Below are 576,716 nucleotides of genomic sequence, written 5' to 3' on the forward strand. Positions count from 1 at the left end.
AGGATTTAGTCACTAAGCTATCATGCTGGGCCCACATCTTACTTCTATCTCCTTAAAACTGTCACCTCTTCTAAACATTGATTTGAGTTATGACAAGTGTCACTCTCCATCATTGAGAAAAAATTTTTCAAAACCATTCATTTCTTTTTTATTTGAAAGGCAGATTTTATACAGAGAGAAAGACAAAGAGGTCTTCCATCCTCTGGTTCATGCTCCAAGTGGCCTCAATGGTCATAACTGTGCCTATCTGAAGCCAATATCCAAGGGCTTCTTCCAGGCCTCCCAAATGGGTGTAGGGGTCCAAGGACTTGAGCCTTCTGTTGCTTTCCCAGTTCACAAGCAGGGAGCTGGATCAGAAGTGGAGCAGCTGGATTCTGATCTGGAAATGGTTGTAGTCTCCCTTGGCACTGGGATTGGATGCACCGAACTGGGCCAGACCCCAACACCCTCTGGTGTCCTGGAGGACCAGGGCAGAAGTGCGATGGACTAGGCAAGGTCTCAAACCCCTACTGAGCCATGTGTGAGCCATATGTGGGTATGGACAAACCATGCTGAAACATCCAACAGCAAGAACCAGATTGGGTTGAAGGCCAGTCAGGAAAAGCCACAGCTCCTGCTAGGACAGGAGGTGGACTGAGTAGGGCTGGCTCATGGATCCACTGGTAAGCGTGAAACCTGGCATTGGGAGAGGTTCTGATGGAGGAGCCTGGGCAACTCCTCTGGCAGGACACAGACCTGGCAGGTAAGCGCAAGAAACATGATAGGAAACAGCCCAGAACAGGCCATGGAAAGTTACCCACTGGCATACACATGGCATGGGTTGGGGGAAGACCAAGCTGAATCTGTCCACGTCATCCACTGGCAAATCCAAGCACCAGTGTGAGTCGAGCCAGGTTTGGTCGCAACAAAGACTAGTGCACAATACGGAATGCCAAGGTGAAGTTGCCTGTACCAGAAGGGACCGCAGCACCCAACCAGTGTGAGAACAAGAAAGGAAGGGGGCAGAGCCCACAGGGGAATAAGGGAGGGTTCCCTTGCTGGACAGCTACTCCCGCAGGAGAGCATAGGCTGGGATGGGGGCAGACCAGACTAGACAGGGCTACCACACCTGTACGCCTCAGGTGGACTAGATCAGGGAAAAGCCAGGCTGGGTTGATCATTTCTACTGGTGCAAACAAAATTAGAGTGGGCAAGGGTTGTTTGGGCTTAGCCACAGCATCAGCTGGAAGAAGCTGGCACCGGGGGCTAGTTCTGTCAAGTCAAACCACAGAACTACCTGGAGAGTGCATAATCTGGGAGTGGGAAACCGTGGTCTCATCCCTCTTGGGTTACCACTTCCACGGGAGGACATAAAACTAAGAAAGCAGCTGGGGTGGAATGGGGTGTGGGACAGACTGGACTACTGCTATACATACTGGCAAACCAGGGTAGGGGGCTGGCCTGGTGGGGGTTATTGTGGGTCGCTCCAACTAGGCTGCAGCTCCCACTGGTTTATGTGAGGGCCGAGTATGTGCTGGGCAGAACCAGGCTGGACTGCAACACCCATTGGTTCCAGTGGAAGGCGGGAGTAAAAACAGAACCAACCCAGCCATTACAACCACCAGCTGATCAGGGCGATGGACTGTGCCGGGCCCTGTACTTGCTAGCACATACAAGAATCTGGTTTGAGAACACCTCAGACAAAGTTTCTTTGGAGATCTTCCTAATCTAAATGCTGGACTCAGAACCCTAACCATGAAAAGAGAGAAGACAGAACAGGTCAACCAACCATCTCAGTTATGATGGACTATGTCAATCAGTGGATTTTTCAAAGACCTCATAGTGCTTGGAGTGGCAAGATTGGCAGCGATTCATAACTGTTGAAATATCAAAACCGCTTGAGCAAGAACCTCAGAGCATGCCCTAAATCCGGGACCTGGGGAGGGTGGGAAATTGGGTGGGCCTTCTCCCTTAATACCTCCCTTTAAACATGAATGAAACAATATGGAAAAAATACTAGTCTTACCCACTTTCCTGTAGCCCTTGAACCTTTGTACCCTAATTAACTATGGAAAGCTTGTCAAAATAAATAAAATAAATTAAAAAAAAAAAAAGAAGTGGAGCAGCTGGAACACAAACCAGCATATGGGATGCTAGTGCCACAGGTGGAAGATTGATTCATTATACCACCGTACCAGATCCTATCCTTGCTTCTTAACCCTTGGCATGGCAGTTTGTCCCTCCCAGTGGGTGATGGACTGGAGCCTTATCTTACAAGTAACTATGTAGGGCATTCTTAAAATGTAACACTTCTTAGAATTTTTTAGTGTTCTTTCTTCACTTCTAATATTTTTGGCATTGTAAGGGCTTTAAAAAATTCTGATTCAGACTTCATATTTCAAATTAGTTCGTGACAGATCTGTAATAGTCTCTGAATGATATTGCCTAGTTCCGTCGTGGCTGTCACACTTTATTTACTACAAATCAAAATCACCAAGTAATATGCTAGATTCTAAAATCCTAATTATGAATACTAGAAGCCATAAACACTAATTTGTATCAAATATTACGGGTGATGGAAAGCAAATTATTTCAACTTTTGGCAGTGAGGGTCCAAGCAGAGCCAACAGTTTTCATCTGTTATCATCTCAGCCTCTCATCCACAATGATGCCCCAGCTGCCAGCTAATCACTCTCCCCATCTGGCGTGGCTGTCCAGTATCTTTCGTAAGAAACTACAAACACCATTGCTCCAAAGGATAGTGCCTTGAGTCCACATCTGATGTCAACAAATCCAGCAATTCCATTAAGAGAAAACAAAAGTGCCAAAAAAATAGCCAAAGGAAAAAAGTATGGAATACCCCTATGAATGCCAAATGCTCAATATAGATGTACTGCTTTTACGTGAATTAGTCTGGAGCCGGCCTTTGTAACTCACAAGAAAAAATGAACAAGAAAACTGGTGAGGAATCTAAAATCTCAGGTAGAATGGGAGCATCATGGGAGCACAGAGGAGGGCTATCTGACCTGCCCATGCTTTGGAAGAGGAGGGGAAGACTTCATTCAGGACAAATCTTAAACTGCATGTGGAAACTGGAGTTATCCAGGAGAGGGAATGGGAGCATCCCAGGCAGAAGTTCCAACAACACTGGACCTCAGGGAGGTCCTGAGCAGGAACAAACGAAGATGAAGCTAGGCAGGTAGTCAATGGTCAGATCACAGGCAGCTCTGACTCCATGACAAGAAGCTGAAATTTCGATCTGAAGAGGAAGGGAGAGGGTAAAGGATGTAAATATCAGGAGTCAATTAAGTTTGCATTTTAAGGATGAAATCAGGGTCAGGCACTTGGTGTAGTCGCTACATTGCAGCCTGGGACACCACATGCTATATTAGTTTGCCTGATTCATGTCATAACTATCTGATTTCAACCTAACATTACCATAATATGCATTCTAGAAGGCAGCGGGCAATGGCTTGGGTAGTTGGGTCTCTACCTCCTATCTGGGAGACTGGGATTGAGTGTCTGACATTTGACTTTGACCTGGTGTAACCCTTGCCGATGCAGGTGTCTTAGAAGAGTGGATCTGTGGATGGAAGCTTTCTCTGACCAAAAAGAAAAAAAATAGTTTAAAAAATGTTTTAAATACATTAATTAAGTCAGAGGGTAGGAGTTTAGCCAACTGGTTATGATGTTGGTTGGGAGGCCCACCTTCCATATCAGTGCCTAGGCTTCAGTTCCAGCTCCATTTCCAATCCATTTCTTGATTACACACACCCTGGGGCGGGGGGCAGCTCAAGTGGTTGAACTCATCTCATCCAAGGAAGATGCAGACTTGCCCTTTGGGTCAGCCCAGCCCTGTGGCATTTAGATAGTGCGAGCCAGTGGTCCAACATTCTCTGTCTGTATCTCTGCCTTTCAAACAAATAAAACTAATTAAAAATATAAAAACAGGGGGCAGGCATTGTGACACAGCAGGTTAAGCTGCTGCTTGTGATGCCAGCATATCACATCATATCACAGTGCCCAGGATTAAGTTATGTTTCTGCTTCTGATCCAGCTGCCTGCCAATATGCCTGGAAGGCCATGGCTGATAGCCCAAGGAAGAGTTTCTTCGAGTGCATGGGAAAACCAAATGGAAATCCTGGTTCCTGGTCCCAGCCTGGCCCATTCCTAGCTATTGTGGACACTGGGAAGTGAATTAGTGCATGGAAGTTTTCTCTGTCTCACTCTGTCACTCTGACTTCGAAGTAAGTAATCATTTAGAAAATTTGAAAAGACAAAACAACAAAAAAAATCTAGATTGCCTTCAGTTTCACTCTGAAAGTTTCAGAAGGAACAACTTTACCTTTAATTCACAATATCACTTCTCTTAAAAACAAGTAAGGGAGAATACGTATTGAACAATAAAATCAGACTGTCAGCTTACTCATTTACAATAAGGAAAGTCCCTGGAGAGTGGCTCAGCAACTGCAGTGCTCCAGGTAGCTGAGGCGGTGTCTGCAGGCTGGAGATGAGGGAGTGGCAGGCAGGGTCAGCCAGCAGGCAGAGGTCACCTCGTGCACTCCACAGCAGGTTTCCCTGCCACCTGCTCTGCTTCTCCCCTGGGACAGGCACCATCCTAAGCTTTGACAGTGAGGAGAGTGGCAATGAGCTGAGGGCAGGGCTGAAAGCGAAGGACAAAGAGGCAGCTTTACACTGCTGAGTGTCATGAAGCCTGGATGGAAAGGAGAATACAGTGTGTGAAGATGTTTAGGGAGCAAAATGATGAGGCATTGAACATCAGCTGCATGTGGGGAGTGCTGCGGAAGCAGGAATCCAACGTAACCGAATGCTGCTAGCCAAAGGGAACCATAAGAAGGCAGGCATATCTGTGGAAAGAAGGGCCTGGGTTCCCAAACTGACTCCTGCCACATTTTAGAATCATCTGCTGCCAACCCCCCAGTACCTATGGATGTGACCTCTTTGAGAAACAGGGCCTTTGCATATTGAATGAGATAAAGATGGGGTCCCTGGGGACAGGAAGACTTGCTCTCCTCAGAAGAGGAGGAGAGGGGGCACCCGTAGACAGAAAGGCACAAGGAGAATATCAGGTTATGACACTGGCAAGATGCAGCTAAGGGATGCCAGGGGTCTGTGGTGACCCCCGAAGGCTGGTAGGAGACCAGAAGGGATCCACTCCGAGTCACAAAGAACCAGGTTCTGCTGGCACTTTAATTTTGTACTTTCACTCTTCATAATGATGAGATAAATTAACTGTTTTAAAGATTTACTTATTTTTATTTAAAAGGTAGGGTTACAGAGAGAAAGATAGAGTGAGAGAAAGAGACATCTTCCATGCTGGCTCACTCCCCACATGGCCACAATGGCCAGAGCTGAGCTGATCCAAGAATCAGCATCCATTTGGGAGTGAATCAGCAGATTGTAGATCTTTTTCTCACTCTTGCTCTCCTTATCCCTGTAAATTTACCTTTCAAATAAAGAAGTGAATCTTTAAAAAAAAAAAAAATCAGCATCCAGGAACTTCTTCCAGGTTTCCCATGTGGATGCAGGGTCCCAAGACACTGGGCCATCTTCCTCTGCCTTCCCAGTTCTTAAGCAGTTAACTGGGGTCACAAGTGGAGCAGCCAGGACATGAACCAGCACCAATATGGGTTGCTGGTGCTATAGGCAAAAGATTAGTTTGCTAGACCACCTCACCAGCCCCAGAAATTTATGTTTTTTAATCCATCCACTTCAACATGGCAACCATGGAAAACCAATATACCATCATTTCCATGGACCCCTATTTCCAAACACTGTTCATTTTTGCAATTACCAACATAATCTAATGATTATTTCATATTTCTTCACAAAACTGTGAGTTTATCTAAGACAGATACCATGTTATATGCATCTTTGTACATTCAGCAAGTTGTCTGGCACAATGAATACTTAAACCATGCTTAAATGAGAACAAGAGCTAAAGTTCTTGATGAAACTCAGGGACTGATAAGAGGTCACCAGAGGCAGAAAGGGGCAGACCACGGTTGAGCTTTGGGAAGGAGTTTTCCCCGAGGGGATGAGAGTTGGGATGAGGAAAGTGAAGATGAAGCAAGTAAGTGAGAAATGCAGATAACAATTGGGGAAAGCTTTGGGGGTCTCCAACAGGCTGAGATGCAGAAGTGATATCACAGTCCTTCCAGCATGTCCCCAGCACTGGGCCACTTTGGGTCTCCTCAGGTGACCCCCAAAACTACATTTAGGATACCTAGTACAGCAGAGCCCTCACAGATGTAAGAACCCATGCTGCATGGTGGCCATGCTCTGTTCTGCTGGGCTGGAGCCAGCCCATACTGCCTGCGTTCTCAGATATCCTGAGTAGAAACAGTTAGTTTGAAAGGAATGAAGGCCAGAAATATCCCTGCAGGGACCCAGAGGAGAAGCAGCGCTGAGATGACAATAGGAGAAGAGGATACATGTCCAGGGACCAGAGTGCGACAGAGATAAGAGGCCTCATGAGCAAACCTGTCTTGAGTGCAAAAGAACTTGCCCACCTGTCCCATGATTCCCTGACAGCTGGCTGAACTGGCTTCCTTGGTTCTGAGAGCAGCTGTCTCAGGAGGCAAAGACTTGGCCAGGTCCCAGTATCTGGAACGACAGAAAACAGAGTTCAATATTTGTAGTACAGAAACAAAAAATATTGTGCTAAATTCTGCTTGAGCTTCGATAGCATAGAATTAATTGTATTATATTCCAATCCTTTAAGAAGCATAATCCCACACTTAATAATTATGCTAACTTGATTAACTGGAAGATTTTATTCCTGCCCACTGATATAAATTTCCTTAATTTCCATGTCCCTCTATGGAGAGAAAGGGAACGGGAAACAAAAGCAGCTAACATGCTTATGCATTCTCTTTAGCCTTGAAAAATTCTGAGGGAATTTGGCCCACAGCCTTTGTTCACTGTTTTCCTATACAGAGGGACCTAGCAAGATCACAGTGAGTTCCAGCTGTGGTCACCCAGACGTTACCACACTCCTATGCTGCTGCCATTCCAAACATGGAAGTATGGCGGGTGGATGGGCATTGCATAAGACTGCTAAGCTGTGTGTTTAAGAATATTAGAGGACCCAGCACAACAGTCTAGTGACTTTGAATCAGCTCAGCTCTGACAATTGCAGCCACTTGGGGAGTGAACCAGTGGATGGAACATCTTTCTCTCCTTATCTCTGTAAATCTGCCTTTCAATTAAAAAAATGCTAAATCTTAAAAATATATATATATTGGAAGGGCTGACATTGTGAAACAGCAGGTTAAACCACCAGCATTGCTAGCGTCCAACACAGGCACTGGTTTGAGTCCTAGCTTCTCCATGTCCCATTCAGTGTCTGGCTAATGTGCTTGAGAAAGCAGCAGAAGATAGCACAGGTACTTGGGCTCCTGAAACCATGTGGGAAACATGACAAAGTTCCTGATTCTTGGCTTCCGCCTGCCCCAACCCTCACCATTGCAGGCGTGTTGGTAACGAACCAGAAGATGAAGTGCTCTCTCACTTTCTCTCCTTCCTCTTTTCCCTATAACTCTGGCTTTCAAATAAATATAAATATCTTTGAGAAAGAAATAGTAATCAGGCCCAGCCTGATAGCCTAGCAGCCAAATCCCTCACCTTGCACATGCTAGGATTCCATATGGGCACTGGCTCTATTCACGGATGCTCTGCTTCCCTTCCAGCTCCCTGCTTGTAGCCTGGGAAAGCAGTTGAGGACGGCCCAAAGCTTTGGGACCCTGCTTTGGGAGACCCGGAAGAGCTCCTGGCTCCTGGCTTCGAATTGGCTCAGCTCCAGTCATTGCGGCTGTTTGGGGAGTGAACTGGTGAATGGAAGATCTTTATCTTTCCTTCTCTCTGTAAATCTGTCTTTCCAAGAAAAAAATTTTTTAAAACTTTGAAAAAAAAATCAGAACAGGATTATAGTAGATCTTCATAAAGCTAAGATAAAATTAGTATTGACCGGGACCTTTCTTAGACACAGTTGAGCTTCCAAATGGGCCAATCGCTAACAACCGACACAGGGACTATTCTAGTTGGTTACATATGAGACAACAAAACAGAAGAAAAGGGAGTGTGGGGGCACAAAGCTAGTTTTTAGTTTGGCTTCACTGTTTTTGTAGTAAGATTTACTTATTTGGAAGGCAGAGAGAGAGAGAGAGAGAGAGAGAGAGAGAAAGAGAAATCTTCCAACAGCTGATTAACTTCCAAGATGAACACAATAGCCAGAGCTGGGCCAGTCTGAATCCAGGCTTCCCATGTGGTGGCCTGAGCCCCAGCTACTTGGGCCGTCCTCCACTGCTTTCCCACGCACATAAGCAGGGAGCTGGATTAGAAGTGGAGTAGCTGGGACTTGAACCAACATCTACATGGGATGCTGGCAGCAGCTTGCAGCACACATTGGTCCTTAGTTTAATCTTTAATTCAATGCCATTCAAGATGCTGGCAAGAAAGCCTTCATGTATGAGAAGCAGTGAGAGGTAAGTTCTTATGTGCTCTGCAATGTTTTTGATGGAAACATGAAAAGCAGTATTGGGAGCCTTCACCAGCAAATGCTTTACGAGTATTTTTCACACCTCAGAACATTTGCACAGAAACCAACAGCCCACGCAGCCTCTTGTTGCTTCCCCAAGTTTGGGCTTTTTTTTTTTCCTGCAGTCTCTGTTAACACATCTTTCTCCTGGCTTCAGGTCCATGGCAGAGAAGACAACTGGACACAATTTTCCTTGTGAAAGCCCTGAGGTTCCTGTTGAGGGGTTCGCACCTTCAGCCCAGGGAGAACACATAGGTGACTGAATCCCACTCAGGGCAGAGGCCCCACTGAATGACAATATCTGGCTAACACAAATGAGAAGCTGGCTACACCTTTAAGAAGAGTGCATCACTACTCTCAGTGCATACAACCAACAGTAGAAGAGACAAGCATTGTGTGTGTGTGTGTGTGTGTGTGTGTATACTGAGTAACAGAGTTGTTGTTAGGAAGAGTTTTGAATGTGAAATGAAAACAGAGGAAGGACCTGCTGGTGTTTCAGAAAACAACAGAGAGCACCTGGGAAAGGGCCTGACATGGAAGCGCCCTGAATAAAGGTCTCTGACGTGTTGCTCACAGGACAACTGCTTTTTTTCAGCAATGTTTCATATGTCTTTTTTTAAAGATTTATTTTTATTGGTAAGTGAGATATACGAAGAGGAGGAGAGACAGAGAGGAAGATCTTGCATCCACTGAATCACTCTTCAAAGGGCACCAATAGCCGAAGCTGAGCCAATCCAAAGCCAGGAGCCTGGAGTTTCTTCCAGGTCTCCCACACTGGGGCAGACTGCTTTCCCAGGCCACAGGCAAGGAGCTGAATTGGAAGCAGAACAGCCTGGATTAGAATCAGCATCCACATGATATTCTGGTGTGTGCAAGGTGAGGATTTAGCCACTAGGCTATTGCACCAGGCCTTTATTTGTATTATCATTCTTTTCTCAGTGTTCTTGCTGTCAGTGCCTCACTTTGCCATGTAAAGCAAAATATACAATCAGATTGCTTGCCAAAAACATTCATGTTGTTGTGGGCACCATGATGTAGAGAGCCAAGATCAATTCATTCATTTATACAGGGAAAGGGAAACTTATTCCCACTAAAGGTCATTTAGATATTCATAGCGTCATTTGCAGACCATACACAACTATTGGTTTAAAATTTGGTCTGATAGAGATTTACTGGATTTTGAGCTCTGTCTGTGATTGCTTGGCAGGGCCAGACCATATGACTTCACAGGCTTTATATGGCTGCTGGCCAGGCATCCTCCATCTCTGACTCAACCAATACTTCCTGAAGGTTTCTCATGGCAGACACCTCATTCATTAAAGGATGCTGCCGGGGCATAGGAAGAGAAAGATGTGTGCCTGCTCCTGAAGATGCCACTGAAAGCAAACAGAAACCTAGAGAGAGCGGGCACTGAGAGACAAAAGGATGACAGCAATTCTGTGGCATCTCTTGCATGCAGGACTAGCTGCCTGCATGGAGTCCCGGAAGAAGATGAGCTTAGAGCAGCATCATGGAAGGGCAAGAATAGGGGATGGTATTTCAGATAGGTTGGAAACATGAAGTGCTCTGGTACCTTGAGAAGGACAAGGGGCAAAGAACACAGGGGAAAGAAGTGATTGAAAAAAAAATCTTAGAAAAACACACAGGGCCAAATTTTAAGGCACAAGGAAAATGGACCTCATCTTATGCCGTAAGTAACTGTTGAAGGCCGGATTCCTCAAGCAAAACACAGAAAAGGGGGAAGGATCTATTTGCCCCAAGCCCAGCACCATGTGTGGCAGAGCAGAATTCAATTTATAAATTAAGGATCATTACATAATTCAATTTTTTCCATGTGAGAGCCATAGGAAGACAAGAAAAACTGTGAATAAATGGAAGGACCCTCGGTCATTCTGCAACCTGTCATAATAGCCAAATTGGAACAATAAAATTACATATTTGAGAAATTTCAACCAGGACAAATGCAAATGAGTATATGCACAATATTATGAGTAAAAATGAGTTCCCATTGAACGATCTAGACTCCAGAATCCATTTAGATGTTTCCATAAGTTTTTTTTAAAGATTTATTTTTATTATTTTTTTATTGGAAAGGCGGATATACAGAGAGGAGAGACAGAGAGGAAGATCTTCCATCCGATGATTCACTCCCTAAGTGAGCGCAACGGGCCGATACTATGCCGATCCGAAGCCAGGAGACTCTTCTGGGTCTCCCAGCACCCATATGGGATCCCAGGCGTGCAAGGCGAGGACCTTAACCACTGCGCCACCGCGCTGGGCCCGAGTTAATTTTTTAAAGCAGAAAATTATGAATCCTCATTTTTCTCTCTGTAATACTTTTTTTTATTTTGGGCCCGGGGCGTGGCCTAGCAGCTAAAGTGCTCACCTTGAATGCCCCGGGATCCCATATGGGTGCCAGTTCTAATCCCGGCAGCTCCACTTTCATCCAGCTCCCTGCTTGTGGCCTGGGAAAGCAGTCGAGGACGGCCCAAAGCTTTTGGACCCTGCACCCGTGTGGGAGACCCAGTAGAAGTTCCTGGATCCTGACTTCGGATCGGCATAGCAACGGCCGTTGCGCTCACTTGGGGAGTGAATCAATGGAAAGAAGATCTTCCTCTCTGTATATCTGACTTTCCAATAAATAAATAAATCTTTTTAAAAATACTTTTTTTATATTGCTTTATATTGCTTATATTGCTTTTATATTGCTTTTTATATTGCCTTTGCTGCAAGACTATTGAAGCAAAATAAAAACAGTGTACTGCATGATCAACGCTCTTTGGTGCTGGAAAGGATTCCCTGAAAAGGAAGACAACAACAGTGTGATTATTCTTCGTAAATAAAGAGCTGCAGCTGACTCAGTGGTCATTGAGTCATAGCCATTGAGTGTTTTTCCAGAAGCTGGGCTTGGGCCATGACCCACTTCTCTATTCAGTGAACCCTGGTTGATGACTTAGGTAGGCTGAGTGGATTCAGGCAAGGAAGGCTTTTCTAGCTCTGGACTTTCATTCTTGGTTTGAAACCTAGTGGCATTGTCCTCAGGAAAGCACTCCAATGAACAGAGAGCCAAGTACCTCAACTCATGCAAGGTTCATGTAATCATTTTAATATAAAGTTGAAAATGTTAGAAAAACAAAAACTAAAAACAAACAAAAAGACACACAATGATCATTAAAAGCATCTCCTCCTCCTGGGGTCAGGTAAGCACAATGAAGTCATCAAAAAGAGCAGAAACAATACCCAGATAATTCTTAAGACATATAAGTACTTTTAAGCCTATGATTCTCTGTGGGTTCCACAACTGCTTTCAGAAACCAAATTCAGAATGGAAGATTCCACCCACAGTCCATGTTTTGGCAACCAAACTCTCAACACACAGGAAACGTAATACAAACACAGCCAAATGCAGTTTTTAGACTGACTGGTGACTTCCCATAAGGACAGACCTCAGCACAGGCACAGAAGAACTCTGTTTAGATATATTTGGAAATTTCTTTTGGGCAATAAGGAGGAAAAAAGTGGTTCAGCTATACTTCAAATTATGAAGTACACCTGTCCAGGCCTTCACAATTCTGTAGCAAAAATACTATTCTACCATTCATTCTCTCTTTTCTTCCTTTATTTTTTTTTTAAGTATTAAAATTCTTCTCCAATTGGGATGGAGCTGAGGGTAAGAAGGAATTTGGTGAGAAAAACATTTTTCCAAGGTCCTTTGGGGAACTCATCATTGCCTCTTTTCCACATTTTTGTTTGTTTTTTTTTTTTAGTTTATGCATTGCAATAAAACATATTACATCATCCAGTGGTAGTCCTCTGAACAGCAGGGTCTCAAAGTAAGGCAGAACGTCACTAAACATCCCATCACAGGTTCAGGTCAGGCCCAAGCAGGAACAAAGAAATCTACCCAGTACTAAGGGACATTGGCATAATCCCTGGAAACAGGATTTCCACCACTGACCTGGCCCCTGCTAACCAGCAACACAAGTGCTGGGAGCTGGCAGGCAAAGGCCTCCGGAAGGGAAGGGAGGTGGCTATCCGGCTTTGCTTCCCTGAAGAGTCCTCTCCCACTGTGAGGGGTCCCAGAGTGTGATGCCCACCTCACCAGGCAGGAGAGGAAGACAGAGAGGGAGGGAGAGAGGAAGGGCAGTGGTGGATACTTGGCTGGGAACAGAGGTGGGGCGGGGAGCTAAGGCATCTTCCTGGTGGGGAGATAGTGGTCCCTAACAAAAGTTGTTTCCCTTCTCCCCTTCCTGGCTCACTTCTCCTTTATCTCCACTCAGCACCCATTCCCTTGCCAAGAACTCGGTTGGGAGCTGGGGGTCAGAACAGCTTTACGGAAATAGCTTTCAGGAATTTGTCCTTAAGACTCTGAGGAAGATGAGTTTCCTGAGAGAGGGCGGCCCTAGGAAAATTCTGCCCCGCACCCCCGAAGCCGGCACCACAGTGGGGGAAAATCGGGGTTCCTGAGCTGTCGGGAATATTAGAGGAGTGACGTGGGGGTGTCCTGGGACAGAAGGGAGAGGGCCTCCTCCGCTGACTGCCTGCCGAGGCGTCTCTCTGACCAGCAGAGGAGGATGCAGGATGATGGCCAGGCCAAGACCAGCCTGCTGCCGGGCGCGCCGGGGCTAGTCTGAGGCCCAGAGGAGGCTGAGGGAGGGCGGCCTGCGCTAACCACTCCTGGCCGGTGGGGTGGCCGGAGGGAGGGCCGACCTCCGAGCTCCCGCCTGCAGCCTGCGGAGGGAGGCCTGGCTGGCCTGCGCCCGCAGCACCCGGCGCCCTCCGGGTCACTCCTCACAGGCTCCGGACAAGCAGCGATCACGTCCACGCTCTGCCCTAGCAGCCTCTCCAGCGGTGAAAAAGGTCAAAGCGCCCCCTGTTTCTTACAAGTCAACGTGCCTGTGACCTCACAGTAGGCCCACACTAACGCTGACATTCTACGATTTGAGAAAAGAACCTTTTCGGCGACTTGAATGGGAGAAACGAAACGTCATCTTTCTAAAAAGCCAGTTAACAGCGTGGTTAAGTGACGTCACCTTCGAGTCTAAGAGTGTTGAAACAGAAATCGCCGTCCGTGCCGGTGTGAGGCGTGGACGGGGCTGGCGGACACGCCCCGCGGTGCCCGGCCAGGCCGCGAGCCCGGCGCCGGGCTGGCGGAAGCGCTCCCGCCCGCTCAGGGAGCCGCTCCGGACCGGAGCCAGCCGGCGGGAGGCCGGAGCGAGCCGGCGGCGGGAGGAGGGACGCAGGGGGCGGGGCCAGAAGGTGGGCTTTGTTCTCTCCCCGCCCCGGCCCCGCCTTAGATATCGCGAGAGGGCGGGCCCGCGGGGTTGGGGCGGCCGCGTCGCTCCCGCGGTGGGGCTCTAGGCCGGCCTCTCTCCGCGGGCCGCGGGTGAAACGCCGGCGGTGAAGGGCGGCGCGCCGGGGGCCGCCGGGCCGGGCACCGTAGGCTCTGGCGTCGGGGTCATTTGTGTCGTGACCACCAGCGTCCGTGGCCGTCTTCGCGACAGCCAGAGGCGCTCAGGCTGCGTTAGCCCCGAGCGGGCTGTTGCGGCTGCCTTGGCGGGGGGCTCTGCGAGCGCCCGACCCCCTTCTCTTCCCGGACCCCACGCCAGCAGCGACCGTGAGCCGACCCCCGGAGCTCCCGGCAATGGCGGCCTCGACGGCCTCGCACCGGCCCATCAAAGGGATCCTGAAGAACAAGACCTCCGCGACTTCCTCTCGGGTGGCCTCGACCGAGCAGCCCCGCGGGAGCGTCGACGAGGAGCTGAGGTGAGAGCCGGGGCGGGGGATGGAGTCCGCCCTTCTCCGGCCGGGCGGCCGGCGTCCACCCCGGGGCCGCGCCCGGCTCTCCGGTCCGCAGCGCACGGCGAGTAAGGATAAAAGAGGGGCAGGAGCCCTGCCGTGTGCCGCGTTTCCTTGTTGTTAAAAAGTACGCACGTCTGTCATGTTTGGTAAACAGCCAGGAGCCTTGTGCTTGCCGTGGTTGGGGACCTTAAAGAATCAAACTGAAGTTACGGAGTTTTCTCTGACATTTCTTTGCCTCATTTCTGAGCTATCTAGGAATCTTTAGTAATTAGTGTGTTTACTTATCTTGGGAACCCTTTAAGACACGAGCCATTGAGACCGTCTCCCTCAGGCCCCCGCAAAAGACCCTTACTGTCGCCCTTAAGCTTCGGGCCACACACATGTCTGCCTGACTTCCTGGTGTGTCATTGTCACGACACTTCCTAAGTCCTTGATCTATATTTAATGGAAAGCTATTTACTGCGCGTAATTTTTGCATCTACAGCTAGTTTTGAATGCTTTCTAGTTTGTGTGCAGACACAAGTAAGCTCATCGTTGGGAGAGGAGCAACTTGAAGTGGTCCAGTGATATTTTAGTTGCTTGAGCCTTACTCTTTAGGGACCCGTGTTGCCCGGAAGCATTGGCATGTAGTAATAGATAATTGGAAACAACCCAAGGCCCATTAGTGAGAACTAGTGAAATATTCATTATGGTGTATGTGTGTATAATGGAACAATTTCCAGTGTGACTTTGTACACAGAGGAAGATCTCCAAGATACAAAGCTGGGTGGAAAAAAAAAAGTTTGCAGTAGATATAAAGTGTGAGACACTGGTTCACAGGTGCAAGAGGACCAGTGTATTAAAATGTAACTATATTTTGTTTTAAAAAAAAAAAGAGCTTAAAGTTACTGAAGTTGGGGAAGTCTTGAAACTGAGCTGTGATCATGAACCCTGAGACTGTTAGAATCAGAGCTTTCCTGTAAAAAGGATTTCATTTTGGACCATAAAAGGAATTCATAACTTCGTGATGATAACTTTGGGGTAACCTACATTACCTTAGAGAAAATATTAGATAGTATGACAAGTTTCTGAGTTTGGAAAGGGCCTTCCTTTTATCCAGCAGCTCCCAATGCCATGTCTCACTCACTCCCTTTTGGGTGCTGCAGTCCTGCATTCGGTGCCAGGCAATTTTCCAAACCCTGTTTGGGGTAAGCCACTTTAAATGGAGAGTTGTAGGGGAGGAGCGTGCATTTTAGGTCATGGATTAAGAAAACAGTCTCAGCAGAACAAAGCTATAATAGGAAGACCAAGGTAGTTGATGGCAGATAGCTGTGGACAGCCCTCAGGTAGCTTCAGGAATGTATGTCCAGGGACACTTGTGTTATACTGCAGTGTGAGCTTTTTGTCTTTTCTTTCTCTGCTTTCTTCTACTTATTCTCACCTTTGATCTGCTCTAATTTCCCCTGGCCCCATTGTATGGGTTGGCCCCTCTCTAATTGCCTAGGGTTTTCATCTAGGTCTTTTTTGTCTCCAAAGCTGCTGTCCTGGACTAAGTCAGCTGTTCCGGGCTTTGTGTGTAGAAGCTGCAGTTAGAATTGTGTCTTCAAAGGGAGCTACCAAGCTGTAAGTCATTGAGGGTCTTGATGCTTGGTTCCAAGTGGTAAAACGAGCTGGGCTTTTCATGATCAGTATTCTGTGACAGTAAAGCCAAGAAATAATTCTATTAGTCAAGCTGTCAAGCAGTGTGCATTGTGATGTCACAGCTTTTGCAAGCAACATTACTAACTTTATAAGGACCTCTTTGAACGGAAGTAATGAAGTACAGTTGAATGTACTTGGAACTCTAATGTCAAGTTTTAATTTAATTATAATCAGTATTCCCCCTTTTGCATAAAAAGGAAATGAATAATTCTTGCAATTACAAGGCACTTAAGAGTGAGAAACTTTAGAGGCTAATGTAGTGCCCACCCTGTGGCACCTGAATGGGCACCAGTTCATGTCCTGGCTTCTCCACTTCCCATCCAGCCCCTTGCTTGTTGCGTGGGAAAGCAGTAGAGGCTGTCCCGAGGTCGGGGGACCCTGCACCCACCTGGGAGACCTGGAAGGAGCTCTTGGCTCCTGGCTTCAGATTGGCTTACCGCCAACCATTGCAGCCATTTGGGGAGTGAATCAGTGGATGGAAGACATCTCTGTATCTCTCCTCTCTGTAAAAATCTGCCTTTCAAATTAAAAAAAATTTTTTTTGAAGGATTGAAAACTTCAAATGATAGTGTACTGATACAACTTGACATACAGAACAAGGCAGAAGAATTTTATGTGTGAAGTTGACCAGAGGTCTAAGTCTGTTGTTGTTACTTACAATAATTAAGCTCTGTGAAGTGCGCCCATACACTGAATCAGTGAGTACTGAAGCCTTGCTCTTAGGGGAAGTTGGAATAAGATTCCTGTACATATCTGGTCACACCTGTTCTGTGTCTCCACTTAGCAATGGTTTATTAACTTATGCTCACAACCAATGATACTATTAGCTTGTGCCTGAATAGAGGTTCTCTATTCTTGTTTTCTCTAAAAGTCACATCACAACCTTCTTGCACTTAAGAACATTAGACAGTGTTTTACACTTCAGAGCATAGGAAATTTACCAACAAAAATGTAAGAGAACAGATCCTGAAGGAATTGTGAAGAGACCTTTATACACTGTATAAGTGCTGAAATGAAAGAGCAGGCCTGGTTTGATTTCACCTGGGCCCAGTTCACCTCAACTAGAATCATGGGCAGTGGGCAAGTCTGACTTCTTCCTATTCAGGTGTCTGTGAGCAAATGCTGAGGCACCTGGAATACTGAAAATCCATTTTGACAGTTAATTACAGCCAGGGAATGTGAGTGATGAGGCTGAGTGCTGCCCTTACTAGTATTACTGTTCTCTTTGTGCTTTGCATTAGGATTGTTATTTTCAGTGAATGATTTCCTTGAAGATACTGTTTTATTAGATACTACTTTTTATTGATTGCTTAAATTAAAATTAGATGGAATCTATAAACACACTTAATTTGGCATAGATATATCTGGGTACATTGTGATCCATTGTCTAGTAAAACTTCACTGTCTTCTATTGATTGTAAGATTTCCGATATTCTTTCAACATACCTTGAAGATAGTGTACAGCTGCAGGTGTAAGTTAACCAGTGTGTGCATATATATATGTGTACTTCATGAAAACAGGGCACCATTGATTCTAAAACATTACCAAGAAAGAAAAACTGCCAATTATAAGGTGCCATCTATTTTAGTTATTTTATGGAAATATTAAAATTTCAAAAATGCACATTTTATATTACTAAAATATGTTAAATGTCACTAAAAGCCTATCTTATGAGAAGTGTTACACTTAAGGGTTGAACTGGGTAGTTGCTTGGGTTTGAATCCTGTCTGCCATGGCAAGCTATTAGTTATGATTTTCCAGTGAATTATTTTGTATGTGCACGTAGGTAAGCTGAAGTATTAAATGAATTAGTAAATGCAGCTGTCTAACCCAGTGCCTAACTTTTGGGTGTTAGTCTTGCTGTAATAGTAATGAATATAGGAATCTAACTTTTACTGTATCTCAGTGGGGTGTTCTATACAATCTGGGCTCCACTACTGCTTCAAAAAAATGTGCTTAAATTAATTTCCTTTGGTATAATTTAAGGTATAGGCATAATCCAATTCTGTCTTTTCTGCTAATAAAGAGGTGTGGAATATTACACACGAATCTCACTGTATAAAAGTTATTTTTTGCTTGCTTATAATTGCTTCTATCATTAAGTCTTCAACTGTTTGGTAATGACATCAGTCTCCAAAATCTTGTACTTTGTCAGCCTGTGCAAGTTGAATTTTTATTTAAAGAAAGAAAACTACTGATGAAATGTGCAATTAACGTTTTTTCACCCTGAAGCAAAAATCCTACTTCCCACACCAGGCACAGGCAAAGCTATCAAAAGAGCATGTCACAGCAACAAAAAGTATGTGTAGGTTTTTGAAGTGGCATCCTTTGACCTAACAAAGTGAAAGTGAGAAGTTGGGACTTTTTATTGATCAGATTTAGGTTGCAGCAAAACTAGTGACCCAAGACAGAGTTGGAGAGAGGCCTAAAACCAGCAGGTGCTTTTGCCATCACAGCAGACCTGCCATGGTGGTGCCTCTGTTTCTGTCTGCAGAGAGACTGGTCCAGAAAGGTCACGCAGTGCATGATGTTGATGTTAAAAGTTCAGGGTCATGCCATGAATTCTGTTACTCCACAGCAAGTATAAATAATATTAAAGCTTTGGAGATGTGGATCTTCATATCCAGTGCCTTCTGATAGTTTATTGAAATTTCATTGATTTCTTAACATTTTGGGCAGATTGTAGTTTTTTCTTCTCCCCACTTTTAAAGATTCATTGTTTTGGGGCATAGTGCAGTAGCCTAGTGGCTAGAGTCTTCACCTTGCACACACCTAGATCCCTTTGGGGCACTGGTTCTTATCCTGGATACTCTGCTTTCCTTCTAGCTCCCTGCCTGTGGTCTGGGAAAGCAGAAGAGAACAGTCCAAATTGTTGGGACCCTACACCCGTGTGGGAGACCTGGAAGAAGCTCCTGGCTCCTGGGTTCATACTGGTGCAGCTTCGGCCGTTTGTGGCCACTTGTGGAGTGAACCAGCGGATGTCCCCTTCTCTCTGTAAATCTGACTTTCCAATAAAAATAAATCTTTTAAAAAAATATTTACTGATTTACTTATTTGTTTAAAAAAAAAATGATGGAGAGTGGGAGAGATCTTCCATCGGCTGGTTCACTTCCAAACTACTGCTGCCACTAGGGTATGCCATTTGAAGCCAGGACCTGGGAACCCTATCCAGTTCTGCCCCATGGATGGCAGGATCTCAGTTACTTGAGCCCTCACTTGCTGCCTCCCGGGTTGCGCTTTAGCAGGAAGCTGGATTGGAAGCAGTGTGAATGAGACCTCCATTCAGGCACTCCAGTAGTGGGACACAAGCATCTCAAGTGTCTTACCTAAATTTACAGCCATCCCTAAATCTACAAATATTTGCAGAAAATAATGAATAATAAAGTTTCTGAAACTAAATTTAATCTGAAGTAGAGAACTAACTGCTTTTTAGAAATGCTCATTTTGTAGCAATTCCTGAGTATTTCCAAAAATGATTTAGGTTTCAAATCTTATAGGACAAAGGTAGAAGGGAATTAACGCAAAAGCAATTTAAACTTCTTTTCAGAAAACTTTATTGGAACTCAGCCCCTGTATATTAAGTGAAATCTTGTTTTAGTATTTTTTAAAGGTTTATTTTTATTTAGAGAATCAGGTTTACAGAGAAGGAGAAACAGAGAGGAAGATTGGTACACTCCCCAAATGGCCACAACAGCTGGGGCTGTCAGTCCTAAGTCAAGAACTTTTTCCCACAAGGAACCATAGCACTTGGGCCATCTTTCACTGCTTTCCCAGGTGCATCAGCACATGGGGAGCTGGACCACGAGTGAAACATCCAGGTTTCAAATAAGAGACCACTCTCTGCCACAGTGCTGGTCCATGTTCTAGTGTTTTTAATCCAAGACTTTGGATTTTAGAATCCTAAAAGCTCCTTCACATTTATATGGTGCTTTTATAATTTGATTTCACAGACGTTATTTCAACATTATTCATGGGAAGTGTTATAACTCCATTTTATAATAATTTTCACATAAATATAACCCAAAAGAGGGTGTTTATTGGAATTGTTTGTAATAAACGACACTAGCGAAGGGTGGCTGCAACTTAAAACAGTGGTCTCCCAACTAGTTTGTATTTTGTTTTCTGGCACAGAATCAACTATTAGTATGATAGGTAGAAGACCGGACATCTGAAGAATAGGTACTATTAAAGGTCTTTTTATCCAATCTAGCTTAACTGATTTTTTTTTTAATATCAGAGACATTTTAATTTGATTAGCTGAAAATTCAGAGTTTCCTGCTGAATGAATAATGATGCAGTAGAAATGTTTTCTTTCTTAAAAATAATGACCTGTTGGGCCCTGCATGGTAGCTTACTGGCTAACGTCATTGTCCTACGTGCACCAGAATCCCACATGGGTCCCAGTTCGTGTCCTTGCTGCTCCACTTCCCATCCAGCTCCCTGCTTGTGGCCTGGGAGAAAGCAGTTGAGAATGGCCCAAAGCCTTGGGACGCTGCACCCACATGGGAGACCTGGAAGAGCCTCTGATCTCCGCTCTGGCCATTGTGGCCATTTGGGGAGTGAGTCAGCTGACACAAGATTTTTCTCTGGGACTGGGAGGCATGGCCTAGCAGCTAAAGTCCTCACCCTGAACGCACCCGGGATCCCACATGGGCACCAGTTCTAATCCCAGTTAGCTCCAATTCCCATCCAGCTCCCTGCTTGTGGCCTGGGAAAGCAGTCAAGGACGGCCCCAAGCCTTGGGGTGCTGCACTCTCAAGGGAGACCTGGAGGAGGTTCTAGGCTTCTGGCTTCGGATTGGCACAGCACCGGCCGTTGCAGTCCCTTGCGGAGTGACTCATCAGATGGAAGATCTTCCTCTCTGTCTCTCCTCCTCTCTGTATGTCCACCTTTCCTATAAAAATAAATAAAATCTTTAAAAAAAAAAAAGATTTTTCTCTGTCTCTCCTCTCTGTATATCTGCCTTTCCAATAAAAATAAGTAAATTTTTTTTAAAAATAAAAACGACCAGTGTCTTAGTTTTTAGCTTCATGTAGGTGTTTCAGACTTTGACTGTTTCGCAATGAGGAGACTTTAAGGCAACTCTAACCTTTTTTGGGAGGGGGTGCAAATTGCCTTCATCACCTGTGAAATATCTGTCTCTGCATCCATAGCCTTCAGAAAGTGCTGCACCATAAGCCAGCTCCCAGCTATTGCATTTCTTAATAAACTCTTGTTTTCTGTTAAAAATAAGGTGAGCTGTAGTATTTATTTACAATGGAATTTCATCATGGAACTCTGAATTCAATAAAATTTTTGCTGTAACTTTATGTTATTAATGTTTTATTTATTTACTAATTGTTGTGGATTATCTCTGAAGAAGTTGTGCAAAGAAATATTCCTGGTCCTTTTTTTTTTTTTTTAACAATTACTGATATACGTCTGAAATCCATAACTACTAAGATATGTAGATAATGTAAATAATGTTTAGATAATAATATTAGTTATTAATTCCATAGGTCAGGTAAAGACTACATGTACCTTAGTAGTGTTTGGAGCCCGAGAGAGATTCTAAATTACTTTGTTTTTACTATATAAGCACAAATTGTTTTTCTAGTATAACATATTCAGAGCACTTACTATATGTAAAAATATACAGATATCAATAGTTAAATAGCAATTAATATAGAGGATTTAGATGGCCATAAATTATAGTTGTGCATTTTGTATTTTACTGCATTGGGGAATGTTTTTTCTTTTTAATTTTAGTAAGAAGTCGCAGAAGTGGGATGAAATGAACATCTTGGCCACTTATCATCCAGCAGACAAAGACTATGGCTTAATGAAAATAGATGAGCCAAGCACCCCTTACCACAGGTAATGTTCTGTGGAAGCTGTTCCTTTAGTGATTCGCTGCTGCATTGCCTTGTTGGAAGCTTCTCTGTATAATTGGTCATTTGATTCTGTTTTGTTTTATGTTTGTCGCTAGATTACCAGTTAATACTGCATAATTCTAAATGACAGTATAAGTAATATATAGGTTTAAAATTGTGGAATGCATTGTATACATTATCATTACAGTGTCAGACATTTACTTCTTGTTCCTTAGTAGTCACTAGCTGCTAATGATGCTAAAGATGAGTAGTCATTGCTGCTACTAGCAACTTGATGTGTTTATTTTTGCATTTATGTAGTTTGATGGTTTCAGCATTGTCATGATTTTTGGTAGTTTTGAATTTCATAATTTTTTAAATGAATTGTAAATTCTCTAAGAAGACAAAAATGATAAGATGTAAATTTGAAATAAGTAACATTACCCAAAGTTATGCTCTGAAAAGTACTTAATGTTTTCATCCTGGAAATTAAGACAGCTTTGATCCAGAAGTTACCAGTACAATAGATTCAAATGCTAAATTTTAAATTAATGAATGAAAACCTTGGAAGCTAATTCAAGATAACTTGATACTAAGAAAAATAATTTAAGAATATAAAGATGTTAAAGATTGTGACAAAGGTAGAAATAAGTAGGCCAAATGATGAAACTGAATGATAATGAAATCCGAGACAAGACTGCATATACAAGAAAAAGTTTGTAACCATATTTTTCTCCCAATCACGGGTATATGCTTTCTGTTTTTTTGTTTGTTTATTTCATTTTTTTGTTTGTCATTTGTTTAAGTTTTTTGTTTTATTTGTTTTTATCACAGATATATGGTTTAAAACCATCTCAGAACCTTTGTTGTACCAAAATTGGGGTAATTGTGGTAGCCAGATCTTGCTTATCTGCATTGGTTGGACATAGTTACAGCTGTTATTTTTTGAACTTTACTATTTAAAACATAATAAACGTGAATGGTAGATATTTGATATTGCTCCCCGCCACCCAGTCCCCAAGTGTATCCTTACTCCAATAGTTGCTGAGAAGTTATTTGGACTCTGTAATGGAGGCTGAGTGTATGCAGAGAGAAACGCCCTCAGCTTTACCAGTTCAAGGCTCAGTATTCCCATTCCATGCTTTGCTTTTAGTTCATTTAGCAGAAGATACATTTCATGGAAAGATTTATTATACTACCTAAGAATTTTACCCTGTTGATATAAAACATTAGTTCTTTTATTTACATGCACAATTATAAAGTAGTCATCTGTAAATTCCATGGCATAACCTAGAAGAAATTGAAAACTGTTGATTTTACATTAATTTGTCTAATTAAATCCAGTAATGCACAGGTATTTAATTCACATTTCTTTGGGGAAAAGCAACATCTTCTAAACTATAGCTATTTTAAACGTGCCTTTTGGATTAACCAATAAACATATTGACCAGGAGTTTTTTATTATATTGCTCAATTCTGCTTTGTATACTTTTCAGTAGTTTAAGAATTGAGGCTGACTTTTACAGTAAACTGGACTTTTTTTGTTGTTGTTGTTAGCAGATAGAAAAGGAAGAGCTAAAGAGTTAAACTTCCTGAATCAGAGCCACTGGATCTAGATTTTTGTTACTTTTCCTGTTTTTTGTGTCTCTGTAGCTCATTGCCTCTCTTAAGGCTGATAGACACATGCATGCTCTAAAACAAGACAGTGGTTTCCTTGCATTACTTGTTTTCTCCCACTTTGTTGGAATAGAAAGCATTTTTATTTTTTTCCCAATATTCAAGTTTTCTGCTTTTATCTTTTTGGTTGGATTATTAGCATTTTAAGATACTTTACAATTTTTTTATTTACTTGAAAGGCTGCTATAACATCCCTTTTGCTGAAGCTGGGAACCAAAAAATCAGTCCGGTTCTCCAATAAGTGGAAGGAACCCCAACCATGTGAGACTCAGGGACTCCATTAGCAGACAGCTGGTAAAGGAGCCACGGACCAGTCTTGAGCCAGGCATTCCCACCTGGATGCAGACACCTTAACTGGTATATTGACTGCCAGCCAAATGCCTGCTGTATTTTGTTGTTCCTTTTAATCAGTTGGAACTTTTTCCTTATTGGTGGTATATTTTAAATATTTTCATTGAATAGAAATTTTATACAATTAAACCTCAAAGATGGTGACAGTACAGTAAGTATATTGGTATTTTAAAATAGATTGGTAGAATTGCATTTGTATGTCTTGTTTTTCTGATTATATAATTGTTTTAATTACATTATGCTTGCCAACCCTAGTATGATAGGTGACGATGAGGACATATACAGCGATTCAGAAACCAGTGAAGCCGTAACTCCAGACACCTTAGCTAAGAAGTAAGTATTATCGACTGTAAAGCATTATCACTTACACTGTTTTTTCGTTTTTTAAAGATGTATTTATTTTTATCGGAAAGTCAGATTTACAGAGAGACAGGAAAGATCTTCCATCCATTGATTCACTCCCCAAGTGGCCACTCAGGTCAGAGCCATTCCGAAGCCAGGAGTCAGGAGCTTCTTCCAGGTCTCCCACACCGGTGCAGGGTGCCAAGGCTTTGGGCCATTCTCTCCTGCTTCTCCAGGCCACAAGCGGGGAGCTGGATGGGAAATTGGAGCAGCTGGGATTAGAATCTTTCCACATATGGGATCCCAGTGTGTGCAAGGTGAGGACTTTAGCCACTAGACTACTGTAATGGACCCACTTAAGCTGTTTTGATTGTACTAAATTGAAGACATTACTTGTACAAGTACAGATTAAAGGCCAAATTAATGTGAATCTTTCACACCAACTTTCATAGTTTTGTTTCTTGATTAAAATTAGGGTGTGCAGGTGGTAGGAAAATTGTAGTTCAGGACTTGAAGCTAGGATATACAGGTATATCAGTTTCCTGTGGGATGTGTGTGTGTGTGTGTGTGTGTGTGTGTGTGTGTGTGTGTGATATCCTGCCATCTACATTTTCAAAATAGAAATATAGAGGTCAAAAGAAAAGTTCAGGGGCCCGGTGGCGTGGCCTAGCGGCCAAAGTCCTCTCCTTGAACCCACCGTGGAGCCCATATTGGTGCCAGTTCTAATCCTGGCAGCTCCACTTCCCATCCAGCTCCCTGCTTGTGGCCTGGGAAAGCAGTCGAGGACAGTCCACAGCCTTGGGACCCTGCACCCATGTGGGAGACCTGGAAGAAGTTCCTGGCTCCCGGCTTCAGGTCGGCATAGCATCGGCCATTGCTTGGGGAGTGAATCATCGGATGGAAGATCTTCCTCTCTGTATATCTGACTTTGTAATAAAAATAAATAAATCTTAAAAAAAAAAGTTTAGAGAATTTTCTGCTGCTCATTGATTTCTTGCACCCTTCCTCTGTTCTTGTTGCTTGTTCGATTCTAAACCCATTTTTAACTCTTGCTTTTTGGTTTTCCCCCTTAGCATATTAATTAGATGTTCTAGTGACATTTAGATTTTAAATATTGAGATGTTTTTATGACATTCAGAAGTTGAATAAGTAAAATATTTAAGCTATCAGAACACTAATCTCCTTGCAAATGCTTGTTGTGTAGATTGGCTGCTGCTGAAGGCTCAGAGCCGAAGTACCGAATTCGGGAACAGGAAAGCAGTGGAGAGGAGGACAATGACCTGTCCCCTGAAGAACGAGGTAGTGGATTTGTTTTCTTTATTGCTTGCTGTGTGCTGCTAATAATTATTGCTAATGTAAACTCATCATCTGGAAGCAGGTCATTTTTATTTAGGAGAGTGGCAGGTAGAAAAATGAAAATCGATGCTGTTACCTTTCTCATTCTGCTTTATGAGGGTTTTTCTCTCCTGATTTCAAGAATTTGGGGAAATACTGCCATTTTTAAAATCATCATTAATATGCTTTTCTCTATGCTTTTTGGTATTTGGTGTAGCATACTCGGTATGTATTTAATTAGTGCATTTAGAGCCACTGAGTGTTTGGGTGGACTTTGGGGTGTGGATAACTGTAAGAGCTCATTTTCCTATGACTTTTGTTTTTCCTGCTGCAGAATAGACATGTATTTATCAAATGAACCAAGATGGTCAGATGTAAAGAGCTTTATTGGAAGAAAAGGAGGAGTAGTGTGATGGAAAATGAGGTGGAGCCCTCTTAACGGGTAGGAGAGGCTCTGGTAGCGTGTTAAGGTTCACGTGCAGTTTAAGACACTGCTACCCGCTCATGGTTTCTGTTCTTGCAAGTAACGGTGGCTTTATATAGGGGCCTGGAGAGAAGGAGTGTATTTCACCTTTTCTTTTTCTTTTTTGTGCTGCTCTGACTGTGTGAATATATAATCTCAAGAATTTTAAATTGTGTAGTCAGCTTCTACATCTGTATCTTTAGATGCAGCAACCTGAAATCAAAAATACGTTTTAAAAATTTGTTTATATATAAGTTGAGCTTATCCAAAGCCAGGAGCCAGGAGCTTCTTCTGGGTCTTCCATATGTGTGCAAAGTTCCAAGGCTTTGGACCATCCTCCACTGCTTTCCCAGGCCACAAGCAAGGAGCTAGATGGGAAGTGCAACAGCCAGGGCTCAAAACAGTGCCAATATTGGGATCCAGTGTTTACAAGGAGAGGTTTAGCCAGTTGAGTCTATCATGCCGAGTCCTGGAATGAAGAAAATATTTTTTTAAAGATATATTTTATTTTCATTACAAAGTCAGATATACAGAGAGGAGGAGAGACAGAGAGGAAGATCTACCGTCTGATGATTCACTCCCCAAGTGGGAGCAACAGCTGGTGCTGCGCAGATCCGAAGCCAGGGGCCAGTAACTTCTTCCAGGTCGCCCTTGTGGGTGCAGAGTCCTAAGTCTTTGGGCCGTCCTCGACTGCCTTCCCAGGCCACAGGCAGGGAGCTGGATGGGAATTGGAGCTACCAGGATTAGAACTGGTGCCCATATGGGATCCCAGAGCATTCAAGGCGAGGACTTTAGCCGCTAGGCCACACCACCAGGCCTGGGGGTGAAGATTATTAAGGAAAAAAATTTTAATCAGGTCAACACAGATCTTGTTTCTTTAATTGTTCCCTAAATGATACAATATAAATAACAGCTAGTCATATAGTTACAGTATTAGATCACATGGCATTACATGGTATTATGTATTATAAGTAACTTAGGTATGATTTAAAGTATATAGGAATATGAGAAGGTTATTTGCAAACACTTGACCTTTTTTCCTTCAGTTTCCAAATGATGCTTTTGTCAGATTATTAGAGCATTAAATTTATCTAAAATTCTTACTTGAAGTTTGCTGTTGGGTATGTGTTTATTTTTGTGTTTTCTAGCATCTTAGGCACAATTTTGGGGGGATGTTTTGTGAAATGCAACCTCTAGCCCCTTGTTTCATGGGAAAAAGAAACTGCAGTGATGTGGATATTGCCCACTCTTACTCATTCTCAGATTATGTAAATCCTTTACCAACCTTCTAGCTGGCACATGTACAGTGTGGTGTTTCAAAGGTTCAGAAGAACTAGACTCCGCAGCTCCATTTTTAGCCTTGTAGGTTAAAACAACAATAAACGAAAAAAACAGACTGCCTCTTGCAACGAAGCACCACCACTGAACCCAGTTTCTGCTTGTTTCCAAGCCAGTCAGCTTGGCAGTTGCCAAAATCAAACTGACTTCTAGCCTCTCCTGGGAAGAAGTGTCTGTTTGTTGGTTTGTTTTAATAAAACAAATAAATCCAAGTTTCTCTTTTTCAAGATAATCTTGTTAGGGTTTTCTGTGTCACCAGTGCTTGCTTAGCTCACAGAGCTGCTGTAGCAGAACTTCCAGTGTGTTGTATTCACATTTTACTCACACATCCTCTCCTTTTCAAATGTTTGGCATCCTTGACTACTCCTCACTGGGGAAATTTTCTAGATTAGAAATTTGCATGAGGGGTCTCTTCTATCACCCAGTGATGAACAGGTCAAGCTTGGTTCCTTGGTTTCCTTCAGTGTTACTGCTTACTAATGAGCAGTTTTGTTTTGTTAGTCTCCAGTCTCTGTCCTTTATTCACAGTTCATGGGTCATTGGGCTGCCTGTCACTAGCTAAATAAGGAGCTTCAGGATCTGCAGACCTCCAAGATCTGCAGGAGATCCTGGACCCAGCGCCACTGTGGGTACCAAGGGATGGCCATGCTTTGTTTTGGGGGGTTGTTTGTTTATTTGTTTTTAACTATCTTTAAAATAGAAAAAGGAGTCTCAATACAGGGGAAAATATGCAAGAAACACACATTCAGAAAAAAGAAGGTAGAAGTATACTTGAAACTTTGCAATGTGGGACCTGCCTGTGCTGTAAAAGAAATTCAGACACTTAAGAGCTTAGACTCCAGATATTTGTCACTTGGCTGTCGAGAGCTTTATCTTACGTGGCTACTGAGGTATAGTTTGCTATTCTTTCCATGAATTTTGAGAGGAATACAGCCCATTCAACAGAACTATGATGGTCTGAGCCTAATATTTGTATGAGAGAAATTTTACATGTAGTTCATTCTCAAGTTATGTCATTATCTCTTCTACTTTCAGTGACTTCCTGATTTATTTTCCCAAAATATTTCACAAGGGAAAGAGCCCTTGGAAAGGTTTTAAGATGAAAGTTGTTACTAGAGTGTGTATCCTCATTACTCTCTCTGAAGTTAGGATCTACTGAGAATTGTTACCTTTGTTACCTGTGTTACCTGTTTTCAGGGGAATGGTTACTTAAGTTACAGTTCCAGAGTCAACCAAAAGGGGGAGTCCTTCACCTAATTATTCTCATACTTTAGGGAAGGACAGTAATTAACTGCAACATAGTTACATCTGAAAAAACATTTATTGATATTGAAGTTTCCTAGAAAATAAATCTTAATATTTAAATTGAAAATAGTTGTCTATGAAGTTAGATCTAAGTTTGTACTGTAGATATTTTGCTTCCCTGATTTGCTTAACTTCTCTGAAACTCAGTTTTCTGATTTTTTTTTTTCGTTTATTTTTTTGAAAGGAAACTTACAGAAGGAAGGAAGAGTCAGAGACATCTTCCATACATTGGTTCACTGTCCAAATGATTACAACTGCTAGGGCTGAGCCAGGCCTAAGTCAGAAACCAGGAGCTTCATCTAGGTCTCCCACATGGTCCAAGCACTTGGGCCATCTTTTGCTGCTTTCCCAGGCCATAAGGATGGAGCTGGCTCAGAGCAGAGCAGCCGTGACTCAAATCAGAGCCCATATGGGATACCAGCATTGCAGGCGATAGCTTAACCTGCTAACATCACAGTGCCGTTTTCTGTTCTCTAAATGGAGAGTGCTAAAACTATTTCAAACTTTTTGGCAATAAATGAGATGAATCCTTTAAAGCACTGGCACTGTACTGGTGTATTATAAATGCTGAATAAACATTACCCTGTAAAACATAAAGGTAGATAAAAAAGGAACAACTGACTTGTTGTTCATATGAATAGTTGACCATGGCTAGGGCCCAAAACCAAAGTGTGTTAAAGTATATTACTTTAATTGCTTTATGTTTATACTTTATTTATACTTTATATTACTTTAATTACAAAGTGTATTAAAGTATATTACTCATTTGCATTATGTTGCTCTGGTGTACAAAAATTACAAATGAAGTGAATACTGATATTCAAAGGAGATGAGACCACACTTATATTAGAAGCATTCTTTTTTTTTTTTTTTTTTAAGATTTCTTTCTGTTTCTGAAAGGAAGAGCTCCTGCCTCCTAGTTTTGAATTCACTCAGCTCTGGCCGTTGCAGCCACTTGGGGAGTGAATCAGCAGATGGAAGATCTTTCTCCCTTGTCTCCTTCTCTGTAAATCTGACTTTCCAACAATAATAATAATAATAATAAGGTCATGACTATACTGTGTACATGAGAGAAACGTGTCTTGTTTGTATATTAAAATACTAAAATTAACCTTTAGTTCTTGGCCAAAAATTAACCACTATTAATTGTTGTCTTGTATAATGCATGAATGCTTGTATATGTGTATGTACAGACTTTGTGCATGATATTTTTTGTGATTCAGCTTTTGCCGAAATATATTTAAAATTTCTCCACAAAAATATGACTCTTAATATCTCTTATTTCTGTTCTTCTATTGTGATGTATCTAAAACAAAGGTTAGCAAGATTTTCTGTAAAGCGTCAGGTAGTAAACATTTTGGAATTTGTGGTCTTGTAGGGTTTTTGCAGACTACTCAACTCTGCCATGGAGCATAAAGGCAGCGTTAAACGTGATGAAAATAAAAGAGTGCAACTGTTCTCCAGGAAAACCCAGACTCTTGAGAGACTTTCTAAGCTTGCTTTTATGATATCTTACAGAAAAAAAACGGCAATTTGAAATGAAAAGGAAACTTCACTACAATGAAGGACTGAATATTAAATTAGCTAGACAATTGATTTCAAAAGACCTACATGATGATGATGAAGATGAAGATGAAGAAATGTTGGAGACTGCAGATGGAGAAAGCATGAATACAGAAGAATCAAATCAAGGTTTGATGATTTGAAAGTGAAAACAACTCATTAAGCTAAAGGCTTTTAAAATTTTAGTTTTGGTGACCAATTTCAAAAAAAATTTTAAAAACGTTTGTTAAAACCATACATTTTGTTACGTGACTTTGTTTTGTGATTTATATGGCCTTCTATAAGGAGATCTGGATGCCAAATGGTGAATCAAACCCAGACATTCCTATATGGAATGCAGATGCCTTTGTCCATTCTGTAAGCTAATTTTTAGTGTGGAAGACTTATTTTATGTCCCAATCGTTGTAAAACATTTCATGTCTTTCCAATGTGAATTCTCTATCAGATTAGCAGGTTGTGTGATTTTTTTTTAAAGATTTACTTATTTTTACTTCAGACTTACAGAGAGAGGGAGGAATCTTCCATCCATCAGATTATTTCCCACATGGTCACAGTGGCCAGAACTGGACTAGTCTGAAGCCAGGAGCTTCTTCCAGATCTCTCATGTGGGTGCACAGGCCCAAGGACTTAAGCCATCCCCTGTTGCTTTCCAAGGTCATAAGCAGGGAGCTGGATCAGAAGTGAAGGATCAGGATAAGAGCCAGCACCTGTATGGGATGTGGCATCATCGGCTGATGATTAACTTGCTATGTTACCATGCTGAGCCCTGTGATTTTACTTTTTTAAGTCTTTGAACATTCTCTTAAAACATCTCTTTCCTAGTGATAGGAAGTGGGTTTTGCTGATTTATTGTTCTGAAGGTGAATGTCTTGTTCAACTAATGATTTTTCTATGCCCGTTACCTACTTTTCATATTTAAACACTGATGATTCTTACTGGTGATGCAGCTTAGTTTGTTTATGACACCTAGAATGGTTAAGTCCTAGGAAAGTAAACTATTATATTATTGTTTTGGTGTGCATAGTATGAAGTGTATGAGTAATTCTTTGATACAAACTGATGAATTACTGTCTTGGTTGCAATTTTTTTGTTATGCACATTGAGGAGTAGTGCTACATGTTTCTCTTCTTTTATCAAATATATAATCTATATTTAGACAGCCTGTCTCCTGTCCTAACTGCTTTGGAATCTTTGTTTTCCTTTTGACCTATATCTATAGGGGTTGTTGTATTTGTTTGTCCTGGTTTTGATGTATTTAAATGAATAGCTTCAACTTTTCATCAATTTCTGTTCAGACTTTCCATATTAATATGGTTAGACCCTACAAATACCCCCTTTCTGCTAGAAATTGCACCTGTATTAATTATATCAAAAGATTCAAACATTAGGGCCCAGCGTGATGGCCTAGTGGATAGATTTTCCTGTTGCATCCGTGGGGATCCCCTGTGGGTGCCAATTTGTGTCTTCACTGCTCCACTTGCCATCAGCTCCCTGCTTATGGCCTAGGAAAGCATTAGAGCATGGCCCAAAGCCTTGGGACCCTGCACCCGCGTGCGAGACCCGCAAGAGGCTCTTGGCTTTCAGATGGGCTCAGCTCTGCCATTGCAGACACTTGAGGAGTGAACCAGTTTTCTGTATCTCCTTCTCTCTGTATATCTGACTTTCCAATAAAGAATAAATCATTGCAAAAAAAAAATCAAAGATTAGAGAGTTTCTTTCCTTTTCATTTCTTAAGCCACGATTTTTTTAGAACAGTGACCTTTTGCTCGTCTCTTCCTGTAAGTTGTTAAATTTTGCACAAACATAAATGCACTTGTCTTCGTACATATAGCATATGATTAAATTTTGTTTTTGCTCAGTGCCTGATTTTTCTCCAGTGGAGATAGGCTTCAGAAGTCCACATCAGGGGAGGAAAGGCTACCTAACTATTTATTGTCTCCCATTTTTAGGCCCTTAAACACCTAAAAGATTTTAAAATCTCCATATTCTAAAAGACCAGTTACTTTTCAGCATTGGCAGTTTCTTTCCCTCCCTGTTTTCTTCCCCAATCCTGTGTTTTTATTGCATTTTTATAAAACCTTTTTATAGTGTCCAGTGCTTACAGTAAATACTTTGTTCTCCACCTGTGATTCCTCATAGAAAGAATCAGTCTGAAGTCTATTTGCCCTACCACCAAGTCTGCTACATTTCTCTTTAGATTTTGTAGGCAGAGGCCCAGGGTGGTGCGCCAGTGGCGAAATCCACCTTGCATATACCAGGATCCTGTATGGGCACCAGTGTGTGTCCAGGCTGTTCCACTTCCCATCCAGCTCTTGCTTGTAGCATGGAAAGCAGGAGAGAATGACCCAAAGCCTTGGGACCCTGTGTCTGCATAGGAGATCCAGAAGAAGCTCTTGGCTATTGGTTTTGGATCAGCTCAGCTCTGGCCGTTGCAGCCATTTGGCGAGTGAACTAGAGGATGGAAGATCTTTCTATTTCTCCTGCTTTTTGTAAATCTGACTTTTTAATAAAAATAAATTTTAAGAATAAATAAATAAATAAAAATAATGCCAAAGTGGCATTGTGGAACAGCAGATTAAGTCTACCTTTCCAATAATAAATAAATAAATCTTTAAAGAAAAGAAAAAGGATATGTAGGCAGGAAGACCCAAATTCATCACGGTTTAAGTCAGCCTATAGGAAATGTATCTGCTTGTTTTTAAGTTTTTTATATTTGTTTGGCTTAGCTAGTTCCATGGTTAGCAAATTGTTGACTTTTGTTTTAATTTTTTCAGGATCTACTCCAAGTGATCAACAGCAAAACAAATCCCAGAGTTCATAGAAGAGAGTTCTTCAGCTTGCAGTTGTTTGTCCAATACAAACCTTGTTACTGTGATGCACTGCTTCTCGTTCTCCGTAATCTGTGACTTGAGTACCAAAATACGTCCCAGTTCCTATATATTGCCAAGAATTAAATAACTTAGAAACTGATTAGATGGAAAATGCCTAATTGATCCATATATTCTTGTTCCTAGTACTTCACCACAGTGTGATGTCATCAGTCCAAAACTGTATTACTTTTGTAAGAACACTGGTTAATTTGTATAAGATATTATAGAACTTTTTATGCTTTAGAGAGTAAGTAATGTCTTTTAGAGGAGAAAGGGAACTAATTTATTTTCGTCACTCCTAGATGTAGTAGCTCTTACGAAAAGTTTGTGTGTGTGTGTGTGTGTGTGTGTGTGTGTGTGAGAGAGAGAGAGAGAGAGAGAGAAGCCAATTGGAGTAACAAAACACATGAACTGATAAGTATTCAGAGTGAAAAGTATTTTAACCATGGTCCTCAACTTGATTTGTCTACTTGTTTCAGAAAGATTCTAACTATTGGGTTTTCTAGACTGTTAATTTAAAAATTCCAGTTAAGTTTCTTTGCAGCTACAAGGAAAGGACTAAATTTTATCAAAAGTAACAGTTTTCCACAAATCATCCATTTAAACATTTATACTATCAACTGTTTGGTTTTGGTTTTTGGTTTCTTGGAGTATTTTTCTTGTTTTTGTTTTTGCTTTTGTTTTCTACACTGGGGAGACTGTCAGTTTTTGACACACATTGCAATGTAGTATTCGCAGCATCCCCTCCATATTCCTATCTCAGCGTCCTGCTTGTGTTTTCTGCTCCTTTCACACATACACATGGAATCCTTTAGTTCTTCAAGGACTGTAAAGATTATCATAACAGTAAAGAACTTCCATATTCTGTCATTTGCTTTTATGAAATTCTTAGTCATCGAGGTCTGTTAGTTCTAGTATGTGAAGAACCTAGATGGAGCAGCAGCAGTGCAGTAGTCAGGAAATACAGCTCAGGGCTGAATTTCTACACCTCTAAATTATAGCTTGCTAATGAAATTACTGTTCTCCATGTGACTTGATTTCATTAGACTGTAGAAGACAACTGCGATATTGCATGAGAGAATTGTATGTAACCACTTGGATGATTGTTCCTGAATGTACGGACAGAAGTAAGCCTGAACACTTCTGAGTTTATGAACTTTTAGTTCCTGCTTTAAGGGAATATGATAATGGTATACTATAACAAATGTACTTTATTCTTCTAACACAGTAAGAATTATTTGGGTTATTTCCTTGAAGAATATAGTTACCGCGTATTTCGGTTTTGTGACAATTTCCATTTCTAGTTAATTATTTGTATCTGAATTTTTTGTTAGTACCAAAAATTCATTAAGTAAACAGAATTTTAAAACAATTGCTGAATATTATATATATGAAATGACTTTTATGGAACAGCTTAATCTTCCACTTCCATGTTTATGGAAATATCCGTATATTAAAATAAATAAAAAGTGGAAGAATTCTTTGCTGTTAGATGAATGTATTTTGAATGTCTCTTTTTCTTTTTATGGGGCCTAACCACAGTACCTCCAAACTGCAGATATGGTATTATAATTAAACATTTTATGTACCTGGTACATAATCATTGGTCTATAAACAAAACAATCTGTGTCCTGAATTAAAATATCAGCCTGACCATAACTGCTAAAAGCCGTCTGCAAGAGGCAGAGAGTTGGTCTGGACGAGTGTGTGTGTTCGTGTGTACATGCTTGGAGCCTTGGGTCTGAGCTTCTCATTTTGAGTTCCTACAACACATCCAGATGCTCTGTAGAAAGTAGGTGTTGTATGGTGAAAACCAGGGAGGAAGTCTAACAGTGAAATTTTAGTGTTTTCTGCACACTATTTTCTTGACACATAAATCAAGCAAACTTGTTTCTGTTTTTTAAAAAATCAATAGTTGCCTCAAAGAAGTAAAATAGTGAAAGTACAAGTTTAGATCTTATCAAATACAACTGAGTAAAACATGTTTAAATTCAAAAAATGAACACTTTTAAGTCAAGTTGGATTTCCCTTTGGAGAAAATCCCATGTGAATGTTCTGTTTTAGCCATGCAGAACTGAACCTTCAACCTTTCCATCAACATTACTTCCTTTGTTTAACTCTTCGGTGTCATTTTGTTTGTCTAAAATTCAGCAGGGATGGCTTTCTAAAACTTCAAAAATACAAACTTTGACTAAAGATTAAAGCAAAATGCCATTTCTCCTTCAACTTTCATTTTGTTTCCATTTTTTTCCCTTAAAGTTAATGGATACTACATGTATTATGATGATAATTGCCTATGGATAAATGTGATTTTTCTCCCTGTGCAGCTATCTCAAAACCCTATTCTATTGACCATGTGTCTGATGCCAGCAATAGATCTTGGACTGCATGGCGTCTGAGTGGTTTGTTTAGTAATAGAAATAATAACAAGCATTATCATTGTTGAGAAACTGTTACCTTCTGTATGCATGGTCCCTTGTATCTGCTTCTCAAAACCACTGTTAGGTTGGCACTATCGTCAGTACTTTGTGAGGGAAATACTCTTTGCCAAATTACTTAGTTTCAGTATCTCATATACTAAATAATAAGATTCAGATCTAATTAACTGAATTTCACTAGTCTTTATCCATACTTTTAAGATAGACAGCTCATTTTACAAATTACTCCTTATTTTCAAGTCAACTGTTGATTTATGTACCATAATCTTAAGAGTAACATTTTTAAGTTCTATATTTTATTTTAATCTGAAAAATGGAACATTATTTTATTAGAGGTCTGTTTGCCAAAGACACAATTACGCAGCAATTTTAGATGTCTGAGGCATGATTTAGTTGTATTCTTTTTTAATTTAATATTATTTTTACTGGAAAGGCAGATTTACAGAGAGAAAGTTCTTCTATCCGCTGGCACACTCCCCAAACAGCCACAATAGCTGGAACTGAAGCCAGGAGCCTCTTTCCCAGTCTCCCACCCAGGTGCAGGGTCCGAAATCTTTGGCCCATCACCACTGCTCTCACAGGCCATAAGAAGGGAGCTGGATAAGAAGTGAAGCAGCCAGGGTCCAAACCGGTGCCCATATGGGATCCTAGCCCATGTGAGATGAGAATTTAGTCATTGAGCTATCATGCTGGGCCAGACTTGATTATATTCAGCAAAGTATTTTCTAAATAGACCCTTTTTTTCATCCATTGTTTTGAGGTCAAGTATGAAGCTGGCTTTTTCAAGGCTAATGTATACCTAAACCAGCCTTTCTCAAGGTGTTACATGAAACCTTCATCCCATAAGAGCAAATAATGCTTTGCACATGCTCTACCCATTATTAAACTTGTAATGTGCATTTTTAATGTTAAAGGATCTGAAAGAAATCCTGCTTTAAGAAGCCTGCTTAAAGTTTATTTAAACATGGTGGGGTTTTTTTAAGATTTATTTTATTTTCATTACAAAGTCAGATATACAGAGAGGAGGAGAGACAGGAAGATCTTCCGTCCGATGATTCACTCCCCAAGTGAATGCAATGGCTGGAGCTGAGCCAATCCGAAGCCAGGATCCAGGAACTTCTTCCAGATCTCCCACACAGGTGCAGGGTCCCAAGGCTCTGGGCTGTCCTCAACTGCTTTCCCAGGCCACTGGCAGGGAGCTGAATGGGAAGTGGAGCTGCCGGGATTAGAACCGGCACATTCAAGGTGTGGTCTTTAACTGCTTGGCCACGGTGCCGGGCCCAACATGGTGTTTTTAAAAGACATTTTACCATAATTACCCTAACTTGCCCATCAAGTTAACATCCCAAGTAGGGAAAAAATGATTATCAGAGAAAGGGAAGGCATACTGGCATTATTGGGCAGCATAGTTGTGGATTTCATATACTTTCCCAAACATAAGGCTTTAACTTTTGGTAATTTATGGAAGAAACTACAAAGAGTGCGTCCAGGCAGATAAGAGTGTGGTTGATGTGGTTGGTTGTAAACTGTGGTTTGGTGAGGATACCACTGATAAAATGATTGCTCCAATTTGCTGCTTTTAAGCAGTTTCCTAGGAAGTCTTACTCTCTCTGCTCTTACATAGCTTACCAAGAGCAGATCTAGTCGCTGGGAAATAAAAGAGCAGAGAGCAAATGTATGTGTAGCTCACACTTGCAAGCCTTCGGTAGTTACCCCAGCAGAGTGGTTTTAGTTTTTTGATTCCTACGCTTTAAATTTGGGTTTGATTTATCTGGCTTTTCATTTGTGAAATGATTTGAGGGAGGAGTAATGCTGAGAGTAGGTACGTAAATGGATCTGGCAAGTGTTTAGTCATGATTTTAGCTCAGCTGCCCAACCTGTATTTTTGTTTCTCAGTAAGTCTGGCCAAATGTCCAGTGTTTCAGCCCTATTACCAATGCAAAGTACTGGAATTGAAAGAGAACTTTTTCTTTTTTTTAAATGCAGAGTTACCAAGAGTATCTGTCTGCAAGTTCATTCTGCTAGAACAGACTGAAGCCAAGAGACTAGAGCTTCCTCCAGGTCTCCTACATAGGTGACAGGGACCCAAATGCTTGAGTTATCACCTGCTGTTTCCTGGGACACGCGTTAGCCATTAGCCCACAATTGGATTGAAAGGAGACAAGCATTCTGATTTGGGATGCAGGCGTCCTAAATGGCATCTTAACCAGTCTGCCAAATTCTCACTCAGGAAGAGAACTTACATAAGTTGTTCCCCTTTGTTTAGTTCTTTCTGGATTGATGACAATGTTGATCAGAAACAGAAGCTGATTGGGCAAGCTGATCTTTTGTGTCGTAATAGTGTCAGTGACCTCATTTTCTTGAATAATTATTCATTTTAAGATATATTTGAAAGAGTGACAGGAAAAGGGAGAGACATGATATCTTCCATTCACTGGTTTATTCCCCCAAGTAGCCACAATGACCAGTATTGGATCACGCCAAAGCCAGGAGCTCAGAATTTCAGCCATTCTCATGAGAGGGGAACAGTCTGAGTACTTGGACATCTGCCACTTTTCCCAGGCACAGTAACAAGAAGCTAGATCGGAAATGGATTTGCCAGAATTTCACTCCTGAATGGGGTACCAGAGTCTCAAGTGTCAGCTTGCCTGGTTGCACAATGCCCACCATTGATTCTCTTGTTTAAGCTTGTTGTATGCTACATTCCAATAAAATAATTCAAACTGTAAAGGTGCTGACCAGTAACACAGCTAACATAGAATAAAGCTTGCCTATGGACTTAATTACACTTCTCAGCCTCTAATGTAACCCTTGTGTAAGGAATTGTAGAGAGGACGTGTTATTCTTTTTATCTCCCTATGTAAGAGGTGCCCAGCTGAGAATAAGCCATCTTCTTGTGCCAGGCTAAGCTGGGAAATGTGGCCAACTGCCTCTTGCCCTGCCTCTAGAGATGGTCAAACTCCAAGGGTTGGGGTACACTGCATCCGCTCCATGGAGGCCTCCTGTAGGGGGGACTGGGAGGAATGGGCTAATATAATTAGCAAGCCTTTGCTGCTTGGCAGATTTTGATCTTAAAATTATGAGCTCTTTAATCACTTAATTTCAAAAAAGTTACTACGCAGGATAGAATGTTCTCACAAAAATCAGAAATGTCAAGTGGCTTTTTAAACATCAAAACCAAATGCAAAATAATGGGGTTTCAAAAGTGGAAGCAGATTCGTGGACCATTGCCAATTAAGCTTCTGCCTTTTCACCAATCTCTAAAGTCAGTGTACTGGAGAAGGAAGAGCCAGGATAGGACCACAAAATGGTCATCTGAGGAAATGTACTCACGTTTTCAATATTAACTCTTGAGAAGCAAGTTGGTCCCCACTTCCCCAAGCCAGAGTGTTTGACTTTTTCGTGGTAAATCAAAATGGTACCTTATCCAGTCCAGGAGTATGAAAAACAACCTGGGGGGGGTAGCTTTTTCAACAAAGGAGGATGTTGTGCTGTCGGTCCATACTCTCATCGGCATGTATGAGAATGAAAGTTTGGTTTCCTGGAAACTCCACTTCTGATCTTGCTCCCTGCTAATATGTGTGGGAAGCAGCAGATGATAATAGAAACAGTTAAGTTTGTCCCACCCACAAATGTGAGAGACCTGAGGATATTCATGGCTCTCAGCTTTAGTCTGACCTATCCCTGACTGTTGCAGACATTTAAAAAGTGAACCTATGGGAGGAACACACCCACACACATTCATTTCTCTCTGCCGTTTAGATGAATCTTTAAAAATATATAATTTTTTTTCCAGATTGCAAAGTAAACTGAACCCTAGACTAGAATCATCTGGGATTTTATAGTTTGCATGAAGACTCACTGATAAAATATAAGATTGAGAGGAATATTTATTCTGTGAGAACATTAAACATTTATTAATCACCAACTATGTGCCCAGGAATCTTGCAGGTAAAGGTAAATAAAATGTGATTCTTGAAAAAATTAAAAGTTGAGGGCCTGGCACAGTGGCCTAGTGACTAAATTCCTCACCTTGAACGTGCCAGGATCCTTTATGGGTGCTGGTTCATATCCCAGTGGCCCCACTTCCCATCCAGCTCCCTGCTTGTGGCCTGGGAAAGCATTCAAGGATGGCCCAAAGTCTTGGGACCCTACATCCACATGGGAGACCTAGAAGACCTGGCTCCTGGCTTTAGATTGGCTCAGTTCTGGCCATTGTGATCACTTGTGGAGTGAAATCATTGTATGGAAAATCTTCCTCTCTGTTCAACCCCAGGGCTTATGGACCAGCATTCACTACATAGGTGAGCCCTAGGACCTAGGCCAGGAGACCGAGAGCCCACTGGACTTCCCACCTGTGAGCTTCAGGAATCTAGCACCCACCATGCAGGCGGACCCAAGGCTCCAGGCCATGTGACCCAGGCCCTGCCAGACACCCCACCTCTGGGGCTCATGGACCTGACACCACCTCCAGACTGACATGGCTCATCTTCCTCAGCATCTACCAGTTGGTGCTCAAGCCTAGTTCAATCCAGCCTGGCCCCAGTTCCAGCTTGGGCTGGTTGGTGCTGCAGCCTAGCCTTTCCCAGACAGCCCCCAGGCCCAGCTTGTGTGAACTGACTGGTGATGCAGCCCAACTGGTCCCCTCCCGCACTGCTTCCTGGTTCTCAGATTTGCCAGTGGATGTTATGAACTGGCCCAGCCTGGCCCACCCCCTAACCTGAACCACATGTATGCTAGCGGGTACTGTAACCTGGTCTGGTTTGGGCCACTACTTGCCTTAGTTCTTGCGCATATCTGAAGGGACTACAACCTGACAAAGGAGTTCACCAAAATCCTCTATCCAGTCTTCTCCCAGTTCCTGCCTCTCTATTATAATAAGGAGTTGTTTCCACTTTCACCAGTTCACCAGTTTTTCATCCCTTTTGGACTTGAACAAGTGCTTCTGCCTGAAATGCTCTTCCTTACGTTTCTTCTGTAAGATTTATTTTTGTTGGAAAGGCAGATTTACAGAGAGAAGGAAAGACAAAGATCTTTCATCAATGCCAGGAGTTTCCTCTGGGTCTCCCACATGGATGTGGGGTCCCAAGGCTTTGAGCCGTCCTCTGCTGCTTTCCCAGGCCATAAGCAGGGAGCTGGATGGGAAGTGGAGCAGCCAGAGCACAAACTGGTTCCTATAAGGGATCCTGGAGCTTTGCAAGGAGAGGATTAGCCAGCCAACTGAGTCTGTACCCAACCCTATTCCCTAATTTTTGTATGACTTCTCTACATTGAAACACAACCCCTCAGATGCCATACCTGCCTATTGTGTCCAAAAAAGTCCTTCCAGTAACTCTCAGAGCATTTGTTTCTTTATCTGGTTCGTTTACATGAGTATTACCTTACTTCCTCAGTGGGTAGAAAGCTCTGTAACGGAGGAGCCTTTCTGTTTACTACAGTATTCTGGAGCTTTGTATGGATGAGGTCAGTGGAAGGCTCAGCAAATACTGTTAAATGAAAAGATGCTACTTTATTCATAATGTAAGCCTCCTTTTCTTTCCTATTACCCTTCATTCATCCTTGGAAATATTTGAATATTAGAGCCACACAATATTTGATGTAATGAAATGAACTTCCTTAATTTTTGAGAAATGGCACCTCCAGCAAAGGGAAGTGATTATTATCCGGCTGGTTCCTGCCGAGAACAGACCAGATATCAGTTCCTCTGACTCTCACTTTCACAGTCAATCTCCCCATGACTGGGACCACTGTGGCCCTGTCTCAGCTGGTTGGTTGCTTGTTCAGAGTGGGGGGAGTTAACGTAAAACAAAGTCCTTCACAAGTCAAGTTTCATGGAAGCAACTGAGGTCTGCTACTAAAACTCTCAACTTGAAAACATTTGGAAGGCAGTCTTGGCAAAGAGTATTGTGTTTTGTATTATTCACAAGAATCCCACATATAGTTTCTACTTACTGCTTATTTGGTAATACCTGAACATTAATTATTATACTAGCTTGTTTTCAAGAGTCTATTGGAGGGATTTTTCATAAGCCCTAAAATATGGAACTTATTCCAAAGATATCTCACTGGCTTCAATATGGAAGCTTTTTGATTATTTTCCTTTATTCTGAGAGGATTGTTTTTGATTTCCAGTTTCCTTTGTTTCTTACTGTTAGAAATTGCCAAAAATCTCAAGCCAGGATGAATGGATTGCTATTGAATGTAACCCCCATTGAACTTAGCTCTACCTATTTGATGACGATCTTTAACATTTCTCAGAAAAGAGATTATCAGTTGTCCGATTCTGTGGGTGAATTAAAAGATGAGTTAAAGTTCTGTAGGGTTTTTAAAAGTAGATTTTTATTTTTAGAGTAGTTGTAAGTTCACCACAGCATGAGATGAAAGGGGCAGGGGAAGCAGTGCTGTGTTAGGGTATGCTAAGCCTCTGCCTGCAGTGCCAGCATCCTACATGGGCACTGGTTCATGTCCCAACTGCTCCACTTCCCATCCACTTCCCTGATTATAGCCTGGGAAGATATGGTCCAACTTGATGGGACCCTACACCCATGTGGGAGACCTGGAAGAAGCTTCTGGCTCTGAATCGGCCCATCTCTGGCCATTGTGGCCATTTGGAGGATAAACCAGATGGAAGATTTCTCTGTCTCTTTGTAACTCTGCCTTTCAAATAAAACTAAAAATGGATGTGAGGGCGATCTGGCTGCGACATCTGTTACCCCATTGATCGCCAGGGTTGATTCGGCTGATCTGGCTGGCTAGGCGGGTGTCCCCTTCCTCCCTCACCACTCCATGTGCATCCCTTCCAAAGCTGCGTGCTTGGTGGAAGAGAGGACGACCATCCCCGCTAGAGGAGGACTGGTCTTCGGTCAAGGGTATATGAGTAGCTGCTTTCCCCTGCTAGAACCTCCAAACAAGTTCTCAAATAAAACTAAAATAAATCTTTAAAGTCTGAAGGGACATGAAATTCCCAAATATGCTTTGCCTCAGTGTACCCACGTTTTGTGCCAGAATGTTTAAGGTTTATTTATGTCTTTTTCAGAATCAGTAGTATCCATTGTCTGGACTTACCACATTTATGCATTTGCTTAGAGACACCTGGGTTACTTGCAAGTTGTCACAATTATGAATAGAACTGCTGTAACATACATGTACAGATTTTTGTGTGGATAAGATTTCAGCTCCTTTGGGTAAATACCAAGGACTAATTGTTGCATCATATAGATCCAGTTTCTTCCAACATGATTGCACCATTTTGCCTTTCCACCAGCAGTGAGTGAGTATTCCTGTTGGGATACATCCTCACTATCATTAGGTAGTTGTCTGTGTTCTGTGTTCTGGATTTTGGCCTTTAAAATAGATGTGATGGTAGTATATTTTGGTTATTCTCATTTGACTTTTACTAATGGCATGATGTAGAGCACATTTTTTTTTCTTCATAAATCCAGGCCAACATGTTTCCTAGCATTTATTTATATTCTGAAACTAGATGATTTAAAAAAAAAAAGATGTGTTTATTTGAAACCATCGTTGGAGAGAGATATATCATCCATTCACTAGTTTACTCCACAAATGACCACAATGGCCAGAGCTATGTCAGGCAAAATGTAGAATCCTGGAACTCCATCAAGATCTCTTACATGGGTGGCAGGGTCCTAAGAACCTGGACTGTCTTCTGCTGCTTTCCCAGGCACTTAGGTGGGAAACTGGGTTGAAAGCAAACAACCAGGACTGAAGCCAGCACTCAACATGAGTTGCTGTGTCATGAGTAGTGGACTAATTCACTGCACCACAGTCCAGCCCCTTGGGAATCAGCTTTAATTTTTTTATTATTATTTGAAAGATGAAAAGAGAATCTTCTGTGCTGGAACATGTTTTAATATATTTGTTTACCATTTGCATAACATCTTTGATGTGGTATCTGTTACAGTCTTTGACCCATTTATTAAAAATCAGATTGTTTTCTTACTAAGCTTTAAGGGATCTTTGTATATTTTAGTTAATAGTTATTTATTAGATGACTATTTTGTAAATATATTCTGGTTGGTGATTTGTCTTTTCTTTCTCTTGCATAAATGTTGAGAACTATACTTTAGACACTTAGCTACTTTAGACACTTAGCTCTCTCTGCCCATATTCTAGAAGAAACTATGAGATTCCTGAAGAATTAAAGGCAAAGGATAACAAACATTGGCGAGAATTTCATTAAAAGGATTCCTTATAAACTCTTCACCAGAATATTATAGTCATCATGAAAAGCAGTTTGAAATATCCTCAAAAGATTAAAAATAGAATTACTGGATATTTCAGCAATTCAGTTCTGGGCATATATTCAAAAGAAATGAAATCAGTATGTTGAAGAGATGTTGCACTCCCATGTTTATTCCAGCTTTATGATAGTCAAGACAACAATGTCAAACTAAGTGTTCATCAGTGGATGAAAGGATCAAGAAAGGCACACACAGATGATTCAACCATTAAAAACATTGGTTCCTGTGTTTTGTGACACAAGTGATTCCAAGGACATTCTGCTGAGTGAACATGCACAAAAGACAAACACTGTATGTCTCATGTGGAACTGACGAACACTGAACTCAGACTGTAGATATGTGAGTGAAAGGGGTTGTGGGCTGTGGGAACTGGCAAGATGCTGGTCAAAAGATACACATTTCTGTTAAATGGAAGAGTAAGTGAGATGATGCATGTATTTGTTAACTAACTTGATTTAACAGTTTTACAGTATTGCATGTACATCACACGAGTAAAACTGATGACTTTTCAGATATTTTTAAATGATTCACTTGCAGGAGTTATCTATAATCAAAGGATGTGGATGGACCAATAAAGAATATGAAATTGCAAGGAAATTTTTCTCAAATTATGCTGGCTTTGCTAGAAATGAGTAAATTCTGTACAAATCAAGTACAAATAATACATGCTTCAGTAATATAGAGTTTCAATAACAGCTTCACGGAGCTGTCACTCTTCATAGAACTTGTAGATCCATCCCTTATCCAAAACAAGTAGATTCTTCACAGTTGTTTTTCTAATTCTGCAGTTGAATTTTTTTTAATTGTATGTGAGTTCAAATAAGTAGCTCTGAGTAAGTTTTCATTTCTAAACTAAAACTGCATAAGATTTTTTAAAATATGCATTTGGAACATATCTTAAACATTTCAGACCCTCTTAATTACATGAGTTGATTCATTTAACCCCAAAAGTAATAATACGACAAAGTCTTCATTGGAAGGTTTAGGATTCATAGATCATTGGTGACTTTACTGAGAGTGACCTGGTTGAACTTATGAGGGTGGAAGCTGCAATGCAGGGGGTGCTCAGAGTTGAGTGGAGGTGTGGAAACAAGAATTGCCTGTTAAAGTAGTTTGCTCAAGAAGCTTAGTTATCAAAGCAAAGATGGAAACAGAATAGACCAGTTGAGGCAGGGATTTGAAGTGGGAAGAGATGGTTCATCTCTTGCCTGTGGTTACCAGTGTGCACATTATGCAGATGATGTTTAAAAATAATTAATGATCACAGTTTAGGGGGCTGACTATGTCAGGCTGGGCCACAGCACCTGCTGAAACATATGAGTCTGGAAGCAGGCTTGGTAGAGGAACTTAGGGAACTCCCCTGCTAGGCTGAGACTGCTGCTGGTGAGTGTAAGAGCTGGGGCTGGAGCAAGTCAGGCCAGAGTGGGCTGTAGCATCCATTGGCCTATGTGTAAGCTGGGTCTGGGGGCAGGCTTCCTTCCCCCAAATAAAGAAAGGAAAAAAAAGAATGTGGAAGCAATGGTCTTATACATTTTCCTGTAGCACTTGATCCTTTGTGCCTCCAATCAACTATGTAAAGATCATCGAAATAAAATAATAATACAAAACAAACAAACAAAAACCCTGAAGCATTTGTCCCACCACCTTCTTCCATACCTGACCCTCCCCACCCCTAATTGGAGGTTCACATGACGTGGATGCTTCTCAGCTATGTAAACAATATTAACTGCCAGACTCAGAACCCTAACTATGAAGAGAAGCACAGGTTCCATGGTCTGCCATGGAATGCAAGTGTCAGAGCCGAGCCTCCTAAGAGGTTCAGATGGAGCAGTGGAGGGCATAATCAGGTGCACATGAAGGATGTGGCATTCTATCGGAACCTGCAGAGGAAACCTGGCACCACAACAGAGAACAGAGGACAGAACTAATCAATCAACTACCCCAGCCATATGTTAGCAGTGAAAAACTGGGCAAACGGAAGCTCTAAGGTGAACTGTGTTGATCAGCGGATTCTGCAGCGACCTCATCATGCTTGGAATGGTGAGATTGGCAGCAATTCATAACTGTTGAACTACCAAAACCACTTGAGCAAGACCCTCGGAGCATGCCCCACATCAGGGACCTGGGATGGGTGGGAAGCTGAGTGGGGCTTCTCCCTTTAACTCTCCTTTTACCCCAGTTACAGAAAAAAAAAAATTGTGGAGATAATAGTCTAACCCATTTTCCTGTAGCCCTTGAACCTTTGTGCCCTAATGTAAAGATTGTCAAAAATTTAAAAAATGGAAGAAAATACTTTGAAAAGTGAACTATGAAGTACATAATCAATGATATTGCCTTCCTGCTCATTGGAGTAACTTTCTAGTTTATGCTCATTTATACTGTACACATACACATAATGCTTACTAAGTATCTCATTGTGGCATTTGCTCAACCTATTTTCAGTGCAATGCCTAAAACTTTGTTTTCTGCAGTATGGGTTATGAGAACTATATTAATATTTTCTATTATTTGCATGTCATTTGCCTTCTAAAGATCATCTATTTTTAACCATTAATTAATCTCCAAGCAGATGGCATGACTAAAAATCTTTTTCAGAGTCAGAGGCTTGTTGTATATAGTGTTAGAATCCCAAATGTTATGGTTCTGTATTCACACATCTTATTAGGGAAAGTTATTCCATCCAAGTTGTAGTTATAATACAAATTAAAATATCTGGTGATGGCCAAAAAAAAATGGCTATTGAGAAAACATCTAACATTACACCCACCTATTTATTGTTAAATGAGATTTTGGACAGTAACACTGCAGCTCTTACAGAAAGGGGAAGGGGTGGATATTCCAGCTCTCCATGACAAAGTACCTGAGCATGGAACTAGACAGCCCAGAGCTAATTTTGGAACTCAGCAGTCAAAGCAAAAATTTTCAAAAGGATATCTGAGAAAAAGCAGATCTTGAGCTTACATTCTTTTCATTGAACATGGTATATACAAAACTAGGCTCAAACTTTCCCCACCAAACAAAGGCCATAAACTGAGGGTAGAGTCTTACATCAGCATCCAATCATGTTGGGTGTCCTCCTTGTCCTCGCTCCTCCATCTCACGCGTCCCTAAGCCCTGTCACTGTCGCATTGGAGAGATCGCTGACTTTTGTCTTCCACCTGCCTCTCACTGGAATCCTTTCTTCTCCATCCTCTGATGAGTGTCATTCTTCATTCTGCCTCTCCTCTGACACCTCTGCTAATCGATAGCCAACCCTTCCGTAAATGTTGATGATCCTTGTAAAACACATGCCATCTTGAGTGGAGAGATTCCAAGCTTAAAAGCCCCTCCTCAGCCTGCAGAATAAAATGGAAACTCAATTTGCTCATAGGTCCCTTAAGTTCTGGCCCTGATCCACCATTCTAGCCATCTCATATTTCCTTTTAGCCTTTATATGTGCCCTTGTTGTAGGTGAGGTTAATACTTTCCTCTATCATAGCCTTACCAAGATGATATGGATTACAGCAGTGACACATGGGCCCCTCCCAGGGAACACAGGAGTGGGTTTGACATTTTTGTTAAGATTATTTTTTTAACTGAAAGATTTTATAGAGAGGAGAGACAGATATCTTCCATCTTCTGGTTTACTCCCCAAGTGACTGCAATGGTCAGAGCTGAGCCGATCCAAAACCAGGAGTCAGGAATCTTTTCCATGTCTCCCACATGGGTGCAGGGTCCCAAGGCTTTCGGCCATCCTCCACTGCTTTCCCAGGGCACAAGCAGGGAGCTGGATCAGAAGCAGAGTATCCAGTGCTTGAACTGGTGTCCATATGGAATACCAGCACACAGGAGGAGGATGTCAGTCACGTCACTGCCTAGATCCAGGTTTGACTTTTTGATTTGAAAAACTCAGCTAGCAAAGGCTGATTAGCAAGAAAACAATTATTTTTTTATTTTTCTGTGATACATGTATCCATAGAGATAAAAATGTTCATTTCAGCAGATGTGTCTCAGGGAAAACATGACAGAACATTGTACCGTCACCAAGAACAGCTCCTGGAAGGCAGTGGGTGGCTGGATTTAGAAAGGCTAAAAATAAAGCCAAAAACATTTTTACATATCTTTCAAATGGTGGTAAAATATGGTATGCTTTACACAAAAACTTTATCAGTGTTATCTATTATCAGGATAGCTTCTTGCATAACCCAGCTGATAAGCTTGTCCAAGTTTCATAAACTCCTGTTTGTTTTTCATCTGGCACTTCCTTTCAAACTATTTATTTGATGTGGAAGGTTTGTCAAACAACCTTTTTAACTTTAGTATATTTTTATGTTTATTGTCGTTCTCATTGTCTGGACCCCAATTCACAAGATCTTTGGATGCAAGTGATGTTCACAGCTGGGTTACACCTTTTGCCAAAAACACCATACAAATAACCAGATGCTTAAGCAATGTTTCAGTGGTTTCTCCCTAGCAGGACCTGAAAAGCAAACATAGGAGTCCAGACAAGACAATGAATCAGCAAACATTTAAACCACAGTATCTTTGTGATAGTGATAGTGAAAGTGAATGGAATCCAGCAACCATTCAGGGAAATGGGGCAGCCAGATTCTGGACCCAGGACACCTGTGGTTTTTTTTCTTTTAATTTTTATAATAATTTTATTTTATTTTTGATGATGTTTACATAGTTAAGAAGGATGTATGCCTATGTGGACCTCTGATTAGGGTGGGGAATGATCGAGGAATAGGGGAAAGTGGATGCGACAACTGTTGCCAATTTCCTTTTTCCTTCCTGTGCCTGGGGAGAGGAGGGAGATAAGGGAAGAAGGCCACTGCCAACCTCATCTGTACCCAGGGATGGGGGACAGCCTCCCAATGTCATCCCAGTGTCCCTGATGCAGAGCATGCTCCAAGGATACTGCTTAAGTGTGAACAACCTTTTGTTATTCACGTATACCTCAACCCAATTTTGAAGAAAATTTCATTTTAGCTGCTATTCAATTCCATTTGAACAAATTAAGAAAAGTGGGCAACTGGGTAGCTGGTTAGCAGCCAGCTTTTAGACTTGTTTCGTTTTCATCTGCTTTGTTTCCACCTCATTTCACTGTCATTTCCTCCTTACATTCAAACAGCAACAATAAGCTTTTGCTAAATATTGTGAAAGTAAGGGAGAACTTACAAAACTGAAATAGGGTGAGAATTGTGGGTTTGGAATCACACATGCATTGTTCAAAATGGATCATCATTTATTAACACAGGAGTTACCCTTATGCCACAATGTGTGTTAGGTTTTCCTGCCACTGAAATCACTTTCCCTAAAAATGAACAAATATAGTGAAAGCTCGATATGATGAAGGAACTTTGGAGGAGTTTCCAATAGGTACTTCCTCTCATCTTCACTCCCCACCTGGAGTACCATGGACCAAGAGGAATTCCTAGGAAACAGGAAGAATTGATCTCCAAGGCACAGACAAGTGCTTGTCAAACCCCATTTTGTTTCAGGACTTGAGTATCAGTTCAAACTTCAGAGATGATTTATTTCATTGATTAAATGTCTGAATTTTAGAACACTTTGTATTTAAAGATATATCCTTTCTTTAAAAAAAAAAAATCAGCTGTTTCTTTACGTGTAAATTTTTTGTTTAAAAAATAAATTGCAGGGCCCCGGCGGCGTGGCCTAGCAGCTTAAGTCCTCTCCTTGAACGTGGCGGGATCCCATATGGGCGCCAGTTCTAATCCCGGCAGCTCCACTTCCCATCCAGCTCCCTGATTGTGGTCTAGGAAAGCAGTAGAGGACGACTCAATGCTTTGGGACCCTGCACCTGAGTGGGAGACCTGGAAGAGGTTCCTGGTTCCCAGCTTCGGATTGACGCAGCACCAGCCGTTGCACTCACTTGGGGAGTGAATCATCGGATGGAAGAGCTTCCTCTCTGCCTCTCTTCCTCTCTGTATATCTGACTTTGTAATAAAAATAAATAAATCTTAAAAAAAAAAAAAAAACTGCTTCCAGAGGCAGGTGTTTGGCATTAGTAGTTAAGGCTAAGATATCTGCTCTTTTTTTTTTTTTAAAAAAATTGCAGGTTCTGAATGAAAGAAGTCCACATTAATTAACTCTGTTGGTTATACATTCCAGTATATATATATATAACTGGTATATATAATAATAATTGTATAAAATGCTCATAATAATGAGCATTTACTGAGTATTCTTGTTCTAAAAACTGATCACAAATGTAATCTTCAAAGCACTATAATATTCTATGTACTATGATGACTGTTATTTTCACGTTAAGGAAAAACAGAGCACTGAGAAGGTGTAAATAACTAGTAACTGATGCGTCCAAAATTCCAACTTCAGTAGTTTTCAGAGCCCATACTCTTTAATCCATTCTTAAAGAGTGTGCTAGTACTACTGCCTAAATCCATTCTTCTTTTGTCTACTATTTGTGTTGCTCTTTGCATATTTCTGTTTCCATTGTCTTTCCATAATAAAATCCAAGTTCTCTGCCACAGCCTGCAAAGCTCTGCATGATCCGGTTCCTTCCTGCACCATCCACCACCCGGTGTCTCTAGCCTCCATCACTGCTTGGTATTCCTTAGCTAGCTCCAATTCATTCTCACCAGAGAAAGTTAAAAATGTGTTCCCAAAGCAGATGTTATCTGCCTTGGTGGATTAAGTCATGGCTTGGGCTACCTACATCCCATGTCACACTGCCTGCTTGAGTCCAGTTGCTCTGCTTCTGATCCAGCTCCCTATTAATGTATCTGGTAAGCAGCAAATGATGCTTAAGGACTTGAGTTCCTGCTACCTATGTGGGAGACCAGCATGGGTTCCCTGGCCTTTGGCTTCAGTGTGACCCAGCTCCAGCTGCAATAGATAAATGGGGAGTGAAGAAGCAAGTGGAAGACTGATCTCTTCCTCTTACTCTGCTACTCAGTCTTTTAAATCAATCAAAAAATGTTTTATTCTTTCTGCCTGGATCCTCATTTTTCCAGATTGCTTCCATATCTGCTCCATCATCATCATCATCATTTTGTTTGAAAGGCAGAGTGACAGAGATCTTGCCTCCCTTGATTCACTCATTAAATATTTGCAAGGGCTGGGCCAGGCTGTAACTATGAGCCAGAAACTCCAACTGGCTCCCCCCTGTGGGTGACAGGAACCCAGGTTCTTGAATCATAATTTGCTACTTCCCAGGCAGCATTAGCAGGAGGCTAGACCCGAAAAGGCGATGGGACTCTAACTCTGCTACTTCAATTTTATTCAGATCTGTGTGCAATACGGCCTCCTCCATCACTCCATAGCCTCCTACCCTGTTTTATCCTTCTTTATAACCTTTATTACTCTGTTAACTTAATTTGCTCTCATTTTTTAAAAAGGATTTATTTATTTTTATTGCAAAGCCAGATATTCAGAGGAGAGACAGAGAGGAAGATCCTCTATTCGATGATTCACTCCCCAAGTGACCACAACAGCCAGAGCTGAGCCTATCTGAAGCCAGGAACCTGGAGCCTCTTCTGGGTCTTCCATCTGGGTGCAGGGTCTCAAGGCTTTGGGCTGTCCTCAACTGCTTTCCCAGGCCACAAGCAAGGAGCTAGATGGGAAGCAGGGCCACCGGGATTAGAATCGGTGCCCATATGGGATCCCAATGCAAGCAAGGTGAGGACTTTAGCTACTAGGCCCAATTTGCTCTCATTTTAGTTAATCCTGTTCAGCAGAAGGAGGACTCCATACGATGGGGATTTTGTCTGTTTTGCTCGTGCTATGACTGTATAGCCAGAGCAAGACCTACTGGTGCTCTGCAGTTATTGAATGGATTTAGTTTTTCCCAAGAACCTCCAAAGCAGCTGGGGTGGACAATGTCTCTGGTGGCCTTCTTGCAGGTGAGCTGGACTCAGACGATACAATCAACACGTCCGATGTTAATAAGCAGTTGAAACTACAATGAGACAGAAGCCCTTCCCTCTGCACCCTCAGCCTGGACATTTTCCACTGCACCACCATGGGCTCTCTGATGTCATCTGTTTTTCTCCTCTTTGTCTCCAGCATGTTTATAAGACTCTTCTGAAATGATCGTCTGTTATGCATTACAGCTACCAAACCACAGCTTCAGTTGACTATCTAGTTAGAAAATTCCCGAGTGAGCCACTCTGATTCTTGCTATTTACTGACATGATCTCTCTCTAGCTAAAACTTTGAACTCTTTATAACTCATGCATTTTTCCCCATCTCCTATTCCAAATGTGGTCAGAATTGTTAGTGAAATTCAAATCTTTGCTTCATTTGATTGAATAAAGTCATTTCTTCCCTATGGATTGAAATCCTAGGCTTTCTATTTACTGATATAAACTTATTTCTCTGGTCCTTCATTTGGAAGAGGAGATAATAATTGTAACTACCTCGGAAGGTTGCTCTGATGATTCAATGGGATTATGTAAAATGCCTGACACACAATGACTACATCCATAGTTATGAGCTATGCTGCAAATGTCATGCCCTCCCAGATGGGGTGGATATAACCATGGAAAAGCCAGACTTGGGGCCTTCACTCTCAGATCGTTCTGAGCCATAGAGCTATATAGTACAGCATCATGTGTCAGGTGCTCTGAGATTATCTTTGAATCTGGAAATTTTCCTTGAGTTCTTTCATACTGTGTACCTAACAAATCTTGTCAGCCCTGCCTTCGTCAGCGCCAGAATTCAGTCACTCTTCATCCTCTGTGCTGTTAGCACCCTTGACTGGTCCTTCCAGATCAAGTCTGAACTGAGTTTTTCCTAGAGTCTCAGGCTGGGCTCCCTGCTTCCCAGAGTTCATTCCCTACCATGGAGCAGCCAGGGTGATCCTATTAGAATTGAGGTCAGATTGTGTCATCCTATTGAAGCAGGATGATCTCATTACTGTGTGCCAATCCATGCAACCTATGGCTATGTTGCCAAACATGGCCAAAGAACTTGACACTTATGATTAAGGGCCTTAAGATGGGAGATCATGCTGCGGTTATTCAGGTGAGCCCAACCTTGGCATAGGACTCCTTAAAAGTGGATAACCTTGGGACTCACATGACCTCGAAGGTTAAATCACCGCTTGTGACACCAGCATCTCCTACTGAATAGTGAAGCTCTCCAGCTTCCTGCTTATGATGCTGGAAAGGAAACAAAAGGTGGTTCAAGCACTTGGGGGCTTGCCACCCAGGTATGGGACTCCACTGTGGAGTTCCTGGCTCTGGCCTTCAACCTGGGCCAGTTCATTTGGAGAGCAAATCAGCAAATGGAAGATTCTCTCTTTGTCACTTGGTCTTTCTAATTAATCTTTAAAATAGTGTGTGACCTTTCCAGCTGTGGTTTAGAGGGAAGAAGAGGTTACACAAGCATAGACAGAGGAGGGCAGCCTTGCTAGCCTTTAAGATGGAAGATTCTAGCAGCTGGGAAAAGCAAGGGAACAGCTTCTCCCCTGGAGCCTTCTAAAGTAGAGCCTTGCCAACATGCAGGCTGTATCACAGAGGCAGAATTCTTGGGCCAGGCTGTAAGATAATACATGTATGTTGTTTGAAGCCACTCAATGGGTGATCCTTTTTACAGTACATCACCTCATCAGGACCCTTGAGTGCCTCCACCACTCACACAGAGTGAGAGACTAAGTGGCCTGCAAGGCCCCAGGCGACCCAGCCTCACTGCTTGCAGTGCAGCAGCTCTGATACTGGGAGTTCTTGGCATTCATATCCTGTGCTAGGCTTTTCTCCCATCCGACTCCACCCCCGAAAGATCTCATTCTTCATCCTTCTGCTCCCTGGGATCTCTGCTGCAGTCACCTCCCCCAATCTTTCGACACAAAATGGGCACATCCAGGCTTCCCTACCCTACCTTGTTTTTCACATTAACATTTATCACCACCTAACATTACAGATCTCCATCCCTATCAGAAGAATGTGAGCGCATGGGGGCAGGGTCTTTGTCGCCTTTGCTTTTCTATCCTTTCATGGGGTAAGTGCCCAGTAAATAATTAATCTGACGAATGGATGGAAGAAGGAAGGATGAAGACAGAGTGCTGTGGGAACAGCTCTTATGGGGCCAGCAGAAGGGAATGAAGCAAAACCTAACAAGCACACTGCAAGAGAGCCAGCCAAGTGCAGGAGGTGACGCATGCCAGAGGGAACAAGCAGCGTGTGTGAGGTCAGGCAAGCAGCCACAAGGCTGGAGTTTCCCGGGGCAGCAGGATGACAGACTCAGACTCTTAAGCAGTTGGACTCATGGATAACTGTGGAAGGGAATGCTGGCCAAAAGTGCTGGCACTGGAACTGGACTGCTTGGGTTCAAATCCTACCTCTTACTAACCATGCGTTTTCAGGCTCAGCTCTGTTAGACAGTGCAACAGTAACCCCACTTTGAAGGTAACTGTCAGGAAGAAGTGAGTGACCAGATAGCACGTGCACATGGCAAACAACAAGCATGGTACTGGAGTTAGGTGCTGTTGTTTCTGGCACCTGGGTGGCAGTGATGAGCTTACGCCAGGATTGATGGGCAGGATGTGTGTGCAAAGCCTTGCTCTGGCTGTAGGCAGAGAATGAAGAGCAGGAAAATAACCATCTTCAGAGAAAAGCGTTTGTTTTTTTTTAATTGACTATTACTCTTATTTTTTGACATTTTCACTATACAGTTAAAGTTGTATGCTAAGTACAAAATTGGAAGATTTAAGTTACTGCATGCAATATCAGCATCTACTATGGATACTGCTTCGAATTCTGGCTGCTCCACTTTCAATTCTATGCACCTGGAAAAACAAAGGAAGTTAGTCCAAGTTCTTGAGCTTCTACCACCCACATAGGAAACCTGGATGAAGCTCCTGGCTCCTGACTTCAGCCTGGCCTAGCCCAGACCACGGTAGCTATTTGGGGAGTAACCAGCAGGTGGAAGATCTCTCTCTTTATTTGTTTCTCTCTGTCTGTCTTCCCTCTCTGTAACTCTGGCTTTCAAATAAACTCAATAGACCTTCAGAAAAAAAAAAATTTAAAAAAACATTACGAGTTTTTGCTTTTGTGTGGGATGCTTTTCAAACTGCACATTGTGACTTATTACTAGGACAGAATCAATTTAGTGGGTTCAAAAACAGCTTTAAGGAGAAGTGTAGCCTGGATGGTGAGAAGCCTATATCCCACGTCAGAGTCTGGCTTCAATCCCTGAGCCTGACCCCGACTCCACCTTCCTGCTCATGCAGACATTGAGAAACAGCAGGTAATGGCACAACTGATTTAGTTCCTGCTGTGCAGAATGGAGGCCTTCTCTGGCTCCTGATTTCAGCCACACCCAAGGGCCATCGAGGCATTTAGGGAGTGACCCAATAGGTAAGAGATAGGTGAGAATTCTCCCCATCTTTGCTTCTCAAATAAATAATAAACATAAATTTAAAACCAGCTTTAAAAAAAGTCCATTTGTTTCACCCGGCAGTTATGACCCTGCCTGAAACAGCTGCATCCCATACTGGGGCTCCTGAAGGGAATCCCAGCTCCTGCTCTACTCCTCTACCTCCTCCTTGTCACCTGCTTCTCCTTTGAAATTTATTTGCAAGGCAGAGTGACAGGAAGAGAAAAAGAGAACAAGATCTTTCATTGACTCCTTTACTTCCCAAATTGACACAACTGCCAGGCTCGGGCCAGGCCAAAGCCATGAGCCAGGAGCTGCGTCCTGGTTTCCCACATTGTGCCAGGGTCCTATGTACTTGCATGTCACCTGCTGCCTCCAAGGGTGCATGGGAACAGGAAGTTGGCTCAGAAGAGGAGACAAAGTTTGAACCCTTCCCATGTGGGATGCCGGCCTCCCAAGGGGCAGCTTAACTGTCAGCACAGCAACCCAGCACCACTCCTGACTCCAGCTTCCTGCGAATGCACACCCTGGGAGGCAGGAGCTGAGGGCTCAAGGACTTGGTTTCCTGCTACCCACATGGAGACCCAGACAAGAATTCTGGGCTCCTGGATTAGCATGGTCCAGACCTAGCTATTGTAGGCATTTGGGAAATGACTTGCTCTTTCTCCTCTTTCCTCCTCCTCCTCGCTCTCTCCCTGTCAAATAAATTTATATATATATATTACACATATAAATTATATATAAAAATGCATATATAATATATATACACATATATATACATACATATATATGTATAAGAAATCAGAGCATAGCCTTTAGAAAAGATAAATACTTCTATTTCAGTTGCAAAGATGTATCTACCATGTACACACGCACACATGGTCACAGCCATTGGGCAACAGAAACTGCAGTGCTGACCATGGATCCTGGATCCACAAGACTGACTCTGAGGTGATCTGCTGTAATGCTTGTTCTGCAAGCCAGCAGTGTCACCCTGAGGAGGCCTTCCTGGTGTCTTTGAAGTTCTTAGGCTCTGAAAGGACTCTAGATATAGGAAACACGCCTGCTTGGGGATGTAGTCAAATGTCTTGCTGAGACCTATAGTGAATTAAAAGCAAAAGCCAAATTCTCCTTAAGTGGCAGCCCCAAGGAAGCAGTTGGCAGAGCACAGCCACAGCGGAGCAGCTGTGGGAGGCCAGTTCCAGATCTCAAAGTACCTCGTGTTTCCAAGTTAGAGAGTGGGAGGAAGGATGGGGAGGTGTGAATCGCTTATCTCCATAGTGCCACCCACCTCTGCTGCCTTCGAGAGGCATGTTGTCCTAGACAAGCTGCTGACAGCCCGGCCGAAGTTTATGGAATCAGCTGAAGAAGAAAGGCAGGGCTGGGAGGTCGTGCAGCAGCTGCAAAGCCCAAGGATCACCTCTGCTGAACTTGCCTGCCGGATGGTGGGCTGGCAGCTCGAGCGGGCAGGGGGGAGCCACGGGTGGAGGAAAGGAGATGGAGAGATGCTCCAGCTAGTTTCACATACATAGCATTTCAGCCAACGCCAGCAGGGCTACACACGCCTACTCCTTCAGTCACTAGCTCACTCCTTCGTTTTTGTTCTAATAAATCTTCCTAGTTCTCTGAACAAGACAGTAACACCCAGAATCAATGACTGGGAGCCATAGTAGCTGAGACCCGGGTTGCTGGGCAAGTTCTGTTCTTTGGATTGAGCTGTGTGGTGACCAGCTTTGGAGAAATCACAGTACACAGAACAGCAAGACACTTGGTGGCACCAGCGTGCGGGTGGGTAATGCTGGGCGCTTCTGGACCCTGCCATTTCTCTCACAGTTAATTCCCTGCTCAGTCTATTTTTATGAACTTGAAATATCGTGCTTCCCATTGGATTCCCAGAACACACACATCTGGTGCTTTGAATGTGTAGTTTGAGATGGAGAGCACTTTGGCCAATGTTTGCTCTGGTGCAGAAAGCTGTTGATAACATCAACCTTAGAATGCTTTAAAAATGAAAGCTTCCCTCTGTAGCATAGACTTGCACTGTGATCTAAGACAGTACATTCAAAGGAACTGAAAAACAGTCAAAATTCATTCCCTCTGAAACATTTTTTAAGCCACAATAAGGAACCCTCATTATGAAAGGGGAAGGAAGCTTCCCTGTTTTTTGTTTTGTTTTGTTTTTAATAAGGGGCATATTTGGCTCTGTTCCTATTGCTGACAAAAAAAAAAAAAAAGAAAAGAAAAGAAAAGAAAAGAAAAGAAAGAAAAGAAAAGAAAAATCAGCCCGGAAGTCAACAACTTGGTTTTATGTACTCAGACCAATTTTACCACATGGAGGAATAAAACAAACGTACTTGCTTTCCGAGTCTCCCCACCATGGGTCTAGAAGCAGTTGAAAGGAAAAGATAGACATTCAGAAAAGCTGTAGCTGTTGTTGGAGATGGCGGGCAGGTGACCCTTGGTACTCAGAATGATATCCAGGACTTGATAACTTTGGCATCAGAGCAGAGACAGGAAACTTCTCTGGGCATTTATTAGCATGTGCAAACTCTTACAGCTTCAAAAACATCAAGAAGAGCAGCCAAGCTGAAGCCCTTAATATTTGAACTAAACCTAATTTCTGCATCTGGAGGCATTAACAAAATCTTTAAAGAGTAGAGAAAATATGGGCCCGTTGCGGTGAGCTAGCACCTTGAATGCATAGGGATCCTATATGGGCACCGATTCTAATCCCGGCTGCCCTACTTCCCATCCAGCTTCCTGTTTGTGGCCTGGGAAAGCAGTCAAGGACGGCCCAAAGCTTCGGGACCCTGCACCCACGTGGGAGACCCGGAGGAAGCTCCTGACTTTGGATTGGTTTAGTTCCAGCTGTTGTGTCCACTTGGGGAGTGAATCATCGGATAGAAGATCTTCCTCTCTGTCTCTCCTCCTCTCTGTATATATGATTTTCTAATAAAAATAAATAAATCTTAGAGAAAAAGAAGGAAAGAAAATAAAATTTGGTTTTGATGCTAAAGGAAATACCAAATGCGTTCTAGTGACACCAGTATAAGCTGAGCTGTGAGCACTCTGTAAGCCACAGGATTGGTCCAAGTGAGTGTTTCCTGGGGAACACGTGATAGGAACAGAAATCAAGCTAGATAATGCCCTCTAGGATCTCAAGAAAGCCTCTTTCCTGACAAACTGGCTTACAGCCTAATGGGTTGTTTCCTAAGGCATCCATGCACTTTCTTCAGATAATTAGAATATCACAGTTAACTTAAATTTCCCCTTTGTCCAAAAATGAAAGAATAAACGATAAACAAACTTTTATTCTCTTCTCCATAAGGTTTGGATTTCTTTTTAACTTTCATTTTGAGTATTATTGAATAGTTTCTAAATCCAGGAGATACACAGCATATAAATCATTGAAATGAATAGATAACATCTGGAACTGTTAGCTCCAAATTACTTGGAATAAGAAGTCTAAAATATTTTCTTTGTTGAAAATGTGTTTTTCTGGTTGCAGTCATAATGCATATGTCTCCAATAACAAGAAAAAAAGGAAACACATACATAAAATGAAATAAACAATTGCTGCTATTTCATAGGGCCAGCATACACAGCATGGTGTCCTACTGTTTAGATACACTGTAACTTATTTAACCAGTCCTTTAGTAAAAATGTATCCTCTATCTCTGTTTGCTGTGAGAACAGCATGCATTGTTAGTGTCAATTCCAAAGATACATTTAAAATGTTGACAGACTGTGCCAACTTGTCCTTCGGGAACATTCCATGCTTCCACCAGTAGTGCAGGAGGACCTTTATCTGTATAGTCTCATTAGTAGTTACTCAACTTTTTGTCCCTGTACATGTTTCCTGTTTCTTCCTCTCTCTCTCTTTTTTAAGATAGCTTAGTTTCTCATGAGCCAGAGATTTCAGAGCTGTGTAGTATAGCAATTGATGCTGCTGCTTGTGCAGAGCAAGCATTTCCTTCTGTGTTGTGCATATTGGAAGCAATGCTGCAGGCCTTGGATTTGCCCTTTCCTCATCAAGGTAAGAAAAGCTCACACCTGACATGTATGCTGATCATTTATAGAATTCCAATTATGAATTGGGTCTTCACAATTTGTCAGGTCCTGAGCTATGAGATTGGGAGACACCAGTTCTCTGAGTTTTCATTCCATTACTAAGGCCTCACTATTCTTTTCAGGCTTTACTCTACGAATGAGGGGGAAAAAAGGTGTATCTTTATAACTCAGGCTTAATTCCTGAAGTTAACAACATTTTATCCATTCCATCTGTGTGAGCATTTTGCCACTCATAAACAAAATTTTATTTATTTGAAAGGGGGAGAGAGAGAGAGAGAGTGCATTCTCATCTGCCTGAAGACAGGGCTCCATCTGGACTTCCCAGGGCCTCAAGTATCTGGGACATCACCCACTGCCTCCCAGGAAGCCTGGCAGGAAACACAGCCAGGACTTGGACCCTGGCATACTGTGTGAGATGCAGACCTCTCAGGCAGCACCTCAACTGCTGTGCCATAGCATAGCACCCATGCTTCTCCCACTTCTTAATGTGACCATTCCTGGTTTTGTTTTTTCATCTTGTCCTTTTTAAATTGTAATACTTAATCACATTAGTTTTTGGCTGCATGGGCAGACATTGGCCCCCTTCTTTGTTCCTGCTCACAGAGGCTTGCTTTTCTTCAGACTCTGCATTACTATGCTAAGCAGAGCTTGGCTCACTCCCAGGGGTTTTATGAGAAATCCAAACCTTTATGGAGCCCTGCCTCTGGCACCAACCTGGTGTGATCTCATGAGGAAACAGGCCTCCATCTTCTTACAATTTCCTTACCTAGAGAGTAAAGGCACAAGACAAAAAATAAATGTTTGCTGTGATTTGGATGCTGGTTGACCTCTAAATGTTCATGTGCCTTTGGCTTTTCCTGCCATGGGCTTTCTCCTGCTGCTGTGACCCAGGACCTAGTACAGAGCCATTAGGTTACTGAGGGGGCTGCACTCAGAATAGAGTAAGGTAGGTCTTGTGGGACTTTGGACTTGGCTCTCCTGAGAGTGAGTGGTGAGACTTTATCTCACTTTCAGCCTTTCTGTCTGAGAGCTCCCCATGTGTGACCTTCCATGGTAATGCCACCTGCTCAGAGGCCCACATGAAGCTGTTGGATCTTGGAGCTGCAAGCCAAATACTCCTCTGTCTAAGCAAAGTAGTTTGCTGGGTGTTTCATTATAGCAACAGAAAATGGATGAATGAAATGTTTCTTTCTAGTTCAGCAGGTGTGTAGTGTTAGGAATCCAAGAATACAGAAGCAGTGCAACAAAGTAGGCTGATCATGTGGGTACATACAGAGGGTACACAGAAAGATAAGACACTATGTGCTTAGAAAGAATTTGAGATGGGGCTGGCAGTGTGGCACAGAGGGTTAAGCTACCATCTGAATGCTGGTATACCATCTGAGTGTTGGTGAATGCCAGCTACACCACTTCTGATCCAGCTCTCTGTTAATGTCCCTGGGAAAGCAGTAGAAGATGCTTTTGGTTCATGTTACCCACATACAACCTGGCTCCTGGCTTTGGTTTGGCCCAGCCCCATCACTGGGGCCATTTAGGAAGTGAACCAATGAATAAAAAAATCTCTGTCCTTCTCTTGGTAACTCTTTCCTCCAAATAAATAAATCCTTCAAAAATAAATTGACAAATGGTTGTTATCTAGAACACATAAGCGTACACTGCAAATAAAGAAAAAATAACTGTAATATTTTGCCCAGAAACTGGGCAAAAGCTGTGAATAAGGGGCCAGTGTGATGGCTCAACTGGCTAATCCTCCACTAGCAAGTGCCAGCATCCCATATGGGTGCCCGTTCATGTCCTGGTTGCTCTACTTCCCATCAAGCTCTCTGCTTATGGCCTGGAAAAGCAGTGGAGGACAGCCCAAAGCCTTGAGACCTGCACTCACACGGGAGACCTAGAAGAAGCTCCCGGCTCCTGGCTTTAGATTGCCTCACTTTTGGCTGTTATAGCTACTTGGGGAGTGAACCAGTGGACGAAGATCTTTCTCTCTTTTGCTCTTCCTTCATATAAATCTGATTTCCAGTAAAAATAAATAAATCTTTTTTTAAATATACGAATGAATATTTTACAGATGAGGCAACATGAATGACCAGGAAACATCAGAAGATATTTTCAACTTTATTAATAATCTGGGAACAGATCTATAATAACATAAATACTGGACATTACAAACTCAATGAGATATTTCTTTTAAATATCTCATTTAAAAGAAGAGAGAGAGAGCTGGTTCAGTCTCCAAATGACCACAATAGCTGGAGTCAGGCCAGGTCAAAGCCAGGAATCCAGATCTCAAACAGGGTTTCCCACAAGGCTGGACAAGACTTCAGTACTTCGGCTAACACCTGCTGCTTCTCGGGCTTCATATTAGCAAGAAGTCGGAACCAAATGAAAGCAATGGTGGAGCATGATCTCAGATAATCTAACATGGAGTTCAGGGGTTCCAAGTGTTATTTACACCTCTGTGCAAAATGTCCCTGAGATGATTTATTTATTTGTAGTTTTATAAGATTTATTTCCTTTATTTGAAAGGCAGAGTTACAAGGGGCGGTGAAGGAGAAGGAGACACACATACAGAGAACGAGAGAGAGAGAGAGAGAGAGAGAGAGAGAGAGAGAGAGAGAGAGTCTTCCTCAACTGATTCACACCAAATGGTCACATTTGCCAGGGGTTGGGCATAGTTGAATCCGGGACCTTGGAGCTCCATCTAGATCTCCCACATGGGTGGTAGGGGCCCAAGCACTTGACCCATCTTCCACTGCTCTCCCAGGTACATTAGCAGGGAACTGGCTCAGAAGTGGAACAGCCAAGACTTGAACCCACTCAAATATGAGTTGCCAGCATTGCTAGCAGTGACTTAATCCATTGTGCCACAATGTTGGCCCCTCCCTGAGATGATTTTTTTAAAAAATAAAAGTATTTGACTTTCAGGAGAGAGAGAGACAGAGACAAATAAACATATACAGAGAGCTCCCATTTGCAGGCTTAGTACCTGAAAGCTGGTTACCACCAGGGCTAGAACAGGCTAAAGCAAGAACTAAGAACTTAATCCAGGTATCCTACATGGGTGGTTGGAACCCATCACTGCTGCCTGACAGTGGCTGTGTTAGTGGGATGCTAAAGTTAGGGAACCAGAGCCAGTGATCAAATGTTGGCACCCTAATGTTAAACCTGTATGGTTTGACCACTAAGCCAAATGCTTACTCCTGAGCTGATTTCTATAGTATCAGGTTGCCAGGAACTAAAATATTTGACAGCATTAAGTATTAACAAGGATATGGAGTAGCGGGAATGAGGTCATAAAAATTGGTTTAACACTTGGCAAACAAATTGCCTTTAGCCTACAAAACCAAAGATATATCTAACCCTGCAGTCCAGCAACTCCATTCCTTGACATACGCCTTAGGGCTGTTCTTATTAAACTCCTGCACCAGGGAGACATGACAAGAATGTTCCCAGCTGCAATTTCAGAAGGCAAAGAACTAACTGTTTATGTTCATAGAAGGCTGGAGAGAGTATATTCATAAAACAAAGCAGCTGAATTATATGGATGGATATGCTTTTGAGCTCAAGGAAAACAGAAAAAAACCCATAGGCAAATACATATATAACATCTTAATCCTATAAAGTCAAAAATACGAAAAAATAGCAGTCTATGGTTTGGGAGTACATGTAAGAGCAGAAAGAAATAGAAGGAGTCAAAGATGCAAATTCAACATTGTTATTTCTGAGTGGTTGGCAGGGAGAGGAGATCAGAGAGGTATCTGCAATGGGTTTTAAGCAAGGTGGGTCACAGGGATGAGAGGTTTGCTACATGATTTCTGACCCTACATGCTTATGCACACACACACACACACACACACACACACACACACACACACACAGAGAGGCATTTGAGGATGGTGAGGCAGACAAATGACTTCAGCAGGAAGGGGCCAACATGTACAGAGGCCAGGAGGCCGAAACAGTAAGGAACACTTGGAAAACACAAGATGGTTCACCATTATGTCATTAGCTGAGCATAAAGTGGGAGGAAAGGAATGCTGGGAAACTCCTTCATCATGCAGCTACAGAGCATCTTCTAAGGTGGACCTGGGTCACATCCTGGGCCACATAATTATGACCCTGCTTCAGGTCACAGTGTGCAGTGGGACAGTGGCATGTGTTAGGGTAGGTGAGGAGAAGTTGCATGTTCTAAGTACAAAAATAAGAGCCCACATCAGAGGAAAGTTTCCCAAGGAAGAAGACATTGAACTGGATATATTAATTTTAAAAATTTGCTTTTGTTTGAGAGATACCAGAGATAGAGCTCTTACCCCTGGTTCCCACTCCGTAGACACACAATAACTGGAGCAGAGCCAGGCCATACATAGCCAAGAACCAGAAATTCAACTGGTCTTGCATGTGTGTGGCAGGGATCCAAGTTTTTGAACTGTCACCTGCTGCATTCAAAGAAACAAACCAAGAGCAGAGCCTGGACTTGAACCCAGGCACTCTGACATGAGACATGAGTGTTCTAACCAGCATCCCAGTGAAGTGGATCTTAAAGGATCATGAATGATGCAGCAGCAGCTGGCAGAGGACCTGAGGAAACTGTATCCTGCAATATAGCAAGCATGTATTGGTGAGAAAACAGGCCAGGTTAGGGTTATAAACATGATCATGCTTTTTGAGTCTCTGTTAGGAGCAGAATGAAGCTAAAACTCATGTGCGGAAGTCCTAATCCAATGTGACTACTTGGAATTAGGTTTTTAAAGAGGGAATTCAAGTTACATGAGGTCATGGGTGGCACCTTAACCCACTATGACTAGTGTCCCTACAGGAAGAGGAAGAGCCATACCAGGAAGGCACAGAGCAAAGGCCACACAGGGACACAGGGAAAAGATGGGCATCTGCCAGCCAAGGGGAGAGGCCACAGGAGAAACCAAACCTGCCAACCCTTTGATCTTGGACTTGAGGCTAGAAAAAACTGTTTCTGCTGTTGAAGTCATTCGTGTGGTAGTGTTTTGTTACAGCAGCCCTAGCAAGCAAATTTCTCACACAGCCCACCTCTAAATGCTCTCAATGTCTGGGGAAGCAGCCACAGGCTAGAGCAGAGTTCACCTGCCATGGTCAAGGCAGGGAGATGATCACCCTTTTCTTTCTGAGCCCTCTGCGCCCAGGCTTGGTCAGCGAGATGTACCTTCCACAGACTTGGTGTGAAGCCGTAAACAGAAGCAGGAGAGGTAAATGTTCAGAATCCAATCTGGGATTAGGAGCAGCAGCTGCAGAAATGTAGCTTGGTCCCCCTCAAAGCGCAGAGGTGGAAGTCAAGTGGCAGTTGTGGTGCTGGGCACCTGTAACAGCTTGCTTTCTTTTTCAGATTTATTTATTAGTTGAAAGGGAGAGGCAGAGAAAGAGAGAGGGAGAGAGAGATCTTCCACTCACGGGTTCTTTCCCCAAATGGCTGCTACAACCCAGGGAAGGCCATTGCCAGTAAACCATACCTTAGCTCCCTGTGCCATAATGCTGGCAGTGGCAGAGGCTTGGCTTCCTGGTTTTAGCGTGTGCTTACAGGCTCTGCACTGGCCCAACCCTGGATTTTTGCCCTCTTTGTGACCTTGTGAGACAACAAATGGCAAAATTTTTGAAAGTCAGTTTGAGGTATGGTTTGCATAAATTAAAATGAAGGTAGAGCTGGCAGAGTATCATCCTGATCAATTAAAAGCCCTGACTTTACATCAGTAACTATTTATAACGTTATGGAATTAGTTGACATGGTATTGAGTAACCAATATGTTAAAAGACAAAAAAAAAAAAGTAAGTTCTGAGCCACATCCTGTGACTTCTACATTGACATTCCAATTATCTGTTTATATACAACTGGTTTCTATACACCTTAAGATGGCTATAGATTACTATTTAGCTGTCTTATGTCTATTTTAATTTTAGTATTTAGTATTTAGCGTTGAAGCATGATTTTGGTGAACCTGGCTGTTTTTTGGGTAGTCTAACTCTATAACTCTAACAAGACATGTCAACAGTTTAGGTGAACAGTTTTAGGAGAGGTGTGCAGAGAAATCTTCAATAACCTAGTGAGGAGTAACTAATCTAGTGTTTCCACCCAATGAGTTATAAGTGCATCCCCGCTGACCATTTCCTGTCTGATTCTAAGCTTTCCTTGTTGTTCTCTATCTATTGTAGTTTTTTTTGTTGTTGTTTATTTATTTGTTTGTTTGCTTATTTTAAGGGGTTTCTGGAGCCATTCTGATGGTCATTGCCAGTGAGGGTAGGGACCCAAAGTTGGAACCAGGCAAGGACCAGAGAAAGCTCCTCTCCCTAGTCCCAAAGGAAGTTTACTGTTCTTGTTTCTGTAGACCACTCAGTGCTCCTGGTTGTCGTTCCGATGACCTTGGATCCTGCAAGGCAGGATTTGGGCTTCTTCCATCCCATGTGGTAGACCCAAATGGAGGTGGGTGACATCAGAGTTCTGGGCCTCTGAAGGCACTCCATTTCCCCGTGGTCTCCTTGGCAGTTGGGATGTAGTCCTCGGTGCTCATACTGATAGTCCTTGGTGAGGATCTGGAAGTCTTCAAGGTTGGGATACAAGCCTCCTCCTGTTTGCCTGCTCCACTCTATCAGAATGTCTTGACTCTAGCTGTCAAACTGCTTTCAATTCCAGCTTCTTGCTAATGTGCACCTGGGAAGGGATGGTTCAAGCACTTAGGTTCCTGCCACCCATAAGGAAAACCTGGATTGAGTTCCAGGCTCCTGGCTTCAGCTTGGTCCAATGCTAGATAACTGTAGGTGTTTGAGGAGCGAACCAGCAGATAGTAGCTCTCTTTCCTTGTGGATGGACACTTGCTTTGTTATAAATAAAGCCACATGGACTCTTAGCTCCATTTTAAGGAAATTTTTTCCTGCTTAAGCTAATCAGAGGTGGTTTCTGTTACTTGTTAAACTCACGGTGTATGGGCACAGTGACCCTACAGAGCTGGAAATGATGGACAAGGGTAACATTCAGGGCTAGTGATAGGGCCAGAGACAGTTCTTTTTCTTTTTCTTAAATTTATTATTTTTTTCATAATGATTGCATGGTGGATCAGGGTGGGAAGGATTGAAGTTTAGGGAAAATCAGGTGAACTCATTGCTTCCAAATTTGCTATTTTTTCTTTTTGTTTCTGGGGGAAGGGAAGAGACAAAGGGGAAACCACTCATGACTTTCCACACGTCCCAGTACCCAGGGGTGAGGAACTACCACCTCATATCAACCCAGAGTCTCAATGTGTACATATTCCAAGGGTTCCAGAGACAATTCTTATATGATATGTCACAGAAGCAATGGAAAAATGCCCCAGTCTTTTGAATTTTAGGAAGTGACCAGATCAGCTCTTAATATCGTTTTGTAGGGCTGACATCTGGATAAACCTCTGCTTATAATCACCACATGCCATATCAGAGTACCAGTTCAAGCTCCAGATGTTCTTCTTCTGATACAGTCTCCTTGCTTACATGCCTGGGCACCCAGTGAAAAATGACCCAAATACTTGGGCCTCTAACACCCATATGGGAAACTAGGATTGAGTTTCTAGGTTCCTGGCCTTCACCTGGCCCATTCCTGGGTAATGTGGTGATTTGGGGAGTGCACCAGTAGATGGAAGATCTTTCTGTTAATGCCTCTCAAAGAAATAAGTAAATAATCTTTAAAAGAAAGAAAAGGACAACTTTGAGTAACAATATAGAGGCTAAGTTGGAGAGGGTGGGATTGTGGCAGGGAGATGAGTTAGGATATTGTTTGAAACAGTCTAGGTAAGAAATGACAAAGACCCAAACCAAGAATACGCCTTCTCTCTGTGTAACAAAAGCAGAAAACTGGGAAAAGATATAGAAGGAAGCAGAGGCACAGACCCTCCACCCCCCAAAAAGGGGATCTGGAACAAAACTGGTCTGGATTCTTTTATTCTAAACCAAGTGTCTTACTTAAACATTGCTACTTGGAAAGTTGGAAGCTTCTCTCACTTCCAACTAACCTATATTTAGTGAGCATCTACTGTGCTGATGGTTTCTGTGACAAATCCTGGAATTAAAAAATTGAACCTTTGCCAGAGTTTCAGTCATGAAGGGTGTGCCTCAGAGTCATCTGTGAGATGCAGGCCCCAGACTCCACCCCAGAAAAACTAATTCAATAGGTGGGGCCCATGTTTTAAAACAAACAAGCAGTATGTTGTGACACAGCAGGTCAGGTTGCCTCTTGCGTTGCCAGCATCCCGTATCTGAGCACAGGTTCAAGTCCCAGTTGCTCTGCTTCAGATCCTGTTCTCTGCTAATGAAGCTGACAAAGAAGCAGAAGCTGGCCCCAGTACTTAGAGTCCTGCCCTCTACTATGCCAGGGGATGACCTTCTAGGTTCCCTGTGGTATCCCTAGATGTTGTGGCAGGTTATGGAGTGAACCAGCAGATGGAAGATCTCTTTTTCCTTTCCCTCTTTCTTGATCACTCTGCCTTCTGAATAAACAAAATCTTTAAAAATCTGAAAAGGAAATATGGGTTATATTCCTTCTTATGATACCAACATCACATACCAGAATGCTCACTCAAGTTCTAGCTGCTCTTTTCCTGACTGATCACTCTGATAATGTATCTGAGAAGGCAGTGGATGATGGTCTGAGTATCTGAGTCCCTGCTACCCATGTGGGAGACCTAGTGGATGGAGCTCCGGAATCCTGGCTTCAACCCTGACCCAGCCCTGGCTATTGTGAACACTTGGGGAGTGAACCAGCAAATGGAAGAGTCCTTTTCTGTCTCCCCCTATTTCTGTAACTCTGTTTTTCAAACAAACAAATAAGTAAATAGCATAGAAAATTATATAAATAATTGTTTATTTTTATTTGAAAGTTAACAGTACAGAGAGAAGGACAGAAAGATATTCCATCTGCTAGTTTACTTACCAAATGGCTGCAATGGTTGCAGCTGAGCCAATCTGAAGCCAGAAGCTTCTTCCAGGACTCGCACATGGGTGCAGGGGTCTGAGGACTTGAGCATCCTTTGCTGATTTCCCAGGCTGTAAGCAGGGAACTGTGTTGGAAGAAGAGAAGCTGCAAAATGATAGAAAATCCATATGTGATGCTGGTGCTACAGGCACAGGCTTAGCCTATTATGCCATGGCACTAGCCCCATGATATAGATAATTTTATTACATAGTTACAAACCACTGATGACTCAGGCACTGTTATCTAGATCTTACTTTATTTTCACAAGCACCCCAAACAGGCTTCATTATCTGAGCTCATCATCTGAAGGGCAAATGCATACCTACTTGCATGCAATGATAGGGATTTGAATGAGAAGGATTTCACTCATGGAAATAAATATATCCATTTATTGAGCACTCATTAGGCACCTAGCAAATGCCAGACACTGGGCTAGACTCTAGGGCCTAGAAAGCAGAAAAGAGTCTACTGTCACTACCCAGAGGATCTAGAAGAGTCTATGGGTATAGAAAATATCAAATTGGAATACCAACCTGAATAGTGTCTAAACTATGATGGGGAAGTACCTGGGTAGACTTCAGTTAAATCAAGTAATTAGTAGTGAAGAGGAGTTGCCCACATACATAAGTTAGACAAGGCCCACGTTGCCAGAGGAAATGGATACCAAGAGGTGGGGAACACAGGAAAGTGACTTTACTGAAATCAGAGAGGGGCACAGCAGGGAGTGGAGAATAGAATACCAAGGACAACTAGAAGGAGAAAAATATGGAGACTATGCCCTTGAAAGGTCTTAGCTACACATCCATGGAGGGAGAGCTGGCAGTAGCCAGAGGGCAACTAATTCAACTCCCAGGTCCTTCTTTGTTGTCTGTCCTCTACTTGAGGAGGGGGCTTCATTTTTGGAAGCCATGCTTGCACAGGGCTGACCCCTCTTCCCCCAGGTTGCAGTCCATTGATCCTTGATGGAAGACATCTTCAAACCTAGGTTTTCCCTTAAGAAAGGTAGAACATGGGGCCTGGCAGGATAGCCTAATGGCTACCAATCTCATTTTGCATGCACCAGGATCCCATGTGGGCGCAGGTTTGTGTCCCAGCTGCTCTGCTTCCCACCTAGCTCCCTGCTTGCAGCCTGAGAAAGAAGTCAAGGATGGCCCATGACCTTAGGACTGGAAGAGGCTCCTGGCTTTGGATAGGCTTGGTTCCGGCCACTGGGGCCACTTGGGGAGTGAGCTAGTGGATAGAAGATATTGATCTCTGTATCTCCTTCTGTGTATCTGCCTTTTCCAATAAAAAAAAAATCTTATAAAAAAATAAACTAGAACATGGAGCAAGAGAGAATAGAAAGCCCTTTCTTTTCGGTGGATTGAGTAGTCTTGGAAGCTTTCTCCTGGAGAATCAGATGACATGAGCCCCTTGTTTTGGGTTAACTTACAACAAAAATAATTCCTAATGTGATGGTGTATGGGTTTTATTTCTTCTCTTCCGAGTACAAGTGCTCAGTGTAGTGTAAATTTGAAGATGAGGCTGTTGGAAAGAGTGGGGGACGAAGTCCAAGTTAGGAGTGGCAGAAATACAGCTTTCTCTGAGATAGGTGAGTAAGAAAGAAAACAGAAAGCAGATAAGTGTGTGAGCTGGGGGTAGGAAGTGAGCTCTTAAAGGCTCTGACTTTTGTTGTGAACAATCAAGGTTATCTACAAGTCAGGAGAACAGTGGGCCACAGTCTGTGGGCAGTTTGGGAAGAACAGTAGGGTCAGGGAGCTGGCCACAGATAAATTACACAAATACAGTTGAAAATCCTAAGCATCTAATGCTGAATGCACTAGAGACTTAACTCTGAAAGCTTTCTCCTCTTTGCCTATGTAAACTGCTTTACAATACAAACCAAATTAAATGACATTCCCCTGCTGCAATTTTTCTAATACATTCCATTGCTTTAAAGTACAAACTGACAAGAGTTGTGGCAAGCAAGCTAAGCCACTGCTTGCAACACTGGCATCCCATACGGTCGCAGGTTCAAATTCCAGCTGCTTGGCTTCTGATTCAGCTCCCTGCTGATGTTCCTGATAAAGCTCAAAAGAAGGCCCAACTTCTTGGGCCCTTGCCATCCACATGGTGGGTTACTGTGGCCACTGTGACCATTTGGAAGGGTGAATCAGCAGATGGAAGACTCTTTCTCTTTAACTCTGCCTTTCAAATAAATAAAATTCTCTTTTAAAAGCGACAGTATGGGCCTGACACTGCAGCTTAGCGGCTAAAGTCCTCGACTTGCAAGCACCATACAAGCCCCAATTCTAATGCTGGTGGCCCCAGTTCCCATTGAGCTCCCTGCTTGTGGCTTGGGAAAGCAGCAGAAGACAGCCCAAAGTCTTGGGAACCTGTACCCACATGGGAGACTCAGAGAAGGCTCCTGGCTTTGGATCGGCTTGGCTCCAGCTGTTGTGGTCACTTTGGGAGTGAATCACTGGATGAAAGATCTTCCTCTCTGTCTCTCCTGTCTGTATATTTTACCTTCCAAAAAAAAAGAGTATATGTCTTTCCTTTTTTGTTTTTTAAATAAAACATTATTTATTATCCTCTGTGATGTAACACTGGCCCCAATAATTAAATAAAATCTTAAAAAAAAAAAAAAAAGAAAAGAAAAACCCAAGCCTTTCAAAAGAAATGAATCTTAAATAATAAAATAAAAAAACTGTCTCCAATTTTCCCAGCAACTAGGAGTTTAGAGGAACTGAAGGGGAATGTTAGGACTGATCCAGAGCTAGGTGCATGAAGTTGGGGGAAGGCCAGAGAGGGTGGATAAAAAAGGTGCCCCGGGTTGGGGGTGTGGGAGTGATGGGACTCTGGGAGTGAGATGACTGCAGACATGTGAGATTGAGTTTATGCAGGGAACGTTCTGGGTGAGGCTGGGTTTCAGCTGGAAACATTCAAGGACTCTCTCAAGCGACATATTTTGAGGCACATAAACTTTCTCCTCTCTCTATAAATGGCATCACCTCCCACCCAGTCACCCAAAGCAGAAACTTGGAGTGATCCTACGAATTCAGTTTTTCTTTCCCTCAATCCTAATGCTTCGTTGTCTTTTCCATTTATGCTTCTTAAACGTTTCTTGATTGCTGTTGGCACGGCTTGACAAAACCTCAACTGTTCATAGCATTTGCTCTCAGTCCTAAGAACATCTATGCCCTTGTCCTACTCTCCTTTAAAGTGCAAATTAGACCCTGTAACTGTCAGGCTTAAATTCTTGCAGTGGCTTCCCAGTGCTTTCAGCTACACATTCCTTGGCGTGGCAGACCATGTCATTTGAAATCTGGCATGGGCTCATGCCTCCAGCTGCATTTCTCACTTCTTTTCCAAAGCCACAAGCTGCATCTACAACTCTGGTAGGCCACGTGTTTCTCTGTCTTCTGTGCTTGAGTCAGAATGCCTTGTGACTCAGTGTGTTTGGAAAGAGCTTCCTCAGGCCTTTTGCTTGGGTCTTGATGTTTTAAGCTTCCTCATATCTGCCCAGCCAAGAGGACCTTTAGTCCCCTCCCCAAGCAGAATGAGTGGTTGCACAGTGGCCCAGAAATGTACTTTCATGTCTGGTGTAATGTTCTTAATAATGTGAAGAATTTCGAGGATAGAAAAAGAGGGAAACTGGGCATGAAAATATAGCTATCTGTGTCCTCTTAAAATCTGGAAGCCCGGTATACCAAAAATCAGTGGGATCTGAGTCATACACGGGGCATAAGCTTTCTGTTCCCCACAGCCTCCACCACTCCACACTCTTTACGTCCTTGCCTGCTGGGCCCTGAAGCCACAAGATAACTCACGTGTAGAAGCAAACAGAAGTAGTGATGGCTTACAAGCAAGCCAGCTCGTGGTAGAACAGAACCCACTGAGCACAGAGAGGAAACTTGGTGCAAGTAGGAGAATAGGAATGGGGACTGTAGGAGGGGAAGAGTGGGGGCTGAGGCTGTGGTGCAGTGGAGTAAGCTGCTGACATCTTGTGTGAGTGCTCGTTCCTGCTCCCTGCTAACGTGTCTGGGAAAGTAGCAGAAGATAGCCTGGGTGCTCTGGCACCCGCCACCCACACAAGAGACCCGGAAAAGGTTTGGCCTTGGCCGGGGGGGAGTGAATCAGAGGATGGAGGATCTCCCTCTCTTGCTCTGTAACTCCTCTTTTCCAATAAGTAAAATAAAATTTTTCAAAAAAAAAAAAAAAAAAAGAGAGAGAGAGAGAGGGACATTAGTCTAAGACAAGGAAGAATTCCTGCATGCAGATGGAATGTGAATTCTAAGTTGCCAAGAGCTAGGCTCTTCCTGACTGTGTCTTGATCCCAGGAGGATCAGGGAGGGGGAAGAATGAACAACTGCCCAAGAGGAAGTACGGTTGAGAGTATCCTCAGAGGAAATCAGCAGCAAGCCGGGAAGGCCTGTGGATGCCCAGGGTCCCCCGGGGGCTGGAGGCAGGGACTGAGAAGTCTGAAGAAGAATTTGGGAAAGACTTAAGGTTGATAATCCACGTCTTTTTAGAGTGTAGATTAAGCCTGATTACTAGCTTTTAGCTGTTGAAGAGGCATGTCTATTGCAGCAAACAGAGAAGGCTTCCTGAAGGAGGTGGCATTTCAGCTGCATTTTAAAGGGAGATGCTACACAGGCAGACAGAACTACAGCCACAAAAGGCAGAGCCGTGAAGTTCACAGTTAGGGCTGGGCATTGTAGAATCTGTTTGGATTTGGTCACTTGGCAAGTTACATTTATATTGTGAAGTCTCAGTTTCTATAATTGAAAGAGGATAATAATAATATTGTATTTCTTCTATTCTGAGTGGGATGCTCTCATCCATCCCATTTTTAATGTTTCTTAATTTGGACATAACTCACAGTCAATATCTCAAAATACTAGCTTTATCACAGGGCAGAGGAGAAAGACTGTGACATTTCTATCTCCATCTAGGAATATGTACATAAAATCATCTGCAGAAAGATGTCCATTTCATAAATTAGCAAAATGGACTCATTTGCATTTATACAATTTTACATGTCTTTTTTCTGAACTGACATCTAATAATTGTATATGTTTACAGGGAGTTGAATTTTTAACATTTTTTATCTGTTTATTTTCATTTGATCTGAAAAGCAGACAGCCTGGTTGAAGCCTGGGCTCAGTACGCCTGTTCAATCTGGGTCTCCCATTTGTGTGGCAGGGACTTGCGGTGCAAATCAGAAAAGCTGCAATCAAGAGCCTGAGTTGCACTCCCGTATAACAGTGGGTCTCCTAAGTGGTACGTTAATTGCTGTGCCAAATACTCACACAGGGCGTTGAGTTTTAATTTGCACAGTGAAGTGTCACTTTAGGTGTCTTTCAAAAGGCTACATTGTGACAAAGAATTGAAATAATAAATTAACCTGCAGGTTGATTAGTTGTCATGCATCTGGAATATAATTAAATTTATTAGAAATTGCCAACTCTCTTGATAAATGTGGTAGGCAGTTACAGTGCTTGAAAAGCACTGATGCACTTGAGGACAGTGAATATATTAAAACCAATAGTTTCTAGCCATTAAGAGTAGCTCTGTAGAGTCTAGCAATACACAACAATTTTATTCTTATTTGAAAGGGGCATGGAGAGGAAAAGAGAGAGATTTCTACCCATTGCTTTACTTTCCAAATGCCAACAGCTGGAGCTGGACCAGTCTGAAGCCAGGAGCATTTCCCACCAAGTCTCCCTGTCTGTGGCATTCGCAGGAAGCTGGATCAGAACTGGAGGTTGGGCTGGATCCCAATCATTCCGATATGGGTTGTGGATGCCCCAATAAGCAGGTGAACTTGTTGCACCACAAAACCTGCCTGAGGGATATGCAATTTAATTTACAAAATAAATCAAATTTATAACCAAAGAGGGAAAAATATGTAATACTCCTTGAAATGTCAGAAAATTACAGTGTTTTTTTCTTTAAAGGTTTGTTTCATTTTCATTATTGGAAAGGTAAAGTTACAGAGAGAGAAGGAGGAACAGAGCTCCTGTGTCTTCTGGTTCACTATAAACAGCACAGCCAGAGCTGGGACAGCTGGAAGCCAGGCGTCACTTCTGGTCGCTGACGTGGATGCAGTGGCCCAAGGACTTGGCCATCCTCCACTGCCCTCCCAGGCCATCAGCAGGGAGCTGTGTTGGAAGTGGAACTTTACAGGACCCTACTGGGGCCTATATGGACACCAGTGCCTCAGGCAGAGGTAAAGTTTGTTATGCCATGGTGCCGCCCCCAACGCTGTTATTTTCCAAAGGTGCTAAACAGATGAAGAGATAACCACAGTCTATGAAAAAACTATACCATCACGGTCCACTTAGCTAGTGGTCCAAAAGTTATAACCGAAGCTTTAGACGGTGAAAACATACGGGCTTAAACTTGGCTTCTGATGGCTGAAGAAGGAAGTGGCCAACTGCAGTAACTAATGTTCACTAAGTGATGACGATATTGACACTGTGCTGACTGGACAACACACTTGGAATAGTGATGTTACCATCACTTGAAAGCAGCAAAACTAGAAAATCAACCCCAGAAGTCTGTTCTAAAACTGCATTTGGGACTACTGTCTCCATTGCCCGGGTTGGGGTCCCGATGACTTGTTAAAATTCCAGAGCGTGGTAAATACTTGCCGTCTAGGGTCAAAGGGAAACTCGGCTGATGAACGTCTTATAGTGTTTCTGGAACAGGTATGGACCCTTATGACAGGGCAGGCGTTGCACGGTGGAGCGAGTCTTGGGAACGCTGTCGTGACCAGAAGGGAGAAGCGTCAGTCAGCAAAGACGCCTTCTGGGGTTCTCAGAGCAGATGCTCCGCCAAGGGCCGCCCAGGCTCGCCCAACTGTCGACATCCTTCTGCTCCTTTCACGCCCATCCTAAACGCCAGCTCCTACAGTAGGAAGCGCTCTTTCTAAATTCTGGAATTCCAAATCCATGGGCCTCATAAGGAAAACACGACTTCAATGACTGAAGTTGCCTCTCCTCACCTCTCTTGGCTTCAGTTTCTCTAAACTGAAAAGTAGTGGTGGTTTAACCAGTCTCTTAGAATCTTCCTACCTTACAACCAACCTCTTGGGATTTCTGCCAAAGGCGCTTCGAAAAGCAAACCTCCTCCCTCCGCCCCGCAGGAGGCGGCTCCTCTGTGTGTTGGCAGCTCCGCCGGGCGGGGCTGGGAAAGCGCGAGCAGAGGAGGGGGCTCGCAGGCGGCGCCGCGCAGTCACGTGACTTCCTTCCCAAGGAGCCACGGCCGCCCGGCCTCCCAGCAACCGATGCGTCCCGCCTAACGACGCCTGCGCATCCCGGTTGGCCGTCGGGGGCAGGAGCCGCCTACGGTCGCGCTGCTCATTGGTTGGCGCAGCCGTCGCTCACGTGCGTTGCGGGGCACCCGCAGGCGGTGCTGCCGGAAGCCCCTCCCACCGGCCGCCGGGTTCGTGGCTGGCTGGCCGCGGCTGTCACTCCGGGGCCGTTTCCCTGAGGCCAGCGCTCTCTGCTGGGGCCGGGCAGGAGGAAGAGGGGCCGGACTGGGGCCTGAGGAACCGTCGCTGTCTTCGCGGCTGCTATGACCAGCGGCCGAGGCGCCCTCCGCAGTCCCGCGCAGCGCTCGTAGCGGCCGTGCGCCCGCCGAAGCCGTCCGAGCCCCCAGTGCGGCCGCTCCCGCGGCCCCTCGGCTTCTTCCAGCGCCGCGCGCGAGGCGAGGCGAGGCGGAGGCAGGATGAAGATGACGGTGGATTTCGAGGAGTGTCTCAAGGACTCACCCCGCTTCAGGTAACCGGCACGGTTGGCCGGTGTCGTCCGGCAGCGGCCTCCCCGGGCGACGAGGAGGGGAGGCGTGAGAGCCGGCGCTGCGCGGAAACGGGGGTCCGTGTCTCCCCACCGGCCTCTCCCGAGGGGTCCAGGCGTGGCCCAAGGGGCGCCGCCGCCCCAAGCCCCGTCACCCGGTCTCGATCGCCCTCTGCCCGAGGCGGAGCGCCCGCGCGCCCGAAGTCTCGGCCCCTCTTCGCGGGCGCGCGCCGCGGCCCCTGCCTCCTCCCGCCGCTCTTCCTCGCCTCTTCCTTCCGCTGCCTCTTGATAGCCACCCCCTCCCCACCCCCTCGCTGGCAGCTTGCTGGGCATCCTCCTGCCCCTCACTTAGTTCCTCTTTGCGCTTTTCCGCTCGTCTTCCTCGCGGGAGGGGCTGGGGGTGGGGCCAATGGGGACGTGGACTTGTGCTTCTTGGGGTCCCGCCAGAGGGGCTCCCCGCAGCGCGCCCGCCGTGGATTCCTGCGCCCCCTTGGCCAAGCGTCCGCGGTCCTGTCCACTCGCACTCTCGGGCGCAGGCACGGGCCCCTGAGAGGTGCAGGGCTTTAGGGTCGGGAAGCAGGGGGTGAGGACGAGGAGAAAACAGTGCATTTCTCTGCTGAGAACGGAAGTAGGAGGGCCCCGAGGATTGCTTTTTGGTTGCTTTCCCGCAGCCCAGTCTGGGGAGGGCCCTGGCCAAGGGACCCTGCACGTCCCAGGGGACCTGTCACCTTACCCTGCCCGGAGGTAGCTACCCAGAGGGGGCCCGTGGGAGGCTCTTTCCAATTGGGGCGTCTTAGCGAACTCGGGACTTGTTTTTGGAGAACGGAGTTTGTCTCCGATGTGTTTGCATCGTGTGTTTACAGAGTTGGCCTTAGGTCTTAAAAAAAAAGTAGGGCTATAAAGACTTCCAGTAGTAACATTTCCTGAAAATTTCCTCTGAGTGTTGAATACAGCCGAGTTTTTGAAGAACTCACAGAAAATGAGTATCTGGAAAGAGTTTTGTACAGATTTCCAGTTTTTTAATGCACACAAACTTATTTTTCTTTTTTTTCCCCACACATTTTTTTGAATTGCCCCCCATGTGTGTTTCTGTTGACCTCCCAGCCTGAATTGTAACTCCTGGTGCCTGCCGCCTGGAAAGGATCAGAGCTACTCAGCACTGCTCATTTGATGTCCCCAGTCTCCTTTCAGTGCAATATTGAAGGAAAACAATTGTAAAACTAAGCAACTCTTGACTGCTCGGAGAAACTTTCACAACACTTTTTGGCTTCTTTGCATGGTTTATGGTGTTCGTTTGACTTGGAGCTTTGGGCTGTTGCCTAAGGAAAAGTCCCGGTGGTTTAAGTTGGCCGCTGTTTGACTTGCCGTTGGTGCTCTGTGTGACTCGAAGGACTCACACAAGCCAATTGTTTGGGCTTAGTCTTTCAGGTCAGTTTCCAGGACAGTGTGTCAGATAAAGTAATTTTGAAAATGGACCTTAGAAAGTGGTGCGTTGTGTAAGATTTTCATTAAAATGACTCAGCTGTTTATTCTGCAAGTGATCACAGCATTTTTTTCTCTTAGGGACTGTAGCTTTGTGCTCTTTGTTTTTACATTTTGAAGTTGGCTCTTTAAAAAAAAGTTGAAAGAAGTGATTTGGAAATGATGTTGGTCACAAACCATGTGATATCTTTGTTTCTGAAATAAATGAATCACTGAGTGAGAACAAGAAGGAAGGATTCTGATTAATGCCTGTTAAACTTCAATGTAAAATATTCTAATTAAGGTAGTAGAGACTTTTGGGGAAATATTGATTTATTTAATTTGAAAGGCAGAATGATAGAGGGAGACACAGGGAGATCTGACATCCAGTGAATCACTCTGCAAATAGCCACAATGGCTGGAGCTGGGCCAGACCAAAGCCAGGAGCTTGGAACTCCATCTGGATCTCCTACTTGAGTGGCATGGGTCCAACTGCTTAGGCCATCTTCTACCACTTTCCTGGGGGTGCATTATCAGGGGCTAGGAGTGGATGAGCATCTGGGACTGGAATTAGCTTCTGATGCCACAATGCCAGCACTGCAAGCAGGGGGCTTAAGGTGTTATACCATGCAAGCCCTAAGATAGTAAGAGTTTTTTTTTTTTTTTTTTTTTTTTAAAGCATTTAATTGAAAGGCAAGTAGCAGAGAGGTAGGTTTTTGCTGGTTTACTCCTCAAGTGATTGCAACAGCCAGGAGTGGGTCAGGTTAAGTGGATGGCTGGGGCCCATCTACTTGGTCTGTGTTCTACTGTCTTTCAGGGCAGGAAGCTGGATCAGAAGTAGAGCAGCTGGCGCTGTGCTGTGGGATACCTGTGTTGCTATGGGGTACTGGTTCATTAACGTTCAGTGCCCTCATATTGCACTTTTTTTTTTGAGAATTCTGTTTCAAGTGTTTCAGTTAGTGTTGGCTATAAATTGGATAGAGGTCTTGAGATTTTAAGAGTTCCAGTATCTTGGATACATTTTGGGGGGCTAGATTGAATTTGGAATAGAGGAAAGAATGCCAAGAAATGGAAGTGCCATTATATTTACATGCCTAATTTTTACAGTTTTCTGTCACCCTAAATTGTATAGTGATGTGTGTGGCACTTGAATGTTTTGGAACTCTGTATTCATGCACTGCATCCTTCAGAGAAACTTCGGAGTATTGTGTATTTAATGGATGGTGTTTTGAAACTCAGATCAAAATGAATTTGTGAGGACCAAGCTTGTTTTTTTTTTTTTTTTTCAATTATGAGGCAGTTACACTAGCAGTGACCAGATCCAATATGCTGCCTTGAGTTAATTTCTGTTTTTATTTTTTTTTCACAAATGAATTGTTGGCATTTAAGTCTGGTGTGTGCATGTAACTGCCATATTTGCTGTACTGTAGACTTAATGCAAGAGGCTGATCTTGGTAAGGGAAAACCTCCACTGGTGTTCAAACTTGAAATATTCATTTTCCTGTTAAATAATCAACAGAGAAGAAGAGTGTAACTGAACTAGAGAAAGCATGATTTTTAAACAGTTTCTTATTTTTTTTTAAAGATTTATTTATTTATTTTTATTAGTAAGTCAGATATACAGAAAGGAGGAGAGACAGAGAGGAAGATCTTCTGTCTACAGAGTCACTCCCCAAGCAGCTGAAATGGTTGGAACTGAGCCAGTCTGAAGCCAGGAGCCCAGAGCCTCTTCCGGGTCTCCCATGTGGATGCAGGGTCCCAAGGCTTTGGGCTGTCCTCTACTGCTTTCCCAGGCCACAGGCAAGGAGCTGGATGGAAAGGGTGGCTGTGGGACTAGAACCAGCGCCAATATAGGATCCCGGCATTTTCAAGGTGAGGACTTTAGCTTCTGATAGAAAGTCAGACTGTCAAAAAGAAAGAGATGGAGAGAGCTCTTTCAGATGCTGATTCACTCTCCACATGGCCACAACAGCTGGAGCCACATGTCACCCACGTAGGCGCAAGAGAACAAAGACTTGGACTATCTGCGGCTGCTTTTAGAAGTGCATTGGCAGGGAGTTGGGGTGTAAGTGGAGTAGCGAGGACTTGAACCAGCATCCATATGGGATGCCAGCATCTACAGGGAGCTTTACCAGCTATGTCATTTGCAACTACAAAGAAGATTGTTGAAGTTGCAACATTGTATTTTGTATAAAGTCATTGGTTGTTTTTACATTCTAATGGACATTTTGTTTTTATTTTTTCAGTTTCTAGAGCACATTTCATTGTGTAATTTTGGATCCCATTTTGGTTTCTTAAGCACTAGTCTAAAACTAACTCAAATGTTAGAATCTTGTTGGTGCAAAACTACAAGAGTGTAAATGTGTCTGAGTATACTTTGTATGCATGGACATTCTAAGTTTCATTGTAGAAACCTGAATTTGTTTAGGTCCTGATTTGTTCTTAGTTGTGCAGGTTTGTAGAAACTGTTAAAAATTTTATAACATTTTAGTAAGAATTGTGCTTTCCCTTGGTTTAAACATAATTCTGGCTCACTTAGAAAGTGAGTGTTTTGTTTGAAATATAAAGTTGAATTAAAGCCTTCTGAGTTACAAATTGGAGGATTTTTGCCATGAGCAGTGTTCAGATATAAAAATATTGGCCTTAATAAAAGCTTTCAAAGACTGGTTTTTATCAGATTTATTGTTTATACTTTAGCAGTGTCTGTTGTGCATCATCCTGGCAGCTGCTCCATTATAGATTCTGTTTTTATCTTTAGATGTGATTCTTAGTAATTAAAAAGATTGTTAATTAAGTAACTATTTTTATAAACATTTATTTTTATTGAAAAGGCAAATTTGTTTATTTACTTAAGATGTATTTTATTTTTATTGGAAAGTCAGATATACAGAGAGGAGGAAAGACAGAGAGGAAGATCCTCTGTCCATTGATTCACTCTCCAAGTGGCCACAATGGCTGGAGCTGAGCCGAATCAAAGCCAGGAGCCTGGAGCCTCCTCTTGGTCTCCCACACAGGTGCAGGGTCCCAAGACATTGGGCTGTCCTCAACTGCTTTCCCAGGCCACAAGCAGGGAGCTGGATGGGAAGTGGAGCTGCCGGGATTAGAACCGGTGCCCATATGGGATCTTGGTATGTGCAAGGTGAGGACTTTAGCCGCTATGCTATTGTGCTGTTAGGCCACACCGCTGGACCCGAAAAGGCAAATTTAACAGAGAAGGGAAAACATAGAAAGGGCTTTCGTCCTCTGGTTCACTCCCCAAATGGCCACAATGGCAGGAGCTGAGCCAATTTGAAGCCAGGAGCCAGGAGCTTCTTCTGTCCCTTCCATCCAGGAGCAGGGTCCCAAGGATAAAAAGCTTTTTCAAAAGATTTGTGTATATATTTGAAGGCAAGTTTTACAGAGAAGGAGAGACGAGGAGAGAGATATTTTATCTGCAGCATCCACTCTCTGAATGGCTTCTCTGGCTGATCTGAAGCTGGGATTCAGGAGCTTTTAGGTTTACCCATTTGGGTTCAGGTACTCAAGGAGTTGGGCCATCTGCTGCTGTTTTCTCAGGCCCTAAGTAGAGAGCTGAATTGGAAGTGGAACAGCTGGGACGTGAACCAGCACCCTTGTGAGTGCTGGCACCACACGACAGAGAATTAGCCTGAAATGCCATCACACCTGCCCCTGACTGTTTTCTAATTCACTCCTTAAATAACCCGTGTTGGTTGGGCCTAGCTCAGGCTGAAGCCAGCAGTGAGGTCCTCCTTCTGGGTCTCCCACATGGGTGGCAGGAGTCGATCCGCTTGGGCTTGGGCCTCTGCTACTTTCCCAAACACATTAAGTAGAAAACAGGATTGGAGGTAGAATAGCTGGGATTAAATTGGCAATCTGATATGGGATGCTGGGAATACAGGCAATGGCCTAGCTCATTGTGTGACACGGCTGGCTGGCATGAAAACATTTTTTTTAAAGATTATTTTTTTTTTTATTGGAAAGACAGATATACAGAGAGGAGGAGAGACAGAGAGGAAAATCTTCCGTCCAATGATTCACTCCCCAAATGGCCACAGTGACTGGAGCTGAGCCGATTCAAAGCCAGGAGCCTGGAGCCTCCTCTTGGTCTCCCACGCAGGTGCAGGGTCCCAAGGCATTGGGCTGTCCTCAACTGCTTTCCCAGGCCACAAGCAGGGAGCTGGATGGGAAGCAGGACAGCTGGGATCAGAATTGGTGCCCATATGGGATCCTGGTGTGCTCAAGATGAGAACCCTGACTACTACACCATGGTGTGGGGCCATAAAATATTTTTTAAATTATTTATTTGAGATATGTAGACTGAGGTCTCATCTGCTGGTTCACTGCCTGCATGCCTGCAATTGCTTGACAGGTGTGAGGGGGTGGTGGGGTGCCTAATCCTGGAGTTGGAAACCTGGCAACTCAGTTTGGGTCTCCCATATGGATGGCAGGGATGCAATTACTTGAGTCGTGACTGTTTAGGGCTTGCATTAGCCAGAACCAGAGCCCAAGCTGAACCAGGGATTGAGCCCAGGGACTTCAGCGTGGCATGTGGCCATCCTCACTGACATTTTTTTTTTTTTTAAACTCATGTTTTCCATTTTACAGTTTTGCAGGTATAGGGCTTCCTTCCTCCCCCCATCCCTTTCTCTTGTCCCCTGTGCTTTATATATAGTAAAATAGTGCATCAGGTGTTGTCTTGACTCCAGTATTCTGCTCTTTACATGTATTGGGACACTGTTGATATAGGCAATGGATAGAAACTCTAATTTTTTTTCATCTAGGTATATTTAGAAGTTTCATTGGGGGTCTACCTTTATTCCGTGGTAGAGCTGCATTATGTTAATTTTCTTGGATTCCTGATACTCTGTGGTCTCCATTACATCCTTCGTTTGTGAGATTACAAGTGTGTGCTTATTTTACCTTTGTATCTTTTTGCTTTGTATTTTGGTTGGATGTTATCTTATATTAGAGCAAACATAATGGTATTTGTCCTTTTGGGATTGGCTCATTTCACTGAGTTTCAAAAATATCTATATTTATATTTTTAAGATTTATTTATTTGAGAGACAGAGTTACAGAGAGAAAAGGAAAGTGAGAGATATATTTTATCCATTGTTCACTCCTCAAATGGCCAGAATAGCAAAGGGTGGGCCAGACCAAAGCCAGGAGCTTCTTCTGGGGGTCTTGCATGTGGGTTCAGGAGGGTACTTGGGATCATTTGTTCCTGCTTTCCCAGGTGCACAGGCAGGTAGCTGGTTAGGAAGTGGAGCAATCAGAACCATAACTGGCATACACATGGGCTGCCAGTGTCTCAGGTGGCAGCTTTACGGGCTATGCCACAATCCTGGCCTTGCTACTCTTTCATTTAGCTATTAAAATATCATTCCCTCAGTTTTAAGTGTTTAAAAAAAATCCCAAACTGGATGTGTTGAGAGGTTAATTGACTGTCTTAATAATGAATTTTCAAACAATAGACCTTGAAGTGAGTTTAGTTTTTACCTAGTTTGGTGTACTGTGATTTTGCATTCTGTGATTTTACTTATACACTGTCAACTGTGATCCAGAAATATTAAAAAAAAGTCTATAAAAACCAATACAAAACAATTCAGAAGGTTTAAACTAGGACCTGTTTTGAGTAACCTGATAAAATCTTGTGCCATCTGCTTCTTACACTCTTTTTACGTAATTTGCCCAGCGTATGCAAGATATGCTACTTGTCCTTTTGTCACTTAGCCTTGGTGCTTTATCAGCGTGACTGTCTTCCTGTCATGTGCTTGTAGTCAGGCAACCTTTATTTTACTTCATAATGGCTCCAAAGCACAAGAATCTTGATGCTAAATAGGATGCTGGACTCTACCATTGTCTATACTTACAATGTCATGATGTACTTGTGACTATTGCTAAAGGACTATGCTGTTGTAATAATATAGGGGTCATCAGCAGGAGTGGGGAGAAGGTATGGAGAGGGTGGAATGGGAAATCCATGAGCCTATGAAACTGCATTGTGAAAAAAAAGAATAATAATGCTAACGGTTTGGATATGCTGAAGAAAAGCCATTAAACGATTACTTTTAAGTGAAAAGATGTGTTTTCTATTTAATAAAGGAAAAAAGATTTCATGTTGAAGTTGCTAAGATTAGAAAAAGAAGTTCATGCTAGTTTTGCTATTACATCTCAGACTATAAAAGTTACATCCACAGTGTGTGATAACTGCCTAGTTGGGATGGAAAAGATTTTAAATCTGTGGGTGGAGGACTTGATAGAACCATATTCTAGTTGATGGCAATATGTTGCACCAGAGAGCATCAAGCCTACATGAAGACTTCAGAAAGGAATCCTCCACAATGAGTAAAGCCAAACAGTTTACTGCAAGAAATGGTTACAGTCTCAGGAATGGGTGTGGACTCAAAGTTACAAAAATTACTAGGAAAACTATATTTGCTGATGAAGAAACTATTGTAACATTTTCAACAGGGAAAAAACCTTGGAAGGAAACCATGTTTCTTATGGAGTTGAAGGAATTGATTAAGGAGATAGGATATCCTACAAAGCAGGTTTTCAATTTTAGTGAAACCAGGCTGCTCTTGAAGAAGATGCCCGATAATATCTACATTCAGAGAACTGTAGAGCAGCAACTACAGCATAAAATGTGGATATCATAATCTCCAGTTACCATTGTCTTCTAAAAGGCTTTAGAATAAAAACCTTCAACAAATAGAAGATCCCCAAGCACTTTTCTCATGGCTTGTGACACCCAGCCTATTAGGACATAACCTAATGCTAACGTCATATTGCTTATGTCATTTACTTCACTTTGTTTCATCACATAGACATTGTGTCATCTGACATCATCTCAAGGTGGAGGATGAATATAGTACAGTAGGGTTTTAAAAATATTCCTTTTTTTAAATTGTGTCCATGTTGTAGTACAGTGAGTTAAGTTGCTGCTTACAGTCCTGGCATCCCATTTGAACACCAGTTCAAGTCTTGGTGCTCCACTTCTAATCCAGGCTCTTGCTAATGCTCCAGGAAAAATTGCACAAGATGACCCAAGTACTTGGACCCTACCAGTTGGATGGGAGACTGTGAAGGAGTTTCAGGCACTCCAACTGGTTAGCCATTTTGGGGACTGAACCAGTGGTTGAAACTTCTCTGTCTTTTCCTTTCTCTCTGTCATTCTGCCTTTCAAATAAATAACTTGCAATTTTTTTTAAAGATTTATTTTTATTATTTTTTTTTATTGGAAAGGCAGATATACAGAAAGAAGAGACATAGAGGAAGATCCTCCGTCCGATGATTCACTCCCCAAGTGAGTGCAACGGCCGATGCTATGCCGATCTGAAGTCAGGATCCAGGAACTTCTTCCCGGGTCTCCCACACGGGTGCAGGGTCCCAAAGCTTTGGGCCGTCCTCGATTGCTTTCCTGAGCCACAGGCAGGGAGCTGGATGGGAAGTGGGGCCGCCAGGATTAGAACCGGCACCCATATGGGATCCCGGTGCATTCAAGGCGAGGACCTTAACCACTGCGCCACCGCGCCGGGCCCATAACTTGCAATTTTTAAAAATAAAAATAATTGTTTATTTGAAAGGACGCAGGGTCCTGAATTATTGGGCCATCCTCCATTGCCTTCCCAGACTACAATCGGGGAGTAGGATGGGAAGTGGAGCAGGCAGGACACGAACTGGTGCCCATATGGGATCCCTGTGCTTAAAGAGGGAGAATTAACCAATTGAAACACTGTACTGTGCCCAAGAGATTTTTTTTTTTTTTTTAAAGATTTGTATATTTGTTTAGAAAGAGAGTGAGCTTTATTACCCCAGTCTCTACAACGACCTACACTTTGCCAAAGCCATGGCCTAGAGTTTTCATCTGGGTCTTCCATGTGGGCAACAGAAGCTCCAATATGTGGATCATCTTCTGTTGCTTTTCTCAAGCCATTAGCAGGGAACTGGATCAGGAGGACAGCAGCAGGTGCATGAACCAGTGCCTAAATGGAATGCCAGCAGTGCAGGTGAGTATCTGCTACACCATGACACTGGTCCTCAAGAAAATAGATATTGATCTTCAATTGCTCGTTCAGTCCCCAAATGCCTGCATCAACTGGAGCTGAGCCAAGGCTGAAGCCAAGAGTGAAGAACTCCACCTAGATGCCGTGTGAGTGACAGTGCTTGAGCATTTGCTGCCTTCCTAGGCACATTAGTAGAAAGCAGGGAGCAGGATGAGAAGTAGAGCATCTAGGAGCAAACAAAGCATTGCCACATGGGATTTGGGCATCCTAAGCAATGGCTTAACTTTCTGTCCAGATGTTTTAAACATTTATTTATTTATTTTAAACATTATTATTATTATTCATTTGAAAGAGTAACAAAGAGGCAGAAACAGCACAGGGCATTTAGCCACTACCGCATCTCATATTGGAGTGCCAGTTTGAGTTCTGGCTGCTCTGCCTCTGCCCTAGTTTCCTGTGAAAGTGTTTGGGAAGGCAGCAGATAATGGCCCACGTGCTCAAGGCCTCTGTTAACCATGTTGGAGACCTGGATTGGAGTTCCAGACTCTTGGCTTTGGCCTGGTCCAGCTCTGGTCATTGTGGGCATTTGGGGAGTAAAGCAACAGATGGAAAATGTATTTTTGCTTCTCTATCAATTCTGTTTTAAATAAATAGAAATGAACTAAATAAAATCAGTCTTTTGAAAAGATATCTTTCAAAAACTGATTCAGTGGGTTGGCATTTGAGGTACAGTGAGCTAAGCTGCTTATTGTCATGCCAGCATCCCATCTGGATGCCAGGTGGAGTCTTGGCTGCTGCACTTCCAGTCCAGCTCCCTGCTAATGCTTCTGGAAAAGCAGCAGCAGATGACCCAAGTTGTGGGCCTGAGAGCCCACCTAGGAGACCTGGCTAATCGTTCCTGGCTATCGTTCTAGTCCTGGCTTTGGTCTGGTCCAGCTCTAGCCTCTGTGGCCATTTGGAGAGTGAATCAGCAAATGGAAGATTGTTTCTTTTTCTTTCCCATTCTCAACTCTAATAATTAAATAATTAAATGAATTAAATAATTAAATTTTCAGAAGAAAAAAATTTCATTGCTTAAACATGCAATTTATACTTAAAGTATAAAACATAGAAAAGTAGTATAATTGAAGAATGACAGTGGAGAGTGGTCCCTAGAATGCTTACTGTCTGGTTTTAACTTTATCTGCATGTTTGTATTTTCTAGTTACTGGACAGAATGTGAACAGATTGTGTGTGTACTTTTTAAATTGGTTTACGTAAAATCCAAGTTCATGGGATTAACCGTTTTCATCTTAATAGTTCTACCAAGAAATGTTTATTTTTAAGTAAATAAACTGTTCTTTTTGACCTTGTTTTAAAATGAGTTTTAACTTTTTATATTATTTTACTTTGATTTCAGTTTTTGCTTATTGAGAAGCTTTATAATAAGTAGAGAATTCATTGCTTTGAATCGTATTTAATAGTGTAGCAGTCAGGAGACTAGATTTGTTGCTTATTTTTAGGTAATAGTTTTCATGAACTTAATAAAGTAAGATACCACCTGTCACATTTTAAATTTTTTAAAAAAGTTATTTATTTCATTTGAAAAGCAAAGTTCGCGGGGGCGGGGGGCAGGGGAAGAAAGGGAGGGAGGAGAGAGAAAGAAAAAGATCTTTCAACTGTGGGTTGCCTTCCAGATGATTACAACAGCCAAGGCTGGGCCAGGCCAAGGCCAGAAACCTCTTCTATTCTCCCGTGTGTGTAGGGCTCCAAGCGCATCGTCTGCCTGTCCTTCCAAGTGCATTAGCAGGGAACTAGAGTGGAATGGAGCAGCCAGAACTCAGACTGGTTCCCTAGTGGGATGCTAATGGCATGGAGGCTTAGCCTGCTGTACTGTAACACCAGCCTCTGTTATTTTGTTTAAAGACTTTTCCTTGGGATGCTTTTTAAAGTTTGTCTTCTGCCTAGGAGCTATTTTAATATCTGTTGAAAAATGCCTTTTTAAAAAAATGTTTGCTTATATTTATTTGAAAAATAAAGATCTTCCAGTCACTGGATTGCCCCCAAAATGTCTACAGTATTTGGGGCTTTTTCACATGGGTGTCAGAAACCCAAGTTATTAAACTGTTATCTGTTGTTCCCAGGGTGTGCATGAGCGCTAAGTTGGAATTGGCAGTAGAGATGGGAATGAATCTTTGACGCTTCAATATGGAATGTATGTATACCAAGCAGGGTCTTAACTACTGTGCCACATGCCTGCCCCTTCTTGACATTTAAAGATGATTGTCTCAGGCACCAGTTTTTTTAAAAAAATTTTTATTTTTTGTAAGATTTATTTATTTTATTGAAAAGGCAGATGTACAGAGAAGAGGAGAGACAGAGAGGAAGATCTTCCATCTGATTGTTCACTCCCCAAGTAGCTGCAACAGCTGGTACTACGCTGATCTGAATCCAGGAGCCAGAGCCCCGAACCTCCTCCTGGTCTCCCACGCGGGTGCAGGGTCCCAAGGCTTTGGGCCGTCCTTGACTGCTTTCCCAGGCCACAAGCAGGGAGCTGGATGGGAAGTGGAGCTGCTGGGATTAGAACAGGCGCCCTTATGGGATCTTAATGCCTTCAAGGCGAGGACCTTTAACCTTTACACTATCGTGCCAGGCCCCAGTTTTGTTTTTTTAAAGAGGAGTGTTACAGTTTTTTGTTTATGGCTCTCTCCCATAGGTTACAACTTGTTAATCCTAATGTTGCTCTTTTGAGGATAGTTTGTCCTTTTCCCTGTGGTTTTACTGTAATATGTGTAATTGTGGTTTTTGTGGGCTCTAGTCCTGCTTTGCCTTGCAGGGCTTCTTCTGTAGATGGCATTGCCAGGATGGCTCATCAGTTTGGAAAATTCCTGGCTATTCTCTCTGCCTCTGCTTGATGTTTTTTTCTCTCCTTCTGGAACCCAATCTCACATATGTTAGAACTTTTTACTGTGTCCCATATGTCTCTTGTTCTTTTCTTATACTTTATCTTTCATGAATAAATATGTTTCCTGTTGCTGACCTTTATGTTTGTTTGTTAGGTTCATCTTTTGCTGTCTAACCTGCTGTTAAATCTGTATCTTTTGAGTTTTTCAGTGTATTTGTCAAGTTAGGATATTTCAAGTGACTTTTTTTTGATAGATTCAAGTTCCAATTTTTCATAAATTACCAGTTTTTCATCTGTTTATTGCACTTAAGAAACTTAATTCTGTGTTTTGCTGGCTCTAGTATTTAATATTGTATTTGTAAATGAAAAATTTAAAAAGCTTTTGAATGAGATCTGCTTTTAAGATAATTTTTTAGAGATTTATTTATTTTTAGTTGAAAGGGGGAGTTACAGAGAGAAGAGAGGACAAGAGAAGGGAGCGAAAGAAAGGGAGATCTTCCGTCTGCTGGTTCACTCCCAAATGGCTGTAGTAGCCAGATCTGGGCTAATCTGGCCCTAGGAGCCGAAAGCTTCTTCTGGGTTTCCCACATGAATTCAGGGACCTAAACTCCTTCCCAGAAGGAGAGAGATAGAGAAGAAAAAAGAGGGAGGGAGCAGAGAGAGAGGAAGAGATAGAATTAATGAGAATGAATTTCTTCCATTCACAGGTTCACTCCCTAGTAGGCCAAAATGACTAGAGTTAGGCCAGGCAGAAGGCAGGAGCCTGAAACTCCATTGGTATCTCCACATGGGTGGCAGAGGCCCAGGAAAATGGGCTGTCTTCTGCTTACCCAGGTGCATTAGCAGGGAGCTGGGTTGGAAGTAGAGCAGCTGGGACTTGAACTGCTTTGGTTTGGGATGCTGGCACTGTAGGTGAGGGTTAGTGTGCTATGCTACTGTGCGAATCTCAGAGTTTGTTATCTTACACTTCTGGAGGGCCAGAGTTTTGATATAGGTCTCTCTGGGCTAACATCAAGGCATTGGGGGTGGATTCATTGTTTTTTGAAAGACAGGGAGAGAAACTTTATTCCAATTTCTGATGGCTACTCATATTCCTTGGCTAATGTACCTTTCCATTTTCAAAATCAAGAATGTGATACTTGCCATTCTGCGTCTTTTATTGAAAAAGGACCCCGATGATAACCTTACAACAATCCAGTTTGTATTCCAGCTGCTCCACTTCCCATCCAGGATAATTCTAGGATAATTACCCCATCTCAGAGTTAGGTAATAGTAATTTTAATGCCATCTACTGCCTTAATTCCCCTTTAACGTGTAATCTGATGCATTCACAGGGGCTTAGCATATTGATATCCTTGGGAAGGGAGCATTGTTTTGTGTGCCACAGCGCACCCATTCACCACTGCTATGCATGCAAAGTATATATACTCAAGCACAGCATCCTCAAAGATGTCAACTTAAATTGGTTTATAATTTTGCCAGAGAGCTAATCTATGTTAATTGTCTATATCAACTTTTTAAAAAAATTTTTTAAAATATTTATTTATTTATTGGAAAGTCAGATATACAGAGAGGAAGAGAGACAGAGAGGGAGATCTTCTGTCCGATGATTCACTCCCCATGTGAGTGCAACGGCCGATGCTATGCTGATCCGAAGCCAGGATCCAGGAACTTCTTCTGGATATCCCACATGGGTGCAGGGTCCCAAAGCCTTGGGCCGTCCTTGACTGCTTTCCCAGGCCACAAGCAGGGAGCTGGATGGGAAGTGGAGCTGCCGGGATTAGAACTGGTGCCCATATGGGATCCCGGCGCATTCAAGGCAAGGGCTTAAGCAAGTAGGCCACGCCGCCACGCCCTGTATCACCTTTAAAAAAAAAAGATTTATTTGAAAGTCGAGTTACACAGAGAGAGGGAGAGACAGAGAGAGCCAACATTGGCTGGCGGATCTCCCGTATGGGTGCTAGAGGCTCACACACTTGGGCCATCCTTTGTTGCTTTATGAGGCAATCAGCAGGAACCTGAATTGTAAGTGGAGCAGCTGGGACGTCTGCCTTTATGGGATATTGGTATCTCAGGCTGTGGCTTTACTAGCTGCATCACAACACCAGCCCCAGTATCACTTTCTTTCTTTTTAAAATTTATTTGTTTTTATTAGAAAGTCAGATTTTACAGAAAGAAGGAAAGACAAAGATCTTCCATCCACTGATTCACTCCCCAAGTGGTCACAGCGGCCAGAGCTGAGCTGATCCGAAGCTAGGAGCCTGGAGCTTCTTCTATGTTTCCCACGGGGGTGCAGGGTCCCAAGGCTTTGGGCCATCCTCTGCTGCTTTCCCAGGCCACAAGCAGGGAGCTGGATGGGAAGTGGAGCAGCTGGGATATGAACCAGTGCCCATATGGGATCCTGGCACATGCAAGGCAAGGACTTTAGCTACTAGGCTGCCGGAGTCCAGCTCCAGCTGAGTTCGGAGCTCGGGAAGGGTGCGTGGAGTCGGCGATAAAGAAAGACACAGACACTTGTTGCGTTTTTGCTGCTTCCTGGCTTCTTGCTTGCTTGCTTTTTCAAGAAGAAGCTGTTCTTTTTATTTTCTTAGACACATCACAAACTTCTGCACAAACGTTTGATTTTTTATCTTTTACTTTAGAACTAAGACAGCATGCACAGATGCTCAATTAATTTTTACTTTATGGTCAACCAGGTGCTCTTAAAGATAATTCTGTAAGTTACTATAATCAGTTTCTTTAAAGCAAGCCATTATTCATTCTTCAGAAGTAGCCATTAGGTGACAGCCTGAACTCCAAGGCCAAGGCACAGATGGTTACCTGCTAATCAGTGAAACATTCCTACTACATTTTATTTTCACAACTTATCACTAAATGGGAGAAATACATCAAAAGGGAAAAAACATAAAGATGTAAGACAAAAAGTTTCAAACATTAAATCCCCCTACAACTGCAGCCTCTACAACCTCATAAACAATCAAACAATAATCAAAAGTATATCTCTATGATGTTAATAGAATCGCCCTATATTTCCTCTAGTTAAAAGATTATGAAAGTATGGGCCCGGCGCGGTGGCGCAAGTGGTTAAGGTCCTCGCCTAGCACGCCCGGGATCCCATATGGGCGCCGGTTCTAATCCCGGCAGCCCCGCTTCCCTTCCAGCTCCCTGCCTGTGGCCTGGGAAAGCAGTCGAGGACGGCCCAAAGCTTTGGGACCCTGCACCCGCGTGGGAGACCCGGAAGAGGCTCCTGGCTTCGGATCGGCAAAGTATCGGCCCGTTGCGCTCACTTGGGGAGTGAATCATCGGACGGAAGATCTTCCTCTCTGTCTTTCCTCTCTGTATATCCGCCTTTCCAATCAAAAAATAATAAAAATAAATCTTTAAAAAAAAAAAAAGATTATGAAAGTAGCTAAAGCAACTACATTTTCTGTGCTCTAAAGAGTTGCAAGGACAGGCTAACCTTTAAGGTCACAGCAACTATATTTTTGCCATAGCAGTTTCAGCTCTTACTCCCATCACTTCCATTAGTTTGTAAGATTCTTGTTAAGCCGTTTCCCAGAAGGCATGCTATATGTCTGGGCCCGATTTCAGGGCAATGGGTAGGCACACAATAAGGTGTCCAGAAATGGCATAGGTTTAATTGTAGTCCTGTGCGCAGTTAAAGGCCCACTCACTAAGACATTATCAATAACATTAACTCTTAAGCTCACAGTAGTTGCCAAAGCCATCTTACTGGGGCAAACAATGCCTCAATAGATTACAGAATTCTTAGTGGGATACTTGAGTGTCCATGCAAACAGGGGGTGAGACTGCATCAAGGTGGTCAGAGAGAAATCGCCGGGCCCTGCCAAACAGCTGGAAGCTCCCCAGGCCCTGCCAAGCAGGGAGCTGTTCTCTTCACACCTTCATGTCATCCACACCTACTGCACAGACCCCAGCACTAGGCTATTGCACCGGGGCCATCACTTTTTTATATACAAATGTTTGATAGTTTTGTGAGTTTATATAGTATAAATTTCCAATATTCCTAAGAAAGTTTACATGCCTCAAAATGATTGCAACATATGCTCTATCAAGATAGTATGGCATAATGTTAGCTACTTATCCTGTCTTGATATGTTGATCTCTTGCTTTTCTGGGTTGTAAACAATTTGATAACTAATAATTTCAAAGTACTTAAAACATTTTATTTGTTTGGGAGTCAGAGACAGACACGAAATCTCACCTGCTAGTTTATTCCTCCAACGCTCACAACAGCGGGGCTGAGCTAGACTGAAGCCAGGAGCCAGGAGTTCAGTCTGAGTTCCCTGCTTGAATGACAGGGACCCAGTTACTTGAGGGAGCCATCCCGTGCTGCCTCCCAGGTCTGTATGGGCAGGAAACTAGGTTGAAAGTGGAAGAAGGACTTGAGTCCAGACACTCTGATAGAAGACACAGATCCCCAAGTGGCATCTTAGCTGCTGTGCCAAATGCTCACCCTTCATGACACTATTTTTGAAGTATACAAACTGTTACCTTGTAGAATGTTCCATACTCTGAATTTACTTAATTTTCTTCTTGGAACAGGTATAATTTAAGTATTTTTGTTGAGAACGCTTCTTGGTTGGGTTGTACTATCTTCATCAGGTGGCCCATGCTGTTTGATTTTTCTCCGTGGTGGTGGTGCAAAATTTGACCACAGCTGTAATAGGGAGTGAGGTAAGTCTAGAGATTGGGGTTGGGAGAGAAAGATGCTTGTAGCTCAAATGGGGGAAGGAATGTAATCTTCAGGGAGCAGAAAAAGGGCCTATTTGGTTAGAAGAGTGTGAGCAAGAGAAGAATCTCAGGAGATTTAAGATCAAGACACGTGGAGTCAGGTTACGTTAGGCTTGAATATTATGGTGGCTGTATCTGAAAATCTTTAGGAAGCTCTTAGAAAGGTTTTCACTATTCTTTGGAAATTGGGTTGTAAGGAGGAAGAGTAAATTCAGAGGGAACAGGTTGGAAACTGTTGGAGGGAGCTAGTTATTAGACTACGCAGACAAGAATGGGTTGGTATACAGTTGAAGTTTTTTATACAATTAACATGAATTGCTGTTAAGTTCTTTATGAAGACTGAGGGAAAAATGGCATGATTGGGCTTAGCACCTGGGTATATGGAGGTAGTGTTTACTGATAAGAGGAGCAGAAGGGAAGAACAGGTTTTTTTTGTTTGTTTGTTTGGAAAATATCAAGATACCTAGTAGATAACCAAAGTGAACTGTTACATAGGGTTGAAGGCATAGGGTTGAAGGCATAGCTTTTTACAGTTTATCTTACAATCTGATGATTACCTCATTCTGTATTCTCTTTCAGTTTCTAGATTCTTGACAGAGACCCCAAACTGTTTGTGTTCCTTTGGCTTCAGCACACGTTTTGGAGCATAATAGACTATAGGCATTTACTGCCAAGAACAGCTTATTAATATAGTCATGCATATTCCATTTTAACATAGTATCACTTTTATTTTAGGAATTTTTCTATTATTGGAGAATTACAACAATGTAACTAGTTTGTGATAGCTGCTAGGTCTTGTTTAAATTTTCATTTTCTTCCCCATGGGGAAGTAGCAATACAGATACATTTTATTTTACATCTGATTTGTAGATAGACAGAAAAAAGCAGTGTAAACCCCTAAAGGGGAAGTCAACTCAAAATGCATCAGATAATCTTTCCTCATAAATTAAGTTGAATGAAAACATTAACAATTTCAGCTAAGTAAACTATTTTTATTATTGTTTTCCATGATACTGTTTTATAGGTACAGGGTTTGCTCCCTCCAACTTCCCTTCCTCCTTCCCTAGTTTACAACTATATTAATGTAATAATGTAAGTAAACTATTAATGTCAAATGTGTCCTGGTGGTTCCAGAATAGTTGAAAATTGCATTTAAATAATTTTAGTTTTAAATGTGAACTTGGCTTATTAGATGGGTAAATTTTCTTTATAACATAATAGTTAAACAATAATCATTAAGTCCCCTTGGGCAGCTGTCGTAATTGTTGAGAGACTCCGACTAGTCTTTTTCTAAGCTGCCAGCCTAGTTTTGTAAGATACATAGCAGGGTTCTCTAAGGAAATCATATATTTAGTTTTTTTTTAAACATAATACCTTACATTTTCTTTCTTTTTAAAGGAGTTACTTATTTATTGGAAAATCAGAGTTACAGAGAGACAAAGAGATCTTTCTTTGTTTTTTCACTCTCCAGAAGGTATTGGTGGCCAGGACTGAGCCAGGCTGAAGCGAGGAGCTGGGAGTTTCATCTGGTTTTCCCATGTGGTTGCAGCAGTTCCAGCACCTAGTCCGTTTTCTGTTGCTTTCTCAGGTGCATTAGTAGCACGGAGCAGCCAGGATTCAAGCTGGCGTCGTATAGGATGCAGGCAGCTGGTTAATGTACTGTGCTACAACACTGACACCCAGTGTATTTAATTTTACCAACATTTTGACTACTGAACTATTCAGATAATTAATCCTTGCAATTGTATAGAAAATAAAAACAAAAGCGTTTTATATTCTGTTGCTGTGATACACTCTTAAATTTGACTGTCCACTTTGAAAATCTAAGACAACATTATTCAAACTGGTTTTCCTTGAGTACATTTTTGAAAACTATTTGGAAGTGTTACAAAGAGAGGAAGAGACAGGCGGAGATTCACTGGTTCACTCCCCAAATGTCTGTGATGGCTGGGGATGAAACCAGGAGCCTGTTTTTTCTGAGTCTGTCAATGTGGATACAGTGGCCCGAGAACTTTGGTCAACTTCTGCTGCCTTTCCAGGCACATTAACAGGGAGCTGGATTCAAAGTGGAGCAGCTAGTTGTTGAACTGCAGCTGTCTGTACAGGATGCCTCTGTTGGCAGATGGCAGCTTTACCCACTAGTCTGTTCCAGCCCATATGATTGTTTTCTAAGGTAACCTTTGAAGCATACTTAATTTGGAGCTCTGTAATCCTGAAAGTCAATGCTTAAGTCATGTTCTGGCTAGCTGATACCTAAAATGTAGTAATTTGAGGTGGCCATTTTATCTTGCTTATGATTCATGGGTCAGAAATTTGGTACAAGTTTGAATGATTTCATTTCTAATCCTTCCATAACCCCAACTGTGGTGACTGGGGCTGGAAGATCCCCTTTCAAATAACATGGCTTCTTCCCTTGTATGTTCCATGCTCGGGTATGCCTTGGTCTCTCTGTCCTTCTCATTTGGCATCTCAGTCAGTATTGTTCCTTGTGCACTGGGCTGTTTGTGGCTTCTTGCTATTAGGGCAGTTGTACTTGTAAAGCAGGTTGCTTCTAAAAGACATGAAATTGAAGCTGCCAGGTCCCTTCAAAGGGTGAAACTTGAAACAAGCACACTATCAGTTTCATTGTATTCTGAGAGTGCTCAAAAGGCCCAAGTAGATTTCAGGGGGTGGTGGTAGAGAAATAGACTTGATAGCAAGGTCATATTGCAAGTTACTAGCTGATGTACATTGTGTCCAAAAGTACCTTGAAATCATAGTGAGGAAAAATATTAAGATGCAGTAAGTAAATTTATTTATTTGAAAGACAGAGGGAGAAAAAGGTCTTTCATCTGTTGGTTTGCTCCCCAAATGACTGTAATGATGGGAATTGGTCCAGGCCCAAGTCAAGAACCTGAAAGTACATCTGGTCTCCCTCATGGGTGCAGAGGCCCAAACACTTGGGCTGTCTTTTGCTGTTTTCCCAGGTGCGTTATCAGGGGATGGTTGGGAAGTGGAATAGTCAGGATTTAAACCACCACTTATGTGCAGAGTGTGTGTTTTAGCAGGAAACTGGTTTATAAGCAGAAGTAGAACTCAGATCTAAGCACTGTAGTTATAAAATGCAGGTATCACAAGTGATGTCTTAATTGTCATGCCTAGTGCCCACCCCAAGTCCTCATAATCTTGGGAAGAGTGTGAGTATAACTTTATTTAGGGACAAAGTATATAGTATTTCAAAATTTAAAATACATTTTGATTTGGCATTAAAATAATTTGAGGGAAAAAGGGAGAGAGGAGAAGAGATTGGCTGAGTCTATCAGCTGGTTGACTCCCCAACATTTGGGACTGGGAGCTAGGAGCCAGGAATGCAGTCCAGGCTGCATGTGGGTCACAGGACCCCAATTACTTGAGCTGACTCCTGCCTGTCAGAGTCTGTATTGGTGGGAAGCCAGAGTTAGGAGTTGAAGCCGGTGCTGGTAATTAAACTCAGTGATCTGTTGTGGGACAGACATTTTAAATCATAGGCACTGGGCTCTTGCTCCTAGATTCAGTGTTCCTATCCTCTTCTTTTTTCATGTAGAAATTTCTTCTAAGGAATAATATGACAGGCGTGCGAAGTTTTTGTATTATATAGCTGTATATCTATATATCAGATAGTTTGAAAAGTGCATTTTGTATAGTGTATTTTATTATAGAATGTTGGCCAAATGCTTATTCAAATACAATGATAAATGATATGGATGAAGTGCTTAACATATATTAGGGCCATTTTAGACACTTTATTTCTTCCTCACGAAAATCCTATAAAATATATACTATTGCTCATTGCTCTCTTTAGAGATGTGGAAACTAAGATGTTGAGAAGATACACAGCTATTAAGTAGTAGAGAAGGGATTTGAACTGTCAGTTTGGCTCAGAATTTTAAAACATCTTAAGTAGAATCTAAGCTAGTTGTTGGCTTGCTATAACTTGCATATTTCATTGCTGTGCAGTTAAGATAGTGAGCCATCCCAAGATGTGTCCCTTTGCTTGATTTAATGCTCTGTTGCCACCATTTTGAAATTCTTCACTTTTAAAGAGACTCAACTTTTTGATTTTTAAAAAAAGATTTATTTATTTTTATTTGAAATGCAAATTTGCAGAGAGAAGGAGACATACACACAGATCTATCCATGACTCACTCCCCAAGTGACCACAGGGATCTGAAGCCAGGAACTTCTAAGTCTACCACATGGGTGCAGGGGCCTATTCTCTGGTGCTTTCCCAGTCCACATGCAGGGAGCTGGATCAGAAGTGGATCATCTGGGACTAGAACCAGCACCCTTATGGGATGCTGGGGCTGGCAGATGGGAGATTTGCCTATTGAGCACTGACCCCACTTTTTAATTTTTTGTAAAAGAGTTATTATTTTGTTAGAAAGGCAAAATTACAGAGAAAAGGAGAAACAGAGAGAAAGATCTTCCATCCACTGGATTTACTCCCCAGATGGCCACGATGGCTGGAGTTGAGCCAGTCTGAAGGCAGGAACCAGGAGCTTCTCCTGGGTCTCCTATGTGGGGGTAGAAGCCCAAGGCTTTGGGCCATCTTCCACTACTTTCCAAGGCCACAAGCAGGAAGCTAGATGGGAAGTGGAGCAGCCAGGACAAGGATCTGTACCCATATGGGATCCCAGCACTGGCAAGGTGAGGATTTAGCCATGTGCTAGGCCCAATTTCTGATCTTTTTACACTAATCCTCACAGATTAAATCATCACTGCCTATCAGAGAGCTAAATTTTTCCATTTTTACTTTAATATATAGCAATTCATTTTTTATTCATTTGAAAGGCAGAAAAAGAGAAGTTACTAGTTTTGTCCCCAAAAACCTGCAGTAGGCAGGGCTAGGCCAGGCCAAAGTCAGGAGCCCAGAACTCCAATTTAGTCTTCCACATAGGTGGCAGGGACCCAAGTATTTGAGCCAGTATCTGCTGCCTTTCAGAATGTTCATTAGCAACAAGCTGAATTAGAAGCAGAGTGAAGACTTGTATGTAAGCATTTCCTCAAGGCATTCCTTATGCTATAGGTATTCCAAGCAGCATCTAAAGTGCTGCTGCGAGTGCTTGCTTGGTTTCATTCCACCTTTTTGCTAGCACACATGGAAAGGTGGCATATGATGGCTCACTTGGGTTCCTGCCATCAGGTGGGATTTGGACGAAGTTCTCAACTGCTGGCTTCAGGCTGGCCCTGTCCTGGCTGTTGCATTTGGGGAGTGAACCAATGGGTAGTAGATCTCTTTCTTGCTCTTGCTTCTCATGCTTTCCCTCTCTGCCTATTTCTGTCATTCTGCTTTTCAAACAAATACATTTTTTAAAAAAAATTGAATATTCAAACTATTAATTATAACAGTGTCATTAATAAATATATATGTGATAACTTTAATTTTAACATTGTTCAAATTCTTAGAACAGTTGAAAGAATCATCCAAGTTGCTTTCTAACTTATCTATATTTATCAATTAACATTTGCACTGTGCATGTCTCTTTACCCTTTTTTCTTGAATCATTTTTTTAGAGATTTGTTTTTATTTTTATTGGAAAGTCAATATACAGAGAGGAGGAGAGATGGAGAGAAAGATCTTCCATCTGTTGATTTAGTCCCCAAGTGACTGCAACGGCTGGAGGAGCTGTGCCAATCTGAAGCCAGGAGCCTGGAACCTCTTCCAAGTCTCCCATGCAGGTGCAGGGTCCCAAGTCTTTGGGCCGTCCTGGACTACTTTTTTAGGCCACAGGCAGGAGCTGGATGGCAAGCAGGGCCGCAGGGTTTAGAACTGGCGCCCATATGGGATCCTGGCCTTTTCAAGGCAAGGACTTTAGCCGCTGGGCTACCACGCCAGGCATTTCTTGAATCATTTAAAAGTTAGATGTATATCTCCTAAAGTGTAAGGGCATTCTCTTACATAATCACTTTTGTAACACCGGTAGTAATTATGCTTTCACATTTTCTCAATTGTGCCAATAATGTCTTTTAAAGCAGTTTTTTCCTTTCAATTCAGTAGTCAAAACTTATGTAGTGAGTTTTTTTTTTGTAGTGTTACATAGCCTATTATATATTCTTGATCCTTTCAAAATTTATTTGAAAGGCAGAATTATAGAGAGGTATCTTCTACTGTAATGGGGTGCAAGCGAGATCACTCCAGACATGTCTAAGGTTTATTAAGGAGTCTTTATTAACGAAGCTTGGTTATAATAGAGCATACTAGGAATAGCCAGTCACAAGGCTGTATGGCAATCCAACCAATCATAATCCAACCAAACATAATCCAAAGAGGAACAAATGGTCATTACCCTTATGTCCATTTTTTAAGCTGAAGACCTATGTCCCAGCTTCCCCAACTATATAAGTTATCCTAAGAGACATGCAACGAATAACCTGGACACTCTTGAAAAGCTGCAGACATTCATCTTTCCCTGGCTTCCCTGCCCACATTCCATCACCACTAGGCTTCACCTCTCCTGGAACTGCTGATAGTACACAAACCAGAAAGAACATTACTATATCCATTGTCCCATCTAAGCAGCACACAGGGACCATGATTGCTCTGACCAGCAGAGCCAGTAACCTGGACAGGGAGGGGGTCAGGGGATGGAGCACAGACAGGAGACCAGTGATGGTGGAAGTTTCTGTGGAGTCTTCGCTTTATTGTTCCTTCCCTCTTCTTGTATATTGCTCCCCTTTCGCCCTCCAACTCCCCCACCCCCGCCCCGTCCTAATTTAGCCAGGATATTGGGTACAGATGAGTCCAATTAGTCTAGGTGTTTTTAGCCACAAACCCACTTCCTGTTCCTGCCCAGCTCAATGAGTGCTAATCAACTCCTTAGTCCATTGTCAGGTGCTGGCTATCAGTGGCTGCACCCTATAACACTACCTGTTGATTCACTCTCCAAATGGCTGTAAATGCCTGGTCTCTGCCAAGCCGAAGCCAGCAACTAGTCTTGAGCTACCGCCCATATGGGATGCCAGTGTCACAGCCAGAGGCTTAACTTGCTATGTCACAACATCAGCCCCCTTGTTGGTTGTTGTAATCCATTCATTTCATTGCTGTGATGTAATGGGTAAGACAGTTTTGGATTATTACACCGGAAGGAGAAGTCTCACCCTTATCAAGTTTGGATCAGGGCAAATTATGCAAGATGTTATATGTCATGTTAAAGATTTTGATGATCATCTTAGAAAACAGCGAGATTCCTTAAAGAGATGTGACATGTTTAAATTTGCATAGTGTGTGTAACATTGAATTTTCAGGCAAAATATTTTAGTGTTTCAGAATTTGGAGGAAAAAGAACCTTGAACCAAACTAACTCTAAATTTACATTCTGAGGCAGTCATGAGATAAGTATGGGAATTACTCTAATTATTATATGTGATAATAACAAAGAGAGGCTGATAAATATCCTTATTAAAATTAACAAAATGCAGCATCTTGGACTTGCTTTAATATACACCAGCAAGGAAAGTATTAGGAATATGGGAAACAAGAATGGCAGCAATTTTTAATAATTAAAATCAGGTGATGATTCCATGGAACTCCTGTGTATCCAATCTTTATGCTCCTTATTTTTTTTTTTTAAGATTATTCAATTTATTTGAGAGGCAGAGCTTACAGAGAGAGGGGAGAGACATAGAGAGAGAGAGAAAGAGAGAGAGATTTCCCATACTGGTTTAGTCTCCAAATGGCTGGAACTGGACTAGTCTAAGGCAAAAGCCTGAGTTCAGGACCCCCTTCTTAGTCTCACATGTGGGTTACAAGTGCCCAAGGACTTGGGCCACTTTCCTTTGCTTTCCTAAACATGTTAGCAGTGAGCTGGATTGGAAAGGGAGCAGCTGGAACTCCAAATAATGCTCACGTAGCATACTGATGCTACAGGCAGTAGTTTTACTTGCTATACCACAGTTCTGGCTCCAGTGCTTCTCTACTTTTGTGTGTCTGATTTGTTTTGTAACATGTTAAAAAAATATTAAAAATGAATATGAAGGTTAACTTGTCTTGAAAGTTGTCTGGTATTCAAAACTTATGTGACTTTCCAGAGAAGTTCTTTATACAGTTGTGTCAAGATGTATATACTGAGAGAACTTATGTCTAAATATTTGGTTAGAGGAACAATTTTGAGCAAAAACAATCTAGGGCATGTTTCTGAATCTCTTTAACACAACATTTTAAGGTATAAAGAAATAATTTTGCTTTCATGTTGTTTATTTATAAACTTCAGTCTTTTAAATATGGCAGAAAGCCTGCCATGACAATAGAAAACTTCTTTACGAATGACAGAACTGTTTAATTTAAGCCACCCTCACAATTGTAGAACACTATTGTAGATGAGATGTCTTACTGATCAATCAGCTATTGTGTGAGCTGTATGTAATCTTTCCTATGACTACAGCGCTAGTTTTACCATGCACTGTTTTACCATGATCACAATAAACAGTGGCATCTCTTTTGATTGGAATCCAGCAGCTGTATCCTGTTCACAGGTGCAAATAGCAACTTTTGAAGTAAAATGATGACTTTTTAAGTTAGAGTTAGGTCCTAAGTGATAGCAGATTACTTGGTGTTGTGATCTCTGTACTCTGTATTATAGATGTTTTAGTTTCTGTTTATTTTAGTGTTTACTTGATCATTTGAGAAGTCAACTGTTTAGTGACATGGGAACCAGAGATGTACAACAGAATCTCTGGGAAGCTTTTTCCAAAATACCTTTGGGTTGTGCTATAGATTTACTCAATCAGAACTGTTAGTGGAAAAAGGACTGTATTACTGTAATGCAATACTTGAGACAGTTAACTTACAAAGAGAAGAGATTTATTTTAGCTTACACTGTGGAAGATTCATTGTTCATGATTAATCTGACTGGTATGCCTTCTTGATGGTAAGGTCCTGAGATGGGAACTGGCACTGTGGCATACAGCTACTCCTCTGTCTGCAAGTGCTGGCATCTATATGGGTGCTGGTTCTTTTTTTTTTTTAAAGATTTATTTTTATTATTTTGTTATTGGAAAGGCAGATGTACAGAGAGGAGAGACAGACAGGAAGATCCTCCATCCGATGATTCACTCCCCAAGTGAGCGCAACGGGTCGATACTATGCCGATCTGAAGCCAGGAGCCTCCTCCGGGTCTCCCACGCGGGTACAGGTTCCCAAAGCCTTGGGCTGTCCTCGACTGCTTTCCCAGGCCACAGGCAGGGAGCTGGAAGGGAAGCGGGGCTGCTGGGATTAGAACCGGCGCCCATATGGGATCCCGGGCATGCAAGGCGAGGACTTTAACCACTTGCGCCACCGCACCAGGCCCGGGTGCTGGTTCTTATCTTGGCTGTCCCACTTAATTTTTTTTAGACTCAATTTTTATTGGGAAGTCAGATATACAGAGAGAAGGAGAGATAGAGAGAAAGAATTTCCATCCATTGATTCACTCCGCAAGTGCCCACAATGGCTAGAGCTGCGCCGATCCGAATCCAGGAGCTCACAGCCCAGAGCCTCATCCGGGTCTCCCATGTGGGTGCAGGGTGCCAAGGCTTTGGGTCATCCATGACTACTTTCCCAGGACACAAGCAGGGAGCTGAATGGGAAGCAGGGCTGTCAGCATTAGAAGTGGCACCTCTATGGGATCCCGGTGTATGCAAGTTAAGAACTTTAGCCATTAGGCTACTGCACCAGGCTGAGCTGCTCTACTTCTAAAGCAATGTACTTATGGCTGCTTATTGCCCGGGAAGGCAGAAGAAGATGACCTGAGGCTTTGAGCCCCTGCATTCACGTTTGAGGCTGTGAAGAAGTTCTTGGCCTTTGGATCAGCTCTGCTCTTGCTGTTCACGCCATTTTGGGAGTGAACCAGCAGATGGAACATCTCTCTCTTTGTGTTTCCGCTCTGTAAAAAATTGTCTTTCAAATAATAATAATAATAATAAAAGTAAAGTCCTGAGATGCTACAGAGGATTACATGGCAAGGGGGTTATGTGTCTGTGTGCCTCTCTTTTTCTGTGACTGTGTGGTTTCCTATACCACTACCAGGATGGAGTCATGGGTTCTCCACTCTAATGACCTAATGCAATAGAATTATTTCTTTTTTAAATACTTGCTTTAAAAAATTTTGATGTTTACATAGTTGAGAAGGATGTTGCGCCCGTGTGAACCACTGATTGGGTGGGAAGGGTTGAGGAATAGAGGAAATTGGATGAGAGAGAATCAAGATGGCGGAATAGGGTAAGGACACAATTAAACGGACGGAAAAACATTTAATCAGGATGAAGCAGAGAGGACACATTCCAGGAAATAGGAAAGGACAGAACAACAGCAGAGGGGTACCAGGAGACTGACAGACACAGGAAAGCAGTAGACACAATTGTGTGGTGTTGCAGTGAATGATACTCCAGCAGCATTCAGCTAACAGCGATCTGAACTCCACCAGCAACCAGAACTCTACCAACAACCAGATGGGAAGGGAGTTTGGGAGGTAAACCCAGACAAAGAACTGTCCATCCTGTTGGTCCATTTCATTTGACCAGGAGCAGAGACAGAGCAGCAGATCCCAGACAGGCAGTGCGAGAACAGGGTGGATTTCACAGCCCAGTCAGCCCCCTAGAGCTGAAATGGGTGTCATTTTGCGTAAGGAGGCAAAAGCAAGAGAAAGGACTGAGCATGTGCTGAGCTGGGAGTGAACTCATTTCTGACTCAGTGAACTGCATCAACGTTGCATTCTACAGGTTCCACCCAAGACAGGTCTGGGTAGTCCTCAGATCTGACAGCCAGCAGATCAAGAACTCTAGTAGTGGTATGTCTGGTGCCATTTTGTACACTGTGGCAAATGCTTTGGGACTGCAGGGGACAACAGTAACTGTGCATGTGTTGAGCTCATGAGAACTCCGTTCCATGCATTGCACTGGTCCCACAGGACTGTGGTATCGTATGGGTCAAAATAGGTCCATGTGGCACCCAGACCTAACGTCCAACAGGTTCTGGCAAGATCAGCGCCACCAACAACCTAGCTATATAGGACTATATAGGACACCCGGAGTCTCTCTAATCCTGGGACCTGCTCCAACCGGAAGTGGAAGAAAAGTTGCAGAGACAACGGTGCAGCTTCAGCACGGTATCACAGGAGGTAAAGAGTGGTGAACCAGGAACTGGGGCTGTGGAGACCACAGTGGAAATCTAACGTAAGAACCCAGACCTACAACTTGCTGGAAGGAGTGGCACAAGTGGCTGCAAGCAAAAAGTTGTGTACCAACTGCAATAAGTAAAATCGCATTATAGACCTGTGGGTGGCACAGCTTAGAAACCTGCCCCAAGGAGAAGACTCTGCTAACCAGAATTGTACAATTACCAAGGGCAAAAGAAGAGACAAAGGCATAATGAATATTACCTAAGACTCTGCAAAGGAGCAAAACCCTATGCCAACCTCAGAGTTAACTGAGGAAGACATCGAGAAAATGGGGGACACAGAATACAGAAAACTCATTTTAAAGCCTCTGATAAAAAATGAGAAACACATACAAGAGTTCAAAGAATTTAAGGAAGCAATGTGTCAAATCAAGTCTGATATATCAGAAATTAAGAACACAGTAGAGCAAATTAAAAGTACAATGGAGAGTCTCCAAAATAGAGTGAAGCAAGCGGAAGAAAGAATCTATGTGAAAAAAATCAATTGACATATAAAGGAATGCCAGTTAAACTCACAAGAGATCTCTCACAGGAAACTACAGGCAAGAAGAGAATGGAGTGACATATTCCAGATTCTAAAAGAAAAAAATTGTTAGCCAAGGATAACATATCCAGCAAAGCTTTCTTTTGTCTTTGAAATGAAATAAAATTCTTCCAGAGTAAAGAAAAGTTAAAAGAATTTGCCTCTTCCAAACCTGCCCTACAAATGATACTTCAAGATGTTCTCTTGACAGGGAAGAGGAATAGCACCCACCAAAACCAAAGGCAAATGGGAAGAACATCCCAATAAAATGACAACAGAAGACTAAACCAATGAACAACCCATTCCTAAAATGACAGGACCAAAGTACCATCCTTACATATTAATCTCTGAATGTAAATGGCTTAAGCTCAATCAAACATCATAGATTAGTAGACTGGATTAAAAAACAAACCCATCTATTTATTGTCTAGAAGAGACACTTCACCAACAATTAGTGGAAACTATGTCATGTTGTTTTCTGTTAGTTTCATCTCTTCAAAACACTTTCTTCTGATTAAATCATTCAATGACTCGTAGATCATATAGTAACATCATTTTCTTCAAGAAGGTTCTTGATTTTCCTTTCTTCAGCTACACGTTAGTCATTTAGTAGCATGTTATTTAACCTCATAGTGTTGTTAATTTCTTTTTTCTCCCTGATGTTGATTTTGTTTTGTGGCTTTTCATTTAAGGGGATGTATAATAGCTGTGTAATGGAGACTGTCATATCTAGTAACATGTCATCTAACTTCATGGCATTGTAAATTTCTATTTTTCTTTCTATTGTTGATTTCATATTATGACTTTTCATTTTAGGGGATGTATAGTAGCTGTGAAATGGAGACTAACAACCAGATGTGAAGATACAATGTAGTATGCATTTCTACTTCCAGACAAAGATGGACTTACAATGAAACTGTTCACTATATCTTGACAATAGGATTCTGGACTCTCTGCCATTGTCCATGCCCGTAATGATGGATGTATGACTGTGTATGAAGAGCTATATTTTAGTAATGATATAGAGGAACTAAGTGGGGAGGAGGGAATTGGGGAGGGGATAAGGGAAATGCCAGGAGCCAACGAAACTGTACCATAAAATGATAATAATAATAATAAAATGTAAAAAAGAAAGGAAATTGGAGGAAACCATTGTTTTCAGTTATCTTTTTCTTCTTTCTGCATGTGGGGTAAGGGGGGGTAGAGAAGGGAAGAAACCACACCCACTAACCCAACTATATCAGTACCTGGGGATGGGGGATAGCTACCCGATGTCATCCCGGGGTTGTGATATAGAGCATGCTCCAAGGGCACTGCTCAGGTGATTTCGATAGTTATGAGGTGCTATTGATTTCAGTGACCCAAGAATGAGGAAATATTTCCAAGGTTCATTGGCTGACGTATTTCACCTTAGAGTCTCCATTTGCTCAGATACTTGCTGTGAACACTTGCCTTAGAGAATTGTCCAATTTGTTCTGCCCTCCATCTTTTGCTGTGGAACTAGATGTCTTCTGCAGACCCCAATGAACTGTCATATCCCCCATGTGCATCTGGGCATGCTGTCTACTACTCTGTCTTAGCCACCAAGGAGGCCCAGTCTGACATGTGCACTCCATGGTCAGACCACAGATCCTGCAATTTTTCCTGTGGTTGAAGTTCTGATTCTAGTCAGTCGGATGTGGGAGTGATCCTCAAAGAAACCATGTCTGAGATGGTCCCAGACCCGACTCCTGTGTGTGCCAACCAGTACAGGATTCCAGCCAGTACAGGGTTCAGCTCATTCTAATTATCCACACCAGCCCACCCCCTTACCCCCTCACACACTGATAGTTGCAGTTGCTGGTCAGTTTTCTCCCCAGCTGCATCTCCTAACAAACTAATGGATGCTGCAGCCCAGTCAGAGCGGCAGCTAGTAACCTCACCATTCCTGTCCCCAGCCCTGGTTCCCGCACATGCTGGTATGTAAAAAAGACTGGTTTGGCCTGTCCTGCATCCCATGTGGCTTTTGTACATGCTAATTGTTGCTATAGCCCAGCTCAGCCTAACTGATTCCACTATCCAGCCTACATTTATGCTCATGGGTGGTACCGCCTGTCCAGCAAGGTCTACCCCAAGCCTTGGTTCTTATGTTCACCCAGGGAGCTGCAACCTGTCAGAGAGGTGCCCACAGTTTCCTTATTAGGCCCACTCCCAACCCTGGATCTTGCATTTTCCAGATGGTTGTGTAGTCCAGCTTGACAGGACTTGCCCTCATTTCTAGCACTTGCTAGCCGATGTTGCAACAAAGCCTTACCAGCTATACTTAACTTTGGCTCATGCATGCATCAGTGGATATGGTGGCTTAACGTGCAGGGTAATGGACTTTGTAGCCCTGCCTAGCCTGGGCTGCCCCCAGTTCCAGTTCTCACATTCACCAATAGGAGCAGTGGCCCAGCAAAGGAGTTCTCGCCAAAGGAGAACTACTGGGTCACTCCGGCCTCCCTGCCAGGCCCTATGTGTGCTGGTGGGTGCTGCAGTCCAGTCTGGCATGTCTTGCTTCATCTTAGCATTTATCAGCAGGTACTGCAGCTTGGATCAACCCTGTCTGCCCTCAGTCCAAGCTCATGCTGGAAGGTGCTGCAGCCTCATCCAGTCCAGTCTCAGCCCTAATGTGAACTGACTGGTGTTGTGGCCCAACCCCGCCCCTTGTGCTCTCTGGTTCTCAGATCTGCCAGTAGGTGCTGTGAATTGGCCCAGCCTGGCCTGTCCCCAACCTGACCCATAATTTTTCTGGTGGGTACTGTAACCTAGCTTCATCTGGGCTGCTCCCAGTATTGATTCTTGTGCTCACTTGCAGATGCTGTGTCTCGGCAGGAGTTCCCCAAGCTCCTGTATCAGATCTTCTCCCTGTATTAGATCTCATGCACACCGTTGGGTCCTTGGTGCAGCCTGACTTAGTCCACCTTCTGTCCTGGCAGGAACAGTTGCCTTGCCCAACTGGTCCACACCCATTCTGGCTCTTACTGTTATGTGCTATAGTCCAGCATGCCTGGTCCATCCCTAGACCCAGCTCTCACGTGGTTTAGCAGATGCCAAAACCTAGCCCAATTCTACACCCATCCTGGCTCCTGTGAGCACCAAGGGGTGCTGGAATCTAGCCCAGTTTGACATACCCCAGACCTAGTCCACCCAATACTGAAGAATATTGCAGCTATGTCTAGCCCAGATCACCACCGCCATTCTTACTCTTGTGCTCACTAGTTAGAACTACATCTCAACTGGGGAGTCCCCTTACCTCCCAGACCAGGCCCACTCCCAGCCACAGATCTTGAGCATGTCAGTAGTTGCTGTGACCTAACCTGACATAGCCCATCCCCTGTCTTTCATTTTGCCATTGGATGCTGTAGCATGGTCTGTGCTGGCTTACCTCTAGTCCCAACTCTTGCTGGTGGGTACTGCAGCTTAGGCCTCCCCAGCCTCCCCCCATTCCTGGTTTTCATGCAAACTGATAGGTGTGATAGCCTAGCCTAGCATGGCCCGCTGTGCAGCCTGGCTCCTGCATATGATAGTGTGCTAAGGTTTGGCCTGGCCCTACCCAGTCCAACCTCTCTCAGAACCTATCCATATGCTTGTCAATGGGTGGCGCTACCTTGCCAGGCCTGAACAACACCCAGGCCTGAATCATGTGCTTACCAATGGGAGCTGTAGCTCACTGGCAGAATTCCTTAAGTTCCCTCACCAGGCCCACTCCGTATTTCACATGTGCCAGTGGGTGTTAGGTCCTTACCTGGCATAGCCCGCCTCCTCTTTCTTGGCCTTTGTGTGTGCTGGTGGATGATGTGATTTGGCCTGTTCCACAGTCTATTCCTAGGTGCATCTACAGGTGTTGTAGCCTGGACCAGCCTGACCCGTTCCCAATCCCAGTACCCATGAGTGTCGGGGGGTGTTCCATAGTCATGCCTAGCTCAACCCATCATCAGCTCTAGCTCTTGAGCAAATCAGCAGATGATTGTAGTTCTACTGGGTGGACCCACATATCCTTCATAGAATCTGCCCTCAGAACTGGTTCTCTTGCATGCTGGTTAGCGTCATGGCCCAGTTTAAAGTTACCCATCCACTGCTCTGACACTGGTAGGTACTGTGATCTAGCCCCCAGCACTAACTTTAGTGTGTGTTGGTGGGTGGTAATTGGTTGTGGTTGATGCTAACTAACTCAGTTCAGGTCTCCCATGTGAGCGGATGCATCAGTCTGACCCAGAAAGGTCCTCCAGCTTCCCTCCTCCAAACTGCTCTGCCTCAGCCCCCTTGCTTTCCTGCAAGTACAGTGGCCTTGTCAGTGGAAATCCCCCAGAAGTCATTCTTCACCTGAAATGTACTCCCTCAATGCCTCACCCAAACATTCTATGTCCCATTCCCTGAGCAATCCATAGTTCCTGTGCCTGCCAGCACGTAGGTTCCCCTGCCTGGTTTTCTGGCAGGGCAGTGTCACATGTGCCAGCTTGGGACTGTACCCCTCTGCCCAACTGCAGCTCAAGCATGATAACAAGTCCCCAAGCCCAGGCCACCTATATACCACACCAGCCTGCCAACGTGGGGCCATAGTACCCACCTCAGTCCCCCCACCCTCCACCCCACCTGCCTGGGACCTAAAACATGTGCAGGAGTTCCCAGGCCAGCTCTACTCTGCTGGCCCTCAGCCCGAGTCCTGACGCCCCTGAGGTCACCTACGTGTCTGGTGGAAGGAAGCAGTCTAATAATTTCTCAAAGGCTGTACCTCTTAACAATGTAATTGGACTAACTTTTCACATTTTTTGGTTTGTTTTTAGTACCATTAGCTTGAGGCTTGTTTGGGAAGTCAGGTATTCAAACTGTAGCAAGGATTCAGACATAAATGCCTTCAAAACATTTTCTGTGTCATGGTATAAACCTTTAAAAATCATTGCCTTAAGTGTTTGGGCCCAGCGCAGTAGTGTAGCGGTTAAGGTCCTCGCCTTGAATGCGCTGTGATCCCATATGGGCTCCGGTTCTAATTCCTGCGGCCCCACTTCCCATCCAGCTCCCTGCCTGTGGCCTGGGAATGTAGTTGAGGATGGCCCAAGACTTTGGGACCTGCACCCGCATGGGAGACCTGGAGGAGGCTTCTGGCTTCAGATTGGCTCAGCTCCAGCTGTTGCGGCCACTTGGGTAGCGAATCATTGGATAGAAGATCTCCTCCCTGTCTCTCCTCTCTGTATATCTGCCTTTCCAATAAAAAATAAATAAATCTTAAAAAAAAAATCTCCGTGTTTTAGGGGTTTGGCATAGAGGTTAAGACACCAGTTAAGATGCCATTCCATATGGAAGTGCTGAGGTTTGGAACCTGGCTCTGCTTCTGTTTTTTATTTTTTGCTAATGCAAACCCTGCCTGGCAGGAGGTGGGAGAGCTGGATTGAGTTTCAGGCTCCTGCTTTTGTCCTGGTTCAGCCCCAGGTTTTGTAGGCATTTTGCAAGTGAAACAATGACAGGAACCTTCTGTCTGTCTCTGTTTCTCTCTGTCTTCCAGCCTCTCCAAAATAAAAAAATTAAATTTCTGCAATGGGGTCGATGCTGATATGAGGTTCTTTAATTCCCTTACAGTGGAAATTGCCAAGAAGTCAACATGCAATCCAGGCAAAGTTTGTTGGGAGCTTATGCTTAAGCACAAGGAAGATGCTTCACCAGGAAGATAGTTCAGCCCCTGACTCAGTGAGGGGAAGTGGGCAGCGATACCTATTGGGTGGGAGAGATGTGGGTCACCCCCTCTGTAGCGTACTCAGTGCAGGTTGCAAAGACACTGTTGTTTTACATGACATGCTTAAAATAGTGATCTTGGTCTCTACATCAGATCTGAAAGGTTCTGTTGGGCTACTCTGGGCATGTGCACAGGTGGTAGAGGGTGTTTCGTGTTTAGAGTATGAATGCTTCTTGTTCCAGTGTGGACTTGGAGCTGTGTGGATCAATATTTGTTTGGGTAGGAGATGAATATAGGAGCTTGATTTTGAGTGCTATTTCTGTGCATTTGACCTAACAATTAAGACATGCACCATGGGCCTGGTGGCGTGGCCTAGTGGCTAAAGTCCTCGCCTTGAATGCGCCGAGATCCCATATGGTTGCTGGTTCTAATCCCGGCAGCTCCACTTCCTGTCAATCTCTCCTCCTCTCTGTATATCTGACTTTGTAATAAAAATAAAATAAATCTTAAAAAAATAAGACATGCACATGCCACACTGGAGTGCCTGGGCTCAATACCTGGTTTTAGCTCCTGCTCCTGGGTTGTGATGCATCTGGGAAGGGAGTAGTGTAATCCTGTTACCCACATCAGAGACCTAGATTTATTCCTGCCTGGCTTTTCCTTGGTCCAATCAGGCCTTTATGCAAATCTAGGGAGTGAACCAGTAGATTGGAGCTCTGTGTCTGTTCATCCCTTTCTCTGTACCAAGGGGATGAGCCAGAGGTCTGGGCTTCTCAAATATATAATCTCAAAATTCTTGGCATATTAACCTAATGGTTATAGGCAAGGTATAATTTTTCACTGGCTCTCTGAAACTGATTCTGTCATGAAGTAGAACAAGTAAATCATTCAAAATCACAATGCAGGGGTGGCATTGTGGTGCAGTGGGTAAAGCTAGGGGCTGTTACACTGCATTCTACATAGGTACTAATTTCTGTTCCAGTTGCTCCACTTCCAATCCAATTCCAGGTCCTGTTCATGGCCTGGGAAGCAGTGAAATATTGCCCAAGTGTTTGAGCCCCTGCCACCCACAAGAGAGACCTGGATGGAGCTGCTGGCTTCTACATGTCCCAGCTCTGGACCCGGCTCCAGCTCTTGTGGAATTGACTGGGAGTGACCCAGTGGATAGAAGATTCTGCCTTATGTCTCCCCTTCTCTCACTGAAACTCTGACTTACAAATAAAGAAATAAATTTTGGAAAACGTCACTAGCAGTAACAAAAAACTGTGGCAGAGGAGTGGACATTTGGTGTAGTTGTCGAATTGTTACAGTGATATCCTCTATCAGAATGCTTGGGTTCCAACTCTGCTCCCCATTCCAACTTCCTGCTAATACACACTCAGGGGAGTAGCAGGTGTTGGCTCAAGTAGTTGAGGCCCTGCCACCCACAGAGGAGACCTTTACTGAGTTCCTAGCTTCTGGCTTTAGCTTGGCCTTGTCCTGGCTTTTATGGGTATTTGGGAGTGAACCAGGAGATGAGTGATTTCTGTATTCTATTTTCAATTAAATAGACAAATAATTTAAAAAATTTGATATAGATAACCATTAAATTATTTCTAATAGGCCAATGATGTGGTGACACTATGTGCCAGTTATTAATAGCAGAATTACTTTGTTACAACTCAATCCGGTATCAATAACCATTCATCTGTGTGTCTTTTCATAGCACATGTCAAGATAACCTGTTCCTGCTTCAACTCAACACTGTCTATTATTACTTCATTATATTAATAGTCTTTCAGAGATACGAATATTACTATTACTTTTGTAATAAAAACTCCCAGACTGTTTACACTGCTTTTTGGGTAAACTTCGCAAAGGCCTTCCAGTTTAGTCCTTCCTTTGCGTGTTCTACTTTTTCATGTCACTGAAACCTTGCTATATGATCACTTCAAACATTTTGATATAGTCTAACTTAAGTTTCCTTTATTTTGTTCTTAAATAATTGTGAAGCATTACTGTTAAAGTTTAAGAAGATTTGTATCAGTTAAATAACTAATGCAATATAAGTATTTAAAAGAAGATTTGTATCAGTTAAATAACTAAGGCAATATAAGTATTTAAAATACATTCTGTGGTGGGCATTTGGCACCATAGTGGCCGAAATGTTAATTGGACTCTCAGCTTCCCGTATCAGGGGGCTTGCAGTTAGTCCTTGCTTACCAAGCAGGATTTTAGTTTCCTGCTAATGTAACCTATAAGGCAATAGATGATGACTCAGCTATGTAGTCTTTGCCAAACTGAGAGACACCTGGATTGAATTCTTGGTTGTGAATTTGGCCTCTGGGTGATTGTGGGCGTTTGGGAAGTGAGCCAAGGCAGAGTTACATAGAGGTAGAGACTCCAGTTGTGGTGGTAAGGGGAGACACCAAAGGAGGAGGAGCTGAGGGATCAGTCTCCCTCTCATTCATTGGTTCACTCCTCACATCATTACAAAGGCTAATGTTGCAGAAATCCCAGCCTTTGGAACTCATTTCTGCTGTTTAACTTCTCAGTGGCCTGGTGATAACCAAAACATTCATCTGGGTGTTCCAGGTTCTTCCATCTTCTGTTTTCCCAGTGTGATTAGCAAGGGGCTGAATTGGAAGTGGAGCAGCAGCCAGGATGTGAACTGATACCCATATGGAATGCTGGCCTTGCAGGCAGCAGCTTAATATGATACCCTACAATGTTGGCCTCTCATTGGATTACTTCTTATAAAATTATAATGAGCTCATTCCCACTAGTCCTACATATTGATTTTTCAAAATGGTTGGGGGAAAGCTACCAGATGTTTTCACCATATTCAGATATAATTTGATCTTGAAATGATTTCTTCTTGAAGTCTTTATATAGTTTAACATGAGCTTTCTGTTTCTGCCTCTCTTTGGTAATTTATCGTACAGAAAAGTGACTGCTGTGGGTTGAATTGTGTCTGCCATAAGGACAAATAAGTCCTAACCCCTAGTATCTCACAATATGACTTTATTTGGGAATGTATCATAGGAGAGAGTTAGTTAAGATATGGTCATTCAAGAGCAGGGTGGGCAGTTAATCTCCATAAGACTGAGGTCCTGCAAGTAGAGGGACAAGGATGTGGAGACAGTCACATAAGGGAAATGTAGAGATTGGAGTGATGCAGTAGCAGACCAAAAAAATTCCAGGGTTGATGATTATTACTAAAAGGAGGAAGCATTTTGCCCTGAGTTTTCTGAGGAATGTGGCCCTACCAACATATTAACTTGAAACCAATAGCCCCTAGAACCACAAGAAAACAAATTTCTGTTTTTGTAAGCCACAAGATTTGTGATAATTTTCTATAGAGGCCCTAGAAAACAAGCACATTTTCCTTTTTCACATAGATTTTCAAGTTTGTGCGATTTAGAGTTGTATAAAATATTATAGGTTGTCCTCATTCTTAATTTTGTAAGTCGATGCTTTCTTTCTTCACTTTGTTAATTGAAAGGTGTTTATTTTTTAGTTTACCAAATATATTTTTTGTTTACCTACTTAGGTCAATTCATGAGTTTCAGTTTTAAAATATTTATTAAAAGGCAGAGAAAGAAAGAGACTTCCCATCTGGATCACTCCCTAATTACTCTTAACAGCTGGGACTGAGCTAGGAGCTGGGAACTTCATACAGGTTTTGGGTGGACAGCTGAGACTAAATTACTAGCAGCAAGCTAGAGCCAGAGGAAGAGGTGTGACTGAATCTCAAGTGCTCCAATATGGGTTTCCAAAGCTATGGCTGACCTTGGTACCCTACAGTGTCTGTCCCAGCTCACAGTTGTTTAGGAGAGAACTTAAAAATTTTTCTGTTAAGACTATTCTGATCATTCAGCAAGTCTGAATAAATTAAAAAAATTTTTCAAGTATGTAAAGAATGTTCTTTAATCCTAGTGGAAGTAAATTATAGATTGGTTTAGAAAGATACCTGGAGAGTTCTCAAATATGTGAAAAGAAAACACATAAGTTCTGAATGAACCTATATGTTGCAGAAGAAATCATTATGAGAGCTAGAAAATATTTTGAATCAAGTGACATTGAAACATAGTGTATCAGAATTTGTGATTGTTCTCCTAAAACATTTCTTGGGGAAGATTTACAACCCTGGAGTCCCAATTAGTGGTCTTGATTTAAAAAAACTAGGAAGAGAAGCAAGCAGAAGAAATGAAACAGTCAAAAGCAAAATATAAATTAATAAAATAGTAGAAAAACTACAGAAATTAGTGAAATTTAAAACAAAATTTGAGAAGATGAGTAAAACTCAGAACCCTCTAACCACAGGTTTTGGGGGGAAAAAGAATGAATAAATCACATTGTCAGTGTCATGAATGAAGTAAGTGATATCAGTATAGATTTTACAAGTGTTAACGGGATAGTAAGATGGATATGAAGAACTTTATGCCCTTAAACTTTGACAGTTTTCAAAAGTCTTATTTATTTGAGAGGTAGAGTGTTGGGGACAAGGGGAAAGGAAGAGGAAGAGAAAGACTTTATTCTCACTGCTGACTCATGGCAGATACCCACATCAGCCCAGGCTGGGCCAGGCCAGAGCTGGGAGCTGAGTCATTCTCAGTCTCCTGTATGGGGCAGGAATTCAAGTACTTGGGCCAGCATCTGTGGCCTTCCAGGTATATGAGGACTGGAGTGGAGGAGGAGGTTGAACTCCACCCCAGGCATTTTGATATGGGATGCAGGTGTCCCAAGCTGTGGCTGCCTCACGATGCCTGCCTCAAGTTTGATAGCTTTGCTGAAACTAAAATGTTCTATGAAAAATATAAACAATGAGAGCGCATTCATGAAGGAACAGATATCAGTAGTATTTTTATGTCTATCTTAAAAATTGTATTTTTAATTACAAATTACTGGGGTGGGTATTGAATACCAAGTTAAGCTTCTGTTTGTGGCTACTACATCATCTTTCAGAGTCCTGGTACACCAGATTTGCTTCCATGATGCTGCAGATGATGGCCTGATCCTTTGGACCCTCCACTCACATTAGAGACCTGGATGGAATTACTGGCTCCAGACATCAGCCTGACACAGTCCCAGATGTTGCATCCATTTGGGGAGTAACCCGATAGATGAAAGATTTCTCTCTCTGCCTTTTAATAAGTAGATAAACAAATCTTAAAAAAAAAAAGCTACTAACAAAGTAAATTCCAAGCATGTTTGAATTCATGGGAAAATTCTGCCAAACATTCAAGAAAGTAACAGTGTCAGTTCTACAGCAGTTCTTCCAGAAAGCTGATGAATGAGGAGTACAGTGCTGTTCATCGTGTAAGGGTAAATACCAGACAGTCTTCACCATAAAGGAAAACGCACCAACCAGTGTGTCTTAGTACTGGCTGCAGAAAATTCTAAACAAAGTTAGCCAGTTATGCCCAGTAATACATAAATATTAAATGGGGTTATTTCAGGAATGCAGGTTTGATTTAAAATTCAAAACCAGTTGATGTTAATCCACCATATTTATAGTAATAAAAAACGTATGATTTTTTTTTTTTGTAAACTCAAGAAGATGCTTCCAAAATCCAGTATCCTGATAAAAACTCAAGCCAAAGTTCTTGGAAATCCAGGGATAAAAGGGAAATTTCTCCACAAATAAAAGGCATGTGTGAAAGAAAATCATGGAGCTAATGTGTACTTGATGATGAAATTAATTGCTTTATTCCTAAAATGAGGAAGAACACATGAATATTTGCTGTCACGACAGTATTCAGTTTTATACTGCAGATTAAAGCTGATGCAAGCAGGCAAAAAAGAAAACAGACAAATAAAAGGGCAGCGTTTTGATGGATTGGAAATGAAGAAATGGAACTTTCTATTGGCAGATGACATTATCAATGTAGAAAATTGATGGAATCTAAAAAAACCCATGAAAGTGTTACATGTTTTTAACCATTTTGTAGGACTGACAAGGCAGCATATTCTTGCAATTTGCATTTCTATATACCAATATTGAATAATCAGAAATTGATATTTAGACTTATCTTTTACATAGTAGCACTGAAGTTTTGAAAGACAAAAAAGATGTACTTGATCCTCAAACTAAAAGCTATAAAAAAAATGCTGAGAAAATTAAAGCGCTAATAGAGAAAAGGTCAAAATTGTTAGTTATGCATAAAAATTTTTCCCAAATTTGTATGTGTATTTAGTGCACTCCCAATCCGAAATCTGTTTTCTGTTTTCTTTCCTTTTTGTGGGAGTGGGGGAAGGTAGAACTTGATGAGAAATTCTAAAATTCACCTAGAATAGCCAGAACTTTGAAAAAGAGGAACAAAGTTTAGGTGCATTTGCTTTCAAAACTTCATTATAATGTTATGGTAATTAATGCAGGATGATATTGGTTCAAAGATAGACACATAGATCAGACCTGAGTAGAGAACTGGCTTTTGACAAAGGTCTAAAAATTCAAAAGCATGTTCCATGAAACTATAAAAGGTTTTTCTTGAAAAGTAACTTCTATGTGGTTAAGAGAATGAAACAATTAGAGAATATATTTATGAAGTATATATCTAGTAAAAGATTTATTTTCAGAATATATAAAAAGCATCTGAAATTCAATAAGAAGATAATACAGTTGAAAAATGAACAGTTTATTATTTGAACAGAACATTTTGCCAAATAAGTAAAGATATGTAAACACGTTTATCTTCTTTGCCTATTAAGGACATGTTAATTGAAACTACTCTGAGATGCCATTGCATTTCATAGTAGAAAAGCAAAATGAAACAATTTGACTACTGGTAAGTATTGACAAGCGTGTGGAACAACCAAAATTCTTATGCACAAAATCAATATGCACAAAAGCAATTGGTGGTTTCCTGAAGAGTTAAAAATATACTGAAGTGGTGCAAGCATTCCGCTCCTAGGTATAGATTCATGAGAATAGGCCATTAGTCTATGCATAGATTTGTATAAGGTTGTTTCCTTGCAGCTCTTTCTTTAATAGCTAAAAAATGGGTTGGAGCTAGGGAAGTGGCGGGGAGGGGGCAAAAGAAAATGGGATGAAGTCCCATATGTATCCACAAATGAATGGATAAAGAAGCTGATATATTCTTGATCTGGAGTACTATTCATTAAAAAATAAAAAAGGAATTAACATTGTAGCACATGAATGAATCTTAGTGTGTTCAGTAAAAGAAATCGGACCAAAAAGATTGTATAGTGCATTACTCAATTTCTGTAATATTCTTGGAAATTTATTATTGCCAAAGCAAGCACTATTCTTGGAAATTTAAACTAATAAAGGGTGACAGAGAATGCCTGGGGAGTGGAAGGATGGTGGATGGTAGGAAGAGATTACAAAAGACATTTGTACCACCCAAATTCCCACAACTGGGGCAGGGCAAGCGAAGAATCAGCACTTCAGTCTAGGTAGGTCTCCCCTTGGGTGGTAGGGATTCATGGGTGACCTCCCTGGGTGCTCCTTAACAGGAAGCTGTAATTGGGGATTGAGCAAGGAGTTAAATACAACATAGGATGTGAATGCTCAAGTAGCATGTTAGGGTGGTCATCTGACGCCCGTTTTTCAATACCTTAGTGGAGTTGATTTGTTTTCTATGTTTTCATCTTGTTTAACAGATTACTGAAATTAAGAAAATCCTTAAACATATTCAACATTTTTATTTTTCCTCCAAAGATGATTTTTTCTTTATTTGAAAGAGTTAGAGAGAGGCGGAGAAAGAGGCTTTTCACCTGCTGCTTCATTCCCCAAACTGAATCAAGAACATGTTGTGGCTGAGTAAAATCTCTGTCAACTGTTGACATTTGTTTGCATTATACACAAGTGCTCTGCTCAGAGCAAGGAAAGCTTGGAAAATGTACTTGTGGTTTATCTCTCCCTGGTCTCTTCCACACTCTAAATCTAGTCTAAATGACACCTGTTTTGTTTAAGTGATTTTTCATTTTATTTGAAAGGCAGAGAAACAGAGGGGAGGAGATTTCTGTCCACAGACGCCAGGCTGAAGTCTATAGTCAGGAACCAAGTTCAGGTCTGACACATGGGTGACAGGGGCTCAAGTACTTTCAAGATTTTTACCTACCTTCCAGAGTGCACAGTACCAGTAGGCTGGAACTGGGGGGTGGAACCAGGACTTAACTTGGGCATAAAAAGTAGAATATGGGGGCCCGGTGTGAGAGCATAGTGGTTAAAGTCCTTGCCTTGCACGCCTGAGATCCCATATGATCACTGGTTCTAATCCCTGCGGCCCTGCTTCCCATCCAGCTCTCTGCTTGTGGTCTGGGAAAGCAGTTAAGGACGGCCCAAAGCCTTGGGACCCTGCACCTGAGTGGGAGACCCGGAAGAGCTCCTGACTCCTGGCTGCAGATCAGCACAGCACCAGTCGTTGCGGTCACTTGGGGAGTGAACCATTGGATGGAAGATCTTCTTCTCTGTCTCTCCTCCTCTCTGTATATCCGCCTTTCCAGTAAAAATAAATAAATCTTTATTTAAAAAAGTAGAACATGGATATCCCAGTTAATATTTTAACTGCTGTGCCAAATGTTTGTCCTATCTCTTTTGTAAACAGAGTTTACCATTGCTGTTAAGGCAATATTTACCGGGCCCGGCAGCGTGGCTTAGAGGCTAAAGTCCTCGCCTTGAATGCGCCAGGATCCCATATGGGCGCCGGTTCTAATCCCAGCAGCTCCACTTCCCATCCAGCTCCCTGCTTGTGGCCCGGGAAAGCAGTGGAGGATGACCCAAAGCCTTGGGACCCTGAACCCGCGTGGGATGCCCTGGAAGAAGTTCTTGGCTCCTGGCTTTGTATCGGCATAGCACCGGCCGTTGCGCTCACTTGGGGAGTGAATCATCGGACGGAAGATCTTCCTCTCTATCTCTCCTCTCTGTATATCTGACTTTCCAGTAAATAAATAAATCTTAAAAAAAAAACAAGGCAGTATTTACCTTTCAGAAAATGGGCTTTATTTTATTTTTGTTGGAAGGGTAGTTTTACAGACATAAGTAAATCAACCACAAAATAATACAAAGCAAAATAAACCAACACAAAAGACAAGTACTGTGTAATTCCTCCACTACGAGGTACTTAAAGTCACAGAGATATAAACAGAATGAAGTTTCCAAAAAGCTGAATTTAGAAGGAAATGAAGGGTTATCTTTGAATGGGTACAATATTGTTTGGCAAGTTGAAGTGTTCTGGACATGGTGATGGTTGTGCAGCAATGTGACCTTGCTTGAATCCTCATGATTGGGATTTCCTAGTGGAGCCTTTGACTCTTGATTCCTCTTGGGTAGTTTGGGCCCACGTGGTAGAGCCATCATCTGCAGGGAGCTTGATCAGAAGCAGAGCAGCTGGGGTTTCAACTGGCACTCTGATAGGGAATGTTGTTGTCACAGCCTGAAGCTTAACCCACTGTATGATAGTGCAAGCCCCTAAATATTTATAAATACACTTTAATTTTAAATAACAGTATAATTTTAAGTTTTGTTTATTTATCCCATTCCTCAACAGACAGGTGTACACTCACACATCCCACTCACCTACCCACCACCTAGCCACCATCTCCCTGCTGGTTTCCTCCCCAGTGCCTTGAAACAGCTGGGGACCTGATAGCTGGGCACTCAATCCAGGTTCCTCCTGTGGGTGGCAGGAACGCAGTTAGTTGAGCCATCATTATTGCCTTCCAGGGTCCACATTAGCAGGAAGCTGGAATTACAGCTGGAAAGGTCCTCTAATGTGGGCTGCAGGTGTCTTAATTAGCAGCTTAACACCAGATCGTATTTCTGCCCCCAAGAAGATCTTCTTTATGACTCTTGACACATATTGCTAAATTGTTAGGACCTTTTTCTTTACTTTAAAAATTTATTTGAAAGGCAGTCACAGGGAGAGACAGAGGAGTTCCAGCTGCTGCTTCACTACCCAAATGCCTGCTGCAGTTGGCCTGGGCCAGACCTAAGCCAGGAACTGGGGAGTCAGTCCGGGTCCTTCCCAGTGGGTGTTTCGATTTGGCTGCGTTTTGAAGTACAGTCCTTTCTGACCTTGATGATTTTACTTTGGGTACTGTGTATTGACCAGAGAATTTGAGGGGAGAAAGAGTTACTTGTTTCCTCAGCCATTTTAGAAAAAAGATTTCTGCTCTTAGAAATGGTTTCTTCGATACAAAAGAGCTACAGTAAAAGGTTCTCCGAAAGATAGAAGAGTGGATAGAGCAAAAATTTTTTTCTTGCGAAGTGTTAAACTGAGCAAAATATTTGGAAGAATCATTACTACTTTAATCTATGTTCAGATTCCTTGCATTATGTTTTGATGTGGGATGAGGATACTTTTAAATGCTAGGCTGAAGGCTCTTACTCAGATATCTTGCATTTAATTACCTGAAAGGCAGAAACAGCAAGAGATTGAGAGCAAAAAAGAGAGAGAGAGATGTTTCCTTATATTTTTCTCTAATTCTGTTGAAGCGTAGTGAAGGCCTGGGGAAAATCTTGCTTGGGAAGAGAATTGAATTCAGGGTCTAGGTTTCCTTTGTATACTTATTTCAGGAAAACACAAACAATATTAAAAAATAACCCATTCTGTTTGTCTTTTAAGATTTATTTTATTTTATTTTTATTGGAAAGTCAGATATACACAGAGGAGAGACAGAAATCTTCTCTGTTGATTCACTCCCCAAGTGGCTGCGAGGGTTGATTTGAAGCCAGGATCCTCTCCTGGATCTTCCACACAGGTGCAGTGTCCCAAGGCCTTGGGCCATCCGGACTGCTTTCCCAGACCACAAGCAGGGAGCTGGATGGGAAGTGTGGCTATCAGCATTAGAACTGGCACTCATATGGGATCCTGGTTCTTGCGAAGAGAGGACTTTAGCTGCTAGGCTATTGTGCTGGGCCCTCATTCTTATGTGAGTAAAAGAACTGAGGTTTGGAGAAATTTAATAATTTTGGGGGGGACTTATTTTATTTGATAATTAGACTAAAATTTTGGTTTCCATTTCTAATTTGCTTTACCACTGTTCTCTTTTCCATCTCAGGATTGAAATTTCTCATAGATCTTGCCAGGTTTGCTTAGCACAATCTGAGTAAAAGAAGCAATTACAGTATTTCAGAGATAATTTTTGGAAGAGAAAGGTCTTTTAATTTTGTTCATTGAAACTTCTGATAGAAATAAAGGCAGAAGCTTGTGGAAGAGTAGTTTATTGTTTTTATTTATAGTAAACTTGCCTTCAGAGCCTTGGAATTTTTAAAGCTTTTAAAGAGGCAGAATTACGGAGAGATGAAAGAGATCTTTTGTCTGTTGGTTCACTCCCCAAATGACCTCAGCTGCTGGAGATGGGTGGTTCCAAAGCCGGAAGCTAGAAGCTTCTTCCCAAATGGCTGCAAGGGCCAAGGCTGGATTAGCCTGAAGCCAGAAGCCAACACTCAAGCTTGGGTCTTCCATGTGAAGTGGGGAGGGGGCCAGGTACTTTGAGCATCTTCTTCCTCCCTGGATCTGCAGTGAGGCAACAGGCGCCCATATGGGATGCCAGCCCTCTAAGCCATGGCATCATTTGCTACACTGCAGTGCTGGCCCCGAGATTTTAATTTTCCTTTATACTGATTAGAGGAGTTGGATAAAACTCACACTGATAAGCCTGAAAACCAAGTAGATTGCTTCATGTTATATTGTCCTCTGGCTCAGATTGAAGTTACGAATAAGTTAGGGGAAGATTCCAGCGTGTATTTGGCATACAGTTTTTGTAAGTAAGCAAGAGTGTTAAAAGTGTTTTTGTTGAAATAAATTTGATTTTCTGTTACAGTTGATGATCACATACCTGTTGTAACTTTTTTTGTTTGTTTTTCAAACCATTCTTGCTGGAAATATATAATAATCTAGTTTTATTATTACTTTCAACCCACTTTGCCCCCCCAGTGAAAACCGAAATAGATTGTTTTCTTTAACACTACGAATGTAATAATTATAATCATAGTGACTTTCAGTGGTTGCTTACTCAGTATTTGACACAAAGTTTTTACATTCATGTGAAAATTTAATTGTTATGCATTCATTTAGGAAAAACTGTTATTATCTGTATTTTATGCATGAAATTTAAACTCAAGAACTTGTTCAGTTATTTCATAGCTAATAAGATTTAGAGGAGAGGTTCGAACATAGACAGCTGTTTGTTACATTTTATTTTTCAATGTTAAAAAATGATTGGAAGGCAGAGTTTTACATACACACACACACACACACACACACACACACACACACACACACACACACACACGCATGCCACGCACAGGCTAGGAACTCCATCTGGGTCTCTCCAACATGGTGACTGGATCTGGGCTAGTCTAAAGCCAGGAGTCAGGAGCTAGGAGTTTCCTCCAAGTTTCCCACACGAGTAAAGGATCTCAAGGCCTTGGGCTATCTTGTGTCGCTTTCCCAGGCCATTTGCAGGGAGCTGGATTGGAAGTGGAGCACCCAGGACTCCAGCTATTACATAGAAAGCATGTACTGGCCTAACACGCTATGCTGCAGGCTTAATTCACTGTGCTAGTCCACTGTACTATGCCACCAATCCATGGGTATTTTGGTTTTGTTAGACCAACTAATAGGATGTGTGCTTTTTGTTTTCTTGTCAAAACTCAGAAAGAGCCATCACACTGTTGTAGGGATATTATTTGCATGGGTTTGTGTGTGTAGGGGTGGGTTATGATGAGTTGAGGCCTTCACTTGGGTCAGTGGACCAACCCTGAGCCAGCCACTATCTTTTCTTCACAAAGAAGAGTCTGAGATGAATAAGGCTGTTGAGGTGAAAGAAGTTGGTTGGGAATCTTAGGTTCTATGACGGACACATTTAGGTAGCTCTTATCAATGCTCAAGTTACATGTAATTTTTAGGAATATACTGGCTATATAAAATAAGAAAATGTTAGTTTCAAAATCTTTTTCTTTAAGTTTTAAAAATGTGTTTATTTGGAAGGCAGAGTGGCAGAGAGGGAAAGGCAGAGATGCACAGAGCAGGGCAGGAAGTAGGAGGGGGAGATACCTTCTATCTCCTGGTTTCCCTAATACCTGTAAGAGTTGGATTTGCCCAGATTGAAGCAAAGAGCCAGGAATTCCATCTGGTTCTCCCACGTGATTGGCAAAAATCAAAGTAATCCGGCCATCATCTGCTGCCTTCATGCCCTTTAGCAAGAAGCTGGATTGGAAGTGGAGGTGAGATTCCATCCCAGGTAGTCTTTTGGGGTATAAGTGTCCTTCTGTGCTGTAGCACGGACACCTGTTCTTTATATTTTAAATATTTTATCCATGAGATGATTCTTCAGATTTAGTTGTGACACAAAGTCTCAAATTTGTGTTTAGCTGTTTCAGAATATTTGCTCATCAATTCTTGAATATCTTGTTGTATTTTAGATTATATTACCACGTGACTCTAGTTTTAAATTATTGTTTTAAGGATGTTGCCAAGGCTGAGGTGAAGTGTTTTTCTTTTTTGGTGATGGTTGTTAGTTTTTTAAATAATCTTAAGTAATTGGGAAAAATAATTCTTTATCAAACTTTTTCCTTTCAGGTAATTTTAATTTATAAAGAGAATGTGATGGGATGGTGTGGTGGCATAATGGGCTAATCCATTGCCTGTAGCACTGGCATCCATGTAGGCACTGGTTTGTGTCCCAGCTGCTCCACTTCTGATGCAGCTTCCTGCTTGTGGCTGAAAAGGCAGCGGAGGATGGTCCTTGGGCTCCTGCACTTGTGTGGAGCTGTGGAGGAGGCTCTTGGGTCATGACTGCATCAGTTCACCTCAGCTCTAGCCATTGTGGCCTTGTGGGGAATAAAACAGTGGGTGAAAGATCATTCTGTCCTCTGTCTGTGAAATTCTCTTCCAGTAAAGATAAAATAAATCTTTAAAAAAAAGATGACAATGTGATGTTCTTATTTCCTATAATATTTAGTTATTTTTGTAGATATTCTTTTAAAAAACAGTAATTCAGAAAGTTCATTATAGTACCAGGGATATACAATTATCTGGGTTGTGCGAGTTCTATTTTTGTGCTTTTTATAGAGCTTCATTTAATTCACAGCTGAAAGTGATCACTGTGCTTAGAGATGTCTTGGTGTTTACACTTACTGCTTTTTTTTTCTGTTCCAGTTTTATGTTTTGAGTTAACTATTCTTTGAGTATAAAACTCAAGTATAAATAGACAAAAGGATGAAAGTAGTATTATTAAAGTGTCTTCTAAAATGCTGGCTGTATTCAACTTAAGATACAGAGAGCAATAGCTAAGTAATACAATTTATTTTTTTTTCGTGCATTTTATCTATGAGAAAGAACCTTCATTCATGTTTTCTGTTTGAAATTCATTGGAACCAATACACTCAGGAAAGGGGCAGGTAAAATGTTTTAGATTTGTGGGCTGCGTGATGTCTCTTGAGCTATTTAGCTCTGCCATTATAATATAAAAGCTGCCGCAGATAACTTGGAAATGAATGAATTTGTGTTTTCTGAAATTTTATTTAGGGACATAGAAATTTTCACTTGTCATAAAATATTGTTTTCCTCCACATCCCCCGAACTATTTAGAATGGTAACCATTTATTTATATTTGTCTCATCTGTTATGTATATCTAAATATATAATATTGTTTATTAAATAAACACAATTAAATTATGTGAATTATACATTATATTATATAAACATAAATTAAATTAATATAAATAAATTGTAATAAAAGTATGTAATGAATTATATAATTATTAAACTAATAAAATATTTAATATCTATTTTAAAAAACCCAAACAGGTTACAGCCCAAAATTGCCTGTTTGGTTGCAATTTGCCAATTCCTGTGACTGAATTATTTCCTTTTTGTTTTCTCTTATCTTTTTCTTCTTCTTTTTAAAGAAAATAATTATTTAGGAAAACACAAGACGAGGGGACACACACACACACACACACACACACACACACACACACACACACTCATACACCACCAACAGTGTGGATCTTGCATGTAATTGTTACGTATTTTACTGATTACTTGTATGTTTTCTTTCACTGTTAATATATATGTTGTTTGTGTTTTTTAACATTAAATTTTAAGCTGTGAAAGGAGCTCATAATTTTGGGCTTGTTAGTGCCTTATACATTTGTAAAAGCTGTGTAGTGGGGCCTGTGCTTTGGCTTAGTGAGTGAAAGTACCAGCTGGCGTGCAGTGCAGGCATTCTGTATGGATTGCATTTCGGGTCCCAGCTGCTCCACTTCTGATCTAGGTCCTTGCATCAGAGGGTGGCTCAAGTCCTTGACCCATGTACATGTGGGTATGAGACCCTTGATTTTGGTTGCAGATAATTCTTTGCAGTTTGGTTACATGCATTCACTCTGGAAATCTGATTCTTTGCTAAGAATTTCTAGTTAGTATTATTACTTTGAGTAATATTAATGCTTTGAGTTAATCATCTTAGTCCATTCTTTTATTGTCTTAAAAAATAATTGCATTTTTTGTTTTATTTGACTGTGAAGTATTCATATTTTATTTTAAGGTATTAATGACTCTGTGAAATACAACTTTAACCATTATTTTTATTTTAAGGACTTGCCTTACTTATTTGAAAGACAGAGTTACTGAAAGGGAGGGAAAGAGAGGGAAGAGACAGAGAGATCTTTTATCTGCTGGTTTGCTCCCCAGAATGCCACAGCAGCCAGAGCCGGGCCAGGTCTAAGCTAAGAGCCAGGAGCTTTCTCCAAGCCTTCCAAGTGGGTTGCAGGGGTGCAAGCATCTGGGCCATCTTCTTTTGCTTCCCCAGGAGCATTAGTATGGAGCTGAATCAGAAGTTGAGCACCTGGCAGTTGAGAACTCATGAGAACGTAGCACTTCAGCACGCATGAGAACTTAGGTCGTGGCCTTACCTGTTGTGCCAGAATGCTGGTCCCAATTTTGACATTGATTTCTACCTTTTCTCTTAGAGGTCTTTTTCAGGAATAAAATATACATTTATACAAACAAAGTAACTTATATCTAATTTTTCTAGGGCTGCTTTGGAAGAAGTAGAAGGAGATGTGGCTGAATTGGAACTAAAACTTGATAAGGTAAAATTTGCATTTTTAAAATTTTAAAATAATAATTCTTGCTTTCCATAAATTATAATTAATGGATCTAATTCTGGGATGTTCATGTTACTTTTTATGGTGGCAAGTGCTACTATTACTGTGATTTTATATATGAGGAAATTAAGGATAGAGACATTTAAAAACTTGTTCAAAGTCAATGTCAGAGCAAGAATTTGAATTCATATTTGACTAAAAAGCTTACTATGTATTCTTTATATTGTTGGAAGTGTGTCTTGTCCATAAAATGATTATGTTTCTGTCAAGATTTTTGTTAAAAGAAATTGAGAGAGAGAGAGAGAGAGAGAGAGAGAAAGAAAATGCCTCTGTCCTGTGGTTCATTCCCCACATACCCATGTTGGCTAGAGTTGGACTGAAGCTAATTTACAAGCCAGGAACTCAGTCCAGGTCTCTCATTTGGGTAGCAGGGACTTAGCTGCTAGCGCCCTCATCTGCTGCCTCTGAGTGTTTGCATTAGAAGGAAGTTGGAATTGGAAACGGAGTTGTGAACTTGAATCCCGTTGCTCTGATAAGGGATGGCAGCATTACAGTCTTTGATACAAAGTTTTAAACTCTTATGAAAGGCAACACTTAGTTTTGGTTTTATAGTATGTTTATTAGAGTACGTAGAGTGACATGGCTTTTATGACACCTGTTCTTTTTCAAGTAGAATTTCATCTGTGCCATATGAAATGTGAGGTGGGGGAGGGAGCCTCATGTATTGAATTTATAGTATCCACTGATCATGCTTTTGCCAGCAAGTTTACCTAGGACTGACTCTTTTTCTGTTTTTGTTTGTTTGTTTGTTTTTTCTTCCTTCTCTTATCATTTTATTGTAGTTAGGGCACATTGGTATAAAATCTTACAACCAGAAAAATTCAAATCCAGAAGTGTTAAAGCATTGACATTCACAGTTGCATTAGCAGTGAGATGGATTGGAAGCAGAGTAGCTAGTTTTGAAATTGGCATTCGTAGGGGATGCTGGTGTTTAACACACTGCACCACCATGCTGACCCTGACCTTCACTACTTTGAACACTTAAGCTCATTCTAAAGTCTATCTTGCCAAAGAGCTGTTAATCGTGTCCTGGAAACCTGACATCTTTTGAAATGTTACGTTTTTCTTGTGTAAGGTTTTGATTACTTATAAAATGTACTTCTCCCAGATTCCTGAACCTATAATTTCTCTGTAGAACTGTGAGGAATTGGAATAGAGAAAAGATCCTGATAGGAGGAAGAGACGGTTGTTATTTTAAGTGATGACATTGAAGGACCAATAGGCTGAAGGATTGTCCCATGACCAATTCAGGTTTCATAACTTTGTTCAGGGCAAGTTCCTCCTATTGTATCATTGTAAATTATGTTAGCAACAGGTTCAACTAGTTTGATGACTTAGCCTGTGTTTATTTTACTTATGTTATGTTTCATCGGTAATTACATTCTTTTTAGGGAATAGTGCTTTATGAGTGGCACTGCTTTTTTGAGTTAACCATCCCTTTGCCAAGATGTTGTGGCATTGGCAGCATGACTTTTTCATCATTGTTGCCATCTAGATACAATTTCTGTTGTATATTGTCACTTGCAGGCTTGTTTTCAGTTTGTTAAGTGGACAAGCTGTTTAAATCTCAATTCAAATGCTAATACACTTTGATTTCCTTTGCTTTTTACAGTGCTTCTTGCATTTAAACAGACATTAATATAATGTCTGCCCAAGTGTGGTCATTTGACACATAGCAAATTTTAAGTGAACAATGGTGATGTTATTTCTTCAACAAAGTGTTATCTCCTGCAAGACATAGTCTGTCTTTAAAAGAGGGGAGAAGCCCTTATTTGTTAAGCACTCTTTATATGCCACATTCTAAGTTTTATTTGTTTTTTTCATTTTTGTGTATTTCATTCTTTATGATATAGTTCCATAGGCTCAGAGATTTCTACCCCTTCACATACACCTCTCCCCCACTGATGTCTATATTTTACTTATATTATCATTGATCATGTTTTAGTGGTATTATCACAAATTTTTACAAGTATGTTGACATTATTTCCAGTTTACATCTGGAGAAGTGGGAACTAGAGAGCAAGTTACTTAAAGATAGCAAATTTAAGCTGTATTTCTGTCATCTGGGAAAGTACATCATGCACAATAATCTTACTAAATTGGAGCTACAGATTTGATATTTTGACTAATCTGATTCTCGTTTCTTTGGATTTATTTTTATTTCTTTGTAAGAGTTACAGAAATGGATGGTGAGGTGGTGGAGAGAGAGCTTTTCCATTCATTGGTTCATTAACCACATGGCTACAACATTTAGGACTGTGCCAAGAGCCAGGATCCAGGATCCAGGAACCTTTTTTGGGTCTTCCACATGGGTACAGGGTCCCAAACAATTGGGCAAGTCTCTGCTGGCTTCCCAGGAGCATCAGTGAAGAGCTAAGCAGAAGTGGAGCAGCCGGGACTGAGCTGGTACCCACATGGGATGCTCAGTTCACCGTGCTGCAGTGCTGACCCTGACATTTACTTTTTTTCTTAGATAAAAAAATTCCTCCCCTTTTCATAGGCTTATATTATTCCATTGAAAATCTCGTTGATCGGGCCCGGCAGTGTGGCCTAGCGGCTAAAGTCCTCACCTTGAACATGCCGAGATCCCATATGGGCGCTGGTTCTAATCCCAGCAGCTCCACTTCCCATCCAGCTCCCTGCTTGTGGCCTGGGAAAGCAGTGGAGGACGGCCCAAAGCCTTGGGACCCTGCACCCTCGTGGGAGACCTGGAGGAGGTTCCTGGCTCCTGACTCCTGATTGGCACAGTATTGGCCGTTGTGCTCACTTGGGGAGTGAATCATTGGATGGAAGATCTTCCTCTCTATCTCTCCTCTTCTCTGTATATCTGACGTTGTAATAAAAATAAATAAATCTTTTAAAAAAAAAAGAAGATCTCATTGATCAACATTATCTAGTTAGGATTTTGGTAGCTGGTGCAGTCAGTCTCTCCCTTTCTCTTCTCCTCCTTCCATATGTGGTCATGAGATGATTCCTCCTGAGTATCTGTAGTGTATCAGTGATTTTGCTGTGTAATAATTTCATTTTGCCTCCCTATTTTCATGACCAAACCTGAGCCCCATAACACAGCTGTGAAATCTAGAATGCTGTTCTGCTTTCTGACTTGAATCTCCAGTCCTTCTAGTTCTTAACCTCACTGCTGCTTCAAATTTACCTAGACTGCTGGTCTTCCATTAGGTCTGCTTGAGATGTTTCAGACTACTTCTAAATTCATTTCAGTGTAGTTTTTAAAGTGATGTTTTTAAAAAAGATTTATTTATTCTTATTTCAAAGTCATTTATATGTGTGTGTGTATATATATATACATATATATATATATATAGTGAGAGAGAGAGAGAGAAAAGGAGAGACAGAGAGGAAGATCTTCCATCTGATGATTCACTCCCCAAGTGACCACAACAGCCAGTGCTATGCTGATCCGAAGCCAGGAGCCACGAACTAGCTCTTCTAGAGATTCTTACACGTCTCCCACATGGGTGCAGGGTCCCAAGGCTTTGGGCTGTCCTTGACTGCTTTCCCAGGCCACAGGCAGGAAGCTGGATGGGAAGTGAGACCATTGGTATTAGAAACGGTGCCCATATGGGATCCCGGGCATGTTCAAGGCAAGGACTTCAGCCGCTAGGCTACTGCCCCAAGTCCCTAAAGTGATTTTTAAATCCACTGTTTTTAAAGTGTATAGTTCAGGATAGTTTAGTATTGTGGTGTTGAGCTCCATCACCGTTATCTGATGCCAAATAATCCATCCCCTCAGAAACCTGGTGCCTGTTTCGGTCACCTGTGGGTCTTCCCTTGTAGCCTCTGGCAACCTTCTTTTTCTATGGATTTGCCTGAATGTTTTGTTATAGGTAGAATCATGTGGCACTTGTGTGTTTTGTGACTGGCTATGTTCACTTGCAATGTTCTTACTATTCAACAATCCCAAAAGAGATTTGTGCTTCCTTGGCAGCAGGTAGGTTTGGTTTTATTATGAAATAAACTTTTTGAACATCTTTATCTAATTGTTAAAGATGTGGTAGAGAAGGAAAGATGGGGCCAAGGCCTTAGGAGGTAAAAGATTTAGAATTTCGTCAAATACAAGGTACTTTTACTACTCGAAAGAAAGGTGATAATTGGATATGTCACAGTTTATCCTGATTAATTAGTTGATGGTAATTTGAGTTGTTCTCTTTTGCTATTATGAATAGTACTGATCTATGCTTTAAGCTTTATTCCATTGTTCTCTTTAGAAACCTTCGTTTTCTTTCTATAATAGCTTCTGCACAGAATTCCTGCTGTCTGAAGTGTACCCTTCTATGTTATCTGTCTCTTCTTTGGGCTTTGAAGCCCTTTTGGACAAGTCATATAACTGTTTAGTGAAATCAATTGCTTAAAGCATGTTTCTTGTAATTTTTAATGCAAAGCAGTTTTTCCAGCCCAGGTAGACCCCCTCATTACTTTTCCTGCTCTTCTGTGTTTCGCTGTGTCCTCACGATTGGCCACTTTGTTCTTCAGTCTTTGCAGATGACCTTGCCTCTTTGTTTTGCTTGGTGGGAATCCTTTAGTTCTTACTACTAATGTAGAAACTGAATAGAATCTGTTCTTGCTTTTTGTTTTTCCTCTCATTCGTGTCCTAAAAGTATCTTTTTCTAGCCAGCTCTTCTCCCATCTTATGCCACCTCTTTGTCATAAGTAGATTAAAAATGGCTAAATTTGTTTCCTATCCTTACCAAAAGCTTTTTCTCCCCATGATAAAAGCTAAGGAAAAAAAAAATTAATAAAACTTTCCTTCTGATAAGGAAGCACAAATCTGTTAATTACCAGCACCAAGCATTATCATTTTTTTTTCAAAAAATTATTCATTTGAAGGTCAAGAATTATTCAAAGAGAAGGAGAAACAGAGATAGATAGATAGATAGATAGATAGATAGAGGTCTTACATAAGCTGGCTTCCTGCCCAGATGGCCGCAGAGGCCAGTGTTGGAGCAGGCCAAAGCCAGGAACTTCATCTGGGTCTCTCATGTATATGGCAGGGGTCCGTGCACTTGTGCCATGCTTTGCTGCTTTTCCCAGGCTGTTAATAGGGAGCTGGATTGGAGGTGCAGCAGCTGCGATACAAACTAACACCCCAGTGGCCTGATTGCTGATGCCACAGGTCATGGTTTTACCCACTAGGCCACAAGACTGGCCCTGACCTGGTAACAATTTGTGCTAACATTTTTATGTGAATTATCTTACTCTTTTATAGTAACTTTACATGGTTCGATACCATTGTGTATCATTCAGAAGAAAAAAAACTTGTTTGTTGAGGTTAACTAGGTGGTTATACATGATAGCAGGACTTAACTAAGCTGACTGAGCTTGAGAGCCTATGTTTTATTTTAAGTTGTTTTAATATTTGAATTATTTATTTAAGAAAGTGGGGGAGAGAAAGGGAGAGAGAAAAAAGCGCAATGAGAAAAAACTCTTGAAGCAAAGTGAAAGAGTGAGTAAAAGAGAGAGAATACACTTCCATGAGTTGATTCACTTCCTAAATGCCTCCAAGAGTGGATAAAATATGACTTTAAAACAATATCACACAGTCAACTCACTTCTCTTTTTATGAATATTTGATTTTTTTTTGTTTGATTTGCTGAGTAAGTGGTATTTCCTATGTGGTATAGAATTCAAAGCTGAAAAGTATATCTGGTAAAAATTAGTCATCTAGTACCTTTCCTATTTGAGTACACTGTGTACATCCTTTCATTTATTTTCTATGCATATAAAAGATAATATGTATTTGTATTTTTCAGTGTAAATGACTCCCTAGTCCAACAAAAATATTAACACTGTTCTATGGATGTGTTTTAACATAAGGCTATCTCACTTTTTAAATGGTTGGATTGTGCTATATGCATATGTCACATTTAAAAAGATTTTTTTAGTAATTGGAAAGAATGATAGGGGAGGGAGGGAAGGAAAAAGAGAGAGACAGAAACCCATTGTTCATCTGCGAGTTCACTTATCTGCAACAGTCAGAGCTAGGGCAGCCCAAAGCCAGAAGCAAGGAACTCCATCCGGTCTCTCAGGTGGGTGTCAGGGAACCAAGTACTTGGTCTTCTGCTGTCATTCCATATCCATTAGCCAGAAGCTGAATCAGAAGCAGCGTAGTATGGACTCGAATGTTCCCTGATGTGGGATGTGGATGTCCTCGCAGCTACTTAACCCCCCACAGTGCAATGGCTGCCCCCATATCGTAATTTCATTTCAGTTGTTTAATGATGGGCGCTTAGACTGCTACCAATATTTGGCTGTGACTCTGCAGTAGGTTCACCTGTGTATGACTATATGCAAATGCATCTGTGTGATGCACTTTTTAATGTGAAATTACTGGGTTAAAGGTTATGTATGTGTTAATTTTGGTATCTTTTGTTAAGTTGCTATTGCGGGGTATGAGCAAGATCACACCAGAGATGTCTAAGCTTTATTTTTTTTTTTAAGATTTATTTTTATTTTTATTGGAAAGGCAGATATACAGAGAGCAGAGACAGAGAGGAAGATCTTCCGTCCGATGATTCACTCCCCAAGTGAGCGCAACGGCTGATGCTATGCCAATCCAAAGCCAGGAGCCTCTTCCGGGTCTCCCACGCAGGTGCAGGGTCCCAAGGCTTTGGGCCGTCCTCGACTGCTTTCCCGGGTCACGGGCAGGGAGCTGGAAGGGAAGCGGGGCTGCCGGGATTAGAACCGGCGCCCATATGGGATCCTGGGTGTGCAAGGCGAGGACCTTAACCACTGAGCCATCGTGCCGGGCCCATGTCTAAGGTTTATTAAGGAGTCTTTATTAACGAAGCTTGGTTATAATAGAGCACAATAGCAAATCACAAGTTTATACGGCAATCCAACCAATCATAATCCAATAAATCATAATCCCAAAAGGAACAAATGGTCAGTACCCTAATTCCATCCGTTAAGCTGAAGACCTATGTCCCAGCTTCCCCAACTATATAAGTTATCCTAAGAGACATGCAATGAATAACCTGGACACACTTGCAAAGCTGCAGACATTCACCTTTCTCTGGCTTCCCTGCCCACATTCCACTACTGCTAGGTCTCACCTCTCCTGGAACTCCTGACAGCACACAAACCAGAAATAAGCCGCTGCTTCACAGGACTTTTAAAGGGGCTTGTGAGGGGGAGTGGTTACAACAACACAGTACTGTCTGCTCTCAGTTGATAGGTGAGTCACAGGTGGGCAGGAGTGAATACCTAAGTGTTGTGGGCTAAAGGGTTGATTAGTGCTCTTTGGGATGGGCAGGAACAGGAAATGGGCTTGTAGATAAAAACACCTAGACTAATTGGACTTCCAATATCCTGGCTAATTTAGGATGTAGGGGGGTGGTTGAGGATGGAATTAACTTTCCATTGCTGTTAGGACCCACTTTCAGGACAGAGGGTAGAGAACACAGCCAAATTTCATTTGCCCACTGTCAATGGGTGCTGGCTATCACTGGCTGCACCCCATAACATTGCCTTCTGTAGAATTGTATCAGCTTACATTCTCATCACCAGGCCTGTTGCCCTTTATCCACTCTGAAAGAACATGTTCTCAAACTTTTTGGCTTTGCTCTTCTGTAATGCCTGTGGGTTAGACACCAAATCATTTGGCTTGGCTTGCCAAGACAACCACATATGGGACTTGAAATTCAGTAAATCAATAAATTAATTTTTTTTAAAGATTTGTTTATTTTTATTACAAATTCAGATATACAGAGAAGAGGAGAGATAGAGAGGAAGATCTTCCATCCGATGATTCACTCTTCAAGTGAGCACAACGGCTGGTGCTGTGCCTATCTGGAGACAGGATCCAGGAACTTCCTCCAGGTCTCTCACTTGGGTGCAGGATCCCAAAGCTTTGGGCCGCCCTCAACTGCTTTCTCTGGACACAAACAGGGAGCTGAATGGGAAGTGGAGCTGCTGGGATTAGAACCTGCACCCATATGGGATCTCGGCACATTCAAGGCGAGGACTTTAGCCGCTAGGCCACACTGCCGGGCTCAATAGATTTTTAAGTTGATGATTTTTGTATGGCCTGAAAATGATGTACCAAATTAGAATATTGACAGAAAAACTGTTCCCCACTGTTGCACTAGGCCCAATATTATTTTTGAAGCTTCTTTTTACTCTTTTGAATGTTGGTTACTTCATATAAATATTTGAGTAAACTTTATCTGGTTAGATACCTTATTTTGTAAACAACAAACTATTTATCTCTTCTAGCGTTTCACATAGAGTTTTTCTGGATCAGCGGCTCTGTGAAAATGCTTCCTCTAAAGAGAATCATAGTGAAGTGTCTTTAGGAAATGCTGTATATTGCACTTCCTCTATTGGATGCTCATTAGTGAATCTAAAGGTCTAAAAAGTATAGCAATATGTCATTGTTATATTTTCCAGGACTCCTACCTTGATTTTCTGAAGTCCTGATTAGGAATTTTCTTCACATATGGATAGCTTTATCCTAATGATTGTTTTTATGCTTGTGGAATTTAGCTGCTATCTACTGATTAGAAATAGAGCTCCTTGAAATCTTACAGGAGCCTTCCAAAGTTCTTTTTTTTTTTTTCTTTAAAGACTTATTTATTTAAAAGTTCTAAGACAAGAGAAGCAGAGATCTGCTGATTTACTTCCTGAATAACCATAAGGAAGCTAGGCATCTGGGACTGAATCAGTTTCCTACATAGGTTAGCAGGAGCCCAAGCACTGGGAAGTGGAACAGCTGGCGAGCTGGCTGCTCAAATATGCAACTATTCATGGTTGTTTGGCCTTCCCAGCTGCGTGGTGGCTGCTGTGGGGGCCCAGGGCTGGGAAGGCTCAATGCTTGGGCCCCTGCCCTAGCCCTAGCCACTACTGCCAGGCAGTAGGCAAATCCTGAGCTTGTCTAGGCCTGAGAGATTTCTCCCTCCACAGTAATTACACTGTGCGGGGGTGGGGGAAGGGTTTTTGGGAGCTTTGGGCAGGCACAGGTCCCTGGCTCTGCCCACCACCACCATCTTGGAGAGAGGATCCCAGTGAATTTGACCTACAGGCATGGGTGCTTAGCCCTCCCAACCATGTACTGGCTGCTGGAGAGACCTGGGCCAGGTGGCTGGGTACCAGTGGGGGCGGGCAAAGCCCGCAGGCTGCCTGGCAGTGTACTCGGGGATCTTGGGGGTGTGGGCCTACAGGGAGTCTGAGAGATGGCATAGGTGGGTATAACAAGAACCTTATGGTCTGGTCTAGGTATGAAATGACCTCTCTGGAACATCCATGAACAAGGCCACTTTACTTGAAGGGCTACAACATAGAACTCACCAGAGCGTGCCAAAAAAGGAAACAGTTTATCAGCAAGATCAACAGCATTTTGAAACTATTGCATCCATCTGTACAGAACCTTTGGGACATGTGACATTGTGACCCTGGGTTGATATCGGGTGGCCTTTCCCCATTCTCGGGCACAGGGTTGGTAGGGTGGCTGGCTATGGCCTATTCCCTTATCTCTCTCCTTCTCCCCAGAAATGGAAAGAAATAGAGAGCTTGGAGACAATGATCACACCCACTTCTCCATAACCCTAAATCCTTCCCACCCTGATCGACCATGTAAATGTCATCTAAAATTAAAAAACAAAACAAGAACAAATATGTCAGTATAGAAGGCAGAGGTTTAAATGGCTGCATTACAATCCTGGCCCCTTTTCTTGGCTCTTTATCTTCTTGGTGTTATTCCTTTCCTTTGTTTTAGTGCTTTTGCTTGTTTTTAGTATTCAACAGTAAACCAAAATCTTTCTTTTTTTAAAGAAATTTTCTGTGACTGAATGAAAGGTAGAAGGGAGAATAGGTAGGAAGTACAGGGAGGGTGGAGGAGGAAGAGAGAGACAAAAGAGAAATCCATAGTCCTAATGCTTAGCACAGTGCCTGGAGCAGAGCAGTACACAGGGGATATGTATTTTCTATAGTAAATGATAGAATAGTTCATTCAGATGCCAAATCAGTTTTTACAACCTTTCCTCCAACATACTAGCTCAAAAAAACCTTTTTTCTTAGTGCTTGTTTACTGTTTTCTTTTTTCTAGGGAATGCTTGATTTTGATAGGGTTAATGTGTGAGTTTGAATTTGACTTGATAAAATGATTTCTTTTGTTGTTATCAGGCAACCTTTAGGTTCTAGAAAGTCCAACTTTTTGAAATGACTGATTAATTTACTTTGTAAGTCGAAGGGGAATCATTTTTTATCAGTTTATTTCGGGTTTATTGTTGGAATGTGATTTTTCTTACCGAGGTTAGCTCATTTGGTTACTGCCAACATTTGTTCAGACAAATAATTTGTAAAATTATTTTCTGTTTTTTTTTTTTTTCTTTTTCAGCTTGTGAAGCTCTGTATTGCCATGATTGATACTGGAAAAGCCTTTTGCGTGGCAAATAAGCAGTTCATGAACGGGATCCGAGACCTGGCCCAGTATTCTAGTAATGATGCTGTAGTTGAAGTTAGTATTACTAAAATTATAGCTTAAATGATAGGTATAGCAAGACATGAATTATTTATGTATGTGGGTTATTAATTGTTATAGTGATAGTGAAAACTCAAAGTGGAAAAGCTGTCAGCCCTTGGTAAAGTTCCTGTAATCCTGTTGATTGACATTGTGCATATTTAGCATCACTCTCTTAATCAGGTTTCTCATTATTTTGGCCAGTTTATGAATTAGTTGCTTATATAGCCAAGCATTAATCTAAGAATTTTACTTAACTACATGTAGGCAGACTATACAGATTATGGGCAGCCAGTAAGTAGTGCAGAGTTAGCTTAGAGTACTACTCCCTTGGAGTACTGTGTGAAGTTACGTTCCTTCCATGAAGAATTATAACTGGTGTAAATGAACGTAGCTTGATAGTTGTTTGCACCTAGAGGGGCAGTCTTAAGTTTTTTTTGTGTGTGTTGCTTTTATTTGTAAGCATAATAGGAAAGTATTTTAAGGAGTTAATAGAAAAATGGGATAAAAAAATAAGTATTTTAGTTCATAATATTTGGAATTCTTGCCCAATGTTTTATTAATGCACATTCCATGAATTTGTAAAATAACCTCATACTGTTGAATGGGGTGATCCTAATGCCTTTACTTCCTAAGGTTTTTTACGTTACCGCCTGCACACTTGACCTCTCTATAGTGCATGCCCCGTAGGTTGCCCTTGGAAGTAAATGTTACTATTCACAATGGAACTTGATATTCCTGTTACAAATGCTGAATTAATGTTTTTGACCTATTTTAGTGGTTCTTAACTGACTTGATTTTTTTTGTTTGTTTTTCATAGACAAGTTTGACTAAGTTTTCTGACAGTCTTCAAGAAATGATAAATTTTCACACAGTAAGTGTCAGTAAGTAGGTATTATTATGATCATGTTAATATTTTAGTACTTTTCTCAAGTAACAGTATTTTATGAGATGTCTATTGACTTTGACTACTAACTTGTTGTGTAACTGCAATGTGCAATGAAAGAGACAAAGAAAGAAAACAGTTTATAAGCCTTTTTTTTTTAAAGAATTACTTATTTTTATTGCAAAATCAGATATACAGAGAGGAAGAGAGACAGACAGGAAGATCTTCCATCTGATGATTCATTCCCCAAGTGACTGCAACGGCTGGTGCTGTGCCAGTCCGAAGCCAGGATCCAGGAGCCTCCTCTAGGTCTCGTATGTAGGTGAAGGGCCCCAAGGCCCTGAGCCGTCTTCAGCTGCTTTCCAGGCCACAGCAGGGAACTGGATAGGAAGTGGATCAGAGCCAACACCCATATGGGATCATGGTGCACTCAAGGTGAGGACCTCAGCCACCAGAATACCACGCCAGGCCCTGATGAGCCATTCTAATGTGGTAGACGTAGTTATCGATGAAGTAAACACTTGTGAAAGTTATCCTTTTGTTAGATTGTGGCTTTGCAAGTTAAAAGATTATTTACAAAGTGAAAGTTTTTTTTTTTTTAAATATAGCTTAAAAAAAAAAGAGGCTTTAAAATATATACCCTTTAGTCAACTGCCAATATTAGCCTGCTACAGGAGCAAGCATTATGGCACAGTAGGTTAAGCTGCTATGTGCAGTGCTGAATCCTCTCTGAGCACTATGACTGCTGGTTCCATTCCCTCTGTTCCACTTTTGATCGAGCTCACTACTAATGCCCCTGGGAAAGCACTGGAGATAATGTAAATGCATGGATGCCTGGTACCTACGTGGAGACACAAATGGAGTTACAGGCTTTTGGCTTCAGCTTCACCCAATGTCAGGCATTCTGGTTCATTTGGGAGGGAATAAGCAGACAAAAAAGCTCCCTCTCTTGGTCTCTCCTCTTTGTAACTATGCCTTTCAAAGAAATAAATAAATCTTAAACATAAAAGAAGACTGCTGAATTCTTTGAGCTGCTTATATTTTTAAGATTTAAGGGTATTTATCTTTCAATAATTACATAGAAACTTTGTGAGTGTCATAAAATTTCTGTCTATATTTTATGAAAGTTTATTGAAAATTTGATAACGTTAAGCTACATGCAACCTATTTTTCTAAACTTAAGTGATGTATGTCATAGTTACTCTGTGCTTCAAATTTCTAGCAGCTATGTGTTACAAAAGTACCAGAAGTTACTATATGAAATCTGCTTTTTGGTTCTTCATTTTGTTGTCAATCTTTTTGGTGACCATAATATTAAGTTATATGACAATATTATTCTTTAAATTGTAGTTCAGATTTTCACAGTACTGAAGATGATGTTTACAAGCATTTACTTCAATGCCTATTTAGTTTGAGATTTACATGTGGAATTGCTGGGCCACATAACATATGTGAAAACCTGTTTTCCACATATTCCACATGTACCTCTCTCAGGCACTGGTCACTTCTTGAAGCCCCTGTTATGCTGTACCCCAGACCTGGGTCCCATGTGCTCCAGCAGGTGCTGTGATCTGGCCCAGCCTGACCCTAGTCCTGGCTGTGGCATGTACTAACAGGTGCAACTAATGCCACCCAACAGCTGGAGCAGCTCAAGGCTGAAGCTGGGAGGGGAAACCTCAGTCTGGATTTCCCTCATGAGTGGCAGGGATCATGTGCTTGAACTGCTCTTTGTTGCTGCAAGGGAGTTACTTAATAGGTAACTATAATTGAAAGGTGAATGGAGATTTAAACCCAGGTACTCCTGTGTGAGATGTGAGCATGCCCAGAAGCGTACTAACTGTGGTGCTTAATGCCACTGCCGCTACTGAGCTTCTCAAAGTTTACCTTTAATCATGGATTTTGATGAAATTACTTCTCTGTCAACAGGGATTAAAAAAAATTGTTTCTATAACATTATGAAAAGCTAGTAACAGTTGTAACTGTGTGCTTTATAAGATGTATTGCTGTAACTTTCAAGTTTTCTAAAGATTTTTTGTTGTTGTTGTGAATAATGCTCATTCATGCTTTGGAAGGTTTTAAAGATGCTGATTTCTGAGTCTTGCTCCATAGTGTTTCTTTTTATCTCAGCATTTGGATATTTAAAAACTCCTCAGGTTATTTCAGCCTGCAACTAATTGAGAACCTGTAAATTAGAACAATTTCTCTCAGTGTTTGTGTAATAGTCACCTAGCAAACTTGCTGAATATACAGAAGATTGTATTTTGCTTCATCAACCTGAGTCTTCTATTTTCTGTTAACTTTTCCTGTGCCTTTGATACACACTATGACAGTGGAGACCTTAGAGTATGAAAGAGTTTAGAGAAACAGGTTTGTATAAGCAGGAGATACAGTAAAAGAGGAACGACTAATGTACATTCATGTGCCTATTGGGACCTATTGCTGATGATTGCAAAGACAATTCATTTCAAGCCTGTTTATTATGGGCCTAATGAGATTACCAAAGAGATCACTAACTGCCTAGCTTTTTTCCTTTCCACCCATTCTGGAAATGACAGGAATGGTTGTGCCGTGTACAATCATAGCAGGAGACAGTGGTACCTGGATAGTCTGTAAATAAATAAGCCACGAAATTTTAAACTGCAGAATTTGTACTTAGAGCCAATGAGTACCTTCATGGTCTGAACTGGAAACGGGATCATTGTTATTTATGAATTGGTAGCCTGTTCTGTTTAACTTTCTGGAGTAAATGATTTGCCATCTACTCCATGTGAAATGTGCAGTGTGTTTCAACTTTCATCCTCTCCTGAGTATAGCAGAGATAGTGTGCTGTGACTAGGGTCAGGCACCAACAGGGAATGACTTCAGTCGAAGCTGTTGGTTTTATTTTTAGGTTAAAATATTTATTTGGAAGGCAGAGTGAAATGGAGAAATACATGTTCCGTTTACTGATTCACCCTTGATTTGCTTAAAACTTCCAGGGCTAGGCCAGGCTGGAATCAGGAGCCCAGTACTCCAGCCAAGTGTCCTGAATGAGCAGCAGGGACTCAGGTACTTAAGCCATCACATATTGCCTTCCTAGGAGTATGAGCAGGAAGCTGACCTGGAAGCAGATTAGTGGGACTTGCCAGTCATCTGCCATAGATGGAGCAATGTAACCTGATGGGGCACAGTGCCTGTTATGCAGCTGTTTCTTTTAAAGTATTCATATATTATCCCATACACTTTAGTAATTACCATTTTGGTCAAATGACATACTGTTTTTTTGTTATACATGCATTCTAGGCATAATACTATTCATTTCTAGAAACGGAAGTGACCTTTTGCTTCTCTGTTGGCAGCTTTTGCATCTGTTTAGTTTCAGCATATGGAAGGAAGTGTTGTGAATTCTCTTATCTGAGTTTTTTCATAGATCAGTGACTTAGGAATTGAGACATCAGCACAGGAGTTGAGGCAGCTTTGTGCAGCAGATCTGTGCAGAGATGAGTTAGATATTTGGTAGCTGGGTAGCTTGCAGCTGGCAAGGAGACAGAGCTTTTTCTTAGTTGTATTGTCATTACCAGTTTACTTTAACAGTATGTGAATATATGCTAGCTCATTGAAATTTACTATATTCAGGTGTACATAAAATTAAATTTGGCAGTGCTGTACTTTGAAGAATCTGGCTCTTACTGTTATGAAGCAGATAGTACTACATAAAAGTTATCTGTTTTTTTCCATTGGAGCATAGTGATTTTTAAAAAAGATTTATTTTATTTTTATTGGAAAGTCAGATATACAGATAGGAACAGAGACAGAGAGGAAGATCTTTTGTCCTTTGATTTGCTCCCCAAGCAACCACAGTGGCCAATCTGATGCCAGGAGCCTGGAGCCTCTTCTGGGTCTCCCATGTGGTTAAAGGGTCCCAAGATTTTGGGCTGTCCTCCACTGCTTTTCCAGGCCACAAGCAGGGAGCTAGATGGGAAGCGGAGCTGTCGGGATTAGAACAAGCACCTATATGGCACATGCAAGGCGAGGACTTTAGCTGCTAGGCTACTGAGCTGGGCCCAACATAGTGACTTTTTTTCTTTTACACACTTACTGAGGAGTGATTTATATAAACTATGTAAAATATACAATTTTGCAAGTTTAGGTATTTGTGTAATTCCATAAAATCGGCACCTGGTGTCAATTTGGTTAGTGTAATAATCATGCCTCCATTGTTGTTGATTAGGTTGCATTTTCTGAAATGACATGTAATTGAAGTGTTTTGTTTGTCTAATTCCTTTCATTCAGTCTAATTAGAGAATTGATAATATTGTATGTATCAGTATTTCTTTTTGATTGCTCGATAGTATTATATTTGATGGATTTATGAGAGTATGTATCCATTCACCTGTTGATGGATCTAATTTTCTTTTGCTTTATAACAGATAATCCCAAAACCTACTGGCACAAAATAATAAATATTAATTGTGACAGTTTCTGGGCCAGGAATTTGGGAGAGGAATAGCTGGAGTCTCTGGATCTTCATGCAGTACTGTTAGGATGAAACCTGGGTGACAGTCATTTGAAGCCTTCTCTGGGACCAGAGGACCCGATTCAAAGATATTTCATTACCGTGGACTCAGTTTCCCCACCGAGACCCTCTTTGCATAACTTCTTCAGTAGTTTTACAACATGCAGATTGGAGGTGGGGCAGCCAGGACTTGAACCTGTACCCATATGGGATGCCAGCGCCACAGGCATTGGCTTTACCTGCCGCTGGCCCCTATGGCCAGCTTTTTAAATAGTGATTTTAATATTTTTTCAGAGATAGAGGTTGCCTTTTAAAACATAAAGACAAAATTTTTAAATTATTCTGTTTATTTGAAATCAGATATGATAAAAGACCTCTGTCTCTCTCTCGCTATATAATATATATATATTAATATATTATATATTATATATAATAATTATATAATATATATATTATTTATATATATAATATATATATAAATAATATAAAAAAGAAAATATATAATATATATATTCACATTATATATAGCGAGAGAGAGACAGAAGTCTTCTACTTCACTCTCCAAATGGCTTTAATGGCGGGGCTGAGCCAGGCTGAAGCCGGGAGCCAGGAGATTGTTCCAGGTCTCCCATGTCGGTGCAGGGGTTCAAGCAATTGGGTTGTGCTCTGGCGCTACTTCCCCAGGTACATTGGTGGGGAACTAGATAGAGAATTAAGCAACCAGGACACCAACAGGCACCAATATGTAATGTCAACACTGCAGGTGGCAGTTTAATTGGGTATGCCACAGCACTGACTCTGGCAGTTTTTTAAAATATATTTATTTGAAAGTCAGTAACAGAAAAAGGGAAATTTTTCATTCATTGGTTCATGCTGTAAATAGCTACAACAGCCTACTCTTGGCCAGGCAATGTCAGGACCCGAGGATTTTATCCTAATTGCCTATGTAGGCCATCTGCTCCTTTCCTGGCTGCGTTAGCAGGAAACTGGATTGGAAGCAAAGGAGCTGGCACTACAGCATGAGCTGTAGGTGTCCCAAGTGACTGCTACCCTGTCACACACTGGCCTCCAGATACATAGATTACATTTGTTAATGTCTACAATATCTTTAAATAATTAAAACTTCACAAGTTTGAGAGTTGTTTCCCAAAGTTGACTATATCGTTTTAGTGCCAGCAGTGTGAGAGGTCCAGTTTTATGTGCCCATCAACATTTGATGTGGTCGCTTTTTAAAATTGTGGTTTTAATTTTCATTTCCCTAATTTGTAAGTAGTGGTATTGATTATTAATTTGCTATCAATGTATTTTTGAGATGTCATGTTTTGACCATTTAAAAATTAGTTGTATATATTTCTTAAAAGATTTATTTATTTTGTTTGTTTGGAAGACAAAGAGACCGAGAGATTTTCTATCTGGCTGAATGAGGGTGAAGCCAAGGGCCAGGAGCTCCATCCAGGTCTACCACTTGAATAATAGTAATCCTATTATTTGGACCATCATTTTCACTTTTCCAGGCACATGAAAAGAGAGCTGTATTGAAAGTAGAGTATCGGCTAAAGTCCTCGTCTTGAACGTGCCGCGATCCTATATGGGCGCCAGTTCTAATCCTGGCAGCTCCACTTCCCATCCTGCTCCTTACTTGTGGCCTGGGAAAGCAGTCGAGGACGGCCCAAAGCCTTGGGACCCTGCACCCATGTGGGAGACCCGGAAGAGGTTCCTGGTTCTTGGCTTCGGATCGGTGCAGTACCGGCCATTACGGTCAATTGGGGAGTGAATCAGTGGACGGAAGATCTTCTTCTTTGTCTCTCCTCCTCCTCTCTGTATATCTGACTTTGTGATAAAAAAGAAAAAAAAAGAACAAAGTGGAGTATCTAGGACTCGATGTAGCACTCCAGTAGGGGATGTGAGCATCCCAGGTGGTGGCTTAATCTTCTGTGTCACAATTCTTGCTCTGTCGTTTATTTTCTTCATATTGAGGTGTAAGAATTCTGCCTCTATTGCAGATATGTGTTTTGTCAGGGTTTTTTTTTTTTTTTTTTCTTTTCCTCTTTGGAGAAGTTCATTTATTTGGAAGACAGAGCTACAGAGGGAGGGAGAGAATCTCTCATGCTTTGGTCACTTCTCAAATGACTGCAAAGGCCAGGGCTGGACCAAAAAGCCAGCAGCTTCATCTGAGTCTTTCATGTGAGTGACAGGAACCCAAGCCTTGGGCCGTCATCATCCGCTGCTTTCTCAGTCCAGTAGTAGGAAGCTGGTTTATAAGGAGCAGCAATGACTTGATCTGGCTCTCTCTTGGGATGGTGGTTGCTGGTCAGTTACATTTTGCAGGTATTTATTGTTTTGCTTTCTTAGTTTATTTGTCATTTGCCTGTCCCAAATTCACTGAGATTTCGTTTGGTGTTTCCTTGTAGAAGTTTAGGTCTGTGACACATTTCAGGTTAAATTTTGTATGCATGTCCCATGGTAAGGATCTTGAGAGTTCTTTTATTTTTTGTTTTTGTATATCACTCTCCAGTAGTTTGTCTCAGTACCATTTGCTCCATAAATTATCTTACTCCTGTAAGTATTTTTGTTTGTTAAAAAAAAATTGACTGTAAGTGTGGGTTATTTCTGGACTCTTTTCTGTTTAATTCATCTTTTTCCTTTTGCATGTCTTCTATACCACATTGCATTTATAACTTAAGCTTTTGTAACAAATCTTAAGATTAGGTAGCATATGTATTCTAATTTCATTTTTCTTTTTCAAAATTATTTGACTTTTTTATGTGCTTTGCACTTCCATGTAATTTTGAAATCATCATTTCAGTTTCTACAAAAACGTCTTCTGAGAGGTGGAATGGAATTACATTGACTATTAATATCAATTTGATCAGAATCTGTATGTTAATATACTGAGTTTTTAATCCATAAAAACAGTATATTCATCTGTTGATGGGCTTCATCTGAGTTTCTTGTATGAAACTCAGGGAGGCCTAGACACTTGGGCCATCTTTTGCTGGTTTTCCCAGGCTACTCTCAGGGAGCTGGATTGGAAATGGAGCAGCTGGGCCATGAACTGGCATCTGCCTTGGATGCTGTCATTACAGCCAGTGACTTCACCCACTATGTTGCAATGTTGGCCTATAAATATTAGTTTAAAAATTGAGTTTCTACTTGGTATTTTGATAGATAATGTAGAAATACTGCTACTTGAGCTTTCACTTTTGGCTCCCAGGGTATGCATTGTCAGGAAACTGGATTTGAGACTGTAGCTAGGACATGAACTCAGGTACTCTGATATGAGTGTTAGGCAATTATAAAAATGATTTGGTTATTTACTTGAAAGAAAAAATAGAGAAAAAGAGACAAATTGAGAGTGAGAAGAAGCGGGGCAGGAACAGAAAGAGGCCTTGTATCCACTGGTGCAAGCCCCAAGTTGTTACAGGGCTGAGCCAGGTCAAAACCAGGAGCCAGGAGCCAAGAGTTTCATCTGAGTCTCCTGTGTGGGTCATGGGCCATCTTCTGTTGCTTTCCCCAGGCACAAGGAACTGAATCGAAGTGGATAAGCCAGGACATCAGCCAGTGCCCATAGTAAATATTGGTATCTCAAGCGGCAGCAGTACCATTTATATGCAGTGCTTGGCTCCGTTTGTGGACATCTTAATAAGGTGTCTTAACTATAGGCCAAATGCCTGCCCTGATAATAGAGTTTGCATTTGAAGAGTATGTGTTAGATTGCTCTTCTTCAAAAGTAAGGACATTGTCAAGGAGTGCTTTTTGTTGTTGTTAAGGGTGAGGTAGCTACGTGTATGTGTGTATTTTTTTCTTTCTTATACTTTGTTAAAAATTTGATTTTTAATATTGTCACCTAGTTGAGAGGGATGCACACCCATGTGGGTCTCTGATTTCAGTGGGGTGGGTTAAAGTATAGGAGAAGGAAGGAGGAGGGTAGGACAAATGTTTCAGGTTTTTTTTTCTTCTCCTGTATCCATAGTGTGGGATGGAAAGGGTCCACTCCTTGCAATCAAACATCAACAGCACCCAAGAATGGGGATGGTCATTTAATGATGCCTTAGAGACCTCAGAGTGAGAGTGTTGCTTGAATAGTTTTGATAGTTCTGAGAAGTTGTTGGTTTTGTTGCTCCAGGATTAAGAAAATACTTTTAAGGTCTGTTGGTTGACCAAGTTCACCTTAGTGCATCCGCAGGCCCAGGGACATGTTGCATAACTTGGCCAGAAGAGTGTTCTAACCTTTTCTACTTTCCATCCTCTGAGAAGGCAGTTGCCGTCCTCTGCTGACCTAGATGAGCTGGCTGTCACGTCGTCCGTGTGCATCTCTGCATGCCGTCCACTGCACAGGCATCAGCAACTGATGAAGCCCAGTCCCGATACATGTATTCCAAGATTGGACCACATATTTAAATATAGATAAAAGGGGCTGGTGCAATGACTCAACAGGCTAAATTTTTTCCTGTAGCACTGGTATCTCATATGGGCACCGGTTCTAGTCTTGGCTACTCCACTTCTGATCTAGCTCTTTGCTTATGGCCTGGCAAGGCAGCTGAAGAGGAACCTAAATAATTTTTTTTTAAAAAATTTATTTTTATTGGAAAGGCAGCTATACAGAGAGGAGGAGAGACAGAGAGGAAGATCTTCCGTCTGGGAACCAGGAACCTCTTCCAGATCTGCCACGTGGGTGCAGGGTCCCAAAGCTTTGGGCTGTCCTTGACTGCTTTACCAAGGCACAAGCAGGGAGCTAGCTGGATGGAAAGTGGAGCTGCCGGGATTAGGACCAGCGCCCGTATGGGATCCTGGCACGTTCAGGGCGGGGACTTTAGCCGCTAGGCCACGCCGCCAGGCCCGAGGACCCTAAATCTTGAGCCCCTGGACTCATGTGGGAGATCAAAAAGAAGCTCCTGGCTTCAGATCGGCTCACGCCAGCCATTGTGACCATTTGGAGAGTGAACTAGCAGATGGACATCTCTCTGTTTTTTCTTCTTTCAGTAAATCTGCCTTTGATATAGAAAATAAATGCATCTCTTAAATGCACATATATCTACACGCACATAGTTAAAAATATTTGAGAGAAACAGGATTTTGCTAATAGTAAAATTTCAGAGACAGTGTGATTGTACTGTTTATAATAAGTAGAATGATACAATATTTTCTTTCCTGTTTTTGGTTATTGATTTTTATGATTCTTCATTTGATTGTTTCAAACTGTGAGTGAAGTATGTGTGTAAATTATGAAAGTATTTGGAATTCCCATGATGAACTCTTTTGAAATTTTCACAGAATCTTCAATAGAGTGTCACATCATTTTAGTGGGGGCGGAATACTGTCCTGAGGAAGAAAATTGTACTTCTGTTTCTAATCGTAACAATCATGTAACAGAATACTGTAGAACACTTATAATAAGAAAGATGCAGCATTTTAAGTCCTTCAGTATTCCCAAATAGCTAACTTCTCACTAACACATCAGATTGTTATGAAGTTGTGTATAGTGTTTGGTAGTGGTTGTTTGGTTGTTGTTTTTTGTTTGCTTGTTTTGGTGTAGTTGATGCAGTGGAACTTGTATTACTCTTTTAGCTTGTCTTACAGTAAGGAAAAGATTGCTCTACTGTTTGAGTCTTCTATTTAAGTGTTAAAGCAGATTTGTTTTCTTCTGTAAATCAGAGCGGTATTATCTTTGAGACCATTGAGATTGGCTTAAGATCAGTTTTGGTTCTTTTCAATATGTTCATTTCTTTTTCATGTCTTCAATAAAAATAAATAGAGATATTACTAGAATTAGAGTACTGAGGATGAGATCTAATATTTATAGTGCTAAAACGCAAGTTCTTTCTTTGTTTACTTTTCTGATTGCTTATTGTTATGTTTTTTTTTCAGATTCTGTTTGACCAAACTCAGAGATCAATTAAAGCACAGCTTCAGAACTTTGTTAAAGAGTAAGTGAATTGCAGTGAAGAGGAAACGAAAGTTAATGATCGCATATGGAAATGAGTGTCTTTTGAAATAAAGAATGGACTGTGAATTGCTTAAAATATTGAAAATTTGCTAACTTGCTTTGTAAGATGTTACATTTCCTCCTGAATTACTCCAAAAGGGGATTAGACTTCATGTCTTTCAATGACTAATTTATGCCTTTATTAAATGTTTAGGTTATGCAACTAGGGTTCTTACAGCTTTAATTTTTTTTTCTAATGTAAGAAAATGATCTAATGTCCTTTCAGAATCAAAGCAAACTCAAAAGTGTTTGAAATATCATTAGTGGAGAAATTTACTGAATCCAGCTGCAAATAAGAATATGTTTTCTGTTGGGTCTGGCATGATGGGTTAGTGGCTAAATCTTTGCATGTGCTAGAATTCCATATAGGCATCGGTTCATTGCCCAGCTGCTCTACATCCCATCCAGCTACCTGCTAGTGGTCTGGGAAAGCAATAGAGGATGACCCAAAGCCTTAGGACCCTGCACCCACATGGACATCAGAAGAAGCTCCTGGCTCCTGGGTTTGGATTTGTTTGGTTCTGGCAGTTGCAGCCAATTGGGGAGTGAACCAGTGGATGAAAGATCTTCTGTCTTTCCTCTCTGTAACTGTGCCTTTCCAACAAATAAATAAATAAATAGTAAATCTTAAAAAAATAATTAAAACAAAAGAGTATGTTTTGTGTTGTTTCAATGTGGCATTTTCTTTGAAAAGAAGTTAATAGGGTATATGAGAATGAATCATAGAAGCACATACATTTTTGTAATCTATGAGCCTTTCATGACACATCCATCACATGTATCTGTGAAATGAAGTGAAACTATTTTAAAACACAGAATGTCTACATTAGGGAAGTTTTAGTTTTCCATATTAGTAATTCAGCTTCTCTTCATTTTTGAAAAGGTTTATTTTTTTAAATTGAATCGCAAAGTTACAATGAAAGATGAAAACAGAGGAGGGGGAAGGTACAGGCATGCAGAAAAGAAGAGAGCGAGATAAGGGGGGAAAGGAGAAAGAGAGAGGGAAAGAGTTACAGACTTGTCATTTTTTAAAAAAATACTTATTTTTATTCTGAGGTCAGGTATACAGAGGGGAGGAGAGACAGAGGAAGATCTTCTGTCCGTTGATTCACTCCCCAAGTGACTGCAATGGCCAGAGCCAAGCCGATCCAGTACCAGGAGCCAGGAGCTTCTTCTAGTTCTCCCACTTGGGTACAGGGTTCCAAGTCTTTGGGCCGTCCTTGACTGCTTTCCCAGGCCACAAACAGGGAGCTGGACGGGAAGCGAGGCCCCTGGGATTAGAACCGGTGGGTGACCATATAGGATCCCGGCGTTTTCAAGGCAAGGACTTTAGCCACTAGGGCTTAGATTTTTCGTTTATTGCAGTGGCTGGTGCTGGACTAGGATAGGCCAAAGCCAAGAGCCTGGAATTTCATCCAGATGTCCCCCTAGTGGATGGCAGGGGACTCAGCCTTTTCCCACTGATTTCCTAGTCACATTAGCAGGAAGCTGTGTTGGAAGTGGAGCAGCAGGAACTTGAGCAGAGACTCGTGGGGGATATTGGTGTCACAAGAAACAGCTGAACTCAATGTAACACAAAGCCAGCTGCTTCAGGTTTTTTTTCTTTTGATTATTACCTGAATAAGTATGCAATTACAGAAAAAATTGATTATGATATGATATTCAGCATAAATGATAAGCAACTTAAGTTATGAATAGCATTTTGTTAACATACAATTTTAGTAAGAATTTGTTGTCTGGAGGTATTGTTTTACAGATTAAAAATTTTTTTAATTTTATTTATTTATTTTTTAATCTTTTATTATTATTATTATTTGACAATCTTTCCATAGTTAATAAGGGTAAAAAGGTTCAAGGGCTATAGGAAAGTGGGTAAGACCATTATTTCCATATTGTTTCCTTCATGTTTAAAGGGGGTATTAAGGGAGAAGGCCCACCCAATTTCCTACCCTCCCCAGGTCCTGGATGTACGGCATGCTCTGAGGTTCTTGCTCAAGTGGTTTTGATAGTTTACCAGTTAAGGATCGCTGCCAGTCTTGCCACTCCAGGCACTATGAGGTCTTTGAAGAATCCACTGATTGACATAGTCCATTATAGAGTCTCCGTTTGCCCCGTTTTTCGCTGCCAACGTATAGCTGAGATGGTTGGTTGACCTGTTCTGTCTTCTCTCTTTTCTTGGTTAGGGTTCTGAGTCCAGCATTTCGATTGGGGAGATCTCCAAAGAAACTTTGTCTGAGGTGTTCTCAGACTGTTTTGCAGATTCATTATAAGTCATTTTAAAATCTGCTATTATTCAGAATGTTCTCATTGAATATGTCCATAAGAGTGTATGGCTTCTTTCCACAAGTTTGAATTACTTTTTAGGTGCACATCAGTGTAATTTTTAAAAATAATTATTTTTTAATAAAAGACCGATTTACAGAGAGGAGAGACAGAGAGAAAGATCTTCCATTAGCTGGTTCATTCCCCAAATGGCCACAGCGGCTGGAGCTGAGCCAATCCAAAGCCAGGAGCTTCTTCAGGGTCTTCCATGTGGGTGCAGGAGCCCAAGGTTTTGGACCATCTTCTATTGCTTTCTCAGGCCACAAGCATAGGGCTGAAAGGGAAAGGAAGCAGCTGGGACATGAGCTTGTGCCCAGATGGGATTCTGGCACATGCAAGGCAAAGACTTAGCCACTGAGCCATTGAACTGGGTCCTTTATTGTAATCTTTAAAGGGTATTTTTCTTCAAGTTATTTTGCCCATTAAGTAACAAAAATAGAGGCTAACGGGTATTATGTGGCTTGCCTAAAAGATCACGGGGAATCAAGAGTTCTGGATTTTCAGATTGTTAAAGGATACTGTTAATAATCCTTCACTGGTACAGATGTTTTAGAAATTGATGTTTGCGTGTGTTCACAGACTTAATTTATTTACATCCTTTTACCCATTAGTTCCCTCTAATAAGAAATCAATGTCTTTTTTTTTAATAATTACTTATTTATTAGTTGCTGCTTCACTCATCAAGTGGCAGCAGTTGCCAGGGTTGAGCCATTCTGAATCCAGGAACTTTATCTGGGTCTTGTATAGGTGGCAGGAGCCCTACATTTGGGCCATTTTTTGCTGCCTTTGTCAGGCTGTCTGAAGGGAGCTTTCCATATTGCAGGTGGTGACTCTGCCTACTATACCACTAGCCCCAGGCTTTATTTCTTAAAATGTAATCTATAGACTACTTACAACAGTAAAAGAAACATGTATCTTTAAGAAACCCTCAGATTTCCAGAATATAATAAATTATAATTTCCATTACAGATTCTTGGAATATACACTTTAATAAAAGTATCCATTAGTGTACTTGTATGTCAGTGTTTAGCAATCATTTGGTTAAACAATGGTGGGAATTCTTTGTCTTTGGAAAAAATATGAACTTTACTTTTTTTTTTTAGTTTTACAATTTATACTTCAAGTTGTAAAAATTCAAATAATGAATTGTTAACTGGTTGTGTCATGATTTATGTATAAATATTGAGGAGCCCTTATTAAAATCTTAATCTGTAGTGTTCAGAGGCTGAATTTTCAGGTTGGAGATGTCTGCCCAGTATAGTCTCCCTAAATATCTCAAATCTGTAAACTTCAAAATTTGAGACACTTTTATATTTATAAGCATTTTACATAAGGAACACTCAGCATGTAATTGAGATACAAAGCATGTTTTGGTTGGAAAATGTAGCAGATGTCAGCTTACAATGAATCAATTTAAGGTTTAGATTCTTAATGTTACTTTGTTGAATTTTTTGATCAAGAAAGTTTAGTGAGATGTCTTTATTTTTTAGAGATCTTAGAAAATTCAAAGATGCCAAGAAGCAATTTGAAAAAGTCAGTGAAGAAAAAGAAAATGCATTGGTAAAAAATGCCCAGGTACAAAGAAACAAACAGCATGAAGTTGAAGAAGCCACAAACATTCTGACAGCTACAAGAAAATGTTTTCGACATATAGCCCTTGACTATGTACTTCAGGTATATACGTTTTCAAACAGTGCTTACTAAGCACATTGTTATTTTTCAGTGATTGCACTAAAATGAATAAATTGAACCTTCTAAATTTAATATTAAAACATCTTTTAGGGAAAATTTTCATGCGTCTGTATATCTATGTATAACAAACCCATGTGTAGATATGTGTATTTTTGGTTCTGGTTGTTTTCACTTAACATTGCTATTTTCTCCATTTAAAAATTTTTGAATAGTATTTAAATTACTATACCTGTTTTATTTTATGGTGCTGTTATGGCATTAAGGTTCAGTTCTCAGATGATCATGATGTTGCCGGTTTTTACTGGTAATAATGAAAATACAATTTTAAATAAACTTAAGTGGTTATATCTTCTTATATATATATATCTGTATAAATATTCTGCCACATTTTTCATAAGTATTAATAACATTCTGATTATTAATTCATTATGCATCGTTTTTAACCAATGATTGTTCTGTTCATTAAAAAGTAAACAAACCGTACCTTTCTTGAAGCATAAGTGTTGCCTTGCTCTATAACTTTTATGTCCTCCCCATAAATATTTCTTTTCGGTTTCTATCTTGGACTTCTCTGCTTTGCCCACCTTTGCGATCTCTTAGGGTTCCTTTTCTGTTCTTTGCTAATTACTTTCAGACAGTTTCATCATATCCTTGAGCTGCTGCAACCTTCACACACATGACAAAGATATGTTTTCAGAGACGCTTATTTCATTTTCACTTCCCCAACTGAAATCTGTTTTCTTCCAAAATGGCTTCTCTTTCTCTTTGACTCATATTTAACTGAGTGGTGGTATGATTTTCTTACTCTTTGAGAAGTTCAAAATAGGAATGTCTGACATTCTCCTTGTTCCAGGCTCTTCTATCCATCCAACCACCAGCATGGCAGGAACATTCCTTCCATGTGCATCACCCTTGCTGTTTTCCTAACCCAGTCTTAGTGTCTATGGTGTTTAGATACTTTGATAAAATGGGTGTCCCTGGCGTTGCTTTACCTGCTTTACCACCAGTTCATTTCTTCATTCTTGGGTCAGGATTGCTCAGGCTTTTCCAGGCAGGACAAATCTTTCTTGTCTCTGCCTTCTGTATTTCATAATATTACTTTTATGCACATTGCAGCTAGACCACTCATTATTTTCATTGTAATTATTTCATTCCTGTTCTTAGCTCATGTTCTTAGTTTCTAGTCTGTGGTTGGCAAATACATCGGTAATAGATGCTTTTTGAAAGTTTGAATGATTATAAAGTTATCAATTTTATGTGGATAAGGTTTAACTTAAATATTATTTTCAAGCTTATGTTAAGTAATATCCATCTCCCTTGTTATCCACCCTACAGTTGTGTTGCCTTTCTCCTTCTCAATACAAATAGCTGTTTTGTTTCGTTTTGATGAAAACTTGTATACTTTGGTATCTGTTTTAGGAAATATAAAGTGCTAAATATCCAAATATTTGAAATTTGAAGTTTGGCATATTTAGTAACTAAAAATATTTGAGTTTACTTTTTTTTTTTTAAAAGAACTTAAATGCTGTTTTCCATTGCCGAATAGAAGTTTTACAAACGTGCACTTTTTAAAGAATTCTTTAAAGTTTGAACAGTAGTCTGTTTACTGTCTGTTTTTACTAACAACATTTAAGAAAAAGATTTATTTTCCTTCAGAGAGTTAGAAAGAGAGAATGAGAGAAAGATGTTCCTCCTGGACCATTTCCTGAGTGGTCACGATGTCCAGAGCTGTGCTTATCTGAAGTTAGGAACCAGAAGCTTCTTCCAGGTCTTGTGTGTAGGTGCAGGTGCCTAAGGGCTTTGGGCATCCTCCACTGCTTTTGCAGGCCGCAAGCAGGCAGCTGGATGTGGAGTGGAGCAGCCAGAAGTTGAACCGATGCCCAAATGGGATGCTAGTTTACTCCCCAAATACCCACAACAACTTGGGTAGATTGAAGCCAAGAAGCCAAATCTTCACCTGGGGTCTCCCATGTGGATGATTATACCTGGATGGTCATTTGCTGCCTCCTAGGCACATTTGCAGAAAGCTGGATTGGAAACTGAATAGCCTGAACCTGAACCTTGGCTTAATCTTCCGTGCCAGTGCTTTAGCCTTTGTGAGGAAATGGTGTTGATATTTGATGGTTAAGAGATAGCTTCATGTTCATTTGGGAAGTGTTAATATCCTGATATGTAGACAGTGAGACCAGTTCAGAGGCATCAAGGAGGGAGCTGTTTTGGTCTGTGGTTGCAGTATCCAGAGGAGGAAAGTAATGAAAACTAGATTGGAGAGCCAGGCAGGGGCCACATCAGAATGGGCCTTGAGCCAGTCACGTAGGATGTTAGAAGAATATAACATAGAAATTACATGATCTTAGATTTTAAGAAGATTGGTCGATTCACCTGTGCATGGAGAATGGGTTGCAGTGAGTCAAGGATGCAAGCAATGATTAACAAACCATTGAAACAGTCCAAGAATATAGTTGTATTAAGGTGGTAAGAATTTGCATTAAGGTTGTATGTTGAGCCTTGATAAACAATTAGATAAGTAGTGTATTAGAGGGTAGGGTGAAGTGGACTTCTAATTAGTTGAAATGTTAAAATACTTTTTTATTTAATCACTATGCTAGTAAAATTTAAATGGTGGCTTTTTTTCCTCTGAGACCAGAAGTGAATGGGAAATTCACTGATGTATTTGTCCTAACTACTTTTACAAAAGGAGGCTAAAAGGGTGAAATAATTTGAATTTTGTTTTTATTTGCTTTCTATAAAAGTATTCAATTGGTAGAAATAAGTCAGTTTTACAATATTGCATTATGGTTTTTAAAAATAGTGCATGGATGATTAATCAAATGCATTTTCCTTCAGATTAATGTTCTTCAATCAAAAAGGAGATCTGAAATCCTAAAATCAGTAAGATATTAATTGAAATGACATTTTAAGTAGCTATTAATATAACTGAGTGCACATATTTAAGCATTTGAAGCAGCACTGAGTGCATACATTCTAGGTGTTTAACTGCCCTTCCTTCTGATGTTTGTGTTTCTTATGTGATGTTTAACCGCTTCTGTCTCCTTTGGATTACAGTTGTTTATGTGTGACTCCTCTGTTACATATATACTGTGAGCTCCTTAAAGGTAGACTTCACACTGTTTTATTTTTCAAAATGTTCTATAATCCTTGTAGGACATTTTACATTGACTAGATGCCCAGTGCTGTTTGGTCAGTTACTGGAGATGGTTGGTGTGAAAACATGTGAGAATGTTTTAGGATTTATTTTGAAAAGTTATTAAAATAAAATATAATTACCCTTACATTTTGGATTTTCTCACATTTGTGTTGGCTCTTGAAAACTTTTGAGCTTGAGCAGAATATTTTGTTTTCCCCACAATTTCCTGTGCTATTTAGACATTTAAAATATTTGGGATTGAAAACTGACATGAAAAGTATCTCTTAGATTGATGATGTGTCAGCATTTTGGTTTGTTCTTGCTGTTATAAAACCTGTGGGATGAAATTTGAGAATTACCTTTTTCACCCTGGTCCTTTTTCCTCATCATGACGGTGATAGATGACTTTTTTTTTTAAATTAAATTTGCTCATAGTTTTGTCTTAAAATTAACAAAAAGGTGGAGAGAGGGTTGTGTAATCTGGTATCACATGCTTTCATATTTGTCTGAATTTGTTTGTTGAACTAATTCCACCCCCTCCCAAAATGCTACACTTAACTTGGCTTTAATTCATTTTCCACATATAACTTTTTACTTAATGTTATGTTTATATGCATGATATATCTTCTCAGATACATTATATTTCCTATTTTTTGATTTTAGAAATTCATTCACTTTTATTGGAAACTCAGATATACAGAGAAGAGAAAGACAGAAAGTTCTTTTGTTCACTGATTTACTCCCCAAGCAGCTGCAAAGGCTGTACCTGAACTGATCTGAAGCCAGGAGCCAGGAGCTTCTTCTGGGTCTCTGCAGGTGCTGAGTCTCAAGGCCTTGGGACATCCTCAGCTGTTTTCCCAGGCCACAAGCAAGCAGCTGGTTGGGAAGCAGGGCCACCAGGGTTAGAACTTTTGCCCATATGGGATCCTGACATGTGCAGGGCGAGGACTTTTAGGCACTAGGCTACTGTGCCGGGCCCTGTATTTCCTATTTTTAAAGAGATAGCATTTTTCCTTTCATTTTTCAGATTGACAGTAAAGTGTGTTAAACACAGAACATTGGAAAAGGTACAGAAAAAAGCATTTTTAAATCTACTGCAAGAGAACAACCACGGTTACTAACTTGCTCTGTGTTTGTCTTTTTTTCTCTTTTCCGTGTCTGTTGTGTAGGTGAATGTGCATGACTGTATATGTCTTTTTAAATTGTTTAAAGTTTTTAAAAAAAAGCTTTCATTTATTCAATAGGCAGAGTTATAGAGTGGGACACACTCCCAGATCTCCCATCTGTTGGTTCACTCCCTAAAAGCCTGCAGCACCCATGGCTGTTAGACCAGGCTGAAGCCAGGAAGCAGGCGCTCTGTCTGGGTCTCTTACATGGTTGGCAGGCGCACTGCTTTCCCAGGTGCGTTGCCAGCAACCTGGGTAAGAAGTGGAGCAGCTAGGACTCTCACAGGCAAACCTGGTTGGGATGTCAACATTACCACATGCCACAGGACAATGACAGCTCGCTGATTTTTTTTTTAAAGACAGCTGCTGTTTATAAGTATGTTTTTCATTAGCACATTGCTAAGTCCTAAGTATTTCTCATTTAAGGATGGCTTTTCTGTCCAGGTAGAATTCTACCACATGAACACACTTTTCCGTAAAGAAGCAGGTAGTAAATATGGTAGATTTTGTGGACTGTGTTACCTGTGTGTGTCTACTCTGCCCTGTGATGAAAAAGCAGCCAAAGCAAAATGCAAATAAATAGCAGTAGCTCTGTTTCAGTCAGACTGGTTTGAATGACCTAGAAATCTGGGCATCATAAAATTTTGTATGTCTTCTTTTCTTGCATTGCAAATTTCATGTGTTTTCTTTAACCATTTGAAAATGTAAAAACATTTCTTAACTCACTGGTTATCCAAAAGTAGATAATGGGGCTGGATGTAGTTTGCAGGTTTTAATTTGCTCACCTTAACATATTACCTCTACTCAATAATGAATATTTTGGTAGATTTCGTATTTTTTTGTCTCGCTCAATTTTGCCCATAAAAATGAATTTACATTTTTTCCATATATATTTTTGATCATTTGTGTACCCCTTTGTTTCTATTTTTGTTGAAGTATTCATATTTTTTGTAGAATTTAAGATCTCTTACATATTAGGACTGTAACTTTGTCACATTTTTCTTAGTTTATAATCTCTTTTATTATGCTTACTATATGTTTTGATGTATGGGCATATTTTGTGTAAAGCCCTAGCCTTAACACTACTCTTTTAAAACCATAATTTAGCAGTTTTTCATTATATCCAGAAAATGGTACACTCGTTGTGTCTTTGTCATCTAAACAAGAATAATTTATTTTTGTGATTTTTTTTTTTTTGCTGTTTTTTACACTGGTTTTTCTATTAGGGAAAAAAAGGGTCCTGTTAAGTATTTTATGACAAATTTTGGATTTCAGAGAATCCAACAGATGCTTCTTCTTGCTAGAAATAATACAGATATTTACAAAATTCTTCATGTATTTTTACTTCTAGTTATATAATGTACCTTATAAAAGCTTTACTAATATGAATAAGGGTAATTTTTCTTTTACACATAGATGAAATATAGGAAAAGCCAGAAAGCAGTCCCAAGCTGTTAATACTAGCTTGGGATTTGTTGGATGTAAACAGAGAAACTAATGTGCTTACAAAGTCTGTTGAGTCACTTTATTTTGTTGTCTTAAGAATGAAGCTTGTGCTTAGTAATCTAATAGATTGTAAGGGACCTGTGACTATCTGATTTTGAGGATTTTATCTTTTTCTTGCCATTTTATTTTTATGTGTAATTTAATGTTGCCAGTGATTTGTACGAGCTCATAAATATTTTTTTAAATATACTTAGGAAGATAGTAAAACCACTGAAAATTTGCATATTTGAATCGCAGCATCCGATCATCTACAGATGGTCGAAAGAACTAAAATTTTGGACTTTATTAGAATTTTTAATTACAAGAAAAGTTTTTCTAAATTAAATTAAAAAATTTTATTTGCAAATATTTCTGAGTTTCTTGTTCAAGAAAAATATCTCAGTCTGATCAATTAAGTTTAATACTTTGGGCTTTGGTGAAATAATTTTTAAGTATTAAATAGGATTAGAATTTTAAAAATTTGCATATTTATCTTAGAATGGATTTTAAAATAGTAATCTTTTCCCCTTATTAGATGTTATCCTTTATGTATGCCCATTTGGCGTTCTTTCACCAAGGATATGATTTATTTAGTGAACTTGGACCCTACATGAAAGATCTTGGCGCACAGGTAATGTTGGGCTGTTTCTTGATTCTGTATTACAATTACATCAGTAATTTGTATTTTCCTTAAAAAAACTATTTAGCATGTTTCATTTACTTAGTGGAGCATTTTAGATGCTATAGAAGATTTATATGTGGGTTAACTGTATAACAAAAAAAATGAAATTAAAAGTAAAAAATAACCATGTGTTAAATGTTGTGTCTAAAGGTACTGGAAAGGAGAATTTAAAATTGAAATGGCTGTTTTATGACATGAATAGCTATATTTAAATTTCTTACATTTGGTTAAATGAGTTACTATCCTAATTTTCTTTTCATTTGTGCTATAGTTCTTATGTTTAAAACAGTTCTGTTTTTGTCATTTGAATAATGAAATTTTAGAATTTTAAGATTTTATAAAGCTCCTGGGAACTTTTTAATTTCGCAAATTTGCCAAACTGTGTGTTTGTGTAAGAGGTACATGTAACGATGCTATATGTATATTTAGAAATTTAATTATGCTCAAGTAATTTTTCATTTCTGACTTAAACTTTCTGTGAGATCTGTCCTGGGGATATGTTTTAATGGATTAATGAGGTTTTTTCGGTTTCATACTGCTAATTTTTACATGACTTGTTTCCAAGATGGTTCAGTTTATTTTCTGAGCATAGTAAGTTAGGGATGAAAAATAGATTAAGAGAATGAAAAAAAAAGTAAAGAGCGAAATAGGAATTGCATTTTTCACTGACCAACATGTATATGTGAGATATGCATATGTGTGTTGAAGTGGAGCTGGGGAAGTTTGAGGTGTAAGGAATATGCTATGAGTTATACATATTCTGTTTTCTACTTCTGTAGAACTTACTATTTTGGAAGAAACCCACAGGTTACAAGACTTAAATCTCTTTGCTAACTGTTCTATTTGTTTGGATGTGATAGAAAACTAAGAACATTATTATGTTCACAAGGGTCACTTTAGTCACTTTATAAAGAAAGTCGTGGTATGATTTTCACTTTATTAGAAAGTACCTAGACTAATGAACATCTTTTGATTCTGCTTCATGGTCCAAAGTGGTTAATGAAGCAGCAGCCATCACAAAGAGATTTTGGCTAAAAGGAAGAAGGAAGGGAAAGAGACATACTCCCTGCCTCTGGCAGCAGTTCATGCACATGTCACTTTCTGTGTATACCCCAATGGCCAGTGCTCATCACAAGCTGAAACCTGTCAAATATAGTCTAAATGCCTGTTAGGTTTGGGACCTGGTAGATTTTGTTGTTGTTATTGTTAAAGAACAAAAAAGGAAATAGGTAATGAGGACAGCTCCCCCCCCCCTTTGTTGTTGAATAGCAGAGCAAGTCTGGGTATTGCTGGAACATATGAACAGGACATCAAAGCCAGACTTGGAATAAAGAAAGACTTCCTGGATTCTAGGCATTTCTACATTCTGCTCAAACATTAGATCATAAAACTATGAGTTGAAGTACAGTTGACAAGTTGAAATGATTATGTATTTTTAAAATTTATTAATTTTAGTTTGCATTTTCTCTCCATATTTGAAATGTTTTCAGGTCCTTGAAAATCACTATTGTGCCCAGTGGGTAATATGACCTGATTTGAGACAGTGGTTTTTTTTGATGATCTTTACATAGTTGATTAGGGCTTAAAGGGTCAAGGGCTGCAGGAATGTGGGTAAGACCATTGTTTACACTTTCTCTTTTTCCCTCCCTGTATCTGGGGGAAGGGGAGAAACAAAGGGAGAAGACACACCCACCTTCCCAACCATCCCAGCGTCCGATGTGGGGCATGCTCCAAGGGCACTGCTCAAATGGTTTCAATGGTTCAACTGTTCTGAATTGCTGTCAGTCTCACCATTCCAAGCACAATGATATCTCTTCAGAATCCACTGGCTGACATAGTCCACTTTAGCATCTTCCACTTGCCCAGATATTCACTGCCAACATGTGGCTGGGGTAGTTGATCGATTTGTTCTGTCCTCCATCCTCTGTTTTCGTACCAGGTGTCCTCTGCAGGCTCCAGTATACTACCATATCCTCCATGTGCACCTGAATGTGCTGTCCACTGCTCCGTCTGAGCCACTGAGGAGGCTCAGCTTTGGCACATGCACTCCACAGTCAGACCATGGAACCTGCAATTCTCTTTGTGGTTGGGGTTCTGTGTCCAGCAGTTTGATTGAGGGGATCCCCAAAGAAACTGTCTGAAGTGATCCCAGACCAAATTCTCGGGTGTGCTTGCCAGTACAGGGTCCAGCACAGTCTGTCGCCACAGTCAGCTTATGCATATGCAATTGCTGGGTCTCTTCTGCCTGCAGCCATGTCTTCTACATAAACCAATGGTGTTGCCCATCCCAATCCTACCCACCATGCACTTGGCCATATGAAACAGTGGGAGCTACAGCCTCGTTGCGGCGATTCCCAATAACCCTTACCTGACCTGTCCCCTGCCCTGGTTCTCGTGCTTGCCAGTATGTACAGCAGACTGGTGTAGTCTGTCCCATATCCCATTCAGCTCTCATACATGTCAATATGGGCACTGAAGCCTAGTTCAACCCAACCAGTCCCACTATCTAGCCCACACACCTGCTGACTGGTGCCACTCTGAATAGCCCTGCCCGTCCCAGTCCTGGTTCTCATGCTCACCATAAGGAGTGGCAACCCAGGAGGGAGGTGAGATTTTTTTTTAAGTAATTTACTGAAGAAATAATGGCATCTGAAACTGGAGTCATGGCTGTAGAGGAGAGGGATATGCATTAAAAATAGGTTTAGATGGACATGATTGGTTCAAGTGTAAATAAGGATATAAGAAAGACCAATGAAATGGACCATTGGAATCAGCAGGCAATAATTATTTCTAATTGGAACCAAAATAATTGACTTTGAAACAGGTTTTTCAAAATCATAGAACTATTTGTTGAAATTATAAATGCCTCAGACACCATACCCAAAGATGATGATTTTATCGAGTCAAGATCCACTAGTATTGCATTAACGGAGAAGCTGACTTGTGATGAGGATCTAAGAAGGATGAATTTTTAAGGGATGGCTAGGTTAGAAGATCTAGATTAGGACCAAGGTGAGAGAGGAGGCAGAGCTAGAAGTAGTATCACAGGACAAAGGAAGATTATCTTGAAGAGGAAGGAGTGGTATCAATATCAAATATTGGAGAAGAAGGTCAAGTAAATGGTAGGACTTAGAAATATCTGTTGTTACTAGCAGCAATAAGGTTATTTATTATAGCTGTGTGAAATGTTGTTGGGGACCCAAGTGGCAGAAGCTGAATTATGATAGGTGATGAATTTGAAGTAGGCAGGTGTAGAACATGGTTATGTTAAGAAATGTTTATTTGTTTACCTTTTCAAACTTCTGTTTCTCTTTGGAAAGACAGTTCCATCTACTAAATGCCTGCAGCAGCTGAGACTAGGTCAGGCTAAAACCGGGTTTCTCAGTACGCAACCCAGGTCTCCCGTGTGAGTGTAAAGACTCCAGAGTGCCTGAGCCATCACCTGTTGCCTCCTAGGGCGGGCATCAGCAGGCACCTAGAAGCGAGGACAGAGCTGGGATTCCAGCCCAGGAACTCTGATAGAGGATGCTAACTTCCCAAGCAACCTATTAACCACTGTGAGCATAACGTTTTAAAGATGTTGTGTTATAAAGGGGAAAGAGAGGGCTAGAAAAGGTGGCAATTGGGGAGGAATATGGGTTGGAGGCTCAATTTAAGGTAGTATGATTTGCGTAGATTCAGAAGTAGATGGGAATTGGGTTGACTAAAGAGGGAGAAGTGAAAAGGAGAGAGAGAAATGATGACCTCTGAGGTGGTTGGAGTGGAAAGAATTTGGAACACAGAGGGATTGGGAGCACTTAGCTAGGTAGAGGAGTTAATAAAATTCGTAATTTCCCACATTGACACATACAGTGGACAAGCCTTCAAGAACCATGGTTAGTAGTGGTTATTCCAACTCATGCTTAAGAAACTTTTGAGGACATATATTTTCTTTTTTATTATTATTATTAATTACATTGTATCATGTGACACAGTTTTATAGGTACTGGGATTCCTCCCACCTCTCCCCTAACCCTCCCCCCATAGTAGATTCCTCCACCTTGTTGCATAACCACAGTTCAAGTTCAGTTGAGATTCCTTCATTGCAAGCTTATACCAAGCAGAGTCCAGCATCTTATTGTCCAGATAAGTTCAAAGGCTTCTTGGGGAGACCTTCTCTGGTCCCCGTTCAGCTGGTGGTTGCAATTGCTGGGTTGATTCGGTCTTGAACCTCGACTTCGACTGGAATCAAAGGGTGTTGTAGTCCGTCCTGGTTCTGCTCGTCACGTACTCGGCCATGACACCAACCACTGGGAGCTGCAGCCTAGTGGGAGCGATCCCAGTAACCCCCACCTGGCCCGCCCCTGCCCTGATTTGCCAGCATGTGTAGCAGCCTAGTTCAGTCTGCCCATATCCCATTGGGCTCTCGTAAATATCGAAGGGTGTTGGAGCTTAGTTCCATCCAACCAGCTCAACTGTACAGCCCTCACAGATGTTGTTGAGTGCCTCTCTGTCTTGCCAACCCAGCCCCTGTCCTAGTTGTTATTATGCCCTCCGATGGGAGTGTTGACCCAAGAGCGGGGTCACTCTCACTCTCAGTTGTGCTCTCTCCCGGTGGCCCTGTGGTTGGACTTGACAGTAATGGCCCCCTAGTGCCAGCTTCTGCTACAGCTAAGCCTCGACGACTCTCATCTCTTCCTGTTTTGTTAACACTAGTAGCAATAGTCCGCCCATCCTGGCTCTTCCCTGATCTGGTCCATATGAGGCACACAGGTGCTGCAGCCCTACCTAGTCTGGTCCCAGCTCATGCTCTCCAGCGGGAGTAGCTATCCAGCATGGGAACCAGCCCTTATTCCCCTGTCAGCTCTGCTCCTCCTTCCTGATTCTCACGTGTGTTGCTTGGGTGCTGCGGTTTCATCTGGCACAGGCAGCCTCACCTTGTTATTGAGTGTTGTATCCTGCTTTTGTCACGACCGAACCTGGCTCGACCCACACTCTGCTCTGGCGTTCAGATTTGCCAGTGGATGACGGGAACTGACTCAGCCTGGTCCGCCCCCAACCCATGCCAAATGTATGCCAATGGTGTGCTTTTTGCGGGCTGTTTCCTTCCGTGCTTCTTGTGCTTATTTGAAGGATCCATGTCCTGTCAGAGGAGTTGCTCAGACTCCTCCCTCAGAACCCCTCCTGGTGTCAGGTTTCACGCATACCAGTGGGTGGGTGGGCCAGCACCACTCAGTTCATCCTAGCAGGAGTAATGGCTTTTTTTTTTTTTTTTTTTTTTTTACTGGCCTTCAACCCATTCTGGTTCTTGCTGCTGGATGTTTCATTCCAGTTACGGCTCATCCATACCCACATATAGCACATACATGGCTCAGTTGGGATTGAAACCCAGCCTAGTCCGTCCCACATCTATCCTGGTCCTCCACAACAGCAGAAGGTGTTACAGCCTGACCCGGCCCAGTGCGCCAAGTCACAATCCACACTTGTACCAAGGGAGGCTACAACTGTGTCCCGACCAGAACGCAGCCCCATTCCTGCATGTGTACCCCTTGGTGGGAACCTTCACCTAGCCAGGGTCTCCCCCCAGCTCCCCATCCGGGCCTGATCACAGCCAGTGCTAAGCGTGCCAGTGGTCGCTCTGGCTCAGCTCAGCACAGCCCGTCGCCTGATGCAATCCCTGCCTTAGACACTGTGGCTAAGTTCCTTGGTCTCACCCAGCTTAGACTGTCACCATCCCCTCTCCTAAGTCTCCCAGTGGGGTTAGAATTTCCACAGGGTGTGGCCCACACACCCCCCCATACACTCCACCCCAGATTTAGTTCTCGAGTGCTAGATAATGTCATGGCCCTGCCCACTGTGATCCCTCTGCTGATCCATCATCATGGCAGGTAATGGGGACATCCTGCTGGGCATGCCCAGAGTCTGAGCTTTTGAATGGACTGGTATTCTGTGCTCAGCATTATTACGTAATTACGGGTTCTTCAGAGGAAGATTTACTGTCATTGGGAATCTTTAGTGTTGATTCACTGCTCCAAAGCACTGTGGGTTCAGCATGCAGCTACCTAAGCAGCACATCAGAGAACCAAAATCCCAGAACTTCCCTGCCGGGCTGCCAGCAGGCAGAGCCTGGTGCCAAATGGCGCACTGGCCACTTGGGAGTGGCTCACCACGTGCACGTGGTGGCCGGCTCCTATGAAGTAGGCATGAGGCAACCGACTGTCTGGCCCAGAGGTTTCCGGAGGATAAGATCTTCGGATTCCAAGATCTGCCCCCTCCCATTCCTCACCCCAGCTGCAGCCTAAGCGAGCAGTAGGTGGAGTCAGACTTACTTAATAAAGCTCGGAGTCCCCCCTCCCCCACCCCAGAGGTCCACTCCTGGAGCTTTGGAGGACATATATTTTCACAACACAACATGTGCCAACAGTATCTATTAAATCAATGTTACATGTCACTAAGTGTGTGTGTGTTTAAAGTAGAGTAGTATAGTTGCTATTTATATCAGGTATATCATAGTAACAATAGTGGATTTTTGGTTACTACTCAGTAGTATTAAGATTCTATAACCAGAATTATTCTTAAAAAATTTGTGATTGAGTTTGAATAAAGGATCAAAGAGTTTTTCTAAGAACCTGTTTACTCAGTGCAGTTTTTAAAAGGTTTCACTTAAAAAATCGTTGTCTCCATATGCCTGTACCTCTTTGTATTTTTACTACTTTTCGTCAAGTATGTATTAATCAGAGGTGATGGGGATCCATTTAGAAATACATCCCAACCTGGAGGGTGAGACCCATGTAATTATAATCCAGTTGTTATTCTGATGTTTAAGAAACCAGCAATTCTCAACATATATTCCTGAAAATCAAGTATTTATCTTGTAATAAAAAGAAAACCTGTCTTTTTGATGAAGCAAGAGAGAAGCAGATTTATGAAGTCATTGGTGATTGAACTTTTCAAAATGAACTTTAAAATTGATAATTTTGAGGGCTGGTATTGTGGCACATGGGTTAAGTTGCTGCCTGTGATGCCAACAGCATCCCATGTTGAAGTGCTGGTTCGAGTCCTGACTGCTCTGTTTCCCACTCCTGCCTTGGGAAGGTGGCAGATGATGGCCTGAGTGTTCGGGCCCATGTACCTGATGTGGGAGACCAGGATGGAGTTCCAGACTCCTGGCATAGCCATACCAGTCCTGGTCATTTTGACCATTTGGGGAGTGAATCAGTGGGTGGCAGATCTTTCTCTCTCCTTATTTCTCTCTCCCCAACTCTTTCTCCCTGTCTGTGTCTTTGACTCTGCCTTTCAAATAAATCAATTGTAAAGAATATTAGTCATTGTATATTTTGGTATTATGAATGATTCATGATTTCTGATTGTGAAACTTTTTCTTTTACCTGATGAATTATTTTTCTTCCCTTTAGATTGGATTATAACATTAGGAAAACGAGTTAAGAAAATGAAGCACCTTGAGTGATCAGAAATATCAGTTACAGTGGCTTTTGTGAAAGCTTGTTGCACTAGTTCAGCTGTCCTAGTTTTGCTATTGGATACTTATTTCAGAGTGAGGTAAAGTGAAGGAGAGAGCACTCCTATTCACTATTCACTTTTGAGATGCTCACAAGGCCTGCTTGCTGGTGCTGATCAGGGAGCCAGGCCTTCAATCCAACTTTTCCTCCTATTGCCTCTCAGAGTACCCATGAACAGGAAGCTGGAATTGGGAGCACAGCTTTGCCTTGAGCCCAGGATTCTGTTCTAAAATATGGGCCTGTGTTAGCTAGGCCAAATGCCTGCCACTCTTTACTCTTTTGGGAAATAGAAAATCTAGGTGTCTCATTATAACTTTGATTGTAAGTAGTATCTCCTTGTAACTTTGATTGTTATTAGTAAAAGTACCTGAGTGTGTAAACAGGTAACTTAAGCTGCTGTTGTTTTCCTTATTTAAGTACTGAACAGCTATCATTGAAAAAGTGTCCATCACAAGGCCTCCTGCCACATGTTCTTGGCACTATGACTGTTCTTGGAAACAAGGAGGATTTGATACAGCAAAAACATGAAACGCGTACTTAAGTGTTTTGTTGGATACCATTTTCAGTAAACTTAAATTGAATGACTTACTGTTATGTTTATCTAGGAAATTACTGGGTTATGGTTTTGAAAAATAATCATACCTTTTTTCTCTGAGTTGAAATTTTACAATTTGTTCTTCCCCCTGCCTTTTATAGTTGGATCGATTGGTTGTGGATGCAGCAAAGGAAAAAAGAGAGATGGAACAAAAACATTCTACCATTCAACAAAAGGTACCTGAGGGGAAAAATTGCAAGAGATTAATTCCAATTTGAATAATTGACTATTAGTTTAAGCTAAGTACCATTTTGTCAAGTCTTTTAAGTTGTAATAATTAAATCATGTAGGTAGATTTTGTTTTTGTGAAAATTAAAGAAAATTTTAAATATTAAGTATTATTATCTTTCTGATGAAAAGCAGTACTTTTGAACCAGTGTATAAAAACCTTAATTTCCTATAATCTTCACTGAATTAAAAGTGGTCCTTATTTTAGAATTTATAATGTTATTCATTGTTTCATTTAGGAGATTACCAGCCCCCAAAGAACTGTCTAAATGAGACACAAGATCATAGTATCAATATCTGTGTTTGATATTACGGACTTTCTAGGTGCGATCACTCTAAGGTGACAGTTCTCCATCATTGCCCCTTTCTTGGCGTGTATCCTGTGAAGTTTTAGCTCAACTAATTTTTGAAAAAAAATGTTATAAAAATGAAAACTTAAATTAATTTGTTCATGTTTAAAGAGTTGAGTGTTCTATTCCTTATACTTACTAATATTTTAATTTATATGATCGACAGTATTTTTTGTATAATGAAAGAGCTGAAGACTGAATGGAGTAATATAAGTGTGAGAATGAGATGTCTTAGATGTCTTTCAGCAGTGCTTTCAGTATTGAGCAGTTAAATCAGCTTTTCTTACAATTGATTTAGACTTTAAAGTACCATATGGAGATGGGTGTGGCAGAAGAGGTTAAATCTCCACTTGATACTTTCTCATTCTGTATCGGAATATTGGGTTAAGTCTGGCTTCTTTGCTTTTGGCTGATGCATACTGGGAGGCAGCATCTGATGGCCTGATTACTTAGGCCCCTGCCATCCAAGTGGAAGCTTTTTGGCTTTGGCTATTGTCCCACCCAGTTTCAGCTATTGTAGCCATTTGGGGGTGAACCAGTGGATGTAAGATCTCTTGTTCCCTCTCTGTTACTCTCCTTTTTGAATAACTAGCTAGATAAATAAATCTTTAAAATATATATAGCAAACTAGATCTGATATGGAAAATCTTAGTGGAAAAAATGAAATCCCAATTAATAGTAACAATAAAAAATTAAATCAATGGTAGATTTATAACGGCTTAAATAGAATTGATATAAAGATACAAGCCAACTTACCCAGTGTAGTAGACTGCTAAGCCACCTGTGGCACCAGCATCCCATACAAGAGCTGGTTGGTGTCTCAGCTGCTCTGCTTCTCATCCAACTCCCTGCTTATAGCCTGGAAAGGCAGGAGAGGACGGCTCAAGTCCTTGGGTCCCTGCACCAATGTGGGAGACCCACAGGGAGTTCCTAGCTTCTGGCTTTAGATTGGCTCAGCCCTGGCCATTGTGGGCTGTCTGATGGAAGATCTTTCTCTGTAACTCTACCTTTCGAACAATAGTAATAATAATAATAATAATAATGATGATAGAATGTTAAAAATTATAGAATGTCCTTCTTTTGTTGTTACTTTAAGATTTATTTATTTATTTATTTGAAAGACAGAGTGACAGAGAGATCGTATATATGCTGCCTGACTCCCTAAATGGCTACAACAGGCAGGGCCGGCCAAGTCAAAGCCAGGAACCAGGAATTTCATGTAGGTCTCCCATGTGGGTGGAGATACCCAAATATCTTGGCTATCTTCCACTGCTTTCCCAGGCACATAACAGGAAACTGGAACCAGATAGGATGCTGGCACTAAAGGAGGTGGCTTAATGACCTGTGCTAATCAAGATTAATCATTTTTAATGAGAGATCATATTGATACAACTATGAGTATTTGCTTAGGTTATGTTGTTTAATGAATATTACACATGTTTAATATTTTTTCTATTTTATACACTTCTCATTGTTGTATTAAAGACCTCAAACTGGTCAGTTATTAAATCTAAGATTAAATCTAATTGATTTTAAGCCACACTGAATGATTTATTAAAATAGTTTTTATTTATATAGCTATGTTTTATTGTTATTTAAATGATTTTTTTGAAAGAAAATAATGCTAATTTTGCTCATTATGAATACTTACCTTTTTTCTACCACTTAATGCTGACACAAGGCTGCATTACAGGTAAAAGAAATTTAGTCAAATATAAATTAAGAGAAAAGCATATCTATGTGTTTATTTAGTTTTTCTAAAAATTGGAATTGGTCAGTTGAAGAAACAGCAATGCTGTGAACATTCAAATATATTCCTTTCAGATAATGTCTGTCTGTATGTAGTCAATGTGTAGCCGTCAGTAAAGCTGTTACATCAGAGAGTATATGAATGTATGTAATGTGAGGTAGAAATCCAATTTCCTTTTATTTTTCTATTGGAAAATAGTTGATATGGCCAGTTATTAAGATTTTTTTTTGTACTGCTCTGTGGTGAAGGCTGTCATATTTTCTTATGTGTGAGCCTTGTTTTAGGCCCTCCTGTCTGTTCCATTGGTATTTGTCTTAATTGTGCCAATATTATGGTATCTTAATTGTTTCTTAGCTTTGCAGTAGTTCTTGATATTTAAGAAAGCAAAATTTCCTCCTCTTATTAAAAAACAAATTGCCTAATTATCCACTTTTGTAAATTTCTACAACAGTTTTTAAGACTGAAAAACGTTTGGGATTTTGACTGGGATTACATTAGGTCTGTGGGATTAACGTGAAGGAGACTAAATGTCTTAATTAATATCTATGAGGTTGCTGTATTCACCGTTGATTTACATTCTCTTTAATGATACAAAGTTTTATGATTTTCTTATGCATCTTTTGTTAGATTTGTTAGACACACTGACAATGTCACTGTACATTTTATCTATTAAGAATTTGCATTTTCACTGTTACCTTGAGTTATATTAGGGTAAAGTTAGTTTTCTGTATGGTTTTGCAGTTCATAACAATCCTTAACTCTTTTGTAATATTGCTTTATCTCTGAACTCCTGTGACTGTTCTGTGTACAGTATCTGATCATCCACACATGATGATAGTTTGCTTCTCCCTTTCTCATTTGTATTTCGTCTTACTGATTAGGTAAGAACTTTATCCTGTCTCGAAGGGAAGTGACAACTGTGGTTTTTCTTAATCTTGCTTGAAATTTCAAAGGGAAAGCTTATGTTAGGTTCTATTCACTGACCACCCTTTGTTTGATCTTTATACCTCGAGTTCCACACCAAAAATCAAGTACTGTTGATACAGAAATGTCTTTTAGGGAGTAGCTGGTTTTCTTTCTCGGTCTACCTCTCTTGCTTTTAATTCTGCTTAATATTTTGCCTTTGAGTATTCCATCTTATTTTGTCAGGTCACCAGTACGTTTATTTTTTAAGAAACACACACACACACACATGCGCAGACAAATTTAATGGCTTACTCCCCAAATAACCACAATAGCAGGAGTTGGACTGATCAGAATCCTGGAACTGGGAGCTTCTTCTTGATCTCACATGTGGGTGCAGAGGTTCGAAGACACAGCCAGCCTCGGCTACTTTTCCCAGCTATAAGCTGGATCAGAAATGCAGTGGGACACAACCGGGTGCCTATATGCGATGCCAGAACTGCAGGCTGCAGGCAGAGGCTTAGCTTGCTGTGTATACTGTGGTACCAGCCCCATGGTCACCAGTGCATTTAAAGGAACTGTAACATTAGGCTTTTTATTTCACATGATTTGAGACCATTATGAACTATATCACATTTTAAATACTATAAGGTGCTGTTATTAATATTGGGGGATTAGTTTATCCTAAAAAATATAGTTGGAAATTAGAGACTTTCTTGCATTGCCCTGTATTTTCAAGAAAGTCTTAACATTTTAAGTGACTAGTCAAGGTTATTCAAAACTTATAAATCACTAAAAGATTACTGAAGTCAGTTACTTCTTGTTCAAAGTATAGTAGACACCTAGATTTTGAAGACCTTTAGTTTTACTCTTCCTCCCTTCCTTGGCAGCATCCTCATATCTCAGTAGGAAGTTGTCTGTGTTCTCTGTGTTTCAAGGCAGGTAGTCCTCTTTGTTTTAACTGTTTGTCCAGGATAACTTTCAAAAGGTCCGAAACCGACTTTCAGAACCGAATGGAAATTTGCTGATAGCAAGTCTTGCAGTATTGTTCAGAATACCTTGATAGTTCGTTAGGAAATAGTTTAAACATTGAATTTCTGATTTCCAGGTTTCGTAAGTCCTTGTAGGAAAATTGAAACTTGAATGGCACTCAGATGAATATTTGGTTAAAATGATACAAGACCATGAATGATTCTGTAGTCCTAATAATAGAAAGTGAGCCCAACATGCCCACCTCAAACTGTGTACTAACATCTTTCTCCTTTGTAATGCTAAATTTTATTTTGTAAAAAAGAAAGCTGCTGCAGATCCTTTGTCTTTTTACTGACATTCTCAATGTCGTTATTACTCCTGTAAGATTGAAAAACTAACATAACATACTAATATATTTAGTATATAGTAGATTTAAATAATCCTAATGAACTATATCCATTGTTTATTTAAAAATGAACACATGTCACAGCAAAATATTGGAATAAAATGAAAGAGTTTAGGTGTTCCCTTCATTTGTTTGTATACATATCGTTTTGTGCCTTTGGTTAGAATGTATGTAATTTTTATTGCTTTATTTTCTTTTTTTACAGTGTGTTTTTTATAATCATCTGTGTTCTTATGTAAGCATTATGATTGCTTAATAGACTGTTGAATGGAAATTTGTTGATATGTATTATTGATTCTCTTTACTTCGTTAGGAATACTGTTTTCATAACTGTCTTAATACATAACCTTTCTTACTTCTAAGTTCTTTTATGGAGTAAATTTGTAGTCTAAGATACTTAGGTAAATCATAAAAGCTTTTTTATCTATTACTTGTCTAGGATTTCTCCAGTGATGATTCTAAGTTAGAGTACAACGTAGATGCTGCAAACGGCATTGTAATGGAAGGATATCTGTTCAAGCGGGCCAGCAATGCCTTCAAAACTTGGAACAGGTAATATATTTTGTGATTTTCCCATACTTGCAATTTTCTGACTTTACCATGATTTGGCAATGCTTGTCTTCATTTTCTTAAATTCTGTTAATTCCATAGTACACTCCCAGACTTGGTCTGTAGAAGAAAATACACTCTGAGGAGCAGGTGAAACAATGGAAAACATCTATTTTGAATTCTAAAATTTAACCATGAGCATTGTATTAAGTATAGTTTGAATATGAATTACCTCTGGTAATTGCTATAAAATAGATATAAGTGCAAATTATATATTGAATACAGTAGATCAGAAAGATAAGTGAACTGTTTTCACTTTTTTTACTTTTGACTTCTCCTTTATCTGATTTTTATGTACGTTTGTACTCAGTGTTTGCCTATGACTTATTTAGGTAAATAAGCAATAACTTAATTAACCAAGAGTTTCAAGGAATTGAATTTTCTTTCATATGTATGGCAGCTGGTGACCTTTATTTTAATTTTGAGAACTACTCAAAATTTTGAAAATTTCTAAAATTAATTTTTATAAAATACAAGCCAGGAAATGTTAAAAGCATCAATGTATGAATGCATTATGGTATTTTCTCCAGTATTAATACAATAAGATAAAATAATTTCAGATGTTACAGCATTAGAAAGATTTATAGTTTCAGGATCATCCTGAATACAGTGATTAATCTTTTTTTCAGTATATTTTCTTTTTATATAAAAAAAGACATGTTTTATAATTTATGATGCAATACTTGAGCTCTGGATTAACTGATTGATTGTTATGGGCTTATTATTTGAACAGAATTTAAATTTACTTAATCACAGAGAAGGTTTTTTTTTTTAACTAAATGGACATTAGAAAAAGAAATTAAAATTTCCTAGTAAGTTTAAATTGAACTTCTTGGAAAGTTTAATTTAATTCGTATTTTTGTTCATTTAAATGAAAACATCTAATGCTTTACTATGATAGGTTCATGGTTCATTGTTTTGATCTCTCAGAGTTAAGTTACATAATGAAAACACTGAAAATAGAAGTGTCTCATTGGATGTTTCCTTATTTGAACTTGCCAGAGATGTTTGAGTGTTACATCATCTGTGTTATTCACAGTAAGATTTATTTACTTGAGATTGAAAATAAAGTGGAAAAAATAATGATTATATTCGAAAGTTTGCCTTTTCAAGTTGTGGAGAATTTTAAAAATGATACATGAATATGGGAAGACTAGTTAAAGTGATCTGGTTAGTAATAAAATTTCTAACTCCTATAAAATTAAAACAAAAACAGTAGAATACATTTTCTAGGCTCTAAAAATGAAGAGATTTTTAAAGTGTTTCCTGTCGATTTTCTTTAACCAGAGTAGGAAATTAACAAAAATACATTTTGTGAATCTTTATCATTAATAAAGATTACTTAACCAGTATGGCTTAATGATATAATGTTATAATTGAATTTTAACCTTCAGATTTCACAACAGCCTACTTAAAGTTTTTACAATGAAGTCATGGAAATACTCCTTTATGTTAAGAAGAAAAGAAATGAACTTCTACTGATAAATGATCTCAGACTTCAAAATGAAGCACAGTAAATATTAGTGGAAAATTACAGTGCTACTTTGGCACTAGGAGACAATTTTGATTTAAGCATGAACCTTTTTTTAATTTGTTTTATGAATTCTGTTAATTGGCAGATATTTAAATACACCTTAAATCACACATTGAACCATTACATTCTTTTTTTTTTTTTTAAGATTTATTTATTTTTATTGGAAAGGCAGATATACAGAGTGGAGGAAAGACAGGAAGATCTTCCATCCGATGATTCACCCCCATGCGACCGCAACAGCCGGTATAGCGCTGATCCGAAGCCAGGAGCCCAGAGCCTCTTCTGGGTCTCCCATGTGGGTAAAGGGTCCCAATGTTCTGGACCGTTCTAGACTGCTTTCCCAGGCCACAAGCAGGGAGCTGGATGGGAAGTGGAGCTGCCGGGATTAGGACTGGTGCCCATAGGGAATCCCGGTGCATTCAGGGTGAGGACTTTAGCTGCTAGGCCACGCCGCCCGGCCCCAGAGAAAAATCTTGTGTCAGCTGACTCACTCTCCAAGTGGCCACAATGGCTAGAGCGAAGCCAATCTGAACTCAGGAGCCCAGAGGCTCTTCCAGGTCTCCCACGCAGGTGTAGAGTCCCAAGGCCTTGGGCCATTCTCAACTGCTTTCCCAGGTCACAAGCAGGGAGCTGGATGGGAAGTGGAGCTGCCAGGATTAGAACCGGCGCCCGTATGGGATCCTGGTGCGTTCAAGGCGAGGACTTTAGCCGCTAGGCCATGGCGCCGGGCCCCATTAAATTCTTAATTATAAACGTATTAACTGTCACTTGCAAGGTAAAAAAGGCATTACCTTGGACGTTAAGCTGCTTTTTAGAAGGAACATCCTGTATCTGTAATAAGATGACAGTTATTGGTTAGAATCTTAAATTATAGTTCAGTGCTCCAATTTTCAGTAAAGAAAGGGTGCTTTAGAGAGATGATGGCACCAAGAAAGTTGGACAAACGGCTTTTGAAAATAATTCAGGTTTGACACTTGTTACGGAAATTCCAAATAATCTGTTTTGATAGAGTGGATTATAACTTCTGCTATTGGAAAAAATACATCTTCGTTATTTGTAAAAACCTTTATAATATTTTTACTTTACTAGAAAAAAATTAAGGATTGTAAATTGATTTCATTTTGACATCCTTTTAAAGAATGATGCAAATGTTAACAAAAATAGACTTACAACATATGAAAATAAAATCTTGCATAAAAACAAAAGTCACAATTTCTGTGAGAAAGAATCATTGCATAAAAACAGAAGTCACAAACTTGGGAAAAAAGCATCAAATATTTTCTAGGTAACCAACTATATATGAGAAGATGTATTCTTAAATATTATTTAGAATTTTCTTTCTCATTTTTTTCCTTTTTTAAAAAGGTTTATTTTTATTGGAAAGTCAGAAATACAGAGAGGAGCAGAGATAGAGAAGAAGATCTTTCGTCCACTCCGGAGACTCTTCTAGGTCTCCCACGCAGGTGCAGGGTCCCAAGGCTTTGGGCCCTCCTTGACTGCTTTCCCAGGTCACAAGCAGGCAGCTGGATGGAAGCAGGGCAGGAGGACTAGAACCGGCGCCCATATGACATCCCAATGTTTTCAAGGCTAGGACTTTAGCTGCTAGGCTACCATGCCGGGCCCTTCTTTTTTGTTTTAATGTTACAAGTGAGGGTTATTAAAGCTCTAAAGTTAATAAAATGTAATCATCCCTACTTCTCTAATTGGTTCTCTATCCAGTTTAATTAAGTACGTTCTACTTGCCTCTGAGTAAATGACTGTGATATTTGTGCCATCACTTAAAGAAAAATTCGGAGATCTAGCCATTTAAAATTGAAGATTTTCTGCCCACTGTCTATTTTAGGTTGCTTATTAATTAGTTTTAGGAAATTTTTGTTGTAGTTACTGTGGTCACCATAAGGTACCAATTGTATAGATGATTGTCATTGTCTGCAATTATGTGAAATTATGGGCATATATAACATTGTAAAAATAAACTTTTTAATAGGACTTCCTTCCTGAGGATAATGTGTGACTAGGAATTTCAGAACGGTTTAAAAATATTACCCCATGCTTCATAGATTGTGTCTTGGAAGAGTTATTCCATAATTTAAAATTGACAAGATAAATGTTTTGTGTAAAATGATTCAAGTAGCATAAGGTCGAGCTTTGGACAAAAATATTTGGGAAAAACTATTTTTATACTGAATATGTATAGACTTCTTTTTCTTGTTTTAGTTTTGTAATGTAACAATTATTTGCGAAGCATTTATGTTGTGTTAGGTATTTTGTATATTCTGGAACTGATTTAAAGTTAATGGGAGGATATGTGTAGATTGTAGGCAATGATTATACCGTATCATTGAGTGCACTTGTGAGGTTCCAGAACCAGTGCCCACAGTCTGGCTGTATCTTCTGAGGACACAGGCAAGGACTGCCACAAAAAATCTTCTTGTCAGGTCATGCTCTCCATTAGACAGCTTTGTTTCAGGCTCAAAAAACTGGATTCCATTGTATGAAATTATATATAAAATAAATATACATTTATGTATATAAATGCAACATACATTTGTTTTTCATGATAAAGTAAAAAAAAGTGAATGAACAAGGCATTCTAAAAATTGATATGTTTCTTAATAACTAGAAGAAACTAATAAAGAAGCTGAATACCTTTCTATGCCTGGGCTGTTGCATAGAAAATAATTAAAAGCATAGGATATGTTAACATGATTTTAAAAGCAAAGTGCTTTTAGTATAGTTATGTGTTCTTTTTATTGACTTTTTGTTTTGAAATAAGAGTATATACAGATTCAAGATGTATAGCATTAGAATTGCTGCTATCATTTGATAGGATTGAGCAGGTGAGAGAAAGGATTATTTGACTAATGGATTATGATCCCTGAAGTTCTTAATTAATGTTCCCACTTAAGAAAAGTTTCCATTTGTCTTAGGCCTATGTAGATTCCTACTTTGATTATTTTCCTTAATTTTTAGGAGGAGCTTTATAAGACAAGGTGAAGATTATCTATGTTTTGTAGCCTTGACCAAAAAAGCAGAAAAAAATAGCTGAGCTATGTCTGCATGTGCTAAGTCTTACCGGAACTATAAAATAGTACTTGAAGAAAGTTTTTGAATAATTCTGAAATATTAATGTTAAATCTTCCTAAAAATAGGATTTCATTGTATGAAATTATATATAAAATAAATATAGATTATATATGCAACATACATTTGACTTTTTTTAGGTTATGAGCTTAAGCTTGTTCCTTTAATTCTTGCTTTATTTTCGTATCATGCTAGTCTTTTGCTTATTTTGCACATTTGCATTTTCTTTCTTTTACCACCTTCCCTTATGTTTTAATCCTGCCCCATTTTTTCACATGACAGGAAAAAGCCCGATCATATCAGGTACCAAATGGCTTCCTTCCTTCCCTTCATGCTCATCTTACTTCAGTATCCCTTTTGGCACGAGAAAGCTGATAATTAACCTGCATTTCAGTGGGATTACTTGCAATGGATAAAATCTCTTTGTGCTTTACATTGGAAAGACAGAGTAAATGTTTTACATGAGGATTGAAATTGCACTTTTGAATTACTGATCTCCTCAATTTATCTTTGTTGTAAAAGGACATTTGATGCGTTTATAACTGCCATAGTAAAATACACACTGAGGGCTGTCAATACCTTTATGTCTTTTTCTCAGAAATGGGTTAGTAAACAAAAAAAGCTGAGTAGTAATTAGTTCATTCATTAACAACAACATTAATTAATATTGAAAAATATATGGTCAGTTCCTAAGTTTTCTTTGGCTTATTATTTTTGCCTCTGTAAAAGCATTAATTGAATTTGAAATAAAGAGCATCACAGATGTTCAGGCTTTTAATATTATCAACTATTTACGTGTTTAGCACCTTGTTATATATGAATGTATGTATGAAACCATAATCTGAGTTTTACTAACAAATCTGCCGATTTAAAAGTCTGACTTTGATTCATGTTCTTAACTTTAAGAACAGTTTGGGACTAATGATCAATATGGTAAGAAATATCTGCTACATATATTTATATACATACATATATAGGTATATATGTTTTTATTTTCCATTTTTTCTGGATGGTCTCAGGTGTTGAAATTTAGTAATTAATTGTGCATTTAATATTTTGGTTTATTATGTTTATTCAGTTATTTCTGAGATGACTAGAAAGTGGTATCTATTTTTCATAATGAAGCAAGGTATTTTCATCTTATAGAAACTGTCTTTGTGTTGAGTTTCTGATTTGTGTAGGGTATAGTGTAGCATTTTAGTATAATGCTGTCTAAAGTTTGTGTCTTTGGATCTAATAGCATTTGAATACATTCAAGTTAGAAGTATCAAGTGCTTAAAATATTAGACACATTTTCTGTATTTACAGGACATAAGCTCTTTCTAAGTCTCATTTATTTTCTTCTCTTAGAATTGTTAGTATTATGGATATTTTATAGCAGCAATTAAAACTTTGATTGTATTTTGCTTACCTGGTTAATGTTTTGGCCAATGTTAGTTGAATATTTTTAACTCTTAAAAAAAAAACATATTTAGAGAGGGAGAGAGTCAGAGTTCTTTCCCATCTGTTGGTTTACACCCCAAATGCCCACAACAGGGCTAGGCTTAGCCAAAACCAGGAGCCAGAAGCTCCATCTGGCTCTCACCCACATCCATGGCAGCTAGCTCTCACTACTGCTGCCTCCCATTGTGCAGCAGAGCATGAAGCTGGAATCAGTAATGTCGTGGGAACTTGAACCCAGGCACTTCAGTCTGCACCATGAATGTCCTTAATTTTTGGTAACAGTGGAGGTGAGATAGTGTCATTAAGACATGCACATCTTAGGAATTGTATGTTTTTCTGCCTGGGATTTGTTATATGACTGTTTCCTTTAGAGATAGCAAGTTAAGTTTGTATGTACTGTCATTTGTGAGTGTACAAAATATGACATGAGAGCATTACCCAGAAGCAATCTAGATGAAGGGGGATTAGGTTTCAGCAGTTTGTATGATACACGAAGATAACAATCATGGGCCTGCATTGAGGTGTAGCCCATGAAGCCTCTGCCTGCAGTGCTGATATCCTATAAGGTCACTGGTTGAATTCCTGGCTGCTTCAGTTCTAATCAGCTCCCTGCTAGTGGCCTGGGAAGAATGATGAAAGATGACCCAAATACTTGGGCCTCTCAGGTGGGAGTTCTGGATGCAGCTCCTGACTGTGTGGCCTGGCTCGAGCTCTGGCCTTTGCATCCAGTTGAGAAATGACCAGTTAGCTTATGGAAGACCTCTCTCTCTCTCTCTTTCAAATCAATAAAGTTATTGTAAAAGGATAATAGAGTGAATGGCCTGTGACAAAAACCTAAGTTTTTGTCTTGTATTTTGTTACTATTTTTAGAGGATATTATCCTGAAATGGAGCAGGTAAAAAAATATTTTTTAAAAACTCAGAAGCATGAAAAGTTTGCATGATTATATGAATCTTTTCCATTGCTCAATGAAATTCTGTAGTTTTCATCAAGCTAAAGATTATGATTACTGTTATATAAATTGTATGAAATTTTATTAATATAGTTCCATCATACTTTAAATGATTAAAAAAATTTTTAATCTGTCAGAGATTGTTTCCATTGCATGTCATCCCATGTAGCAGGGTTGCACCATTTTGTTTGTGTGTAGGTATTTCTTTTAACATTTCTAACCAACTATTCCCAAAGAAACCCAGATGTTCTTCCTTTTCTAGCTTGCCTGTTGATTTGTATTTAGTGAAAGGGTGCCTCCTGTTGTCTACATGTTCATTTAACAGTCTGTCTATTTTAATGGTAAAGGTGATACCTTTGTAAATTGCAAGCAAGAAAACCTAACAGTCTGTTTAGTAAGTCTTAAAAATTGGATGTCTTCTAATAATTTTCTTAGCTTTGGAGAAATAAATGAATTTTAAAAAGAAAAATTCTAAATGTATCCAAGTATAATTTCTAGTGCCTTGTATTAGTATCAATGAAAAGGTAGAATTTCTATCCACTGTAGATTAATAACTAATGTTTATAATAGCGGTCATCTTACATAAAACTAATTTTTAAATAATGACTCAACAATTATGTTACCTTTCATGCTTGATGAGAAGTTTTGCTTTCTCTTACGAATGGCTTTTGGCTGTGATTTTATTTTATAAGTCTTGAGGTCTTTTGTTGTTTCAATAAATTAGAATTAGTGCTTTTCCATTTAGAGAAGATTGCCAGTAAATTGTTTGCTTAATAATTTATAGCATTGAATTTAGCAGTGTAAAAGGTTGGAATAATTTGTAATAATAACTTTACTTTTATGTACAAGTATTGGATGTGAAAATAAGCCCAAATAAATTTGATAGTATCTTATTTGGTATCAGTTACAGACTGATTAGTTTAATGTTTTGCTTAAATATTTGCCAGATTTTCTGAGGATAAGTTATTTATTTCAGTTTTTTATTATATGCAGATGAATATTTTACTTAAAACAAATTTATTTCAACTTTGTAATGAATAATAATTTGGGGGGAATATTTCAACTATTTTTGAGAAACCTCAAATAAGTATAAATTTGTACTTTAAAACAATTATTATTTGGTGTTATAAAGGATAACAGATTTTGTCAGGATATAGATTTATGATATTAAGTAATTCAAAATATTCCTGCACTGTGGTTTTAAAATGTTATAAACATCAGTTTATATAAAGCAAAGCAAAATAGTGTGCTTATAAAAACGTAATTACTGTAAACTGATTTTCAGTGCTTTTCCAAATATTTTATTTCTAATAACAGGCAAATTATGCTTATGAAAAATTGATTTGTTTTGATCTTGTTTAGACGCTGGTTTTCAATACAGAACAATCAACTGGTTTACCAGAAAAAGTTTAAGGTAAGTGTTTGTGAAAGAATTAGTAAAAACCCAGAGAATCCCTATTTCAGTTGTTTGTTTTGCTAAACATTGAAGCCCACAAATACTTGTTTGTGTAACATTGCTGTGCTTATTTTTTATTAGTTTTATGGTTGAATATATATAAGAGGATGCTAATTGATCATAAAAGTAGAATGATTTTGAATTTTGGGATGTGTATTTCTAACTTTGAGATGGATTTTTCTGTGTTCCAGGATAATTACTTTTATGCCTTTGTTCAATCCTGTGATAGGAATAACATTATGATTCTACAGTAGTACTGTTTTAAGGATGCTCTTTAGGGAATACCATCTTAGGGTATTAATTGATAAAGGTGATAATTGAAATTGATCTTAAGATGTAATCTCACACTAACTTGACCAAAAAAACCCTCTAAATTTGTTTACATTTTCTATATTTATATTCTTGGACCTATTTTTTAAAAAGGGTTATTTATTTATTTATTTGTAAGGCAGGCAGAATTACAGAGAAAGACAGAATGAGAATCAGAAAGAGAGATCTTCCATCTTCTGATTGACTCCCAAATGGCTGCAACAATGGGCTGGGCCAGGCCTTAGCTAGGAAGTAGGAAGTGACATAACTGGGATTATGTTACTTGAAACTATTAAAAAACTATAAAAAAAAGATCGCTAGTTAATTTATGATTTGCTTTTTACCTACCTAGCATTTATTGATGATATTTTATAAAGTGTAGATTTTAAATATCCAGTTTACTCTTAAGATGACACATTATGAAAAATGTCTTCATTATATTCTATGCACATTTGTTACACCCAAGTCTTTTATCCTAGGTATTTCATAGTTTTTTTAAACTCCAATAAATGTGGTTTTGAGTTTGTATTTTCATTAAGCAGTATAAAATTTTTAAAGTATTTTTCTAGATATTTTATGAAGTATTTATTTATGATATTCTTACCTTTGGGTTTTTAGAAAAATGATTATTTGAAAGCTTTGTCAATATACCTGTGTATCTATATTTAGCATAAAACCTAAGTGTTTACATTTAGACCATTTATTTTACTTATTTTTTTATAGATTTATGTTATTTTTATTGGCATGTCAGATATACAGAGAGGAGGAAAGATAGTGAGGAAGATCTTCTGTCTGTTGATTTACTCCCCAAGTGGCCACAATGGCTGGAGCTGGGCCAATCTGAAGCCAGGAGCTTGGAGTCTCCTCTGGGTGTCCCGTGTGGGTACAGGGTCCCAAAACTTCTGGCCTTCCTTGACTGCTTTCCCAGGCCACAAGCAGGGAGCAGGATGGGAAGCAGGGCTGCTGGGAGTAGAACCAGCACCTATATGGGATTTTGGCACGGGCAAGGTGAGGATTTTAGCTATTAGGCTAATGCATCACACCCTATTTTGCTTATTTTTAGAAAGTTTTATTTATTTTACTTGAAAGGCAGAGTTACAGAGTTCGCTCCCCAGATGTCCACAATGGCCATGGTTGGGCCAGTCCAAAACTAGGAGCCAGGAGCTTCTTTGTTTTCCACATGGGTGCAGGTACCCAAGGACTTGGATATTCCTTGCAGCTTTGCACAGCCCAAAAGAAGGAGGTGGATCAGAAGTGGAGGAGCTGGGACATAAACTGGTTTCCAGATAGGATGTCGGCACTGCAGGGTTAAAGATTTACCTGTTGTGCCACTGTGCTGGCTCCAAGTTATTGTTGATTTGAAACTTAAGTTGAAGGCAAATGTCATGTGGTTGAGTTAAACCACTGCCTGTGGTTGTGGTTTCCACATTGGAATGCATTTTGGAGTCTCCACTTCTCTGTGAACTACTAATGTGCTTGGGAAAGCAGTGGGAGATGCCCAGGTGCTTCAGTTCCTGCTACCCGCCTCAGTCCCTGCTACCCGCAGTTTCAGGCTTCTGGCTTTGACCTGTCCCAGCCCTTGCAGTTGAGACCATTTGAGAAGTAAACAAGTAGAATGAAGGTCTCTTTCTATACCTGTTACCCTGTCTTTCAAGTTAATAGAGTAAATCTTGAAAAATAATCCAAGTTGATAAATATGAAACATGTGGTTTCTTCTTTTAGGATAATCCCACTGTAGTGGTTGAAGATCTCAGGCTGTGCACTGTGAAACATTGTGAAGACATAGAAAGGCGATTCTGCTTTGAGGTGGTCTCTCCAACAAAGTAAGTGCTCTGAAGAATCTAGGAATTGCTTTTGTGCCTCTGTAATTTGTCTTCAAGGATATAGAATAATCTGTATTTCATTTATGGCTATCTGTGCTAAAGATGGAAAAAGTACTTTATAAAATAAATGTCAATAATTGGTTATTAAATCTGCAATAGATAAATGTTAACTTATGTATCATTTTCTTTGAATTTCTGTAAGATATGCACATATGAGAGCTTTTTAGCTATTATGATTATAAAATGAAATATTTCTTGTGAATTGCTTTGATAATTATTATTTCTTATTTGTACCAAATAAAAATAAGAGTGTTTTATTTATCTGTTTTATTTATTTAGCTTTAAGCATTCTTGAATTAAAAAAAAAATGTATGGGGATAAGGGATGCACCGTTGTTTCCTTTTGAGTGCATTTTGTCCAGAAGTTAAAATAAATGAATCTGTTTTCAGCAGAAATTAATTACTGTTAATTACTATTTTGCTAGAAAAACATTAAATACCAAAGCAAACAACAGTATAAATTTTAAAATTTATTTATGCTGAATTTATTGTCTGAGAAAACTGTTATTCTTCTTAGAAGTTGTATGCTCCAGGCAGATTCCGAAAAGCTGCGGCAGGCATGGATTAAGGCTGTTCAGACCAGCATAGCTACGGCTTACAGAGAGAAGGGGGACGAATCAGAGGTTAGTAGACATGTTAGCAATATCAAATGATGCTCCCCAAAGTTTTAATGTTGGTTGAAGTGGTATATCAATATAACATTTTCTTACAAGATGATTTTATACTACAAAACAAATTTTGTTTTTGAAATGTAAATTGTTTATGTTTTACTTATTTTACTTTTTATTTTATTTCAATATTTGAATTTATGTTAATTTTAATGTTTATTAAGTGTGTGTCCCAGATTGGTGTATAGTATTTTTATGTTAGTATTTTTTCTTAAAGTATGTTACTACTTCAGTTAATAATTAAAACAAATAATGATCCAGAAATATATTTAACATTAAAACTGATTGTCTCGGAATTCTTTTTGGAAAATATAAAGTGAATGTAGTTGTGATTTTAGTCTGGTTTCAGCTTCCATGAGATTATAAGCTTTTTTGGCTGAGACTGGGGAGGAGTTTGACGAATGAAAATGAGACTGTGGCACCGGTGTGATGCTAGATAACTGTCAGGAATGTGATGAGAAGAATGAATTGTTCTCAAAGTTTGATGTCATAGCTTCTAGAAGCAGATCAAAGCAGAGTTCCCAAGCAGAAAATTGGGCAATGTCCTTGATCCAGGTAACAAGACATAGAGTAGGAAATGGGAATTGCATTATTGGCCGTGTTCATCTGGGAATTGTTGGGTATAAAGGACACGGTAAGGATAGTCCTCAGTAGGAGGATTCCTCAGTAAACTAAGCAGAGATCTGTCATGTGAACTGGCTGTCTCACTCCTGGGAATGTATCCCGTGGAAATGAGATTGGCATATGAATAACATACCTAACTCCCATGTTTATGTTTCCCATAGCAGCTCAGTTCACAATAGCTAAGGTATGGAATCAAACAGCTGTGCATTAACTGATGGCCGGTTAAAAAAGCCACATAATAAAAAAAAATCCTGACATTTGCAGCAAAATACATAAAACTGGAGGGCGTTGTGTTTAGTGAAATAAATCAGACACAAAGATAAATATCACATATTTTCTTCTATTTGTGGTAGTTAATATATAGAGTTTGGGAAAATGTACTATTTATTACTTAGGTATGTTTCTTTTTTGGGGCAACAATTGTAACTTGTCTTATTGATATTTATTCTATAAAACATCCTAAAGTTAAAAAATGTTATGGGAAGCTAAAAATAGCATGAAAAGTACTGGTATAGTCTCAGGCAACAAATTGTAAATGGTCTTTAATATCTGACTCAAAACCCTGAATCTTAAAAAGAAGGCACCTACACAAATTAATAGTAAAGTATATCTTAAAAATTCTTGTTGTTAAGAAATAGATGTAACCTTTAGTTATGTTAGATTTCTCATTTATTATTTAATTCTAATTGCAGTATCACAGAATTGTCATAAATTTTCTGCATCATAGATATGTTATTAGTCAAGTCTTGTTAAAGAATCTGTAAAAAAAATTAAATATCTTGAAAAAATGTGCATGATTGAATCTCTAATTGCGTTAAGAATTACTTAAATTTTTTGAGAAATTCTTCCATCAGAAACTTCAGGAAGTGAGCAAAGATAGGTCAGCAACAATGGCACGTTTTTGGTACCATGTAAACAGTGAAACAGAATCCTAACATACCAGAAACAAACAAAAATCCTCTCCAGTTAGGACTTTGGGCTTTTGGTCTGTGCTGGCCGTGCCTAACCAGTGTTGGAGAGTGTTCTCTTTCCTGTAGCTCATGTCTTTTCTCTTTGACTTAAGAAAAACTTAAGGACTTCCTCCAGTAGCTTCCTGAAAAAAATTTTTTTAACTTTATGCGTGTCTGAAAATGTGTTTGTTCTATCCTCACATTTGTCTAATAGCTTGGTTGAAATCTAATTTTTAGGCTGGAAATAATTATTCCCCAAAATTAACAGCATTTCTTTCTTATTTATTTCCAGTGTTGCTGTTGGAGTTTTTCATATTACTGATCTTTTGTGTTTCTTCTCTCCAATTTCTCTGATTTCTCTTTCTGGAATTTTTGGAATGGTATTAGATTTTGTTGTTTATGTTGAGTGTGTTTGTGGCTTGGCTTTACTTTCTGGGGATTTTTGTCAGCTAATTTGCCACATCTTTCATTGAATATTTCTATTCTAATACAGTTTTAATTTCCAAACTTTCCTTTGTTTATAAGTTAGTTTTTATTTGTGGACACAGCTGTTACATCCCATGTTTCTTATCTTTGAATGCATACAATGATAATCTAGGGAACTTTAAAAAATATCAATTCTTAGGTCTCCATGCCACAGCAATTATAAAGCTTTCCAGCTGATTTCCATGAGCAACCACAGTTGAGAACTGTGTGGTAATGTATTCATGATTGCAATTAGAAACTAAAACTTCTAAAAGCTTTGTGTATACTTAGGACTTCGCTGACTGAGTCTTGTGTAAGCGTGGAGTATTTGTTGAGGAACAGAAAAGGTCAGGATCTCTGGAGGCTTTTTGGCTGATGCAGCCTCCCAGGAAAGAGTCTTGCATGGGGGTAAGGGACTCATTTGGAGCTAAATGCTAAATAGCTCCTTCTCTAGATGGTGTCTTACTCCCTTTTCTGCTGCTATAACAGAATACTGCCACCTGGGTATATCTGTAAACCACAGAAGTGTTTTTGACTCATTGTTTTGGAGGATACAAAGTCTAAGACTGAGTGGCCTCTCTGGCGAGGGTCTTGTTGCTTCATAACATAGTAGAAGGGCAAGTGAGCACCTGCAAGAAGGAGAGCCAGGCAGAACTGAACTTAGAACAACTCTCTTGTAGCAGCTAAGTTCCCCTTCATGTGGTCTGAGCCTTCATGACCTAATCACCTCTCACAGGTCCCACTTCCTAATTTACCTACTAGCCCCAGCAACGTTAGACTGTGCAGTTGTATTGAATCAATCTGTAAATGTAAATCTAACTGTGTAAGACTGTACCTTTTAACTTATTCACTGCATTACTTAAGATAACTTGCTTATATTCATTGGATACCTTAGGAAAATAGAGTACAAAATATTTATTTTATTTTTGAGTCTTGATGGTGTTGTGTTTATTCCTTTTTCTCCCACTCTACCTGTTAGGCTTGTGTTTCTATTTTCCTATTGCTGCATATATTGTTACATTTAATTTTTACAAAAGACTTATTTTACTTGAAATAGTTACATAGGGAGAGAGGGGATCTGCTATCTGCTGGTTTGCTCTGCAAATGGCTGCAACAACCAGAGCTGGGCTGGTCTGAAGTTGGGAACCAGGACTCCTCCCAGCCTCCCACACGGGTGAAGGGGCCCAAGGATTTGGGCCATCCTCTGCTTCCTTTCCAGGTCATTAGCAGGGTACTGGATTGGAAATGGAGCAGCTGGGAGTTGAATTGGCAGCCACATGGGCTGCCAAGTGCTGTAGGTGGTGGATTAGTTTACTATATCATCTCACTGGCCCTTATGTTTAATTTTAAATATGTACTTGTTTATGTTTCTCCCTATAACACTGAAAACCCATTTATTTGGGAACCTGTATCTTTTCATCCTGGCATTTCCAGTGGCTGCAATTGTGCGCTGTTTTTTGCTCATGATAGACCTTTAATTTATTAGTTGGGAACTTTCTTTTGAGCATATAATGTCCAACATGATATTGCAATCTTTTTTTTTTAAAGAGCAATAATTCTTAATTCTTTTAGAAGCTGGATAAGAAATCATCTCCATCCACAGGAAGCCTAGATTCTGGAAGTGAATCAAAAGAGAAATTGTTGAAAGGAGAAAGTGCACTGCAGCGGGTCCAGTGTATCCCTGGCAATGCCAGCTGCTGTGACTGCGGTCTGGCAGATCCACGGTGGGCCAGCATCAACCTAGGCATCACCTTGTGCATTGAGTGCTCCGGGATTCACAGGTGAGTGTGTGCTCAGAGAAACTGCCTTTGGGTAAACATGCTCTGTGAATTAGCATGCTCCACTTGTTAGACAACTATTTCCACTTCTCTAATTTAATTACTAGTTTGTATCTTTAGATACAATTAAAATTCTGATTTTTAAACTGCTTTTGCAGATTTCTCTGCACTAGTCATTATTACTCAGATGATCTGTCCCTACTGATATGGATGTTAAGGTCTGTTCAGAAACTCATTTATTCTTTAAAACAGAAAAAAAAGGCAAATATAGCAAGTAGCAACTTCATAGTTTTATGTATTAATGCAGTTTTTTTTTCTGCTTAGGAGTCTTGGAGTTCATTTTTCAAAAGTACGATCTTTAACCTTAGACACGTGGGAGCCTGAACTATTAAAGGTAAAACAAATGTTTCTATAAAAATACTTTGTATTTTTACATAAAAATGAACAGTTTAAAGTTTGAAAATGTGTGAGTTTCTCATGCTAACAATGAGCTAAATTGTCCTGGAAAACTTCTGTTTGAGAATTGGTGTGTAGATTTCTTAAATGGCTAAGTTTATATAGCCTTCTTAGCGCTAAGTCAGTTTTTCTGTTAAAAAAAACAAAACACAATGTCCCTTCATTTTTCTGTGTCTTTGCTCAACAAAATCTAAGAATCTGTGCTATGTTTTGTGCTTATATTCATATTGAAAGTATAAGAACTAGGGTGAAATTTTAACGAAAAATTTTTTTATGAAAAATTAAATTAGAAGATGAAATAATTCTGGTGCAAAATTATTTTGAGATCTATGCATAGTTTTCCTATGATACACATTTCTTTTGATTACATCTCTCCAGGAACTTTTTGAAATGACCTCTTGTCGCTTTAGTAAGTGATAGAATGGATTAACATAGCATATTGGCACTATTGAGTTATTTTAGCACAGAACCATTTGCAAAATGACTTTTGTCAGGGCAGACATTATCGTACCAAGTCCTTCTTTTTTCCTCCTGTGTCTAAGAATTCAGACTGTGGAAATATTATGAGTACTTTCAAATTACTACTAGATTTACTACTGGATTTCTAATCTATTATTTTCTATAAATCTTTATACTTAGTAGTATATTCACTAATTCCCACCATTTTGTTTACCATATTATAGAAAGTAAAATCTAGTGTTAGAATATATTGTGCATGTCTTTATTAGATAGTTGTGTTATTTTTAAAGATTTGTCCACTTATTTAAAGATTCATTTATTTTTTGTCAGAAAGGCAAATTTACAGAGAGAAGGAGAAACAGAAAGAGTTTCCATCCACTGGTTGTCTCTTCAAATGGTTGCAATGGCAAGAGCTGAGCCCATCTGAAACCAGGAGCTTCTTCTGGGTCTCTTATGCAGGTGCAGGGTCCCAAGGCTTTGGGCCGTCCTCTGCTGCTTTCCCAGGCCACAAGCAGGGAGCTGGAAGGGAAGTGGAGCAGCCGGGACATGAACTTGCACCCACATGGTATCCAATCACTTTGCAAGAGAAGATTAGCCAATTGAGCCATTGTGCTGGGCTCACATTTATTCATTTTTGTTTGATAGATTTACAGAGAGAGAAGGAAAGAGAGAGACATTTCATCCTCTGGTTCACTCCCCAAATGCAACAGCGAGGGCTTGCATCATCTGAAGCTCAGAGCCTGGAGCTTCCTCTGGGTCTTCTCTGCGGTAGCTGGGATTAGAGAACTGAGGCCATCTCTTACTGCTTCCTATGGTGCATTAACAGAGAGCTGAATTGGAAGTGGAACAGCCAGGACTCAGGACTCGAACTGATACTCACATGAAATTCCAGCACTTCAGCCATAGGCTTACCCTATTATGTATACCAGGGCACCAGCCCCTAAGATAGATAATTGCATTTTTAATGTGCTTGTATATTTTTTTCAATTTGTAGATAAACTGGTAAGTTATCACTTACATGTAATGTAAAAGAAATATTTTGTGGAATTACTCTGTAAACATCTAACTATCTAAATAAAAGTGATAAATTAATTTTCCAGAACTCTGTTTAGGCAGTTTCCACGAGTTACTTTGAGCTCAAAGGAGAAGAACATGGTGGCTGAGGGACAAACAGCTAGTTGCTGCCTTGGCTTTGTATGTAGATAAAAATTTGGTTGAAACATTTGGGCGAAACATCTTGTTACCTTAAAAAAAATGACAGAAACTTCAAACCAAATACTTGGAAATACTTTTAAACAAATTGTAAATTGTTTAAGACTACTTGTTTGATTATAGGCTTCTTTTTTCATTTAACTAACCAGACAGGAATAATATGTAGCATTATGCTACCCGTTTTGTAGTGATAGAAATCTAGAAGAAGATAATTACAAATATTCAGGAAGGTTAAAGTCATGTTGAAGGAGTGAATCTAAATGTTAAAAAAACGAAGAAGATAGATAGCAACTGATATGCTAGTTCCAACTTTAAATAAAGGACAGAGAACCTGAGGACGTGAACTCTTGATTGCTGCTAATTTGCATTCTGGAAAGGCAGCAGATAATAGCTGGACTAGTTGGTCCCCTGCCACTTACGTGGTGGATCTGGCTGGACTCTGTGCCCCTTCTGCCGCCTGGCCCAGTCTCAGCTATTACAGGCATTTGGGACATAAGCCTGCACACTAGATAGAGTGTCTCTGTCTGCCTCTCAAAGAAATTCAATAAATAAGTAAGTAATTCAGTAAAAGAATGAATGGTTAGTATAGAAGGTTCTAAAAAATTTCCAGAGGAGAAATTAATCCTTCAGGTGAATGAGACAGTTGTAAAGCTTCAAAAACAATTTACATTGTAAAGAAGCTGTACATTGGGGCCATTGCAGTAGATAAAGACTAATTCACCTGAAAATGCCATAATCCCAACAATTTCACATTCAGTCCAGCTCCTGGGAAAGCAGTGGAGGAAGGTCCAAGCCCTTAAGACCCTGCATCCATGTGGGAGACCCAGAAGCTCCAGGCTCCCAACTTTGGATCAGCTCAGCTCTGGCCCATGTGGCCATTTGGGAAGTGAACCAGTAGATGGATATCTGTCTCTCTCTATAAACCTGCCTTTCCAATAAAAATAAATAAATCCTTTTGAAAACAAGGTGTAAATCAAAGAGTAAATAGAATACTAGGAAAATTCCTTGGGAAAAAATGGAGGAGGGGCTAAAATGCCATAACACAGAGATGGGTTTTGAACTGATATTTTCTTATTCTAGAACTTCAAGGGAAGAGATAGGGAAGGTTTTTGTTTGGGCAAGTATGTGTAGGAATAAGGAATAATTGGATATGGGTAACACAAATTCTGTAAATCTTTTTTTTTATTAGTTAAAATAATGTTAGTAAAGACAAGCTTTAACAGATGCAAAAGAAAATAATTTATAAACAGTATCCACAATTTTCTCTCAAAATTAACTATTATTAATATTTGTCAAACATTCTTTGCAACTAATATATAATATCTTAAAAACTAAGTAAATTGACAAAAGTAGTATGCAAAATAAAAATTTTGGAAAACAGATAATTCTCATTTTTTTTACTTGCCAGAGCTGGTTTTTAAATGAAGTTCCATCATTTTTATAAAATATTTCAAAAATTTCAAATACTGCATAAATTTGTTTTATTTATGGTGTAAAATGTGTACCTAACTCTTGCTACTTTTTTTATTCTAAGATTTATTTTATTGCTTTGAAAGGGAGAGGGAGAGACAGATCTTCATTGTTGTGTTCGTCCTCCAGTGGCCACAGTGATCAGGTTGCACCAGACCAAAGCCGGGTGCCGAGAAAGCCATCTGGGTCTCCATGTGGGTGGCAAATATTCTGTCATATATTTTGTGAAAGTATTTTATTTATTTATTTTAATTAACTTATTAATTTGAAAGGTGATGGGAGGAACAGAGGGAGAGAGAGGTTAACTCCCCAAATGGCTGCAACCATTAGATCTGGGCTGATCTGAATCCAGTAATCTGGAGCTTCTTTTAGGTTTCTCACATGGTTGTGATGGTAAGCACTTGGGCCATCTTCTTCTGTTTTCCCAGGTGCTTTAGCAGGGATCTGGAACTTGAACTGGTGCCCATATGGGATGCTGGTGATACAGGTGGTAGCTTTTACCTGCTGTGCATAGACCTGTATTTTATTTCTTTGAAAGAAAAGAGAGACAAAAATGTTCCATCTGCTGGTTTACTGCCTGTATGGTCACATTGACTAAGTCTGGAATGGGCCAGTAGTAGAAGCCTGCAACTCTATCACCCATGTGTGTGTCAGGGTCCCAAGTACTTGGGGTATCTTGTGCTGCCTTCCTAGGTTCATTAGTAGGGAGCTGGATCAGAAGTGGAGCTGCTGGAGCTCAAGCTGCTTCTTACATGGAATGTGGCACTGCAGGAAGTGTTTAACCTGAGGTGTCACAATGATTTTTTATATTCTAACTAATTTTTTACACCACTTTTTCAATATTCTAATTTTCCTATCCCCAGTTGTTAATAATTCTCTTATCATTTCCCATGAGTTTATTATTGCGCTTTTGCCTTTGATTCTAATCCATTGTGTGTATTGTCTCACTGTACCACTTCAGATGTCTTAAAAGCTGTTGAAATGTTTATTAGGAAGTTATCTTTACTTTTTTTTTAAAAAAAAAGACTTACTTATTTTTATTGGAAAGTCAGATTTACAGAGAGAAGGATTTTCCATCTGCTGGTTCACTCCCCAAGTAGCCACAATGGCCAGAGCTGAACCGATCTGAAGCCTGGAGCCAGGAGCCTCTTCCGGGTCTCCCATGCAGGTGCTTTGGGCTGTCCTCGACTGCTTTCCCAGGCCACAAGCAGGGAGCTAGATGGGAGGTGGAGCAGCTGGGATACGAACTGTCACACATGTGGAATCCCGGTGCATGCAAGACGAGGACTTCAGCCACCAGGCTACTGTGCTGGACCCTGTTATCTTTACTTTTAAAACATAAAGCAGGGCCCGGCCTGGTGGCACAAGTGGTTAAGGTCCTCGCCTTGAACGCCCGGGATCCCATATGGGCGCCGGTTCTAATCCCGGCAGCCCTGCTTCCCTTCCAGCTCCCTGCCTGTGGCCTGGGAAAGCGGTCGAGGACAGCCCAAGGCTTTGGGACCCTGCACCTGCATGGGAGACCCGGAAGAGACTCCAGGCTTTGGATTGGCATAACATCGGCTGTTGCGCTCACTTGGGGAGTGAATCATCGGACGGAAGATCTTCCTCTCTGTCTCTCCTCTCTGTATATCCGCCTTTCCAATAAAACAAAAAACAAAAACACAAAGCAATATATGTTATATATATTATACATAAAAACATATGATATATAATAAATATCTGATATATAAATATGTATTTATATATATTATATATAAACATATATGTATTTATATATATTATGTATATATAATATGTATTTATATATATTATATATAAAAACATATGATATAAATATCTGATATATAAATATGTATTTATATATATAAAACTGGAAGTAATAATTTTGCAAGGAAGGAAATGATACAGAATTTTTAAGAGGTAGCTAGGCTGTGAGGTCAATGAGAGAAATTGAGTAAGAATGGAAACAAAACGTGGAAGCCGTGACTTGACCTTAGGGTGAAGTCATAGAAGTAATAGGATCCTGAAAGCACTATGAGTAAGGAAGAAGGGCAAGGGACATCATTTGTTACTACACACTGAAGGGACACTGTTAGAATGCCCTACCTAGAATTTATTTCTGTTTTTGGGTCCAGCTGGCCTCTTGTTTGTGCATCTTTGGTAAGCTCGTTCTCATAGCAACTTATGTGTCTCAACATTAACCTGTCTTTTCTGCAACATCTGGTTATGACCTTTTACTCAGACATGGTTGTTCAGGGAAATGGTGTGGGTGATAGGAGTCTTGGTGAAGTTCGGTCTATTTGGTAAGCCTGGAGTTGGGCATAGCTGGAAGTGGTAAGATTAGGTGAGAGGCTATAGATATAATTTATTAGTAAAGACAACTCACACTGAATTATAGAAGTGAATGAACAGGTAGAAAGAAAAATGTAAGATATTGAAACCAAAAATTAATTTGAAGATAGAATTTAAAAAGAAGAAAAAAATCCAATAATATTTCCAATGAAGTTTTAAGTATGATAATTTTTAATAATTTGAAGAAGTGGAAATGAAGGTAAAACTGAAAAATATTTGAATTTTTAGCTTGCAATTATGAAACTGGATAGTACTTATGGCTTATTATATAGGTAATACTTTGTTGTCATAATTTGTGTCTTAAAATGTATATTTGAATTCATTAGTTGTGATATTTAGGTAGATTTACACACACAGTTACACACACAAAATACATCTGTGTTTGTCATATCTAGGCAGCTAGACTCTGGTGGGGGGGTAGTTTTCAGAGCAAGGATATTCTGGTGAAAAAGAGCAATTATATAACTCATTGTTTGTCTTCTTGTTTTATGGAATTTGTCTTTATGGAATTCACAATTGTAAAAAACACAGTGGAGTTACTTTCATTAAGTATTTTTAAATTTTAGTTTTTAAGGATTTCTAGTTTACATCTTATTTTTCTGTTTCTTGTCAAACAGCTTATGTGTGAGTTGGGAAATGATGTTATAAATAGAGTTTATGAAGCTAATGTGGAAAAAATGGGAATAAAGAAACCACAACCAGGACAAAGGTATTATTTCAATTTCTTTAATGTGATACTTTTGTTTTGTTTTCCTAATTAGAGCTCAGGGTTTATTTCACTGCAATTGATACATAACAGTGAGACGGAGTATTTGGAAGCAGTCGTTACTGCCTCAGTTTAAAAATGGATATGACTTTGTTGGGTGTGTTAAGTAGATAGTTTAATTTTATTAAGCTGATGAACCCATTATAGTGTCCGGATGAAAGAATCTTACACTTTAAGGCTCTTAGCAGTGAAGATAGATGAAAGTTCTATTATTAACGGGTGTTCCATAATGGGTACTTCTTTCATTAATATCTTCAAGGATAAAATTGCTTTTATTTATGGTGAATCATTTTACATTGTTTGACTTAGTTCTTCAAATATAGAAAGTATCTCTGGTAGGGGAGAATGTTTAACTGCTGTTTGAAATTATGCTTCCAATTTTATATAAGGAAACTCAGTGAACAAAGCGATTAAGAACCATTACCTGTAAGATGTACAATTTTTCTTGTTGATGCTGTTTTTAGTCATGTGGTTACTTATTTTTAGCATTAAAATTTAGTTATCACAATCCCATGTTAAGATTTTATGTTTCAGGGGTCTTTGCTATGCGTGGTAGTTTAAGCCACTGCCTGCCATGTTGGTATGCAATATGGATTCTGGTGCATGTCATGGTTACTCCACTTCCAATCCAACTCCCTGCTAAAGTGCTTGGGAAAACAGCAGAGGATGGACCAACTCTTTGGCCCCCTGCACTGCTATGGGAGACCCTGAGGAAGCTCTGGGCTCCTGGCTTTGGCTTGGCACAGCACTAGCCATTATGGCCATTCGGGAAGTGAACCAGGGGATGGAAAATCTTCTCTGTTTCTTCTGTTTCTGTAATTCAGCCTTTTAAACAAATTGGAAAAAAAGAAAAGATGTTATGTTTGGCTAAATTTTCATGTATAGTCCTTTACTATTTTTAAAGCACTGCTGTTAAAACAGTATCAATTAAAACAGAATATCAAGGATTTGCTAAAATGTGACTCAGAGTTTTTTCAGACCTTGAACTATCCTATACTAGTTGAAGACCCAAGCGTTTGAAAGGGGGTTAAGTAAGGAAAAGTATACACAGCCTTGGTGTTTTATGTTTCTATTCCCAGGTCAAAAGTGTATTTGTTTTTTTTTTTTTAGATACATGTTCTTCTTCTACCTTAAATTAGGAATATTGTATTACTTTAGAGTAGATGTCTTTTAAAAAGCATGGTAACTATTAATAGCAGTTTACCATATGATGTTATTTAGAGTAAAAATTTACTGTGAATTTGTATGATTTTCCCTGTACTGGTTTTCATCCCTCAAAAAGCATAAGGAGGGATATCTACGAAAAAGAGTGAATACTGACACTAAAAGAATGCAGGATTACCATGTGAATACTTGTGTTCTTTCAGTTAATTATTTTTTCTTATTTTACTTGATTATAAAATCATAGTTCACAAGATATTTTGAAGGAAATTAATAGTGTTCAGTAACTTTAAAAAAATGTTCCATATATAATGACTTCTTTTTAATTATTAATAGCTGTGCTAATAATAATAATAATAAAAGTGTCATCATATGATGACATTTTTATGTATACCAGACAGGAAAAAGAGGCATATATCAGAGCAAAATATGTGGAAAGGAAATTTGTGGATAAATATTCTGTGTCATCATCACCTCCTGAGCAGGAAAAAAAGATTGTTTCCAAAGATAGTGAAGAAAAGAGACTGAGTGGGCCAGGAGATCAAGTGAGAACATCTACCCAAAGTTCAGGTATTACAGCTCCTTTGTTGTGTATGTCAACATTTTCTTGAACTGAAGTCACTTTCATAATCTCTGAACTAGTAGCCATTATATTATGCTTTTTTAATGCTAGAATCTTGTCTTCTGCATATTGTAAGAAAAAAATCTGAATTTTATGTCTTTAAGACTACTAATTTTAAATAGTGCCATGGTTATTCACACTTCTAGGTAATGTGTATATTCTAAAGAGTAAAACTGCCTAAAATGCAAGAGGAGATGTTCAATTATAAGTCTATCATGCCAAAAGCCCTAAGTATCTGATTAACTACCTGATTTCCTTCCTATGTTTTCCTCCTCAATTTTTCCCAGTAACGTGTTTTCCTGCCCTTTTCCCTTCTTATGGCCTGCTTTGTGCTTTGCTAACTTGCATGTCCCCAGTGGTTGCTGTAAATAGCGACGAGGCCAGGCGGGAGTCTCTGTTCTGTCCTGATGAGCTAGATTCACTCTTCTCCTACTTTGATACTTCTTCAAAACTGCGTAGTAGTAAGTACTACTCCTGTGGAGCATTCCAAGTCTGTGCCAGTGGTCATTGTGCGGTGTGGCCATCTCGCTCAGTGTTGCCCATTGTCTCAGAATTACACATTACTTACAGTCACGCGGGCCGCTAGGTGCCTCACTATCCTGACAGCGTATGGGATAATGAGATGTGTTGCAACTCTGAAAATAAGCTCATCTTTAGACTTTGTGGTTGACTTATGTTTTGATAAGCTAAATGTTCAAAAGGATTAAAATAGTGTTGAATGTATTCTGTTGGTGGTGGCAGATTTCATGTTTATACATAAAGGCTCATTTTAAAGCCCCGTTGCTTGTGGGAGAGACTGTTTTCTGAGTGGTGTGAACTTTCAGTTACCAGCCAATTTTTCTTTACCGCAGTCAGAAGTAACGACAGTGGGATCCAGCAGAGCTCTGACGAGGGGAGAGAGTCTTTACCCTCCACAGTGTCCGCCAATAGTTTGTACGAGCCTGGTGAGTTTCTGTGAAATGCAGCGTTAGTGTTGTTGCTGAAAAATAGATGGAGCAAATGCCAAATTTTGACTGAATGATTTCTAAAGGATGTAGCCAGTCTTTTGGAAGGTGCTGTTATCTCAAAAAGTAGCAGTCCCTGCCCAACCCCGTGTTTAGGAGTTTTCTCCTAGTTGTGAATTCTCCCATGCATCATACTATGCTAAAAGTGCCATGCTAATAATTATGGGTAATTTTTAATCCACATAAACTCTATGTCATTATTTTTCTCTCTTTCCTTTGGCCATCTTTTTTATTTTTAATTATTTTTATTGGAAAGGTAGATTTTTACAGAGAAGAGAGACTACCTTCTGCTTCTATCTGCTGATTTACTCCCTAAATGGCCACAATGACCACAGCTGAGCACATCTGAAGCCAGGAGCCAGAAGCTTCTTCTGGGTCTTCCACATGGGTGCAGGGTCCCAAGGCCTTGAGCCATTCTCTGCTGTCTTCCCAGGCCATAAACAGGGAGCTAAATCCAAAGTGGGGCAGCTGGGACATGAATCAGCACCTGTGTGGGATCCTGGAACTTGCAGGTTGAGGATTAAGTAATTGAACTATTGTCATCACCCTAGTTTTTTTTTTTTTTTTAAGATTTATTTATTTTATTACAAAGTCAGATATACAGAGAGGAGAGACAGAGAGGAGATCTTCTGTCTGATGATTCATTCCCCAAGTGAGTGCATTGGCCAATACTATGCCGATCCGAAGCCAGGAACCAGGAACCTCTTCCGGGTCCAGGAACCTCTTCCAGGTCTCCCACACGGGTGTAGGGTCCCAAAGCTTTGGGCCATCGTTGACTGCTCTCCCAGGCCACAAGCAGGGAGTTGGACGGGAAGTGGAGCAGCCGGGATTAGAACCGGCGCCCATATGTGATCCCAGAGTGTTCAAAGCGAGGACTTTAGCCGCTAGGCCACGCCACCAGACCCTATCACCCTAGCTTTTTGTTTTTATTTATTTTTTTAAAGATTTATTTGTAATTGAAATGCTAAAATCTGACAGGAAGATGTTCTGTCTGCTGGCTTACTTCCCAGATGGCTGCAATGGCAAGCCTGAGCTGGACTGGTCTGCAGCCAGGGGAACTATTTCTGGGCCTTGCATGTGGGTACAGGGGCGCAAGCACTCTGCTGCATTCTCAGGCTGTTAATACGGAGCTGAATTGAAGAGTGGAGCAGCTGGAACTCTGTGGGATGCCCACACCCAGGCAGTAGTTTCACTGCTTATGCTAAGGTGTTGGCTGCTGGTTTTGTTTTTTGACCTGAGCATCAATCTTAGATTGTTTCCTTTATGATTTAAGTGACTAGATTTATAGAAGATTCAGGGAGTGACTGAGTATTCTTTGAATTATATAATGGAGTGAGGTTTGGTGTAGTAGTAAAATCTCTTTAGGATTTTTTTTTTTTAATGTCCAAACTTTTAGTAATGTAGCCTCTTCTCAGTTCATTGGATACTGGCAGGATATAAGAGCCTGATGTGCCAGCTGATACCATTAGAGAAGAAGACTGAATAAAGTTTAGGGGATAATGTACAGGCAGTAAGAAACCTGTGTGAAAATCTCATCATGATAGTTTACGATTTCTGGTGTCAAAGCTTTCACATTGTGGGAAGTTTGAGTTCATTTTTTTAAAAGTTGTTGTGGAATGCGTGTAGCATAGGGTTTATCATCTTAGCTGTTTTTAAGAATGCAGTGGCATTTAAGTACACCGGATTGTTTGACAATTCCAGATATCCGTAGAACTCTGTTTATCTTGCAAAATTCTGTACTCATTCTGTATCCTACACTTTTATTGATGTTTTGTATTTGCTTTACAGAAGGAGAAAGGCAAGATACTTCTGTGTTTGTCAATTCTAAACATCTTAATCCAGGACTTCAGCTCTATAGGGCTTCATATGAGAAAAACCTTCCAAAAATGGCCGAGGCTTTGGCTCATGGTGCAGACGTGAACTGGGCTAATTCAGAGGAAAACAAAGCAACGCCGCTTATCCAGGCTGTATTAGGGGTATGGATGCATGCTTGGGGGTTTTCAGTGATGGCAGTGCCTTAGAACACAGCAACTTATGAAGATGGTCTTTAAGCATTAATAGATGAATTAGAAAACAGAGGCGTCTGTAGGGGTTAGTAATAGTATTTGGGAGTCACTTTAATTGGTTCAGCCCCTCCCTTGCCTTTTTTGTAAGTAAGAGAAATCTGATGAAGTAGGAGTGTTTTGCTGTATCAAAAACTGCAAATGCGTTCTTCCTAGAAATTGTGCTATGAACAAAAGTAAAATAATTGATCATTTCTCCTCTTTTCCTGGGGGTTATTTTATTTTTCTTTAGGGAAGAATGAAATAGAAATGGTATGAAACTAACATACAAGAAACTGTACTGGTTTGGAATAGAAACATATCTTGCTTATGTTACACATTGCTGCCTTCCTTTTTTCTTTAAGGGCTCTTTGGTGACCTGTGAGTTCCTCCTGCAGAATGGTGCTAATGTGAACCAAAGAGATGTCCAAGGGCGGGGACCACTACACCATGCTACTGTCTTGGGGCATACAGGGTAACTAGAAAGCATAAGTATTTAAGTATACTTTAATTTGAAACCGTATTTAGCTTTTACTGAAGTTAAGGTTATTTGGTATAGTTTGTAAAGAAATACATTCTTGTGACTTTCATTAATAGGGCAGAAGTTGAAAGAGACTGTTCAGCTAAAACAAACAAACAAACAAAAACTATTCTTCATGCAGACATCATAGGGGTTAAAGAGTGCTCGAAATGTCTGCTTCCTGTATCAGAGTGCTAGGTTCAAGTCCTGACATGGCCTCTGATTCCACCTGCTAATAGGTACCATAAGAAGCAGCTTGTGATGACACAAGTGTTTGTGTTCTGGACACTCAGATGGAAGCCTTGAGTTGAATTCCTGGCTCCTGTCTGGCTATCCAGGCCCTGTGCCGTGCTTTGAGGGCATTTGGATCATAAAGGAGCAGTTGGACCTGTCTCTCAAACAAGTAAATAAAAAAAAATTTAAGTTACTATTTTCAGATGTAAGTACTATAGCAAGTAGCTAACTAAATTATTAACTAGATAGTTGTAATACTAACTTCAGTCACACATGAGTGGCTGAAATTATGATCCTTTGTGTCAGGCTTGTCTTCATGTGAATTGATAGAAATACACCTATGTTGACTGCATAGCACAGCACACAACCTATCTTGGGAGAATTTTCAACTTTAGAATTGCTAGTTTTTCTGTAAGTGTGCTAAAGTGAAATTACAAATGAAGTTCTCTGTTTTGATTATTGACATTCTGACTTTTGGAGCAATATTGCATCTCATAACAATAAAATAATTAAAAATAGACTTAGAAATTATAAATATGTCATAAACATAGTCATTTATGTGGAAAGTTTGTCATAGATGACTTTTTAAAATGAAATATCATGATATCTAAATATTTTTAAAAATGTATTTTTATAGTATCTTCTATTTTATGATTATTTTCTTTCCCTCTGTTATTAGTTAGAGTTAATTCAATAACTTCATAAGGAATTTTCTATACTGACTTAAGGTAGTATTTAACTTAGGTTTTGCCCTTTTCTTCTTAAATTATCATACTTCTTCCTATTTCACAGACTCCATATGCCTGTTTTTAATGTGTGTATAAGTATATTAATTTAAGTATTTATTTGAGGTCTAGAGAGACGGAGGGAGATGGAGAAAGAAGGCTATCTTTTAATCATTGGTTTGCTCTTCAGATGTCCATGGCAACTGGGGCTGAGACAGGCTGACAGGAGGAGCAGGAACTCCCTCCAAGTCTCCCACATGGGCGGCAAGGACTCAAGAAATTTCTTCTGTAAAAGGGGAAAGAAAGAGATCTTTTACCTGTTAGTTGACTCCTCAAGTGGTTGCAGTGGCCAGGGTTGGGCCAGACTGAAGCCAGCAGCCTGGAACTTCATTTAGGTGTCTTGGTGACAGAGTCCAGGATACTTTCTTCTGTTATTTTTAGTTTCCTGGTGCTCATATAGGATGCTGGCATCTCAGATGGCAGTTTAACCCACAGAAGCACAATGTGAGTCCTGACTCATGTCCTAAAGCCATCACCTGTTTCCTCTCAGTGAGACTAGACCTGGAGCGGATCAGGCACTCTGATGAAGGATGTGGGCATTCAAAGTGCCATCCTTAACCATTGTGCCAATGCCTGCCCTCTCATATTTTTCACTTTCTTTAGTTATGAATACTTGTGGAATAAAATTGGGAGATTACATCATGTTTATTGCTATTGTACTATGATTAATGTATTATGATTATGTATTATTGGTTTCCTTGATTCTGAAATAATAACTGATTTTTCTACTTAGGCTTATAAATGTCTACTTTTTAAAGATAATCATTAAGGGGAGGGATCATAATTTATATATTTCATGCTAAATAGCAGATTAAGATAATATATATGAGAATATCTTCAGACTTATATAATGCTAGTCTTGGTAAATCTTTATTTTTAGTAGTTAATCAATGTTTGTAGAATGAATCAAGAATTTCTTAATGAAAATATTATTTCTTTAAATTAGAACTTTGTATGATGAACATTAATAATTTTCCTTAAAAATATCTTGAAAATGTTGTTTCCTTAACCAGGCAGGTATGTTTATTTCTGAAACGGGGTGCCAATCAGCATGCCACTGATGAGGAAGGGAAGGACCCTTTGAGCATAGCTGTAGAAGCAGCCAATGCTGATATAGTAACTTTGTAAGTATTCTCTTTTATTTTAGGTAGTTTTCATATGTTATATGTACAGGCTATTAACATGGAGTTTGGTACTTTTGTGAACTTTAAATTTGCCATTTATTATGTGTTATATGTTCCTCTAAGTACGTTACTTACAAACACTGTAAATGAATGAACAGTTGATTTGCTTTTCATAAAAATCCTATAAGGAAAACATGTTTCTCATATGTAAGGAAGCTATACAATAAGTAGTTTGAAAAATTAGTCAGTGATAGAGCTGGGATTGAAACTAGAAGGGATTCTGGGTCTGAAATTCTGCTTAGTCATTTCTGCTCTTTTGCCTGACCAGTAAGAAGAGAAAATCTAAAATAGCTATTTAAAATAGCATCTTTAATTCTTAGTATAGTTCTAAGTGGGAAGGGAGTTCAGGTAATTAATTATTCTAGTGTTTTGACAAGTAAAGGATTCTAAATGAAGAGCCCAACTGCATCGATGTTATTAACTTAGGAAGTTGTATAGCTTTTGGACAGCGATAGAAATTTTTGCTTAGTTTTTAAAATTCATACAAATACCCAATTATTTAAAGATGAATGTACTTATTTATTTGCATAGTCAGAGAGGGAGACGCAGAGTAGCATCTTCCTTCACTGGTTCACTACCCAGAGGGCTGCCATGACTGGGGTTGGTTGGGTCACATGGAAATTAGGAGCCTGGAACTCCATCCAGATCTCCCACATGGGTGCAGGGACCCAAGAACTTGGGCTCTCTTCAGCTGCTTGCCCAGGAGCATTAACAGGGAACTGGAGAGGAAGTGGGACAGCTGGGATTCAAACTGGTCGCCATAGGGGATGCTGGTGTTGCTGGCAGTGGTAAACCCACCATGCCACAGTGCCAACTCTGTATCAGGTTAATTTTTTAAAATAAAAATACATGTTTCTGAATGTTTTAATAAAGTTTAATGTGATTTGTTAGAGAATTTTGAGGTTTTGATTTGGCTTATATGAAAATAGTTTGTTACACTTTTAATGTAGGAAATCTAAAGTGTTTTTTTGTATGAAGTCACCTACTTATTCTGTCCTGGGCTACATGAATTACTGATTCTTCATCATTTAAGTAAAAGTGGGTCCATCTGCAATGCTGAGTTTCAGACACTTAAAGAGACAAACTCTTATGGCTGCCATGAACTAACTCCTAAGCTCCCACTGAGAATTCTTGACTTAACATGTAACACTTCCTCGAATCCTTTCCAAATTAAAAACCAAAATAAAAAACCCAAATCAATTTCTTATGTTCAGTACCTTTTTCCCACTAGAGGAATTCTTGTTATTGCCGAGTCTGTTGTAGGAAAGCCTAGAACCTTTAAATGATTATGGATTTAGAACAGAAGACAAATGAATTATTAAAGCAAAATATACTCTAGAGAACCTAACCTAGGAGCAACTTCCCAGGCAATTCATAAATAACAACCATTTCCTCCCTCAGCAAGTTTAAAATAGTTATTCATTATTTGACCTCAAGTTGTCTAGATTTTCACATTTTTTTCTTGGTGTAAAGACATAATTTTTACTTTAGAATTTTTGTAAATAAATAGCCTCTCTAAAAATCAGGAATACATGTAGTAGAGTGGTTGTTAATTCAAACAGTGATTAAGAGAGCACATTAAGATGGAGGGAATTGTGAAACTGAAGATAAGGAAAGTCTGTGTGTGATGTTGCAGTTGCCTGTGGGAATACGTCCTAAGAGGGTAACTGAGGGTCCCGGAGGGCAGTGGGCATTTGCTGGCTCAGCAAGACTGTCGAGCTGTACTAAGTGGGAGAGAGAAAATTTTCCTGTTTCAAAATGTTGCATAAAGTTAGTCAGCAAAAATGGAAAGAGAAGACATGCTCACCTTACCCCAAAGCTACCTGTTTATCTTCAGTTGCTAGGATGAATAATTTCAAAAAGAATCTATAACTAACATGGTAGCCTTCAGAAAACCTTCAGTGTAGCCCAAGTCATTTATTATGGTAATAGAATTTATGAATCAGACCCTATTCCTAATTTTTGTACATAGTACCTGTAGTTTAAACCTTGGGCATTCTCTCACTTTGCTGTGAGCCAGAATTTCTGAGAAGCTATTGCTTCCACTCTGGAGAAACAATAATTTCAGCAGTTGGCAGGTGATAGTTGACAGGTTGTGGCAGGAGCCAGGAATCCCCTGGAGTCTGGAGGATGCAATTGCTGGAGCTGTCACTGGGATGCTGCTTAAATGGAGCAGAGATGTACTTGTCAGAAATGTTTTATTGTTTTCACATGGGAATTCCAGAATTGCGAAACAATTTTGTATCTCATTTTGTTGGGTCTGATAAACCAAAAGCTATTTTTGTCTATGGCAAATATTAGTAAAGGAAAAAGAACTACATTAGTACACATATTACCTGCCTGTTTAGTTCATTTGTTTATGAATTAATCACCTAACACACTTGTTTATTTGATTTAAGGTTGCGCTTGGCAAGAATGAATGAAGAAATGCGGGAATCCGAAGGACTTTATGGACAGCCAGGTCAATATTCTACTAATAATCATACTGAAATGCAATATAAGAAATGCATTCAGGAGTTTATCAGTTTACAACTGGAAGATTCATAGTTCTGTAGCAAAACAATGTGATAATTTAGTTTTTATAACTTGTAAATTGTGAGTTGTTAGCTATGTACTGTACTTCTCAAATTTTTGAGTGGCTAATCCTGGGCCTTTAAAAATGCTGAATTATTCCTATTACAGTACCCATTGACCTGCTATATTTAACTCTGGCTGCTGACTTTATCTGCTGTACAGATGTCTTCCATATACATTCCAGTGAAGTGAATGGAATGATAAAAGTATTCTTTATATACTTACAGCAGCAAAATGGTTTCTTTTTGGAATTCTTTGTAGCTTCAAGTGACTGTAACAAAATTGTTTTCTTTGTGTTATTCAGGGATTTTCTATGAGTTTTGTTCAGGGAAAAAGACAAATCATGTATTTGATATATAACAAGTCACTATGGAAAGTATCATGAAAAAGTATTGATGAGTTTTGTATACCTGTCTAAAAAACAATTTGAAGATTTAAAATAAAAATACACCAATAGATTGAGAAGTTCACATAGGGAGTAGAATCCACTTAAAAGTTTGAGGAAGAGTTCTGATTTAGTCACTAGTTTTGCCTCAAATAATTGTACATCTATTGGATAAGTGAAAGTATTTAAAATATTTCATGAACCCTGTGTCTAACTAGACTTACTCTTGTGAGAGAAATCTTAATTCATGGTTGCTTCAAGTTTCATTTTGAATAATTTTCACCTGTGAGTCAGGAGGTCAAGAAACAAGAAAATGTTGATCGAATTCCTTTCTTTGATGAACATGTGCTGATTATATATTCTTTACAAAGAAGTGAATGATTATTTCATGAATTTGAGTATATGAATTACTACTCTTGGCTTAGAATTCATATACATGTTGGTAAAAAGTTTCAGAATTTTATGAACTAAAATACTTGAAATGAACATTGCATTGAGTCATTAAATTTAAGAAGGGAATATTGATGTATTGCTTTAACAGTGGCCTGATCATATCAATTATTCCTGTTAAATGTATTTTGAAATTTCTATACTTTATGCTAGTTTAAAGCCATTTGCTTTATTTTAGTTGAATTGTACACTATCAGTGTGGGGCCATTTTTTCCTTAGAACTGTATCTGCTACTTCGTTGCAGCTTGATTTATTAGAGAAGTGAGAATTGAGAGTAGAGGCACTTGAGCTAGATGTTTCTAATCTAGATGTTCTGCTTTAATCCTATGGATCATACAGTACTGCTGACTCATGATATGGTATTTCAGGATGAGGAGTACTGGTTAAAGGTGAAGCCCTAGAGTTAATTCTGGATTTCACCTATTTGTTTTAAACTTGAATGCCAGATTTTAAATAAGTTATAATTTTATAACAGATGTACTTATGTGATAGTATTACTAGGCCATTTTTGAGGCCTTTGTGTTCAAGCACTTTAAAATAAAAATTGCTCAAAGGATATGACCTGAAATAAGGGTGAACTTCAAGTTAGGCATTGGGGCAATTGCTGTCTCTTTAGTGATTGCTGCTGAAATGCACCATTATTAGTCAGAGGTTAGTGGGCAGCTCTCCCCTGAAATAGGGAGCTGGACAGGACAGGGCCTCTGTTTTTACCTCCTCTGTTTCTACCACACCTGCTGGGGTTTCTGCTGCCACATTTGGGAGCATTTAGATGTCTCTTTGACTATCACGTGTATTTAAGTTGATCCAGAAGTAAATGAGTAATGCCTGCCACTCATTAGTAATAGAGACACATTGAGTTTTTAATTTATTTTAATAAAAATTAGGGGAAAAGAGCTTCATTTTTAAATAAACTTTTATACTATTCCCAAATTTTAGTTTTGAGGTTAAAAATTAATCAGAATTCTGGAAGTAATGTTCTCAGATTGAAAGCAGACTTTTGATCCATTTGAAGGGTCAACCTGAAAATTGGACTTTTAAACTCACTTATAGGGCCTGATATATTTGGAACAGAATAATTGTGTGCTTACACAGGTGATGTGTTGAAATGGCACAGTAACTGCTTTCTAGTTGCTCCTTCCCCCTCCTTTACATGCCTTTTGAGAGCAGATAAGTTTGGCTCATGGTTTGCCCTCTAATTTTTTTTTTCCTCATAGACTTTTGTTCATTGCTTTATTGGAATCTTACTTGGCTATTCTAGCAATAGAAAGAAAAGCCTCAGAATGCCCATCATTTCTAGGTACAGGTGTTTTCAGTCTTTGGTAATGAAGAGCTCTGTCTTTTGAAAGATTCAGATGTAATCTTTGGCAAATGTGGCAAAAGGGAGGTTCTCCCTCCTGCACTTCGTGTCTCAGCTCCAAGGACTTGGGACTCTCAGTTTTTCTAAGACAACGAATGTGACAGCAGGTCTTCTGAAAGAAGGGGCTGTCTGTTAGCAGTGTCTACAGCCCTCAGGAGGCCTGGGTGGGTGAGGGAAACGGCTCATTGTGCTGCTAATTGCTGGAGAGTGGTTTGGTAGTTTCTACAGTCTCTGGTCTTGTTGAGATTGTTGGTTTAGGGGACCAGTACTGATTCTGTGAGTGTGCAATAGGTCAGCCTGGTAGTTACTAATTTATTCAGTTGCAAAATGAAGCTGTTGCCAACTCAGGGCAAGATTACTCATTTAATCTGCTTGAGGCGAATCTCATACGTGCCCTTCCCTTTGAGGGTGTACATTTCAAGATTGAAATCTTCCAGTTCTTGAATCATTATTATTACTATTGTCATGGCTATTCTGAATACCAAAAATTAAAAATGAATTTACATTCTCAGTGGAAACACAGCAGTATGTATTTTAAAAACCTCAAATTCTTCAGTCACATAGAAAACCTAGCTTTCTGGAGGGGAAAAACATGACCAAGTAATATGGTTAGTATTACCATTATTGGGTGACAAGTTGTTCACCACTTACAATAAACTGTTAGGTTTACTTCTGGGAACATTCCAAGGCAGCATATCCTGAGTTTTCTTTATGTTTTTTAGTGCACACAAAATGTTTGCCTTGGGAGAAGTTCTAAGTGATTACAGTGTTTAAAATAATCACCACAAGGTTCAGTTTATGTTAGCTGTCTTAAATATCTTAATCATTAACCTTCTTGTAACATTTGTTTTTGTTTTAAGGTCTAAGAAAAGTAGACCTTAAGCAGTATGTTAATGGTATATTAAGTGTTTTGTTAGAAACTGTTAACAGAAAGGGATGTGTGTGTGTGTGTGTGTGTGTGTCTATGTGTCTGTATGAATGAAGGTAGAAACTTCCTTTTATTTTATAGTAACTTTATAACTTTTTTTAGTCAGTGAAATCAAGGATTATTATAGCACCAACATTTTCCTTCAAGGAAGCATTTAATTCAATGATTGGAAGGTCTTAATATTTTTTGCATGGTACAATGGTTCTACTAAAATATAGTTGTGTAATAGGTACTAGATGACTGAAAAATAAAAAAACAGGAAGTCATAAAAAACATCCACAGTTTGTCATACAAATAAGCATTGCTGATAGTAGAAGCCATATATTACCATTGTACGGTTATTATATTTAAGAATGTTCATCTGGTGCTATCTGTAAACCATTTGGCGTTAGTGTTTGCTAGATCCTTCTATTTCTTCTTGAATGTATAATGTGTGCCTTTTAAGTTACTTTTGGTGTTGAATGGTACAATCAGTGTGGTATTTTTGTATTATAATCTGCACTTTACACTGTCTTGGAAAGTAAAATTCCAGACTATCCTGTTTTAAATAATATTTTAAAGATATTTATAAAGTTTACAATAAATATTTTAAATATTTTAATTTAACTTCTAAAATTTTTAGAATATTTTGTATGGTTTGTTAATTGCTATTTATTGTTGCTCTCTTTATCTTTTAGAATGACTAAAAATGGGAATAGGTTGTAGTTTGTAGTCTGTCTTTTAATGTGGAAGTACACTTTTAAGAATTGATGGATATAAGTATTGCCACTTGTTACATATGTCAACCCTTATTTTGTTATGGTAGTAATGATATGAATTAGGTATTATTCACAGCCAACTATTAAGATTGTCTTTTAACTGTTTTTGTCTCTGTAAAGTTACTTGATTAGATTTAATTTATTGATTCAGGTCATGAATAAATTTCCAGGGCTATGTGAAAACTATAGTGAGATTTTAATAAATTGCTTTACAACACAGACCAAATATTAAAAGCAAATAAAATATTAAAGATTTTTATTGAGAATCTTGAGTTATGCTATTAGACATTTTTGCTAGCGTTTTACCTCTGTCCAACACTTTTCTGATTCTCTAGCTTTTGGTATGACATTTGTTGCCTCAAAAATCTTGCTTTTTAAAAACTGACAATACTTACTGCACTGTTAATAGCAACTGTGGCAATGAGTTTATTATAAGATGGATGCAAGGTATCTTATGGAAAATAATTATAAAATCATGTTGCAACAGTAGTTACCAAAAACAATACTTTATGGTCTAACTCCGGAGAACAGAATTACACCAAGCATCTGTGTGAAGCTAATGTTTAGCAGGAAGCATTCATGATGAATGATTCATTTTGAAAATAAAATTCCTTTGTCTGAGGGATTAATCTGCATGTGTATATATATGTATATATATGTGTGTGTATATATTTAGTTTCTCATGGCAAGAAAAACAGTATTCACTCTGCTATATTACCGGTAGCATATTCTCTATAATTGTATGTATTCACATTTTTTTTTTTGCTAATTTAACAGTCTTTGGTATTTGTTCGCATTTTTATCATAATATTCTTGCTCATAAATTCTGTAATATACAGAAAACTTCTGACTACATATAAAATATGATTTTATAGTCATTTTCTACCTTTTTTTATTTTAAGCTCAATAAAGAGTAGATTAGGTACATTAATTCTAACCATTAAAAAAGGAATAACTTTTCCATCTGTTATTTAAAATGGAAGTAGAAGTTTTTTCCCACCTATTGATCAGTTTGTCTCGTTAACTAATAACTTGCATCCATCATAAATCTTAGTATTTGATTTAGTCATTTCTTTTGACCTTTATCAAGGAAAATACTTGTTTGAAGAATGTCTTGTTTGCTATAATAACTCTTCTAGAATGATTTTTATTTCTCATGTGTTAATAAATGTATCTCTTTACCTGGCTTTAAAACACTTGCATCTTTCCTCTTGTCTAACTGTGAGCTTTCCACTGTGGCTGCATCTGAGGTGCTTTTTTCAGGTATAGTTCTTTTTTTTTTCCTTTCATTAAATACTTTCCCAGCATTTATATTCCATTGGTCTTTTTCTTCCAGAAATGCTCATTTCATTAACATTTTAATGTAATGATTTATAAGACACTTAGTAGTCATAAAGATCATTGTTGTTTATTAATACTTTAACTGTATAAATTTAAAATGTGTTCTTATTGTACTTTCATGCAGGTGATGAAACGTACCAGGATATTTTTCGTGATTTTTCCCAAATGGCATCCAATAATCCAGAGAAACTAAATCGTTTCCAGCAGGACTCACAGAAATTCTGAATTTCTTTAAGAAGCGATATCATATGGAATCTGATGACTTCCCCCCCAGTCCCCAAGTGAAAACTCTGAAATTTTTACCACGTTAATTTTACTTAATTTTGATAGAGATTGAGTGGTTTGAATGAAAGGTGCCCATTCACTGATGTTTTTATAAGTTGAAGACATCTAGTATGTGGGAGAGGAACCTCGCCTGCTGTAGGAGGGATCTCTGTTATTAAGAATTAAAAGCCTGTTTTAAAGGGCTTATTTTTAATAGGTAAAAGTTGAACCTGGATTTCATCAACTGTAGGTTACAGAATGCAGAGATATTAGACAGACTCTCTCTTTTTATTTTTTCCTATGTTTTTTTTAAATCAGGGGGTGATGATTGTGTTGATTGCCCCACCCCCCACCGCATGGAGCTCAGGATCATTCATTCCAGAGTGTCTGCGTCCTGTGGGAGCCAGCTGTTCTGCCTGCCTCAAGAATGGATCTTGGCTTTGGCTCCTGTGATGTGTTTTAGGGGCTCAGGTATAGATGTGTATGCTTCTTCTTTTTGGTAGCCTACCTTTTGTACTCAACGAGTGTGACTCATTGGAGCTAGAGATCGTGCTGCCCCCATTTGGTCGTGAATGCCCTGACACTCCTTAGAGGACAGGTTACTGCCATCTGATGCTTTCACATCCATAGAGTAAGTACATGGTAGACCATAGTTCAGTCCCTCCGATTTGTTCCATCTTTTTGTGAAGCAAAAAACTTTGTTATATTTCTTTTTTTAACTATTAATCTTAGTTCAGAAGTTGTAGTTCTTCCTTGTTGGATTGATTTCCTAAAACCCTGACAAATTTATTGTTACCATCAAAAAGTTTAAAAGGTTACTTCAATGTTGCAAAATTATGCTTTCATCAAAACATAACTTTTAAAATAGGGATTAAATTTTTTAAATACAGAGACAATTACCTGAATGGATATAAAGCAAAACCCAACTTTTAAAAACATAACTCAAAAGAAAAAGTAGACTTATAATAATCAAAATAATGTAGGGCATTTTCATTTTGGGATTTTGCTGTTGCTGGTGAAAGACAAAATGTATACAAAGCAGAATAAGCCCCCTCCCTTTTTAAAAATATATGTAGAAATATACAGCAATAACTTTATTTCCATTCTGTGTATTATAAAGAGTGTACATTCTCTTAAATTACAGTATGTGTATAGCTTTAGTATTAACTTACATGATTTACAAACCCTTGAATTGCAAAACATTATCAGTATACATAGTTACTATTGTATGTAAAAAATTAGTCCGATTCCACCTTTGATTGACATGTCAGCAGTATAGAACTGTTAGGTAATTTGCCCTATGGTACCTACCTGATGCTGCCAACAATTAAGTTTAATGTTAGAAATTGTTTGTAAGTAATATTACTGATTCTTTGTTTCCGAATAAGAGGTTTTTACAGTTGCAAAAGAGAAACTGTAGTTAATTGGATAAGTAATAAATTTTCTAACATATTACCCCTGAAAAGTAGAGTTTTATAAATTGATTAAACACTAAATCATTATCTAAGTAGCAATTATACTTAGAGGTATTCACTTTACAGAAAAGGTTCCATACCTAGGACATTTTGGATAGATGAATGTTTACTTAGTGATGATCAATATATATTAGAGAAGCATAAAAAATGTATCTGTGAATTATATCTGAGGAAATGTTGATTTCTAAAACATTGTATTTTAACTACAACAACACGAAGAGGCTGAAATATTTCTTGTTTCACTTCAGAGGCACAGATCATTAGCTTTTGGATGCTTTATTTAAAGGCAAAATTCTGATTTGGGACAGGAGTGTTTTTAACAATGTACTTTGAAATTAACTATCCAAAATGCAAGGAAATGAGATGTGTTAAACAGAGAAACTAAAAGTGAAAAGGCAGCTCCTCTATAGTGCCTGTTACTGTTTTCACCACAGGACTTCCCTGCTGAAGCTCTTGACTTTGAAGAAGTGTAAGCTGTCTTCCTTTTCCAGCACTGGTTCTTCCAAACACCTCTGGGAGATGTGTGACCATTGCTTGTGGCACTCAACCCTCCTTGTGGCTTGAGTCATGAGTTGTTCATGAGGCAGAAATTAGCCTCTACTCAAATTTCATGTTTAGAAATATATTTCGAGTGCCCTAAAGATGATCAAAGTTTAACATATCTTCAGAGAAATCTCAATCTTTAATATGACAAGGAAGCTGGCAAGGCAATAGAGAAATTTATTTCTGTGGCTTGATTTCTTGAATGTGGTGATACCCAGTTGGCATAACATTTGGCAGAAATGATGGAATAAACAGCAAGGCTTTAAGTTAATGGTTTCAGAGCAGGTTGGCTCCTGGGTGAACTGAACTCTGTCCTCTAGCAGCTCCTGTATTGTGTGTAACAGACCTGAGTTCCGTTCTGCTGAGGGTTGTGAGGAATTGGAGTGTCAGCAGTGCTCAGTGTGCTCTTGGGCTTCACTAGTCTCTGGGATCACTCTCTGTTGTCTTTCCATAATTGACCTGCTGACATTAATTTCTGATTCCTTATACTTATTCTACTAGCTTGTTATGATTAGCTCATAAACTTAAATATTGGATTAATGCCAACAACATCAGAGTATTAATATTACTTATGAAGAGCTCATAAGATGCAGTTTCTGGTTAGAACCAGGCTACAGGTAATTGAGCAGTTAATTGCAATGCTTCGTTACAACATTTACATGTTTAAGATATATAAGGCTAGAATTCATCTTATGTAAAATCTTTAGAGTAACTTTCCAAGGATTTACTACACTAGAGTATTTGTCTAATTTTTGCTGGTCTTCACTGTCAGTTTTAATGAATTGTGGTATTTACTTTCCCAAACACATAGAATTAACTTGGAATATGTATTTTGATTCTTTATGAGGATGTTTTGGAAAAAAGAAATGTATACCTTCATTGTTGTACAATTTAAGTTTATAATATGTTAGCAGTATTTTAAGACATAATTTTACCCATGTTCAGTATGGTCACAAGAAACCAAAGTGTTGTAAGGTATCCCAGGTAGAATAGTCATACATTCCCAGTTCACTCTTCTATTGTCAACCTTTGTATTATAGCACCATGCACATGAGCTGGAGAAATGATGCCTTCTGTAGCATTGAAGAACTTGGGAACTGCATGGTGCAGTGCAAAGAGCACTGGTCCAGCAGTCACTGCAGTTTTTGGATTCAGGGCTCCTCACAGACAAAATGGATGGGATGAAGCTAAATGTAACATACCTATGTATTTAAATAGAACAACACCCCTTTGCATACTGCTTGCTACTTACAGTGTAATTTGATATTACTTTATCTCACTTGATCCCCACAGTAACTTCGGAGATTATCTATGTAAGATGGTCAGTGTTGTCTGCTTTTTTGATCCTCTGTGCTCCTCTTGTTTTACAGGGTTTGGGTGGGGATAGTCACTTGGTGTGCTAGTTTGTGGCAGAGTTGACTCCATAACCCAGGCCTGACAGACTGTTAGAAGCACTTTACTTGTATCATGAACTGATTTGATGTTATTGTTCAGGAACACAATCTGATAATGACTGCCAGCTTTCCTTGTATTTTGCTGACAAGACTCCAAATATGCTAGAAAACCTGGATACAGGTGTAAATGAATAGATTATTTGAAGGTGTAAGTTTGTAGAAATTTTTATAGTTTTGCAATACACATTTGAGAAAGTAAAAAAACTTTAAAAAGCAATTTTAATGCACCATGTTCTTCTCAATTACTTGATACATCCAAATGAAAGAAAGCTAAACGGATCAGAGATTCAGTGTAGCTGGATTCTCTAAATATGGCATTCCAGATCCTTCTTCCATGTATTTACTCATGAAAGTGGGATCATGAGAGGGTACAAAGCAGGATTTGATAAAATAATCTTTTGTCTGCATCGGTCTTTTCACTATTTACTGTCTAGATTTTCTTCAAACCTCCATATCACTCTTTTGGGTGTTAATTTTAAGTGAGGAAAGCTTGCCACATTATAAAGATTGTTTGGCACCATTTTACACAGGGGTGAAAGAATAACTTTTGGAAATGATGAACTATTTTTCCATATGTGTTTACTTGTGCTTTGTGATATTTCTGGGTCATTCCAGTCATAAAAACTTATTACATGTAATATTTCTTGCTATCCATGAAAAGGTATTTTTAAAGAATGTGTAACCAACACACCATTTACTTTTTATTAGTATGCAGAGAATTTGTATCTAATTAATGAATGTAGTTTTACTGTAGTTTGTCATTGTAAATGAAGCAAAGTACATTATCTTTATAGTTATGCTAAAATGTACATTATGTAAGAATTGTAAATATACTTGATTAAGTACTTTGTATGCTGAAAAAATGCAATAATAAGTCAATAAAAAATCTCACCTCTTGCATAGTTCTGTTATGGTCAAACTTCTATTTTTTTTGTGTGTATGAACTCTACTTAGTGTGGCATGTGTTAAAATCTGCTATATTTAAGATACTATGTTTTTTTCCAGGCTTTTAAAATTGATCCATGGTGATTCTTTTTTGCTGATTATTTCAGTAAAGAATCTTTTTTTTTTTTTTTAAGTTTTTTTTCCTTCTATTTGATCACAGAGTTCTGATGACTGTCTCATTGACATAAAGTGCAAAAGCCACTTTTTGGCTCCACAGAAACATGTTTATATTAATGGAAAATCAAAGAATGAAGAGTTGGAAAACAAAACTGGAAGTGTATTGTATGGTTTTGGCTTACACTTCATACTTTTCTTGTCTGCTACAATGTATCCAGAAGGCAGAGATGTTAATTTTGCAGGGGAGGGAGGTGTTGCTGCTGTATTACCAGATGTTATTTTGCTTGGTATATAGTAGGTACTTCATATGTATTGAAAAGATGACTGGCTATCTTTTTTTAAAAGATTGCCTTTATTTGAAAGGCAGAGTTATACACACACACACACAGTGCTCCTATCTTGGTTCTCTCCTAAATGGCCAAGATGGTTGCGACAGGGCCAGGCCAAATCCATCAGTGTCTCCCATGTGGATGCAGGGGCTCCAAGACTTAGGCCATCCTCCACTGCTTTCCTGGGTGCATTTGCAGGGAGCTGGGTGGGAAGTAGAGCAGCCAGGACTTGAACTGTTGCCCTTCCAGCATATGTGTCACCGCGGGACTCAAGCAGCTATGTCATTGCTGGCCTCTGGCTGACTGTCTTGATGACTGTTGGAGTTTCCAGTTAAGCAGTTTACTTCAGAAAGCACAACATTACCGTTTATGGGCGAAGAACTGGGGATGGATGACAAACTGCAGATGCAAATAAGACCAGTCTGGAGTAAGTGCAAAATTTAAACAAATCTGTTACTCCAAAAATTTCAGGAGTAGTGATCCTAACATGGTCTGGGAAATGTTTTTCAATAAACTCTGGGATAAGTAGAGAAGGAATAATACCTTGATAGTATAGATGGGAGACTTAAATACAATTCCAGAATTACTTTTTCCTAATATTAATAAAAATATTTAGAATATAGTTAGAAGAGCTACAGACAACTGGAAATGCTAGGAACACGTTGAAGTTTGTTTGTTTGTTTGTTTTTTGTTCTGTTTTTATTGGAAAGGCAGACCAGAATTAGAGAAGGAGAGAAAGATCTTCCATCCTCTGGTTCACTCCCTAGATGGCCACAAGGGCTGGAACTGAGCCAGCCTGGAGCCAAGAGCCAGGAGCCTCTTCCAGGTCTCCCATGTGGGTGCAGGTTGCCAAAGCTTTGGACCATGTTCTATTCCTTCCCCAGGTCATAAGCAGTGCAACAGCTGGGACACGAACTGGCATCCATATGGGGTCCTGGCATTTAGGATTTAGCTATTGAGGCATCATTCCAGGCCTGTATATTTTAAAATCTTAATAGAGATTTGAAATCTTGCTAAATTATGTTTGCACATACTGGATATTCAGACTTACAAAACAAAACCAAAAAACCTGTTTGGGGCTTAGTTCTGTGAAGTAGCATGAACTGCCTGCAGTAGCCACTGCCTGCAGCACCAGCATCTTGGGTGAGTTCCGGTTTGAATTTCAGCTACTTTTTGGATCTGGCTCCCTACTCAGAGCCTGGGGAAGCAGTAGAGGATGGCCTAAGTTCTTGGGTCCCTACATCCATGTAGAAGACCTAGATGGACTTTCTAGCTCCTGCTTCAACCTGGCCCAACTCTGGCTGTTGAGGCCATCTGGGGAGTGAACCAGTGGATGGAAGACTTTGCTTCTGCCTGCCCTCTCTAGCTTTGCCTTTCAAATAAATAATTTTTTAAAGTGTGGTGTCTGCAGCATGATTAAATTGGTTCTGAAACATTAAGCATGGTTTTGTTTCCTTCTCTTTGTAAAAGATTTGTTTATGTACTTGGAAGGCAGAATTAGGAAGAGGCAAAGAGAGGGATCTTCATTCTCTGCTTCACTCCCCAGACAGCCACCTGGAACTGCGTCCTGGTCTCCCAGATGCTTGCAGAGGTCCAAACACTTGAGGCCATCTTCCACTGCTTTCCTGGGCCATGATCAGGGAGCTGGATTGAAAGTGGAAGCCAGGGCTCTACAGTGTGTTTGAATGGAATGTCAGCACTGCAGGTAGCAGCTGTACCATAATGCCAACCACTCTTGGTGCTTTTCCTCCACGGGCTCACAACTCATTGAGGTTGGCATTAGTCACTAGCTGCATTTTGGATCTAGTTGTGTTGCGATTCAGGGCAATGAAGCAACTTGGCTAAACCTAACAGTGTGTGGTGGATTAGTTCATACTGTTGCATCCAACCCAAGCTTCTCCCCAAGAAGTGCGGCCCAGACAACTGTGCAAAGAAGCAAAGCTTATTGAGGAGGCAGGTAAACAGACCAACCACCTGGGGTCAGAGAGTGACCCCAAGGTGAGAGTTACACAGGTTTTTATAGAAAGAGTGAATTATATAGCCATGGGAACCAGGTGATTTGAGCAGCCAATGGAGGAATGGGTGGACAATGGGTGGACTATAGCAACTGCTGGAGGCTGTCATGGGGACAGTGGGTGAATAAATATACAATATTGTTTCCTGGAACCAAGGGTTGCTAGCAGGGCATGCCAGCATAGTGATCTGGCCCCAAAAGCACGAAACTGGCAAAGCATTTTGTACAGAAGCAAAAAGAGCAGGTTAGCAAACTTAGGCAGGCCTGAACCAAAGTGACTCCATTTCATGACTGGATTTCACAAAATGCCAGCATGTACCACCCACCTGGTGTTAGATGCTGAAGCACAGCTGGAATTCCTGGTGTTAGAGCTAATCTGGGTGAAACACAGGGCTTGGGAAGCAGTGAGAGTTGGATTGTGATCAGGCAACTTTCTGTGCTGGCTACATTTGGGTGGTTCTTTTAAGTCTTCATTTCCTTGATTGTGGAATTCTTGTGCTTCATGAGGATTAATTAATTAATTCAGGTACATTAAGTCTTATCTTTTTTCCAAAATGAGATGTATGTGTTGAACTTATTGGGCTTGTTTCAGAAGCCCTAAGATTTTTTTTTTTTCTTAATGAAAATGTTGTTGCAACTGAACTTAAACAAGTATTAAAGCTGAGACAAAGGGTGGCTGAAGTTGGTCCCTGGGGTGCCTGCATCCCACGTCAGAGTGCTGTGGTCAAGTCCTGTCTCGGATCTCCGTTCAGCTTCTGGTAATGTGCGCCTGGAGCAGCAGCAGGTGATGCCAAGCCCTGGGTCCTGGAGAGGTTCTGGCTCCTGGCTCAGCCTGGCATTTGGGGAGTGAACCAACAAGAGGGAAGATGGATCTCTCACTTTCAGATAAAATGAAGTTAAACATTAGATGAAAGATAGGTTTCACTCGGAGATCTAATGGCGTGGCCTAACACACTGGTGAGACCAGTTTGTGTATCTGTCCAGGCATTTGGACCTCTTTCAAGCATGCAAATCACTTGGGCATGTTTAATTCAGAATTAACGTGTTACCGGTTTACAGAGGATGGAAGTTAATGACTTTTCAGTTGGCTGTGTCCAACCTTGGGATCCAAACTGCCACTGGCTAACTAAGACTATGAGAAAGTTACTGTGCCTCAGTTAAGGTTCCTTTTGAAGCGTCAAGGTCGGTGTCTGAAAACAAAACCTGAACAACTGTCTCCGCTTTCCTCTGCAGGGCTCGGCAAATGACCAGAAGGTTTTGGGCCGCGAGGTCCCCCTGCTGGCTGCCTTCTTAGATTACCTCTGCGAGGTTGGCCGGGGAGGCGGAGAAGGCAAAAGCGAAGGTTTAAATTCTTCTGCCCCAGTCTTAAGGCTGTGGAAGGAATGGGGGAACGGATATAAAGCTTACAAGAAATTGGGGGGAAAAGGGTGGTTCGGGGACAAACCTGTGTGTGTGTGTGTGTGTGTGTGTGTGTGTGTGTGTGTGTGTGTGTGTGTGTGTGTTTAGTAAGTCTTGCTGCTAACCGAATGTCGTGAGGTGGGCCGAGCTGTGTACGGAGGAGCGTCAGTTCTCTCCGTTCGCTTGCCCTCGCGGGGCGCCCCACGTGCCAACCAGCCGGCTTTGAATCTCTCTGAACCTAGGACCCAGGGGTTTCCGGGTACGCCCCGACCCCGTCTCACCGCAGATCCGCACCAACAATTGGCTGTGGGCGGCGCGGCCCCGCCTACAGCATGGCCGCCGCCTGTGGCCGGGGCACCTAAGAGGCTGTGGGGGTGCTGCTCGCCTCGGTCCCTCTCCGGCTCCCGGGGACGCTGGCCTGTGGCGCATGGGCCTGCTCCGAGGCGGGTCCCCATGCGCTCGGGCCATGGCGCGCTGGGGCGCTGTGCGTTCCCACCACTGCGCGCTGCTGCTGGCCGCGGCGCTCGCGGTTTGTGCCTTCTACTACCTAGGCTCGGGCCGGGAGACCTTCTCCAGCGCCACCAAGAGGCTGAAGGAGGCCCGCGCCGGGGTCCCCGCCGTGCCCTCGCCGGCTGCGCCGGAGCTGGCGCGTGGCTCCGTGGCGCCGGCCGCGGGCGCCAAGGCCAAGAACCTGGAGGGTGGTGGGGCCGGGCCCGTGGACTACCACCTGCTGATGATGTTCACTAAGGCCGAGCACAATGCAGCGCTGCAGTCCAAGGCCCGTGTTGCGCTGCGCTCGCTGCTGCGCCTCGCCAAGTTCGAGGCGCACGAGGTACTTAACCTGCACTTCGTGAGCGAGGAGACCAGCCGTGAGGTGGCAAAGGTCTTGCTGCGGGAGCTACTGCCGCCCGCCGCCGGCTTCAAGTGCAAGGTGAGCGGGGCCACAGCTTGGGGCTCCTAGCGGGTAGCCCAAGCTCGTCTTGGATGCCATACTGCGCGCTGCTAGCATAGCTTCAGTGGCCAGCTGAAGGGGCTTTGCTGCATTCCCAACTCGCAACGCCTGTAGCCCAGTGCCCGCAATCGGGCCCTAAAAGTGTGTTCCTGGCTTGTTGGAGGCCTCTCCAGGGGTGTGTACCCACGCCAGAGGTGCTCAGCTGGTGCGGGGGATCGGCAGGCTTGGTACACTGCCTTGTTTTCCTTCTCCCTGGCAAAGTGCTGCCCAGGGAGCGCGGTCACACCCCTCTGTGAAAATGTGGCAGGATTCAGTAGCGCCTTCTGGAGGTCGCCCCTCTTTGCCTTTGACTTCTGAGGATGAAACTGACCATTTGAAGGCACTAGTCTTCCTCCCCGCTGTGGTCAGCCTGGCATGACCCTGGCGAGGCCTTTGGAAGGGTTGAAGTTGCAGAGATTTCTCAGAGCCTGTAAGGTATTTCAGTCAGAGCTGGCCACACCCAGTGAAAACCATCTCATTTCCTCTCTGGGTCCCCTGCTTGCTTGCCCTTAAGGGTCACGAGTCAGGTGGAGAAGCCACAAGTTCCTGTAGCTGTGAGAGAGGGAGCGCAGAGAGGGAGTTCCACCCAAACGGGAGGTCTGGCCACCGTGCCCTGGGCCGGGCTGTCAGCTGTCATCCTGCTTCCGTGCCTGGCCCCTGCCTGTCTGAGACTGGGCTCCTTCCTCACTGAGTGTACGTTAGCTTGGTCATGGCATTGCCTCCTTTCCACCTGAAAGTTGAAAATTGACTGGTTTTTAGAGAGAAGAGGGAGGAGGTCTTCAAGGATGGAGATGGATGTGAGTGGGGGAAGGCGGTGTCCCTGATTTGTGCTGAGAATCTGCGGGGTGCTGCATGCAGGGTCAGGCCTCAGCTTCTTGGCCAGGCTGTGTTGTGAACTTGAGCTTCCTGGCTACCTATGGGTTCTCCTCCTTTTTCTACCTGTGCTTGACCTCGTAAACACGCCTTTACCTGGGCTGGTTTGTCTGGGGGCATTCCTCCCCCTCCCCCTTGTGCCCTTGGCTGTTTGTAGCTGCTACCTCCCGTGAGAATGTGCCAAGATGGTGGGGACAGTCTGGGTCCAGACCTCCATAGCTCTCCATTTCTGCTAACCACCCCTCCCATCCCCTGACCTCAGAGGATGCCATGTCCGTGGTTTTTCCCTTTGGTCCTCTTCCTAGGGCCTAGAGGATAGCTTACTCCCAGGAAAGACCAGCGGGATGGATTAGGACATCTTGGGAGGAGGGAAACGTCCCCTTGCCTGCCCATGGACATATGAACCGGCTAAGAACAGTCCCTTGGTCTGTTCCAGGTCCTGGAGCTTGCGGCTCTGTCTGGCCTGGACTTTCTAAGCTTGGGACCCAGTCCCCTGTATCTGATTGGAATCTCTGGGGATGGGGCCTTGTAAAGTTTAGGACACTGCCTAGTGTTTGAGAGATCCTTCCACAGTTCAAGGGAGAATAGTGACGGCCAGGCTGTGCCAACCTGGGATCTGACCAAGTTTCAGATGCCACCCAGCGTTGTCACCTCATTGTATTCTGAATCAGAGGCAGCAACTCTGGCCTGCTCCATACCATTGCCACATCTCCTCTGTCCCCTTGTCCTGGGCTGTAGCCACAGCTCTTGCTGCAGCCCCTCAAGCCTCTGCTTTTGCCCTTCCAACCCTCAGGGAACTCCATCTCTGCAGTCCTGAATTTTGCCCATCGACCAGTACCATCCTTGGGATGATCCAAGGAGCTCCCAGGTGAAAGGTGCGTCATCTTGTCCTTTCCTCTTTGCCTCCCTGGTGATGACCACATCATGCCTTGTAGTGCATCCATATGGATGATGCCTGGTACAAAGTTGGCACCAGAGAAGTGTCTAGCCTTGCTCCCGGGTCCTGTCTGGAAAGATGACTTCATGCCTCTTGCTGGGCTGTTCTGCCTCCAGCATATCTCACCCAAAGCCTGCAGACCACTGCAGATGTCCTGAGGGAACTGGGATCTCCCCCGGTCCTGGCTAGAGACCATGGTCAGGTTAGAGTTCTTCAGTCCCCCATCAAATTACGCCTGCTGTCTTAGGACTCTGCTCTTCGTGTCAGTCTCTTCTCAAGATGTTTTCTTCTTCTTTTATTTTTTTTCCCAGACCATTTTTCAAGTGATGCCGAAAAACAAACAAAAAACCCCCACCTTTTTAGTGGAAATGGTTGCAAAATAGATCACAGGGCTCGCCAGTCACCTCATCATAGGGGTGTGGTTCCAAGACTCCCTTCTCAATTACCCAAACACAGCGATGCTCAGGTGCCCCGGGGAAGGTGGCGTGAAAGGTGTACATGCTCTCTGCATGCTCTCCCATTTACTTTAGACGGTTTCTGGTGATGTCACCTGATGTGGTGTAGCAGTTATGTAACTATCATGTTTAAGGGATCATGGCAGAAGAAAAAGCCTGTGGGTGCACAGAGCAGAGGCAGTATTTTTCCGAATGTGTTTAAACTGCAGTTGATTGAATCCAGAAATACAGAGAACTGCCTAGAATTAAAGATTAACCAAAAAAAAAAAAAATTCACCGAAGCACAGAGATCTTGTTTCGACTGTTGCTGAATTCTTTTCAGAATCTCTGGGTTTTCTCCTAGCAGTTCGGAGGTACTTATTCCTCGGTCACTGTCTAAGCCTGCTGTGCTGTAGGTACCAGCATAGGCTCCACCATTCAGGTCTCTGCAGCAAGTCCACTGGTTAACTGGATCAGAATCACCTGGGCTCGTGAGGTAAAAATGCTGGCCACACACACGCACATATGGGACCTGTCCAGGCTGTGAGTTGGAATCTCGCAAATGGGGTCTGGGAGTCTATTTGGATTGAACTGGGCAGGTCACCGTGATGTGGATGGAGGAGTGCCTGGTGCTCCCTGGCTTCCTCTTCAGGCTTGCTTTGACTATCCTGTGTGTTAGGCATCCTTTCTGGTGAGATATGCAAGGCTGGGGAAAGAGGAGACCTTCCAGAACCATTGGATGGGCCACTTCTTTCAGGCTGTTTGGTCCTGTCTACCTGGGAAACCCTGCTGTGTCACCTGGTTACAGTGCTGCTTTACCACACTACCTTGTCCTCCTGTGGCTCCTGACTGCCTGCCACCCCATTGTCCTGCTAGGTCGCCCCAGCATCCTGCACCTGTCACGGCGGGCCTCTGCCTCCTGGGCAGCAGCTGTCCCACCCTGAGCTCCATGAAAGCCTTTTGCTTCTCAGGGAGCTTTGGTGCCACCTGTCATCTCACGTGTCTACCGGGTGGAGTCCCATCCTGTCTTCTGAGAGCTTTCCTCCTGTGTCCAGGGTGATGCAATATGCAACCGAGGGCAACCCCCGGTTCATGGTTAAGTCATAGTTGGTTTATGTTTCTTCTCAGTAAGGCCCAGGGGTTGGCACTCCACACTGACAGAGACGGTGGCTCTTTCGCCATCCCTAGGGCTGGCCTTTGCCTTACTCGTTCAGAAAGGCTGCCTGACTTTAGTCCTCAGTTAGCCTGGCTTAGAGCAGTGCTTCTGCATCTTGTTTTGGAATATGGCTCTACTCTACTGATTTCTGGGAACATCTACACGCTGAGCATGACTCAAGACTCTCCCCCAGCCCACTCAGCACACCTGAGACTAACTGTTGTCTTGTGCCTTCTCCAATGGCCAGCTCCCAAGGGCACAGCAGCATGGGCTGGTTCTGAGTCGCCAGCTCTTATGTTAACCTTCTAGAGGGCCTTTTCTAGATGCTTTCCCAGGCTTCGTGCGTCTCCTTTGCTGCTTCAGTCGGTAGCTGCTGTTGATCTACAGCCCGTGGCAGACATGTTCTAGTGCCCATGGACAGGCCCAGTCCAACCCTCATGGACAGTCTGACCTGAAGGATTTGTGTGAGATGGATTTTAAGCGCATGCCTAGGCATATTTGGGGTGAATCAGGTTTGGATGAGTTCCAGAGATGGGGACATGAGGTGTTGAGGGTGAGAGCTATTGGCTGTTCTACATAGGGGACCACCTCCCAGGTAACCTTGGAGCAGAGACAGAAGGAAGTGAGAGAGTGAGCTCCTTGGGGGAGACTTCTTGAGCAAGAACTATAAGTGTGGGGGTGTTGGAGGAGTGCACTGTGCCAGTCTGGGTGCCCACCTTACTTGTCTGTCTGCATCTCTCTCTCCACTCTCCCCAGTTAGACTATGGTCTCTGTGAAGGCCAACACCTTTGCCTACCTTCTTTGTGTTGAGGCTTACAGGAGCCCCTCAGCTCTTTTCCCTTAGTTGGAGGTCAGCCCAGTGGACAAGCTGTCCCCCTCACCTGGGACAGCAGATCCAAGCTTCTGGCACGATTGTTGCCAGTCCTGCTTGCCACAGGGACAATCTGGAGCAGGGCAGTGGCTGGTGTGGGGTGGTGGGCTCCCTGAGCTCAGCAGGCCCTCCTTGGCCTTGGCTTTGGGGAAGAGTTAGTGCACCTGGGTCAGTGGCAAGGGGCCCAGAGGGCTGGTCTGGGAGGAGTGTCCTCCATATGGAGGTCCCGGCCCCGTGAGAGCACAGCTGCTGGTATGTTCTGGTAACTGAGTGATGGATGGCTACACTTCTACTGCTTAAACCCAAGGCCATCTAGAAGCACTTGCCTTGGTCTGCTCCTCTTCTGCACAATACAGAGACATAACATTGTCAGACCCGGCCAGCCCTCAGCACAGGTGTCCCCCTCCTTGCCCCCACTGGACTCCGGCAGTTACGTGGAAGGGATGGCATGTGGGTTTCCTGCTCACTTCTACCTTATGCCCTAGAGGCAGAGGCAGCCAGCTCTGAAGGAGGCTGAGGTTGGCTGGGAGAAGAGAGAGGGTAGGTGGGTGTATCCATGGATGGCGGTATTGATGGAGGGGTTTGGGAACCAATCGTCGCTGATACCCTGAGGTGGTAAGACTGGATCTCAGCTCCTCATTGGGCCTCAGAGCAGCCTGGGTGTGATCATGATGCTGCTTATTCCCAGGATGAAACTAATGACAAGCAGGTGACACTGGAAGTGTGCACACTGTTGCAGGGGGCAAGCACCAGAATAAAGCATTGGAATAGCTTATGGCAGTCTGGACAGTCAGTGGTCAATAAATGTGGCCTGAAGTGAGTGAACCCCTTTGTAAAGAGACCTGTATTTTATATGAAGGTATTTACAGAACAGTGTGTGTTTTATTAAATAGACTTAACAGTGGCACTCTTTGAAATGCTAACATATTCATGAAAACAATTACAGAGGTTTGTGTGCCGATGTATGTTTATTGTTTTTATGATGAATTTATTTGAAAGGCAGAGGAAGGAAATGGCAAAGAGGGAGCAATCTTCTGTCTTTCACTCCCCAAATGACTACAACGGCCAGAGCTGGGCCAGGCTGAAGCCAAGAGCTGCTTCTGGATCTCCCATGTGAGTGCAGGGGCCCGAGTATTTATCCATCCTCTGTTGCTTTCCCAGGCCATTAACAGGGAGCTGGATCAGAGTGAAGCAGCTGAGACTTGAACTGGCACCCCTATGGGAAGCTGGTACTGCAGTTGGTGGCTTAACTCACTGCACCACAATGCTGGTTCCCCATGTATATTTCTTGTATAAAACTTTGTAATCATGGATCTCTCCAGAATAATTTTGTATAGTTTTTTTTTATCATATATAAGAAACACAATTCTACAAGTACAGCATACTTCAAAAAGTTGATGCAACATAGGCTTGGTGTGGTAGCCTAGTGGCTAAAGTCCTCACCTTGCACACACTGGGATCCCATATGGGTGCCGGTTCTAATCCTGCTTCCCATCCAGCTCCCTGCTTGTGGTCTGGGAAGGTAATAGAGGACGGCCCAAAGCCTTGGGACCCTGTACCTGTGTGAGAGACCCGGAAGAGGCTCCTGGCTCCTTGTTTCAGGTTGGCTCAGCTCCAGCCAATGCAGCTGCTTATAGAGTGAATCAGTGGATGGAAGGAAGGTCTTTCTGTTTCTTCTCTGTGCATATCTGACTTTGCAATAAAAATAAATCTTAAAACAAATTGATGGAACATGCTATGAAAAGATTAATTTTGCTTTGATACAAAAGTGGAAACAAGTGGAAACCCTTGCATTTTAGGTGATAATCCACATTTTCCCCCAGGAACTTTCTGAAGACTCCTCTCGTGTGTATTAAAAAAAAAAACTTTTTTGGCACCACCAGTTTGGAAACCATTTGGATGTGTTGGAATTACAAGGCAAAGAAACGCTGTAGGGAGTTCGGCCGTTGTCAGGTGGATGAAATAAACTAACTCGTGGGTCATTGATAAGAGCTGTGGGGAACTGGGGGCAGGGAGGAAAGTTCCCATCCTGGGCATTGGTGATTCTCCATGGCTTCCCAAATGTTCTGTGTCTACAGGCCATTTTCAAAAAGGCAAGAAGTCTTGTTTTTCTGCCATAAGAAAGTTGAGGTGTAACTGACACCTGGAAATGGATTCACCTTGCTCTCTGGTCGTGTGAAAACATTTTCATCACTCCTGTCATCCTGCTTTCCTCCATCCCCCAGCACCCAGAAATCACCCATGTATGTGTGTCTCTGCTCAATGTGTGCTATCCACAGGCTCATCTGCTTGTGGCCCTTCTGTGTGGTCTCTGCTGCGGAGTGTGGTGTCTGTTGTGCCAAGTGTGGGGACTTTGTCCTTGCTCCTCACTAATGTGATGCCATGTTATCCGTACAGAATGGAATTGTGGCCCCTTTCTGGCTGTGAATTATAACTAACGTGCTTGTGAACATTCGTTTCTCAGTTCCATTCTCGGATGTTTAGGGTAGAACTTGGTAATGGAGTGGCTGGATCGTGTGTCAACTCTTCCCTTTTGAGGAACTGCCAAGCCCTTTCAGGTTCACTGCCCCAGCTCAGCTTCATGCCAGCGGTGTGGGAGGGTGCCTATTTCTCCACAGCCTCACCAGCTCTTACTGTTTGTTGTACAAGTGCCTATTTCTATTTCTTTACTGAAAGGCAGAAGGAAAGATTGATCTTCCATCCACTGGTTCACTCCCTAAATGGCTGTTCAGCAAGGGCTGTGCCAGGCCAGAGCTAGGGACCTGGAACTCCATCCTGGTCTCCCTTATGGATGGCAGGGGCTTTCAAGCACCCGGGCCTGTTTAGTGCTGCTTTCCCAGGTGCGTTATCAGGGAAGTGGATCAGAAGTGGAGCAGTTGAGACTTGAACCAGAGCTCATATGGGATGCCAGCTTTGCATCAAGCAGCTTAACGTGCCATGCCACCATGGAGGTTCCTGTCCTTGATGACAGCTGTTCTAGTGGGTGGGAAGTGATGCTCCTTTGTGGTTTTGATTTGCATTTCCTTAATGATGAGTTGATTGCAGATTGCTGAGGACAACTGCGCCACATGCATTTGATTTTTTTTTTTCATTTTAATCATTGAACTTTTAAAAAAGTATTTATTTATTTATTTGAAAGGTAGATTGACAGAAACAAAGATCTTCCACCTGTTGCTTCACTCCCCAAATGGCTTTAGTGCTCTGGGCCAGGCCAGGCCAGAACCAGGAGGCAGGAAGCAGCAGCCAGGAATTCCAGAATCTGCGTGTAAAGGTCCAAGCACTTGGGCCATCCCCTCCCTCCCTTCCTTCCCTTGTGCTTCAGCAGAGAGGTGGATCTGAAGCAGAGTAGTGGGGACTTGAACTGGCACTCTAAAAGGGGATGCTGAATTGCAAGAAGTGGCTTAGCCCACTGCACCACAATAGGGGTCTTTTGGCGTTTTCTGACCCACTGTCCAAAGTGGATAACCTCAACCCTTCTCTTACCACCACAAAAGATAAAACTATAGGGGCTCAGTGCTGTGGGGGGTGTTTATCCACATGCTCACCCTACACCTCTGGGAGATTGGTGGGACCAGAGGTCAAAGGCTCGTGCCCGCTGACCGCAGGAGACAAGCAATGCCCAGTGGAGCTGCTGGTTGCAGTCCCTTGCACGTGGCTGCATGGCAGAGCTGCCTTGATGCACGACCTGGGACCCTGCGGAGCCACTCACCAGTGCTGATTGGAGCCAGTACCTGAATGCAGTGTGCTCAGTAAAGGGGCCACAACAGTAAATGCGTGCCTCATCCTCACTCAGCCTGGGGGACCTGGTGGAAGGGAGTCCCCCTGACTGCCCGCAACCTGTCTAGTCAGCCCCTCGCAGGTGCCCAGGGCCTCACACCTTCGGGAGCCAGTGTCAGGGCAGGGTGCACCCCAGGATCACCCTTTGGCACGGAAACGTCCTCCCCTCTGTCTGGAGGAGGAGCTGTGGATCCAGGCGAGCCCTGGGAGCTGGTGTTCCCTGGGCTGGGTCGCTGCTGCACATGGCCACTGGGCGGCACCACGGCCCCACATTTGCATTCTGGGAACGAAGGCCACCCAGGCTGGCGCCCAGGGGCCCGGGTCTTCTTCCTTGGTCTGCCCCAGGATGGAAGGAGTCAGGGGGCGGTCACTTCTTCCCGCGTCCCTGGTAAACCTGCACTGAGGGTAAAAGGGCTAAAACCCTGTGACCCCCATCCTGCTTGGGGGACCGAACTGCCGAGGGGCTTCTGCTTCCTAGCGGTAAATGGGTGTGTGAGTCCTGGCGGAGGCGGCACTACTCACCCTGCTCTCTTTCACACAGACCAGGGGGCCCTTCTTCCTCCCCTGGGGACCACTCAGCGCCTGTTCTGAGCAGCCCAGCCAGGCTACTTCAGCTGGCAGTAAGCCTGCTGTGAACTTAATATGTTTTAAATGAAAGCCATTTGTTTTATTTATTAGGGTGATTACTGCTAAGCAGCCTGATTAAGCCCTGCTGTAGCCTTGGGGTTGGGACGTAGTGTCCAGGACTCCTGGCTCGGTTACCCTGTGCAGGCCAGGGCCCCTGAGTGCCACCTGCACCTGCTTCCCCTGCCCACTTCTGTTGGCCTCCCCCAGCCCCAGAGCTGCAGAAGGGCACTCAGACCAGGGCAGAGGCCCAGACCTGGTTTTAAATCCAGCCTGGGCTGATCAGGAATGGAATCCTCTAACCCCTGCCCCTCACTCATGACCTTAACAGGGTGACAGCAGCAGCAGGATCCTGGCACATGGCAGGTGGTCTGTGAGGATGGGAGGTTGCTGCTGAGGAGGGGGCAAGATTCTGCCCAGATGCACTGTGTGAGGCACAGAGACCCATTTCTGGAAAACACACTTGGACTTGTTGACTTGCTTGAGGTTGGGTGCTGCTGTCTTGTGTGTGAAACCAGCCCTGTTTTGGGTTGTTCCGCTATGTCGAGTCCTCCTCAGTTCCACCAGCTCCAGGGCACTCCTGTCTTTCCATGCTGACTCTGCTCCTTGTCTTTGCACTTGCCCAGACAGCAGGTGGGGGTGGGATCCCAAGCAAAGCTCACTCAAATCCAGTGGCTGGAGTCCTTGGCCACCTGGAAGGTCTAAGGAAACCCTCCAGAAGCCTATGCAAGGAGCCCTGGGCAGACTGCAGAAGCCCACCCTGAGGTGGCACGCATTGGGGTCCTGGGACCAGAACAGGTTTAATAGCAGCCCACAAGGGGCTGAGCTCAGGTGGCAACCCCAACTTTCAGGCTCTGCAGCGCTGCACCCTAATGCCTGTGATGCCCCGGTGGTTCATGCTCTGTGAGAGTGGAGTGCCGTCAGAGGGATCTGCACCAGGACCCCTCTGCTCCATGGGTGCTGCATGGTGGAGCCTCCTGCCCATGTCAGCTGGTGCAGGGCCAGCTGGTGGCTCTGCAGAGCAGTGTGGGAGAGTGAGTGAAACCAGGAGTGTGCAAGAGCCCTCTCATTCCTCCTTCAGGTTCTGCATTGTAGCTGGAGCCCCTGTATTTGGAATATTTGGGCTGGTTTGGGGAGGGAGGTGGGAAAGAGAGAGAGAGATAGAGAGAGAGAGAGAGATTTCCATTTCCTGATTTGCTCTGCAAATTCCTACCACAATGAAGCTGTGCTTAGATTGAAGCCAAGGAACTTGGTCTTGGAGTCCCATGGAGGTGGCAAGGATGCTTCCTGTGGTAGGATGAGTTTTGCTGATGGTGCGGCATGGGCTAGCATCTGAATCCTGACCAGTCTCTTGATTAGTTCCTGGTTGCCTGGTGTGTCTGTGGTCCTGTTTATGAGGGGCTGTCCTGTGTAGGTCCACTCTGCCAGGACAGGGAGCTACCAGGTCGTGTAGGGTCCTGGAGCAGGGGTTGGGGAGAGGCATGACCACTTACTGCCCACCCCATGATCTGTAGGGGAGAGCAGCCCCTTCTGACTTGTCACCAAGTGTCATAGGCTGGAGCCTCCCTTCTGCGGTGGTCAGCTGGGTTTGGTGAGCAGAATTGCTGAGGATACAAAGGAGGGCTGGCTCTGACCACTGCCTGGTCTCCAGGCTCCATGGGAGCAGAAAATGGGGTTCTTTACTGACCCTGCTGTCACAGAGAGCTGGAAGCCTTCTCTGGCTTAAGATGAAGGCTGTGTCTTCAGCAGCTGGCATTGGGAACTGCAAAGGGATGTTGCTAGTTAATCTCCTGATTTCTGGAGCTGATGACCTTGGAGCCCGTGTCAATGTACCGTGGCACAGCATCTGGACCTGATTGGTGGGCAGCTGTGGGGGATGTGCTACACCCTGGAAATGTGAGAGGAACCTTTTACTGCCCCATGGAAGCCTTCATTACGGAGGATGGTGGGCTTGGGCCCTCATCTGCAGGGAGGTGGGGCAGATAAGAGCAGCCCTGGGTCCTGCCACGAGCCTCTGCACCCCACTTCCACAGAGAGTGTGAGACCACATGTCATCTTCATCTGCCTGGGTATCTGCTGCATCCCTGTCTCTGGCAGGCCTATAGACACAGGTGTAAAGGGGTTTCACTAGATGCTGTGTCTGGAAGAAGTTAGCTGGTCCTGGGCAGGGGCATCTTCAGTCCCACGGGATCATGCTGAGCTTTGCTCCAGCCCAGAGGGCCCCTTTGCACCCCATGCTCTGCCTGCCACTTGTCCTGCCTTTGAGACAGGAGGGAGAAAGTCAGGGGCAGTCTTGGAAAAAGAGGAAACTGCACATAGACTGGGACAGGGGGGTTTCTGAGTATCACCCCAAACTTTCTGGTGGTGTGAGGGCACGGACCAGTCTTCCTCAAGTGCTCTGCATCCTTGAGGGTGCAGGCAGAGAGGAGCTCACCTTGTATGTGAGTTAAGGGCCTTTAGCTCCATCTGCACTCAACTGGGAGAGGATCCACCCTCTACTGCAGCATTCCATCACCTTGCTTCCTTTGCAAGTGCAAGTGCAGGTGCAGGAATGCAGAAAAGGCTGCCCTGGGGCTGGCTCCTGCAGCAGCTACAGTGTAACCTGGGGGATAACTCCACACCCTCCCGCATTCAATTCTTGCTGTGCAGCAAGAGGTTGAAGTCACTTCCATAAACTCACCTTTTGGTTTTGCATTTAGCAGGGTGGGGGGCACTAGGCTTGAGCCTTAGGAAGGTGAGAGTGGTACAGTGCCCCAACGCTCCCTATGACTTGCCATGTCCCTGTGCACAGACTAACTGTGCTTAGGTGGAATGAACCTTCCTAAAGCTTCGGGACTGTCTTCACACCCCCGGGGCTTAATGTCAATGTGCATTTATGTTCATGTCCTGAAGCCCAGGGCTGCTGCTGGCATGTGTGAGTTGTTCACGGCTCCAGACAAGGCTGTAGTTTTATTTTTGAGATGAGTGTTTCTGAAGTCCATGTACCCGCATGCACCTGTTCTCTGCAGCCTGCAGCTATTTACTGTGTACCTCTCTGCAGGTGCAAGCCTAGGAGCTTAGTCTGTTGGTGAACAGAGAAGGCCGAACAGGTGAGGGGTTCTGCCTGGTAGGGCTTATGTTCTGGCAGGAAGAGGAGTCAGTGAGACAATGAAAGGGATGGCTCCAAGGGAGTAGGTTTCATTTCTTTGTGCCAAGAAAAGCAAATGAATAAATTATATAGCATGTCAGCAGATTACAGACTGTTGTTAGGGAGTAGATTATTCAGGGATTTAGCTTGTGAGTAGAATGTACGCTGTGTTGGATTTGAACTGCGTGTTTGGGTGCTAGACTGCACTGTGTGTCGAGAGATGATGGGTTGTGCAGCGTGTCAGCAGGTGCATAGATGTGCGGTGTGATACAGGTGAGTAGATTGTGCAGTGTGTCAGCAGGTGAGTAGACGTGGAGTGTGTTAGAGGTGAGTAGATTGTGCAGTGTGTCAGCAGGTGGTGAGTAACCTGCACAGCAGGCTAGCAGTATAAGCGGGGTTCTCTGGTGTTATGTGGAGGTGGTGTGATTTTCCTATGTGGACAGGGAAGCTATCATCGTGAATGTTGACCTTGGTCCATGCCCTGGAGTGAAGGTACTGGCCTGGTTCCGCTTCCATCAGAGAGGGGCTCGTAGCTTTTTCTCTGCATGGCCTGGCAGTGGGGGTGCGGGTGCTCTGGCTACTCTGGAAGTAATAGGACTGCGGGGGTTGGGGGCAGGGAGACCTGTTTCAAGGCCAGGGAATAGGGGATGGTGGCTGCAGCAGGATGAAGCTGTGGAGAGAATGAATGATGGAAGAGTTTTATATCCATCTAGGGATCAAGTTGTGGTTCTGAGAGTGGGGAATGACAAATTGCTTTACACTGAAGTCCATTCAAATAGAGGCTTACATTTGGGACATCAAGAAGTTATAACTCTGCCTGAGTTGGGATGTGTGGTACACAGGCAGCACGCGGAGGGAGCATGTACATGCATGCAACACACAGAGGAATAGTACCCTGGGAGAGAACAAAACACGAGGGTCTCCCCTTAGCAGTTGGGGGAACCCACTCCAAAACGTCCTGGACATCCTAGCAACAGGAAAGGACTCACCCCTGTGTCTGAGCTGTTGTTCCTGAATTAACATAGTTGTGATTGCGATTCATTTGTAGAGATGGCACGGGTACTGACAAAGTGGAATAATTCGTATGAATACGGTAAGGCGAAAGTTACATGACCATGGTCTCTCTGACTCCCTGTTGGGATCTCAGTCAGCTGAGTCTTCCCAGCTGGGTGACTTCACCCCTGGCCACAACTGTAACCTTTACAAAGGAGTGGATGAGCTCACGTGTATCTGCATGACTCCCATGCACCTGTCATTGAATTTCTTCATTACCCCAGGAAGAACAGACAGCAGGGGGTCCCCAGTCTGCCAGGTGCCACACTGGACTGTCCCTGCCATGGGTGACACCTCAAGGTCACAGGCATAGGGTGAAATGTTGCTGACATTGGTCTGTGTGGCCTGGGGAAGCAGGTGGGGAGGTATTTGGAAGGAGGAGTGGGGAGCAGGGCACACCATTGGAACTCATCTTGCTCCTTAGTGTCAGCGCTTGCCTAGACACATAGCAGAGTTGATTGACTGTCCCTTCCTGTCAGCTGCCTGTAGGGTGACCTGTGCTGTGGATAGCTGGCACTGCCCTTACCCATTCCTCCTCTCAACATGGCTTTCCCTTGGGTGACGGCTGTGAGATGCCAAGTGTTCATGCTAATTTCACTAGTATTTCACTTTCAAGTCTGTTCAGTCTGTGGGCCTCTTAGTATTCCCATTGTCCCTCACTACAGGTGAATGTACCCCTTCTCGGGAAGCACTGGGTGGCAGGGTTTTCTGAAGCCCAGAGGAGTGGGGAGCCTGAGAGTGACCGTGGGTGCAGTTGGAGGGTTGCAGGCACTGTTGGGACTCTGCAGGGGTTTCAAGTGAATTGGTTGTATGCGAGGCCAGGTTTGAGAAAGCGTGCAGATTACGCTGCTTCTGGCCAAGGCTTCTGTGCTGCCCGCCTGACTAAAGGCAGAAGCTGACCAGGTGCCTACCATGGGTGTCACTCATACTAAAACTGCAGTGTTGTTTGGGGTCATAGGTCCTGCTGGGTCATAAATCCTACCCCCAGTCCCTCAACCTGAGGCTCACTAAAGTGCCAGTAGTACTTGATGCCAGTAAGTACCCCTTGGCCTGTGGCTCCCATCACTGCTGCTTCTCCTGCTTTCCTTGCTTCTTCCTTTCCTACCTCTCCCCCCCACCAACCTTGTTTTGGAGGGTGGGTGCTGGAAGTGGTGGTTAGAAAACAATTGCTTGGGCCCGGCGCGGTGGCGCAGTGGTTAAGTCCTCGCCTTGCATGCCCGGGATCCCATATGGGCGTCGGTTCTATCCCGGCAGCCCCGCTTCCCTTCCAGCTCCCTGCCTGTGGCCCGGGAAAGTAGTCGAGGACGGCCCAAAGCTTTGGGACCCTGCACCCGCGGGGAAGGCTCCTGGAAGAGACCCGGAAGAGGCTCCTGGCTTCGGATTGGCATAGTATCGGCCTTTGTGCTCACTTGGGGAGTGAATCATCGGACGGAAGATCTTCCTCTCTGTCTCTCCTCTCTGTGTATCCGCCTTTCCAATAAAAAATAATAATAATAATAAAGAAAACAATTGCTTTGTAGCAAACCAACTTCCACTGGCAGGAAAATTTAGTATCAAAAAAGAAAAGAAACCCAAACCTTGTGATTTATGTGACAGGTGAATTATGGAATGTAGATGTCCTCCATGCACAAATTATTTATTAGAGGAGCCCTGAGAACAGAAGGAGTGACTGTATGCCTTTAAAACAAGATGGTAATGTTGACAGTAAATTGGGATCAGGGGGTGGGAGTGGCAGGTGAGTGGCAGGAGGTTTTCGGGGGGGGGGGCAGTCAGTGGGCTGTGGTAAACAAGCTTTGCATTTATGCATATAGCACCCCTCTGCTGTGAGCAGAAAGGCAAGAGGGAGACCTAGTCACATTGCAGTGTCACTGAGTCCTAGTCCCGGTTCTGTTGCTGTAACAGCACTTGAGACTGGATATTTTATAATGAAACTTTAAAAAAAAAGATTTGTTTTCATTTGAAAGGCAAAGACAAGGAGAGATAGGGAGGTCTTTTACCCACTGATTCACTCCCTATATGGCTGCAACAGCCAAAGCTGAGCTGATCCAGTAGCTTCTTCTGGGTCTTCCATGTGGGTGCACAAGGTTTTGGGTTGTCCTCCACTGCTTTCCCAGGCCACTAGCAGAGAGCTGGATGGGAAGTGGAGCAACCAGGACACGAACTGGTGCCTAAATGGAATACTGGCACTTGAAGGTGGAGGATGAGCATATTGAGCCACTACACCAGCCCCTGAAGACACATTTATAGGGACCAATGAATGCAATGGCCTAGTGGCTAAATCCTTACCTTGCATGACCTGGGATACTCCTCCCCACTACCCCAGTTGTATGTGTGATGTGCTTGGCTGAGGGCTGCATTGATGAACATGAGCCAGACGGAGAGGGTCCTGCCTTCCCGGTGCCAGCCAGGCTAGCTGAGGGCTAGGACAAGACACCCAGTGAATGACCAAGCTACTTACCAAGCAAGACAGGTCAGGGTGGTGATGGGTGGGAAATGGGCCCAGTGATGGAATAACCAGGAATAGTGTGTGGGTGTGCGTGTGCTTGTGTGTACAGTTGCTGGGGAGGGAACATCTTGGGGTGGGGGTAATGTTTGAAGTGATACTTGGATGACTAAAAGGAGCAAGACAGGAGGCGGCTCTGCGGGGAGCGGCAGCAGGTGCCATTAGGTGCACCTGCACAGGACAGGTTTGTGGGATTCAGAGATCACCAGGCTCTTAGCAGATAATTTTATTCTGTCCTAGAAGTATGAGGTTACTTGAGAGGGCAGTTTTATTTACAGAAAATCGTTTTACCTTCAATATCTATTGGAATTGGTTACCAAGATCCTTCCCAATTGGTGGTGGTAGTAGTGGTGGTGGTGTTGTGTGTGTGTGAGAGAGAGAGAGAAAGAGAGAGAGAGAAACAGCACTGTGGGTTTGTCCTTACCTACCACACTCAGAGCAGGTCACTCTGATGCTGTTGTCCCTCCTTATCCCCCACCACATACGCATTTGCCCTGAAGGATGCTGAGGGACCAGGGGGATGATAGGACTTCTGCCCTTGCTCTGAGCCAGCAATAGACAGCCATCCTGGGGCAACATACCCAGTGTTTGCTGGTTTCTTTCTTTCTTTCTTTCTTTTTTTAAGATTTATTTATTTTTATTGGAAAGTCAGATATATACAGAGGAGGAAAGACAAGAGGAAGATCTTCACCCTGCAAGTGGCCACAATGGCTGGAGATGAGCTGATCCAAAGTCAGGAGCCAGGAACCTCCCCTGGTTCTCCCATGTGGTTGCAGGGTCCCAGGGCTTTGGGCCAGTCTCAACTGCCTTCCCATGCCACAAATAGGGAGCTGGATAAGAAGCGGCACCGTTGGGATTAGAACGAGAGCCCATATGGGATCCTAGCATGTGCAAGAAGAGGACCTTAGCTTTATAGGCTACCGTGCCAGGCCTGTGTTTTGCTAATTTCATGAGATCTACTGCATTGCTGTAATAAACCTGAGGCAGCCTAGCTTGAAATGCTACAAGCTTGTTTGACTGTCACTGTTGGGGGCTGGAATCCAAGATCAGGCTGTCCTAGCCATGTGGCTCCTGGTGAATGATTCGTGGTGGGAGCAGGGACAGGAAGGTAGAGACAGACTGCATCCCATAATCCCTTCCAAGAGCAGCACCATCACTTGGTTTGAAGACCCTCCTCTTAAAGGGCCACAGCAGCTTCCCACATTACCCCTGCCGGGGGAGATACATCACTCAAACCCATCCCACCTGCCCTGCCTCTTCATGTCTTCCTCTAGCACCCTTCTGGGGCAGAGGAGGCCTGAGAGCAGGGCTTGTCCTGGGGAGAAGTCAGCACTTGTTCTGATACTTTCTAATTTCTATTGCCAGGACCTGCCTGTGGTTTTGTGTTGCTTTAGTAGCTTTTGAAGCACATCCTGCCAATGATGTCTCCAAGCATGTAGAAGGAAACTTCTGGCTGGTTATGAGCAGAGGTGTGTGCCGAGCGAGGCAGGAGAGAGGGCCCAGGACCACCTGCCCTCCAGCCAGAGCAGTGCAGAGCCAGGCAGCACCAGTGCTGGCTGTGATTAGAGCACAGGTGTCATCGTGGCGTTCTAAATGTATTGCAAGGTGTGATAGCAAGGTCACCTGTCCTTCATCCGGCTTCCACTGCAGCAGTTCCACAAGCCAGTCCCCACGGTTCCTTCCCACCCTGCGGGTGATCCAGGGCATTGCACTTGACCGGGATGGCTGACATCCAAGTGACAACTTAGCAGCTGAGCCCAGCGCTGAGTTCCTGAGTGCATGCCACTCTGCAGGCACTGGTTTTCTGGTGTTGGAGCAAAGACAACCCTGCCTGGGTGCCCCCTGACAGTTGGTATTTATGTGACTGACAGTGTAGTTTCTTAAGATTTACTTATTTTTATTGGAAAGGCAGATCAGATTTATGGAGAGAAGTAGAGAGAGAGAGAAAGATCTTTCATCTGTTGGTTTACTCCCCATTGGCCACAACAGTTGGAGCCAGGCCAATTCAAAGCCAGGAGCCAGGAATTTCTTCTGGGTCTCCCACATGGATGTAGGGGCCCAAGGCTTTAGAGCATCCTCCTCTGTTTTCCTAGGCCACAAGCACAGAGCTGGATGGGAATGGAGAATCCAGCGCCCAAATGGAATCCTGGTGCATGCAAGGCGAGGCTTTAGCCTTTGAGCCATTGTATCGGGCTATGACAGTGCACTTTCTTGCCCAGTTTAGAGGGTGATTGCAGAGTCATCCTTTCTTGAGCCCCTCAGGACAAATGGATGGAACCCAGGCCCAGGTGAGGAGGGCCAGGATTATGTCTGGGGAAGGATCCCTGGATCTTGTGTTGTCATCCCTTCCGGCAGTTGTTCTGGGGACAGTATCTAGTGGAGACGTTGACTGGTGATGCTGTAGCTGGGGAGGCTGCCTCTCAATGCCAGCCTTGATGGTTCCCTGCAAGCTTTGCATCTCCTATGCTCAGCCCAACCCTCGCCACCTCCCTTCTTGGCTGTTGACCCCTCTTCTTGCCAAGTGACACAGACCAGGTTTTCTCCCCAAAGTTGAGTGAAGGTCTTGGCATTGCTTTATGTTCCTGGTGAATGAATGTATAGTGGAGCCTCAGCCTGGCCCTTTAGGTCTCTTTAGGCCACTTGCAGCAAGTGATAAGGCTGGGCTGGTGAGGAAGCTTGCTTGCTCTTAGGCCAGGCTCTGCGCTGGCTGGCTGCTCTGGCTAGCCCGTATTGACAACACAAAGGAAGTTCTGGGTGTGATAGGGTGTGAGGCAGGTTGCCCCTCTGTCTCCCTGCTCCCACAAGTAGACTTTTCCAAAATAGATGAGTCTTTCCAGATATTCTTCTCCTACTCTGCTCTTTCTTTATCACGTACATAAATTTGAAGCCCAAAACACCTCAGCAAGCAGCAGCTTCCCACTTACTGCTCAATCTGATGCTGCTGCAAGCCACTTGACAGAATGAATTAAAAAGGAAAGGAGACAGATTTTTAAATTTTTTAATTTTTATTTTGAATTTTATGGTGCAATTCTGTAAAGACTAGGATTTCCTGCACCTCCACCAAACTCCCAACCCCACCTGTTTTTTCACATATTGTTACAAACAATAGTATAGTCCTTCATAAGGAGTTATAATCCCATCAGTCTGTTATTTAAGTGTGCCCCAATATTGCTGGCACAGACAATGTCAAACAGATATGTCCAATAGTTTCATTGGGAGTCCATCTTTTATTTGGAAGTAGGGATGCATACTGCATTGTATCTTTACATCTGAATGTGGTAATTTCTATTACTTTATCACTATACATTCCCTTCAGTGAGAAGCCACAAAATAAGGTCAGCAACAGGTATGAAATTAAAACAAAAAGAGGGAAAAAGATACAGCACCATGGAGTCGAAAAAGCGTGCAACTGAATCACCAATGCAGGGTGACAAAAAGAGAAAACAAAAGTCGCTTAGGTGAAATGATGCCACTGTGTGATCTATGAGCCAGTGATGAATTGGGCAAGAGAAAACAATGTATTTGGAAGAAGTGAAAATGAAATAAAAAAGCATCAAAACACATGGGATGTGGCAAAAATAGTATGGAAGTTATTGAATTTACACTTTGCATGATGGCTTCCTTATATTAGAGAGAACATATGGCATTTGTCCTTTGGGGATTGACTTATTTTACTGAGCATAATGGTCTCTAGTTGTAAACAGTATAATTTAATTCTTTTTAATGACTGAGTAATATTCCATGGAGCAGATGTACCACAGTTTCTTTTGTTAAAATTGTTTTATTTATTATTATTATTTTAATTACATTATATTATGTGACACAGTTCTATAGGCACTGGGATTCACCCCACCTCTCTCCCATCCCTCCCCCCATGGTGGGTCCCTCCCCCCCGTTGTGTAACCACAGTTCAAGTTTAGTTAAGATTCCTTCATTGCAAGCATACACCAAGCATAGAGTCCAGCATCTTATTATCCGGTCAAGTTCAGCGGCTTCTTAGGGAGACCCTCCCCGGTCCGAAGGCAGAGCCAACAGAGTAAAATCCCGGTCGATTAAAAGCCCCAACATAACATCAGCAACAATATATAACGTTAAGAGATAAATTGACGCAGTATTGAGCAACCAATATGTCAAAATTGGATTCATGGTCTTAACAACTTTCTGTGACTATTTCAATGACATTTCAACAATTGAAGTGCGAAACAGTTTTAGGAGGGGTGTGCAGAGAAATCTTCCATACCCTGGTGAGGAGTACTTAATCCCCATGTCCTACCTAGTAAGGTGTGTGTGAGTCCATGCTGACCAAGCCTTCCTTGTTGTTCTCTGCCTATCCATTCCAATTTGTGAGTGTGTGTGTGAGTGTGTGAGTGTGTGTGTGTTGGGGGGGGCCTCTGGAGCAGCCCTCATGGTCATTGCAGAGAGGTTGGGGACCCGAAGTTGGAGCTAAGTAAGAACCAGAGATAGCTCTTCTCCCAACTCCTGAAGGGAGTTTACTGTTCTGTTTCTGAAGACCGCTCAGGTTTCCTGGCTGTTGTTCTGATGGCCTTGGATCCTATGATGAAGGATTCAGCTTCTTCTATCCCGTGTGGTAGGTCCAAAGGGTGGAGGATGTCCTCTGAGTTCTCGGCCTCCGAAGGCATTACAGTCCCCCGTGGTCTCTTTGGCAGTTGTGATGTAGTCCTTGGCGCCCGTACTGATAGTCCTTGGTGGGGATCCAGGAGTCTCCAGGTTTGGGATACAAGTCTCCTCCTGTCCACCTGCTCCACTCTGTGGTCCCCCACTGCTCTGTACCACAGTTTCTTTAACCACTCCTCTGTGGATGGGCATCTGGATTGTTTCCATGTCTTTGCTATTGTAGATTGTGTTGCTGTAAATACAGGATTACAGATCTCTTTCTTATATGCAGTTTTCATTTCTATTAGGTATATTCCTAGGAGCAGGATGGCTGGGTCAAATGGCAGGTTTGTTTGCAATTCTCTAAGTACTCTCCATACTGATTTCCACAGTGGTTGTACCAGCCTGCACTGCCACCAGCAGTGAAGGAGGGTACCTTTCTTACCATATCCACGTCAGCAGGTGTTGTTAGTAGAGTTCTGAATGTAGGCCAATCTCACTGGAGATAGGTGGAACCTCAATATGGTTTTCATTTGTATCTCCCTGCTGTCTAGGGAACCTGAGCATCTTTTCATGTCTGTTAGCCATTTGAATCTGTTCTTTAGAAAAATGTCTGTTCATCTCTTTTTTTGCCCGTTTTTTTCAGTTTTTTTTTTTTTAAAACTGTCCCTTGGTTTCTGAAGCTCTTTGTAAATCCTGGATATTAGTCCCCTATCACTTGTGTGGTGTGCAAACATTTTCTCCCATTCTGTTGGTTGCTTCTTCACTTTGTTAATTATTTGAAAGGAGACAAAAATTTAATACAGACTTTATTATTATTTTTGGGAGTTGGGGGAGTGACCTCATAATTGTATCCACTGAGTGTTTTTACAAACAAGCCTTTTAAGCATTGGGAACCAAAGGAAGATTGGGAAGGAGTTACAGATGTGTGATTTTTAGAGGCTAAAGAAAACAAACACACACAATGCAACACCCCATCTTCAAGTGTGAGCCTGGATTCTTGTGGGCTTAGATCCGGCTTTGGAATTGCACCTTTAGTGCCAGCTTCGTCAAACTAGTTGAATTTCCTTGGACACATACCGTAGTATGGAGTTTACCAAGCTGGGAATTGATTTATTCATCATGATTTTATTTGAAAGCCAGAGATTGGCAGGCAGTGAGAGAAATCTCTCATTTGCTGGTTTACTTTCCAAATGCCCCAACGGCAGGGGCTGAACCAGGCTAAAACTAGGAGGCTTGAATTCCATCTGGGTCTCCCAGGTGGGTGGCTGGGACCTGTGCTGTCCCCCTGCTCCCACCAGGCTGCCCAGCTTCCCACACAGAGCCTACCCTGTGGGCAGCTGTGCCCGGTATGTGTTGGTGGCTGGCGAGGAGACTCAGGTTGGTAAAGGCATCGTTGTTGATGCACATGAAGGGTTTGAGAAGGAAATCACTTTGTAAGCTGAGTGTGTGTGTTGAGGGGCGGGGAAGGGATAGTGCTTTGTAATTAGTTTTTAATTTTAAATCTGTCATGCAGGTGTGTTGTAAAAGTCACATCTAGTGAATGAGGCCTTTTTGGTCAACATCCACAATAATCATGTATTTTTCTTGGCACAGGCCAGTGTTTGGGGATTGGGTCTTATGTTCCTGGTTTCCTAGGTTACCTGCTAATCCTTCCTAGCTCCTGTGGGGAGGTGGCAGGTGGTGGTGGTGGAGATGGGTGGTACCCTCCCTCCCTTTTTTTCCTCCTCACTGTACTTTGCTTTCCCCTGCCAGCCAGCAAACCCTAGGCTAGGTAGAGGCTCCAAAGTGTACCAGGGAAACCAGTTTGCACCCTTGTTCTAGTCTGAAGGAGGTCTGGGTACTTTGGTTCTCAGTGGCAGGACTTGTGGTTGCTTCTTGCTGCAGGCAGTGGATCCTTGGACCAGCTTCTCTCTAAGTAGATTTATTGTATGAAATATTCATTGGAGTGGGCTTGGTGGAGAATGTTCAGAGTACAGCTTGACCTTATGCATCTATTGATGCTGATGGGATGCAGTGATTGCCGGGGAAGCTTAGGGGTGAAATGGGGCTGGGTGGAGAAATGGCTCTGGCATCCCCTGATCTCCCTGAGCAGGATGGGCAGACCTGCATCCCAAGCGTGTGTGCATGCATATCTGTTCTCTCTTTCCTGTGCCCACAGATGCTACTGCTTCCATGAGATCCTTTTTTTTTTTAATTAGAAAGATTTTATAGAGAGAAGGAAATACAGAGAGGAAGAGAGGAAGATATTCTGTATGCTTGTTTACTCCCAAAGTGGCCACAACAGCCAGAGCTCAGCTAATCCAGGTCAGGAGCCAGGAGTGTCTTCTGGGTCTCCCATGTGAGTGCAGGGTCCCAAGTGTTTGGGCCATCCTCTGCTGCTTTCCCAGGCCACAAGCAAGGAGCTGGAAGGGAAGTGGAGCAACCAACACATGAACTGGCACCCTTATGGGATCCCAGTGTGTGCAAGGCGAGGATTTAGCCAGCACTGCATCGCCCGGGCCCCTTTAGATCCTTTTTGTTTGCTTCCAGCCCCAGCAGTTGCCCAGGCCCCCTGGGAAAATCTGGCTTGTGGGGGGGTGCACCTGGGCCCTAAGGGTGAGAGGGTTGTCGCACTGAAGATGGGCCCCTGTACCTGTCCCAGACCATCCTCACAACTGCCATCTGAGGCAGTTGTCATTCCTGTCTTACCCACAAAGATGTCCAGGCTCGGAGAAGCACCATGTCCCAAGTGCAGTTCATTTGTAATGGACCTGTATTGACATCCTGTAGTGTAGCCAGCAACTGGACTCTGGGCAGGGGGACCGTCACAGCCTCTGGTATCGGAAGAGGAGCCAGCCTAGCAGAGGCAGAGGCAAAGACCTGTCAGGTGGGCCCAACAGGGGTCAGTGAAGCCTAATGTGATAGCAGGGGTAGCATGGCCCAGGAATTGTGGGAGGCTGCAGGAAGGCTGGAGGCCAGGATAGGGGTTACTGGACAGACAGGGACAGGGATTTTCAGGGTAGATGTCTAGGATCATGAATCATAAAGGTGGGGCTGGCTAAAGAGGGACTGCTTGGCTGTTCTGCCCAACCATGGTAGGGAGGGCAGGTGGGGTGGCCAGAGCATGTCTGCAGGGACCTCATGGGCCTCACTAGAGATGGACCGTAACTGAGGTCTGGAGGTGCTTTCATTTTTCTTATTATATTTTTAAATTTATTTTTATTAGATTGATTGATTGATCTTCTATCTGTTGGTTAACTCCCACAGTCAAGACTTGGCAAGGCTGAAACCAGGAGTCAAGAATTCCATCCTGGGGAAAAAAGAAAAAAAAAAAAAGAATTCCATCCTCTGCCCAGAGTGGTAGCCTAATGGTTAAATCCTCACCTTGCAAGCACTGGGATCTGGGTGGCATTTTGCATCCTAGCTACTCTACTTCCCATCCTGCTGCCTGCTTGTAGCCTGGGAAAGCAGTCGAGGATGGCTCAAAGCCATGGGATCCTGCACTCACATGGGAGACCTGGAGGAGGCTCCTGGCTCTTGGCTTTGGATTGGCTCAGCTCTGGCCATTGTGGCCACTTGGGGAGTAAACCAGCAGATGGAACATCTCTCTGTCTCTCCTTCTCTCTGTAAATCTGCCTTTGCAACAAAAATAAAAATAAAAAATAAAAAAAAATATTCATCCTTGTCTCCCACATGTTGGTTGCAGGGACCCAAGTCCTTGAGCCATTATCTGCTGCTGCCCAGAACGCACATTAGCATGAAGCTGGACCACAAGCAAAGATAGGACTTGAACCCAAGGACTCAATAATGATTGGGGGAGTGGCTCCAGGTAGCATCTTCTCTGCTGCAGGCAAATACCCACTGCATTAGAGGTTTTGAAGCCAAGCAGAGGAAGCAATGGATTTGTGGATTTGAAAAATGATCTGGGAGGAACAGCCAAGGTTGTCGGGATGGGCGAGGTAGGAAGCAGGGGAGGCACCTGTCAGGCTAAGTGGCAGCAGAGGGCATGTGGGGGCAGGAAGTCTTGGTGTTTGTGTGGGGAAACAGCAGGAACTGGCTTGGATCCTGCATGCCAGACTGAGTGGCTACAGAAAAAAGAACATCTGAGTCAAAAAATGCAGAGAAAGAGTGGAAGAATGTAGTGCCTCATGAGAGCAATGTCCCAAAATAAAGGATTTAAGGAGTTACATAAAACACATCTTTGGAAATGACTGAGAGTGGTGCCATGTGAAGTTTTCTAAGTTTACTAGAAATACAGGCAACACCAAACAGTATGATCCAGGAGAAATTCAGGTTAAAGGGAAACATGAGAGAAGCCAGGTGTTTGAGAATATACACCAGAGAGGCTGGCATTAATATCAGTGTCCTCTATAGGTGAGGGTTCAAGTCCCGGCTGTTCACTTCCCAACCAGCTCCCTGCTGCTGTGCCTGGGAAAACAGTGGAAGATGGCCCAAGCGCTTGGGCACCAGAATGCACATGGGAGACCCGGATGGAGCTTCAGGCTCCTGGCCATTGAGCCCCTCTGGGGAGTGAATCAGAGGATGAAAGATTTCTCTGTCTCTCCATCTCTCTTTCTGACTCTCCCTCTCTCTGTGACTCTTTCAAATAAGTGTATCTGTTGAAACAAAAATGTAGACCAGAGCCCAAAGCTGAGAAGAGCAGACAAGGCGCTTAGCACCAGTCCATGATGCTTTGGGGGTATAAGGCATGCAGGTGACCTTGACAGGGGTGCCTCTCTGGGTGTTTGCTTTCTCATATTTTTTCCCTTTTTTAAAAAAATTATTTATTTGAAAAGCAGAATAACCAAAAAAAGAAAAAAAGAAAGAAAGAAAAAAGAAAAGAGAAGGAAAGAAAAGAAAAGAGGGGGAGACAGAGGAGACTGAGATTTTCATTCATTTGCTGGTTTACTTTCCAAATAACTACAACAGGCAGGGCTAGGCCAGGCCGAAGCCAGGAGGCAGGTTCAGGGGCCTAAGCACTTGAACTGGCCTCTGCTTCTTTCCCAGGAGTATTTAGTGGGGAGCTAGATTGGAAAGCGGAACAACTGGGACTTCCTCTGGTGCTCAGACAGGGAATGGCGGCATCACCAAAAGCAGCTTAGCCGGCTGTAGCCCAGTACTGCCCCCCACCCTATTTGTAATGTGGAGCTGCTGGAGTGGTGTCTGCCCCACTGTGGTGCTGTAGTTTGGGGGATCAGAGTGTGTGGGGGTGAGGATGGTGTCACCTACTTGGCCCTGAGTGTTTTTGGTGACCAGATCCTCGCTTCATTCGCCATCTAGGACAAGGAGGGTGGTGCTGGAGCTCCTGATGGTCCTGGGTGACACACATAAAGGCCTCCAGGGGGTGGTGATGGCTGGAGCAGGGTTTGCCACCCAGTGTCCCGGGGCCTCCGAGTGCCAGGACCATAGCTTGAACATGGTTTCCAGTCTCTGGGCATAGCAGCACCCACAGAAGAGACCCAGCGACCATTCCCCATCCCTGTCAGGTCCTGCTCCATGTCCCTTCCTCATCCCAGGGCCAACTTCTGCACTGCCTCCCCATTTTTTCTGTTTCCATGCATTCAGCTTTAGCATAGGATTGTGGTGGGGTCAAGGCTTCCGTGGCTATAAACACATTTGAAACAGCTGGATCACTGACCCTGCTGGCTTTCTTTGCATTCCACTGTAGGTCATCTTCCATGATGTTGCCGTGCTCACAGACAAGCTGTTCCCTGTGGTGCAGGCCATGCAGAAGCACTTCAGTGCCGGCTCTGGGACCTACTACAGTGACTCCATCTTCTTCCTGTCAGTGGCCATGCATCAGATCATGCCCAAAGGTAAGGCAGGCTGTCAGGTGCCATGGTGCCCTGGGTCTCTGCTTTCTGCACTTGACCTCCCTCTGGCAAGGCTGTGTCAGGCCAAAAGCACCCAAATGTGAGAGGGCGAGGCATGGTCAAGCCCTTATCTCAGAGGGCTTCCTAGAAGGCTCCCCAAGGTCCGTTCCTGCAGTTCACTGGCCCTAGGCCTGGGAGAGCTGGGATGCCAGCCATGACCGTGCCCCTTGGCAGACATCCCCTGTCCTTAGTTTGCTTATCTGTAAGGTGGCAGAACTGCACCCAAGCTCTCCCATCCAAACTGGTGATCCTCACCATTCTCATTTGTACCCATACTTGTCTCATTTCAAAATATCGAGTCTAGAGGTACCAAGCGCCAGTCATAGCTGAGTGGGATTCTTGCTCCCTTCTGGTTGATGCACAATTAAAAGACACCTCTGGGCCTCTGGCCCTCCCAGAGAGAGGAGATGCAACCTCCAGGTGTGGAGTTGCTGGTATTGGACGGGGGGCTGGGAGAGGGAGGATTCTCATGTGTGAGATGACCCTTCCTTCTGGCTTCTCCTTGCACTGATTTTTGTTTTGAACGAAAATCATTTTTTTTTTCTTAATTCACTGTGACCATTTAAATACAGCGTGGCATCTGAAAGCCACAGTGTGAACAATTAGCATATCAAGGAACAACATGGTTAACTGAGCCCTGTGAGCCATCACACCATGGTCCTTGACAGGTCTGGTGCTCTGGGTGGTGCTGGCTTCTGGCCACAGTGAGCCGTGTGCTGCCCCTCCTGGGGATGCCCTCATGGGCTCCTGGCACCTCCAGGAAGCAGTGCTTCAAACTGCAGCTGGTTTACCTTTCCCACTCTAGGCAGGACCTGCTTTTCCAGAGTGTAGCAAGGTTGTCTGGTGGAGGCTTGCTTCATGGGGTCCTCCAGGAGTAAAAGGGGGCTCACAGGAGTGGGAAGTTGGTGCCTGCTCCCTATGGCAGGTCACTTGTGGCAACACGGGCAACAGAAACCCTATGCATTCCAGACTGGGACTTGGTTGCAGAATGCTCTTGGTGTTCTCAAGCAAGGACTCTGGGGGAGGGAAGGGGCATGGAGCAGGGGCCTCAAGGAGAGAGGCTGGCAAGTTTCACTGCGGAGAGGAGCCGGCATCTACATCCCTTCATGGTGGCCCTGGTGCAGCCCTGTGGACTCACTGGTATTCTCCCAGCCCAGTGAGATGCCAAGGAGAGCTGACCTCCCAGCCCAGTGAGATGCCAAGGCTTGGCATGACCTGCCCAGCATTGCACAAAGCTGGGATTTGAACCTAGGTCCATGTGCAGAGAGGCCAGCTGCCGTGTGCTATGCAGAGAGTCCTGTGCTCCCAGATTGCAGGCTGGGAGACAAGATGCAGGTGCTGGTGCTGGCTGTGCCCCACTGTCATCGAAGCCCGTTTACTTCCAGATCTTAGACTCCCCACGGCAGGGAGCTGTTTTACTTGCATTCGTAAGGTCTGCAGCTGTGGGATCCCAATAGAAACAGAACTTGTAGCCTTAAAGTCCACTCCTTCTCCCGTACCAACCCCACCTCACTGGTTGGCCATTGTGATCTGTTATGAGGTTTCTGTGGCTAAATGCATTTGAAACAGCTGGGTTGCAGGGGCGTCAAGAGCCCCTTGCCAGTCTGCAGTCTGTGGGCACAGCTGACCTTGTTGCCAAGGGTTGGTGGCATGCCCTGCCTCCCAGATCTTCTTCCCTCCTACCCGCTGGTGACTGCCATCCCCCTACCTGTCCTGTGCTAAACTCCTAGCCCAGCCTCTCCGGGGTACACAGACTGAGATGTGGTGCGGCACTTGTGGCTTGTCAGAGAGGAGAGGCTGCCAGGGGATTCAGACCTTGAATTGTTGGAGAGCTGCAGCCTCGTGCAGTCCTCCCTGTGGCTTGAGCCATGCCAGGATGGCCACCCTGGCCCCTTGCTCTGACCTCCCTTGGCGTGTTGCACTCAGGACCGTGTCTGCCAAGAATGGGCTTTGTGAAAGCTCTGGGTGTGAACAGATTAGGTTGTTGGGGCCCCTCCAGGCAGAGGGGCCAGCCTCAGGAAGCAAGGGTGGAATTGATTCTGGGGTTGCTGGGTGTTCTGAACATTTGCTGGTTGGAGGTTGAAGGGATCAGGCAGGGGGTTTCCCAGGGATGTCTGTGGCATCTCTCCTGCAGGCCACTCTCCTCCTCCTAGACTCTTCCTGGAATTCTGTCCGTTCACAAGGACCTCCTTGTCCTAACCCCACACCCCATTCCTGCTCATTTTTCTCAGCTTCTCTACAACTGTGACAGTGTGATGGGCTGCACGCTTGCTCTTCGAGTTACCCTGTTACCCTTTTCCCCCAAGCAAGGTGCAGTTGAGTCTGGGGCAGAACTTGTCCCTCTGAGTAACACCTCAGGCAGGAGAGCCCTTCTGATGTCTGTTCACAGAAATCTGGATTATTCTTCCTCCTCTGTGGCTAAACCTGTCCTTCCCTTGACCCTTTCCGAACCTGCACTGCGGTTGTTTGCTGCTTTTGATATCTCACATATAATAGTCCTAGGAGAGTAGCTGAACATGGCATTAATGTAGAAAAAAAGCCATTTGTGTGAATATCATGATTTTTAACTATTTGCATTCTGTTCTAGTATTTTCCGAACATGTCATTACAAAAAAAATAAAGTAGGAGCTCTACTATATATTCAAATCATTCTGAGTTATGAGTGATCCACACAGTGCTGAGGGTTTCAGAAGAGTCCATGTCACAGGCTCTGGGCAGGAAGGAGGAAAGGCTCCTGGAGGAGGAGGCTTTGCACGGTATATCAGAATTCACTGAGGTGAGTAGGGAGCTGGCCTGTAGTGTGGGGACTTGGCCTGGAACCATGGAGAAGGCTTTATGGGCTGTGTCTGACAGTCAGAACTGTGCTTTGAGGAGGCTGACATGGGCCAGAGGTGGGGAGCCTTATAGGGAGGTCCCCTTGGCCATGGCCTAGAGTGGGACATGAGAATGGGCACTTACAGCAGCAGGCTTATGGGGTCAAGAGCGTGTGTCCAGGACCAAGGTAAGTGCCCAGGAGACCAGAAGGGCACCCCACTGCAGCTGTCTCCCTGTATGCACAGGACAGTTTGGGGCCACAGGGGTCATTGTCCTGGCTGCCACAGGATGGGTCACGAGCTGACTTGCAGGTTTTAAGCACTCTGCATGCAGAATGAGAGCAGCGAGGAGCTGACGAGAAGGTGTCTGTGGGCAGCCTTGTACTTGGAGCTCCTGCCGGGGGGGCTGCCCTCCTGCAGAATCAATGCAAGTGTTCTTGCCTTCGGGCCACTTGCTAGTCAGTCTTGTGCATTTGAGCATGAATTAGCCCACTCCACTGTCTTTCTTCTCAACACGGCATTGGGGTGAATGTCCCCCAGGGGGTGAGAGGAATGCTATACTGGATTAAAGAAATGAGTTGGAAGGAGGGAAAGGTATTTTGGAGACAACCCCTGGGTCCTGGGAAAAGAGATGGGGAGAAGACTGCTGCCCATTTCAGACCTTTGAGGTCTTGCTGGCATGGGCTCTGAACTCTGGCAAGCCTAGAAGGCACTGTTCTCCCAGCACTCTCCTCCCAGGCTCTGTGAGTCTGGCCCTGGGCCCTGGGCCCCAGGACTGTGCAGTGGAACACAGCCTTGGCTACACTGTGGGTCTGCTTGGCTTCTGGGGCCAGGCCAGGGTTATCATGGTTTCTGTTGGGGTAGAAGTTATTGACATGCTCACGTGCCTCATGGGGAAGAACAGTTTCATACCCTGAGCCACAGCCCCACCCTTGTCCATGCCCATTGTGGCATCATATTTCCAGGTGCATTATGCTTGTGTTGGTAGAATCTCAGATAGATCTTCCATCTTCTGGATCACTCTCCAAATGGCTGTGACAGTCAGGCTGGTTCAGGCAGCAGCCAGGAGTTTCTTCCAGGTCTCCCATGCAGATACAGGGACCCAAGCACTTGGGCCATCTTCTGCTGCTTTCTTAGGCACTTTAGCAGGAAGCTGGATTGGAAGTGGAGCAGCCAGGACTCAAACTAGCTTAGCCTGCACAGTCCTAGCTCTGGCCTTGACACTTTTGATGAGAACTTGTTGGCAGCATGGTTGAAGTTAAGTGGATTAGCTGCCACTTGCAAAGCCAGCATCCCATATGAGTGCCATTTAAAATCCTGGTTGCTTCACTTCCCATCCAGCTTCCTGCTGTTGGCACTTGAGAAAGGAGCAGAGGATGGCCAAGAGCTTGGGCTCTTGCACCCATGTGGGAGTCTCAGAATAACCTCCTGGCTTTTGGCCTGGCCCAGCCTCGACTGTCATTGTCATTTGGGGAGTGAATCAGTGGATGGAGGAACTCTCTCGAATTCTTGGTTTTTCAGATAGATCAATCTTAAAAAAAAAAAAAAAAAAGAGGTTGGACAATCATTGAGAGGAGAGCTTCATGCTCAGGGTCACTGATTCTCAGGGACCTTGAGAGATTGCAGAGCCAGAGCTGGGGTCATGGCAGTCCCCTCATTGACTCACCATGAGAGTGACTGTCTGTTTTGCTCTCCATAACACAGACCCCAATTGACATTCATGGGATTGTTCTGAGCATTCGTTGAGCTCACCTGTCAGTGGATTTAGAACAGTCCTTAGAGTAGTTCACTGTCAGCATGAGCTGTCTCCTTTCTGGGTCTCAGTGTCCTTGTAAAATGGGTGTTTACTTCAGGGAGTGACCACACAATTCCCTCTGCAGCAGCTCAGCCCCATGCCTGCTGAGCTGTAGGGTCCCAGAAGTGACTGTTCCCCCTGACAGTGGCACTGATAGCTGTAACCCCACAGACACAGCCCCGAAGGCTAGAGGGAGCGGTGGGCTGGAGTCAGCCTCTCAGACCATCTTCTTTGTTCCTTGGGGGAAGAGCCTCTCAGAGGGTAGGTGGGAGTGGCACTGCATGACCCAGAGTGAGACCTTCCCTGTAAGCCCCCATCCTCCAGGTGTGTATGACCTTCCTCTAGGGGGCGCGTGTGCTGGAATGGAGTAATGCAATGCTAAGTGCCTCATCCCCTGCCCTCTCCCGGAACCCTAACCCCCAAGACTATATGCAGCAGCTGCCACATCTGTACGGTGCAAGCTCAGATTGATGCTTTTGTCAGCTCCCGCATGCTTGTGTGGTCTGGGAAGATCTGCGTGGACAGGAACACCAGGCAAATGCTAAGCATTATAAACCACTGAGAGTGTGGAACTGAGCCTGAGCCTTGTTTGCCCAGGTCATCTTTTGAGGCCTAATTTCATGCTTACTGTTGTAGAAAAGTCACCTGGTCTTGAACTTAGGTGGGGCCAGGTTGTAGAAAGGTAGAGTTGCGGAGAGAAGGAGAAAGAGAGATCTTTCATTCACTGGGTCACTCCCACAAATTGTTGCAGTGAACCAGGCCAGAGCCCAGAACCAGGACCTGCATTTTGGTCAGAGCCCCAAGTTGGAAGCTTGGACCAGTGCTCTGACATGGGATACACCCATCACAATCAGCATCCTGGCCTGCGGCAGTGTGATGTTACCCCTGAGAGCACCCGGAGCTGTGTACCCTGACCCGGAAGGGAGGGAGGTGTGTGTGAGGGTGTTCTTGGGTTGATGGGGACCACCGGGGAAGCCGGAGTGGGGCTTAGTGAATTCATGTGTGAGTGTTGCTTGGCCTAGGTTGCCAGGTGTGAATGAGAAAGAATTGAGGGAGGACCAGAAAGCCTCCCTCCCGCCTTCCAGTGGGGCGAGGGTGCGGGCTGAACTCAATCAAGAGAATCAGACTGCCAACCTGCATTCATTCATTCATGCCCTGGAACTCTGAGCTTGTGTGTGGGCTTTTGTGGAAAATCTTTAAGATGTCGCCTCCCTCCCCTGCATGAAGTGAAATGCCGTAAAAGCCACATTTAGTTCGGCTGGCTGGCTTCTGTGCTTTTTATGGGTTTACTCCCCACCGTGAGGAGGCCTTTAATGTTCTGTCTTATCGGTTTCATAAAACGGTGAAGACTTCCAAGGCTGATTTATGGCATTTTATAACTTTGTTCAGTATGAAACTAAGTCAGAAAACTATGCTGTAATTGGATTTATTATTGGTTTAATTTGAAAGTCAGATGGGTAGTAGGTTGGCGGATGAGGGAGGGACTGTGTCTGTGGCATTACAGATGTCCACAATGACCAGTGCTGGGGCTGGGGCTGGAGCCAAGAACTCAGACCTCAATCCAGGTTTCCCATGAGGGTAGCAGAAACCAAGTGACTTGAGTCCCCACCACTGTCTTCCAGAGGCTTACAGTGGCAGGAAACTTGAATCAGGCACTGTAATTGGGAGCTGAAGCCAGGGAATCCAATGGGAGATGCTAGCATCATGCTGTTAGATTCAACGCCCACTCATGTCATCAGTGAGGAGCAGACAGGTTTATAATGGGAGATGCTGCGAGGAGAAGTGCTTGCCTTCTGGGACCTATGTATAGAAAGAGTGAGGATCCCAGGGTGCATGGTTACCACCCCTCTACCCCCTATCAGCGTGGACACCAGGAGAAAGCAGAGGGAGGTGGCCCTGGTATGTATTGCCGCTGTTTGCATAGACCCCCCCCCCAGTCCCTGGGGTCCTTGCTGGGAAAGGCACTGGCTCCCAGTGACCCCTGCCTGCTCAGGGCTGGTGGTTTTGTGTGGGTGAGGTCAGCAGGCCTGGGAATGAGAGCCTCTTTTTACCCTGGCTATCTGGGATAAGGACAGGGCATGTGCAATAGGGGTGAATTCTGGTCTCTAGTTTCATCATGGGGCTGCGTGAAACATGACATGTGCAAGTGTGGTGTTCTCCCTAAAGGTTCCTTCCCATTTCTGGGGTGAGAACAGTGCACTTGGGCAGGACACAGGAGTTCTGTGCTAGGGTACAGAACAGTGGTACTGATGTTTTCCATCTGCTGTTGCCCCTGACATGTGTCTGCACCAGAAACGTCCCCAGGAAGGCCACTGCTGTGCCTAGATTCTCTTCCCAGGTGAGAGCCAGCATTACTGAATCCATCATAGCTCCCAACTGAGACCTGACTGCTCTGAGTCACAGAGGCACTTGGCACAGTGAAAGCGAGATTGCAGCCACCTTGCAGGCTTGTGGCGAGCCCTGAGAGCACTGGATGTGATGAGCTGGCATGGGGGCTCAGGAAAGGTACAGGAGGGAAGCAGGTGTCCATGGTGGAACAAGGAGTCAGGTCTACCCACCCCCACCCTCCTGCCCTGGCCCTGCCTTCCACCTCTTGTAAGGAAAGGGGTGATGGGTCCATTCATTTGCATATGCAAATGAGCTTGGGACTTAGCTTCTGCCCTGGTCCTTGATGAAGCAGGCACATCTTGGGAAGGTGGGCATATGTGATCGACAGCTAAAGAGACAGCATCATTTTGTAGGAATTAAAAGTACTCTGGCTCCCCTAAACTTGGGCTAATTGCCTGGTGATCCCACATCACTGGGTCATGGAACTCGCTGTAAGAGCTTTTGCCCTGGAATCAAGGGCAGTAGTTGAATTCGCACAGGGCAGGGGTGCGGAGCGCCTGGCAGGGCAGGATGGCCTCACCCTTTAGTGTGAGGCCCTCCCCATCCCCCAGTCCTCTGCAGTGTGATGTTTCCATCATTCATGTCCTTTCACAGTGGATTCCTGCTAGCTTTGGGTACACCTGGAGCCCACCTCAAAGCATTAGAAAGATCATCCCTGGATCCTAAATCCTGTGGGGGTCCTAGGGGTATAGTAGGGGTAAGAGGTGTCTAGTGGTGGAGCAATGTGAGTGGAGCACTGTGGCAACACTGACCAACAAGTGCTCTCCGAGGAGGGTGCGTGCAGGGTCTTGACATTGGAGCCTCAAGGGAATTGGGCCCAAGCTCCAGAAAAGACTGGTTCCCATGTGTGAAGGGCTGGCCTTGGGGAGAAGGCAGGACAAGCACAGCAGGTGCAGCTTGTGGGAGTTTAGCCATTACCACCCTTCTGTGAGCCACGGGCCAGGGCCATTCTTCCCCAGCCAGGTAGCAGTCCCTGGAAGGCTTGGAGCACAGGCAGCTGCACAGCTGGGCTGCTGCCAGTGTAGGCCAGCTTGTGTGTGGCTGTGTCATCATTCCCACGGGGGCCTTAGTGGGTTGTCTCTGGGTGGACTGCCTGGGCTGTTCCTGTGGTCCTTGCCTTTTTGCCTCTGTGCAGGTTGCCATACCTCCTCACAGGCATTGGTCAACCATGCCTCAAGCCCTCTGTGCAGGCCAGGACACATTGCCGCAGACCAGGGAGGTATTGTTTCTCTTCTTCCAGCTTCTCTCAAGCCCATTCCACTGTGACCACCCTGGCCTGGACCACTGTCCCCACACCTTGCTCCTTTAGCCCCTTGGAATTGGGAAGCAGACCTCCCCTTCTCCCTATGGTTAGCCCTACTGTCTATGTAAGACTGCTCTTGTCTCATGTGGAGTTCCTGCAAACTTGCCGGCTTGTTCTTGCTCGGAGCCCCTGCCATCCTCGTCTAATGAGTATGGTCCTGTGTTGGCAGTCAGCTGTCTTTTCCCGCCCCAATGTGAGCTCTTCGAGTGCTGGAAGCTCTGTGTGCTCCATTGATGGCTGTGGGCCCAGTGCCTGGGATCACCCCAGAGATGGAGCACTCAGTGTATGTCTGTCCCATGGATCAGATGAGTGAATTTTGGTGAAATTTTTACTGTGAGCTGCTTTATGCTGGAGATTACTTGCTGTGCTGGAGCTGGCTTACAGGCTCAAATTCTCTTGTTCTTTTTAATAGATTTTATTTATTTGAAAAGCAGAGTTATGGAGAAATAGGGAGCCAGGGGTAGAGCTGGGGGAGATTGACCTTTTGTCCTCTGGTTGACGCCCTGAATGGCCATAACATTCCAGGTCTCCCACAGTGGATGGCAGAGGCCTAAACACTTGGGCCATCATCACTGTTTTCCCAGGTACATTAGCAGGGAGCTGAATTGGAAGTGGAGCAGCGGGGACACAAACCAGTGTCCACTTGGGATGCCAGTGTTGCAGGCGGAAGATTAACCAGCTGGACTCTTTTGATTCTGCTTTCTAAGTGCTGCCCAGAGACTCTGATGGAGACCTCAGCCCTGACAAGCCCCATGTCCATTGCCAGGAGTCTTGGTTTTATGGACAGCCATTTCCTGATGGGCCTGCTAAGGCTGAAGGCTGCATGTTGGACTGTGGTTTGCTGCTGCGGCAGGCCTGTGGCTGCCGTGGTTCAGTTTGACTGAGAAATAAGAGTTCTCATATGGAATAAAGTGAAGGGAGAAAGCTTCAGAAGCTGGGCTGAGCCAAAGCAGCTGAGTGCATAGGACCAGTGTTTGTCAATGTGTCTCCAGTAACCTCAGCAGAAACTATTCTCTGGTGCCGGAGTCCAGCCCCAGCTGAGTTCGGAACTCGCGAAGGGTGCGTGGATGAGGCGCAAAGAAAGAGAAAAAAAGAGACGGACCACTAGGAACTCTTGATCATCATAATGGACTACGCACAAAAGCTGTCCGCTTTATTTATACAAAATCAGTCAAACTCTGGCTCAGACTTTTTACGTCATGGTCAAGTGGGTGTTTCTAAAGATAACTCTGCCATTTGTTTCACCTAAGGCTAGGATGTTAACCACCTGGCGCCTGGCACCTGGCGCCTGGCTAGGAAAAAGTTCTCAATAGATGGTGCATATCAATCACTAACACATTCCTACCACAATTACTCTACAGCTTGGTCTTGAGACACTCAAGGAAGGAAGGGCCCTAAAAGATCAAAGAAAGAGGGAAAGAATAGATTCCCACTACACCTGAAGACAGAACACCCTTGATTAGCATAGGATCAAAAGGGGAGTTAGCACCCTTGATTAGCATATTGCCACAGGATGCAGCCGGAACAGCAATAACAGCTTTTTGGCTAAAAAACCGCAACAGCAACATCAGCTTCTAAGCTCCCATTGATATTTAACAGTAACTCCGCAGAGGCAGACAATGCCTAAATAGATGACAGAATTCTCAGCAGGGTTGTCCGGTGTCCATGCAAAGGGAGGCAGAGCTGCATTCAGGTGTTGTAGAGACATCCACCGGGCCTTGCCACACAGCGGGACATTCCTTGCGGCCTTGCCTGCAAAGGAATGATACTCTTCACACCTTCCTGTCTTCCACATCCATCACACGGACCCCAGCACTCTGGCAGCTGCTACGGAGCATGCCAGAGGCCTAAGGGCCCTTTGCTTTTGAACAGGGACAGCTGAGCAAGTTTGTATAAAATGCTAAGATAGCAACATGGCACCAATTGCCTTCTTCTAATTTGCCACTGGAAGCTTTCTAAGATGATAGAAGTAGTTGCCAAAGTGGTGGAGGTGATATTGATAGAAGTAGTTGCCAAAGTGGTGGAGGTGATATTCTGCCCTGTAATGTCTCGAGATCTTTGAAATCCCTGGCTTGCAGGCTTCCCTCACCCTGCTCCACGTGTGGGCACTGGGGCAGGTGCTGCTGCTGCTGCCCAACCCTTGCAGAGCCCACCTTCTGATGGAGGCAGAAAGCCCAGGAAATGATGGTCATGGTGCAGAACTTGGAAGTCAGCCTGGCAGCTCTGGCACTGGGTCAGGGCCTCAGGTGGACCAGGTCTTTTGCATGAAGAAGGGGCTGGTGTGGTCGGCTCTGTCAGAGCCTGGACAGGACATTCAGGGAGACTGCGGAGGGGTGTGTGTTTGGCCTTTGAAGGCTGAGGATTGCATGGTGAGTGGGGTCAAGAAGTGGTCATACTGGACTAGTGACCCCTCCAGTTGCTAGGAGAATGGTCCTTTAGGATCACCTTGCCACTGATCCCTGACCTGGGACACAGGCAAGCCCCTGTGCTTATAGCCATGGATCCCATAGCAGATCCAATGAAGATTTGGAGAGTTTTCCATTACATTGTGTGTGGCTCTTATTAGAAACAGGAAGCTGTTTTTTTTTTTTCCCAGCACTTTCCTGTCCCCTTGCTTGTGCTGTGTTTAACAGCACCGTCATTTCCTCTCCCAGTCGTCCTTTGGCCCTCCCTTTGGTTGAGCTGTCGACTTGTGTCCCCTGTGTTAGTGACAGCTGAAGTGACTAATACGTTGCCATGCTATTGGTGACCTCAGACAGGCAGCACAGTGGGCCCCTGGGCACTGCAATGGGGGCTGATGGAGAGAGCCCGGTGTGTTGGAGATATCAGGCTGTTGGCATCTGGCTGCAAGGGCCCGAGGGGCTGCAGGACCTCTGGTCTCTGGGTTGTAGAAAGTGAGATTTTAACTTTTATTAAATTCACTTCTTTTATTTTCAAGTTTCCTCCCCACCTCCATGAGCATGTGGATTTTCCTGTGCAGCATCATTGCTATCAGTGCTGGCCTGGGTATGGGAATTGCACCTGCTGTTCTCTTGAAGGATATCTGGCCCCCAAAGGCTTTTCAGTGAAGTGGAGGGTTGGGTACAGCTACTCATGTAAATAACGGGCATGTGAATGCCCAAGAATGGTTGATCCCTAGCACTGGTGTTCATGTTTTAATTTTATTTATTTATTTAAGTGAATTCATGATTTGTTTTCAAATGCAGAGAGAGAAAGATCTTCCTTTTGCTTGTTTGCTTCCCACATGTCTGCAATAGGTAGGGTAGGGCCAGGCCATAGCCAGGAGCCTAGAACTCTATCCAGGCCTGCCACATAGATGCCAAGGAGCAAGGTAAGTTGATCCATCGCCTGCTGTCTCCCAGGTTGTATATCAGCAGGAAGCCCCATCAGAAGCAGAGCAGGGACCTGAACCAGGCACTGTGATAGGCAAGGCAGGTGTCTAATTGCCTCCCTGCCATGTTCATGCAGGCATTGGAGTGAGCAGGAGTTGTGGTCCAGGGATACCTAGAAATATTCTTGAGGCTGCTCTGTGTGAAGCCTCCTAGCTGTGTCCATCTCACCATGCCAGCACCAAGCGTAATGATCCTGGTGTCCCACAGGAGGTTGTTCCCCTCCAGGCTTGGGGCTCCTGGGAGCTCCAAGGAGCCACACTCTTTCTCATACCCAAGGGTGCTCTCCTTGCTTGTCCCCCAGGGGCTTAGTGGTGTGTGGACGGCTACTCTCAGTGACGCAAGTATAGAGGATTGAGTCTGTCTCATACGCCCACTCTTTTGTATCTTAATTTCTGAAATGCTTTGATTGACACCTGTGTGGAGTAGGGCACTTGGCAAGAAGTTCTGGGTACACCTAAGTACACCCATGGCTCTCAGCCCACGTCATTCACAGATAGGTCGGGAGAGACTCTGTGCCTGGTTGTTGCCCCTCAACTGCCTTCCCCTGTCTGGTCTTGCTGCTGCTTCCTGGGGTCAGGTCCATGATACAAGATGCTATACTATTAACATGTCAAGGGAAGGCACACCTTGTCTCAGGCATGAGCTGAGCACCCTTCTGTGTAGATTACTTTGTCTGTGATTCAGGAAGGAGCTAACATTCCTCCTTCATAGGTGAGAAAAACTCAATAACAGTAGGAGAGTAGGACAGCCCATGGCTGCATGACTCCAGGGCCATCACTCTTTAATAGTAAAAGAGGATTTGGATAATGCATAAATCTCAAAATTTAGGTAAAAATTATTCTGACAGCTTGACTTCTCACAAATTTCTGGGGGCAGGTGCCATGATGTAGTAGGTTAAGCCTTCACCTGCTGTGTTGACATCCCATGTAGGCACTGGTTCGAGTCATGGTTGCTCTACTTTGTATCCAGTTCCCTGCTAATGGCCTGGGAAGACAGTGGAGAAGGGCCCAAGTCCTTGAGCCCCTACACTCAAGTAGGAGGCATAGAAGAAGCTCCTGTCTCCTGGTTTCAATGACCCAACTTCAGCTATTGCGGCTGTTTGAGGAATGAGCCAGTAGATGGAAGATCTCTCCTGTTATCTCTCCTTATATCTGTAACTCTGCCTTTCAAATAAAAATAAATGAATTTAAAAAAATAATCCAATGGGGCCCAGCAACGTGGCCTAGCGGCTAAAGTCCTCGCCTTGAACGCGCCGGGATCCCATATGGGCATTGGTTCTAATCCCAGCAGCTCCACTTCCCATCCAGCTCCCTGCTTGTGGCCTGGGAAAGCAGTGGAGGACGGCCCAAAGCCTTGGGACCCTGCACCCACGTGAGAGACCCGGAAGAGGTTCCTGGCTCCCGGCTTTGGATTGGCTCAGCTTCAGGCGTTGCAGTCACTTGGGGAGTGAATCATCAGATGGAAGATCTTCTCTCTTTCCTCTCTGTCTCTTCCTCTCTGTATATCTGACTTTGTAATAAAAATAAATAAATCTTTAAAAAAATAATCCAATGAATGAGAACCATAAAAATAAGAGATGACAGTAGGAACCCTCAAAGATGTTAGAATGTTAGAATGATCTGACTCAGATTATTAACGTGCTTTGTCCATGTCTGAAGAAACATGAGACAAGCTTGAAAATACTTTCAGAAACAAGAAGCTGTCAAGCATGACCTGGTATATTTGAAACAGAACCATATAGAACTTCAGAAATAAAGGGGATAGTGATCAAAGGATGAAGTTATAAACAGTACTTAAGAGAAATCTTAAAAATGCATATTACTAAAGGCAATATTTAAATAATTTTTTAATTAAAAAAATTTTAAACATTTATTTTACTTTTATTGAAAAGCCAGATGTATAGAGAGGAAGATCTTCCATCTGTTGGTTTACTCCCCAAGCGGTTGCCACGACGCGAACTGCGCCAATCTGAACCCAGGAGCCTGGAGCTTCTTCAGGTCTCCCATGTGTTGAGGGTACAGGGTCCAAAGGCTTTGGGCCATCCTCTTCTGCTTTCGTAGGCCATAGGCAGGGAGCTGGAAGGGAAATGGAACAGCTGGGACACAAACTGGTGCCCATATGGGATCCCGGTGCTTGAAGGGGGAGGATTAGCCCACTGAGCCACTGTGCCAGGCCTGATAGATTGAAATTCTGTCTGTTGGTTCACTCCCTGAATGGCTGCAATAGCCATGGCTGGGCCAGACCAAAGCTTGAAACCTGGAACTCCAACTGGGTTTTTTTGGTGTGTGGGTGGCAGAGAGGCAAGCGCTTGCCATCATCTGCTGCCGTAAAGGTGCATATTGGCAGAACTTGATCCCAGGGACCTTGATATGGGATGCAGACATCCGGAGTGAGTAAACAAAGGGGTGGCTTAACCCATAGTGTCGCAATACCCATCCCCTGTGCATTTTTAAGTACACACATACAAAACATGACACATTTTTAAATGAAAAATATATGAGATTAAGCTCTGCATGGTAATCTGCTGGTTCTTTTGTTTCACGTCATAATATGGTCAACATGTTTGCTCTCGATGCCTATGGACTGAAGGAAGCTCATCATACTTGACTTCACTGGCCTTGTTTGAATATATAGAGAAAGCAGATCTCCTTCTCACCTTCACGTCCTATCATTAAAGTCCTCACTGCCCTGGAAAGATTCTATACCTCATTTTTTCCCCTTGCCAGTATATGCTGCTAATTCCAAAGCAGTAGGTATAGAGATACCTGATGGTGTAGAATTCAGTGATTGGTCCACTGTTGATGGGTCTTTAGATTATCAAAGATTTTGCAGTTCAAAGCAGTGCCATAGGCACTGTCTAATTCCTAAGTTAGCCCGCACGTGCACTGTGTATTTGTTGAAGTTCCTAGAATGCCATCGCTGAGGCAAAGGCCTTTTTAGTTTTGCTAGATGTCACCATGTTGTCTTGCATCCTGGCCATCCCCGCTTCCGTCACCGGCAAGGGCAGACATTGTCTGCCTCCCTAGTTGGCTCACAGTGTAAGCAAACTGATCTTTGCCCATAGAGTAAGTGGAAAATGATTTTTCCATGGGATGTTTTCTTGAGTAAAATTGTACCTTCTTTCATATGGTAAGAATCACCAAATTTCCTTTTCTGTGAGTGATTCATGTCCTTGGCCCATTTTCCTTTCAGATCGTTGACTGATTTCAAGAAGCGCTGTGTTTATGAAAGAAATCAGCATTTCCTCCTGATAGGTACTGAAAACAGTTTTTGCCAGTTTGTCATATTTTGACTTTTTCAATCTGCAGAGATTTTAACAACTGTACTGTCAAATGCCTCAGTCTTTTATGACTTTCAGATTTTGTATTACTCCTAGAAAAACCTTCTTTCTTTGAAAAGGTTTTTTAAATAAAGATTTATTTTATTTTTATCGCAAAGTCAGATATACAGAGAGGAAGAGAGACAGAGAGGAAGATCTTTTGTCCGATGATTCACTCTCCAAGTGACTGCAATCGCCGGTGCTGCGCTGATCCAAAGCCAGGATCCAGGAACCTCTTCCAGGTCTCCCACACAGGTGGAGGGTCCCAAGGCTTTGGGCCGTCCTCGACTGTTTTCGCTGGCCACAAGTAGGGAGCTGGATGGGAAGCAGAGCTGCCGGGGCTAGAACCAATGCCCATATGGGATCCCAGCACAAGCAAAATGATGACTTTAGCCACTAGGCTACCACGCCGGGCCCTCTTTGAAGGTTCTAGCAAGTGTCATCTTGTGAGTTCCAATGAGGCACTTTATAAACTGCAATGTGTTCTCAGGGAAGTGAGCTGTTACTGCTCTTTAGAATGGTCCCAACCTACTTTTTTTTCTCTGAGTTCATATAAATGAATTCTTCTTTCAAGGTGACCCAAGGTGACCCAATATGGTGGTTTGGACACTGAAGGTGGGTATGCTGTCCAGTGGTAACTGCCAGTTCTGACAACCTCCGTGGTCTTTGAAGATTACATTGCAAATCTCACCTGTGTTCCATAGTTGATTAGTTTCAGGATTAGGGTTGGAGGTTCAGATCTGCAGTTGAGTGTGTTTGTAGTTTTTCCAATCATTGCAGCAGGATGGGTCTGGGAGTGGGTCTGGTGGGGAACTTGGGAAACCTCATTGGTGGGGTGTAGCTCCCTTTGGTGAGTATGTGATTCAGGCTTGGGTGTTGATCAGGCCGGGCAAGGTGGCTCCACCCATTGACAAGTATCTGGGTTGGTTCTGCAGGAGGGTGGACAGGGCTGGGCCAGGCCAACCTTAGCTCACTGGCATTTGCAGGAGCCAGGCTGGAGTGTGGGTCATACTGGGCTAGGCTATCACATCTAGCCTGAGATGGGAGCAGATTGGACAGGGTTAGGCTGCAGTACCTGCCAGCGAAAGTTGGGACTGGGGCAGGCTGCAGCATCCAATGGCAAAGGACAAGACGGGGATAGGCTGTGCTGAGCTGGGTCAGAGCAACCACTGGCACATGCAAGGTCTATGGCTGGGAACAGATCTGGTTTGGGAGCTAAGGTGATTCCCCGGCTAGGTTGTGGCTCCCACTGGTGAATGCGAGAGCCAGAATAAGGGCTGTGATCTGGGCTAGACATGACTGCAGTGTTCCTTGGCCTGGGTGTGGACTGGTTCTGAGGTATGCCAGACTGGGCTACACTGCAGCACCCACTGGGGCTCGTGGGAGCCAAGGAGGGTATAGGATGGATTGGGCTGGGTTTTAATACCCACTGAGCCATGTGAGAGCTGTTTGGGTGTGGACCAGGTATGGCTGGGCTGTAGAAACCAACAGTAAGAACTGGAATGGATGTGGGCCAGTTGATCAAGTGCCACAATACCTGCCAGGACAGGAGGTGGACTATGCCAAGGACCCACTGGTGTGCATGAGATCTACCACTGGGAGGAGACCTGATCGAGGAGCTTAAGGAACTCTGTCAGGATTAGGTCCCTGCAGGTGAGTGCAAGAATCCAGGCTGGGAGCAGCCCAGACCAGGCCACGTTGCAGTACCTGCCAGCGTATGTGTGGGTCAGGCCTGGGGGCAGGGCAGGCTGGCCAGTTCATAACACCCACTGGCAGATGGGTGAGAACCAACATGAGGTGAATGAAGTGCAGGATGGTCCAGGTTGGGCCCCAACACCAGCCAATTCATATTAGAGCCAGGACTGGGAGTTTACTGGGCTGGGCTAGGATGCAGCACCCACCAGGATGAACTGGAAGTGGGGGCAGACCAGGCTGGGCCAGGCTATAGAACTTGCTAGCAAATGGTGAGGTGAGGTGGGCCATGCCAGACTGGGCTGCAGCACCCATCAACACACATTCGAACCTGGTAGGAAGCTGTGGGGGGCTTCCCTGCTGGGCTACTGCTCCCACTGGTGAGCATGAAAATTGGGATCAGGAGCAAGCTAGGCTGGGCAGGGCTACAACACCTGTTGGCCTGCATGTGAGCTGAGTTAGGGGGAAAACCACGCTGGGCTAAGTGACCATATCACCGGTGCATGCATGAGCCAGAGTAAGTGCAGTCTGCTCAGACTTTGCCACAGTGTCAGTTGGCAAGTGCTGGAACTGAGGGGCAAAGCCTATCATGCTGGATTGCAAAACCACCTAGAGAACACAAGATCCAGGACTGGGAGTGGGCCCAGTAGGGAAACTGTGGGAACCTCTCTGATGGGTGGCAGCTTCCACTGGTGAGAATGAGTGTGGGCTGGATAGTGGGGTAGGTTGGGATGAGCTAGGCTTCAATGCCCACTGATGTGTACAAGAATGGGATGTGAGGGCCCAGCGCGATGGTACAGTGGTTAAGGTCCTCGCCTTGAACGCCCGGGATCCCATATGGGTGCTGGTTCTAATCCCAGCAGCCCTGCTTCCCATCCAGCTACCTGCTTGTGGCCTGGGAAGGCAGTCAAGGACAGCCCAAGGCTTTGGGACCCTGTACCCGCGTGGGAGACCCAGAGGAGGCTCCTGGTTTAGGATTGGCTCAGCTTCAGGCGTTGCGGCCTCCTGGGGAGTGAATCATCGGATGGAAGATCTTCCTCTCTGTCTCTCCTCTCTGTATATCTGCCTTTCCAATAAATAAGTAAAATAAAATAAATCTTAAAAAAAAAAAAAAGAATGGGATGTGAGACAGACTAGACCAGTCTGCTGCACATACTGGCAAGCACAGGAACCAGGGCTGGGGCATGTTTGGTGGGGGTAATTTGGGGTTGCTCTGACTAGACTGCAATTCCCACTGGTGTACGTGAGGGCCGGGTGTGTGGTGGGCAGTGTTGGGCTGGGCTGCAGTATGCATTGGTTTATGTAAGAGACCTGGCTAGAGACAGAACTAACCCAGTAAGTACAACTGCTTGTGTGTGTGTAGGTTGATGTGGGTAACAAATTGAGCCAGACACACAAGAGTCAGGCCTGGGATGACTTCAGATGAGGTTTCTTTGCACATCCCCAAAACTGAACCACTGGACTCAGAACTCCAACCACGGGGTGAATTGCAGGGTCTGTGGTCTGACTGTAGAGTACATGTGTCAGAACCGGGCCTGCTCGGTGGCTTACATGGAGCAGTGGACAGCATACCCAGATGCAGATGTAAGATATGGCAGTCCATTGGAGCCTGCAGAGGACGTCTGGTACCATAGCAGGGGAAGGAGGGCAGAACAAATTGGTCAATTATCCCATCAAGCATTGAAAGCAAATATTTGAGCGAATGGAGACTCTGGGGTGGACTATGTTAGCCAGTGGACCTTGGAAGGATTTCCTCATCCTTGGATTGGCAAGATCAACAGCGTTTCAGGACTATTGAAACCACTTGAGCAGAACTCTCAGAGCACGCTCCACTCTGGGGACCCTGGGATGACATGGTGGCTGTTCCCCATCCCTGGGTACTGAGGTGATTAGGAGGCTTTCTCCTCCTTTCCCCCAGATACAGGAAGAAGAAAAAGAAAATTTGGAAACAATGGTCTCACTTTCCCCTAATCTTCAACCCTTCCCACCCTAATCAACTATGTAACTATCATCAAAAATAGAATAAAATAAAGATTGCATTGCAAATCTTGGCTGCATCCCATTGTTGAGTGTGTCTGTAGTTCTTCCAACTACCACAGCAAGATGGGATTCAGTACTCCAGAGACGAAGTCTGAAGTCATCCTTGGTCACTGCCTTTGTTCCTGCAGTTAGTTTACTCTTGGTGATCAGTACCCATGGAGGGGAGGATCAAGGAAGGAGCTATGTACTAATGTCCTGTGTATCAGAATGCTGAAACTCTGGGTGCTCAAGGCTTTAGGGTATCGTACACAGGCCATTCAGGTCTTGAGGCGTGTGCATGCATGTGTGTATGTACACAGGTCCATTGGTCCATGCAGCCTGGGTGCTGAAAGACCAGCTGTCCAAGGTTTCTAGTTGGCGCAGCCCAAAGCAATAAAAGCCCTGTTGAAGAGAACCCCAAGGGGCCAAAGTGATGGCTTAATTGGTTAATCCTTTACCTGCAAGTGCCAGCATTTCAAAGGGGTACTCCATTTGTCTTGGCTGCTCCACTTCTCATCCAGCTCCCTGCTTGTGGCCTGGGAACACAGTAGAGGATGGCCCAAAGTCTTGGGACCCTACACCTGTGTGAGAGACCCAGAAGAAGCTCTTGGCTTCGGCTGTTATGGCTACCTGGGGAGTGAACCAGTACACAGATCTTTTTCTCTGTCTTTCCTTCTCTCTGTAAATCTGACTTTACAATGAAAATAAAATAAATCTTTTTTTTTTTAAAAAAAGTCAGTGTTAAATTATATACAGGGAGAATAGAGTTTTTTGCTCAGCAGGCCTGAGACTGAACTTGGACACGGCTATTTCAGACAGATGGCTAAGTATATCATGCTCCTATGGCTGAGAACCTGTGTTCTCTTGCCTCCCAGGTCTTCCTGATGAGGAGACTAAGGGCCAGAGTTCAGGGCTCAGCAGGTGCTAGAGTGTGTGCAGGGCCATGGGCCAGGAGCCTGGCTTCCTGTGCCCACAGCTGCTCACCTGTTTTCTCAGCCAAGGTTAGACACATGTCTCTAGGCATGGTGTATATTGCAGTGTGACCCCAGAGTCCTGTCCCAGGGGGCTCAGAGCAGTCTATGGGGACAGCTGAGTGAATGCTGGTCAGCCATGCTGTGCCTGGGAGGAAACCCATCTGGTAGGCAATGATGGAGGGCGGATCTCTGGTCCACGGAAAAGTGTTTTTCCAGGCTGGATGGTGGAATGATGGGGAGTGACCAGCACTGCTCAAATAGGGAGCTGTGCTGTGCTCAGGAAGCTCCTTGGGGAATGGAGACCCTCATGAGCCCTGTTCTATGCAGATGGCAGTAGGGGACAAGGTTCAAGTGCAGGCTGGAGGAGGGCAGCAATGTGGGCTGCTCTACGGCTTTTGCAATGATCAGCTCCCAGAGGAGCCACATGGAACGACTTGGCCTTAGCTGTGTGCTGCAGGGGGCAGCTTGTTACGGGAAATGTCAACATCAGTAATGGAAAAATATGGAAACTCAACCTGGAGATGTAGGTAGACAGTGTCATACTGGAGATGCTGGGGAATTAGGAGGTTGATGTCCTGTGTTATGATTGGCCAGCAGTTCTCAGTGGCCGGGCCATGGAACACTGCTTTCTCCATCATTCTGGCTGACGTGCAGACCAGCATTGCTCAAACACCAGTTGGGGAAATCCTTTCTAGGCTCCTAAGTGTAACATGTTCTCACATGACCCAGGAGCAGGCTGCTGCAAGGCTGGGTGTGTGCTTCAAGGTTTGTCTGGTTAACTGTTTCCAAAGGGGCATCAGGAGTCCTGGTGGGGAGACTGGCAGTTGGGAATCCTTAGAAAGACTCTTTAGTTCAGGCTTTTCCAAGGGTGGCAAAAAGATTGACTGGCAGGACTGGTGTTTTGGTCTAGTGGGTTAGGCTGCTGCCTGTGATGCCAGCATCCTGTATCAGAGCAGTGGTTCAAGTCCTGGCTGCTCCACTTCCCACCTGGCAGTACATCGGCAGGTTGTGTGCCTGGGAAAGCAGCAGCTTTCTGCTTGGACCCCTGCACCCCATGGGAGATCTGGATAGAATTCCTGACTCCCAGTTTTGGCTTGGCTCAGGACTGGTTGCTGTTGCCATTTGGGGAGTGAATTCTGCTAAATTTTATTTTAAGAAAATATTTTTGTAAAGACTTACTGGAAATGATGCATCTTCACTCATGAGCATACACAGCACTAGGGGTTATTTTTCAGAAGCTGTGGGTAAGGTTGCTGTTCCTTTTTCCCAGGGAGTGATGGGAACCCTGAGCTGGTTGCCAAGGAAAGATTCCTTCTGGATTCCACCTCTCGTGGAACTGACAGCAGGGTCTCTTCCGTGGGCTGTGTTCATGCCTGGCCTGTGTTGGCTGCCCAGACTCAGCATTTGTATCTGTACATCTCTGCTCTTCCTTGAGTCTGTAGATTGATTTCAGCCCCTTGTCATGCAAGGGATTTCCAGGCAGCCAAGTCTGTATCCTGGAGGTTTGTGTTTGGTAGGATGCCTTCCGGTGCTGAGTTTAAGAATGGTTTTGGGCTCCTGTGTGAGACTCTGTAGCTTTGGTCTGGCATAGCAGTCAATGTTTTTGTTGGTGAGGGGGTCTCTTGTTCCCAGTGAAGGGAACATCACTTCCTGGATTGGATACTGCGACCTTGTGAACACCAGGAGCCTTTTCTCTGGTCACGTGTAAAGGTTTAGTTACATGTTGCAATGAATAGAAGTACTGGGACAGGGGCCAGCCTTGTGGACCAATGCGTGAAATCTCCACTTGTGGTATTGGCATCCCATAAGAGTGCTGCTTCACTTCCCATCCAGCTCCCTGCTAATGTGCTTGGGAAAGCAGCAGAAGGTAGCCCAGGGACTTGAGCACCTGTCATCCATGTGGGAGGGATCTGGGTGGAGTTCATGGCTCCTAGCTTTGACCTGGCCTAGCCTTGGCCCTTTCAGCTTTTGGGGAAGTAAACCAGCAAATGAAAGACCTCTCCTCTTTCCCTCTTTCCTCATCCTTGCTCCCCTTCCCTGTAACTCTGCCCTTCAAATAAATAAAAAAGAATGTTGGAACAACTCCAATTCTTCAGATGCAGCCCTGGCACTTCATCCTCGTAACTGATCATAGCAGTTAGTGAGGAATAATCGAATTAAGCTGGTGGCATGCTTCAATGCACCTGACACACAGTGCCGTGTGAGGGTTCCCTGCCATTGTTGGTGTGGCCAGGGCTGGAACCTTCCTTCCCATCCAGCACTTGACTGTCTGTACCCAGTGACATTCCTTACTGTGGATGCAGCCTCGCCTAGAACACCTTCTTCAGGCATTTGGCCTGCTGGCACTAACCTGTCTGGGCAACATGTTCCTGACCCACTCTTTTGACACTCAGGGAGTAGAGGAGTCTACTTCCTGTTTCAGGTTACTCATTGTTTGGGTGAATCATCAGTGCCAAGTGCTTCCTCCTGAGTTCTCATCCTTTGCTCCCCCAGCAGCCTTCTGGGATGGTTTTGGCAGTAACCGCTCGCGAGTCAGGAACTGCAACTTAATTCTGATCATCTGAACCAGACATCATTGGGTAAACCTGATGTATACCCTATCCCCAAGCCATAGTCTAATGGTTATTGGATTATCTTTTGTTAGGAATTAGTCACACTCCTTCTTCTAGTCTGATTTGATGGATTAGGGAGAGCAGAGCGTGAAGTGTGTAATCAGCATGTGAGCCTGTGACATGGCAGGTCAGCTTCTCTCTCCAAGATTATAGATGGGCCCTGGTAGTTGGGGCCAGAGTAGAGTGCTCACCAGCCTGGAGCCTGCAGGGCCTTTGAGGGGAAAGCCTCCCAATTTGATTTTTTTTTCCCTTTAAATTGACATGTAGTAGTTCCCATATTCACGGTGTACAATGGATAGATTATATAATGATCAAATCAGTGTAATTTACACATTCAGCACTTTGTAATTTATTGTTTCTTTGTGGTGAAAGCATCCAAGATAAATGGCTGCTACAATGAAGCTGCAACATGTTGATGAAAGAAATTCAGGAGGGGACAAATAGAGGGGAAGCTGTTCCATGTTCCTGGATTGGCAGAATTAATATTGTGAAAATGTCCATGCCCTACCCCGCTCCAGAGGGATTTATAGGTTTAGTGGAAGCATCCTTTATAGAGACAGAAATGGCATGCCTAGGGCCAGAGTGATGGCTCAACAGACCAATTTTTCACCTACAAGCGTGGGCATTCCAATTGGGTACCGATTCCTGTCCTGACTGCTGTACTTCCCATCCAGCTCCCTGCTTGTGGCCTGGGAAAGCAGTTGAGGATGGCCCAAAGCCTTGGGACCTGTACCCATTTGGGAGACCCAGAGGAAGCTCCTGGTCCTCCTGACTGTGGACCAGCTCAGCTCCAACAAAAGGGACTTTCTACAACAGAACGGGGAGAACACAGCCAAAGGTGTCCCAGTGCCTCACTTCCGAGTGTGGTGCAAGGCAGGATTGCCTTACAAGGCAATGCAAAAACGGATGGGACAGAACAGAAACCCCCCAAGATGAGAGATCCTGTTTTGCCAGCTAGCTGGATTCTGATGGAGGCCTGGAGAGGGAGAAGGATGGTCTTTGACAGTGGAATTGGGAACACTGTGTATCCGCATGCAGGCAATGTCATCAGACCTGCTTCTCGCTTAGAAAAATTAACTCAGAATGGATCAAAGGTTCATTGCCAAAGCACTAGGAGAAAACACAGTGGATTTGTTTTCCAGAAGTTCCTGTTCTGGACCAAGGCAGTGGATGAGGTCCGGCAGTGTTTCTGTGTCCAGTGCTAGAGATGGCTCTGTTGCGGGGAGCCTGTTGGTAGCTGTATGTGGAGTGCTAGCAGCCATCGCAAACATGGGGCAGGACGAGCTTAGAAGGGGTTGGCTGTGTGCTCTCCTTCTGCAGAGGCACCTGATTTCCTAGGGTGGCTTCAACCTAGGATGCCCAGGATGTGGGTTTCGTGGCCATCTCCAATCATATGGTCTTCCTGTTGGAATCTTGTTTTGCCAGTATGATCGCCTGTGTCCCACTGGAATGTCAGGCTACTATGACTGGACTCTTGGACTATCTTTCGACAGTCCCCTAGAACAATTTGAAGTAGCCCTGCATCTGTAAATAAACATCCCAGGGGAAAGTGGAGGCGACTAGCTGCTGCAGTTTGAGGTTAAAAGCCAACTGAACCATGAAAACTCATGGCCAGGTCAGTACTGAGATGTGTAGAAGGCAGTTGCCTCGATGCAGGCTGATTTCCAGTGAGATGATTAACCAATGGCAGCTTTTCTTTTTTTTAAGATTCATTTTATCTTTATTGGAAAAGCAGATTTTCAGAGAGAAGGAAGGACAAAGATTTTCCATCTGCTGGTTTACTCCCCAAGTGGCCACAACAGCCAGAGCTGAGTCAATCTGAAGCCAGGAGCCAGGAGCTTCTTCTGTGTCTCCCTTGTGAGTGCAGGGTCCCAAAGCTTTGCCCTATCCTCGACTGCTTTTCCAGACCACAAGCAGGGAGCTGGATGGGAAGTAGAGCAGCCAGATTATAAACTGGAACCCATATGGGATCCAGGTGCGTGCAAGGTAAAGACTTTAGTACTAGGCTACTGTGCTGGACCCAACACCGGGTTTTAAAGTGATATACCAGTGCCAACACAAAAGTTGTCCCGTCTGCTAGCCCCTTCTGCCTGTCTTCACGTGCTAGTTTTTCAAACTTCCTATCAAGTGAGATGATTGGCTTGTTTAGCCTACAGTTATAGCTGATTTAGTCTTGTTTTGTGCAAAACTCCTTATTACTTTGGCATTTTAGTTTTCACAAAGCATTTTTTAGCAATCCCTTCATACTTGTCTGATGTGACTCCTACTTGTAAATTTTGTATACAGTTGGGCCACAACCTTTTTATTAAAAGATATATTTATTTTTATTGGAAAGGCAAATATACAGAGAGGAGATACAGAGAGAAAGATCTTTTGTCTGTTGGTTCACTCCCCAAGCAGCCACAATGACTGGAGCTGAGCCAATCTAAAACCAGGAGCCAGGAGCTTCTTCTGGATCTCCCATGTGGTTGCAGGGTCCCAAGGCTTTGAGCCATGCTTGACTGCTTTTACAGGGCACAGGCAGAGAGCCGAATGGGAAATGGAGCAACTGAGATATGAACCGGCACCCATATGGGATCCTGGTGCATGCAAGGCACATACTTCAGCCACTAGGCTACAGCACCATGCCAGGCCCCAACTCTTAAAGCAATGGTAAGATAATAAAATCTTCCCACTGACTATTTAGTCAAAAAGAGAAGGTGGGGCGGGCATCCGGTCTAACTGTGAAGCAGCCAGGTGGGATTCCTGTGTCCCATGTCAGATTATCTGTTTTCAGGACCCACCTTTGGCTCCTGGTTACAGCTGCCTAGCAAATGCAGACCCTGGCAGGATGTAGTACTGTCTCAAATAATTGTATTCCTGTCACCCACCTGGAAGATCACACGGAGTTCCCAAATGAAACCTTGGGGAAGTGAATCACTGCCCCAATCTTTGCTTATGTTTAGACAATTAACCCGTAGATGGAAATTGTCCATCAGTCTTTTAAAATTTATTATTTTTTTAAGATTTAAGTTGTTTTACTTGAAAGTCAGCATTATTGAGAGAACTAAGGAGAGACAGATCTTCCATAAGCTGGGTCACTTCCTGAACAGCTGCAGCAGTCAGAACTGGGCCAATCCAAACTGGGGAGTCAGGAGCTTCTTCTGGGTCTCTCACATGGGTGTAGGGACCTCAGGACTTAGGCCATCCTCCACTGCTGTCCCAGGTCATTAACAGGGAGCTAGATCAGAAGTGGAACTGTTGGAACAAAACTGGAATCCATATGGGATGCTGATGCCACAGGTGAAAGATTAAAAAAAAAAAAGGCAGGGAAGGTGGCAGCTAAAATACTGAAGGGGTGGTCCTGGGATGTCTGCCAGTCCCTGTGGCCCCAGAGGACTCCCTGGGAGTGTCGGGGATGTTGGTCTAGGGTTAAACCCTGGCAGAGCCAGAGAGGATCCCAGGAGCCTTGTGAGTGGGATGAGTGGGCTGAGGCTACTTAGGGAGCACCCCCCGCTGCCAGTGTACCCCCAAGGGGGCTAGGCCAGTGTCCAGGTCGTGAAGCTGTGCTGCTCAATATGGAAGCCACTATCCATGTGTGGCCAGTTACCTTTGATGGCGTGAAAGTGAAGAAACTGAAGAGTTCATTTCCTCAGACTCACAGCCAGTCCAAAGCCATGGGTGACCAGTGGCTTCTGCTGCAGACAGCACAAAAGTAGAACTTGTCCACGGTGGCAGGGGCTGGCAGCCTCCTGTATGGCGTGAGAGGCCCTTGTGCCGGACACCATTGCTGGCAGTCCCCGCTTCGAGGAATGATGTTCAGCTTATGAGATAGTTGCTAGCTGACTGGGGCAAGTAGGCTGGCCTGGAGTGCAGACCGTGTTGCAGGCACACATGAGCCAGCCTGGTAAGGAGCAAGGAGCACTGCATTTGGAGGTGGTGCCAAGGCCCAGGCTCACTGAAGCACTATGCGGTGCTGCTGCAAGGGAGTGTTGCTGAGCCCACTAGGCAGGGCACGTGCCTCCTGCTGCATGGCACTGTCATGGGCCTGGAGCTCCAACTTCCCCACCTGGAGCCACAGGAGGCTCTCCCCAGGGGAAAGATGGCCACATCCCCGAGGGACTGACCATGGGAACAGTTCCAGCCACCTGAAATGGACTCGCCTGTGGGGGCTCTCAGTCCTGGCAGTGGCACTGAGCGTGACTGGCAGCAGTAATGACAACTGCTGCTTACAGAGTGTCCTGCTGGACCAGGAGCCATTCACTGTGCTTTGTATCAGCTCATGGAAAGGAGCAGTTAGGGGAACCAGAGTTGAGTTTATCCCTGGAGGGTCACCCATGGGGAGAGGTCTGGCACCATTCAACATCCACTACCATGATCACTGCAGCTCTTATGTGAGTATGTGATGGTTAAGAAAGAATTTGTGTGTAGTTTATTTTTTTAAAATGCCATTTTGTTGAGGTACAATTTACATACCAAGGCACGTGAGCATTGTACATACATATTTCCATGATCTTCGTAAATTGGTGGAGTTAGGCAATTGTCATCACAGTCCAGCTGTAGAAGCTTTCCAGCTTTCCAGAAAGTTCCCTTGGGCTGATTTGCAGTTAATCTCTGCTCCCACCCTTTCCATGATCCATGATATGTTTTCTGAAAGTTCCACATACAGGGAATCATACAATATGTATGTTCGCGTGTTTATGAGGCTCATGCATGTTGTAGCAAGTATTGCAATTCATTCCTTCTGATTTGTTGAAGAGTACATCCATTATATGGCTGTAACACATTTTGTCTCTATACCTAGGAGTTGGAGGGCATTTAGCTAGTTTGCACTTTGAGGTTTCTTTGAATAATGCTATCAACACTTCTGTGTGTATCTGTGTGAACATGTGGGTGGGGTCTTCAGGAAGCTCATGGAAATACATATTTTGAAAAAAAATCTGTGTATGGATTTCAAACTCTTCTTGTACCCAAACCCCTTATCTTTCAATTACATTCTTTCAGACTTTCTGCATGTCTTCATTTTTCTTGTGTAGATTCATAGGAGTAGGATTGTATAGGGAGTTCACGTTTAAATTTTGAAGAAACTGCCAGTTTTCCTTGTGGTTGTACCATTTACATTTCCTCCAGTAATGCAGGAGGCCATTTTTCCACATGCTCCCCAACCCTTGTTACTATCTTTTTATTATAACTTGCTGTGGCAAGAAGCCCAGACCCTCTGGCTATAGGATGCAGGTATCCCAACTGGTATCTAAACCACCAGGCCAAATGTCCACACATTCTTAAATATTCTGAATTTGATGTATGGGGTACAGATACCATACTCCGGGTTGTGGCTTATCTTTGTTTTCCATGGTCTTGTTCTATCATTTACCAACACTTGGGTCTTGGGTCTTTTTTTGTCTCTTTTGAGAATATGAGTATGACTACTCCAATTCTTGTGTTGTTATGGGGCACGTGACATGGCTTTTCCAGTTCTTTTCAATCTGCTGGTGTCCTTGAACGTAGAACATGCCATAGTTGAGACACTGCCTCTGTGTCCTGTCCGGCTGTCCCTCCCTTTGTGTAGGCGGTGCGAAGCCTCCTGTGTGCCATGATTGACTTATGCTGGCCATTTTGGTCTTCATTTTTCTGTATGCCTTCTGTATTTTCTATGCCTCAACTCTTGATTTCTTTTTTTGTTGAGTACATGTATTTTAGTGATCCTTTTAATTCTTTGGTTGTCATTGTCTGCTGTAGTTTTTGGATTATTTTCTTTGTGGTCACTCTAAGAAGTACAAGGTGCATTTGATAATATCATGCTCCTTCAGGTTAATAAGAGCCGAATGCCCGTGAAAGAGGGACTTGGCTTCTGGATTGTTCTACCCTCCTTCCGTGCTATTACTCGCATATTTGTCACATCTCCATGTTTAAATCCAGTAATATGATGCTACCATTTTTGCTTTATAGAATTTTTCCTTTCAGAAAGTTGAGAACTAAGAAAAATGCATTCAGTCTTCCTTTTTAATTAGCTCATGGGTTATTTTAGATGTATTCTATTTCTCCTGCATGTCAGTTGCCATCTGGAGTCATCGCCCTTGAGCCGAAGCACTTCATCTGGTTTTTCTTAGAAGGAAGATCAGCTAGCAAGTATTTCCATCTGACTCTTTTTTTTATTATTTAGAAAAGTCTTTATTTTGGAAAAATTGTCTTGCCAGATGTGGAATTCTTGGTCGGTCATACTGTTTTCCAATTTGCACTTTGGAGATGTTGCTGCACTCCTTTTCTGTCTGAGAGGTCAGCTGTGCCTCATAGTTATGCTGTCTGTGTGCAAGAGTTATTTGTGTGTTGCTGCCTTCAGGAGTGTGGTATGTCTAGTGTATTTATGTTGCTTGGGATTTGTCAGACTCCTTGGGTGTTTTTCAAAAAGTTGCAAAATTTTCAGTCATCATTCTATCTATCTGTCTACATTGTCTTTCTCTGCTCCTTTTAGGATGTCCATTGCACGTATATTGGTATGTCTGTGTTGTTCCACAGATCACTAAGACTCAATTTCTCTTCAGCTTTTTTCTCTCTTCTTCCTGTTGGATAATTTCTATGGATCTGTGTCCAAATTCACTGATTCTTTTACCATCTTGAATTTTGTTCCAAATCTATCTGTTGAGTTTTTCTTTTCAATTGCAGAACTCGTGGAATTCTTTATGAAGATGTCTGTTCTTACTGAAAGCCTATGTTGATTCATTATGATCAGCTCTCCTTCTATACAGCAAACTTGCTTTCCGTTGGTTCCTTAGATTATAATTACCCACCTGTATCTGCAGTTTCTGTACTGCAGATTCAGCCAACTGTAGATTAAATACATTTGAAAAAAGTTCAATCCCTACTGATACTTGTACAACTTTGTTTCTTGTCATTATTCCCTATACAATATACTACAACTCATGCAACATTTGCATCCTATGAAATATTATAAAATACCAAAGATTATTTAAACAAGAAAAACACTGAAGTTATATGCAAATACTGTGCCAGTTTGTACAAAGAACCTGAGCTGATGGTGTCTGGGTGGGGCAGGGAATGTCCCAAAACCAGTCTTCCCCTGAATGCCAAGGGATGACTGTATTTGTCATACTTGCCTTCAAATTTTTCTCTGCTGAATCCAACATCTGGCCACCTTCAAAAATAGTTCCTAGTACGGGGTCCAACATTGTCAGTTCCGCCGATCAGCTTATGCGCATGCTGGTCGTTGCTATTGCTGGGTGAGTTCTGTTTCCAGCCCTGTCTTCCTCATGAGCCAACAGGTGTTGTAGTCCAACTTGATCCTACGCATTTCATACTCGGTCCTCATGCAAAACAGTGGGAGCTGCAGAGAACTGCTGATCTCAGAACCCCAACCAAGAAGAGACTATGTCAGCCAGTGGACTCTGAATAGATTTCATTGCCATTGGAACGGCGAGATTGGCAGCAATTCAGAACTGTTGAACTATCAAAACTGCTTGAGCAGGAGCGTGCCTCACATTGGCGATCTGGGATGGGTGGGAGGCTGGGTGGGGCTTTTCCCTTTGTTTCTCCCCTGACCCCAGACACAGGGAAAAATGATGATATCAGTGTAGAAACAATGGAATTACCCACTTTCACCCTGTAACCCTTGACCCTTTGTACCCTAATCAACTAAGTCAGATTATTAAAAAATAATTTTTAAAAAGAAATGTAATATAAAAAAAATAGTTCCCATTAGCTGCTTTATTCATTTTCACTTTTAATTAATTTTTTGAGAGGCAAAGAATGAGCCAGAGAAAGGGAAGAGTACTCCTGTCCCCTCGTCTACTTCCTGAATGCCCCTCGTGGCTGCCACTGTTTCAGGCGAAAGCTGGGAACTGGGAGCTCCATCCTGGTCTCTCACACTGGGTGACAGGGACCTGACTCCTGGAGCTGGAACCTGAATCCACACGCTTTCATCTTGGATACAGACATCCTAACCAGTCAGTGCCTTAGCTGCTAGGCCAAACACCTGCTCTAGCTGCCTGCTTGCTTGCTTCCTTCCATTGCTTATCTTTCCCTCCCTTCCCCTACCTACCTCCCTCTCTCCCTCCCTCCCTTCCTTACTTTCTTGACTTTTGTTATTGTTTTAAGACCTGTTTATTTATTTGAAAGTCAGAGTTGGAGTCACAGACTGAGCGAGAGAGAAATCCTCTATCAGCTGGTTCACTCCTCACGTGGCTGCAATGGCTGGAGTTGAGCCAATCCAAAGCTAGAAGCCAGAAGCTTCTTTTGGGTCTTCCATGTATGTGTCAGGGGCCCAAATACGGGGTCATCCTCCTGTGCTTTCCCAGACACGTTAGCAGGGAGCTGGATTATAAGTGGAGAAGCTGAGATTCCAGTTCACACTCATATGGGGTGCTGGCATCGTAGGTGGAGGAGCTTTACCTGGTGTGCCATAGCACCACTCCGAATTCCTGTGCTTCTTGAATGTAGGTCATCCTTTTGTGTTCACATTGCCATCATTTGTTGTTGCTGTTGTGTTTGGAAAATGAATGCTTTGCACATGTATCACAAAAGCTGTTGTTTCTGCTATTTGCCTTTTGTTGATCTTTGTTGTTGTTTTGTTTCTGTTAGTAACTGTTCTGGGATAAACCCATGACATCTGTCTCACTTGTAGTGCGGCTGCTGGTGTCTTTACTCAGTATTTAAAAGACAAGAACAAAGTCACTTTTTCCTAGAAGCCTGACTTCCTGGTGGGTTGCCCCACTGTTTGTGTCCTGTTGCTTCTGACCCAGGCCTTGGTTTTCTCATGTCAGATGAGAATAATAGAGGACTCTCTAAAGCTGTTGGGAGGTTTGAGTAGTAGACCAACCATTGTGAATCACTTAACCCACTGACCAGCCATCACTGGGGGGGTGAGTACTCTTGCTGCTAACTCTTTTTTGGTGTGAGGCACAGAGAGGGGAGGTGACCTGAACTCACACAGCCTGAGGACCCTCCGGCAGAGCTTGAACCCACACTAGCCTGGTGCTGCTCTGCCAGGCTGCGACCACTGGCTTTGGGATGTCTCTGATGTTAAACCACAGCCTGTTTGCCCAAGTGCTCATGTTTATTATCTAAGCCTGGAAATCAAGCCCTGGGGCGGGTGGGGGTGTGGATAGGAAGACATTTTTCCCTTTCAACCCCAAGATCCTGTGACTCTGAGAGACTGCACAGTGGACTGAAAAGGGAACAAGCAGTTTAAGCTGTTTAACCTTGACCTGGAAGGACTCGTTTGATGACCCAACACTGGTGATGAGGGCCTCAGATTCCTGAATCTCACCAGAGGAGAAGCATGTGCACTTAGGTCCAAAGAACGCCTGATAGACTTCACCTCAGCAACACCTTCTTGGGACTGTGGAATTCTGGAAGGTTCCTCTATATTTGTCTGCTATCTCCAGAAGGGAGGCTAGTGCCATGTGCAGACCAGAATCTGGCTACCACTGTTATGTCTCAGTGGCCTTGCTGTCCCCTCCCCACCCCCAGGCTTCCTTTCTGGACAGCATGGTGAATTTCCACTTTCAAGGAGTAGAGGGAAGATCCCTATGAATGGCTCTGGGCCAGCCGCTTTTCCTGTTCTCTACACTTGTGGGAGGCAAACTAATTCAGTTCATCCCCTATGGGAGTGGTGGCTCCAGTCTTTTCCTGAGTCAGGTGTTTACTTACATTTAAATATAGAACCAGGTAGGGTGGCATATGGCACAGTGAATAAAGCTGCTGCCTGTGATGCTGGCATCCCAGGTGGGCTCCAGATGTTCTACTTCTGATCCAGCTCCCTGCTAATGCTACTGGGAAAGCAGCGGAGGATGGACCAAGTCCTTGGGCTCCTGCCTGCATCCACATAGGAGACCTGGATGAAGCTCTTGGCTGTTGGCTTCAGCCTGGCCCAACAACAACAACAGCAGCAGCAACAACAACAACACACACACACTCTCTGAAAAAAATGAAATCGGAGCCAAGCTAGCTGACTGCTTGAGGCATGATTAAGCTCATGTCTTCCAATGAATTTTATATCACAGTGACCGTGCTTAGTGGCTGTTTGTCAGAGAGAAGGAATTTGTTTAGGAAAAAAAAAAAAAGAAAACTGGCGGTGGGGGAAGGCTGACAATAAACAAGGGTACCTCTTTGAAGTGTTGGGGAAGGAAGGGAAATCTGCAGTATTTCCTGGCATTCACAGCATGTGCAAGTGCACAGCTTTAAACATGTCCAGACGTGTCCCCAGCCAGGTCTTGCCATCACAGGGAGGGCCTGTGTGTGTAACAGCCTGCAATCATTCATTTGTGGCTACAAATGGAAAACAAGTCTGCACCAGCAGGGCCTCTAGCTCCATTTGCACGAAAGGCAGTGACACTCAAAGCAGCTTAGTGATGTCCAGGAGTGAGATCCCAGCTCTGTCCCTCTGAGTGCCTCAGCTCTTGAGTGATGTCACGCCAACTGCCTTGGGACAGATGACTAGGAAGTGATGTCCTCTCTGAGCTGTATTTTTAGGGTCCCTTTTAGCGCCATGGGGAGAAACTGAAATGTCCTTAAAAAAACCTGAATGACAGCGGAGGTGATATTAAGGAAAGGGACATGGATACTTAAGGGGAAGGTAGAGCAGAGCTTTAGAAAGTGTCACTACAAAAGGGACTTGAGTAGGTGGACAAGTTATGACTATAATGCCACTCCCTCACACCCTTGTTTTATTCAGCAGATTACACAGTTCAAACTGGAGACCAAATCAAGTCTAAGTGCAAAGGACAAATTGGTCAGAAAAAAAACAGATGTGGTCTCTGTTTTCGTGGAGCAAGCAGGGCAGAGAGATGTTAACCAGATCACTGTGCAGGTGGCTAATTCAGTGCGGCTCTGGTGAGAGCCATGATGGTAGCTCTGGGCACTGCTTGAGTGTCATCTTGCAGGAATATGTGTGTGCCCATGTCACAGTGTAGTGATATTACAAAAGGCTTTCCTGAAGGAAGTGCCATGCAAGGTGAGACTGACAAGTATGTGAGATTCAGAGGAAAGAAGGATGTAGAGCAGGAGGATGATGCAGGGCTGGCTTTGGGGCTGGAAGGAGCTCCATGTGAGACACTGAACTCTTGCCACTGGGGCTGGGAGGGGGAATGGTCACGTGCAGGGCCTTGAGAGCCATGCCAGGGACAGGCTACTTTAACCTGGGTGGAGTGCAATTTGATACAGTTTCAACTAAACTAAAGATACTGCAGGTGGCAGGCAGCCCTGTGGCCCACTCCTTCAGATGCCAAAATACAGATCTTTGTGAAAACGCTGACGGGCAAGACCATCATGCTCAAGGTAGAGCCCAGCGACACCATCAAAAACATCAAGGCAAAGATCCAGGACAAAGAGGGCATCCCCCCATCCTACCCCCCGGACCAGCAGCTGGAGGATGACTGCACTCTGTCGGACTATGACATCCAGAAACAGTCCAAGCTGCATGCACCTGGTGCTGTGCCTGTGGGGCGGCATCATCCAGCCGTCGCTGCGCCAGCTCCCCCAGAAGTACAACTGTGACAAGATGATCTGCTGCAAGTGCTTGCCCGCCTGCACTCCTGCACTGTTAACTGCTGCAAGAAGAAGGGCAGCCACACCAACAGTCTGTGCCCCAAGGAGGCGGCCAAATAAGGCCTCACCCACCCACCCCAGGGACCCCTACCCACCCACCCGCCCCAGGGACCCCAGGGACTCCTACCAGCCTGCCCGCTCACACCCTGTGGCCTCAATAAAGTTTCCCTTTGCTTGAAAAGAAATGTAAAGAGCATATGGAACAAATGCAATTAAAAGATACATTTAGGAGTTAAGGCACAACCTGGAATGCCTGTATGCTATGTAGCTCCCCAGTTTTGACTTCTCACTCAGTCCTCAGCTTCCTGTTAATGTATACCATGAAGGTAATAGGGAATGGCTCAGATATCCTGATCCCTGCTGCCCATGCAGAAGACCAGGATTAAATTCCTGGTTCCTGGCCCAGCCTTGTCTGTTGTGGGCATGTGGGGACTGACCAGTGAATGGAACTTCTTTTTCTGTGTCTGTCCCACACTTTCCCTCTCTTTCAAATAAAATGAAACAGATTTTTTTTTTTGAAAAGACAAGTGTAAGTTTGGTGCAAAATTATTTTTGAAATCTTCAGTCTTTTTTTTTAAAGATTTATTTATTTTTATTGCGAAGTCAAATACAGAGAGAAGGAGAGACAGAGGAAGATCTTCGTCCGATAATTCATTCCCCAAGCAGCCGCAACAGCTGGACCCGAGCCAGTCTGAAGCCAGGGGCCAGGAGCTTCTTCCAGGTCTCCCACACGGGTGCAGGGTCCCGAGACTTTGGGCCGTCCTCGACTACTTTCCCAGGCCACAGGCAGGGAGCTGGATGAGAAGAAGGGCTGCTAGGATTAAATCCAGTGCCCATATGGGATCCTGGTGCATCCACAAAATGAGGGTTTTGCTGCTAGGCTACTGCGCTGGGCCTGAAATCTTCAATCTTTTGATAGTATTCATTTCCCATGAGCTTTTAAAGACTGTAGAACAACAAAATTTGTATTTTTATCTGGAGTCACATGCTTTTTCATGCATTCATTTTTTTTAAAAAAAAGTTAATGGTTGATTTATTTGAAAGGCAGAGAAAAAAGATGAGAGGGATAGATAACTAGAGATTTACTCTCCAAATTGCCACAATGGCCATAGCTAGACCAGGCCCAAGCCAAGGAGTCCAGAACTTCCATTCAGTTTAACATGTGGGTGGAGGGGCCGAAGCACTTGGACCATCTCTTGTCACTTTCCCAGGCTCATTAGCAGGCTACTGGATTGGAAGTGGAACAGGCAGGGACTTGAACTGTGCACATATGGGTTGCTGGTATTACAGGTGGTGGCTTAGCCCATTGCAACACAACTCCAGCCCCTTTCATGCGTCCTTATGAGGGGTGAAGCTGAATTTGAGGGTCCCTGTGGAGCTTGTGAAAACCCAGGGAAGAGTTTTGTTGGCAGCAGCATGGTCAGAAAGCAGCAGTGTGAAAGTTTTGCTGGAGAGGAATGATGTAGTCTGGCAGCCTCAAGTTCTGGGGAAGCTGTGTGTGCAGCAGATGCGGTAGAGCAAGCGGGTGCAGACGTTCCGGACTCATGTGCCAAGGAGGAGCTGGAGAGAGCGTGCAGTGTCAGGCACCAAAGAACCGGAGATGCTGAGATGCTAAGGTTGCGAATCTGCATGACAGTAGTTGTGGGAACTTCTGGGCTTGGTGTGAGGGAGAGGGGTGAGTATCCAGGAAGGGAGAAGACTATGCAGCCTCCTTTAGAGAAAATAGGAAATAAGGCTCACTTAAAGGTATCAGGAGGGACTTAAGGAAGTGAGGATCCTATCCCCCATGCATCCCTCAGCACCCTGATGTGGACCTACCTGCTGGGAGGCCAGGGCAGGACCTGGCTCCCATAACTGCACGGCCTCAGTCTCAGGGCTGGGGCATTATGTAGCATGGCTCTCCAGCCCCAAAGGTGATGTGTATACATCAGTACATGCAGGCCTCGTTCTTTCCCTGTGGCCATTCAGGGACCACAAAAACCTCAGGAAAAAAAAAAACGCCAAGAAACTCCAGCTCCCCCTTACTCCCGAGACCCTACCTTTACTGCTGAACCAGGACCCAGGCCACCAGCAGCTTGGGTGGTATGAGGGTCTTTCTGTCTTGGAGTGTGGTTTTGGGAGGGTTTCCTCCCCGACATCACTGCAGATATGTTGAATGTCTCATGTCCCACTAATCAGACTATCTTGATGGAACATTCTCGAGCTGAGCCACTTTTTCCATTCTTCAGTCTCAGTTCAAACAGGGAACATTCCAAAACCTTGATGATTATGTTTCCCAAAACTGACCTTTCTTCCCAATACTGAGTTCCCTCGTCCTCTCCTCCCTTACCCTCTTCTACTTCCCTCTCCCTTGTCTCCCCTATCATCTCACTCCATTCCTCTCTTTTTCTTTCTTTTTATCTTTCATGGGAAGGTGGCCTTTTGTGGGGTTGTCACTGCTTTGCTTTAGCACCTTTAGGGTGGACATGCAGGACTCCAGGCCCATCTCACTTACAACTCCTACAGTGTCCAGGCTATCCAATGAGCAGATGGAATGCCTAGCCTTTGGGAGAGTAAGCTCAGAGGATTGTTTCCTGCAGGAATCAACTCTATGGTTTTGCTTTTCTCACTGTAGAGCTTTTCATTGGTCCAGGTGAGAAGGACTTGACCTCAAGGGGACCTTCAGCTTTTCTCTCTTCAGTGAGATGAGCACTTGTTGTGAAGCCAGTTGAGTTTTCCAGAGTGCTTGCCCAGCTGCCCAGTTCTGAGGCAGAAGTCAAATTGAACATCAGGATGTTTTGGAGGCTTTGGGGTTCGGAGGGCAGGGAGTTCTGTTGACTGTCCATGGAGCCCAGAAGAGGGAGGGAGCTTGCTGCTGGGTAGGGAAGCCTGAGTCAGACCCATGGGCAGTTTCGGGGACTCTGAGCTCTTAAGGACCATTTTGAGGATTATCTTGCACTTGCTGTTGCTTACAGTGGCCTGGGTTACCATGACTGCCTATGAAGGGAGTGGGGATTTCAACTTCATTTTTGATTCAAAGGCAAAAACCAGGAAGACCACTGCAGTCCACTCAGCCAGCTCCTTTCCCTGATCTCATGGTGTTTGACAGTTTGAAATCCAAAAGGAAGCTAGCATTGTGAAAAGCATTCTCTGTGTGTAGTCTGTTATGGAAAAAAGGAAGTGATCACCAAGCCTGGCCATTATCCTTCATACTGAATTAACTCACTTTTAGCAAGAGAACCCAAAGGGAGCTGCTAAAAGACCGTGGTGGTCTTGGTGCAGGCTCCTCTGCGCATCTTATTCTGATGGCTGTCTCGCTCCTGGAATCCTCATTGGTCACTGATGGGGGTTAAATGTGTGCATGCTGGGAAGCATTGGACCTTCTCACCCTTTGTCCTTATTTTTCTTCTCCTCCTTCCTGAACTGTTATTCCATCTCCTAAATGAAAAAATTTTCATTCCAGAGTTTACAGTGGGGATTCTCTTCTAATACGAGAGGTCTTGCAGATAGTCTGGGGCCCTGATCCAGAGCCGTTAGTCCCAGGAAGGCTCTGGCCTTTACACTTGTTTTGGCCACTTAAGTTTCACACTGGTCCCCTTAAAGGGTGGGGATATGGAGGGTGGGGCCTGAGTCACTCCCAAATCGCCCCTTTCCTGGGGACCTGGATGGAAATCCACTAGATTCTGGAACCCGTGCTACACCTGTTTGCAGTTCATGCAAACCCTGGTCCCCTAGCCCCAGCAGAGAGAGACTTGAGTTCCCCTGGGTGCTGGAAATAAGCTGGCCTCTTGAGATCCCCAGAACCCGGCCTTCGGGCTGTGGGCACGGTGGATGGAAGCCAAGTTGTTGGAGAACCCAAGAGTAGACCAATCCCATCCTCAACCCTGAGGGTTCAGTAGGAGACACACTGAGTAGAACAAGGTCATGGGCTTAGTGTCACCAGACCCTAACTTCCTTCTAGCTTTGCCACTAGCCATATGATCTGTAGCATTTGTTTTTCAGTTTCTGTTACTTGATTTGTAAATGAAGGTTTATAAATGGAGTTTTTTTAGAAAAGGAAAGCGATGTGGTGCCTGAATGTGATATGAGCCATAGGGATATCATTAACTTTCCTTCTTTCTCTATAGATTCTGGAATCCTTCTATCCTTGGTGCATATTTTAGAACTAGGAACATTATAAGGTGCTCAGCCAATATTTTGAGGTTAAAGGAGTTGTTTTGGCAGCCCCACCCTTAAGGTTTGCATTCTGACCTTGTATGGGAAGGTAGCTGTGATTATCTAAAAGTTGTCTGAAAAAGCAGATTTCACCTTAAAGTATGAAAATCAGAAATCTTTCATTTTTAAGAATTTCCTTTCTCTCTCCAAGGACTTTCTATTAAATCTTGTCTCTTGAAAGTGAAAGTAGACCTGATCTTGGCGTGTGGCTGGGTTTGCAGGGGAGGAATCAGAAGCCCAAGCAGGATGACTTCCGGTCTGCCGGGTTGTTGGTGAGCTGAGGGCAGTGGGAGGAGCACACCATGTTCATCTGGGACCTGACCCTGCAGCCCTGAAATGCCAGCCTTGAACTGAGGGAGGATGGTTTGGGGTGAGGGACCTTTGGGATGGGGAGTCCATATCCCAGTCCTTTGGGCAGCGAAAGCTACTGCTACTGCTTTCTGCAGAAAAACAGATTGTTATTCTTAGGTACTGGTGTCAGTGATGGTCAGCCTTAATTGAACCGAATTGTAGTAGATGCTCGCCACTATGCCTCATGCACTATGTGTTTCCTCCTAATCTGCACAGCCATTGGGTGAGGCAGGAAGGCCATGACTGAAGTTTCCCTGTCCTACAGGTGAGAAACTCCAGTGCCCTTGATTGCATACTTGGTTAAGGACCAGTGCAATAATTGGAAAACATGGTGACTATGAACCCAAAGTCTTGAACTGACATGCTAATCAACTGATTCGCCCTTCACAGTGATTGGCATGAGGCAAGGACTCCACAAGAGGCAATCAACAATCATGTTGATCTGAAAGTGACCTGGAAGTTGGCGAGGGGTTTGTTTATTGAGATAGAAGATCTCTCCATTGGCATGAATTTCATTGCAGATCTTGGGGAACTGGATCTCAAGAAAAATATGACAGTTTGTAGGAACTAATCTTGGAATTCAGCCAGGGAGCAGAATCACTCTCTATGATGTGTTAGACAATGTGCACACATCTGCCCCTTGCATTTCTCTGTGCAGTGTAGTGGTTATGGGTAAGGAAGAACCACACTGGCTCACACTCTGGCTCTTCCAAATGCCACCTGTGGGCAGGGAACCCCAGGGCCATGACTCCTTCCCTGAGAAATGGAAGTGATCCTAACAGACCTGTCGAAATGGTTATCATGTGAGTCAGGTGTATAGGAAGTCCTTAGGACAGTGCCTGGCAGACAGTGAACATTCAGTGTTAATCACTCCCACTATTTCATCAAAAATATATTTTAGTTATTTGAAAGGCAGCATTACAGAGAGAGAGGGGGAGAGAGAGAAAGAGAGAGAGAGAGAGAACATCAAAATAGCTACAACAGCCAGGGCTGGGCTAGACTGAAACTAGGAGCAGGGACTTCCAGGTGGATGTAGGGACTGAAGCACTTGGCCATCTTCTGCTGCTTTCCCAGACACATTATCAGGGAGCTGGATCACATGTGGAGAGTCAGAACTTGAACTGAAACCTGTGTGGGACGCTGGCATTGCAGGTTACCCTCTTTATCACAGCACCCAACAAGCACTGTTTTTGTCATTTATCATCTTCGTCTTTTCTCCTTAACCCCTTGCTATATTCCTCAGAGAATTTTTAATGAAATAACAAAATTTTAAATCAAACAAAAAGAAACTGAAAGCCTGGACCACTTTAAATTAAGCTCCTGGAAAAAGACATAAAGTGATACACAGTAGTGGCTGAAGATGCTCCTCAGCCTGCCAAGCGGCACGAAAGGGGACATTTCTGCTGCCAGTGTCACTGGGATGAAGGGGACAAATCAGGCCACATGAAAAGCAAAGCTTTCATGAGTACTGACTTTTCAGTGGCACCTGGCCTACAGGTGGGAATGACATATGCTAGGGCACCTCTGCCCACGGCTTTCTCCCTGGCACTCTCCACCTTTAAGTACTTATCTACACTAACTTCCTTGAGATCAGTTGGGCACTTTTTTAAAGGTTATTTATTTGAAAGGCATAGTTACAGAGTGAGAGAGATCTTCCATTTATTGACTCACTTCCCAAATGGCCACAGTGACCAGGACTGGGCTAGACTGAAGCCAGGAGCATGGAAATTTCATCTGGGTTTCCCATGTGTGTGGTAGGAGCCCAAGGACTTGAGACATCTTCTGTTGGCTTTCCAAGCACATTAACAGTGGGGAGCTGGATCAGATATGGAGCAGCTAGGACTTGAACTTACGCTGTTATGAGATGCCAGTATAGCAGGTGGTGACTTAAAGTACTATAACACAACACTGGCCACTCACTTGGGCATTTTGTATTTTGGCTTCTGGTCAGTCCTCATGAGCCATTAGGAATGAACTTGCGTCACTTTTTTTATATCTAGAAGCCTTAGCTGGCTTCAGTCTTGAGGACCTCCAATGAGCAAAGCCCTGTGATGGGGGTAAGGTTCCTACGGTTGCTTCTAGAGAGAGGCTATGCCACTCCCTCCAAACAGATATCTGGCTTGAACCCCAGTGCAGGGGTGGGAGAATGGCAGATGCCCTTCCACTATGCATTGCTGCACAGAACTGTGTGACCTGTGAGGCTAGTCACGTTTACAGGGACACTTGCTACTCTGGCTAATGCCATCTGACACTCAGAGGGCCAGCCCTTATCTGTTTGTGGATTTCCAAGGTTCTCCAGAGTTAGGAAAAGGAGAGCAGCTCCCATGGAAAAAAAAAACGGGGGGGGGCGGGAAATTTTTCAGAAGGGGTCGATAAAGCAGACAGAGTGACAGGAAACAGCTCTGGAACCAGGCATGGCAACAACCATGGAAGCAAGTGTGGGGGCTGGGCACGTCAAGGGCTGATTCATCCCCACATCTCTGTGGTGCCCCCTCCTTCTCAGCCCTGGCTAGCCTGGTCTCCAAGAGGGCAGTGTGCTCTGCAGGATCCTAGGGGGCTGTCAGTATCCCTCCTTATCCCGGCCTCAGTGTCCACAAGATCAGGGTTGAGACATGGGTGCGTACATTCAGGCCAGTGTACCCCACACCCTGCAGCATAATGTTCTACCCATCTTCTTCCACGGCAAGGTCAGATGCTTGGTGTCACTCGGAGTCCTCCTGCTCTCTCACCAGGGCCTCAGTCCCCCACCTTGACTCTGTCCTGTCCTAACCTGTCCGCACTGTGGGACACCAATTAGAACCTGCTTGTATTGAGGGTAGACAGGCTGGGAGGATCAGGGGCAGGTGCAGGCCAAGCCGTGCAGAGCATAGAGCACAGAGCAGGCATCCTCAGTGGCCCTCACACCAGTTGCACAGCACAGGATGTAGGGCTTCTGGGACCCAGGCCTCGCTCAGGACACCTTTTCAATCGATACCCTATCTTGACTCCTACAAGTGGAATTTGTGCTTCCCTTCATGGTAAGGAGGTGCATTTCCTTCTGGAGAGGATTCTTTTCAATTCCTATTGTCCCAGTGAGATTGATTATGAACTGGGAACCACCATCTTCCTGCATTCTGTTTTAAAAATCTATTTATTTGAAAATCTGAGCTAGAGAAAGATAGTATAAGGTCTTCCACTCACTGGTTTACTCCCCAAACGGCTGTAACAGCCAGGGCTGGTACAAGCTGACACTAGGATCCAAAGCTTTCTTCCAAGTTTCCCAGGCCATCTTCCACTGCTTTGCTAGGCTCATTAGCTGGGAACTGGATGGGAAATGGAACAACCAGAACTTGAACTGGCACCCACATAGGATGTTGGCATTTCAGACAGTAGCTTGGCCTGGTGTGCCATGATGCCGGCCAGATCTTCAGATTTGTGTATCATCATCCTCTCCACTGTGCACATGCTCATGAAACACACATACACACACATACACACACATATACACACTCATACACACACACACACACACACACACATACAGCTCTCTGCTGTTCACTGATCCCTTGGCTAGGCTGCAACTTTAAAGAGGAAGTGATGGGAAACCACTGCTTGAACTACATTCTGTCCTGGTCCTGGGCTGTTGATCACTGCAGCCTTCAGCAGATGTGAGGGAGCTGTTGGATCAAGTCAAAGGTTTTCAGGGTCAGAAAAACTCTGAAGTACAGTCCCATCAGTGGGTCTGGGATCTCTCCCAGGGCATCCCCAGGAAGCCAGAGAGTCCAGGGCTGGCTGTTAGCACTCTTGATGGCCTGGAGCTGCTGTCCCAGAAACCATGTCCTTCCCCTGCAGATGCGTCCTCCAAGCCAGAAGGCCTTTCTTACATTGTCCCAGCCCTGTTGTCACCGAAGGTGCCAAGTCCTACAGTCTCCATGGAGAAGCCCTCCTCCTTTTCTTTCTTCTTAGTTTATTTTAAAGATTTATTTTCTTTATTTGAAAGGAAGAGTTAGAGAGCAAGAAATCGCTCATCAGTTGATTCACTCACACAAATGGTCATAATAGCCAGGCTGAACAAGCAGCCTGAAACTTTATCTGGGTCTCCCCCGTGGTTGCAAGGACCCCAGCACTTGGGCCATCATCTGCTCCTTTCCCAGGCACATTAGCAGGGAACTGGATCAGAAGTATAGCATCTGGGATCTGAACCAGCTTCCATATGGGATGCTAGTGCTGTAAGTGGTAGCTTAACTTGCTAAGCTACAATGCTAGTCTCAGCTGCTGCTTTTCAGAAATTCCAGGGAGCTTTCAGCAGGGGCCACAGCCTGGATTTTCCCACTGGAAGTCTCTTGAAGGTGATTCACTCTGCATGTACCTGCTTTGGGTGGACATGGCCTGGGAGATCCCTGTTCTCCCTGCTGTGTAGGGTCCGAGGTGACCGCAGAGCTTCAGGGGCAGGCTCAGAGAGGGCAGACACCAGATAGAACCCCGAGGCAGCTGCTCTCCCAGGGACCCCATACAGGATTTGGATTGAATGTTGACACTACATCATGGGGTCTGCTTTCCCCAGGACCTGTCCTAACCCACTCTGTGAAAGGAAGAGCAGAGCCTGGACAGACATGGGGGTTGGAGTAGGAGAGTTTCCTGATTGCCACTAGCCTGGCTAACACAAAGCTGATAAATGGGAAGATACACAGTCTTCAATTTAAAAAAATTATGAAAAAGGCACATCTTTCACTGCCTGCTGTGTTCCAAAGTCACCAGGGACACCTTTGCACTGCCTGCTGTGCTCCCTGTGCCACAGGTGTCTGGCTGTTGGAGAGGGAGGGAGCCAGGTGTAGTGTCCAAGAGTGCACCTGCTGATGCGCAGCCTGTGGCCCCGTGGCCCGTGGGAGAGCCCAGGAGGGCCAGCGCTTCCATCCTTGTTGGGGAGAACAGGCTGACTCCCTTTTGTTCTCTGCTGCTGAGAACCAGCGGGAGTCCCTCCATGTTGGAGTGGCAGGTGGAGAAAGCACCTGCTTTCTCCAGGGAGATGCCGTCCCATGGGATGCCCTGGGAGCCTGTGCTGTTAATCAGTGCAAATGCAATCCGGTGAGTCAAACATAGTCTCCTGCCTATGAGGAGGCACCATGCGTACCCGGAGTGGTATGCTTTGCCCAGTCCCTCCCAAATGAATATAGTGCTTGGCATACAATGCTGCCCCTGGGGCGTGCACTGCCAGAGCTGGCTGCGAGATGTTAGGACCAGACAGTACATGATGAGAACTCCCTGAGCCATGTCAGCCTCCTGGCACCTCCAGCAAATCACAGCAGCTACTCTGGTCTCTGCCCTCAGGAACACTGCCTGCTGGGTCAGAGGGGCATGTTCAGCTATCTGGAACACCTGAGTGCCCCTCCTGCTTTTCCATCCTAGAGTCGGGATCCCAGGCTCCCTCCTATGTCCCTAAGTTGGCTATCACAAGTTTCTCCTGTAATATCAAGTGCTGGTTGTAATATCAAACAACTGGACAAGTGCTGGTTTCTGTCTGTCTTTCAGGGTTTATGGTGAGCTGAAGTATGTGCCTCCCAGGTTCATATGAGTGTGATGGTATTCGAAGATGGGCCTAATGGGAGGGAGCAATTAGGGTTAAACAAGGGCACAGTGGTTGCGTCTAATAGGATTAAAGCCCTTGTCAAAGAGGAAGAGAGACCAGTGTGGTCACCCTCCCAGCCTGGAGCACAGCAAAGGGGTCATGTAAGGACACCACGAGAGGCAGCTGTCTCCAAGCTAGGGATAGAGCCTTCATCAGAAAGCAGGCACCATGCATTTGGACGTGTGGTCTGCAGAGTTGTGCCCAAGCCTGTGACCCCTTCTGTGGTGTGGTGCTAGAAGCAGCAGCTTGAACCGATGAAGACAAGACCCACCGAATCACATCCTCCCCCCATCTCCACCGTCTCCTTCTCAGCGGGCTCCCAGCTGACTCTTCCTCTCGGGATCTCACCAGCCACTTCCTGTTGGCATCATGTCATCCAAGCAGTTTGGGGGTGAGTCCCTGTGTCTGCCAACTGCTAGTATGAATCAGTGCCAGGTGCTGTGTGTTTGTTCAGCTAGCACACACACATACATGCATGTATGTACATGTATACATACACACTCATACGCATGTGCATAGAGTTGGCTGGTAGGCTGTGTGGAGCCCTGTAACAGCTGTGTTCTATGATCTCTGCTCTTCCTAATCCCTTACCCTGGCCATTTCTGGATACTGGTGTGAGGTGGGGAGTGTGGAGCGAGAGGGCCCATAGAGCTATTTGTCTACCTCCATTGTCTTTCTGGTTGCCTCATGTGCAGCTCTTCTCAGCTCAGTTGGCAAGCATGGGTCAATGTTCTGGTAATATCACAAAGAAGAGCTTGAGTCAGAACCAGAAGCAGAGCATGATGTAAAAGAGGAATTTGGAAATGAGAGAATGTGTATTAAAAAAAATTGAATCATCTGTATTATTTAAATTTTATTATTTGAAAGGCAAAGGAGAGTAGAGAGAGTGTGTGTGTTCGTTTCCATGTACTGGTTCACTTGCCAAATGCCCACAACAGCAGAGGCTGGGCCAGACAGAAAGCCGGGTGCCAGGATCTCAATCCAGGCCTTCTATGAAGGTGGTAAGATCCAGTCACCTTGCCTCATCCCTGCTGCTGCCTGGGGTGTGTGTTGGCAGGAAGCTGGAATCTGGAGTAGCCGGAGCTGAGAGTTGCACTTGGCAGCCCAGCGTGAGATGCAGGCATCCCAAGTGACATCTCAGCTGCTGTGGCAAACACATGGGCTAAGAGCGCATACTTCCTGAGCTTTTCTGATGTTTTCTCTCCTTGAGGAGTAGCAGCCACCTTCTGAGTCTTTGGACCCCGACCTTGCAAAAGTTCAGTTGTAGACCCCAAATTCAGGCTCTCCTCAATGTGAGCTTTCAGTTTCCTCAGTGTGAGAACTCTGCTCCATGTCTCCTGGTGAGCATCTTCACCCTTGGGAATGCAGTCCAGAGAGCCGGGATGTCAGGGGATTCATCAAATTGCACACCAGGATACCTGAAGAAGGGTGGAGGCATAGGCAGGCACCACAGCTCGGGTGGAGGTATTGCTCAGCCTGGGGTTACCCCATCTTGCAGCATGCAGATCCTCACTGCAGCAGGTGGCAACTGGCCCTCTTGCCTTTTTCTTGTTCCACAAATGCTTTCCTTGAACATGACAGATGCATTCTCTGAGTTTTCACTGGTGATCCCTTTTGCCCTCTCTTCTTCTTGATCTTTGTATTTCTCCTTTTCATAGTTCAAATTACACTAAAATCATTGATGTTTAAAAAGCTCTGATCCATTCGTCACCTTCCTCAGCCATCCCTCACATTGCCACACTCTATCCCATCATTCCTTTTATCTTCTCCTCAACTGTTCCTGTCATCAGAGGTCATCTCAGCTGCCCTGTGAATTACAGGAAAGGAGGGTCCTTGCCCATCTTTTCCCTGCTTTATCTGCAGTGGACAGAACAGCTTCTGGGTACAAGCGAGGGGTGTAATGGGTATTGTCACTGGTGGAAAGAATGCAAAGACCATGATTGTGAACAGGAAAGGCCTCTTGGGATGGGGCAGTAGCTCCTGTGAAGTCCTCAGAGGGTGTGGCATGCGCCCCCACACTCATCCAATTCCCTGCTCCCTGGGGCATTGCTTCCCCTCCCCTGCAAAACGCTCCACTTAGCAGCATCTCATTTGTGTTCTCATTACCATCACCCCAAGCTGCAGATGGAAGTTTTAGGGGGCTATGCCAGGGTTTTCTTTAGAAAAGGAGAAAGGCTGTCTTTGAGCAGAGAGCCTCAACTCTGCCCGAGCTTGAAGTACTTCAGACAGACTTTGTTCACGGGCAAGGGATTCAAGTTAACAATTATCTTAACTATATTCTAGCCATGGATGGAAGGGCAAGCTTGAGGACAGAGCAGAGATTCAGCTGGATTCACAGAACAGGCGTAGTCCTTTCTCTGTGTGTTCAGTGTCAGCATGACCACACAGCCAGCCATACCTGGCTTTGGGACTGAGATTCTTTGCAAAGACTGTTAACACTGTTCACCTGACTCTTCCAGGAATGATATTGCCCAAACTCTGGGCTCATGATTGCAGTCAGGTCTCTAATGACTGTCTTGACGTTGGCCTGGAACATTCCTAAAGCAAGTTGGCCTACACTAACTTTTCATGGACCAGACTTTAAACTAGTCTATTGGGAAAGGGGTGTGGGGAAGAAGAGAAGGAACAGGCTATGGCATCCTTGATTCATCAGAAAGTCCAGGAATAGAGAACGCTGCCTGCCAAGGTCAGGTTAACACACTGTTTGCTTCCCAGGAATGCCAAGTGTTCTCTTTGTACAGGCATGTGAGAAATTAAGCCACAAGAAGGGCCAAGTCATATTTCTGAATCCACCCAAAGCAATGAAACTGGAAGTTTGCATTTATGGTTGGAAAGTGGCCATGTAAAAATAGCCCTGACTGACTCAACGCATCCGCCTGTCCAGGCTGTGGGTGCTGGAAAGCATATGGGCCCTGGCGACAGAGCTGGATTTGGTGGTCTTGGCCTGTTCTTCAGGCAGGCTGGACTGCTAAGAGAATGCAAGCCCGTGTGTGTATTCCCTACCCAGGGCTGCCGTTCGCCCATCACATTTGCCACAGTGATAGTTTAGTATATTTTCTTCTTGTCTCATACATGTGGGCAGATTTGTATCATTACCTAAATGAATGTGTTAATATGGGATATACTGTATTTCTTTATTTCTGTGGTTACAAAAGTATGTGTAATAGTAATGATGGCAATACAGAGAAAACTTGGGGAAGAGTAAAGACGAAGCTTAAATAAGCCCTAATTCCAGCCTGGGGTGACGGTGTGTGTGGTCTGCTCTCCAAAGGTGACAGTTTCATGAGCAGTGTCCCCTGGGAGACTCCCATCTATGTAGCTGCCTATCCCTGAGCATCGCTGCCCTTGGGACTTGTTCCCAGCCAACAGGATGCAGTAGGCATGATGCTATGTGGCTTCAGAGGCTGGATCGCAAGAAGCTTTGCAGTTTTGGCTTGGGTCTCTTGGAACAGTTGCTCTTGGCACACTCCCTCGTGGAACCCAGCTGCCATGCTGGGCTAAGGCACAGCCCTAGAAGTCTCAGCTGAGCTCCCAGCCGACAGCCAGCATCCATGCCAGGGCTTTGCGCACTCACCCTGGATGCCCAACCTGGCCAGATCTTTCCACTAAGCCTCGATAACTCCAAAACCTCAGGAACAATGATGCTTTGTTACTGTGAGCTGGGAAACCTTGGGGTGGTTTGTTACACAGCCGTAGATAAGCTGGCCCTGAATGTGGGTCAACATAGAGGTCAGCCCCTGTACAGAGGAAGGCTGGAGCCAGCTGGCCAGCCCTGCGTTCCTGCTGTGTCACTCACTAGCTCCTTGATCTCAGACAGATTTTGGCCTCCAGGAACCTTAATCCTAGTTGTGGCCACCGTTCTACTGGCATGATGCTTCTATTGGCTGGCTCCACTGACTCAGCACCACAGCAGACCCACCCAACACCTGCTGGGTGACAGGCGAGAAAGGCAACCACCTTGGGAGCCATAAAGAGACTGGGAAGGCAGCAGCAGTGACCGTACTGCATGTATATTTTCCGGATAGGAAGGCTGTCAGTAATTTCTAAGCTTCTTCATTTAGCCTGGAGCTTGCTGCCCACTAGGGACTTATGAACCACTAGGCTGGACACAGGTGAGGTGTATGCTGGGGAGGAAGTCTGTGTGCCCAACAGGGATCTTTGCGGCTCTGAGAACCACAGCAGGGGATGAGGTGGGAGAAGAGGCCCTCTTCTGCTCAGAATTGCATAGAAGAAGGACAGGAGGGGGTCTCAGAAGCCCCATGTTTGTCCTTGTGGTTTGAGACAGCTGATGCTCTAAGTGGCTTGCCCACGGTAGGTCATAGCAGCAAAGCTAGGTCTGCAGCCTGGGCTGTAATGGTGTTCTGTGCTTTTCTGAATTCCTTTCCTGAGTTCACATTCATCAGATAAGGTGGAGTCTGTTGTGTTACTTGTCCACAGAAATAAATAGGGGGATGAGAAGGTGGTCTGGTGCTACATTATAGAAACACCCTAGTGTGGTAATGTAGCAGAGAGCCACTTGTCCCCAAGGCTGGCATCTCATGTGAGTGCCAATTCCAGTCCTAGCTGCTTTATATCTCAGATAGCATTCTTAACAATGTGCTTGGGAAGGCAGCAGAAGATGTCTGAAATCCTCATACCCTGACACTCATGTGGGAGACTCAGATGGAGTTTCCGGTTCCTGGCTTCTGTCTGATCCGGCCCTGGCTGTTATAGCCATTTGATGAGTGAATCAGTAGATGGAAGATCTCTTTGTCTCTCCTCTTTCTATCACTTTGCCTTTCAAATAAATAAATATTGCAAAAAAATAGAAGTGTCTTTGCTATGCAATTATCCACCATGTCTTTATTTATTAATGTAACAGTGGATACAGACTTTCTAGCCTGTGCTGCTGGACAGTTTCCAAGATACTCATTGCCACCTCAAGTGCTTGTGGCAGGTGTCGTGGCTGTGACACAGCCTCCTATCCAGATTTCCTGCACGCCAGCCTCAAGGAGGGAAGAATTTGCACAGCGCAACCTGCCATAAGTGAGGACTCCCAGAAGCTCATCTCATGGTAGAACGCCAACCAAGAAATGTGGAAAGCGGGCAGGCATTGGAAGGTTAACCTTTGGTATCCTAGACCAGAAACATCAGTGACCACTGAAACAGCAGGTAGAAATAGTGTTGGCAGACTCTCAAAGTCATCCCTTCAATATGCTATTATTGCAGACAGAAAAGTAGTGACCCAAATTATCATCACCAGAGATGGGACAAGCCAACATGATGTGCTCCTGGATGGGATACAGGAAGAACCCAGTGTCACCTGGGAAACGTTCCTCACAAGGCTTCATCACCTAGATCTCCTAAGGAAAACATTAGGAAAACCCAAACCAAGGGATGTGCTGAATAGTTGGTCCTTGCTCCTCAAATGGCCTCAGACAGCAAGGAAAGATCAAAGAAATATTTCAGATCTAAGCGATGGGGCAACTGTATGCCAGCCTGGACTGGAAAGTGTGTGTGTGTGTTCTCATTAATTTGAGAAACAGAGAATTCCTGCCTGCTGGTTCACTTCTGAGATGCCCAGAATGAGGATCCAGGAACATTCATCTCCTATGTGGGTGACAGGAAACCAGCTGCGTGAGTCGTGCCTTCTCTCCTAAGGTCTGCAGGTCTGCCTAGGCCAGAAGCTGGAGTCAGAAACTGGAGCCTGGTGTCAGAGATGGGACACGGGTGTCTTAACTAAATGCCCAGTGCCAGAAGTTATGTTGTAGTTTTTGGAGAACTGACAACTTTTGAATGGGATTGTGGATTAAGTCATGTTAAGGTATTAGTGTTAATTTCCTGACTTTGATGTTGTGAAAGAATGACTTTGTTTCTCAGTGGGTGTGTACTGAAGTATTTAGGAGTTCAAATCTTTTTTTTTTCTTTCTGATTTTCAGCTGCAATGGTTGCATGTTGTGATTAATTAAAATTAAAAATAAATTTTTATTTTGTTACAATGAAATAAATTAGTGAAATTATAATGAAAGGAAATTGATTTGGGCTTAAGTGCAGTTTGTGGGGCAGAATTTTCTCAACTGTGTGGTGTGTTGTAGGGAAAGTTATAAGACGATTTTTTAGTGTAAAGAAAGGGAGGTTTATGTTTTGAATGAAAATTGGGGTCTGGATTACTAGATTAGGAGCCAGGGGTCATTTTTAAAGGATATAGTTATTTTAAAAACCAGTATTATAGAAAAAGAGACTGTTCATTAATTGATTCATATCCCAGGTGACCACAATGACCAGCACAGGGCTAAGCCAAACCCAGGAGCCAGGAGGTTCATCCTGATCTCCCACATGCCCGCAAGGGCACAAGCACTTAGGCCATGCTTTTTCCAGGCCATAGGTACAAAGATGGATTGGAGGCAGAGCAGTCAGGACACAAACCCTTGTAGGTTGCGGTGTTACGGATGGTGGCTTTACATGCTATACTATCATGCCAGCTCCAGATGTCATTAGCAGACTTGTGATAGAGGGGTAAAGAGAAGGAGGCACAGAGACTTCACCTTGGTCTGTATCCTCAGGATGAGGAAGCTGTAAAGTGGGAATGGCAGGTTGCCTTACAATGTGTCGAATTAGCCAGCCTCATAGTAGGCCTGTGAAGCATGAGGCAGGTGCTAAAGGGCAGGAGTGCTTCAGGATGGACGAGTCTCACGGACAGAGCAACCTGGAACAGGTAAGGTCTGAGCAGTGGTCTGGAGGGGGAGCCAAGAGCAGTTCCAAGTCAGCTGGGGGACTCAGCATGGAAGATGGAGTGGGATGAGGGTTGAGTGAAACAGACCTGTTTTCTCTTTGCTGTGACTGACTGTGTAACCTTAGGGAAATAGTCTCTTGAAACTGCCATGGTGGTTTTTCAGGTTAAGCCACTGCCTGAAATACCAGTGTTCTCTATGGGCATCAATTTGTGTCCCAGCTACTTCACTTCCAATCCAGCTCCCTGCTGATGTGCCTGAGAATGCATTGGGAGACGGCTAAAGTGCTTGGGCACCTGCACACATGTAGAAGATCTGGATGAAGTTCTTGGCTTGTGGTTTGGGCCTAATCCAGGCTTGGCAGTTGAGATCATCTGGAGACTAAATCAATGGATGGAAGATCTCTCTCCTTCTGTATAACTGCCTTTAAAATAAATAGACAGATGAATAAGCAAAGCAAACTTCATCACCTAGGACCTCTCTTTATCTCTCAAGGGGTAGCTCTTTACTTGGCCTTCCACCCACTTCACAGATAACATGGCCAGTTGCTGCTCTCTCTTTTTCATTTGCACTTGAATCCCACTTATTTGGGGATAGCATTATGCCAATAAAAAGGAGGCATTTCACAGCTACTTTTGCAGATTATTTGGCTCACTGAGCTATGAGAAGAAATGTTTAAGACTTGACAGGAAGGAGGCCTAAAGGATCTGCTTTGTTCCAGAGGGTGAGATGTGGAATATCCGTTCTCTATCCTCTTTTCTAAGACCAGATCTAGGATGGCTGAGTGGGAAGGGAGACTTTGAACCTTTAATAACTTCCTAGAGCAACTGTGCCATCCATGGATGGCTTAGTTAATGGTATTAAAACACTTATTTTTATCTTAAAGGCAGATTTACAGAGAGAAGGAGAGACAGAAAGGGGAAGATCTTCCATCCACTGGTTCACTCCCCAAATGGCTGCCATGGCCAGAACTGAGATGATTGGAAGCCAGGAGCCAGGAGCTTCTTCCCAGTCTCCCACATGGGTGAAGTGTCCCAAGGACTTGGCTACATCCTCTGCTGTTTTCTCAGGCCATAAGCAGGGAGCTGGATTGAAGTGGAGCAACCAGGAAGCAAACCAGCCTCTATGTGGAATACTGACACTTGAAGGTGGAAGATTAGCCTATTAAGCCCTCACCAGTTATGGTCTTGTGTTTGTGTTTGGTCCATCATTCCTCTAACTATTTTGTTACATGTGGTTGAATCCAATCCACAGGATGTTCTCCCTTGGGTCCACACACAGGCGTAACTGTACTAAAGGACAGAGAAGAGTTTCATGAGCTGGGTATGCACTTTGAGTATCATGACATACTGTACAAGTAGAAAGAGTTAGTTGTGTTACTGCACTGTCATAGGGGCAAGCCAAAGGGGCGGGGCTTGATGGACAGGCCCTGACAAGTTGGCTGTGTCCCAGGACAGGAGGATGGCAGGCAGCAGGACAAGACCTTTGTGACTTTTTCGAACTCTACACTGAATTCATCAGCATGGTCCTGTCCCAAATGGGAAGGAGAAATTCATCTTTGGCAGACAGAAAAAGGACATCTCTGGCAGATCCCAGAAGGATTTAAGTCACAGAAAGGCCGACAGGGAGCATGGGCATTTGAGCCATAGAAAAGAGAGGTTTTCAGATGTCGTGTTCCATTCCCTCAGCAGACTAGACTTCCCAGCTAAGAACATTGCATAGCTGCCAGTGGAGTTAGTGGGAAAGCAGGACTGGGGTTCTGCGCTCGAATGTCACCAAAGCTTCCCTGCAAAATTCAAAATTAACCCTGCCCTGTCCTGAGACGAGTGACTCAGAAGGAGCCATGCACAGACAGGCGCCTCAGGTGATGCTGTTGCTGAAACAAACCTACGTCTTTCCAGAATCATTTGCTTTGTCCCCAGAACAGAAGCTGAGCATGACAAACAGCATTAGGGCTGAGTCATTGCTGGCTCTCAGCTTCCATGAAGCAGGGCCCTGTAACCGATGGATAGTCCTGCCTGTGCTCATTAGTTTCACCCTTCTAGCCCCAAAAACCTTTCACCAGAGCTGCTAACAGGTTGCGTAAATCACTCCCAAGCCCCATTTCCTTTTCCTCCCTCCTCTCCCCCTCAGCGGGGGCCCGCTGCTAATGTGGAAAATACAGATTAGCAGGTGTGAGAGGCAGGGACTTCCCGGCCGGACAGAGTGCACAGAGTTACATCCTGTACCCCGCCCCACCCCCATCCCCACCAGGGCCCTCTGTAAGTCCCCTCTCTGCCAGGCCCTTGACCTTGGTTCTGTCCTCAACTTGTATGTTTCCCCCATTGTTGAATACAGGCAGTAATACTGGCTGATGAAATGAGCACATGAGGTGCTTCAGATAATAAAATTAAAAGTTTATTTTGTGCAAATGAATTAGATACATACAATCTGTTCATAGTATACATCATTGGTGAACTTTTTCAAGATGCCTCATGTGTGTGGATTTCAATTTTTTGCACAGAAGTACACTGATCTTTTAGTTCACTCTCCATGAACTTTTTGAAGTTCGTTGTATGTGTTAGCTAAATGTTACTTTCAACTTGCTGTGGTGGTACTAAACCCCCTATTCCAGAGGTTTCTGTTGATCACTGCTCACTACAAGGGAATCCCACAGGCCTGCTGCTGCTCAGGGAGGAGACACGGTGGCCTTGGGCTGTGGGGGAGCCCCCCATGTCCACAGGAGTCGACAGTCAACAGAGATTATCTGGAGCCATGTGTTCTTTCACCCGTGATGTGGACACATTTCTGGTTTTGCAAGATAATGGGATTTAAAAAGGGGACCCTCAGGTTGGTGGAAGACTTTCCTCGGGAGCTTGTAAGAGCCAGATCCAGCCATTGGGGACATATGGCTGCAAGTACATCCTGGCTGAGCCACAGAGTGGAGTAGCTCAAACTCTGTGGGCCCTGGAGGCCTCATGGGAGAGTGGAAGGTACAGGCACCCACCTGGCAAAGCAGTGATTCAGGGCGCAGGTGGCCCTCAGCCCGTGCCTGGCCCTCAGCCAGCTGGAGGAATCCCAGGCATCTGGGCCCAAGGCTTTGGCTCCATCCACCCCATTCCTTGCAAGCAGCCCTTCCCCTGAGGGTGCTGTGAAGGTCACAGCCAGGCCCTGCTGGGAAGCAACTCAAGTTTTCTTGTGGATGTGAGTGCCACCACAGCCAGTTCTAGCCGCAATGCCCTCAGGGACATGGCCCGGATCTGTGGCAGGCAGGGTGGGGGGTGCCCACTGCCTGGTACAGCTGGCCAATGAGACAGACGATTGCAGTGTGGCTCATGGTCCCACAGCAACCAGCCTCTGCAAGCCTGGGGTCATCTCTCACTTGGTGAAGTCACCACTCTTTTTAAATGCCCTGGGGCTCCTACAGATCATGGGGAGGTGGGGTGCTGCCAAGCCACAATGGAAAAGCACCAAGACAGGATAAGGCCCACGTCGTTCAGAGTGGGCAGTAAGGAGGCGAGTCATGATACAAGCAAGCTGCTTGCAGGTGCATGGTTGCAGGACTGAGGTGCCCATCACTCTCCCCTCCACAGAGCCCTCTTGTGACTAGTGGAGAGCTTGTTTGGTGGTCTCTGGCAGAAGCCCTCTGATGGACCATGAACGTTTACCCATGGTGAGCACTGAAGTGATTTCAAAGCCAAAGGGAAGCGCTGGCCCATTGAACTTGTTGCTCCTCCTCTGAGCAGCTGGTGTTGTTTCCTGGCTGGTGGGCTCTGTGCCCACTTGTGCGTGCCTTTTCATCCTGTGCCCGTTGCTCTGGTTGCATGCTCTTTTGGTGAGAGGGGTCTGCCAGGCATTGTTTCTAGGGTTGGGGGAAGGAAGAGGAAAGCAGTTGTCTGATTTTTTTTCTTGGGACCTTTCTTCTCCTGCTGCTGTTCATTTCTAGGTGTCCTGGGTTACCCACTCGGCCTGTAATTCCATCCCCGGTCAGGTCACAGGTCTTGGGGCTGGCTTCATGGGAAGCTTGTGACAGTGACTTGCCCCAAGCTAGTGTCAGCAGCAGGGGTGCGGATATGGGACTCTCCCAGCTGGAGCCCAGGCTGTGAGTGGGTTCTTTGTGGTGCACTAATACCAGCCTTGCTGCCCAGTGTGGCCAAGAGTTGGGGTCTCATGGCTCAGCAGCAAGTGTCACCTTCCTTAGCCTGAAGGGCCAGGAACTTTTGAGGAACGCTGCCCAGGGCCATGGTGGTGGCCATGGCAGTGAGGTCTTGCAGGCTTTGAATGATGCATCCTGAGCAGCACTTTCTGCCTTATCCTTCAGTGGCTGCATTTCTTTAACTTGAAACTGTGCTGTGCTCCCAGAACAGAGAATGAAAATATGAGGGTGAGCAGTCATGACCACTTGTGAAAATGGCACTGCTTTTTGTGTAAAGATTTATTTTTTGAAAGGCAGAGTGACAGAGAGATAAGGGAGAAATGCATACACACACACATAGGAAAAGAGAGAGAATCTTCCATCCATTGATCCACTCCTCAAATGCCCACAACAGCCACAGCTGGACCAGGCCAAAGTCAAGACCCCAGAACCTCCACCCTGATCTCCTACACGGATCAGGGAACTGAACTCCAACCCAGGCACTCTGATTTGAGATGTGGGCATCCCTTGGAGCAGTGACCTGATTCAGGCCACCAGGACTTGGGCCATCCTCTGCTGCTTTTCTCAGGTACATTAACAGGGAATTGAATCGGAAGCGGAGCAGTCAGGACTTGAATCTTTCAGATGTGGAATGGCGGCATTGCAAGCAGTGGTTTAACTTGCTGCACCACTACAGCAGCCTGATACCAATTTTATTATTTCTTTTTCCACTCTGCTTCTGGCAGATATAGTTCAAGTGGAAACATTCTGGAGACCAGAAAGCCCACCTAGACCTTCTGCATCTTAACTCGTTGGGTAAAGATGGACTCCATAGGCTCCTGTTTTGTGGCCCTAAGCATTCTGCAGACTGTGGGTAGAGGGTTCAAGCCCAGACTCCTGAGCCACCTTCTGTGTGCTAAGGGTAGCAGTTCTGCCATTCCCTAGCACAGTCCAGGTGGGCCTACCCTATCTCTTCAAAAACCATCATTCTCCTTGGAACCCAGGGTGTGCACTCTGGCTGCTGAGCCATGCCATGGGGATGCTGGGAGCTCTCAGTCCTCCGGGAGGCCACAGCAGCACTACCAGGTCTTTGAGCTCACTCCTGGGAGATGCTCAGCACAAGGGGCGTTGCTCATACCCCTACATCCGGGCAAGCATCACAGGCAGATCATCATGGCTCAGCTCTCACTTCTGTGATTGCTGAGAGGAGCCTACTGGGAGATGAGCAAGCCAGAGGGGGCCTGCTTGGAAGGATCCCCCAAACACTTTATTGGAAATGAGTGGTTGTAGCTGGAAGAGGGGCAGGCTGGGGCACAGGGTAGCCCCTGGACACCTCCCTGATGTGGGTCTCATACCCAGGCATTGAGTCTATACCTTCGCAGGAGACTAGTGGTCCTAACAGTTATGGCTAACACAACCCCAAGGACATTCTTGGAGGGATGTAGAGATGTATGTGCCTGTTAAGTTAGCATCCCTACTGGATGCCAAGGTGAGCTTACAGGGGACAGGCTTCTTGTAGCCTTACTGCTGCATGGATCATGGCTCTCTCTCTCTCTTCCTCTTTCCTCTCTTGGTTCATCTGGAGGCTTCCATTTGCAGTGGGCAGCTTCCTGGAGCCAGAACCCCTTAGAGAGAGAGATGGCTGCATCTGTGTGGCCGTTGACGATGTTGGGGGAGGGCCTTGCTAGACTTGTGAGGAGGAGCTTTCACCCTCTTTCACAGCTTGGTCAGCCCCACAAAATTGCCATCATGCATCCTGGCCAAATGTCCTTGTTCCCTGCCTTCCTTCTCTGTGGCACCAAGGATGATGTGACACTCCTCTGAAGAGCCTGCCTCTGATCCTGACCCACTATGGTTCTGCCTTACCTTGTATAAGAACTGGTCACTGAGTCCCTGGAGGCAGGGAGCAGGGGTGCAGGAGGCAGACTACAAGCAAGAAGAGAAATGTCCGGGTGGGGGTGGAGATGGTATGCTGTGGCATCCCGAGCCCCCGTGACTTCTTGGTAATCACAGCTTTTTGAGTAATTTATCTGAAAGGAAGAGGGAGAGCAAGAGTGAGAGTGAGAGAGGCTATCTTCCATCCATTTATTCGTTCCAATGTCAAATTCTCATGACATTTGGGGCTGGGCCAGACCAAAGCCAAAGCTGGGATACTTAATCCAGATCTCCTACCTGGGTAGCAGGAATGCAAGTCCTTGAGCCACCACCTGCTTCCTTTCAGGGTATACATTAGCAGGGAGCTGCAATGAGGAGTGAAGCTGGGACTCCAACCCAGGCACCACGATTTGGGATGTGGGCATCCTTGGAGCAGTGACCTGCTCCCCACCCCAGGCGCCTGCCCCACACCACGACTTTGTGTTCCTGGCTTGCCCTGTGTCATTCTGTATGGTATGGTTAATGTCACTTTTATGTGCAGTCATGAGAATGGTCATTTTGCCTGAGTGGTCCAGTGGGAGTGAAGAGGGCCTGTGTGAAGCCAGGCAAGGCCACATTCACAGGGCAGACCCTCTTTCTGATGCCTCTCCCCTGTGGGGACCCAACACAGTTACCAACGAGAAGTTTCTCATCTGTAATTCAGCTTCTTTGTAATTGTTGTTGTTCCTAGAGCAGTACTGCATAATGTCAACTGATAGGTTGTCTCTGCGTCACACAGGAAAATAGAACCCGGAACAAATGAATCAGGGATTTTTCTCGAACTGTAACCCGTGATTTCTTCATCGGCTGATTTAGAGAACAGTGATTGGAGTCTTTAGACATTCCTGAGCCTTGGCCAAATTCCAGAGCCTGTGCTGAGAGGGGGAGGAGGGGTGGGGAGAAGCCAGGATGGGAAGGACGTGCTGCCCCTGCCCTCAGGCACGCAGCAAGGCCCTGCTGTTGGGCAGGCAGGAGAACACGTCCAAGGGGCAGCACCTGTGTGCTGCACCTCTCCAGACCTGCCCGCCAGCTGCCTCTTCCATGAAGTCTTCATTGACTGCCCCAGTCCCTCACGTGGACAGCTATAGCTCGCGGTGGTCTGGAACGTCCATTTCCCACATCGTCGCATCCTCAGCCTTGCGGCCTCACAGCCTCGCAGCCTCGCAGCCTCGCAGCCTCGCAGCCTCGTGGCCTCGCAGCCTCGCAGCCTCGCAGCCTCGCAGCCTCAGCCTCGCAGCCTCGCAGCCTCGTAGCCTTGCAGCCTCGCAGCCTCGCAGCCTCGCAGCCTCGCAGCCTCGCAGCCTCACAGTGGGGGTGGGGGCGGCGGCATTGTGTCAGAGCCATGTGATCGCTCTCTTTCTTGGGGTCTTGTTCCTTCTCCATCTGACCCCCGGCACCCCAGCATTGAGGCTCACGTGACCCCTCTTCCACCACGTGCTCCAGTGTGAGCCTCTCCACTGATGTTAGTCACCTGCCACTCTCCTTGAAGGCAGGATCTCCGCCAGCCTGGCATCTGGCACTTTTGGCAGGTGGCTCACTAAGACTTGGCCAGAGGAAGGGTGAGGGAGTAGCCTGAGCCTGTGCTTCCCCCCTTCTCTCATCCTGAGTCACCTGGAAGCAAGGAAAGCAAGCAGCTGTGTGTGCCAGCCAGTTATGAGACTGAAAAATTGCTGCACGCACTGTCAGTGAGACAGGGGGCTTCCACACTTGGCGGTGCCTCAGCTCTCCAGCCGAGCCTGCCCGGGTGAGCCGTGGTCTATATCCGGGTATACACAATGTGCTGGCAAGGGCCGCTGATGCTAACATGTTGCACCTCATTCTTGTGGGCCATTTACTAACCCTGGGCTGTAGAAGCGAAATGCCTGGATGCTTCCAAGTTTATAGGGGTGTCCACATGCCATGCCATTCCAATCAGAACCTTTCCAGATTGAAAAGGGGCACCATGGAGGCTCATACCCAAGCCACAGGCCCTATATGGGGCACATGGGTCCCTCAGTTTATATGGAATGCCATGTGCACTGTTGGAGGAAAGGACCTGGCAGTTGCTGGGGCATGCTTCGGGGCAATGGGGTTGCAGACCATGGAAGGACCCTTGTTTGCGATGATGGCAGCATTTGGCGATGACGGTGGTGCTCAGGGGCCCTTTCAGTCAAAGCTGAAGCACACTGTGTGTGTGTCTTATTGTTGTCTTTTTCTTCCTTCTAGAGATCCTGCGGATCATTCAGCTGGATCTAGACTTGAAGTATAAGACCAACATCCGAGAGCTATTTGAGGAGTTCGACAACTTCCTGCCTGGTGCAGTCATTGGCATAGCCAGAGAGATGCAGCCAGTGTACAGGTACATAATGGCCGTGGGGGTGACTGCGCGTCCTTCCACCCAGTCACAGGCCTCCATTCCATCTCCTGTCCTTGACGCTCAAGAACGTGCTGTGTTAATTGCTGTAGTTCTTAGTGTCATCTGGTGGGGGGCAAAGGTGGGGCACGTTGCTATCTTGGCAGGAAGATTGTGATCTGTTTCTTCTGACTTGGCTTTTTTAGGGTCTGGATTTTGTAAGCATGGGCTTTGTCTTACAGACAGGATGTCACAACATCCTTTCTGTTCTCTGTATCACTGTGAGTTCTCCCTCTTTCTCTTTGGTCAGTGTAGGGTAGTGGCTGGTGTACTGAGAAGGTGTAGGGTAGTGGCTGGTGTCTTGATGAGGCATAGGGTGGTGGCTGGCGACCTGGGGAGGCATGGGGTGGTGGCTTGTGTTCTGGAGAGGTGTAGGGTTGTAGCCAGTGTCCTGGGGAGGTGTGGAGTGGTGGTGTCCTCAGGAAGTGAGGGATGGTGGTGTCCTGAGGAGGCGTGGAGTGGTGGTGTCTTGGGGAGGTGTGGGGTTGTGGTGTGTTGGGGCGACGTGGGGTGGTAGTGTCCTGGGGAGGTGTGGGGTGGTGGCTTGTGGCCTGGGGAGGTGAGGGATTGTGATGTCCTGGGGAGGCATGGGGTGGTGGTATCCTCAGGAAGTGAGGGATAGTGGTGTCCTGCGGAGGCGTGGAGTGGTGGTGTGTTGGGGCGACGTGGGGTGGTAGTGTCCTGGGGAGGTGTGGGGTGGTGGCTTGTGGCCTGGGGAGGTGAGGGATTGTGATGTCCTGGGGAGGCATGGGGTGGTGGTATCCTCAGGAAGTGAGGGATAGTGGTGTCCTGCGGAGGCGTGAAGTGGTGGTGTCTTGGGGAGGTGAGGGGTGGTGGCTGGTGGCCTGGGGAAGGGAATGTATTAGTCACTGGGCACAGGCAGAGCTATACGTCCTATGTGCTGCAAGTTTTCAGTTTTCTCCTTTGTGGGAGCTAAAACTAGAATGGATGGATCAAGTGTATTCACCCAGCTGAGTGCTGGATAGCCACCAAAATGAGTGCATGGGGGCTGTGTGCTATGGTTGGCAAAACTGAGTGGTCACCTCCAGGGAGACATGCATACCCCAGTACCAGCTGTTGTAAGGAAACCAAGGGAAGGATGATGATCAAAGCCAGCATGGTGGGAATGAGGGGGTGCCATGGGTCCTAGGACACAGACCTGGAGAGCAGCCATGCCTCATTTTCCCACATGGGGGTTAAGGGCATGAGTGTGTGGGTTGTGGTGTGGGTAATCTGTATCTTGGAATTTTAAAATTTTCTTTCTAAAATAGGAAAGGCACAACAGAAAGAAAAAAAGTGTGTTTTGTTGATGTTGTTACACACTAGGCCCATGCCCCAAGTGGAGGCTGAGAATTCCTTGTTGCTGGATCATCCTACAAGGGACAGCTCTGGCTTGTGCTTGCTTGGAGGATCTAGGATTTCCCTCTGCCCTCGGCCTTGGCTCCCAGGGCCTAGTCCCCAGAGAGCTGCAGGGCTCAAGCAAGTAGGAACCTCACAGAGCACGTTTCCTCTCTGCTAGAGAAGGAGAGAGCCTGGAATTGGCTGGCAGCTAGCTGCAAGACCCAGCTCACATAACAGGAAATTCTTGCCTGGGCTCTGAGGGTGCTGATAAGTCCTGGGACCTTACATAATCCTCTCCCTGCTGTCCCAGAGTCACTGCCTCAGCTTTGGCCTCTGCAGTTGGGGTGGAGGGGGAGGGTATGGGCAAACACCTGTTACCTAACCACAGTAGACTGCCCCCAACCTCATTCTCTCACTTTGTGCAAGGTGTTTCTTATACTGGGGTCATTGATTTGGCAATGGGGAGTGTGATCCTAGGAACATGAAGAATCCCAAGTCTTAGGTGCTGGTCCCAGTACTGTCCCCATGCCCCAAAGCTCGCTCGTTCCTTCCTAGAAGGAGACTAGGTGCGCTCCTCACTCCCCCGGCCATGGCAGAAGTGACCACAACTGTCTTCTAACCCCCACTGTCTCTCCTTGGTCGTAGAGGTTGCTGGTCGGCTGTGGAGGCCTGATTTCCCAGGAACACTGAGCCTGGGTTAATCAGGAAAGGCAGGTAGAGTGGTGATACCTTCAACTACACAGCTTGGAATCTTCTCAGGAAACCTAAGTGGAACCCTGGAAGTATCATCATGCTTCATTTAAGCAGTATTGGCTGGCGTTTATCTTTTCTGTAGGCATAGGGTTTTATAAGCAGGGTGACTTTCATCAGTTTAATGGTCTGAGCTTCCCACAAAAGAAATCTCTGTAGCATTTTAGATTGGAAATGCAATTCTCAAAAACAGAGAACTGGCTGGTAGGACCCAAACCATGCTGTTTGCTGGACCAGCCAGAGCACTCAAAACCCATACACACCCCTGAAATGCCATCTCACACTGGGGCTGGGAGTGCCCTGCTGGCCAGTGACACACCAGTGGAATGAGTTTTGCCTTCTTCCACTAGAAAACCGGGCCTGCTGCTGTAGAACTCCCTCATCTTTGGGGTGGGAGGCCAGCTTAGGGGATGAGGGCTGGTTTGAGGGGTGGGACAGGAGAAAGGGTGGGAATGGAAGGTGCAGGGACACGTAAAGCTGGTCGCTTTCTGGAGCAGGACTCTCGGCCCTCGTCTCCCTGGACTTGGCTGTCACAGTGTGCGGGAGATCCGTTGCTGGGTCCCCCTGTTCTGACTGCTGCCCATTTGCTACCCACCCTGAGATCCCTGGCAGAGCTGCCTGCTGGGGTTGGCAGCAATGCAATATCCCAGCATGGGGATGAGTGAAGTAGATGGCTGTTTTGTTATTATTATTATTATTATTAATATTATTGTTTATTATAAATGGAGTCTAATAGCATCTAGAAAAGGAAAGCAACATTTGAAATCATCTTAAAACAATACAAAAGCAGATGCTGACTGATTAAGTAAGTCTCTATTTTTTAAGGTTTATTTATTTTTATTGGAAAGGTAGATATACAGAGACAGAGAGAAAAGATCTTCCATCCTCTGGTTCACTCCCTAAGTGGCTATAATGGCTGAGCTGATTTCTGAAACTCGTGGCTACTATCAGGTGCCCTGCCTGGGTTCCAAGACCCAAGGACTTGATCCATTCTCCACTGCTTCCTCAGGCCACAAGCAGGGAGCTGGGTGGGAAATGGAGCAGCTGCAATAGGAACCGGTTCCCATATGGAATCCCGGTGCTTGCATGGGGAGGATTAACAATTGAACTATCACACTGGCCCTATGAGCCTGTTCTTAATGTGGAAAGGAAATAACAGGAATAGATGTGGGTTTCCTCCCCCCCCCCCAGTTATGTCATTTTTATCACTTGTCCCACGGTGACTGCTCTTCAAAAGGGAGCTTATTATTTCATGTTTACAGCTGGCTCCCTCTATTGTGTGCCTTGAATGTTACAACCTTGGGCAGGGGTGAGGAAGAAATAATACTCAGTGTCCATTTGATGAATAGTTTTTACAATTTTCCCCTCCAAACATTCCCTGAGCCGCCTGGGTTTTCTGGAAAACGATGCTGGAGCTGCCTCTTCATAGTGAGCTAAGCCCCCTGGGCTGGATCTTTGGTGGCGAAGTGTTCAAATTGGGATGGTCAAAATGAGAGAAGAGTCAAGGATCTTTTTTTGTGAACAGACAACTGTAACTTTGCAAATATGTTCCATTCAGAATTTGTTTCTGATTTGGAACCAGCTGGGGACAAAAAGTGGCCACCTCAGGCAGAAAGGACTGAGAGACCAAAGCTAGAGGTGCACCAAATCAGTATTGCACAATGTAACTTCCTAAGTTCTTAGGGACAGAAGCTTGTCTTGGGGGTGATGACTAGATATAAAAATCCCTTGCACCCAGGACAGGTGGGTGAGTTATGGATGGTAGCCAGAAAGTTAAACCTGTGGCCAATGGAAGTTACCCAGATTTTCTCAAGAACTACAGCTGACATTCTGGACATCTGTGACCGGCCCGACAGCATTGCTGCTCTTAGTGATTCTGGGTGTCCCATGTTTTGGAGGGTGAGTGCCCAGGATTTCCTAGCAGTGTTTGTGACCAAGATGGTTGCATTTGTTTCCAGCTGGATTCCTGCAGCTTCCTCATGAGCGCATTAAAGCAGAGTGGAGAGAGCTATTGGGCCCTCCTGGGTGTAACCAATAAAAACGATACAGGTGTGTCAACAGGGAAAAAAGCAGTCCGATGCAAAGCAAATAGCATAGGTTGTCCTCGGGAGCAAATGACCCACACACCCCTTTCCAGGTCACTGGATTCTCAGATCCTCCATGGTCCCATCTGCAAGTGGGGACCATGATGCAGTGTGAAGTGACACGTGGAAGTTTCTGGTATGAAACCCCTTGGGAAAGACTGCTTTCTCCCTCCCTGCCTGCCTTCTCCTCCTAAGGCCTGTTTTCTTTGCCTGGCTTTTCTTCAGGATTCCTCCTGTCCTACCCTAACCCCAACTGCTCTGCTCAGGCTTGCCGGTTATCATACAGGAGACCAGTTAAATCGAAGTTAAGACAAATAATATGTATTATTTTTGTACAGTGAGTTGGTCCCCATTATGGCACAGGACATACTTGTGCTAAGTAATTATTTTTATGTATCTGAAGCTTAATTTTCTATGTATGTTACTATACTCATTTTTTTTAAGGTTTATTTATTTTTTATTTAAAAGGGAGAGTTATAGAGAGAGAAGGCAGAATACAGAAAGGGATCTTCCATCTGCTGCTTCTCTTTCCAAATGGCCACAACAGTCAGATGTGAGCTATATGAAGCCAGGAACCAAGAGTCAGGAGCTTCCTCAGGGTCTCCCACATGGGTACAGGGGCCCAAGAAATTGGGCCATCTTTCTCTGCTTTCCCAGGCAATGAGCAGGAAGCTGGAGTGAAAGTGGGACTTTCCAGACTCAATTCAGTCCTCGGGATACAGGCACCACAGGTAGAAACTTAGCTTGCTATGCCATGACACCAGTCCAATGACCCTTAAATTTAAGAGGGTGTCCTATTCGCTTGGCTACCCCACATCTACCCATGATTTTAAAACTTCCTCTTTAGCAGAAACCAGTGATCTGACATTCCTGCAGACCCTGAGTGAGCAGAAGCCCAGGACACAGAAGAAATGCTGTGGGGGCTGGGCGTGAGGGCTGAGAGGCAACTCTCAGAGTCTCCACGGAGTACAGCCTGAGCTGCACCCATCTGCAGGGGCTGGGAAGCCACGTGGTGGCCTGGTCTCGGGGCACGGAGACCTCCGAGGCTAGCCACAGGGCTCCTGTTGATCCGGAAATGAGTGAGTAAGAAAGAGGGAGTATATGTTTATGTTGGGCAGCAGGAACTGCAGCCCACGGTCATGGTCGCTTTGTCCTGGTGCTGGCCTCCCGAGGAGCCTCTGAATGGGTCCTTTGTGGGCTGAGGGCATGGGCTTCTAGTTTTATCCTCTGGGGTGGAGGTGGGGGGCTCTTAAGGCCCTGTGTGCTGGAAGGAACCCAGGCCTCCTCTGAGCTGGAAACAGCCAGGCTTCTTCTGGCAGCTGCTGATACTGCACCACCAGGCAGAAATGGGCTCTTGTGTTCAGTATTTCAATAGTGTCTGTTCTTCCACCTTCTAGGTCATGTGGGCTTCATGCATTCATTCATGTATTATTATTATTATTTTATTGGCTGTGTTGTGCCAGCCTGGTTTCCTTTCAGATGCTTGCAATGAATGTATCCATCCAGGCTACATAGACTGTGCAGGCCGCTGGGTGGGTATGTGCTATCAGGAGAGTACTGAGGAGGAAGTGAAGACTAGCACTTGGCAAGGGAGAAGATGGACAGGCACCTGCCTCTACTGCTGGGGCGCTGCGTGACCTTGGGCAAGTCTGGGTGTCCTGCCTGGAGCTGTCGCTCCATAAAGCATTCCACATGGCAGAGTGGACAGGTGTTCAGTGAGACAGTGTGCATGACAGTGCCCACTGCAACCATGGTGGCGTGATCTGAGTCCCAGGGCACCACTCCTTGGTCTTGTGACCTCTAGAGATGTCATTTTACTTCAGAGCCTCAATTTCCTTGAACGCACACTCAAGGCCCCAAGCACTTGGCAACCCCCTGAGGACCCCAGAGCAATTGGCATCTCCACTGTGAGTCCCTTTGCCTTCTGGATACCTGGCTCCCTTCCTGGCTCCCTCCCTGGGTTTGCAGACTTTCTCTGTGCTGGGAGAGTGAAGGGCTGCAGCCCAACTCCCCCGAAGGATTCAATATCTGCATGGGCCCTCTGGATCCTTACATAGTTTTAGGAATTTACAGAACAGATATGGTGTTACAAGGAGGAAATGACAAGTCTACAACCCTACAAAGCAACCGTAAAATTCCAAGAGAATATTAGGAAATGAGAGCTCTGTGGTGGGAAGGAGTGTGTTGAAGGCCACAGAAGACGCAGTGGAGGGACAGAGATTTCTGCTTTCTGCTCCTGTGGGGGTGTCTTGGTCCCTGTCACCCTGTGCAGAGAGTGAATTTCTTGCCATGCTACTTGCTTCCAGATGCCAAGCCATGGCTCTGGCCTCGATCACCACTGAGACTTCTGGCCCATACAGAAGTTTATCTCATCCCTGTATCTTTGCCTCTACTGTCCCTCACCTTGGAGTAAAAAGAAATTTATATATACTTACATATATATGTATACATATATCATATATTTTCCTTAGACATTCTAATATCTGGTGGGTTTTTTAAAAAAAGATTTCTGTACATGTAGCATTGTGTTTGTGAGACAGAATGTATCCTTTTTATGCCCTTTATTTATTTATTTATTTATTTATTTATTTTTTACTTTGAAAGAGTTACAGAGAGAGAGAGAGGAATAGACACACAGAGAGGGAGATCCTCCATCTGCTGGTTCATTCCCAAAATGGCTGCAATAGCCAGAGCTGGGCTAGGCCAAGTCAATAGTCTAGAACTCCATCTGGGTCTCCCACTTGGATACAGGGGTTCAAGGACTTGGACCATCCTTCACTGCTTTCCCAGGCCATAAGCTGGGAGCTGGATCAGAAAGTGAAGCTGCTGGGATACACAATGATACACATATGTGATGCCAGAACCAGTAGGCAGGGACTAGCCTATTCTACCACCATGCCAGTCCTTAGGTTTCTTTTGTTTGTTTATTTGTTTGGTGTGTTAAAGATTTATTTATTTTACAGAGAAAGAGAGGTTACTGTATCTTCCATCCACTTGTTCACTCCCCAAATGGCTGCAACAGCCTAAATTAGGCCACGCTGTAGCTAGAAGCCAAGAATTCCATCTGGGTCTCCCACATGCATGGCAGGAGCCGAAGTGCCATTTCCAATGCAGTAGTCGGGAGAAGGATTGGAAGTGGAGTGGCTGGGACTCAAACTGGTGCTTACATGGGAAGTTGGCATCGCAGACAGAGGCTTAACCCTTTGAGCCACAGTGCTGACCCTGCAAGATTTTTGTTTGTGTTTTTGTCATTTAACAGTATATCTGACCGTCCTTTTACCCAACTCAACCTTCCTTTGTTAAACATGGATGGTTTCCTGGGTGTTTTTGTTTGTTTGTTTTGTTTTTTGTTTCACTTTTTTACTATGGAAAGCTTCTGACAAAAAACAAAAGTAGACAAGATCCTGTAATATTCTGGGTATTTCAATATGGAGCTTTAATAATTTCCAGATCTTAGCTGATCCTTTGCTTTTCCTTGCTTTGCTTTTTTGAGAGGCAGAAAGAAAAGCAGACAGAGCTTTTATTTGCTGGTCCACTTCCCAAACGCCTAAAGCTAGGAACTCAATCCAGGTCTCCCACATGGGTGTCAAGGCTCACCTGTTGCTTCCCAGAGTTAGCAGGGAGATGGAATCAGGAGTGGAACCAGGACTCAAGCCCAGGCCCTCTGGTCTAGGATAGAGGAATCTAATCCCTGATCCAAATGTCCACCCCTTCCTTAGCCAGTCTTGCCTATCTCGGCTCATAATCTTCTTTTCCTCTTTCCCCACAGGGAAGCAGTCCCAAGCATCCCACCACTAAATCTGTCAAGATCATTTTTTTGTTGTTGTTATCTTTTTCAAAAACAAGCCTGCCTTCACTCAGTTAAATCGAACTGATGGTGCCCCTTGGTCTTTGAGCTCCATAGTCTGAAATTGATTGGTTTGAAGGAGGCGCCTCCCACACCCTGCCAACCAGCACCCTGAATGTCCCTCTAGACCATCTCACATCGAGAGGTTCCCACACACAAGTCTAGGTCCCTGTTCACCACGCATGAACGAGTTTGCTTGGTCAAAGCACCTACATTCAGCAACACTACCATCACTTCAGGATGTGTGAGCGGAGGGCCTGAAGACAAAATGTACTAGAGTTTCTTTTTTCCTCTCACCTCCCAGAATTAATTTCTTGCAGTTTTTGTTTAGAAAAAGTCAACCAAGGTTGAGCCTGTCAGTTTCTATTGAATGAATCTTAAGAGAGAAAAATCATAGCTTCATTTTAGTGGTTCCTCTACTCCCTGGAGTTTTAGAAATCTGGGTTATTTCTGCACAACCCAGAGGCAAGCTTTAGTCCCTGCAGAAATCCTTCATAGTAGGGGAGGGATGCTCCTGTCCCTGGTAGAGATGAGAAATCTACATGAAGTTAGTGGTTTTGAAGCTCTCAGTAAGAAAATACATTTGAACTGGGGAAGCTCTTGGCAAAAGCATCTGCATGAGGCACAGATGCCAGCTGATGGCTGAGCCCTTGGGTAAGCTGGGAAGGAGGGACTGGGGGGCAGGTGGTCTGGGGGAGACTACAGTGGATGGGAGTGCTCAGGCTGAGCAGGGAGAGCCAGGTTGAAGGGGCTTTCCATGTCTGCAAGTTCAGCTGATTTCAGTTTGTCCATCTACCTGTACCTCATAGGCACGTTAGCATCCCCGAGTCAATTCCAGACGACCACTGGTGGCTCCTGGAAAACTAGGGGAGGAACAGGGCAAATGGAGGACAGGCAGCCACATGCTATCCGTGCTACATGGAGTGGCAGCCAGCCTGCAAGAGATGCTTACTAACCGGATGTCCACTTCCTCAGCTGGATGCAGGCCAGCCACTGAGTGCTTGGTCCTCTCCCAGAACTAGCTTTCATTTAATGTTTCTTTAAAACAGCCTGTGTTATGCTTGCCAGCCTCAGTTTTCCTTGGACTGTACCACAGGGTCAAGAGCCTTGTGGAATTTGGAAGGCCAGGACATGGTCCCAGCTTTTGAAGAGAGTGATGGAGACAGAGCAGGTGTCACATAGTGACCATACAAGTGCTGCGGGTGCTGTTGTGCTGTACTGGGGTGTGGCTCATCTCTCTTCGGTGTCTTGGGTGGGAAGCTTGGACCTGCATGGAGAGTGAGAGGTGCGGGGACTTACAGAGATAGGCCTTCAGTGAGTGGTTGAGGATGCGGCTTGTGGAGGAATTAAGCTGGTCCTCCCAAGGTGCTTTGGTTAGTCCTCCCAAGGGTCCACCAAACCCAGCCCTTCATTCTGTCTGGAGATGCGAGTACTTTTTCCCACATACTCTTGGTGTGTGAACATGGTGAGCCACTGGGTCACCAGGCCTCAGTCCTGGTTGGTTTGTTGTGGCACTGGAAAGCCAACTAATACATATGATGCACAAAGGCAGAGTTGCTGTTGAGAGATGCCCCTTGGGTGAACATGAAGATGGTCTGCTGTGGGCATGGCCGAGTGGTCCACTGTGCCTCCATTGGAAGTGAGCCACAGGCTCCTGTCTTCCCTTGGGAGGTTATGGGATTGTCTCTGCTCCAGGTGAGGCCTCTGATAAATGCCTTTGAGTGCACCGAACTCTGTGCCTAAGAGAGAGCGCACTTCATGGGCACTTGGTGGCAGCATGGCCACACAGTCCACAGAGATGGGACCCTGTCCCCTGGGAGGCTTGCAGCCTGGCTGGTGGGACATGGGCCTAGTTAGGTGCTACTGGTGAGGCCCACTGAAGAATGAAGGGTGGAGCACACTCTCATTTATGCCTGGCTCTATAACCTACTCCTTTTGCCAAGTGAACATCTTATCAACAGAAGCTCATTTGCAATCCAGACAGGGAATAAAGAAGCTCACCTGTAAAGGATTCCTGGGGTAGAGGGCAAGCTGGCATGCTCTGATTGCCATGGTACATGCATGGTAGGAGACCTTCTGTGTCAGACAGCATGGAGTTACATGTGACCAGCACCACCCAAGGGACGTTTCTTTGTGGCTCCATGGCAATCATGGTTACACATTTGGTTGCATACATGTATTTCAGCAGGTGGCTATGTGATGCTTTTATTGGACATATCCAGTGCTTAAATGAGTTTGGATTGGAATGAGCATCTGTCTCCTACTCCTGCAATGGCTGCCTTAAAAAATTTTTGTTTTTGAGAGTGAGGGAGAGAAAAAACACACATTTCCATTAACTGATTCACTCCTTTAACACCTTCAACAGCCAGGGCTGTTGTAGGGCTGAAACTCAATCCCATATGGGTGGTCGGGCTGGGTGTGCATTAACAGGAAGCTGAAGTTAGGAAGGGAAAGTGGAGATTACCTCCAGATACCCCCTGGGGGACATGGACCTCTTCACTGGCGGGCCGAGCCTTTGGCTCTTGGTGACATTCTGGTGACTCAGTCCCTGAGATCTTCCCTTTGAAGGTGGTAGTTAATCCTCAACAGCATGAAGATACTGGCAGGGATGCTTTGACCCAGGAGGCTGGCCTTTTCAGCGGTTGCTGTCTGTGGGAGACTTTGCATCACTGTTTGTGAAAGAGGACACTCCTCTGGGAAGCCAGAATTGCTTAGAGAGGACGGTCACAGGCTATGAATTTGGAATCATAAAGTAGGTAGCATCATCCTAGCCCTGCACTCAGGCTGACCATGAAGGAGCATGTCACGTTCCTGATACTGGCATAAAGCTGGCAGAGAGTCTGGAAGCTGTTTAAGACTTAAGGATGAATTCTTGGATTCAGGAGTTGCCCAAGCAGAGGAGGGCAGCCCCATCTCTTCAGCCTATGTCATCTTATCCTGATGCTTATGGGCTTGTGAGACATGCCATTGGTGCTCTTTAAGCTGTTTTGCCCCATTCTGCAAAGTGGCTAGTTCTCACTTTGCAAATTAAAGCTATGAGTGTATATATTTGATGTAATTTTAAATGTACATCACATACACACACACACACACACACACACACACACACACACACACACATCACACACTAACCTCAGACTCACCAGCCAGTGAACATTAAGGCCAAGCACAATGCTGATACAGAAGTGTGTTTTAGAAGGAAACTTTATTGGAGCCAGCCTTGCTGCTGCCTGCTTGGTAAAGCGGTAGAGACCTTGTTGGTGATACTACATAGTGTCCTCCTAGCTAACCCTAGAGAGAGGGAGAGCTAGGTATCTCCTGGGTAATTAAATATTTCTCCTGTGTGACTAATGAGATGTCCGTTGCCTGATTTAACTAGTAGGAACCCTACAGCCAAACTTGAGGTGCCACTGTGGCAAGCTTTGGGTAGTCAGAGTGCATGTTAGTGTCTTTGTTGTTTAAGACCAGTTCCTTCCAGAACCCCAGGAGGGGTGAGATTTGAAGGAAGAAAGGGATTGAAGGGTGTTTCATCTGAATCACCATGCCACCTAGTTCCTCTGGACCCCTTGCTTGAGGTCAGATAAGGTAAATCTCTTGGCAAACAGGCTTTGGTAGGACTGCCCACATATCTACAAGTCCCTTAGCTTAGAATGGACTGTGTCCCGATAAACTCATCAGGAGCTGAAAATATTGTGAAATCAAAAAGGCATTTGGTACACCCAGCCTCCCAAACATCACAGCTTGGCAACACAGAGCTCCTTGTGACTTCAGGGCTGACTGAGCATATGCACCCTGTTTTGTGACTTTTTGCTTGCCCAGGAAAAGATCACAGCCGAAACCTAGTTTCTACCAAATGCATTTCACTTATGTACCTGGTGAAGCTAGGAAATGACATCATTAAATCAGAGACCGTCTGCTCTCTGAAGTTCAATTCTTGAGATCAGTAGCTTACATTTAGGGTCTGATAAGGTGTCACATTCTCAAGGAGAAGGGAGAGTTTATTTTCTAGCTGTCATCACAATAAAACACCTGTTACTCCTGTGACCGGCTAAGTAAGCTGCATCACATGGTGTATCTGGACTTGTCATGTGGTGAACGCACACAGGATGTTCTGGGCCATCCTTGGGCTGGAGTCAGGCTTGGTCTAGACTATGAAAGTGAAGAGGAGGTGTAACCTGCCTCTGTGAATGAATCTCAGCAGGTGTCAGCAACTATGCTGCTGCTGCAGCAGATACCAGCTGTGCAGCTTGAAAGCAGAGTCTTGTTCCCCACCATGCTGGAGATTCAGATGTGCAAGTTCCGCGTGCTGTCCATTGTACCATCATGTGACAGAGAAGGCAGGGGACAAGCTCTCTTCTGCCTTTTTTTTTTAAGTTTTTTTAAAGATTTATTTATTTTATCGGAAAGGCAGATGTACAGAGAGGAGGAGAGACAGAGAGGAAGATCTTCTGTCTGATGATTCACTCCCCAAGTGGCCACAGCGGCTGGTGCTGTGTCGATCCGAAGCCAGGAGCCAGGAACTTCTTTCCGGGTCTCCCACATGGGTGCACAGTCCTAAGGCTTTTGGGCCATCCTCAGCTTCTTTCCCAGGCCACAAGGAGGGAGGTGGATGGGAAGTGGAGCTGCTGGGATTGGAACCATCGCCCGTATGGGATCCCAGCGCTTTCAAGGTGAGGACCTTAACCATTATCCTATTGTATTGGGCCCTTAAGTTTTTTTAAAGTTTCCAATGTTGTTTACATATTTGAGAAAGATGTATGCCCGTGAGGATCACTGAATAGGGTGGAGAAGGTTAAGGCTTGGGGGAAGGTCAGGAGAAAAAAGAAAAAGAAAATTGGAAGCATTTGTTCCACCCACCTTCCCCACTTGCCTGCTTTTGAACATCAAGGAAAACATGACTTTGCTTTCCTGTTCCACGATACATAAGACGAATGTGGAAAGCCCCGTGGCAAAAGAGCAGAAACTATGGCCAGATTGGAAGTGAGTGGAGTAGCCACCTGTGTGATTTTGTGCTTACCACAGCATGACATCCATAGCTATCAAGGTGCCTAGATGAAGGGATTTGAGTGTCCACTTGCACTGTGCTGATCTCTGCACCCAGCTGCACTCCAAGGCCACAAGGAAAGCTTTGCATCCACCCTCTCCACCTCTTCCTTCCAGTTCTGCCTTGACCCCTACCATGGGCTAGCCAGGACACTTTCTCTGTTGTACCTTCTGTCCCATGGCTACTATGACTGTATGACTGAGTGATCCCCTAGGGCAGGAATACCACCTGCAGCCAAGCCTATGTTTGTGGGCTGCCTCACGTGACTTACACAAAGCTAATGTACTCACTCCCTATGGTCAGTTCTCAGTCCGAGAATCTATTTCTGGATCTAGACTTTTGAGATGAAGGTCCTCATGACCTGATGCCACTTTCTGGGATGGGCCAGGGGCAAAGATTCAGTTCCCAAACTGCCCAAACCCCAAGTCTCCAGGCCCTCTGCCAGACACCTTTACTAGCCACTCAGTTGTCTTCGTTCATGTTCCTGCCAGCACAAGTTTCTTAAGAGTGGCCCTGGTGGCTTGAACAGTGCCCAACTGTTCACTGGTTTTAATTTGTATTTTAAATCTGCTCCTCATACTAATTCAGTGAAGTAGGAAGGCAAGTTGCTTTAGCCCCATTTTGCAGAAGAGACTCAACTTGGGCCACACTGTGTTTACCCAGGGTTCCTCATTCCCTTGGTTAGGGCTGGACCTCAAGGTCTCGCTTATTCTCTGTGGAAGCAGCAGATCCTAAGAAGGTTTGCAGCCCCAACACTGCTGCCTTCCATCCTGCATCATCTTGTAGAATCTGCAGCAAGTTTTTGCGTGTTGATCATTAAATCTTTCCATTAAAATTTCTAAAAGCATGCCACCTCCTACCTTGGCATTTGAGCCTCCTACAAAGTGTCCTCTGTCCCCGACCACATTTGAATTTGTCAGAGGAAGCTGTATGTCTGCATTAACATGTGCAAGCCTCTACAGCAAAATGATCTTTTCTTCCAAGTGTGGTGATGGTCCTGGTGCTGCTGCGTTGAGTGTGTGATAGGAGGTGTGCCTGGACTGCTGCAAGGTCTTTCTTGAGGGGTTTGAACATCAGGGCAGCTCATGTTTGAAAGTGGAATAGATCCAGTCAGGCTACTCATAGCTTCTGCACCAGAAAGGGAATGGTTTCAGCTACTAGAGGACACAGGCTTTGTGACTGTGGCCTTGTGACTGCAATAGGACTTAGAATAAAACTTCTCTTAGACTGGAGACAAAGAATGATGCCTGTCCTCTTGCTACCCACCAATCCATCCATCCCACCAATCCATTCATCCCACCCACCTACCCATGTACCCATTTGTCCACCTACCCACCTGTCCATCTATCCACCCATACATTCATCTATCCATCTACCTAACCACCTAGCCATGTACCCATCCATCCCCCTACTGCCTGTCCACCCATTTGCCCATTCATGTACCTGCTGATCTATCCTCCTAGCCAATCACCCATTCATCCATTTTCCCATCATCTATCCACCCTGCCTCCCACGTACCTATCCATTTGCCCATTCACTCATCCATCCTCCTAACCAGTCGTCCATCCATCCATCTACCTGTCCATCTGTTGATCTATCTGTCCATTTATATATATGTTTCCCTTCCTACTCCTTTTCCTTTCCTTTCTCTTTCTTCCTTCCTTCTGTCCATCCATTCATCCAAAGTAATAGGGAAATTTTACTGTGGTTAGAAATTAAAACCTTTATTTAGGCTAAGGGGTCTCAGTATCTGCCGCTGAACTCATGGAAACCCATTCTACGCTTTATTGTAAGGCAACCTATTTCTGTTGTGCTGTCTTCTCCATAGATGTTATCTTCCTGTTGCAGAGGCCTGGGATCTCCAGGAGGCATGGAGGTGCTTGGGGTGTCACTGCCTCCTGGGAACTGAAGTCACTTGCACTTGCTTTCTTCCCATCCACCTCCATGCTGCCTCTTGCTTCTCTAAAATGTGTGGTGAGCATCCCTTCTCCTGCTGAGTGGCCATTGTTTGAGGGAATGGAGAGATTGGTGTAGGTGGCTAGGATCACTTCCTTCCTGTCTGCCCTGGTTTCCTCTTTTATAAAATGTGAAGGGCGAGTTGAAGTGTCTTTCTTGACTCAGACAGACAGTTGTGGTTGCGCTTCCTGTAGCTGCAGAACCTCAGAGCTGGGAGAGGCATCTGGGGTGTGTTTGCTCATGTTGGAATTCCCCTTCAGCATCCCTGCATCACCAGGGCTCAGGTGCATCACCTGCTGCCATAGGGCCCTGGCCCACTTTCCAAGCAGCCCATTCTGTTAGTGGATAAATTCACGAGAATGTGTTTCTACCAGTTGTGTTTCTCTGTGGTTCTCCCTGCCCTGGTCCCTAGTGCTGAACTCATGGCCGTATGGAGCAGGCTTACATATTCTTCTCACAGTATTCAGGTGTGCTGAGAAACTGAATTTCTGATGCCATGCATGGTCAGAGCCAGCAAGTCAACACCATGGCTAGGAAATGGAAGGCCTTCCTTCTCTCAGTGTGGGTTTCCCAAGGCTAGGAGTAGGTTGTACAAGTACACGGTGCTTCCCAGGGAGTCAACACCACAGTTTGTAGCTTTCCTTCCATTGCCTGCTATGGCAGTAGCCATTTCCCCAGTGCATGCCCATGCATAGAACTCAGGGTCATGATGAATGGTAAGGGTCATGCTCTTGTTCTGGAGGTAAGTCCCAGCAGGGCAGGGCTTCAGGCTGTCTGAGGCCCTGAGAAGGAGGAGACAGAGATGGTGTCTAGAAGAGCTAGTCACGTTTGTTGGGAATTAACTGAAAGATCGCAACATCCCTGCACAGTGCCCTGAGATAGGGCCTTTGTGCTCCCTGCCTTACTTACATTCTCCCTTCTCTATTGTAAGGACAAACAAGATTCTCTGTGCTGTGTTCTGTCTCCTGCTTGGTGTGCTGACTGAATCAGCCATTACCAACCCCAGAAGCACACTAAGGTGGATGTTAGAGGCTGCAGGTGGGCGAGTCCCATCAGCGTTTTGCAAACCCTAGCACCCACCCCATCAAGGACTGCTGTTTCTTTTGCTGGCATCTGTACCTTTGGGGTTCCCTGCTGAGCTGTGGGTCCCAGGGCCTCTATTCCCTAATGCTGCCTGGCAACCAGATGTCAAGGCCAGGAGACATTGATCACAGCCCCGAGGAACTCCTCCGGGCTGCTTTGAAGACCACACTGCCTCTGTTGTCACTGAAAGAAAAAAATCCACTTCATTCTCATGCTGGAGTACAACTGAACTGTGCCCTGGGTGTCGCTGGTAAAGATCCCTAGGCTAACCCTGCACAGTGTTAGGGCCCCGAGCTTTCTGTGTATGGAGTTTAGTGCAGTGTGCTAGGCTGCAGTGGTTGCTCAGGGCTCTGGGAGAGCCTAGCCTGCTGGCAGGTCCTGGAGAGGGAGTGTGTCAGTATTTGCAAAGGGAAAGGCCCATCTCACGTCTGGGAAACCATGTCACTTCCTTTCTCTTGCCTTGGAACGGGGCTGAGGGTGGAGCTCATAAGCCCAGTGGAGAGATTAAGATTGCAGGCTGAGGTCAGACTCTGCCCTGTGGCCCAACTGCCCACATGCGGCATGGCCCTGCTCAGCTAACCTCTCTGGGGGCCACTCGTGGTCTGTGAAGCGATCCCTTCCTCATGAGGGCCATGGGTTGTGAAGGTTCAGTGAGTGAGTGTTGGGCATTTGCAACATCTGGCACAGATGTTGTTTTGAGTAATTGTGCAGTGAGTAAAGGTGTTGAGCCAGGATACCCAGCCAGCACAGCATGGGAATCAGTTGCCAAGAGCCTGCCCTGGAAGGCCTTGGAGACCCTGGGTTCTCTAAATGATGTGGAAGGCCTGTCAGACCCCAGGCCGGAAGTCTGTGTTTCTTGCATCATATTCTTCCAGTTCAGGAGGCGTCATCACATGGGTGGCATTGATCAAGTTTGCCTGCACTACTTCTGGAACTCTTGGGTACCTACTGAATTCTTTTCCTCCCCACCCCGACCCTTGTTGCACCCACAGGGATGGGCAAGCTGTGCACCTACAGATACCAGCAGTTGTGTCTGCAATGCAGTTTAGGGGAAAAGCACAGCCACCGCCTGCCTGCTCAACAAGAATGGCACACAGGCTGCTGTTGCCTGCACATTCCCTGCTCTTTCCTCACCTCTGCCTCCTCCTCCCACAGGCTCCTGGACCAGTTTTCATACCTGTCCATTATTTCTACCACAGGCAGGTCATTTTGAATGGGACTCTATAGGATTTAATCTCATTGGAATTCAGTACAGCAGGAAAGTCCCTTTACAGAATGCAAGGACTCCTTGCCCTTATGAACCTGAAAATCCAGTTCTTCAGAAGGTGCAATTTTGATGGGAAGAGATTTGTGTGTGCATGGGATTAAGAAAATGGAACCCTGTTTTCCACTCCCCTGTGGTGAAGTGAGACTCAGGTTGTACATCTCAGAATTGTTTCAAGAGTGGTGGGGACCATCACATGCCACAGGCATCTGAATGAGTTCAGGTTCTGTTAGTCTCTGAACCTGATACCCAGGCGGTATGCCCACTGCAAAATCTCTGAGTAAACACAGAGCACCTCCGTAGCATTATGCTGGGCATCTTCGGCTCAAATGTAGTGTCTTCCCAATGGCTTGTACCACATCTCCTGGGACATGCTGATGTCCTGGCTCTTCCCACAACTCTCTATGCCCCTCCTGCAGTTTATATTAATGGTGCATGGAGATATATTCTTTCATAGTAGCAACACGTGTTTAGGAGTGCAGGTCATGTACCAAACACTTGGGTGTTGAGGTCAGACTTTCTCTGTCCCCAGGTGAGGAAGAAAGGCAGAAACCTCCTGCTTGGGCTGTCATATCCTGTACACATGGAAACTTAGTTCAAATCTTAGCATCTAGCCCTGGGACTCTTGCGCTTGGTCATGGGCTAACCTTGTCCTCCAGCTACGGAGTGCTGGCACTGTTGGGCATCTGCTGAATTCCTTTGGAGTTAAGGTCCTGCCTGGTTCCTCACGTCTCACTGACTGGCTTCTAGACTGTTCCTCTCAGCCCTGCTAAATATTGACTGCCTGCTTGGATTTCTCTTTTGATTGCCCTTTCTATTCACTGGACAGGGGAGAGAATCTTTCCAAGTTTGCCCCAGGTCACAAAAGCAGAAAGCAGAAGATCCAAGGCTCATGCATCTCCCTGTGTTCTTTTTTTTGTATTCCTGGTGCTGTACCTTTAATGGTGAATGTCACAAGGGTGTGCTCAATGTAAAGCTCCGGGCACTTCCTGCCCACTGACATTCAGAGCACAGCCATCTCAGAGGAAGTTGCTCAGTTCTCAGCTTGAGTCATTACTGGCCACAGTGGAAGAAGAGGAGTGGGAGAGGCGTCTGATCACTGCAGCAGGCCTTTCTGCAGGTGCTCTTTTGGTGGGAGTAGATGCCAAAAGTGTTCCTTATAACCACTGATTTGGCCATTTGGCTGCAGTTGCAGGAAGGGGGTGGTGCGTAGCTGGCCCAGATGCTACCCACATGCTTGGTTTGCTCTGTGACAGCCGGCTGCATATCCCTACAACAGCCTATTATTTGATTGCAAAGAGGGATGAAGAATTGACACATGTGACCATGCAGGTGAACCTTGGAAGCATGACAATGAAAGACACCCATCACAAAAGACCACAGTGTGTACTCCCATGCATGCATGGCATGTCCAGAAGAGACCGGGGCTGGGAACTCTACAAGACTTCCTTTTGAGGGCATGAAAATGTTCTGGAATTGATGGTGCCATGGTTGCATGACTCTGTGAACATAACGAAACCCATTGAGCTGCACCCTTTTAGGACCTGGAACAGTGGGTGAATGACAGGTCACTCAAGCTGCATAAGGAATCAGGGCAGGAGGAGCTCTACAAGTACAGACTTCAGTGCACGCGCTGGTGTGGCGTTGCATGAACAAAGCTCGTTCTGCACTCTGACTCTGCTTTGCCTGCACAGGGTGAGTGGATTTGTCAGCCTCATCTCTGTGAGTGCTAAATCAAAGTGAACTCAGGAGAGTGGAACAGAACCACCCGCCATCTTCTAGACGTGGTGTGACCTTATGGTGCATGCACGGCAGGGCTTCACCCCACAGCTCTTGCTGGCTGGCAGGGAGTGAGGACGTAGGGGAAGGAGGAAGAAGAAAGGAAAGTAAAAGCAAATATATTTTAAATTGTTTTTGCTTGAGTGTTCTGTTGACTATGTAGCTTCTTGGAGGCCAAGAAAGAAATGCCTATATAGTAAAATATGTGTCGTGTTTGGTAGCAACTGTGATGGCAGCTAAGTCACATTCCCTCGGCCTGGTTAGCTATGGCTGCAGTGGACAGGCCTCAGAGTTCTGAGAGACCCCCAAGGACTACTGGTCCCTGTCCGGGAGAGGGCACTGTGCATGCCCAACCCCCGTGAACTGCTCTTTGTAGCCACCCCAATACCACCAACATGAGGATGGCTGAAGTGAGTGCTCCCACCTTGCAAGCAAGCCTTTGAGGACTGAATGTGTGGGGAGAACTTCTCTGTACCCCCATTGAGTCCTGGCCTGAGCCAACGTGCCCTGCTTCCAGCATCAATGTTGATGAGGTGGGGCACAGGGCAGAGGGGCAACTAAAGAACTTTGTATTGAGTTTCCTCTTTTCCATCTCTGACTCCTTTCTGCTGTTTCCAAATTCCCACATAGTTCATCAGTCAGCATCTGAACTCTTGACTGGAGCCCCGTTCCCCTGCGGCCACCCTGCAGGTCCATGGTACCTGGGTTGGGAATAGACAGAAAGTAACCACAGAAGACTGTGACTTGCACAGTCCTGCACTCTGGGTGGTAGGCAGCTCCCTGATGGCCCCTCTTGCTTTACAAAGACCCTTTTTTGTGACCAACTCAAAGTCTCTCTTGGCCACCCAACCAGCTTCCATTCTGCAAAACCAGCGTCATGGGGTATGTGCATGTCTTGCCTGGTTGGTGCCTCTCACACCCCAGTTGACTAGTCCCTGGGCAGGTGTAGTTTCCTCACAGTCTCTGTCCTTGCTGGTACTCAGTGTGCCCGTGCCCATTTGAGACGTTCCTGAGTTCAGCCCAGGAGTGAAGGGAATGGCAGGGAACACCCTTGAACTACATCAAACCCTCAGAAGTAGGTGCTCTTCCACCCCAGCCTACGCCCTCCCAACTCTGTCTTCTGTTTCTGTTCCTGTCTCCTGTGCGTCTTTCCAAGCAAGAGGAAGCATCTCTACTCTCATTGTTACTTTTGAGAAGGGTCCGTTAGGTGGTGAGGACTGGGCGCTTCCCTTTGTGCGACCCTCTTGCTTAGTCAGTGTGTGCCATTGTGCTATTGTAGGAGGCAGGTAAAGTGGAAGCTGCCAGGACATCCTAGGGCAACACCCAGGCCTTTAGGTCTGTTCCTCTCGCATGGTTGCAGATCCTCATCATTGATACTCTGGTTTCTTTCAGCTGAAAATCTTTTCCTGGGAAAATTTGCCTATGGGAGCGTGAGGCCAGCCAGGTCCTGTCAGGGGCTATGTTGCTCTTTCCTAAATCAGAGAGGCCTGCTGGAAGTCCCTACCTCAAAATACCACACACAGCATCCATGTAACCTGACTAGATTACTTGTAGAGCCTAACACATGTAAATGCTGTGTCTGTAGTTGGGATACTGTATTGCTCAGGGAATAATGACAAGAAAAAGTCTGTAATGTTTAACACAGATTCTTTTCCCGAGTATTTTTCCACTAGTGTCTGTGTGGAAACACAGATATGGAACCCACAAGTACAGACGACCACCTGTACATACAGGGCTTAACTTTAGTGGAAAGTGGAATTAAAGGATATGCTTATTTTGGTGCAAAAACAAATTCAAATTGATGGATAGGTTTTTCAAAATGTGCATTTTCCTTGACTTTTTTTTGAAGACCCCTTATGTGCAAAGATTTTTAAATGTTTTGCACACAGATAAGTTTATTCTTTCATTTGGTTTTCCCCTGCATGTTCTAAAGTGAGCCAGGATTCTTTAGTCCCCTCTTTTAGGTTGAGGGGCTCAGTAAGGCTGTGTGAAGTCCCCAAGTGACTAGTCCCCCTGACTTTGTTGAAGGACCGTTCTGCAGCATCTGGCCCAAGCCCTTCTTGCCAGGTTGGCACCTGCTGGGCCTGCACTTGGGAAAGTCCAGGGATTCTGCGTGCTGCCCTGAGGCTTCGGGGATGGCCTGTGCCTGAGATGGAAGCTACAGTGGGGCAGTGACCCCAGACCCTGCATCCCTTCTGAGCACCCCATCTCCTCAGTTGCCCTGGTGGCCATGTCCCAGGAGATGGCCAGTGGGGGCTTTTCCCCACAGTGGGTTTGGAAGGCATCTGAAGACACCTGCTGGTGTGCCACTGCCTCAGGGTCCACAGTCCTTCCTAATTGGTCCCCGAGCCATCTGCTGGCAAAGCCATCTGTCATGAGAAACACGATCAGCATGCAGAGTTGTGTTAATAATGCAGGGCCGCGCTCCAGACGCAGGCCTCCCAGGGCTGCTGCCCCCAGGGACTGTCTGGAGAGCTCTCCAGCACATCATGGAGGGCCACAGCTCTGGCGGTGGCTGCACTGCTCCACCCCGTCCTGCGCCTTCTGCGCTGTGCCCTCCCAGGACCCCCGGAGCCCACACACTCAGAAAAGGAAGGTCGATAGCAGTTTGTCCAGACCTGATGGTATCAGAGAGGGTATGTGTGATAGCCCCTGGCATGAATGGGCAGGGGAGCACTGCCCACCAGGATGGCCATTTCACTCCTCCCTCTCCTGCAGGTGTTCTCTGCCTGTTCTGCCAATCAAAAACAAGGTAGCATCTGGTTGCTTTGGTGAATTAGATGTAACTTGCACAGTCAGGGTACCTAAAAATATTGGTTGCATTTGTTCTGACTGATTAGCTCTGCCTATCATTCCCATTGAGGGGAACAATAGAATGTCAGGGCTGAATGGGAACAGAGAAATGAGCTTACCTAGTTCCTTCATTCCTCAGCGTGCAAGGTCGCCCAGCTGGTCCCTACCTAGCTGCCAGGGCTCCCTCCAGCCTCTGGGCATCCTTCTCGGAGCACAGTGACTTCAGGACCCCAGCTGCTGTTTCTTCCCTGTGCTGTGACAGCACCAGGAACACATCCTCCCTGCCTAGCCGGTGCACGACGTGCCATGCGTCAGGCAAAGCAAGGTAGCCAAGCTGAGCCCTTCCTCACCCAGCAGCCTGCCTGTTGGTGGTGCCTGGGGCTGCCTGTTGTGTCTGCATGTCACTGCCTCATGCTGCTCAGGGGGAAGGGCTGGGGAGTCTGTCTCTGCCCTCCCTGCTTCAGTGCTGGGAGTATGCCACACTTGCCTCAGCCTCCCCTCTAGGATGCCAATGTGTGAGGGTGCTCAGGTCTTGGGCCACAGGAAAGGGCCATCCTGAAGGAGGCCAGAAGGAAGAGGCAGGTGCCACCTTTCCACCCTCAGTTGCAAGGTGCTTTTACTGGTGCCCAGCTTACCCAAGGGCTAACCCTGCAGGGTAACAACAGTGTGGTCGCCTTCGACCATAGCTTGGGGAAATGCAACATGAGCTAGAGCTGCCGGAGTATTCTGTGCATGGCACTGCGCATGCAAGAGTGTTTAGTCCTCACAGTTCTATAAAGTTGATAGTGTACTACCCATTTTCTAGCCAGACACCCGAAGCACAGATAGTTCACATGGCCAGCCTCAGAACCAGAGTGATGGATCCAGGCTCCCAGGCACAGCCTGAGGTTCTCTCTCTCTCTGGATGTCCAGGAGGCTGTGCCCACCTTTGAGCAGATCATTCTGTCCTTGGAATGGACCTGACCAATGGAGTAGAAATTTGTTTTCATTTTGACAAAGAGAGACAGACCATATGAGCCCTAATGGAGGCTGGCCCTGGAGAAAGGCATCCTGTGGCTCCATCACACCCAGCAGGAGTCCTATGGGCCAAGTGGGCACCTGCCATGCCAGGACGAGCATGGAGGGGCACAGCTGCCTGACCCTGCTGCCCACTGTGCTGCTCCTTCCAGTCAGCAGAGCTTGGACCTTGTTGTTGCAAGTGCACCAAGCAGCTCCCCGGCTATTGTTCTTGGATGTGGTTCCTGTGATCCCAAGACTCTTTGAGCACAGAACAAACAGCGAGGAAAACACCAAGGGAGTTCAAAGATGCTTGTCATTTTTGTGCCTTGTGGAACAAAGGAGGCATTCCAGAGACTCCTCCAGGCTGTCCTGGGGAGTGGAGATGAAGCGGGCCTTTGAGGTCCCTGGCATTGGGTGAGCTCCAGCTGTTCCCCGGGAGTGTGGGTACAGCCCTCCCAGTACCAGGCACCTACTCTGTGTGTGGCACTAGGCCTGTGTGGACACACACAGTCCCTTTGCTTTGCATCCCAAGGTTGGGAAGAATAGTCTGGTGTCATCCTCAGGTTACAGTTGCACCTGCTGCCCAGTGTTTGCTCTCTTTCCATCTGTCTCTCTCTGGTCCCTGGAGCTGCTGATCCTCAGTGGGAACAGAAAGATGCATTTGCAGAGCATGCTGTGGCTTCCGATAGACTTGTAGGTCACTTTGTTGGCCCCTGTTCGGTTTTTATCAGTCAGATTCACTGTCTAGATCTTTTTCTGTTTTCTCAAAGACAGAGCTGAGGCTGGGAGCAGACAATAACTTGCCTGAGGGCTGCCCACTGATAACAGAACCAGTGCCTAGACCTTGTCTGGAGGTACAGCTTCTTCCAGGAACTAAATCTGGAAAGCCGATAGCCTCGGTCTCTCTGAGGCTCCTGTGTGATGGTGGACCACTGTAGTTCTCATCCTCAGCCCATGAGGTTTAGCTCACACCCAATCCTTTCTCCCCTTGCAGCCCTTGCAGCCCTTGCAGCCCCTGCCACCCCAGCCCCAGTTCCCTGGTTTAGGGGCCCTCACCACAGCTCTGGGTGAACGTGAATACACTATCCTGGAGGTTGCATCTCCAGCTCTGTCCTCTGTATCCATGACACAGTCAGGGTTTATCATTTGCCACCTTGCCCAGGTAAGCCCAGCAGAGGGCATTGGGAGCCAGGTGTTGAAGGGGGGTGGAGTATCTGTAGGGGTGTCCCAGAGGGCCTCTCTTCTCCCTCTGCTGCACCCCTCTGCTCCTGGGGTCCAGAGGGGGGCGTAGCTGGCTCTGCCACCAGGAAATGCCTGAGATGAGTGCTGGGCAGCAGCAGCGGAAGGAGCCGGGGGTGTTTGGCTGAGATAAGGGGGCTGTTGTCTCAGGTCACGTGGAGCAGGAAATGCACAGATTCCTGCGGCTCCGGGAAATGGACCACAGAGCAGGGTCCATCTTAAAGCTTAAAGGTGTGATGTTCTGCACCGGGCGAGAATGAAGTCTGCAATGATAGGCATTCTAGAAAACAGTGCATGCTGTGCTGAGCTGTGTATGCCTTCTCCATGGAAACTTCCAGAGAGAGGCTGGGGCCTATACAGCGCCAAGTGGCCCCGAGATGACTATGCCCCCATCCACCCACTGGCCCCAGGAGTGGCCTCCAGGTGACCTTCAGCAACACCTAGCCCAAGAACCAAACCGGGAGTGGGACTTCAAGACACAAAGAGGTCCAGTGCTGGTTTCCCCAAGTGCCAAGGCTGCAGTGGAAAGGGGTGCCACAGGGGTTCAGTGGGCCTAGGGACTGACAGCTGTTCAGAAGGAGGCTGAGTGATGCTGCCAAACACGAGGAGAAATCAACCCAAACCAGCCGAGTCTTCCTTTAGAGCAGCTGGCTCAGAGTGTGGTTTCAGGGCAGCTGGAAGTGCTGAAGCTGCAATCATTTCAGGAACTTAGAGGAGAGAGGGAGGGAAGGAGGAAGAGAGAAAGAGAACATCGGAGAGACAGAGAATATGTATGGGCCTTTCTGTTTTGGTTTTCATGTTCTTACACCTTCTCCATTTCAAATAATGCATTTTAATAACCTGGAATCTTTCCACACTTTTATATGTGTTTAAAAGCCACAAGCAGGGGCCAGCATTGTAGCATAGCAGCCTAGGCCTCTGCCTGTGAGACTGGCACCTAATATCCTAGCTGTTCCACTTCCCACACAGCTCCCTGCTGAAGGCCTGGGGAAGCAGTGGAAGATGAACCAAGTGCTTGGGTCCCTGCACCACGAGAGGGATCCAGAGGGAGCACCTGGCTCCCAGCTTCAGATCGGCTCAGCTTCAGCCTTCACATCCATTTGGGGGAGTGAACCAGTGGTTGGAAGATCTGTGTGTGTGTGCTCATCTTTCTGTAACTCTGCTTTTCAAATAAAATAAAGATTCAAAAAACAAAACAAAACAAAACAAAAAAACACTTAAAACCCAGGCAGCTCCATATGTATGTAAATACATTTTCCCTTTTAAAGATGGCTGTGTATACCTGGGCCCTGTTCTCAGGGTTGCTGCCTGCTGCTTCTTGTGCTGCTCTGTTCCCCATAGAGAAGCCCCTCAGGATACTCAATGCCTCTTTCATTCTCTTCCCACTCCTTCATGTGGACAGCCTGAATTATATCATCATCTGTCTCCAGGTTTCGTTTTTGTGCCATGTGAACACACTGCGCTAATATCTCTGTATGTGCCCATGTGTTGTGGAGTTGTGAACGGGTGTTTGTATTTCCAGGTGTAGATTCCCAAGAGTGGGCATGTTGAGCCGAAGGGGTGTGTGTGTGTGTGTATGTGTGTTTCTATGTGTGACTGACATTCCCAGTTGTTACTGGTGGTTTGCAGCAGCTCCTTGCCTGGTACCTGCTGGCTGATGAGTAGATGGGATGCCTTCTGGCTGCGACTTGCATTTGTACTGTTCTGGCTCCCAGCCAGCCTGAGTGTGCTGCATGTGGTCCTCAATTACAGGAATTGCCCCTCCTCCTCCTGCACCTGCCTGCCCTATATCTCCCAGGACTCTAGAGAGTGGAAACTGGGCCTTCTGGGTCAGGCAGGCCAGCAAGGGTATGCTTGCTTCTGGCCCTGCCCTACCCCACCCCTGGACACCCAAGAGCTCACAGCTTCTGAGCCCACAGGAGTGGGAAATTACATGCTAGTCTCCCCCAGGATAGAGGATCCCTGGAGATGGCAGAAAATGAAGTTGCCTGAAGATGCCTGCTTGCAGGTTGGCCTGTGGGTCAGTCTTGCTGCTTCTCTCCCCTGGGGCCCAGAGCAAGTCCTCCACATCTTGAGATCAGCAACACAGGATCCTGGACATCAGCCGGGAGGGGTAGGTAGGGTGTATGCCTGTGCACAGTACACAGTGGGAAGCCCTGGCTTCAAGCATTATGAAAAAAGAGCATCTAAGCAGCATTTGCCCAGGAATGGGGATACCACTCTGTTTCCTAGCTCTGCCCACAGATCTGGCCTGGTGAGTTAAACCAATTCCCAGCACACCTGCTCCCAGCTTGGGTCTTGAAAGAACACATCACCTAGCAGCACGTGGTGGCTCTCTCCCCTGGGTGATGGGTGCTCCTCAGTCTCAGAACCTCTGAATGCGGCCGAGTCTCCCTGCCCTACTTCCAAACCCCAAACCTTGGCCAGCCCACCTCCAGCAAACACTTATTTGTTGTTTGGGCTTCCAAGTCCCTGTGACCTCCTAAAACCCCTGTATGGGGGGAAGAGCCCCACTTCCCCAGCTCCACCCCCCATCACCTGCCACCCCTCCATCACCCTCTGGTAACCAAGATTGTACCCTGGCAGTGATCTACCTGGCCTGCGTGCCACCCCTGGCATCATCCCACCTGTGCGTGACTCTGTCCTGCAGAGCCATAGGAGGGGGATGACTCTCCTGCCCTGGGCAAAGCAAGTGCTCCCAGTTTTGCACCCCACTCCTGAGCCTCAATGCTGGTGTGATTTTATCAGGCCTGGGTCATCAGCCAGTGAGCCGTGTAGGAGACAGAACACTCCGGATATTTGATTTCGTGTTGAAGTCAGGCGCTTACAACATTGACTCCCAGAATGTATTAGAATCAGCTGCTCTCAGCCCTGCGGCTGTCTGTAGACTCTTCCAGAATCTAAAGAATGGATGCCGGAAGCAGAGGTCCAGGGATTGTGCAGGTTGGATCAGAAAGTACAGCAACTGCTTTTCTGACAAGCAGGAAGCTGCAGTGTGACCTTTGGGTTCAGGCTGACCATGACTGCATTCCCAACTTGTACGCCTCCTCTTGCGGTGCCGCACTTGAGGTTTATGATGGGCGGGCCTTGATTCACACCCACAGCTCCAGCTACTAGTGAGCTGCCTCCCTGCTGCTTTCCCTCCATGGGAAGGTTGGGTTTTGTTTTATTTTAAGGCAGTTAACTCCACTGACTGGCCTGTTCTGTAAATACCCAAGGCAGGGCCAGGCTGAAACCAGGAGCCCAGAACTCAACCTGCAAGACAGGGCCCCCAAGTCCCTGGGGCCATCGTTGGTGCCTCCCAGGATGTGCATCAGCAGGAAGCTGGAATGGAGAGTGCAGCCCAGACATAAGCCCAGGTATGGGCTTATGGTATGGGTTACAGGCATCCCAAGCAGCAACTTAACTGCTGTGCCAAACACCTGCTCTCAGCTAGGATTTTCACAGATGGAATTTGGGAAGGTTGGTCCTCTGGAAATGGCCCTCTCCACCTAGGCAGATCCTGTTTCTGCTCTTCTGCAAGGAGCAGCCCTGCCTTGGAGCAACTTCTTCCTCTTCCACAGAGAAGGAATCCATTGCACCTTCTGGAAGACCCCTGTGCTCTCAGCACATAAGAAGCTACTGCCTTGCTCACGGTTCCCAACGCCATTTCTGTCTGTGCTGCATCTTCCTTGATTCTAGATCAATAGGCTGCTTGGCTGTGTACGGAATGTGCCGATGTGTGCATCAGGTGCTGTTCATTTAGGGTCAGGCAGGTGGCGTGTCCACTCCTGGTCTTTGTTATCAAACATCCACAGGGATGTTTTCCCAGTGTTATAGTTAGCAGGAACGCGTCATCCCTCATGCCATGTTTGATATCATGCCTACCTGTGACCTTGGGAGATGATTGTATTTCAGAAGCTTGGGGAGCCCCCACGATTGGAGTCTGATGGAACACAAGGGAGGGGATTCAGTTGGTGGCTGACAGGTAGTTCCAGCAGGCGGTGGTGCAGTTTGGTTGTGCCTGCAGACCTGGCCTGGGTGCTCAGTACTACTGAGAGGCCAGGGTTGACTTTGTGACAGGGAAGGGAGGGAGTAACTATGCCTTGCCTCAGTGAAGTGCACTTTTCACACCTCATCCAGAGCCCTCCCTGTCTCCCCCTTGGATCCTGGCTTAGGATGCAGGGCAGGTGCTCAGCCTCACTCAGTTACCACATGGAATGGATCAAAGAGGCATTTGGCTCAGGTGAAATTGGGATGCTGGAGACTGTGTCTCCCAGCTCTCCAGTAACCGTCACCCCTGGAGCCTCAGGCTCTATGTTTGGGGGCAACAGGTGCTTTGGGAACAAACAAATCTACTCAGCAGAATTCAGGGTTCCATATGAAGGAGTAAAAGCAGCCACTCTCTGGCACTGTTCCCAGATACCTTTGGAGGAATATTCTGGATATTCAGCCGAGAGGGCAGCAAGCCTGGTTGATCCATGTTTCCTAGCTCCTGGGTCGTCTGCTTGGGTCCAGATGGTCTTGTTGGTTTTCAGAAAGATCATAACCGTCTTTTTTCTCACTGCAGCTGGCTGACTGTGCCTGTTGGCTGATTGCTGTTAGCACCCACCTCATTCGCGCAGCATTTATGCATGAGTGCCAAGTAAACTGTGGAAGCAATGAGTTCCTGAGCCATTTATAGCTGATGCAAGTGTGTGCTTTGCATATATAGCAGGCACGCGGTATTTGCACCAAGATCCAGCAATTGCATGAGCAAATTCTTCTGCCCATCCCCACACACCAAGAAGCTGGTAGTAATGACACTTTGCCTCCCTATAAACCTTTGAGTAAATAGTTTTCGAAGTTCTGTTGTGATTCAACAGAGATCATCCAGGTCCAAGTTCTCCAAGGACAGTAAATGTTGGCTACCTTGACTGTCAGCCCTACAGAAGAGGATTCCATGAAAAAAATACATGATTCTGGGACTGGGACATGGTGCAGCCAGTTAAGCTGCCACCTGCCGTGACAACATTCAATATGAGTATTAGCTGAAGTTCCATATGGAGTAGTAGTTGTTTTGCCTCCCTTCCAGCTTCCTGCTGCTGTGCCTGGGAAGGTAGCAAAGGATGGCCCAAGTAACTGAACCCCTAGCGCCCATGTGGGATACCCAGATAGAGTTTCAGCCTCCTAATCTGAACCAGTCCTAATCATTGTATCCATTTGGGGAGTGAACCAGCAGGTGGAAGATCTCTATGTCTCTTCTTTTTTCTAACTGTGCCTTTCAAATAAATATATCTATATATCATATATTCACACATATGTACCAACGTATGGGCTTATTTGTAAACTAAGTCAGTACCTATGGTGGTAGGTGGGAGAGACAGAGAGTCAGGATGATATTCACATCTGATCACACTCATAATGTCCCTTTACCTGTCTTGTGGATGCTCACGATGACAGGTGCACTTCTTGTAAGAATCACCAGGCACCAGCATACACCTGGAGAACTGCCCCAGCAGGTGATGTACACATCAGCCCATCTGCACTTGGACCAGCTCAGTCCTTCCTCTCTCTCTCCCTCTATCCCCCTTCCTCTTTTCACTCCCTCTTCCTTGCCCCCTCACTTCTATCTTTCAGTCATCACTGTGAATTGAATTGAAATTCTTGAAAATCTGGTTGAGCTGCCTACCTTCCCCTCCTGAGAGCCTTAATTCAGATCCCGGCCCTGGCTCCTGATTCGAGCTTATTGCTAGTGCAGACCCTGGGAGGCGGCAGTGAAGACTCCACAGATTGGGTTTGGTACCTGAGACTCCTGCTGGGCGGCAGCCCTTTCTCCACACAGGCTTGTCTGTTTCCCTCATTGAAGCCATGATCGGCATCTCTCCTACACCTGCCTCTTGAGGTGATGAGAAATCCCGACACTACCAGGGCTTGGTCACCAGCTGGAAATGGGAGCCTGAGGTGAGGGGGTGAAGTGGGTGAGTAGGGTAGCATCTGGCATTCCTCCCCAGCCATAGAAGTCCCTGTCAGTGGTGTCAGACACAGTATTCCGTATGGCCAAAGTGAAGCTGTCAGTGGCAGGTCATCTCAGGAAAGGCAAAACAGGCACCCGCTACTCTGCCAAGTGAAGAGCAAGTGACTCCTGTTGGGAGTTATTTCTATTGTCTAATCCTGTTGCCAAAAGAAAAGAATTTAGAGGAACCTCTGCTTTTATTACCAGCAAGGAGTAGTTATCTGGGGTGCGGGGTCCAGATGTTCAGGGCATCATGTGTCTCCTTGCCCTCCCGTAATGCCCCCTCCTCTCCAGGAGCTGGTTTGGAGAATTCAGCCCTTGGTCTGGGAGGACCCGGGGTCTTGGGATGGAGCCTGTGCAGCTTGCTGGGGCCGAGGCTGAGGTGGCAGCTGGGAGAGAGTGTCAAAATGAGTGGAAAGGGGGCGTGGCGCCTGTTGACCCCTTGGGTTGCTATTTCTGCATCTCTACTGAGACTGCCTTATCCAGCTACGAAGCTGCAGTTTGACACCTCGCCAGCAGGGGTCCTACCCGTGTTACTCCAGTTCTGTATGGGTGTCCCAGAACCATCTCCAGGCCCTGCCCTCATCTCCATCCGGATTGGATCTCAGCCCCTGAGAGTTAAGCACCACTTTGAAGCTGGAGAAAAGGAAACTGCTAATTATCACAGGAGATGGGGGTGTGCAGTGCTGGGCTGGGGCTAGAACCTTCTGAAAGTGTGTGGAATCCAATCTGTCCATCCTGGTGCTTGGCAGGTAGTAGGAACAAGGATGCCCTTGGTTTCCACGGTGATGTTTGACTGTTAGAATGATCATGAAAGTAACAATATCAATTGTTCAGTATCACTCTATTAATACCTGCTTGGGCACTTGGCCATAAAGAGCCCAGACTGAATTTGCAGCATTATTTTTCCATAGGCGTTTAATACCTATGGCATTCTAATCCATAGGAGTTCAATTTACCTATGGCATTCCAATTGATAGTTAAGTGATAAAGCACTGCCAGAATCAACCAGGAGGCCCATACTTAATCAAATGCAGATGCTGCAGGTCAAGAGACGACATTACCATGACTGAGGTGTAATGATGCTAAGGCAGGGGGCAATAAGACAAGTGGGAAACACTGATGACAGCTGGAGGTGTCACCCAGAAAGGGGAAGGGGAGACCACCAGGCTGGGAGTGCCCAGGGACACTCACAGCTGTACAACCTCAGGTAGAATAGCCACAGGACCTCTGCTGGGTTGTTGAAGTCACCTCTGATTCCAGACTCCAGCTGAAGATTATAGAAGACCTCCGCCTCCATTGGTGGCCCGTGTGTGTACACGGACACACACACACCTGGCTATAGCTGCCAGAATTGACAGTGGTGTCTGGAGTCATCTGGTGTCTGAACAGGAAGTCCATGCTTTTTAACTTCTGGTGGATATGCTTGAGGTCCATAAAAGGAGAGAGACTTAACATACCAGTTCCTTCCTGGGCAGCCTGAATCACTCAAAAGATTCAGTCGAGGAGGCTGGTATGTCAAGATCCATGTGAAATGTGAGGGTCTTTAAGAAGTTCATGGAGGAGCAGGTGTCAGGCGCTGAAGACACTGGGAAAGATGCCCACTTTCCCTCTTGGTTGGATTCCTGCCTTTGCTCCTACTGCCAGCTTCAAGCTAGTGTGCACCCCGGGAGACAGCCGGCAACGGCTCAAGTAGTGAAGTCCCTGCCGCCCTGTGGGAGTTCTGGATTAAGTTTCCAACTCCAAGCTTAAGCCTGGCCTAGTGCCAGCTGCCACAGGCATGTATGGAGTAATTGAAATAATACATAAATGTTTTTGAAAATGTATGACAAATGTGTATAGGAAGATTTCAAACATTTTTGCACAAATGATTTTTTAAAGATCTATTTTTTTTTTAATTGGAAAGGCAGATTTACAGAGAGAAGGAGAGACAGAAAGATCTTCTATCTGTTGGTTCACTCCCCAAGTGGCCACAATAGCCAGAGCTGAGCTGATCCAAACCAGGAGCCAGGGTCCCAGGGCTTCTGTGCACTGTTGTGGGACATGGATTGATGCAGAAATGAAAACCTTTAAAACTAAAAAGAGGACCCTTCTAGCCTGCATACAAGGGAAAATAATTCAACTCCGCTTGCCAGGCACTGTTATGGCTGTGCCCCACTTGCATATATTTTCTCTTAATCCATGGTTAGGTGTTGTCACTTTCCTTCAGGAAAGGTCGTCATCAAAAAGGTGTTTATAATAAGATCTTGCCCAGATTTCCCTGAGCTGTTCAGTGGGCAAGTTATATCCTGAGGGCTGATTGTGTTGAAAGGTTGCTGCTTAGGACCCGCCTAGCTTAAAGGCATTTCTGGAAAAGCACACAAATGGGGACAGGGTGATGTTAGGAAAGAGGGCATGAACCTGGCGGCTGCACTGCAGGCATGGGTGGCAGCCTGCTGGGGGCAACAGAGGGGGATCTGGATGCCCCCGGGGGAATGTGAGAAGGTGGCATTCCAGGCACAGTGTGTGTTTCTGGTCTGTAAATCAGTGAAGGAGATGGGCTTGAGGTGGCAGTGCAGGTGCACAGGGCAGGTGGCCCGGCAGCCCTGCAGGTAGCTGTGATGCATGCTGGCCTGGCTGCCTTGTTGGTGCTGAGGAAGGCTGTGGCATTGCTCCAGGAGCCTTCCCCATGGACTGGTGGAGGCCTTGACTGCTCAGCTGTAAGGTGGGTCCTGGCTCACTAGGAAAAGGCAGGCTTCCTCCTTGCTGTTAGTGGTGAATGCTGTATCATTTTGACCATTTTTAAGGTACAGGCAGTGACACAGACTCCACTGAGAACCCTGTGTAGCCATTTCCACACTCTGTTTGCATCTCTCCAAATTACAACTGTACCCACTGAGCATGAGCTCTGTTCACCTGCCCCACCCAGTCCCTGGCACCCTCGAAGCTACTTGCTTACCTTATCCGTGAATTTCCCTGTTCTAGGCATTTCTCTGCTGCCTCTCCTCCTCCCTCACCTTTCCCCACCACCTACCCCGCAACCTAGGGGCCTTTAGGACTCCATGGTTCCTTCCTCCACTGCAATGCAGTCTCCCTCTCCTGGACCTTTCTGATCCTCTCCCTGGCCCAATCTTTGTCTGCAACATTTGGGCCGAAGCTTTGGCTGCTCCCTCTCCGTGGTTCTTTGTGTGGGGATCTTTTTTTCTTCACCACCCTCCGCTGAGGAAGCAAGAGCAACTGAACCATGTCTGAGCAGGTGCTCTGGGATGCTTTGTGTCCCAGCAGTGTTCCCAGGACACTCTGCATGCCCTGAGAGGTCAGGGACATATGAGGAGGCTCTGGGACCACCTCCGAGCTAGGTGGCTTCCCCACTTCCGAGCTAGGTGGCTTTGACTAACTCCGTAGCTCTGTAAGCCTATGTTTTCTCTTCTGTAGAGTGTGTGTGGGGGGGGGGGGGCGTGCTGGCAATATACCTGGCTCACAGGTTGGTGCGAGTTCATGCAGTCCAAACCTGGGAACACTCCGAGCAGGGAGTGCATGTGCGTGTGTGTGTGTGTTCATATGTGTGTATGTGTTTGTATGTGTGTATGTTTGCCTTTGTGATCGCCAGTGTCCTAAGCTGCAGCGTGAAGCTTTTCCAAGGATTTATTGAGATCATTCCTACCATTTGTTTTGAAGGTGTCTAAAATGTAATGAGCATTTAGTAGATACAGGCTGATGGTGTGTGTGTGAGAGAGAGAGGGGTGGAGAGAGTGAATGTAAACATGTATGTGTGAGTTCATGCACATGGAAGTATCTGCACACACATATGTGCACAGCCAGTTCAGTACCGACAGCTGTTCCAGGCCCTGTCTCCCCACCTTGCAGATGGCACTGGTCTGGTGAGGGGGTGTAGCCACCCCAGGGGCGTGGAAGAATCCACCTGCTTGCTTGCTTGTGTTCTTGGCAACAGCAGAGACATGGGAAGCCAAGCCCCGTGGTGGAGGTCTCAGCTGATGATCAGACACATCCAACTGGAGTGGTGCTTCCAGAACCCAAAGCCCAACCCTGGCCCTGCACCTCTGTCTTTTAGCCTCAAAGCAAATCCTGGGAACTGGCATCTCTCCTAACCTTTGGGGGAAGGTGTTCTGGTTCCATCTCAGTTCTGAAGGCTGAACAGCCCCGACTCTATATGGGCACCTGTGGTCTCCATCACTCTACTTGTGGTAAACCCACGGAGGAGGAGTTACCCTGTGTGAGAACCAAGCCACTCTTGTCTCTGTGCCCTGATTCTAGCTGCCAGTTAAGGGAATGCAAAGTCCCGCTTAGGTAGCAGCTGCGAAGTACCAGGGCCTGGCAGGAAAGGGCCAGAGCTACAGAATGATCCTTCGCTTCTAACACACATGCCTCTTTTGAGGCAGGAAGATCTCAGCTAGATGAGAAGTTGGACAACAGGTTCCTCCTGAAGGCAGAGGGAATGTGTGTCTGAATGTGTGTTACATGTGCATGTACATGGCTATGTGTCATGTATGCCTGTGTGTGCTCATGTGTATGTGTGTGCCTTTGGGTGCTCAGGATACACAGCACTGTCCAGGGATCCTATGTCAAGTTTCCCCAATCAGAGTGCTCTGAGCAGTGCTTCTCCCTGCCATCACTCACATGCTCCCTCCCTGGCCACATGTGTCTCTGCTGGACATGGGCTGACCCCATGTCGGGGGGATCCCTCAGTCTCTTCCAGCTGGCGTTGGATTCAGCAGAGACCGTATAAGACTAGCTTTGTCTTCTGATTCAGGTCTGGGGGGCTTACTTATGACTGTGCTGAACAGGGAGGGAGGCCCAGGTTAGAGATGGATGCCACCAAGTGCTCACTGAAGATGGACTGCCCATCTTTTCTTGTCCTGAGGCCCGTGTGTGGCTTTGGGGACCCAGGCTCCTGGGAGTGTGTGCATGCATGCAGGTTTCTGTCAGCCCAGGGCCAGCGACTCAGACGGTGAGGTAGGAAGCCTGGAGCATGGCAGGGCTGGCTGGGTGAGGGGTGTGAGTGTACCTTCAGTGGATACAGACAAGCAGGCAAGCAGGCAGGCTGGGCCAGCAGGTGACTTGCTCTGCTGGACAGCTAGTTTCCTTTGCCTTGGCCTCCTTCCCAAGGTGCATCCTTTGTGCCTTTCCCTCCAGCCAAGCTATAGGAAAGGGAGAGGCCAGCATGGGACACTTGGTGCTTTGTGACCTCCCAGCCTCGCCAAAGGGCTTGCCATCCCGAGAGAGCACCCAGCCTGTCCCCTTGGTGGTGCTGGGATGTGTGAGTCTGGGCTCAGATTGGGTCTTCAAAGATGGGCTCCTAATCAGTGCAGATGTGGCTGGATGCTGCTTCCATTCAAGCCGGGAAGTTGTTGGCTCCAAGTGCTCCAAGCCTGAGCACCTTTTGCATTTATTCTGCCCTCTCTAAGTGGCTCCAGGCACACCTGTTAGATACCTGAGCTACCTTTGAGGCCCAAAGACACCAAGAGACTTAGTTGTTCCGATTCTGAGAAATATCCCCAGCAAGGCAGATTGGGGGAGGGGCGGCACCATCTGCAAGCAGTTCAGATCCAAGGAGGAACCCAACTCCAGTTCCAAAGGGTGAAAGATTATTTCCCTAGAAAACCAGTGTTTCCCATGGGGAAGGAAGGCAGGGGTAAGCCCTGAAGCTATGTGCGGCTAGCAGGAGCAGGGGAGAGGCTGATTGGCCTAGAGCCTTCTGGGAGGAAGTTGGCATGCCATGGGGCCAGGCTGGCCAGCCCACACAGTGGCAGGAAGAAATGAGCACAGAGACCGTCCTCTGTGTTAGGAACTGCAGAGGCCCAGCATGTCTCCCTGCCATCCAGGCAGGAGAGAATGAGGCCCAGAGTTGGGGTGCGGCCCAGTCACCCAGTGTACACTCGTGGTGGTGACGGTTGCTGTGGCTATCTGTCCTGTGTCTGGATTCACAGCCCCCCTGTCTCCTGTGCCCCTTGTGCTCAAGGCCAATCACATAGCTGCCAAATGTCCCCTGAATCCTCCCACCTCTTCTTCTCTGGGATATCGCCACAGATGCCCTCACCTGCCCTGCGTCCCTTGCTCTCTGCCTCCTTCCCTCCCTCTCTCACTTCTTTCCTGCCTGCAAGCCTGTGCCCACCCCTGCTGGAGCGAGCTTCTGCATACACAGGCTGCCTTTCTGCAAGTCCTTCAAGGTCTGCCCCTTCCTTGCTGCACCTGCCCTAATCTCCAGCCAGTTCAGCTGCTCCAGCCTGTCCGGCTGCCCTGCACCAGTGGGACCACCCTCTCTCACTTCACTTTTGCACCTGCCTTGCCCTTCTCTTTAACTCTGGATTTCAACCCAAGTCCTTCCAGGAGACTCCCTGAGCCCTAACTCTGGGATGTGACCTTCCCTTCAGGGTCTCTGAGATCCCTGTCAGGCCATCTACCTTCTTCTCTCCCAGGAATTGCAGTTGCCTCTCGGCCAGTCTGCATCCCTCGCGTTCAAGTATGTGAAGAAGGAATTAGAGCTACCTTACCTTACCTGTTGCTGCCTCCTTCCCCACACCCCCAGCCAGCATCTGGCACACAGTGGGTCTTCAGTAAGAATTTCAGTAAGAATTAGTAACAGTGCCAGGCTCTCTTTGGCATGCATTGCCTCATGTGCAAGCTCTGAAAAAGATTCCATCCTCTTGGCTCTGTGGATAACTACAGCTCTGAGAACAGGGTGGTGACTGGAGAGCTCTCTGCTGGAAAGGGGTGGTGCTAAGACTCGGACCTGGGTCTTGGATAGTGCAGCCCTTAACCACTGTGCTTGTCTGATGGGATTGGGCTGGTTGTGGTCCCCCCAGAGAGGCAGGTGGAACCACTCTTCCTGGGAAAAATGGGCAGGGCCTCCCTGAGTGAGCCTGACACTGCCAGTAGCTCTCTGGCAAGGATCTGAGTGACAGCATGGCTGGGAGCTGAGCCAGCCTCACAGGAGGACACAGTACTTTGGTGAATTCTTCTTGCTTGCCTTTCCTAAAGAGAATGATAGAAAAGGGGAGGGGGGTTAGAAATGACTCCAAGGCCTGCTAGCCAGCTCCCAAGACACTTCAGGGCAATGATTTGGCCAGCCAGTGGCGGGGAGTCAGGGGGGCAACTTAGGGCAGGCGGGGTCAGGAATGCTCCATGTCCCTAGCAGACTTTAGCCCAAGGGTGAGGGAAGGCTTAATCAGCAAGAATGGATCTTTGTGCATCTTGGACTAACCTAGGGGTTGCCCTTTCTTATCAGATGTTCCTACTTTGTGCATGCCCAGGATGCAACAGTCCTGGGACTTTGGGAACTTGGAGAGAACAGGGCAAGGGCTGTCTCCCTAACCTCCCTTTCTGCACTGGACACCTCTGCCAAGAGCCCAGGTGTGCTGTGCTGGCTTCCAGCAGGGCTGAGGAAGAGGACTCCATGGGAGGAGGGCTCCACGTGGAAGGGCTCAGTGGGACAGATGCCCATACTTGCTCTCTGCGCCTGGGCTAGACTCATCAGAACTTACAGCCGCAGCACAGATGTAGCAGCTGCCCTCAGCATGGGGGTCTGGGGATGGAAAGAGCTCACCCTGAAACACAGTGTGGGGCTCCTCAGCCCTGCTCTGGCAAGCCTGGGAGAGACAGAGCTCAGGTGCTGCACTACTGCTGGGCTATGAAGAGGCCCTACACCCTGGACTCATTCGATGGGGTGGCAACCTGGATCAACTCTGAGATTTGGGTTCTAAGTCCAGGCTCTGGCTAGAACCAGATTTCCTGCCTCCAAATTCCCACTGGGGCAGGAAGTACCCAGCAAACTCCTGGATCTGGGCCCTTTGTGAACACGTGCCGTGACACCATTACTTGAGGCCACCCCTGGGCTCTGTACCCTGCTGGCCTTCTTTGAAGAAGCGCTGAGCCTCCTGCCCCTGCTACCTCATCTCTGGGCTCAGCCCTACAGTAGGGCAGTGTGCCCAGGAACACATGATTCTCCCTCCCAGAGCCTCCACTCCCCACTCAGTGGAGTGAAGATGGTGCAGACCATAGAATTGAACCAGAGAATTGAAATGATACGAGCAAGTGAGGTGTGGGTGTCGGGCAGGCCCAGGTTCTCAGGGAAGCCTGGCTGGAGTGTGAGGATGAGCTGATACAGAAGACAGATCCAGGAGTCTGCTGGGTACTTCCTGCCCCAGTGGGAACTTGGAGGCAGGAAATCTGGTTCTAGCCAGAGCCTGGACTTAGAACCCAAATCTCAAAGTTGATCCAAGGTGCCACCCCATGGAATGGTCCTGCCCATTGCTGACAGTGCATGACTAACAGGTGCCGGTAGTGTGGTGTGTCGGGCATTCTGTCTCCCAAAAGGCCCTAGGAATGATCGCAGCTTCCATGGAGAAGAGAGGGTGTGAGCTGAGCATCCTACCTGGGGCCTGGTGACTGGGCTGCCTGTGACCTGGGGGTGGAGAGGTGTCCCTGGCTCTGCTGTTCTTGGGGTAGAGGGCAGCTGTGCCTGATGGCTGAAGGCAGATTTGGGAGGATCCTTCTGCATGGTCCCAAATTTTCATTCATTCTACATGGACTCCCACTTGGTTCCCTGGTTTTATTTTTATTATTTGTATATAGAAATCATTTTTAAGATGTGTTTGTTTTTTCAAAAGGCAGAGTTACAGAAGGGGTAGGGGGTAGAGAGCAATGTCTTATCTGCTGGTTCACTCCCCATATAGCCACAGCAGCCAGGGCTGTGCCAAGCCAGAGCCAGAAGGCAGGAACTCCTTCCCATTCTCCCACATAGGTGCAGGTGTCCAAGCACTAGATCATCTTCTGCTGCTTTCCCCTTGCATTAGCAGGAAGCTGGATCTGAAGTGGAGTAGCAGGGTCTCAAACCAGTACTATGGGATGCTGGTGCCACAGATGGCAGTTGTATGTGCTGTGCCACAGTACTGGTCCCTGGTTCACTGTTTACTTGCTGCAATAACTGAGGAAGGGTTGTGGTCATTTTCCTGCCCAGTCTGTTCTTCTCTGCTGTTCCTGCATAGCTACCCTGACAGTGGCACCAAAAAGAGGCAAGATGCGCAGCCAGCAGAGGGGAGGGAGTGTGGCAGGCAGGAGCCAAAGCACCTTGTGCCCTCCCGGTTCCTGAGACCTGGAGCTGCATACAGACTGCTGAAGAGCAGGATGAAGGAGTTGTCAGCTGAGAAATTCAGTTCAGCAGGTTCCTCAGGCATGGGTGGGCTTTCACTGGGAACCACCTGAGGCCTGGCCCTGGACAGGTCGGAGGACTTTGTCAGTACACGGAAAGGAATTTAAGACAAAAGCAAACAACAAAAGTTGTTCTGTAGCATGCTCTGCCTGCACCGGTGTAGCCCTGCTTCTCTCTAAGCTCCCTGTCCTGATGGAGTGCCAGCACTGCTATCAAGTTCCCAGGGCCATTTGGGTTACCACACCTGCTTGTGGTGGGGAGAGGGCAGAGCGGGAGCAGGTAACGCCCTGTCCTCTTGTCCTCGCCTGCCCCACTGCTGCACCCAGCAAGGTTGGGGTCAGACCACTCTGCTGCAGACAGGCTGAAAGTCAGTAAGGTTGCTGGTAGAGGGGCCTCTCTGCACCCCAACTTGTTGAAGAGTGGGACGCATGAAGTCTTTTAGTCCCTTTTCCAATGCTCTAGCAAAGTACCCTAAGGCTATGGACTTTATAGAGAAAAGAGGTCTGTTAGGCTCAGAGTTTCGAAAGTTCAAAAGAAGAGAGCTGGTATCCTGATGAGCCCCTTCTCCACCCTCACCCCTCATGACATCACATCCTGGAGAGAATGCCCACCAGATGGAAAGCTAGGGAGATTCAGGGGGCAGGCTTGCTCTAGACTCCATGGCAGGCATTTGGCACAGCAGTTAAGATTCTACTTGGGATGCCCAAACCCCATACTGCAGGGCTGGGTTTGAGTCCCAACTCTATTCCCTATTCCAGCTTCCTACTCATGCTGGAAGGCAGCAGATGATGATTCAAATAATAGGGTCCCCACCACCCACATGGAAGAGTGGGAATGAATTCCAGGCTCCTGGCTGTTTCCTGGCCAAGACCCAGGAGCCTGGGTGCCTTAGGGTAGCCCAACGGGAAATGGATGATCTGTTTGTCTGAGTTTGTGTCTCTGTCTCTCTGAATTTCTATGACTAAGGCTTGTTCAGGCTGGGTGGATCGTCTCACATCTTTCCCATGTTATCAGTAGAAACTGCTGACCCATTTTTCTCCCTCCCCTCTTCCTCTGCCAAGGTGTGGGGAGTTCCATTCCGTGGAGACTGCAGATACAGTGCCAAGGTGTCGGGGTCCGGTGTCTGCTCTGTGACTTTGGGCAAGTTACATCACCCCTCTAGACAGCAGTTGCCTCAGCTGGGAGCTGATGTGTTACTTTACAGATCACCCATCTGTTAGAGGTAGTGGGTGGAGCCAGGGAGCAGACCTTGGCACAGCGTGTATCTATGCAAATGGTCCTTGTCTTAGGATGTCATGTCAGCCCCATCTCCTCCAGAAACCTGGCACAAGTGGACAATGTAGCAAAACTAAAAGGCATGTAAAGCACCCAAGCTGTTGAACACGGTTGCCTTGCCACCCCTGCCATTCCTGTGCTTAAATCACTTGTGTGAGACTCCAGTTTGGGCAGACTCCTCCTCCAAGAGCAAGTCTGTTTTGTAATCAAGTGTTGAGTCCCTTGTGGGCTGCTGAATATCATGCAGACAGTCGAAACCAGCAAGGTTACATGGGTATACAGTCGCAGCATTCTGAAGTTGAGATATTGGAAATTAAGCCAGCCTAAGTTCAGGATGGTGACAACTGTGATGATAAAGATGGTTGTCATGCTGGAGTGTCATAGGATGGTGGGAGGAGCCAAGTCCAGGAAGGGGGAGAGCCGAGTTCAGGCTGCAGCCCTAGTGCTGGCAATGGGATGTGGATCCCACCCTCAGAGTGCAAAGGGGATCCCTGCTGGGAACACAATTACAACGGCTCTGTGTCACACCCACCACCAGGCTAAAACCTATCCTTTCCCCTCCCCAGGCACACATTCTGGCAGTTCCGCCATGAGAACCCCAAGACCAGAGTTGGAAGTCCTCCGCCTGAGGGGCTCCCTGGCTTCAACAGCGGGGTGATGTTGCTCAATCTGGAGGCCATGCGTCAGTCCCCACTCTACGGACGCCTGCTGGAGCCAGCACAGGTACAGCAGCTCACCGACAAGTACCACTTCCGGGGCCACCTGGGGGACCAGGACTTCTTCACCATGATTGGTATGGAGCACCCCGAGCTCTTCCATGTGCTGGACTGTACCTGGAACCGGCAGCTTTGCACTTGGTGGAGGGACCACGGTTACAGCGACGTCTTCGACGCCTACTTCCGCTGTGAGGGTCATGTCAAGATCTACCATGGCAACTGCAATACCCCCATCCCAGAGGACTAGTGCCCGAGCCACTGTATCAGGGGACATGGGGGCTCTTCTCTGGGACAGGTCCCCCAGGGAAGGCTTGAACCTCTGTGGAGGTGCTGAGGGAGGTGTCCCCTCACCATGATGAAGGTGCTGCTAGAGTGCACCCATCTATCGCCCCGATCCTGACACCAGTACTCTGGGGACTGGCCCTGGCCATTGCTGGCACTCCAGCCATCTTCCTCCAATATAAGCATGGGGGCTTCTTCCAGCAAACTCAAAAGCAGGTGTTGAAGAGAAACAAGGAACAAAGCTGGTGCCCTTTGCCACCAGCCTCCATGGAATGGAGATCCTGCTAAGAACCACCACCTCTTGGACCAAACATAAATGTAACTTAAGTTGGTGAGCTCTGAGTTTGCAGAACTGCAGGAGCTCCTGGTGGGCTGTGACAAAGTGAGCCAGGGATCCAACCACCACCCGAGGTCCATCATCCAAGCAAAGCCTCACCTGGGAGGCTGGGTGCTCAGTCAGTTTCATGAGGCACACTTAGAGCGGGATGAAGTTTACCAACTGCTTGGAAAGGGCTCTGGTGCCAGCTGGGAAGTCTCATGGCAGTAAAAGTAATGGCTTTTGTCTTCCAGCTCCATTCCAGAACCCATGTTGTTAACCCTGTTCCTCCATACCAGGCCAGCTCTGGGCAACCAATTGGAATCCAAACTGCCATCAAAGAACAGAGAAGGACCACTCCTCCTCTTCCCTCTTAACTCCCACCCCTGACCAATATACACCTACCTGCCTGGAGCCACATATGTTACCATGATCTGGCCTGGGGGGTGTTGTTTGTAGACCTGTAAGCATTTTCATCTCTTGGTTTAAATAGAAATCTCTTCTCCTTATTACATTCTCACATCCCACACCAGACCCTGGACCCTAGTAGAAATTAGAGTGCCCGCTCTTTCTTGCTTTTTTTTTTCTTTAATGAGTTTTCCAATGAGGAAGCTGTGAACTTGAACCCTTTGGTGACCCATTTGGTGTAGCCCAGCTGAGGTCCCTCGCAGGAAATGTGTTGTGGGACCTTCACCTTTTGGTGTTTCAATTTCGTTTACTTGCTTCTCTCTCCCCACTATGAGTGAGAATAGTTAATAAAGAATCTTTGGGAAGCTGGCGATTGTGTCACTTGTTCTTGGCTCACAGTTTCCACCTGTCACATGCAGGTTCTACTCACTGCAGATCTCTGAGGGCCACAAGGAGCGACGGGCACATCTGAGCCGGGACCCAGGCAGACAGGATCATCGCCTTGGGCTCCAAGGAAGGAACCATGTTTTCCTCAGTGCTGGAAGGTCTGTCTGTGCTGTTTCGAAGCCAGCCCCATCCCTTTTCGTCCTTAGCTCGAGCTGCCAGCTCTGCCAGCCCCCTCCCGCCTACCCCTCTACTGGGAAGAAACGGTCTACTCGCTTAGTAACTTAATTTCTCATTTATTGCTAGCAGTTATCAAATGCCTGCTGTGTGCCAAGCACTGCTAATATCAATATTATCAGTATGCTATTGGTCAAACTGTGATGAACTCAGGGAGATTATTTCAATTCTAAAATTTATTGTGAGACTACATGAAAGTTGTGGACAGAGAGTTGTGCACCATTGTGCTTATCTCAGCAGTTTTAGGAAAGAAAATGATCACAAGCACCTTAAATTGTGGAATAAGTGGGCAAATAGTGTATAATAGATACACTCGTATAGGGGAATACTTTTGATATTAAAAATCACATTTTTTCTCCTGCCTCCATTCCCACACTGGTGGTGGTCAGGGGCCACTGGCTCGTGGGGGATTGAGGGTGTGGGCTTGTAGGGGGATAGCACCGGCGGGAGCATGGGGGACCTGGGGGCTCATGTCCAGGCAAGCTGAGTGATCCTGAGGTTTTCCCCAGGTGCTTGGTCCTAGGCAGGGTCAGGGGAGGCAGAGGAGAGCTCCAGGTTAGCATGCTGCCCTGGTGGGCTGGTGGACCGAGATTAGAGAACTTTGAATGGGCCTGGATCTTGGGTATGGAGGGGTATTGTCCCAGGTCAGCACATGTGCCGGGGCCAGACGGCTGGGCTGGGGAACCCATGCACTCCAGGGCCCAGGAACTGTGGCTTGAGCAGGAAAAGAAGCAAGGGAATATGGGGGAGGGAGGACCACTGAGGGAGTGTGTTGCAGGTGAGGAATGACCTCAGAGGGACTCCCAATGACAAGACCACTATACTTGCAGGTAAGCAAGGGGGCTGAAACCAGACAATTCGGAGGGGAGTGGCTGGAGGACCTTGATGGGCCAGACTAACACACCAGCCCACATGGAAGACCTGAGCTGGGCTAGTTAGCATGGACTATAGCCGACTACCACTCACTAATGTGAAGTAAAGCTAGGGCGGGGGTCTGCCTGGCAGGTCTAGGTCACAGTACCCACCACTGAGAGTCAGAACAGGGGATGGGTCATGATAGGCTGGATCATGACACTAACAAGCATGTGAGAGAACCAGGTCTAGGGCAGATTCTATGCGGGATATGTAGGCTCACCCCTATGGAACTGCTATTTCCAAGGGTTAGCTTAAGAGCTGGGGTGGTGATGGGCTGAACTAGGTATGACCATGGAACCCTCTGACACTCATGGGTACTGGGGTTGGGAACAGGCTGGCCTGGCCCAGAATGCAGCACCACGGGTACACCCCAAAACAGGGTATGCAGCGGGCCAGGCCACAACATCCACCAGCTCATACAAAGGCTGGGACAAAGGGGGCAAAATACACAGGGCAAGGGCCTAGCACCTGCCGGCACATATGAGATCTGGATCTGGGAGTGAGCTTGGTGGGGGCACTTGGGAAACTCCTGGTGGGCCATAGCTCCCACTGGTGAGCATGTAATTCAGCCCTGGGTGTTGGTCAGGCCAGGCAAGGTGGTTCCACTCATTGGCAAGTGTGTGGGTTGGTTCTGGGCAGGGCTGGACAAACCTTAGCCCACTGGCATGTGCAGGAGCCAAGCTAGAGTGTAGGTCATGTAGGGCTAGGCTATCACACCTACCAGTTTGCATGAAAACCAGGAATGGAGCAGACTGGACAGGGCTAGGCTGCAGCAACCACCAGTGAGTGCTGAGACTAGGGGCGGCTGTAACAGTCCAGGCAGCAGCATCCAATGGCAAAGGCCAAGACAAGGGACAGGCTATGTCGAGCTGGATCAGAATAATCACATGCAAGATCTGTGGCTGGGAACAGGCCTGGTTGGGGAGCTAAAGGGTTGCCCTGGCTGGGTTGTGGCTCCCACTGGTGAGTGCAAGAGCCAGAATGGGAGCAACGATCTGGGCTGGACATGACTGCAGTATCCCTTAGCACAGTTGTAGACTGGGTCTGGAGTGCACAAGACTCGGCTAGACTGCAGCACCTGCTGGTGCTTATGGGAACCAGGGAGGGTATAGGATGTGCTGTGCTAGGTCTCAGCAGGAGCTGTGTCTGGGCATGGACAGGTGTGACTGGGCTGTAAGAAACAGAATGGATGTGGGCTGGTTGAGCAAGCCCATTATTCCTGCCAGGACAGGAAGTGGACTAAGGCTGGGCCAAGGACCCACTGGTGTGCACAAGATCTGCCATTGGGAGACTTGATAAAGGAGCTTGAAGAACTCTTCTGTCAGGGTGCAGTTCTTGTAAGAGAGTGCAAGAACCAAGGCTGGGAGCAGCCGAGTTCAGGCCAGAGCTTAGTCCATCCAGAACCAGGAGCCTCTTTCAGGTCTCCATATGAGTGTGGGAGCTCAAGGTCTTGAGCCATCCTCTGCTGCCTACTCAGGCCATAGCAGGGAGCTGGATTGCAAGAGAAACAGCCAGGATACAAGCCAGCACCCATATGGGATGCCAGTGGCACAGACAGAAGATTAACTTGCTATGCCAAGCAAGTTCTAAGTGTTTTTATTCTTTCAAGGAAAAAAACAAAAACAAAAACAATGAACTAGTTGAATAAAATGGCCAAAACCAGACCTCATTTACTTTTGCTATCCCTTATTCAGAAGCTTGCCCTGCCCTGTCTTCAGTGGCCTTGACCTTTCTACCCAAGGAACACTCAGCAGGAAACTGCAGCAGAACACAGCACCATGGGGTCCCCACATTTCCCATGGAGTAGACCTGAGACATTGTGCTGTGCTGGGCACAGATTCCTCACTGCAGTTCACCTAGAGTCAGTGTCGTGCAAACATAGTTACCTGCTGTGCTGGGCTTAATTGGCCCTGTGAAAACTTCCACTATCAAGTGTGTGCCTGTGCATGTAACACAAGCCTGAACATGAGGGACTGGATTAATGTGTTTTGGATATGTAGCTCTGTATTTTGCACATATTCCATAGTGCATATTAGGTCTTAAAAATAAACAAGAAATGCCATGCCCTCTGAGCCACCCATCGTCCTGGGTACAGAGAAGCCTGGTGTTGGCCATTTGGCAGCCTGGGGCTGGCCATGGTCAATATCACCCCATGGAAAGCTAATTTTAGGCCAAGCAGGCTCTGGGTCTCCAACCTCCCCTACAGATGCCCCAGTTCTCTAAGTAGAAATGGTCTTATAGTACACATCACTAAAAACAAAGTAAATTTATAAAAAGAAATGAAACAATCTAATAATAGCTGCTCCAGACCCTGCTTTGATTTCTCCAATAGCTGTCATCTGATATGTGTACACAGCATCCGCTCCCCAAATGGAAATGGTTCCAAGAGATGTATTTATGCCAAAGAACTGGCTTCCATCTCCTGACCAATGGCAGCTCAGTAGGTCAAGAATGGCGCGTGGGTCCAGCAGGCACCCACCCAACCTGGAGTATCCAGGAGGGCAGTGCAGCAGCTGCTCTGACTCAGTCACACCTCTCCCCCATTGAACTCTTCCTGGCTGATTCTAATTAAGAGTCTCAGAGCTGGGACTAAGACTGGAGCTGGACAGAGCTGGCAAGGACTCCCAAGCAGACAGGAGGGTAGCATGGAGAGATTCCATTATGACTGAGAAGACCCCCAATGACTGTGAGAGGCTGGGAAGGGCTGGGGGCTGTGGTAGAGAGGAAGGTTGGCAAACAGATGCCAAACACAGCCAGGAGGGGTAAGTGTTCATGCTTCTCGGTGCTGTATAGCAACCAACTCGGTAGTTTATGAAGAACTAGCTAGAGAAGAGCAGTGTGTAAGCTCCAAACACAAAGAAGGGGTGGATATTTAAGGAGAGGGCAATGCTAGCTGCCCTGATTTAATCATTATACTTGGCATATGTGAATTGAATCATCATACAATGCTCCATACATGTGTATCACCATTACATGTCAGTATACATTCTTTTCAGAAAAGGAGACAAAATGGATTTCAGCATTCCTGGACCCCCATGTGTTGGTAGCATCCCGTGAGCCCAGAGGATTGCCAGAAACGTGCTTGCCAGCTGCCTGGCCTTGTGTGGGCCATGGCACTTTTTCTTCAGAAAGGCATGTGTGTGTGTCCAGGAGGCTGGGCCTGGCGAAAGTGCTTGGGCAAACCCTTTCTCCCTCTCTGGACCCAGTTTGTCCATTTGTGTAAGCAAGGAGGCCAAATGCTTGGGCCAGGTCTCTGAATGGCACTCCTGCTCCCAGCTGTGTAGGGCAACAGGTGGTTAACATGTGTCTAAGGAGGCTTGCATTTGCATCTAGCTGTTAAGTCCAGGTGAAAAGCAGACTCTGCAGGCTTTCCCTCATCCCTCTCCAACTTGGGATCAAGTACGCCAAAACTTAGGAAAATCTGCTATCAGCACACCTTCCCTCCACTCTGGCGAGGCACAGTGAAGGCCAAAGATGGACTGTGGCAGGCTGCTTGGAATCCAAATATCTGCTGCCCAGCCATTCTATCACAATGCATTGAAGGCAACGCCAGCTATAGCCTGGTCTGAGCTTTGTGGCTGGCTCACATTTCTTGGGGCCAGACCTTGAGTCACCCTGAGCTCCAGGCTAGCCTGGGGTACCAGATGGAGGTGTTCAACAGAACGCATGGTGTACAGTGGCCAGTACTGGCACAGGATGGAAGGGCCTGGAGCGAAATGCAGACTGCTTCGCAGAGGCCAGCTCAGCTCCCTGCCTCCTCCCACCTGCATCTTGTCCTGAGGGGTGGAGGTGTCCCCACCCTGCATTCTGCCCTTAGTAGACACCCTGCAGCCTGTGGCAGCCTCGTGGAGGGTGGCATTCTCAGGGCCTGGATTGAACAGGAGGGGGCCTTGTATACCACCCAGGCATCCTTTCCTGAAGGGTAGGGCTTCATAACAACCCTTACCCGTGACTGCTGCCCTGCCCCGCACCACCACTCTGGCCACAGCCTCTGTTGGCACAGACTCCCAAGCCCGTGTGCTGGCTCCCTATGGTCATACCAGAAAGTTCTCTGTGGAGGAACAGGAGGAACAGACCTGTCAGATCCGGAATTGCACACATGGCTTTCTGTCTAAGTGTGCACCTAGCATCAGATTGTTTTTTCTGTGAGTGGGCCATGCTGCCGTGGAAGAAGGCTGGATGGGAGAGCAACCTCTGAGTTCCCATCCTGTTCCCACTTTGACCTTGATCAACAGGGTTCCCCTCTGTGAACCGGGGACAACCCAGCCTGCTCTGGGCTTGCCGCCTGCTGACACTTGAGAAGAGATGGAAGCCGGGAATCAGAACCTTATAGACCCCAGGCAGAAGCAGCCAGAACTCAAGAGAAAAAATAGCCAAAGTACAAGATTCAATATATGGGAAAAATTCAGGGAAATCTCTAAGACAAGAAGCGCCAACTGAGTAGAAAATGGAGGATGGCAGAGTTTCTGAAGTCAGAGGGTCCCACGCCTGCCTGAAAGGAACTTCTGAGAAGGGGATGCTGAGAACATGATTGGGGAACTATTATTGAAGAAATGATGGGAACCAGGTTCCCAGAGCTGGAGGGCGTGACTGCCCGGCCCAACAAAGGTAAGAGGGCCCACATGCATGCAATCACCACAACATCTGAAGAAAACGGAGTGGGAGGGTGGACGGGAAGCAGGTTTTAGCACAGCAGTTAAGTTACCACTTGAGATAGTAGCATCTCATATCCAGAGTGCCTGGGTTTGAGTCCCTGCTCAGCTTCTGATTCCAGCTTCCTGCTAATGCGCACCCCGGGAGGCAGCTGGGGATGACCTCGAGTACTTGGGTCTCGACCATCCATGTGGGACACCTTGGTTGGGTTCCAGACTCCTGGCTTCAGTTGACCCAGTTGTGGGTGGTTGGTAAAGACAACAGATGGGAGATCTTTTTATATGTCTCTGCAGAGAGAGGAGAAAGAAGACCTGAAAAGGATATCAGAACATGGCCTAAGTGCTCGGGCCCTTGCACCCACAAGGGAGACCTGGATGAAGCTCCTGGCTCCTTGCTTCAACCTGGCCCAGCCCTGGCTTTTGCAGCCATCTAAGCAGTGAACCAGAGGATCATGGATCTCTCCCTTTGTCACTCCACTTCTCTATCTCAGACTTAAATAAATCTTTTAAAAAGAGAACTGGAGAGAGGAGGAGAAAGAGAGAAAGAAAGACGATATCAGGAAGAAAGAAAAAAACCTAGAACCCTCTGGTAAAAATCCTCTTCAAACTGGTCGCTGAAAGTGAATGAAGGGCTCACAAAGTTTAGGAGTCTGGAGAAAATGAAAGGGACAGAGAAGAGATTGCTTCTAGGGGAGTGAGGGAGGGTGGAGGAGGTCCTGTGATGTCCAGACCCTCACGTGGCTGGCCAGGGCTGTGACCATCATGTCCTCCCTCGTTGCTGAGGCCCTGTTCCAGGCACAGTGGTGAGCAGGTCCGCCCCTCTCCCCAGGCCCATCTCCGGCAAGGTCTCTGTGAAGTAGGTGCAGGTGGAGGGACATTGGACTCTGCCTTGCCTCTGGTTACCTTCTCTTTCTGGGTTTCAGGGTCCTTCCTATGGGAAGGGGCAAGGCTTCCTCTGAACCCTTCAGGATGAGTTCCAAGGCTTAAACTGAATCTTCGAACCCAGGTCCAGTGAATGTGGGGAGAGTGGATGAAGACCACAACCCCACCCCTACCCCGCCCAAGGTAGTATCTAGGTCTTCCTCCCCTGCTCCCAGGGGTGTTGCAAATTTGGAGTGATTGGATTCCCTCCTCCAAAAAATGAACCGGCCTCACCCAACCTAGATGAGTGCTGGGAGGCTCTGTGCAGAAATTCCTTTCTTATCTTCCTGGCTTCTTGTGCTCCTCTACCCTGGGGCTGGGTGAGAATCCTTCCCAAGCCTCCAGCAGTCTGTCCCTCCTCCTACCCAGTCCTTCCGTGCTTCCTTCCTGCAGCTGCAACTCCTGGTTCCCCGCACCTGCTGTCTGCATTGAGTCTCTGAGTCCCTCCACCCTTTGCTCCCAGCAACCCCCTCATGCACAAGCCAAGGATACACCTGGAAAAAATGGGCTTTTTTTCTGGTCATGTTTCTTCCCTCTTTTAAGAGAGCATTGGCTTAGAGGAAATCAATATCCACCTGTGGAGGAGGGCCTGCTGCACTTAGTGCTAATTGATCCCACACAGAGCACATTCTGTGGGAGGGAGACAGGACTGTGTTGCAAAGAAGGTGCTCATGGTGGGGAAGATGGATGCAGGTGTCCATGCTGAAGGCCAAGCTCATGGCCCTCTAGAAACCTTGGGGCCCACCTAGTCACCTGGCAGTTTTGTGAGATGTGGATTCTGCAAGAACCAATAATCATGACTGAAACATCACACATGAAGTAGAGACCCTGCATCTACTCTGAGCTCTCCCATGTGGCAGGGCCAGCATCAGAGTGTGGGGAGGGGAAAAAGAGGGTAATTCTGAACAGGAAGCCCTGAGCTTGTTTTGGAGGAGATTGGGTTTGCTCCTTGCAAATCGTATTATTTAGTGCCAAAGAAAGTCCCAGTACCAAGTGGCTTACAAAACACAAATTTCCCCTTAGAAATATCAAGTGTGAGCCAGGGACGAAGGAATGACAAAGTGGGAAGGATATTTATACTTTTTTTAAAAAAAAGCTTTATATATTTTTATTGGAAAAGGTAAATTTGCAGAGGGAAGGAGAAATAATAAGGAAGATTTTCCGTCCGCTGGTTCACTCCCCAAGTGGCTGCAACAGCCAGAGTTGAGCCAGTCTGAAGCTGGGAGCTAGGAGCTTCTTCTGGGTTTCCCACATGAGTGCAAGGTCCCAACAACTTGAGTCATCCTCTGCTGCTTTCCAAGGTCATAAACAAAGAGCTGGTTGGGAAGTGGAGCAACTGGGCATGAACTGGTACCCACAGGGGATGCCGGTGCTTGAAGGATTAGCCTGTTGGACCATGGTGCCAATCCCAATTATTATGCTCTTCAAACTGTAAGTATGAAATACATTAAATTGATTCCCTTTACATAAATTGCAAAAAAAAAAAAAAAACTTTTGAAAAATAAGACTGGGGATGCTATGTGGCCACATCACAAAGGGCAGGTCCTTAAGCTGAGGGGTAAAGATGGTGCTTGCCTAGCTGCTCCCAGTGAGCCCAGGTCTAGGGGCTCCCAGGGGATCAAACATGCATCTGTGTGAGAGCACAAAGTTGGCAGCCCTATGTTCAGAAGCTTCACCTAGAAATCAAACAGGCTGGGGAAAAGTCAACGTGGTTGTCTTTTGCCTCCAGACACATACCATGTTCACCCCTGTGCATTGCCAGCTTCCTGACCATGAGGGATCAGGCCTTTCCCAGGCATCTTGTAGCATGATCTGGGAGTCACTCAAGAATGCCAAAGCAGCCTCTGCAGGCCCAGCTGTAGGTAGGTAAGTCACAGCCTTGGCAAATGGAGTTGCCATGCCAGCGTCAGCCTGTTTCCAGCAGCCAAGGAAGGGGATGGAAACTTCTGAAAACCTGGTGCATCTCTCCCTTCTCAGCTTTTCCCTCTTTCTTGGTACACAGGAAAAGCATCATTTACCCCCTTGGAATAAGGAGGTTCTTTAGGCTTCTCGTGCTGAGAAGGTGGTAGGGGAGGGATTGGAGGAAAGCAACCCACCCAGCTGGGTTCCAGCACTGGGATCTGCAGGTGACTTTGTCTACGTGAAGAAAAGTAAATGAAACCTTTGTTGTGTTGCATTCATTTGTGAATAGCCTGCACTGACTGACAGAGAAGGGATTGGCCAATGTGTGACTTTCTGTCCAGACTGACAGGTGGAGCATGGAGGGGGCAGCAGGCAAAGTGAGGCTCTTGAAACCATGGCAGGACCTAGACATATGTACAGTGAATGGAGAACAAACCGGAAAGGTGGAGAGGAGGACATGCTTGGTCATTCACACTCAAATATGTATGCTTATTTATTGTAAAGGGAGAGAAAGGCAAGAAGACAGCTGAAAAGCACGTGCCTGTAACATCCGAGCAGGGCCAGGTTGAGGCCAGGACCCAGGAACTCAATCTGTGTCTCCCAGATGGGCATCAGGGACCCGACGCCAGTCATCACCTGCGGCCTCCCACCATGAGCATTAGGAGGGAGCCAGAGTCTGGAGAGGATGTGGATCTTGAAGCCAGGCTCTCAGCATGCTGAGCATCTTCACCCTGCACCAGTTGCCTGCTCCTGTCATTCCATTTTAACATGTAGCTGCAGGTAGACAGTACTTAGCAAGAGAGTTTGGAATGAAAAGGAGAATACTTTCTTATTGTGTTGGTCCATTATGCATGCTATAAATAAGTACCTGAGACCGAATCGGGCCTGATATCAGGGAGAAGTTGGGGAGAAATGCTATTAAGACCAAATGAAGAATGTCTTGTTTAATAGAAAACTAACTCAGGTTGTGAAATGTCTTGTTGGTGTCTGATGATAAGAAACAAAAGGCTAGCTATATGAATCCAGAGCTCCCATTACTCACTGCCTAAGTGGGGGCTCAGCCAGGGGCTTCACTCAGATTACAGTCACCCTCGCCAGTGTCACCATCAGCTGCACTCTCTGGATTCCATGTTCCTTCTGAGAATATTGGGAATAAAATGAGAACGTGTCGATACTGCTCCTGATTGTTTAAAAAATGCATATTAAATGCCTTTGATGAAAGACACACAATTGACACACGCTTTAAATGTAGTTGAAGGACCATGTTGCAAAATAGAAGAAGAGAGCTACATTCAAATGTTGGCCTGAGTGGAGCTGTATAACAGCAAGTAAAATTCATCCTTTAGAGTGTCGGATAATCTCGAAGATTCTATACCAGCCTAAAGCACCACAATTGTAATAAGCAACAGTTATTTGTGTTTACCACACAGAACAGTGGTGATGTGAATTATCATCAAGTCCAAGGAGAAAACAGACCACAGGATAGATTGAATACAAATAAATACTCTGTCACAGATGCCTGGACACAACAATGGCTGGTGTTGTAGCATAGTGGCACAGTCTGCTTGCAGTACTGGCTTCCTATTAGAATGCTAGTTCAAGTCCTGGCTGCTCCAGTTCATTTAGCTTCCTGCTCATGCACCTGGGAAAGTAGCAAAAGATGGCTCAAGTCCTTGGATCCCTGCATCCATGTAGGAGATGTGGAACAAACTCCTGGCTGCTGGTGTTAGCCTGGTCCAGGCCTGGCTATTATGGGGGGTGAACCAGCTGATGGCAAAACATCTCTCTCCCTCTGTGTTACTCTGCCTTTCAAAGAAAATAATTAATTTTGTAAATTAGGACCAGGTTTGCAAGCAGACCAAAATCTCTAAGCCCCCAAGACAGAAATGCTGTGTCAGGAAGTGAGGGGCTGCTGTTGACCCCTGTGAAGGAGCTGGGAGTTGTAGGGTAAGTCTAACGGTAGGTGCAGGTGCAGTGGTTGTGATATCATCCACTTCAGGAATGTGGGCTTGGGCTTTCAGCTCTACACAGGGGCACGAGACGAGACATTGAACCTGTATAAAGAAGGGGACTAGAGTGGGATCCTTGCTTATGGCAGACATTCTTGGAGGGTCAGCAAACCACAGCTCAGGACAAATCGTGACCAAAGGCTCTGCGAGGAAATCTAGAGCCACACCTGCTTCTGCTTAGGCCTGGAGGGAAATGTTCTCCCTGGGCAAAGTGCAGCTCAAGGGCTGTGACATATGCAGATTTAAATTTGAACTTATACTTATCCAGATGGCTAAGGAACTCCTGAGACTGAAAGATGTGACATTGCTGAGCTAATGCAAATCTTATACAGTTTCCAAATGTACAAATCAAAACTAGGCAGAATTACCAGGAGACCTCAGCAAATCCATTAATCAAAATGAAAATTTTCACTCTCCTAATAATTGATAGATGAAGTTTTAAAAATGACTAGGAAAGGAGATTCAAAAATGTAGTTAATAAATTTAATCACTGCTAGCAGATGTTCAATTGTGACTCCAGCATCCAACATTTAGACACCCTTAAATACATGGGAAATGTTTGCAAGCATTGGGCTCTAAGACCATAAATAGATCTTTTTTAAAAAAAAAAACTAAAATGTAATATTATATAATCTACACTATCTAACTTTCATATAGTAAAGCTAAAAATTAATATATAGCCAACATGTTAATTTGAATGTTTAAGAACCAATCTGAGTGTCCAGAGCTGTGGCATAGTACACTAAGGCACCGCCTAGGATGCTAGCATCATCTATAGGTGCCAGTTTGAGTTACGGCTGCTCCATTTCTGATCTAGTTCCCTGATAATGGCCTGTGAAAGCAGCAAAAGATGGCCCAAGTGTTTGGGTCCCTGACACCCACATGGGAGATCGAGAAGAGGCTCCTGGCTCCTGGCTTTGGCCTGGCCCAGCCCCAGCCATTGCAGCCATTTGGGAAGTCAAACAGTGGATGGAAGACCATTTACTTTGTCTTTCTCTCTCCCTGTAACTCTGATTATCAAATATATGAATCTTTAAAAAATTATATTTCAAGGAAAGGACCAACATGAAAACCTGCACATGAAAGAAGAACTAATATTTATTTAAATACTTAGAATTCAATAATGGTCATAACTCTGCCTATCATTTGTGTGAAATATACCTGAGGTGAGCCTAGAGGAAAAGTGTGTGTGTGTGTGTGTGTGTGTGTGTGTGTGTGTGTGTGTGACAGAGAAAAAGGATGTGAGTGTGTGTATGAGAGTGAGTGTGTATGTGTGTGTGAGCCTGTGTTATGAGTGAACCTGAATGTGTGTGTGTGTAGCAGGAAGAAGAGTAGTCTGTTTAGATGACTGGAATAGGACCGAGTTCAGAAATGAATCTTTAGGCTCAGTTGCCTTTTGACAATTGTACCAACACAACGAGTCGAAGAAAAGGGATCTTTCCGGCAAACGGTGCTAGGGCAGCTGGAGATCACCCATGACAAAGGAAGGTGGAGTCAGCCTCAGCACTGAGAACAGATGAAAGACCCAGGCATAAAAGCTGAAACTACTGCTCTGGTAGAAGAAAACAGCCAGAATTCTTTGGGACCTTGGATAAAGCAGGAAATGACATCAAAATCATGAGCAACCAGAGAAACATTACATCAATAAGACGTCAGTGCAGTTAGAGACTTCCTGTGCCTCCGAGGACACCATCAAAGGGTTTTTTTTTTTTTTTTCCTGGTGATTTAGTACCCTACACCAGGCATTGGCACACCAGCTTTGACAACTGGCTCTGCTCTTGCCTCCAGCTTCCTGCTATGAACAACCCTGGGAGCCAGTGGTGACCATCAAGAAACTGAAAAGAAAATCCATTGAAAGGGAGGAAATCATTGTAAACCATCTATCTGGTTAAAGTTCAGTAACAGAGACACATAACACAGCTAAAATGGTTGAAAGATGCCACTAAAGCTTCCTCCAAGAAAAAAAATATACTGCTCAAGACATCAGATACGGAGTGGTTATCTGCTAAGGAGGGTTTCACATATGCACCATAGAGTGTGGACGTCAGGGCTGGCCTGTGTCGGCTCTATGTTGGCTGTGCATCTCTTGGATTTTTCTTAGAAGGTGAGACACTATTCCCAAGCGATGCATTCATCTTCCCAGTGTCATCAGAAGGGCCTCAGAGGACCATAGGACACTATGAGTGAAAAAGCAGAGATCTTTGGGTATCTGGAATGTCTCCCAAGTTCTCAGTCCTGGTCAAGGCTTATGGCAACAGAGAGACCATGGGCATAGGAAGGGGGTGAGAGAAGCACTGGAACACATGGAAAGTCAGGCCACACCCTTCAGGTCCCCCTAACGAAGAAGGATAACTCAATAATTAGAGAAGCATTGAAGGCATTTTGTATTGGAACTGTTGAGAGCAAGGCAGCTGTGAAGCCGGGCCCTGATAGAAGCACCAGAGGGAAGACAGGTGAGAACAAATGTGGTTGTCACAGATAGAACCATAAGCTAAGAATGGACCTTAAAGACAGATGCCTTGTTGGTCCAATGGTGTGAAGATGCTCTTCACAGTGAGATTACCTGGGGATGGGTCCACCACCCTGGTGAGGTCACGACTGTCTCCTCTTGGTAGAGGTCTGGGGTGTGCCCAGTTCTTCCTGAAAATGAGCAGAGTGAAGAGGGCTAGCCAGACCAACTCATTCCCAGTTAGAAATTATGGTTTTACTGCAAACCCAGCTGCTGTAAATGCTGGTTGCAAGAGGCTGGTATGGTTTGGGACTGCTCAGAGAGACCTGCCTGAGGTCCTCATGGTCAATCTCAAAACTGCTGAGTCTGGAAGCTGTGCTCTGGGAAGCCTCTACCTGAGCTTTGACAACACAGCAAGGGAATTCTAGGACTGTATGGGCTGGGCATCTGGTCATTTAGCCATCAAGACACCTGTTGGGATGCCCAAGGTCCACATCAGACAACCTGGGTGCTTTGCCCACCTCCACATGGCCACTTTCTGCTATGACAGACATTGGGAGGCAGTGGTGAAGGCATGGGTTCCTACCGCCCCTGTGGGAGATCTGGACTGAGTTTCTGGTTCCTGGCTTTGACTTGGCCTAGTGCCATCCCTGCTTTGTGGTCATTTGCGGGGGAGTGAACCAATGGATGGAGCTCTGACTTGTCTCTGTCACTCACATGACTTACTTATTGATAAGTAATGAAAACAGCAGCTGTGCTGTGCTCACGGGGAGTTGGGACATGAGATACCATAAGGAGCTAAAACTGGGCACTGACACCTGGTGGAACCAATAACTGGAGCCACCACACTGGCCTCGTTAGCTTGGCTGTGTTCCTTCCACACAGCGCTCTGAGTGAAAAACACATTTATGAAATGCCCTATTCATTTCCTGCCGGAGATGTTATCTTAGCTCAGGGCTCTGTCTCCTGGAGGACTAGTGCTACCTCCCAAAGTCCTCCTGACTCCCAAAGATGTCGAGGATATCTTCTAGAGGGAACAATTCCCATCTGGCGAAGCAGACTCCCTGCTTCATGAATCTTCCTATAAAGGGTACCTTCCTTGCTGGTGTACACACTGGGTGGAAAATATAGCATTGGCTTAAGCCTGCATTGTTACCTAGCATGGACTTCGTTGCATCTGAGAGTGGCCTAGGACCCTGTGATCACCAGGGCCTCCCAGAAGGAGTGCTGACCTGTCCTTCCATACAGCCTCTGAATTCATGACACAGGGTGGTTGCTGGGGTGACCTTACAGGCAGCTTTGTCTTCCAGCTGCTCAACTCCAATCTCCTCTAGCTAGAAGCTCCTCCCAGCTTGCTCCACTTGTCTGTCCTCGGATCCTTCCAACTCCTTCATCTGTGTCTCACCTGCCCTCTCTCACTTGGCCTTGAGTAACAGCAGTGCCCGGAGCTGCCCAGGTCACAGGCTGATGAGGGTAGGCACACATCCATGGGCAACTTCGTGCTGCCCCATCCCTGTGCAGGGTCTGTCTCTGGGCTTGGCACTGGAGCCTGTGTCAAACCCAGCTCCATATTACTGGCATCCAGGAGGCTCAGGAAATGCTTGAGAAAGGCCTGCAGCTCAGGAGGACAGGCTTTGGGCACCCTCTGGGATGGCCATGCCAGTGCACGGATTCTCATACTCACGATAGGAGGCTGTCACGTTCTGCCTATGAGACAGGACCTTCACCTGCCCCACGTTGATCCCAGTGTTTGGCTTCAGGGTTGCTCCGCAGCTGCCTAGACTACTGCTCTCCTGTCACCCTTGTCCCGATGCCCTTACATCCTCTCTTAGGCTGGCCAATGCCTGGACGTTGGCCTTGGCCTTCTGCTGTTCCCCACCCTCTGGAACAGCTCTGCTGGCCCCAAGTCAAAGGGGTGGGGCAGGGGCAGGGAGAGAGTAACTTTGGCTGCTCTCCCAGCAGGAATAGAACCTTTCTTCTACCAAGGATCATCTAGATATTTACAACATCTTGCAGAGGCATGACCGGAAGCAGCTGCCCTGCCACACCTCAAGGAAAAGGGACAGGCAATCCATGTGCACAGGGTGCGTGTCAGACACTGAGGGCTGGAAACTGGGCTGCCTACAGCAAGCCCATCAGTGACCTGGCTTCTCCCTTCCTGTTCTTGACCCCACTCTGGACCCCTGGTCAGCTGGTGTTTCCTTGTTCCGACCTGCTGGATGCCTTCCTGCCCCTGATGCATCTCTTTCCCCTTTGCCCCGTAGAGTCCTGCAGGCTGGACCCAGCCTATAACAGAGTGAGGACACTAACATAGTGGGGACACTAATATAGCCTCCTGAGAGACAGCCTCCTGTGGGTGACCCTGGGGCAAAGATGCCCCACTGGGGTCCTGGACATTGGCCCTTCACCCTCTGATCTGCTGTGAGCCAAGCAGTCGCCTGTGTCCGACCCAGGCCATCTCAGCCCCAGCTTGGACTACCCAGATGAAATGAAATCCCCCAACACAGAACACTATGATGGACTGAGCCAGGGTTCTCAGACACACAGCTGTCAGGAGCTGATGGGAAGAACAAAGCTGGGAAAGCCATGGCTGCACACTTGACTCTGAGCACACACTTGGCGCAGACAGCAGGTGCATATGCCATTGAGGTTTACTTGTGTCCTGTGTGTGTATCCTCTGGGTCTCCCATGTGGGTGCAGGACCCCAAGCACTCGGATCATCCTCCCACTGCTTTCCTAGGTGCACTAGCAGGGAGCTGCATGGAAAGTGGAGCAGCCAGGACTGGCACCCATATGCCGGCCTCACAGGTGGCAGTTTTATCAGATATGCCACAGCACCAGCCTCACAAGGCAAAGTTTTGCACAGCACACTTCCACCCTTCACTCAGAATACGTGAAGAAGCTGGTACTCCCTAAGAGGTGAGGCCAAGAAGAGACTTTCAAGAGATTCCCCAGAGACAGCAGAGGACTTCAGGACTAGAGAGAATGAGTGGAAGCTAACCCATGAGCTGTGGCCGGAGCCTGGCCTGACACCTCCCTGTGCAGGCTCAGTCTGCCACTCCTGCTGCCTTCTCTGCCTCCTGTGGCGCATACCCCCTGAGCCCAGCATCACCCAGGATGTGCTCCCAGCATGAAGGCTCGAAGGCTCTGTGAGGATCCTGTCTTCACCTGATGCTGTGGATGAGACCTTGGGCTCCCAGATGGCTCTGAGAAATGAGCTCCAAGGCCGTGTGAAGGGAGGAGGATCTTTGGGCTGGCAGGAGAAAATGAGAGAGTTTCAGGAAGATCAGAATGGGTTCCACATATTCAGGTGGTAGGCTTTCTTGGAGGTGAGTGTGGAGAGAGAGAGAGGTTGCTCCCATCCACTGGCTCACTCTCCAAATACCTACACCAGGCAGGGCGGGACTGGGTCAAACCTCAGAACTGGGACCTCAACCCAACTCTCCCACTTGAGTAGCAGGAACCCAGGTATTTCTACCATCACCACCGTCCCCCAGGGTCTGCATTAGTAGGAAGCTGGAGCCAAGAGCCGGACACAGGTATCAAACCTTGGTACTAGCCAGTGGAATGCGGACATCTTAACCTCCAGGCCAAACAGCCCCCTCAGGTTGTATATTCATTAGTATGAGACAGTGGTCAAGCTGGGATCAGCTCAGCCCTGAGAAAAACCTGCCACGTTACTCGAGTTAGCTCTGCCACGTTGACCCTGGAAAGATAATGCAGAGGAATCAGCCCAGGGTGGCAGTTGCTTCCGAGAAGCAGGTTTTTATGTTTCATGCCTTTGTGGAAACCAGTTTCTATAACTGCTGCCTCCTGTCCCCATGGGGGCTGCTGGAGGCAGGGGCCTTGCTCCCTTGTGCCTCTGCCCTGAACTGCAGGGAGACTGCTGCTCTGTGACCCTGTAGGAGCAGGGCCTGGGAAAAGCAACAGGACGGATCCACAACCCTTTTCTGGTTTGGCCAGATGGTGCCGTGCAACTGAAGTGCATCCCATGGATCATAAGGCCAGCCTGCTGCCCGCCAGAGCAGATGGCGTGAGAGGCCTGCTTGAGTTCGATTTTTTCACAGTTTTGCAATGGGGAAAACCACATTCTGGAAGCAAAGAAGGTTATTAGATACATGGATATTATGTAACACCTTGCTCGTGCCAAGAATTGGGCTACAGGGCCAGCCAGAAGGAGAAAGATCTCATTTGTGCCCAGAGGACAGAGGATGCCCTCCCTCTTTCTTCCTTCCTAGAGTATCCCTTGGGCTTCCAGAGTGTGCCAGGCTCAGGAGTCCCATGGCTACGCAGCTGTGTGTGAACAAGATGGATGTCTTGTCTTGTTCTGTTCCCCAGGAACACAATCTAGGAGACAGGGCACTGCACAGATACTCAGGTTGTTTTATTTATTTATTTTTGTTGCATATATATATATATTTTTTTAATTGTGAAAGGCAGTTATAGAGTGAGAGAGGGTTAGGGAGGGAGGTCTTCCATCTACATGTTTACCCCCAAATGGTCATTGCAGACAGTGCTGGGCCAATCTGAAGCCAGGAGCCCGGAGCCTCTTCCAGGCTCCCACATGGGTACAGGGTCCTAAGGTTTTGGGCCATCCTCAATTGCTTTTCCAGGCCACAAGCAGGGAACAGGTTGGGAAGCAGAGCTGCTGGGATTAGAACTGGTGCCCATATGGGATCCTGGCTCATACAAGGCGAGCATTTTAGCTGCTAGGCTACCATGCTGGATCTGTGCTTCTTTACCAGAACTGTTGGCTTCTTTACCAGAACTGTCTGCTGTTTGTCTCCCACAATAAGATTTAGAACCGGTTTTCTAGAGTGGATGAACCACATGAAGGGGTAGCCCCTGGAGCAGAAGGCTTTTCCTAGCAAAGTCTGGGCCATCAGTACCCACCTGAATGGCAGACAGACAGTGTGGTATGGCATGATGGCAGGGAGGGGTCAGAGTTAAGGCCTTCTTTCAGGCTCTGGGTTTTTTACAGGAAACTCCGAGAGTGTGTAATCTCCCTAGAGGTGTTGAGGCAGCTGCTGGCTGAATGTGGGTCAGCTCTATTCATAGCTGTTCAAACCGCCCCGGCTGTAGTTTTTGCTTCTTTCACATTGTTTTTTTTTTTTTTTAAACAAACATGCAAGTGAAGCTGGAGCTGTGACCCTAGGATGTTGGGGAGACTGGGAGGGGCATTCAGTAAGCTAGATGCATCTCACCTTGAAGGAGGACAGGGCTACAGAGCTGAACCCTGCAATGCGGCCAATGGCTTGGGCCAGGGCTTATGATGTTGGTCTGGGGCCCGGGAGATTGCATGTTGAGAGGGTGAAGCTCCAGATCTAGCCAGACTGAAAGGATGCCCAGGGAACCCCAGATAAGGTTCTTGACTCAGGGTCTGCCCTGATGTGCTCAGATGGGACATGGCTCCCAGTTGAGAGCACACAGATAAATGGCCCATTAGTAGGTGGATTGGGAGGACATGCTCAGGCCTTCCTCCTGGAGCCCATGGGCAGCTCAGTCCCTGGGCCTCATGATGGGGGGTGTTTTCTGCCACATCAGGCTCCCTTGCACTCCTGGTGGAAATGGAGCAGGGCTCGGGCTGGACACTCAGAAGGGGCCCCTGGAGCAGAGAGCCCAAGCAGTAGGCAGGGCAGGCTGGGATGGGGCAGAGTGGGGCAGGGTGGGGCAGAGTGGGGCCGGGGAGCTTGTCTCTGAGATGGGGTAGGTGGGCACCAAGGCACCGGGGCCTTGTACTCCTCCTGGAATCTTCCTTGCTCCCCCTGACCCCACCTTCCTACTAAGCGATACAGGGTGGGAGGCCACATGGCCCAGAGCTGCTGCTCTGGCTGGAGCAGTGTCCTCTGGGAGGACCCAGGAGGACAGTGCCTGGTCCTGACTGACTTACACAGGTGAGTGCAGGTGGGCCCTCCTCTCCCAAGGAGCCACGGTGGACATCTTGTGATTTGTGAAGATGCCTGTGTGACTGACCATGGTGTTCATTAGGAAATGTGATAAAAATCACGCCAGAGTTCTCTGTAGTTTGATTACACTCTGAAAAGAACAAATGGGCACCACTTCTCAATTGCCACATTGATTCAAATATAAAAAGTACTTTATTAGCGGCTTAGTAGGCTAAGCCTCTGCCTTAGTGTTGGCCACCAGTTCACATCCTGCCTGCTCCACTTCCCATCCAACTCCCTGCTTAAGGCCTAGGAAGGCAATGGAGGACCGCCCAAGTCCTTGTGACCCTGCACCAATGTGGGAGACCCGGAAGAAACTCTTGGCTCCTGGCTTCAGATAGGCTCAGCTTTAGCCATTGCGGCCACTTGGAGAGTGAACCAGCAGATGGAAGATCTTTCTCTCAGTCTCTCCTTCTTTCTGTAAATCTGATCTGCCTTTGCAATGAAAACAAATACATCTTTTAAAATAAAGAAAAGTCTATCATTGGACTGGCAGGTGAGAAGGCAAAGGGACTGTTTCCGGGGAGGGGCCCGTGTGTCAGGTTCCTGGGAGTGAGCTGCAGGGCAGGCGGCCTCACAGACAGTCCTGTGTGCTGGGTCAGGGAAAGGGGCAGATGGAGTGCCATTTCCAGAGCTCCTGCTGCCAGCCCCTCCCCCACCCCCCAGCTCTGCTCTTGGGTGGCTGGGATGGATATGTAGATTCTCTTTTCCAGAATAAGGTTGAAAGTGACAGGGACTGCTTCATCAGAGCACATCTGTGGCCACTTGGGACGACATGCTCCCAGCCTCTGCACAGCTGCTCCTAAGACCCTTCATCCAACCCAGGGAACACGCCAGGAACTGCTCTGCACCTTGGGAATACATCTGCTCAGGCTGCGCACTGCACAATTCTAGAATGCTGGGATGGAGTGGGCAGGGGGTTGCCACTCAACACAGGGCTCTAAGTGGGAGGTATTACTGCAGAGTTCTGGAGGCAGCTAGGGGTATGTGGAGGCTGCCAGGAAACCTCAGGCCTGTGCTAACTGGCTTTTGCTAATCCAGCAATGTTGAGTTTTGCCAGTTGCTAATGATGAGGGCAGAGGCCTTTGGGTGGTAGGACCTAGGCGCCGCTGACTGGGTTTTATGACCTGGACAAAACCAGGCAATTGTCCCCAAGCCAAGAAGGAAACTGTTCTTAGAAGTACAAATCTGAACAGCTTGGGAGGTCAAGGGCTTTTGAGAGGGGGCATCTGAGGGTAGGTGGATAGGAACGCAGACACATTTGATGTGCGAGCCTAGGTGGTACGCGAGCCCAGGTTTTGCATGCATGCCAAGCTGCCTGCTGCGTTCATAGGTTCAATGCCCTCAAGGGATCAGGTTTTATTCTCTCAAGACAACCCTCTCACATGCACGGGCCCTGCCTTGTGTCCATGCGTTATGTTATGTCAACTTAGTCCTTGGGGGACCTTGGACCAAAGCTCATCTGTGGAGTCCCATTTTAGACAGGAAGCTGGCACACAAAGAAGGCCAGTAACTGGTCCAAGACCTCACAGCATGTAAGCAGTGCAACTGGGACTTGAATCCACACCCTCTGCCTTATTTCCAGCTAAGTTAACTGACTAGTGGTCAGTGCTTGCTGCTTTGGGGATGTCAGAGGCGGGTCTGTCCCCCAGAGCCTGAGCTAGCTGTGTTTCCACATCATTCCTTCCACATCACACCCTCCCTCTCTTTCTCTCCTTTTCCCCTCTCCCCTGTTGCCCCTCCTTGCCAAGCAGTCTGGTCTGGGATAGGTTGGGAGGAGGATTACTTCTGAGACTCCCCACTTCATCATGTAGCCACACTAGGTCTCCCCTTTTCAGGTTTACTGCCTGCCAAAAACCTTGTGTAAGCTGACAGCACTCCTTTCATAAAATTTAATATCTGTTGGCCACCCTTTTTGCACTAGGGCCCATGGCCAGCCCTGGGATATGAAAATGAATGTGCCGTGCATCCTAACCTGAAAGAGCTTGTGGCCCTCCTGGGAGACACAGGCAGAGGTGAAACTGGGTGCTCCCTGGAATAGCTCCCATGCTTCTTGTGCAAATGAGCCTCCTGGGCAATGGGCTGCAGTGCTAGGGCGGGAGTCAAGGCTCTGCCATGCCCACAGCTCCCATGTGCTGCCTGGCTGAGGGGAACAAAATGCAATGATGGGAAGCCATGCCTGCTGCTGGGTGGAGGGGAGCTCAGGGTAGAAGTGTGGGCCTGGGAGGGAACAGGCTTCAGCCCTGAGCTGACACCTACCTGACACCTTCGGGTCTGGAGTCTTCTTTCTGGAGGCCAGGTGGAGGGAGTCCCTGCTGGCCCTGTTTCTCCCCGAAGCACCTGTTCTCTCTGTTCTGCCTACCTGTCTCTGAGCAAGTCTCCGGCTCCTGTGAAGTGTGCAGGTTAGGTGAAGAGGTAAACTGAAGATCCCTCCTGCTCTGATGCTCAAGCTGGCAGAGGAGCTGGTAGACAGAAGGAACCCGGGAAGTGATGCAATTCAATCCCTTTGTTTTGCAAATAAGGACACAGGTGTGAGATCATTTTTTCCAAATGACATTGTGGGTCAGGAACCAGACCCCAGACCTTACTGTTCACAGCCACCAGGCCTGGACTCCCTCCATTGGGGATGTGAGGAGGGTCCATTTCATGTGAAGCGTCCCTCTATGTGCCACTTGGACCCTGCCTTCCCTGGTCCCTGCCATTCAGAACCACACAGTTAACTTCTGCAGGAGGACTTAGCTGAGCCCTTCAGTGAAAAACTGACAACAAAGTATCCCAGGCTGCCACACTGTTGTAGAAGGAATTCCTAAGTCTGGGTGGTCATCCTGAAGAATTGGGAGTAAACACAGCTCCTTGCCCTGTTTTAATCTCAGGTGATTGATGCTGGTGCTATAACTTCCCTGATTCCAAACTTGCAACACAGTGCAAATGGCCCTTGGCCACCAACTGCATTTGTTGAAGGTGGCATTGACCTTGGATGCTGGGACCCTTCGGTGGTAGGGATGCACAGACAAGCACCATGCTCCTACAGGCATTTGCACATGTGACTATCACATTAGCACACATGCAGCTTCACATATACCAGAGCTCAAGAATGCTCAGGAACAATGCTGAGTCTCATAGTGGGTGCACAGGAAGAACGCATTCAAAACCCTGAAAAACAAACTAACATACCCTGTGAACTTAAGTTGTGTCCCTTTGGAAAGAAGCCCCGTCTCTCCCCTAGAGGATGAAACCTGGCTTACCTCAACTGTTGCTTTAATTTATACCCAGTGCAGCTGGCAGATGGAAGGCCAAAGCTTGACCTGCATGAATGCAGAACTTTGAATGGGTCATCAAGCTTTGATGGTTCCTGTGATCAAAATGCTGTGGTCACATAAGCAGGTGCAGCAAGAATGCCAAGAAGGACAAAGCACGTCAGGTGTTCATCTGCTGGGAGGTAGCCACCTGTCCCCTGCTGGCCTTGGCTGCTGTCCAAGACAGTCCTTCTGCAGCAAAGGGATTAGCAGTCCCTGATCTCCCCAATTTGTCTAGCTAGTGACTGTGAGCTGGGGTTTTGTCTTCTAAAAGCCTCCCAAGGGGACCCTGCATGATAGCTTAGTGGCTAAATCCTTGCCTTGCATGTACTGGGATCCCATATGGGTGCTGGTTCATGTCTTGGCTACTTCACTTCCCATCCAGCTCCGTACTTGTTGCCTGGTAAAGCAGTAGAACATGGCTAAAAGCCTTGGGACTCTGCACCCACCTGGTAGACTTGGAGGAGGCTCCTGGCTTCAGGTTGGCTCAGCTCTGGACATTGCGGCCATTTGGGGGAGGGAATCAGTGGACAGAAGATCTTTCTCTCTGACTCTCTCTCTGTATATCTGCCTTTCCAATAAAAATAATAAGTAAATCTTAAACAAACAAACAAACAAAAGCTTCCAGTTGAGTTGGGAAGACAGAAGGCCAAGCTGAGGAAGCTTTAGTTCTCATAGCAGGCTGAGTGAGGTTTCCTCTGCTCTTTATCACCACAGAGCACCTTGAGCTAGCACCTGGCAAAATACAGTCCTGTGTGAACAGACATGGCATGGTGAACCAGGTGTCCAGGGAAAGTGGGCAGTTCTGTGTTCTGGGAAGGTGGGAAGGGATGGCTGTGTGGTCTGGGCTGGACCTTGGAAGATGGCAGGAACAGGAAGCATCAGAAAATCACTTGGGAGCTGGTGGGGTGGGGGTGGGGGGAGGCAGAAGGAGCAGGCACACAGAGACCAGCAGGTGTCTACACACAGAAACACATCAGTGGTCTCCCCAGGACTATGGGTTTGATGTTAGGGAGCCAGAGACACATGACAGTCAGGGTCAGGGGAAGGGAGTGGGTCACACAGAGCCTGGAATGGTAGGCAGAGACTTGAACTGCACAGTATGATGCAATTGGGGGCAACGAAGAAAACCTTCCTGAGCAACAGGGATAACAGTGCCTGGAGGTACAGGGGAGGGGAGCTGAGAGTGCCTGGGAGGGAACACTAAATGGATGCTCTTTTGGTTCAGGTGTCCCTGGGACATATGTCTTTCTTTTTCTCTACCTCTGCTGGAATGAACATGAAAATGAGGTCTGGAATCAAACTTAAGAAGATGGGTGTGGGTAGCAGAGCAGGTCATGACCATTGTTGTGGCACAGTGGGCTAAGCTGTCACTTGTATCTTGCTTTTGATTCAGCTCCCTGCAAATGCGTCTGGGAAAGCAGTGGAGGATGACCCAAATGCTTGGACTCCTGCTATCCACGTGGAAGACGCTGGTGGAGTTCCTGGCTCCTGGCTTTGACCTTGTCCAGCCTCAGCCACCGTGGCCATTTGAGCAGTGAACTAGCAGAGTGAACTCTCTCTCTCCCTCCCTTCCTCTTCTCTGAAACTGTCTTTCAAATAAATAAAACAAAATCTTTCATAATAAAAAGGAAAATGTCTGGGGCCTTCTGAAGCTCTTGGTCACTCCGTCGGTTTGGGAAATCTTGTCCCAACTACACTGTTATTTCCCTCCCAAGTTACAGAAGACCAGCCGGTGCATTTCAGAAGTGGGTTTCAGGTGCTTGATTCTGGGTCAAACCAATGTCACCTAACTATACTTTTGCAATCCTGTCACCAGTCAACACAGGCGGCCTCATGGGAAGTTAATGTGTTTCCGGAAAGGGTGCCATTGGCTATTGAGAATCTGTTCATACAACACACTAGAGATGCTCCAACTTTTTTTCTTTCAGCATCCAAGTGAATAATTTCTCCCAGTTGCCAGAACCTCCAGGAAGAGTTGACCATTTCCTTAATAACTCATTCTTCCGTATTATCTTTACACTTTGTCTTGAAACTCATTGCCTTTTTCCTCTGTCCATTGGCTTCTGGGAAGCTCAGAGGCCAAATTCTGGCCCACCTCTAATGAAGTGTACAGGCCCTTGGTGTATCACTTGGGTCTAATTGGATTTTAGTGTCGCAGATTCACTCTTCCTTTCTCTCCAATTTTCCTAAAGTTTTAGGGAAACTTTAGTTTAGTTTTGTGCCAAATCAAGTTTTTTAAAAAGCCACCTTGAATCATATAAATACGAAGGCATAAGAAATGAAAATTCAACATCATAAACATTGAATTGGAAGACACTTTCAAGAAAAGATGCTTGCGCTGTCCAGTCCTTTTAGTCACAGGAAAGCAATGCAGACTTTGACAGCAGTGTGACCTTCATGCCTTAGTGAATGCGGGAGGTGGACAGGGAGGGCCTGGACTTCCTCTGGTGTCCTGAAGTGATACCGCCTTTCTGCTGGCCCCCTGTACTTCCCAAATGGAGAAGAGCTTGCCAGATTCTCAGCGTGGCATCTCCTGAGACCCCCTCTCTTAGGAATAGCTACTCCGTCTGACTCATCTGGCTAACCCTGTCTTTCCCTAAGGGATTCTCTCCATCACCAACTGGGTCCATAGACCCCAGACGCCCCTGTCTCACACCAACCCCACTGGGCAGAAGAACAAGGTGTTTCATAAAGAGCTTCTTTTGAATGAGGTGGCACTGCCCTGTCCCCTAGATTCGGAAGCTGTACAGATATTACCACTGCACTGTACTATCCAAGAAAGGGTAGGGAGAGAGAGAGAGAGAGGTTGGCAGGCCTGCTTCTCTCCAAGGCTGACTGGTAGGCAGCAGTGAGCCAGCCCATCCACCTAACAGAAGCTATGTCATAAATTCCCAGGCTGGGCTGTGGAAGGGGCAGCAGTGAGGACTAGAAGGTTTTCTTCTGCTACCTCTGCTGCTTCTGTGAAACCACAGCACACTGCTGCTGCCCCGTGGCGGGGAGGCTGGGGTGCTGGGGTCTCTGCTTATAGGGCCTCACCCCCACACAGCAGCCTCCTCCTGGATTTCACTAACTTTAGGGTGATTGTGGGAGGGTGAGGGATATACTCACTCGCCCTTGTGTTGTGGCAGACACAAACCCTGTGGGCCTGTCAGGTGGCGAAGCTGGGCATGGGCTTCGGTCGGGGTCCCAGCTTGAGCAGCCCTGTTCTTGGCTCTCACCAGAGGCTCGGAGCTACACATGAAGAACTGGAGACCTGGGGAGTGTGGGGTTTCTTGGAGGTCCTGAGAGTGCCTGTGGGGCTGAGAGCAGCACCTGAGGCTCCACCGTAGCTGGAGAAACCTTCCCCTGAGCTCCCTGCCTGACCTCATTGCACAATCCATTGTTCCTTCTCAGTATCTGTTCTTGTTGGGACTTGACACCAACGTGGGGCAGTGTGCACTCAAGGTCGGGATCCCCAGGGAGGGTTCTCCAGGCAGGCTCCCGCTGCTTATTCTGGGACCTCCACTTTGAGGACCCACTTTTCTGGTTCTAAAGTCTTGCTGCATGCCTAGAAAAGCATGCTCAGTAGTACTCACTGCATCTTTTCTGATAGCAAAAAGTAGAGCTCCATCTGTCAGTGGAGGAGCATACAAGCAAAAAGAGGAAGAGAGACAGAGAGGAAAGATCTTCCATCCGATGATTCACTCCCAAAGGGCCTCAATAGCTGGAGCTGAGCTGATCCAAAGCCAGGAGCCAGGAGCCTTTTCTGGGTCTCCCATGTGGGTGCATGATTCCAAGGCTTTGGGCCATCCTCGACTTCATTCCCAGACAACAAGCGGGGAGTAGGATGCAAAATGAGGCTGCCGGGATTAGAACCGGTGGCCATATGGGATCCCAGTATGTGCAAGGCAAGCACTTTCTCCTTTGAAAATAAAGATGTATTTATTTGAATGGATGAGTAACAGAGAGACAGGAGAGACATATACACACACACAAGCAGAAAAAGAAACTGCTCTTTTATTTCCTGGTTTATTCCCCAATAGACCCCACTATTTGAAGCCAAGAGCAGGGAATTCTATCCGAGTCTCCCATGTGGATGGGTTCAGAGACCCAAGGATCATTTGCTGCTGCCTTTCTAGGTGCATCAACAGGGAACTGGATGTGGGGTAGAGCAGCTGGGACTTCAATTCATATGGAATACTGGTGATGCAGGTGGAGGCTGCTGTGCCACAATACTGGTCCCAAAAATATGTATACTCAGCACAGATAGCTCGACAAAGAGGCAAGTGGTAGACTGTCAAATGTTGGATGGTACCATTTTGCCAGTAAGCTTAGAACCAATTTTAGAATACCAATTCTGTATTAGTATTATAAGACGTGGGCTGGCTACACATTTAATATACCAACTACTTCCCCTGGAGAGGAGAACAGGGGCCTAGGATAAGAAAAGGGGATATGGGAGTTTCTACCTTGACTGCTGGTTTGCTCTTTTAAAAATCCACTAAATAAAATATGATCATTCTTTATTTCAGAGATAGCTGCAGCTGCATTTTTAAAAAAGATTTGTTTATTTTTATTGGAAAGGCAGATTTACAGAGAGGAGAGACAAAGATCTTCTGTTGGCTGGTTCATCCCCAAATGGCCACAAAGGCTAGAAATGAGCCAATCTGAAGCCAGGAACTTTTTCCGAGTCTCCCACATAGGTGCAGGGTGCCAGAAGTTTGGGCCATCCTCTACTGCTTTTCTAGGCTATAAGCAGGGAGCTGGATGGGAAGTGGAGCAGCTGGGACAAGAACTGGTGCCCGTATGGGATCCCGGTGTATGCTAGGTGAGGATTCAGCCACTGCATGGTTTTATCACTTTACTGTGTGTGATTTTTCTGTAGTCTTTTAAATCCATTTTGAAAAAGCCACGTATGCTCATTGCAGGGTATTAGAAAATGTAGAGAAGCGTAAAGATAAGCGATTTGCATTCTTCCACCTGATTTTGTGGCTTGATGTGATATTTCAGAGTTTCCCACTCGTCCATTGTTCGGAGCAGTGTCTGAGCACACACCAATGCATCTTGCAGTGGTACTTGTACTACACAGCTCCGCTCCTGGTCTTCCAGGGTTCTCCTCCTTTCACTGCTGTAAGTAACAAGGGGATGAACATCCTGATACAATCAGCTTTGGGTAGGCTACTCCCTGGACACAGTGGGATCCTTAAACTTTAGGTCACAAAACTGATGACCCATCTATCCCATGGTCCTGGGGTAGGGTGGCTTAGGACTGAGAGATGGGGTTCTGGAAACCAGTTCAGGTGTGAAATCTGCAGAGGCCTGAGTCATGCACCTGGCAGAGTGAGCCGTAGCTCTGTCAACTCCCTCTGCTCCTGTGAGATGCCGGGACAGCTGTGTGGGGCATTGGGAAATGATGAGGTCTGGTCTAGATGGGACACTCAGGTATGGCAACAGCTAGGGCCAGTTAAGGTACAAAGGCAGGGACAAACCAAGCCAGGACAGCAAGAGGGCATGGTCAGCTTCCAGGAGCCAGGCAGGGAAAAGGCAGCACAAGCGCCATGACATTAATAATCTGTTATTTTTTATTTTTTATTTTTGCAGTTGAGACTGAGTTTTTCATTCAGCAAATTTTAGTAGCTTCACCGAGTGGCACAATGGCAACCATCAGTCATAGAATGCTTTCAGCCCAAATAAGATCCCTCCCACCTATTTTCTGTTCAGCACCATCAACCTAATTGACTTGCTGTCCCTGTGACTTTGCTGCCACAAGGTGACAGCTTGAAGGCAGACGCTGGATCTCAGCTCTAGGAAGTGGCACAGCAAGATGTGTCCCGGGGCCAGCGACAACTCTGACCTTCAGAAAGTGGCCAGTGCACCTGCCAGGGGCACTGCTTGCTTGCTTCCTTCTCACCTCTGGGACAGCAGCTGGAACCTGCTTTCCCTACAGCCCCCAGGCCTCCTGGGGTGAAAATAGCACTGCCCTTGACTTTGAAAGTGTGCTTGGCTGCCCATTCCTTGGTCTGGCAGTGTGGATATGTAAGGCTGGCAGGGGGAGGGGCTGTGGTTGTGTGCTAAGGGTTGAGGGATGTGCAAAAGAGGGGCAGAGCCATCGCAGTAACAGAACAGGGGTCTGTCTCTTCTCTCCTGACATCATCCTCCTGGTCCTGCTATGATGGTTTTCACACGTCCCACCCACCTGAGACCCCCAACCTATTGAGCCCAGGAAGTGAGATCAGTGTGGGCAGATCGCCTAGGTCAGGCTTTTGGTCCTTCCAGCAGGTGTGTTGGGGATGTTCAGACTCTTTAAATAACATACAAAGCCTCCCCCCCCCTCCAAAATTAATAGAAGTGGAATACTGAGACACAGCACATATAACACAAATCCAAAGTGAGCCCTTTGCCATGCTCTTGCCAACCTGTATTTTTTGAGGGGTGCTGATTTCTGTGGTGTTTTGTTGGCTTTGGTACAATCCCAAGAGCAGAGGGAGGAGGGGGGAGCATAGAACACCTTGGTGCATCGGGCTCCCATGGGCCTGGGAGACCTGGGTCCTGGGGCTGCTGCTCTGCCTTAGGCTGCAGCTACAACTGTTCTTGGAGTTGGCTTCTTGCTCTCACCTGTGAGCTCTCCACCTGGGGCATTCTCTGCTGGGTTGAGGCAGAGTCAGCCTGAGGCTATTTACAGTTAGAGACCCCAGAAAGGCCCAAGGGAGATTGGGTTGTAGTCTTGTCTCAGGATAATTCCTTGTCTCTAGAAGCCATTTCCGCTCATTCCTCACTAATGACTCTCCCAACCGACCAAGGAGCTAGACAGCTGTCAGATGAAAAGGAGCAATGCATTCATCTCACACCTATCCTGTTACCTTGAAGTTCTCAGAGCCTTCTCCCAAAGGTGCAAATGGACTCTGTTCTTGTCTTTTGTGGTTTACAGTTGCCTGCAGGGATTGGCTGCAGCCTCTGTTCTCTCTCTCTCTCTCTCTCTCTCTCTCTCTCTCTCTCTCTCTCTCTCGTGTGTGTGTGTGTGTGTGTGTGTGTGTGAGAGAGAGAGAGAGAGAGAGAGACTGAGAGAGAGAGAGAGAGAGAGACTACTGCAGGCGCTAGAGAAAGGGAGCTGGAGCAGGGGCTGGCAGATGGGGAGAGCTCTGCAAACAGCCTTCCTGCTGGCACTAGGGGAGATATGGAGCAGTGAAGCCCTAGGCTTGCCCCAAGAGGGCTGCAGGGAGCCTGGCCCTGAGCTGACGAGCAGGGATCCTAGGGTAGAAGGGATGACAGAGGCATCTCCAGACACCATGCTAAAGGGGTCTCTGGTGAATGCTCCCAGTGTGTCCTCCTCTAAACATTGAGTGTCAACTACTACATTTCAGATCTCAGAGTTCCAACTGGGGCAGATGTTTGTTGTGATGGTTAAGACAACACCGCCTAGGACCCCACCCAGCATCCAATAGCAGAGTGCTGGAGTTTGAATCCCAGTTCTCCTTCCAATCCAGCATCACCCAGGTGATGGGATCAAGTCCTTGGATCCCTGCCACTTATGTGGGAGACCTGGATAGAGCTTAGGACTCCTGGCTTTAACCTGGCCCAGATGTGGCTGTTGAAGGCATGTTGGGAATAAACCAGCACATGGAAGATCTCTGAATGTCTTAGCCTTTCCCTGCATCTCTGTCCAGGTCATGCAATTGATAAGTCACGATGCACGGGGTGGAGTCTGGGAGTTTCGATTTCTGCGTTTTGGCACAGCCCATGTTGCCATTCACTTGTGTCCTGGATGGCACATTCTAAGACTCAGTGATAGAAGTAAAATAGCAGGAGGGGGCATCTCCTGCTACCATCTCCATGTCTATGCTGCTGACTTTGACCTTGGGTTTGTGCTTCTCCAGCTTGGTCTTGGTTCCTCCATGGCTGACCGAGCACCTACGCTCAGTGCTAGGCACTTACACAAACAGGTGCTTATGTGCTTGTGTGCTGGGGTCACCAGAGCAGGGTTTCTGTACCTGATTGGGGGGGTCAAACCAGACCCACCCCCATCCCTGATGACACAGGCTAATGAGACCTGCCTTAGCCACAGGAGTCAGCACACTTGCCATTCAACGGGGCAGGACCCTCTTACTCCAACACAAAGGGGAAATGTCTACTTCTGGAAGCTGGGGAAGGGGTGGACATCAGGCACGACTGGCTGAGGGCTGGACACATGGACATATGGAGGCTTTCCTCCACTGCTCATTTTCCTTGTGAGTCTTCCTCACTCTGTTCTACTACATAGAGGAGTGAGTCCCTGGAGTGTGGGAAGGGAGCAGCCCCACTGCAGACCATCTGACTTAAACCCTAGTGGATTTGGCTTGTGGGCCTCCAAGAAACAGACCTCAGGGCATACCAGTCCCAGGGGGGGCAGGCTCTAAAGGTCTGCCTTAGAACATGTGCCCTGTTCTGGGACCCAGGAGAGGCCAGGTGAGGGCAGAGGGTCCTTCCACTGGGGGAGGTTATGTGTAGGGGGGACAGCCTCTACACCAGAGGGCTCTTATGGGGGGGGAGGGATCCACCAAAGATGCTCTTTCAACAATGAGAAGGGGAACCCTTGGACCCTAAAATGCTTGGGTGTTTAAAGTTGCAAACCGGCAACTTACCCTATAAATGGAGGAAGAGAGGAGACAGCCACAGCAGAGAAAACCCAGGAAACCAAGGTGAAGGGATCCGCAGGGGAAACTGACAAACACACAGGGCAGATTGTGCTGGACTCAAACTCAGCCTTGAGATAGGCGTCAGGGTCTCAGAGCTCAGACAAGCACCCAGGTGTCCCGCAGGGAGCCAGACCTCGGAGCAGCTGGCAGGGGCTACTCCTGGTCCTCCGGGGTTGTTCAAGCCCAGGGCACTGGGCTCAGTTGCTGCTGGCTTGCAAGTGGCTACAGACGCCAGGGTTGAGCAACTGTGGTGCTGTCAGAAACAGGAAGGCCACAGGAAGGCGACAGCGAACAAACAGGAAATAGCCTGGCCATTTACCCCCACCACTCTACCCCGTTGCTCTGGCTACCCGGCCCCCCTCCCGGTCTGGGCGCTCCCTAGCTCCCTCTGGCGCCCGTCCCCAGACGGCGCCGTCCGGGAAGGCGGGTGTGGCTGCACGTCACGGAGCTGGCAGTCTTCCCCGGTGTGTGGCTCCTGCGCTCCCTGAAGTCCCTCCAACGGCCTGTGTGTCTCCTCCTGGCTCTTGGGGGGCGGTTCAGCAGGGGAACAGACCCTACGTGGCTGAGGAACTCCGAAGAAATGGGATTGGACCAGAGCTGCACTCAGAGTTAATACTGAAACCACACCTGCTAGATCTTAGCTGCCTGATGGCTGTAAGTCATCTCCGTAGTAAGATGACGTAGTCTTCTCCGTAGTGAGAGTTGGTATTGGAACGGTAGGGGTGTGTGCTGAGCAGTGGGGAGAGCGGTGGCAGATAGGACATTGCAGGGGCGGGGCTCAGGCAGGCAGGTAGAGGGGATCAAAGCTCAAGGCATTCTTTCAGCCAGAGAGGGGGACTCAGTGTGCTAAAGGAAAGCGACCTGGAACCTAAAGAGTGTCCCAAGCTCTCTTGCCCAATCCCCTCATCCTTCCCCCTCTGAGCACCTGCTTCCTCAAGAATAGAGCCCCAGTGATAGCCTAGTGGCTAAATCCTCACCTTGCAAGAGCTAGCATCCCACTTCCCACCCAGCTCCCTGCTTGTGGCCTGGGAAAGCAGTCGAGGACAGCCCAAAGTCTTGGGACCCTGCACTTGAGTGGGAGATTCAGAAGAAGCTCCTGGCTCCTGGCTTTGGATCTGCCTCAGCTCCAGCTGTTGAGGCCACTTGGGGAATGAACCAGTGGACAGAAGATCTTTCTGTCTCTCCTTATCTCTGTACATCTGACTTTCTAATAAAAATAAATAAATCTTTTAAAAAAAAAGATTAAAATGTAACTTGGTGTCCTGTGGGGGGGGGGGGCAGATGTACCTCGCAGGTGTCCTCGTCTCCCTCCTTCTTGCTGCTTTCTTGAGCCATGATGGCCCAGGGTCTGGGGTCTTTCAGCACTGGATCTAGGTGGAATGAAGCATCTCCAAGCAGGTCCTCAGCAAAGGAGACTACTGGATACCAGGGGAGAGGTTTGCCTGGTCACTCATCGATGGCTGCCTGTCCTTGTGATGGGGCAGCAGGTAGCAAGCTGGTGGAGAGGTGTCTGCACTTTCTCCCAGGGGTCTGACCTGAGTCCAAAAGTAGTCAAGTCTCCCCTACCTACCTTTTGGGTCTCCCACCTGGTGGAAAGATGGTACCACGGGACTGACTGAGCAGGGCTCCAGGGATGACCTACCAGTGTGTGTGTGTGTGTGTGTGTGTGTGTGTGTGTGTGTGTGTGTGTGTGTGTGTGTGTGTGTGTGTGTCAGGCCTCTCTGTCACCCTGGGAGCAGGCATTTAACTTCCTCCACCACAGTTTCCTTATCTGTAAAGGAACCGTCCTAAGGAGATCCTGGGAGGCTGGGATGAGATGACCGGGTCAAGGTCCAGGGTAGGCTTGGTCTGGGCAACCTGACGCAAGCCTGGCAAGCTTTGTTTAGCAGGAGGCTTGGAGTCTCCAGGGGCTGTTTTAGCAAGTAAAACAACAGAGATGTGCTTTCCTGTGAAATTCTGTGGTTCCAAAGCCCGAAATCAAGGTGTGGGAAGGGTTCTGCTGCTTCTGGAAGCCTTGGAGGAGAACCAGTTTCTAGCCTTGTTTGTGGGTGGAGGGGACCATTTTTCAGCCTACCAATGAGAGTCAAGTTAGAGAGGGTGGAGGAGAGGTGAATGCTCTTGGCCAATGTTGGAGAGCAGCTAGCCCAGGTGGACCAGGGATTTTTAGCATGCAGTTTGTTAGGGAGCTGCTCTTGGAGAAGGTAGAGAGCCACAGAAGAAGGGGCAGGAGAGGGAAGAAGCCTGGCAGAGTGGGATTTGAAACCTTAACGTTGCCCTGTTCCTACAGGGAATTTGGAAAAGGAAACATGGAACAGACATTCGGCACAGTGATCTTCGTGCACAGACTCTCACATCCCCTATCAAGTGCCTTAAATCCCTGCCCTGCTCCCAGTCCCAGCTTCCTGTTCATGTGCTCCCTGCAAGGCAACAAGTGACGGCTCAAGGATGTGGCTGCCTCCACCCACTTGGTAAACTGGAACGAGTTCCAGGTTTCTTGCGTCAACCTTGCCCTGCCTGGCTGTTTTAGGTATTTAAGGGAACGAATTGACCTTTCTGGTCTCTCTCTCTCTCTTTTTGACTTTCAAATAAGATGAAAATAAACACAAAAAATTAAAAGAAGGGGCTGGTACTGTGGTGAAGCAAGCAGTTGAGCTTACTGCCTGTCAGGATAGCAACTCATATGGGTAGCAGTTCCTGTCCCAGCTGCTCCACTTCTGATCCAGCTCCCTGCTAATGCGCCTAGGAAAAGCAGCTAAAAATGACCCAAAAGTTCTTGGGCCCCTCTACCTGCATGGGAGACCTGGAAGAAGCTCCTGGCTTCAGCCTGGCTCAGCCCTTAGTATTGCGACCATCTGCGGAGTGGACCAGCAAATAGAGCTCTCTTTCCCTGTAATTCTACCTTTGAAATAAATAAATAAATAAATATTTAAAAATTAAGTCAAGACATTTAAATAACAGAATATAAATTAGAGATGCCTCACTTTATGCATTTCTTCCACTGCTGCTTTTTTGTTTTTTTGCACTAAGTGTAGGGTCTGGGGGACCAATTCATGCTGCGACAGATGGGCTTAGTCTATTGTTTACACTGCTGTTGAGTAATATGCACCCTTTTTGTTGTATTCATCTTTTTCTGAATGGAAATGTGGACTATGTCACTATGTCAGTGTGTTTTGTTGTTATAAGACGCAGGGGCTCTCCCCACCCTCAGAGAAGTTTCCCTGGGGGTGATGCCTTGTGAGTTTGCCGGTTTGCAGACAAGGTCAAGATGACTCTCTCTCAGTGGCTGCACGCCTTTATCACCCAGCAGCACGGCATGAATGTCTCCACAGCCTCCAAGCTCTTCTGGAGATTAGGATGGTTACACGCCACTTATTTTTTTAATTTGGGCATTGCCATACGGGTATTGGTTGTATGCGTATTTGGGAGTTGAGGTTTCTATGAGGTCAGCATCTGGTCACATGTTCCCTGTCCTTTCCAATCCTTTCTCTGAATTATCCCACTCTGTCCAGCTAAATGTCTTTTTCTCCCTGAGTTGCAGAAAGTTTTTATATGCCCTGGAAACTACTTCTTTGTTATTTTTTTGTGGCAACTAATTTCTAATCTGTCATTATTTTGGCTATAGAGTATTTGAATTTTGGTATAGTCATATCTGTTAAGTGGTTTCTTCCTTTTATGTCTTGAAACCTGATGTCATAATGTTATTTCCATTTTTTCCCTAATGGCATGAAAGTTGTGTTTTTAATATTTAGGCTCAATGTAGAATATATTTCTGTGAATATTATGAGATATGAATCAAATTTTATTTTTATATTTGGAAAACTCTTATCCTAATACCACCTAAAGGTAGATGATGGCTCAGCACTCAAATCTTACTGATTTCATTGTATTTATTGTTATGGGTGGTTTATACCATCTCAAAATTCACATGGTAAACCAAGACATCATAATGGAATTGTATTTGGAGATAAGGTCTTTTTATTTTAATTTGCTTTTAAAAAATTGTATTTTAAAGGCAGAGACAGAGAGAAATATCTTCTGTGTGATATTTCACTTCCCAAAAGGCCACAACAGCTAGGGATTAGAAGTACTGCAACCTGAGAACCTGGAACTCTATCCAAGTCTTTGAATATGGCTGGCAGGAACCCAAACACTTGAATCGTCACCTGTTGCCTCCCAGGATACACATTAGAAGGAAACTGGATCCTGAAGCAAAATAACTGGGACCCCAAACCAGGTACTCTGATACAGTGCTAAACACCTGTTCCTTGGAGACAAGATCTTCAAAGAACAGTTAAGGTACAACAAGGTCTGTGGTGTGGACCCTAATCCCATGTAACTGATGTCCTTATAAGAGGAGGGAATTTGGACACAGCCACGTGGGCACAGAACTATTAGAAGGGGCTGGAGAGAATGCTGGAGAGTGGCTTTAGAAGAAATCAACCCTGTTGATACCTCAAACTTATGCTTGCAGCTTCCAGAATTATGAGAACCAATGACTGTGCAACTGTGGCTGCCTGCTCTGAGCCAGTTTGCTATGGCAGCCCCAGCAAATTCACATACTTACCTATGTCTTAAAAACCCCTCTCCCCTTCCGGCCTCACTTTCTTTCATTCCTCCTCACTTGCTTATTAGTTTTAACTCTCTAGAACCAATGGGTCTTAAACTGACTCACTAGTTCTAAGATAATTAGTTCACCCCGCTCTAGTGGGTGCACCTGTTGTATCATGAATGATGGTTTGCTTGGATAGACAATATGCTAGGAGAAAATTCATAGTTCCCAGGTACTCTGGATTTATGAAGCCCCATCCACCAAATTCCACCCCTCTGTGGTCAACTCCTTAAAAGGACAGGATAAACATCTACAGGACGTTGAGCCATCATGTCTGGACTTATTGAGGGAGGAGATGGCAAATTTCCACATTGTAATCTTCTTGAAAGTGACTTTGAGTCTGCCCATTGTCTTGTGGTGTCCGTGTTGACGATGGCCATTCTTTGGCAGGTGATCTCTCTTTCCACTAAAGTCACTTTTGCCACTTTTTTTCTTTGTAGATATGGATTTGTGTCTTGGCTTTGTTGTGATAATTCAGTGTTAAAGCCCATGCCATTCCTAAACTCTGAGGGGGAAAAAAAAAAAACCTTAGCCATTATCTCTTTAAACATGACCTCTTCAAGTGGGCATTTGGCCTAGAGTTAATTGTGGGCTTCATCTCCTGATTCTAGCTTCCTGTAATGCAAACCCTTGGAAGAAGCAATGATGGCTCAAGTAGTTGGGTTCCTGGCCTGGGACACCTGGATTATGTTCCCAGCTCCTGGTCTTTGGCCCCATCCCAATTCCAGCCATTATGGGCGTTTGAGGAGCAGATGGACAGATTAAAGCTTACGATTGCAGTTTTTCTCTTGCTACATGTCTCTAAACACACCCACACTACCACCATGACCACCATTACCATCACTAACACCATACCACATCAACCCACAACATACCACACCACACCATTGTACAACATCACACCACAAAAAACTTAGTCTCTTCCCCACTCTCTAGGAGCTGGCCTCTGGAAAAGCCATCAGGAAACATCACGAGGGACTTCCCTGGCCCCTCTCCACATTTCTAACTCCTCTCTTTCTCATCTCTTTGATCTCTATGACATCCTTAGTTCCGTCATCCTATCCGTGAACCACCCTGCCCTGCCCCCGCTGTGATCCTTTAACCTGGGCTATTCAATTGTCATACTGCTCCCTGGTTTCTATCATTGTCTCCTTGGTGTTGTTTCAATCTTTCCATTGATCCTTTACAGATAGCCTGCTTTTGCCTCATCAGCCTTTTGCATGTGCTGAATGCTGCAAGAACAATCCTTGTTCAGACTTCTGCATCATTTCTTGTTTTTCACTGCGCCTGTTGGTTGACCCCACTAATTATTGCTCATTGCTTTGGACTTGCTTACGTGCTTTGTAATTTTGTGAATAGAAACTGTCCTCCTTCAAGGTTCTGCCTGTGCCTGGTCTGTGAAGATGTTTCCAGTGTATCGTCATGGAAACTACTGTCCCCACAGGACACACAGTGCCCAGGCCAGTGTTTAGGTGAGTTTCCAGGCTCAGAGTCCCCTGCTGGTCTGAGCACTGATGCCCTGGCCACACAGAGGGGTGATGTTTTTTACTCTCATGCTAGTCTTTGGGCCAGCCAGCAGCCTTTCCATGGTCAGCTCCTCCACACAGGAGCCCTTTCCTGACTCTGAGTTTTATCCAACAGTCCAGGTTCACTCTTGCTGCTATTTGTAGGACGGTGGCATTCCTATCCTTCGCTAGACAAGAATGAAGACTGTCTCTGCTCTATGCACTGTGAGTCCATTCACGAAGAATTCTGGGAAAGGCAAAACACAGGGACAGAAATAGACCAGAGCTTGCCAGGCAGGGAGGGAGGTGGGGCTTGAATTTGAAGGATGGAGGGAAGGTGGGGTGAGGGGACTGGTGTGTGCCTCACTGGGGTGATGGTTACATGGCTGCAGACATTTGTCAGACCTCAGAGTTCCATACACTTAGAAGAATGGCTTCTGCTCTGTGTATTATACCACCACTGTCTGCTTTTTCCTTTTTAAATACAGGGCTTTCAAACTGCATATCCAGCGATGTATAATTTTTGATAAGTTGAGAAACAAACCCAACCTAGTCTCTATTTACAGGGAGTGATTCAACCCCTGATTATAGCTGTGAGTCTCTTACTCATTCGAACATCCAAAGATTTTCTTTTTTAGCTTCTGAGCCTGGACTTTAATTTTCTGTTTTGTACCTCGTAGAAGGACATATTCACAGTGGGACAGGGACAAGCCATGTCAGCTCAGAACATTGCATTACCTGACAATTGGGTCACTGGTCCTCCTGTGCTCAGGGGGGCCTTGAGACCCTGAAATGACTATGCATTTTTCAAAGAAGCAGTGTGTGCTGTTCTGGGTGCAGGGCATCCCTTCTCTTTCCTTACCTGGATGCTGGGTGTTTGTGTCCCTGTTCCAATTGTTTCCTTCAGAAATGTGTGTGTGTGTACACGAGTGTGTGCACACACGTACATACATACTCCAGGCTCACCTTTCATGTCCTTGCAGTGTGCCCTGTCCCAGTGGATGCAGGTGGTGCCAAGTCCATTCTGTGCATAGTACCTAATAAGACAAGACCTCTGGGACTCAGCTCAGCACCCAAGAAAGCATCACCCTGGCACTGAGTGCCTGTGGCTGTCTGATAACTTGAGCAAATAATGGCATTGCATTTGATAAAATCAGAAGCTGTGTCATTGGAAAGAAGGCACCTCAGAGATGGCACTGCTTCCACCTTCATTATCCTCCTTGGCTTATGAAGCAAGCTGAAGCTACTAAGAGCTGAAATGAATTGAATTAAGAATGAAATAGTTGATGGGTCCCGCACAGTAGCCTAGAGCTAAAATCTTGGTCTTACACGCACTCCGGGATCCCATATGGATGTTGGTTCCTATCCTGCTAGTCCTGCTTCCCATCCTGCTCTCTACTTGTGGCCTGGGAAAGCAGTCAAGGATGGCCCAAAGCCTTGGGACCCTATACCAGTGTGGGAGGCCAGGATGAGGCTTCTGGCTTCAGATGGGTGCAGCTCTGGCCATTGCGGCTGCTTGGGGAGTGAATCATCAGAAGATCTTCCTCTCTGTCTCTCCTCTTCTCTCTATATCTGACTTTGCAATAAAAAATAAAATAAATCTTAAAAAAAAGAATAAAATGGTTACAGATTCTGCTGTATTCTACCCAAAATGAGCTTTCCAAGCCTCATGCAGAGAGAAATGGAACCATTCTAAACGTTATTACAAAGTCTATATTATTTTCTCAAAATTTAAGAGCATGTTTAAAAATTTAGAGCAACGCATTTTTCTAGTAAAATATGCACACTAGTGATAATAAAGGCAGACACCCCTATACCCCCACACCCAAACAGAGGGAGAGAGAGAGAATATTTCATGGAGAATCATCCAGTTCAGCCCCTTCAAGTTTAACTCCTAAGGAAACCGAGGCTCAGAGAGGAACAATGATCTACTCAAGGCAACCCAGCTGACCAGTAGATAGGACAGCCCGGGTCCCCGTCCAGCACCCCATCCAGCACTTGTCCCACTGCACCTGTCTGCCTGCAGGTAACATATGGGCAGTGTAGATGGAGGTGGCCTAGGGCATGCAGGCATGCAGGCACAGTGGCCCTAGAGGGTGCTGGGGACTGAGTCTGTGGGCCAGGAGTCACCTGGCTGGGAGGCAGGCAAGCAGAAGGCCCAGCTGGCACTGGTGAGGGCCTGGGCAGCAGAAGCAGTGACTTTTTCCCTTGGTTGCTCCCTTTAGTGTTGCTGGGCACCAGAACATGAGTCTCCAGGCCCTGACTGAAGTCTTGATGCTCTTGGGGACACGAAAAGGGTCCTAGGTCACCACTTGCAGCAGTGACGGCTGGTTGGCTGGCTGGCAGGTGGGGAGTGGGCACTCTCCCTGTGAATACTCCCGAGAGACTCATATAGCCAGACAGATACTTGCTGCTCAGCATCTTGGATGCACGTGTGTCCTGGGCATATGTGTAGCCTCTGGTCTTCCACTCACTCAGGAGGGGGCGTGAGATGCTGCGAAGGACAGGGCCCTGTGTCTTTGGCCTGTTGACACCATCAGCCCATGTTTGGAAGGAAAGCAGGCTGCCATTGTACTCACCCTTGGGGGAGTGTGCTCTGCCACCTGGCTCTGTGTGCCACTCTCCAGAAACCCCACCCCCTGTTTCCTGTTCACCTTTGCCTGCTGCCTACCAGGTGAGGTGGCAAGGCCACCCCAGGGGAAAGGGCGGCTGGGAAAGCAGGTCTTTGGGGTCCAGCCTGCACAGTAGGAGGTGGCACAGGAGAGGACCTGCAGCAGCCAGGCCTGTCAGCCCAGCCCAAGGCCTGCTAGAGTCAGCAGTAAGGTGCCAAGGTGCACCTTAACACAACCAGAGGCACAGGCACAGGAGAGGTGGGGCTCTCAGAAGGGAGATGTGACAGTGCGTTTTGCAAATAAGATGAGACTTGGGCATCAGGATGTTTCTGGGGGTCAAGAACTGGAGGTCCCCTTACTTTCACAGATGGCAACCCAAATTTCAGTTCTAAAGTGTTTGCATAAAGTTAGCATTCAGGGCTGGAATTGTAGCACTGGATTAAACTGCTGCCTGTGATCATGCCAACCCTTATAAATACTGGTTCAAGAGTCTAGCTGCTCCTTGTCCAATTCAGCTCCCTGTTAATGCACTCGGGAAAGCAGTGGAGGATGCTTCAAGTATCTGGGTCCCTGTACTTGCATGGGGGACCTGGATAGAGTTCCAGGTTCCTGGTTTTGCTGTAACCTTGCTTTGGCCATTGTGGCTATTTGGTGAATGAACCAAAGCATAGGAGATCTCTTTCTCTCTTCCTCCCCCTCTCTGTAACTGTGCCTTTCAAAAACATAAACAAACAAATCTTTATTTTTTATTTTTAAAATCAATCTTTACCTGAACAGCTTCAACCAAAATATCAGGACTGATAGAGTGCTTCCATGGGAAAAGGTAATATTTGGATGGTTTTGTTGAAATGTGATCAGAGTTTAACCACCGGTAGTGCTGAAAATTCCTGTTGAACAAAGGAACCAGTGGGCTGTGTTGGGCAGACGCAGGCTGGGCAAGCTGAGGTCTGGCAGCTGGCTCCTGGGGAACAGGCCCTGTGGTTCTGACCCTGGGCTCACCCTCCTGTGGCAGACCCGGAGGGGGCTGATGTTCCTGAGCCAGAGTCCTCAGGGGGAGACAAGGTAACACTGTATCTGAGCAGCCCAGGTGTAACAGGAACCCCGACAGACTCATCCTGCCGAGTCCCTGCATCCTCACAACTGCAGCCCATCCTGCCAAGACCCTGCATCCTTACAACTTCAGCCGCCCACATTCTCCCCTGCTTGTGCAGGAGGCAGCACTGGCTTGGCTAATGGGAACTTGCTATGTAACTTCCAGCGGATCTGTTCCAAAATTATGCGTCTGGGGACGCTTGGGTGATGCTTGTCTATAATACATGAACCACTCTGGTGGGGTGGGAAATCTGAGCATCTCCCTCTTTCTCTCTCTTTTTTTAAAGGTGAATTTTACAGAGAGAATGAGAGACAGGGAAAGATTTTCCATTCACTGGTTCACTCCCCAAGTGGCCTCAATGGTCAGAACTGAGCTGATTGAAGTGAGGAGCCAGGAGCCTCCTCCAGGTTTTTTAAGCAGGTGCAGGGTTCCAAGACTTTGGGCCATCTTCTGCTGCTCTCCCAGGTCACAAACAGGAAGCTGGATGGGAAGTGGAACAACTGTCACAGGAACTCAGCACTCACACAGGATCCCAGTACTCATATGGATTCACAGCACTTGTAGATGAAGGATTAGTTAGTTGGGCCATTGTGTTGGCCTCCCTCCTTCACCCCTTTTCCCTGTCATCCCCTCAGTGGTCTCCTATTTGCCGGGAGGAAAAGAGTCAGACACTCAAGAATCTTTGTGGAGACCGTTCATAAGCAAGTTGAATAGCTGAGTCTGGGTGAGACTGCTGGGTCCTTGGAAAGTCGGGGTAGGGGCAAGTACAGGAGCAGCAGCTGCACCTGTTTGCCAAGGCTGGTATGGGGAGGGCCTGCATGGGAAGGTAGGGGTGAGGCTGTGCCACCTGCTGTTCTGCTGAGTGTGGCACTGGGGGCACCTGTGGGGAAGAGAAAAGGAGATCCTGGAGCAGGAGCCTCTGGAAAAGTCCACATCATGTTCTCTCCTTGTTAACAAGAATGAACCTCTTAACAGTACATGCAAAAAAAAAGATAGTGTCATGTTTGTTTTCTCTGTAAGCAATCATGGAGTGTTAGGTGTGTGTGTCGGGGGTGGATGGCTGGCTGTGGTTGCTGAGTAAGAGAGGATGTTTTGCTACTTTTAGAGCATTGCTAACTGGGTCTGATTTTCAAAACAAAACATGTATTTGTTGAGTGACTGCTTGATCATCACAGCTCTGCCTGCCAATGGGCCCAGCTCCTGGCCTGGAGAGCTGGGTGCGCTCAGCATTACCTGCTGTTTCTCCCAGTGAGGAGTTGGCAGAGTGCAGGCATTTAAAAAAATATTTCTCTCTGGGTAAAGCAGGCTCCTTTGGTAAAGCAGCGCTGGGGACTTTGTGCAGTACAGTCCTCAGTTGTGGCAGGGCAGGTGCAGGGAGATTTTAGTTAAATTGTATCTTTGGGATTGGAGCAGATATAGGGCCTAGAGAGAGAGAAGAGAGAGGAAAAAGGAGAGAGGAGAGAGGCTGATGGTCCTGGGTCATGACCCTGGCCGTTGACGCTGTGGCTCCACATTTATCATTTTTTCATCGCTGGGTTCATTGTCTCTTCTCATAGCATCCCCGAGGAGCTCTGATACTGCCAGGAAGCATGGCAAACACCTCAACCCCTCTGAAAACACATGTCAGCGTCTAGAACAGCTTCGTCATCCATGCAGGATGCGAGATTCACTTACAAAACTGCCACTGGGGAGGAAAATGCTAACTTTATCCTGAAGGCTGCTCATTACTGCTGGGGCAGAAAACAAACTCATGCCTGTACTGCACCAGGTCTGTCTCAGCAGTTGGTTCCACTTGACCAGGGAGCCGACACTGCTGATGCTAGAAGGGTTGTGTTTTAAATTCATAGCTCATTCCACCTTGCACAAGAGGCTCTCCTACTTCTCTGTGTTCTCAGTACAAAAGTGGACCTCTCCCACCCAGGGTTTGGCTAAGCTGGCATGGCTGCAGGACATGCTGACAACCACAGCGTTTTGTGGCAGATCAGTCAGGACCTTGTGTCTGTGCTTCTTACACTAAACACAATTCCAGGTTGTTATCTCATTAGAGTCTAAATGTCCTATTGCACGTGAGTCAGATATACATGGGACACATCACCTTTGGCTAGCCAAGCTTCCGTGATGACAGCAGAGGAAAACAAATTCTGCTACATTAAGCCAAAAAGAGACTTCCTGAGCGGGGATGCTTTCCCCAACACACACCAGGAAAGTGAAGGGACTGAGCTTAGGAAATGGGCTTCCCCCTCCAATGTCACATATATTATTACAATAGTATAGTTCTTCAAAATCAATCATAAGTCCATTCAGCTATTTAAGAGTATCCTGACATTGTAGGTATGGACAATGGCAAAGAGCTCAGCATCCTATTGTCAAAATATTAAACAGTTTCATTTGGAGTCCATCTTTGATTTGGAAGTAGAGATGCATTTCTCATTGTATCTTCATGTCTCAATATAACAGTCCCTGGTACCGTTCTTCTAGATGACTCCATATATATGCATGTTTACTTATAGATCCACTGATCTTGTGTTGTACAATTTAAACGTGGGCCAAGGATCTAAACAGCCATTTCTTCAAAGAAGATGCATGACAAATAAAAACAAGAGCTGGCAAGGAAGTGTAGAAACTGGAATCTTCCTCTACTGGGTGGGGACAATGTACGGTAGTGTTGCCATTTTGGAAAAGAGCTTGGCCAATCATTCCTAAAAATAGTGAGCATGAAGTTACCCATGACACAGCAGTTTAATTTCTGGATATATACTCAAATATATTTAAATGATTTGTGGAGCTGTTGCCCTCGTGTCTGGTAAGTTGAGCCTCTACTCGTGGCTCTAGCATCCCATATGGGCACCAGTTTGGGCCCCAGCTACTCCACTTCTGATTCAGCTCCCTGCTAATGCTCCTGGGAAAGCAGTGAAAGAAACCCTAAGTTTTTGGACCTCTGCACCCATATGGGAGATCTAGAAGAAGCTCCAGGCTCCTGGTTTGGATTGGCCCAGCTCCGGCTGTCACAGTCACTTGGGGAGTGAACCAATGGATGGAAAATCTTCCTCTTTCAGTCTGTCTTTGCCTCTCAGTAAATCTGTGTTTCAAATAAAAATAAATCTTCTAAAAATGTTGTTGGACAAAAACTTATGCATGAATATTGATATCAGCATTATGTATAGTGGCCAGACAGGAAAAACAATCCAGATATGCATAAACAGGTCAAGGGATAAGTATGGCCTATTGCTGCCATTAGATGTAGTGTTGATACAGGCTGTAACACGGACAAACCTTGAGACAGATGAAAGCAGTCAGAAGCAGTGAGCTCTGTGTTGCCTGGTTCCATTCATTTAGGACTTATATATAAACATCTCTCTACAGATGTGCAGAGAGAGTAGATTCGCAGCTGCTTGGTGTTGGGTGAGGAGTAGGAAGCTGAGGCTCTTATACAGATAGAATTCCTCCTAAAGAGAGTGAAACTGTTCTAAAATTGACTGTTGCACTGACTGCACATAATTGTGAATCTACTAAAAATCACTGAATTGTGTACTGTAAATGGGTGAGTTATATAGCATGTGGATTATCTCAATAAAGCTGCAATAAAAGAAAAGAAGAAATACTTGCTCATTATGGAAAAGCAGAAAGGGAAAGAAAAATAAAATTTCACTGTTAATATTCAGGGTTATGTCCTTTCACTCCTTTTCTAGAGAAAACTTAACCAAAATTTAAGTACACATTTTTATTTATAATATATACTCATTTATTTGAAAGGCAGAGCTATAGGGCAAAATCTTCCATTTGCTGATGCTCTCATCAAGTGGTCACAATGGCCATGGCTGGGACAAGTTGAAGCCGAGAACCAGGAGCTTCATGTAAGCATCTTGTATGGGTAGCAGGGTCCAAGTGCTTGGACCGTGCTCTGCTGCATTCCCAGGTACGTCAATGGCAAGCTGAACTGAAGGGGAACAGCTGGGATTCAAACCAGTGCTTATGCGGGAGGATGCCATTACAGCTGGCAGCTTAACCCGTGGGGCCACAATGTCAGCCCCATCATCTTTTTTTTTTTTTTTTGAAGATTGATTTCTTTTTATTGGAAGGCAGATTTATAGAGAAAAGGACATACAGAGAGAAAGATCTTCAGTCTGCTGGTTCACTCCCCAAGCTGCTGCAATGGCCACAACTAAGCCAGTCTGAAGCCAGGAGCTTGGAGCTTCTTCTGGATCTTCTACACAGGTACAGGGTTCCAAGGTTTTGGGCCATCCTCTCCTGCTTTTCCAGGCCACAAGCAGGGAGCTGGATGGGAAGTGGAGCAACCAGCATACGACCTGGTGCCAGTGCAAGGAAGGCAAAGATTTAGTTACTAGGTTATTGTGCTGGGTCCAGCCCCATAAATTTTAAACATTTTTTTAAATTCAACTTTTCAATTTAATGTAAAATTTTCCATGTTTTTATTACATGTTGTAAACATTATTTTGAAAGACTGCACAATATATTTCACCGAGTGGGAGTATTATGAGCTCCTTAAACATCTCTCATTATTGGCTGTTAAATTATCTCCATTTTTTGTTTATCATAAATATCCTTTGATGAACAACTCTTTTTCACAAAGTTTGTTGGAGATGTTAAAGTAGTTCCTTGGGATAGAACCAGATAGTGGGATTATTGGGCTAAAGAATAGAAATGTTTCCAAGACAAGAATAGCTCGTGTCTACTTACCTTGCAAGATGTCATTTTAAGAGAACAAAATCCCATTCTCCATCTAGGAAAATTCACCAGTGGCCTAAAGTAGACTCTGTTCTGATCTGTGTTTTTTGTTGCCCCTCCTCATTTCCCTGTGGTGTACATTTGTCCTGTGATGTGCACAGTCCACCGGGAGTGCTTTTTCACTTTGCTTTCTTGACGTGATTATTATCAAGACAATCTATCAGTGTTTTCCAAGCATGAGTGCACAAAAACAAATAGAACAGGGAGAGACACCAGTGAGCAATTAGTTTCATAAAGACACTCTAGCATCTAAAAAACAATATTCTTTTCCTTGATATGTTTAGGAATTGATATGAATAGTTTCAGATCTTCTGACAGCACTCACTGAGATGGATGCACATCTGATTCTTCCATGGCCTTCCTGACAAACTGTCCAGAACAAATTAAATGAATAGAGTGTCTGCAGTTACCATCCTTTGTGTGACTTGGTAAGATTCAGTAGCAGCATCTTGAGAGGCCACAGGGGAGAGGGATGGAGAGAGAGAGTGAAGTGGAGAGAGAGAGAGAGAGAGGCAGTTGTTTTTCCTAGAGTCACCTGGGGATGTGCTTTAACCACCTGCGAATGTGAGTCCTAAGGTGCCTGGATCGCAGGGGAAGAGATGCTGGGGACAAGCAGTCTCCGGACCTGGCAATGGCAACTACTTAAGAGAGGATTTCCTTGCAGTTTCTTGGAACACTGCATGGTTCTTCTTGGGAAAGTGGCCCAGCCCCTGTACTGGCTTCCTCACTTCTAAAACAGAGACAGACATCCCTACCTCTAAGCTAGGCTACAGGGGTTGGGGTAGAGATTGTTGGGGTAGGAAGTTCAAGAGAAAGTTAACTGTTAGGTTCGATGGGAGTGAATTAATGGAGCATCAAAGGGTTTTCTGGAGGGTGCCTCTGGCCTAGTGGTCACGGGACCAGCTAAGATGTCCATGTCCCCTACTGGAGTGCCTGAATTTGGATCCTGGCTCTGGTCCCTGACTCCAGCATCCTACTTGGGAGTTAGTGGTGAAGGCCTATATGATGGAGTTACTAGCTTCCAGCTTCAGTTTGCTCCATCCCTGGTGGTGGCAGAAATTTGGGGGCTGAATTAATACAGAGAAGATCTCTGCTTCTGTGTGTGTGTGTGTGTGTGTGTGTGAGAGAGAGAGAGAGAGAGAGAGAGAGAGAAAGACAGAGACAGAAAGAGAAAGAGAGAGAGAGAAATGTGTCTCCCCCTCCCTCCTCTGTCTCTCTGCCTCTCAAACGAAAAACAAAAACAAAACCCAGGTGTCTTCCTTGTGAATCAGCTGCATGATGGTGTCATCAATACCTGACACAGAGCTGATTGCCCATGTTTCTCCAGGGAGCTCACCAGCAACCAGTGAAGCAGAAAACACAGTTGTGTTGTTAACCAACACTCCAGGTTTCTGTGAGAAAGCCATAATGTAGAACCTCTTTCCAACTCTTCCATATAGATTGGGTCTGTTTCAGAGAAACATGAATTTCGAAAGCATTTGCTCTGAAGTTTTACAAATGAAAACAGAAGCCATCCTTGAACACCTTACTAGGGAGTGTGACTTCATCATGATCCACCTGTAGGGGCAGTGGTGAAGATCACAGAGTGTGATGACTCAGCTGCTCACCAGACAGGAGAGTAGTGGAGGCATAAGAGAGGTCATCCTGCTGAAAAATCAGCAGCCCCCAGACCTGGCAAAGAATCTTTGGGAGGGCAATGTCTCTATGCAGCCTCTGCTATTGGCCTGTGCTATGTGCCGTGCTCCATGGCCATATGTTCCACTTGGAATGTGTTCCTCAGCTTGGTCCCCCCGTGCGGTGGCATCAAGCTGGTGGAACCTTAAAAGGAGGGACTAGTGAGCAGTTGTTAGGTATTTAACAGCACTGAGCTTGGAGGGGGTAATGTAGTCCTCATGGAACCCTGGTTAATTCCCATGAGAACTGGCTGTTGTGAAAAGGATAGATCTGTCCCCAGGCTCCCTCTGCCTTCCTGGTTTCCCATGACATCTCTTCCATAGGGATCCTGGCCTCTGTGGTGCCATCTGCTACACAGTGCTCTCACCAGATGTCAGATGGCTGTGGGCTTTCAGATTCCAAAACTGTGAGTTAAATCAGCCTCTTTTTTCTATATAGTATCTTGTCGTGGGCATTTTGTGACAGCATAGAAAACAGGCTCAACAGTGGCTTCCCTGAATTTCACAGTTCTCAGGCGTTAAGTCAGAGTTGAGAGTCAAGTACAGCTCTAACGGGCTCTGGCAATCAGATTCAATACAGCATCCCGCCTTATGCAGTACTCCTTACATTTATCAGTGCCTGGAGGGTATTGTTTAAATGCAGATTCTGATTTTGAATGTCTACATTTCTAACAAGTTTCCTGGTGGTCATGACACTGACAGTGTCACTGACAATGACAAAGAGGAGATCTTAAACATAGTCCACTTAAGGGATTTACACCCTTGGACATGCACTACCTTTACCTGGGGTGCCCAGACTGAGGTGCCTTATTTAGGTTTTCCAGTTGATTCTAATGACGACCCCCGAATTCACAGATGCTTATCTGCGCCGCATTCTCTAAGAGTGGAGTGGAGATGGTGGGTAGGTGGGGGTAGGGTCTGACATGTATGGAGTCATTCTTGGGTTTTTCTCATACTGTGGGGGGACATGCTTATCTCTGGATATGTGCATAGCTTCTGAACTTTATATCACTGCTGTACTGAAATCCAGGTATTTCGCAAGTTCACTACTTCTGCCTCCTTTCTCTTGCCATTTGAGGGACCCCAAAGTTAGACACACCTGGAAGAATCAGATATCTTGTAAGAATTTAGTAAGAGTATATCAGAAAACATATCTTCAATGTCTTCAGATGACATAGAATCTTAAAATCGGTGTGAGTTACTGTATAAAACCTTGATTGAGAGTAAGAAGCGAAGACCCCTAGAAGTTCAAAGCATGCTTGGTCAGGTTGAAAATTCAGTGAATGCACTGAATAATGTAACAGACCAGACCAGAACCAAACTGGCCATTTGGAAATGATTTCTCAAAAAGGCAGAACAAGAGTACCAAGAAAACATTGGACAAAGTCAAGAGCAGTGGAAAAGGGCTCAAAGTCACCATGTGCCTAACAGGAGTTTTGTCAGAAAATGGAAATAAATTTCTTTTTAAACTTATTTATTTTTTAATTTGAGAGACAGATAGAGATAATTAACTAGTTTCATCTACTGGTTCACTCCATGGATACCTACAATGACAGTGGCAGGGGGTAAAGCTGGGAACTAGGAACTCATCCCAGGTCACCACCTGGCTGGCAGGGGTCCAACTATTTGTTCTATCACTTTCTGTATCCCAAGGTCAGCGTTAGCAGGAAACTAAAGTCAGCCATTGAACCAGGCATTCAGATGTGGGACGTGGTATCCTAGTGAGCATTTGAAGGTCGAGACACCCACCCTGAAGAGGAACCACTTCCCAAGTTGAAGAAAGCAGGATCTTCAGATTGAAGTAGCACCCAGAATACCAAGAATGTGTGCATTACACATGCATTGTGACTTGAAGGGTAAAGACCAAAGAATATAAGTTTGCAGACAAGGGAAAACTGTATCTTGGAAAATAACAAGATGCAGACTCGCACGAGACTTCTCCTCAGGTTTATCAGATGTTAGAAGCCCATGGTGTACTGTTCTCGAAGTTCTAAGGAAAAGGGAAACTATCAAGAAAAGGATCAAATCCCAAAATAACCTTCAGCCATGTAAGAAATGATAACACCACTAGAGCCAGCGCTGAGGCATATGCCAGAATTCTATAAGAGTACCAGTTTGAGTCCCAGATGCTCCACTTCTGATCTAACTCCTGTCTGATGGCTTGGGGAAGCTGTAGAGAATGGTGTAAGTCCTTGGGACCCCTGTATCCATGTAGGAGAGGCCCATGACTTCAGATAGGTCAACTCCTGCTGCTGCACCCATTTGGGGAGTGAACCAGCAAATGGAAGATCCCTCTCTCTCTTTCCTCCTATCCCTCTCTCTGAACTCTGCATTTTAATAAAAATTAAATAATAAATCTTAAAAAAAATGACAACACTACTGTCTGTGCTTCCTGTGGCTCATGTAATAAGAACTTAAATCGAAAAGCTTCTCTCTCACCATTCTGAGGGTAGAAGTCCAAAGTCATGGAGCCCACAGTTCGTTGACATGGCCTTGTTACCTGCAGAGGCTGCAGAGGAGGGTGCTGAGCTGCCCCCTCCCAGAGTCTGGTGATGGTGGACATTCCTTGGCTTGTGGCTGCACCATTCAGGTGCACACCTGCCCTGGATACACTTGGTCCTCTAGGTCTGTAAAAGAATTCTCCATCAGCCTCTATCTTGGTAAGGATGCTGTGATTGCATTTAGCACTTACTTCCCCAAATCCTTAACATAACCGTATCTGCAAAGACTTTTTAATTTGACATGGAAGTTGGCATTGATAGTTTCCGTAGAGGAGAATGTGACTGCTTTGGGGAAGCCATTTTGTTTCAGTTGAGCACAGTGATGATAGTCCTATTCCTTAAATGAAAACAGGTGGTAAGGGAGCTTTCTGGCCTGACTGAAGGAGGATAATATGGAAGAATTGCAGGAGAGTTGACCCGGAAGAGGTGAAGGAAACAACAAGGAGGTAATGGGAGTCTGTGAATTAGGCAGGGTCCACTGAATACACAGAGCCACCAGAATATGTATAGACGCATGATGGCAGTTGGTTCATGTGGTTACAGGGGCTGAGATGGCCCAAGAAATGCCACGGGCAAGCTGGAGAATAGGGAACCCAGGTGTCAAGCAGGACATGTCTGAAGAACTGAGGACTGGGAAACTGATGGGATGATGTAAGTCCCTGTCTGCGGCTACAGGCCAAAGTGGTGCTGGTTGTTACTGTCAGTAGTCCTGGACACTCCCAGGACCAGGAGTGTCCACGTCCAAGGACAGAAGAAGTTGGAGCACCAGCTCAAGAGGAGAGAGCAAATTCATCTCTCTTTTTGTGTCTTTCTGTTCCATCCGGGCTCTCAGCTGATTAGATGCTGCCCCCAACCCCAACTGATGAGGACGAACTTTGTTCTGGCATTGACTCAAGCGCTCATCTCTCTCAGAAAGGCATTCTCAGCCGCAGGCGTCATGGCACAGCCCTGATGGCCTCTCCAGGCCAGACACACAGGCAGACACTGTGCTGTCCCAGGGCCATGGCCGGGAGCCATTTATCAAGGCAGCTGCTACAGGATTGTGCCACTGTTCTTGCAAGGGTGTGACCGACCATGGAGCTGAAAGCTTGAACCTCACAACCTTAGCCTCACAGCAAACATCATATGGGAAGAGGAGACAAAATTTATGCCCGTTAAGGCATTTAACTATGAGTAACTGAATGTTCTGGTCTGTTTTGCAGTTGTGCTGTTAAATAGACTATCCAAGACTTCCCAATTTATAATCAACAGAAATTTTGTTCTCACAGTTGTAGAGGTTAAGAACCACCTTTTGGCCTCTTGTCATTCCATGGCTGAAGGTTCGAGAGTAAGACACATAGTTATGCAAGAAAAGATACATATGTATCAGAGGGAGACACAAGAGGGCTGGCGGGTGGGCTAACGGATGCTTTCATTTTTATAACAAACCCTCTCCTGCAGTAACAAACCATGAGATTTGGGGACTTCTTGCAGAGACTACCACTGTGGCTCTTTCTTACCAGGGGTGGTGTGGACAGCAATCTGGCTTCTATATCTTGCACCTGCCGCTTCTGTAGGTCTTGCCCATCCTCCTTGCCTAGGTGGCAGTAGTGTGTGTGTGTGTGTGTGTGTGTGTGTGTGTGTGTGTGCATGCGCCAGTTTGGAGGGGATCTTGGAGCACCAAGATCCTGTGTCATCATAGAGTGCCCGTCTCTAGCTCCACCAATAATTAAGCCAGCAGTTGACATGCAGTTCACCAAGCTAGGTTTAAGAGGGAGCAAATGCATGCAAGTTTTGTTAGCCTGGCCTTCCACTGCAGAGGGATAAGACAGCCCAGAGGCCCTGGATGGCAACCAGGGAGTCTGTCTTTACCCTTCCTCCCCAGCCAAACCCTTCTTATTCTTACCCTTTCATCTTCCTAAAAATTAATCATAGCTGCTCTGACAGACACTGACTAAAATGTAAGGGCTTTTCCCTTTTCACTGCATTTAATCAGCACACAGTTATCCTCATGGGGCAAATTCTGGGACTTGGTGTCAAACAATTTTAGTGAGGTGGTCACAGCCAGTATATGGAGGCACTGAGTCTCCAACCCACTTTGTCTGACCCAGTGGCCCGCTCATCCTCCCTTGCCTCTTCGTTCCCCTGTGCCCACTCAGACTGTCTCACTCCCACGGGCTGGTCCTGAGCCTGGGTCTGGGTTAAGAGAATCATCCTCTACAGCTGCTCTGCAAGCCTTTCCCTCTGCCAGCAGTCATTCTGCCCACTCGTTCTTACCTTCAGTTGAACAGTCTAGGGGCCATGACCCATGGAGATGGATGTGTCCAAGAGAAAAGTGCCAAGCCTCTTGAATCCGACAGAGCTGAGCTCCAATCCAGGTGTGCATCTTTCAGCTTCGCAAGTCAGCTCAGCTTCCTGCACCTCAATTTCTCATCCCATTTGGGTGATTGCAAGGTCCAATGCAATAGCCTGCAAAAGCAATCATAGCAAAACCTAGAAAGCAGATGGGGCTCAACTGTGGGAACTGGAAAACAGCCTGTGAGACCACTGGCCTGGGTTTGCAATAAACTCCTGGGCTCCTGCATCCCTTTCTCATTGCTCATTTGTTGAATTATTCCATCAGCCGGTCTCTAGACTTTTTGAGAGCTTGCCAAGCTTCCTCTGTATTACATGACTCTTTTAGCTAAGAGAGTAAGATAGCTGATGGGTGAAGTCTATGATTGTAAGCTAGGATTTAAAAAACCCATTTCTTGTCTTTGATACTTTGACTAGAGATTAAATAAGCTTTTGCAACTAAAAAAATGTATAGCTTCCAACTACTGCAGGCTTATTGAAAGTATCCAGTGTTCCAAATCCAGTGCCAAATAGTGGTGAACCACCTGGGCTCCAGAATCAGACAATACCAAGTTGAAATTCTGGCTCCACAGGCAAGGACCATGCGACCTTGACTATGATATTGAACAGTCCCAAACCTTGTCCTCATCTGTAAGGTGGTTTGTAACAGTTCAGTTTTTTATCATCTCTGAGAAGATTCAGAACCCAGTGGGTGGTGACCAGAGCTTTCTGGCTGGGTGGGGGATTGTGTAATTGTGTGGTAGAATTTGGGGTGATTTTTAAAAACCTACGTTTAAAGATTTTGTTTAAAGTGACACCTGCCCCTAAAGACATAAATTTCAAAATGTACCAGGTATGGGTTGGTGTGGTACTGTAACAGGCCTAAAGCGTTGGCATCCCATATGGGCTCTAGTTTTTGTCTGGCTGTGCCACTTCCTGATCCAACCCCATGCTTGTAACCTAGGAAAACATTGGAGGATGGCCCTAAAGCCTTGAGATCCTGTATGTGCGTGGGAGATTTGGTGGCAGTGGGGTGGGGCACGGAGTACCTGGCTTCAGATCAGCTCAGCTCAGCTCCAACTGTTGTGGCCATTTGGCAAGTGCACCAGCGGATGGAAGAGCTCTGTTTCTGCATGTCTTTCCTTCCCTCTGTAAACCTGTCTTTCAAATAAAAACAAAGCAAAAAAAAAACTTTTTAATGTATAAAATGTATAATCTGTTATTTAGTTGGTTTTAAATTTTTTTTTTAAGGAAAGTATCTGGAAAAGAGTAGGAAGAACAGTTGCTGCTAAAGGGTATATCTGAATATCTAACTCCATAGTATCATTCAGGTCATTGGCCTCTCCAAAGTGAGAGTGAGGGGCTTAGGAGTGAGGGGCAGCAGCTGTGACTCTTCTAGGACAAAGCTGAGGAGAATGGGTTGGCAGACCCCAGCTTTTCTAGGTGCTTCTTATAAGAGCTCCTCTCTGCACCCCCACCCCCTCATTCTGCCTATGGCAAAAGCAAAGAAAAGAAAATGTTAAGTGAAAATTGGGTACTCTCCTAGAATTGACTGCTGGGTCCTTCCCTTCCTGTACACTGTGCCCTCACAAGAACTCACAGACAAAGGTACAGAGAAGCAGGGGACAGATTCCGCCTGGCAGGATCTTGTGCACCTGCAGCCCAGGACTGTCCATGCAGATGGCCCATCCCAGCACAGACCTGACTGAACCCAAGCTCACTTGAGAGAAGGCAGACTGACAAGACCTCAGTTTGGACTTTGTTATCTGCTAGTGGCTGGTGCCCGTATTCCTGCTACTCTAGCCGATAGCTATGAAGCACAGCTGCAGCAGGTGCTGTGATAGGCCCTGTGCACAGGCTGCTATGGACACGTACAGCGTCACAGTCCTGTTGTGGTAGCGGATTATCAACATACAGAAACGGCAACAGGTGGTGATGAACTTCTCCCTAGGGTGTCATCCAGGGAGTGGTGTGAAACAGGAAGTGATGAAGGTTGAGCAAATCAGGGCCCTGGGTACCCTCACCCCTTACCCAGCTAGGTAGCATTTCTTTGCACACATACCAGCTTTTCTTCTCTCTGCTGCCCATGTTGGGGTTGGTAGTCTCCAGCTCTTCTTCCTTTTCTATTTTGGATCTTGCATTGGGCAGCCTGAGCTACTGAAGACCCCTTGTCTCTATTCCACCTGGACGATGACTCAAGTCCTTCTTGGGACCAGCGCTTCTTGGGACCCCCACATAGGTAGGGGTTAAGGTCAGCATGCCTGAGAAGGCTAATGGTCTTGGTGGACCAATTGCACACAGTCAATCATGGAGCATGTGGGTGCCCAGGGAAGGAATGGCGCTTATAACAACAGAGAAGCCTGCTGTCCCCTGAGTAGGCTGGGCCCATCATGTGCAGGCTATACTATATTGTTGAGGCTGAGCTGCTTCTAGAACATGAGAATCAGACAATGGTGTCAGCTGAGGAAGGTGGGAGATCCGTAGGGGTGGAGGTAAAGAAGAAATTATACACAAGCTATCCTCTTGGAAGAGTGAGCTGCTGTGTATGCTGTAGCCCTGCAGGTCTGAGCTAGGATGGGGCGTGAATTACAGAGGTGCACAGCACAGCTGGGTAGTAAGTTTACTTGCCGACGATGTCTAAGCTGGTTTAGAAGGCAGTGATCAACTGGTTCCTAGATGTGCCTAAGCACAAGTCAGAAGTTTGTCAAAGATGTGGTAGAGGGGGGTAGTGCTGTAGCATAGCAAATTAAGCCACCACCTGCAATGACTGCATTCCATATGGATGCTGATTGGAATCCTGGCTGCTCCACTCTCAATTCATTTCCCTATTGATATGCTTGGGAAAGCACTGGAGGATGGCTGAGGTGTTTGGGCCCCTGTCACCCACATGGGAAACCAAGATAAAAAATCCTGACTCCTGGCTTTGACCTGGCCCAGCACTGACTGTTGCAGCCATCTGGAAAGTAAACTAGTGGATGGAAGATTCCTATCCTCATCTCTTCCTTTCTCTCTGTAACTCTGGATTTCAAAACAAATATATAAATTAATATATATATATATTTTTAAAAGATGAAATAGGGCCTGGCATGATGGCATAGCAAACTATTCCTCCACCTGAGTGCTGGCATCCCGTATGGGCATAGGTGTGGACCCTGCCTGCTCCACTTTCAACCCAGCTCCTAGCTTATGACCTAGGAAAACAGTGGAGGTTGACTCAATTCTTTGGGCCGGTGTACCAATTGCGAGACCCAAAAAGGAGCTCCTGGCTTCAGATTGGTTTGGCTCCAGCCATTGTGAACATTTGAGGAGTGAACTCGAGGATGGAAGGCTTCTCTCTATCTCTCCGAAACATCTGCTTTTCAAATAAACATAAAGAAATCTTAAACAAACAAATGAGAGATGTGGAAGACAAACCTGTGTGTGAGTAGGGAGCTGGTTACTGTTCCTGAATGGAGCCCTACATTCACATGTATACGGGGCAACCCCTGATGTGGCTGCCTTTGGAGGCCGGACCCTTACAGATCCAATCAGACTTTAGATGGGACTGCTAGAGTAGGGCCTAACAAATCATGTCCTTAAAAGGAGAGGAGATGTGAACACACAAGGACTTGCAGGGCTCACACACTCCAGGAGGACACAGTGAGAAGCTGACCACCTGCAAGCTGTGGGAGGAGCATAGTCTCAGAAGAAACTGAACCTGGTGACTCTCTGACCTTAGACTTGCAACCTCCAGAGATGCGAGCAAATACATTTCTGCCATGAAGCCCTGCCCCCAAGGCTGTGGTATTTTGTTACCCAGCCAGGTTGCCTTGTACAGTGCTTCAGCTGCAGAGGGGAGCACCCCTAGCCACAACCCAGCCACTTGCCCTGTCCCGACCACCGTGCAGTCACTGCAAAGCTCAAAATTCCCACTCCTCATGGGTGCTGCACACGTGGAAGGCCTTTTAAGCCAGGTTCCCAGCATCTTTGGCAACAGGAACTTCTAAACATGTAGGCGGTGTCCAACATTTTCTTTCAATAGATTCTGTGTGCCAGTAACTGTGCCTGACATTCCCCCCTCCCCAAGTCATCATTCTCATTCTTGCCTTATTCGTGTTAGCTTCTTCATGCACTTCATCCTCAGTTTGGCAGTGGCTACCGGAGCCTGCCAGGCTCCCACATGAACTGATTCTCACCCAAGGACAAATTCCCTGGGTTTTGCAGAGATGAAAGATTCCTGCAATCTGTTTTGCTCCAAACCCTTTCCAATGCAGGCATGAACAGCATCTGGGCAAGCGGCTTTCCTTGTCCTCATGCCCTGAGAGCTGCTCCTTACACAGTTAGCAGATCGCCACTGACACGGGGATTAATTTTGTCTGGGGAGGCAGAAAGGAGACGGAGGAAGCGTTTCCTAGGAGAGATCTTTTCTTCCCTGTTGCAGGCCCTGCATTTCGGATTCTCTCAGTTCCATTTAGTTTCTTTTTGCAAACTGCTCAGTTCTTTTCTGAGTGTGTCTTTTTTCTGGCCATACCTTGCCAAGAGCTGTCAAGCCCAAGCCACATACAGCATCCTGCTGATTTCTAGGTTATCATCGGCAACTGGCTTTTGGCAATTTTCTTTTTCTTTTTTCTTTTCCCCTGAATGTCATCTCCAGTCACCTGGCCTGCAGCATCTTTCCTCTTTGTACAAGCCTTTGTGCTTTTGCCAAAAAATGCGCCACTTCCAGAAACAAATCCTTACCAATTTGTCAAGAAATGCTAGTGATAGAAGCAACAACTGCCAGATGGCAGTGGACCCCCCCAAAATGGAAAAGAAAAGGCTGCAATAAAGCATGTTCTTCCTCATGGCATTGTTTGATATTTACATGGTATGACCTGGGGTGGGCCTTGTTTAACGTCACGTCTTTTCAGGAGTCGCACACATCCAAGAATTGATCAGCCACTTTGACCCAAAACAGGACAGCTCTGACATATGGCACTGGAGTTCTGGCCTTCTATGGGATTGGCCAATATTATTAGTGTGTTTGTTGGAATAGCTGAACATTTCCCTCTGTCCAATTTGGCTTTCTCTCTGTTCCCACAAATACTGATCCCAAAGCACCTTCCACTAAGAATCATCTCCCACACTAAACCCTGTATCAGAGCTGGTTTCCAAAGAGACCCTAATCTATAACATAGGTAAATATTGCAAATACATCTACCATGGTTTGCTTCTATTATTGTGCTTTTCTGTCATGCTCTGCTATGGTCACAGCACCTGTGACAGTACCCAATACCTAGTACGTACTCATAGTTAAAATACATTTCTAAGTGAATGACTATTTAAATGCACCTATAGACCTGCTGCCCTCCTTTGCTAGTTTGGAAACTCCTCAGGGAAAAGGCTCATGGTGTTATTTTTTGTGTTGTCTACTCTCAGTTATGTGGTTGACAATAAGTAATGAAAAAAAGTTGGGTGCGTGTATGTGGATACATAAAAAGTGTGAATAGTTGGTGAATGAAGGGATGAAGGGCCACTCTAAAGCTTCTATATCAGAAATACTCACATGCAAAACTAGGGGGTGGGCTGTGAGCATCAGACAATCTATCTCAAGTTCTTGTTGGTTGAGTGAGTGTTCTCAGTTTATTCAGGGTGGATGATGGAGTTTTCTTGGATGTGCCTTGGTCTATTTGCTGTTGGCAACAGCATAGCGCCATAGACTGGGTAAATAATAAAGGAAAGAGGCTGATTTTTGGTTCAGGAACCAACTTGAGATTAAGAGCTTGTATCTGACCATGGCGTTCTCGATCCAGGAGTCCTGCAACTGCAGACCATCCTGTGGCAAGAGCCTGGGAGTGCTGAGAGACCCAGCCCAATGAGCTCCTGACCCACTCTAAAGGTAGCCCACTCATCCATTCTTCTGCTAATCCATTAATTGTGTGAATGAATCCATCCCTGTATGAGGGCAGAGCCCCAATCACCACTCAAATGCCCCTTTCCACCTCCACCTTTTAAAATTTCTTAGTGGGGATTAAAGGTGCACAGGAGTTTTGATGGAGGCGAGACTTCTTCCAGCTATAGCTCAAGTAGAGCTGGCTCATTCCACCCTGTGCTGAGCCACCACCAGGGCTGGAGGGATCGAGGTGGGTGGAGACATCAGTCTCTCCACACCCATCTCTGAATGTCTACAGGAGTGGGGTCCTGGCAGTAAGGGCTGAGGTTGAGGCAGGTGCTGGTTAGGAGGGTGGGCTGCAGGGGTCTTTGGTTCCTCATTAGGATGCTCACAGGGATGCTAAGGAAGCAAAACAAATCTGTCATTTGAAGTTGGACCCCAGAGGATGGTGAACACAGCAGTACACACAAAGACACAGCCCTGGAGCTGTTACAGGTAGCCTTAAAGGCCAAGGGGGCTCTTATAGCCTCTGCTGTTGGGAATCCAGTTAATTTGCTCACTGTTTTTAGTCTTTAGCACCATGGATGCACAACTAGAGGCGGACGTTGGGAGAGAAAAATACAAGCTTCAGATGGAGCTGAAAGACAGAACAGGTGATCAATGAGAGAAAGATGAGCAACCCAAGACACATGGAAAAACAGATAAATGGCACATTCTAGCAACAGAGAGGAGAGAGAGAGAGACAGAGAAGGGTCGATGCTGTTCCTCACACACAAGGGCCTCCAGAAAGCTGGTGAATATGGAGTTTAAAGACAAGCCTACTTCTGTACCAAAAGATTCAAAATCCATACAGTATTTTTCCCCTTACATTCGTTTCCATGGACTTTTTGAAGATTTCTCCTACAATTCTCATACTTACTTTGAACCCGATTTATCCCTTTAATGGTATTTCTTCTTGCCATCCCCAAAACGGAAATGTTTCCTGGGTTTCCTCATTCCTTTCCCCCAACTTCTTCCCTAATTCTTAATTAATAAGTTCCAGTCTTCAAAGTCAGGTTTCCTGAACCACTATTTCTAAATAGTGTCACCACCAAGCTGATCTAAGCCAGTTTTGTCATCCTTACGCAGGGGCCATGCCAATCTTCTCTGTATCATTCCAAGTTTGGTATATGTGTTGCAGAAGTGAGCATCCTAAAACAGTTTCAACTAAAATAGGACCGACCAGCTGAATTGCGTAGGCACAAAAAGGAGGGCTCCAACCTACACATGATCCCTGAAAACAAACACTGGAGAACCTGCAGAGGTTCTCCATACCTGTCATCCGGATTCCTCCTGGTAGTGATCTATATGTGGTCCTGCCGCATGCCCCACCCATCTGAAATTGCTCTATGATGTGTCCGTTCTACCTCCTATTACTGACTCAATAAAACTTTCCTCCAACCCCTGACTTGGGGACCACAGAATTGGGTTTTACCCCCACCCTCTGCCGCTGATCATGTATATATATATAAGGCCTTTCTTATCTCTAGACCGGTGACACCAATTAGATTTGTGTGCACTGGGCTCTGAGCCACCTTCAGTGGGGAACTGGGTAGGGTTTAGAAGGAGGAAGCATGGTCCTTGTGTTACAGCAGGGCCCTGGAGCCCTCACCCTTTTCTGTTCTACTTGGGGTGTCACTTCTACCTTCTCTCCCCTTTCTCTCTGGCTCTCAGATGCTCCCTGGGAAATCCCAGGAACCCCCATCATTCTCTTTTGCAGATGATGGACAGTGTCATCAGCCATGACAGGGAGCCATTGCTTTCCCAGCAATGGGAAAAAAGGATGAGATGGTAGAGAAAGGCACATAGGAAAATTTGAAAAACTCTGTATATGTAAAAACCAGTAAAATGAAACTTATTATTGAGGTTAAAATTCCATTCTGGGGTTGGAAGAAGTAATACTTGAAAGAAAGAAATTACATAGATTTATATTTATTTCTCTAGAGGTCTTAAATAATGTAAAAAAAAAAATATAGTGAGTGCTTGCTAAATGTCTTTTCCAGTCAAATAGCAGACTGGTGTTGAGTCAGGAGAAACCACTCCTCTGACTTGGAGTCACTTTAGGAACCCACTTCCCTTCCAGGCTACAACTTGTATGCCTTGCAGAAGAAGAGATTGACCAACAATTTAGTTCTCCCAGTTTCTGGCCTAGAATAAACAAAGTGGATGAAAACAAGTTACGTGGAGTCTGCCAGGATGATTGTCTTCTGAGAGAATCGACTCAGGCACCCCTGTGCCAAGGCTGCAGTTCATTAGCACAAGCTCCGACCCCAACCCAGAACTCAGCTGCATGTGGGGCTGGGCCAGCCAGATGGGGTGGAGAGCTGGGGAAACAGGCCAGCCAGATGGAGCAGTTGGAGCGTGACAGACTTCTTTCTCTTTGAAAGACTTGTTTACTTATTTGAAAGATGGAGGGACACAGAGAGAGAGACCCTCCACCTGCTGTTTTACTCCCAAAATGTTCCTAACAGTCAGGACTGAACTGTTGAAGCCAGGAGCCAGGAACTCCATCTAGGTTTCCCATGTGGATGGTGAGGACTCAGGCCCTTGAGCCAGTATAACTGTTTCCCAGCTGGATTGGAAAGCAGGCTAGCCAGGATCTGAACTGACCCTCCAAAATGGAATGAAGATGTCCCGAGTGGTGGCTTAACCCACTGCACCAAAACCTGACACTAAATTTCTACCCAACTCTTTCTCTCTGGACAAGAACACAGGAATTAGAGATGCAGAGCAGTGTGTCCCCAGGACCAATGTGTCTCAAGAGCTAGGATTCCTCATGACTTCTCGTTTGTGAATTTCTCCCTCTTGGTGTAGTTCCCGCTTCAATATCAGCTTACTGAGAATACTTGTACTTACAAGAAGCTCCCTGGAACTTTCCTACTTCAGATAAATTGGCATTACAACCACATTTGCACACATTTGAAAAATAGTGCCGTATTTGTATATTAAAAACAACTTATTCAGTTTTTGGATAATGCACACAGAATTAGGAATTCTGAATTCTCCCTCGAGGTTCTTGGCTGTGGGCTGGAACGCAAAAGTCTAGAGTAACGGCTCCCACGCTGTGGACCTAGCTGGTGCACCATCTGCACCTGAGAGTCTGTCAGAAATGCAAATTCTTGGGCTCCATTCTTGGCCCTTTAGAATGGATGTTCTAGAGATGAGGCTAATCTGGGTTATTCTCAAGGTGGGGGGAATTAAAGGAAAGCAACCCGGGATGCAGCAAAACTCCTAAGGCTAGCAGGAGCAAAAAAGAAACCACAAGACCCCGAGAGGGCTGTACTATGGATTGGAGTGGGACTGGGGGACCCCTGGGAAGGCATTGCACCTGCAGGAGGGGTGGGGTCAATTGCAGTTCCCTAACCCTACCCTTTTTCCATCATCCGAATCCTACTGGTTCCTTCCAGTAGCTTGCATGTTGTTTCTAACACCAGTTCTGTAATTCTCTGATTCTCCAACACCCACCAGATGTCCACCAATTCTGATATTGACTCTGAGTTACTGCGGACTTCAGAGGTTATAGACTCCGCTTCATCCCATAAGATCACTCTCCCTTCAGATACCAGTCACACATTCCAGGTCCCCAGGCTGCCCACACTTCTGTCCAACTTGGTTACTATCTCTGCTTGGGTTCACCGATTTATTAAAACAACTCCTGGAACTCAGGGCAACACTGCACTGAAGCTTACAATTGCCAGGTGAAGGACATGATATAGGAGCAGCCCCATGGATAGGATGTGCTGGCTGTGGCACTAGGGTCACCCAGGGCTCCTTGACCTTGCTAGGCTGCCTCCTCCCCAGTCCATCAATGCAGCCCCAACCCCAGGGCTTCCCTGGAACTTGTTGCTGAAGCATGCTTATAGCCCAATCTCCAGCCCTGCTCCCCACCTCAGAGGTCAAGGACCGAGACTGAAGGCCCCCATCTTTGAAATCTTTGTTGCATTTTCAGGTGATCAGTCCCCACTCTGGAGAGGCCACTCTTCATCACTTCATTAGCACGAGCTTCCGGCATTGTTGAAAGGACAATGTCACTTGGGAATATCTAAGGGTTTTGGGCCAGGAGCAAAGACTCCATGTTTTATGCCAAGCAGCTGACCTCAATGGGACAGAGTTCAGTGAACCCCACAAACACAGTCCAAGGACTCCCCTGCCAAGGTCCAGGGCTGGGTGGAGAAGAGGAGAGGGTAGGTCTGGAGAGGCAAGGGGAGGATGAGCAGTGCACCTGTGCCACACATATCTGCTGTCTAGGAGATTCCATACCTCTTCCTTCTCACAGTCCAAAAGAGGGGAGGGGCAGGATTTCTCAGCTCTGACTCAGCATAGGTGGCAGTGGTCCTCCAGACCAACCCAAGGACTTAGGGACCATGGGGCTGGATAGACTTTCCCCACTGCTCTTTCTTTTCTGATTAAGGGATGGACCAGAGAACAATGTCCATGCTGCCTTCTATTGTGCCTCTCACCCCCAGCCTTGCAATCTACATCTCATTTATTTATGCCTGGGCTGCTGCCACAGCCTCCCAAGTGGTCCCTGTGGAGATAACCTCTCTTAGCCGACGATGGTACTCACAGCCACCCTAGCAATCACAGCTCCTCCCTTCCCACCCAAGGCAGTCACTTGTGTTGTTTCATTTCTCCGTGCCCAGGCCAGATTCTGCCACTCACTAAATACCCCAGGCTTTGTTTCAACTACTCCTCTTGCCAACAGTGCTCCATCGCATTCCTATTTGCCAATACCAAGCTTCCCCTCACCTGCTGGCTGCTCAGGATGCCTTTCTTATCTGCTCAGCCCTGGCTGAGATCCAAGTCCTTCAAACACCCTGAACTCTTCCACCTGTACATGAGGGACTATGACCTCACCCTGCATTAATTTGTGTGTTTTTTCAAGACACTTTCGGGGTTCTTGCTCTGTCAGGTGCTGAGCCAGGTGCTGGGGATAAAGGAAAGGACTCCTGTCCTGCCTGCAGGGAGCATCTCATCAGCCCAGTGGGGGAGACCTGCAGTGCAGGTCACTGTCAAAAGTTAACAGTGACAGGAACCTCAGGGGTCATGGGTCATGAGCCTCTCTGGTGGTTGGCTTGAATCCCAGGGAGCAGAAAAATGTTTCCCAGGACAGCATGCTGTGCTGAAAGCTGAGGGAAAAAGAGAAAGCTCACCCACTGTAGAGGCAAGGGGCAGGATGTTCAGACAGAGGGGATGGAGTGTGCTGAAGCCATTGGGGCCAGTGGCAGTGGTGATCCATGTGCTAGCATCAGTCATTGGAAAGGGCACAGCTGACAGGACCAGAGGCAGGGACCAGACTGACCAGAGCCTTGGCCAAAGACAGCTTTGCTTATTCATGCTTTAGAACAGCTTCTGGTTTGAGCAGAGCCTCTGACACCCTGGTCCTGGGCTACTGGGTCAGAGTCCCAGGGGTGGGACTTGCTGAAGCCAGAACCACGGTGGTGACAGGTATAGGAATCTGAGAGCTGGGGATCAGCCATTGTCATTGCTGTAGATGGTCAAGCAAGACTGTATGTGAAAATCACGGCTGATGTGTCCTTAAACATGGCTTGAGGTGCCTGGTCAGATCTGGGATACACAGGGCCTAGTACACTGGAGAGGGTAGGGGTAGACCCTGGCTAGATGGGCTGGAAGAGGAAGTCCCCTCCTTGGGGAGTTCAGAAGTTACTCCAGGGATGTCAGTGTGCTGTATTCAAGACATCTGACTAGCAGTCAGTGAGCCAGGTCCTTGATGGCATCTGGACTCACAGGGTGGTGGGCAACAGAGGCCCTGCACCCCCAGATCCAGGCAGCCCCAATCTCCTGGCCTCTTTCTGGCACCTTCTGGAGAATACTGAGGGTTAGCCTGGCCTTTCTGTGATGCACACTGTCTCTGACAGCCCCACTGTCTCTTTCTAGCTACCCTGGACTGCATCCTCCTCTCCTGGCCTTGACCTTGCTGCCTGCATGGTCTGCATTTCCATCTGGTACAGCCAGCATCCCATTTTCACCAGCACAGTATCTAGCACTTCCAGGGTTAAAAGTGCTATCTCCCACTTCTCTGCCCCTTAGTTCATTTCCAATGTGCAGGTGCCGTTACCTGGGAGCATCCCTCCACTGCCCAACACCAGGGCTGATCTCAAAGCACAGAAAGCCTCTCCCTGTCACCCACTCCCACTGCCCCTGTGGTTTCATGTTGAGCACCGGCCAGCTCTGGAGTGGGCACGGTGGTCTCAGCATATACTGGGAACTCCAGCAGCCCAGCAGGCTTATGGTAGGCTGTCGAGGATGGTTCCTGAAATGCTATCCCACCATTCTCCCAGAGGAGGAGGCCAAGTCCTTCTCACCCGCTGGAAAGCGGAGCTGGGATGATGTGCAGCGTTTTCTGGTCCGCCAGCCCTCTCAGAGGTCATTATTAATCCCTAGAAAGGGTGTGCTTAAGTCATTTTCCAGGGGAAATATGTAACCCAGATGGAGGCCTGCTCTTGGCAGAGGCAGCAGCCGGAGAAGCCAAGGGCATCTGTGGTGAGGGGGCTGCAGCTGAGAGCTCTTCTGGGGCTTGAGGAGCTCCACGCCGCCACCCCCAGCTTCCCTTGTTCTCCTGTTTGCCTTGAAATATGCTCATGCTGGGCAGACGCTGAACCTCAAACCTCCTTACTAAAGTCAGATGGCACGGGGAGTGGGCAGCTTGCACCAAAGGTGTCCATGGGAGGCGACACATCCCTTTTTTAGGGCAGGGCTCGTCTTCCTTTCCCACTTTTTGAGTCATCTTGTTCCCTGCCTTTACTCAGGAAAGCTGAGTGATGTGGGCACCCTTGAGAGCAACAGCTGCAAGTGCCCAGTGCCTACCACAGCCATGCCCTCTGCAAATCATCAAATGTTAAAAATTCATTTGTGGGCCCAACTGATGGCCCCAGACTAAATCCTCACTCTATGTGCCAGGATCCCATATGGATGCCAGTTCATGTCCTGGCTACTGCACTTCTCAGCCAGCTCCTTGCTTGCGACCTAGAAAAGCAATCAAGGATGGCCCAAATCCTTGGGACCCTGCACCTACATGGGAGACCCAGAAGAAACTCCTGATCCCTGGCTTTGGATTGGCTCAGCTCTGGCTGCTACAGCCATTTAGGGAATAAATCAGCAGGTGGAAAATCTGTCTCTCCTTCTCTTTGTAATTCAGCCTTTCAAATAAAAATAAAATAAATCTGTCTTAAAAGTTCATTTACATTGTTTCGGCAGCATTGCCAAATGGCCCCTATTTATCTCTATTTAATAGTGAGGGAATCTGGGATCTAGAGAAGTTAGGTAACTTTTCTAAGATCACACAGTTAGATTTGAACCCAGTCCATCAGTTCTGCAGTTGGATTGATGTTGCTTTACTGTTCCACAGACTTGAGTTGATAAACCCACACATGGTCTTGTAAAGATCACTCAGTCATCCTGGCCTGCTTCCCCACTGCTCTGCCTCCCAGTAAAAAGGAGGAATGTTGGTAAATTAGGGTGCTGAAAAGTCACTGGGGGCATCTTGAAAGGCACGTAGAGGCCTGGAGGAGAGAGCTAAAGCGCACCTGTGTGGAGGTGCTGTGGATGTGGACAGGGAACAGGCCCTGCAGCACTAGACTTCCTTGAGGGCTGTGTCCATAGAGCAGGATCAGATGGCAGAATGTCCATAAAGCAGAATCAGGCCCTGACCCAAGTGAGGCCTTGGGACTGTAGACTGATGGAGGAGGCCTTGGCTGACTACCTGATGTTGCCCCCTGGAGATGGCTCCTGCTTCCTTATCTCCCAGCACTGCCTGAGTTCAGTTCCTTACGGGATGTCAAAGTAGGCACGACAATCAGAAAGCACACATTTCAGCCTCATGTCCCAGGAGAGGGAATTGCACTTACAGACTCAAATTCTTGCAGGTGTCTATAATTTGTACCCCGGCACCTCAATGTATTACTCAGTTTCTCTGATCCAGCCAGACTTGCAACTTTTTTTTTCTTTGCTCATGTTCCAATCCCAGGACTTAATTTCTTTTTGAATTCTCTGAGTGAGGCAGCTGGTGTTGCCAGCCACAGCCAGGGGCCTGGCCCTTCCCTGTCTTCCTGATTGTAAAACACAGATGCAATTAGTTTTGGTGATGTTTCCCTAGCCTGGGTGGACACATTTTTTAAAAGCAGTATTTATTTAAAAAGCTGTGTGACAAAAAGAGAGAGGGGGAGATAGAGGCAGGGAGAGAATGTTCCACCTACTGGTTCACTCTCTTTAATGTCTGCAATAGCCAGGGTTGGGCCAAGTCAATGTTAGGATACTGGGATGCCATCTGAGTCTTCCACATGGGTGCAGGGACCCAAGCACTTGTGTCATCTTACTCCATCTTCCTCCATCTTCCCACACACATTAGTAGGGAGCTGAATTAGAAGCGCGGCAACTGAGATTCCAATTGGCACTGCAATATGGGACACTGGTGTTGTAAGTGGTGATTTAAACCACTGGGACACAACATCCATCCCTGGACAAAGTAGTGCAGGCTGACCAACTGCCAGCTTTTCTGGATGACAACTGGGTCTTGGCCACCAAGGCTGGTTCCCCTTGGGAGGGAGTTAGAGTCCACGAATTTCAAGAGAGCTGAGATGGAAGGCAGCTTGTCATCTAGCCTGTGCTGATCTTTGACTCTCTCCTCTGTACGTGGCTGCCATGCTTTTCTTGGCCTTCTCAAACGGGAACTCACTCTAGCTGCCATCTGCCTGCAGGGAGAGGATGACCAGGCAGTGCTTTTACAACCTGCCCCAGAAGGACATGATACAGTAGGTGGAAGATTCTCCATGGGGCTGCTCCTCTATCATGTCCTTCCCTATCACAGAAGTCAGAAACAGGGAGCCAGGACCACCTGCTGGGCTCATGATGCTGGGATGCAGCGGTAGCATCTCACCTGGCAGATGTGCAGGATCCTTGGAGATGACTCGGTCTCACAGCTTGATCTTACAGAGATGAACGTTAAGTCTCTTAGGAGTTCATCAACAGTGGCAGAGTCTTATTAACTATTAATGATGTTGACAGCTAACACTAAGTGAGGCCTCACTGCTTCCCAGGAACTTGGATAACTGCTCTCTGTTGCAGAGTCTCATTGAGTCTGAGCTGCTGTCAGGCACTTCTAAGATAGATTTTGTTCATCCTACAGATGACATGACTGAGATTCAAAAGAGTGAGAAAGTTTGTCTCAAGTTGTCACTGCTAATTAACTGCTGAACTAGAATTTGATTGCAGTCCTGTCTTACTTTTTGCTTACTTTTCTGCTGCTTGTCTACATGCTGTGCCCAGCTTCACATTAGGTGAGCACTGACTTTTCCTCCATGGGAGCAACAAATTGGGATTCACTAGTAGGAATCTGAAGATTGCCTGGTAGGCTCAGCCCACGGAGACCTCAGAGGAGTGAGTGGGGAGTGTGGGGCAAGTGGGGAGAGTGATGGGGCACGGGGGGACGGGGGGACATTCATCATCAAATAATAGGGACCTGGCTCAGCCGCGTGTCTACACTCACAGACAGTTCCTTCCTGGATAGCATGCATGTGTATTACTGTCTGTCTGCCTGGAGAACACCTGTTCCCCTCGTCAGGAAAATGATTTGTTTCATTTCCTGATTCCAGGTGAGATCATGAGAAGTAGAGATGCCTGATCTTTGGTTTACAAGCCCTGAAATCGAAAAAAGGTTTTTAAAAATTGGGGTGGAAATAGCCAGTCAGCTGGAAAAAATGTTAACATGATCTTTAAAACAATGGAAAGAAATTTTAAACAATTATTTGAAATTAATTTTTCCTAAGGTTAAGACTTCTGCTAAACTAGAGCTACACGGTGAGATTTAGCTGTGAGAATTGCCCTATTACAGCAAGACAATCTGTGGGTACTTGAGTTTTTTCAGTGCTGAATTAATTAAGCTTCTCCAGCATCCCACTGCGCTTGTCAAAGCTTTTATTTCTCCTCCTGCTCCCTCCCAGGAAGGGCAGGGAGAGCTGGCTGAAGTTTCAATAGATGTTTCCATTCGCTTCTCCAACAAAAACTGCTGCTGGTTACAACTCAGGATTTCTTACTGGTCCAGAGGCCATTTGGCCAAATAATTCTTCCCATTCTCCTGAGGTCAGACTGCACCACAAAGGGAGGCTTTCTCCCATCCATCCTTCATCTTTCTTGCTAACATCATCCTGGAGAAGGGAGGGTGTGTTTGTGAGTGGCTCCTTTTCATGTCTGCACCTCCCATGCTAGCCCCCACTCTGGCATTAGTGGATTCCCTAATGTGGCAGCAGTTGTCTTCCTATACCTGCCATCTTTTCCACACCAGGTGCACCAGTGTTTTCAATGTGTCTCTTAGAATGGTTCAACTTTTCATAGATTTCAGTTGTTCTGAAACCTCAGCTTGTTGATGGGTTCAAGCAAACTTCCCATCTTGGCGGGTTATTGGCTTGCTCTCATTGTTAGGGTCCAGTTCCTTTGCACCCCAGCAGCTCTCAAACTCCACAGAATCTTCTGGTTGGGCACTGGTCTCCTGCGTGAGTTCCTTACAGCATCGATCAAGTCTGAGCTACTGATATACACTCAGCAATTGGCACAAAATATCTGTGGGATGCAACAGGCTTGGTAGCTGGCAGCCAGGTGGCTAATGAGACAGCTGAACTCACTGGCAAAAGAATTCCAGGAAGGGCCAAGAAACACTGCAGAATGAGAGCAGGGAACCTCAGCATTTGACGCCTGTGCCCATGCCTTGTGCTCACCCTTCCTTATCGCCCTTCTCTAATGTCAACCTCTGGCTGGAGTCTTGCTCTGCTGGGGACTTGTTGACTCTTAGAGAAGCATCCTAAGTACTTGGATTTATTTATCCACCAAGTGTTGATGGGGCTCCTTGGTGCCAGGCACTTTGAGGTCTTCTTGGTCATAATCTGTTCTTCAGGCGCCACATGATTCTGTTGGGTAATCTGACTCCTGTGACAAACAGTAAGTTACAGTGGCTTAACAGCATAAGCATTTCTTCCCATTCATGGCATGACTCATTACCAGCATTCGCAGGCAGCCTCCCATGACCCACTCCCTCCCCACCTTCCCCTCTTCCTGCTGCTACAGCCTCAGAGTCCTCTTCAATAGAGACAAAACCTGCTTCCTTCTCTTCTTTCTTCCCCTCCCTCTCCCTTTTCCACTACTTCCTCTTCCTCTTCTTCTAAGATTTATTTATTTATTTGACAGGCAGAATGACAGAGAGAGAATATTTTTTTTCTTTTGAAAAATATTTATATATTTATATTGGAAAAGCAGATCAGATTAATGGAGAGAAAGAAAGGCAGAAAGAAAGATCTTCCAGCTGCTGGTTCATTCCCCAAATAGCCATAACGGCCAGAGATATGTCGATCTGAAGCCAGGAGACAGGAGCTTCTTCCGGGTCTCCCACGTAGGCATAAGGTCCAAAGGCTTTGGGCCATCCTCTACTGTTTTCCAAGGCCACAAGCAGGGAGCTGGATGGAAAGTGGAATATCCAGGACACAAACTAGTGTCCATATGGGATGTCGGCACTTGCAAGGTAAGGATTTAGCCATTGAGCCACTGTGCCATCACCTGAAGATTTTTTCATCTACGGGGTCCTTGTGTTGTACTCAAGCAAGTTAATACAAAGGAACACCACCATTACTTAAGATTTGGTAGTCTAGACCTGCCCACCCAGCAGCAGCAGTGGGTGGCCCCAGGTCGGGCCTGGTGGGGGTCCTCTGACCTTTCCACCTGGGGGTGCACACTGGGAACTTGGGGCTGTGGGTTTTACAGGGAATCTGGAGGATGGCACAGATGGGGGTGAGTAGTGATCTGAGGGTTCATGTCCAGATGAAAAATGACTACTGAGGGACTTGCATAGATAAGGCCATAGTACTTGTAAGTAGGCAAGTGGGCTGAGACCAGGCAGTTTGGAGCAGGCAACAGGAGGAGCTTTAAGGGTCAGACTGAAGCACCAGCACACTGGGAGACCTGAGCTGGGGTAGTTAGCATTGACCATCACCAAACACACTAAAGCTAGGGCTGGGGGCCTACTTTGTGGGATTAGATCACCATATCCACCAGTAAGAGCCAGATTAGGGGAAGGTAATGTCAGGCTGGGTCATGACACTAACCAGCACAATAGAGAATCAGGTCTGGGGTCAGAACCTGTAGGTGGGTATGTGGGCTCACCCCTGTGGAACTGCAGTCTCTGCTGACATGTGCTATATCTATGGCTGAAAATAGGCCTGGCTGGGGAGCTAAGAGGATGCTCTGGCTTAGTTGGGGTTCCCACTGGTGAGCACAAAAGTCAGAATGGGGACAATGGCCTGGGTTGGACATGGCTACAATCTCCCTCAGCATGGGTATGGACTGAGTCTGGGGAGCACCAGATTGGGCTGAACTCTAACACCCACTGCTGCTTGTGAGAGCCAGAGTGGGTGTAGAATGGGTTGAACTAGGTCTTGGTTCCCACTCAACTACATAAGAGATGTGTCTGGGCACAGACCAGGTATGACTGGGCTGTAGCAACCAACAGTAAAAAACAGAATGGGTGTGGGCCAGTTGGGCCAGGACACTGTTCCTGCCAGGACAGGAGGTATACAAAGTCAATCTGGGCCAACGACTCACTGGTGTGTGTGAGATCTGTCACTGGGGGGTAACCTGATAGAGGAGCTTAAGGAACTCCTTGGTCAGGACACAGTCTCTGCAGGTGAGCACAAAAACCAAGGATAGGAACAGCCCAGATTAGACTAGGCTGTGATACCCACCAGCATATGTGTGGATCAAGTCTGGGAGAAGGCCAGACTGGGTCAGTTTATAACACCCACTGGCAGATTTGAGAACCAGGACAGGGTGCAAGATGGGCTGGGTTGGACTACAACACCAGCCAGTTCACATTGGGCCAAGATGGAGGGCTAACTGGGCTAGGCTGCAGCAGCTACCAGCAGGAGCCGGAACTGGGGGCAGACTGGACTGAGCCAGGCTGCAGCACCCACTGGTGGATGCTGGAGATGAGGTGAGGCAAGCCATGCCACTCTGGGTGTGGTAGACACCAGGTCTGTGAGCTCCCGGGGTAGGGGATCTGGTGGGGGCTTGAATGGGGCCACCTGGGGCACCAATGGAACTAGGGGAAGCCCACTGACCACCTGGTAGCATGCTTGTGGGGACTTGGGGGGGATTTGAGGGATGGCACAGGTAGAAGCATGTGGGGACCTAGGGTCTCATGTCCAGGATTGGTGGTCTGACCATGGAGTGCATGTGTCAGGACTGAGCCTCCCAGTAGAAAAGATGGAGCAGTGGACAACAGGCCCTCATGCACATGGAGGATAAATTAGCCTCTTGGGTCCTGCAAGGATACCTGGCACCATAGCAGAGGATAGAGGGCAGAACAAATTGGATAACTACCCCAGCCAAATGATGACAGCAAAAATCTGGATGAATGGAGACTCTAAGGTCAACTATATCAGCCAATTGTCATTGGAAGCATTTTCTCATCTTTGGATCAATGAGATTGACAGCATTTCAGAATTATCAAAACCACTTGGGCAGAACCCTCAGAGCATGTACCACATCGAGACCCTGGGCCGATACTGGGTGGCTGTTCTCCATCCCTGGGTACTGGGGCAATTGGGAGGCTGGATATGGCTTCTCCCAAATTCCCCCAGATATAGGAAGAAGGGATAGAAAACAATGATCATATCCATTTTCCCCTTACCCTGGATCCTTCCCACTATGATAAACTATACAAACATCCAAAATTAAAATTAAAAAATTATATGAAAAAAGATTTGGAAGTAAGTCCTTTATTGTCAGTGGTGGAGAATGGGCTCATGTCCCAAAGAACCCTCAACCCCAAACTACAAAATAGCAGGGTTTGTAAAGGCACAAACCACAAACTGGGAGAGATTCAGAGGAATTGAGCTAATGTAAAACTACATTAGGGATGAAAAGTTACTGACTTTGTAGCTTTTGTTGCCAAGTCAGGTGAAATTCATTTTTATGCTTGAACATCCTAGCCAGCAGATCAAACATCTTACCAAACAGGATGTGATTTTTTTCAGCTGCGCTACAGTCTCACGGGTGGGGAGGTACCTCTCTAAGATGGAACTCAGCTCAGTGTGGAGTCCCTTATGTAAGGCCTGTTATTTCAACTCCCCAAATTGTTTCAACAGCTGGAATTATCTTAGGCCAAAGCCAGGAGCCTAAATTGCATCCTGGTCTTCCACCAGGGTGGCATGGACCCAAGCACTTGAATCATCATCCGTTGCTTTCTCAGGAGTGTTAGCAGGAAGCTGGATCAGAACACTGAGACCATCAGCACTCTGACATGCAGTGACAGAGTCACAGGCAGTAGTTTAACCTTCTGCACCTTGATGCCACCCAAACACACTTACTTCTTAACCATGAAAGTGTATAGTGTTCTATTACTACTTCCTTGGTGGGAGTGAAACCCATAGTTCCCCTCCCCTTCCCAGATGCCAGGGATTCTGGGAAATGTAGTCCCTAACAGAGAAACTGCTTTGAGGCAACAATGCTACATTTCAGAGAGCAGCATTCTCAAAGACTTTTGAGAATGGCAGCTGTCTCTGCCACAGACCTGGATAAATCTATGCAGAAAACACTGTGGATTTTTGTTTCCTAGATTCTGCAAGCATTCCCTATAATACTTGGTAGTCACCTGGAGTGGAGGAGTTCTGCATGTGACTTGGATGACCCTGAGTGTGATGTGGGAGAGACTCAGATGTGAGCAAGAAGGCAGTGGAGCTGGGAGGTTTGGCGGTCTGAACTGATTCCTTCCTACATTCTGCCGGGCACCTGCTAGCTTGCATGCTAAGTACAGATTCTTCTATGTAGCACTGAAGGTGCTTCACATTCTTGTCCCAACAGATTTATCTTCTCCCACTTCTTCTGGGCTGTGTCATGTGTTCAAGGTACCTAGCTCCCTGTCATCTTCCTTATACTGCACATCATTATTCACTTTTGCCTTCACCCATCCTTTTCCTAAATACCGTACCACTCGAAGGGAAGCATCTGTGAAGTCCCTCCTCCCCCGAGGAAGTTTCAATGCTTGTGGCAATGACCTCTGAGCAAACGTCTGCTGGGAACTCTGGCTGCTGCTAAAAGAGAACCTTCCTTCGTGAAACATGCTTGGATTGCCTTACCTATCAATGAGTCAGTGCTTACTTTAGATTTCCTGGTCTAGCTCTACCTCTACAGAATTAAGAACCCTTTCCAGAAACTGCCCCCACAGTAGGGATTATAAAAGATATGCCAAGGTAACAGGGGTTGCTGCCCTCCTGGGTCATCCCAGTGATGCATACTTCCCCGTGTGGAACTAAACTCTGTCTCCCTTTGGTTCTTCCTTTGGCCCTCTGGTGCCACATGGTACTCATCTGCCCCTTGAATCCTAGGGGAGCTCCTCAGAGATGAACTGCTTCTTCTCTTTAGAGAGGCCTTCGGCTGGACAGCACCTGCCTCCTCTGAGACCTTCCAGCTCACTGACCCACCAGATCCTACATTCCACCCAGGGTCATTTGTCCATCACTTTGCTTCTCCGATAAGCCAACCACCTGCCAAGTGGCTGCAGGCACTGCTTACACAGCCCTCACTCCAGTATAGGAGGTGATGGTGAAATATCCCTGGTAGAGACTTTGGCCTTCTTTTCTGATGACTTTAGGAAAGTCCTGTGTACATTTTGGGCATATTCAGAGAGGACCTTGCAAGCAAAATTTACGTTGGTTTTCTGGAAGTTACAGATAAGTTTTCTCTTTGCTTTCCTGTTTTTGAGCATTCTTCAAATGATACTCTGGGGAGAAGAAACAAGATAATTATGAACTCACGCTTTCAAATTGCAGTGAGAAATGGAAATCAGGCATCGGTGTCATTGATCATCTTTTGCACACAAAGCTGTGTGTGGGCAGTTGTTTTCCAAGTGTTTGCGTTGCCTCTGGTTTCTCTGCAACGATCTCCTCTCCCATCCTGTGTCCCTAGGCCTGGAAGCCTGGTAGATAAGAAGGCCCCAGAGAGGCCCGGGAAGCCAGCCATATCCTTCAAATCCAAGGCTGTGAGGTTAACCTCTTTTTCCAGTAAGGGACGACTGAGGCACAGCAACAGTGACCTTGGCTTTCAGTCAGTCTTTGTCTTACTTTTCCAGCTTTCTTCCTCCCTACCCACCCCCACGCCCAGAGCCTCAAGCCCTGTACTCTGGGATCTGCCCAGCACATGCGCCCTGGGACTTTCTGTGTCCACAAAGCTGAGTCAGACTTCCTCCTGCACGCCAAGAAGAATGCCTGTCCGGAAGCTCAGATATTTGCAGAATGCGAACAGTAGCATTTCCACGAAATGCTACTTTAGAAAGAGGCAGGAGACTTGGTTCTCCCCGTCTCTGCCAGTGATGCTTGCTCCTGCAAGGGTGCCTTCCTGATGTCGACACAGCCCGCTGCTGTGGCTCCTTTGGACATGGAAAGAGTCTGTCTGTGGCACCCCTGACCACAGGGGCCCAGGGGTCCGGCTGTGGCAATGCAGGCAGTGTTGGAAGTACAGGCACTTTCCAAAGGACTCAAACATCAACCGCGGTGCCAGGCCACACTACAGCAAAGCATCAAGTGTTTCTCAATAGGTTTTGTGTCTGTTTTTTCTTTTAACGAAACGCTGGTTTTAGCAGTGAGGCAGACTTGGAGGCTTTTGGACCACTTGGCTCCAGTCAAAGTGGATGAAGTTTCTGAGAACATAACTGGTGGTCTTCCCGTGGTAAATGCCAAACCCTTTCCTGTCTATGCGAGAGACATGCTGCAAGAGTAAAATCACACAATTTGGACCTGTGTTGTGGTGCCGCGGGTTAAGCCACTACCTGTCAGGCCACATCTCACAGCTGAGTGATGGTTCCAGGCTCAGCTGTTCTGCTTTGGATCCAGCTCCCTGCTAAAGTGCTTGAGAAAGCAGTGGAAGACTTGGACCCCTGACATCCACGTGGGAGACCTGCATGCAGTTTCTGTCTCCTAGTTTTGGCCTGCCCAATCTTGACCTTCGCAGCCATTTGTGGAGTGAACCAACTCTCACAGCCCCCACCTCTGTGTCACTCTGCCTTTCAAATAATTAAAAATTAAAAAAAACACCTTAAAAAATGACATAATTTGGTTTTGTCTGGAATGTACTCTTGGCTCAGTTCTCTTCCTTGTTGAAATAGATGTATGTTTACATAATAAAGATGATCAGATCAAACAATTAAAATAATGAAGTGGACAGCATGATTCATATCCTTGGGCTACTGAGCTCCAAACACTTCATTACTTCAAAATTTAAAAATATGTAATTTGGCCCTGTTACAATAGCCAAATGGCTAAATCCTCGCCTTGCATCTAGCTGCTGGGATCCCATGTGGGCACCAGTTCGGGTGTTGGCTGCTCTATTTCCCATCCAGTTCCCTGCTTGTGGCCAGGAAAAGCAACAGAGGATAGCCCAAAGCCTTGGCACCCTGCACCCGCATGGGAGACCCAGAAGAGGCTCTTGGCTCCTGGCTTCGGATTGGCTCAGTTCTGGCTGTTGAGGCCACTTGGGGAGTGAACCAGCAGATGGAAGATCTATCTTTTTCTCCTCCTCTTCGTAAATTTGCCTTTCCAATAAAAGTAAACAAATCTTTAAAATATTTATATGTAATATATATGTACATATATGCATATCTATGTACAAATATATAATCCTCGGGCTGCACTAGTCACTTTTCCAGATTATACTGGACTTATCCAATCTTCACTAATGGTGATTTTACCTAAAATGTGAGACCTGAAGCAAAGCCCAGTCAACGGAGGGAAACAGGTAATCCTTGCTCTTTTATCACTTTATGAAAAAGAGTTCAACTTGTCTGAAGCCAGACTTTTTTATTGTTGTTTTTCAAGCCCAACACCTTCTCTACAGTGGCTGAACTCAAAGGTTACTTCCCTCAGGAAAATAAAAGCTAAGAAATAAGTGTGTAAAAGGGAAGCCAAATCATCAGCGATCTGCATCATCTCTCTGCCTGAGAGGAAGGAAAGCAGAAAAAAACAGGCACACAAGGAGAGAGTGGAGGTGAGAATGTGAAGGAACATTCCGAGCACACATCCATATGCATCACTTGCAGGTGCAGAACTGAGTGATAAACTTCAACTTTGAAATGCTTCTGATCTTAGTATGCAAAACCTTGCTTTTCCAGCTTGGAAGAAAACTATGACAACATCTGTTTGCAATGTTCAGACTGATTGTTTTCTCCACCCCCACAGCCAAGTCCACAGGAAGTTCCGTCCCTCTGCAGGCTTCCCACCTTGTTTGTCCCAGAGCTCCTGGTGCAGGCTGAAGAGCGGAAGGAAGACAACTCCAGCAGGTCCCGCCTGAGAAGCCCCTGCTGCTCCCCCACCAAGTCTTCCCTGCTTGGGGGAGGGCGAAGAGCCTTTGTTTTCTGACCACACATCCCTAGCATCTCCTGGCACCACGGATCCCTTCCTGCAGCCGGTCCTCGACTCAGTGACCTCAGCCCATCTGAGAGTTGCCAATCATGTGCATTTTCAAAAAGATGTGGGCAGGCTGTGCGGGACTAGTCTTCGTCCCTGGAGTCTCCTTGACTTCTGCACACTCCCCAGCGCCTTCTCTGAAGCAGGCAGGCAGAGGGGGCGGAGGCATCATGTGCTACTGCTTAGCTTGGAAAATCTCCACATCTGTGAGTAATTCCTACTTTAACCCCACTCCTTGCCCAAGGAGAAGTCCATGTCCACCGGAGGAAGGTCTCACAAGACAGGCGGCAGTGAGGTTTCTGTCACTTTCCAGAGCCTTTGAGGCTTGAAGCAGGTGCTAGGATGGTGCAGTTTTCTTCCAAGAACTATACTTCAATTGTGGATGTCTCTTCCGAGTAGAGTGAATAACAAGAATGTTAGGATCTGCCAGCTTAGGCATGTGCAACTTAGTCAGATTTTGTATACCCCGCCCTTTATCTGCTACTTTACTCCCAGATTGTATCTTAAAACTTTCAACCCAGGATGACAACATAGTCCTTATATCTGGTTCTGGTTCTGGCTCCTGGCTCCAGCTTCCTGCTCATGCGGACCTGGGAGGCAGTGGTGATGGCTTCAGCTCCTGCCACACCTACGTTGGGAGACCTGGATTGCAAGCCAGGCTCCCAGCTTTGGTGGGGACAGGCCCAATTGCTGCAGGTGAATGGGAAGTAGACCAGCAGATGGGAGCTCTCGCTCTCCCTGCCTCTCAAATACATTTTTTAAAAAAGGAACAAAACTTTCAATCCTGTAGAGAAGCTTCATAAAATGTATGATATGTACTTATAATCTGTATATTCTTATACAGGTACATTTTAATAAAAGACAAGACTAGCTATATATATGCTATATATACTTATATATACTATTAGATATCATATACTATAGTATATAGTATATAGTATATATGTAGCAATAGATACCATATATAATACACAATATTTATACTTTAGTTATATAAATATGCATGTAGTATAAATATATATATACTTGTATTGTTCAGCTAGATTCACCAGCTTAGATTTTTTTACTATATTTGCATTCTTTGCTTCTTTTTTCCCAACAGACATACACATACACAAATATATGCACTTATACATACTAAAATATATGTATGCAGCATATATATACACATTCTAATTTTTTGAGCTTGTTAATTTGTTCACTAAAGAGGTACACAAACTTGAGTCATCAGATAAGATACGGAAAGCCCAAGTAAACTGAATTTCAGACGAACAATGGATATCTTAATATATATTCCAGATATCGTATGAGACATATTTTACTAAAAATTGTGCATAGTTTGAAATTTTAAACTAATTTGACCCTTTAGTTTTTAGAATTATTTACATCAATGTTATTATTTATGTAAAAGGAGTAGAGTGCATGTTTTTCACAATTACAGATTTAGAGCCAAAGGAGCCCTCTCTCTCCCCCTCCACTCCAAGGTTGTGGAGTGCTAACCCCTCCACCTTCCCTCTCTCTGCTGTCCCCATATTTTTCTTTTAACCATTTGAAAGTATATCACAGACATCAAAGTTCTCCACGTTTAAATACTATACAATGCCTACAAATGAAACATCTACCTACAGAACCAAAATATTATTTTGAGGAACAAAATGATATGGTTGATATTAAAATACTAAAACGCTCTTTATTTAAGTTTCTGAAGTTCATTATAGCTGAATTTTAAGAGTATCTAAGCTATAATCAAAATCTTGTGTTGTATTTAGTTGTCCTTTAAGTTGTATCTTTAAGTTGTATCTTTAAGTTATTTTGATCTAGAATTGTGCCCCCCTGGTGTTATTAAAATATTCTGACATTGACATTTGGAGAAGTCTCTGTTTTTTCAGGATTTATGTCAAGCTTTTTGACAGGAACGGTGCACAGATGACAGTGTCTATGTCCCACTGTATTTTCATGTCTGTCCCACGGCAGGTGGTGTAAAAGTTCAAGTGTTCAGGCAGAGTGTTGCCAGTCAGAGTTCCCTGCTCTGACCAGTGCATATGTAACTGGAAAAAGAATACGAACATTTTAAATAATAATACTAATGAGTTAAAAAGTACTTTTTGGGCTCCATTAATAGAATTGTCTCTGCTCCCTGGTGCCTGTGAGTCTCCTGACAGCCTTGCTCTCTCCTCCACAGCATTTCTGGAGCCAAAATGCCCCAGGGCATGGGCACCGCTTCCCACCACTGATCACCAGCTGGCTGCTGTCCGCCCTGACTCCCAGGCAATTCAAAATTATTCAGTGTTACCCCCACAGTTTTCAAGAGGTTCTCTGATGAAACTTGGTCCATCTGGACAGCGCAGGAGCTCTGCCTCTGGGCAGGATCTGATTGCCTGTCTCCTGGTTTTTCAAGAGTCTTGCATTTCTTTCTCCTTTCTTAGAGAATATAAATGGCTGTCTTAAAAATACAACTCACTATCCAAACTAATCATAAACGCAAGACTGAACGTTATTACAACCAGACACAAAGAGAGCTTCAAAATGAGGGCTTAGTGGGAAAACACACAGGGAATTGGATGTAGGATAAACCATTCCATTGAAGCATTTTAGGGATAAAAATAATAAGACATAAAGAACAGAGCCTTAGTGGACCGTGGAATAATATCAAAAAGGTCCAAGACACATGTGATTGTAGTTCCAGAGGGCAAGAGAGAGATCATGATAAAGAGTTCTAAAAAAGAAGATTCGGGACCAGTGTTGTGCACCATGGGTTAAATCACCATTGGCAGTGCCAGCATCCCATATTGATACCCTTCCTGATGATGTGCCTAAGAAGGCAGTGGAAGACACTCCAATTACTTGGGTCCCTGTTACCCATGTAGGAGACCCACATGGAGTTCCAGGTTACTAGCTTCAGCCTGGCTCAGCCCCAGCCATTGTGGCCATTTGGGGAGTGAATGGAAGATGTGTGTGTGTGTGTGTGTGTGTGTGTGTGTGTGTGTGTGTGTGTGTGTGACTCTGCTTTTCAAATAAATAAATCTTTCAAAAAAGAGAAGATGTACAGAATAACTGGAATTTTCCAAAGTTGGATGAAGCATATGAGTTAAAATGTATAGATTTGGGCCTGGTGTGGTAGCCTAGTGGCTAGAGTCCTCACCTTGCATGTGCAGTGTCGCCGACCAGCAGTGGCACTACCCACGAGGCACAACTCTTGAGAGTCTGGGAAAAGCCGGAACCCCAATAGGACCCCTTATTGCCAAAAGCGACTGTGTTTATACCCCTCTCTCCACTGCCTTTTCCCCCATTGGTCTTAGCTTTTCTCCCTGCTTCTCTAGCCCTCTCCGCTACTTTTCTTCCCGTTCTTCTCATCCTCTATTGCTTTTGTACCATCTCTGCTGCTTTTCCCCATTTTTGTTCCCATACTTTTCTCTCCATACGTCTTACTGCTTTTGTACCCCTCTCTGCTTTTTCTCCCTGTACGCCTTAGCTTTTCCACCCGAAGATCTTAGCTTTTCCATCCCTCTCTGCTGCCCTATTCTTCTTGTTCCTTCTGTTGTTCTTCCCGTCATTCTCTTCCTTGCCCATCTTAAAGCTTTTACCAGCTGCTTTTATACCGCTCTCCACCAATCACTTCTCCCCATGGGTCCACTTGGCACTACCTGATAGGCCAGTAGCAATGACATAATCGCAGCAAGGCCATCAGCCTATCCCTGTGACTTCCTGTTTACCTGCTGGTGAGACCAACCCCGCCTCCTGGCCCTGGGCCAGCTGCCATCTTGCCACGGCCTTTCCCATTCATGGGGAGCGGCTTTGGCACCCCGTTCCCAACAGTGCAGGAATCCCTTATGGGCACTGGTTCCTGTTCTGGGGGCCCCACTTCCCATCCAGCTCCCTGCTTGTAGCCTGGAAAAGCAGTTGAGGATGGCCCAAAGCCTTGGGACCCTGCACCCACATGGGAGACCCAGAGGAAGCTTCAGGGTCCTGGTTTCAGATCAGCTCAGTTTTGGTAATTACTGCTGCTTGGGGAGTGAATTGTCGGACAGAAGATCTTCCAATCTGTCTTTCCTCCTCTCTGTGTATCTGCCTTTCCAATAAAAATAATAGATACATTTTTAAATGTATATATTTTTTGAAGTCCAGAGAATTCTCCTTTTTCCAATTTACACACCAAAATCCAACCACTGAAAATGAAACACAAGAGCTAAAGTGTGCCTGACCTCATTTAAGAAATGATGGGGATCAGCAAACAATGGAAGAGCATCAAGAAAAAGCTAGCCAGACTGAACATAAACAACCGTTCACGGACATGCCAGAGAACTGAGCTCTCAGGAAGACTGACATGGAGGACCCTGGAGTGACAGATGAATTTAGAGGTACTGCCCAGTTCTGCTCACCTGGACTGGAAGTGCTGGAGCTGCATATGGATAGGATTAAGTAAGATGCAAAGTTGATGCATAGTTGGAAGCTGACAGTGAGAAGCTCCTGGGGGATGTAATCTTAGAAGGACTCTTTTTCCTTTCTTCAGGTGGCTGCAGTGATCAGAAGGACAAGAAACACCTGTCAAAATCACAGTAGCGGTGTTAGCTTTTTTCGCTACAAACCCAGGACACCAGACACAGTGAGTCACATGAGAGGTGTTTATTTCTGCAGGGAAAGTAGCTGTGGGGCTGGGAGAAAGTGAGCACAGAGACAGAGAGAAGAGCAGAGTAGAGAGAGGCAGAGAGCATGAGGAAGAGAGAGAGAAAGAGACCGAAGGCCTGCTCTGTAGTGGTAGATAGCCCGGGACCACTTCCACGTGGCACAGTAACCGCATCAGGGAAATGCCTGCCCAGGGTGTACTGCATTGGCCTTTATACATTTAGGTGTGGGGGATGGAGGAAAGCGGCAGCTCCTCAGTTTGTGCATACTTGTGTCCGTGCCGTGTTATCTTGGTGGGTGTTGATCTGTGCAGACTTGGCACTGGAAACTGTTGGGAACGGGGTGCCAAAGCTGCTCCCCATGAATGGGAAAGGCCGTGACAAGATGGCAGCTGGCCCAGGGCCAGGAGGCGGGGTTGGTCTCACCAGCAGGTAAACAGGAAGTCACAGGGATAGGCTGATGGCCTTGCTGCGATTATGTCATTGCTACTGGCCTATCAGGTAGTGCCAAGTGGACCCATGGGGAGAAGTGATTGATGGAGAGTGATATAAAAGCAGCTGGTAAAAGCTAAAGAGTAGTACGGGGAGAAAAACAGGGCAGCAGAGAGGGGTACGGAAGCAGTAAGACCTATGGGGAGAAGAACAGGGAGAGAAGCAGCAGAGAGAGGGCTTGAAAAGCAGCAGAGAAAAGCTAAGACCTTTGGGGAGAAAAGCTAAGAACTACAGTGAAAAAAGCAGCAAAGAAAGAGTATAAAAGCAGCCGCTTTTGGCAATAAGGGGTCCGATTGCAGTTCCGGCTTTTCCCAGACCCTCAAGAGTGTGCCTCTGGATTAGATTGGAAGCATTCTGGATTAGCTTGACCTCGGCAAAGATAGCATTGAGAGGCGTGACACGGTAGCCTAGCGGCTAAAGTCCTTGCCTTGCATATGTAGGAATCCCATATGGGCACCCGTTCCTGTTCTGGTGGCCCCACTTCCCATCCAGCTTTCTGCTTGTGGCCTGGGAAAACAGTTGACGATGACACAAAGCCTTGGGACCCTGCTCTCACATGGGTGACCCAGAAGAAGCTCCTGGCTCCTGGCTCCGGATCGGCTCAGCTTCTGCCATTGGAGCCACTTGGGTAGTGTATCACCAGATGGAAGATCTTTCTCTTTGTCTTTCCTCCTCTCTGTATATCTGACTTTCCACTAAAAAATAAATAAACCTCTCTCTCTCTCTCTCTTTAAAAATAGCATTGAGGCCAGGGAAGCTCTCTGTTGTTTGTGGCCAGAGGGAGGCAGGAAGTGGAGCTAGCACCTGGACTTGGTCTGCTGCTTGGTGTCCAAGGTTACCAGGTGTTCCTGCCTTGTGATTAGTTTCCTTGTCCTTTGATGCACTCAACTCAGGAGTTGCTTTTGCCTAACAGGGACCAAAACCCATGGAAAAACTCTGCTGGAATCCAAGTTCATAGAGGGTTGCCCTCTCCCAGCACTTGACCACCATGCCGAGAGGGTGTGGCATAATTATAGTGGAATTTAGCTGAAGGAGTCCAAGACTCAGATTCTTTCTGAGATGACAAAAATACAGTATAAAACTTTAATGTTTCTGATCCCTACAGTTACAACTATAAAAACATCAAACATGGTCCAACTCCTACCTAAATTGACATTAAAACCTCACTCTGAAGGTCTATTGACCTTAATTTCATTACTTAATACAACAACATGCTTGGCTTTTAACAACAAAAGTATAAAGTATGCTTAAAGGCAAGAAGAGGCCAAGTCCAAGGCACAAAAGAAGGTGCAGATTGTTAGGTGGGGAGTTAGATATTAGTCTGTGCGTGTTTGGGGGGCCTCAGGAAAACAAGCACCTGTGGGAAGGAAGAAATAAGTTTCTACCAGCCGTGGAGAAACACCTTGAAAGCAGTATTTTACAAATTCCTGCTCACACCTCAATAACTTTACAGATGATCCCAGCCTTCCCCACATGGTAGGCATCCTAGGGGAATCCTCTCTTACCTAGCATCAAGTTACCTCGCCTGATAATATCACGTGATGAAACCTAGGGAGGAGTTTTGCTCATTTCACACCTGGCAAATTCTTCCTTAGGAGAGGAAGGTTGGAGTCTGGAGGAGAAATGGCAGGAAGAACTGGACCCCCTTTCCTTGCTTGCCCTAGTGTGAAAACAGAGTTCATGCACAGTGTCTCCTGAGACATCTGCCTGTCCTATTAGGTGTATTCTCTTCATCAGTCTATGTTGCTTACCCCAATCTGAAGGACTAAATGTGCTCTCAGATTCCATCTGGAGAGCTGCCCATCCATTCTGATAGATGCCCTGTGCAGTTACACCTTGTTACCTTGTTTACCATTGCTCTCTGTATCACGCCTGAATTTTTCTTGCACAAATAGAAGCACCTCCCCCACATTCACCTCAACTGACAGATCCAGGTATGATGCAGAAGCTAGACTTGTCAGTCAGAGACTTGAAAATAACTGTATGTCAAAGGTCTAATGACAATAGAGAACCATTAGCTAAGAACCCACAGATCACTGACGTTGAGAGATGGAACCTTGAAGGATCAGAAGGAAATACTAGAGATTTTTTTAAAAAAAAAAAAAAACTGACATAAATGAAGGCCTTTCAGGAGTCCATCCACCCACTGGACAGGACCAGCAAGAACTGGTCAGCGAGAATTGGGCCCATAAAAGGTTCAGATGAAAAGACAAAAAGAATAAGAATTCCACAGAACATCTGAAAATTGGGATAGTTGCACAAACTGGACACACACTTAACTAGAATACCAGGAGGCAATGTGGAATAGGACAGAGTGAAGAAATCCTCGAAGTTAAAAGGCTGCAGAGTTTTCGCAGTCAATGACAGACACTAAACCACAGACTCAGGGAGCTCAAAGAACATGGAGTAAAAGACAGAACCCAATGCCTACACTTGGGTGTAGCAGATTGACATTGCAGAAAGATGTAAGCCAAGCGGCAATCTCCAAAGAAGCCAGAGGGAGGGGCCATCTTGGAGGAACAGGAATAACAATTTTAGTGGACTTCTCAGAATCTAGGTAAGCAAAACAGAGTTGAGTGAAATATATGAGACATTGAAAGAAGACCCTACCAAGCCAGAATACTGTGTCTAGTGACATAATCCCTCAAAAATGGAGAAATAGTTTTTCATACAGACAAGAACCAAGGACATGACCAGCAGTTCTGCTCTGAAGAAATATTAACAGGAGCTTTTCAAGGAGAAGGAAAATGGTACAGATCAGACTCAGTGCTATTAAAAAAAAAAAAAAAAGCTCACCAGATAGGAAATAAATGAAGGCAAAATATATACTTTTATTCTTATCCTTAGTTGGTATAAAACATAGTCATTTGTTTAAAGTAATAATGAGAAAATATATTAGATAATCATAGTATATGAATGAGGAAAATGAGGCAACAATGTCATAAAGGAAGGAAAGAAGGATTGGAAATGCTCTATTACAATGCACCTGCATACAACATAGTGTTATTGGAGGATGTTACTAGATTAGCTGAAAACACATGTTTCCAACTTGAGGGCAAGCACAAAAAAAGCTAATTAAAAAGTATGGTTGATGTTCTTCTAAGAGAGGAAATAAAAAGAAACGTATGAAATGTACATTATAATCAGAGAAAGAAGAAAAAGCAGGGAAAAATGTAACACAGAGGGGATTAACAAATTGATAACTTACAAATGTATGTAGTAACCAACTATATCGATAATCATTTGCATGTGAATACTCTAAGTACACCAATTAAAAGACAGTATCAGGTTGGATAAAATAATAAGGCTCCTCAATTTGTTGCCTATAAGAAACCCATCTCAAATATAAGGACTTAGTTATGGTCAAAGTAAGAGAACGGAGAACCTTACACCATACTAACTACAATCAATGAAATAGTTGTGTCAATGTTAGGGTACACTTCAGAGCATGGAATATTATGAGGGGTAAAAAAGAGGTATTGTGTAGTGATAAAGAGATCAATTTTCCAAAAAGACAGCACCGTGCTAATCACATATCCACCAAACAACGGAACATCAAAGCACATGAGGCAAAAACTGATGCAACTCAAGGAGAGTTGGATAAAAATCCTGTATGATTGGAGACCACAACACTCAGGACTTCATGGAGCAAGCTGACAGAAAATGAGTAAAGATACAGTTGACTGCACCTGACACTATTGATCAACTTGATTTTTTTAGTGACATTTCTAGAATACTTCATGTAAAAACAGACCACACATTCTCCTCAAGGTCATGTCTAACATTCGTGGCAGAAGCTTCATGTCCTAGGCCATAAAACACACTTGAAGAAACATACGACAATAGAAATCATGCAAAATGTGTTGTTAGAATACAATAAAATTACGCTAAAGACCAATAACAGAAACACAACCAGAAAATCTCCAGATATTTTCAGCCTAAACAACACACATGGATCAGAAAAGAAGCCTCAACAGAAATTTTTAAGTGCTTTGAGATAAACGAAACTAAAAATACAATCTATCAAAATATGGGAGATGTAGCGAAAGCAGTGCTAACTGGGTAATTCAGAACATTGAATACATAGATTAGAAAAGAAAAATGATCTAAAATCAACAATCTAGGATCCCAATTCAAGCCTAAAGCAAGCAGAAGAAAAGAAACAAACTCAGAACAGCCACCAAGGAAATTAAAGACAACTAAAAATCAACAAAATAAAAAATTGTTAGTAAAATCATCAATAAAATTAACCGGGAAAAGAAGGCACAAGTTATCAATATCAGAGCTAGAAGCAGAGGGGCTGGTTTTGTGTGCAGCCTGGGTTACCAGCATCCCGTATCTGAACACTTGAGTCCTGGCTACTCCAACTCCAATAGAACACTCTGCTAATGTGCCTGGAAAAGTAGCACATGATGGCCCATGTACTGAGGCCCCTGCCACCCCTGTGGGGACCCAGATGGAGCACCAAGCTCCTGCTTTCAGGCCAGGCCTGACTTCTGCTGCCATTTGGGGAGTGAACTAGTAGAGGGAAGCACGTGCTCACTCTCTCTCTTTTCAAATAAAAATAAACTAATCCTAAAAAATAAGAGCTAGAAATAGACTTATGTATTACTGACATGATTGCTAAAGGATAGTAAAGGAATACTGTAAGGAATTCTATACACATAAATTCAATAATGTACCTGTAATGGATTAGTTCCTTGAATGACTCCAAGTATCAAAACGTACACAAGGAAAAACAGATGACCTAAATAGGTCATTATCTACTAAGGAAATTAATTAGAAAACTAACAACTTTTCAAAAAAGAAAGCACCAATGTTATAATGCTTTACTGGTGAATTCTATCAGACATCGATGGAAGAAAATTCTCAAATGGAGTACCAATTCTCTGTCATCTCTTTGAGGAACTGTTGATTCATGAGTTTCAGCAAGTGTGCAATGCCAATGAAAGATGTACTAACACAGATAGTTGGATGAAGAGTATATGAGAATTCTGCATTCCTGCAGTTTCTCTGCAGAGAGGATGCTATTCTTAAGTGTTGTTTTCTTTGTGTAAGACATTTTCGGATAACCCAAAACTAGAATTCCTCACCTACAGACCTGCTCTATAAGAAATACTGAAGAAAGTTCATTGGACCGATAGAAAATTTTACCTGTAGAAGGTCAGACCCACAGGAAAATGGAGATAAAGAAAACCTAAAATAGCGACTCTGAAGGTACGTGATAAGTGGGGGCTGGTGAGTGTTCCTGTGTATGTTCACATAAAAAAGAAAAGACTTCATGGACTTCAAAAAGCTCTGCGTCAAAGCACAACATAACAAATAGAAACCAACAGCAATGTATGTGATGACTAAGCAGTTTCAATCTAGGCAGGCAAGTGTGGCTCAGGATTTGAAGTGCCTCATCATAGTAACAGAAAAGAAAAAAAAAATCCAGTGACGCTGTCCATGGATGCAGGAAAGGTACCTGACCAAGGTCAGCACTCATACCTGAGACAAATTCTCAGAAATCTGGAACAGGGTGGAGCTCCCTCCCATGGTTAAAGGGCAAGTGTTTCTAATAAAGTCAGCGTTTTAGGATTGAGAAGAAAGCAAAGATTCCCTTTTTGTTCAACCTATCTTGTTCACCTTTGGCCTGGAGGTCCTCATTACTGCAACGAGCAAAAAACAAACAAACAAAACAACAACAAAACAAATGAAACCCAAAAACATTTGGAAGATGTGGAACTGTTTCTGTTTACAAATGATGTGTTTGTTGATGTAGAGAAGTTCAGAGCACTTACAGAACAGCTAGCAGAACTGAATTTAGCAAAACTGCGAGATAGTTAACATACAAAAATTAATGATATGTTTTATGGTATCCGTAAGCAGTTGGGAAATGAAATAAAGAAAAACAATTCTATTTACAATAACACCCCTCAAAGTAACCATAAATCACTTGGATAAGTCATTTATCTAACCAAACAGTCCAAGACTTGTACACTGAAAATTAAAAATTGAAGAGAGTTTAAGGAAGACTTAGATAAATGATGAGATTCATTACACTGAAGAATTGGAACACTTGGTATTGTTAAGGCAGGTCTCCCCCAGATGGTCTATAGGTTTATCCTAATCTCAGTGAAAACCCCCAGTTGGGCTTTTAAAAATACAAGTTGGCAGCATTATTCTAGAATCTTAGGAAAGCAAACTTTATAAGAAGAATAAAGTTGGAGAGCTCACACCATCCAGTTTTTAAAGAAAACTAATTATAAAACCATAGTAATGAAAACGAGGTCATTCTAGGAGAAAGAGAAATGGAAATTAATAGAAAAGAATAGAGAATTCACATGAGAGCACTTCAAAAAGCTCACAGAAAAACAGAAGGAGAAGATGGGTTTATTTCCATGTAAAAGAAATGAAATCCATGCAGAATTTCTTTTCCCCAACGTATTTTTCCAAGGACATTTTGATGACTCCTCAAAGAACAAAAGAACTGTGTCATTCGAAACAGAAAGAGGTATTTTCAACACGAATGAGACAAATAACGACTGCTCATTTACTCTGTGGGAGTGAGTGGACATTGACCCATTTCACAATGTATGGAATCCATGTGAACTGCACACAGATCAAAGAAAGAAATGTAACATTCTGAAATGTAAGACATCTAGGAGAAAATCTGAGAGGAAATATTAGTACTCCTCGGAGGGGACGAAGATTTCTTAGAAGAAACAAAGGATATTTCATGAGAGAAAACAATCCATGAAACTTCTTCAAAATGGCCAACTTTTGCTCTTAGAAAGACACATTAAAAAACGAGAAAAGTCACAGGTTGGAGAACATTCTTTGGGCAAGTTCACTTTTTTATGTCTACAGAAAAATCTGCCGGACTGGAGAAAAATGAAGGCAGAAATATAGCCAAAAGAACTCTCTCAAGTATCTAGAGACAAAAAGGGATATAAGGCGCACATGTGCCAATGTTTGGATAACATCCAGTAGTAGCTGAATGAGGTCTGTCTGCAAAGGGAGACAGTACAGGCAACCAGGTAAGTGATTCTTTACTCGGTGAGGGGGAACATCCCATTGTTCTCAGAGAAGGTAAGTGCTGTGTCTGAAAAGTAGTAAGGGAATCTGCAAAGGCTGGGCAATTGCACTCTCTTCCCACCAAGCCTGAGAGCAATCCCTGTGCAGGCTCTTTCCTCCTTTCAACCTTTCGCCTCCACCCTTCCTTCCTACCTGCCACGCTCTGCTTGGATCCCTGGACACAGGGGAGGATATGCTGGAAATAAATCCTCCTTTTGTCCATATGCCCGTCCTTCTTGTGTGTGACTCAGCGTATATACCACCTCTATCTTGTTCCAGTGGCCCATTCTCTTTGCCAGTGATTGGCCAATGGGTGGGCATGGGATCCGGCACTGACCAATAAGTGCCCAGGGAAAGAGGCTGAGCTAGAGTTCCAGGTCCCCTTCTGAAATCAACAGTATTACTATCTCTTCATGAATGTTCAGACTGTGAACTAATGCTACTGGTCACCCTGGCTTGAGAAATCCAACCAAGAGCATTGTCCACTCTACAGCAAGCAGATAAGAGCAGATAAGATTGTACTCTGCCTTCTGAACACATCACAAGACCCCACTTTGGTGGACCTTGTCTTGGATGATACTTATCTCCTCTGACCCCCTAGTGAGGATTTCTTTCATCAAATAAACTGAGCTCCATAATAACCTTGCTTCACTGCTACCCATCTAGGTTTCCAAATAATGACCCAATCTCCCACCACTTCAATTGTTTTCCCCTCATTTCAATATTGTTTTCTTTTATGTTCATACCTGGGCCTGTAATAATGTTATTGATAATAGTGACAACTTGATGGAGAGCAGTGGATACAGCTGTGCGCACTTGGCCTTGATTAGGTGTGTGCCCACTGGGTGATACAGAGAAAAGGAAATGAAACAGTGTGAGGGTGACCACCACCACAAACCTCTCAGGAATAAGTGGGGAGGAAAATATTCTCCCTGGGTCCCTCTGTTCCCCTAACCTGGGAGATGCGGAGGGAGTAACAGGGTCTTGGGGCACAAAGGATTGGATCAGAAGAAAACCAAAAGCTAGGGTAGGGGGTCCTTCTCTTTAGTAAGAGCATGAGCATCAAAGTGGAGATTCAGTGACACAGCTGACGGCACTAACTCAAATTTGAAAAGAGTTATGAGAGCTTCCTCTTGCTAATGGAGTCCAGACAATGTATCTTTATTTGGACTTGCCAACTTTTAGAACTGTTGCTAAATAACCAATCAGTATGGAAATATATGCCCCTGCCCTCCCAGGCATGCGACTCCTGTGATCCCCTGGCAACCCCTGCAAGGAGTTGATGGGCATATGTGGGGAGACTGGCAGTCCTGATATGACCCCTAGGCTCTGCAAGGCTCCAGGACAGGGCTCCTCTCCAGACTGCTCCTTGGAATTGCCAGGCCCAGTTGGGGAAGGGAAGCTGGAGGATGGGAAACCGTGCTCTGAAATTACATCCATGCAGAACACAAGGCAGTTGTTGTGGGAGCCAAAGGCTCAGCAGTGGCCATGTGGAGGGAAAAAAAAAAAAGAGGAAAGCTTCAGAAATTAACTTCAATGCTCATTCAGCATCCAGCAGGTCTTGGGTGTCAAGCTCCTGTTGCTTCCAGCACCCCAGCTGACCCTCCCCCTGGACTGGGCACTGGTCAGGACATGGGCAGCTGTTGCTCCTGCAAAATGCAGGCTCTGCAGCCTGGATGTGGTTCTTAACTAGATGCTGGATTGTGACACCTGCTTCACACAGTTGTTACGGGGTGAGCGATGGCCATCCATCCAGCCAACGCTGACACAACGACCACTGACTTCTAGCCAGGGCATATGAAGACCAGGCAAATTCCCTGCCCTTGGGAATGCATGGCTCAGAACGAAAACTTCCCCCCATTCTAAGCCATCAACTACCCTTTCCTCCATCACTCCTCACCTTCTGCATTATGGGTCAACTTGGAAATTGACTAAATCCAGAAAGTGGTCTCTCACTTAAATGTCCTTTAACTTGCCCAACAAGCTGGACTGGTTCTCTGCTCAGTTGCTGTGGTGCCCTCCATTTCTCCATCATACTCATTGGCACGCCTGTAATGAACTCTCCAATGTTGGTTTGCATTTCCCATTGGATCACAAGCATCAGGAAGTGGAGACTGCCTCAGCTACTTCCTGAGACACTAATCAGTGCCTGGCACCACGGACACTTGAGGGAGAACTGTGGAACCCAATTTCTAGATGATTCTCTGGTGCAAACAAGTTTCTTCGCACTTCAGGAATAATGAACCTTAATTTGAACTGTGGACTTGGGGTGAGAACAGTATGCCGGTGCAGCCTCAGCAAGTTCAACAAATACCAGAGAACTTCAAAACGAGTGTGGAAAATTCATGTAATCTCTTTATTCTATTGCCCATGGACTTCAAGATGCAGCCTTTCATAGGCCATGCTGGTGGAGATGTTAATAATTGACAAACCACGTGTCAGGGCAAGAAGTATATGGGATTCTTTTCTGTCCCTTCTGCTCAGTTTTGCTAAGAACCTAAAACTGCCTCAAAAATACAGCCACCAACAAAACAAAGCAAACAAAACAAAACAAAAAATATAATGTCATTGAGAAACCAGATGCTCAAAGAGATGATGGGGCTCATCAAGCCACACAGTACGTTGACTGGCAAGACTGGAACGAATATGTAGTGTTCTGATCCCAGCCAAGGCCCTTCCAAAAAGGGGGAAGACTGGGACTGAGGCCCTGTCATAATAGGTTAAGCCTCCCCCTGAAGTGCTGGCATCCCATATGAGTACCAGCTTGGGTCCCAGCAGCTCCACTTCCAATCCAACTCCCTGCTAAAGTGCCTAGAAAATCAGCAAAAGATGACCCAAGTCCTTGGGCCACTGCACACATGTGAGAAACATGGGAGAAGTCACAGGCTCCCTGCTTTGGACTGGTCTAGTTCTGACCATTGAAACCATTTGGAAAGTGAACCAGCAGATGAAACATCTTTCTCTTTTTCTCTCTGTAATTCTACATTTCAAATATAAATAAATAAATATTTTTTTTAAAAAAAAGCATAAATGAGGGTGGGGCACTATTGTTGGACATCTCTTACTACCCCGGAAGGGAAACTTAGCTCGGATGGGCAGAGGAGGCTGCAGGGCAGTGCCTGATTTGCTCAACTTCCCTAGTGTTCTTCATTTTGCTCTCTCCCATCACCTTGTTAAAGTGTCCTTCCAGGCACTGCTAGTCTTCTGGAAACATCTGAAGTGATAAAACATGGACACTGTGCCCTGGCGCCATCCCCAGACCCTCGCCAGGGAGACTTGCTGGCATCTGTGGGCCTGGGTGTTTGCCAGTGGACTGTGGGAACCACAGACTAGTCAAGGTCTTTGGAGAAAGCATGAAACTCAGTGTGTATTCATAATGCTCTTGGTCACGACTCTGGCTTGACATACAATGAATACATATTATGGAATTATTGCAGGGTCGATTTATTAGAGGTGGGAAGTAACTGAGTTTTATGAAAAATAATGACTGCCATCAAGTTTATATAATTACTTTCACTGCTTTGCTAGAGCTGCTATCCTATTTTATTTATGGGCATTTTTTTTTCTGATACAGTTTAAACTATACCCAGAATATCATCGGTCTGTTTTTTTAACATATTTCCAGGTTGCCTTTCTGGCTGGGCTTGGGGTGGGGGGAGTGCTGTGTGGCTGCAGCAATGGCTGGTTCTGGATGTGGCTGCAAAAAGGAATCCCTCTCCAAGCTGTAGACAAAGATCTAGGCTGCTTTGTACCTAGGCAAGAATTACACAGCTGGGAGAAAAGCAGCCAATAGCTGACAGGCATTCTGGGCCTTATTAATGCCAAATTTGTGTTAACTATACCAGTGTGCCAACATGGTTGCCCATTCTATTTTAAATTAAATTAAGTTAAATTTGTTTGATTAATTTATTTTTAAGATATGTGGGGGTGGGAGAGATTTGGCTCTGCAGGCACCAAGCCCAGCTCTGGCCAATCCACATGAGAGCCGTTTAGGGCCATGGGCCCCCAGTCTTGCTTGGGCCAGTCTGCTCAAGTGTCGTTTGGAGCTACGGGTCCCCAGCCTGGCTCAGGCTGGCCTCATGAGTGCCATTTGGCATCAGGTGCCTCATGTGCTCACGGGCACAGGGACTATGGATTGACCAGGGAGAGGGGCAATGGATTGAGCAGGGAAAGGTGTAAGGAAATATGTGGGAGGGAGGACCACCGAGGGAGTATGTTGCAGATGAGGAATCACTTCTGATGGACTTCCATTGACAAGGTCACTGTAGTTGCTAACCATGAAATGCATGTGCCAGAACTGGGCCTCCTCAATAGCTCAGGCAGAGCAGTGCGTGGCCAACCCAGATGCACAGCCTGCAGAGGACATCTGATACCATAGCAGAGGAAGGAGGGCAGAATGAATTAGTCAACTACCCCAGCCAGGCATTGACAGCACATATCTGGGCTATTGGAGACTCTAAGGTGGACTATGTCAGCCAGTGGACCTTGGAAGGATTTCCTCATCTTTGGAGTGGTGAGCCCAACAGCATTTCAAAACAATCAAAGCCACATGAGCAGAACCCTGGCAGCATACTCCACATCATGGGCTGTGGGATGACACTGGGTACCTGGTCCTTATCCTCAGGTACTGAGGCAGTTGGAAGGCTGGGTGCAGCTTCTCCCCTTGTCTCCTCCTTCTCCCAGATACAGGAAGAAGAAAAAGAAAATTTGGAAAGAACAGTCTCATTCATTTTTTCCTAACCCTTGATGTTTTCCACTCTAACCAACTAGGTAAACATCATCAAAAATAAAATTAAATAGTATTAAAATATATATATCTTGTATCAGAATGTTTACCATATAATATTAAATGAGAATGATGATATGCAATTATATGTAGTACAGTTCAACTTTTGAACAAATACATGAATTAAAAATATAACAAGGAAATGCATCAACATATAAAAAAATCCCTTGCACTTCTTTGTAGAGTAGGGAGTGGCTGTGGATCATTGCCACCAGACTATGGTGAACAAATGTTCTTTGGAACACAGGCTATAAGGCAGCACCTGACTGCAAAGATTTTTGCAAGGAGGTACACACTTGTGTTCCTGGATATATGTTCTTAGTTCTGATTCTACTGCCTTTGATCCAGCTGCCTTTTGTTTAGTGGGTTTCGGTTTTTGTTTCCTTAAGGAGGAGGTGCCTGGTTTGCAGAATTGTTGGGGGAATTCCAGGGTTGAGGGAGAGGTGATATAAAGCACCAGCTAGGAGTCTGGTCCTGGCATACAAGTGAACTGACTGCAGGTGGGATACAGGTCAAGGGAGGGAATGTCTGGGAATCCTCAGGAATGGTCAAAATCATGTTTTTTAAAAACACTTTTTATACACATTTAAAAAATATTTATTTATTTGAAAGGCAGAGTTATAAAGAGAGAAGGAAAGCGAGATCTTCCATCTTCTGGTTCACTCCCCGAAGGGCTGCAATGGCCAAGCCAGGAGCCCAGAATTCCATCCGGTTCTTTCACATGGATTGCAGGGGCATGAACAGGCCAGCTTCTGCTCTTTCCCAGTCCTGTTAGCAGGGAGCTGGATCAGAAGTGCAACAGCCAGGTCCTGAACTAGTGTTAAGATATGAAATACTGGCATTGCAAATGGCAGTTTGACTAGCTGCACCTGCATTCAGGACCCCATTCCTTACTCTCCTGTGGGTTTTTGTATATATATCTTAAATATGTAACAAATTTTGTGGCTTTTATGAAATAATTGTATTTGATGTGTAAAGCACTTAGAGTTTGGTAATATTGGTTAAGAACTGTAGCTTAGAACAAGCATCCAAATACTGAAGGTGACCAGTGGAGTGTGTGTGTGTCTCTCAGCAAGGCTGATGGGACAATACAGAATAATTCACAGCAATGGCCAATTGAAAGCCCTCCGTTCCTTCTCTTAGTTAGAGACTGTGTACTGTGTACCCACACATAAGCGTATGGATATTTGCTGTGTTTGCAGGAGCAGCTCCAGGCACCTGCAGAGCATACAGAAGCACATGCTCACAGGGTGGACCAGTGAAACTATGGCCACTCCTCTCCACGTGTCCACAGACGTGGCCATCTATGCCTGCCATTCTGTGCCAGTGCTTCTTACTCCTGCTGTTACGTGATGACAATGACCAGTAGTGTCTCTATATGAATTACTCATTGTTAACTCAGAAGAAATCTAGTAGTCCACTCTTCAATTTCTTGGTAGATGTATCTTGATATTTGAAAAGCTCGAATCTCTTAAGAAATGGATGGAAGGAACTTCTGCATGGGACCCTGGTATGCTGAATGTCACGGTTGTGAGTAAGGGTTTGGGGGTTTGTTGGAAGTCTGGATGTATTATTTAGGAACTATATGATCTTCAGCAGTTTAGTAAACATCTCTTGCCTCAGGCATTCTAGAGGAAAATGTTCTTTTTTTCTACACTTTACTGAGGTAGCATTTACACATAAAAGTTTCATATTTATGTTTTTAGAATATTAATGCGTTAGCCCTTATTTGAAAAGCATAGAAACAGAGCATCTTCCAATCACTAGTTCACTCCGCCAAAGTCCTGCAGTAGCTGGGGCTGAACCAGGCCAAAGTTAGGAGCCAAGAACTCTAGCAGCTCTCTCATGAGGGTGGCAGGGACCCAAGTAGTTGAGGTATCATTACCTGCTGCCTCCCAGAGTGCACCTTAGCAGGAAGCTGCAAAGGTGAGCAGACATGGGACTCACATGTGGGCACTCAGATATGGGATACAAGTAGCATGTTGACCGCTGTGCGAAATGCCCATTCCTGGTCTAAGTCTTCTGACCAATAGGCTTCCTTGTTGTTTTGAATTTCCATTTTGTTTTATTGAGGTTAAGAGTATTGCTTGAGGTTCAATGACTTATTCTGAAGCTGAATGTGCTAGAGGGCCCACACTGTGATACCATGGATTGAGAACATAAGTTTGAGCACAGCTGTTGCACTTCCTATCCAGCTCCCTGCTAATGTGTCTGGAAAAGCCACAGAAGATGACCCAAGTACCTGGGCTCCTGCCATCTGTGCTCTAACCTGGATGAAGCTCCAGCTCCAGCTTGGCTCAGCCCTAGCCATTGTAACCACGTGGGGAGTGAACCAACAGATAGAAGATCTCTCTCTGTATCTGTCTCTGTTCTCCCTCTTTCTCACTCCCCTTCTGTCATTCTACCTTTAAAATAAAATAAAATAAGATAAAATAAAATAAATCTTATTTCAAAGAATGTGCTTGAAAGACTCTTAGTACAACTTCTGGCATGTAACATGTGGTAATACATATTGTAAATATTAAGACACAAACCCTTATGGGGAAATGAATGATCTTAAAGGAATGAAAAAGAATGTGAGGCACAGCTGTGTTTAAATTTTTCTAGTAACCACATTAAGGAAAGTAAAAATATATACATTATTTAATGCGTCATACCCAAAATGTTGCTTCAACAATGAAGTCTCTAAAAAATTATTAATGAGCTTTTTTCCTTTCTATTTTTTGAGTACCAACTCATCAAATCTAGCGTGTATTTTACATTCAAGACACATCTTAAGTTGAGCACTAAGTTTTCACTGAAAATATTTGATATGTATTTAGAGTTCATGAAGTTTACAGAGATTCATAAAAGTCTATATGCGCAAGTTGTTTGAAGCATATTTAAAATTTTCCAGCAATTGCATCAAGTATAAAATAGTCATTTCTCATTAATATTCATATTGATATCAGCAAAAGTAGCTCACTTCTTAAATAAGAATCAGTGTAACTTAGCAGGAAAAAATCATGTGTGTTTCAAAACTAATTCAGCTGAAGTAAATTGACTCTAAAGCCTGTGTCAACTTGGTACTGTTAACACAGAATTTACAGACATATTGCATAAATTGAAAAGAAACCCTAAAAAAGCAAGCTTGACATTTTCTTGCTGTTTTCACAGATGCTGTTGCTTTGAATTAACATCATCTGCATGTTGATTCCTGTTAGAAGGATGCACATAATCCTTACGTTGGTTTTTCTTAAGAAAAATTTCAGTTTCAGCACAAATTTTCACAACCATCCAACTAGATCAAGAAAGCTTTTATTTTTCTGAAAACTTCAAGTTTAGCTCATTCAAAAGCAGTGTGATAATAGTGTCATCTTTTTGTGGATATTTCATATTTATCAAGTCTTCTTTTGTTCCAAGAAAGTCTGAAATTGGAGTTAGTGCAGCCAATCTTTGTCAAAATCTTCCACTAACCAACTGATGAGGACTGGTAACGAACATGAGGTCACTACAGTCATTGCCATTTACATGTTTCCATGAACTGGCGATAGTTGGCTCATTGGCTCAGGTGTGGCAAGTGGCTGCAACAGCTCTATCTGTGACGGTTTTCATCATCTCTTCTTCAGGAAACTGGCAGATTCGCATAAATGGGGACACTGACTTTTAGAAGTCCAACAACTATGGAGTTTCCATCTAACACAATTGAGGCATTATCCATCATGATAGAAATTGATTTTCATACCTAGCTGAAAGTTGTATTTGACAGGTGTTAAAGATGGAACATATCTGTTCTATCAGTTTGATTTTGTAGGCCAATAAATTGATTTCCTTTGAAAATTTGAAAGTCTTTTCAGACAAAACATATCCAAACTATTAATTAAACAGTATATTTGGTACTGAATGACCTATGTGAAGCTAAACAGAGCATAAATCATTTTATGATTGGCCAAGGTTACCAGCTCAAATAATACTAAGAATAGATTTTTATTGGCTACTTAATTCTGATTTCAGGTGCCTTTAGTTTTTTGATTGCTAAGAGTGCACTTGTCAAATTCACTATGTATTTGCTGGACATGTATCTAACCATTCATTGTATTTTAAAACATTTATACAACATACAACTATTTTTGTTTAGCCCTGCCACAGCAAATTGCTATGGCTAATTTTTGTCTCTGCTTCCAAACATTTAATTTCTGCTTTTTAAAACTAAATTAGCTCATTTGTGAGGGAGCATGTCACAAGCAACTCACTTTCAGAAAAGCAGCTAGCAAGCAAACACTCTCTACCAGATTCAGGCAGGGCCAGTGCTGTGGAGTAGTAAGTTATGCCACCAACTGCAACAGCAGCACCCCATATAGGCACTGATTTGAATCCTGGCTGTTCCACTTCCAACCCAGTTTCCTGTTATTGGCCTGGGAAACCCTCAGAGATTGGTCTAAGGGTTTGGACCACTGCACCCACGTGGGCGACCTGAAAGAGGGTCCTGGCTCCTGGTTTCAGCCTGGCTCAGCTCCAGCTGTTGTAGCCATTTGGGGAATGAAGCAGCGGATGGAAGATCTCTTTCTTTGCCTCCTGTGTGCCTCTCTCTCTTTCTTTTTCTCTCTCTCTCTCTTTCTGTGTGTGTCTAGCTCTGTCTTTCAAATAAATGAAATATATCTAAAGCAAAGCAAAACAAAAGTATTCTTGTGGAGGACTCTAATTGGCTGCCGTAGACGCCTTTCACCGTTATACCAATTGCGAGATGGGGCAGATGGGTGGCTTTGAGACTCATGTGTCATGAGACTATTCTTGAGGCAAAGTGGGTGGGCTCTGTCCCATTGTGACCCTAGTTCATCCTAGCAGATGCAAGGAGTCGGGGAGTTAGGGAAGGATTCCTGTAATAAATCACCCCTTAAGATTTAAGCTGAATCTTAAATAATAAGCTGGGAAAGGGAGAGGAAAATGGGGAAAAGGAATTTCAGGGGGAAGGGAGGCAAGGGAAGACAGGAGCCAGAGAAAGTGTGATATGCACTATAAGCCCTTTATTGGACCTTAAGGTCTAGTTTGTAGGAATTCAGGGGCAGACTTAACCTAATCCATCCACCTGCCCATGGGTCTGTTGAATGACTGAATGGATAGTCAGCAATGAACAACATTCCTTAAATTGACCAGACTTAGGCAGGGGCTAAAAGTGCCCCTGCACATCTTCTAAGATGTACAAGCTGGGGCTCAATGATCAGAAAATAACTTGTTTTTCTTTTTCCTGGAAAAATAAAACTAATTACAGAAACTCCCACAGGAGGCTTTCACTACCAAGGTTTGTGTTTGCAGTTGTGAAATCTTTCTTTTCCATTCCACTGCAGGAGATTGGATCAGCTGTTCATTATTTGAAGAAATCATCCTTTAGGATGGTCCACAACGTCAAGCTACTTCCACAATTACGTGCTGCTTAAATATACCCCAGATACAAACATCTCAGTTAACACCACATCATCGAGATTTATTCGACATATATATATATTTTAAGATTTATTTATTTTTATTGAAAAGGCAGATTTACAGAAAGAAGAGACAGAGGAAGATCTTCCATCTGCTGGTTCATTCCCCAAGAAGCTGCAATGGCCGGAACTGAGCCGTTCAGGAGCCAGGAACTTATTCCAGGTCTCCCATATGGATGCAGGGTCCCAAGGCTTTGGAACATCCTCTACTGCTTTCCCAAGTCACAAATAGGAAGCTGAATGGAAAATGGAGCAGCTGGGACATGAACCAGCACCTAGATGTGATCCTGGCACTTGCAAGGTAAGGACTTAGCTGCTAAGTCGTTGCACTAGACCCTCAATATATTTTTCAAATCAAAGTTTTACAAGTGCATATAGTGTCTACAGTCAAATAGCTGTACTTCTCATTGGGAACATCAAATCCCACCCTTTCTCCATTGCACACTATCCCAAGGCAGCCAAACTCAAATCCTTGGTGTGATGTATATATTGGTACCGATTTGTGTATTCATACGGATTACACCTTGAGCATCATCTTTTGAGTCTCCACTGTGGAAGACAAATCTATAGCAACTTCCTCTACGCCTTTACCACCAACACTCTCTTCTCCTACCCTCATGACGTGGCTATACAGTAGTTTGGATCAGATCCGTATCCTTTGTTTACATTATCCTGACTTTGTGAGTTCTATTTGTAGCCGAGCCTTATCAAGTGCCATGGTTTCTTTTCCTTCCTCCTACAATTTTCTGTTTACCCGAGTTAATAATTGTCTTCTTTTTCTCCATTTGTTAAATTTTCTGTGTACTCAACACCAATTTAAATTCTTTCAACAACCTTTTCTCTTACAATATTTAAGCCCCCAGGCATTCTGTCAAATTAGTTTTGAAGAACTAAATTGTGATCTGACTCGATCCAGGAGTATTTTCACTCCTCTGCAGAGTTGGGTTACCACTGTTTGGAATGTCATAATCTCTTCTTTCTCAATTTACTCCATAATCTAGATAAAATGTGTTTTTTAAAAAAGAGCACATGGGAAATCTTTTTCTGTTTGTCCCTATATATCAGAACTATTTTTAATTTGTTCTCAATCCTAGTTGAAGTAGAAGTGGGAATATATCACTCATTGTTTTGGAGGCACTGCTCATTGTCATGTTTTCAACTGACCTATGGTGAAATTACAAACATTCTGATTGATTCTGGATCCTGTGAATGAAATCTGTCTCTCTCTGTGTCAGTGTTCTCGAAAGGGACAGAATCAATGGCATGTTGAGAGCTAGAAATGAGAAATTTATTAGGGCAATTGGCTCAAACAGTTATGGAAGTTGACAGGTTCCACAACAGGCCATCTTCAAACTAGAGAACCAGGAAGGTTGGCAGTATGGCTCGGTCTAAGCTCTAATGCCTTAGAACCAGTGGGAATAACTGTGCAACTCTTAGTGGAAGGCCAAATGTCTGAGACCCTGGGGATCTGCACCTGGAAATAACAGCAGTCCAAATGCTCTGGAAACAACTATTGCCATTTTTATCCCTTGTTCTTGCCCCAGCAGAGGTAAGAATCCAAAGTAGAGGATAAATACTTTGTATCAGTGAGAGAAGACGTTATTGCCAAGATATAGAGTGAATACTTATGCATACCTGAGTGTGGGCAACCCAACATGGAGAGACACCTGCCACAAGTGGAGAAGAGAGCTGCCTGTGAGAGTGGGAGGAGGCCAGAGAGACCCAAAGCAGGAACCAGAAGCCAAGAACAAAAGAAGGGACACTCCCATATCAGTCTCTTTTATGAGAAAAAGGCTGGTGCCCGCATTGAATATACACACAGGATGCAGTTGGGGTGGAGCTCAGTATGCGTGAGGCTTTCTGGGGCTCTCATGGCACTTTCACGTGGAGCTTAACTTCCATGAAGCATCACAGTGTCTCCTCCTTCCAGGTACCAAATGAGACACAGGTGCATCATAGGAACGTGGACAGGTAGGGGAGTAGAATTGCAACACAGTGTTATGTAGATATTGTGAGAAAATAATCCAGCTTATTTATTCCTACCTAACCCCTGCCTGATTGCCACTTGTCACACAGGTTGGAGAATCTGGAGTTCTGATATCCAAGGGTGAGATGGTTTCTTCTTCATCTTTTTCCTAGAATTCCTAGCATTTGGATCCTGGTTCTCCATCATGTGTCGCCTGTGTTTTTAAAATCTTTTCTTCCCTATCTTCTGATCCTTTGCTTACTCTCTCACTTTTCTTTCTGGAAGGTTCCTTTACCTGAACTTTCTAATTCTTCTATAGAATTTTTCATTTCTGCTCTTATGTTTTCAATTAATAAATACATTATTCTGTTTTTCTAATTATGTATGTTTTACAAGTGCAATATTTCTGTGAGGCAAGTAATGATAGTTTTTTAAAAGAAAATTTATTCTAGGTTATTTTTTTCCTTTCTGTTTGTTATAGATTCCTTTATATTAGAGATTTGAAGGTGGAACCTTTGAAAGGCAATGAGAATTAGTTAAGTTCACCGAGACAGGGGGGTTCATGATGAGACTGACGGCTTTCAAAGAAAAGGGGACCCCTAAACTGACACACATGTACTCTGCCCTGCCACGGGATACCCACCCACCTCTGAGTAGCAAGGAGTCTCTCACCAGAAGCTAGCTCCTTGCTCTTGAACCTCTCAGCCTTCAGAACAGGGAACTGAGCATTCTTCTATTCTACATGGGTTGTGTGGTTTGTGGTATTCAGTTCTAGCATCAGAAAGCTGACTAAACAGTGAATAGCTGAAAGCTCAGGACACAGGGGCCCTAGCAGCATGATTAGCAGGGGGGCCCCAAGGCATAGGCAGGAAGCAAGACAGAGAACAATGAGCTGGAAGACCATCTCACAGCTCCTGTTTCTAGCATTGCACCTTAATTGCACCCCACTACATGCCAATCTAGCATTCCTACTTCCCCACAATACACCTGAGTCTCCTGCAAGACCAGGAGGAGCAGGTGCCATGACAAGCACGTGATAGCTGACTTCTGGGTAGAGGCACCAAGAAATGCTCACCTCCTGTGCATTAAACTCCACCCAAATTCCTCCTTGTTTGCATATTCAATTAGGGCACCACCTCCACACCCTAAAATGTCATTAGTAGATGTAGGAGCACCACTATTTCTAGTCTCCTCATGTACTTTCTGCTTGTGGGCAGCCCTCTGGTTCTTTCCTGGTGACCGTCTCTCCTGGGAGTTGCTGACATTCGTGCATGTGTGTACACTCACTTTAGATTAGTTCTGGTCTTGTGACAGCAGCTTACATATTCCTTGCTTTGAATTTTTATCTCACATGGGACAAGATCCTGAAATAAAAACTGGGAAGTACATGCCTACAACATGATGATCAGGATGGGGACCCCTGAGAACAATATCTGCCTGTCTTCACTTTGGACTATTCAGGTGCCTTGTGGAGTACTCTTGCCTCTCCCACCTGAAGGATGCCGCATGGCTTCCGCTACCAACTTTCAGCACGGTGTCTTCACCCTTGGTTTCTGAACTCTTTCAGTGTGGCTGGTCTCTTCCATTGTCTGTTGAGAATCAGCTCCAGTCTTCTGCAGTCAGTGGCACTCACTCTGTGGTATTGGGAAGGGCATCAGAGGTCAACTTCTCTCTCTCTCTCTCTTTTTTAATAGATGTTCAACCAGTCCTCCTGTTTCAGTCCTTCTTCACCTATACCTCCTCATGTCATCAATTTATGAACTTTCTCAGAGCTCTTCAATGTAAAAATCAACACAGTTCTTGGCTTTCCCTCTGGTTGCATTTTAAGCCTTTTAAAATCTGTGATTAGCAGGTAATAGTTGTGCATTTTTGAAGGGCATGGTGCAATATTGCAATGCATGTTTGCAGCGCAAATGGGTCAAATCAAGCAATGAGCCTTTCCCTATCTTCGCTTTAGACTTGTTGCCTCTCAGTCCCTCTCCTCTGGTTTTTACACAATGACACACCAGTGTGAGCTACAGTTGCCCCACTGTGCTGGGGGTCACTAGAACTTACTGCTTCCACCCACTTGCATTTTATTACCCAACTTTCCAGTATGATAAGTTCAGTTGGACTCTGGGGGGTGGGGGGGAGGGATTAGCTTCCATGTATGAAAGAACACGTGACTCTGGTTCTTCAGTGCCTGGCTTGTTTCTCCTAGTCTGGTGTTCTCCAATTCCACCCATTATGCTGGATCTTATTCTCTTTATGGTTGAATAACATCCCATTGTATACATGGATCATATTTTTCTTTATCTGTCACCTATCTGTGGTGCCTAGGATGAGTCCCTATTTTGGCTGTTGTGGATAGTTCTGCAATAAACGTGGTGGTGCAGGTGTCTCAGCTTTCCCAGGTCAGCTAAATCAGAAGCCACTCTTCCATCTGCTGAAGGCGTCCTTTTCCACCCTATTGTCCTTTTGATATTAAACCTTTCATTTCATGTTAAACACTGATTTTATAAACTGACATTTAGTGATGGAGATGTGAGGGATGTGTATATTCTACATGCCATTTTAGCATGAAGTTCTGATGCCTTTGCATTAAAAACATTTTCACCAAGTAGTTATAACCAGCAGCGACTCTGTGACATTTGAAATAACATTCGGTTAGCAAGTCTGTATTTTAGAACTGGTTATTTTGATGGAAAGCACGGTGACCTCCCATGGTGGGAGGAAACTCATCAGCAGAGAAAACTGCAGGCCTTTTCTCATATAGCTTTAGCTATCTATCTGTTAAAAGAGTTTTATTTCTGTGGGCTCTTAAAGGTTCAACACCTGGATGGAAAAAAAATGGCAAGCATTTCAGAATCGTCGTTGGGGAATGCCTGCTACTGAGCAGCCAGCCACTGCCTTAGGAGTATGTGGGTGACCCAACTCAGCAAAGGGATTGGTTGAAAGAGGGTTTTATGTTTTGTGTTTTGCTTCTAAAAAAAAAAAGACACCACAAGAGACATAGCTTCTGTCATTCCCCTGGCTTTGTCTCTACGTGTGACACCTGAGGCTGTGTGGCCATCTGGCAGGAAGGCTTAGGCGAGAAACAAAATGGAGGAGAGTTCAGTGGAGGAATGGATGGAGTCTTTGATAACTCTGATTGATGCAAGCACAACCTCTTAGTTTTTTCCTAACTTCCAGTGATGGGACATAATTCAACAGGGAACTTCAACAGGTAAATGGAAAATGGAATTCTAAGTGATTTTGATTTTAAAAAGTTGAAATCATGCAGATGAGAGGTCTTGAAAAGTTCATGGAACACATGTATTCTGAAAAACTACGCATAGATTTTGACAAGTTTATGCATCAACATACATTTGCCATTAATTCATTTTCCTGCAAACGTTTTGAAGAACTTCTGTAGGTGCTTATTGTTAAGCCAGTGTGAGTCAGGGTCTTCATTCATCCTTTGCAGCAAAATATATATAAACAAACAAAAAACAAAACTGAATTGTGGCAGAAAAGGACTGATTTTGCAAAAAGTCTGAGAAACTGTTGATCGGTAATCTGCTAAAATAATGCAAGCAAGTTCAAGAAGAATGAGTTGAGTACCTGCACAGATGAGAATAAACACACAGTTACACACACATACTGTGAGAAGGTCAGTTTTTACTCTGGCATACATTTCATTATTTGGAGTTTTCCTTTCCATCAAACACAATTATGGATTTCCCCCATTTACTTGGGTCCTGGCAAATATAAAATAAAATAGATACTGAACTGCAGCAAAGAAAACCCTCAGAAGTAATGGGAGCAGATGAGCCCATTAGTTTCCATTGCTTGTATCGGTTCTCTTGAGGTTCTCCTCTGAGGACCTATTCTGTAGATTGTCTGACAATTATTTAAGCATCAGGGTTATAGATTATAACATAAAAGAGAAATTTTCATATCTTATAATAGGTTTTAGCAGAAAATATCTGAGGCAGAGATGGTATCACTGGGGCAAAAATTAGCTGAGCAGATATAGTATAAATAATCAAACTTTTGCTCAGTTAATTTTTGCCCTAAATGACACCATCTCTTCCTTGGATGTTTTCTGGTTCAAGGTTTCAAGGGCTGAGAGAGTGGGTTCAAATCCTGACTTACCTTAGTAGCTTTGTGGCTCTGAGTAGGTTATGTAATCTCTCTGTGTCTCTAATTAATGATTTTGGAAAAGGAGGAAATAACAATATTACTACTGCTACTAATAAGAATAGTACCTACCATATAGGTTGATGGGAACAGTTAATAAACAGGTGCCTTAAAAAAAATGAGAGGCATGTCTGTATGTTAGTCCATTTCCCCTTGTTGCTGTAATAGAATATCTAAAGCTGGTACCTTGTGAAGGGAGGAACTTTCTTTAGCTCACCTGTTTGGGAGGCTGGAAGTTCAAGATCTGATGGCTCCATGTCTTTGGCCACTGAGAAGAACACTGTCGGCTGCATAGCATGTGGTGGAGGCACAGAAAGGCAAACATCTCCATGCAGAAGAGGCCGAGTACAGGGGGCAGCCTTGCTCTGGAACAACCCACTCTCACAACAGCTTTCTCCCACTAAGAGCAGCAACCATCTTTTCCAACAGTGGTGCCCCAGGGACCTATTTACCTCCCATGAGGCTCCACCTCTTCAAAGTCCCATCAAGGCAACACTGCCACACTGGGGACCAAGTGGTAGCCTCTGGGGAACGCTGTCAAGCTGTATTTAAGCCACAACAGCCTGTCATGTTGCAAGTGCTCAAAATGTGTATGTTGGCTGGTGCTACTGTCATCCAGATGGTTCTAAGTAACACTGTTGGAGCAGTCAGTGTACTAACTCAGGTCCACAGCCGATTGGCTCAAGGACAGCACGAGAGACCCGGCTTCCCTAGCCAGTACACATTCTCCGCTCCACCTGGAGGCTTCCTCACTCTACATTTCTCATCCTTCCCACATCTGCTGTAGTCATCTCCTCCTGCCCCTCCACCCCCTGCCAACCCCAAGCCTACACCTGCACCTGTTTGTCCTTCCTCCAGCCAAAGATACAAATTCCATCCCAGAGTTCCTTTTCACTCCGAGCCAGCTCCTGCTTGTTCCAGCAAATGCATCTAACTCCACTTCTCCTCGTGGCTCTTTGGTGACCAAACTCACCCAAACAATCATAGACATGGGGGGTCAGGAGGGTACAGGACTATGGGGAGTTGGACAGGAAGTGTTAGATTGCTTGGAGGACCAAGTAATCCTTAACTCCTCTGCAAGGGGACTGTTTTAGGCCTTGGGATGGGGAGCACCCAAGGAGGCAAGAACACACACACACACACACACACACACACACACACACACACACACACATACACACACACCAGCAGCTGTTGCTGGCCTAGGAGCCAGACCTTGTGAAAGGGAAGGGGAAGCTCTCCCCGTGAAATGGACAGAGAGGAAAGAGAATTTATTTTCCTTTGTTTATTTGTTTGTTTATTTATATGAAAGGCAGAGTTACAAAAGATAGAGAGAAAGAGATGTTTTATCTGTTTTTCACTTCCCCAAAATGCCTCACAGTCAGGCCTGAGCCAGGTTGAAGCCAAGAGCCTGGAACTCCGTCCATGTGTCCCATGTGGGTGCAGGGGCCCAACCACTTGGACCCTCCCACAGGCTTGTTAACAGGGAGCTGGATCAGAAGTGAAGCAATCAGGACTTAAACTGGAACATTCACGTGACTCAACCTGCTGTGTCACAATGCCAGTCTCAGCTTTGAGAATTTCTGAATTCCTAGTTAGGCAGGTAACAGTGGAGCCACATCCAAAGATGGGAATGTTGGATAGGTGGTAGAGAGCAGCAGGAAGGCAGAGGGTAACATGACCAGAGCCCTTTCTGTTCCACAACATGATACAGCCAACAAGTCGTGTGATGGACCATCTATGGCCATTTCCTTGTTGCTCATCTGCTCATTGCTGGTCTCTCCTCAGGTCTTTACATAGCCTGGGGGTGCTGTTGCTCAGGCAAGGGTCTTTGCCATCCCTTCCAGGCTATTAGGAAAGGGGAGCAGATCAGGTCATCTGCAAGATGCAACTCAAGGATGGCTTCCTCTAGGGAGGCAGGAAGGAAGTGAGATGCAAAGGGGTAGCTACTCCATCCAGGTCCTGGCTGGGCCTTTGTCCCACAGTGCTTTCATGACCCTCCCGAATCTCCTCCAGGGAGATGAGTGATGGAGTGCCTTTCTCTCCTCCTTAGGGTCAAGACCTGCCACTCCCAATGGAGGCAGCCACCCAGAGTCCTGCCTGCATCTATGCAGAGCCGTGACAACCTCTGTGCCTCAGTCCTCTGCTGGACCTGGCCATTTGGGGAGTCTAGCCCATTGCTTCCTGAGGATGTGCTATGGTGACTCATGACGAAGCCCCAGGGGAGAGCAGGCCAGAATCTCCTCGCCAAAACTTAACAATAGCTGCAACATGATCAGGATCTCCTAGAAGTGCTGGACGTCACTGCCTCCGGGGGAAGAGGAGAGGTCCCTCCCAGCTGTGTCCTCCCCTGGGCTGCCCTTCCTCTCACGTGGGTGGCAGGGTTGCAGGATGGGCCCACATTCCCCACCTAAAAAGAGAGATGATCTCTTTTTGCCATAGAGATATTTAGATGCTGTAAGGTGTCTGATAGTGAGTCCTTGGGTACACTGAGGGTGACTTGGTTCTATGGTCCTTGCAGCTCAGAGGCTCTTGAGTAGTGAACATGGCAAAGCCACTCTGCAACCCTGGAGGTCTTCCTGCCCCACAACAGGCACTGAACTTGGACATTAAAACCATGGGGCCCTAAGAGAAGAAGGAGTTCTTCCAGCTTGCTTTCTACAGCAGGAGTCAAGCTTGCCCTCGGTGCCAGTCAGCTCAAAGTCTCATCTATGAATCAGTTGTAATGACTAGAAACTCGAACCTAGAAGGCCTGCACTGTGACACAGTACGTGAAGCCTCTATCTACAATACCATCATCTCATATTGACACTGGTTCAAATCCTATGTGCTCCTTTTCTGATCCAGCTCTGCTAATGTGCCAATGTGGGAGACCCAGATAAAGCCCCCAGCTTCAGTCTGGCCCTGACCAGACTACTGTGATCATATGGGGTGTGAACCAGCAAGGGGAGGATCTCTTCCTTTGTCTCTTCCTCTCCAATTTTGAAACAAGTAAGTAAATTTCTCAAAAAAAAAAAAAGAAGGGGGGGGAGAAGGAGGAGAAGAAGGAAGAGAAAAAGGAGGAGGAGGAGAAGGAGGAGAAGGAGGAGAAGGAGGTGAAAGGAAAAGAAAGCTCAGACTAGGGATTGGGATTTCTAGGAAGAGAAGACCTAACTAAATCTTCATTCCCTGAAAATCTCCCCCCACCCTTGCTTTCATGTCCTGGCTTCTCATAAGACATTCAGAGCTGAAGGTGATGGGAGGCAAGACTAGCTGGAGAAGCCAGAGTGACCAGGGCAGGTGCTACTCCACATTTCAGGAAGTGGCACCTGATGCCATAGCTCCACCTGCACATTTTCGGGTGTCTAACACTTGGGATGCTCACAATGCATTCATTGCCACTTCTCTGGCAAGCCTGCGCCCCCACCCATACTCCCACAGGGGTCACTGGCTGTGTCAGCTTCTCACAGTGACTGCTCATTTACAGGGCTTGTTTCTGCAGCTTGGCTCCAGGGTTCAGTGAGTTCTGACACAGCCAGTGAGCTCCTTCAAGATGCAAAGTCAGTTCCTGGTGCTTACAACTACAATCTGGCAGGTCCCGTCTCCCACCCCAAGCCAGGTCAGGAAGCTGGAAACCTCTGGTGGCCCTTTCGTAGTTTACATACCAGGGTCACTAGGGCTCTGCTTCATGGGGTCTCTTCATTGCCCCACTGCCACCCCACCCAGGTCCCCACTTCCTTGCCTGTACCTTCTGTGCCCATGAGGATTGCTCCTCTGGTAACATCTTAATGACAACCACCTACTTCTGGCCAAACTCCAAAGCCAAGATCAGGTTGCCATCTGGATTTCTGGCAGAGAAAAAAGGAAAGAACTGGAGGAGAGGAAGGTGTTGGATGACTCTGAGAGGAGAGAGAGGAGAGAGAGAGAGCAGGTGTACAGGACACAGATGTATGACACCAGGGACCCTGTCTGCCTGCTCCACAAGGGCACAGAGTGAAGGGACTTGGACTGTGCCAACCGCTCCTTGTGTGAGCTCTGTGTCCTGATTTCCTAAAGTCATATCTAGGACACGTATTCATCACTCTTTAAATGCAAGTGAATTGACTTGGGAGATGCAGTTTTATCTTGTTTTTTAATATCCTAGTCTCCGGAGGAGGCATTCATTGATTTTAAGTCCAGCCAAATGCACTTGGCCACTGCACCCTGTGGAAATCAGTTAGAATGAGAGCTGAATGCCAGCTCACAGCTGAGACCCTCTTTGTCACAGAAGAAGAGGTGAGCCTGAGAATGAATGGCAAAAACCCAGTAGCAACAATCTCTAAATAGTAAATCCTTAGCAAATCTTCACTGAGCACTTACTTGATGCCAAGAACTGCACGAGGCACTGAGGATTTGTAATAAATAAAACACCTGTCCTTACCTGGGGACTTGTCAGAGGACTCCCAAATGTTTCTGTACAGTGGCATCTTACCTTGGTCTCACTGGAGCTGGCTTCCACAGGTGGCTAGGCCTCGGGGTGCCTGGGAGCTGGACATTAGAGCACCTTGCTTGGAGCTTCAGGGGACATTGGACCATGAGGACATGGGCAGCCACAAAAGGAGGCCAGCTGGAATACACTTGTTGCCTGCCCTCTCCTGGGCTGTGGCTTCATGCATGCCTAGCTTAGAGCCCAGCATCAGGGCTAGTACACCTGCACACATGATCTTTCATCCGCTCAATCTGGCATCTTTATCTAGGGTTGCAGACTTAGCAAAAATAGAAGGACATTCAATCAAATTTAGATTTCAGACAAATGTATTCTTTTTAAGTATATCCTGAGCAAAATATGGCACATATTTATATTCAACTTCACTGGGTGTAATTAAAAAAATGTTTCTTTATTTTTGAGAGCTTGTTTGGAGGTTCTAGCAGGGGAGTACAGCTACTTGTATACCCTTGACCGAAGACCGGTCCTCCTCTAGCGGGGATGGTTGTCCTCTTCCACCGAGCGCACAGCTTCAGGAGAGACGCACATGGAGTGGTGAGGGAGGAAGGGGACACACACCTAGCCAGCCAGATCAGCCAAATCAACCCTGGCGATCAATGGAGTGATAGATGTTGCAGCCAGATCGCCCTCACATCCTGTTTCTTTATTTTTGGAATTCAGAATTAATATAGAGAGAGGGAGAGACAAAGAGATCTTCACCTGCTGGTTCACTCGCCAGAAGGCTGCCACAATCAGGCTGAACCATGCTAGATCCAGGAGCCAGGAACTTCATCTGGGTGTCCTACAGAGATATAGGGGTCCAAGCATTTGAACCATCCTCTGTTGCTTTCCCAGGTGCATTAGCAGGGAACTGGATTGGAGGTGAAGCAGCCAGGATACAAACTAGTGCCTAGGTGAGATGCTGGCATTGCAGGTGATGACTTTTCTTGCTACACCACAGTGCTGGTCTTAGGTGTCAGTACTTTAAAGGCCAGCCCTATGAGCCCTACTCCCACCCCTACTGGCCTCTCTGTGCCACCAGCCAGGCAGATGGCAGCTCAGAAAGAGCCCCTCCCCGACTGGGGCAGGAGTGCAAAACCACCACCCCATGTCATGAGCATTCAGGATGAGCCTGCTCCCAGCAAGCCATTCCCAGTCAAGAAACCTGATTCAGCCACCCTAGCAAGCGCTGACTCCAAGCAGGGAGTGACACGGGCCCAAGGGGACACAGAGGTGAGACCCAAATGCCGCCAGACAGGTTGGCAAGCAAACTCCTCAAATAATTGTTATACATGGTGGAAAAATGAAGCTCGCCTCTGAGTCAAGAGAAGGCAGGAGGGAAAGATGGCAGGTAGGAGTCCAGAGTGCTGGGGAGGAGGAGGCAGATTGCTCTCACAATCGATTAGACAACCCAAGAAGTGCATTTGCCCAGCAAGCCCCGCCCCCCCCACACACAATACTGCCAAGTCACTTGGCGGCTTGGAGGTGGGCATCCCTGAGCTGCCAGCAGCTCAGTCGCAGGTGCCACACCGGATGAAGCCTTCGTCCCTGATCCAGCAGTGGTCTTAGGGCTGTAGCAGGGCTTTCCATGGGGCCTGACCAGACTGTCAATATCAGTTCACATCACCAGAAAGGGGCGTATGTCCAGGGACCCCAGAAAACCTCACCAGGTCAGGGGCTAGGGATCCCTCCATGTGGAGGTGTGGCTTGACAGGTTGATCTGAGGATGCTGTAAGTTCAAGATGGTGGTAGAAAGCTGGGGACCTCAGAGAGCTTCACTTGCATGCGGAGGTGAGTGGAGGTACCTGCCATGCCTCGGCCTGAGCTTCTCTCCCTGCTGGGGTCTGCCCTCACCTACATTGCCTATACTGCCCAGAGCATGCCAATCATGCTCTCCGTCAATATTTACCCACCTGAGGTTTGTGAGGAGATAACATTTCAGAGGCTGCTTGGTGCTCGTCCGGCAGGCACTGAGGAAGGCAGGAGACAGCTTCTCATTTACCGCTTCTCCATGAACACAAGGGAGAGTTTTCCAGCCAGGCAAACACTGCCAGCCCTGATAAGGCCCAGGGGGCAGCCTGAGAAGACAGCAGCAAATGCCTGTTTGCCAAGGGAGTAGCAAAGAAAACGTCCCTCCCCCTTCTTCCCCACTTCCCCGCCTTCCCCACCCAGGCACCTTCCCTGCACCTGGTCCCTTGGAGGCCCCACGAGGATTAGTCCATAGGCTAGTCCATTGCACCCAGACTGCCCCAGTGTGGAGGCCATAGACACAGAAGAGCTTGGGCTGGGTAATGCATGCTCCTCCAGCAAGCTGGACAGCGTCCAAGCAGGCTTATTAGCAGGACGCCGGGAGGAGCTGTCAGGGATGTCATTGAGAAATTAAAGTGGCATTGCTAAGTGTTCCTTGCAACAGGAGCAAGCCAGCTTGTTGCGCCCCATCTCTTTCTGCCTGACACCATTGCTGCTCCAAGGCGCCGCTGCAGGAGAGTGTGCTGTGTCCCTCCAGGAGTTGGGTGACAGCTGCCTGCACAGTGCAGCTGGCCAGACTCAGCTGCAGGCTTGGCGGCACCAGGTTCCTGAGCCCCTCCTGCAGGTCCACTGCCCTGGTAGTATCTGCCCCACTGACCCCTCTAGACCTTAGGAAAAGGAAAGAGTGTACCGTGGGGAGGTAGAAGCCAGAGCTCTGGGCTCCCTATGCTGCTGCTCCTGGCAGGAGCTCTTCCCAGCAGGCCTGGTGTCCTTTTCTGACCCTGGAGTTGCCCCCTTTTCTAGACCCACTTCCCCCTCGGATTCTAGTCTGCCATGGTTTCTCCTGCTTGGGGTCTCCTCCATCCCTAGGTGTGGCCTGCGTGTGATCTGACCTTATTTCCACCACACAGTATCCTCCTGCCCACTCTGGAAAGCCAACCATAGCATCCCCCACCTCCTCCCTCCCTCTTCTCACTCCTCCCCAACCTCCCTCCTCCCCTACCAGGAAAGCTGACCTGGAAAGCACAGGAAGGGGCTGGGCTAGCTTGGCCACCGTGGCTGAGAGCTGGAGGTGGGGCCGCCAGCAAATGCAGGCTGGATTCCAGCGGGACTTGGCAGGCTGTCCAGCAGCCAAGGGATCAGAGACCTCAAACCACCAAAATCCTGCGCACCAAAGGATGTTTGCAATTGCTATGAAACTAGGAAACTTGCTTTTGGAAACATAACCTACTAGTGAAGAGCCGTGAGGCTTTTTATGAATTCTCGTACAGAGAATGCACACATAGGGAGGAGAAGCATAGTAACACTGAAGAGTAAAGTACCCCCAGCCCACTCACTCTGACTCCACAGGTCCACCTGTTGGAGGTAAAAGGCTAACTATGTCTCAGTTAGGCTTGAAAGAAGCACAATTCAGGATGGAAAGAATTGAATCCAGCTGGTCTCTAGGTGTTACGTTTGGGCTGCAAAAAAGGAAGCGTGTATGTGTTGTATGGGTGGGGGGTGGTGCACAAGTTTGTGCACACACATATGTATAAGTATGAACCGTGATTTACCAGTTGATCCACCAGCTAAATTCAGATTTCAGCTTCTCTTCTAACCGTGTGGGCAATTTGTTCAATTTTGCTTCCCCAGTTTGATCCATTGTAATCACTGTGGTTCCCTATAGCACTTCCAGGATCAGAGTATTTTTTTTTAAGATCTTCAAATATCTGAAGCTGCAAGGCTCCCCGCTCAGCTGATCCATGCCTTTCAGCCTTACCTCCTTCAGGAGCCAACAGGAATGGCCCCAGGTGTAGGTGGTAGTCCGTATGAGTACCACGCACGCCACAGCCCTGGGAGGCAACTGTGTCATCTCCAGAGCTGCAGTGCCTGAGTAATCCCCTTCCACAGCTGCAAGATGCAGAGCTGGGTCTAAAACCCAAATCCCCAGTGCATACCTTGGGGTGGCGGTAGGGTCCCCATGTGGCCAGAGGAGCCCACCAGTCACACAGTCTCCGTTCGGGCCTCTCTCTGAGTGCCTCTTAACTGCTTGATGCCACGTGAAACCTTGCAAGATTCTCAGGATCACGGGCTACTGCGATCTTGATCTGCTCATTCATGGGACAACAGCAGGATCTCATGTTTTTCAAAAGCCTTGTAATTTGAAAGTCAGGTTCAGAAATCTGTCCTTCAGGTGGAATGCCATGAGGTTCTCGGAAGATTCTGTTTGGCCTTGGATTTGAGTATGCCTGCCAGCTTTCATTCTAACTCTCTTTGATATTTTTTATCAGCAGGGAGTTTGTTCAAGAAAATAAACTTGTTCTGCAGTTTCAGCAAACTGTGTGCGTCATGGAACTCAAAGATCGGTAGGAAGAGAGCAGTTGGGCAGTTACAGGTACCCTGGTGAGTATCGTGGTAGACACCTGTGCCAAAGCCTGTGGGAGAGCAGATCAGGGTGTGAATCTGACCTGTGGAGTTAATGAAGCTTTATTGGAGAACTGGGTTTGAAATGAGCGTGGGCATCTGTCAGGCAGAGAAAGAGATCAGGCAAGGAGATTAGGCAAGGCTGGGATGCTGAGGGAGCTGGCTGGGCAATGGAGGATAGTGGCTGGCGCCCACCGAAATCAAAGATGAGATTTGGAATTGGATTCTAAGGATTGAACCGGAGTGCTTGCAGGGGAGTTGGGTCTTGGTGGGCCTGTGGACCTGTGCTGGGCAAGGCTGCTGGGCCTCTGTGCCCCTTCCCTTGTTTTCCTCTGAGAACTCCTGTCACAAATCGGACAGAGAAGTAGAAGGGTTAAAGGGAAAGACGTCAGGCGGCAGGAGGCTTGTGGACCACATGGAGCAGAGTAGGCTTTGAGGAGGAGGCAGGTGAGGGGTGTGGGGGAGGAGGGATGGGCTCTCCCTTGCACTTTTACCAGCTGCTCTTCAGGCTTTCTCTAGAAAGTGCTTGTGTTTATCTTTGTAAATGTCTGTTTTTAGCCAAACTATTATACATGTTAAAACATACACACAGGCCCAGCGCAGTATCCTAGTGGCTAAATCCTCGCCTTGCATGCACCAGGATCCCATATGGGCACCAATCTGTGTCCTGGCTGCTCCACTTCACACCCAGTTCCCTCCTTGTGGCCTAGGAAAGTAGTTGAGGATGGTCCGGAGTCTTGGGCCCCTGCACCCACATGGGAGACTCAGAAGAGGCTTCTGGCTCCTAGCTTCAGACCAACTTAGCTCTAGCAGTTGCAGCCACTTGGGGAGTGAACCAGCAGATGGAAGATCTTTCTCTCTGTTTCTTTTTCTCTCTGTAGACCTGACTTTTTAATAAAAATGAATAAATCTTTTTTAAAATGTTAAAAAAAAAAAACCAGAAAAACAATTAGCTGGCTATTTTTCTGTGAGACTTTTAATGTGTAGCAACTTGGGTCTGGACGTCAATGCTGCTTGGGAGATGGAGAGAGGAAAGAGTGGAGGGAGGCAAGCAGGCAGATCCAATCTCCTCAAGGCATGCTTCCGCTTCCCACTTCTTGGAAGGTCCCCTCTCCTCTCCGACACATGGAGAGCGGATGCTGAGCTACAGCTGCTGGCTCCATCACTGGTAACAATTTTTTTTAAATGAGTTTAGCCATCTGGGTTCTGCCACAGTGAGAAGCATTTACAGCCGCTGTAGAGGCCCTAGCATCCCCTGAGATAAGAAGCAGATCACAGGAAGAGAGCAGAGCTAAGCCCCATTTCCCTGCCCGGCGCCCCTCACCTTCCTGCCACTCAGGAAGGGAGCCCGGAAGTCAGGGAAGCATCTGGACCAGCTCCATGGTGTTGTGGCCCACAGCAGCTGGCCCTCTCCACTCTGCTGGGACTGCCTGGGGCTGCAGCGGGCCACAAGCTGGAGAAGGCTTTCTGTAGAGGTGGGGCTGGAGGGCGGACAGGAAGCCAGCGACCTCATGCTGCCAGTGCCTGCACCATGGCCTCTGGTATCTGTGGCGGGAAACAGTTTCAGAGATGACCTAGCTCAAGAAGGTATGGCTTAGAGAGGGTGTGATAAGGGGCAGTGGAGAGAGGCAAGAATTTGCTGGGCCGGCCAGTGGGTTCCTTGGAAAAGAAGTCTTTAATGAAAACATAATCCAGGAAGATGTAAGACACGAATACCACACCAATGTGTCATCCACACATGCCTTCTGCAAGCTTTGTCAGACCACAGGAACAGGGAGTTGAGCTGTCACTTGGACCCTAAGGAATTTTCCCTTTTTCAAGTTTTTAGTTATTTAGTTATTTATTTGAGAGGCAGAGCAATAGAGAGAGTGGGAGAGTAGAGAACTTTGATCTGCTTGGCTCACTTCCCAAATGGCTACAAAGGCTAGAGCCGGGTCAGGCAGAAGCCCGGAGGCCAGAGCTCCATATACACTGCCTATGTGAGTGCAGGGAGGGGCCCAGGCACTGTTTTGGGTCACCTTGCACTGCTTTCTCAGATGTGCAAGTGGAAAGCCAGAGTGAAGTACAGCAGCCAGGACTCGACCAGAGTTCTGATATGGGATGCTCACTGCACTGCAAGGCTGGTCCCTCCTTTTTCTTAGAAAGAAGAATAGGGATGGTTCAGCTCTGGGTCATGGAGGTCTCGGGGGTCATGGAGGTGATTGGGGTCAAGCGCATTGTGGGAGCTTAGCCAATAAAGGACTCCATTTGCTTGTTTGCTTACTAGGGGCCTGGGACCCAGGGCAGGGGCAGTGTGCATGGTGCAGCTTGGGTGGCACCGAGGATGTGTCAAGCACCTCCCAGTGGGCCCAGAACCTCCCAATGGGCCAATGTCTCTTAGCTATGGAGACACAGTGTTCAGGCTGAGATCTGGACACAGCACTTCATGAGGCTGGTTTTCTACTTTGAGTCGTGGAGTTCACACTCATCCCTGTGTGCTCTAGGACAGTTTGAGATGAAGTACAAGGCTGAGAGAGCAAGAATCCTGCCATCCTCATCTGTGCTTGGATAGCAGAACAGAAAATGGGGCTGCCAGCTGTGTTCATAAAGGGAGCAGGGAGGCCCTGCCCCACAGAGATGCTGTTCACTGTGATGGCCCTTGCCTTTCTGAACTGCAGGCGAGGACCGGGGAGGCAGGGCCTGAATGAAGATCATGTCTAGTGGGCAGTTGAAGATCCTGAGAAAGCAGAGATTGGAAAGGACTCAGGGCAGTGTGAGGGGGGTCAGGCGGAGCAGGTCCTGCTGTCAGGTGTCTGAGGGTGTGGCGGTTCAGTAGGTGGAGTATTCTCTGAAATCCCAGGCACAGGAGGAAGTGCCGGGAGATGCTGTTAGCACCCATCACCACTGAGGTTTTCCTGTGCCCCAGGAGCCTCTCAGGTTCTCTGTCACCAGCATCACCCTGTCCAGAGCAGGCGCCATCTTGGTCAGTGACACCTCCACCCAGCGGGTCTCAGGAGAGGTGCTGCCTTCACCCAAGGCTCCCACACTGCTGTGTCCATAGGGGGCATCAGGGCTGTGCGCTAAGGTGGCAGTGTGTCCAGGTGCTGACCCTGCTTGGGACCCGGGTGACCCTGCTGTAGCTCACATGTGAGGTATAAGTGCATTGGGAGAAAGAGCAGGAGGAGGTGAGGGTTCCAGGTTTTGGAACCTTCGGGGGAGGGGTGGAAGTCCCACTAATGTTCCTCATCTGTAAAATGGGTCTGATGGTGGATGCCCTGCCTTTCACAGTGTCATGGTGAGGGTGGAGTGGAGGACCTGGCTGAACCTGCTAGGGAGCTAAGTCAGAATAGATTACTGATTTCTCCAGGTCTTTTGGCTCCCCACCATCAATCACCAAAGAAATATCAGATTCTAGGGGTGGCTACTCTCTGAATACTAGACTGGAGTTTTATATCATTTCAAATTTGTTTTTACAAAAGGATTTAGTTATTTATTTAGTTATTTATTTAAAAATCAGAATTATACACACAGAGAAAATGTTACCTTTCATCTGCTGGTTCACTGTACCCTCCACCCCCAGAGGGCCACAGTGGTCAAGACTGGGCCAGGAACCTGGAGCTTGCACCAGGTCTCCCAAGCAGGTATAAGGCTCCAAGACTTTAGGACATCTTCTGCCTCTCCCAGGTGCATTAGCAGGGAACTGAATCAGAAGTGAAGCAGCTATGATTTGAATCCATGTCCACATGAGAGGCCTGCATTGCAGGTGGCAGCTTTACCTGGTCTACCCCAATGCTGGCCTCTCACTTCAATTTCTTCAACTGCAGCTACTAGGGCTGTGAGCAGTCACAGCTCTGCCTTAAAGAACTCCCCACAGTGATGGGTGGCAGAGGCTGAGAGTACCCCAGCTGAAGATACCTCTGAGGCCTTCCTCTGAAAAGGACAAGTGTGACCCTCAGAGACCAGTCTAAGGAGCTCCCCTCCTCCACCAAGATGAGGCCTTGGGCCCAGCATCATGGCTCCATTGACTAATCCTCCACCGGCAGACGCAGCAACCCCTAGAGGTGCTGGTTTGTTTCCTGGTTGCTTCACTTCCCATCCAGCTCCCTGCTTGTGGCCTGGGAAAGCAGTCGAGGACGGCCCAAAGCCTTGGGACCCTACACCGCATAGGAGACCTGAAAGAAGCTCATGGCTCCTGGCTTTGGATCAGCTCACCTCTGGCTGTTGTGATCATTTAGGGGAGTAAACAAGAGATGGAAGATCATTCTCTTTGTAAAACTGCTTTTCCAATAAAAATAAATAAAATCATTAAAAAAAAAAAAAGAAGAGGCAAGATCTCCTCCCATGTGATTCAAACTCCTCCTCTCCACATCCAACCCTGGGATGTGTTCTCATACCTGAGGATCGTTTGAAACCAATTCAAGTTAAAGCTCTTGATATGATTACGTGCTGGCCCTCTTGATTTGCTTTTATTTTTAAGATTTATTTATTCATTTATTTTAGTTGGAAAGTCAGATATACAGGGAGAGAGAAGAGACAGGAAGATCTTCTATCCACTAAGTCACTCCCCAAGTGGCCGCAACAGCCGGTGCTGTGCTGATCTGAAGCCAGGAGCCTGGAGGCTCCTCTGGGTCTCCCATATAGGTACAGGGACCCAAGGCTTTGGGCCATTCTTGACTGCTTTCTCAGGCCACAAGGAGAGAACTGGAAGGGAAGCAGGGCTGCTGGGATACAAACTGGTATCCATATGGGATCCTGGTGTGTGCAAAGTGAGGACTTTAGCCTTAAGGCTACCATGCCAGACCCCTTGATTTGCTTTTTAAATCGGATTTTCATTTATCATCTCCGCATAAACTTTCTGATCTTTCACTATTCTTCCTTTTCCTCCTCCCATCTTAGTGGTCAATTTCATTGCCTCCATGTCCGCTCCCTCCCCCTGCAACATTGGCTGTCAATCGCAGCTAAACAAATAGGACTACAAGTATCCCAAAGCCACTGCTTACCATTAAGTGACTCTGACAAGGCAGTTAACCTTCCATTGTCCCCAGTGTCTCTGTTCTGCGAGCTGTAAACTAGAGATAACAACAGCACCCATCTCCTAGGGCTGTGAGGACAAGATGACAGCACTGTAAACGGGCAGTGCCCAGCACACAGTAAGTACTCAGTCATGTGTTCCCAAACTGTGACCTCAGGTATGCCCTCATATCACCAGCATCCGTTGGATGATCTGTCTTTGGACTACTAAGGAATTACTCCCCAGGTGATATCAACAGCCTTCTTAGATGATCAGCGTTTAACAGAAAACTAAAGGGGAAAAGAGCTCAATGGGACTTAGTTTTCTCATCTGTGGAATGGGAATGTCACAGGGCTATGTCAGGGATCAGATGGGATCTCAGAGACAAACATAAGAGGTTAAAAACTGGGCTGATAAGAGGGTAGGGTGGATACCTGCCCTCTCTCCCCACCCAGTTGCCTCTTCATCATACCCAAAGGGAGGGCTGAGAATTTGGGTCCATTCCCTGGCAATCAGGGCTAGAATTATTAGGGGGAAACCTTCCTGGTCTACTTTGCCCCCCATTAGACATGAGAAAGGAGACCCCCAACTCTGCAGCCTACACTCTTTCAATGGCTCCCTTCCCCATGTCTCTTCCTGCTCTCATCTTCAGACTGGTGGCACAATACCCAACGCCATCCCAGCCTGGCCAACAGGAAACCTCTGGTCTGCTCGTGCCCCTCCCCAGGACAGCCCTTATGCCGGCCCCTCTTTTCCTCATTGCCTTTCCCTCCCCACCCCTTGGCCAGGCACCATGATGGATGTTGGGGACAGAAGGTACCACGGAAAGATGGTGGCTTCCCTTTGCACACGGTGCTACCTCCCCACTGGAGCTGAGGCCATAGTCCTGGGTCTCTTTCCTTTCTTGACACTGTGGCATTCTCTCTTGTGTGATTTCTTGTGGTTAAGCTGCCAGCCAAGGCCTAAATGTCACGGGCATACCACCATGCCCACTTCTCCCACAGGACTGTAAAATACCATTGTCCCAGCCTACCTCATTCATTTTCTATAATTAAAGAGAGATCTCCCAAATCTTGGCTAATGGTCATGCAGGTCTTCAGCGAAAACCCCAACCAGCCACCTGCCAAACAGCCAAATAGCTCCCCCTGGCACTGGACATCAGCCTTGTAATAGAGTCAGAGCCACCTGAGTCTGCCACACCCGTCCTGGGCTGGAACAGCAGATGGCATGGCCCAGGGCTGGTCCTCGGCGGGAGCCCGGCCCCTTGAGTTGTGAGGTAGAGCATGCTGCTCCAGGGTACAGTCTCTTGGTCAGCCTCCTGTGGGTAGGGATCATCTCAAGTCCCACCAGGAGGGCACATCTGGAGTGGTCAGATCTGGGAGGGATCTTCCAGACTTGTCTCAACCTGTTCTGTGGAGCAACTTTTACTGATTTATAAATCAATAAATCATTCTATAAAAGATACATGCACTCACACTTTATATACTAGCAAGAGAACAACATGTTCATGGCTAAAATTATGACCTGAGCACTGAGCTGGGTGACTTGGAGGGTGGAAGATGGGTGGTGATGGCCAAGGCCGTCCTCCTGGAGCAGCCACGTGGGTAGCAGCCCTGGGAGGGATTCTGGGTGTGGCGCTGGTGCCTGCCTGCCAGCTAAAACCCTTGGGAGTGAGCGTGACCTTGGGCAGGTCTGGCACCTCCTGGCCCGGGCTTTTGTTTCCTTATCTGCAACTCAGGGATGAAAGTTCCTGGCTACTCCTGATTCCTGACAATCAATGAGCCAATAGGTGGGAGAGCCTCTGTGAGGAGCCACGGTCTGTATCAATGGAAGAGAACAGGATCTTGCTTATGCCTCTATCTGGGATACCGGAGGGAACTGGCACTGCTGGGGTCATGTCCATGAAGTCCCAAGGAACAATTTTTATTTTCTTTCTCCTCCCATGACCCTACCACCCGAGGCCCAGGACACACAGCTGACACCTGCTGGGGTTGACTCGGCAGTACACCTTTGCCTGATGCACAGCCATGGGTGTCCCTGTGGCACCTGGCATGGTAAATCTAGTTTGTTCTGACTGCTCCGTGAACCAGAATGTGAGTGCACTTGTCCTGTGAATCCAATGATGGGATGGGATGGGGGCAGGCAGAGCTGGGCTTCCGTATTACAGTTCTGAGCTGTGACTCTGGCCAAGAATTCAAACATCATTCAGAGTTAGGTCCAGACACTGCCAACAGTCAGGGGAAAGTGACTTCAGAAATCTCCATTGTGGCACCTGCCATGGTTGGCACAGTGCATGCTTACCTGGGCAATGTGAAACATGAATAGGGTCCTGTTCCTGTGCTAGAGCTACCCATTTGAGACAAGTTCCAGAAGCACCTACAAAATCTAGAAGGGCCCTGGTGATACTCAGAGTTCCTCTCATTTCTCAGGTGGATGTGGGAGCCTGAAAGGATTGATTGCCCCAGGCCATGGGTAACCTGGTGATGGTGAGACATTTAACTGGCAGATTCAACAACTGAAAATAGTGTTGTTCAAATTCATGTTCACCTGGTACTGGTGCAGTTAACCTTATTTGGACACAGGATCTGGGCACACATGGTTAGCAGGGAAGGCTGCAGGGGCACATAGACTGTCATAGGGAGACAACCTGTCGACAATAGGGGCAGCGCTTGAGGGATATGGCTGCAAGCCCAGGAGAGCTAGGCAGGGACGGACAGCCATGGTACAGTGGGTGGCCAGGGGTAACTGGGAGAGGTTGGAAATCTCTTTTCTTGGGCCCACCACCCACTTGATCTCAGACTTCTGGCCCCTGGAACTGTAGGAGAAGAGGATCCTGTTATTTCAAGGCTTCCAGTTTGCAGAGCCCAGGCCAAGTTCTTTCTGCCATTTGTGTGATCCAACACCCAACCCCTAGCTGAGGACTGAGCCAAGATGCCTTCAGGTGTCATCCATCGAGTCATCTGGGCAAGCATGGGAAGCGCACGTCATTCTCCTCCCAAAAGGTGTGTAAGGCAGCAGACTGGTGCTTGTGAATGAAGTCATACAGCCACAAGGTGCAGAAATGTCAAAGTACCAAAGGGCGCCATACACACCCTGCCCCCATCCTGCCGCAGCCCAACCTCAGCCACCAGGGCTCTCCCTGGGAGGAAGCCATTGTGACCAGGCTCTTGTAAAATTGTCCAGAGCTAATGGTAAATTGAGCCAACCTAGGTTTCATGCACTCCTTCATAGTTGCTGTGTGCTTTATTTCTTGTTTAGCCGCATCCCTGGGGCACCTATCTGCATCTGAGCATCTCTGTGCCCACAGCGGCATCTTAACATCCTGAACCTCCCCTCACTGGGCCACCCCCAACTGCCTCAGACACACCCCAATCTCCACTGGGATTGTTATTGTGATTTTGCCAATATAATGGAGGTTTTTTTTCACTCTGCCTCCTCCATGCATAAACTTTGTGATAGCAAGGACCACGTCTGTCCTATTTACTGGCGCAGCGTGGAAACCTAATGTTCTACATGATTCATAGTAAATCTTTCAAGAAAGACTCACGGAGTCAATAAACATACATCCATTATTCAGAGGATCAGAGTGGTTGACCCTGTTTCCCAAAGCCACACAGCAACTAGTGCTGTGGGTGTGAGAGAGATCATGCCAGACAAGTCTAGGATGTATTAAGGAGTCTTTATTAACCAAGCCCACTAGAAATTAGCAAATGAAAAGTCCATGTATAATCCAGTCTGAATCAAAACCCTGAGAGGAACAAGTGATCATTACCATGAAACTCATTCGTTAAACTGAAGACCTTTGTCCCAGCTTCCCCAACAATATAAATTATCCTAAGAGACATGCAGCAAACTTCCTGGGCACACAAAGCTGCAAACATTCACCTTTCCCTGGCTTCTCTGTCCATATTCTATTACTGCTAGACCTTACCTCTGCTGAAACTCTCTAAAGCACACACATTAGAAATACAAAGCATCTTACCATTAACATCTTCACAACTTGCCCAAAGAGTGAACAGAGGATGAGGAATGCAGACACACAGGGGCATGTTCAGCGGCTGTCCTCAGAGTCTGTCTGTGGGAAGCCGGAGAGCAAGCAGGTCCTGGAGAGCCCAAGAGTCAGAGTTCAAGAGCAATGAAGGCATGCAACCAAGAGAGGGAGCTCCTACTTATCTGGGCTTTTATGGGGACTTGCGAAGGGAGGGGTTACACAACAATGCAATACTGTTACCCCTCCCCACTCAGGGTCCAGGTGTGATAAGTGAATGTCCCAGAAGGGCAGAAAGGACCGCATAGGTGGGAGAGGTGTGACTCTTAATCTTGTGAGCTTGATCTAGCTTTCTAAGACCACAACACTGGGCCATAGACTCGAGCATATCCAGAAGTCTGATTCTACAGGTGGACTTTAAATAATAGATTCTGTTAAGTCACCATGGTGTGTGTGTGTGATGCACATTAATTTTTCCTTGCAGGCCAAGAAGTAATAGACTTCTACTTTTTCATTTCAGTGGAACCTAGATGTCTCCCAAGATTTAGTCTTCTGGTCAGTGTGCCCCAGGGAGAAGATTGGAATGTCAGTCTTGCAGCAAACCAGCTCCCAGTCTTTACCCCTAGAGCTGAAGGGGGAAGGGAGCCCTCCACTCTGCTTACCCCCACCACCTCCACCAGCCCCATGTTTTCAGCTGGGCCTTCAGTTACAGGAAGAGAGAATGGGGGTGGTCTAGCAGGAGGCATTTCTCCCTCCCAGCAGACAGGAAGTGCATTGTGTGCTAGCAAACACATGCTCTTCCTTCCTCACTTCCCCCCCCCCCCCCCCCCCCCCCCCCGTGCCTCTATAGGGACTTTCATAAGCGTTACCCTCTTGCCCTGACAGGCTGGTGGCCGGCGAGGAGTGGGGGCAGTTGAGCTGCTCCTGCACCTTTTTGTGTTTGTTTAACCTTCTTTCGGAAATAGGAAATGCCCACAAAAAATCGCACCTCGCAGACATGTCCCGGTGTAGATCCCACTCAGCAAATATTTGCTCCCCATGGGGAGGACCATGGGAGGTGCACATTCTGCCACTCCACGAATGTTGGACTTGACCTTGAGACTTAACTATGACCAACAGAGTGGGCATCTGTCTGAGGGCCCTTGTTCCAAGATGAGACCTTGAAAGGCCTATGTGTTTCCATTTGCTCTCTCTTGGGCCCCTGCCTTTCACCCAAGGACAGCTGCCAGTTCAAGGAGGGTGAAAGACAGGAGGAGCAGTTTTGCCCTTGATCCACTGCCATGCCAACCTGGAACAGCTGAACTGTACCCACAAGCCAGTCAGCAACAAATAAACACCGCCTGCTCCTGGGTGGCTGGGGTTTTTATGGCAGTAGCTCATGGATACAATGAATAGCATCTTTCACTCAACATCACAACTGGGAGATTCATCCTAGTTGTTCTTATATCTTGTCACTGGCTAGTGTGTGACTGTGCTGTGCTTCGTGCTCCTATTCTATTATCGTCAGGCATATGAGCTTCTGTGTTCACCCACTCTGAATAGAAATTAATATAACAGCCAACCAGCTCCAACCAGCTCCCTGCCTGTGGCCTGGGAAAGCAGTAGAGGACCCTGCACCCACATGGGAGGTCTGAATGAAGCTCTGGTTTCCTTGGCTTCAGATTGGCTCAGCTCCAGCCATTGCAACTGCTTGGCTAATGAATCATCGGACAGAAGATCTTCCTCTCTGTCTCTCCTCCTTTCTGTATATCTGCCTTTCCAATAAAAAGAAATAAATCTTAAAAGAAATAAAATTTCAAATATAAAAAAGAAATTAATATAAACATCCTGGTATAAGTTTGGCTGGTGGTTTGATACTAGGAGTGAAACTGTGCAAAGGTACCTGTATTAGGAATCTGTAAATGTTAGTGGTAAAATCATACACAAGGCTGTGTATATTACACTTCAATTGATACGTTGAGTTTTCCAAAGTTCCTGCCTTGGTCTGTTAGAGTTCTGGGGACTGCACATCCTGAGAGTCCACATTCTTAGCATTCTCCCTCCTCTTAAAAGTTACTCATCCCAATGGTTGCATTGTGAGACCCTTTTCTGGTTTTTCACTTGCGTTTCTTTGAGAATTAGAAAGAAATTTTCTGTATGTTTACTGGCCATTTGGATATACTCTTAGTGAAGAGTCTGTTCAAGTCTTTTGCCCATTTTCCTATTGGGCGGTCTTTTTCCTACTGATTTGGAGAAGTTGCTTGACATGAGTCCTGTACATATCACACATACCTTCTTCACTCTGTAGACTGCTGTTTCATGTTTTTGCTAGTGAACTAGAGGCTTTTATGCTAATATTATCTACTTTATCTGTGGTAATAATTGTGGCCATTGACATTCTCCCATGGGAGAGATAATGACCCACTGTACAGTTAGGAAGATGTTCTCCTGTGTTTTGTTCTAGGAGCCTTGCTCATCTGTCTCCTTTGGGACTGATTTCTCTGTGGTATGAAACTGGACAGAAAGTACCTTTTTACTTGTGAATACCCAGTTGATCCAGATTTATTTCATTGGAAAGGCCCTGCTTCTACCTACCCCACCAGCATGGCAGTGTCTCTGTTTTCATTTGGGAATTGATATAAAAGCTGCTGTTTTGGGAATACACAGGCCAGAGAGGTGGGGTGCCCATCTCAGCTGCCACCATGTCCCAGGGTTGGCAGAACCAAAGTCTGATGGAACTTTTCCGTCTCCTGTAACTAATTCTGTTTCCAAGTTTCTGTGACCTCTAGCAGGCCAACTGACTGCTCTGAGCCAATTTTACTTTTCTCTCCACATTCCTGAGCCATCCTCACTTTCACTCTGGGACCCTGACTGTTTCCAGCATTTGTTTTTCTGGCCCCCTGCATGAAGTCAGTGACCTCCTCACATTATTTACCACTTTTCCACCTCGTCCCACCTCCCAGTTCACTGCTGGGCTGCTTTTGAAGCCAGAGCCCCAGCTTCCCTACTGAGCTGGCATGGATCACGCACTCGCCTGGTTTGTTTGTCACACCAGCCAGCTGCTGGCCTGTCCAGCCGGGAACTAAGGGATGCTGTTTTAGAACAACATCCTGTGTTTGTGCACTAGCTTTGTAGAGAAACAGCTGGAAAGACGCCTGCTTGTCCAGTGTCTCTGGCGGTGAGGTTTTTATTCAATGCAAGGCAGAGATAAAATAAACACCAGACACGTTGCACATCAGCCCAGTTAGATGATGTGATCTTGATGATTAATCTGTGTCACCAGCGAGGGTTCAGACTCCCGCATAAGCCAGAGCAACTGGACCGGAAATATGTTCCCTGGTGTTTGATTTTCGTTGGCAGAAACGTCAATGATATATTTGTGAGTGCAGAAGGCTACAAATGTCACCATTTGTGATTCTCAAGATCAAGTTTAGTGTTTTTCAGGACAGGGGTAGCTAAAAATAGGTCTGCACGTGAGGTATTCTCAAAGCTGGGGCACAGGCGTACAGGCTGTAGTTTTCATTTAATCAATCTGTACACATATACCGGCTTCTTCAAACAGGTTTTAGAAAATGAATAAAAAGCTAAGTTTATGTTGATGCAAAAAAACATGAAATGCCTGAGTAATTTTCTCCCATGATATGTTTTTTTTTTTAAAGATTTTATTTATTTTTATTGGAAAGGCAGATACATAGAGAGGAGGAGAGACAGAGGAAGATCTTCCATCCAATGATTCACTCCCCTAAGCGGCTGCAATGGCTGGTGCTGCACAGATCCAAAGCTGGGAACCAGGAACCTCTTCCGTGTCTCCCATGCCAGTGCAGGGTCCCAAAGCTTTGGGCCATCCTCTACTGCTTTCCCAGGCCACAATCAGGGAGCTGGTTGGGAAGTGGAGTTGCCAGGATTAGAACTGGCACCCATATGGGATCATGGCGCGTTCAAGGCAAGGACTTAAGCCGCTATGCCACGCCGCTGGGCCCCATGATGTATTTTTTCATGAACATTTTTTTTTAAGATTTATTTCATTTTTTTTTATTGGAAAGGCAGATATTCAGAGAGGAGAGACATAGAGGAAGATCTTCCATCCGAAGATTCACTCCCCAAGTGAGCGCAACAGCTGATGCTATGCCAATCCGAAGCCAGGAGCCTCTTCCGGGTCTCCTGGGCGGGTGCAGGGTCCCAAAGCTTTGGGCCATCCTCGACTGCTTTCCCAGGCCACAGGCAGGGAGCTGGATGGGAAGCAGGGGCACCGGGATTAGAACCAGCACCCATATGGGATCCCAGGCATGCAAGGTGAAGACCTTAACCACTTGCGCCACCGCGCCAGGCCCTTTTATGAACATTTTTAAGACCTCTTGTGTGGATGGATTAAAAAAAAAATCACACCCAAATAAACCTATCTTTAATTTCATTTTCCCTGAACTCTGGGGGGTAGTGTTCGGTTATACTTGGTCCTCTGCTAAGGGCAGGTGGTAGAGAGGAGAAGTTTGTCTTCTCACAGGAGTCTGCATTAGATTACAGTACTTCATTCACCATGCTTTGTAAGACAGGCAGACAACTCCAGAACGCAGGGTGGCCTTGTCTTCTAACCCTGGATACCATTCCTTTTTTTGTCCTCTGAGTTACCAAGGTGTTGATGTGGCCTTTTGCCTTGGGAGAGGCTCTTCTCCCAGGGTGAGGATTGTGTAGCAGGTCCCTGCAGAGAATCTCCATTGGATTTAGTTGTTGATGCCTTCTACTTCGATTCTCACTAAGGAGCATTTCTTTAATCCATACATTTATTGTTTTCAAGCTGAATCAAAGTCTAAAGTCCTCTTGGTTCTTGTTGCCACAATTCTGTAGCCAAATGTTAATGCTTTTCAAAAGTGACTTGAAAATATTTGGAAATTTTTTTTTTGAGGGAATATTTATTGGGGACTTTCGATCAACTGTCAAATATCCTTTATTCTGCTCTCTTCATTTAAAAATACATGTTCCTGCATTTTTAAACATTTTTTTTCTTTTTCTTTTAATATTTATTACAAAGGCCAGGGGTTTACAGACCCATGTGGGTCTCTGATCCAATTAGAAGTGCACAGGGCTTTTGTAAAGGTCATGCAGAGAACACCCTGCCAGTGATGGGGTGCGGCCTCCAAAGGGGAAGATGGAGACAGAGGGGCAGGTCCAAAGAGCAGGCAAACAAGTGACATGAAGCAGACAGGTGTCAGTGGGTGCCTGTCTGAGCAGAAGGACCACAGCCACACAGAACCAACACCAACACCCTGCAAGACACCATCCCTTGTCCGTGTCTCTCTTTCATTGTGCCCAGGAGGAGCTGGCAGTGGGAAAAGAGCCAAGATGGGAAGAGCACGTGGAGCCACCGTGAAGAAAAGCCCCCTCCCACACCACTCCCCAACTCCCTACCATGGGTGGAGTTTAATTTGAGGCTGGCCGGAACTGTGGCACATCTGAACATGAGCTTGCTACATGTTGTTGGCAGGGACCAGAACATGGCCATCAGAATGGGAAAAGATGGGTCATGCAAGCACACCTGAAGGCAGCAGAAAGAGGGAAATGAAGGTCTTTGCTACGTGTGCCCTGCCAAGCTGAGTATGCGTGGTGAGCTGTCTATACAACACGTCCACTTCCTCTCTTTTTTATTCAGGCAAAATATGCAAGAATGGAAGTTCAAGGTTTCCCTCTTGTGTCCCAATAACAGGAGGAGGGAGTACCCCCCAGGGAGGCCAGGTCTCCATGCCAGCAGTATTCAGCTGGACCCCAACCTGGATCTCCTGCTCAGACCAGGACCTTTAGACCCTGAACCTGGCTTGTACGGAGCTCTGAGCAAATGCCCGGGCAGTGCACCCCTGCACATGGTAGGCCAGCTTGGATCAACCACCCGTTCACTCATTCTGCACGCATTTCCTGCCTGCTCCCAAGTGACGGCGTCTGTGCTTGGCTCCGGAGAGCCTTTGATGAGTAAAGCAGAAGAGATGCCTATCAAGATAAGCTTATGCACTAATAATAGCATGCATTCTCTAAATTCGTAAGTCTGTATTTTGAAATTGTAGGTAGTTCTGCAGCTGTAGCAGTGAAAAAAGAAGCATCGAGTAGTAGAGAATGGTGTGATATAACTAGTGTTGTGTGTGTGTGCATGTGTGTGTTTGCTTAAAAGATAATCCTCACCTAACAGATGTTTGCTGGGAATCTACTCTGAGCCTGTAGCCACTACCTGGTGCTGAGGAGAGATTTCAAGGGTAAAACCTACAAAAGGAGCACAAGGGGCTGGTGGCCGCAGGAATTCAGGTGGATCTGCATGCCCCTGGATCCCACAGAGTGGGGCTGAGATGTGGCCACCTGGCTCCTCCATGCCTGAGTTTGGAATAGGCTCTGTAGAGTGGGAAGGAAGCATTTTGGATGATTCCATGAACAATGAAATTGATGTCTTCTTGGTACAAGCCACCTGCTGATGTGGAGCTTCCCACTTTTGGCCACTGTCTCTCTGGCTCTTGGGTTTTCCAGCTGTTGGTCTAAGCTATGCATAGTGATACTGCACCTTTATTCTCTGCTGGTCATCTCTGAGGTTGACTTCACACATACCCTGCCCTTTACCACACCATACAGCGCAAGGCAGGTGTAACTATCTTCGCTTTATAGCTAGGGCTCTTGCCCGCACTGGGCCAGCAGCCAGGTATCCCATGCATCCTTGTGTCACTTCAGTGCCCCCTGTGTCTCACACCAGGCACCTGAGATCACATCTCACCTGCTTGGTGCCCAGGACCATGAGGGATACAGGTGTTTGCTCATTTTTTCACCCAAAGTAAATACCTGTGAGCGGTACAGAATGCCAGGATCTGGGTTGTATGGGGAGTCAACATTTGAGAAACGACAGAATAAAGGAATGAAAGGGGGGACATGGATGAGGGAGCAAGTGAGGTGGCTGTGCGGCTGGGCCCAAGCAGTGGGGCCTGAACACTAGAGGCTGTATGGGAGGAGAGTAGCGAGGGGGAGAGGTGGAAGGACCCCTCTACTGGGACTCTCCTGGGCTTTGGCATGAATTCACTGTTTCATTGCCTCTTTAAGCTCCGATTTTTTATTTTTCAAAGATGTATTTGTTTATTTGAAAGGCAGAGTTCCAGAGAGAAGCAGAGATAGAAAGAGGCCTTTTCTCTACTGATTTCATTCCCTAAATGGCTTCATAGTCTGGGACTGAATGAGATCAAAATCAGCAGCGTGGAACTCCATTTGTATCTCTTACTTGGGTGGCAGGGACACAAACACTGGAGCCATTACCTGCTGATTTCCCACGTGCCTGAGCAGGGAACTGGACCGGAAGGGGAGCAGCTGGGACTCAGGACTGGAGCTCCGTTTTGGGATGTGGGCTTCATGATATAGCAGCCTAACCTGTTGTGTCTGCCCCCATTTAACTGCAGAAGCTGGATCCAAAGAGACAGTCTTCTACTACAAGTGTCCGTCCTGTGGGAAACAGAAGTAAACTTTGTTTGCGCTTACTGTTTTTTAGTGAAATCATCCCGAAGAAGAGCAGAAAGGAAACAGAAGGCCCAGAAGCAGAAGGAGGCAGGGCGGCAGCCATCCAAAGTGAATTTCAACAACAAAGGATTATTTTGGGGACACGCGTGGTAGCCTAAAAAGTCATTGTCTTGTATGTACTGTTCTGGGATCCCATATGGGTGCTGGTTCTAATCCCGGCAGCACCGTTTCCCAACCAGCTCCCTGCTTGTGGCCTAGGAAAGCAGAAGGATGGCTCAAAGTCATCCAGTGAACTGGCTATGCATTCCACCTGAACTTCAGTGAAGTAATAAGATCCTGGGAGTGGTAGGGAAGGACTGTCTCTCCTTTTTTCCCCAGTGGTACTCAGCATGTGCTAGAGATCCCTAAACTGCCACTACACAAGGTCCCAGAGAAGATCCACCTGTGAAAGCGACCATCTCTGTCCCCAGGGAGTGTCCAAGCAAGGAAATAACCAGGAAGTGAGACAGAGAGAGTGACATAGCAGGAAAGCAGTATTTTCAAGGACACGAGGCATCTAGGGAAACAAGAGATGCCTTCCTGGCTTGGCTACTGTGGAGAAAGATTTGGACAACTGACTCAAACTTTCTGGAATCTGAACAACTTTGCTAACCTATGGACCAGGCTTGGAGCATGGGGGTGGCTTGGTGGAGAGAGCCAGGAAGGGTACTAAGGTTGCTTGGGGGAATACAGAAGCTATGACAGTCGTCCATGGTCTGTCAACTGGAGCTTGACAGGTGAGAAATGCAAGTGCTAGCTAAGAGATGGCTGCCAGGCTGTGAAAAGCCGTAAATCTTGGGCTGGTTTGATCTCAGACCAGGGATTTTCAACACAAGAGTGATGTGAATTCAATCCAGCAGTGTTCTGTCAATCAAATGACTGTGAGGGAGATTGGATGGGTAGGAAGGCTGATGCAGAGGCCTTGGCCAGGGGAGAGAAGATAGACAATTGCATTGTCAGGAAAGGCCACAAAAGACATATCCAGGACAGACAGCTCTGAGTTCTTAGCTAAGAGCCACCATGCAGGACCTTGCCTTAAGTCCCAGGGCTGGGAAGTAAAGAGGTTGATCAGAAGGTGATTTCTCAATGTCTCTCCAGCCCCAATTCAGTTGATGTTTTCTCTTTTGGCTCTTAGGTCTTGCTGGCCAATTGTTACTGGGCAGGTGAAAATCCCCAATGCATACTTCATCTACCCTGAAAAGCCACCCATACCTCCAAGAGTTCCAGTCTTATTGCAGTCAGCTAGTGGTTTTTCTGTTTCAAAAACCTCATAAAGCATCCGAATAATTGCATCAGTTGTGTTTGACTTCACAGATCTTCCTCAAGCAAATGATGCCAAGACACACAGAAATGCAAAAGTGGAGCAAAACAGTAAGATGTAAGAATGCACACAAATAATGTAAAATATTATTTTATTTTATTTCCAAGATGATGTTTCAAATGAGTGAAAAGATAAATTCAACTAGCAGGTCTGAACCAAATATCTGTTCACAAAAAAATAATGTTCCACAGCTACCTCACCCTTTGGATCAATATTAATTCCAGATGGGCTCAGGAGATAGTACAAAACACTGCTAGAAGAAAAACTAAAGGCCATTAATGCAATTTTGAAACAGGGAAAGTCTGTCTTAGCATGACATTAAAGCAACTACAATAAAGGGAAGGGAAGGGAAGGGAAGGGAAGGGAAGAGAAGGGAACGGAAGCCATGTCATTTTCAATGATCCTGACAGAACACACCTGAACATGCTAAAGGAAGTAACTTCCAGAAACTTCCAGAAGGAAAGGGAATGGACTGAAGGCTCTCAGACAGAGGAGCCTAGAGCAGCTGTCAAGAGGAACAGGTGGCCCTGCACCCTGGCCAGGGTACTTTTGTCTTCTCTACCCTGGGGAGGGGTCTGAAGGCCCCACTGTGTCTGTGTCCCTCAACCCCACTCCAGGGAGCCACATCAGAAGCAGACAGACAGACCCCTGGCTAGACTTGCCCCAATCCTCCTGCAGCTTAGAGCTGGTGGCATCTCTGACAGCCGGGAAGGGACCCACCTCCTGGTTCAGAGCAGTGCTCTTTGCAGGATCCCCAGGAGTTTGTCTTTCTGGTTTGTCTTCAGTGCCTAGGGATCATTACACAGGACGACTTGGCATCCACACAGCCTCTCACAGTTCCCGGCTGCCCGCCAGGCCTCAGAGCCCACAAGAAACATGATTCCCACTGCCCCGAGGGACAGCCAACCGGCCACGTGCCTTACAGAGCTCACTGCTAAGTCACTGGAAGGGCCTGGGGTGGGGTGCTGCTCCTCTGGGCCAGCAGATTCCTTTCTGGCTGGTCGAGAAGGGGCCCCAGTACTCCCTGCAAGTGATGAAGGCCCTTTGAGAGGAGTCTCCTCTCCAGCCACAGGCTGCATGTCTATGGGAGCAGTGGTTTGAGCTCCTGGGGAGTGTTCCTGCTATTAGGGAAGAAGAGAGTCAGGTTTGAATGCAGAGTGTGCCAGGCACAGCCTTGCTGCTGGAGGAGCTGAGCAGAAACTGACACTCGGATTTGGCCTTTGGCACTGGCTCTGTTAAAGTACTGTCTGAGCTTCATGGAGAGCTAAGGTTCTAAGGAAAAACAAACTTAAGGGCAGTTCAAGGTCATGTACAGAGTGTATCAGTCAGGATTCTTCACTGCAGGCACAAAAACTGATGACGGCTGATTGAGGCCAACAAAGAATGTTGTAAAAGCATATCACATAGCTCCCACTGCAGCCAGCCAGGATGACTAGAAAACTGATAGACACAAAAGGTTACTGTGCACCCAGAACATCGGGCAGAAACAAACTGGAGAGAAAGCTGTTGCCCTTATTTGCTGCCAAACCCCAGACGGCGCAGCAGGCACCCTGAAAAATCACCCACTTGGTTGTTGTCAACATCATCACCACCCCCACCGTTATCACCACCATCACTACCACTACCACTGCCACCATCATCATCATTTTATTAATACCACTACCACATTAACCCCAATGTCACTATCATTATTATCATTATCACCACTGTCACCACCACACCATCACCACCACCATCACCACTGACTAAAAGAATTCACTCTGTCTCTCCTTCATTACAGTCATTGGTTCTTGGTTTTAAACCCAACACATACTAGCTTCAAGGATGACTAGTAAGGTGTCTGTCCTCTTCAGTGTCCAGATCTGTTTGTTAGGGAATTATCTTGACCTAAGAGGTTGTTGAAGAAGGGGCTACCAAAGGCCAACAACCCAGAAAGAGGAGAAGAGGAGGAGGAACAGGGGATACAAAAACCAGACAGCACAGCTTAGAACATGTACATCACAGAATGCTTCCTTCACAGTTGTGACAGCTGAGAATACCGAATATCTGCTCGGTGAAGAAGGTGGGGAAGGAGGTCCAGAACTGCCACTGGTTGCTAACAGGGCTCTCTGGCTTTCTTTTCCATCCCACTGCCCCATATTGTCCCAGAGACACAGTGTCCTGGAGCTCACACAAGCTCAGGTCTAAAATTGCCTCTGTGCTCTTATAGCCATCCTGAATAAGCCTAGGTACTGCCTCTGGAGAGGTCAAGTTCCTGCCAAGCATGTGCAGAATTCCAAGGTGTGCATTCCACATCGGAGCACCTTGCTGCAATGCTGAGCTTTGGCTCTTGACCCCAGCCTCCTAACCGTTCAGACCCTGGGAGGCAGCAAGTGATGGGTCAGTAATGGGGTTCCTGCTTCCCACTCCAGGAGATCTGAGTTAAATTTCTGTAGTTTTGGCGCTTAGGCCATGGCAGGTGTGTGGAGAGTGAACCAGCAGATGGGAAACCTGTCTCTCTCTGTGCATGTTTCTGTTTCTTGCTATCTCTCTCTTTGTCTTTAAATTCTCCAAAAGAAATTTTAAGAATTCAGAGGGCCTGTAGTGATGTCTCATTTGGCTGGTCCTTACCTTGTAAGCACCAGGATCCTATTTGGACACTGGTTCGTTTCCTGGCTATTCCACTTCCCATCTAGCTCCCTGCTTGTGGCCTGGGAAAGCAGTCGAGGACAGCCCAAAGCCTTGGGACCCTGCACTGGCATGGAAGACCTAGAGAAGCTCCTGGCTCCTGGCTTCATATCAGCTCAGCTCCGACCATTGGGATCACCTGTGGAGTGAACCAGCGGATGGAAGATCTTTGTCTCTCTTTCTCTCTGTAAATCTACCTTGTCAAAAAAAAAAAATGTTTTTCAAAGAATTTGAGAGAAACAGAAGACAGGACGCTGCTGTGTTAGGATCCTTGTCAGGGATGTTCAGGGGATGTTGCTCATGTCGCTGCGTAGCGCTCCCTTCACTGGGACCCTCAGGAGAGACGCACAAAGCACTCCTGAGCAATGGGCCAGTTTTTGTGTCATGGGCACTAGGAGCAGGGTGTTTCCCTGGATTGCCCTTCCAGTTAACTCTCAGAAAGCTCGCAGCCGAACTGCAATTCACTCTCGGCATTCATGTTGTTATTTGTGGTTCTAGTTTAGCTGATTCCTTGTCTACATTTTATGCTGCTGTTCCTTTTCTTTCTTTCTTTTATTGCTTCTTCTAAATTATTTATCCTTGTTCTATTTTGCATGCTAATATTTTCTGAACAAAACAAAGAATAAATAAGAAGAAAGTTGTGAATAAGCACCTTTTCTCTCTTCTGTAAGAAGTATGTTATTTTCATGTCTTATACCTTTGCCAAGTTAATGTGAACTTCCTGAAAGCAGTACTCAGGTCAGATTCCTTTCCTCACTCACTTTCCTCAGCCCTCCACAGCCTGACTCAGAATCCAGCCTAATCCTCATTGAGTGTGAATACTCAATCAGTGCTGCTCTGTGATGGCGACTTCTTTTAGACGCACAAAATAGTCTACCCTCCTCCCTCCCTCCCTCCCTTCCTCCCTCCCTTTCCCTCTTCTGTCCTTCCTCCCACCGTTCCTTCTTTTCTTCCTTTCCCTCCTCCTTATCTGTCTCTCTGAACCACAAAGGCAAAAAAGAGGAAGCAGGTGTGCTTTGGAACGAAGTCCCAAGGAGGAGCTGTGACGTGCGGTCACCCTCCATCCCTTTCTAATAGGTCCCCATGAGCATACACTGAAGAGCAGCCTCAGGCAGAAGGGTGACTGTGATCTCCCAATACAATCGCGTTGCCCCCTTGGTGGCACTGGTCATGTTTCAGGAGGTCACACTGCAGCCTTGTCAGCTCCCTGACCCTGCCTGGCTCTGGCGTGCCTCACACTTTGCTTTCTGCAGAATCAGGGGCAAGTAAAAAGCAAGATGCTGTACTCAGTGAGTTCTTACTGAACTATTGACTCCTGTTCAGGCCTTTCAGGCCTTAAAGGTGAGGAAGGTGACCTTGGTAGAGCTCAGATAAGAACTAATGTATGAAGCCCATGCCACCTGCAACGGCTAGACCCTCCCAGTAAGCATGCAGCCCCCGAGACAATCCTAGCCTGGGACCTGCAGACCAAGATGCCACTGCTGCCAATCATTTTTTTTAAAAAAAAATTTATTACTCTTTAATGGAAAAGCAGATTAACAGAGAAAAAGAGAGACATGGACCCAAACCCAGACCTCCTGACCCTGGTACCATGTTCCAGAAGCAGATCTTCATGCATGGAGGCAAACTAGACACAGAAGAATGAACTGTGGGGCCTGTCAGATTGCTTCTAATCTTCCTTTCAGTTGGAGTTTCCATGTTATTGGAGATTTTAGGAGAATTACGTATCTTGGAGCAATTCTCATGGAATAGCACTTTCCTGTAGCTGGGAACACAGCATGCTTTCCTCGGTCCCCTGACTGCCCCACCCAAGTTGGACAGGGAGTTGCCTATTCCAGGGTGGGGGCTGGGGACCACTTTTCCTCTCCCCCAGCACTTCTCAAGTTCAACTGCACCCCAGAATCACCCCTATGGGAGCTATAATCAATACTGGTATCTGGGCTTTACTCCCAGAAGTGAGGTCTGGCTACAGAGGTGTGAGAAGGCCCGCCCTACCCCTCACCACTGTCCCATAGCAGTTCTGTGTTTTATAGACACTTCTGCCCCAGCCTTAGATCATGCAGCCTGCTCCTGAATCAATCTGCTGCAGAGAACTTGCTCTTAACTCACCTCCCGCCACCTGCCACTACAGCACTCACGTGATTGTTGTTACTGCACTATTACAGAAATGCTGCAACGTCTGTTTCCCTATTGCATTTGAAATAAACTCCGAGTACACTCATAAAGTCATTCATGACTCAGCATACGCCTCCTGCTCTGGTCTCCCCACTCAATCCCTCCACCCGCCATGCACCCCAAGCCAAAGCCAAACAGAGTGACTCACAGCTTTCCTATAGTGCTGTCCTGCTTGTGTCCCTGCACCAAGAGTAAAGAAGGCTCTGTCTACCAGGAACACTCTCCCCACTGCCACTTTCTTCTTCTCTTGGCCAAGTCTTACTGGTTTCTCTGGAAACTTCCTTGGAGTACCCGGTCCAGGCAGGAGGGGCGGGGTGTGCTTGTCTTTGCCCCCATAGAACTCAGCCACAGACCTCCACTGCAGTTCTTACTGTACCATGATCACATTCACTAGGCTTCTCTAGAGAGAGATCGGCTCAACATTGTCCCACTGCCTGCTCACAGCCTCACAGCCTGGGTAGGACTGGTGGTGGTTTATAATGGGTGAAAAGGTTTCCCATACTATGTTCATTATTGCTCCACTGCCTTCCAAGAGGGTGGGAGGAAAAATAGTTAGTTTGCATAGATGGCAAGAAAATCCATTTCTATTCTAAGTGGCACCTAATTTCTCCTGCATTAGTAAAATCCCATGGGAAAGTATTGAGCTCGTCATGAATAACCAGCACACTGGGGGATAAATAAAAAGTGAGACACACTCAGAGCCACCTGAGCCAATGCCCTTCCGTCCTTCCTCTGCTGCCAGGTGTTCCCTGGCTAAACCCCGCCCTCTCCCCTGAACTGCTGCCACCTGGGCACATGCCCTTGACACCGCCATCCCTAACAACTGGAGGACAGCAGTCCTGCCACAGGCGACAGTTGCCATGGGAATGGTATCCAACTCTAAACGGTGCTGCACTAAGGGCTTAGGGATCCATTCTGAAATGCTTGCTTTGGGGCCCAAAATTCCACCTTTCACTTCCAATGAAGATGCCTCAAATCCTTTCTGCAACAAGGCAACGTTTATACTATAAATATATGAAGCAGAAGAATGGAAATGCACATAAAATGAAAAAAGACACATGAAAACATTTGACAAAACTCTTTTTTACCTGTTTATTTGTTCAGTAGGTTCTTCACCCATCCAGCCTTCCATTCCACCAGCAGCCCCCATGGAACACACACAAGATCTCCCTGGGACAGAATTCAGAATGAGTGAGTGATCCATGGGACAGAAAGAAGTAAACCCTTGCACTCATGGGCTTCTGTTCTAATGAGAAGCACATTCCACAGATATTTATGGCACCAGAAGGATGAAAAAACAAAAAAGAGGTACCCGTGAAAGTACCTGAGGCAGAAGGGAGAGCTCACTCATTAGGCCACTTACTACCCACTTAACGCCTCATCTGCAGTGGCTGGCACCACCCCCAGATTTGTAGTGTCTACGGTGTAAACATGCAAGGAGGTGTGCTCAGGGCTGCTGCCTGCACACTGTGCCACAAACAAAGTACAAGTTGTCAGTGGGGTTTCCTGGGGAGGCTTCCATCCAAACTTCCATAACTTCTCAAAACTCAAGCTTTGCTCAAACTTCTGCAGAAAGAAGAAATGGGAACAAGTGCACTTGGCCCCAGATGAGGGTTCTCTGATGGAGTCCCTGGGGACCCTGTTAAAAGCAGTTTCATTTTTTAAAGACTTATTTATTTTTATTGGAAAGGCAGAGTTACAGAGAAAAGGGGAGACAGAGAGACTTCCACCCACTGGTTCACTCCCCAAGTGGCTGCAATGGAGCCGGGAGCTTCTTCTGGGCCTCCCATTGTGAGTGTAGGTACCTAAGGACATGAGCTATCTTCTGCTGCTTTTCCTGACCATAAGCAGCCAGCTGGATCAGCAGCGGAACAGCTGGGACATGAACCAGTACCGATATGGGATGCTGGTGCTTATAGGTGCAGGATTCACCTGTTGACATACTGTACTGGTCCCCAATTTCATTTTCAGTGGCCAAGAAACATCAGTTCTATCACCTGTCCCCCACCGTGCTGGAGAAAAGGGGAAAAGGAGGCACGTGCATTGCCCTGGGGCTGACAGTAGAACAGTTGCAATATTGCTCTACATAGGCACTGACTCCTGCATCCCCACCCTTCCTGCATCTCCTTACTCTCCTTGAGTCTCTGCCGGTCCAGCTCTAAGTGACCTGCCCTTTGATTTCACCAAGACTGGCCTCTGCATTTTCTAGTTCAATATGAGATGGGAGAGATGGTACAGGCAGGCTCTGGTATGTCACAATGGCCGTGGCCAGAGAAGGTTCTATCGAGAAAATGAGTCACCTGGAAGACATGGGCCAGTCAGCTTGGAGCTGAGTTTGATGACACTCCTCAGTGTGTGGCAGGCATAATGGGCCACACACTTGCCACCACTCCTGCCACCACTTGGTCCTGGCTCTGCAGAAGTTCCAGCAGGGATGGGAACCCGAGGCTCTGGGCAAGTTTCTCTGCCTGTCTGCCTTGCAGTTTGAGAACTTGTAGGGTCCAGGTCGTGGATGGGAGACATGGGGCCAGTTGCAGGTCTGCTGTTAATGTGCTGAAAGATCTTAGGCTAGTCACAAGTCACTTTTGCCTCTGGACTCTGCTGAGCTTGCCTGTGAAATGAGAGTGGGTCTTGTCCACAAGCTCTCACCACTGGGCTCCTGGCCTACCAGGAGCCTTAAGAGAATGAAATGATGTCCACACTTCCAAAAGACCTGGTAGAAATTCACCTTGCCCAGCAGGGAGCTGGGGCCAACCTGGCCACAGACCCAATCCCACTGGTTTTCTGAGAGCATTGTGCACCCTGCATGAACTGGGGTGTCGTGCATAATCAAAACCTCTCAGCATTTAGTAAGTCCATGCCTCATAAGTCTTTCCCCTTTACATGCTTGGTTTTTCAAGTCTACAAAAGTTATCCTGGGGCCAGGCTGTAGGAAACCTTTGGTAAGTTTTAGTATCAAAAACCAAGAAAATAAGAAAGAAAGCAACAAATGAACAAATCTATATGGGTTCCCGAGCTATGAGTTTCTAAGCTGAGAGCTCAGGAGCCCGCCTCTCCACCTCCTCCCACTCCCTCCCTCTACAGCAAACAGGAGTCCCCTACCCCTAGGATCCTGTCATAAGTTCCTTCAGACGACAGCCCAGCCCCTCTGGCTGCTCAGAAAAAAAATCTGAGAAGTTGCTATCTTGGAATTCTGAGCCCTGTCAGCCCTGAGCTTCCCTCCATCATCACTACCAATTCTCCTCCATCACCTCCTCTGTCCCCTTCTCTGCAAACAACGTCCATTCATGTCTGCTGGGGGTCACACTTTTTTGGACACTTTATTGGACACCTGGCGAGAGGCAGGTGGTAGGCAGAAATACAGATGCTAGAGTAAATTGGAATCTGGTAAATTGTATACTCAAGGTAATTGTATACTCGATTGTACACTCAAGGTAAATTGTATACACATATATACATGTGCACATGTGTGCACGTACACACACACAATCACAACCTTCTACAGGTACAGGTGTAGCATGTTGAGGCCCATGTTCCAGTCCTTTCTCCCTGGCTTGACTAAAATTAGGCAGTTGAGAGTCAGGAGAGGAACATGCTAGGGACAGAGTCTGACTTAGTGTGGCTTCTGTTGCTGTCCCCAAGGACCAGAGGCTGGGTCTTGTAGAAAGAAAACAGGTTCACTTAGGTCCCAGTTGTGGGGGCTGAAAGACCTGTGATAGGGTACCCTTGTCTGGAGCCCAACATGGCGAATGCTATCATAGCCAACAGGTGTGTACCAGGAGAGATGACCTGGGCATGCTCTTTTCCTAGTCGCTGGCTCTTTTTTTTTCTACACAGGAAGTCTTTATTTGCTCAGAGGGAGAGCAGGAGCAGAGCTAATTGCTGGTTCTTAAGAGAAAATACTGGCTCACTCCACAGACCAGCACAGACCAGCACAGACCAGCACCTCCTACCTCCAATGACCTGGGCACCTTTCTCTTAGCACCACCTGCTAAACACCACCTTACTGGGAACTGGGCATCCAACATGTGTAGCCTTGGGAGACACACTTCACAGTGCAGGCCAACCACAGCAGAGCCAGACACCTGGCCAGACATTTCTACAATCATCGAGGCCCTTCTCCCAGGTGGAGCCAAAGGCAGCTGGCCTTGGGGGATGGACACTGCTGCTTCAACCCCTGAGACTGGAAAGAGGACCTGTGGATGTGCCGAGACACTTTGTCCCAGCTCCCTGTCATGGAGTGGAAGATCCTTCAAGAGCCGTCGGGGAGAAGCCTGGGGAGGACTGAGATGTATAGCGTTGGGCAATTGGCATCAGGAGCACATGCCTTCATGTGATATTGATAGGAGTCACACAGAAAAAGCAGCAGTTCAGCCACCATTCCCATCATTGCCATCATCACCATTATCCTGAGAGGCAGGCGGGTGCCTGCTCAATGTTCTGTCATTTATGGAAGCAGCTTGCCCATCCATTATCTTATCTGAACCTCATAATTGCCCAGCAAGGTAGGTACAGCACAGCTTTCTCCCTGTCCCCATCCCTTCTAAGGTTGAGAAAATGGCAGCTTTGGGGCGATCTTAGCCATGTCCACCCTAATACTAGTAGCAGACATGGGACTTGAACCCAGGCCTCCTGACCCCAGGGCCAAAGTTCACTCTGTGACAGTCAAGGGAGCTGTTATTTCACCAAATGCACCTGAGAAAGTGGCAGGAAGCTGGCAGAGGTCCTCCTGGATGGTTCAAATCATAGATCATGCTGAGCTGAGAGAAGCCCTGGGCCCTGTGGGAGGCTGGCCAGCACCTTCTGGGGTTGCTGATGGAACCCAGGCCTCCAAACGAAGTACTTAATTTTCTGGTAGATTTCCTCTATTGATTGCAATTGAGCTGAGGCTTCCCATTGGGTTTGTCAGAACAAATGGTACCAGTTAAGGGTGAACCTTGTGCTGATGGCTTGCTGGGGTCTGGGTACCTCAGGGAGCCCCCCTGGATGAGCTTAGGCTGTGAGTCCCAGGGGGCAGCCCTTTGGCTTAGCTTCCCAGACCTAAGGAGACAATCCTCACTGCGAGCATTCCTTACTGTCCTCAGCAAGACCCCCTGCATTTCCTCCTCCTCTGGCAGCTTCTCCTTGGCTCCCTCCTGTCTTGCCGTTAGTCCAGCCCAGGCTCAGACATCTGCCAAATCCTTTAGAAGTCCAAGTGCAAACCTAAAAGCCCTGGCCCCAGCAGAGATCTCCTGCCTTTGCTAAACCCTGACCATACTGCTCCTGTGCCCTCTCCCTGTCTTCCCACCCCTCCACCAGCCACCTGCAGCCCAGAGAGTTCCCTCTCTGCAGATGCCCAGCCCTGTGTCCTGGCAGGGCAGGCTCCCATGCCCCTACCATACACCCTTCACACTGCTCCCAGGAAATCACTCAGCCCTCCAGCCCCTTGCCTCTTCTCTGCTACATACTCCCTTGTACCCTTGATGAATCCAGTCTCTTTGCCCATCCTGGTTTTGAAGAAGCCCGACATAGCTCATTTAGGTGGGCTTTTGAGCATAGATTCTGCAGTCTCCGTGGAATCCTTGTCCACAGAATCCTCACCGTGTAGGAGCTGGAAGGCATCTCGGACAAGGCTCATTCTACTGCTGGAGATGCTGGAGTCCTGAGAGCAAAAGCAATTGGTCAGTGTCAGTTTTGTGGTGTAGCATGCTGAGCCCCTGCCTGCAGCACCAGCATTCCATATGAGCACCTGTTCGAGTCCCAACTGCTCCACTTCAGATCCAGCTCCCAGCTAATGGTCTGGGAAGGCAGCAAAGGACAGCTCTGCCCATTCTCTCTCTCTCTGTAAATGTGTCTTTCAAATAAAAATATATAACTCCTAAGAAAGAAAAGAAAAAAGAAATTTGCTCTTGGTTGTTGTTACCAGACTGGCCCACAGCTCCAGTCCTGGGTGCATCTCCAGGCTTCCCTACCCGCAGGTAGACCGTCTATTTGAGCCAAGCTCCACAGACCCCTTTAGTGCAGGTATGCTGGTGCTGATGCTACAGATGCCCAAGATGCAGGCCATAAGCACCAACATCTTCCACAAAGGGGAGAAGGGACTTGTTGCTTGCTACAGAATCTTGGCTTTGCAGATTCCCAAGCTCAGAACAATGCTTATGTGGAGATTCCAGTCTGTCCTAGGCTGTCTGCATCCATCCTGCTGCCCTTCACTGTAAGCCTCCGTCTCATTCCCCTCCTGGCTTGCTTGCTCCAGCTCTAGGCAATTGCCCAAGCAGAATCACTTCTCTTCTGCAACCTTCAGTGGCTCCCTACTACTTACTGGTCTCCTTCAGGCTCTCCATCACTCTCTGTGCCAGCTGAACATTGAACTTGGTGTTGGGTCTGGCATCCCTGAAGCCTCAGTCAGCCAGCCTCACCCTGCTTCACTGGGATGTTGTTTTGCCTACATGGCCCAGAGCTTCCAGGCCTGTGGGAATGCTTCCAGTGTTCGAGCCATCATACCTATCTTCTTTGCAGGGAGCTACTTTAGTTGAGCCAGGACTCTTCTCTGACCCCTTCGTGACATCATCATGTCTCACACTCCCTGGGCTGTTTACTTCGCAACTGCCAAGAGCTGTGCCCCTGCTGCCCCTGGGCTGTGCATAGGAGGGCCATGTCATGGTCTTTTCCAACAGGGTTTTTACTGTCCAGCTGGCAGCACTTAGGAGAATCTGCATGAAAAAAAAATTTTTTTAATAGTTAAATAAATCAAGTGCTGTCACAGCAAGAGTGTCTCTAGGTTATCCAAGTTAGCGTGAATAATCCAAGTTAATTAGTAACCTGACTCCCTGCCCTCCACAGAGCCTGACTCTATCAATCTCTTCACCCCTGGCAGAATTTCCTGCCAGAAGCTTGAGACGCTAACCCCTATTGTTGCAGAACACACCTGGATGGTTCTAGAACACACTGGACACACATGTACCACTGTTTCACAGGTGCAGTTCACCTCAAGATGACTCTGAAAGGAGGTTATGTGAGAGTTAAAAGTTGAAGGTTGAGGCCAAGAGATAGCTGCCCTCCAACCTGGCCTGAGCTCTTATCCATGTGGCTGCTGCATCCTTCACAAACAGCGAGTAAGGGCAAGTGTTTGGACTGGCGGTTAAGCCTATGACTCGGATGTCCTTATCCCGTATCAGAGTTCCTGGGCTGAAGTACCAGCTCCAACCATGATTCTAGATTTCTGCTGATGGACACCCTGGGAGACAGCAGTGATGGCACAAGTACTTGGGTTTCCATCATCCACAGGGGAGATCTGGATTGAGTTTCCAACTGCTGGCTTCAGTCAACTGAACCAGTGGATGGTAACCCTGTGTCTGCATTTGGCTTCATATCAATCTATGCAAATAAATACTTGTGAAACAATAAGGGCTGCCACAAGAAAGCATGATCAAAGTCCCCATCTTTGTCCTGTGTTCTGTGAGTCTGAAATAACCAGCCCATGTGCTGTGGGTTCCTATGATGCTGCCTGGATGTGAAAACTGTTGGCTTTCACATTTTGGACTTGAAAACCTGCCTCCACCAGCTCTTTCATTATCCTGGGTAAACCTTTCCCTTCTTACCACAAGCAGAGCCAAGGCTGACCATGATGGGAGGTTCCATCTGCGTCAATAAAAGGCTTTTTGAGGAGCTAATATAGTAGCTCAACAGGCTAATTCTCTACCATCAAGTTCCTGCCTCCCCTATGGACACCAACTTGAGTTCCAGATACTCCACTTCCAATCTATCTCCCTCCTTGTAGTCTGGGAAAACAGCAGAGGATTGCCCAAGTCCTTGGGCTCCTACATCCATGTAGGAGACCTGGAAGAAGATCCTGGCTCCTGACTTCAGATTGTCTCAGCTCTGGCCATTGCAACTATTTGGGGAGTAAATCAGGAGAAGGAAATCTCTGCAAATCCCCGTCTCAAGTAAAAATAAATTTTGGAGGGAACAAAAGCTTTTTGAGGTTTCATTTGGGGATGCCAAGACGTGGCTATCTTCTTCCTACGGTATGTAATCTGAGAGGGGTGCACCTAAACATACAGGAACCTACGGTGGAAGCATACAGCCAGGGCATCTGTTGGCTTTTCCCCAGAGCTCTTCCTCTCACCTTTGGCTCCCTTGCCCTGGACTGAACCAGGGAGTCTTTCCTCGGTCCACATCCTGCACACTGATCGCCGGCCTCTCCTCTCAATCACCCAAACCACAGATACTATGTCTCTGAGCTCATCTTTCCCCTTTCTCTCCTGATGCAGTTTTCTCTGGCTTACTGTTGTGCAAATGTATGTGATTTTCCTGAGTGAATCCCTTTACTTTCATGACCTGGCTTCCCCATTATAGCATACAATGGGTTTTCCCCCAGAACTTTGGGTATACAGGAAGCATTGGTTTAAAATAATAGTCCATTGAAGCCAACAGTATGGCTTGGTGAGCTAGGTCTCTGCCTGAGATGCTGGCATCTAATAAAGATGCCAATTTGAGTTCCAGCTATTCCACTTTTGATCCAGCCCGGGAAAGCAGCATAAGATGGTCCAAATGTTTGGGCCCCTGCATCTATGTGGGAGTCCCGGAAGAAGAGCCAGGCTCTCAACTTTGGCCTAACCCGGCCCTGGTCATTGTAGCATTCGGGGAGTGAATCAGCAGATGGAAGATATCTCTCCTCTTTTTTGTAACCCTGACTTTCAAATAAATAATAAGTAAATCTTAAAGAAAACTAACATCTGATTTTTTCCGTTTGTTTGTTCAGTTGTTACCCATTCAAGAGCATGGATTATTTTCCAGAAAGATGAGAAATTGCACTATGTAATTTACTTCATCTGGCCAGCAAGCAGAGAAGCAAAGCCATTGTCCCAGTGAACTGGAATGAATGGAAAAACTCGGGCCTTATTCAGCTTTGCCCTTGCTACTGCTACTGTGTCTGATACAAGGTAAACCTCACTGGGTTCATATTTGGTGAAATGATGCAAATGTTATGTCTTGCTGCTTTTCTGCATGACTTAAAAAAAAAATCAACAGTTGATGCAACTTGCAGGGCAGGGGTTTCCTTTGACCTTTTCCTCCTCCTGACCCCCATGCTCATGGGCTCCAGTCCCATCTATTCTAGCTTCGGAATACCTTGCCAATCAACTCGCATCCAGCCCTGCTCTGACCCACGATGGCTACTCTTTCTCACGCTCTCCAGTTCTTTCCTCCCTGATAACCACATTGCTGGAAACCCTAGGACACTCTCTTGACCCAAACCTACCAGCAACTTGCCATCTCTCTCCTAGTGAAAGTTGAGCTCTTCCCCATGAGCCTGGTCTACAAGGCCACGTTGTACCCTGCCCTTCTCCTTTTCCCCTTCAGTTCCCAGACTTGCACCCCTTTGCCCTCCCTGCCCTGCCCCAGGTGGCTGCCCTCTCCTTTCCAAACCTCCTCCTCCGTAAGCTGTGGCTGAAGCTATTCTCACTGTTCAGCAGGCCCCACCCCATGCTTTCTTATTCATCTGCAGTGGAGACTACAAGACCGTGAATGCATGGATCGTGTGTTTCACTCAGTCTCGTGTAACCAGCTCCCAGTTCAATGTTTGGCACAAGGCAAGCATTAAAGCTCAATCTGTGAAGTTGTTACCAAGCATGGGAGGGTTTAAGTTCTTACCAAGGACGCATGAAATAGTGTATTAGTGAAGTGCTCCAGCCAAGAACATATGTAAAGGTTTTGAGAAGTTCATGGGAAAGCGGGATTCCGAGGTAAGGTTATTTTGGTGTAAAGACATTTAGAAATCCATGCATAGTTTGTCCATAATATGCTTTGGCCATGGACTTTTTGAAGTTCCCTTGTGTACCCCTGAAGCACTGCATGGACTCCCTCCTTCGCTGCCTCCTTCCTGGTTGGCTTCACGCCATCTGCTTGCACTTGTTGGCTGTGTCCTATGTGCCTTCACTCTCTCGCTCCACAACAACATCTTGTTTATCTGAAGGATGTTGTCTCACACCCTCTTCTATGAAAATAGCAGAAAAGCCAGGAGGAAGTGAAAAGTCCTCCACAGTAAGATATTTTCCAGACATTAGGGCTTTCATTCAAACTGATTGTTTTTTAAATTGTTTGCTTATTTATTCAAAAGGAAGAGCTACAAAGAGAGAGGAAGACACTGACAAAGAGAACGAGATCTTCCTTTTGCTACTTCACTCACCAAAGTTATACAACAGCCAGGGTTGGGCCAGGCCAAAACCAGGAGCCAAGAATCCCAACCACATCTTCCCAACAGTTGACAGTAGCCCAAGTACCTGGCCCGTCTTCTGCTACTTTCCTAGGTGCATGAACAGGGAGCTGGGTCAGAAGCAGGGCAGCTAGGACTTGAACTAGCATTCCAACATGGGATACTGGTGTTGCAAGTGGAGGACTAACCTGCAGCACCATGACACTCGTTCCAAAAGCCAATTTGGGAATTCTCTAAGTTTTTCCTGGGTCTCCAGGAGGGTTGAAGTTGTCAAGGTTTTAGGATATCCTCCACTACTTTCCCAGGTCATAGGCAGAGGGCTGGATGGGAAATGGAACAGCTGGAACAGGAGCCAATGTCTCTATGGAATCCCAGAGCTTGCAGGTAAAGTATTAGCCAGTTGAGCTGTCGTGACTGGCCCCTCTCTAGACTTTTTTGAAGACTAGCTGTATGCATGAATTTCAAAACTTTTTACACCTAAATAAACTTAAACTTCCATTAAATGTTTAAAGATCCTGGAGTCCCTCTCAGTCCACTGCAATTTCATTACTCATTATTTCCATTAAAGAATTCCTGGTGAGCACTTGGGGCCAAGTGGTTGTGTCAATAATCAAGCATTTAAAGCCCAAGGCTCGGTGTGGTGGGAGCCAAAGTGATGAGGTGGCTTGCCCATGTCACCTGTGTTGGCTATCCAGATAAACTGATAAGCCTACTTTGCCTACTAAAGGGTCTTGAATGTCATAAGTAGGGAAGGAGGGGGCTTTCATGATCCCAGACTTTTGACAATTCCAAGAGATTCCTCAAGTCTTGCTCCTAAGTATCTTCTGACGATAACCACTTCTCTCAACTCCCTTCCTTCTCCTCGCCACCCTTTCCTCCTGCCTGGACACTGCATAGCTTCCTAAGTCACCTTCCTCTCTCCCCTCCTTCTTTCCTCAACATATTCTCCATGCACCTTCCAAGCCATCTTTTTTTTTTAAAGATTTATTTTTATTATTTTTTTATTGGAAAGGCGGATATACAGAGAGGAGAGACAGAGAGGAAGATCTGCCGTCCGATGAGTCACTCCCCAAGTGAGCACAACAGGCCGATACTATGCCGATCCGAAGCCAGGAGCCTCTTCCAGGTCTCCCACGCGGGTGCAGGGTCCCAAAGCTTTGGGCCGTCCTCGACTGCTTTCCCAGGCCACAGGCAGGGAGCTGGAAGGGAAGCGGGCTGCCGGGATTAGAACCGGCGCCCATATGGGATCCCGGGCGTGCAAGGCGAGGACCTTAACCACTTGCGCCACCGCACCGGGCCCCCAAGCCATCTTTTAAACACAAATCTGACCGAGTGACTACTACCCTGCATGGTTTTCTAAGAGACCAGAAGAAAGTCTCCTGCTGGACCCCTGTTGACCTCCGGCTGCATCATTTTCCCTCAGCACTGGATCTCTGGCACTCATGCTCTGAAGGTTCATATCCTGCACTTGTTCCTTTTCCAGGCCTTTGTCCATGACCCAGTTCCTCCAGGGCCTCCCAGTCCTCCCTCCCTTAGTTCCTAAGCAATCTCAAAGGCTTTGTGTAACCACTCCCCAAGCAGCCCAGGGCCAGTCACCTTCCTAAATCACTCTACAGTCTCCCTTCCCAACAGCTGCACCAGCAGATCCTGCGATTGTTCTAGAGCCTCCTGGTATACCTCAGTTAGACAACTGCCATAATGTGCTCCAATTGCCTGCTTTGTTATCTATTCCCCTTTCTGGAATGTAAGACCCTGGAGACTTGAACTCTCTCCTATCTGTTATTGTATCTCCAGGAGTTAGCACAGTTCCAATCATAAGGCAGGACAGAACTCAGTATGTGCTCCTATTCCTTCAGGAATAGATTGCCACAACAGGATAATTCCTAGCCTTTGATGATGGGTAAGAAAGACCCTAGCTATGACATCAAGAGCTCTAAGCTGCCTATAAACTTGGGCTCATCACTCCTGCCTTCTGTACAGAACTCCAGTTCCCACACACAGAATCCTCGAGTCCAAAGTTAAGCGATCCTTTCCAATCTTTTGTGGTGCCCAGTGCTGATGCTGGAGGGGTTCATTTTAAGAATTACTCTTAATAATGTTCTGAGTTGCCTGGAAGGGGCTCCGGAAGACCCTCTTCAAATTCACCAATAGTGCCAAGGAAATTATCAGAAAGCTTTGGCCACAGCATGGCTCTGTCCTCCAAGTCTTACTGACAACATCCGCTGCCGCCTCTTCCCTCGGAGTGAGGAGTCCCTGTCTGAGAGGGACTCAGTGTCCCAGAGCTACTCAATAATACTGCCTCCATATTTTTTCTACACAGCCAACATGTTTGCTGAATCCCAAATACTGAAGCATGGCTCATAAGCAAGGCCCCAGGGAGAGTTGGACAAAGTCAAATTCCATGAATGAGCATATAATATATTTAGAAATATATTAGAATACTTCAGAATCCAAGACATGAGGCCATACAATCCCAGGATAGAACACAGGACAACAGGTGGAAGCACTGAGAGTGGCTGCCGAGGGTCTGCAAATGTGTGTCTATATCAAGTATTGTTTCTGGACTAAATACGTGTCAAATCTTGCACCTATACCCAGTTCATCATAGGTGCCATTGTGACTAACAAGATAGATGTTCCTTTAAAAGGAGCTCTGAATTCCCAGGAGGTTTTATGCACATTGCTTGCTCAACATATGTTACCATAGACACTACAGCAGTTCTATGAGGATACTCAGTTAAGGAATGCTAGCTCCAGAGAGACAAGACCTGTCTTATTAGCATCATGGTAAGAGCACCTGTGCAAAACTGAGGATTCAGGCCAACGTGAAAAGGATAGGAATCACAGGGTAAGATTAATAAATAGTTTTATGCTTTCTAGCACTTCACATTGAAGAAAACTATTGCTACCAGTGTTGTGGCACTGTGATTTAGGCCACCACCTGTGACAACAGCATTCCATATGAACACTGGTTTGAGTCCCGGCTGCTCCACTTCAATCCAGCTCCCTGCTAAAGCACCTGGGAAGGCAGCAGAAGATGGCTCCAGTCCTTGGGCCCTTTCCACCTATGTGAGAGACCTGGATGGAGTTTCAGGCTCCTGGCTTCAGGTTAGGCCAGTTTTGGCATTGTGATTAGCTGGAGAGTGAACCAACAGAAGGAAGATTGCTCTGTCTGTCCCTCCCTCTCCTTCACCCTCCCTTTCAACTTAATAACTATTTTTTAATGATTTATTTATTTTTATTGGAAAGGCAGATCCACGGGGAGCCAAGTAAATCTTTTTTTAAAGCCTTTTCACAGTTGTTATGGTATTTGATTATCAAGAAATGGGTAGGGGCCCAGCATGATGGTTCAGTGGATAATCCTTCCCTTGCACACACTGGGATTCCATATGGGTTCCAGTTTGTGTCCTGGTTGCTCCACTTCCCATCTATTTCCTGCTTGTAGCCTGGGAAATCACTGCAGGATAGCTCAAAGCCTTGGGACCATGCACTCAAATGGGATCCTGGGAAGAAGCTCCAGGCTCCTGACTTCGGATCGGCTCAGCTCTAGTTGTTACTGCCACACAGGGAGTAAACCAGCAGATGGAAGATTTTTTCCTCTGTCTCTCCTTCTCCCTGTAAATCTGCCTTTCCAATAAGAGTAAATAATTTTTTAAAGAAAGAAATGACCTTGCAGAGAGTGAGGGGCTTCCTGTGGCATCACTGCAAGCAGCAAGTGGTGGAGCTGGGACAGCCCATGGTACACAGTGACATGGATTGTGGCTCTCTTCTATCCTTTTGGGAGCAGAATGGCTGAGACAGGTGGCGTGCAGGTAAAATAAGACCTGGGTGTCATCATGCTGGTGTAGTTATTGTAAAAATCATAAAGATGATTCAGAGCTTCTTGCATTAAAAGTAAAGGAAGGGTATGTGTTTGTAGCATAGCAAGGTAAGCTACGCCGTGGGACACTTGTGTCCCATATCAGAATGCAAGGTTTGAGTCCTGCCTCTGCTTTTGATCCAGCTTCCTGTTAAAGTACCCAAGAGACAGCAAGTGATGGCCCACATACACCTCCACTGGCTTTCTGGAGGGAGTTCCCACCTCCTGACTTCAGCCTGACACTGCCCAGGATGCTATAGCTATCTAGGGAATGAACCAGCAGTTGGAAGAACTCTCTCTCACCCCACTGTGCGGGGGGGGGGGGGGGTAGGGGTTATGGGTGTGTGTGTGTGTATTCTACCTTTCAAATACACAGACTTTTAAAAAAAAATACATGTTTATTTTTATTGCAAAGTCAGTATTACAGAGAGAGAAGGAGAGACATATCTTCTGTCCACTGGTTCATTCTCCAAATGGTTGCAATGGCTGCAGCTGAGCCGATCCAAAGCCAGGAGCCTGGACTTTCTTCAGGGCCTCCCACTTGGGCCCAGGTACCCAAGCACTTGGGTCAGCTTCTGCTGTTTTCCCAGGCCATACGCAAGGAGCTGGATCAGAAGTGGAGCAGCCAGTATGTAAACCAGCATCCTATGGAATCCTGGCACCACAGCCAGAGGCTTACCTCACTACACCATGGTGCTGGTCCTACAAATAAACATTTTGGAAAGAGATAGAATGAAAGAAAGAAGAGGAAGAAAAAATAAAAAGAAGTTGGTGAACTTGACATCAGAGCAGGGAGGAGTTAGCCCTGCCTTGTATCTGCACTGTCTCCCTTTTCCCCATCACTACATAGAAAGAAAATAAGGACAAATAAAGATCCGTCTTTGCTAGATCACTTAAAGTGTAATTTCTGTGTGTTTTGATCAACTTCCAACATTCAAGGATTATAAATGATGGTCAAGATATGAAACACAATGCAAATTGTAGTCGGAAAATGAAGTAAGGTACATTGGGACAATGGGATTGGAAGCAGAAGATAAAATGACCTAGGTTCATAATTACTGACACAGAATTGACCACAACAAATCAGAAGCCTGCAAATGGTATGCCCCGTGTACATGAACGTGTGTACGTTCCCACAAGGACGCAGACAGAGGCCTGGAGTGAGTGGCACTTACCAAGCAGCAGCAGCTCTGCATGGCAGGGCTCCCTGCGACTGTTGCTTCCTCACCCTCCTACTGCCACAAGCAGGTGTGAGGACAGGTGCAGACAGGCCACTGTCCTAGGCCAAGTGCGTGCGACTGTAGACGGCGTGGCATATCCATGCTGGGCCGCATACTCTCATAGCACCTGAAGCTGGTAGGGAAGTTGTCATCCCAAAACTCAGGCCACAGTACTCTGCTGCTCTGAGCCATGTACACGGGGCTCTCCAGGAATAGCCAGGGGCCAGTCCGGAGGTCACCCTGGGCCTCCCACAGATGTGGGATCTGCTTAAACGCACACTTGAGAAGCAGGACAGATGGGCATAGGGGGCCCTCAGAGCGGGCCAGCTGCTACCGTGTGTGTGTGTGTGTGTGTGTGTGTCTCCAGCTTTCCCCATGCTAGCTTCCCTCCCTAATTCCTGCTCCAGGGCCCCAGCATGGGGGTGAAGCAGGGCGAGCACTTGGGTCTTCTGAGCCTCGGTTTCCTTATCTGTAAGATGATCAGGTTGCCTCCTCTGAAGATCAGGCAGATGGAGTCTGTGCAGGGAAGCAACCTGATGGGTGAGAAACTACCAAGATGGCAGGGTGCAGCGCTTTAGCATGGATCCGAACACAGTCTCTGTGTGGCTTTGGGAGAGTGACACACACTCTCCCAGCCTGAGTAAATCCAGGTCATTCCTCAGCTTGCTGTCTTGTCTGCAGCCTGGGCTCCAGGCAGTGCCCAGACCCATGTAGACTCAAAGGCAGCCTTCTCAGAAGCAGTCATTCAGCTGATGCGGGGGTGGTGGGTGCCCTGTGGCAGGAATCCGACTACTCCCACCTTGTTTTTCTGTTTACACCTCCCAAGTCCAAAACCAGCTGTCTGAATCGCTGGCAAACACAGCCCGTGCTGTATGCGTGCGTCACAGGAGGCTGTGGGCTCCAGTCACGCCTCAGGATGGTGCTCTAAAAATATTCTCCCGGTGCTATTTTTAAGACCCTTTAGTCTGCTAAGAGCCACAGGCCACAGGAGGGGAAACTCCTGGCTTGTGTGTCTGAAAGGTGGACCAGGTCATGGCTCTGGGCCTTGGGATCAGGCAGACAGCTGGACTGGCTGCCACACATGTAGCATGCTCTTGCACACACACACACACACACACACACACACACACACACACACACACACACACACCCTTTGACCACAGACATTACTCATCGTGTAAAAGGCCATGCTGCAGGTACAGCCTAGGCCCTCCCTGGGGACCCTGTCAGGTATACAGGTCTGTCACTGAGTCCCCTGTGAGGAGTGTTCTCTGAGCCTTTGGCCCAGGGGAGCTTAGAGACACACAGGTTGCAGCAGTTGTTCATAACTGTCAAAGCACTGTCACATTCATTGCCTTCCCTGGTCCTCTCGGCACGTCTGCTGAGTGGATACTTTTGTTCCCATGCTCTAGATCAGGAAATTAAAGAAATGCTTGCAACCCTACAGCACCCTGGCAGGCCATGAAATGTAAGCAAACTGCTCTGATGTGTCCAAAGGTGGGATGAGCTTGGATTACCTGACATCAACCTGCACCTTCCTGCTAGTTCTCCCACAGAGCTGGCCACACCCTCTAATAGGTCACCATTCATGCATGCATTCATTCCTTCAAGTGACAAACATTTCCCGGAGCACCTACAGTGGCACATGCCCTCTCTGAGTTAGCGCAGAGAGAGATGATGTCATCCTTGTCCCAGGCAGGAGGTGACAGTGCCAGAATGGGGCTGCAGTACACAAGGGGCACCGCACCATGGGAGAAGGCAAGGATGGCTTTGTGGAGGGGGACAATGCTTTGGGTGACTAAGCACTGAGCAGCAAGAAGTTCACACAGAATGAGAAGCCTGGGCCAGGTAGGCTGGAGAAGGGAGCTTACCTGGGGGGCTGGGGGTGGTAAAGAGAGGGTTGAAAAGAGGTCTGAGATGGTGCAGGCAAGGAGGCAGCAGCTATGGGCAGGACTAAGAGGTGGGACCAGGACTGGAAGTGCTGTGGTAACATTTCCCAGTTGCAAAGTGCAGGCACTTTTGCCCTGTGGCTCAGGAGAAAGGAACTGTGCCCTTGCGTGTGGAACTTGGGTTCCAAGCAACTCTTGATGGGTCTTAACAGGAAGCGGCTTCTGGAAAGCTCACAGGAAGTGGTGTCTTCCCTGAACTGGTCCTTGTTCCACTTTCGCTCAAGAAACATCTGGTAGGATCGTGGTGCTGAGTTCCTAACTCGTGAGAGCCATGACAAAGTGGCCTGCCGAGCCGTTCCTTATAACCACACCATGCTTACAACACTAATTCTCGTTTCTGCTGACAAATGTTAGGGAATGTTTGCCAAAAACAAAAGACGCTAGTGCATTTGATTACATCCTTAAGGCAGCTTTTCCAGCACACAAATGTTCTCTTTAAATCAAAGAGCATCTCACTTGTTCATTCTAGTAAGCACAGTAAGTTCGGGCTCAGTGGGATGCTGCTGGGAGCTTGACAAAGCCTTTGGTTGGGAACAGGGCCCTTGGGAAGCAGTCACAGTACTTCATGCTTTCCATTTCAAACACCTTAGGCATTGGACAAATGAGATATAGAAACTCCAGCCAGGTCAGCTAAGGCCACTGGCTACAGAATATGTCTATCCTACAGAGATCATCTAAGCTGCCACTGCAGGCCCCACCCCACGTCGCCCTTTGTTTTCCTTAACTGCAAACATGAGCACTACCCTCCAGCTGGGACAAAATGCACTGGAACCTCGGGGGCTGCCATTTTCTGGTCTCTGTGACTTCTGATTGCTTCCGATGGTGGCGGGGAGGGTATATATTCACTCCCTTACTGCACAGTGGACTCACCACTTTTTCCTAAAGGGCAGCTGAGAAGAGTTGTTTCTAGAGCTGTGATTGGCTTCTGGCTCCCTGCCACTCTCCAGTACCAAAGTCTACTCTTCCCTTAGTTCCAAGAGCCTGGGTATGTACATGGAGAGGGGCAGATGAGAAAGGGCAATGAGGGGGCTGGTGCTGTGACATGGCAGGTCAAGCTACCAGCTGCAATGCACCAGCATCTCATGTGGGCACAGGTTCAAGTCCCAGTTGTTCTGCTTCCAATCCAGCTTCCTGCTGTTGCACCTGAGAAACAATGGAAGATAGCCCAAGTGCTTAGGCCCCTGCCACATACATGGCACTTCTGGAGGAAGCCCCTAGCTTCAACCTGGCCAAACCCTGGCAGTTGTAGCCATTAGAGGAGTGGACCAGAAGGTGCAAGATTTCTCTCTTTGTCTCTCTTTCTCTCATTGACTCACTTAAATAAAGACAGTCTCTTTCAAATTAATATATATATTTAAAGTTAAAAATGGCAATATGGCTAGAGCTGCAGGGCACACAAGGTTCGGGCATAAGGCAGGCTACAAAGCCAACAACAAAGTGGAAAGCAGACCGATAGGCCTTAGCCTGGAGGTGGGATGAGGAGGGAAAGAAGGAGTGAGGAAAGGAAGGAAAAGAAGGGTTATTCTAGCTTCTGGTTCACTTCCAAATTAATCCACAAGCCCACAGACCTTGCTAACACTCCCTGGAGCTTACAGACGCAGCCCCTGATGGCGGCACGCTCCTGCCAACAGGAGCATCAACAGAGGTGCATTCCTCAAAGAGTGACATCATTGCTCACTCACTGGGAATGCGCATTTTATGGGAAGACACGGCCATGTGTCTCTTGCATGCTCCCAGCGAGGTCCAGGGAGCAGGGAGGGCCCAGGACCCTGGAGCCCAGGAGGGGTGGGAGGTGTGGGATCTTGTGTGCAACTCTGGAGAGTGGAGCTTTGTGCGAAAGAAGGGCAGGTGCAGTCCTTGAGAGACAGCATCGGGTCTCAGCAGGTCAAAGACCAGGGCAGGGCTGTAGGCTGCCTGGGGAGGGGTGAGCTCCCCATGCTGGGACAACTCAGGCAGGCGCTGGGCTGGGTGTGAGGCTGGAAGCTGAAGCCTCGCCTGCCTCTAGGGCTGCTACTGCTCTTCTTTATCAGCCTCTATGGGGCTGCCCCAAGCCTGTCCAAGACTCCCAGGACTACTCATGATCGAAGCCTTTGGTCCAAAGGTGGGAAGTGTGTCACTCCTAAGCCAATTCACTTAGGGGAAATCCATGCTGTGGCCGTTGGGTATGTTTGTCCTGTGAGACTGAGAATGCAGCCAAGTCCGTGAGCTGTGTCAGCCGCCTGAGCAGAACGAGGTTTCCCCACTGACAGCAGTGAAGGGGAGGGGGACAGGAGGGTGGCGGATTGGAACTGGGCCCTTTCACCCACCCCAAAATCAATAGATTTTTCATTATTCAGCTTGTTGGGTGTTTCATTTTTCTTGAGTTTAGGGGGAAGAAAGAAGGCAGGGAAATGTAAGGGAAATGATCAAAGAAGCCGATCTACATGAATTACAAATAACAACATAGCTACTACTGTTGTACCTGTAAGCCTGAGGAAGAAACAGAAAGGAAAGAGACAAGAGAAGGAGACAGGAAGGAAGATCCACAATGGAATAATTATTCCTTCTTTAATTACAAAAATAGCTTCTCATGAAAGTATATCTAAGGCCAGAAATTTTTATATTTGATCTCATTTTTATTTAAGATTTTTTTTTTAAATTTGAAAGGTAGAGTTACAGAGAAAGAGAGAGATCTTCCATTCACTGCTTCCCCAAATGGCCTCAATGACTGGAGCTGGGCCAGGCTGAGGCCAAGAGCCAGGAGCTTCTTTTGGGTCTCCCACATGGGTGGAGGGACCCAGGGACGTACACTATCGTTCATTGGTTTCCCAGGCACATTAGTTGGGAGCTAAATGGGAAGTGAAACAGCAGGATTCAAACTGGTGCCCATATGGGATGGCAACGCTGCAGGTGGAGGCTTACGCGACCATCCCATGGTCCGTTGGTACAAGGATCAAAAGAGCCCAGGGTCTGACCCTCAGGAGGTTTCCCACCAAGGGTCCCGCTGAGAAAGAACAGGACGACAGCAAACAGAACACGTGCGTGGAGCTCTGTGGACTCCCAGCTGCACGTTCCCGCCTTGATTCAGTCGGCCCAGCTATAAAATGGGAAGCCTGCTGCTGTCTCCACCTGCCCTTCCTCTGCGTGTCATGTTAGGGTTTCAGGAAGTGAAAACTTGGCAGTGGAAGGCAAATTTTTCCCTCTGTCTGTGAAGAAAGGAGCAAGATGCTGACATAGCGCATGTAGTTTGAGTCAAACTGCTCCCAGCGTTAGAAGGGTATCCTTTATTCGGATATGATGGCCTTCCTCACCTGCAGGTGCATGTGTGCGTGATAAAGATCCCTCATCCTATGAAGGTCTGGTGCTCGGGAATGGTGGCTGGGGTTTAAAGCCCTTACTCAGCAACACTGTGCTATGTTGGTCTCCTGCTTGAAATAGCACCAGGTCAATGAAACAAAAAGTCTATAAAGAAACTTCCCAAAGTGAGGGAAAGGGTTGCTGGGCACAAAGCCTGTGCAGAGATAAGGAAAAGAGCTGCATGGTGTAACGCATCCCTACTACACGCTGTCTGCCGTATTCCTTAACCTCAGCCTGGCAGGCAAAGCCTCAGGTGGCCCATTTGGGAGAGGGGGAAACTGAGAACTGGAATAAACATCTGGGATTTTCCCTTGGGGTTCTCCCTGGACCACATTGAAGGACTCCTCTGGAGGCAGCCCCCACATGAACCTTGAGATGTTTCCCCCACACCTCCCATCCCCAGCAAAATAACCACATCGCTGGCTTGCAGCTGAATCCCTTAGTCTCGTTCTGCCTCTGACATCCAACTAGGAAATGAGGTGGAAATCAAGACCATGCTGAAAACAGATGGGCAGTCAGGCTTGTCCACCTTGGGAAATAAAATGAGCACAAAGAAGGCATTCTGTCTGATTCTCCCTGACTCAGTTCCCTTGGACTACTCCATCCCTGCCCAGGTTACGGGCAGCAGAGTCACCATCAGACCTCTTGTTTCTGTCCATTTGCTGTCGGTCACATCTTCACTTCCTGCAACCCTGGGAGGGACACTGGGTTCTGGAGGCCTCTGTGAGGCAGGTGGCAGGAGGCCTTCATCCCCCTCCTTCACCTGCCAACGGGCATGGGCTGCGTATTGTTCATGTATTCTGCTTTACACCCCTGGACGTTCCAGGAGGGAGTATCAGTAACCCCATTTTGCAGATGGACAAACCGAGGCTCATGGAAACTAAGAGATGGGCTCTGGGTCAAAATGTTTGTGGAGGAAGAGAAATCCTTATCACACAGAGCTATCTGGTTCGAGTCTGTCACCCATCCTCAGGGACACCCTGGTCCTAGAATTTCAGCAGCTCCCAGGCCTCTCAGGAAGCCATGGGAGGCGCCCTGAGCCTGCCATGGACTGGAGGTGCTGCTTACAGCTATGTGCAACCCAGAACTGCTTCCCGATCCTCCCAGCCCGCAACTGTACCCGGAGTAGTGTTTGACTACAAGGACTCCAGTGACACCAATGATTTGCTCCTGAATCAGCCCTAGCTTTGAGATTTTTAATATTTTTTAAAAATTTGTTTGAAAGGCAGAGTTATAGAAACAGGAGGAGAGACACACACAGAGAGAATTTTCCATCCACAGATTCACTCTCCAAATGATCACAGTGGCCAGGTCTGGGCCAGGGCAAAGTCAGAAGCCTGGAGCCATCTCCAGATATCCCATGTGGGTACAGGGACCCAAGCACTTCCTGAGACATCTGCTTCTTTCTCAGGTACACCAGCAGGGAGCTGGACTGGAAGTGGAACAGCCAGGACTCAAACAAGCACCTAAATGGGATGCCGACATTGTAGGTGGAGGGTTAACAGGCTACACCACAACAGCTCTAATCCTTGCTTTCCCACTTGAAGGCAAGTGCTGTATAGTTCTTCCTCCAGCCCATTTTAATGAACTGGTTCTTAGAAAAGACAGTTTTAAAAATGACAACTTCCAGGTGGTCATTTCCATTTTTGCTATAGGGCTTGCATTCGTGCCATGACACAAAGGGGTCTTTCCAGTATTTCTCTTTTACACTACCATGAAGCCTGCACTTGATTCCAAGTATGAGAATAGAAGAGCTTCTTAAAGGAACAACTGCAACCTCTGCCCCATCCCTCCCAAGGCCAGTTCCACTCCCAGGGGCAAACACTGACAGCCATGTGGAAGTGCTGGGAAGGTGGCTCTGCTTGGCTTCCTGAGTAGGAGCTTACACGAGCGTGATTAACACTGACTGTCCTGACAGATGAGCTTAGCTCCCTCACCCCTTCCATCACACTCCATCCCCTAGGCCCCCGTGCACCTGTAGCTTAGATCTAGTCCCTCACTGGTGAGTTTAACTAATACATTGGAATGCGTGCTTTTCTTTTAAAAGTGGTTTATTTATTTTAGTTGAAAGGCAGGGTCACACACAAAGAGAGAAGAGAAGAGACGGAGAGATCTTGCATCCACTGGTTCCATCCTCACATGACCCAAATGGCCAGGGCTCAGCCTGGCTGAAACCAGAGCCAGGAACTCCATCCAGGGCTCCCACATGCTTGGGCCATCCCCTGCTGCCTTCCCAGGGGCACTGACAGGGACTGAGTCAGAAGTGGAGCAGCCAGAATTTGAAGTCCCACTCACATGGGAGGCCAGTGTCACAGCTGGCAGCTTTGTCTGCGTGCCACAACACTGTCTCTTTTTCTACTGACACTTAGAGCTGTCTCCTCTCTCCTCTCCCATCCTCCCCTGTCAGCTGTCCTTCCAGGCTTTTTTGCTTTGTCAAAGTTGATCACATTAGCAATCTGGCCTATAACCATGGCCTATAACTTTGTCCACACTTTGATGTGGCTACAAGCGAGGAGCATGACTTCTTCTTTTTTTTTTTTTTTTAATTGGAGCAGGTGCCCTTGACCTCCTGTTTATTCATCTCAGATTCCTTTTTTACAGTATAAATGGACAACCTGGTGTGCCACCCTTTTCCTGCTCCTATGGCAACCATGTCCATAACCTCTATCACTCTGTATGCTAATTTTTAAAGGTTTATTTTTTTATTACAAAGTCAGATATACAGAGAGGAAGAGACAGAGAGGAAGATCTTCTGTCTAATGATTCACTCCCCAAGTGACTGCAATGGCCAGAGCTACCTACACTGATCCAAAGCCAGGAGCCAGGAACCAGGAACTTCTTCTGGGTCTCCCATGAGGGTCCACGGTCCCAAGGCTTTGGGCCGTCCTCGACTGCTTCCCCAAGCCACAAGCAGGGAGCTGGATGGGAAGCAGAGCTGCTGGGATTAGAACCAGTGCCCATATGGGATCCTAGCACTTTCACGATGAGGACCTTAGCCACTAGGCTACTGTGCCAGGCCCTCTCTATGTTAATCTTGACTGTCACTGTGTCCTTGTTGATGAATAAGGTGGCGCTCACCTTGCCAGAAGGGTTAGGAGGAGAGGCTTCAGGGAGCATCTCTGACATCTATAATTTCGGGACTCTGCCAGTCTTGCTGCTATCAGGACAGCCCTGTTTGGTGACCCAATTGCCTTCCATCAGTACCAGCATCAGAGGCCCCTGAGCTTCCCAGGATGCCATTGCCCTAACATCACACTTTACCTCCAAGGAGAACAGTGTCTGTTAGCCCCTCCCCTGAACATGCTCAGGTGGTAAGGTTTCCTAGCCTTAGAAAGTGTGGTCCCTCTTGTGGCCTGGTGCAGTGGCCTAACGGCTAAAGTCCTCACCTTGAACACGCTAGGATCCAATATGGGTGCCGGTTCTAATCCCAGCAGCTCCACTTCCCATCCAGCTCCCTGCTTGTGGCCTGGGAAAGCAGTCAAGGACGACCCAAAGCTTTGGGACCATGCACCCGTGTGGGAGACCTGGAAGAAGTTCCTGGCTCCTGGCTTCAGATCAGCGCAGTACTGGCCGTTGTGGTCACTTGGGTCATCAGATGGAGGATCTTCCTCTCTGTCTCTTCTCTCTGTATATCTGACTTTGTGATAAAAATAAAATAAATCTTTAAAAAAAAAAAAAGAAAGAAAGTGTGGTCCCTCTAGCAGGTCCCCTCTACTGTAGGTTATATAGTTTTGGCATTTCAACTTCACTGTTTTCTTTCCAAGCTTCTCACCTTGCATCACCCATTAGCACCATGTGGCAGGGCAAGTTCTCTCATGGAGATCAGAGCACCCGATTGCTCTCCAAGCTCCCTGGGTGCAGGTGGAATGGGTTATGCACTTGATTTGCCCTGATGTCCAATTCTCCCTTCAATAGGCCTCACACTGCCACTCTCCCCACCCCAAGCCTTTATTGTGTCTTGATCCTCATTATTGGACCAAAGCCTGAAGGGGAAGTGGGACTGGATCCTGGCTGACTCCCTTATTTAAGGTGTTCATGAGCTCTAGTTGGTTGACACATCCCCATCTCAAATCTCAAGGCCTTGTTCCTTCCCAACCATGACAACCGAGGTGCTGCAAGCTTACTGAGCTTAAGGATTCAATCCTCTCTGGAGCATTGCCAGCCTCCAAACTAACTCCTGGGCCCGAGCTTTTTCTGCCTTCCAGCTATGGGAGATGAAGACTTTCTATGCATTCAAAGAGGCCCCATAACCTCTACAGTTTGCTTTGAATTTGGTGATTGGTCACCTGAGAGCTTTCTTTGTCTTCTTCCAATGCCCAGGTGGCTGTTCAGGACAGTCACCTGTCTGCATGGTCCCCTGCCCTGTGAACATTTGAGACATTGCACAGGCCAGTACACCCCATCTGCCACTCCTTCCATTTAGCGCACCATGTCCCTCCAACTGAGCTGTCCAGTGTGACAGAGTCTCCCCCAACTCCATCCACCAGCCAGACCCTGAACAACTTAGTTCCTGCTCTCATGTTAAGCCCAGCTTCCTTGGGCAACTTTTTTTTTTTTTAAGATTTATTTCTTTTTTATTGGAAAGGCAGATTTACAGAGGGAAGAGACAGAAAGATCTTCCATTCACTGGTTCATTCCTCAAACGGCTGCAATGGCCAGAGCTGAGTGGATCTGATGCCAGGAGCCAGGAGCTTCTTCTGGGTCTCCCACATGGGTTCAGGGTCTCCAGGCTTTGGGACGTCCTCTGCTGTTTTCCCAGGCCACAAGCAGGGAGCTGGATGGGATGTAAAGCAGCAGGGACTCGAACCAATGCCTATTTGGGATCTCAGCACCTGCAGGAAGGGGAATTAGCCCATTGAACCATTGCACTGGGCCAAACTTGGACAACTTCTGATGCCAGCTGTGTTACACTGAATTCCATAGAAAACCAAGTCTGAGATGGAGGGGTCGTAAACTGGTGTGATCTCGGCCAGAAGACTGGGAGAAGGGAAGGGAGCCAGTTGGGAAGACTGGGAAGAAGCCAGAGCCTCACACACAGGGGCATTTCCCTCCCTCCCCTGAGCATCCTGCTGAGTTGGGTCACGCACACTCACAGGCAAAAAATTCCAGGATGAGAGTCCAACTCCATCACTCCTTTCACCGTCAGGGCTGTGGTCGGGCTCCAGCTTCTGTCTGACTGTGTCTCTGAGTCTTTTGATGGCTTTTCCTGGGCTCTGGTAACCTTGCATTTGCTTCCCCCTGCACTGATGGATCTTGGTGAGGGTTCAGAGCACACAGCACACTTGTGACACTCGTTGGGGCTGCCTTGTGGCCCCTGCCCACTCTCTTCCAGGTAGTACACAGAGGTTGGCAGAGAACCTGGTGAGTTTTGCTCATGGATCTTTCTGTGGCTGACATTTTTTGCTCCACAAGATAGCTTAATGCTGCATTTCTTCTTCACTTTGTGGGCACTGTGGATTTTTAACAATCCTTCATATAAACACGACTGTCCTGGCAGGCAACCCTCTGCACCTGCAAAAGGAAGAGTGGGCAACCCCTTTTTGTCCGACTCACCAGTGCCTCCAGGTCTACATACAAGTTGGGTTTGGCTATTTGCTTCTCAAATTTCATACCCTTAGATAAACAAAAAAGGCTATAATCCATGCCACATTTTGAGTTAGTTTGCACCTTTTGGTGGAATTTTGGGTATGAGTCCTTTGATGCATGAGAACAGAAGAAATGCTGAGTCACTTTTCATGGAACTGCCAGATGTGCTGGGGGCACTGTCACATCCAGTCACACCTCACTACAACCCACAGGAGGAAGCTGGGCCATTCCTGCAAATCTCAGTTTTCAAAAAAAGGCAAGGCAAGGGGCCGTGGCAGCTGGGGACAGAGGCCCATATGTACACATTAGCACCTCCCGCCTGCAGGAATCCTCTGAACATAACAAGGGCCCTAAGTTTGTTGCAAAAGGGAAAGTGTCAAAACCCAAAGTTGGTTGGGTTTCTGGCTTCCTGATCGAATGTTCTCTTGGCTAATTCAAGCTTCCTTTGTTGGAACAAACCAGAATCTTTGAAAATAATAAATCTGAGTACCTACAAAGGAAAACAAGGCTGAAGCATGAGAGGCAGCACATTTTAAACAAAAGGGAGCAGAAATCCCCAATGCCGCTCATCTCCTGACTGCCTCAATCACAGCCTCTTCAGTGGAACAAATGGGCCATGACCCACCCAGCCAAGTGATGAAGTGATGAAGCACATATTTTAATAAAGTTTTTTTTAAAAAAAAATTGGAAAGGCAGACTTACAGAAAGACAGAAAAATCTTCCATCCACTGGTTTACTTCCCAAGTGGCTGCAACATCTGGAGCTGAGCCAATCCAAAGTTAGGAGCCTGGAGTTTCTTCTGAGTCTTCCATATAGGTACAGAGTCCCAAGGCTTTGGAACATCCTCTACTGCTTTCCCAGGCCACAAGCAGGGAGCTGGGTGGAAAGTGGAGCAGCCAGGACACAAACCAGTGCCCATATGGGATACTGGTACATGCAATGCAGGGATTGAGCCACTGAGTCATTGCGCCGGGCCTGGACTAATTTTTTAATAGCAAGTCCACTTACCACATGGTCCTCTTGCCCCAGGTGAACTATGTCACTAGGGGTTCTCTGCCCACCCCATCACTCTGTGTCCTTTCTTGCAGTTCCCTCTTGGGCCCTCTGAGGTTCGTGTCAGAACAGGCCCACCCTCCATGGAAATGAACTGGATCCCAGCAGCCTGCTTCCAGGGGTAGGAGCTAATGCAATCAGGGCCTGTCCCAGAGCTGTGATGGTATATTGCTCCATGAATCACCCACTTCCATGTAAAACAGCCTCCTGCTGAGCTACCTGCAGTGTGTTTGGGGGGAATGGGAGGAAGACAGAGAAGGTGCTTCTGGGGCATACCAGCACTCGCTGGCTTCTATGCATCCTAATGGCTCTCCTAATGCAAGGCCAGGGTGGGCTCTTAGGCCTTTCCTCCTGCACCTTTCCAGCACCTCACAGTAAGATGGCTATGTGGAGTCACCCAGAAAAGGCTGGTATTAGAAAAGCTTGCCTCCTAGGGATGGGGTGGGGTGAGGTGGGGGGACCTTCCCACTCTGCCTTCCACAGGGGCCTAGCTCAGGCCTACCCGCCTGTGATCCAGCCTTGCCATGCTGTGAAGGGCACGTGGACTGCAGGACCAGGGAGGTGCAACACATTGACTTTCTCACCTAGTGAATGCCAGGAACCCTGACAAACCACACGCTTGCTGCAGGCGAGGCGGCTCCCATCTGTCAGGTCATCTGTGATAGTCCCACAGGTGCACCTGGTATGTCCAGCTTTCAGGGTCCTTGACCTTTACCCCACACCACTCAGAATTTGTACCATCCATTGATGGGCTCCTGTTCTGCTCTTCCACTCAATTCACAAATATGCTTGTTTAGGGAAGACATGGAGTACTCCACATCCTGCCCCAAGTGCCACCAGGCCACACATTATTTTGCTGCTATATCACCCTAAGGAGAGGCTTTAGGAGTAGCTTTGTTCTATAGATTAGGCAGTTTGAAGCTCAGAGCCGCAACCTTTTAGCTCAAGGTCGACAGCTTTGAGTTCACAGCCTGCCTGAGCACCCCACTCAGTCTCCTGGCTCAGAAGGCAACCAGAGGAATCTGCAGCCCTTACCCTGATTTCCCTTAAAAGATGCCAGTTTGGTTTGCTCACCTTCAAATGGAAGAAACACTGGCTTAAAGAAAGTAGGAAGTAGCACTTGGGAAAATACACTGCTGGAATTTTGGTAAGAGGTAACCCAGCCCCTTCTTTTGCCCTGGAGATGGTTTCTGTACCTCAGGTACCCTAGAGGCTGACTGAGGCTGCAGGCAAAACCCACACCAAGTACTCAAAACCAGTAAACCCAACCCACATAATCTGACTCACTTTTTGTGTTCAGCACGACTAACTCTGGCCCCTCCTCCAACCCCCTGGTTGTGTTATCGCAAAAGTCCCTTTCTTTCCCCATTCACAACACATGATTCAGACATTGAACAAAACTTTCAACCTTGCTTTCACTGCTTTGACTCCTTTGTCATTTTTTCTTCAGTTCCATGTACATCCAACCAAAATCTAAATGCAACTACTTTTTCCTCCATTTTATTTGAAAGTCAAAAGAGACAGAAGGATTTTATACCTACTCCCCAAATGCCCACAACAGCTAAGATTTTGGGCAAGGCCAAAGCTGGGAGCTAGGAACTCAATCTAGGTCTGCCACTTGAGTGGCAGGAAGACACCACTTGAGATGCCACTTGTTGTTTCCCAGGGTACACATCAACAGAAAGCTGGCATCCAGAAACAGAGCTGTGACTGGGATCCAGAGATTTGGATATGGATTCAGACACCCAGACAGTGTTCGGACACCAATGCCAAATGCCTGTCCCTGAGTGTACCTACTTTGTACCATTGCCTTGGGCAGAAAACTGGTTGCCTCCACTGCTTTAACAGTCTCCATGTTGTGACTGTGCTGGCTTCTTCTGTTGCTTCTCATTGCTCATGACTTCAGCTCTGCCTCAAGGAACTTAGAGGTAGAAGCAAAGAACAGCTCTGTATCCCAAACAAAAGATTAGATGGTGCAAGAGGAGAAAATACAGGAGAAGCATTTAAATCTGGTTGGAAGAAATTCCAATGAAGAGAGAGCTTTTGATTTAGAACTCAAAGAAGGAGCAGAATTTCATGGTAGGAAGTTGGGAGCAGGGAAGATCCAGCAAAGACCCTTGTGACACTAAGCAAACCTATGTTGCTGGGACAGGATGAAGCGACTGGGCAATTACAAGACTAGCCAAAGACGTCTGTCTTCCGGAGAGGGCAATCACCTTCCTACTGATGACAAATTCGGAAGCTCTGAGGACCCAGGCCATGAATCACAGGCCTGTGGGTGGGAACCTGGTGCAAACACCCCACGCTGTTTGAAGCAGTCCAAGCAACTTGGGCCCCAGTAGTTTAACCAGACTGAGGCTGGGAGAGAAGCAGAGAACTCACAGTGCCTGTCACTGGCTGCGTGAGGAGCACCTGGTGGTGAATTATGAACCCATTAGCTAAGAGGCCCTGGAGTTTTATGCGTTGCTCTTTTTCTCAGTCAAAAGTAATAGCAGTAACAGCTCGCCATCTTCTCCTGCTGCTGGAAAGAGCCTGTATTTCATCTGTGCTTAAACAGTTCCAGCTGCCCCCGCAGAAAGCATCAGTCTTAGGCTCAGGGAATCAGAGACAGACAGAAGCCTGCGCTCCCACCCAGACACACCTGGCCAGGACTTAACCATAACAGCAACTTGGTTCCTTGCTCGTCAAAAACAACTGCCAGCCACGTACCAGTTGGAGAGGGAAGCTGACTGTTTCAGGGCAGGTGACGTTCAGTGAGGGACTCGATGTCCCTGTACTGAAGCCAAGAAGGCCCCATTTGGAAGAGGTCCCTGGTAGTCCTTGACTCTGGTGACAATCTTCCCCATTCCAACATGCCACGCCCTTCCAGCCATGCACTCCTTGGGCCTGAAGGTCTTGCCAGCTGGCCAGACAGCAGAGACAATATAGAGGTGAGTGTACCTGGCAGGGCAAGAACACAGCTTGCCTCTGGGCAGCTGGCTCAGCTCCATGCTAAACCCCAAGCAGGACTGTGTGGCTGCCTGGTACTGATTCACCCACTTGGCTGGGTGCATTGCCCCCAAGGCAAGGTAAAATTTCCAGACAGTATCTTTCCCCCAAAGGACGAAACAGACAGAATGGGAAGAAACCAATCACTCCCAGGACCTTTAGAATGACAGAGCCCGACGTCATCCAGGCAACAGAGGGCAGCTGTGACACAGAACCTGCAGCAGTGACTGCTAGAGAGCACACGGGGCTTCCCACAGAGACTGTGTAGTAAGGTCAATATTCCTTACAAGGGACTCTCAGGGTCAGTATTCCTCCCTGATCACAATCTGGGAGGTTGAGCATCCTGATTGGCTAGCCTCTGGTGCTGATGCCCCTCCTGACTGCCTGACACTTGTTTCGTTTTTCTCTGCTTTCTTTTTACTATATAAGCCTTGGTTCCCAACACACGAACAACTCATGAACAGCCCTGCATAAATTAGCTGATTGATTAGTTACCCAATGGTCATCTACCTACGATATCATTACCCATTTCAAAGAACATCCACAACAGCATCTGGCTTCTTAGGTGTGCCTTCACCATCAAACTGCTCTCCCTCTCCTCCTTAAGGCAACTACATTGCCTTGGTTTAAGAAACAACAACAACAACAAAAAAAAAAAAACACCTTTCTTTTATGCATAGCTTTACTTACAGTTCATGGTTTCTAAGTACTATCCTCCTGATCCTTCATTTTTCACTCAATATTACATCAGTTTTACCTGTATTTAATAGTTTCCAATGATGGCCTACTCATTGTTAATGTCATATTGTACTCGGCAATGCCATCATTTACCTCTCCCTTATCCTGTCCAGGGGCATTGGTTTTTTTTTCTGAATTTTCACTGGCACAAATGGTATTGTTGGAACATGAAAATTGTATCAAACTGAGCTTCTCCCAGGAAGGCAGAAGAGATCCAGTTAAAGGGCATATTGTCCCACACTTTAACTTCCTAATTTTGGTCACCAGGTGAGCGCACATACCAGGGAGAATTCCTCACTACAGTAGTTTTGGAAGGTAATCTGGAGAAATCTTTTACAATTTTAAATGGACTTGCGCTGTAGTCTTGGAATATTGCTTTAGAGCATCTACTCCACCAAAAAAAAAAAAGGTTAAAGTGTAATTATTTTTAAAAGAGCAATTCAGACTAGAGAATGAAAGATTTCACATGAAGTTCTCACTCCCTATGTGGGAACCGTGGACTCTACAAAGCCCCTGTAGCTCTAGGAGCCTCGGCTTCTTCATCAGACAAATGGTGGAGGTTCTCACAGTACCTCTGGCCAGCAGAGAGCTGAGCGCTCCAGCCTTGGAAGGGTGGAAGGTTTTGGTGCCTTGGCAGGAAAGTTTGTCAATGTTGTCTCCAGGCCCACCCCAAGAGAACCCTGCGCCAACCAAAATTGGTTTCCCTCCATCTCAAGACTCAAAAACTGAGGACAAACAATCCTGCTGACCTGGCTTATACCCAATACCTCGTCATTTTCTAGATAATACTCTCCTTTACCACTGAAGTTCTGAATCAATGGAGGATAAGACAAATGGAGATCAGAATGTCACCATTATTACCAATAGATCAATATTGGAGGATGTGGTAGGATCAAGTTGGCTTCCAAACATCTCAGTCGTGCTGTACCAGCAGTTGTGGCCATAGCCCTTGCAGAGCCGCTGGCCTGGGGTAATTAATGACTTTGTGGCCAATCAACCTCGGGCAAAACCAAGTTACGGCTAGTCGGAGAAAAACAATCAAAAAAGATGAAAGGAAAGTCCAGATTCAGCTCATCAAGATGGCAAGGCATAGGACTGATAAGCCTAGGTTTGGCTGACCGGAAGGCTCGCTGGTGCATAGGAGGCATGGGCAGTTTGTTCCATGTTGCTGAGTCATGACTCCTCTCATGTAAATCAATATTTGCCTGCATTAGCACTGTAACCCATTCCTGGGTACTGCAGCCACAGAACTTGTGTGATGAAGCCCCCAGGGCTCAGGGCTCACTCAGTGCTGAGCACACACCAGGCCCTTTGCCTGGCCTGTGGTCCTGCCTCTCCTCTCTCTCATTCTCATTCTCCAAGCATGACAAATTTCTGAGCGGTCCACAAAAGCCAAGCTCTCGCTGCTCAGAAGCAAAATGGAACAGAATTGCTTTGCAGGGGAGGGGCATAGCGGGTGCCTTAGGCTCCCAGGGCGCTTGCCTCAGCCCTGTGTACACAGGAAAAGCCCCTGCTAGGAAAATGAGGGGCAGTGTTGAGGTAGGGGTGCACAGGGGAGCAGGATCCAATCCTAAATCCAGTGACCTCGCTGTGGCGGGAATGAATATGCTTGCTCCCAGGCTCACACCTGCCAAGAGGTCTGCGGGGGGACGCAGTCTGCATTGCGAGCCACTGCAGAGTCCTTCTCCCACAGCCCCACGCCTTTCCTGTCTGCCTCAGTTTCCCAGTCTTGAGAATGCCTGGGTGAGAAAAGATGATATGTAACTGATACAGCGTTTTCATTGTTGTTGTTTGTTTTTGTTTCACTTTTTCTTTTTTTTTTTCCCCCCTCTCTTTCATCTTAAAACAAACAGGTGCCACCCGGCAGCGTCCTGTCTCAAGGGCTGGCAGGCCGCTGGCTGCAGTCACGAAGCTGATGTTCTCCGAAAATGATCCCGCAGTGAGTAATTTCCGGCCTGGAAACGCGGTCTCACTTTCTGCAGCAGCAGGGACTGCTGCGTGAACGACTTCTTTCTCTCGCTCCTCAGTGCAGAGAGAGGGTTCCTTCATTTCACAGAGGCCAGCAAGTTCACTAAAACCTAGGAAAATGATCCACGCCTACCCCACCCCCAAACACACACACACACATACACACACATACACCCTCTGAAACACTCCAGTGGCTAGGATTGCTCAGCACCCTGAGCAATATCCTTCCAGTTGATGCCTAGTTCCCGCTGAGCATTAACCAAATACGTCCTGGGTCTGGGAGACAGAGAAGATGGATGTGTCAGTTCTTAAGTGATTCATGCATCAATCTGGAAGATCAAAAAGAGGCAGACTCAAGGTCTGGAGACCTTCCTCAAGGTCCTGGCCCAGCCCTGGCATTTTCAGTCTCTGGTTGAAGGATGAAGGGACTCGGTTATTCATCAATCAGATTCCTCTTTTCAGCCTTCTACATTTGGCCTAGCACTAAAGACACTCATTGGGATGCTTGTGTGCCACGTCAGAGGACCAGGGTTCAGTCCCTGGCTCTGCCTCTTGACTCCAGCTTCCTACTACTGCTGTGACATCATGAATAATTAGCATCCTACCCACCTAAGTGAGAGACCTGGGTTGTGTTCCTGCCTTCTGGCTCTGGCACAGGCCCGGATTCAATTGTCTTGGATATCTGGGGAGTGAGCTAGATTTTCTGAGTATTCTCTCTTGCTTTCTCTCTTCCACCACCCCCCCCAACTTTTAAATAAATTTTTAAATTAAAAAAAATAAAAGCTACATACATGCAGCAAGAAATTCTGGTGGGTGGGAGGGATGGAAATGAGCTGGGTCAGACAAGTCAACCTAGGAGGAGGAAACAGATATCCTGCTGCTCCCTGGCTGAAGGGCAGATGATGGGGAACAGCTGGGCTGGCCTGTGTGTTTGCTAGAGTTCTGTTAAGAAATTTAATCCACGGGGCCTGGTACAATGGCTCAGTTGGCTATCTTTCCCTTCAGGCACTGGGATCCCATATGGGTACTGGTTCGTGTCCCAACTGCTCCACTTCCCACCTAGCTCCCTGCTGTGGCCTGGGAAAGCAGTCGAGGACGGCCCAAAACCTTGGGACGCTGCACCCATGTGGGAGACACAGAAGAAGTTCCAAGCTCCTGGCTTGAGATCGGCTCAGCTTCGAGTGTTGTGGACCTTTGGGGAGTGAACCAGCAGTTGGAAGATTTTTGCTTATTTCTGTAAAACTGCCTTTCCAATAAAAATAAATATTTTTAAAAGAAATTTAATCTATGAAGAGAAAACCTTCTATAAGGTAGATATTGGCCATGATGTGTAGTGAATACTCACACTACTTCACTCATCAGAGTGCTGGACTGCAAACACAAACGTATTCCGGAAACAGAAAATGAGTTTACTCCAAGGTAGTAGAGTATTTCAAAAGTCTGCAGAGATCAACAGAAAAAGCATAGGTGGGAAAGAAAAGAATAGGAAGAAGTGAAGGAATAAGAGAAAGAAGAGGAGGAGAGGAAGGTGAAGGAGAAGGATGAGAAGGAAGAAGAGGGATGAGAAGCGCAGCTGCAGAGGGAGCAGAGGCAGCAGCCAGAACCACACCAAGAACCATGCTACAAAACTTGCTGGCACAGAACACCAGGTATAATTACTGGCCCAGTATCACTGGCACAGGCCACTGTACACAGCACATCCAGTGCGGCCACCTCGAAAACCACCAGAAAGGATTCTGCCCTTTCTGATGACCTTCAATGATGTCTCCACTCTGCTTCCCTTGACATCCCAGGCCATGACCTGGAAGTTATGCTCAAATGCTTCTCTTCTTCCCTGTTAGGCCTCTCATCTAAGACATGTCCCTGCTAACTCTGCCTTCCCAAATAGGTTACAGCACCCAGTGGTGTATGTATGGGTCAGGTCTGGGGGCAGGCCAGGCTAGGCCAGTTCATAACACACTCTGGCAAATGTGAGAACCAGAATGGGATGTGGGACAAGCTGGGTTGGGCTGCAACACCAGCCAGTTCACATGAGGGTTGTGGGCTGTCCAGGCTGGGCTAGGTAGCATTACTGACAAGCATAAGCTGGGACTGGGAGCAGGCAAGGCCAAGTCAGACTGCAGCAACCACCAGTGAATGCCAAGGTGAGGTGAGACATGCAGACTGGGCCACAGCATCCACCAGCACATGTAAGACTGGAGTGAAGGGCAAGCCTGGTGGGGAGGCTGTGAGTACTTCCCTATTGAGCCATTGCTTCCACTGGTGAGCACAAGAGCTGGGACTAGGGTAGATCAGGTTGGGCAGGGCTGCAAAGCCCATTGGCCTGCATGTGAGTTGGGATAGGGGAGAGCCAGACTGGGCTAAGCAACCATATCTACTGCTACATGCATGATCCAAAGTATGGGCTGGTTGGGCTTTGCTGCAATATTGGCTAACAGGTGCTGGGACTGGGGGCAAGTCCTGTCAAATTAGACCACAGTACCACATGGAAAGTGAAAGATCCAGGGTAGGGAGTGGGCCCAGTAGGAAAATTGTGGGTACTCCTCTGAAATGCTGCAACTCCCACCAGTGAGTATGGAAACCAGGGCTGGGGGCAAGCCTGGGTAGATAGGCAGTGGGACCCACCTAGCCTGATTGTGGGCTGGATAGTGATGTTGGTTGAGTTGAATTAGGCTCCAACACCCATTGATGTTAATAAGAGCCAAATGGGATGAGGAACTGACTAGATCAGTCTGCTACACACAACAGTGTGTGTAGGAACCAGAGCTGGGAGCAGACATGGTGGGGGTTATTCACTGTCACTCCAACTGGGCTGCAGTTCCCGCTAGTGTATGTGAAGACCTAGTGTGTTGTGGGCAGGGATGGGATGGGATACAACATCCATTGGTTTGTACATGAGATGGGGCTGGGGACAGTACTGATCAAGTGACTGCAGCCATTAGTGCATGTATAGGCTGATGTGGGTGACAGACTGAGCTGGATCGCACACTGGCTGGCACTACAGGAGTCAGGTCTGGGGTCACCTCTGATGGGGTTTCTTTGGGGAGGCCCCAACTGGACCACTGCACTCAGAACTCTAATCCCGGAGATCACAGGATCTGTAATCTGACCATGGAGTATATGTGTCAGAACTGGGTTGAAGCCTATGCAGTGGATGGCATACCCAGATACACATTGGAGACGTGATAACTAGTTAATTGAGGCCTACAGAGGACATCTAATATCACGGAGATCAGAACAGCTCTTCTGGCCAAGGTTTGACAGCAAATATCTGGGCCAGTGGGAACCCTCAGGTTAACTATTTCAGCCAATGGACCTTGGGAGCATTTCCACAACCTTGGAGCAATGAAATCCACAGCACTCAGAACAGTCAAAACCACGTAAGCAGTACCCTCAGGACATACTTCACATCCGAATGACATTGGGTGGCCGTCTCCCATCCCTGGGTATTTATGCAGTTGGCATACTGGAAGCAGCCCTCCCCTCTTCCTCCACACTTTCCCCAAATACAGGAAGAAAAAAGGAGATTGGAAACAATTATTGCACACACTTTCCCCCATTCCTCAACTCTCCACACCCTAATCGGTGCTCCATATGGGCATACATCCTTCTTAACTATGTAAACATCGCCAAAAATAAACTTATTATAAAGTGACAAAACAAAGAAAAATCCAAAATAGCAATAACTAAAGCCATATAAGAAGAATTTATTTTTCACATAGGAGAGTAATAACACACACTGTTGGTGGCTCCTCTTTCTAGCCTGCCCTTTTCGGATCTGGCTGTCACCCTCAAGGTGACTTCATAATCCATAAGGGTTGCCGGAACTCTAACCACCACATCCAAGTTGCAAAGCCAAGGGAGAGGAAACACAGAACAGTAAAAGAGGCTTCTCCTCTGTGATTGCTCTCCTGGCCAGCAGCACTCCTAGAAGCTCCCCACAGCACCCTGCTGATGTCCCTTTGCCTGACACCTACCCTGGATGGCTACTCCACCCACATGGGAAGTGAGGACTGCTGTCTTTTGTCCCAGAAAGGAGCAGGCCCAATGGAACAGCTGAGTTCTGTAACGAAGGAGGAAACGGGAACTGATGCTGGCATCGGTAACCGGCCATCTATTGGAGAGACCTTCAACAACCTCCCATTGCTGGGTGCAGAAGGCACTTCCTGATGTGTCTCCTCCCTCATTCCAGCTCCAGCTCTCCTCCTCTCTCCAGGTAGTCTATACCCTGACCACCGAATCTGTTTAACACAACCAAATGCAAGCCTACTGTTCATGGCTCCTACTCATTTGTTAGCCTGAAATGCCCTTTCACTGACAGGCCTGGCTCATTTTCAAAACCTAATTCAAAGGTCCTCTCCTTTGTGTTGCCTCCTCCAGCTCTTTTGATCAAAATTAAAATCTCTCTGCTGATTTCTCACAGCACCTTGTACATGCTGTAGTGAGTTGCAAAACTATTGCTCTGGAGTTGCTATTCCCCTTTCTGAATTAGGAGCTTCTCCAAATAAGATCTATGACTTCCTCTCTATATCTGCCCCTCTCCCTGGGTTTATTAAGTTTGGGCAAATGGGAGTTTGATGTTCAAGATTTGTTGAGTGGATAAGTGAGAGACTGAAGGATGAATCTAGTCAGCAAATCTCATGGAACTTTCCTTGTCACTTGTATAAGTCCTGTCCTAGACGACTGCCTTTATACGCAACACGGGGGACTTTGCAAAGTTAAAAGCAGACTTTTTTTTATCAAGTCAGGATTATGTTGTATCACATATTTCATGAAATAATCTTGCTGAGCTGGGAAGTTATTTTGTTATTTATATACCTATTCTTGGACAGGTAGTATAAAATCAACTTCAAAGCAGCACAATTACAATTAGTGATCGCCAGGAATTTCGTGTAACTCAACAGTGTAAGGCATCCATCACCTCTTGGCTCAGCAGTGTGAAGATGTTGCATAAAATTCTCATGGTTCTTTCTTCCCGTACATGTCCTGGAAAAAGAGCTTAAAGCCATTACCTGCTAGGGACATGAGGTCCCTAGCAAGATAGAATATGGAGCCCCAGAACCACCCGGTGACAAGGAGGTGACAGAATCACAATAAGTGGTACCTGTGGGCTATAAAATTACACCTGCTATTGTAGATATTTCAGGAAAGAAGTGAAAGATGCAGGCAGGACTACTAAGATTTTCAGAGGCAGTACAGCTTTTCAGCTGTCCTTAAAGGCAAGTCAGGCTGTGGGCAGGGCCAGGATTATCAAAGCATGAAATACAGACCGGAGGGTAGGAGGAGAAGTGACTGTAAGAGGGCAAAGACACAATACTGGGAAGAAAGGCGAGGAATGTTGAATAGCATAGCCAGAAGGCTTTGTCCTGTGCGAGTCTCTTCAGTTTTCATCAACACCAATATTTAATAGCAATAGAAATTCTAACACCTGTAAGATTCCTCTCATAGACCCAAGGCAAGTCTTGGCCCAGCTCCTCAGCTGACAGCAATGTTCAGCTGAAATGATCTTGCTCTGTTCTCCAGGGTGTTCATCTGTGCAGGTGTCTCCTATTTATAGCAAGCATGTCTGGTTTCCATCAGAGCACTTCTCTGTTTAAGTCAATCAACTTAAGTATGAAGGAAGAGCCCATTAAAAGAAAACTAATGAGTAAATAACAAAATGACTAGTGTATGGGTGTGGATGTGGGGAGAAATGGTGAATGTGTAAAGGGACTGATGATGTTGGAGGAATTGGTGAATGACCTAAAGGGAGGCAAGTGCGGCCATGCAGAGATGAAGCTTCCTGGCCCTGGTTGGAGCAGGAGCAGGTGCAGGGCTCGCCTGGAGCCAGGGAACAGGTTGCAGGCAGTTTCTGCCCACCAAGCTGATGCCTCCTGCAGCGGGCACGGGGTAGGGGGTAGGGGTCTTGTGCTTTTCCCCAGATCCCCATGCTGGCCTGAGCTTCAGCTGTCACCCTGTGGCCTGCCCTGCAGGTGCACTGTGAGTTCTGAGGTCAAAGCTGTATATGCAGAGGCAGACCCCAAGCAGGGGCCCCATGGGAAGAAAGAGAAAATGAGAACCACAGGAGGGGGCTGTGTTGTTTGCCCAGAACAACAGCTGCCTGTGCTCAGCCCCCTGGGCTCGGCATTGGATCCCCAGCCAGCCAGGAAGGGGCATGTTGCAGAGGACCTACAGGATAAGGAGGGAGCCAGGACAGGAAGTCTAACAGCCTCCTCCCCCATGTCCTAGACTAGAAAAGCAGCACAGCTGCAGGGAAAGGCAAAGAGAATGAATTCTGAGCAGGTCCTCAGCATGACGTAGCCCAGCCCTGCTGCGTATTTGGCTGGCCTGACCTCATGCAACCAGGGCAGCAGCCCCATTGCAGGCTAACCTCAGTTTTCAGTGCCAGCTCTCCAGCTCCTGTGGGCAGCACTGACTTCCCTTGGAAACCATGCAGTGGAAAACCCCAGTGCCGTTTGTTTCTGCACTTGGATGAATTCACAGAATCCCAGATGCTTAGTTCTAGAGCACCCTTGGCATGGCCTGGTGGCGTGAAATCTCTGGGCAAAGTTGAAGTCAGAATTTGCAAGGCCCATCCCCCAGACTTGAGTCCATCTGTTTAGAGCTCAGACCTCTGAGGCAGGTGTGCCAAGTAACAGAACAGCATGGAGTGGAATAGCATGAGGTTTATCCAGGATTGGATTGTTGGGGTTCGAATCCTGGCCTTTCCACTTACTGCTGTGTGACCTTGGGTCCATTACATAACATTTCTGAAGCTTTCATATTCCCAAAGAAGGCTTCATGGGTAATAATAGAGAATGGAATATCCAACCAGAAAAGAAAGAATTAAATTTCATCATTTGTGGGTAAGATGAATGGAACTGGAAACTGGAACTGTGTTAAGGGAAATCAACCAAACACTGAAAGACAAAACTTTGCATATTTTCACTCATATCTACAAGGCAGAAAAGTTGGTCTCATGGAAGTAAAAAGTGGAAGAGTGGTTTCCAGAGGCTGGGATGGAGAGGAGGCAGAAGGTAAGAGTGGTCAGTGAGTACTGAGAATTACACAGGTGGAATGAACCCTGGTGTCGCATGGCACAGTGGAGTGATAACAGCTCATCACTTGCAGGTTTCAAAACAGCTAAAAGACAGGATTTTGACTGTTCCCAATACAAAGAAATATTAAATATTTAAGGTGATGAATATGCTGATAACCCTGATTTGGTCACTGTGCCTTGTATACATATATCAAAACCTTACACAGTGCCCCATAAATATGTGGATTATTACTTATCAATTAGGAATTAAAGTAAGTGCTATCTGCTAGAATTCTTGTAACAAATGGACTTGTTCATGGCAGAATGCTTACTGTGGCACCTGACAGAATAAATGGTTGATAAAAATTGCTCCTAAGGACAATCACAGCTAAAGCAGTCCTAAAACCCCAAGTGTTCTAGTCGGGTATCATTGTGAAACAAAGCACCCAAACTCTGATCATTGAACGCCTGGTTCTTCTTCCTCCCCAGAGGAGGCAGCTCTTGTCTCGGTGGCTGCAGCTGACGGTGTCTGAGACTGGAGTCTCGGATCTGGAGACCTGGCGATTCAGGAATACTCTAAATGGTCCCTTCACACTCCTGTTTTGCATCTGGCCTGAGACAGTTTGTTCGGGTGAGGTATGAAGGAGAGTCTCTCTGTTTATAGTCTCTGGTTGTGGCTAGATTGGGCTTCCCTGACACACAGCACTCTCTGAGAAACAGGACTTCTTCTTTTTTCTTTTTTTTTTTTAAGGATTTATTTTATTTTATTTTATTTTGGAAAGTCAGATATACATAGATGAGGAGAGACAGAGTAGAAAATCTTCTGTCTGATGATTCACTCCCCAAGTGACTGCAACAGCTGGAGCTGAGCCAATTCAAAGCCAGGAGCCAGGAACCTCCTCCAGGTCTCCCACACAGGTGCAGGGTCCCAAAGCTCTGGGCTGTCCTCAACTGCTTTCCCAGGCCACAAGCAGAGAGCTGGATGGGAAGTGGAGCTGTCAGGTTTAGAACCGGCACCCATTCAAGATGAGGACTTCAGCCGCTAGACCATGCCTCTGGGCCCTAGAAGCAGGACTTCTTACATGACTTCTTCCAGAGCAAGAGATTCTCAGAGGCCAAGAAGCTACAAGGCTCCACGACCTCACCTCCAAGGTCACACGGCATCTCTCTGGCCACATTCCTCTCTACCCAGCTTTGGGATGGGAGGCAATGACATGGAGTGTGACCACTGCACCTGGGCCCCTTGAAGCTGTCTTGGACTCCAGTGAGGACACCAGCCAGCAAGCAGCCTTTTCCAATGCACTCTTGAAAAGAATTCTGGATTTTGAATTGAATACTAGGGTTTGAGCCTTTAGTTAAGTCACTGCCATCTCCAAAGTCCCTAGCTTACTTATCTATACAATGGAAATCTTGATATGTGCCTTGTGGATGGTGGTGGCAAACAGATGTCATCACATGTGGGAAGCTCTAACACAGTGCTGAGCACAAAGTCTCCTTGCCCATTCAGAGCAGGGAGAGACCCTCACCCCAGCATTCTCTGTTGCCCGGGCTGCTGCGACTCCACTGTTCCCACAAGATCAGTTTGACTTGTCCCTCCCCTGCCCCATTCCCCCCACTGGCTTCGTAGCTGCTGCTGAATAAATAATGCATTATTCAGAAGAAGGATTGTCAACTCCCGCAGATCTGCCAGCATCCTTATGAATGGAATGTTTGCTAAATCTGGAATGAGTTATTTAAAAATCGTTCTTTACAAAAGGTTAAGCCACCTGATCTAAGAAATGCCAGAAATACTTGTATTTTCTTTTGAACTCTATTCTTTGAAACTCACCAGGGAATCTTCACACACGCTCATTTGGGACTTAACTAGAATTACCAAACAGCTGGAGAGAAATCAAGGTGACAAATCCCTGCCAGTGGTTTCCAATGCTGCACTCTAGGCACTCAGCTGCTTAATGGCCAGCTCTGGCCCTTCTGTGTGGCTCTGGGCCTGCTAAGCTGGAGAGGTGGCCAGGCAAAATCTGTCCGGGGGCGGGGGCATGAATGGCAGGGGGTCTTCCCAACTTTGCCAACAACTCGGCCAGCAGCAGAAGGCATGACAGATTCACTGCCCCTGAGGACCCTGGCAGCTTTAGTGTACTTTCTCAGGGAGGGAGGGACAATATCATGTCTACCCATGTGGGCAGTGCTGGTCAGATGACTGGGAACTCTGACACAGAACCCTCCTGGGAAGGCCTGGGATCCCTGCCATTCTGCTCTAGGAATGTGGTTGAGTGGGAAGAGCATGACCTAGCAGCCAGCTCTGATTCTGTTCTATCCAGACCTGAGCAAGCACCTGCAACCCCTCCTTCCCACGGGTTCATTCAGCTTCATCCCACACTCAACCCTATGCTCTGAGCTTCAGGCCCACATAACCCCTCGTCTCCTGAACAGCCCCCTCTGAACACCCCTGTCCTTCTTCTAACAGCTCCAAAGCCCCTCACTCATCCTCCCACACACACTCCTGCCTCTGGCTGGTACTGCCCACAGCCAGGCAATCTCCCTGAGCTCTGCCCTGCCCTGGCTCTAGCCCTCCCAGCCCTTACCCACAACTGCTTTTGGGTACGAAGCACAGCTTTACATCTTCCTACCTACTCAACAACTGCCCCCACCATCTCTCACCAGAACTGTGGGGCTGGTTCCTGGGAGATTTCTGCTCATCCACTCCTGCCTTCTCCAGCCCAGGCTCCTCCCCCTTACTTCCAAAACCAGAGTCCAGACAAAGGGGAAGAACACAGGTGGTGGGTGAGCTGTGTCTCCTGAGGCACACCACCACCCTGAGCTGGGCCCTTTGCTCCTTCACCTGTATTGTGCTGGAACTGGACAGAAGAAACTTGCACAAACTTATTTTCTGAGATGCTATACTTCTCCTGAGCTGGGGGAAGAGGTAGGAGAAGTTCTGCAGAGGAGATTAAACAGAAGAGAAGCAGGATTCTCACCCATGCCCAAGCCCAGAGCTCATCCTCAGTGTAAAGCAGAGTCATTGGTCTCCTCCATCAATCTGTCAGTTTGCACAAGCAATCAATGCAGAGGCAAAGAATGTGCTGGAAGTGGAAGGTTCGCAGGGATTCTCAACAGGGGCAGATTTCCCACCGACAGGACACTGAGTAGCCGGAGGTGTGTGGGTCCATCAAAGGCAAGTCTCCTCAGTATGTGGGGTCAGCATCTGCAGGGAGACAAACGACATGGCCTGAGCCAGAAGCCCTGGGAGATGCGGCTGGGGTGAAGGTCTCCCCTCTCTGGGTCTGCTTCCATCATGGATCTCTGGGCTAGAGGAGAGCCTGGCAGAGCCTTGGGGGCTGCTGGCCCAAAGGGCGCTGAGGCTGTAGCTGCTTCTCACACAGCCTGCTCAGGCATCCAGGGGATTCAGCCAGGAGAGCAAAAGGAGTGGCACGGGTGACTGTGTGGACCAGTCTGTCTAGGCCAGAGCACCCAGAGAGCTGGTCAGACCTGACTCTGGGTGATACCGGAAGGTGTTTCTGGGTGAGAGTCATGTTGACAGAGTTGGATTGCAAGCAGAGTAGGCAATGTGGGTGAGCTTCATGCCTCAAGACACAGAGAGAACACAGCAGGGCCTGCTTCAGTAAGGTGGGGAATCTGACCCCAGATGACCTGGGGCTCCTTAGGCAACTCCTCCCTGCCTCCAGTCTGCTCCAAATTGCTCCCCAATCCTCCCCATGCCCTCTCTGAATTGTACACAAACACCTCTTCCTGGTTCTGTTTCTCTGGAGAACACTGACTAACATAGGAACCCTCCCCGCCATCAACACCACATCTCAGATCAGAGCATGAATTCATATCCCAGCTGCTCTGCTTCCAATTCATCTCCTTACTAATGCACCTACGAGAGCAGTGGAAGACAGGGGCCCTGGCACTCATATGGGAGACAGAAATGGATGCTCCTCACTCCTTACAGACATTTGGGGAGTTAGTGAATGAAAGATTTCTCTCTCTCTTCCCCCTCTATGTCATTCTGCTTTTCACATATATAAATACAATAAATAATTAAAAACAAAACAAAACAAATCCAGCGGTGTCAAGGGCACCAAAAGATTCTGAGTCCAGCTTTATCTTAAAAGAAAAAAAAATTTACAGAGAGGAGATTCAGCTGTTCCATCCACTGGCTGGCTCACTTCCCAAATGACTGCAATAGCTGGGTCTGGAAGGGGCCAGTCCAAGGGCAGGACCAGGAGCTTCATGCAGCTTCCCAGCTAGGTACAGGAGCCCAAGGACTTGGACCATCTTTTGCTACTTTCCCAAGGCACATTGCCAGGGAGCTAGATCGGAAGTGAAGCAGCCAGGACCCGAACTGGTGCCCATATAGGATGTGGAACCTACCACACCAGTCCCTAGCCTTGGCTCTTGGACAACATTTAAACTGTTCCCTTTATAAACCACACACACGACATGGCACAAAAGCTCAGCAGTCCAGCAAGCACCTGTGCTCCAGGGACCTCTAGCCACAGGGCAGTGTCTCAGGTAAGGGAGTCAGGTAAGGCCTAGAGCGAGGGCAGAACTAGACTACCAGAACTCCTATTTCAAGGACAAGTAGCATTGTCTAGGTCAGGCCTCATTGTTTGTTAACCCTAGGGAATCACTAATGCTGAGATTGAGGAAATGTGTGAGTAACATCTTCCCTCTGTCCTGTGCTGTGCATGGAGCCCTGCATCTCAGCTCATGTGTAGATTACAGACCTGCTAGACAGTAATCACTGTGTTGTTCAGACAAGGAACTAAGACCCAGAGAGGTCAAGTGGCTTTGCGAGGTCACACAGCAGATGGTGGCAATGTCAAGTGCGAGTCCCAAGCCCTTTCTCACCGGCCCCGGTATTCCCCATCCATATCATTAAGAGTTAAGAATTGTTGCTTATGGTCACCACCCTGGTGTCTGCAGCTTGTTGGGGCAGTCACTTCCTTGTCTCTAGGGTCATCTCTGATCTCCTGCACTCCACACCCCTGGGGGCCGGTTGAGGGAAGGCTGAGTGACTTACCCTTCAGGTCAGTGCTTGGGGCTGCACTGCCTTCTCTCCAGCCCCCTGTGAGATGACACCACTGCCCCATGTCACAGATGGGTATACTGAGCACATAGACCACCCATGAGAGCATGGAAAGATTGGGTTTCCCAGGGGCTGGTTGGAATACCTTGCCCTGCCCCAGCCCCTGACACAGCCAGGACCATTCGTCAGCTCTGCCCTGCCTTTCTTTTAAGGAAGTGCTCCTCAGGCCACCCTCCCCAAGGACCATGCCTAGTTTTGGGGGGCCCTGTTCATTGAGGAAAAGACCTGGGGAATGCATTGTTCCTTCAGAAAGGGTGCCTGTCCAACCCTCCCAAGCACTTTGCACAAGGACCTCTGAGTAGGGTCACTGTGTGACCCAGAACTGACACGTCTAGTCCCCATCGACTCCAGCTGGAAAGGGAGGAAGCTACAGTCCTCCGTCCTCTGGGATTGCCCTATAACCTTCCCATCCTAGCCATCCCACACTGATCATTTCTTGTACAGCCCTACCTCTCTTCCTCAGAGTGTCGGTCCCTTTTTGGCCCACCCAGATCCCAGATCCACCTGGAATATAGCTTCCGCACCTGCCTGACTGCTGCTCTTAAAAGGAATTCCATGTCAGCCTCCCCCATACATGAAATCCCCCCAAGAGCAGGAGCCATAGCAACCACAGGGACCATCAGAGTCTAGTGCAAGGCCCAACACAGAGAGAGCTTAGTAGATGTCTGGGGGAGGCAAACAGATGAATGAATGGAGGTGCAAGTAAGCCGACAGTGTGTGGCAGAGTGGGTTCCCAGGCCTTGTGTCACCTGCTTTTTTTTTTCAATAAGATTTAGTTATTTTTATTTGAAAGACAGCATTACAGATAGAAAACATACAAAGATCTTCCACCTGCTGGTTCATTCCCCAAATGGCTGCAACTGCCAGAACTGGGACAATCCAAAGCCAGCAGTTTCTTCTGGACTTCGCAAGCACTTAGGCCATCTGCTGCCTTACCAGGCCACTAAAAGGGAGCAAAATTGAAAGTAGGGCATTTGCGCCCAGTGAAGTAGCCTAGCACTAAAGTCCTCAGTGCACATACCAGGATCCCATATGGGCACCGGTTCTAATCCCGGCAGCCCTGTTTCTGATCCAACTCCCTGCTGTGGCCTGGGAAAACAGTTGAGGACAGCCCAAAGCCTTGGAATCCTGCACCTGTGAGGGAGACCCGGAGGAGGCTCCTGGCTTCTGGCTTTGGATCAGCTCATCTCTGGCTCTTGCAGTTACTTGGAGAGTGAATCAGTGGATGGAAGATCTTCCTCTCTCTTTCTCCTCTGTGTATATTTGACTTTCCAATGGAAATAAATAAATCGGAAGGAAGGAAGGAAGGAAGGAAGGAAGGAAGGAAGGAAGGAAGGAAGGAAGGAAGGAAAGAGGGAAGGAAGGAAGGAAAGAGGGAAGGAAGGAAGGAAGGAAGGAAGGAAGGAAGGAAGGAAGGAAGGAAGGAAGGAAGGATGGATCTGAGAGTTGAAGCAGCACCCATGTGGGATATTGGTGCCACAGGCAGAGGCTTCACCTGCTATAACAGGGTGCCTCACCAGGGCCTGAGAGGCCTGAGGCTGTACTGGCCTTCTGATCCTATTTGCTCTTTTGCACCACACACCAGGTTCCCAGAGTGCCCTAAGACCCAGCCCCCGCCTGCTCCCCACCTATCCTCTGGGGAGCTACAGCCCGGTGTGTCTGCCTCCCTGGCACATTTCTCCCTGCACCCAGTATGTATTTCTTGGTTTGAATGAATGAATTTTTTCAAAGAATAAGGTAGACAAAATCCTGTGGGAGCTAGAGAACTCTGACGTGCTTACATGAAGCATCCGTGAACCTCAGTTGGATGCCAGTTTCTAGAGTGGATAGGAACATTGGAAACAGATGCAAAGGTAGTGCACTAATCCCCAGCTCTTGCTGTTCATGTTGTTAGGGGGCACAATGGGTCCCTCACCTAGGATGTCACCAGACTATCTGCCTCAGTGTGAACTGCTCAGAGGAAAGTTCTGACTTACTTGTGACAGGTGAAGGAAGCAATGGGAAGATACAGTTTCTAAAAATAAGCTGCCTGAGAAGCTACTTGCTAGGGCTTTAATAGCAAGGGTTGTGTTTAATAGCAAGAGCTGTGTTAATTCTCAAATTCCTACCCCCTACCCTCTCAAGCACTCAACCTAGGACCTAGCCCCCAGGCAGCACCCCAAAGGCCTGTTGGAGAGTGCGGAATAATCAGCAGCAATTGCTGTAGCACTGCAGGAATGACTGTGGGCGCTGCAGCAGTGTGGCAGTGAGTGGCCTTTGTGTGTTGAAAGGTTTACCTATAAATGAAAACAAAAGACATTTGCAATGGTGTCATTATTTGAAAAGCATATTCAGTGAATTCCCTTAGTGTTGCCCCTGTCTCCTTGGCATCAATCAGTTTAATGATTCAACATCCCTCACTTAGTGGGGGCCTGAGAGGCAGACCTGCCTGTTGAAAGCTCATCAGCTCCCGTGAGACAAAAATCATTTGGAAGTGAAAATCTTTGCTCTGTAGGTGGAATTTCAACCAAATGCTACTTGTATTCAGCCAAACAATTGATGCGGAAAGTGGTCAGAAGTTTGACCCACTGGGGGCCTGATGGTTCTGGCCCAGTGAGCTGGAGAGAGGTCAGGACAGAAGGAAAAGTCACAGAGCACAGAGGGCAATGCAGCAGCTGTGGACTCATGAGCCTCGAGGACATTTAGCGTGTGAAGTCCCTCGGGACCAGAAATCACAAGGGATGCTAACCCAAGCTCAGAGGAATCAAAATCAGCAGCAGACAGACCAAGTCCACATTCCAGCCATTCCAGTCACTGCCCCTGGCTACAGGCAGCAAAGCAACTTGGAAAGGCATCCCAGAAAGAAGAATTTCATTCAGTGGACTGACACCTCCATGTTGCTTAGGGTTCCCAGGCTAGGCACAGGTCACTTTGAGAGACAAGAAATGATCCCTGCCCTTCCAGGAATTCCAGAGCCTGGCGGGGGAGACAACAGGAAAACAGAGATCTGTCCAGCAGGCTCTTATTTCAGCGGAGGTATGAGAGACAATCCCCAAGGAGGAGCCATTATAACATGGCCAGGTAATCAGCAGGTGGACAAGGGTGGGGAAGATGATCCATACCAGGCAACCCCGTGAGCAGGCAGGCTGAGACGGCACAGCATGAGCAATGCACCACATGCTTGGGAATGGAAGCATGCAACAGGGTCAGACTGAACTCTGGACCATATGTGTGTGTATGTATGTGTGCATATATTTGTATATATGTATGTATGTATGTGCGTATTTTAACTAATCAACCCATGGGGATTTGCAGCTTATTCCTGAAACTGCCAACTAGTAGGGAAGAGATCTGGAAAAGAAGTATGCTGGCTTCCTTTTAGGGCTCCCTGTGGCAAGCTCAGCCATGTCCTGGCTCAGTGACCTCACCTTGGAATAAAGACTTGTGCAGAATGCGAAGTGTCCATGGCCTTCAATAGAAAGTGGAAGCTGTTGGCTTACCCTCGTCACTCAAGGACCTTCTGTTCCCTAAGGTAAAGTGTAAAACTCTTATTCTGGCACTCAACTGCCCTCCACACACTGATCCTAGCTTCCTGTCCAGGTTGTTTGCACTCCTCGCATGGCCCACTTCACGCTGGAGCCACCAATTCACAACAGCTCTGAATTAAGAGAAGGAGTCAAACATGCAAGACCTGGGTGAAGAAGAAGTGCAGTAATTCTGTGGGATTCGTTGTGCAGCTCAGCAGCAGGCTCCTTCCTTGCTTCTTCTGAGATAGCAGAAGTCAAGCACATGGGCCTTCTTCTCACTCCAGCCAGGCTCATACTTCAGATCAATGGTTCTCCTCTCCCAGAACTCCTAGGAATGGATGCTGCTGGCCATCACGCCTCACCTGCCTCACTGCTCACCTCCTCTGGTCCCGGGGAAGGTGTCGTTTTTTTGTCCTGAAGGGTCGTTATGATGAAGGCATGTGACACACAAAGATGGAAGTGAGTCTCCAAAGCAGGTGTTGTCTCCAGAACTTTGGGAGTTGTCCATGTGGCTCTCCTTTATTCCCTAACTCATTGCCTTCTCTATCCCCTTCTGAAGCTCTCCATGCTTGCCATGTTTCTCAACCAGAGGCTGCATTGCCTCTCCACCCCAGTTCAGGGTGGCAGCAATGAGAAGAAAGAGTATCTTTTATTGCCCAAGTAACTTAGAAGTGCTACTGGCTTTGTGTGGGATCAGGGGTGTTAACACCCTAGGGTGCACATGACAGCTGTCACAAGAAATATGAATGCAGACTTTAACCTCTCAATGTCCCCTCAGATGTCTTCCAACCCTCTTCTTCCCCACTTGGGTTCTGTCATATCCGTCCTCAGAAATAATTGGCTCTCAGTCTCCTGGAGTCCCTGCTGTGTGCCTTGTATATGGGACAGCCTCTGATGGGCAATGCTAGCACCTCTGTCCTTACTGGCTATGCCTACTCCAAGTCAGGAAGGACAGCACTGAGTATTTGCTGACTCCCCCAAAGGAGGGGCTCTGTCTTGGTCCTGTACCTTGCCCTGGGCCAAGGGAGGGAAAATAATAGAAGTTCTTCCAAGCTGGGGAGTAGAGTGATTCAGTCCCTCCTGATGTACTCAGCATTAAACACTTCTCACCACTGTGGGGCTAAGTGACCTTCCCATTCTATCATTCTCAATGTATGTCTAACACGATCCATACAAGACCTTGCACAGAGGCATGCGCTGGCGAGAGCTTTGTCGCCTGGGGTCCTGCCTGCATAGGGGTTGTCAGGAAAACTTGTGGCAAGTCAACTTTACCCTAGTGAAGATCTCTGGGAAAATTGACTTCCCAGGTTGGCTTAATGCATAGCTTAATACTCAACTGAAAGTGCTACCGACAAGGAAGGAGGCGAAGGATCCTAGAAGGACTCATTTCCCACCCCCCAAGAGGTAGGGAATAAGCAGAAAAGGGGGTGAGGACTTCTCCCTGCCAAAAGTGATGCTCCAATAGCTCCCAAGAACTAGTCTGGGAAGCTCACAATTTTGTCTGGCCTCAGCAGGACGATTCTGCCAACCCAAACCAAGCCCAACTTGACCTCCACTAAGTTTCTTTGACAAAACAGAGGTTAGGGCCTCTTAACTCACACATGCTCATTCGTATGATGGCAGAGTTCCCAGAGCAGCAAGAGAGTGCAAACCCTAATGTATAATTACTTCTCAAGCCTCTGCTAATGCACAATTGCTAATATTCCATTGGCTAAGAAAGTCCCATGAATTAGTGCAGAGCAGCAGTAAAAATTACACAACCAGGGGATATGAACACAAAGAATTGAATAACTGGTGACCATTTTTTAATCAGCCTACTACAGTGGAGCGGAGTCTAGACTTGCAAAGACAGGTCTAGACTGCCTATAGCAACATGAACAAGGTTGGAGAGGGAGGCGAGGTGCAATTGAGAGAATAAGAAATGAGACAAACACGAGATAAAGACTACAAAAGCAGGGTAGCTAGAGGGAAGCCCCTTCTCTGAGAAAGGAGGCCCACCCCACCCTGCAGGCTCGCTGCCTCAATCTTTCATTGAATTGCTTAGGGAGTCAAATCACAGGAACTGATGTGGCACAAACTTTGATAGCACCATGTTCACATTAACCAGCCACTGTTTGAATTTCAGGAAGCAGCAGTGTGACCCAAGTACAGAACTCAGTACAAGTCAGTCTGAAGGATGTCCTCAAAGCACACACAGCTCTGGGGCCTTGGATCACTGCCCGACTCTGGGCCCTTGCCCAGAGGCCTCAACCTCAGACCCATTTGCAGACAGAAATTGACCTTGGCCTCAGGCACCAGCAGCCTGTGAGCTCAAGATTCCAGGCACAATCTACCCTGCTTTTCCTTATCAAGTCATACAGTTATGTTTTTTACAAACTGCCTACAGTATTCATGGGTCTAAATTTCAATCACAATATTCAGAGTGAATCCTACTCATCTCCCCAGTGTCCACTCTGCTCCTCAGCCACAACGACAAACAGTGTTTGCTTTGTGGGCCTGCTCCACATTTTCCCATCTTCCTACTCATTGGATTACTCCCATTCCTCTCCTGATCAAATAGTCTATGTCCTTAACTTGATCTAGTCACCTTCGCCCAGATATCCTTACATATTCTCATCCCCATTCCTCCAGAGCAGCCAAACCACCACCACAGCCATTACTATCACCTTCCCCAACACCATCACACTCCCAGCATCACCAAGCCAGGCAAGCCTGAATTCCTGCCTACAAGCTTCACTCACCTAGTGGGATGCTGGTGCAATCTGCTTGCTCAGACTGTGAGTCACTAAGGGGTCAGGTCCTATGTGACCCATCCTGTATGACCAGTGTCCTTTTGACCTGAGGAGGTCAGTACTGGACAAGCCAAAGACTCTCTAGAGACACTGGGACAGAGCCAAGAAACACCCTTCTAAGAGGTTCCAGACAGGAAGTCCGTGTCTACAAGAAGCAACTGACAGGAAGTGGCATAGAGGGGTTCAGAAGAACAGAATTGGGAGACTAAGTAGAGGGCAGGGCTTTGGGCTTGCATAAACAATCTGGGACCAGAAATGAGGGTCATATGGAGACCCTTCCTATCCTCCCCACCAAGGAAGAACTTCAGAGGAAGTCCAGTTTTAGAATGGTCTGGTGAGTAGAGGGGAGGGCCAGTCCTGACTAGCCAATGAGCTCCAGAGAGGGAGCTCCTTCTTCATCTGTTTGCGTTTATCTAAGGTTTGCTCACTAATAATTCTGTCATTAGACTCATGTTGCATCTTGGCACACAGGAGAGAACATCCACAGGTTCACAGATGATGGGCTTTAATGAACCGCAGCCCTCCCCACGAGGCAGGTCAGCTCTGACGCTGGCTGCTGACCAATTTCTGAGACAAAACCCAGCATCAGGACACCGTGTACCACTGGCTGACTAGCTTGCGGTTAGACTTGGGGGTAGAACGCGTGGGAGGGGGAAGTGTTAGTCTAAAGGAATGCTAGCATATTAGGGAAATTCCTGCTTACCTGCAGGGATACTACAATCTCTCTCCTTTGAGGTGCCAGGGCCTCCTCATCTCTGGCAGTCGGAAGATGTCCTTGGGAAAACTCCTGTGGTTAATACCTTCCCTGAACTAACCCTGGGCCTCCCTCTGGGACCTGCCCAACTCCCCCTGGGTTCTAAGAGTGGGAACAGTGTCCCAGAGAGAAGACATGGCCTCCCACATGCCAGAGTGTGCCAAGGTGTGCCAGGGTGAGAACCACCACTCCTGCTCCTGGCCCTGAATGCCAAGATGGAAAGAACAGAACAGATGCAGAGCAGGTGCAAGGTGGTTTGCAAGCTGGCTCTCCCTAAGCATCTTCTGACTCCTCCCAATCAGAAGCTTCAGTGACTGGAATGAAGGCTTGCAGTACGAGTTTCAGTGTCCCAAGACCCTATACATCCTTCTAAGTCCCTGGCACCCAGATGGCACCCCTCCCTTGGGCACAGGTTCTTGCCATTGCTATTTGCTCTTCAGTGATACAGCCAAACCAAGAGACCCTGGTTACCTGCACTGGGCTGTTGGAACTTCCGGCCTCCAGAACTATGGGATGAATAAACCTACTCCCTGGGGACACATGATTAGCACAATGATTAAGACTCAGGGGTTCAGCGCAATAGTAGTGGCTAAATTCCTCACCTTGCAAGCCCAGGATCCCATGTGGGTGCTGGTTCATGTCCCAGCTTCTCCACTTTCCTTCCAGCTCCCTGCTTGTGGCCTGGGAAAGCAGTTGAGGATGGCCCAGAGCCTTGGGACCCTGCACCTGCATGGGAGACCCGGAGGAGGCTCCTGGCTCTTGACCTCAGCTGAGGCTCCTGCCTCAGCTCCGGCTATTGTGGCCACTTGGGGAGTGAACCAGCAGATGGAAGCTCTTCCTCTCTGTCTTTTCATCTCTCTGTAAAATCTGACCTTCCAATAATAAATATATATGTATTTGGAAAGTGAATAACAGAAGTTTAGAAGATACATGTATCTTCTGAAAAAAAAAAAGACACCATTTAGGGGCTGTTGTCATGGTATAGTGGATCTGAGACACTGGCATCCCATATGTGCCCTGGTTCAAATCCCAGCTGCTCTACTTTTGATCCAGTTCCTCACCAATATGCCTAGGAAAGCAGCAGCAGATGATCCAAGTGCTTGGGGCTCCACACTTACATGGGAGATCTGAAAGAAGCTCCTGCTTCCTGGCTTTAGCCTGATTCAACCCTAGACATGCAGCCATTTGGGTAATGAGCCAGTGAATGGAAGATCGATCTATCTCTTCCCTGCCTCTGTAAACTCTGTCTTTCAAATCCATACATAAATCTTTTTCAAAAGATATCAGTATGGACACCCGTGTTCCATCTTTGAGTGTTTGAGTTCAATACCTGGCTCTAGTCCTCGGCTACACTCTGGGAGGCAAAAGGTGGCCCCGCTCTCAGGCCTTCGTTCCAGTTACTGAAACTTATTTGCCTCAGATTGGATTCTCAGATCCTTAAGCACAGAATCAAGTGCAAGCATTTTTGGGACACCAGATGGAATGACCCAAGAAAACATCTTCAGAGTTATGGAAAAGGAAAAGCACTCAATCAAGAGTACATTTTACTTTTATTTTTTAGCAAATTCTTACAGACAAGTAAGTTTCAGTTCTGGGGAATCCTGTGGATTCTGCTCAGGGTAGTTGTCTACCAATTACCATCAGTCACAGGTTGTGTGGTTTTCTGGGATGATGGAGGCAATGACTCCCTGGTATGCAAATCCAGCTGACACTGGAATAGTGAATGCCAAGAGGGTGAGGACATCCATCGAAATTCAGTGTCATTTCCTCCAAAACCCTTTTCTGATCTTTAGGCAGCGTCAATGATTCTTTCCTTTGGTTTCTACAAAATATCACAGAGCAACTGTTAGCAAAATCCTGTAGGCTCTGCCCTCCCCCTCACCTTAAACTGAAGGTTGAATTGATGAATAGGCAGTGTGGTAGTACTGGCATTTAGCCTCCTACCTTGCTTCCTTTCCTTCCTTCTCTACACATGACAGGGTGTGTAATTCATGGACTCACAGCAGGACTTTAATCCCAATTACTTTAGCAATTAGAAAATACTACATTAAAGGTGCACTTAGTGCTACTGCCTGAGTGTGTTCTTACTGCAAAAAATCAAAATGCAAATGGTCGAAGCAATATACCTATTGTGTTATACCATAACAGTCCTGTCTACATAAAGAGAGGATATCTATGGTCATATAAAAATAACAAATCTCTGGATGCAAATTTCTCCCTGCAGGTTCTCTGAGAATGTGATATTTCTCACATAGAATCATCTGCTCTTGCTCTGAACATAGCGAAGCGGACGCACATTTTAAAAAAAGAGGAAGGGAAACCAAAAGCCCCAGAGCCATAGAGGGCATAAAATGTCTGCAAGTGAGTAGTAAACACTGAAGTACAGACTGACCTGAGGTAATCTCCTCCTATGGCTTTAAAAAAAAATCCACTTGCGTGTTGCATGGAACTCAAAAAAAGAGCTGTTCCACCTTTGAGTCCTCTACAGAGAAAGAGGGACAAGGAACCAACAGCCATGGCTACAAAAGAAGTGGACGTGTAGCTAAATGCTAGTAGGTAGACCTGTGTCTAACCATGAGCTGCCACTGTCCCCTGCCACTGCCCCCTATGTGGTTATGCAACTTGAGGAGTATGGTTCCCACTTGGCTCAGAGGGTCAAGTCCCTCTATTACCAGCAGGTGGGAGATCTAGAAGGCTGACTTGGACTCCAGAATGACAAAACACCTGTAACCACTTGGATCATCCAACAACAAAAGAGGCAGCAAGAGACTGTCTAAACAGGAGACTGGCAAGCTGTGTAGAAAGTTACTGAATGAAGTTGAGGGGGAGAAAGGGAGATGTAGAACCTTCAATTAGCCAAAATAATCCAACTTCTAGGGTTGAAATACTAGAGTCCAGCTCAACAGCTTCACATACTTTCTCCTACTCCTCACCTCCCAACTAGAGCACCTCACTTCTCTGTTGAGGTCCCCACAGATCCGGCCCATCCCTCTGGCCTTATACACTTGGGATGCTACCTATCTGAGCTACCACTGTTGACTAAACAGCCCACTCAGTCTGAAAGCTCCCTGGGGCACATCCCTGCTGTCTTAGAATACACAGTTCCCAATATCTTGCTTTTCAAACCATCACCACTATAGTAAGCATTCATCACATGAATGAGTCATTTCTAAGTTTCTCTGTAGACTTCCTCCCAAGGCTCCCCAGTCCTTCCTGAAACCTGACCTCTGACCTCCTGGATCTCTGTTTCTCTTCTATGGTCCCTATTCACATAGCCCACTGAGAGATGAGTTTAGTTCATAGCACAAAAGGGACACAGATACATTTTAGGGTGAGGAGCAGGTGTCTGGATGACTGGGAGAAAGACAACCTGCTAAAACAAACCTTGCCTTCTTACTGAACTACCTTCTTGGATAGAGTTATAGTAGAGATTCACAACTTTGCTTTTTGGTTTTTTTATTGGAAAGAGATTTATAGAGAGGAGATACAGAAAGATCTTCCATTGCTTGGTTTACTCCTCAGATGGCCACAACAGCCAAAACTGAGCCAAAGCAACGCCAGGGGCCAGGAGCTTCTTCTAGGTCTCCCATGTGGGTGCAGGGTCCCAAGACTTTGGACCATCCTCAGCTGCCTTCCCAGGCCACATGCTGAATAAGAAGTGGAGCAGCTGGGACATGAACCAGCGCTCATATGAGATCCTAGCACATACAAGGTGAGCCATCATGCCAGGTCCAACTACTCCATTTTGTCCCCTTAAAACTGCCACCCATCATGCAACACACGCTTTAAGCTCCATCTTCCTGATGCCCAGGCAGTGGCCTGGCTTGTCCTGTAAGGCCACACTGTGCCTTTTCTACAGCTCTCTCCAGGAGCTGTCTTCTGCTGCATTATTCAGAACCAGACCAGAGGTAGTGGTGGGCTGGGCCTGAGTGTGAATCATCTCAGTCCCATTGCTACAACCAAGCCTGGAGGAAAGCTGAAAGCACTGGATTGCAGGGTTTAAGAGATAACCTCTTGGCTCAGACAGATTCCAGGGTAGCTTTCCAATAGCCCTCTTGACCCATGAAGCTGAAGAGACCTTCACCCCCCCACTTCCTAAACTGTCTGAAAGGCCCTACATTCCTGAACTCATCATCCTGCTCTTGCACAAGTCTTCTGTATTTTTTTCTTAAAGATTTATTTTTGTTATTTTTTTTTTAATTGGAAATTCGGATATACAGAGAGGAGAGACAGAGAGGAAGATCTTCTGTCCGATGATTCACTCCCCAAGTGAGCCGCAACGGCCGATACTATGCCAATCCGAAGCCAGGAGCCTCTTGCAGGTCTCCCACATGGGTGCAGGGTCCCAAAGCTTTGGGCCGTCCTCGACTGCTTTCTCCCGGGCAGGGAGCTGGAAGGGAAGCAGGGCTGCCGGGATTAGAACCGGCGCCCATATGGGATCCTGGGCGTGCAAGGCAAGGACTTATCCACTTGCGCCACCGCGCCGGGCCCAAGTCTTCTGTATTTTTGAAGACACTGATTTTTGGTCTCTCTCTACAAGGCTATTGCTCACAGGTGCTCTTAAGAGTACATTCACTGCAGTATGACACATCCGTGAGTTTCCATTGGGAGGTTGCCCAACCCTTTGCTGCGTCTTATCAGCAGCACAGAAGCAATTAGCAGGGTCCAGTTCACACCCACCCTTGCTCAAATCACGCTGGTTGAAGCTGATGAGAGCTGGTAAAGTGTGAGACTGATGGCTTTGCAGAAAAGCAAAAGGTTAACCCCCACTGTAGCTATTTTTTTTCTTCCTTTCTTCCTTCCCTTTTTCCTTCTTTCTTTCCTTTCTTCCTTTCTTCGTTCCTCCTTCCCTTCCTTCCTTCCTTCCTTTGTTTCGCTTGCTCTCTCTGTTTCTTTCAAAAACAAACAAACAAACAAACACAGTCCACTGTAGCTCATGAACACTGAGAGACAGCTGTTCAACCAATATTCCTCCCTTGAGAACTTGGGGCAGAAGCTGTAAGACCAGAAAGGGGGGCAGCCTGACACTCGATCACCTGAAAGGGGAAATCAACAACTGGAAAGCTCCTTAAGTGTTCCTGCAGAAGCCTTGCTTTGGTGAAGTCCTTCTTAATCTGGTTTTCCAGAACCTTCCCTCCAGAGAATCCTAGAAAATGAGTGATCAACAGAGCAAATGTCTAAAATCTAAATTTAAAAAAATCACTAAGATCTTTTCTTCCCTCGGTACCTCGTTCCCTCTCTCTTTTCTTCCTTCCCCTTCCTTCTTTCCTTCCTTTCTTCTTTCTTTCCTTTTTCCTTCTCTTATTCCATTTGTTGTCACTTGCAGTAACGCAGGACCCAGTGTTTGCACTGCCTGTGCTCTAATAGCACCGAACCCTTCATTTCTTCACACAAATAGGCCACTATTTGGAGTTTGAAATTCTTTAAGCCAAAGCTGAGCCTATAGTGATGAGGTCTGTTCTGTCACCAAATTAAATATCACAGCATTGGTTCCATCCCAAACCCACACAGCCATTCCTACTGGGATCTATTAATTTTCTAAATTGAAACAGATTTTCCATCAAGGTGAATTTGAAACAGACCCCCTCATATGCAGGAATATTTACTTAATTATCTTTTTAATGAGAAGACTGGATCCCCGCAGGTTAAGATCTAAGAGCCCACAAGACGTTCTCTTCCACCCAATCCATGATAACTTGCGAAAGGTAGTGAAGCCCTGATGGTGACGTCTTCCCCTGGGTGTGCTTTGAAGCCTACGGATGTGGAGGAAATGAGAGCACCTGTTCAGACTGTGCCAACCTGGAGGCTGGCGAATTTGGTAGGAGCATCTCTTCCTCTGCCTCCTCACATCACAGTCCCGGAACCTGCCCCAGCTGCACCCCAGACTTGTGACATCACCTGGAAGAGGAAGTCAAGTTGATTGCCTGCGTAAGGAGTTCAGCATGATTCATCCAAGCTCTCACCACACATGCTGCAACACAGAGCCGGGCTTCTAAGACATGCAGAACAGATGAGGACGGGGGTGTCCAAGCACACTCCTATGTTTTTCCTGAGAATTCAGGGTCCTCTGGCCTGACCCCTACACCACTCCAGTACAGAAGGATCTTCCTCTCCCCTAATGTGGGCTTGAAATGAGCCCATCCATTGGGGCTGGCTCAGTCATGTAGCAAGTTAATCCTCCACCTGTGCCGCTGGCATCCCTTACAGGCACTGATTAGAGTCCCATACGCTCCACTTCCAATCCAGCTCTCTGCTAATGGTCTGGAGAACAGCAGAGGATTGCCCAAATCCTTGGGTCCTTTCACCCACAGGGGAGATCTGGATGAAGCTCTGGCTTTGCATAGGCCCAGTTCCTGCCATTGCACCCATCTGAAAGTGAATCAACAGGTGGAAGATCTTTCTGTCTTTCTGTCTCTTCTTTCTTTGTAACTCTGCACTTAAAGTCTTATTAATAATACTAATAGATCTTTTTAAAAAATAAAAAGAATCCATCCCATAAATGGGGCATCAGCTCTAGCCTTGCACATTAGAAAAGGAATGGAATTTGGGACACTCTCCCTGCTCCTCTTTTCTGATCCCTGTTCAATTGGATTTAAAATACCTGTCCTGATTGACATCCCAAAGACCCTGTAAAAACATTGATGCCCAAGCAAGCACTTAGTATCTGGGCTAGAGTCCAGGCTCAGCTTCTGCTGCCAGCTTCCTGGCAGCGCACACCCTGAGTGGCAGAAGATGATGGCACCAGTAACTGCCACCCAGCTGGAAGACCTAGATTGACTCTTGAGCTCCTGGCTTTAGGCTGTTCCAGCTCTGGCTGTTGTAGGCCCTATGAGAGCGCTCTCTGCCTTTTAAATTAAATCAAAATAAATACATAAATAGAAACATTGTAAGAGTTCATGGAAAGTGAAATTAACAAAAGAAAATAAGCACAGAAATTTCTCCTGATTCCCCTTTTCCAACCATTGGGAGTCTCGGGGCTACAGTTATGCGAGGGTCTGAACCATCCTCATGGGCAAAAGAATGAGCACCCTCACAGTCCTGCAGGCAGGTGTGCTCATCTGAGCAGCTGCTGCTGGCCCTCTTCCCCCGCATTCTCAGGGAGAATCGCCAAGGACAAGGCTTTATGTGTGAAAACCACAACCATCACTCAGTGTTCAGCCACAACCCCAGACTCTAGCTGAAGGCAGGTGGCACAGATGATGCCCATGTCATCAAAGAAGAGACTGAGTCCCAGAGATGTAGAGAGGCTTGACCAAGGGTCTACCAGCTGTTCATTATCAAGGCAGTTGCAACCTTATTATCCTTCTTCATCTCTAGTCTTCTTCCCTCTGCAGTTCCATGGACATGAGACGTCAGTGACACTTAGAGGTTTTAAGATCATAGGATTAGCAACCCACAAGAAACTTTTGTGGCCACCACCAGCTTCGAATCCTGGAGCCACACACATCATGTCAATGTGCTTAGCACCTGGGAGGGAAATGTACCAGAGGGGCCACAGGGGCCTAGAAAGGCATGGTGTGTGCATCGCTGAGACATGATGTTTAGGATTCTGTTAAGGATCACTGTGGCTGCCAGTGGTCCCATCAGCTCTACAGTCCCGAGGCCTCAGTGACTGGGAGGCAGATAGAGCCTAGGACCACAGCCCAACTTGCCTGCTGGACTTCCATGTTCTCTTGGAGCCCTGAGCATCTCTGGGTCTCCACATCTTTGAAGCTGGCTCACTCCTCCACTCTCACTCACCAGCCCTGCCTCTCTACATGCCATCTCTCTGTCTGCAAAACTCAAGTTGCATCCTCTCATGCCAGCCACAGGTGTTGCTATGCATGTTCGTAGCCAGCCATTTGAGCTCCAAGATCTCCTTGGAGGGACACCTGCCCTGCTCAATCACTTGTGGTAATGAAGTCATTGCTACTGGCAACTCACATGGCCTTGGAATTCAGTAAGGTACATCTAACTTTCCACAGAAGTTGCTCCAGCACTGGTGCCCCTGGGAATGACCAACAGCCAGTCAGGGATGCCTCAACCACAACTGGGCTTCAGATGCCTTCAAGTCCCTCACCCCAGTGCCCTGGCACCAACACAGCCCTGGGCTCCCAGCCGCCCCTCCTTCACTGCCACTCCCTCAGAATAGTGCTGTAGATGCATAGGAGAAACAAGCGGCCAAGAAGTCTTACCCAACTGCAGCGTTGGGAAGCTGGTCACCATGGGAGGCTGACTGAGCCCAGCAGTTCTGAGTGAACACATGGACCTCTGGCTTCCCCAAAGTCAGGAACTGCACAAAGTGAAGCTACTTTTCCAACAGTGTGAAGACAGCACTTTGCTCCCTGTGTTGACATCGGCATCAGTGATACAAAGCAATAAAGAATACAGTTGCTATCCACCTTTGGCACAAGTCAAGAGGGTGACACCACACTGTACTGGCAGTCATTGCAGTCTTTGCTGCCATGCACTCATAGCAAAATTTTTTCTTATAAAAGGGAAGCTTGGGGATGTGCATTCCACAAAGTGATTAAATCACCTCTTGGAATGCCCCTTCCCATGTCTGAGTTCCTGGTTCAAGTCCTAACTATTCCATTTCAGATCCAACTTCCTGCTGATGCACAGCCTGGGAGGCAGCAGTCACCCACGTAAGAGCCCTATGTTGAGTTCCAGGCTTTGGTTTCAGCCTTACCCAGACACAGCTGTTGTGGGCATTTAGGGAGTGAAGCAGGAAATGGAAGAGTATCTCTCTCTCTCTCTCTCTCTCTCTCTCTCTCTCTCTTTCTCTCTTCTTCCCTCCCTTCTAAATAAAATGAAAAAAAATTAAGCGATGCTCTAAACAAATTAATTACATAAAAATCTATTTCACTTAAGCTTGTCATGGATGAAACAATGCAAGTTTACAAAACTTAGTTCCATCTTATTTGAAGGGCAGGGGGATAGGGTAACAAAAAGAGCTTCGATTTGCTGATCTGCTGATTCATTCTCTAAATATATACAACAGAGTTGGGCAGTGCCCAAATCAGGAGCCTGGAACTCAATCCAGGTCTCACCTGGGTGACAGGAACATACGTACTTGCACCAATACCCGCTGCTTCCCAAGTTGCATATTAACAAAAAACTGGAATGGGGAACAGAGCCAGACTCCAACCCAGGCACTCCCAAATGGAATATAAGTGTCCCAAGTGACTTAATCACTGCACCCCATGTCCTTCCGAAGCTGTAGAAGTTATTAACTTTATCGAAGCCTCAGAGTTTGAGTAACACACATTTAACCATCTGCTTATAATCATAGACACACATAACTATTTTTGCCACATATCAAAGTGCTATAATTGTCTAAGGAAGAGTCATGTGTGTTACAGTTTAAGTAGAAAACACAACCAATCACCTTTATTTAAAAAAAAAAAATACAACTGAAAGAAGCAACAGACAAAGTAGTTTTCATACCAGTTTTGCAAACATTTTCTCAAAACTGTTTGTGAATCTCAGAAGACTCACTTCAAGGAAAACAATTGACAATATTTGTTGAGAATGAAAATCCAAACTCTCCAGTTGAGAATGAGAATTTTGGAAAACTTGTGTTTGCCATCTGAGCGTTACAGCATCCCAATACTTGAACACATTTCCAGTGTTATTCCAATCGTGATGTTCATGAATGTAGTTTTAAAGACCAGACGCTAAAATGTGTCACCATTTAAGAAAGCGATGCAATTCAGTGAGCTAATATTTTTCAATATTTTTCAGTGTATGCCAGGTAGTCATGTAGGAAAATATGTTCAACATACAAGATAAGTGAATGGATTGAAATAGACACAGTTTTACATTTCACATTGTAGCTAATCTTTAGGAAACTAACAGTCCTTGAGCTTGAGTGTAGTATCAAAAAAACAAACAAACACAAAAACCATGATTGTCTAAGAAGAATATTAAAGGTTTCCTACTCCCTTTCCCAACCACAAATCTGAGCCTGCCACCTTTTCCTCAACAAAACACAGCATACTCAGCAGCGCCTCTGAAATGCCAGCTTCGCCTCTTAAGCCAAACAGTAAAGAGGTTACAAAGATGGACAATTATACCACTCTTCTCAGTTCATTGCTTTTTTCACTTGGGAAAATACAATTACTTTTCTATTTAAAAAAAAAATTTGTTTATGTTGACATGCAATGGGTTTAGTAGTGCTATTTTTACATGAGTCAGGAAATAAATATTTGTTCAATTTCTCTGCCTTTAAAACTATTAATATTAATATTGATGAAAATAGAGTAAATATTAATAGAGCAAACTCACATAAAGCCCCTAAGGAGTTGATTTGTTTTTAAACATTTTTTTGATTGAAAGGCAGAGACAGTCATAGGCAGCGATCTCCCAACCACTGATTCACCCCATAAATGTCTGCAACAATCAGGGCTGGGCCAAGTCAAAACCAGGAACCTGGAACTCAACCCGGGTCTCACGGGAGGATCCAGTCATTGAGTTATCCCCTGTTGCCTCCAAGTGTACATTAGCATAAAGATGCATTCCAGGGTGTGCATTAGCAGGAAGCCAGTTGGAACTTGAACTTGGGCATTCCGATATGGGTTGCAGGCATCCTGAGAGGCATCTAAACTGTTACATAAAACACCTCTCCCCGCCCCCCCCCAGGTAAATCTTAATAGTGTAAAAGAATCCTGAGAGCAAATAGACTGACCAGTGCAAAGTCTGTGGTTTTAGGATCACAGATCCAAGAGCAGTCCCATGTGTGATTAAGGACTGGATGAGCACCTCCAGCTGTAAGCTGGCAAGAGCGGATGTAGGCTGAAACAAAGGTGGTGGCAGTGTGACTGGCCAAGTGTGTGATGTAAATTCTTTATGAAAATCAGGGTCATTGGGTCATAACTTAGTTTGGTTGCAATACTGAAGCCCAGAAGCTCATGGGAGGGAGTAGACACTTCTGAAGGGAGTCGTTCCCAGCACCAGCTATTGGAGGAAGTGCCAGCTGCTCTGACGTGAAGCGGAAATTGAACTGGTGAGCAGGGGTGGAGCCTGCTGCAGTGCTTCAGACAGAGGCTTGAGGAGTCAGGGCAACTGGGCACACACTGCAACTCGCACATAACAGGGCTGAGCCCCAGCAGCAGAACACAGACGGGACACTGGGCAAAGGACTCTCAGGTTTAAAGAGCCAAGTCCACCCCCGTAGCAGGTCCCCTGCACCACCCTGCACCCTGTGTTTCTGTCCCTCTCATTGCTGAGCCTCTATCAGGACAAATCTGATTAATCATTCAGCCTTGCTTCGGCTAGACAAAAGTGAAGGGAGAGTTGCATGTGTTTGCAAGAATAACCCTTGTCCAGTTCGCCATGGGACGGGAGCAATCAGAGAGAAATTCTCAGCCAGAAGTAATGTCTTGTGAGTTGAGCAAGTGGTTTCTCCAAGCAAGCACTGTAGACCCTGCTTATGAAGGCAGATTTGTTCTTGCAGGAGGTAATGGACACGAGACAGGCTGTGGGACAAAAGCCTAAAGGGGAGCAGTTGAATCCATTTGGTGGGGTACTTGTAGAGCTCCTCAAGGCTGACTACCTAACGCTGGGGACATCCCAGGTGGAGGTGCCTAGAGGACAGGCGATGACCCATGTCTGATGCTCGGGAGGTCTGCGGTGCACCTGTTGGCCTGCGGTCTCCCACCTGCAGAGGCAGTGGTGGCCTGGTGGACAGGCAGGTTAAAGTTACCCATCAAGGGCATTAAAAAGGAAACTGCCTAGACAGAGGGACACAGTGAGAATGTACAGAAGTGACTCTAATCATCCCCCTCCCAGGTTCCTCATGGCAGAAAATACACCAAGATTGTCCAGAAAAAGGAGAGAGTGCGCAGAAAATACAGCCACAAATCCAAAGGGCCCTGCTGCTGCTCACTGGCAGGCTGCACTTGCTGTGGGTAAAGATTTAATCCAACATTACTGGAATACACGTGGAATGCATCAATCAAAAGCCCATGCAAGAGTCCTCTGTTCACATTGGAAAAGGCGTAAAAGTAGCCACTGAAGTTTCTCACTAGGTTCCCAGCAGCTGCATATGGGCCTGGCCATGAACTGGTCGGGAGTCCTGGAGGCCACCAGTGGCGCCTGTGCTGTCCCCAGATGCAGTGGTAGAGGTAGCACTTTCTCCTTGAAGCCATCCCTTTGCAGCAATAGCTTGGGCTGCATCAAAAGAACATTTCTGAACCATGTCCAGGAAACAGGACAGTCCCTCCCCACCCCAGCAAAGAATGACAAGCTCCCCTTCCCAGCAAAGGAAGCAGACACAGAGCACAGCGTTCCTGGTTTCTTAACAAGCTTCCCTTGATCACACTGAGTGGATGTGGCAGTCTTCTGGACCACAGACACATCTCAGAATTTTGGCACCATAATCAGCATCCTTTTCCTCCATTTCCATGACTGTTTTAAAGTGCCTCCCATTGCAAGGCTGAAGCAGTACATGTCCAAAACCCTGCTCCTTCTCTCTCCTGGAGGGAGACATGGATGCTTTCCCAGTATCTGCACCTCGATTCTTGCTGCAGGCCCACCTGTGAACCCGGCTGTTATGCTCTTCCTTCTCCTGTCAGCCTCCCAGCAAATCCCCACTTTCCCCTCCACCACTCCCAGACAGCTCTAAGATGCTGGCTAAGGTCTCCTCTCACACAGAGCCTCCAGGTTTGCATTCCTTTCTTGGGAAGCCAGGAGGTTCCAGGAAGGGGTGGAATGAGTGGGAAGGGGATGTGAAGGCAGCTTGGAAAGTCCAGTAACCTTGGATGGACTTCCTGCCCTTCCTGGCACCACCACCCCCGGGGCAAAGTGACTGGTATTTTTTGGACGAGGGTTGCTTAGTGGTGTCTTGACTTGGAATGCAGCATCCTACTGTGTTCCCAACACCCTGACCCTCTCATCACTCCTCCGCGGCTCTAAGAAGAGGCCCCTGGGCTGTCCCTTGTGAAGTGCTCAAGAACCAAGCCTTGCCTTAAGGAGCTCGAGGCCCGATAGTGCAGGCACCAGAAGGTCCCTCTGTCTTCTTCTTAGTCGGCTTTGGGCAGATGGAAAGGGGTTCAAAAACACCAGGCTCACTCTTCCTGACAGTGCCGTCTGCCTATTGGTATATGTGGCTCAGGCCACCTAACCTAACCTAACGCCGCACCATGCACCATCTTGCTGTGGCTCCAACCATGTTGATGGCAGGAGCTTATGCCTGAAGACAAGAGCCTGAGCTCTTAACTAGCCCCTCCACTCACAAGGAGAAATCCCCCTTCCACCTCCCCCAGTTCAGGATCCTGTTTGTAAATAGCTCAGAGACCATTGTGAGAATCAATCTAATAAAAGATATAAAGAAAGAGGCTCAGGAGACTGAAAAACAAGCAGGCTCTTATATGTTTCTTTCTTGATGCTTAGAGATCTTAAGAATCTCTTTCTGCTTATAAAAGATGTATATTTATGAACCAAAGTGGTAGCACAACAATTTAAGCTGCCACCTGTGACACCAGCATCCGCCAGGATTGCCAGTTTGAGTCTTGGTTGTTCTACTTCTGAACCAGCTCCTTGCTAATGCACCTGGAAAGGTGGCAGAAGATGGCTTAAATACTTGGGCCCTGCTGCCCACATTGGGGATCCCAGGTGGAGTTCCAGGTTTCCGGCCCCAGCCTAGCCTGACCCTGGAGTAAACCAGCAGATGGACAATCTCTCTCTCTCTCTCTCTCTCTCTCTCTCTCTCTCTCTTTCTACCTCCCTCTCACATACATACTCATTTTAAATATATGAAAATAATTTTTGAAATAGCTATATATGGAGGTTGATTCAATAGTTACATGTGGGTGTTTCACTTTTGATTCAGCTCCCTGTTACTATGCCTGAGAAAGCAGCAGAGTATGGTCCAAGCGCTCGAGCCCCTGCACCCAAGTGGCAGACCCAGAGGAAACTCTGGCTCCTGGATTTGTTCCAGCCCAGCTCTGGCTATTGCAGCCATATGAGGAGTGAGCCAGAAGATGAAAAGTCTCTCTGTCTCTTTCTCTCTCTCCATCTATAACTCTGCCTTTCAATAAATGGGTTTTTTAAAGATTTATTTTTATTGGAAAGTCAGATATACAGAGAGGAGGAAAGACAGAGAGGAAGATATTCTATCTGAAGATTCAGTCTCTAAGCAGTCAAAGTGGCTGGAGCTGAGCCAATCCAAAACCAGGAGCCCGGAGTCTCTTCTGAGTCTCCCACACAGGTGCAGGGTCCCAATGCTTTGGGCCGTTCTTGACTGCTTTCCCAGGCCACAAGCAGGACTGCCAGGATTAGAACAGGTGCCCATATGGGACCCTGGAATGTTCAAGACAAGGACTTTAGCCAGTAAACTACCATGCCAGGCATTAAATAGATCTTTAAAAAAAAAAGTCATTTACGTGTACCAACACTTTGAAGAGTTCATTGGAAAGTTGAGTTAAAAGAAGTTTATTTTGGTGCAAAATAAAGGCTGAAATCACACACACAGGACCTTCAAAAATTTGGCAGAAAACATATATTATGAAAAGACTGTGTGACTTTCAAAATCTTTACACCAAAATAAACTTATCTTTTAATTTCATCTTTCTACAAATGTTTTGAAATATGCTCACACATTACCAAAATCTTGGAAGCAATAAAGAATAAGGAAAATATTGCTCATAAATCCACTACCTGAGCAATACTGAGCATTTTTGTTCATTCTTATTTTTAAGATTTTTCTATTTTTATTGGAAAAGCAGAAATACAAAAAGAAGGAAAGACAGAAAGATCTTCCATCCGCTGATTCACTCCCCAAGTGGCCACAGCGGCTGGAGCTGAGCCAATCCAAAACCAGGAGCTAGGAGCCTCCTCTAGGTCTTCCATGTGGGTCCAGGGTCCCAAGGCTTTGGGCCGTCTTCGACTGCTTTCCCAGGCCACAAGCAGGGAGCTAGGTGAGAAGTGGAGCAGCCGGGAAACGAACCAACACCCACATGAGATCCTGGAGCTTGCAAGGGGAGGATTAGTCAATAAAGCCATCGTGTGGAGTCCTGTTCATTCTTTTCATAAACTTCTTAAAAATTGAGCTCATACTTTATTAGGGGATCTGAATGCTATTTTTGAATTTATGCTTTTTTAAAAATTTGGTAGAGCATAGCATTTCCCCATGTTATCTAAAAGCTTTTGTAGATATAACACATAGTAACTGTGTGAAGCAACAGGGAACATTTGGGAGTGTAGAGCTTTGGAGTGACTTGGATGTGATATTTCCCAGAAATTCCATCACCAGGTACAAGGGTCTGAATATTTTAAGGCTCCTGGAGCTAATATACTGTTGCTATTGTCATCCCTTTTCTCAGAGGTGGAGACCGAAGCCTGAATAATTTTGGCCCAGGTCCCAGAGCAAAGCTGGGGCAGAGACTGAGCTAGATGCTACGTGGTCTATGGTCTCCACTGCACTGCACTGCTTTCCTGTAGAGCACGTGCTATCCGCTGGGACGAGAGGGCACTCCAGGCCTGGGGCACTACAGGAGAGCAGCTGAGCCCAGGAACTTAGGGTTCCTAAGCAAGTCCCTTCATTCAGCCTCAGTTGCAGCACTTGTAAGGCATGTGTTGGGTTGGGTCAAACACACAGTCCTCTGAGCCAGCTACATCATTCCAAAACACTGCTTTCAGCGGTGCGTAAAAAGACCGAAGATGATGTCTTTGCTCTGCTGGCCATAAAACTCACCCAGCTGGATCCCAAAGCCATCGGCCGGCGTTCCTGAGAGAGCCTGTTCCTCAAAGGGTCGACTGGGGATTGACAGAAGGCGACGTTTCTTCCACATCAGAGCAGATAGTTAGAAAGCGCTTCACTGGTGTGTCTCAATCCAGGTGCCACCACCAGCACAGGAAGAGAGCTCTGTGTCCACTGTACCCTCCGGGGAAGGAGGGTGTGACTCCCAACAGTCCAAGGAGCCAGTCCCCTGCATGTTCCCCAAGAGTGCTGATGAATAGCCCGTCTGTGTCCTCAGGGCACCAAGCGCGCTAGCTCCAAGTGACCTAGAACTCAAAAGCTACCTGAGCAGCTGTGAAACTGGAGCTAACAGAACAAACATCAGCCAGTCTCCCCAGTTGAACGTCTCTGTTCTCGGGGTGAAGTTAAGGTCCTGGAAGTGAAAGGAGGATGCGTGTGCCCCCTCATCTTCCAACCTGAAAAAGACAATACCTCCATGTTGTGGGGACAACCTCATCTCTCAGGAGGCAGAGCAATGGGTTCAAGAGGGAGGCCAGGAAGAGACAGGACAGACTCTGCAAATTGTGCATCTGGGGAATGAAGGAGCCATATCGCCAACAGGAACCAAGCCACACATCAGTCATTTGCATGCTGTTAGATTTACCGACCACCTGAGAAGAGAAAATGTCAGCTGAGTGCAAGCAAGCCTTTATTAAACAAAGGGAAGTCCGCTCTCAGGCCTTGCCTCCACCCAACAGAGACACACGGACCTGCGGGGACAAAAAGGCGTGCAAAGAAGCTTGCAGGAGGTTTTTATACTCCTGACGCAGAAGCGAGAGCAGCTGCTGCTCCAGTCCCTATTAGGAAAAGAAGTGCCGGTCTGAGTCCGTCATTGGCCCAACAAGGCTCTGATGCTCTGGTGAAAAGCCAGATTTTTACCGCCCCTTCCGGATCTGGCCGTAGGTCTGAGAGACGCTTCGGGTTTGAAACAAAGTCCGTCTATCTTTGTAGCCTCAGAAACTGCCGCACACATGTAAGTGTGTGCACCAAAGAACACCCTTGGGCAAAAACACACTCAGATCCATGCAAATCCATGGAAACAGTGGTCTATGGAGACGGGGCAGGCAGGGGCTGGAGGTAACCCAGCCTGCAAAGGGCCAGTTCTAAGGGGTTGTGGAGAATCCTCCGAGGAATGCTGTCGGTTGAAGCTGCAAACTCTTCAAAAGACAGAAAGGAAAAGAGACAAAAGCCATCTAAGTCAGGAGAAGTTGCTGGGAACAGCTTCTAAAGGGAGCAGATCCTGGGGATGTCCATGCCATCAGGAAGCTTGAGTGGCCCTTGATTCTCAGTGCAGGATGCACACCTGAGTCCCCAGGGAGAGATCTGAAGAGACACCAGACACCTGCTGCCTTGGTTGGAGCTGGGCCAGGACCACAGTGTCACCTCAGGGCCAGGTGAGGCCAACAGGCAAAGATGGGGACTGTGAGCTATGCAGGAAGCGTGTCCAGTGTGACTGCTGGAGTATCTTGGAGATGGAAGGCTGGCCAGGAGCTAGGGGATGAAGTGATTAGGGAGTGCAACAGTCTATGGCACTCCTAAGATGAGCAGGGCTTAGTCTTGGGACATACTGGGGAGAGGCAGTTAGAGGAGAAATCAGAAAGGGAGGAGGGGAGACCCTGGGGAGTGTAGTCCTGGCAGTGAGGAGAGGGCAGTGGGTGCAAGGAACAGTGCTGAGGTCAGGGAACAGGCCCATGGGTCCCTCTTATTCCAGATGCCATAAGAACACCAGCCCCTGGGGCCAGCACAATGTCTCAACTGGCTAATCCTGCACCTTCAAGCATTGGCATCCCATATGGGCACCAGTTTGTGTCCAAGCTGCTCCACCTCCCATCCAGCTCCCTGCTTACGGCCTGGAAAAACACCTGAAGATGATCCAAAGGCATGAGCCTCTGCACCCACATGAGCGACCCAGAAGAAGCTCCCAGCTTTAGATCGGCTCAGTCCTGGCTGTTGCAGTCATTTGGGGAGTGAACCAGTGGACAGAAAATCTTTGTTTCTTTACTTCTTTCTGTAAACCTGCCTTTCCAATAAAAATAAACAAACAAATAAAAAAAAAAAAAACCTTTTGCCAGGAAGCAATTTGAACAAAGACTGGTCTTGAACACAGACTCTTTGACTCCATTGCCTTTCCTTCCCGTCTCCCATAAGGGTGAGTCCCTGGGTTGCTGCTGCTGTCCCTGGGCTCTCTGTGCAACCACCGTCTATCACAAAGCCAAGGGAGGAAGCCACCTGTGTAGGTCAAAATTTAAGAAGAGTTGATGCAGGGCCCTGCTCATGGTGGCCCACATCCTTTGCTCTCCGGGGTGGATGTTTTCTCCATGATAGCCCTCTAAATTCAGCTCTTCTTTCCTCCTGTTCCCTGAATTCTGGAAACTCACTTGTTTGTTGTTCTTTCAGGGTTGCCAGCTAGTCTTGGTGATTATCCTGACAATTATCCAATTTCCTGCTGCTCCAATGGTCTGTTTTGCCACCCTGCTGAGGAAAGGAGGCCCCTGGAGTTGGGGTCTCCAGGAGGGAGGGTGTTGGATCATTGAGAACACTGAATGGCTGCCAGAGAACATGGAGTGGCCACGTGCCTGCCAGAGTAAATACTGTACATTTCCAATTTTGAGCCAGGAGAGGAAGCCAAAGAGAAGGTAACATAAATTGTCAATTAATGGCCCAGCTCCTAGTTGGGCCCTTTTCATCTATAGCCTGGACCAATGACAGCACATTGGCAGTGACTCATTAAACACCCACTGCCCTGTAGGTGGTGGCCAAGCTGAGCTCAATCCCCTGTCCTCTGGGTCACAGCCCAGTGTTGGCTCCAGTAGGGTACAGCCCCACCTAACCTCTGCAGGCTGTTCCAGAAGTATTCCAGTCACACGGACCCTGGCCAAGTCTGCCCATGACCCAGACCCAGCAAGGTGCTGACCAGCCAGCATGTGCTTGGCCAGCCCTTTCAACTCTGTTCTTGGTCACTTTGGCCCCAACTGTCCACCGCTGTCAGGATCCTGGCAGAAAGCCTGCCACCAGGAGAGTCCGGCAAAGCATTCCAGAGAAAATCCAGGCCCACAGAACTGGGAAGGTTTTCCCAGGCTCTTTCTTCCCACCTTTACCAGCCTGCTACACACTGTATTACCTCTTCTTTCTTTAAGATTTATTTGAAAGGCAGAGAAAGAGGGAAAGACAGACCTTATATCCACTGGCTCACTTCCCAATTGGGTGCAACACCTACCTGGTCTGAACTAGGTTGAAGCCAAAATCTAGAAGCTCCATCCAGGCCTTCCATGTGGATACAGGGGCTCACTGCCTTCCTAGCTGCTTCACCAGAAGCTGGCCTTGAAGTAGACAGCCAGGACTCCAATATGGAATGCTGGCATTGCAAACTGTGATTTAACCCCTGTGCCACAATACCAGCCCCTGTACTGCTTCCCTTCTCTCACACACATTCCCTCCAGGCACATTTCCATTTCATAAATATTTATTGTTATTTATTATTATTATTATTATTATTCATGTTGCAAGGCCAAATGGAGAAATCACGTGTAAGTGCCTTGGCAACAACAACCCAGCTAAAGACCTACCTAGGGGACAAAACACCATTAATCATAAGCCATGTAGGTGCAGATACTGCCTTGTCACAGAATGTCACAGAATGGGGAACTGAGTGATGCTGGGGAATTAGTGAGTAATTACAAATGGTGGGGACACCAAGGAAGACTTTAAGGAGGAGGTGGCAGGCAGGACTGACCTTAAAGAATGAGTGGGATAGGGCCCAGTGTGATAGTGTAGTGGTTAAAGTCCTGGCCTTGAACGCACCGGGATCCCATATGGTCACCGGTTCTAATCTCAGTGGCCCTGCTTCCCATCCAGCTCCCTGCTTGTGGCCTGGGAAAGCAATCGAGGATGACCCAAAGCCTTGAGACCCTGCAGCCATGTGGGAGACCTGGAAGAGGCTCGCTCCAGGTTCCTGGTTTTGGATTGGCTCAGCTCCAGCCGTTGTGGCCACTTGGAGAGTAAATTACCAGACGAAAGATCTTTCTTTGTGTCTCTCCTCCTATCTGTATATCCGCCTTTCCATTAATAATAAATAAATCTTTAAAAAACAAAAGTGAGTGGGATCTGGGTTTGCCCATAGGTGCCATGAAGAGTTAGTTTGGACAACATCACTGGACCTAACTTTTGGCTGGGGAAGGAGACCTTGAAGATGCCACTGGCACTCTTTGCCCTGAATCCGGGGCTCTTGTGTCAGTGGCTATGGAAGAATTAGGTGGTGCAAGTGGCTCCGTGGTGGTGCTTCAGGGCAGCAAGGAGACTCGACACTACCACACTGACACCGCGGAGCGATTCCACCAGGAGTCCTTCCACTGGGCTTTTGGTATTACCGAACCAGCCTGCTATGGCACCGTTGACGTTGATACTGGAAAGTTGACCCTGTTTGTGCCCAGGCTTCCTGCCAGCCATGCCACCTGGGTGGAAAAGATCCACTCCAAGGAGCACTTCAAGGAGAAACACGCCGTGGATGAAGTCCAGTACTCGGACTAGATCGCCAGCGTCCTGATGTCACAGAACCCCTCTGTTCCCCTCACTTTGCATGGTGTCAACACGGACAGCGGCCATACTTGCAGGGAAGCCTCTTTCGAGGGCATCCGCAGGTTCAATGTCAACAACATCACTCTTTACCCAGAGATTGTTGAATGCCAAGTGTTCAAGATCGACATGGAGCTACACCAATTGGATCTCCAGCAAGGCTCACCGGGAGGTCATGAAGGCCGTCAAAACGGAAATGAAAGAATATGAGGTGGAAAGCCTCTTTGAGCACTAATGCTGCTTCCGAGGTGGCATGCGCCACAGCTCCTACACCCACATCTGCGGCAGTGGGGAGAAACCTGCCGTGCTGTGCTGGAGCCCCTATCAACCACATAATCCAGGATGGAGACATGTGCCTGCCTGTTCGACATGGGCAGTGAATATTACTGCTTCACTTCTGACTTCACCTGCTCCTTTCCTGCCAAAGGCAAGTTCCTCACAGACCAGAAGGCAATCTATGAGGCCATGCTGTACAGCTGCCGCACCGTCATAAACACCATGCAGCCAAGGGTGGCCTGACATGCACCGCCTGGCTGACTGCATCCACCTGGAGGAGCTGAGCCTCATTGGTGTGCTGAGCGGCAGCATGGACGCCATGGTCCAGGCCCACCTGGGGGCTATATTCATGCTTCACAGGCTCAACCACTTCCTGGGCATTGACGTGTACGACATGGGAGGCTACTCTGAGGGCGTGGAGTGCATCGAAGAGCCGGGCCTGACCAGCCTGGTACCGCACGACATCTGGAACCACGCATGGAGCTTACGCTGGAGCCTGGCATCTACTTCATCCACCACCTCTTGGACAAGGCTCTGGCTGAACCCAGCCCATGCCTGCTTCTTCAACCACCAAGTCCTGCAGCGCTTCCGTGGCTTTGGTGGGGTCAGCATCCAGGAGGACATCACCGTGACTGACACTGGCGTGGAGCTGCTGACCTGCATCGTGGAGGAAATTGAAGTAGGCATGTTGAGCTTTGACAAGGCCTTCGCCCCTTTCTCTGACCCAAAGTAGGGCCCACCAACTGTGCCCAGCAGGACTGGGACCTGGCCCTCTCTGTGGTGGGGAGCCTGCCGATTGATACCACCCCACCACAGGAACTTCTGATCAACCATATAGTGCTGACTTCTAGGCCAGAAAGCCCATTCGTATTAACTTTCTGTGGGATCACATCCTTCATCTGCTAAGCGCTTTGCTTAAATAGCAGTGACTGATGATACACCTGTGCCTCAGTAGCAACTAAAACTCGGGCTTACTGCCACTGATGTATATACTGTTTCTCAGGGGAGAGACCTTCCCAGGGTTTCCTCTCAGACAATCACTCTGCAGAATGGAATTTGCAATAAAAGATTTTTTAAAAATGGCCAGACATGACCAGACTGCAGCCAAGCCAACACATCCACAGTCCCAGTCACTGTATGTGCCTTAGCTTCTTGGGGACCTTGAGCAGGTATCAGGGTTCTGTGCCAGAGGTCCCACTTGTATCAGTGAAGGGCAGGAGGCATAAGGGGGTTGAGTGGTACTTTGTGGCATGTAGGAAGTGTTGCCTTGCTCGGCTGCCATGTTCAGAGATTCAAGCCAGCTACTCTGCCTCAGTCTCGGTTTCCTCATCGGTAGAGCCAGATAGCAGTCTTTGCCCCACTTGCTGCGTGTTTATCCATGGAACTCCTCTGAGATACACCATAACCGAAGAAGCCCACATTTGCACTGAGACCAGCTGCTCAGGGTGCCCTCTGCCGGGGCTCCTGGCATGGCTCTAAGCATGGGGTGAGGACAACAGAGGATCAAGGGCACATCTTAGGAAAGGCAGGCAGATGGACACGCTGCTGCATTTGTTGGAAGCTACAATCTATGCTATGTTCCTGTCATTCAAAGCCCTTCTCCATGCACTTCTGGTCACTGAGTGCTGCTCTGCTCACCTCTTCTTTCTCGTAACCGAGTCACAGATCCCAGAGGATGCAGGCTTCTGGTCTGTGTGAGTGACAGGTGAGGCAAAGAAGGAAGTCTCTTGGAGAGTATGTTTCCTGGGCTCTTCTTCGTTGCTCTGGCCTGAAGCCTGCTCCTTCCCGAAAATCAGCATGAATCGGATGGAGCTGGGAATCGCAGGATCTGAAACCCCTCCTATGCTCATGTCGCCATCGGGATGTGTTCAAGGCAGCCAATCACTAACCAGAAAGATGACGCAGCTGACACTAGAAGGGTGAATGTAGTTGTCTTTAATGGGCCTCTTGACTTAGTTCTGTTTTCTTCATAGCCTCTGCCTGTGGCTTAGCTTGCTATACCCTGGCACCAGCCCCCAGTCCAGATTATTTACTCTTGTACTGGCTCTGGGTTATCTAGTTCATGTGCTCCTTCAGTTATGTTCTCACTGATGTATTTGACAATGCTTCTTAAGCACATACTATACATATAACATGATGTAGGAACAGGAAAAACTGTGGTGAACAAAGCCCCTGCTTTCGTTGAGCATGAGGTCCAAATGAGATGATAATACGTTTTTTTTCAAAAATAGATAAATGGGAGAATCAAAGATATAGCACAAAGCTATGAAGAAACTAGAGTCAAGTCAAGAGGCTAGGGGGCAGCCAGAGAGGCCAGGGCAAGGTGGCAGAGAGGGACTCCTTTGGCTAGCTTTGATGGGGAACATCCCTGAGAAGGTGATGCTAGAACTGGGACCTTGATGATGACAGGGAGCCAGCCAGACAGAAATCTAGAGGCAGAAGGGTATCAGCAAGCAGTTATAGCAGCTGCAAAGGCCCTGGGGTGGGAGTAGGAAAGGACTGCTCATATCAGAGGAACAGTAAAAATAGTTAGGTGGGAACTCTTGAATGATTGAGGAGGCAACCAGGAGCTGAGGAGCCCACAGGCCATTGTAGGGGCCAGGCAGCAAAGCGTGGGTCTGCTGGCTGCCCTTCACATGGCTGCAAGGTGCTTGAGAGAATACAGTAGCACTTTGGCTTGCCTGCTTCTATTTTCCTTTCCCTTTTCAATGTCATTTCGAAGGCAAAAGTAGAAAGCGTCCTTTGAAGCCAAAATGTAGCAGACTCGTGCCTCATCTCATAATCTCTCTGCCCTTCTTGCCATCTGCCAGGGGATTTGATTTACTTCAAGGTGCCACTATTATTTTTGTCTCTTTGGATCCTGTGGAAATATCCCAATAGTATGTGAACTGCAAATTTTCATATCTAGGCTTCTGTTTAAAATTCCATCTCAGGGACAGGAATTCGCCATGGCAGTAAAGGCTTCACTTGGGATGCCCATGTCCCACGTCGGGGTGCTGGGATTAAGTGCTGCCTCCGCTCCTGACTCCAGCTTCCTCTTAATGCACACCCTGGGAGGCAGGAGCTGAGGGCTCAAGGACTTGGGTCCTTGTTGCCCATGTGGGAGACTCAGGGTGAGTCCCAGATTCCTAGCTTCAGCTTGGTCCAGCCGGGCTGTTGCAGGCATTGGGGAACTGAATCAAAGACTCTCTGTCTCTGTTTCTCTCTCTGCCTTTTCAATAAGATATTTAAAACTCTGTTTTATGATAGATTGATTTATTTTATTAGCGTAGAAAATTTCTAAACAGTCGATACCTTCAGAAAAACACTAAGAATAACATTTTCATCTCTGGGAAAGCTGGGGATGAATCTAAAGTCAAGGCCTTGGCTCAAAGCCTGAAGGGATCCCTCATTCTCTACTGCAGTACAGGACAACCCCTCAGCGGCTTTGTCACTTGGAAGTGTCCTGGGAGCTTTGCTTCTCTGACCTGTGGATTCTGATTCTGTTCCATGGAGGCTGACTTTTAAGGGCTGTAGTGGTACTTACAGAATATCACATATTGGGGGGGGGGGGGACCTAAAACCATGGCCTTCTCAGAGCACACTCTCAAAACTATGGTACTGCAGCCCTGAGACCTCCAGGGCTACACCATCAACGTGGGCTCTGCCCTAGAGAAGAACATTCTAGCAGCCAAGTTGCCCAGAACTTAAGTGCACCCAGTCAAAAGGGCATATCAAATACTTTGCTAGAAACTTCTGATGATCAACCTGAGAAATCCCTTCTACTCTCTGAATCTCATTTCCTCCAATAGATGGGATGCCTCTTCTGCTCATGTCATATAATTTCAGTCATTCATCAAAATTTTCTTGAATTTCTATTTTATAGCTTACACAGGATGCTGTGGAATGGGGTGACAGGAGGAAACTGGCTGCATCCTCCCATGCTCTACCAGCTGCAAGGCTCTGTGACTGCATCATGCTGATGTCACTATTACCTGCCTTGTGCATAGAGAAAACCAGAGTATTCAGAAAGAACCAACAGAGGAGACATTTGCATTTCCAGGACCTCAGTTGGATTTAATCTATTGGCCTGCTAGACTTCCCTGTGGAATCCTGGAGTTGGAGATGGAAATGCCTTGGCCCACAGCTGCTATCCAGTTGTTCGCTGGCTCCTGCCTGTCCCTCCAAGGCAGAGCCAGCCCACGTCACAGCCACTGTGGCTGACCTGGAAGAAGAATGTCTAAAGCAAGAGCAACATCCTTGGCTGCCCCATCCCTGTGCAGCATCTTTCTTTTTCCCACCCAGCTGGACAGATGCATGGGTGATGGAGCGGAGCCATAGAATATAAAAGTGGCTGTTCCTCTAAATTGAAAGTCAGTTCCTGGAATAGTGGAAGCACTTATGGAGCCAATCTCATTAAATTAAGAGCAGTGGTTTCTTTGGGGTGCTCCACAGTTGCAAATTTCAACTGGGACCCAACACAATAGGCTTTCTACATGTCCTCAAAGGATGGCTGGATAAAAACTATCTCATCTCATGAGCACATTCTGACCCTGACCCACATGCATGACCCCTGGTCAATCCTAGTCACCCTTTCTTACTAGGCACATACTCACACAAGCACGCACCAGTAGGAGGGAACACCAAAACACTCATGGAGATATGAATTAAAAAGTAAAACTAAAAAAAAAAAAAAAAAATACAAGCTCTGATATCAGCCATTTTAGTCTGTTCCTAAAAAATTCACTCAGGGTTCTGGGAATTTAACTACGTCCATGCAATCTTGCTTATAGTGTTGAGTGAAGAAAAAAACAGTGTCTTTTAAATGTATTTTTTTTAAAGATTTATTTGTATTATTTTTTCATTGGAAAGGTGGATATACAGAGAGGAGAGACAGAGAGGAAGATCTTCCGTCCGATGATTCACTCCCCAAGTGAGCGCAACAGGCCGATACTATGCCGATCCGAAGCCAGGAGCCCCCTCCGGGCCTCCCACGCGGGTGCAGGTTCCCAAAGCTTTGGGCCGTCCTCGACTGCCCTCCCGGGCCACAGGCAGGGAGCCAGAAGGGAAGCGGGGCTGCCGGGACTAGAACCAGCGCCCACAAGGGATCCCGGGCGCACAATGCGAGGACCTTTAACCACTTGCGCCACCGCGCCGGGCCCTTAAATGTATTTTTAAAATTAAGAAACAAAAAGGAGTCAGAAGGAGCCAAATTGGGACTTGAAAGTGCATGCTTAATGATTTCCCATCAACACCTTCACAAACTGCCCTAGTTGGATGAGAGAAATAAGCAGGAGCATTGTTGTGGTGGAAAAGGACTCCCAGATAAGGTCTTCGGTATGTTTTTCCGCTTTCTCCAAAACTCCTGATATTAAGTAAATGCTATCATACTAGCATTCTTTGGCTGCCAAGAATGTCAATATTCAAAATGCTTTAAGGATTCCGTTATTTCCATGAACCTGTTCCAATGAGATGACTTCCATCTCTTGGTACTCATCACTTCGATCATGCTTTGTCTTCAGGATGGTGCTGGCAAAGGCGTGTCTCATCTCCTCTGACAATTGTCAAGGTCATGTTTCGAGAGCTATGTCTCCTCCATTTACATTTCTGTGAAAAGCTCTGTTCTTGTCTGCAGCTAGTCTGGTGCAAGAGTTTGGCTCCCATCGAACAGGAAGTAATCACTTCACTTCCATTTTTTTCACTGAGGATGGTGTCAGCTGGATCAATCACATGTGTATGGTGTTGGCCATTGTTTCTGCTGGAGACCATCCTTCCTCTTCCATGACAGCATCTCCAAGATCAATTTTTGTCCATACAGCTGATGTGGATGGCTTATCACTGTGGATTTCATTTTTAACCTTGTCTCACTCCTTGTTAAAATGAGTTACCCAATAGCAACTGCTGATTTCTTCTGGGCGTTGGCCCCAGGTTTTGTCATTTTTCACCTAAGCTTCATCGTACATTTCATGTTTTGGTTTTTGTTTCAATTTTTGCAGGATTCATGTTGATGCAATAGAAGTTCTCAAACTAATTTGCTCTTAGCATCCTATTCAAACATGTTAGAACAAGTTAGAGTATTATTTCATTATGATGCAAAAAATTTTGGAAATCCATACCTAATTCTCTCACAGCATTCATTTTTCCTGAATTTTTGAAAATTGCTTATACCCATCCACACACGTGTGTGCACACACACACACACACACACACACACACACTTCTGTTCCATTCCTTCTGAGTTTCTAGGCATATTTTCCCTCCTTACCCCTACTATGACCATGCGTCAAACCAAAGACCACATTTACTCACAGATGGCAGAAACAGACATCCGGAATTTGCTTCCTAAACTTCCTATTTTACATAAAGAACACATTGTCCTAGGAATGAGACCTAATATCTGGCCTGAGAGTCATCACATGACATGATTAGCATGAATGCAGCTGGCCTTATGCAACCTTGCAGATCCCTCAAGGATGTAACATCGTGGCTACTCCATCCTAGCTGGGCACACCCAAACTAAACCTGCAGGTTTCTTATAACCAGCAAGCATATGCTAGTGCTGAGAGACCACCAGTTTGCCTACAAGGCCACTCTCAATAAGCACTCCTGCGAAGCAACCACTGGTGGGCGTGAATTCCACCCCTGGGGAACAGATAGGTCACATGCAGTGAATTTCCTATGGTAGAAGCAGCATTTGGAAGTCCCTATGTGAATGCACACTATGTGAATGTGAGTGTGGCATAGAAAACTCCATAGCATTCGTATACATTAAAGCAACATACACCCTAAGCAGTAAAATATCAATAGCCACTACACAAGAACATGCACACAGGGCAGGTGTTGTAGCACCACCTGTGACCACAGGGATTCCAGTTCCAACCCCACCTGCTCTACTTCCAATCCTGCTCCCTGCTAGTGCGCCTGGGAAACTATCAGAAGATGAGCCAAGTGCTTAAACCACCGCACTAACATGACAAACCTGAAAAAAGCTTCTCGGTCTTGGCTACATCTGGCCCAGACCTAGTAGTTAGATCTATTTGGGAAGTGATTGGAGGATGGAAAATTTCTGTCTCTCCCTCTTTCTGTAACTCTGTATTTAAAATAAAATAAATCTTTAAATATATATATATAGAGAGAGAGAGAAAGAGAGAGAGACAAGAAAAAACAGAAGTACAGCATAATGTATTAGACTGTGCTGCAAATAGGTGGAGATGGGAATAAATAAATAACTAAAGCAAGAGAGAGGATCTGTAGGGATCAATAATAATTGTTCTGAATGGCAGAGTGTAATGAAGTCAGCCCTCTCCACTGGAATGCATAAGAGGAGGAAGGGGAGAACCTAGAAATCTCTAATCTGGACAAGGTTTGAAATTCCAATCTGAGCTTCTACTTCCTTTTGCCACGTGTCCCCAAGCAAGCTGAACAGGACATGCTGCCCCTCACACAATGCCCCCCTTCTCCATCCTCCCCCACAACGCCTCCCTTCTCTATCCTCTCGCCACTGAGTATGTTGCCCTCCTACAGGTCCAACTTTCATGGTTCCCCTGCAACACCACCTCCTCAGGAGCCTTCCCACCACCCCTCTGAGTGGTGTTTACATTTCTCTGACCCACACTGCAGGGACTGGGCCGGTACCCTGTCCTCACGCGAGGTCCCCAGGGAGCCCAGAGGGTGGGGCTACCATCACCACTGAGTCTGTGTGCAAGTCATGCCTGCAGAGAATCTCCTGAAAGGCCTTATTCACAAAGGAAGTGCTTCATCATCTTTTTACAGGGACAGTGCTTTCCTCAGGGCAAACTAACCCCAAACTCATTTGACCCGTGGATGTCTGTGAGAGACCGCGCGAATGACTTCCCACAGTCTTTCTGTAGTTCTAAGGGTTCCCTCCCAGGCCCAAGACATTCTCAGGAGCCTCAGTCCCTTCCTCCAGGGCCAGCTCTCAGCCAGATTGCCCTTCTCTCTGAAGCCCCTTCATCCACTTCACCCTATGGAATGCCTCGCAAATAGAATCTACCTGTGGAATCCGTTTTCCATTTAGTCCCAACAACTGCTCCCTGCTCTCCTCCCAGAACCTGGTATTTAATCAGAGCTCCCCTGAAGTCATGCAGAGATAAAGACTTGGATTTGGAAATTTTTAAAAGGTAGGGACAGCTCTCTTCCTAGTCTTCAGCTGGTCAGTACACAAAGGTGTGCACCTGTTACAAGCTTGGCATCAATTTGGGCCCTAGCATTCTGCATTGAGTAAAAGCAGCTTACACCCACCTGCTTGACTATCTACCGCTTCCTGCAGTGCCACTCCCACCCACTCTCTAACTGGAGAAGGCACGTTTTTGGCAAGTCCCATTGCCATTCTCTTGGGGCCTGCGCTGTGCTGGCATCAGAGTGGAGCAACTGGCTGCAGCCCAGAGGCCCTGTCAGGGCTGATGTTTCTATTCCTAGGGCCTGGCTGCCAACCAGGATGGCATCTGCTCAGGGTTGGGGCCAAGCACACTCTAATTGTCTTGCAGCCTCATAGCACATTGAGCCTATCAGTTGATTTTGTTTTTTTTTTTTTAAAAGTTACACCATGTTGATTAGTTTTCCGCCCTAGATTTGATCATTGGAGTTTTCCTTAAGGATAAGAAAGCTCAGAGAACCATATCCAGTCATTTCCTTCATGCCAGGACTTGAGTGGGAGGAACTAGAGGCATATTAAGGAAAAGCTGCCCTAATACCCATACTTAACACTCACTACCCCAGCTGCTTTTCTGAGCGGCACTGGCATTTTCCTGAGCTCTTAAAGAAATAACTGAGGGCCCTCACCCCAGGTGGGCGTCACTACTTCACTATGTAGTGGTGGGCAAATCTTTTCCTTGCCTGGGTGATAGCCTAAGCGTCTCTTATAGAGATAAAAATTGTAGCGGTGAAAGACTCAAGATCTGTGCACACACAAGGTTATACTGGGACTCTGTACTCTCTGTTCAGTTTGCCATCCCCCTCTGATAGCTTCAAAAAACCAAGTCTGATCAAAAGCAAATGAAAAAGTAAAATTCTCAGAGTGGGTCTGAGAAGAATGGAAATTTCATGAGCTTTGTCCATGTTCTACTCACTGTGGCTGTTGGGAGAATCAAATGAAAGTTGTGAGTTTTAAAATATTGGATTAATTACAAAATAGAGTTTCTTGTGTCACTGGCCACTTAATAAAAGACTACACTGAAAACCGATCAACTGGGCCCAAGCTGGCAAACCTTAGTTCTGAAGGAGCATAGGAAATGGGACCTATAGCATGACACAATAGATTATGCCTTTGCCTGTGGCATCAGCATCCTCTATAACTGCTAATTCAAGGTCTGACTGTTCCACTTCTGATTCACCTCCCTGCCAATGTGCCTGAGAAGGCAGCAGAGATTGATCCCAAATCGTTGGGTCCCTGGACCCATGTGGGAAAGCCAGAGCAAGTTCTTGGCTCCTGGCTCCTGGCCTCTGGCTTCAGTCCAGCCCAGCTCGAGCCTTTGCAACCCTTCGAGGGGTAAACTAGCAGATGCAAAATCTCTGTTTCTTCTTCTCTTTCTGTAACTTTGTCTTTCAAATAAAATAAATAAATCTTTTAAAAGAAGGAACAAAGAGAGCATGGGAAGCCCTAGAGAAATTACAAACCCATGTCTCATAGGTGCCTTAAGCTCAGCCCGTTCAAAACTAAGCAGGGGGAGAAGGGAGATGAAAATAAAGAAGAGACTAGGACAGAAGAGAGGGAGGACGAATCTAGAAAATCAGGGAAGAAAAAAAAAACAGAAAAGAAAAAAAAAAGAAAAGGAGGAAGATGTTCCAGTTTGGATACTACTTTCAGTGTTCCCCAAAGGCAGACCCAGAGTCATGCTTTATGGAGATGGAAACTGAACTCAACATGGCGTCTGGATGGTGGCCCCAGTGGGAGGTGCTTGAATCACCGGGGTTGTGTCTTTGGAAGGTAGTTGATTGTAAAAGTCAAAGTCAACCCACTACTCCCTGCTGCCCTGCTCACCATGCTGTCTTTCCTGTACACACACTCCACCATTGCCCTCTCCTGCCTCCCCAGATTCCCCAGCTGTCAACTTACCAACCTATGAGCCAAAATAGACCTCCTTCTTTGATAAACAACTTGTGCCAGGTATTTAGTTATAGTTGCAAGAAGCTGACAAATAGAAGGAAGGAGAGAGAAAACAGAAAAAGCAGGAAACACAGAAACAGAAAAGGAAGAAGCAGAGAATGCGAAGTTGAAACCCTGGAAAGACCAGAAGCAGGAGTAGATGCCCAAGATGCTAATGGCTAAAGCAGAAGCAGAATAAACTAGAAGCGGCAGAAGAGAGGTAAGCAGCTAAAAGACAGAGGAGGAGGAGGAAGAGAGGGAAGGTGAGAGAGGAGGATGGATTGGGGAAGAAGATACATCCATAGCCAAGAGAGGAGCAGCAGAAACAGGAATAAAAACAGCAGGTGCAGAGAAAGCAGGAGCAAAAGTCAGAACACAGAAACAGAGGCATACTCCAGGGTGGAGGCTGGGACCCCAAAGGGTAAGGAAGAGAAGATGCAGGGCTGCCAGACTGGCTGGGCCCTGTCTGCTCTCCAAATCCCAGTGTTCACCTACAAAAAGCCAGGCAAGCCACTATGATATCATCATTCTGCCAGCCTGGGCCAACAACAACCAAGCCCGAGGACCAGGCAGGAAAGGTTCCCAAGACACCTGAGGCTGAAGGAGTGAATTTCAACCAAGTACCTCTATGACCCAGGCACAAAGAAAACTCAGTTCCTGTGCTCCAAGAATTCGTAATCTGGACAGGGTGGCGCTAGTGATTAGAAAAGGCATGGATATTGCCAAGGCCTAGGATTTGAGGCATCAGATATTGGAAAGAGGTTAGATCACTAAAGGACAAGTGTATTCAAGTTACCTCTAGATTCAAGAATTGTTGACAAAAAATAAAATTCTGGCAAGGCTGTAGAAAAAAAGAAATCCTTATACAGTCATTATGGAGAACAGTATGAGGTTCAGGGACATGGGGGGAGCTAAAAATAGATTTACCATATAACCAGCTATCCAACTTCTGAGTGTTTATCGAAGCAAATGACATCAGCATCTTATGGAAACACTTGTACTTTAACTCTCATCTTTATAACAGCACTGTTCATACAACATTCAAGGTGTATTCAACCCAGAGTTTGTTAGCACTGAAATGGGTAGCACAGTAGAAAAAAAATGACCCAGGTATGGAATCAATGTGGCTGTTCAGTGGTGGGTGAAATGAATGAAGAAATTGTGGCACACTTGTTCAATGCAATGTTGTTCAGCCGTGGAAGAGAATGAGATCTTGAAATGTGCAGCAAAATAGATGGAACTGGAAATCATTATATTAAGTAAAATAAGCCAGACAAAGACAAATACCATATTCTCTCTCATATGTGGAAGCTAACAAAAATAGTCCATCTAAACGATGAAAGGTCATTATTAAAGGGGAAGTGATAATGCATGGAGGGTGGATAATAGATACCAAAACACAGTCAGATGGAAACGTCAAGTTCTGCTGTTCCATAGCACCATGAAGCGACAATGATAGAGAGTACTGTGCACTACATAGAGTAGCCAGACCAGAACAGAGGTGTTAGTGGCCTGCATACACAAAAAATGGAAAGAAGAGTTGAGTTTGATTGGTTTATACTACATATATGTGCTGAGATGTTACACTGTATGTCATTGTGAAAATTACTGCATTTCTGTGCATTGATAATGAACGACCCTTCAAAAAAAAACATTAAGAACCAATTCCACTTACCAAAGCATCAGAAAGAACGAAATATTGAGAAATAACTTCCACAAAAAAAGTGCAAAATCGGGCCCGGCTCAGTGGCCTCACGGCTAAAGTCCTAGCCTTGAATGCACCAGGATCCCATATGGGAGCCAGTTCTAATCCCAGTATCTCTGCTTCCCATCCAGCTCCCTGCTTGTGACCTGAGAAAGCAGCTAAGAATGGGCCAAAGCCTTGGGATCCTGCAATCGTGTGGGAGACCTGGAAGAATCTCCTGGCTCCTGGCTTCAAATTGGCTCAGCTCTGACCATTGGGGTTACTTCAGAAGTGAATCAATGGACGTAAGATCTTCCTCTCTGTATATCTGACTTTGCAATAAAAAATAGATAAATCTTTTTTTAAAAAAAAAAAAGAAGTGCGAAATCTATACGCTGAACACTAAAGAACATTTAACAAAGAAGTTGAGTGAGAATAAATGGAAAAAATATCTCATGCTCCTTAACTGGACAAATCAATATTTGTAAACTGTTCATTCTACTGAAAGGAATCTAAAGAGTTTGCACAATCTCTAGCAATGTTCCAATGAGATCTTTTTGCTGAAATAAAGAAAAATCCTAAAATCTATATAGAAACACCCACACCCGAATAGTTAAAGGTCAAAAAGAAAGGTAGATTGCTAGAAGCAACACACTTCCTGATTTCAAATGATATTACAGAGCTATGACAATCAAAAGAGTATGATGCTGCCATCAAAAAGATACAAAGAGCTTTGGGCCAGAGTAAAGAGACTGGAGATAAACCTTTACACATATGGCCGACTAATCTACAAAGCTGCCAAGAACACGCAATGGGGAAAGGAGAGTCTTCAAGAAGAGTGTTGGGAAAATTTCATGTCCACACAACAGGCTGGTGAGAAGTAATTGGAAAACACACGGCCAAGCATCTGTCTCCACAGCAAAGTGCCAGTGCTGAAGGAAGAGAGCAGCCAGCAGCACAGCACAGAGGCTGGCAGTCCTGGCCTGGCCAAATAGTGGGACTACCTCTCCCAGCCCAAAGTCTCACCCTTTGTAAAACAGAAACCCAACTTGCATTGTGTTCTGTGTCAAAGCTTAAAGCAGGGGCCAGTACCATGGTCTAGTAGGTTAAGCCCCCACCTGCGGCTGCAGCATCCCATAGGGACACCAATTGGTGTCCCAGCTGCTCCACTCCTGATCCAGCTCCTTGCTGATGGCCCGGGAAAGCAGTGGAGGATGGCTCTGGTCCTTACCTCCCTGCACCCATGTTAAGAGTCAGAAAGAGGCTCCTGGCTGTTCTCTTTTCTTCAGCCCAGTCTCTCTCTCTCTCTCTCTCTCTTTTCCTCTCTCTCTCAGTATTTCAAGTGAAAGTATTTTTTTATAAAAGGTTTAGAGTACTGCCAAGCACATAATGAATGACTCCTAGTTATTATACCAATATAAGACACATATAATAAGCACTTACTTATGTCAGATAAAACATTTGTGCTAAGACTTGCACAGACAGCAATATTTCTATTCTGAGCAGGTACAGAGGATGGCCTGGTGGGAAGGACAAGGCCCTCCTCCCTCTACAAGGTGGCAACACAAGGGACTGGGACCATTTTCCCAAACCAGTCTGGACTTTGGGCGAAGTCACCGCATCAATCTTCTTGTACCCACCTGGGTTTGCCACATGTCTACCGTCACAGCAGAACAGTGACTTTCCATCTCCCTCAGTGGCAGCCCATGCTGCCTGTCCCGCCCCTCCAATGGTGAAGCATCTTGGAAAATTCTCTGTGGCAAAACATGAGAGAGATGGCTATGGTGTCAGAGGTTCAAGGCTCTGGTGGCATCCTCCAAGGAGAATGACAGGAGCCGGTTCTATATGCCCTGTTAGTTACGTTTCAGGGGTTCTTGCTCCACCTTCCCTGGCCACAATTCCCACACAGCCTTTGCTGCTTGTGTTGAAATGACAGCCAGTCATGGCATGGAGGGAGTGCGGGTATCTTCACTCTCATTGGTGCCCTCCTCCCCACCCCCACCCCACCCCTACCCTGGGCTGAGCTTCTATAGAACTATCTCTGAACCCAAGGACCATGCCAGTGTGCTCACAACTACCCCAGGTAAACAGGCCTCCTTCAAGGGCAAATCTGATCATGACACACACCTGTTCAAGCTTCCCCTTGTCCTTAAAATGGAAAGCTTCCTGCCATGGTACAGCCACTGGTTGCTGTCAGGCCTCTTTCCTTGCCCAGCACCCGATACTACAGTCAAACCAGGCTTCCCGTCAACTTCTTAAATGTTCTCCAAGTTCTTCAAATTCTCCCCACAGTCCCAGGGCCTTTGCACAGTCATTTTCCATATCTGGAGCATTTCCGCTGCATCACTGCCCCAGTCACTCTTACCCAGCCCTACTCTTTACTCAGATCTCTCCCAACCACTGGTCATAACCACCTCTAAGAGAGTGTTTCCCCAAGCTGCTCCCTCCCTGGATTAGATCAGGTCTCCTGGTTCCTTGGGCTCCTGTCTTCTGCCTTCCTTTGTTTCACTTTGCACAGCTAAAATGCATAGAGAGAGAATTATAATTCTTTGTTTATTGTCTATCTTTCCCTATGGAGCTAAAACTCGAGCCAACGCAAAGGATACAACTGTTTTGTTCACATACTAACCCCGCCCAAAACCCTCTGCAGGGGACTTCTGGCAGAAGCTTAGCAATAGCAGCTATTGAGTAAGTGCTTGCATCTCTTCTACTGGATGCCCAGAGGGTAGGAAAGCCCTGTGGCATCAAAAATAGAGCACAGGAGTGGATGCCAGCCTTGCTGCCTTCCATGGATGCTGGGACTTGAAGCAAATCTGTTGCCCTCTTAGAGAGGTGGGACATCTGGTTTCTGTTCAAGCCATTTCTGTTTTCTGTTGCTAAGGCTCCTGATTCTAGACTCTTTCTTCCAAAGAGACATAGAAATGAGCAGTGAAATGGGACGGTCATAGAAGAGGATAAATATCCCCAAAGAAGTAAATCCTTGGGGCCAGTACAGTATCAGCATCAGAATTATCCTCCACCCTGTGGTGCCAGTATCCCATATGGGTGCTGGTTTTAGTCCTGGCTGCTCCACTTCTCACCCTGCTCTCTATTTATAGCCTGGGAATGGATGATTCAAATCCTCGGGCCCCTGTGTCCACATGTAGAGACCTAGAAGAGGCTCCTAGCTCCTAGGTTCAGATCAGCCCAGCTCTGGCTGTTGTGACCATTTGGGAATGAGCCAGAATATGGAAAATCTTCTCTCTGTCTCTCCTCTCTCTCCGTAAATCTGCCTTTCCAAATAAATAAACAAATCTTTTTTTTTTAAGATTTATTTTATTTTTATTGGAAAGGCGGATATACAGAGAGGAGAGACAGAGAGGAAGATCTGCCGTCCGATGATTCACTCCCCAAGTGAGTGCAATAGCCGATACTGTGCCAATCCTAAGCCAGGAGCCTCTTCAGGGTCTCCCACACCGGTGCAGGGTCCCAAAGCTTTGGGCCGTCCTCGACTGCTTTCCCAGGCCACAGGCAGGGAGCTGGAAGGGAAGCGGAGCTGCCGGGATAGAACCGGCGCCCATATTGGATCCCGGGTGTGCAAGGCGAGGACCTTAACCACTGCGCCACCGCGCCGGGCCCAAATCTTTTTTTTTTTTTTTTAAAGAGCAAATTCTTTTGCTCTCCTTTCTGTTGGAACATTTGTCCCTGGAAAGCGACTTTCAGAACCACAGCCAAATACATACTTTGCCTTCTGTAATTGAATTCTTGGTTCCATTACTTAAACCAGTAACCAAAATTTCCCACTGCCTCTCAGCAGAAAGTGGGCCTAAGCCACCAACAGGAGTTCTACAGGCCTGATCATAGCTATACTCTAACAACTGAATATAAGCAACTCTTTTAAAATAAGTCAGTTGCAGGGGCAGGTGCCATGGCGTAGCATGTTACTCCTCATCCTGCAGCTTAGCACCCATATGGACACCAGTTCAAGTCCTGGCTGCTCCATTTCCAAGCCAGCTTCTTGCTAATGACCTGGGAAAGCAGTGGAGGATGAGCAAAGACCTTGGGTCCCTACACCCACGTGGAAAACCTGAAAGAGGCTCCTGGCTTCAGACCTGCCTAGCTCCAGCCATTGCAGCCATCTGGGGAGTGAACCAGTGAATGGAATCTCTTTCTCTCTCTCTCTCTAATCCTTTCAAATAAAAATAAATAAATCTTTTTTTAACAAATCAGTTGCAATTGTTTATGTGTCAATGAATAAAGATTTTGGGCGCCTTAACTTTTAGGATCTCCTTTTGTCCTAGAACACATTTCTTCCCCCAATTAATTTTCACTCCTTCTCAATTCCTTTCTTAGAGCTCTAGAATTAGAATGTCTAGCCTTCTTTGGCTCAGAATGCAAAGCAATAATTATCCCACTTTGCTTCCACAATTGCAGCCTGTGTGTCTCTCATTTGCACACTTTATCACCAAACATCATCTAACTGCAACAGAGAAAAAAAAGACACTAAGGCAAGAGCACCACACTAGAAGGAATCAGATTCCAGTTCCACCCTGAACAAGACGTCTTCTTTGGAAACTCGCACTGGGCCGTGTGTCGTGTTTTACATGTGGAAGCAAGGTTCCTTGTCAGGTGTTAATTGAATGTGTGTTCCCTCTTGTTGAAACTAGCCTCTGAGAGGCCTGGAAGGCTGCCAGCAGCCCAGGCACCTGAGCACGACACTCAAGGACAGGGACTTGTGGGAAACTCAGCATCTGTCCATCTGACCTTCGTGGCAGCTTTCCTACTGGAAACCCCTTGGCTGTGAGTGCTATGTAGAGGTCACCAAAGGCAGACCCAGGCACGTGTGTATGTTCAAGGTCCTCTTTGCTTTTATGCACATTAAATAAACTAGAAGTGGGGGAGGCATTAGACTTGGCAGTTCAGATACCACGTGGGACACCTGCATCCAGTATTGAAGAGCCTGGACGCCAGTCCTGGCTGTGATCCCAATTATACCTTACTTACGCAGACCCTGGGTGGGGAGAGGGGAGAGGGTGGGAGGGGCAGGAAGTTAATAGCAGAAATAGCCGGGCCCCTGCCGTCCATGTGGGATACCTAGATTGAATTCAGGGTTCTTGGTTCAGCCTGGCCCAGCCCCAGCTGTTGTGGTCATTGGAGGGAGTGAAGCAGCAGATGACAGATCTCTTTCTGTCTGTTAGTCTGCCTTTCAAATTCACCTTTCAGACAATGTCTATGAGATCTTTCAGAAAATGCCTACAGGACAATAACCCGGGGTAGTGCCACATCTGCTGTTCTGTCAACTCACTCCAAACACGTCCCTGTCCTCATGCTTCACACCTGAAGAGTTCTTAACAGAGAGCTTTTAACAACAGAGAGCTTTTTTGTGTGTAGACACTAAGATGCAGACCAACCAAGCACCACCTCTCACGCCTGCACATTCATCTCCACAGAGCAATCCCGGCTGCCTCTGTGTGTCGCTTGCAAACTCCTTCTCCCATGCTGGGCGGGGGGAGTCACATCCCTCCTGGTAAAGTGGGATGTGCCAGGGGGAAAAATCAACACAGCATTCTCCAAATGCTCAAGTGTTTATTGCCAGGCTTGTTCTCTTTAAGCACGGCATGGGTAAAGGTTTCCTTTGTTTTGTGTTTTCATATCCTCTGCCATGCCATCTCGGGTGTTGCCAGGCATCAGATGGAATTTTAGCAGGCTAGGCATTCTTGGCTGTATGTAACAGCCCACCTTGAAACAAAAGGTGACCAGCTCCCTGTCTCCCCCACCCCCACTTCCTCCAATGCTTTCCCCCTCTCTTTTTTCTCTCCCACCTCTCTCTTCTCCTTACTGCTCTGTCTGCCTACACACACACACACACAGAGTGTGTCATTAGGGCAGCTGAGGGCATTTGGAAAAAGAAATAAGCTAGCATGCTTGTAGGCGCCTTTCATGCCTCCTTCTCAATGCATGTAAAACAGCTGTCTTCATAGGCTCACGACCCAGGCTCACCTGCTAATGCTGCGTGTCTAGCAGAGCTCTGTGGTTACCATCAAGTGTAGAGAGGCTGGGTTCACGGGTGATTTGTATTCCCACAGAGCACAGTTACCTGCTAATGCACGGAGTCTCCATCTGGAAAGCAGAGGAAGTGATGCTTAACACAGGCACAGGGGAGGTATCAGTCGGTGAGCAAGCGTTTCTTGGGCCCCTACCAGGTGCTTAGCCCTGTGCCTCAAGCCATCCTATGAAAGAGCAGAGCTGTGCCATGCACTTAGGTGGGCAAACCTCTTCACTTTTCTGAGCATTTGTTGCCTCGCCTGGAAGATAGAAGCAATAATAGTACCTATCTCCAAACGTTGCAGGGAGGACTGATGGAGAACATTGATAGAAGAGCAATTTGTCAGTACCCAGCTCAGTCCAATCCTGGTCCATGGTCATGGTTGGTGTGGATCTTTTTTTTTTATGATACAATTCCACAGGCTCTGGGATTTCCCTTATGCCCTCCTCAAACTCCTTCCCTCTACTGATTTCCCCCATTTTTTAACAATAGTATAGTCTTTCATAAGTAGCCATAAGCCCATCATTGTGCTATCTAACTGTATCCTGACATAGCAGGTACAGACAATGGCAGACAATCCACCCTCCTATTATCAAGATATATTTAAGAGTTTTATTGCAAGTCCATCTTTGGTTTGGAAGTAGAGATGCATATTGCATTGTATCTTCACATGTGGATATGATAGTGTCTATTACACATTTACTATACATTCCCATAAATGAATAGCCATACAATAAAAACAACAACAGGAATAAAGTTTTAAAAATTAAAATACAAAAACCCTCAAAACACTGTGAGTTAAGTCACATGCTACTGAATAACCAATGTGTCGATAAAAGGACAAAGAAAAAAATTCCTAGAGAATATATGACCGATGAGACATTGAAGAATTTAATAAAAGAAACTATTTTGAAGAAATGAAAATAAAAGCAAAAATAACTAAACCCATGAGTTGCAGCAAAAACAATATTGAAAGGGTTGTTGTTCCTGTATTTTGCATGAAGCCTTCCTTATATCAGAAAGAATATGGTATTTGTTCTTTTGGGATTGACTTTCTTCACTGAGCATAACGGTCTCTAATTGGGACCATTTGGTTGCAAATGGTAGAATTTTATTCTTTTTTAATAGCTGAGTAGTATTCCATGGAGTAGGGTTCTGTGCCGTAACCTGGAAGCTAAAATCCTTGTCTTGAATGTGCCAGGATCCCATATGGGCACTGGTTCATGTCCCAGCTGCTCCACTTCCCATCCAGCTCCCTGCTTGTGGCCTGGGAAAGAAGTAGAAGATGATCAAAAGCCTTGGGACCCTGCACCCATGTGGGAGACCCAGAAGTCCCTGGCTCCTGGCTTCAAATTGGCTCAGCTCCAGCCACTGCAGCCACTTGGTGAGTGAACAATGCGTTATCACCTCCAGGGCACCACTCTGATCCACTCATTTCCTCCCACCTGGATTCCGTAGTAGCTCTGAGTGGTCCTTCTTCCCCACTGGCCCCTCCCCTCAAGGCTGAGGCTGGAGTAACCTCAGTAGAGGATAAGTCAGGCCAGACCCACTCCACCCTCAGAAGCTTCCAGTAGGGCTCCCACATCACTCAGGTCTGATACATCTTGCAAGATCCAATGGGTCCTCGTTACGTCTCTCACGTTGGCTTCTCCTCTCCCATTCCCTAGTCACACCAACTGCCTGCTCTTCCTTAAGCAGACCAGGCATGCCCTGGCCTCACGGGTAAGTGCTTGGGGAGGTCAACAGTTTTCCCCCATCCAAAGGCAGTAGAGCTCTTCCCTTCTGCTCTGCAGTGACTTTAATCACATACCTCTTCCTAACGTCCCTACATAACCCTGTGCCCACTCCACAAAACTTCCGAGTCCCCTTGCTTGCCTTGTTTGGTGCCACAGCATCTATCACCCTGCTGGCAGACTCTGTATTTTACTGGCCTACTTTGCTTAGTGTCTGTCTTCCCCTTCTCCTGTGGGCAGGGATCTTGGTTACTACCCTCAGGGCAAAACTGTGTCTGGCACCTAGGGAGTTGGACAGGAGTGGTGTGATCCGAGCTGTGGCTCGGAGAATGCATTGTGTGGCCTAGGAGTGGGTGGATCAGTTGGGGGATGATTGATTGCGGCTAGAAGACTATTTCAGTAGTGCGAATGAGTGTGATGGGGCTTGAACCAGGGGAATGGGATGACAGATGAGGTTTAGGAAGTATTCATGGGGTTGGTTGTCGCCGACCTGCAGCGACAACTAAATAACGAGACACACTCTTGAAGGTCTGGGAAAAGCCGAAACCGCAACCGGACCCCTTCTTGCCAAAAGCGGCTGCTTTTATACTATTTCTCCACTGCTTTTCCCCGTTCTTGTCCGCATACTTTTCTCTTTGTAGGTCTTACTGCTTTTGTACTGCTTTTGTACCCGTCTCTGCTGCTCTTCACCGTTCTTGTCCCCGTACTTATCCTTCCGTAAGCCTTATTGCTTTTGTACCTGTCTCTTTTACCCCGTTCTTCTCCCCCATCCGTCATTCTTCTCCCCAGTCCTTCTTCTCATCCGTCATTCTTCTCCCCAGTCCTTCTTCTCCTCTTTATTGCTTTTTGCAGCTGCTTTTTTTTGACTTTTTTTTTTATTATTATCACATTTTTGACAATCTTTACATAGCTAAAAAGGGTCAAGGGCTATAAGAAAGTGGGTAAGACTATTATTTCCATATTGTTACCTTCATGTTTAAACGGGGGTATTAAGGGAGAAGACCCACCCAATTTCCCACCCTTCCCAGGTCCCACATGTAGGGTATGCTCCGAGGTTCTTGCTCAAGTGGTTTTGATAGTTCAACAGTTAGGAATCGCTGACAATCTTGCCACTCCAAGCACTATGAGGTCTTTGAAGAATCCACTGATTGACATAGTCCATCATAGAGTCTCCGTTTGCCCTGTATTTTGCTGACAACATATAGCTGAGATGGTTGATTGACCTGTTCTGTCTTCTCTCTTTTCTTGGTTAGGGTTCTGAGTCCAGCATTTTGATTGGGGAGATCTCCAAAGACACTTTGTCTGAGGTGTTCTCAGACCAGATTCTTGTATGTACTAGCAAGTACAAGGCCCAGCACAGTCCATCGCCCTGATCAGCTAGTGGTTGCAATCACAGGGTTGGTTCTGTTTTCAGCCCCGACTTTCACTGGAATCAATAGGTGTTGCAGTCCAGCCTGGTTCTACCCAGCACATACTCGGCCCTCGCATAAACTAGTGGGAGCTGCAGCCTAGTTGGAGTGACCCACAATAACCCCAACCAGGCCTGCCCCCTACCCTGGTTTGCCAGTATGTGTAGCAGTAGTCCAGT

General features: G+C 45.6%; 3 protein-coding genes, 2 long non-coding RNA genes and 3 pseudogenes across 8 annotated transcripts in view; 6 read left to right on the forward strand and 2 right to left on the reverse strand.

Moving 5' to 3' along the window:
- Positions 1–13,868: 13,868 nt before the first annotated feature.
- Positions 13,869–34,754, forward strand: PPP1R2 (protein phosphatase 1 regulatory inhibitor subunit 2). Of its 3 annotated transcripts, none has more exons than XM_041002692.1 (6): positions 13,869–14,305; positions 21,771–21,878; positions 24,158–24,235; positions 25,449–25,546; positions 30,204–30,377; positions 33,023–34,754. In XM_041002692.1, the coding sequence occupies exons 1-6, from the start codon at positions 14,184–14,186 to the stop codon at positions 33,067–33,069; spliced, it is 627 nt and encodes a 208-aa protein (XP_040858626.1). In that variant the 5' UTR covers positions 13,869–14,183; the 3' UTR covers positions 33,070–34,754. The 3 variants fall into 3 exon arrangements, with proteins under 3 accessions (XP_040858626.1, XP_040858628.1, XP_040858627.1); XM_041002693.1 differs by having other exon boundaries at positions 13,870–14,305; positions 25,449–25,543; XM_041002694.1 differs by lacking the exon at positions 24,158–24,235 and having other exon boundaries at positions 25,449–25,543.
- A 40,917-nt stretch (positions 34,755–75,671) lies between these two features.
- On the forward strand, positions 75,672–214,080 carry ACAP2 (ArfGAP with coiled-coil, ankyrin repeat and PH domains 2). The gene is made up of 23 exons (XM_041003114.1): positions 75,672–75,962; positions 126,462–126,519; positions 136,946–137,065; positions 137,889–137,942; positions 148,318–148,376; positions 152,248–152,431; positions 155,297–155,341; positions 158,784–158,879; positions 167,126–167,200; positions 172,073–172,185; positions 180,618–180,669; positions 182,743–182,843; positions 183,420–183,525; positions 187,182–187,390; positions 187,712–187,781; positions 193,954–194,045; positions 195,661–195,833; positions 196,737–196,829; positions 198,678–198,865; positions 199,297–199,406; positions 201,484–201,594; positions 204,054–204,115; positions 209,572–214,080. Exons 1-23 carry the CDS (start codon positions 75,910–75,912, stop codon positions 209,670–209,672), a joined length of 2,325 nt encoding a protein of 774 aa, XP_040859048.1. The 5' UTR covers positions 75,672–75,909; the 3' UTR covers positions 209,673–214,080.
- Positions 214,081–218,081: 4,001 nt separating this feature from the next.
- Positions 218,082–347,219, forward strand: XXYLT1 (xyloside xylosyltransferase 1). 2 transcript variants are annotated; one of them, XM_041003106.1, is made up of 5 exons: positions 218,082–218,917; positions 244,597–244,744; positions 303,743–303,875; positions 345,072–345,228; positions 346,647–347,219. In XM_041003106.1, exons 1-5 carry the CDS (start codon positions 218,414–218,416, stop codon positions 346,668–346,670), a joined length of 966 nt encoding a protein of 321 aa, XP_040859040.1. In that variant the 5' UTR covers positions 218,082–218,413; the 3' UTR covers positions 346,671–347,219. The 2 variants fall into 2 exon arrangements, with proteins under 2 accessions (XP_040859040.1, XP_040859039.1); XM_041003105.1 differs by lacking the exon at positions 346,647–347,219 and having other exon boundaries at positions 345,072–346,597.
- LOC121171070 lies at positions 274,180–278,748 on the forward strand (annotated as a pseudogene).
- Positions 347,220–405,569: 58,350 nt separating the features above from the next.
- LOC121171422 lies at positions 405,570–405,684 on the reverse strand (annotated as a pseudogene).
- Positions 405,685–486,722: 81,038 nt separating this feature from the next.
- On the forward strand, positions 486,723–556,335 carry LOC121171089 (annotated as a pseudogene).
- Positions 556,336–572,915: 16,580 nt separating this feature from the next.
- On the reverse strand, positions 572,916–573,600 carry LOC121171200. The gene is made up of 2 exons (XR_005886098.1): positions 573,550–573,600; positions 572,916–573,469 (listed from the first exon to the last, which is right to left on the reverse strand). It is a non-coding gene; the product is annotated as an uncharacterized LOC121171200 (long non-coding RNA).
- Positions 573,460–576,716, forward strand: part of LOC121171201 — a 14,363-nt gene continuing 11,106 nt past the window's right edge. The window contains exon 1 of the long non-coding RNA XR_005886099.1: positions 573,460–573,597. This is a non-coding gene — a long non-coding RNA (uncharacterized LOC121171201). The remainder of the gene's footprint in view (positions 573,598–576,716) is intronic.

The sequence above is a fragment of the Ochotona curzoniae genome, unplaced genomic scaffold (assembly GCF_017591425.1).
Source record: "Ochotona curzoniae isolate NIBS_2020 unplaced genomic scaffold, NIBS_Ocur_1.0 scaffold_2587, whole genome shotgun sequence".
In the NCBI taxonomy this organism is placed as follows: Eukaryota; Metazoa; Chordata; class Mammalia; order Lagomorpha; family Ochotonidae; genus Ochotona; species Ochotona curzoniae.

Bases quoted from the DNA above. Each gene is read 5' to 3' on its own strand.
- PPP1R2 (XM_041002692.1), top strand. From the start codon at position 14,184: ATGGCGGCCTCGACGGCCTCGCACCGGCCCATCAAAGGGATCCTGAAG. The intron at 21,879-24,157 runs GTAATGTTCTGT...TGCCAACCCTAG, and splicing joins CCAAGCACCCCTTACCACAG to TATGATAGGTGACGATGAGG. The intron at 30,378-33,022 runs GTTTGATGATTT...TAATTTTTTCAG, and splicing joins TACAGAAGAATCAAATCAAG to GATCTACTCCAAGTGATCAA.
- ACAP2 (XM_041003114.1), top strand. From the start codon at position 75,910: ATGAAGATGACGGTGGATTTCGAGGAGTGTCTCAAGGACTCACCCCGC. The intron at 75,963-126,461 runs GTAACCGGCACG...TAATTTTTCTAG, and splicing joins AAGGACTCACCCCGCTTCAG to GGCTGCTTTGGAAGAAGTAG. The intron at 201,595-204,053 runs GTAAGTATTCTC...ATTTGATTTAAG, and splicing joins AATGCTGATATAGTAACTTT to GTTGCGCTTGGCAAGAATGA.
- XXYLT1 (XM_041003105.1), top strand. From the start codon at position 218,414: ATGGGCCTGCTCCGAGGCGGGTCCCCATGCGCTCGGGCCATGGCGCGC. The intron at 218,918-244,596 runs GTGAGCGGGGCC...ATTCCACTGTAG, and splicing joins CCGCCGGCTTCAAGTGCAAG to GTCATCTTCCATGATGTTGC. The intron at 303,876-345,071 runs GTACATAATGGC...TCCCCTCCCCAG, and splicing joins GAGATGCAGCCAGTGTACAG to GCACACATTCTGGCAGTTCC.